Source organism: Xyrauchen texanus, chromosome 42 (genome assembly GCF_025860055.1).
Source record: "Xyrauchen texanus isolate HMW12.3.18 chromosome 42, RBS_HiC_50CHRs, whole genome shotgun sequence".
Classification (NCBI taxonomy): Eukaryota; Metazoa; Chordata; class Actinopteri; order Cypriniformes; family Catostomidae; genus Xyrauchen; species Xyrauchen texanus.
Genome location: NC_068317.1, coordinates 10,988,599 through 11,565,314, shown reverse-complemented (window position 1 = coordinate 11,565,314; position 576,716 = coordinate 10,988,599). Strand labels below are relative to the sequence as shown.

The window sequence follows — 576,716 nt, the reverse complement described above, 5'->3', positions numbered from 1 at the left end:
TTACTGAACAGTAAACCAAACAATCAAATTAGCAAACAGTAAAACTTTGTATTTTAAGGGTTCAACTATGTACCATCAGTTAAAGTTGTTGCAACTTAATGTAAACAAAAAGTATACAAATGGAGTAAAGTGTACAGAGTAATATGAGTAAATGTTTTACATCAAAACATGAACAGACATGCATACAATAAATATGAATAAGCCGCCAGAATGCCACTGAAGGCATATACATACAGAGCGAAGTTGGGGTAATGAGCAAAAATCATGGTGTGCCGATTTGGTTTTGCATAAAAGAACACCAATTTAAGGTGTTTACATGACCTTATATGTTAATTGTAATTAATATTAGATTGTGCATGTTAACACACTCAAAATTGGTGTTGCAATTGCAGATTCTTATTTTATGGACAACATTATTACACTGGAAATTGATATGCTACTTCCAAATGTTATCTTGAAATTGAAAACTGTAATCCCCCATCAGACATTTTTGCAACAAATTGAAATGTTTTCACCTTTGCCATATATATATTTATATACACACACACACAAGCTCTAAGACTTGGGTTCTAGTCCTATGAAAGTCATTGCGTACACTCTGAGATGTGGGTTCTAGTCCCACCCATACAAAAAAATCTGGCAAAGTAGCCACAAATTTGCCACTCATTGCGCTTGTGATTTGTCGCAAATGTTTGTTAGAAGTTTGCAGATTTTCACCGGAAGTGGTGAAGTGGCAATCCTTTTCTTGAAGTGGCAATTTGCCAATTGCAGTTTGCAAAGTTCATGTGCATGTGAATATTATCATTTTCATAAGAGAATGGAAACTAGGTAGTAGCTTGCACATTTACATTTGTGAGTGTATTTTGGAGATTGAATTTGTGGTCTAAAATTAAAAAATTTTACTCCACTAATGATTAGGTTTAGGGTTGGGGTTTGGGTCAGTGGAGGAAATGGCCAAAGTTTGGTAAGACGATTTTTGTCCCGTCTGTTAACACTCCCGTAATACATTAACATCTTGTTTACATTCAAATAGCATCAAGAAGCAGGTTTAAATGTTCACACACACACACACAGCTGCATTCACCACGAGAACTGAGCGTTCTATAGAGAGCACGCACACATACACATGCAAACAGGGTGCAGGTACAGAACTGAGTCAGTACTCTGTACTGCTGGTACTTTTAACTGGTGGCTATTAAAATATTCAACTGAGCAGAAATATTGTGGCACCCGTAGCCAGTCCTGTCAGCACCTCAGAGTGCCACAACACCCAGTTTAGGAACCACTACTGCTGCAAATCAGGCACTGGCACACATTGCTATCTTAGGTCATTAGATTAAACAAATCCACACATTGCTTTTGTTTTTCTAATTGTTCAGTAGCATGTCCACATGATTAACTCAGTATGTATATGCTCTATCAGTAGCAAGTCTCCATACTTGCTCTGCAGCAGCTGTAGCAACATAGCAGATCTAGTCCACCAAAATCACTATATTATCAATATGTCATACCCATATTAACATGCTAAATCTCTCAGAGAGTTGTCATGACTGAATTATATTGTTTGTATTTATGTCAAATTAACCATTGAGTAGATGTCATTAGCATTGTTTTCACCTGCACTGTCCCTATTAATTTTGATGTCTCTTTTCATTTGACCCAATGTAGCCCCTAGATTTGATTTTCTGTTAACATCTTTATGACCAAGCCTATACCAAGGATAAGGTCATTTTAAGCTCCAAGTGTGCCAAAACAATTTTCCCTGCTTCAATTAATTCTTAAATGTCATTTGAGCATGATAGACAGGAGCTATGTTCTATGATGAGGACTTTGAACTTTAAATGCCACCAAACACCTAACATACATTTTTGCCTCTTGTACCTCCACCAAAGTTTACAGCCTGTTTCAGTGGATCATAATTATAAGGTATCAGCATGTCAAACACCACATGCAGTGCTCACATACATCAAGTACATTTGTTCAGATAGTGACGATAATATGTTATGATTGTAATAAGTTAAGTATGGGAAAGATCCCAGTTTTAGCTTAAATGTGGCTCAAGGCTGATGATTGAGAGTGAATCTTAAAAGAACAGTTCAGCCAATATTTAGACTGATTCTGTCATCATTTACACACCTTCATGTTGTTCCAAACCAGAATAACTTTCTCTCTTCCATGGAAAACATAAGGTGAAGTTTTGAAGATTATCCAGATATCTCTTTTCCATATAATGAAAGTAAATGGGTAATGGGTCTGTAAAGCGACAACATTACATGGACTTCAAAGATGGTGCATCGATGCCATTGGTTCTTGCATGTCTCGAGGATGGGAAGATTTTTAACGAATATCAACTCGAATATCAGTCTGTTCCACATCCGAAGCTATCATATTATTTCAGAAAACTTGCCCCATTTATGATGCTTTTATTTTGCTTTTTGTTTTTTGTTTTTTTTAGCTTGACAGGCCCGAAACCACCACACAACATCTAAGTCAATGAGTCCAATGTTAAACATTAAAATAATAATAATTAATTGCTGGTGCATTTTGTTTTGTTTTTCTGCTGCCACATTTTTAATTTTAGTTTCTACATTTCGGACCCTATTTGGAGTATGTGCATCAAGGGTGAGTTTCCCATACACAACGTAACTCACTGCTTAACCACCATAGTAGTATGCATTGTTAGAGAAACTAAATAGCTAGTCATGACTGTTTCCCGAAACCCTAGTAACTATGTCACACATCCATTGTTCGAACCATGTTGGATCAACAATATGGAGCTGACGTTAATGATGTTACTCAGGGGGTGGAGTAATAACTTCTGCAGAGATCGAATGGATATCAAATTATAACAGCTCATTTAAATAGTACAGAAAACTGTTTCTATCAGGAAGACTTGCAGCCTTGAGTGAGATTTAGGATGACATTTATTTCATGAATATGAAACAGAAAAGTAATGTCTCTCTTTAGTTTAGGCACCGTCTGGCAGTCCGAAGAATTTGTACTCGGAACCGTCATATTCTGCCGGAGATAGGAGGCAGGGGCGAGGAGCCTACCCCCGTGCAGGACGGGACTCAACCGGTTGTGGTGGGGTGGTGGAGGTTGCTGCGTTAGCACACTGAAACAGCAATGTGATAGATTTTGAGCAGACTTATAAAGCAACAGCTAGATTGGCTGGGAATTACCCAGCTAATGATGCGATGATGTACAGCTGATATTCTTCCCGATAGAACTACGCTGTGCTTACATTTATTGTGAAAAAACAGCTTAAGACACAAAATAGACATTTATGTTTATATGCACTTTGTAAGTGGCATCTCTTTACTACAGTATTCAAGCGGATTTGTCAGTATGCAGCTCCACAGCAATGTTATTTCCACTGCGACACTGCTGTAAATAATGAACATGGCATCTGAGGACTACTTCTGTTATTTTCTGTTCTCCGTTGTTTCGCTTTATTTTCACATGACCCTCTGTTGCTGGTGTGTTTGTTTTTATCGTGACCTCTCACAGCATTGAGCTGCAATAGTGGGGTTTCCCTCTGACTTCTGGGTTACTTTTATTCTTGACAAAATGAAAGATATAGAATTAAATATATATGGAGTGAAAGATACAGACCGGGTCTGGGAAATGGGGCTCTGGAGAAGCTGTGTGGTGCTGCATGGCAACAAACATATGATTTTAAACTTGCTTTTCAGTGACAGAGAAGTTAAAACCCTTCACAATCTGGATTTTAATACTAAATATAAAATCCCATTCGATGACCAAAATACTCTGTAATTGTTTTACCTGTTTTGAGTTAGGGCTTTTCGAATACACTGGGAATTCATCCATTAGTTTAACATGAAATGAGAAATGAGCACATAATAGGTGATACTTGTGATTTGGTGCTTCACAGTAGCATTGGAATGCCAAATCAAATTATTGTGTGATTCATGTCATGCAATGTCATTACTTCATTAGCAACTACCAGAACAATGTAATTAGTAAATTATTTACTGTAAGTGTGATTTATGGAATGAAATGCAAACCTTTATTGTTTTGCAGTGGGTATGACCCACCATCACATATACTACAACTGTCAAGTAACTAAAGCAGGCTATGTAAAGATTTTCTCAATACACAAGATAATAAACATGATAATATAAGCCAAATATAACACAAAACACATCCTTTATTTAAATCCTCAGACAATTCTCAAGAGACGCCTTACTTATAATTTTTACAAAGCCACAGCATGAAAACTATGAGAAAAAAAACATGCATTAAAGCAGACTGTTTTAAAACCAAAAACCCATTAACAGATTAATACAATCATTTGATAATCAAATTAAGCTGTGCCCTATTACTGTCACAAATCATTGATAAAACACTCACACTTAGCTAGTTAATTTAGAACAGGGGTCAGGAACCTATGGCTTGCGAGCCACAAGTGGCTCTTTGTTAAAAATCAAGCGGCTCGCTGGGTGTCTCACCATTCACCAACACATGATAATTTAAAACTTTCTAGATATAATTTTCCTGCAGAAAGTGTGTGTGTGATTGCAAAGCTTAGACACTGTTTTGATTTCCTTTCTCCCAAATTTGTCGTACAGCCTACACCTGGTGAAAAAGGTTTGAAATGAACACCTGCGAAATGCTGATTTTTCATGCAGAGAATTTTGTTGATGTACCAGCCACTGTGGAGTGCAACCTGTAAGACTTCTCAGAGTGATTTACTGTATGACAAGAAATTAGACACAGACACATGTTTGATGAAACGTGTGATTATATTTTGAAGAATAGATGAAAGAAAAGTCGCCGATGTGCATCTGATTTGATATGTGTGCGCAGTGAGCTCCATTGTTCACGAGTGCAATGAAAGCGATTCTCCAAGAGACGCACATGCATAGAGTTCTGGGCCTTGTTTGCCAATAACAATTGATCTTAGCTGTTAAGAGCATTTTCTACGAGCAATTTTATGAACATTTGTTATCTTTTATGTGCGCCCAGGGTGTGAAATAGCACCTGCCAAATGCAACCAGGCTTAATCCAATTCCTGAGCTCCTTGTCCAAATGCAGGTATTTCATGCGCAAGTAATTTTGCTCATCTACCCACAACAGTTGGGTGACCTGTAAGACATTTTGGAGTGACAAAACATGACAAGAAATGGTTTTAGTTACAAAGACACATGCTTGAAAAACATTATTATATTTTTATTATATAAAAACAGACAAAAGAAAAGCCGACATTGCTCATGTCTGATTCGTTGTTTGTTCTGAGGAGTGCAGCAAGACCCTTTCTCATCGAACACAAAAGTGTTATCACTCCTGTTTCTCTGTTTCATTCATCTGAAAACTTTTTGTTAGAATAATGTCATCTATGAGAATGCTCCAATTGATCTCCGATCATCTCAGAAGGTACTGTGAGTTTCACTTTATTTCCACAGAGCAGTTTGCTCTTAAGTATTGTGGATTTGAGTTATTTTGTTAAAGTTTTTTTTTAAAGCAAAAATATTCACTGACCCTCGGCAAGGGGGTTGACGATATAATCGGATATCGCCATATTTTCATATATCGCCCAGCCCAAAAGGGAAGTTAACTTTCTCATGAAGTTGTTAAATGAAGTAATTTTATGGAGACCCGCATAAACACGTGAACTCAATTCCATATTACATGTTACCTATAAATTGTTGCATATTTGTTTTCTTTTTGTGTTTTTGAGTATTCAATGGGCATAATAAACATTTTCTTTTATTAAAAAACGTTGTTTTTTAAAAATAGTATATTTTCAGTTTTTTGCTATGGCTCTTTCGAAAAAAATGCATCAACCAAAAAATTTTAAATTGGCTCCTCAGTGAAAAAAGTTTCCCGACACCTGATTTAGATGATTATTATCAACCAAGGTATTTCTATCCATTCCTCAGGTAAATTAGTAGCAGTTGTTTTAATGACTCACCTAATAAATACAGTATCTATGGTGTATAAAATGCTCAACAATGGCAGCTTTACAAAGAATCCTACAGTCATGTAGGGTATATAAATGCCTGCATCTGACTCTCTATCTGATGATGACATCATAAGAAAATTCCAGATTCTAAGAACCAAGATTCTTGAATTGTTGCAGGTTGTGAAACCACACCTTCAGAGGGCCACAAGAAGAAACTATGCCTTAAGTAAATAGGTGCTCCACAGGTGCCGATTACTCAGATAACCCTTGTGATGTATTTTCCACGGTACGGTCTCCCTGTCAGCAGACCCGCGTCTCCCTTGGGCAGAGCCCTGTCTGCCCTTGGCCGCAGTGTTTGTAGAGTTCCACACCTTCAAGGCAGGACCTACCACCGCGCTCCATTCATGTGTATCTGGTGAGCCCAAATGTCTTACTGCCACATGTTGACCTCCCCTTTGAGCAGGATGTGGTCACCGTGGGGTCTTTTCCCCCTGAAAGAATAGGAACGGAAAAGAACACCTTCCCCAATGCATATAATAGTGTTAGATGGCCCCTGCCGGATCTAATAGTCTGTGAAGAGAAAACATAACGAGAAAAGGCAGAGGTTGGCGTGGCCTCCTCCCATGCTATTTACGTCACTCCCCCCCCTCAGGAATGTGGGGAACTACATGACGTCTTTTTGGGGAGTTGGGGGAGGTTACGTGCAGACAGATGCACCTGCTATTTTGCACACAGCAGCTTGCTTTCACCTGCAAAACGGTTAAGCTGTTTTGGAGTTTTTCTATAGGGACCCCTAGTGTCAGTACATAGACACAACGTCGAGTGAGTGACAGAAGAGGAACGTCTTGGTTTCTGCCTTAACCTCCGTTCCCTGATGGAGGGAACGAGACGTTGTGTCCCTCTTGCCACATAGCCGCTGAAATGGACGAAAACTTGTCTGCACATAACCTGAATGAGAGTGGGCAGTCCTTCTCCTTTTATACCTGTGTGTCTGGGGGAGTGGCATGCAAATTCCAGGTGTTCGGGGCTCTCAAGGCCGACCCCTAGTGTCACTACATCATCACAACATCTCGTTCACTCCGTCAGGGAACGGAGGTCACGACAGTAACCAAGACGTGTTTGATATTCCCCCTATTCTTAACAGGCTGGAGTTTTGCAATCATATTGAGCGCGATGGATTATAGCGTGATAGAAGGTCACTTAAGTACTTTGGAGCTAGACCATTCAAAGCGTTGTAAGTAATTAACAGAATTTAAAAATAAATACGAAACTTAAAGTAACGATGTGGCCATTAAAGCCTACTTTATTTTATTTTATCTCTACATTAAACCAATGTGTTATAAAAACACATGCATTTGTTTATTTCCTAGTGTGTTTGTAATGTATTTTTTTCTTCATGGCAAGTTGTAATTGCTCCAATCTCCACTATTGGAGACATTAGTAGAGACTTATTAGAGTGTGTTTAACAGGCCACTCACATTAGTGTAGTAGAGTTTATGTGCCTTTACATGTGATTATAGGTCAGTAGCTAAGTAAAAGCAGGAATAAACGAGGTGGAATAAACATGGTTGCTTTTACTCAGAAGTCTAAGAAAAGCTTAATATGCCAGCTTTAGGTTAAATAGCTAAAGAGAATGTATTAATACATGTGGGCTAAACATGTTTACAAACTTAACCTGAAGACTGGTCCCAGGGGAAACATTTATTGGTCATAATCTGTAATATTATAGCTCAGGAAACACACTATAAGACAGTTCTATCAACATAGAAGTCTTAGATGTGTCTCCTAAAATTATTTAGAAGAAACAAAACTAGAAAAATAAGACATACGATAGGAGTAGCTATAACATTAATGTGTATAGCATACTGTAGATTGAAATCTCTTTTGAGAGATTGCTGAAATCTTTTCTGAAATTCTTGAGATTGCAAGGGCTTTTTCATGGGGGAATAAACTAACGTGCAGGAGATTTAAGAAAAACTCTTTATTTGCTCTCTTTTTAAAGTCGTTGCTATCTAGGAGACTTAATGGAGATATTGAAGAAATTTATTTTCTTCAATTATATTTTACATTTCTAATGGAATGTGTCAAATCTGTTGTTGCCAACATTTAATACATTTCTTTCTCCACAACATAGCTCTTTTAAGGAATCCAATTCATTCCGTTTTATTCTGTAAACCAACAGCTGACGTGTTTATTAGGGAGAATTTGGACACTGTTCTGTTGGCATGAGAATAGGCTTAACCAATCCAACACAAATGTATCTTCACAATATCCAATGGGATACTTACTTGGAATCAGTGGTTGCCTGTGTTGACATTATTCCATTTTAACTACTTTCAGCATCAAGAAACATTGAATACAAACTAATTTGTCCACATTCGAGATTAATCTCGTTTAGTGAGCTCACCATTATCCTGGGGTGCCATCTGTTGATTATTCCCCTTATACAATTCCATCAATTAGTGGCACAGTTGCTATTAGTGACACAATGTTATGGGATTGAGGGACTTGACTGATTGCAGTGCAGATGGTTGTGACTTTCAGACAGATGGCATGTCAGGTTGATTATACTCCAGTGCTGTCTGTTGATGAGAATTATCTAAAAGTTGATTTGACCCACACAGAGAAACATGATTGAGATGTGACAACTCCAGACACAATGTTCTGGCTTTCTAGGAACATTTGACACTTGTAAACAACTGGAAACATACTAAAGGGATAGTTTACCAAAAAATTTAATTATTTACTTGCCTCATATAGTTCCCAAACAGTATGACTTTCTGACTTATCTGGAACACATATGGTGAAAATTGTAATGTAGCCAGTGGGTTGTAAAGAAACGAAACGAATACAAATAAAAAGTACAAAGATTTTTCTGATGGCTGTTTTAAAGAAAAGAAAAGGAAAAAACAGTGGTCGGTGGTGCCATATATATTTACAAAAAACAAAGAAGATACAAAAACTTAATATTGGTTCAATGAAATGCAAAAAGATTAAATACGGTATCGGCTAATATCCAAATCAAAGGGAAAACTTGGTTGCTGTCATAAGCAGACGTTGTGCCGATTCAGTGACACTAGGGGTCGCTCTTGAGAACACAGAACACCTCTATACTTTTGAGAAAAGGCCAGTGAGAATTGGCAAGTGGAATTTTCATACGGGTATAAAAGGAGATACGGGTATAAAAGGAGAAGGAATGCCCACTCTCATTCAGGTTTTGTGCTAAGGAGCCGAGACATGGTCCGACCATTTCAGCGGTTAGTACAGCATTGTGGCAAGAGGGACACAACATCTCATTCCCTCTATCAGGAAACGGAGGTTATGACAGTGACTAAGACATTCCCCATCTGTCACTCACTCAACATTGTGTCGATGTAGTGACACTAGGGGTCCCTATAGAAAAACACCAAAACAGCTGAATCATGTTTCTCATGGTCTCAGGTGCATCAGTCTGAAAGTAACCTCCCCCAATACCCCAAAAAGACATCATGTAGTTCTCCACATCCCTGAGGGGGGGGGGAGCAACGTACGTAAATAGCATGGGAGCAGGCCATGCCAGCCGCAGCCTTTTCTCTCTATGTTTTCTCTCCACAGAGTATTAGATTCGGCTGGGGCCATCTAACACTATTATACGCATCGGGGAAGGTGTTTATTCCATTCCTATACTTTCAGGGGGAAGAGACCCGCAGAGACCACATCCTGCCCAATGGGGAGGTCAAAATGTGGCAATACGACACGTTGGCTCACCAGCCGCACATGGAAGGGGCGTAGTGGTAGGTCCTGCCTCGAATGGGAGGAGTGTGTAATATTTTTACGTGCCGGCGTGTCCTGCTGGGTTTTAATTACAGTGGAAACAAAAAAAAATTCTTCGTCATTTTGGGGCATACAGATAAGTGTAAGACATCATTAGAGACTAAAAAGGGTATACTTGTATTTTTGTATACTCACAATAACAAAAAAACCTTATGCTTTTGTAAAATAAAGAAAATAAAAATTGTGAGCTGTCAGCAGTCTCTGGGTTTGCGAGCATGTATCTGAAACACGTCATAAAAATGAACTGAAACTCTGCAAATACTTATCACACAAACATGTCTAAAGAAAGCTTACAATGTCTACTTTTAAATAAAACAAGTCAAATTTAAAACAATAATTACTGCAATGTAATTGATATGAAACATAGCGATGTGCAATTTCTCCTAGCTCAGCTAATTATCCGTAATGTGATCACATCCACGGGCAGAGGGCGCTATTCATACGGTAATGTGCTGAGGCAATCAATGCAAATGGTAAACGCCCCCGACTGTGCCGTAAAAACAAAGTTCATTCACTTTTCTACACATTTGAAAGACAGCACGATATTCAAGTCAGAAAACTCCTGGATAGTGATGAAGCGTTGACTCCGATGAACGATTGTATTTTGAAGAGAGACTTGATCCAGCCGAGGATACAATTTCGGATGAGTAAGTCATTTAGTTTTAATTAGTTGACATGCTATTTTATATAAACATGTACATATTTTACTAGTAGGACTGTTTCTAGCCTTGCCAGCCAGGATTCAGAGTATTGACATTTGAAATATGTCCTAATACGCAAGTTTTAGTTACATTTAAATGCTGTTTTGGCTAAAGAAGTTATTTAAATTGTCTCAGGACCACGTGAGAATCTGCTGAACCTTGCATGTCCCCAACCCTCTGCGATGTGGTGGGCCACTATAGCGGTTATATATACCTTCAAGTTGGAGGGGGACAGCCACCCCTCCAGCCTCTCCTGCACATCTTTGTGGGTCTTCGCTCGGGAATAACACTAATTTGTGAATAAGTGCCACTTCAGGGCATAAAGCTGCCTCGTAGAGGGAGATCTGGCCTGAGTGATCATGTCTACCACTGCTGGTTGTAGGCCACTTAGGTCTTCCACATCCCTTCCAAGGGCCAGACATGTAGGTTCCAGAGGTTTAGGTGCAGGTGCCAGATGGTGCCCCATCTCTGAGAAAGAAGGTCCTTCCTCAGGGGACTCTGCCAGGAAGGTGTTGTCATGAGGAGCGAACCAAGTTTAGGTGGACCAATATGGGGCAACGATGGTGACTCGTTCCTCATCCTCCCTGACCATTTACAGTGTCTGTGCAAGTAGGCTCACTGGGGGAACACATATTTGCGCAGCCTCCGGGGCCAGCTGTGGGAAAGTGCATCTGTCCCGAGGGGGGCTCCCCTGAGGGAATACCAGAGCAGACAGTGGGAGGATTCACAGCAAACAGGTCTATCTATGCTTTGCCGAATCTACTCCAGATCAGCTGGACGACCAGGGGGTGGAGTCTCCACTCTCCGTTGAGCATCGCCTGCCACGACAGCGCGTCCTCAGTAGCGTTGAGTGTGGCCTGATGTGAGTGGCCTGCAGCGACCTCAGCCACCGCTGACTCCAAAGGAGGAGATGGCGGACGAGTTGCGACATGTGAGGTGAGCATAAGTCGCCTTGGCGATTTATGTATACTACTGTCGCTATGTTGTCCAACCAGATCAACACATACCTGTACCAGAAATAAAAAAAGCAAGGGCAATAGCCTCCATAGGGCGAACAGTACAACCAGAAACTCTAGGCAGTTGATGTGCCAACCCAGTCGCGGTCCTGTCCAGGAACCTGCGGCTGCGGGCCCATTGCACACGATGCCCCAGCCCAAATTGGAGGCATCTGTGGTGACCTGGACACCTGCTGTAGGGGAACTACAAAAACATGAGGTCTGTCCAAGTGGTGGAAAAGCAGCATGATAGCTACGCGATATGTGCCTTGGCACCATGCCCATCTCAGTACTCGAGTCTCAAGCCAGTGCTGAAGCGATCTCATATGCATCAACCTGAGCGGCGTGACCGTGCCGAGGAAGCTATATACCCCAGGAGCCTCTGAAAATGCTGTCTTCTGCCTTAATGTCCTCTGGCAGTTCAGCACCGACTGCGATCTGCTTCTTCACTGCCGAGAACTGCTGGCCGAAGTCCTCAATGGCGTCACTGAAAATTCCAATCTGGGAGATGGGCGCATTGAGAAAGTGAACTTTGTCGGCATCTCTCATCTCGACAAGATTCAGCCACAGATGACACTCCTGGACCACCTAGGTAGACATTGCCTGCCCGAGTGCTCACGCCGTGACCTTCGTCGCCCGGAGGTCGGATCAGGAATACCCACATACAGTTCTTTAAATGCCTTGGCTGGGTGTACCTGCAGGAGGGCCATGTCATGCAGGGTGTAGACAGCCTGTCCAGCAGCAATGTTGGCTTTGGACGCCAGAGACAATGTAGTCCTACAGGCTCTGGAGGGGATCGTCGGGCGATTCTGGCAGGTGGTAGCGTTTTGCAGGCACAAGTGCATCGCAACCTTATCAACCTGTCAAGGGTAGTGAGAGTGGACGAACCCGGAAGTCTGTTTCAGGCAGCGAAATGTGGCAGCCCAGTCGAGGCCTCAGCGTTCAACATCTCCAGTGTGCTCTCCGTTGCAGCGATCCAAGACTCATCCTGCTCGCAGGCCCCTAAAGAGTCGTTTCCCAGCAAGACCGCGGTCATTGAACTCCCCAAATCACTTCCAGGGCCAGGCAGGCCAGCCTCATACCCGTGGGTAGAAGGCACAGCGCGGGGGGCAGCTAGAGTGGCTTTCCGCTTCGGAAGAAGGAAAGCCACGACTGCAACATTGCCATGGTCATATTCAACACATACTCAATACATGCTTAAACACTCACAGCATTTTATGCATTTAACACATGGTTAAATCACTCACAGAATAATATGCATTTCTAACCAGGCTTTAATGACATTGTAATGGGTTCAGGATGGGCAAGGAGGAGGTGGAAACCGGTAGAACAGTAAACAGAACTTTAATGACATGAATTAACTTAAAACAACATAAAACAGGGGAGTTGCGTGACGCCATGCAGTGGTCGGATGTGTGAATGGTGAGCTTTCCGCACTTTGCTAGTTTTAATATAAGTTTTAATACACACTGCTAAATAACTGTGCTATGAAGTCAACATGTCAAAGAATTCAAAAATATCGGGCTCAGGAGATATTAAAAGACACTTACGTGCTCAAGCTGATAACCCAGACAGAGCCACAGACCAGGGACTCAGTTTGAAAGGTGCAGCAAGAGAGATTCAACGTCAACAGTCCAGCATGTCTGTAATGCTGGCGAAGGCCGTGGCAGACTTGGAGGATCTTGCTGTAATAATGTTGATCGATCACTGTGATGGAGACGAAATTACAAGTTGATTACAAGAATTAGGGACATCGAGAAACTTATTGATTATCCGGAGTCATCAGAGAGGGAATTAGCTGCTAATTTGCTTGCGACCAAAGTAGATTTGGAACACGTTTGGGAAATGCTGGAAGACCTTGAGAATCGTAATCAGCAAATCAACTTCCGAATTGTTGGAATTCCTGGCATGAGGAAGGCTGAGATATGGTGAAATTCCTAGAAAAGCTCTTCCTAAGTCTGCTTGACATAACAAGCCATAAGCTGGAAATCGAGCGAGCTCACAGAGTTCCAGCTCAGAGATCCATGGAAGGAGACAGGCCCCGATCAATTCTGGCTACATTTCTGATAGCATCCGATAAAGATCTTGTGTTACACGAGTCAAGTAGCAATGGAAGGCTTTCTTGGAAGAACCACAACATTTTCTTGTTCCTAGACTTTGTGAATTCGACAAGAGAGAAACGTGAGCAATTCAAGGAATGCAAGAAACTCGTACATCAACAGAGGGTCACTTTTGCACTGATGTTTCCAGCCAAATTGAGAACAGATACTAAGGATGGCTGCAAAATATTTACATGCACACAGCAAGCATTGTTCTTCATAGAGATAATTGGGTAAGTAAGCCATTTGGTGATTGTCATGTTGCTTCCTAGTGGGCCTGACTCACTGAACACTCACTTGACTGTCTGCTTAGTGGCTGGAGTCTGATTTCTTGGAATAACATTCCTTCAAGAAACTTTTGCATTGATGGAGGGTCGCTTTGCACTGAAGTTCCCAGCCATGTTAACATTGATGCTAAGTATGGCCATAGGGTGTTTACTTGTCCCCAACATGCAATATCCTTCATAGAGTCTATGGAATGAGTGAGTCTTTATGTAGCACTCACTTTGCAGCCAAGTAGACCTGACAAACTGAACATTCACTTGACCGTCAGAGGAAACTGGGCGCCTGTTTTGATTATTTTTGTGCTGGTTCTGTCTAGCAGCTGGAGTTTTTTGGAGAACTGGAGAACAACGTTTTTTGGAATAACACTCCTTTGGGAAAGTTGTGGATGAATCTACATGTTTCCTTGTGTTTATTTTGCCTATTAGTTGGCGTTTGTTCTATAGATTATATTCTTTTATGTAATTCTGTCTCACAAAATTTGTATAGAAGCACCAGACTTGAGCATTCCAAGAGCAAAGTTGTTGCAGGGGCACTCATTTGAGTTTAGAGGGATGGAAGCTGTAGTGCGTGGGGTTAATGCGCATGTTATTCTTTTTTCTGTTTGATTGGTTTGGGGGGAAGTTGGGCTTTGACTGTTGCACTAATGTTAGAATGTGGTCTTTAAAAAAAATTCTCATATGTCAAAAATGCCAAATGTTAATATGAGTGGATTTTCTCTCAAAGGTAAGAGGAGGGCGGGGCCGGGTCGTGATCCTACACACCCGGTCCCATATTAGGCTAATCAAACCTAAGAGGTATAAAGGTTGACTGCAGAGGATTGTGCGAGAGAGAGAGATTGTTAACAGACATGTCCGTCATGTGTGTGTTTATGTTGTCTTTTAAGTTTATCATTAAACCATTATTTATATTGTCAAGCCGGTTCTCGCCTCCTCCTTTCCATTGATCCCTTTACACTGCCTAGAAAGGAGGAGGGATATGCCGTAGTAGAGTTCTCACCACTACCGTCCACCCCAATGGAGCAGCCGCGGCCATCTGCCGGGGGACGAGGAGCCCAGCCGCCTGAAAGAGGACGATGGCCGCCGACAGCGAGGGGAGAAGGGGCTCCTAACCTATCGCCTGGATCGGTCAGGGCCACTGCCAGGGGCGCAGGAGTCGCCTACCGGGCGCTGAAACACAGCGGGATTTAAGACCGCCGACTGCGAGCGGGGAGGGGCTCACTGGCAACTGCCTGGAGCTGGAGAACTGCTGCCAGGGGCGAGGGAGACCCCTTCTGTTCCCCGAGAACGCGGCGGGGCGTTCCGTCTGCCAGGGGCTGGTGGACTGCCTCTGATCCGCCCGGAGAGGCGCGGTTGTCCTCCGATAGAGGTTGGAAGAGTGGCCGAGGAACAAGCTGCAGCGTATTGGAGAACTGGCGAGTAAGAGTTTTTTTTTTTCTCATCCCTCTCTCCTCTCTCTCTCTCACTGCCGCTATGTGTTGGCCTTGTCCCTCTTTTAAATTTTACAGTGTTTTTTGGGGGGGTACTACACTGTTACGGGAAGTACCCCAGTTTCCATCCCCTTGTCCCCTCCCTCGTCCAGGTAGACGGGGATGACCTACCGGCAGACGGGCCTTAGGGCACGCCCTCCCCCAGGGAAAGGGGGGGGTGTACATCATGCTGGGGGCTCCCCAACCTGAGAGAACGAGGGAGGAATGTGGCAGGGTGGAGGGTGAATCCGGGTCGTGATCCTACACACCGTATTAGGCTAATCAAGCCTCTGAGGTATAAAGGTCGACTGCAGAGGAACGTGCGGGAGAGAGAGATCGTTAACGGACATGTCCGTCATGTGTGTGTTTATGTTGTCTTTTAAGTTTATCATTAAACCATTATTTATATCGTCAAGCCGGTTCTCACAATATAAATTATATTTAATTAAACTCAAAAACCATGGAGTCATTTTGTGTGAAATGTTATATTTACCCAAAGAATTCTCAACCGATGAACAAAACTGGGAGCTATCTTGCGCAATACATGTTCACATTTCTAGCCTGAGAGAGTGCTGGAAAGCAGGTGTCGCAAAACACTGGTTTTTTATAGGGGCCACGTCCAATTGATAAAAAGAGTTCAATTTCATGAAATTCGTCCACTTGGCTACATTAAGAATGTCCAAACTGCTCTTTACCATACGAGGGAAAGGGCGAGCAGAGACACACAGAGAGAAAGAGAGGGAAAAACTTGCTCGCCAGCTCCTGGACGCGCTTTTGCCTGGTCGCCAACCACTCTTCCTCCCTCCTGCGGATGCCAGCTCGCTCTTCCCCCAGTAGATGGCTGCGAGTCCTCCGGCCCCTGGCAAATGGCAGCAGCATGGACTGAGCGACAGTGACTCCCTCCTCCCTCCCTGGTTTTGGCACCACTGTAAGAGTTCATGGATGGGCAAGGAGGAGGCGTAAACAAAGATTTAATTTAAAGATTTAAGATTTAAACTCAACATAAAACAAACATAAACAAACACAGACCCATCAACAACGCGGCCATGTGTGTCTCTCTTTTCTTGTACTGGTATGTCTGGCCGTCCTTTATCTCGCTCTCCTGCTGATCAGCTGATTCAGGGCCGGCCATGCTCTCTCACGGCCTGGCCACGCCCTCATCACACAACTTAACTAAAACACTTGTGTAAGCCACTGTTAAAAGACCCTGTAAAGCATTGGAATTATAAATAAGTATTGCCATAAATACATACATTTCCAGAGAAGAAAAAAACATGGAGCCACATACATAAGTGTGAGAATATAATGACATATTTTCCATTCTTAGGTGAACTGTTCCTTTAAATTAGTTAAAGCCAATGTGTGGGAGTCAATTCATAGCAGTTGACCAATAATGAAAATGTTTTTATTTTTTATTTTAAGTGTTGGAATGTTTTGATAATGTATTTTTCATTAAAACTGCAATACAATCTTTGGTCCTCTAGTTAATGTGGAGGAGGTACATATTTCTGCAGGTTATACTGACATACCAGCATATTTTCAGAAGTGAAGAATTATTGCTATTTGTCATTCATTTGACTTAGAAATTGTATTGCAGTTCCCAGCAAATAGAGTGCATTCCTGGATGGGACTCATATTGGATGTGAAAGGAGAGTGCAGTTTATTTATTTATTTATTGCTTGCTTGTTTTATTTCTAATACACCAGTTTTGTCTGTATGCTTTTATCATGATCTTTTTTGCTCAAAACAAGGACACCTCAAGATCAGTGCTGTCACCAGAAAACTGAAGATGCAATTATGACATTGACCATATGATGAAAAGTGTTGTTTACATATTTGCTTTCTTTCTGACAAGCCAAGGGCACTTTTCCTGTTTTATTCTTAATTGCACACATTTTCACTCATTTAATGGTGCAATGACTAATAGGTTGTTTTTTTAAAAAGACTGAAATTGGGTTGTTGGTTCACTCAAAAATTTAAATGATCTCATCACTTACTTATCCTCATGCCATCTCAGGTGTGTATGACTTTCTTGTATGAGTAATGAGTAAGCTTATAACTAACTACGACATCGTCTTGCTCAGCCACACTAAGGTCCATTTTGCAAGTATTATTTCATCTGAAATCCAAACGCGTTAAAGTGTGTAATTCCATTTGCTGGCTCTTAAGGGTTAATTGTTGTAATAAGTTGGCTATCCTTATAATAATCTCTTTATTTTCCTTACTGCTTCTACTCTGTTTATTTTATGTTTATTTTATGTTACATGTTAAGTGTCTGTTTGTCAATGTAGTGATATATCCTAGTACCTTGTATTAAAATCAATTATACGCTTGATTGTCTGTGGTTGTTGGTCATAGAACAAAGCCTCTTTAATGTGTGATTTTAAGCTACGAGCTGATATTATCAAAGTAAGTTAACGTGCTTTGATGAGTTAGCTTCTAACTAAGAATAAACCTTCAAGGGAATTGATCAGAAATATTTAGCAAAGCGGTTCGCAGGACGAACTGACTGATTGCGGTAGCCTACGGGTCAATTCCATTGAGGGTTTAATTAAATTAATATAGCCTGTCTGCATATAATGGATATTCCTAATGAATTATAATTAGTTGTGTTTAATTATCTATATATATTTGAAGCAGACTCTTGGACTATATAAGCCCTTTTTGGGGCGTTTTTGTATGTATTGGTATCTGGGTCAACCCGTATGATTAATCATTGATTACGATCATTGAAATTAATTGTACATTCCCCAAACCTGACCTGGATACCCTACATTTGTTTCTGTTTGTTTACTCACAATGGTGCATTTGTGTGCTTATCCTGGATGTCTCACTCAGAGAAAAACATGAGATTGCGTCCGTAGCATGCCAACACAAATTCGTCACACAAGAGACCACAAGAACTCAGTGCTCTTGTGAATGCGGATACTGCTGTTGAACAAAAGCAACTTTTTCTAGTTAAAAAGTATTTAAATATTTATATTTTTCCACACCAAAAGTGATCGTCTCACTTTAGAAGACAAATAATTTAACTGCTGGAGTCATATGGAAGATGTTTATGCTGACTGTTTGATTTGTGGTGCTTCAAAGGTCTAATTACCATCCACTTGCATTTTAAGGGCCTACTGATCTAAGATATTTTTCTTCAAATTTGTTCTGATGAATAAAGAAATTCACAGTTTACACCAGGCATGGCATGAGGATGTGTAAATGATGAGAGATTTTTCCATTTTGGGTGAACCTATGAAGTCTGTTATTTTCTGTATTTATATTAATTGTACCACAAGCTGGTTTTATATATTATATTTTAATTTTGATAACACATATTCCTTGGCATTTAAACTACATGGAGAATTCATCCATTAATTGCAACATTTTGCACAAATCACATTCAAAATTAACACCTCAATAAGACTTCTACTCTGTATGTTCTGACTTATTTTTTATATTTGTGAATTATTTTAAAATGTAATGAGCAACTTGATAACATTTTTAAGTGAAAAATTAGCAAGAACACCTTTTTTCTTGACATTTAAAAGCATTGGGGATTTTATCCATTCAGGACCATTTATCGGCACAAAATTCAGCTGAACCATAAAGGTAGTCTCTTTTTAATAAAGCCTCCTGTCAAAGTAACTCAGTTATGAAACATCACAACATATTGTTGTAAAATGGATAACTGTGTATATTATGCAATCATGCCATGTAAGATTTGAAATGCTTCATATTTTCCATAAAATTTTCATTTTATAGAGTTAATTTAGCATATTCAGGGCAGAACTGACAAGCAAAGCAATTAAACTAGCAACAGTGCCAGCTGTTGTTCTAAGTGAACCCGTCTAACTGGTAACCAACCGCCCCCCTCCACCCCCCACATTACAATTAATTTGTGCCGACCAGTGTCGTTCTGCTATAATGACACTTTGTGTCAATCAAGCATTCTGCTGGCTAAATCTAATCCAACCTTGGTTTCTTGGAAACCAACTTTCTCCTCAAACATGATTTGTCAATGATAGGGTTAGTCAATACACTGGAAAGACATAAGAGAGAAAAGCAGAGAGATAGAGAGGGAGAGAGAGAGAGAGAGAGAGAGAAAGAGATGTCAGCATAACAGAATAAATCGATGAGGTAAAGCCAAGAAGATAGCAGATGTTTTTGCTACATAAACTCAACCATTTGAGACCAGCATATCACAGGGATTCGATATATAAACATAATGGGTTTCTTGATATCTATATGTATTAAAAAATGCTAATCACCCTGCTGTGTTTTTGCAAAATTTCTTGCATGCTTTGGATGATACTGATTCCAAAACCCTAATATTAGTGTGTATTTCATGATTGCTGTACATACCGCCTTAGTTACTGTCGTAACCTCCATCAGGGAACGAGATGTTGTGTTGATGTAGTGACACCTCAATCTGAGAAAAGACCAATGGGAATTAGCGAGTGGAATTTGCATGCCACCTCCCAGGACATATGGGTATAAAAGGAGAAGGAATGCCCACTCTCATTCAGGTTTTGTGCTGAGGAGCTGAGACAAGGTCCCAGCCATTTCATCGGCTAGTACAGCATTATGGCAGGCACAGCCTGGGTCTGGTAGGCCAATGCGATGGCGTCCACGATCCAGTGGGCAAGCCTCTGTTTGGAGACAGTGTTCCCTATCCGCTGTCTACCAAAACAGACAAAGAGCTGTTCAGAGCACCTAAAGCTCTGTGTGCGATGCGCAAAGCACCCACCAGACATAGCAATGATAAGGCTGGGTCTGCCTCCTCGCGGACCACCACTTGCAGGCTCACAAGCCTGATCCTTAAAAGTGGTCAAGGGAACCTTTGGCACATAGCCCGGTCGGGGTCTCAGGATCACATGAGAGTCTTCCGTTTCGCTGACAGAGAACACTTGCAGGTTCCTGACCCTCTTGATGGATGTGAGCGTGGTCAGGAGGGTGGTCTTTAATGAGACGGCCTTTATCGCGACTTACTCCAGGGGCCCGAACTGAGTTTTCTGAAGTCCCAGCAGGACCACAGAGAGGTCCCATGAGGGAAAGAGGCTTGGCCTAGGGGGCTCAGCCTCCTGGTGCCTCTCAGAGGAGGAGATGGCAGGTGAGTTGCGACATGCTAGGAAAATGTATGCTGCCTTGCCAATTTATATACGCTACTGTCACTGTGTTGTCGGACCGGACCAACACATGCTTGCCACGGGTCAACGGCAATAGCCTCCACAGTGAGAAGCAGTACAGCCAGCAACTCTAGGCAGTTGATGTCCCAACACATTCGTGGTCCTGTCCTGGAACCAGCGGCTCATTGCACATGGCACCCCAGCCTGAATTGAAGGCGTCTGTGGTGACCACGGCCCCTCTGGACGCTTACTGTAGGGGAACTCCTGCCCATAGAAACACAAGGTCTGTCCAAGGGCTGAATAAGTGGCGGCAGAAGGGCATAACTGCCATGCGATGTGTGCTGCAGTACCATGCCCATTTCGGGACTCGAGTCTGAAGCCAGTGCTGAAGCGGTCTTATATGTATCAACATAAGGGGGGTGTGTGGCCGTGAGCGACCCCTAGTGTAAATACATCGACACAACGTCTAGTGGAACATATCTTTCTGGTGTCTTTGACAGTTTATCAAAGTCAATGGGACATTTAATCAATTGTATTAATATATTTTGATCATTGGAAACCACTGTAATCTAATTCAGAGGATAAAAAAAGTGTTGAAAAAATCACTATGAAATCAATAGGCAGTCTCCACATGTGACATGATAGGTCTAAATTTAAAGACAGATAATACAATAAGTATTAATGTTATAATAGCCTTCTTTGATAAGCATAATTATAATGGCTTATTTAAGAAGATTATATAAGAAGACATACAGTATGTGAGTAATGTGACCACGCAATTTAAAAGTTAAATAAATATGCCTCAATAAAATAATTTAAATATGGTTAACGGAGGAGATTAGAGCGAGCGTGTGCAACGAGACATTTCCCTTCTCTCTCCCTCTCTCTCCTCCTCCTCCTCTTCTTTCTTCCTCCAATGGATTTTTCAAATCGGCTCGCCTATAGTCTTTTTACAGCAGTAAGCAAGCAGTAGGTACATAGTGCCTTGAACTCTAACCAGATGATTTATTAATATTTAGATAGGTCTATGAGTCGTTCAATACTGGTGCCTGTAATTTTAATCCTGTTCTGTTTGCATTTGTTTAGTTTCCAGCCAAAGGAACAACACTTTAGGTTACGTGGGAGCCCCTTATGATTCAAATAGCATACATTAATGTTAAATGCATTTATTGTGTCACTTTCATTCATCTCTATAATTGAGCATCAATACATTTGAAACTCTGTCTTACTAAAGCCATAATTATATCTTTAAATAAATTATGTAATATTTTGGTAAAAACTTTTGGCACCCCAACAAGGTTAAAAACAACTTCCATGTCTGTCAGTATTTCCAACTTATTTTAATTTTGAGAATTCAAACTCCTGGACATACTGGCCAAAGTTATCAGCACCTTTTGACTGGACAGCTCCCAAAACGAAGCACTTAAGTTCTACTTTATAATGAGTGATCTACATGCTGGTTTTAGGAAACAGGTGTTACTCCATTGCAACTTAACTTTAGTTACGATGATTGTAAAAGCTCAAGTTGCAACGTTACTGGGAAGCCCAGCCACAGTATGAAAGTGAATGGGGCAAGTCTATGAATGCTAAAATACACATCATTTCAAAGGTACAAGAATTAGACATTATAGGCTACTGTGATAAAATCACTTCATAACATTTTCTGTGTAAAGTTACATTCAGTACTGGATCACAGTGTTTTGTTGTCATTGTAACAAAGAGCAACTTTTTTGGCATTTGGGATTTTTATAAGATATAAAACATATTTGACAGAATAGAGGAAAGGGATCAGAACATATCAAAGGACAGACTCAAACATCTTTCATCTGACATCTCTAGAACATGTCTGCTACCAATGCGCTACTATTCCTGTGACAGCTACTTCTAAACGATTAATATGATGCTGTAAAGTAAGGCGATTCCTGCCACCTGGATGTAATATAATAATATTATGGATTTAAGCATAGTTCCATTCTGATTGAGAAGTTTTGCCAACTCACAAAGAGCAAAATATATTCCATATGATCTTTCAAAGGCTGCTGGTATTTGGAGAGCCAAGCCCATGGAATGCTAATGAAGCACAAAAAAGTGAGTTTAGACTCAATCACATTTTGAGAAGTCTAAAACAGATTTGGGAATACATCTCAGGACATTTTATATTATTCAAATTTGAAGCAATATGAATGATACTCAATATGCTTAAGGAAATGAAAAATAAATTCATAAATGAGAAAAAACAAACATATTTCACATTCCTTTCACCTTTATGTAAGATGTAATCAGTCAATCATTTCAGAACAAAAAAAGCTGGATTGGTTTTACATCAACAGGAGCACAAGGCTAGTGTGGTTAAAAGACCCCTTTTGCACAAGACTAAAGATCCCTTGTGCATACATTACACACTTCATCTTTAAGAAGCAAAAATAATATTTATTTTCAGATCTGTCATCAGAAAGCCTGCAGCAGCATATATATATATATATATATATATGTAAAAACACTAGCAGTTGAAATTAAACTTGCATCTTTTGGACCAAATTTTTAAACGTGCAAAGAATGAGCTAATTTTCTTACTGCTAAACATGTCACGAAGTAAACTAAGGATATTTCAGTACCAGTCACTACACACCACTGAGAACACAAAAACCACCCAGCAGTCACACTACAGCTCTTGTCATTTGAGAAGTTTGATCGATACTTACTCAGCAATGTTTCATGCTCGAAAGAAAACAATTACATTTCATTGCAGATCATTAATTAATGTTGCATACTAATCAGCCACCAGCTAGTCTGGATCTCATAAGTGGGCTACCCACCTACTCAAGTGTAAGTTCCCGCCATGCTAACCACACTTTTCAAATAGACAGAGTGAGAGCTATAGTTTGGTTAAAACACTTCTAATACATCAAGTCTAATTATATCTTGTTTTTGTGAATATGTGTTTTAAATGGTGAAATGGAAGATTATATCCCACTCTGACATTCATTGAATAAAACATAATTGATTTGAATTATAATGTTTGGCAAATTAATGAGATTAGGTTAATTTAGTGCCTTTTTTCTTGTTCGTTGTGTATATCACCCACCAAACAGTTCATTTAAAGTCACTTAGCTTGATTAAATAATCACAAAAAGATACCAAGGTAAAAAAGGTGAAGCCTTAGTACAAAGTTGAAATGCTAATTTTAACATATGCAATTTTACATATTCATGCATAGATTATCTCTCCAACTATGTGTAGTTAAGAGACCGGTTGAATCTTATATGTCTAGTTGGCTTTATAGAAATTCTGTAGATTAATGATTAATGATTTTGTATTTCTGCATTTTTAAAAAGATTTTGGAGGTGAAACAGCAGTGTCACTTTTATCCAAAGCAACTAGCACTGCATTTCTGTAATGACACCAAAGTCAGGTTTTACATTTAAATGATTGTTTTTTTTTTAATGTAATTTCTTAGGCCATTAATTAGAAAACAACATCACATGCTCTTTTAAATTGCAAACAATGCAGAAAATGGTATAATATTCTTCCTAATAGCTACTTTATCCATTTATTTCCAATTAGACAGAGTGACAAGTACTCTTAACTAAAGAACACACATAAGGTGTTAAATTCACTAAGGGAAAAAAAGTGAAATTAAACAGCGAAGGCTAGTGGCATTTTCCAATCCATACTCTATGAAAACATTAGAATAGTCCATGTAAACAGGGTAAAATCTACTCTATGTAATGAATTCTCTCTTGACACATACAGTTCTCTTATTCACATTTTGAACAGAACTTTATAGATGGCAGAAATTGATAGACAACATTTTTATAAATAAACAAAGTAAAATAAATATTTTCTTACTGTCAAAAGTTACAAAATTCAGACACTTACAACACATGTAAGGAAGTATTTGGCTAGTTAAAATTTTGGGCCACTTACTGTATGGCTATGACTTTCAGCTGCCACGTAGCACAAGGTTGTACTGTTTTGTATTGATTTTATGTTGCCCAAGAAATAATATGCAGTTTATGGTGGGCTAATTTAAATAATACGTTTCTTAATTGTGCACTCATAGGTCATATTGTAAGTTTTGCTTCATCTAGGTAGACTGGGTGGAGCCTACATATTATTTTGTTATCTCTGGTTAAGAGAGCACAAAGGCCCCTTTCCAAAGATTGTATGATGCACAAGAGCTCTCAGCACTGAATGCTTTGCCTGATTTGCAGCTGTTGTCATGTGCCATCTTTTATTGAGCAAAGGAGGCCCTAAGGAAAGTGGTTCATTACTGATTCTCTGTACCTGCCTTGATTGTACGTGATTAATCACAGCTATAATGTTAATTAGCATAATGTGGAATGACATAGGGATTTCATGATAGTCAACAGATACTGGAATACTAAATGGCTTTTTCTTACATTTTTATAGTTTATACAACATGAGGCAAAGGTTGAAAAATGTTTGCAACTGTTAATGTAGTTTTTAAATGCTGTTGTTTTCAAGTTCCAGCAAGCACAGAGTTATCATGATGTTATTTTACCATTACAATAGAGCGACCTCATAAGTACTGCAGAGATACTACAGAGGTAAGCAACATTACCAAACAGTTCCCATGGTAATAATATAGCCTGACTAAATAGGTTTGACAGGACCACCGCAGGCTTTCCAACATGAAATCATATGGCGCTTTTCCACTACACAGTACCAGCTCGCCTCGGCTCGACTCGACTCGACTTTGTTTGGTTTTCCACTGTGTAAAAGTTGTACCTGTACCTGCTTTCGGGTACTTTTTTTCGTACCACCTCCGGCGAGGTTCTGAGCGGGCTGAGGCGAGCTGAGGCGATACCAAAATGTGACGTAAAAACAATGCCGACTGCTGATTGGTCAGAAAGAATCGTCACTATTCACTGCGTCATCATTGCGCGCGCCAGACGGAGTATCCAGAATAACCCCGCCATTTTTAAATAGTTTGCACAGATATAGCCTACTAAACTATTATTATGGCAACTCGGAAGAATACGCCGTGGTCAAACGAGGAGGTGCAGACTTTTCTTTGTTTGGTTGCCGAAGAAAGGATCCAGCGAGAGCTTGATGGGGCAACGAGGAACGAAAAAGTTTATCAAGAAATCTCCGAACTGCTGTCCACACATGGCTACAACAGGACTTTCCAGCAATGTAGGGAAAAGTAAAAAAAACTGAAAAGTGACTACAGAGCTGTAAAGGATCACAACGGCCGCAGTGGTTCAAACCGAAAAAGCTGGAAGTGGTACGAACAGATGGACGGTATCTACGGCCATAGACCGGTGAGCAACGGGAGGGAGGGTGGACTTGACTCGGCCACCAGTTTGTTGGAGTCGCTGATGGAGGATGGTAAGTGTTTTAGGTTTACATTACATTAATTCTGTAGGCGCACTCAGCTCGAGAGTTATGTTTTCTGTAGGCTGGCTTTTGAAAAGCTGAAGCTCACTTATAACAACGAAGACTGTAAACTTGTGTCGCAGATAACAATTGCTGCTACCTCTAGCTGCTAACTATCTGCCATTGCTATTTTCGTATTGTGTTGACTTTTGTATGATCTTTCTATCTAAGATTCATTTTCGACGAGCGAGAATGGTTCAGTGACACCCACTGATGCCACGTCGGCACCAGAACCAGTGGCACCATCGACACCAACAAGATCAGCAGCGTCGACACCGAGACCCGCAGCAGCGTCGACACCGGCAACCGGTTAGTATAATTGAGAAAAAGTAAACCCTTCTAGCCTGTTGTCTGTGAATCTATACACACTTATTAATATATCATTAATCGTATCATTAACTCATTAATAACGTAAATTTACTTGCATAACAACAGGAAGCATTCCCATTTATGGGAATACAGGATTCATTAATATACCTGTTCAGTATTTTTATAACTTTCCAGACGTACACAGTGTACACCTATACTGTACACATAGTATTTTAAAGTTGACATTTACTAAAATAGTTGGGCTCAGATGTTAAGTCGTTACATATACTATATAAGTAATAGTAAGTTGTGGGCTTGTCTTTTTTTGTGTAGCTGCTGTAATGATAATACATGTGAACAATTTAAAACACACACAACCCTTGAATGAAACGTGACTTGTCCGTTTTTCTTTATAACTCATTCATTGTAATTATTTTTTGGCCAGGACGGAGGAAACGAAAGAGGGAACAGGAGCATCTGACTGTCCTGAGGGAGATGCAGACATCGGATGTCGAGCAGCTGGAGTTGAACCGGGCACAGCGGAGCGCCATTTACAGATGGCACTCGATGATGCAGCACATGCCCGAGAACTCGAAGCGGCTTTAAGGAGAGAGGAGATTGCTGCAATGTCGTCCTTCAACCAGGCCTTTCTGGGAACCCTGAGCCAGCTTGTCCAGGCACTGAACCGGCAGGATGCTGTTCCACCGCCCCTGGACTGAAACCCCTTTGTTTATTTTAATTTAATGTTTGCACTACATGTAACATATGTATATAGTTGGATGTGTGAATTTTTATTAATATTATATTTTTTTCTATTTGTATGCGTGTTTAAATAAAACCTTTTTGAAACTTATTACAAACAGTGTCTTTTTTGATGGTTTGCTTTTTTACAAGGGTTTGAACAAGTATTTTCAGATTGTATACTGTGATAACCTTTAATGAAAAACTGCAGAGACAACATATTTAATGATAATGTATTTATTTAGCAATTAAAATAACGCATCAGACCCTCTCGTACATCTCTGCCCTCCTCCTCAACACCCTGTGCCACTGCCACCACAGGCTCTGCTGCTGCAGGTGCATCCCAGTCATTGTCATAGTCCTCTCCGTGACTCTCACAAAGGTTATGCAAAGCACAGCAAGTAAGAATCATAGATTTCACAATTGTAACATCACAGTCATTTCTTTTCATGAGGCAACGCCACCCTCCCTTCAGTCTACCAAAAGCGTTTTCAACCACTACCCGTGCTCGACATATTTTCTTGTTGTAGATCTGCTGTTCTACTGTCAGCTGTCCAGTGTCAGTGAATGGCTTTAGGAGCCAGTTCTGCAGGGATAGGCAGAATCTCCCAGGATGTAGCAGGCAACACTCACCCCACCAATATTCCTGGTGTAAGTTGGAAAGTGGTTGCCACGGCTGGCCAACTCCCACAATGTGGACAGTCTTAAAACATGAGCATCATGCAAGCTGCCAGGCAGTCCTGCAAACACGTTCCAGAACAGTCCTTTTCCATCTACAACACCTTGAAGGACGATGGAGTGCCAGCCTTTACGGTTGAAATAGTCACAGTGGTACTCCTGTGGTGCCAAAATGGGTATGTGTGATCCATCAATAGCACCAACACACTGTGGGAGCCCCCATCTGTTCTCAATGTAGGCAGCCATTTCTTCAAACTTCTCCTGGTCTGGGTAACGGATTTGTTCGGGAACCAACAACGTTTCTGCAGCAGCAGTGAACTCTTGAACACACCGCAAACAGTTGTTATGCTTACTCCGAAAAGATGGCCGATAGTTCTGTACTCTGAACCGGTCGCAAGCTTCCATAGTGCGATGGCCACTCTCTTCTTTAGAGGAACACACTTGCGGAAGCTTGTGTCTTGTCTCTCCATCACTGGACGCAGTTTGTTGTACAAATATATGAATGTTTCTTCCGACATTCTGAAGTTCTGAACCCACTGCGCGCTTGTGAAACCAGGAACAATAACATCCCACCACTCGGTAGCTCGGTTGAAAGCCCAAACAGACGGTCTGTCGCGGCAACTTTGCAAAGCTAAACAGATCTGAAACACATAAACCATGCACATTTTAGTACGTAATACTGGTAGCTATAAAGTTGATTAAATACTTTGCATATAGTATAGTATTTACACATATGCAAACGTTAGCTATGTTAGCATAACTTACCCTCTTAGCGTCGGCTTTGAACAACCGGATTCGTCTCGTAGTCTGAACTCTGTAGTAATTCCCAAACTCTCCTGTTTTTTTCAGCAGTGTTTCGTTTTGCTGCCCTCAGCCTCTCATGAAACAACGTTTGTCTTCTTGCTGTGAGAAACAGCCACATCCCGAGGATCAAAAACAGCATACACTCGATTTCCTCCATTGTCCTGTGTGTGTGGGTAGCGGATGTGTGTCGCGTATAAGATTACGTCACGGCAGTTTCCTGCGGCGTCGCTATGACGACCGGGTACTATTTGTGGCGGTACTGTCTGCAATGGAAAACGGAGCGAAAAGCGAGTAGAGTCGAGGCGAGTCGAGCTGGTACTGGTAATGGAAAAGCGTCAATAGTTATCATAAATGTATAAAAAGCCTAGACATGAAAGATTTGGAATCATTTGGTTTCCATTTCGCTATTGTTTAGTATGCCAGGAAAGTCAATCTAGCAACAAAATGTTGTATTTTGTAACAAAATTACAAAAACTAGTTAAAAATGTGAGACATGGCTTTATCAAGTCAGCATCAAAGTTTGTCTTGACAAATTTCAACTATCTAGTTATTTTTGCAATTTCCTTTTGGTGACGCTAGACAATAACACACTTTTCCCTCATTCAGCAAGATTCTCTTTAGATTTTTTTTAAAAATTATTTTCTTCAAGCCATTTACCTGAACTGAAAGACAAAACTATAGAAGGAGAATGTTTACGCTAATCTCCACTATAGTGACCTTTCTGGCAATGCTGCAATGCTGTGTAATTAAGTTGCGATATGAATTACGGTCTGACACATATTGATGTGTAATGACACAAGCTTACATAGCTAGAAATGTTTGCACTTACAAACTTGTGTATTTTTCAAATATTACTTGTATATACAGTATTTTGAGCCTTAGGATAGGATAGAAACATTACAAAATAACGATCACGATCCCAACAAAACATCCAATTAGCACGGCAATAAAAGTGTAGTAAGAACTGCTACATGTAGAGAACTACTTACTGTACATCAATGAGTGTGTTTACATGCACATACTTAATCTTTATTATGCTTGATACGCCAACAACATGTGTGGTTATGTCAATGCATTAAACTGCTTTCCTTTATCAGTGTAAGGTCATAAACAGCTTAAAAAGTAATTGGCCAACACGGGTCGAATTTTGCCCATTACCACGATTTTGCGTTGCATGTAAACCCCTTAAACGGCAATCACTGGCTTATCAAATGTACACAAGACTTGTGTACATGCCACTTCACAGTTTGATGTTAAAATCGGACAATCATTTGACTTATAATCGTCATGTTACTGTTGTAACATCCGTTCCCCGAGGGAAGGAATGAGACGTTGTGTCGAATGAAGTGAAACAAGGAGTCTTCCTGGGACGTCAAACATACCTCTGAACCTGAGAAAAGGCCAATGTCGAGTTGGCAGACAGAATTTGCATGCCCTGCCCCGGACATACGGGTATAAAGGGAAGTGGGGCAGCAAGTGCCAGTCAGAATTTTGCACTGAGGAGCCGAATATAAGGTACGGCCGTTTACAGTGGTAGGTCTTGTGCTGTGGAAGGAGGGACACAATGTCTCGTTCCCTCCCTCGGGGAACGAAGGTTACAACAGTAACCATGACGTTCCCCTTCATGACGTTGTGTCGAATGAAGTGACACAAGGGGTCCCATATAAAAACGCCACACACTGACCGTGTTACGTGAACTGCCGAGATCTACATGAAGCGGCTGGGGCTATCTTAACACTATGAAATGCATCAGGGAAAGCGGTCTTTCCCGGTCTTATTCTTTCAGGGGGAAAAGAACCTGCGGAGGCCACATCCTACCCAGTCTAGGGGGAGGTAACGTGGCAAATACAACACCAGGGTTGTGAAGCCGTACGTGGGAAATGGCTAATGAGGGGGGACTCTACAAGCACGGCGACCAGGGCAGCGTGGCAGCCCAAGAGAAACGTAGGTCCGCTGACAGGGGGACTGTACCATGGGAAATACATCATGGGGAGTTTGCTTGAAAAGGGAACTAAGCCCGTGGAGCCTGACCCCAGTACAGAGCACCTGTGACTCGTAGTGGGTCTGCCCGCGAATTGGTCCGCTGAATTCGCCGGCCAGAAGGCTAGGGAGGAGAACATCCAGGGAGCGACGCTAAGTGGCACACTGGATCAACTTGTTGAATGGCGCTGTGTGCAAGCGGAACATGCAGTAGGTTGTGCCGCATTACCGTTCTACTGGCTCGGACCTGACAAAACACGGGACGAGACCGACTCAACCCTGAGATTGTAAAATCTGGCAAAGGTATTGGGTGTTTCCCAGCCCGCTGCTCTGTAGATGTCTGCTAAGGAGTTGGCATGGGCCAGTGCCCACGAGGATGCCACAATTCTCGTAGAGGGAAAGCGTAGTGGACATCTGTGCATCAGCCTCAGACTGGGCAGGCAGACCGGAAGGTGGCAGCCCAGACCCGTCATCAGCATCAGACGCCGCTGTGACGGTCTACGATGCAGCGGCGATATCGTCATCCCATTCCGGTGGCTCAAGGGAGAATGCCAGCTGGCCGTAAGGTGAGCCGCACTCATCCCGAGCTCGGACGGAAGAAAGCAAGCCTGCCAGGGGCGGGTTGTTCGTGGGGATTTACCCTGCGAAACCGAGCCTGTCGTCATCCCCAAATCGGCTTCATCGCCAGCCGGATCATCCTCAATCCCGTGGCCGCGACCGCAATGTTGCCATGGCTATGTTCTCGCACTGAGAACATGAACCATTCATAAAACGCTGCCTGCGTGTGATCGCAGCCCAGGTATGCGAGCCAGCTTTTATGACCGTTAGAAGTGGAGAGAAATCAACCGCACCCAGGAACTACACAGAGGCAGAAAGACATCTTTAAAAAGACGCATCCTGAAAAGGACGTCCAACGCCTGCTGTGTATTGCTCTTTTATGAGTGGGAACTCTTTTTAGGAGGAGAAATACTCTTTCAGGCAGTGAAAGTGCTGTCAAAGCGCCCAGGGGTGTAGACTGCACAGCGTGCAGAGAGAGAATACCAACTGGAAACGTGCCGTAGATCGAACAGCAGTGCTTATCGCCAGTAGAGGTGAGTGAAACAGTGGTGAACTCAGCTTGCTGTTGCACAACCGTTCGGCTCCGAAGAAAAATTCTGACTGGCACTCATTGCCCCACTTCCCTTTATACCCGTATGTCCGGGGTGGGGCATGCAAATTCTGTCTGCCAATTTGACATTGGCCTTTTCTCAGATGAATTCATTTAAACACAATCTGATGGAAATTAAACCCAAGCAAAATCCCTTCGTTTTGTATTATTATTGTTTTTTTTCTACATTATGTTTGTTTTTCCTCCCCTCTTAGTATGAATAATTTATCTTCCTCAAGAGGAACAACAAGTCATCAGTCCCCCAGTGTCAGATACCCAACGTCAATTTTCTGCTGCACTGAATCTCAATTAAAAAAATATAAAATTCTGCTTGTGTGGACACAGTAACTTCACTTGCACTGCAATCTCCAAGAGACCCTATATGTGCAATCTCTAATTTGAGACCCTATGTAAAGAAAGCAAAGATGAAAGAATGAAATATGCCTTCATAAAGGCTCATCTTTTTTTGTGACCTGTTTTCCAACAAATATCAAGCAAATAATGGATTGTCTGGAGGCATGGGGGCAAGAGGCCTGGGGCACCATGGCCCGACAATCTGTGTATTAATCCTTGAGGTAATGATAAGTAATGAAGAGTCACAATGTATTATGACCTTCGCAGTCTTCTGGCTGTGAGGCTGACTATTACTGAATTGTTTTCTGTTCCAATGGCGCATCATTATGCTTAATCTAAGCATATCATGCCAGTAAACAAGGAGATATGGCAGACTCACAGGTGCATACTAATTTTAAGGACTTGTCTTATTATGGTGGTATCTAAATCTACTGTGCTTGCTTTCAAACCAAGGGTTTAATGGAGTATTACTGTATGTATGCGAACAGAAAAAAAAGCATACATTTATACAAACAACATTACTCACATTAATCATGAGGGGTATTAATTAAAGCTTTGATGTCAAAATGATTTTAAAGGATCTATTTAACTCAGAGGTACAGAGCTGTAGATTGATGTAAAAACCACACTATCATAATAAGGTTTGGTCAAACTTGAATTAAACTGATTAGAGTGGCACAAAAAGCTAGTTGTATTTTCAGTAGAAAATTATGTAACACTGTCAACAGGAATGGATTTGTTTAACTATAATCTCTAATCCAAACCCCAACCCTAAACCTAAACCTAACCATCAGTGGAGTGAACATGTAATCTTAGAGTTAAAATGCAACCTCCAAATCACACTTACCATTATTTATGTGAACACAACTACTTCCTGGTTTCCATGGGACCAGAACCCATGTCCCAGAGATTGCTTGTGCAACACGCCATCATTTACATCATAGGGTAAAGGGATCACATTTTAATTGATTGAATTGACTTGTCAGTAATTTGGCAGAATGCGGTCCAGTTCAGGGTACATTCAGAAGCAACAACTAATGTTCCTGAAAACACAAATCATTCAAATTAATCAGAGTTTCAGGAAATTGTGGATAGTCTGGATTGAAAGAGTTTGAACCAAAACCAAGAGTTTAATTTACTTTGTGAACAAAAGCAGACAAAAAGATTTAAAACCCATCAAATGTTTTAGTATTTAAAAAACAAAATTGCATTTCATTGAATCCCTCAAAGCACAATGAAATGATTCTGATCTTAACTCTGTTATTTCCTGCCAGCAGTGGAATTGTATGTGCCATAAAAAGGAAACAGCCCATGACTGTTGCATAATGGGCACTGCACATATTGAGTTTTCCCAATCTAGTTGCTATTGATCTGACTCCGGCATCTTGGTGGGGCAAATTACTATCAGACATTGAATCTCAAAATTGCTCCTTATCAAATGTAATCCAAAGTTGAGAAGAAAAAAAAAATTAGAACATAAAAGAAAAAGTCAAAAGTAATGATTGACTGAAAATAGTTCTTTCTCTTTCATGTGCTATTTGTGCTCAGCTTCTTTAGTACAGGGAGCCAGTAACAACCCCTTCTAATTTCATACAAGCAAAGACCACACTTTTAATGATCCTCAATTTGCCATGCCAGAACAATGAATAGATTGGCCTTAACTAGCAAGCTAAAATTACATTTGTAAGGAGGACAGGTAGGGAATTCAACAAAGGGATTCTGAAAGGGTAACAGGGTGGTTCATTATCAAATCTAGATTTATTCAATTCTAATCATTAGACTATATTTCTGCCCTTCCAATATATGTACTTCTATGTGATCTTTTGCCATCACAAATGTATGTGTAATTTAATGTTTTAAATGCTGGGGTTCATTAATTTCTCTTCAGGACCTATAAAAGACAATAACCCAGATGCTTCCGTGGACCCAATCACAGCCTGTTCTAGTATCTGTTGTATTTTGGTGTACCAAAAATTGTGTATTGAAATGTGTAAAAAAAAAAGAATATGAATGTGCCAAAAATGTGCGTGTGACATGTATCAGGAGATATGTATTAACTCTAATTATAGGCCAATAGGTTTGACTAGAGAGGTGTAGTTGATTGAAACAACACTGAACGAGTAGCCAAATAATTCTGTATTGAAAAATGAACTTTGTCCTTTGTAACAAATGGTTTAACACTAGTGAGGAAAATAAAAGAATAAAATAAATTTCATTACAACCAATTGTTCACAATTTCTTTCCAAAATCACTCACAATATACCTAATTATTTATATGTGGGTGCACCCTATGAACTATAGGATTTTAACCTGGAATGAACATCATACAATATTAGCACATAACCATATCCACAGTTATTTCAATTAACTTCCATTCAAGATGTTAACCCTTTTTTAAAATCTCGCTGGGTTGACTCGCCATCTTTCATCATCGCCATTCTGGTAGTTTTTAATTCCACCATAGAACAAAACCTGACCTGTATGTGTGTAGAGTGGAGAAGGACGGGGCCGGGCTGGAACAACGCACGCCAGGTCCTCAATCAGACTGATAGGGCACAAGAGGAATAAACAAGGCCGGAGACGACAGTTTGGGCGGTTGGGTATCGTCTTCCACCAATAGTGGACAGTTGCACATCGTAAGCCGTGACGTACATCCGAGTCCAGTTTGCGAGGGAAGGGGATAAAAATTTGAAATGGAACGCAGCCCTAGTGACTAACGTGGTAAGGCTGGACTTCAGATTTAGATCTACCGTGATTGGACAATTATCTCCATATCAATCATTATACTGGCTTAAGTTTTACTTAATAATTTTTTATTTAATTTCCCCATAAGCCTTTTAATAATGTCTGATTACCTTATTATTACTGTAACCAGTTTTTTTTTTTTTTTTAATTTTCAAGTATTTTCTTTTAGTTTAATTTTTACAATGAATTTATGCTGATTTCACATTACACTGCTTATTTTACATTACACAGGGTTACATCGGCAAAAAAATATATATATATATATATTATTAAAATGAATACAAATAAATAAATAAATACAATGTATAATCCAAACTCCAATCCCAACATCAACCGTAACCATTATACATTGCTTTTCTCTGTTGGGGACAACAGCAAGCCAGTTTTCTGGCTCATTAGCTTGCTAACAAGTTAATGGCCATACTATATATAGTTACTGTGAACAAAAGGAAATCATGCTATTGTACTGAGAGACATTCAGTGAAGAGCAAACTTGGTATTGTAGCCAAATCAAAGTTGTGATGATATTCAGAACAATCTTACTCTTCTGACCTTGCTTAAATATCAGCAAAGTATTGTCAAATATTGTAGGTAAGTGTACGTCCCTATTACGATAACAAAAAAAAAGAACATGACTCCCATGCCCAGTCGTCAGACCAAAAGAAAAACCAATGAGCCCAAAATTCAGGAAAAAAACGATAAATGTTTTTATTAAGATAAAGAAAATAAACAGATGTAAAATGTAAGTATTTCCAGAGTAACATAAACCAGTAGGTGTATAATCTTCAGGAAGACTCAAGGCCCAAAATAACAAACAAAACAGATCATAAACAATATCAAACTAACTTCCCTCAAAATCAAAATCCAGAAAATTACCTTAAGTACACTAACAAAATAGAACGAATGTGATGTCAAAGAAAAAGCAGGTCAACCCTACAAGACACCATCACTGAGAAATAAAACAAAAAACATAACAATCCAAATCAGGTACAAATAATGATCTGACGGCTGGAGAGGAGACAGGAGAAGTGCGACCGGACCAGAATCGCAACAGCTCGACTTCAAAGGGCGGAAGCTGGAGTTTTAAACCCACGCCAATTAAAGGGGTGGAGCCATCCCACAGCTGATCCTGCTAAGAGCAAACAGAAATAACAGACAACAAGAAACACAGAGAAATAACAAGGAATACATAATTCCGTAACAGTCCTTTGTGTGAGAATATAAACTGTTTTATGTGTTACATCATGTGCTGTGATCTTCAGACATATTTATACATAAATCTATACATAATTTGACTGAATTTATGTGTCTAATTATCTTAAAAAACTTGATATAATGGCTTATGCTTAAAAATAGTTTTGTAGACCACAAAAAATTGTGCTGACATGTAAATTTTTTAAAAATGTATTTACAGTTATTTTACAAATGTTACATTTGCATGGAATAGTGCAACAAAAGCAACCAACGCTTATTAGATATACTGTATATGTGAGGAAATGAAACACTTCTGCCATGTTTATTAATATATATCAGTGGCGGCTGCTGGTCTTTCAAAGAGGAGAAGCTCATTTTCGGCCTACATTATAAACTTATTTACCCTATTTTTTGCACTAAATCAATCTTAGGTGTTGATCTGCCCTGCTGTTTAATTCTAATTTTTTCCTCATAAGGAAGACTTTCAAATGGCTTCGCCAAAATCAGGTCGACAATATTAGCACCGTCTGCCATCGTGCACAGTTTCACCCGCACTGACGCTAGCCTAGCCTACTGTATGAATGAATGAATGAACGAACGAATGAACGAACGAACAGCTCTAAAACAAAATATATTAAACTTGGTAAAACTGAAACAAGGAATGTGGTGTATAATTGTGTGAAATGTATTATGCAAATTGACTAGCAATTTCACTAAACAAATATAAAGAAATAGGTTGCAGCAGTTTGTATTTCGACTACACTTGAGAAATCCACGATGGGACTGAGCGCGAAATAGCTTCAGTGACTTCTTATAGTACAGATTCGCTGTCAATCAAAAGGAGACGCAGTCTTTCGACAGATCCTCCAATCATCACGCGGAAGCCCGGAGTCCGGGCCAGCCCACTCCTCATTCACCCCCAGAGACGCTGAGCGTCCGTGGGCGGGACATAATCGCAGCATTTATCCAATGACCGTCTATTTTCGAGCACTGAAAAAACTGTTCAGAGCAGCCCCATTGAAGTCAATGGACGCTCAGCTTCAACAGGGAAATGCACTGACGCTACGGGAATGTATGAGAAGTAAATCGAGTCAGCCGACCTGCTATATGTAATGTAGCTGATTCTGAACGAACTGGTCTTCGAGATGAACGTGTTCTAACGCATTTTTAGTCAATAAATTGTTTACACAATAGTACATATTTGACCATTATTTTTTTGACATTATAGGGGAAGCTGAGATTCCCTTGCAGTCTTAAAGAAATCCCCACTGATATATATATATATATATCACATCAGCAAACAGTATCAAACAATAGTGCCAGTATTGATTCCAATTGATACACTTACATCAGTTGTACCTTTTTCAAACAGACATTGCATGTACACACACCACTGGTTCATCTTCCCAGGCTTCCTGCCAGTCATGGTGTATTTCTTAGCATAACTTAAGTGCTCTCTGATTCCCGCAGCATTGCTTAGACATCATTCCCTTAACTAAAAGTGTTTTATTTTTTTTCTCTCCATATCCTTAGTTAACAAAGACATCCTTGTGACGCTCTCTGCTCATGTTAAGCATTCAGTCAGTATCCATGGTGAGGCTTGTGTCAGAATGACTGAGAAGATTGTTCACTTGCAGATACGTTTATAACCCATTAACAGTGAAGATAATGACTCTGCAGCTTGACAGTAAAGCAGTAAGGATGTATTAGCTGTGGTGCACTTGGCATGGTGAATGACTGAAAACATTGTGTTAAAGGTCAAATTTATCGATCCAGCCTACCTCCTGCTTTGAAATGATTTGTTACATGCTTTGGCAATTAACTAAAAGCAGCAAAAGAGCTAAGCAATTCATTTACACCTTTATTCTCTCCATTAAATCATCCTACACTTTTTCTGTTTGTTGAATTCCAGAAAGTTCCCTCTACAAAGCAATTATTTAACATTATTTATTATAGATAGCTCATATTTTACAAATTATTCATGCTAATAAGATCCTATGACAAATATGTTTAATATTTCAGACAAAACTGGCAAAAGATTTGTGTATTTTCCTAAGCCAACATCATTCAAAAGTGATTTTGCATAATTTAGAGCAAATGGATATGTGTTTGTCTTGACATTAATCAATGAAACAAATTAAACTTACAACACATAAATTATTTATTTCACATTGATGCAAAGCTTAGGACATGCATAAAATAATGGAAAGAGTCTCAGCAGTTAGTTTCTCTCATAAAAATGTTGTATTAATAAACTCTGTTTAAGCACATACCTGAAATATCCTCCGCAGATGTTTCTAATTCAGGGTGAACTCATTTGCATTCATAGGTACTGTATTTGTACATTAAGCATTTTTAAGACACTGTACTCTAAAACACACAATATTAACATCTTGACAGCATCCAAAATGTAAATCTTGTTACTGTACAGACGTACAACTTTACAGGTGTTTATACCTTTACAAATCCACACAAGAACCGAACATTGCGAAGGTACAGAACAACAGCTACTGGTGGTCCAGTTCAATATTTAAAAAAAATCTCATACATTGAACGATGCCAAGAATTGTAACATGTGTGGATCAGGCCAGTCTTGTTACATACCTATTTGTGTAACAGGAAGATTTTGTTACATACGTGGAACAGACAAATTATGTAATAGACTGTACGTAAGTGTATTTTATGTGTAACTACATACCTTAAAATGCTGAGCTTAAAGGTGCACTCAGTAATTGTTTATGCATGCCGTCTTGGGCTTACACTGAATCCTAGGGGCTTAGGGGCAGCATTATTAAAAATCAATAGTTTTCCGTTACAGAGGGCATTGTAGAAATTCACTATTCAAAGTCAGTCATGATACATTTAATATAAGAGTGAAAATGTCCAATATCAGGGCAGTGAATTGTAGTATTTGGCTGGTCATTTGATTTTAACATGGCAGCCCCCATGAGGGGGACCCTCTTCATGTAGATTTAAACAGGTTTTATAAGTTTACTTTTATGAATGGAATCTTCATCTCATGTGAGTACTCATGATTTTATAAATGTTTCAAAATTACAATTAATTTCTTTAGGAGAACAACTATTTTATTGAAGAAAATATTACTGAGTGCACCTTTAAGTTTAAATTGGCTCACTTGTACAAATCTGAATACATGTAATAGCTTCATAATTACATTTGAATTACACAAAATTACATAGTATTAATCACTGTTAAATAAAGTGTATCTAGTATGTACTTAAGCGTACTTCATGTGTAACTACATACCTTAACAATTGTGTCAAAATGTATTTAAGTGTATTATTTTTAGTCTCCTCTGGCAGTGTCTGATTGCATTGTACAAGTATGGCCATAAACATTGAAATATCAATGTAAAGTTATGTGATCCAGACTTTACTTAAGTGTATTTCATGTGTACTACATACCTTAACAAGCTGTGTTTAAGTTTAAATTAACTCAATAGTACACATCTCAATAGATGCTAATACAAGATTTTAGCATACTTACACATTGATCTGCCTGGTATGACATGGGTATTAATGAACGAGACACGCACAAATGTATTTAAGAATATGAAACCTTTATTATAACATCACAATGACAGCAAAGGTTTTTCATTGAATGCTCACCAGCCATGGCCTTCTGAAATATAAATAAACATTTAATTTTCTTTCATTTCTTATGTAATTTGTTTCTGTAGCTGTTCATTTTGCCACTGCAGCTGCAGGGAGCTGGTTTTATCTAAAAAAAACACAAAAAAAAAAACAATATGCATTCTCATAATCAAGACAAAACACAACAAAATAAATGTAAGGTACCATTAAAATTATAAACCAAAATGTAAAACATCTAGACACATTACAGATGTTCACTGCATAATAGACAGCATGTTTTTAATAATGTTTGTAATATTCACCAAACAATACTTTTAGGAAAACGTTAATTATTGTCACTAATTAACTAATAAATAATAGTAAAACTATGATTTAGTAAACGTCTAATTGCATATTTAGTTGGGGCTACTATCTAAACAGCATCTTCCTTTGTAAACAATATTGTATTGAAATAGAGAAAACATACAAGCTAGAGTTTTATTGTACCATGTGACAAATTATTCAATTGTTGACTTATATTCGATTTTGGACTACAGTGCTACTAAACGTTTAATTGGTTTTAATCAGTTTGTCCATATTTGTCTGAATTGCAAAAACAGATTTCAGTATTTTTTTTTCTGCTGCTAGTATTTAGCTAGATTGAAAGACTGGCAGGATTCTGTCATTAGAGTACAAAAATCTGTTTACACAGTCAGATCGATGCATTTAACATACACTGCAAAATACTCAAACTTTTGGTGTAACCGATTACCCAAGAATATTTAAGTAGGCCTACCTGTAATAATTTTTTGCAAATAAAAATATTTTCAGCTATTTTATTTTTTCTTTTTGTAGTCTTTTAATGACAGAGTTAGTGGAGTGGAGACAGGAAATGACAGGGGAGAAGAGTGGGAATGGAATCGGGAAAGGACCTCACGAGCCAGGATTTGAACTCGGGTCACATACAGTGCATTAGCACCATGTGTCATGAGCGCAGCCCGCTAGATATACCTTAATTTTTTCAGTCCACATTTCAACCATCTTTGCAAGTTTATCTATCAGCAATAATCAAGCAGTGCTTCCATCACGTTTTTTTCACAGGCAATGATGCCAGGATTCAATGCGACATCATAACCTATAAATCTGTTAAATTAGGCATGGGTGCCAAAATAAAGCAGAGAAAAACTGTCCAAATCTCATCAGCAAAAAATGTAAAGATGATATTCACTGACATATAATATAGAACTGGATTGCTCATGATGTCAAAAATGTGAAGCCACTGCGCCGCCATATTGCTATGTCCAAACATTCCAATATGCCTATTGACTTAATAGGAAATTATCTAATTTCAGCGAGTACATCCCTTCAACGCAAACGTTCTACACATGTAATTATTTATTTATATAAATACAGGAATTTTTCCTGTTTCTTGAAAGCCTGAGTGAGTTGTGTACATCTGTATCAAACACTATCCACCTCTAACAATCTTCAGTGGCGAACAGTTAACCGAATGTAAACAAGTTCACTGAAACTGAGGTAAGATACAAACATACATTTTCAGACTTATTTATTGTGATAATCGAAGTGTTTGTTAAGAGTTACTAGTTTAATGTTTTCATCAAATAGAGCTTTTTTCTCGAGGTCACTTGATTACGAGTGAGCGCTCTCTCTCTCTCCCTTTATCACATGTGCAGCAGGCACGCAGTGAGGGAGTCATGCACAGCTGGTTCAAATTAAACTGATACACTAGGTTTAAATGGCATATGAACAAGTATTAATGACATGTATCCATATATGACTAAAGAGAGCATTTCAGTATGAAATTGAGCGATTTAGAGGCAATTTAGAAATCACTGTCTTTTATCAAGTCTCGTTTCGGGGTAGGACATATTTTCACCCTAAACAAGCCGATTTTACAGCTTTTACTACTAACATTACAACTTGTGGACAGTTTTGCTGCATCGTTTGGTAATCGTTGTACTGCACTTATAGATTGAACACCAGGGCAAGTGAATGAACTGACATTGCGATCTGTGTAAATCTTCTCTCTCTCAGAATGAACATTATCCATAACAAGCAAATTAAATATGAAACTTTTGTATTCGGAGATCAGAGATGATGAAACGTGGGTGTTTTTGCCTAGTCATTGAAGCTTTATGACATTTTGGTCATACCAAGATGGCCGCTAGAACACTTCTATTATTGCATCAACAATCCAGTTATAAAAAACTAAATAAATAAAAATAATAAAAATAAATATATATATATATATATATATATATATATATATATATATATATATATATATATATATATATATATATATTGTATATATATTGTATATATATATATATTATTGATGATATTATACAATTAATTAGCCAATATTAGACAGAAGACTAATAGCTAAAAAAGCTTATTAAATGGCTTTGAAAGTATGTTTGGAAAGGTGTGGTTTGCAGGGAAAACAGTTAATTTATTTGAGTTTCTTTTTAAGGAATTGTAATTTTAATCACACACTTAAATATTGTATTAGCTTTTATTGAGCTGTATAATAGTGTGTTAATTGAAACTTAAGCACAGCTTGTTAAGGTATATAGTTACACATGAAGTTCACTATAGTATAGTCTTGATCACATAACTTGGTGAATAATTATTTTAAATTCTTTACATTGATATTTCAATGTTTATTGCCATACTTCTGTAGACTATTCAGACACTGCCAGAGGTCACTGAAAAACATACACTTAAATGCGTCTTGACACACTTTATGGGGCATAAAACTGCCACAGAGAGCGAGAGCGAAGCAAAGAGGCCCAAGAGCAGAGGAACATTTCAAAGGATTTATTAACAATTCAAATAATAACTTCAGCAGAGTTATGAGGAAACCCCTGATTAGCGCTCCTGCAGGCGATTGCACGTGCCGTGATGGCGAGGAGCATGAGGAACCTCCTCTGAAGAGCCTCTTGTGTACAGCAAACTGGAAGGCAGCCACTTTGCCAACACACGGGCAGAGATGAGGAACCAAACAGATACACGAGACAAGACCAACTAGGCAGAGTGAGCTAAGTTACTTCACATCAAACAACTTTCTAGAATGATAACACAATGCATTACAACAAACTACATTCAACAATCCAGCCAAGAACATGGCACACGAGGGGATTAAAATAAGCAGGAACAAACAAGCCAGCTGAAATTTGGCATGATCAGCGTTCCCACGGAACCAATCAGGGTTCCCATGGAAATGCTGATTCTGCGTACCACCGGCATCTGAAACACATGAGGGAGAAACGTCAACACAATTAGACCAAAACAAACAGAACATGAAGCATGACTGTCCGGGTAACAACACAGACCGAAACACTTATTTTTTTGAAGAGTAAGTATGAAGCCATTACATGCATACTGTGTAATGGGTGTGCTAACATGTTTTAGTTTTTGATTCTCTGTCTCTAGTCTGACAGGCAGGTGAAAGTTCAGAGCAGGACTATATAATTACAATCAGTAATTGTTATTCTATTTTATTCAGATATAATTTCAAGAATTGGAGTACTTGAGTTTGGACTCAAACCAATTTTAATGGACTTGGACTTGTCACAGACTCGGATACATTTTTACTCGGACTTGACTCTGACTTTGGGACTATTTTTCAGAGTAAATAAATAAAAATAAATAAATAACAAAACAGAAATGATTGAATACATCTCTGTCTGCATGCAGCTGTAGTCATAGACATAGCCAGAGTTCTTTCACTGTGTTTAAGCAAACACAGGCACACTCATCAGTCAACCAATACACTTGAATGTTACTACAGGGACTACTGTATAACATCAACTACCGAGGGGGCTGGCACGGTAAAAACATAAAGATGGGTATGTATCAATGTAATAGAAACTAAACGAGGCAGTTCCACAAGACACGGGACCTGACAACTGGTAAAATGACATGTGCCGTTTGTGAAGCCAAGACGGTGCTGCCATGACGGTGCTCCCATTGAGGATTCATCATGGTTAAAAGCTTAAAATCAAGAACTTGATTGAGTCAAGTCACCCACATTATGTATCTCACAGTTTACTAAAAACAGCATATATTGGATAATACGTCTTTTTAGGCGTAATGTATCTACACATGTAGGCTTCTGTGGTCTCTTGTGGTCCACACAGTGTTGTCAGCTTGAACTGGTCCATTACAGCTTGATTAATTAAATGTGTAACTTTTAGTTATTGTTAAAGTAGACAGCAACTCTAAACAGATAAACAGCACCAGTTTATTATTGATTGACTATTGCATTGACGAGCTGCTTAAAACACATTATTTTACAGCATTTGTCCACCATTCACAACATTCAACCATGCACAATAAAATATTAGGATATTTTGGGCAGTGACATGTTTTGTTTATAATTTAATAATAGACTATTCAGTGACAGGAGTTTGTGTATGTGTCAGGGTAGAGACCACGAGATCGGAGGTAAGTGATTCAAATATAGTTTTATTCAAGTATAGAAAGTGAAAGGTAAGTATCAGGTGACTTTTCAGGTGCTGGTTTAGTCAAGATAGTTCGTTGCACGGAGAACAACTGGAAATCCAAATGACTTGGATCGTAGAACATTCACTCTGTATCAGTTCGTTAACTCCTTCTCTTTTCTAGGAGCAATCGGGCCGGTTTGATCAGATCTCAGACAAGGGTTCAGGAATCGGATAAGTGATCTGGAGATGGCAGAACAACAGTGCATAGGGTTAGTATGAATCAGGTAAGAAAACGGAATACTCAGGTTTTCAGGATCGACGGAGATATCAGGACTCAGGGAGAAATGGTCTGTTCCTGTTGGAGGCTTGACAAAGACTGGATACAAGGTGAGTGTTTTTATGAGTTGGCTGATGAGGTGATAAGTGATGACCAGGTGTTTGTGATTTAGAATTCTGGGGAGAGTGATATTTGAGTGGTGGACTGCAATGAACTTGACTGATCTCTGACATTACCCCCCCCTCCAGAGTCCGCGCCAGTGGACCTAGTACCTTGACGTCATGGGGGTCTACCTCGGGGTCGTGGAGCAGGCCTTTCAGGATGAAGTTCGTGGAATTCTGTGAGTAACATGGGGTCGAGGATGTCCCTTCGAGGTACCCAACACCTCTCTTCTGGGCCATAGTCTTCCCAGTCTACCAGATATTCGAGTAGACCCCTACGACGTCGGGAGTCCAGGATTTCTCTAACAGTATAGATGGGGTCGGCTTCAATGGGAGGTACTGGGGGTTGTCATCGTGCACTAGGTCTGTGGAGGGAACAGGAACAAGTGGATGATGGGGTTTCAAGAGTGAGACGTGGAATGAGGGGTGGATGCGATGTTGGGCTGGTAAACGGAGCTGGTAGGTGACTGGGTTAAGTTGTCTTACAACGGGAATGGACCAATGTATCTCGGACTTAGTTTACGACAAGGGAGTCTTAGACGGATGTCTCTGGTCGAAAGCCAGACCAGTTGCCCAGGCTGATATTCGGAGTGTTACTGCGGTGAATGTCTGCGAAGTGTTGTTGACGGTTCAAGGCTTGTTGGAGATGATGATGAGTTTGGTTCCATACCCTCTCACTGTTTTGGAACCAAGTGTTAACTGCGGGGACTTCAGATGACTCACCGGACCATGGAAACAATGGTGGTTGATAACCCAGTACACATTGAAATGGTGTTAGATTCGTGGAGGTTTGTCGAAGGGAGTTTTGAGCATACTCTGCCCATACGAGATATCGGCTCCAGAGATGTTGATTCGAATGGCAGAAAGTACGAAGGAAACGACTGACATCTTGTATTTTTCGCTCCGCTTGACCATTTGCTTGTGGGTGGTACCCTGATGTTAAACTCACTGTAACATTCATTAGTGCAAAGAAGGCTCGCCACACCTTGGAGATAAATTGTGGCCCTCTGTCTGACACAATATCCTCCGGATGCCAAAATTCCAGAAGACGTGTTCCATCAATAGCTCTGCAGTCCCGAAGGCTGTGGGTAAGTTCTTGAGGGGAATTAATTTGCAGGCTTTGGAAAAACGATCAATAGTTACCAGGATACATGTATTCTCGCCTGAGGGAGGAAGGTCAGTGACTGAAGTCGACTCCAATGTGCGACCAAGGTCGCTAGTGGACTGGCAGAGGCATGAGTTTTCCAGTGGGTAAGTGACGAGGGTTCTTGTTCATGGCACAGAGAATGCATCCTTGGATGAAAGTCTTGATATCCTGTAACATGTTGGACCACCAGTATCGAGTTTGAAGAGTGGTATAGGTCTTATTAACTCCAGGATGACCTGTGCCGACAGACGAGTGTGCTGGAGGAGATTAGAGAGGTACTGAAATTCTTCGGTACGTGATATCTTTCCGATAGGACATTCTGGAGGACTGGGTTGGTGTTGAGATATTTCAAGCAGTTGTTCATTTAGGTCCCACTGAATGGGATTGACAAACATTTTTTCGGGGAGTATACTCTCAGGTTCTTCGTGGGAAATTTCGGGGCATGGAGACGGGACAAGGCGTCTGCTCGGACGCTCTTCGAACCCGGACGATAGGAGATCTGGAAATGGAAGCGAGTAAAGAAGAGTGCCCATCTGGCCTGGCGTGGGTTAAGTCTCCTTGCCTCTTTCAAGTACTGCAGATTCTTGTGGTCTGTGAGAACTAGGAATGGATGTTTGGCTCCTTCTAGCCAGTGTCTCCACTCTTCTAGCGCAAGTTTAACGGTCAGGAGTTCTCGATTACCAATATCATAGTTCACTTCTGCAGGAGATAGCTTGTGGGAGAAGAATGCACAGGGCATGGGTTTAGGTGAGGAAGCAGAGTCTTGTGACAACACCGCTCCTACTCCTGTTGTAGAAGCATCTAATTCCACAATGAACATCTTTTCAGGGTTCGGGTGTTGGAGTAAGGGGGCTGTGGTGAATGCGGTTTTGAGAGATTGAAAGGCATGTTCAGCCTCAGTGGTCCAGAGCAGTGTTTTCGGTTTTCCTTTGAGTAGAGAGGTCAGAGGAGCTGTAAGCAGGCTGTATTGATAAATAAATCTTCGATAGAAATTCGCAAATCCAAGAAAACGTTGTAACTCTTTGACAGACTGTGGAGTGGTCCAGGAAGTAATGGCTTTGGTTTTACGATCATCCATCTCTACTCCTCTTTCACTGAGGTGGTAACCGAGAAATTCGACTGAGGTTTGATGGAAGGAGCACTTCTCTGCTTTCAGGAACAGGGAGAATTCACGTAGCCATTGGAGTACCTGAGAAACATGTTGCTGATGCTCCACCAAGTTTCTGGAGTAGATTAGGATATCGTCTATGTAGATAATGACAAATTGATTCAGGTAGTCTCGGAAAACTTCATCCATGAAACTTTGGAAAACTGAAGGGTGTTGACCAGACCATACGGCATGACGAGATATTCAGTAGTGTCCTGCTGGAGTGATGAATGCAGTCTTCCACTCGTCAGCCTTTTGGATTCGAATGAGATTGTATGCACTTCTCAAATCCAGCTTGGTGAATATCTTGGCTTCTCGAGTTGTTCAAGTGAAGAGGGAACCAATGGGAGTGGGTAACTGAACTTGACGGTTATCTTGTTTAAAGCTCTATAATCTATACACGGACGTAAACCTCCATCTTTCTTAGGGACAAAGAAGAAACTGGCGGCAGCAGGTGAAGTAGAGGCCCGAATATAGCCTTGTTTTAATGCTTCTTCAATATACTGTTTCATGGCTTCTTGCTCAGGAATAGCCAGAGAGTAGATTCGCCCCTTGGGGATGGATTCTCCGGAATCAGATCGATGGCACAATCCCATGCTCGATGGGGTGGTAACTTGGCAGCCTTGACGGGTTGAATACATCTGAATATTGAGAGTAGCATGAAGGAATGGATACCGACAAGTTGTCTATGGGGCTTTCAATGGAGGTTGAATTCATCGGGATGGTGTCGGGCAAGTTGGCGATGGGCGTATACGGGTGTTCAAAACTCATGGATCTGAGCACAGGCAACCCCATTTCAAAATCTTACCCGATTTCCAGTCAATGTTAGGTTGATGTCGTATAAGCCATGGACGGCCAAGGATAATATCAGTCTGGCTATTCTCAAGTACAAAAGGTTCAAACAGTTCATGGTGGGTGTCTTCAATACAGAGTAGAATAGGTTTAATTCGAGACGTGACATACCCCTGATTAATGGTTTCACCCGTCACTGCATGGATGGCGTATGGCTTGAGGTGGCGGATTGTTGAAGTTGGAGTTTCTGACAGAGCTGCCCGGAGATGAAGTCTCCTGCTGACCCGAATCCACAATGGCTGTAGCAGAGACATGGAAACGGTAGATTTCAGAATCACAGATATCGTTAACGGAGCTGATACAGAGGCGGACGTGCAGACAGAACTCACAAGCATTCTAGGAGGTCGTGTAGGGCATGAATGAAGAAAATGTCCTCCCATTCCACAATATAGACACAGTTTTAACTCTCGACGGCGCAGAACGCTCAGCTTGGGACAGTCGATAGTTATCCACCTGCATCTTCTCGACAGTGACTTCGAGGGTCGCTTATCGGGTACTGAGGTGGTGAAAAGGTGGGTTGCTGGGCTTCAGCGATAGCAGCCTTGAGATCTTTGGTGCACACGGAGAGCTTGCTGTATGAATTTCTCGACCCCAGGCTATCATCATAAATCGCAAGTTGAAGGCGGAGTGCAGGATTCAAACCACGCCAGTAGATGGAAATGAGCTTTTCGCTCCACCCACTGGCGGCGCTAGAGTGCGGAATTCCAGTGAATATTCAGCAACTGACTTCTTGCTTTGGTGTAATTGCAATAGCTTGTCACTGATGGATGAATCATCTACTGGACGCTCAAAACTTCTTTGAAATGGTTTATAAATTCTTGTACAGAGGAAGTAACGGTAGATTCCTGCAGCCACAAAGTTTCAGCCCATCTTAATGCAGCTCCTGATAACTGTTGAATAATAAAAGCAACCCTCGACTTTTCAGTGGGGTATAACTGGATTTGTTGTTCTAGAGCGAGCTGAACACTGTAACAGGAAACCGTTGTAATCCTCCGCCCGGCCGGAGAATGGCGCTGGATGGGAAGTTGGATTGGTGAAGCAAACCAGAGAAGGAGCGGGTTTACGGAAGTGCTGGAAGCTGGCTGACTGGGATTAACAGCGGCGGCTGTCGGTTGTGCAGGGTTATCAATATTACAAACAGATTCCATCGCGCTGTTCTTCTTCCCCTTTTTTCGGCCAAGCCTTCTGTCAGGGTAGAGACCAGGAGATCGGAGGTAAGTGATTCAAATATAGTTTTATTCAAGTATAGAAGGTGAAAGGTAAGTATCAGGTGACTTTTCTGGTGCTGGTTTAGTGAAGATAGTTCGTTGCACGGAGAACAACTGGAAATCCAAATGACTTGGATCGTAGAACTTTCACTCTGTATCAGTTCGTTAACTCCTTCTCTTTTCTAGGAGCAATCGGGCCGGTTTGATCAGATCTCAGACAAGGGTTCAGGAATCGGATAAGTGATCTGGAGATGGCAGAACAACAGTGCATAGGGTTAGTATGAATCAGGTAAGAAAACGGAATACTCAGGTTTTCAGGATCGACGGAGATATCAGGACTCAGGGAGAAATGGTCTGTTCCTGTTGGAGGCTTGACAAAGACTGGATACAAGGTGAGTGTTTTTATGAGTTGGCTGATGAGGTGATAAGTGATGACCAGGTGTTTGTGATTTAGAATTCTGGGGAGAGTGATCTTTGAGTGGTGGACTGCAATGAACTTGACTGATCTCTGACAGTATGAAGCTAAACTTCATGTTACGAGATGAATTTAGTTGGTTATGATTAATTAATTTAAATGTTTATTTTATTTTTATTTTTATTGTAAACCACCAGGTAACTTATGCATGTCTTTATTATAGCCTACATCTCCTTTTGAAGAACAGTTCTGTTAAATTTATGACTCAAAGTTATTATTCACCGTGTTTTTGCAGTTAAAGAAGAGCTCAATTAAATTTTATTTGGTTGATATTTAAAGGTTTCAGACACAGCTGCCGCTCAAGCAAATCTAAAAAAAATTATATTAATTTTATGTTCTGCGGCAGCAGCTGCGAGACGGACGCATCAGGGATTTAGGTACACGAGCAGCACGCAGAACTGCCCTGCATTGTGTGGTTTCCCACAAATTAACTAGAAAATCATGTCCGTGACGACATGGCCCTAATATCAGTGGGCTTTTCCAGTGTTTTTGGATGTAGCATTTGCTTCTTAGTGAGTGCTCATTTCAGATGCGTTGACAGTATGTATTTTCCCAGTCGGCAGATAGAGAAAAAAAAAGTTTCAGAAAGAAATATTAGCACAGACTATTATTTCTTTAGAAAGGTATATAAAAACTAAATTACATAAAACTAAATTAAATTGAATTGAAAAATTGAAAATTAAGTAGAAATAAATGCTACATTAAAATTCGAAATAATAATAACTCTGATTGTAATGACTAACATGGCTTTCACTTTCTTTAGTCTATGTTTGAGTGGAGGGGAAAAGCAACAAATAGTTTTAAATGTCAAAAAACTGCAATAAGAATTGTGCTTAAGGACAGTTTTGTCTTCACACACCTAAAGCAAATGCTTTCATTCCGAAACCCCTTTGAAGTCTGTTCAGCAGGATTCTAATCATAAAATTTACATATATGAAATACAACAGAGGTGTTTTTGTTACATTTACACTTTACATTACACAAATGTTTTGAATAATGTACAGATTTTGCTGTTTTGGAAGGAAATTGGTACTTGAATTCACCAAAGTGGCATTCAACTGATCACAAAGTATAGTCAGGACATTACTTATGTAAAAACAGCACTATCACTATTTGAAAAATAGTATTTTTTGATCAAATCTAGACAGGCCCCATTTCCAACAGCCATCACTACAACACCTTATCCTTGAGTAATCATGCTAAATTGCTAATTTGGTTCTAGAAAATCACTTGCCATTTTATCAAACACAGTTGAAAGCTATTTGGTCCATTAAATGAAGCTTAACATTGTCTTTGTGTTTGTTTTTGAGTTGCCACATTATGCAATAGACTGGCATGTCTTAAGGTCAATATTAGGACAAAAATGGCAAAAAAGAAACAATTTTCTCTAGAAACTCATCAGTCAATCATTGTTTTGAGGAATGAATGAAGATTTCATACAAAGGTGTACACTACAGTCTTCAAAGACAAAGGACAACTGTCTCTAACAAGGACAGAAAGAGATATGGAATGCCAGATGTACATCTAAACAAGGATAAGTACATCAGAGTCCCTAGTTTGAGAAATAGAAGCTTCATTGAATTCTACATGCTCAACACCAGTTTCATGTACAAATCTAAAGAGAAGACCCAGGGGTGCAGGCCTTATGGGAAGAATTGCAAAGAAAAAGGCAATTTTGAAACAAAAAACAAAAAGAAAAGTTTAGAAGTGCCCGACAAGACATCTATAGCAAGTGCCACAGGAAGTGTGGGGTAAAATGTCACCTGAGTATCTGGACAAACTGACAGCTAGAATGCTGAAAGTGGTGGATTTTTTTAATGAGAACCCTTTGAAGTAGTTTATTAGTAGTAATTTCTTTCAAATTGTATTATTTCACATTATTAATGTCCTGATTATACATTGTGATCAGTTCCCCTTCTGTCACTCACTCGACGTTGTGTCGAATAAAGTGACACAAGGGGACTTCCTTGGGAGCCTCAAGTACCTCTGAACTTGAGAAAAGGCCAATGAGAAATTGGCAGACAGAATTTGCATGTCCCATCCCCGAACATACGGGTATAAAGGGAAGCGGGCATGTGTCTGTCAGTCAGATTTTTTCTTTGGAGCCGAACGGTTGTGCAACAGCATGCTGAAGTTCACCACTGTTCCACTCACCTCTGTTGGCAAGAAACGCTGTGCAGTCCACGCCCCTGGGCGCTTCAGTGCTTTCATTGTTGAAAGAGTGTTCTCCCCTCCTTAAAAGAGTTTACATTTCTCTAAAAGACTTTGAGTTTTCACTCATAAAAGAGCAATACACAGGCAGGCTCTGAACGTCCTTTTCAGGATGCATCTTTTTAAAGATGTCCTTCCACCTCTGTGTAGTTCCTGGATGCAGTCAGTATCTCTCCAAGACCGATGGCCACAGGCGCTGCCTCGTGTGCCTGGGCAGCGTTCACACTGAGGCGGCATTTGTGGATGGTTCATGCACTCACTGTGAGAACATGACCATGGCAGCGTTGCGATCACGGCTCTCCTTCCTTAAGGTGAACGGCACTTCAGCCGCCCCCTGCGTTGCTCTTTCTTCCAAAAGGATTGAGGATGACCCGGCTGGCGATAAAGGTGATTTGGGGATGATGATGGGCCCGGTTAAATCCCCACGAACCACCCGCCCCTGGCACGCACTCGGGATGAGTGTGGTTCGCCTCGCGGCCAGCCGGCATTCTCCCTTGAGCCCCCGGAATTGGATGACGACATCGCCACTCTATCAGTGAGCGTTCAGGCGTCTGATGCAGAGGACTCAACTGGGCTGCCACCTTCAGGCAGACGCACAGATGGCCGACATGTTTGCCCGGGCTGCTGTGAGCGTAGTCTTGGAATGGAACCATCCGTCCTCCCCACAGCCTTCATGGCTCGATGATTGGTACTTCGGCTCAGGACGCCACTCCCAGTCTCCAGGACCACTTCCAGGACCAGGAGAGCTCCTAAGCGCTCCTGAGACGGACAACCCGGGCAGTCAGATTTTCACTCCGGAGCTGATACCAAGACCACTCCATCGCCCGGTGGAGGGCCGGGAGGAGAATCCTTGTTTCCCTTATTTTCCTTTGCCGCACCCCTATTGGATTGCGGTACCCACATTCACAATAAAAGAGCGATTTTCTCACTCACTGGGTCATCTAGCCGGTGTGTGCCATTCTCACGGCACCTCAGCTCCAAAATCCTACAGTCCCGGCGCCCCAGCTCCAAAATCCTACAGTCCCGGCTCCCTGGACGCAGTCACCTTGCATCCAGTCCCACAACTGCTCAGCCCCAGCAGGCCAGCACAAACGAGTTCTGAAGATGCCTTTCAAGGACCTCTTCCTCAGTCTCTAACCCGCCCCCTGCCGGGAGCACAGAGCAAAGTGCTTTGAGTCTTTTCTCAGTACCCAAGCCTCGGGACGCTCTTCTGCCTCCCGACACGCTATTACCTGCTCCCCACCACCGCAAAGTCCCACCCGGTATGTCAAAAGCGATCGTCCCTCTAGTGCCCCTCGTGCGGAGTCTGGACACGTGGCTTTCACTGTCCAACCCGTCGCGTTGATTGGCCAGGACCATACGACTCGGCTACATGATTCAATTCGGCCGGCTCCCGCCTCATTTCAGCGGTATTCACTTCACCTCCATACAAGCCGAAAAAGCCAGCACTTTACGGGCAGAGATCACGTCTCTGCTTCTCAAGGATGTGATAGAGCCCGTCCCTCCAGCCGAGATGAAGAAGGGTTTCTACAGCCCTTACTCTGTCCCTTTTGGACTCAACATGGACTCGATTGTTTAAAGACTCAGACTTGACTCTGGCTCGACAAAGGTGAACTCAAACCCAACACTAATCATTTCTACTTGGAAAAAATGCAACAGTTGAAAAGTAAAATTCATTTTGACAACCTGACTTATGCCCATGCACACAATAGACCCATGCTGCTTAAAATAATTTATGTGGAAATTTTTTTTACAGTTGTAGGGTTTCTTCGTTCAGGTTTGGGGAATGTACAATTAATATTAATGATTGTAATCAATGATTAATCATACGGTTTGAACTAGATAACAATACATTCTAAATTGCCCCAAAAAGGGGTTATATAGCCCAAAAGTCTGCTTCAGATATATATAGATAATTAAACACAACGAATTATAATTAATTAGGAATATACATCATATGCAGACAGGCTGTATTAATTTTCAGAACACCTTAATGGAATTAACCCGTACCGCAACCAATCAGTTCATCCACCGAACCACTTTGCTCGATACTCTTGATCAATTCTCCAGAAGGTTTATTCTTAGTATAAGCCTACTTAATCAAAGCACATTAACTTACTTTGATAATATCAGCTTGTAGCTTTAAAATCGCACATTAAAGAGGCTTTGTTCTATGACCAACAAACACAGTAATCAAGCGTATAATTGGGTTTAATACAAGGAACTAGGATATATCACTACACTTAACAAACATAGAACACATTTAACAACAAACATTTAACATAGAACAAACAAAGTAAACAGGAAGGAAAATAAAGAGATTACAGGGATAGCAAACTTGTTACAACAGTTAAACCTTAAGAGCCAGCAAGGGACTTACACACTTTAACGCATTTGAATTTAGATGGATAATACTTGCAAAATGGACCTTTGTGTTGCTGAACAAGACTGCGTGTGTGCGTGAATGTCCTTGTTGCGTCCGTGAGATGGAGGATTTTTCTTGGTGCTTCTCGAGCGTGGATCGCTAGCGGGAAGTTCAAAGCATCTTAGGAGAAACAGTTGAAACTGAGAGAGAGTCCTTTCACCCGGAGGATATCGGACTGCTCCAAAAACATAGAGTGTTGAGCTTTGTCCGAAGACAAGGAAAAGACTGAGATAAACGCCAAATAAAACAAAAGACATGTCTGACGAGAGTTTGAAGAGAAGTTGAAGAAAACTTGAAGAGGTTCAGAAGAGAAAGCAAGAGAGAAGTGTAAGAGAGAGATGTAAGGACAAGAGACAAGAGAGCCAGAGGACAAGAGAGCCAAGAGAGCAAGAGGACAAGAGAGAGCGATTCAACACCAGATCCTGACTTTTAAGGTAGGGAGGTAACACCTCCTTTGGGAGGAATGACCCAATGAGGGGCCTCAGTTTTGGCGCGAGATGGTTCCCTTTGTCTTGTCAAGGCTCGTCATTTGCCTAATTTATGACAGGGTCCGGATGTGGTTTGAATCACTCAAAAGATGGTAAAACATAGCAGAATACATTTTAATGTAACCTTATATATATATTCAGCTAGGGCGAGTCGTAAGGTTTAATTTGATACCAAGAAACTTGTATTTGGTACACTTAAAAGTGAATATATACTCTTAGACTCTTTACATAAGCCCTCAGAGTTTAACTACACAACTAAACAATCTTAACTAGTTTGATATAACAGCAGAAATACCCAAGCATACGGGAATAAAACATATTTCCTTAAAAATAAGCCATTTCTGGGTTTTAAATGGTAGGAACGTGTGTGTGTGTGTGTATAGATTTTCAGTGTGTAGATGGCGATATAACGAGTGTCTCTGGAGAGGCTACCTGGTGATTTAGATGGGGAGTAACAGTGTGGGGGGTTTTTATACCCTTCGCAAAAATGTGTGCATTGCATTCAGAATTAATGAGTTCATGATTTTCCGTTCATACTCTACACAGTTGTGACAGTATTTGACCATGAAAAGCCTGCCCAAACACTAATATTTTGTAACAAGATTTGCCTGTTCCACATATGTAACAAGATATTAATATTACACAAACAGGTATGTAACAAGACTGGCCTGATCCACACATGTACAGTAATAATTCTTGTCTATTACATACAGTATACATAATTACAATGTGCAAGTACATGCTGTTCTATAAATTAATTATATATTAATTGCATGTTGTTTCTTGTTATTAAATTATTTAGAATTATGTACAGGTAATTACATTGTAATTACACAATGGATATCCATCCAGACTACGCTTTTTGTCGCCGCATTTACCGTGTTTAACTTTAGCTTTAAACCGCTAAAAGACACTATAACCGTAGAATTTCAACAGGCCAGAGCAAATGCCTCAGCTGTTTCTCGCAACATCATAGCCATTCAGTTTAAGGCAGTAATGCTTGTTTTGCCAACTGACAGAGAAAGAAGAAAAAGAAGAAGAACAAACAAAAATAATAAACACTGATTTGCTGCAGGGATGCAGCAATGAAGAACATGATAAACACTTTCCTGCAACATTTATCGGAACTTGTTTTTTCCATTTATTCATTCACATTTCATTAAAGAGAATTATCATACATATACACTCACCTAAATGATTATTAGGAACACCATACTAATACTGTGTTTGACCCCCTTTCGCCTTCAGAACTGCCTTAATTCTACGTGGCATTGATTCAACAAGGTGCTGAAAGCATTCTTTAGAAATGTTGGCCCATATTGATAGGATAGCATCTTGCAGTTGATGGAGATTTGTGGGATGCACATCCAGGGCACGAAGCTCCTGTTCCACCACATCCCAAAGATGCTCTATTGGGTTGAGATCTGGTGACTGTGGGGGCCATTTTAGTACAGTGAACTCATTGTCATGTTCAAGAAACCAATTTGAAATGATTCGAGCTTTGTGACATGGTTCATTATCCTGCTGGAAGTAGCCATCAGAGGATGGGTACATGGTGGCCATAAAGGGATGGACATGGTCAGAAACAATGCTCAGGTAGGCCGTGGCATTTAAACGATGCCCAGTTGGTACTAAGGGGCCTAAAGTGTGCCAAGAAAACATCCCCCACACCATTACACCACCACCACCAGCCTGCACAGTGGTAACAAGGCATGATGGATCCATGTTCTCATTCTGTTTACGCCAAATTCTGACTCTACCATCTGAATGTCTCAACAGAAATCGAGACTCATCAGACCAGGCAACATTTTTCCAGTCTTCAACTGTCCAATTTTGGTGAGCTCTTTCAAATTGTAGCCTCTTTTTCCAATTTGTAGTGGAGATGAGTGGTACCGGTGGGGTCTTCTGCTGTTGTAGCCCATCCGCCTCAAGGTTGTGCGTGTTGTGGCTTCACAAATGCTTTGCTGCATACCTCGGTTGTAACGAGTGGTTATTTCAGGCAAAGTTGCTCTTCTATCAGCTTGAATCAGTCGGCCCATTCTCCTCTGACCTCTAGCATCAACAAGGCATTTTCAGCCCACAGGACTGCCGCATACTGGATGTTTTTCCTTTTCACACCATTCTTTGTAAACCCTAGAAATGGTTGTGCGTGAAAATCCCAGTAACTGAGCAGATTGTGAAATACTCAGACCGGCCCGTCTGGCACCAACAATCATGCCACGCTCAAAATTGCTTAAATCACCTTTCTTTCCCATTCTGACATTCAGTTTGGAGTTCAGGAGATTGTCTTGACCAGGACCACACCCCTAAATGCATTGAAGCAACTGCCATGTGATTGGTTGATTAGATAATTGTATTAATGAGAAATTGAACAGGTGTTCCTAATAATCCTTTAGGTGAATGTACACTTATGTTATGAGCAAGGCAGCATATTCAAACAAAGGTATTTTTGTGAAAACTGTTAAGATGCTGAGCCTTTAATTTAATGTGTCGATAGGCTAGCCCAAATTTTCTATTTTTAAACAGGTGTAACCCGCACAAGAAGAGACAGTCACAATGTACAGTCAAACTGCGTTTATTGCAGGCAAAGCAAAAGTACAAATAGGGCAAATCCAGAAGAGAGTGGTCGAGGGGAGCGTAAGGTCGAAGCCGGGGAATCAGGATATGGCAACGTGGCAAATCTACAAAAGAGTGGTCGAGGAAAGCGTAAGGTCGAAGCCGGGGAAATCAGAATCAGTATAACAAGTAAGACAATCAAGTTGAATAGACAGGGGAGCTAGGGGATCACTAGAGCTGGCAAAGCGAAGGGGTAAACTAAACAATAACCAACACGAGTGAGACGAAAGGGCAGCGTATAAAGAGGGGAAAACGAACAGTGCAGGTGAAACTAATAATCGAGTGATTGGGACGAGTGCGGGTGAAACTAATACTCTGGTGATTGGGAGCGAGCGTGTGAGCTCGAGGAAGCGGAGCAAACTAGAGGAGCGGGGTTCGTTACAGTACTCCCCCCTCTGCTACGGACGGCTCCGGACGGCCGTGCTCGGTTGCGAGGAGCGCGACCTCTGGGAAGCGGTGCGGGACGATCGGGATGCTGGCGATGGTAGTCTAGCTTGAGAGCTTGATCCAGGACATCTCTCGACCGTACCCACGACTGTTCCTCAGGTCCGTAGCCCTCCCAGTCGACCAGGTACTGCAGCTCGCCACCCCGACGTCGGGAGTCTAGCAGGGCCCAGACCGTATAGGCGGGTTGACCTCCGACATCGAGTGGTGGAGGGGGTGTCTGGGCTGCCGTGGGCGGAAACATGGGACTATAGTGCACCGGCTTTAAAAGGGAATGTGGAGCGGAGGGGGGGGCGCGGCCGATCAGAATATCGCGCGCCCGGTCCCCAATCGGCCTGATGAGGCGCGCGAGGGATAAAGGCGGCCGGTGACGATGGTTCGAGAGAGAGAGAATTATGGGCATGTCCGTCGTGTGTGTTTGTTTATGTGTTTTGGTTTAAGTTTTCATTAAATTATCATTTATATTGACAAGCCGGTTCTCGCCTCCTCCTTGCCCATCCTTGAGCTATTTTACATTGGTGCCGAAAGCCGGGAAGGAGGAGGGATGCCCGTCGCAGAGTCCTCGACACTGCCGTCCACCCTGGGGAGCGCCGCTGCCATCTTCCGGTGACGGAGTAGCCCGACCGCCCGGATGCGGGAACGGCCGCCGTCCGCGGGGCAAATGGGGACTGGATAACCCGACTGCCTGGAGCGAGGAGCCGCTGCCGGGGCGGAGGAGTGCCCTGCCATCCCGAGACGGAGGGTCAGGGAGACCGCCGTCAGGAGAGGAGGGAATAATCTCTCCGACCGCCCGAGCGGTAGAGCCGCTGCCAGGGGCGGAGGAGTGTCCCCATTTGCCGCCAGAAAAGCGGAGGCATGTTCTGCCCGCTGGGGGTCGAAGGTGTCACCAGTTTGCCCGGGGTTGGAGCGGCTGTCGTCCGCCTGAGTGTGGAGGAGTGTTCGAGGACCACGCGACGGTACATCTGAGAACCGGTGAGTGAGTTTTTCTCTCTCTCCTCTCTCTCCCTTTCGCACCGTGTTGGCCTTTTCCTCGCCTATTTTGTTTGTTTTTTTTCTCCTCCTCTCCTCCCAGGGTGAGGAAGGCGGGATGACCACGCTGGACGCAAGATACACCCCGCCCCAGGGATAGGGGGTGTACGTCATGCCGGTGGCACCCGGCCTGAGATAACGCCGGGAGGAGTGTGGAGCGGAGGGGGCGCGCCGATCAGAATATCGCGCACCGGTCCCCAATCGGCCTGATGAGGCGCGTGAGGGATAAAGGCGGCCGGTGACGATGGTTTGAGAGAGAGAGAATTATGGGCATGTCCGTCGTGTGTGTTTGTTTATGTGTTTTGGTTTAAGTTTTCATTAAATTATCATTTATATTGACAAGCCGGTTCTCGCCTCCTCCTTGCCCATCCTTGAGCTATTTTACAGGGAAACATGAAACACAGGACAAATTTTGTAGCGGGGTGGCAAAAGTAATTTGTAAGTGACAGGGTTTATTCTTTTAATAATTTTAAAAGGGCCGACATACTTGGGGCTTAGCTTCTTACACGGGATACGGAGGCGGCTGTCTTGGGTCGAGAGCCAAACCCTTTGACCCGGATGGAACAGGGGCGCAGGACGGCATCGGCGGTCTGCCTTGGACTTCTGGGTCTGGGTGGAGCGTTGTATCCGGTCATGGGTGGCTCTCCAGACCTGGGCACATCTTCGGGCCCAGGCATCCACCGCCGGAACGTCACTGGGATCAGCTTCCCACGGGAAAAGGGGTGGTTGGTAGCCCAGGACGCATTGGAAAGGGGTGAGACGAGTAGAAGTGCTGACCAGGCTGTTCTGGGCGTATTCGGCCCAGGGGAGATAGGTGTGCCAGCTGCCTTGGTTCTGGGCGCAGTAGGCTCGCAGGTACCTGCCAATCTCCTGGTTGAGACGCTCAGTCTGGCCATTGGTCTGGGGGTGGTATCCCGAGCAGAAGTTGAGTTGGATAACCAGTCTGTCACTGAAGACGTGAACTGGGTACCCCGATCCGAAGTGATCTCCTCGGGAATACCGAAGTTTCTGAAGATGTGGGTGATCATGTGGTCGGCCAGTTGTGTCGCGTTGGGTAACCCAGGTAGGGGAATCAGGTGGCACATTTTGGAGAAACGGTCTATTACCACAAGGATCTCGGTCCGGCCGTCGGAGGGGGGGGCAAGTTGGTAATAAAGTCCATGGCGATGTGGGACCATGGTCGGTCAGGGATAGGTAACGGTTGGAGGAGTCCTGCGGGAAGGTGACAAGGTGTTTTGGACTGGGCACAGACTGGACATGAGAGGACATAGTCGTGGACGTCGTCCTTGAGCGAGGGCCACCAAAATCTCCTAGCAAGGAGTTCGGTAGTACGGGTAATCCCCGGGTGGCCAGAACAGAGGGAAGTGTGAACCCATTGCATCAGCTGAGGGCGAATAATGGTGGGTACATACATCCTGTTGGGGGGCATTTGAGGAGGCGCGGGCTCGTCGCCTTGAGCCTGCAGGATGGCCTCCGTCAGTTCCCACCTAATGGGTGCGACGACACACGACGTGGGGAGGATTGTCTCCGACCCCGGGGGTTCCGAGCCATGGTTGAAGAGACGAGAGAGGGCGTCAGCCTTGATGTTCTGGGAGCCCGGGCGAAAAGTAACAGAAAAGTTAAAGCGGGTAAAGAACATCGCCCAACTGGCCTGTCGAGGGTTCAACCTCTTGGCTGAGCGAAGGTACTCCAGCTCTCTATTCCCGACGTCGTAGTTCTGTTCAGGGGTGGACAGTTTATGGGAATAGAAAGCACAAGGGTATAGTTTGGCGGGAGTCCCGTGTGGTTGGGAGAGTACAGCTCCCACCCCTACCTCTGAGGCATCCACCTCTACCACGAACGGCAGAGTGGGATCGGGTTGTTGGAGAACTGGGGAGGTTGTAAAGGCCTCCTTTAGGGCCTGGAAGGCCTGCTGGGCGGGTGTGTTCCAAGTGAGGAATTTCGGGTTGCCTCGTGTCAGGGACGTGAGAGGTGCGGCGATCTTGCCAAAGTTTCTAATAAAACGCCGGTAGTAGTTGGCGAAACCCAGGAATCGTTGGAGTTCTTTGAGCGTACTGGGCTCAGGCCAGGACAGGACTGCGGCAACCTTGTCGGTCTCCATCTCCATAGTTCCAGCAGACAAGACGTAGCCCAAGAAGGAGACGGAGGGGCGGTGAAAGGCACACTTCTCTGCCTTCACGAACAGGTCGTGTTCTCGCAGTGTCTGTAACACTCTCGAGACGTGAACGGTGTGTTCAGAGAGTGTGGAGGAGTAAATTAAAAGGTCGTCTATGTAGACGATGAGGAAGAGGTCTAGCATGTCCCGGAAGACGTCGTTCATGAACGACTGGAACACCGAGGGGGAGTTGGCGAGGCCGTACGGCATCACCAAGTACTCATAGTGCCCCCTGGTGGTGATGAACGCCGTCTTCCACTCGTCCCCCTTGCGGATGCGTACAAGGTTGTACGCGCTCCTGAGGTCCAGCTTAGTGAAGATCTTCGCCTTACTGACCTGTGTGAGGGACGGCTGGATGAGAGGCAGGGGGTAGGCGAACTTCACCGTAGCCTTATTTAAGGCTCGGTAATCGATGCAGGGTCGAAGCCCGCCGTCCTTCTTGCCCACGAAAAAGAAGCCGGACGCCACCGGGGAGGTGGATGGCCGAATGATGCCCAGACTGAGCGCCTCATCGACGTAGTCCTCCATAGCCTTGGTTTCGGGTAGCGTTATGGGGTATACTCGGCTCTTAGGGAGTGGGGACCCCGGAAGGAGATCGATGGCGCAGTCCACACTACGGTGGGGGGAAGACTAACCTGGGTCCTCTCGAACACATCAGCGTAGGAGGCGTACTCAGGAGGGATGGAGACCGGAGACTTCACTTCGGGGCTCTCTACGGAGGTGGAGAACACCGGAAGGGAAATACAATGGGTCAAACAGTGGTCGGTCCAGTGCAACAACTCCCCCGTGCGCCAGGAAATGTGGGGGTCATGAAGCGCTAACCAGGGGTGGCCCAAGACCACTGGGTCTCTAGGTGACTGCACAATAAAAAACTGGATGAGCTCTGTATGAAATAAGCCCACTTGGAGGGACAATGGCATGGTCCGAAAGGAAATAAGACCCGATCCGAGGGGTGCCCCATCCAGAGAATTAACTCGGAGAGGTGGCACGACTGGACTGAGTGGGATGGACAGTTTTTGGACCAAGCCATCGTCTAAAAAATTCCCTGCTGCCCCGGAATCAACTAGGGCTGGGGTTGAAAAGGAGACATCGTTAAAACTCAACACTACAGGGAGGCAGACTTGTTTCTGGGTAATGCTGAGAATGACTGACGTTCTCACCTGTCTTTTGGAGAGGGAACCTCGGGGACAGGTCGGGCACGAGGTAACACGGTGGTCCGAAGCGCCACAGTACAGGCAGAGGTTCTGCGTCAACCGTCTAGTTCGTTCTGCCTGTGTTAACGGAGTGTGACCAAGTTGCATGGGTTCGGTTTTGGGAGAGCATTCGGGAGTGATGAGTTTAGACGAGATAAGGCCCGTTGAAAGCTCTTGGACGACCGAGGGGGTGCGAAAAGTACGGTCACGAAGCAAGTTATCCACTGTTATGGAGAGCTGGATGTAGTTCTCCAGCGACAGCGACTCTCCTCGACATGCCAATTCCATTTGGAGCTGGTCACTCAAACCCAGGCGATAGACGGTCAACAAAGCGGGGTCGCTCCACCCGCTACCCGCGGCAAGAGTGCGGAAATCAAGTGCTTAGGCTGCAGCTTTGCGTGATGCCTGTTTCAGAAACACGAGGCGGCTGCCCACATCCCTACCAGCTGCCGGGTGATTAAAAACCACGGCAATCTGGTGACAAAACTGATCATATGACGTCAAAAGGGGGCTCTCGGCAGTCCACAAAGCAGTGGCCCATTGCCGTGCCTTCCCCGAGAGCAGTGAGATTAAAATTTTACTCTCTCACTGTCAGTGCTTAAAAGGGGGTGATACGTCATATAAACAGTACATTGCATTAAAAAAGCCTGACAAGCTTCCGACGAACCGTCAAACCGCTCGGGGGGTTGAAAGCTCGCAGGGCTGGGAAATGCGGTGGGAACATCAATGGGTACAGGGACAGACACAGGTGGAACAGGTTGAAACTGATCGGAAATGGTATGTACCGTATTCAGTATTTCCTGTATTTGCTGTCCCTGGGCCGTGAGCGCTTGGTCGTGTTTCCCAACCGTAGATCCTTGGGCAGAAAGCGCCGTGCAAATCCGCTCTAGCGAGCTGCGGAGATCCTCAATGGATTCCATTGTGACTGTCTTCTGTAAGGTTGGTTATTCTGTAACCCGCACAAGAAGAGACAGTCACAATGTACAGTCAAACTGCGTTTATTGCAGGCAAAGCAAAAGTACAAATAGGGCAAATCCAGAAGAGAGTGGCCGAGGGGAGCGTAAGGTCGAAGCCGGGGAATCAGGATATGGCAACGGGGCAAATCTACAAAAGAGTAGTCGAGGAAAGCGTAAGGTCGAAGCCGGGGAAATCAGAATCAGTATAACAAGTAAGACAATCGAGTTGAATAGACAGTGGAGCTAGGGGATCACTAGAGCTGGCAAAGCGAAGGGGTAAACTAAACAATAACCAACACGAGTGAGACGAAAGGGCAGCGTATAAATAGGGGAAAACGAACAGTGCAGGTGAAACTAATAATCGAGTGATTGGGACGAGTGCGGGTGAAACTAATACTCTGGTGATTGGGAGCGAGCGTGAGAGCCAGAGGGGGGTGATTGGGAGCGAGTGTGTGAGCTCGAGGAAGCGGAGCGAACTAGAGGAGCGGAGTTCGTTACAACAGGATTATCAAATGTGAATTAATTAATTTATATGTACTGTAGGCTATATCAATATATGATATGTTATATTCTCCTGGCAATAAAAATTTAAGAATTTAACCAAATAATTATTTATGCAAGCATCAAATGAAATATTGTAAAATATTTGAATAAGAATCGCAATTTACCATTGCATGAATAAGGCTGGAAGTATTGCAACCACATCATTTGAGTTTTACACTACATGTTATAACCAGCAATAATAGTTATAGTTTGCTATTTGATGTTGCCCAAAAGCTCAATGTTATCTTTCGAAGTGACTGTTTGCACCCTGACTAAATAATACCTGCAAACAGAGCATTGAACGTGTTGCCTCAGTAGCTCAGGGTGTAAAACGGCAGAGCAAAAATCTCTATTCAGTCCGGGTTCGAGTCTACAATTGTCGCATTATTTTTCCAAATCTGTTTCCTGTCTCTGCTCTTAATATTATCTTTTAATACTACTTATAGGCTAATAATACACAAAATGAATTTAAAGGTAGTTTACTAGTAATATTGTATTAAATATGTTTTTTTGGACATAAAAAATAGATTTGATGCAATTAACAATGCATGGTGTTACCAGAGTAATATGGTTTTAATATAGCTATTAACCATGTTTCATTTTGTGGTTACAATTTTTTATTACAAAATACCATGATTATACTATACTGTATCTATAGAGGACGTCAGGACAGATATGTGTTTCATCCACATTTCATGTCATTGAAGACACATAGCCTATTGTATTTTATTAAACATCCACAAAGTATTTTAAACATTGAAATAAAATGTCTGAAAGGAGTGAGCTGTTGTTCTTGCGGTGATCGGAGGCTGGGAGTGCAGCGGGCGTTTTTCACTGGCTCGTGATCTCAGCGTCTTGGTCAACTTAATTATCTTAGACATTGCATGATTAGTAGAGTGTCGGTTTATGGTGCTAATTCTGATTTTGTGGCAGGTTCCAATTCAGCTTTTCCCAAACCACTTTTCTTCTCATGTCATGTCTGCAGTGAAGACAGACTCTTTCTTGGATAAACATTAACATAAAATATGGCTTAAAAAAATATAATAAAAGCCTTTAAATGCTGAAAATATGTCTTTGCTTTTGAATGGTTTAATTGACTTTTAAGACATTTATATCAAATATGAATATTTATGTGAATAAATGCATATATATTGTATGCAATAATGGGCATGTCACATGTGAGTTGAATACATTTAATTAAGTAATAGGTAATAGTTCTCTGATGTCACAATCGAACACTCCAGGTGGGTGTTAAAGGTGGGCTATTATCTACTTTTGGTGTTTCCTAACCCCATGCGAACACAGACAAAAGTGATGTGGGGGGCTGTGATGCTTCAAAAGATTAAAGGAAATTTGTCTGTTTAGATTTTCACCCAGATCTTTGGACAAATACAAGTGAAGTACCGCTATTGTTGTATTAATGTAGTGAAGTTAAATCATAATCTTTATCATGTAACCATGAATTCTGCTGCCCTATGCTACTGTACCGCCTATGGTTTTACCTTTTAAAACACAATTGTGGCAACAAATATATAAATGTATATATTAATGTATAAATGATATGCAGTATAAAACCAAAAGACCAACAATAAGCTTACAGGACACATGAGTCAGTACCAGCCACAGTACAAAATGGAATGAAAGGCAAACATAAAACATGCAATGCTGAAATTATGTCTGCAATGGTTTTGAATGTTGAAATTATCTTCAGCAATATCAAATGTTACTATTTATATGTTGTCAAATGTGAATTTATGCAAAAAAAAAAAAACATATTGATTGTCTGCTGGTTGCATTTTACTTTTTCACACGTACAAACAAGATAAAGAAGCGGGTTTCAATCCCGCAACCTCTACAGCCAAAAACACTACCACTGAACTTGGAGTTCACATGTGCACTCTAAAGCTTTTCTGTACTCCACACCATCCTCTTTACATATAGAATTGAAAACTAGAAAGAACTTTAAAATAAGCATACAGTATATTGTATTAAACTTATGAGCGAGGTTTCAACTGAAAAACAATATTTTAGTCTATCGTTGTGTTTTCAGAATAGTTATTAAATAAAATCATGAATGTTCACAATGTATGTTCACACTAATTTTATACACTGCATATATATATATATATAGAGAGAGAGAGAGAGAGAGAGAGAGACCTTTGAACAACTTTAATTACAAAAAATTTAAAACAATCTTCAATTAATTATTTAGCCAACAAAGAAAACAAATAAATAACAAGCACCCATAAACCTTTTTACAAGCATTATCATCATATAATATTATACAAAGATTTGTAAACCACCATTGCAGTCAACATCGCAAATACAGTTATTTATAGCCCACTTGAACTTGAAGTCTTCAATATTCTCATTCAGTCGATAGTATTCAAATTCTATTCTTAACCTTGACTTCATCAAACCCTCATAAATCAGTACCACATCAGTTTGTCCCATACCACCTATTTTACTTTTACGAGAGAGCCAAACAGCTAACTTTGCTTGTCCGAAAATAAAATTGAGTAGATGATAGATCTCCCTCTTGCTACGTTTATATTTAGGTCCATAGATATACAACTCAAGTGTGAAAACTTCTCCTAATGTCTGACACCAGCCTCTAAGAATTTCAAAGAGAGGCAATAATCTACTACATTCAGCAAACAAATGAAAAACTGTCTCCTGCTGTTCACAGAAGGGACATCCCATCCCCGCTAGTGGATCAAAATGTGCTCTGTATCTGTTTGTAGCTATAATACCATGTGCAACGCGCCACTGCAGGTCTCCAGACATTTTTTCAATGGGGGGCTTGTACATGGTCCTCCAGCTACCTTTCGGGGAAGAGTCTGGTCCAAAAAATTCTGTCCATTTAGTCTCTTTTACATTTTCAAGTGCATGAAGATGAAGAACTTTTACACACAGCATATAAGTAACTTTTTTCCCAATGTCTCTGAAACTCCCCAGTTGAGGTGTCTTAAAGGATAGAATGCCACCTTCACTTTCTTGCCACAATCCAGTCGCAGCTGTAATATCCAGTTCTGGGAAAGAAGAAACAGCATTTTCTTCTTTGTGTAAAAATAAAGAGTCTCTATAGTCCACCGGCATGCACTCATAAAGATGGTTCAACAGCCTCTGCGCAACTCGGACTGATCTTATGCCAAGCTTGGTAGCCAGAGTCTCTGCAGAAATCTATCCATCTTCAGTCAATAAGTGTCCAATCTTTACAATGTTTGCAGACAATAAAGCATGCCTCACAGAAGTTGATTTTAGAACATCCAAATCAATTTTTGGGTTAAAGATCAAGGGTTCTTCCAGTAACCACTGGCTCTGTTCACCATTTAGATCTCTGCAAACTTTTAAAAGAGTCCATGCTCTCAACATTGACTTGTAGAACGATGACAGACCAGTTAAGTCCAGCTTATTAATGTCCATTAAGAACAGTTAACGATCATAACCCATTTCATCTGCTCTTCTCAAGAGGCCACGGGCTACCCCACGCCAGCTCACTTCTTCACCATACAGGAGTCTTTGAGCTGTCTGGAGTCTGAAAGCTTTAATTCTAGATCTGATGTCAATGAGTCCTTGACCTCCCTCCGTCCTGGGCAGATAAAGTACTGGTGCTTTTAGCCAGTGATACCCGGACCAAAAGAAATCAACTAGTTTTTTCTGAATGTCCATTATCAGTTCTTCTGGAGGTTCTAATATCATCATTTTATGCCATAAAGTAGCAGCAATAAGATTATTACAGACCAAAACTCTACCCCTATAGGATAACCGGAAGAGCAACCATTTCCATCGAGACAACCCGAGCACATGTTTTCTCCACTAGTCCCTCCCAATTCTTTTTCCTATATTCTTCAGATCCTAAAAACACCCCTAAATATTTAAAACCTTCCCTTCCCCATTGCAACTCTCCAGGAAGGATGGGACCATTATTGTCATGCCCACACCATACTGCCACACTTTTGCCCCAATTAACTTTAGCAGAAGATGCTTTTTCATAAATTTCTAAACACTTTTTAACAACATTAACATCTTGATTACCTCTTATTAAGACTGTAAGATCGTCCGCATATGCAGACATTTTAATAAACTGTGAAGAATCTATTTCTCTGATTTGCAGCCCCATTAATTCTCTTCGTAATTTACAGAGTAACGGCTCAAAAGCAATACTATAAAGCTGCCCTGAGATAGGGCAACCTTGCCTAATACCCCTCTGAACCTTTATGGGGACACTGAGACCGCCACCTATTTTTATCAAGCAAGTTGCCTCATTATAAAGCAATTTTATCCATGAAATTAAATTTTCTCCAAATCCAAAAGCCTTAACTCTTTCCCCACCAAACACGGAATTTTCCGTGTTTTATGAAAAAACGCTTCCCCGCCAAACACGGAATTTTCCGGGTTTCCGTGTTTTAGGTGTTATACGGTAAGGAAGACCCCTGCGCATGTTTTGAAAGAGTACGCAACTCTTTGATTAAAGAAACAGACTGCGATCGTCTCAAACATGAAGAAGTGGAGTATTGAGAAGCTCAAAATATCAGACATAAACATGCCTTTTTCTCAGCTTTTTGTCTGAAATGTTGTTTTTTGACAAAACCTACCTCTGTTCAAGTCGCAATAAAAAAAGAACAAATGAAGATAAAATTTTTTTGCCTAAAAGCAGAGGCTCAGATCTTTATTGTGATATATAGCATCTTCATATATTCATGGAAGAAAATATTCTGCGGGCCATTAAAGTTTAGCGAAAATCGTCAAAAACCCTGGCGGTGGCTGGCAACTTTTTTTTAAAAACGCTGGCGGGGAAAGAGTTAATAGTCTCAAAAAGAAAATGATGGTCAACTCTGTCAAAGGCTTTCTCTTGGTCCATTGACAAAAACCCAACATCAATATTGTTGTAAAAAGCATAGTCGTACAGATCCCGCATCAGATGTAAATTATCCGCAATAGATCTGCCCTTTACACAATATGATTGGTCCGTATGAATAATTTCATGTAATACATCATTTAACCTTTTAGCAAGACACTTAGAGATAATCTTATACTCTGAACATAAGAGAGCTACAGGTCTCCAATTTTTAAGTAGCGTCAAATCTCCCTTCTTTGGAAGTAATGTTAAAATAGCATGCTGACAACTTCTTGTTAGACATCCTTCACTTATACATTTCTGAGCAACTTCAAAAAAATCATGACCAATAACAGTCCAAAAGCGTTTATAAAACTCGGCCGGAAGTCCATCAATTCCTGGTGCCCGCCCTGATGAGAGATCCATTACTGCTAAGGTCAGTTCATTAAAAGTGAGTTGTGCTTCCAAACGTTGTTGTTTTTCTGTAGATATCTCAGGAAGATCTTGTAAAAGTTCATGTCTACATTGATCATTTAAGGACTCAGCAGAATATAGTTCAGTGTAGAAATCCACTGCAAGTCTAAGACAAGATGGGTCTGAGACAAGATGTCCATCCTTATCTTTTAAAAACAACATCTTTTTTCCATGCTTAGTTTTCAGTTCTAAATTAAAAAAGAAAGACGTAGGAGCATCTATGTCTCTTTTTGTTAAAAAGCGATTTTTTATAAGTTCTCCTTTGACTTTTTCATCAAGGATTGAATTCAAACAGTTTTTCTTTTCAGTCCACATATCCTTCAAGTTAGGAGAAGCATTTACAATCATATTCCCTTCAATAATGTTAAGTTCTTGCTCCAAATGCTCTAATGTTTTCTTTAAACACAAAGTAGAATGAGAAGAATATTGTTAGCAATACTCCTTAATAAACACTTTCCCAATCTCCCACCATTGAATAATATTATCATATCTTCCTTTCTCAGTCTTCCAAACATCCCAAAAATTCTTAACATTTTCACAAAAGAAAGTGTCTTCTAACAATTTAACATTAAAATGCCAATAAGAACTTTTATAAGTTTTTGTCATGGGACTACATTCAACTGTGATTCATTTGTGGTCAGAAAAAGGGACAGGAGTAATAGTTGAATTCAGGGTCCTGTTCCTCATATTATGAGATAGGTAAAACCTGTCTAAACGAGCAGCAGAAAGTGTGTTATTACTAAAACTCACCCAAGAGTACTGTGTAACTAATGGATTATTTTCTCTCCATACATCTGATAAGTGAAAATTCTTTACCAATCTTGCAAGACAAGTAGCTGACATTTGATGTGGTTCTTCCCCAGTCCTATCTATTATGAAATCTAAGGTGCAGTTCCAGTCTCCACCACAAACAACAAAATCTCCATCGTCTTGTTGTCTTAAAAACTGTTCCAATTTAGAAAAGAGCCTAATTCTCTCAATGCCTATATTTGGAGCATAAATATTCACAAAAATGAAATTCATATTGTGTATTTCAGCTCTAACAATCAAGAGTCTTCCAGGTACCAGTTCATTTTTCCACAAAATATTGAAATTGAGAGGAGGAGCAAAAAGAATTGCTACCCCTGCACTTAAATTATTCCCATGACTAAGAAAGTGCTCTCCCTTCCACCATAGCCCCCAGTCAACTTCATTATCTAAATTACTGTGGGTTTCTTGCAAAAAAATAACATTTAACTCTTTCAAATTAATAATCTCAGAAAGAAATACACATTTTTTCATATCCCTCATCCCATTCACATTTAGTGATCCTACTCGTAAGATCTCCATCAGAAAGAGAGAGGAAAGAAAACAAAGAAAAAATAAAGAAAAAGTGAAACCCATCATGAGTTTTTAACTTTCCCCCTCGTTAGTGGCTCTTTTCCAAACATTTTCAATTTTTGTCTAGCAGATGTGATATATTTCTTAAGCCGAAACCTTTTCTGTTGAGAGAGCTCAGTGCAAATACTCATTTTTTGGGCCCAAGCTACCGAAGAAACAAATTTCTCAAGATCAGGAAAGAAATCACCAATTTCTACTCCTGCTTTCCCTTTTGTTTCATCAAAAAACTATTAATCTGTTCAACAGTGTACAAATCACTTTCTCTTGCCATCTCAGCCCACTGTTCATCTCTCACACCATCTTCAGTGCTCTGAGATAAACCATCCATTTCATCGCCTGCGTCCTCCTCTGAACATTTAGCCTGAGTCACTAAAGAGTGTTGCAGTCCATCCTCTACACTGCATTCATTCACCATCCTATCCGTAACTCCACAAGCACGAGCAGGCTTTTCAACAGCATAACTACACCCAGGCTGATCATCACTCACGCTTTTAGAAACAAATCCACTCACCTCCTCTTGTTCCTTAACCTCTTCCGTCACTCTATCAGTCTGCACAGTGTCTTGTTTATTCATTTCAATCGCTTGAGATTCTTCATTTGATTCTTCAGCTCTAGATGCAATCGTTAAAGGCTGAAGTTCATTGCGCACTTTATGCGGACACGAGAAGCACTTATGTCCGACATCGCCACAATCAAAACATTTCAAACTCTCCGTGCTCGCGTACACCATGTACGAATTATCTTCGTGTTTAACTCGAAAAGAAACTTCTAAGGATCGATCTGGGGAGCTTAGGAACATAAAAATTTGACGTCGAAAAGACAATACATGCTTTAGCGCCGCATTTTTGCAACCTAATGGAATCGTTCTCATGGGGCTTGCAATTTTCCCAAATCGTATTGTTCTTTTATTATTGCATCGCTGGAAACAAACGGCGGGACATTTGAAATTGTGATTTTAGTGGCTGGGGCAGACAGCGGTGAAACCGGAACAAAAGCCTCTTTCACCCACAATCCATCCACAGTCAATTTATTCACTAACGCTTCAGCTTTCAAAAACACTACAACCGCTTTGTTCATTCGCGAGCCAGAGATTATGTTATCAAAACCAACCTTCTGTCCTACCGCTACCAACAAATCTTCAACTGTTACACCCGCCTCTGGCACACACCTGCACCCATTACGAAGGGATAAGCAGACCATTTTTTAAACCGTAACGTAGGGGGAAAAGAAACAAAGAAAAGAAACAAAATCAAAGAAAAAAGGAAAGAACGTTCTCCAACGCCACCAAACCCAATGGACCTCACCCTCACCGGAAGTGTGAGAGAGAGAGTGAGAGAGAGAGAGAGAAAGAGAAATGGAGATGCGTTTGACATGCAGGGGCTAAAGAGAATCTGTGTTTTTTATTTTAATTAATTTAATTAAATGCTGCCCGGAGACGCAGCAGAACAATCTGTTATAATAAGGGCTTAAATGCCTTCATGCATTCGGCAGCGCCTGCGCCCAAAACTGATTTGGCGTTTTGTGAGGACCCACTTTGAAGAGCAGCTGTGTGTTAAACACTTCCGAATGTCAAGAGCTGTGTTCGAAGAATTGTGTGCCAAGGTCTGTCATTTCGTTGGGCCCGTCACACCATGCCATCACTCGTTACAAGTGCACAAAACTGTTAACTGTGTTAAATAAATGTAATGACATCAAGTATATTTCATTTATCTAATTTATTTTACATAAAATATAAACAATGATTTGCATGAAGTTCAACAGTCGATTAGAACCTCAATGGATTTGAAAACATTTGCATGTCTTTAAAATTGCACATACGTTAAAGGTGTTCATATTTTAGACGCTGTCAGTGTGCTGATATTACAGTACGAAACATACGAAAATGTCCCTGTAGCTAGAGGGACAATTTATGTGTAAATACCTCCGAATACTAATAAGATCATGTTGGCTGATCATATAAAAATTCTGTTTACACACTCAGGGCCAAAAAGTGCTCAACTTTCTAAAAACCTACCAAAAGTACCAAAGCCTTCTAATACTCTACTCATCACTTTTGACCACAAAATCAATATCTAAATTATGTTTCTGAGAAAAACTAATGCAAATAACTGACCCAGTCAGATCCACAAACCCCCTTAGCATTTTCAATTTACCAACTTTTTCTGTTCACTTCATTTAATTGACATATCTAATTATCCACTGTGATCTCAATAGTAATTAACTATAAATATAAACTTGGTAAACGTATGTACAGCATTAGAGACACTTAAATATTTACAAATCCAATAAGAACTAGTCACACTGTAAAAAAATTATAATATTGTTTTAAGAAAAATTAAATGAATAAATAAAAAGTAAAAAAAGAAACTGGAAGCTGTGGTTGCCAGAACAATTATGTAAACAATACAGTAAAATGTTAAACAAATTTACAGAACAAACTGTACATTTTACAGTTTAAAACTGTTGTAGTTTACATGACCATGCTGGCATTGTAATAATAATAATGTTAAATTTACAGTAAAAAAAGTAATAATCTTGATATTAACCTTCTGAAACTGCAAAAATCTGCTTTTTACTTTATAAGATATTGTAAAAATTACAGAAGAGAACATGATGACATGAAGTTCATCAATAGTGGCTCTTCCAGGACCAATGACAAATAAACATGTAGAGACAGTGCTCAGTATCACTCACACAAACACTAAACACCATCAGCGTAACACATGTGAAATTTAAATAATGCAGTAAACATGAACTGAACTACATCAAATATAAAACACCCAAATCAATGTACATAACTGATTTTAAAAATAAGAAGAAACAACTATTCCTATAAAATATAACAAAATATTATGGGTCATGCAGAGAATTGTGGGAATGCATGAATATTATTTTTTTAACTGTAATTTTAACAATAATTTACTGTAAAAAGTGCATTTACCCTCTTGTTAAACATAATGTAAATGTTTTCCATTAATTTTACAGGAAAATTATACATTTTACATAAAAAAGAATAATCTATTGTATTGTCTTTTAAAATATATATAAAAAAATGTGCTGTATATTTTACAGTTAATACTCATTAATCATTGTTTTTTTTTTTCTGTAGCATTTTTACAGTCTTTCACCATTAAAATCACAAAATTTGTATACAGTGCAGAAATTCCAGAAACCTATAAGATGAGAATGCCGCAGGTGACAGAGATTTACGGAAAGCCTTCTGACACCTTTGTGTGTTTGTCTTATTGTTTAAGTTTTATATTAAACTATTATTTATAATTTTCATGCCGGTTCTCGCCTCCTCCTTTCCATTAATCCCTTTACAGTATGTTTGGCTATATGAATTGAACATACTAATGATATCACACTAAATTATCACTTGGTATCAAGCTACCAATTTAATAGGGCCATGTAGAACACGTAACCTTAAACTGAAAGTCTGTTGATGACAGATCGCTTCAGGCTTGCATGTACTGACATGTTATTCTGACATGAAACACATAAAAAAGGCTTATAAGGATCAGTGTCTCAGTGGTGTATTGCGGTGTTGGGATTTCCTGCAGCGGTAATGATCCCTCATTAGTGTGCTACCTTTAGGCATGCAAGGCCTTCCCTTGGCTCAGATGTCAGAGAGATGATGGTGCAGTTGCTTGATTTGTATATTAATTTACTGACTGACAATTGTAAAGTAGCAGCTTGTTCTTTTTGATCTGGAGTGATTGCTTTGATGCAGACTGATTCTGTGTGTTGATCTTGTGAGGCTGACACAACTAGGTATATATTGTGGATAGTAGGGTTTGAATTGACCACAATAGTGTGGTGTTTGGAACAGGGTCATTTAGGTGTATTAGTCTTAGTACTATTGTATATTGTTGCACAATATCATTCAGTGTTGTGAAAACTACTTTGAAACTGCAGCTTTCCGAGTGTCAAGCTACACTGTAAAAAGTGGGAACCTGCATTTGTTAACTTAATGAGCTATTTGTACCTGATCTAACCAATGAAATTAGTTTTGTTGGTGTAACCTAATGTATTCAGGCTGATTCAGTGATATTAAATTATATTTTGACTTGAACAAAGCAAATAATTTAGATGTTCTCACATGAAGCACACTTTTTGTGTAGATCGAACTATGGATTTGTTGCATTAGACCAGATACTAGAAAGATGAAGCATGGTAGGAAGGCTGACAGTTTGATCTCCAGGAGCCACGGTACCCAACATTCCACTCAACCTATTGACATTGCAACACACAAATACCCCTTGGTCTGAGACTGTCTACTAAGGGCTGAATGGTATGGTTAACCTTGTGCTCCATGACCTCTCTTCCTGCCTATATTGTACATTGTGGCATTCCTGTGCTCAAGTTTGGAGGTTACTGAAGTAAGCTTTCAACAATTTTGTGAAATGTGAATAACAACCTTCTCTATTTTCTCTGTGAATAGTGTCTGAATTTACCAACATTATCAGGACAAACAGTAAAATTATACTTGGTCCTTATCTTTAACCCAGTGTCTTTTGCCGATGTCTTGAAGGCAAATTATTGCAACTGTCACAATAAGCTACCAGACTTGTAAGGTTATACATTTTTACATTTGCATTAAATAACCAATTATATTTATAAGTTTGTTCTGGCACAATCAAATAGCGCAGAAGTTCAACTGATGGAGCGTTGCTGTCAGGGAGGCTTATGCAGAGTAGGACTCAAATGCAGAGGGATGAGTGAAAAGACAAACAGAATAATAAACATATGGCAATCAATGATAGAATGTAACCGGCACAGGCTGCAGTGTGGAATGTCAGAGGGAAGGCTGATGATGGTGAACACCCAACCATATGGGTAATCCACATGAAGGAGTGAACCAAACAAAAGGAAAATTCAACAGGGTATAATCCAAATGACAGGCAGGGATGGGAGGGTTACTTTTGAAATGTATTCCACTACAGATTACAGAATGCATGCTATAAAATGTCATTTGTAACGTATTATGTTAGATTACTCAAGGTCAGTAACGTATTCTAAATACTTTGGATTACTTCTTCAGCACTGGTAGATTTTTTCACTTGTTTTGACTATAAAAACTCTGTCAGTACATTAAGACAAAATACACATGTTAAAAATACATTCTCTGAAAAAACTAAATATCTTATGCAATGTTGTTTCTAAAACAAGATAAATCAAATTGATCTTGTTTTAAGGATTTTCAGATATTTTTACAGGAAAACAATACAAAAATTATTATCAAGAATATGATTTTTGCCCTAATATCAAAGGTCTTACTAGAAAAAATGTATTATGATCCAATGTGAATTTTGTTGATGAAATAAATATGATCGTGTCTGGTAACGTGTGCATGTAAAATGGCTAGAAATAGCATTTTAGCTGAGAGTAAAACTGACAATTTACACAAGATTTATTTATATTTCTTCTGCTCCAAACATACTTCAAACGTACTTCTCTGTCTGCTCGTATGAATGTAACACATCATAAGAAAGTGCTTCACCGCTGTTCAAATGCACTTTGGATCACATCATTTATATAAATGTTTCCATCTGAAAGGACTAAATATTAAATTAAACAAATGACAGTAAAATGCAAAGTAATCTCTTCAGTAATCAAAATACTTGTTGAATGTAACTGTATTCGAATTACCAATGATTTAAATTGCAACTGTAGTGGAATACAGTTACTTAAATGTTTTATTTAAATACGTAATCCTGTTACATGTATTCCGTTACTCTCCAACCCTGCATATATATGACAATAGATTTAAAGCTTTCAGATTATGGTCATGTTTGATCAACCCTGACAACACTTAAGTCTTGGTAATAATCCAAATGACAGGAAAGTCAACAGGTACAATCCAAACGGGAGCATAAACTGGGTAAGAGAACAGATCAAAACATAAAAACAGGCCAACAGGAAGTCGAGACTGCAAACACAAAGAATGCTGAACAATCTGGTAGCAAACACGAGACACGAGGGACAATATATAGGGAGCGTAATAGGAAACAGGTGAGGGTCAGCGGCATTAGCAAGCATTTCCATGGGAATGCTAATCATGCCGGCCATGAGGCAGAGACAAAAACACACAGACAGACAGGAAAAAGCCAGACGGATCCACCAAGACCATGACAGCTGCAATTGCAATTCAAAGGATTGGGGAAGAGTTCTGAAGAGTCAAAAGTACCATAGAAGCACCACAAATATCAAGGTTGTGTTTGCGTGCATGTTCCCTTTACATCCTTGAAACAAACAATCAAATACTCTATGCAGTACCATTTTCAAGGACACATCTGTCTATGCCTTCCATATGAATTATGATTCATTATGCAGTCAGAGATAAAAACAGAGGCCAGATGTATGCACTTTGAATGCAAACGGTCACACTGATTTTGCTCGCAGTTTTATGTGGTGAATCCCTTTGTTTTACAAGGCCATTGAGGGGGATAGAGGTCAGATCTTATAGCCTCCATTCAGTCTACCGATATCAAGGCTGTTCAGTGTCTTAATTTCCACTCCTGTGCATTGCGTAGGTCCATTCTTCAAAGTGGCACCATGAAGAACATTGAAAATAACAGCCAGGGCTCAGAAGTCTGTACACCGTGCAAGAAGACCATTGAAACAATGGTCTTCTTGTCCTTTACGGTGTCAATAATGTTTTTTATGGACCATAGCACTCAGCCTGAATAGCTGGTTAGGCGGTGCCCGGCTCTGCATAAATTTGGCTGACTCATGGTGCGTGTATAAATTATTTCTTTTAATCTACTAAAGCTGCCGTGGCAACAGAGTGGAATCACTAATTCTTCCTCATTATAAATCAAGCGTCTGCTGTAGAAAATGTCAGTTTGGCTGAGATACCCTTAGCTCTTCATTCTCCTACCTCTCTTTTTTTTCTCCCCCCTCTATGTTTGTTTGTTTGTTTATTTCATTTAGATTTTACATCTATGATTTGCAACACAAACACAGGCATGTACAATGGCCCTAAACTGTATCCAGGTACCAGGAATTGTTCACCCAAAAAATGAAAATTCTCTCATCATTTACTCACCCTCATGCCATCCCAGATGTGTATGACTTTCTTTTTTTTGCAGAACAGAAATTAAGATTTTTAGAAGAATATCTCAGCTCATTTGGTCCATTTGGTCTGAGGCTCCAAAAATCACATAAATCAGCAAAACACAAATCCATATTGGTGTGGGTGAGAAACAGATAAATATGTAAAACAACTTTTACCATAAATTCTCCTCCCTGCTCAGTCAGTGTCCACTTAAACTTTCACTTTCACATTCTTATTCGTGTTGTGTTTTTGTGATTCACATTGTTCATGCGTATGCCCCTACTGGGCAGGGAGAAGAGTTTCTAGCAAAAATGTACATACATATTTATCTGTTTCTCACCCACACCTATCAAATCAATTCTGAAGATATGGATATGGTCTTAAGGATTACTTTTATGATGCCTTTATGTGATTTTTGAGTTGTCAAAAATGTGGCACCCATTCACTTGTGTTGAATGGACCTACAGTGCTGAGATATTCTTCTGAAAATCTTTTCTTGTTTTCTGCTGAAGAAAGAAAGTTATGCACATCTAAACATATTTTTATACACTATTCCTTTAAGCCACACAAAAGTGTATGAATATCATAGCATTAGATAACACAAATGTCATCATATACTAAAGGTTAGATTTATGCAAATGTGCATTAAAAAACTATAAGTCCAGACATAAAGTACAGACATAAAGAATAGACTGTAATGCCAAACAGATTGAGACAAAAAACTGCTCCTGAATTGTAAAGTTGTTATAAAAAACCAATATGCACCAACTCAAGCAATGGATAAGTTTGCTGCCACCTTGGCTTACATCCCACTATTTTCATCATCCATCTGTGCCTTAATAAATGTAAAATATATGTCTGCTTTCTGATGAAAACTATTCCAAAATGTGAGGCTCTGGTCTACACAGAACTACAAGTTGTTTCAAATAAATACTATCTATGTTATGGAAACCCCAAAAGTGGCAGGTTTTTAAAAAGAAATAAAGAAATAAAGAAAAAAATAGAGTAATGAGAAACAACACAGAAAATGAAAGGTTTTCTTAGACCAGTAATTTTACATGCAATCGAATATACAGACCATCAATATTGAATTGCATCAAGAATTTGACAAAAAATGTAATTCTCAAATGAATATTTAAAATGACATGATACGTGTTTAACTTCAAACACAATTGTTTAAATATGTTGCCTTAAAGGAACAATTCACTCAAAAACTTTGGGTCTGTTTCTCACCCAAATACGATTGTATCACTTTAAAAGACATTCCTGTCATATGGAATACATTTATGCTGCCTTTATGTCCTTTTTGGAGCTTTAAAGTGTTGGACCATTGACTTGCATTGTACAGATATAAACACATCATTTAGCCTTCAAAATATCTTTGTTTGTGTTCAGTAGAGAAAAGAAAGTCATAAGAGTTTGAGATGGCACAAGGGTGAGTAAACAAATAATTTTGTGTGAACAATTTATTTAATGAACTTCTAAATAAAATTTGTGAACAGAAGTTTTTGGAAATTATTATTCAATTATACCTTTTCAACAATGTATTTCTGATGACATACTAATGACAAAATTACTGGTATATATTTTACTTGGATTTGTTGAAGATTAATACATTACCATGACAACAGAGAATTATATAGAGAGAAGTGTCCAAAAGTAAAAGACAAATGTGTGAGTCATACAGAGAAGTAACTGTGAAAATTATAATTAAAGCTGTGTCTGTGTGTGCTGTACAAACAGAATGACAAAGTAAATTTAGAAACACTGTCAAGCAGAAGCTGAAAAACACTAGTCTGCAACAAATACACTTGTGAAGGCTATGTCTTACACATAAGTGCTCCATGTGGTTGCACTGATATTGTTCAAACCCACATATAGATAGGGTTTGTGGACAGGTCTTCAGTTCAGGGCACACAAAACCAAGCAATCTTGGATGCATTTGCTAACCAGGATGGCAGTGTATTTACATAGCAGCCTGGAAGGCCAGCTGTCTAAACAGATCTAAAGGAAAAGAAAACATTTCAGGACCTTGGACAGCGTCCTAACCGACTTTAGAGGAAGCCCTGATATCACAGACGAAAAGCAATAGAGAGAGAGACAAAAAGTCTGGAAAGTTTTTCTTGATGGGCTTAACTCAAACCATTTTCTCTCTGACTTCAGGCACTTGTCAAGACAAGTGCATTAATGCCACTCTGCCTTGTGATAGGCTGTTTTTGTTTTATGGGATCCACCTTGCATTTAGCTGGCATGAAATACTTTTGGGACATTGAAAGTTCTGCTGTTGGACATGCTATATAATCCATCTAAACTATTTTAAACAAAATTTTACTTATTCTTTCAACCGATGAATGGCTTACTTATAGTTGTTGCTGCAAATCCTGAAAAAAAAGCTAACCTAAAAATTGTGCTTCATCTTGAAAATGTGATGTTCTTCAGTGGTTTGTACTGTTGTTTGAAGTGTTTTGGATAGTCTTGCTGATGATGCATAGAAAATAAAATACTACTCCAGAAAAGTCGTGGAGCTTTATACAGCTTTTGCCACTGGAAAGACTACAACTCTGTCTATCCCTGTATTCATTCCCATCAAAAATCAAATACGGTGCTACTATGAATAAAGTCTATGTGGTAACATATAAATTAACTGACATCAATGAATCACCATGAGCACATTTAGTTACACCCACAATCTAATTTTAAGGGTTAGATTAGATAGAAGGTGCTCTTTAAGGTAACAATTACAGGTTACCACTTTGCACAGCGTATTAGGGAGTAAATATTTTAAAAACAAATAGTCATCACTTCAGCTTTAATTTATGAATCATGTTTTTCCCATATGTCCCCAAAGGGAGTTTTCCTCATATTTAGCAAATTTCAGGGGACAAATGTGTCCGCAGACTATAGCTAATTACATTACAAACAAGAAACTGCACTTCTTTTTGAGCAACCTTTGCTGTGAATAAAATAACGCCTAAATCACAGTTCCATGTATAAACTATTTGCTCATTATGTCTACAGAGAAAAATGGTTCCCCATGCTTATTTTCACAATACATAATCACTCATAGTACTCCCACAGTGTGGACAGAGTGTGCATTCATGCTTGAGTGAACTCGTGGCTTTGTTTTCAACATTTCCTCAGCTTGTGCATCCGTGTCATTACAGCATTCAACCCAAATCAGGGCTACCAAGTGTGAGAGGATGTTAAATAGCGATTTGTATTTCTCACTACTTCACGGGACTGCTGCGACATGCTCATATTCACACTGTTGACATTTAGCGTTCGCCTGTCTCCTACACGGCACTTTCATTTTAATTTACCCTGCCATGCATGGCTTTCCATGCCTCGAATAGCGCTACAGAGAAGGAGGGTGAAATAAATGAACATAAATGATATACAGCATGTGATAATTGCACAGTGCAATCCATTAGTCTTTACGTTCCGTGGCATCGCCACAGATGAAGTCGACTGAAGAGGCCATGATGCAAATGCACGTATTAGAGGAGTAATGGCTTGTCTCACAGGGTATTTTTTGTATTTTGTATCTGTTTATTTGCTTAGAATGGAATTACATGCTTTGTTGATATTGTTTAACTGCTTATATTCTTGCATTTAGGGTGATTCTGCAAAAAGTATGGACAAATGACAGATAATCTCAAAGCAATGGGAGAGACTGATTAACTTAAGTGGTGACTTGTCACTGTTGGTTTTAATGCAAGAGAGCATATTGAATGGTGGAAAAGTCACCCTGACTGGAGCAAAGAGACCCAAAATAGCTAGAGAGAGCCATCTGTTAACATTCCCATTCATCTCAATGGCAGTTGTGCGGCTGGTGCATGAACCCCTGGAAGTATGCAAATCGCTGCCATCTTTGCTCATGTGAACAATTAACTTTTTTCAGCTAAGAGCCCTCCAAAACAATCAGTATCTGCTATAATATAATGAATAGGGCTGTCAGTCAATAAAAAAAAATAAATAAATAAATAAAAGGAAAAAATAAATAAATGAATGTAACTTTTAGTAGCTGGCAATGATGAAGACGATGATGATGAAATGAAGAACCCAAGTGCAGTTTATTAAAACAAAAACCCTAACTATAAACTTGAACTAAACCTAGACATAAACTAGACATAAACTAGACATAAACTAGACATAAACTAGACATAAACTAGACATAAACTAGACATAAACTAGACATAAACTAGACATAAACTAGACTTGACAAAGTTGCATTCACATACATCAATACTAGACAAAGGACAATGACAAACATGAGGGCTTAAATACATGACATGGGGGAACATAAACCAATGAACAAACAGAACACTAAACAAGATAACAAGACTAATAACATAAAACCAATGAGAACTTATAACAAAGTAATCAAACAATGAACCAATGAAAACAAGACACATGAACATGGAGGGGAAAAAGGACATCACATGACTAGGGAAACACATGACATTAACTTTTCAAAATAAGAGACATTAAAAACAGGAACCAACAGAATAAACATGACAGCCAATGAATAAAGCTAATGAATGGCAATTGCATACACAAGTTGTACATATCAATATTTGTTGAAAAAGGCGCCCAAATAAAGATAATTCAATATATAATAAGACAAATAATACAAATAATCTTAAACATATTAAATTCAAAGACATTAGATTGTTGGGGCAGATGAGTTAAGCATTGATTAAACAATACAAAAAGGGTCTGAAGAAGTCTATATATTGCTTAGTTTATTTTGAAATCATTGAACACAAGTCTATTACTTCTCTGCGGTCCACAGTGATCCATTTTACTATTCAGATAATCAGTCTGTCCAAGGTAGATTTAAGAGATGTTCTCACAGAATGCCTTGTGTTCCGTACATGAGTCAGACAGACGCTTTTGGTGTGTCTCACTGTGGTTGCTTTGGGTTTCACTGGTTTTCAGCATCTCTATCCATGAACACTCTGTTTTTAGGATGCTGTGTCAAGTTAAATTTAGTTTTAAATAACGTGTCTCGAGATCCCTGCAATCTACTCATTTTTTGTCTGTACAGATATGTGTTGCCAGTGCAGCGTTGCGCTCCCTGCCCCACACTAACTGAGACCTACAAAAACATGGAAGTAGCATTTCAAGCCTGAAATATTGCTCCTTTGGTGGGAAAATTAAATATTACAGTGGCAAATTTCATTTTTATTTTCATTTCATTTTCATTTCTCACATTTTGTTATGTTGCAGACTTATGCTAAAATGCTAAAATAATTATATATATATATATATATATATATATATATATATATACACTCACCTAAAGGATTATTAGGAACACCTGTTCAATTTCTCATTACTGCAATTATCTAATCAACCAATCACATGGCAGTTGCTTCAATGCATTTAGGGGTGTGGTCCTGGTCAAGACAATCTCCTGAACTCCAAACTGAATGTCAGAATGGGAAAGAAAGTTGATTTAAGCAATTTTGAGCGTGGCATGGTTGTTGGTGCCAGACGGGCCGGTCTGAGTATTTCACAATCTGCTCAGTTACTGGGATTTTCACGCACAACCATTTCTAGGGTTTACAAAGAATGGTGTGAAAAGGGAAAAACATCCAGTATGCGGCAGTCCTGTGGGCGAAAATGCCTTGTTGATGCTAGAGGTCAGAGGAGAATGGGCCGACTGATTCAAGCTGATAGAAGAGCAACTTTGCCTGAAATAACCACTCGTTACAACCGAGGTATGCAGCAAAGCATGCACAACCTTGAGGCGGATGGGCTACAACAGCAGAAGACCCCACCGGGTACCACTCATCTCCACTACAAATAGGAAAAAGAGGCTGCAATTTGCAAGAGCTCACCACAATTGGACAGTTGAAGACTGGAAAAATGTTGCCTGGTCTGATGAGTCTCGATTTCTGTTGAGACATTCAGATGGTAGAGTCAGAATTTGGCGTAAACAGAATGAGAACATGGATCCATCATGTCTTGTTACCACTGTGCAGGCTGGTGGTGGTGGTGTAATGGTGAGGGGGATGTTTTCTTGGCACAATTTAGGTCCCTTAGTGCCAATTGGGCATCGTTTAAATGCCACGGCCTACCTGAGCATTGTTTCTGACCATGTCCATCCCTTTATGGCCACCATGTACCCATCCTCTGATGGCTACTTCCAGCAGGATAATGCACCATGTCACAAAGCTCGAATCATTTGAAATTGGTTTCTTGAACATGACAATGTACTAAAATGGCCCCCACAGTCACCAGATCTCAACCCAATAGAGCATCTTTGGGATGTGGTGGAACGGGAGCTTCGTGCCCTGGATGTGCATCCCACAAATCTCCATCAACTGCAAGATGCTATCCTATCAATATGGGCCAACATTTCTAAAGAATGCTTTCAGCACCTTGTTGAATCAATGCCACGTAGAATTAAGGCAGTTCTGAAGGCGAAAGGGGTCAAACACAGTATTAGTATGGTGTTCCTAATAATCCTTTAGGTGAGTGTATATATATATATATATATATATATATATATATATATATATATATATATATTACATCAGTCTACACTCTATACCCCATAATGACAAAACAAAAACTAGATTTTTTATATCTTTGCAAATTTCTTTTGCAATTCCAGCCTCAAGTCTTTTTGGGTATGATGCGGCACGCTATGTACACCTGGATGTGGGGGTTTTCTGCCATTTTTCTCTGCAGATCAAATCAAGCTCTGGTTGGATGGGGTCCGTCGGTGGACAGCCATTTTCAGGTGTCCCCAGAGATGTTTGATTGGCTTCAAGTCTGGGCTCTGGCTAGGCCACTCAAGACATTCACAAGGTTGTCCCTAAGCCACTATTGCGTTGTTTTGGCTGTGTGCTTAGGGTCATTGTCCTTTTGGAATTAGAACCTTCGGCCCAATCTGAGGTCCTGAGCGCTCTGGACCAGGTATTCATTAAGGATATCTCTGTATTTTGCATGCTTCACCGTTGGGATGATATTGTGCAGGTTTAGTTTAGTTTAGTTTAGTTTATTAAGATCCCCATTAGCTGCTGCAAATGCAGTAGCTATTCTTCCTGGGGTCTATAGACTTCAACACATAAAAAAAAAAATTATTTTAACATCATCAGGTGATGAGTGGTGCCTGGTTTCCTCCAGACATGATGCTTGGAATTGAGGTCAAACAGTTTGATCATCATTTCATCAGACCAGAGAATCTTGTTTCTCACAATCTGAGAGTCCTTTAGGTGCTTTTTTTGAAACTTCCAAGTGGGCTTTCATGTGTCTTGCACTGACGAGAGGCTTCCGTCTGGCCACTCTGCCATAATTCCCAGATTGGTGGAGTGTTGCAGTGATGGTTGTCCTTCTGCAAGAGTTAACCTGGTTTATTTATGTATACTCTGCTTAGGATACTATTTTTAAAGAATATAGGAATATATTTGCAAATATTTGTAACTAGTCAACTCCAGCGAATATTTCTTAGGTTAATTTTTGAAAGTACATTTTTGCATAGGTGCAAAAAAAAGTGTTGGCTACAAAAAAAAAAAAAAAAATGCATTTAAATTTGTTTGCAGTTACTGCCAAGGAAAAAGATGCAGTTCATTGAACACAATTTTACATTTTATTACAACTTTCCCTAAAAGTGTGGCGATATGGGATACATTGGCACATTTAAACTTGCCATTAAACTAGTGGTGTAGGTGTCATGTGAACACAACCTACAAAATAAAATCTTACATTTTCTTTATATCTACAACTGCATGAAATTGTGAGGCATGAAAATGTTCATACATTTTTTTTAAGTTAACATACAAAAATATATAACATTGCTGAGACCAAAAAAATACAGACATTTCTAAATTGTAAAAAAAAAAAGAAAAAAAAAAAAATTGAAAATGTAATTTTAAATTCATTTGACAATCTGTAATATACAATATGTGATGATAGAGAAAATGTACTTTAGAAACATTGTTTGTGAATTCTAGCATCAAGTGAAGGGTTTTGAACTAGGTGTTTGAAATCAACATAAAATACTTCTGCTAGAGAGAACACAATTGAGAAATTGGACTTTTGACTCCAAATCATACTGAGATCATACAGCCCTGGAGACAACTAGCAGTGGTCTTCCCTAGATAGAGTTATATGAAGTGCAATCATACAAGAAAACTTCTACTGCTAATATAATTATTACACACTCAGCATGTGGAATGTTTTTAACAATTGGAAAAATGTATTTCATCCAACATTACATAATTCACACTGTATGGAAAATTGCTTGGCAATTTAGTGCATTTTTGAATGAAAGGCAGCTTTTATTTGGACCTGTACATTTTGAATTCCTATTAAAGCATATAATCAATATGTGATTAATGTGTTTAAAATGGCCACATAGTAAATGGTTTGTAGATGTTGCTGTTACGATCCCTTGTTGTCTGCCCAATGTTTTCTGTTTCACTGATCACGTTCCATGTTACGTTTTCCTTGTTGTCTGCCCCGTGTTTCACTGTCCTTGTATGAACTACACTTCCCGTCATTCCCGGCCCTCATCACCTTATTTTGTCATCTTCGTGTCTGTCTATTTAAACCCTGTTGTTCCTCCTCTCGTTTGTCGATCGTTGACATTACATGTTCATTGCTAACTTCTCTCCCTGCTGTTCACAGTTCATGTTCCTTGCTGTCTGTGTGTTTGTCCGAGGATTACCCTGCTGTTCTTGTTCCCCGCTGTTAACCCGTTCGAGGATCTCCCTACCCTTTGTAGATGTTTCGCTACCTGCACCCCGTATGTGTGTTATCTAGTATTTAGTTTCCTTTTCCCATCGTGGACCTTTTATTTGCTCCTGTGTTTTGTATTCTTTCCTATTGCTTGTTTAATAAACCGCGTTTGGATCCAAACCTCCCGTCTGCCTTCTCCTGCATCCCACAATCATTACAGTTGCTTAGTTTGACCTGTAATTAAAAAAAAAATCTAAATAGCCTGTCAATAAGCACAAGCAGATGGACAAGCAATGTTTATTCTTCACAAAAATTCCATCTCCCATTTTCATACATACCTTAAAAGAAAAAAGTGGTATTTTAATCCATGCTGTTAAGTTTGAATCCATCTATATGCTAGCGTACTTCTAAAAAAAATTACAAAATGAACATTTAGAAGATATATACATATAAAATGTTGTTCTTGTCCAGGAAAATGGATAAAATAATACTGTTGACTCATCTTGCACTTACTCATTTTGTCCAATCCAGTGCTCTCTAGTATGTAAATGTCCCTCCCAAACACCATCTTCTATGACTAGCAATAGCAAGCAGCAAATCATAATTCATGGCTGTGACGTAAACTTAATGCTAGGCTGAATTTTGATTTGCAGGCTACCATACTATACTCTTTCTGAAATAGTGTCATAATGATACGACACTATTTCTGTCATATCATTAAACAGCTCTTCAACATATCCAGCCCCAACTTCCTGTTTCAATGAGATATCAGCACAGGAAAGAAAACTCATTAGATCTCATGTGAACAACACTTCAGTTGTGAAATACATTCACTGTGATCAAGGCAAATTAAAAATGACCAGCATGTTCAATAGTCATTCCAGCAGAGGAGGTAATGTTTCCTTGTGAACACAATGTCACTTGCAAGATCTCTCTCCTGAGGACTAAACAAACAAAATGATGAAGCGCCTACCAGTATAGTTTGTCTTGCTAGCTGGGGGGTGCATGTTCAATGTTTTGTGATGTAATGGAAACTCTACTGTGACGCGCGTAGATGAGTCATGCAGGACCAATCCATTAGTCTCTATCTTCACATTAAATAAAAAAAATAAATATACATAAAAAACAAAAACAAAGCTAAAGCTTATAAGCTAACCACTTAGCCTACGTTATTAGCAGTTAGCCAGCACTTGTCTCTTATCTGGAACATATCACTACACATTGAATGTTCACTGTTTGCTTTATTGAAGTAATCCGTTAAAACCATTAGGGGGAAATGTTACAAGCTGGCTCTGTGCCTCTCTAAACCCTAAAAGAAAAGGAACAAGAAAATAGGCAGAAGGTAGACGCTGACTTGTTTTTATTTTATTGTGTTCAACATTTTTTACTGCAATGCAGCTGTGCAGAGATGCTAATGGCTGACATTACAGGTGTTAAAGGAAAAGTTCACCCACAAATGTCCTATCAAATCTTTGTCCATCTTTTTAATGAAATGGCAGTGGATAGTGCCTCACTTTAATGCTTAAAAAAGGCTTAAAGGTATTATAAATGTAGTCCATATGCATCATATTCAAAGTATTCTGAAGGCATACAACAGGTTTTGTCGAGAAACAACCTGAAATATTCAATTACACTTTCAGTGAAAATCTTGATGTCCGTTGCATGTTCATGGTGGGTTGTTCTTGACCAGGATAAGCTGCAACTTGTGTCAGACTTTTTGTTTCAAGTAAAATTCTGGCTATGTGAGGCTAAAGTAAGTTGATTTGTTGAAGTCTGTTTTATAGAATGTGATTAAATATTTACCTTTATCCTTGTGCGATACCTCATCCTTCTGAGCAGACATTGTATTTTGGTTTTGCTAATGCCAAGCATAATTTAAATTAATTTAAATTGACTGATCTCAGTTCAGAAGATTCTGTGCTGTCAGCAAAGGGTTAAACTTTTAACATATGTGTTAAAAACATATGAGTCATGTGACAAAACAATATGGCTCTGATCTCAGTGAAGTTTGTCTTTGGGAGAAAAGCCCAAAAAAACTACATATGGTAAGAAACCTCATTACATTTTTACATTGAAACCTGTCTCTGGTAGTCTCTAGTAGTTTAATCGATATGCCATTTTTTACATTTTTGTGATTTATTGCGAAATGGCACACTGTTAAACACAATAGACACTGTGCTGGGCAAAAGCGCTACTTTTTCATTAGAAATCCTATATTTACCATGCAAATCACATTGAGGGGAAAAAAATAGCTTTCAGCGGCTTTATATGGAGTTAGGATGAAAATTAAGGGCATTTGAAACTGTGCTGAGACCAGTGCAGACAGACAGCACCTTCACTAAATAGGGAGCATCCTACAGATTTCCTATGCAACCAAGTGCATTCACACCTATCATCCGATCAAAAGTTCAGTGTCAGGCTGCAGATGATGTTTGGACCACTCGACATGTTTGGCAGACTTGGAGCAATGGAAATCAGTTCATAGATTCAGAATTTATGATGTATAATTTGGTTGGCAGTGATTGGATGATGCTGGCCATTACTTTGAAACAGAATTATTTATGCTAATTTCTGATTGGTAAAATGATTCAGCACTGGCTATCACTTTTAGTTTGACAGTCCAAAGAGAGTACATTGAGATTGTGTTGCCAATGTAGAAAAAAAAATATTGTGTCACGTGTGCTTTTCCAGATACACATTGTTCTAAAGCAGCTTTACAGAAAATCCGCTGTAATGTCTGTAACGTGTCAAAAACATGAATAACCAACACTCCTGGAAACATACAAAAATAAACAGTTTGATTAAAAAAACAAAATGACTTTATATAGCTTGGTATTATTTAAAATTTCACAACTTAGTCATCAAGATTTAGGGAAGCTATTTTCTCATTAATTATTTTTGCATTTATTTTATTTGTGCATGTTTATTAGGTGTTACTTGTTACAAATCAAAAAGGGAAATTGAAATAGTCACACCTCAGGTCTCAGTAGGTTATCATTCCTGAACTTCAGATAGTTGAAAGTTTAGTGCGCATACTGAATCTATGAGCAACTCCATTTGAGGCTTTCCCCAATCTGTGGGCTTTTTTAAATTCTGAAGAAGGCTAAAAGAATTTCAATTAATGGGTAAGGCAACACATGAGGATTGTGAAATTGCTACGTGCATAATTAGGAATGGCACAATAGTTGCATTTTGGTTGCGATCTCTATTCCATTTTCTAAAGATATAAGCTGCAATTATAGATGCAAGGATATTTCTTCATAAACAAGGTTTGACTGTAATTAAAATTTCATGAGTAGGGTCTAAATTCCTCTGCAGTTCCCCCTGGAGTGAGTCATTTTTGCATGTGATGCTGCACAGCCGGTAGAGGTGGGCAGAAAATAAACATATTATGTGCTTGAAAAAAGTCTTTTAGTAGCTATTTTTTTGATGAATGGCAACTGATACAAATGTAAACAAATGGCAGCACGCATCGGAGGATGATCACATTTGATGTATTGACTGTGCGTATAAGATCTGTAAACTTTTTATCATGGTGCCTTGGTGAGTTGGATGTATGTATATACTTATAAACATATTCTGTGGGTTAAAAGACTATGAATAACTGTTTGAGTGAATATAATCCACAGACAATTGAACAGATATGTATGACGTTATGTATTAAAGGGTTCATGACAATGCAGGTTGTGCTTGATAGGGATGGGCGGATCGATCCTAAAGTATCGATACTTCCGATACTGATGTTGTATCAACATATATCGATCCACACCAAAATATAGATTCTAAAAACTTATATTATTTGGTTACCATGAACATGATCAATAATCATAATCATAAGCAAATACTTGTGCAGTTTCTTTCGCTCATCTTAACATTCATGCTGAAAGACACTAGCTTGCACCGTCACAAGGCTCGTTCAAACAACAAGGATCAGAGGTAATTATAGAAAATCAGAGAAACAGCTTCTAGTCAGTAGTTAGGGCATATGCAGGTATATGGTGTATGCCCACCTATCTTTCTTAGGTTTTTGCGTATGCCCACCTGAAATAAGTGATGATACGTGTGGCCGCCAGTATGACGAGTAGGCTTTTGACACAAAACTTTTTAAATGTACTAACGCAATGCCGCAGCACCGTTGAGTGACTTGTGTGAGTATATATAGTATATATACTATATATAAAATAACTATTCCACTACAGTTACAATTTAAATCATTGGTAATTCGAATACAGTTACATTCAAAAAGTATTTTAATTACTGAACTGATCACTTTGCATTTTATTGTCATTTGTTTCATTTCATATTTAGTCCTTTCAGATGGAAACATTTATACACATAACTTATGTGATCCAAAGTGCATTTGAACAGTGGTGAAACACTTTCTCATGATGTGTTACATTCATACGAGCAGACAGAGAAGTCAGTTTGAAGTAAGTTTGGAGCAGAAGAAATAGAAATAAACCTTGTGTAAATTGTCAGCTTTATGCTAAGCTAAAATTCACATTGGATCATAATACTTTTTTTTCTAGTAAGACCTTTGATGTTAGAGCAAAAATCATATTCTTGAAAAAAATCTACCAGTGCTCTAGAAGTAATCCAAAGTATTTAGAATACGCTACCGACCTTGTGTAATCTAACGGAAAACGTTACAAATGACATTTTACAGCATGTATTCTGTATTGGAATACATTCCAAAAGTAACCCTCCCAACCCTGTGTATATATATATATATATATATATATATTTGCTATGATAGTTTAACTAAATCCCATGGTTAAACTATAGTTACTGTAGTGATAGCATGGTTAATTTTTTTAATGGTAAAAAAAACAGAAGTCTAATAATTTTCTGTTTAGACTCACAAATGTAATAAAAAATGTAATAAAGAATGACTAGAATTATGAATAAAAATTATATTTTAAATTATAAATTTGTATCCCAAGATATTGGAAAAAAATATAATTTAATAGAAGTATTGGCATTGGTATCAACGATATTGGACTTGATATTATTGGTATTGGATCAAAAAGAAAATAAGCGGTATCTCCCATCCCTAGTGCTTGATCCTTGTGCTCATTTTCCCTGCAGTTTGCTTTCATTATTTCTCTCCAGTTTGCTTTTCTTTTCAATTTGTCAGACCATATAGACATATGTATATATATGTATGTGTGTGTGTGTGTGTGTGTGTTTTGCCAATGCAATGTTCTTTTGGACCTTTAGACCCATATGTCGACCCATTCACATTAAAAGCAATGTGTGGGGATGGGGGCGTGGTCATGTGTCTGTTTGCAAGAGAGAGGGAGTGGTGTGGCTTGTCAGGCATGATTTCTAACAGCTGTTTCTAATTACAGTGATGGCGGAGAGAGCCCTTAAAAGCAGCCAAACACATCAGAGAAGACTGAGAGAACGGGTGTGCAGTGTTGACAGCTGGTTGTGTTGAACGGTTGATCCAAAATCACGTAGTATTTAAGAAGTTTGTTTATTTGGATAGTGATGATTAATGAACTGAGTGAAAACATTGAAAAGAGTGCATATCCTGCACACAAAGTAAAATCAAATAAAAGCCTTACCTAAAGCGTGTCACTGCTCCCTGTCTCCTTTTTTACATCCCGAACCCTGATGCTGTGCCACACAATGCTATCTTAGTACAGGTTTAGTTAATCATTATCTTGCGGATCGTGTTGATGTATAGAATTTCATGGCCTTTATTGTTTCTGATGTTAAATTTGTATGCAGTACTGAAAGAGCTATTTTGATTGTGTGCGCTCTTCTTATCACAAGTTTAATGTGCTGTGACTGATAGTGCAAATGTCAGTGATGTCTCTGTGGTACATAATTACTGATTTATGCTTTAATCACACCCTGTTCCTGTTATATCATGTGCTTTTCATGCAAAGATAAAGGCAACCAGATAGAACGAATCCAGTTATAGCCAACAATCAAAGATGTATTTGTTCCCGAATGCTCGTATAATTCTTCCCATAAACTTTCAACATTGACAATAAAAATGGTAAAACTAGGAATTTATGCATAACCTCAAGCAGACCTCACATCTAATTCTTATGCTGAACTATAAATGTGATCAGACAACTTCAACCCTGAAGTAGAGTTGATGGATTGAGTGTATCAGGGAATATGTATTAACACACTAATTCAAATATCCTAAAAATTAGGTGATAAATGAGGTCTGCTGCTTCCATTGATATTCCCCTTCCTCTTTACAATGCTGCACCTGAGTTGCCATGGCAATAAGGCTCAATGGGAAGAGGGAAGAGCGTGCAGTGGTATTGCAACCGCAAGATCTGATGCTGGCATCTGAAAAAAGACCCAGATAATTGAGATTTGGAGAAAGCAACTACTTTTCTTGAACCTGAAATGTGTGATTGTTTACTGCCATTTCACTGTGGCATGCCAATGTCATTGTCCATGGTTTCTCTTATCCATTGATCTCTTTGGAAAATCAAATTTCATATCGCCCACAGGTGTTCCCTTGTCCTTGTTGTTCAGATGCAACTGCCTCTAATACATATAGAGAACTCTCTGTTAGCATTCTCACCAGGGCCGTAGCAAGGTAATCTGGGCCCCCTGACTGTATATTGCTCTTATATCACATAAGGCCTGCACCCTGTCTTCTCTTTATTGTTGTAGGAACAGTATGTGTGTTAGGAATTAAATTGAACTGTACTCATTCTTCATCATGATTATGTGATAATCATGTTGAATACAAACTAACTAACCTTATTGCTATTCTAAACATACAAACAAATCTAACACATACAACATGGGACAGGTCGGTGAGTAAAGTGACAGAATGTGAAATAAATTATCAATACAGAGAAAATTAACTTTATGGAGTCTGTAGACAAAGCCTTAAGAACCATTTATCCTTATATGAGTTTAAATCGATTTGCAATCAGATGACCCAAAGTATTTAAATAATACACCAGCACTTTCAGCAAAAGTCTGGAGATGTACTTGCATGTCGTTGCGTTTCGTTGCGTTGCTTTTCCTTGCATGGCTTGGTTCTTTGGCTCTTTGTAGAAAGTTTGTTCCGTCGATGTATTCGACCTCTGTTAGATCAGGTTTATCTGATGTGTTGATGGATGATGAGGTGGGCTTTGGAGCGAGGCCTTCCGCAAGGAAGACTTGTGACTCCCGTTGGTTGTGTGAACCGTAGAGCAGAGAGTGAGACGCTTCCTCTGGACTTTGTGTCTCGTGTTTCGTTGGACTCCACATGGCACGAAGGCTGCAAGCCATGAGGGCAAGAGCACAGCGGAGCTGCAGAGGAAGTGATGAGCAAGAGAACTGAAGAAGAGGGTGGACCACCACCGAAGACTTTATCCTTGGTAGGTAATTTTTTAGCTGAAATTGTCCACACCCCAAAGGTGTCCTAAGCCAATCAGAAGTGGCTTTTCAGAGTCACATGGTTGACTGGTCTGTCCTTTTCAAAGTTTATTTATAATCCATTGTGTGGAGGATTCTAACAAATATCTGACTCAAAATAGTGCATTTTTAATCATTAACTTTTATATCTTGGATACAACTGAATATATCAAAAACGTATTAACATAAACATTCCTGAAATGCAGAAATAATTTAAATGATAATAAACATGAGGTGTTTTATCCTGAATAGTTACCATTCTTAGTAAAAATGACATAACGCAAGATTAAAGATTATAATGATTGATTTGTCAGTTATAAAAGTGATCACAGGTCAAGTAATATTCAGAATGATCTATCAAGGCTAGATATTGTGTATATATTGGGTCCAAATGCATTCTGTAAATTTTAGAAGGTTAAATCACAAGTGCTGGTATTTTGTGTGAAATGTTCTTGATTACATTTTAGCTGCTGTTTGCAGAAAAATTATCATGATGTCTCATGATCTGATGAGTCTAGTTTAAGTCTAGCAAATTGGTGCACCAATTGTTCGCTCTTCTGCATCTAATATCCTACACTGTTGTACATGAAACTGGTGCTGAGCGGGGAGAATTCAATGAAGCTGTCAGCTGAGGACATGTGAGGCATCTATTTCTCAAACTAGAGACTCTGATGTACTTATCCTTGTTTAGTTGTACATCTGGCCTTCCACATCTCTTTCTGTCCTTGTTAGAGCCAGTTGTCCTTTAAAGACTGCAATGGACACCTTTGTATGGAATATTCCGTTTTTTGGCAATTTCAAGCATTGTATATTGACCTTAAGACATATATGTATACCTAATATTGACCTTAAGACATTCCAGTCTATATACTGTAGCAACACAAAAGCAAACACAAAGACAATTTTAAGCATAATTTTACAAACCAAATAACTTTAAACTGTGTTTGATATAACGGCAAGTGATTTTCTAGTACCAAAGTAGCAATTTAGCATGATTACTCAAGGATAAGGTGTTGGAGTGATGGTTTTTGGAAATGGGGCATGTCTAGATTTTATCAAAATGACTTTTTTCAAATAGTGATGGAGCTGTTTTTACATCAGTAATGTCCTGAATATACTTTGTGATCAGTTGAATCATACCACTTTGGTGAATTAAAGTACCAACTTCCTTCCAAAACAGCTAAATCTGTACATTATTCTAAACTTTTGGCCGCCATTGTATATATATATATATTTATATATTCGTAATTTCATAATATTCTGCTTAATTTTAATACTTTAAAACAGATTGTTTGTATTACCACAAGTGATTATTGTCTCGTGGCAGTTTGCAGATTGATTTTTTTAAATCTGTGTCAGCTTTTGTCACCTAGATGTCGCACCTGTTTTAATAACAAGCTCCCCTTCATTTTCTTAATTTTTCTTTTGTTCACATAAGCAAAAATACATCAAATGATGGATACATACAGATGTGCAGTGTAGTAAAGTGCACATTGGCATGTTAAAGAGATGATTCGAGTGTCTGGATCACAGTGATGCTGTCCTGACAGTGTGTCAGTCAGACCACGGTGGACTTCTGCTTCCTCTGCAGTAGAGCAATCAGAACCGGCCTGCAAAATCAGAATTGCAAATAATCAGCCACGAGATTGTGGGCGCATTTGCGCCATTGCCTCATCTGCATAATTCCTTTAGTGAATCTGCCATCATTCCCTGCTCAAGCCTGGTTACAGTTTCACATGAAGCATTCCCACTAATAGATATGATCATGCTGCACACATGGATACATATCGGGATATACATGATATAGCAAAATCTCAGTCAATTGACATTTTATATTATCACCTCGACATTTATCAACAAATCGCCCAGCCCTAGTTCACCCCAAAATACAAATTCTCTCATTGTTTACTCACTCTCATACCATTCCAGATGTCAAGCTCCAAAATCCACATAAGGGCAAAATAAAAGTACTCCAGACAACTCTAAATCCATATCTTCAGAAGCAATTTGATGAGTGTGAGTGAGAAACAGTTGAATATTTAAGTCCTTTTTTACTATAAATTCTCCCCGCTGCCCAGTCAATCTCCACTTTAATTTCACTTTCTCGTTCTCCATCTTCTGTTTTTGATGATTCAAGTTCTTATTGCATATTGCCCCCTAATGGGCAGGGTGGAAAGTTTGACAAAAAAATATTTAAATATTGGTCTGTTTCTCACCCACACCTATCATATCATGTCTGAACACATGGATTTAAACACTGGAGTGGTATGGATTATGTTTAAGATCCCAATATTTCAGCACCCATTCACTTGTATTGTTTGAACCTACAGAGCTGAGATATTCTTCTAAAAATCTTAATTTGTGTTCTGCAGAAGAAAGAAAGACATACACATCTGGAATGCCATGAGAGTGAGTAAATCATGAGAAATCCTTTTTGGGTGAACTATCCCTTTAAGCCTCTCTGGGGACCCATGACTCCATGGAAAAAATGTCAAGAGGAGGAGTTACCCTGCCCGGAGGAAGCCCAGGGCCCCCGTCTGGAGCCAGGCCCAGACGGAGGGCTCGTCGGCGAGCGCCTGGTGGCCGGGCTTGTCACAGAGCCTGGCCGGGCACAGCCCGAAGAAGCGACGTGACACCCCCCTCTACATCCCTTGGGCCCACCACCCATTGGAGAAACCACAGGAGTCAGGTGTGCTGCCATATGAGTGCCAGTGAAAGCAGTGGATCTCGACGGACCAGACCCGAGCGACAAATGCTTGCTCTAGGGATGTGGAAGGAGCCGGAACTGGTGAGGGAGGTGGAGCACTACCAGTTGGATCTGGTGGGGCTTACTTCGATGCACAGTTTTGGCTCTGGATCCATACTCCTGGATAGGGGATGGACTCTATTCTTCTCTGGAGTTTCACAGGGTGTGAGGCGATGGGCGGCTGTGGGGATACTCACGAGTCCCCGGCTAAGCGTCCCGTTGGATGAGAGGGTCGCCTCCCTACGCCTATGGGTTATGGGGGGGAAACTCTGACTGTTGTCTGTTTATTTGCACCGAACAGTAGTTCAGAGTATTTGGCCTTTTTGGAGACCCTGAATGGAGTCCTGAATAGGGCCCCAGTAGGGGACTCCATAGTGATGCTGGGTGACTTCAACGCACACGTGGGAAATGACAGGGACACCTGGAAAGGCGTGATTGGGAGGAACGACCTCCCCGATCTGAACCCAAGTGGATGATTCTTATTGGACTTTTGTGCTGTCATGGATTATCTATATCTACCCCTCGAAAATGAGATGTTTCATCTCAAGGGGTTATCCTCAACAATAAAAATTCAAAATAACAAACACCATGTTCGAACATAAGGATGCTCATAAGTGTATGTGGTACCAGAGCACCCTAGGCCAAAGGTCGATGATCGATTTTGTAATCGTGTCGTCGGATCTGAGGCCATATGTATTGGACACTCGGGTGAAGAGAGGGGCGGAGCTGTCAACCGATCACCATCTGGTGATGAGTTGGGTCAGGGAGAGGAGAAAGACTCTGGACAGACCTGGGAAGCCCAAGCGAGTAGTGTGGGTGAACTGGGAACGTTTGGAGGAGGCCCCTGTCCAAGAGATCTTTAACTCACACCCCTGGTGGAGGCATCCCTGTGGAGGTTGGGGACATTGAACCGGAGTGGGCAATGTTCAAAGCTTCCATTGCCGAAGCTGCGGTGGAGAGCTGCGGCCTCAAGGTTTTAGGTGCCGCAAGGGGTGGTAACCCTCGAACACCTTGGTGGACACTGGTGGTCAGGGAAGCCGTCCGACTGAAGAAAGAGGCCTTCTGTAATTTGTTGACCCGGAGGTCTCCAGAGGCAGTTGCAAGGTACCTACAAGCCAGAAGGGCTGTGGCCTCTGCCGTGAGGGAGGCAAAGCAGTGGGTGTGGGAAAAGTTTGGAGAAGCCATGGAGAAGGACATTCAGTCCGCACCAAAGTGCTTCTGGAATACCATCCACCACCTTAGGAGAGGGAAACGGGGAACCATCCAAGCTGTATACAGCAAAGATGGGACGCTGTTGACCTCAACTGAGGAGGTTATTGGGCGGTGGAAGGAACACTTTGAAGAACTCCTAAATCCCAATAAGCCCTCTATGCTAGAGGCAGAGCCGGAGGATGATGGGGGATCCCTGGGTGAGGTCACTGAGGTAGTCAAACAACTCCGCAGTGGCAAAGCCCCGGAGATTGATGAGATCCGACCATAAATGCTGAAAGCTTTGGATGTGGAGGGGGTGTCATGGATGACACGCCTCTTCAACATTGCCTGTTGAAGGAGTGGAAGAACGGGTGGGTGGTTCCCCTATTCAAAAAGTGGGATCAGAGAGTGTGTGCCAACTACAGGGGTATCACACTGGTAAAGTTTACTCCAAGGTGCTGGAGAGGAGGGTTCAGCCGATTGTTGAACCTCAGATTGAAGAGGAACAATGCAGTTTCTGTCCTGGCCATGGTACTATGGACCAGATCTTGGACTCTTTCAAGGATCCTGGAGGGGGCCTGGGAGTATGCCCATCCGGTCTATATGTGTTTTGTGGATCTGAAGAAGGCGTATGACCGGGTCCCCCGGGAGAGACTGTGGGAGGTGATGTGGGAGTACGGGGTGGGGGGTCTCTTCTTAGAGCGATCCAATCCCTGTTCGTCCAGTGAGGGCACAATGGAGCGGGAGGTTGGCCAGAGAATCGGGGCAGCGGGGGCAGTATTGCACTCGCTCTATCGCACCATTGTCATGAAAAAAGAGCTGAGCCGGAAGGCAAAGCTCTCGATCTACCAGGAAATTTTCGTTCCTACCCTCACCTATGGTCATGAAGGCTGGGTCCTGACTGAATGATCTAGGTCGCGAGTACAAGTGGCCGAAATGGGCGTCCTCAGAAGGGTGGTGGACTTCTCCCTTCACCCCTTTGCGTCGAAAGGAGTCAGTTGATGTGGTTTGGACATCTGGTAAGGATGCCCCCTGGGCACCTCCACACTGGCCTGGGAAGCCTCGGGTCCCCCAGTCAGAGCTGGTTAATGTGGCTCGGGATAGGGGAGTTTGGGGCCCCCTGCTGGAGCTGCCCCCGCGACCCGACTTTGGATAAGCGGTTGAAGATGGATGGATATCCCTTTAAGCCCTTACCCAAACCTAACCATGATTTTAATAAACAATTTTCCTGAACAACCACTGATTGGCACCAACGTGATTCTGGCTGCTGTTCGGCTTTTTTTCTGGTTAAGTTGTTCATATGGAGCAATGTAAAAATTGCTTTATAAGGAGGGTATGATTCATAAGGAGAACAATAAACATTTTGGTTCAGGCTCAGCTTGTGTAGTTGTTTTCAACTGGGTTGAACTAGAAAATAAATAAATACAATTATATGTTCAGCCCACCCATTCCCCCATGGGTATGTTTCTATATAGTGACATTATTATTGAATCACAAATGCATGTGACACTATTAAAGGGATAGTTCACCTAAACATATTAATTATCTCACCATTTACTCATCTTAATGCCATCCCAGATGTGTGACTTTCTTTATTTTGCAGAACACAAACAAATATTTGTAGAAAAATATTTCAGCTCTGTTGAAGCTCCAAAAAGCACATAAATGCAGCATAAAAGTAATCCATAAAGCTCCAGTGGTTAAATCTTCAGAAGATATATGATAAACAGAACAGCATTTCAGTCCTTTATCACAATCAATTCTCTTCACTGTACAATATGTGGCGGTATGCATAAATAAATGTGAAAAGAAGATGAACAGAATGTGAAATTGAAAGTAAAAGTGGAGATTGGTGATAAAAAATACGATTTAAATATTGATCTGTTTTTCATCCACACCTATCATATTTCTCCCAAAAAATTCTATCACATTTTTTTCTCCACTAAAAAAATAAAATTCTCTCCAAAAAATATTTTCTACAAAAAAAAAAAACATATCTCTTAATTGGTGTGTTGTATGGATGTCGGAGTGTGTTTTGTATGTATGTATGTATGTATGTACTGAGAAATTGATAAGGACTGATGTTGGTTAAAAAATCTGTTAATTCAGTGAAAGTGGAAAATTATATTAATATATAATATTTTATGGAAGTTTTATGTGCAGACATTTTTGTCCTCAAAGGTACTGAGGGTGAGCTGTTGTTTTTTTTTTTAATCTAACAGTGCACAAAAAAATTATAATGCATCAAAATCAATGTTGTTGCTAATCACTGACATATCCCCGACTGTGAAAATTGCAATTTCTGGATGAATAAATTATGCATACATTGATGGAACCTTTAACAAAAGACTGACATTACTTGTTTTAGAATATTTAAAATAGAACTACATCACAATCAAAGCTTGACAAATGAGATTGTGAAATACAGGTGAAAATCCAAAGCCTGCAGAGTTTGGAAAGCAAATTGTTTGATCTTAATAGTTGTGTAATAATGTGGGTTGCTTTTGGATATATGCTACCTGTATGGTGTGCCCATTAAAACATTTCCAGCTCACATTCTCATTTTCCATATTGTGTTCCAACAGCATGTGGTCAAACATCCCATAAAAGAAGCTGTTGATTTAAAACACAACTCCACCTCATGAGAAGTTGGGGGAGGAAAATCACCACAAGCAAAGATGCACCAATCATAGGAATATAGAGGTGGTGATTTATTAACTAATAATCTCAGGTGGTGAGACAAGTGGATGGCGAAAACCCATTACGTCATTGCCTCAGTGAAAATTCTCAACACAAATAATCAAATACAAACTTGAAATGTCCAGAAGAACAGGTTTATTGGCACTTTTGAAAAATATCTTAGAGGTCTGCACAGCAAAGTCATAAGAATAAAGGAACGCGCACACATAATGCTACCAGAACTGTGTGACGCGCTGTCGCTCCCGGACACAAGAAGTTCTTTAGAGCAGTGGTTCTAGTGGTTGAACTGGTTTTGCTTTGGGACCCAAAACAAATTAAAAAAAATTTCAGTGCATGTGCCAGTTTCACTGTTTGTCAAGAAAGTATGTTAATAATAACAATAATAATAATAATAATAACAGTAATAATCGTTAGCAAATGCCATATTTTGTGTTTAACACATTAACTATACAGTCCTTTTCAAAAAAATGTTGTAACAATATGTTGGTATTATCATTGTCTCTGTGATTCTGCAGGTTTGTTCCAGTATTTCATTACATGTTCTCTCTCAGTTTGGTTCAGGTTTCGCTGGTTCACGTAATCAGCATTACCATGGATGCCTTGATTGTTTCCATGGTAGCGCTGATCATTCCAGCTTGCTGCGAACTAACTGCACCTGGTCGCCATTAGGTCCCTGGCTAAATCTGGGCAGTGGTGGCTCAGTGGTTGAGGCTCAGGGTTACTGACCAGAAGTTTGGGGGTTCAAGCCCCAGCACCACCAAGATGCCACTGTTGGGCCCTTGAGAAAGGCACTTAACTCCAGGTTGCTCTAGGGGATTGTCCCTGTAATAAGTGCACTGTAAGTCGCTTTGGATAAAAGCGTCTGCCAAATGCATAAATGTAAATGTAATGTAATATCTACATCACTCTGTTTTGTTTGTTTGAGTCCTGTCACTTGCCACTCTCCCTCTGCCCTAGTATACCCTGTATAGTGGTCTGTGTTTTGGTCTGTGTGAGCCGGGATTGTGGTTACCATCCTACCTGTTGCTTCGCCTCCATTGTCACTTCTCCTGAGTTTCTCCTCAGCGATACCTCACTGCACCGAAACTGCTCTGCACATGACTACTACACACAAGCCTACAAACATACTACTGTCTCTTTAGTCCTCAAGGATCTACACTACACGACCACTACACACACAAGCTTAAGAACACATCTTCACCACATCTTCACCATGCTACAGTCGCTCTGTTTGTTAAATAAATATCAGATCATTGTCTCCACACTAGGATCTTTCGTCTCATCCTTCCTGACAGAACATTCGAGCCAGAATGGATCCAGCATAGGACCTGTGGGCTGCGCTCACTCTACTGTGAGCATTTCTGGGTCGCCAGCAGGACCAGATCTTCGCTTCCAACCGTGCCATTGAAATGGTGGCTTCTCAGCTAGCGGAACTCATTGTTCAGTGACTCCAACAACTCCATCAGTCCCCTGACGCTGACTCCACTGTTGAGGTTTCTTCACTGGCCCCAGCAGTTCTCCTGTCAATTCTCCTCCACACTCAAGTGAGGCGGGGTCCTCACGAAGTGTTCACTTTGTTTTTCGCTGCAGCCCTCAACTTACTCCACGGAGGCAGCTAAGGTTGACTTTGTTATCACGCTTCTTACTGGGAGGGCCGTCCAGGGGGGAATTGCTGAATGAGAGAGTCGCCACCCTTGCTGCTTGTCGTTTCTGGTGTTTTCGAGTTTTTGACAGATCTGTACGTGGACAAGAAGCTTCTAGGATTCTGTCTGGTTTGACTCATGGTAACCGCTCTGTTGCGGAAAATGCTATCGAGTTCTGCACTCTCGCCGCGTCCAGCAAATGGAATGAGGCAGCCCATTGGAGTCGGTTCCTGGATGGCTGATCTGGTAGATCTACAATGAGATTTACACTTTGGATTTGCCTTCCAGTTTAGATGATCTGGTCACTCTGGTCATAAGGGTTGACCAACACCTTGCATTCTGATGCAGCAGATGTCACACCTCACCTCCCTGGTTGGCTGACCATTACCATCCTCCCACTCCTTTGGCCAGGGTCGCTAAACAACTACCCAAAATGGAACCCATACAGATCGGGAAGACATGCTTATCATGAAGAGAGAAGCAGTGCCATATGTCCAAGGGGCTCCGTTTCCACTGTGCTGGTCCTGGTCATGTCATCACCAACTGCCTTGTAAAAGCCCCCCGCACGTCAGTGGACAAGGGGTTACTGGCGAGCGCAACTCCTCTGAGCAAAAACCCTGTACAACGACCTGTTCTCCCAGCCCAGCTGCAGCACGGATTGACTACTCACTCTGTTTCCACCCTGGTGGATTCCAGAGCGGAGGGAAACTTCCTTGATGCTGCCATGGCTTCAAGGTGGCAGATTCTGGTGGTTAAGTTGGCCGAACCCATTACGACGTACTCACTTAGCAGCTCACCCCTGACCATCGTCACCCATTCTATTGAGCCACTCACCCTCATCACGGATAATCACACTGAGCAACTCTCCTTTCTGCATGTGCACCCTCCCTCTGCACATTGTTTTAACTCTGCTGTCTCTCCTGTCCAGACTTTTGTGTCTTTTCAGGATGAACCAGTGGATTCATCCATGGACCTGTGGCATACCACGATCTGGGGGAGGTGTTCAGTCAGTCCGTGCTACGACCCTTCCTCCTCATTGCTCATATGATTGCACAATCAATCTACACCCTGGGACTTCTCCTCCACGAGGTTGGTTGTATTCGCTCTCTGCTCCCAAGAGGAAGGCCATGAATTAATATATTACTGATTCTCTGGCAGCTGGTCTCATCCGCCATTCCTCTTCCCCTGCAGGTGTGGGGTTCTTCTTCTTGGAGAAGAAGGATAGCTCACTTTTCGAGGGCTGAATATCATGGTGAAGATTCGCTATCCTTTACCATTGATGTCTTCAGCTTTCGAACTCTTGCAAGGGGTGTCCGTCTTTACGAAGTTGGACCAATGCAATGCTTATCACCTGATTCAGATCAGGAAGGGGGATGAGTGGAAGACAGCTTTTATCACAAATATATTGGTCAATGCCCCAGCTGTCTTCAGGACATGGTAGATCGATGTTTTTAGACAATATTCTGATCTTCTCTCAGAATATCGAGGACCATGTCCAGCACATCAGGCAGGTGCTTCAGTGACAACTAGAGAACTGACTGTTCATTAAGTTGAAGTGTGTTTTTCATGTGCAGTCGGTTTCGTTCCTAGGATTCATCGTCTTGTCCGAGGGAGTGCGCATGGACCCTGTTAAAGTTAAAGTAGTTTCTGATTGGGCAACCCCAGACTTCCGCAAGTCTTTGCAAAGGTTTCTGGGGTTCACTCATTTTTATCGCAGTTTCATTCCAAACTTCATTAGAAACAGTCAGCTCGCCATGCTCCAAACAGATCTCACCTCCACCCGTACTAAGTTCTATTGGTCCTTGTGGGCAGAAGCCAGGTTTACTGTCAGTGTTACTGGGAGTTGTTTTCTGTCAGACTGGCCTTGTTCCATTTTTCATTACATGTTCTCTCTGTTTGGGTGAGGTGTTGCTGGCTTGCATAATCAGCATTGCCATTGAAGCCTTGATTGTTTCTATAGTAGAGCTGATCATTCCAGCTTGCTGCGAATGAATGGCACCTGATCGCCATTATGTCCCTGTTGATCAATTGTTTGTTTGAGTCCTGTTACTTACCACTCTCTCCCTCTGCCCTAGTATACCCTGTATCATGTTTTGTGTATTGGTTAACAGTCTGTGCTGTGTGCGCCAGGATTGTGGTTACCATCCTGCCTGTTGCCTCACCTCCTTTGACACTTTTCCTGAGTTTCTCCTCAGCGATACCTCACTGCATCAGAACTGCTCTGCACACAACCACTATGCACACAAGCCTACAAACATACTACTCTCTCTGGATTCCTCGAGGATCTACACTACACGACCACAATGCATACAAGCCTACAAACACACCATCCTTCTCCCCGCTGCAGTCGGTGCCGAGGTTCCCCCATTGAAGCTTTAGCAGTATTGCTGTGTTTGTTAAATAAATATCAGATCATTGTCTCCACACTTAGATCTTTTGTCTCATCCTTCCTGACAGGTATAAGTATTTGCTTGGATTGATATTATTGCATTGTTGCACTTAATGAAGTATTTCTTTGCAAATTGAATTCACTCTTAATTGGGATGTATGGCCATTGTCAACTGCTTAAATCCTCATTCAGTTCAAGCCCCAATCTCTGTGCTGTGCTCTCGAATATTTTAAAGATGTGCTATAAATAAAGTTTATCTCCATCTCTTTCTCTCTAAATCGCTTTTTACCCTTTTTGTTCTGTCAACAAACATTGGTTGGGTTTCCTGATAACTTGCAACTTAAGCTTTAATGATCATCATAGCTGATGTATTTTGTTATTTTATGATGGAGTAACACCTGTTTCCCAAACCAGCAAGTAGATTTCTCATTATAAAGTAGAATTGAAGTGCTTGATTACGGAAACTATCCAATCCAAAGGTGCGGATCACTCTGGCCAGTGTGTCTAGTGTGTAAATAATCTGTTTAATAAGAATATATCCTTTCTATAGTCATTACAATTGTGCTTATCAAAGAAGGCTAATATATATTATATGTCTTGTAAATTTAGGTCTATCACATCACATGCGCGGACTGCAGAGACTGCCTATTGATTTCATAGCGATTTTTTTTTTCAACACTTTTTTGATCCTCTGAAATAGTTTGCAATGACATTTTTTCAATGTATCAAAATACATAAAAAAAAATTTTATGTCCCATTGTCTTTGATAAACTGTGAAAGATACCAGAAAGATACATTGAAGTTGCAGTTAATGGACTTAAGAATGGTTCAAAGTTCTCAATTAATTCATTTACAAACTAGTTTTCACGAACTACTTAGGTAACAATGCTTTTGGGAAATATGACTTAGAGATTAAGTAATACGTTCTACTTAGTGCTTTGGGAAACCCAGCCATAACAGTTTGCCATTTCCAAAAAAATTTGCACCAACATTGAGTACATTCAATCAATTTTAGCAAGCATACGTATTGGTTAAGAATATCAGGTAAAGTCTAGCTAATATAACTTAGATAGTTAGTGCAATTTACCTTTTGTAAAATAGGCTAGATGTACTTTTAAATATTAGGTAAAATTAACCTGAAAAGTATTTTTATACCTATTTTTGTTCCATTATAATTATTGTATATTTTTACACAACAGATAACTAAATATTTTTCAATTACTCACAAAAAAACACAAAAGTTATTTTTATTAATATTTATTTTCCAACATGTGTACAAATAGGTTGACTAAACAAATTGTTTTCATAGATATTCATCTTTGAATTTTTTTAATGCACAATACAATAAAACTTTAATACAAAAGAATCACATGTGATCTGGCATCCAGTTCTTTAAAAAAAATAAAAAAATTATCAGTCCACAATTAATGTTGCTGCATTTGTCAGTTCATTGTCTTCAAAATGATATCAAAGGACAGACAATTCTGTGTTGAATTCAAATGGGCAACTTGCTTACCACTGTACATCAGGTTGTCAGCCCTACCCTGCTCTGTTGAGAGTTCTGCTCTCGCGCTGCAGCCAGTGGATGCGCTGCACGGTTTAATCACGAATTTCCTGATGTTTAGTAGTCCATCCTTGTATCCCTGTCCAACAGTGGCAGAATGATTCCTTCATTGTTTATATGAAACACACACCTGAGCCTCAGTGAGATGCTGGCAACATGAGTAGGATTCATGGAAAAACAGAAATATTTTCTGATTTAGAAATCCATAACACGATAAACATGCATGAAAATAGTCAGTAATTTTCTTTTCTACTTACCCATGGCACAAAAGCAGTTACAGACAAGATTCTCGAATCTTGGAATTTGTGATTGGTTGGAATCTAGATAGGTTGAGTACATCTCAAAACACAGTGGCCTGTTTCTAGCATATCTTGTGGGTCATAGATCGAGTAGGTACAGTTCTGATTTATTTACTGAGTGACCCGTTCAGAACATAAGTCGGCATTCCTAAGTTAAAGGTCATCTTATGGATAGTCCATTTGCCCCATCTGACCTCCACTGCCCCATCTTTGGATGTCATGTGGTCTCCTTTCTTCTTGACCCTGGAATAAAATGGTAATGCAGAACACTCATCTCTCTCTAACTCAGGGTTGTAAGCTGTTGTTTGGTAAGGTTTAACTTTTCCCAAAACACAGAAATAAGATATACTCTTTATAGTGGAGATAAACTTTATCTTCCCTATACTCAATGTCACAAATGTAGAGTCCGGAATGCTGATGACCTAATCAGAGTTGGTGAACAGTCTGTTGGTGAACAGAGGTCTCTATATAGTCATAAATCATCACGATAACTTGTTCATGCTCCTATACTGTAATGATACAATTCTACTTAAATCAAAAAGGATAAATGCTGATTAATAGTAGGAAAAAATTAAGAGATAACTCCAAATGTTCTGTTTCTCTGGATTATTATTTATAGGTATATGTTTGAGTAAAATAAAATGTTTAGTTTATTTTTGTTTTATGAACTGCATAATAAGCCTATACTGTATGTGCGGGACCACTAATTGATATTTGTTTTAAAATGTTAAATTCTTTCAGAAATAAATACAACCCACGCAGTGACTTTATGCTTTATGATGAATTTGGCCATGGCCTTCCACTCGTAATTTAAGTTTGCATATGAGGTGGGGGAATTGAGACAGTTTACTGGCCAGGGGAAGGTTAAGCCTCGCCCAGCCTTACACACACTCTGCCTATGACTGATTTCATTTAGCCCTTTATAAAATGTTCCTGAGCTGGCAGCTGGACCTTACATGAACATGTAAAGCCTTGCCACTCGGATAACACTGATATAAAACTTGCCAAAAATGACAATTTCCCTTCAATTTGCCAAGTATAATATCAAAAAACACAAAGAAATTAATAATAATAATTAAAGCTGCAAGCAGCGATGAATGGGCCCCCACACCCTGGTGCATATTGGGGCTGCTGTGCCAGGGGAACGGCATACATTTTTTTTAGCACTTTTTATATTATTTATGTTTTAATGTTATTTTTATTCTTCAGGTCATGTATTTGTATACAATTTTGAGAGGACAGGAGAGTTAAGGAGATAATATACATGAATAATGATACTGACATATAGCCTGACAGAATCGTATATCACAGTAGATATTTAAACAAGACAACACTTTTTTTCCCAGGCAGTTTATTAGGCCTACTTCAGCTGCATCTGACTGGAAAGTTCATTTTTACTGAGGTAAGACACTTATTACTTCACAACAAATACGACTTTTATAGATATACGTCAAAACATGTCACTTCCTGTTGCCAGTAGGTGCCGCTATGACTATAACTTAATATTGGCGTGTATGTATATTTAGGCTGTGACTGTTATCAAGCATGTGACGTTTGGGAGAGATTGGACATTTTATGTTTGACTTACAACAACTTCCTGTTTAATGGCAAAACATATATGCCAGGCTGCCACAGACACGCCGTTCAAAGAAAAATCAATAGCTTTGCAATTTAGCATCACATAGGCCTTTAGATTAGACTGACTGAATTTGATTTTGATCTGATTTAATTTCTAGGAGAAGTTTGTTAAAGTACGAGGCCTGGAAATTGCAAAAACGTAGCAAAAATTTAAGAGAAAAATAAAAATGGATAAAAACCTGTTGGGTTTTGGATATGGCACTAAGAGACTTTTTGTATGTGTTGACATGTTACAAAAGCCTACCAATTTTCTTATGTGTAGGTGAAACGTGGTGCAAGGGCTGCTTTATTGACATTTTGTAGGTGGTGCCATTTTAAAACACTTAATTCTAAAACCTGTATCATATGTACATTTTTGTAAATTTTGAGGTGTGTACAGAGTTTCATGATCTTTCAAGCATGTTTTGACCTCAAAAATATGATTTGTTTCACTTCAAATTTTGTCAGGCCGTCATGGACACGTCCTTTAACGAAAACTCAAAAGCTTCGCAATTTAACATTAGCAAGGCCATTGGATTAGACTGACCGAATATGATGTTGATCTAATTAAACCTCCGAGAGGAGTTTGTACAAGTACAAGACCTGAAATTAGCTGTTGTCAGTAAGTGGCACTATGACTATAACTAAATATTGGCACGTAGATGTGTTCAGGCCGGGACTATTATCAAACATGTGATGGTTGGTGCAGATTGGACATTGATTGTGAGATATAACAACTTCCCGTTGCATGGTGAAACATTGAATATTGTCAGACCGCCATGGTCGTGCCGTGCAGTGAAAACTCAAAAGCTTTTAAAAGCCACGGCCTTTAGATTAGACTGACCAAATATGATGTTGATCTGATGAAATCTCTAGGAGTCCTTTAAAGTGCGAGGCCTGGAAATGGCAAAAACTGAGGAAAAATTGGAGAGAAAAATCAAAAGACTTCCTGTTGAGTTTAGGGCAAGGGTCACATAGACTTATTTGTAGGTCTTGGCATGTTACACATGTGTACCGAGTTACGTACATGCAGGTGAAGCATAGTACGAGACACACAATGTTGATCTTTGAAGCTCCAAAAAGCACATAAAGAAAACATAAAGCTGTGGATGAGAAACAAATCAAAATTTAAGTCCTTTTTGTTTACTCTAAATCTCCACTTTAACTTTCACTTTCATATGTGAAAGTGAAACTAATCAGGCACCACATGTGATTTTCAGATGTAAAAGTGAAATTTGAGATTTAGAAAAAAAATTGACATATTGATCAAGTTTCTCACCTATCATATCGCTTCTGAAGATATGAATTTAAACACTACATATTGATTACTTTTATGTTTCCTTTATGTGATTTTTGGAGCTACAAAGGTCAGATTAACATTCACTTGCATAGCATGGACCTACAGAGCTGAGACATTCTTCTAAAAATCTTAATTTGTGTTCAGCAGAAGAAAGAAAGCCATATACATCTGTGATGACATGATGGTGAGTAAATGATGACAGAATTTTCATTTTTGTGTGAACTATCCCTTTAAACTGTGTGAGTTGTGTATATTATGTTGCTGTGCTGAAGTGCCACCTATAGCCACTAGAGCCCCAATTGTTATGGGCTGAAAATGGTTAGTTTGTCGGGATTGAGTTCAGACTGAGGACAACAAATTTAATATTGGATATTTTCTGTTATATAGAAATGCACATTTGACAGTAAAGCATTGAGTTGGGAGCCAGATGCAAATTTACTGGTATTAACAACAATAAAATTAAATGTTAAGGTGTTAATTAACACCTAGTTTTTGTATGTCTTTGTTTAAACATTCTGACAGAAGGACTTCTTAATTTATTTGTCTATTTTATCAGGCTCTTAATTATTAATCCAACCTTTTTGCCATTAAAGTTTATTAGAACAAAAAAAATGTTCAGGAGAAAGGAGAAAAACTTGTAGCGTCGCCCTTAATTTGTGGGGTCCAGGCTTTAAAGCGCTTGTTAAATTCTCCTTTGTACTTGCTCTTATTAAAATGTACAAGTTAAACTGTGGTATTATTAAGATTATGGTAATCACAGGTTAAAAAAAAAACATGCTCCTCATTACCAGATGTAATTATGGTTTCTTAAAAACAAACTATGGAGTTGTTTATGACATACAATATCCATGTAGAAACTATAAAAACAACTGCTATAAAAGTTACTTATATTTTTTAGATAATTTTAGATAATTATAATAATAGTAACATTTATTATAAATATATAGGGCCAACAATACCATTTATGCCAAAACATTATGCCTGTGTTTAACTCGTCACTGCTGTTTATAATGTTGGGGATGTTTAATCTGTTTTCAAAGAGGTTTGTGCTGAGCCTTTATTGTTTCCATATCTCATACTGTGTTTTCCACTGGACTTCACGCTGCGTGGGTGGACCGGTCCCGCTCTTCTCTCGCACTACTTCCTGCAAATGGGATGTGGTTTCGTCACACTTTTGGAGTATTTCTTATTTTCCACATGCAGCACTTAATAAATAAACCTGGGGCAATTTTGAAGTTGCACGGCTGGAAAAAAATTTGACCATTTAGTCGCATCAGCGCACTACTCAACCGACAGGCCCACTACTCGACCGGCCCACCTGGAAAAGTTCTGGTGCTCTTGATGGCCAGTCCATCCCTGGTTGGTAGTCATGACAACTCTAAGTTGTTCATGATATCAACATAACTAACTTCAGGCCATCGCTTCATGCCATCTACCCATTCCTTAAAATTTTACGGGTGAAGCCCCGTACACATATGCAGCAACTTTATCGCTTGATGTCGCTAGTCTCTGTACTGTTGCAATTTTTGGCAATCACATTATTCCCTAAAAACATTCACTGACGTAGACTATAGAACTAAAAGAGGCTTATGTAATGAACGTGAAACACATTTGCGTGTTCAGTAAGAAGGTGGATAGTACAATTACTGTTGTGTACCACAAAAGAAAGACAAAAATCAGGGTTTAGAACGAGACAAGGGAAGCCATTTGTTGAAGTCTTTTGTATTGCATAAAAACATACGGAAAGAGTAACTACATTTGTTCACAGACATAAAGCCATCGCCAGAAGTGAGAGAGAGAACGACATGAGTGACCAGTGACTGCCGTGTCTTTTTGAGGGTTTTATGTTATTGTGAAGCTGAAGACATAGAGAAGTGTATGCTGACAAAGTACTGGTTGTGAAGCTGAAGACTTAGATAATTTATGTTGACAAAGTTTGTGTTACACTGATCTTATTAAACTGAGAAAAGCACCAAAAAGAGTACACGCAGAGTGTTGAAATAAAGAGCCTTTCTTGACTGCATTACTGCTCTCCGTCTCCTCCCTTCCATTTCCGAGCTTCAATGTGTTACATGTACTTAATAGGAGGCTAGCTAAAATTGATGCCTGTATTGTATCAATTCAAAATGTATTGATTGGTCTCTGTGAGAACCATGCCAAACCATGGCCATATGAACTAATAAAAAACCACAGCCATCCCTGTTGAAAAGACTAGCGTGGACCAGCATGAATTGGTAAGTTCTGGTTTGGTACTGTCTAGCTGGTGGACCAGAATAGCCATACTGTTAACTAGCAAAAAAATGTTGGTCAACCAGTATGGTCTTTGTGATAAAGCGGGTGGACCAAGGAAGGCTTGCTGGTTAAGCTAGTCAAGAAGCCTGGTAAGGACACCGTTACCAGCAACCCATACTTGGGACCAGTTTCCATAAAAACAAAAAATGCTTTTCAAAATGGATATTACTGCTAGATTCCAAGTAATTAAAAAAAAACACACAAGTTAATGATGGAGACAGTTTTGCTGGATTGGTGGTATTTTGGGTGATTTTGTAAATGACACCAACCTACCTCTACCCAAGATCACTATACTTTATCCCAGACTGTAACGCTGTCAAATACACAAACAGCTTCTTCAGCAATTAATCTTCATTTTCTACCTGTTGTCGAACATGACACATGATGTTATAAGATAGAATCCTCAAGCTACATGCCATTGAAAGGACCTGTACTAGAACCTGATGAGGCTGACTTCTCAATAGATAACATGACCAAATGTAGTCCATGTAAGAAAATTACAAAGAAATGCGATTGGGGAAGTGTCAAATAGGGCACCAAATGTTTCAGCTAGTTTCAAGTCCCATCAGGAACTTGTCATGGTGAGTGACAGAGCCCCCATCATACACCACCCCCTTCGGAACCACGCCAAAATGACATCCTGCCTCTTTGAAAGACATGACAAGTCCAGAAAATCAAATGTCAATTACAGTTGGGACATAAAGTCTGACGAGTGACATTTAATTTACCTGGCCAGAGCAAAATAAAGAAATGAAAAATCATACAATGACCAGGTTGCTGGGTCTGTCAAGACAATATAGGGGGAAAAGACATGGTTTGATTGCATTTAGAGAGATGCCACCAAATAAAAAAGTCAAGACGAGATTCCAAAATGAGTACAGACACTTGGGCTAAGAATGCAGGTAAGAAACAGTGGCCCTGAAAAGTATTTGGACATTTTTGGAGACCACATGTATGAATTTAATATATTAATTTCATTGCATTAAAAACTATTCTGTATATCAAATCAAATGTCTTCAAACAACTGATGCTAGATCTTTTCTCTGAACTAATATAACTTTTCTGAGCAATTTTTGCAATTATGTTTTAACCATCTGTTCACAAGGTGGCTTTATGAAGTTAGTGTTAGGGTTAGGGTTATGGGGTTTAAGGGTTAGTTCATTCGGGTGTTCTAGCAGAGTGCAAAGAGCCATAGGTTTAGTTAATCACATTAAAGGGGTAGATCACACAAAAATGAAAATGATCTCATAATTTACTCACCCTCATGCCATCCTAGATGTGTATGAATTTCTTTCTTCTGCAAAACACGAACAAAGACTTTTAAAATAATATTTCAGCTCTGTTGGTCCTCACAATGCAAGTGAATGGTGACCAGGACTTTGAAGGTCCAAAAAGGGCAGTATAAAAGTAAACCATAAGATTCCAGAGGTTAAATCTATATGTCCAGATGTGATTTGATAGGTGTAGATGAGAAGCAGATCAATATTTAAGTCCCTTTTTAACTGTAAATCAACACTTTCACTTTCACTTCCACATTCTGGTGTGGAAGTGACTTTCACATTCACATTGAGCCACCTACTGGTCAGGCTGGTCAAAGTTGGAGATTGATAATATAAAGGACTTAAATATTTTTATTTTTCTCACCCACACCTATCATATTGCTTCAGAAAATATGGATTTAACCACTTGAGTCTTATGGATTACTTATATGCCACTTTTATTTCATTTTTGGACTATGTTGGCATTGTGAGGACCAACAAAGTTGCGATATTCTTTTAAAATTCTTCATCTGTGTTTTGCAGAAGAAAGAAAGTCATATACATCTGGGATGGCATGAAGGTGAGTAAATGAAGAGAGAATTCAAATTTTTGGGTGAAATATTCTTTAGACTATGGACATGTTCCACTAAAATTTGACAACCAGAAGGTGTCAAAATACTTTGTCTTAATTATTAACAATATATATATTTTTTAAACCTTTTTATTTATTGCTTGTTAAACCTATCAAACTTGTTTAATGAAATATTTTGCCTGAAAGTTTAAAACCCTTTATTTTGGCTCAGTGGATGATTGACAGGTAAGAAGGTGGTCTTTTTCTGTTGTCTGGGATCCATTTTATAAAGTGTTTAATTTACAAAATGTGACATGTTCAAATGGATTTTGAACCTCCGAATGTGACGGTTGTTGATATCGCGTGTTAATGAGGCCAATGAAATGTTGCTATTCTTAGGTGGTTTAATAAAGTTCCATTAAAACTGTCTTTATTTAGCTTTCCAGTTCAGCGGAGGGGAAAGGCAAAACTGAGGCTTTCTTCAAAGCATTCAACTAACTTCTCTTTTCTTATCTTACACGTAAAGTAATCTTCATGAACTTTCAATTTGCATTACACCAGATTAGAATTTCAGATTAGAAACATCAAGTGATGTCTGAAAACTCATGATGAGTGTAATGCCTCGTTTTCCGGTCGATGTTCTGCTTGCTGTCAGTAATTATGGAAATGTCTTTTATCATAATGTTAATGTCGGGGATAATAGCACTTCCTACCCCCCGACGCACTAAGATGGCCTACAATTCACCCCACATCACCAGCAAAAAGCATAGCCAAACATAATAACTGGCAGTCTGAAAAACCCACATTTGGATGCAGGCTTGACATAATCAATACGAGCTGACAAGCATCCGACATTCCATCCTGTTTTGGCGGGTTGTGCAGTGGAATGAAGAAAAAATATATATTAAGAATACTCTAGTGAGCAAATAAACGGTAATGAAATCATGTTGGCTTCAATAAGTTTGTACTGGTGATGGTGAGTCAGCATTGAACGAAAGGAAATAATTGGACTGGGACTACGAGATGTTTCTGAAGAAAAAAGTGTGTGCAAGAAAACAGTGTTTAAAAAATCTATAAGAAAGTGTTGAGAACAGAGGCATGGGAGATAGTCGCTATGGGAAAATAATTGGAACTTAGAATGTATGAAATTCATAAAGAGTGGAAATAATAAATGAATGGAAAACTATAATTGCATTAGATGCTGGGCAGAATATCAATTGTGGTAAAGAAAAAAATTGATAAATTGTTAAGTTACTGTCCAAATTACAGCTGTTCCAGAAGTGATTTGCTTGAAACTAGTCTTGGAGAGGACTTTTTGATCGCCATTTCTTTGTTTTTCAATGTGTACATATTGTTCAGATTTAATGTCATCATTGTTATTCTGCTTTCAACTTTTATAAAATAATAATAATTAGAGATGGTGACATTTAATGGCACATTTTATTGTTGGTGTCAGACTAACAGTAGTCTAACTATTAGAAGGTAGCACATTCTGCACATAAACAGCTTCTCCTTGATAAATAATTGGAGTAATACCATTCGCTAGTGAAAAAAAATTAAAATAAATGACAGCTTGGAGTAAAACTTTGAAAGTGCAGGCAGAATTGGCTGTAGGGTACATGCCGTAATTTCTAATGAAAATGTCACTGCTAAACGATAACCACATATTGCCATTTCTTGTCAGATTTTAGCTTTTCTACTTTAAAAGTTTGCTTCTTGCAGCTCATGGCAGCAATAATATATTCAATAACAGCAAATATACCAACAGAAATGTGGTAATCTGCAATTATAACTTTCAAGTTCTATTTCTACTTGATATACTTTTGTTGGTGTAAACAAATGTAGTCAGGTTTATTCGACATAAAGTGGTGGCAGCCAAATGACAGCAGTCACCAATGATCAATTTATAAGGCTATTAATAATCAGACTTAACTATTCTTCTTGGCAAGCACCTTAGAAACAGTATACTGTAGAATAGGACTGAACGGCTTCAAACATGAGAAGGAACTATCTGCATTATATTTTATTATTTATAGCAAGACTTTGATTTGAAATAGATTTGTCTTCATAATAGTGTATCATATTATCATTGAACATGCTATTTATCATCGATGTAGCATGGCCTTGGTTTTATCCCACAATCTTTCAGCCCTTTTTTCTGAAAATTACTATACAGTCCCTCTCAATATAAATCTCTTTTGAGTGCATCCTCAAAAATTGAAAATAAGTGTTGTGAGCTGTAATCCCAATTCTTGGGCCTTTTTTTTTTTTACTCATTTCTTGAGCCATAATTCACAGATGATTGTTCAGCTCCACTGATTTTGCTGTGCTAAATGTCCTCAATAGACCTCTTAATATAAATAATTTAGCTCTCAGGCAGAAGATGAAGGTAATTCCAGGCCAATATGATCATTCATTCATCCTTCAGGAGATCATAGTTGATACCTCCACCTGGTTTTTTGCCCTGAGGCTCAGAAAGCCTGACACCTCACTGCCTCTAAAAACTTTGATCCTCTCCTCTAACCTGACCTCTCCCTGGACTCTGCAGAACTGACCTTGATATAAGACTGATGAAAGACATGTTTCAACCTTGGTTATAAAGGAAGAACTCAAATCTGGAACTCTCTTTGTATGTGAAAATGATAGCATATGAGCATATGTGAGGTCCATGGATTGAATGATGTATTCCAGGTCATTCTGTCATTCTGAGTAGAAGTGAGCAAAACAAGCAATTGAAAAAAAATTTTTTTGGAAGATATAGTTTTCCTAAAAATGTATGTACTCATATGAAAAAATATACAAATACAATTATTTTACTTGATTTGACTTTTATGCTAGTGTTTTTTTTTCTACTTTGGCAATAAGCTGAAGCATTTTATAATTCAAAACTTTGCATAATTAACTATGATACAAGTAATGGTCAGCATCATCTGATCACTCCCAACCAAGTTCAAATAAAATGATGCATCATAAATTCTGAATTTATGTACTGATTAGCAATTTCCCATGTCTGCCAAACATGTTGAGTGGTGGAAACATCAGCAGCCTCAAACTGAACTTTTGATCGAACATTTGGCGTGAATGCACTGGGCTGCATTGGAAAGCTATGCTGTGTGCTTAATGACTTAACATCTAGTGTGCTGTATATCTGCACTGGTCTTAGAACAGTTTGAAAAGCACTTTATTTTCATCCTAACTCCATATAAAGCCTCTGAAAGCATCTTTTGGATGAACCCATTAACTCTCAATGTGAAAAGAAACAGGGAATATAGAATTTTTATGGGGAAAATAGTCCTATAGACCTCATTTGTGGTCATTGCGTTTAACAGCATGCCGTTTCCAGATAAATCGCTTGTGTTTTCAAAAGGACATTTTTGCTGAAACTAGGGACTCTAATCTTTGGACTCAAACAGTTTTCAATGTAATAACTTAATACAGTTTCTTACTAGGTGTGGGTTTTTTTGACGTTTCTCCCAAAGACAAACTCTGCTGTATCACATGACTTCAATTTAAATGAAATTATGCATAGCGTATAGTAAAGAAAAAACACAATGTAAGCTCATAATGACATGGGGTCACACAAGGATAGGTATTTATAAATCAAATATAGCATAGTTTTAGCACATTCTAACAAATTACAACCAGTTTAGAAATCACTCAGATTTATGCCATTTCAATGTCAAATTAGATGAATGTGTCATGTTAATCAATCCACATTCTGCAGTATATTATATTAAACTAAACACAGGATTTGTAAACATTCCTGTTTCTTTGAGGTTATGTAAAAGTGTTTACATTTTTGAAAGCTCTCCATATCTGGAATGCAAATTTAATCATTATGTAAGTACTCAAAGCGATTTACATCTCGAAGTTCTATCTCAAAGTTCCATTTGCACAATGGTACATTTCTGTTTAAATTTTTTATTACAGTATAAATCAGACAATGCAATAACTAGTGCAGAATTTACTGATTATGCTCACAAAATATAAGAGTAGTCTGATAGGCCAGGCCATGTAGCACTTCATACCTTGTTTCTCATTTGACAAAATATTAAAAATAACTTGACTTTCAAAGAGATACTGGGGAAAAATAACTGAGCTATGTAATTGTTCCATCCATTTCCTATATGCAGGGTCACAGGTAGTACTGGAGCCCATCCCAGCTGTCTCAGGCCAAAGCAGGAAACACCCTGTACAGGTGGCCAGTCCATCACAGGGCAACACACACAGACATACATATTCCCACTCTCTCTCACACACACACACACACACACACACACACACACACACACACACACACACACACACACACACACACACCTACAGGCAATTTAATTTAGAGTCTCCAAATAACTTAACCTGCATGTCTTTTTGGACTGTGGTTGAAACCTGAGTACCTGGAGGAAACCCACGTGAACATCGAGAGAACATGCAAACTCCACACAGGAAGGCCCTGGGTGAGCTGGGACTTGAGCTGGCGACCTTCTTGCTGTTAGTCAACAGTGCTACCCACTGAGCCAACGTGCTCCCCCTATGTCAATAAAGGGCAGTCTCATGACGAAAAGCGTCACCGTGGTGATTTTTTGCCTGCATACTCATTTAAGAAGATTCTGTCATAGGCTCGGTTATCTTAATATTTAACTGCAATATGTTTCCTTTTTGGATGAAATAACTAACCAATAATATGACAACATAATCAACCAACAATATAAAAGACATAACTAGCAGACACAAGTGCAATCACAATAATTTATCCAAACAATGACAAAAAAAGTACTTTAGTCATCCGGTATTGTGATATACAAATTGGTGCCTCAATTGCAAGTGGAGGCACGTAAGTTGATCTTTAGATATAAAGAGCCCAACGCAGTTGTTTGGAGTGGAGATGGTACCTTGTTCCCTCCTAACACATGTTTCTTGCCAAGGTTTAATCAGGTTCAAAGAAGCATTTAGGCTCTTACCACACCTAACGGCTAGTGAGCACATAACTCTATCTGACAAGGGAATTGTATTAGGATTAGACAACACATGGAGCCTAATTCAGCGTCTGAAGAACTCTGAATCAGGACCTGTTGTGAGCCGTAAACAATTGATTTGTTCTAACTCTATTCTAAGTTTGATGAGAAATATATATATATATATATATATATATATATATATATATATATGAATTATGTTTCTTTTTTCTTAACGACTTGGCATATTTGTTTCTTGTTTTAAAGGTGCACTAAGTGCCAAAAGAGCTAGTTTGAGTATTTCTGTAACTGCTGTTCTCCTGGGATTTTCACACACAACAGTCTATTTACTCAGAATGATGCCAAAAACAAAAGACATCCAGTGAGCAGCAGTTCTGTGGACGTAAATGTCTTGTTGATGAGAGAGGTCAACAGAGAATGCCAAGACTGGTTCAAACGGAAAAAGTCTGCAGTAACTCAGATAACCGCTCTGTACAATTGTGGTGAGAAGAATAGCATGTCAGAATGCTTTTCTGAGATGTAGGTTGGCACTGTTTTGGCGACACGAAGGGGACTTGCGCAATATTTGGCAGGTGGTTTTAATATTGTGGCTGATTGATATATACGTTTGCATATGCATGAGCAAACTTTTCACCCACTGCTGTTCCATGAATCTGTAGATAAAATGTACCATTGAATTCAAAGTCATGTCTTATGAGGCTTAACTCTAGGAATTCCAGTATGGCATTATCTGGTCTTTTGGAATCAGGGTATATTTGAAATGCCCTCCTAACTGCCTATAGACCTAGATCCATTTCTATGTTTGTATAAAATGTATGAATATCTGTGAAGAACAAGAATGTATTTGAAGACTTTCAGTCCTTTAAGTTTATTCACAAACTAATATGTGTCTTTACTATAGCTTATAAAAATCATATATAAAAATCAATAAACTGCTACTCTATAGGATTCTGAGTAACAATTTCTCATGACAGGGTGGCCGCAAGGAACCTCAAAGGGAACTGTCCAATTCTCAGGAGGTTTTGGGATTTTAGTAAGAATTTTTTTTTTTTGTCTTGGTGGATCTGGACCAATTAGGAAAGTCATTTGATTCTTATTTTTGTATTTATCCGAGTAAAGTTTTGACACTATATCCTGAATAATTTTCTATGTTTCCAATTGGATAGAGTGTGGAAATAAAAAATAGCGAGTTTTAATATTTAATTGTTTATGTGCTACAAATAAATATTGTGCCTGATTCATAATAACTATTTGTGAGCCTTTATCTGCAGTTTTAATCACTATGCTTTGGTTTTGTCCTAACTTGTTTTTGCTGATTTGTCAAATTGGGATTATTAGAAACTAAATGATTTTCCAGTTCCCACATAGATAGACCTGTTAATGGTGTCTTATTATTTCCTGTTTCATAACCAGAGTAATCAAGTTGGTTCAATCTCCTACGATAGTTGTGAACATCCCTACGAAGCTCCCTATGGCTCATCTGACTCAGGTGGGGATAAAGGTTTTCTTAAACCTCCATTTCTGCTTGACTCAATCTGTAAAATGAAAGATTAGTAAAATTTGATTGAGCCTGGGTTGTTAAAGTCACCTCCTTCCCACTCACATTTTTAACTGATCTAGCCAAAAGTGCTAAATATCTGAAGCGGTCTTTGAAGTCCAGTGAATTGGATCATAGAGTTTTGTACGAAAGGGTCATTTGTTCAGATCTGGTAAGTATTAGCACCTTGTCTCTATAATTTGATTACATTTACAGATTAATCATTGTATACCTTTTTATAATCTGTCAAATAAAAAAAATTATTAGTGGGACAATCATTTTTGCATTTGGGATTTTGATCCTGCATGTTCTTGACACCTGTTGTAAATGGTTCCAAAAAGTTGTTGTCTCCTGTCTACTCAAGCAGTTGTTTAAACCCACAGATAACACAATAACTTCGGACCAGAATTCGGGTCTATTTTTTCCAATATGCCTCAAATATGATAAAAACAGGCCCCTGTGAAGCCGTCTATTTGAACTCTTGAATTAGAAAAGAATGGAATACTGGATAAATTAGAGACTTGTAAGGTTAAAATGGTCTTTTCTAACTTTATCTCCAATTCAAAGATCTTTCTATTAGTTATTTTGTGTTTCATTGGTTCTTGACGGACCATAAAAGACAACGGCCCCTGTATGCTCATTTTCAAGATGTTAGAGGAGGACTCAGATTGGGGGTCACTCTGGCACATGTTGTCTTTTGAGGTGTCAGCCATCATCATGTTTTTTCTTTTCTTTTCCAACCTCTCTACTGAGACAACAGGGGCCCACTCTGTCATCACCTGAGAGACTTTTTGACCTAAATCAACATCAGGAGAAGAAGAAATAATGTCATTACATGGAACTACTCCATTATTGGAAATGTCTTTCTTGAGGGGCAGGGTCAGAGTGGGATTCATATTCTGCCGGGATGTCATGTCCAAGTCAACCCATACCATAGCCATTCAGCCCTACAAAAGGGGTGTTGGGGTTAGTGGTGAAGATTATAACAGTAAAACTAGATCACAGCAAAAATATCCAATATATGCAATTACTTGGAAATTATTTAAGCTCTCTATGTCATTATATACTTCTAAAAATCTTTGTTTGTGTTCAACAGATGAAAGAAACATCCCACATATGGGATGACATGAGGGTAAGTAAATGATGATAGAATTTCATTTTCTAATATATAGTGTTAATTAAAAATTATTTATTCACTTCAAAATGAGGAACACCACGATTTTTTTTTTTTTTTTTTTTTAATGGAGTAAAAGTAAAAGTTTTCTAAAATAAAAACAAATCTGATGAAGTCCAGATACTTGAAAAATGTACAAAAATACTTTACTGTCCGCCACTGGTCAACATTAACTTTTATTGTGTCAATCACTTAAAAAAAAGTAAAATGTAAATTTTATCTTGTTCAAAGAATGTTTAGAAACGTATAATGACAAGACAAAAAAGATGTTAATGAAAATGTAATTATTTATTTATTTACTTATTAGAAATATTAGAAATCATTTTATTTTATTTTTGCCAAATATTTTCCTTTACATTTCCAACATACCCTTACCATCTGAAGTGGCATTTTGATTTGCTCATTGCTCATTACATGCAGTGGAAAATATCAAGCCTGCTCAACCTGCTTATTTGCCGGCTCTTGAGTATGAAATATGCTCCAATGCACAAACACAGTGGGAGTTAAATGCACTCCCTTATTACTTATTCTCATAGGCCAGGGGGCTCACACACAGACCTACCTGCTGTTGCATTCAGTCACTGTCACATTACAAGTAAACAAGACAGATGGCCATGCCCAAGAATATCTGGGGGGTGCAAATGCCTTGGTAAAGGACAGGCTGTTACATTTGGGCAACACCAACTTTCCAAACACAAATAAATATATATTGATGTGCAGCACAAGTAACTCTCAGCTCTTTTGGATATGACATCACCTCCAGCCACAGTTGAGATACAATGATGTTTCCACGCTGGAGAAAGAAAAGACACCCTGAAACCAATCAGAGTTTGAAATAACAAAAACCTGTCTTCAGGGCACTCATACCTATTTTGTCCAATCATTTGAACTCTTACCCAGATAATAAAACAAACAAAGAAAAAATTCTTCCATTTTTATTGAAAAGAGGTCTCCAAATGTAACAAAACAAGCATTATATCAGGTGTTAATTAGTGTTTGAATCATGTCACAGCATTTGGGAGGGTCCTCTCCATGCCCCCATGCTGATATAAATGAATGTACCCTTTTTTTTTTATTAATGTGTTATCTAATTTTGTTTAATTTTAGTTATTTCACTGATTTGATTAACTTGACCTCAAAGCGGTGATGAACTGGCAGCTTCACTTGAACCTAATCATCCACTAACTACTAAACAACTTTTAAATACCTGCTGATATGTTATGAATGTGGCTGTTCAGCATAGATGTAAACAAGGGTACTTATAGTAGTTTAAGTGTACAAATAATCATACATTTTTTATATTTGTAAATTTACTCTTGTAATGTGAGGATCAAGCCATAGCTTGTGAGGATCAATCCATGATTCTCCAAATGACAAGTTTAGAAATGTTAAATAATTGTTTCAGATTTTTTGCTTACCCAGACACTGGTTAAATAAACATACAGCTTCATCTAAGGCTAAAACTGCCTTTTTTTTGTACCACTCCACGAGAAATGGCAACATCATGCTTAACAGTCTCATTACAGGGAAATGGAGGTCGGTCTTGCCCTTCTACTTGTATTTCTTGTTGTTGGCTCAGTCTGTTGAGTAGCACAGTAAACCAAATCCTCACCCCATCAAGAGAGGCAGAGGGCAGGCTGACAAAGCATTTGCAGTGTAAACTCTCTAAACTGCGCAAACACTGGAGGCATCTCAATCTCATTCCATTGGCAAACTGTGTTTTCTTGTTTAAAGCATTAACCTCACAATTTTGTTTTTCAAAGATCCAAACTTAAAACGTCTAGGTTACGTATGTAACCTCCGTTCCCTGATGGAGGGAACGAGACGTTGTGTCAGAGAAGCGACACTAGGGGTCTCTCTAGAGTGCCGATATTCACCTCTGGACTATGAAAAAAGGCCAATGAGAGTTGGCAACCAGTATTTGCATGTCCCGCCCCCGGACATACGGGTATTTAAGCGGCGCAAATACAGGAGTTCATTCAGGATTTTTCTGAGAAGCCGGAAATGGTCCGGCCACAACAGTGGCTCGGCTCAGCAACGTGGCAGGGGAGACACAACGTCTCGTTCCCTCCATCGGGGAACGTCTAGGTTACATACGTAACCTAGACGTTCCCCTTCTGTCGCTCTCTCCACGTTGTGTCAGAGAAGCGACACTAGGGGTCCACTTATAAAAGTGCCATGCACTGAGCCATGTACGTGAACTGCTGATACAGGAGCGAGCAGGTATTCTTACGTGCAGGATGACCAGCTGTATCAGGCTGCACGTACCCTTCCCCAATGCCCCATTTAAGCCATCAGGATTCCTTATCATTACCAACCCATAACAACCCATAATGGGCCAAGCCTGGCCGGGCCTCTTTTCTCTCTATGTTTCTCGCATAGAGCAACTAAGGCCGGGGCCCTTACACGCATTGAGGGAAGGGGGTCTTAGCCCTTATCCAGGGCGGAGAAGACCCTGCGGAGGCCACGCCTACCTGAGAGGGGAGGCAAGTTTAAGTGGCAAAACCATCAGAGGCCTGTTTAGGGCCTATGTGGAAAAGTCGGTGCGGTGGTGGATCCAGCCTCATAGAGGGGGGAACATACAGCACGGCAGCCGAGGCAGCCATGACTGCCTAAGGGAAACACGGGAGTCAGCTCACCAGAGGGGACAGAACCGTGGTGTTACACACAGGGGGAGTCCGAAGGAGGCCTTACCTGTGGAGCACCTATACCAGTACAGGGTAGCTTGCGGTACCCGCAGTGGTTTGGGTCAGCGAGTTCCTCCGCTGAACTGCGACCCACAAGGGCTAGGGAGGACTCAACCAGTGTCCCAGACCTGAGATCTCCTGGGAATGAAGGCGCACTGTTTCCCCTGGATAAGGGGAAGGGCGCTAGGTGCAAGCGATTCACCCGGTCAGATCATGGGCGTGCCACCGAGTTCTACGGGCTCGATACCTGAAAAAACACGGGACGATACTGACTCAACTCGGAGATTGTAGAATCTCGCAGAAATGTTAGGTGTTGCCCAGCCCGCTGCTCTACAAATGTCTGCTAGGGCAGTGCCCCTAGCCAGTGCCCATGAGGACGCAACACTCCTGGTGGAGTGAGCTCGGACCCACAAGGGGGCACGGCCTGGGTGTGATAAGCCAAGGAAATGGCGTCGACAACCCAGTGGGCGAGTCTCTGCTTGGAGACAGCATTCCCTTTCTGCTGTCCCCCAAAGCAGACGAAGAGTTGCTCAGAGCGTCTGGTGCTCTGTGTGCGGTCCAGATAAATACGTAAAGCACGTACTGGACACAGCAGTGAAAGGGCTGGGTCTGCCTCCTCCCGGGGCAGCACTTGCAGGTTCACTACCTGATCCCTGAAGGGCGTGGTAGGAACCTTGGGCACATAGCCCGCTCGCGGTCTTAGGATCACGAACGTGTCTGCCGGACCGAACTCCAGGCAAGCGTCGCTAACAGAGAACACATGCAGGTCCCCGACGCTCTTGATGGAAGCAAGCGCGATCAGCAGGACAGTCTTGAGAGAGAGGGCCGTGAGTCCAGCTGAGTCAAGAGGCTCGAAGGGGGGTCTCTGGAGTCCCGTAAGGATGACCGAGAGATCCCAGGAGGTTAACAGGTTAGGCCGGGAGGGAGTTTTCCTCCGGGCACCTTTTAGGAACCTGACGATTAAGTCGTGCTTACCAAGATACTTGCCATCTATCGTGTCGTGGTGGGCCGCAATAGCGGCGACATACACCTTGAGGGTGGAGGGGGACAGCCTCCTCTCCAGCCTCTCCTGAAGAAACAGGAGCACTGACATAACTGCGCACTTCTGCGGGTCTTCGGCTCGGGAAGAACACCAGTCCGCGAACAGAGAGTTAGAGCGTAGAGATGCCTGGTAGAGGGGGCTCTGGCTTGATTGATTGTATCTATGACGGTCAGTGGTAGGCCGGCTAGATCTTCCGCATCCCATCCAAGGGCCAGACGTGGAGTTTCTTGGGAGGCAAACATGTCTACCTGAGCCTTGCCGAACCGGTCCCAAATCAGCTGGACTGACTGGGGTTGGAGCCTCCACTCTCCACCAGGCAAGCTTTGTCTTGACAGCGCATCCGCTATCACATTGAGGTTGCCGGGGATGTGAGTGGCGCGCAGTGACTCCAGTCGCTGCTGACTCCAAAGGAGGAGATGACGGGCGAGCTGTGACATGTGGAGGGAGTGTACTCCGGCTTGGCGGTTTATGTAGGCTACGACCGTGGTGCTGTCTGTCCTGACGTGTTTGTTCCGAATTAACAGAAGAAACTTCTAGAGGGCCAGAAATACAGCCAGCAGCTCTAGGCAGTTGATGTGCCAGCGCAGCGGGCCTCGGTTCCACCAGCCTGCGGCTGCGCGCCCGTTGCATACGGCGCCCTAACCCAATTTGGAGGCGTCGGATGTGACCAGAACGCGTCGGGACACCTGCTGCAAGGGTACTCCTGCTCTTAGGAAGCAGAGGTCTGTCCAGGGTTTGAAGGTTTAGCGGCAGGCAGAGGTAACTTTTATGTTGTGCGTGCTGCGGCGCCATGCTCGTCTCGGGACTCGAGCCCGGAGCCAGTGCTGAAGTGGTCTAATATGCATCAACCCCAGCGGCGCCGCCGCCGCGGAGGATGCCATATGCCCCAGGAGCTGTTGGAAACGTTTTAGCGGGACCATGGCGCCTGGCTTGAAGGAAGCGAGGCATTTCAGCACTGACTGAGCATGCTCGTTGGAGAGACGTGCTGTCATTGGGACTGAGTCTAACTCCAGACCGAGAAAAGAGATGCTCTGGACCGGGGAGAGCTTGCTCTTTTCCCAGTTGACCTGAAACCCCAAACGGCTGAGGTGGCTGAGCACCTGGTCTCTGTGTGCGCATAGTAACTCTCGGGAGTGGGCCAGTATGAGCCAGTCGTCGAGGTAATTGAGTATGCGTATGCCGGCTTCTCGGAGCGGGGCAAGAGCTGCCTCTGCGACTTTTGTGAAGACGCGAGGGGACACAGACAGGAGGACTTTGTACTGATACGCCTGGCCGTCGAACGCGAACCTTAGGAAGGGGCGGTGTCGAGGGCGAATTGAGACGTGGAAGTATGCGTCCTTCAGGTCTACCGCTGCGAACCAATCTAGACGCCGGCCGGCCGGGGAACAGCCGTGGTGCTGAAGGCGGGGCCACCACATCCATGGAGCCGGGACTGTTGAGGCCTGAAAGCAGAGTGCCGTGAGAACGGCATTTGCGGGCCATGTGCCCCAGAGACAAAGGAAATAGCTCTTTTATTGAGAATATGGGTACCGCAGCTCGTGTTAGGGGGTGCGGCAAATGAAAAAACAAAGGATTCTCCTCCCAGGCCTCCACCGGGGGACGGAGCAGTCTTACCACCTCCGGAGCTAACGTCTTGGGCTCTGGGTGCGTTGTCTCAGGAGCGCCTGGGAGCCTTCCGGGTCCTCGAGGGGGTCCGTGAGACATGGGGCGTGTGCGCTTCCCGTGGTTTGCTCGACGCTAGGGCTGAGAGCTGGGCCCGGGTTGAGGCGGAGCAGGGGCTTGCCTTCTGGCCGCGGGAGGACGCCCTCGGCGAGCGGACGGGGCATGGGCCGTGGTGGCAGGCTTGCGGCAAGGCATGATGTGAGAGATGGCCTCCGTCTGCTTCTTCACCATGGAGAACTGCTGGGAAAAGTCCTCGACGGTGTCACCGAAGAGACTGAACTGGGAGACAGGGGCGTTGAGGAAGCGAGTCTTGTCAGCTTCACGCATCTCGACCATGTTCAGCCACAGTTGACATTCCTGGACCACTAGCGTGGCCATCGCCTGCCCGAGCGCTTGCGCTGTGACCTTCGTCGAGTGCAGTTCCAGCAGCGTGTCGGGATCAGGGCCACCCCCGTGTATGTCGCATAGTGCCTTGGCTTGGTGGACCTGCAGGAGAGCCATGGCATGCAGGGTGGAAGCGGCGCATCCGGTGGCGCTGTAGGCCTTCGCTGTCAGCGAGGAGGTTGCTCTACAGGTCCGGGAAGGGAGTACAGTGCGACCTCGCCAGGTGGTAGGGGTACCGGGGCATAGATGGATCGCAACCACCCTATCCACCTGGGGAATCGCCTCGTACCCATGGCGTGCTCCGCCATCGAGGGTGGCAAGGGCGGACGAGCCTGTGGCGATGTGACGAGTAGAGAGGGGTGCTCTCCACGAAGACGTCAGCTCGTCATGCACTTCCGGGAAAAACAGGACCGGGGGGGCGAGGCTGTGAGCGGCGCCCAGACCCCAGGAACCAGTCGTCGAGCCGTGATGGTTGTGGGGAGGATGGAGGGTTCCAATCCAAGCCCACGCTGTTGGCTGCCCGGGAAAGCATGTCCGTCATCTGTGCGTCAGCCTCAGCCTGGGCGTGCAGGCCCGAAAGCGGCAGCCCAGGGGAGTCCTCAGCATCAGATAACCCGCCCTCCGATGCCGCGGCGAGCTCATCTGCTTCCATCGCAAGAGGGTCAGCCGACTGGCTGTGAGGCGAATCACCACTACCTCGAGCACGGACGGGAATCAACGAGCGTGTCGGGGCGCGGGTGGTCCGAGGGGGCGTACCCGGCGGAGCTGCACCTGCTGCCATCCCCAAATCGCCTCCATCGCCAGCCGCATCGTCCTCAATCCTGTGGGAAGAAGGAGCGACACGGGGGGCAGCTGGAGTGGCTTGCTCACGGTTGTAAGCAAGCCGCAACCGCAACGTTGTCATGGTCATGTTCTCGCAGTGAGAACATGAACCATCCACAAACGCAGCCTCGGTGTGATCGCTACCCAGACACACGAGACAGCGCCTGTGGCCGTCGGAAGCGGAGAGCACTCTACCGCAATCCAGGAACAACACGGGCGGAAGGGCATCTTTATAAAGACGCGTCCTTCAATGCCGCTGTGTTTTGCTCTTTTAGAGGAAATTACTCTTTTAAATAAAATCGCTCTTTTAGGGAAAAAAACTTGTGAGAGTTTTTAAATCTGCACTGTCGATGCGCCCTAGGGCAGGAATGCACAGCCGTGCAAACAGGAGAAAGCCGCTGTTGTGCGCCGTAGAATCCAACAGCATGCAGCAGAGGGATAACAGGAACTCGGTGTGTACACACAGCAGTTGCAGACACAACCATCGGCTCCGAAGAAATTTTCTGAATGAACTCCCGTATTTGCGCCGCTTAAATACCCGTATGTCCGGGGGCCGGACATGCAAATACTGGTTGCCAACTCTCATTGGCCTTTTTTCATAATCCAGAGGTGAATATCGGCGCTCAAGAGAGACCCCTAATGTCGCTTCTCTGACACAACGTGGAGAGAGCGACAGAAGGGGAACATAAAAAACTATACTGCATATAGAGGGCCAAATATTTCAAAATTAAATAACTGAATAAATCGTACAATATTTAAGTAAATAATCTATATATAATTCAAATGTATATATAATAAATAAATAAAAAATTAAAAAATATATATATATATATATATATATATATATATATAAAAATACATACAATAGTTAATTTCTGTCCTCGAATCAGATTGGACGAGAGAAGATCCATCAGCACTGATGGTCTGACAACATCAGCACTCCAATGCTTCACTGTGCGTATCACTCAGCTTGTGTTCGTGCCGTTCTAAACTAAAGTGTAAGAGCAGTGGATATGTGTTAAGAGCTATGGTTTGTCTTTTTTTTTACATTACATGTGTTAGTCAGCATGTGATGGTAAAACATTATTTTTATGTGCAATATGAGCCAGTTAGGGGACGTGAAGTGAAACTGCTTCAGCCCGTGTGTACATACAGCACTATATGATCACTATATGATCACAGCTAGGAAATAGCTTTAAATAGCTTTAAATGAACAACTTCAACATTATGGCTCATCACATCTGAGAGACAGAGAAACTGAAGGCGCTTACCTCTTTCTGGACTCACATCTGCACCACATGAGACTATTGTTCACGAGAGAGAGAGATGGAGCATGTGCGTTTGCCTGTTGATGCTGTGTGAGTCAGCTTTCTGAATATAATGTAATTTTTATGAAATTCATCCTATTTTCTCAGTGGAAAAATAGCCATCACTCTTCTGCATCGTGATAACGCGATAATTGGCATGTTTCACTGAATCTCAAACATGTTTTTGTGAGGATTAGGTTTAGCGGATAGAATCTATAGTTTGTACAGTATAAAAATATTTATGTCTATGGAAAGTCCTCATAAGGATAAGTAGACCAACATGTGTGTGTGTGTGTGTGTGTGTGTGTGTGTGTGTGTGTGCGTGTATTTATCACTTTGTGGGGACCAAATGTCCCCATAAGGATAGTAAAACCCGAAATTTTTGACCTTGTGGGGACATTTTGTCGGTCCCCATGAGGAAAACAGCTTATAAATCATACTAAATTATGTTTTTTGAAAAGGTAAAAATGCAGAACGTTTTCTGTGAGGGTTAGGTTTAGGGGTAGGGTTAGGTTTAGGGGATAGAATATAAAGTTTGTACAGTATAAAAACCATTATGTCTATGGAAAGTCCCCATAAAACATGGAAACACAACGTGTGTGTGTGTGTGTGTGTGTGTGTGTGTGTGTGTGTGTGTGTGTGTGTGTGTGTGAGCGTATATTTATCACTTTGTGGGGACCAAATGTCCCCATAAGGATAGTAAAACCCGACATTTTTGACCTTGTGGGGACATTTTGTCGGTCCCCATGAGGAAAACAGCTTATAAATCATACTAAATTATGTTTTTTGAAAAGGTAAAAATGCAGAACGTTTTCTGTGAGGGTTAGGTTTAGGGGTAGGGTTAGGTTTAGGGGATAGAATATAAAGTTTGTACAGTATAAAAACCATTATGTCTATGGAAAGTCCCCATAGTCCCCACAAAATAAAATTGTGGTTTGCGGATTTTGAGCACTGCTGCACGATCAGCAAACATTACTTTGACCCTGAAAACGCATTCATAGGCATGCGCTAAAGATTGAGCGCTTATGATTTTGCAATAGAAAAATAGACATAACACTAATTTTACTAATTGTATACCTAATACTGACTCATTGTGCATGTTTTTTTTAATTATTTTTATTATTGTTGCAATGCTCTTAATAGGCATCACACTTGAGGATTTTCCAATATTCATTATTCCATATTCAACTGAGATTGCACCAACGTTCGTTTGAGGGTGCTTAGCATCTTCAAGCACCCTGGTAGAGCCGGGCCTGCCCTGAAACTGGAGCTCACATGTGCCCTGACATTAAACATTACGTCTATCTTTGGCCACTAGGGGCAGTGATTCGAATATCAGTGAGCACATACCAATTTCAGCTGAAGAGCTTTCCCCCAATATCACTGAATTCACCGTGAGATCAGTCTGTGGTTTCTCCTGTTATACTTCTACTTATGGGAAAAAGTAACTTGATGCTGGAAAGGCTACACTCTTTCGAAAACAGCTACTTCACGTTAATGTAAAATATACTTAGTGTCACTATTTTTGGTTAATTGACCAGTTTTGGGGTGTAGCTAAGTCATTGCGAGACCCAGTTTCTCTGTATCTCCTTTGCCCTTTTCCCCTCTTTGCTGCATTTTTTCTGTCCATTCATTTGTTGTTGTATTCCTTCCCATGTTCATGCTCTCTATCTATTTCTCTGTCTCATTCACATCAAATCCTATCTAAAGCTTTCTTTCAATTTTTCCTTAACGCTGCAAAAACATCCTCATCCTACCCAGAGATCAACTTATGGTGCAGATGGTTGGCTGAATATAAAAAAGGCAGGACTTTTCCCTTGTGAGCAGAGATTATTCAGGGCAGTTCTGCACTGCCAACAGAAATGCTGTTTTAGAGCACTTGAAGAAGTTAGGAGCATCTCTCTCTCTGTATTCCATGCAGCCATTTTGTGCCACTTTCAATGTCAACGGTCCCAGCAAGTCATTCTGTGTTGTTCTGTCTAAATAGTTTCTTTCACCAGGGGCACTATAGGTAGAGGAGACATGCTGAAACATTTACTCTTAAAGGGTAATAAGGTAGAGAAAGACTGAAAAATGTATGTGAATGGTTATATCATTGTGATGATAGATTTGCTGAATTGATACATTAGCTGGAATCGTGCTGAGGTGCTGATATCCCCACACCTAAATATATTGAGCTGTTTGTTTTCTATCGCACACACACAGTATCTTACACTACATGAACACATTCATAACAGGCATCTCATTTCTCAACATCAAGGTGGGCTTGAGATAGGTATCTTTGTGATCCCTGCTCTCATCTTGAGTCTGGGAGATTAGAAGCAAGAGCCCAGACTAGAGGCCACCAATTACCCCTGGAATAGAAACAATCCGTTCTACACTTTGATACATGAGACAATTGCAGCAAGACAGAAAGGTGGATGAGAGCCATGGTGGCTTTTCACATATGCCTGAGACACTGGGAATGAATCATCTAACAAAGCCTGCCATGAACGAGACGTCCATTGCACACCTGATCAGGTTTAGTCACAGGTGAAAATGTCCTGTTCTGCAGGCATGTAATAGATATAGCTTCAAAGTTTGACTGCACTGTGTAATTAGCAGCCAACTTGTAAAATTACATTTGATGGCCTAAATATGATCTCTATAGTGTCCACATGGTTAAAGTAAGCTGAAAAAAGGCAATTATTCATACACATTTTGCAGTATGCAGTAACCTATCTAAACTGTACAAAGTATGAAACGTTCTGTACACATGGTACCCAGGTGACATACAACATTTGAACCCAAATTGACATTTCATAAAATCTCCTCCTTGACTCATAGTTTGATCAGAGTGCCAAAAAAGTCTGATAAAGAGCAGTCACATTTTCTTTGACTTTAATCTATGTAAACAATCTGCAACTTGCATTCAAACATAATTTTCATAGAAACATTTAGATAAGTGTGAAAATATAAAATTCATTATATTTGCATACTGTTTATGAAAAAGAAATTAGGCAGTAAACAGTATATTCTCAATGATTTTCATTGTCAAAGATTACATTGATATGGAACTATTTTTATCATCACTGTTCACATTAGTGATTAATAATATGCTTTGATAGCTTTGAATGACATTGCTATTTAAATTAATAATACTAATAATGAAAATTACATTTGAAGAACTATGAACTCAATACTATTGGATATTTTTATATGTAAGGATGCACTTTTCGGACAATGATGTAGGCCTACTCCAGTGTGGTTGTTTGCTTTTATAAGTGGATGAGTAAATGAATGGTCAAGAAACTATTATTGCACAGCCCTTATGTGTCATAAAAAATCCTGTGCCGCCTGTGCCCACATTGATTTATGGGGACTACTGACATGTCAAATATCTGAATTTAATCAAGATGGACTGGTGTGAAGTTTTGTAACGCACACAAGTTGAGACAGTCACAATGTAAGTCAAAAACTGCGTTTATTTGCAGGCAGGCAAAAGTACATACAAGGGGCAAATCCAATGAAGAGTAGTCGTGGGAAGCGTAGGGTCAAGAGCCGGGGAATCAAAGAGATGAACAAGGGGGCAGATCTAATGAGGGAGGTGAACGATAGCGGGGGTCGAAGTGGGGAAAACAGTTAACAACTATGGACAAGACAAGACGGGATAAGCGGGAGCGAAAGACAGGGAAACGAGAGGAATAGGGAGTTGGCAAGCTACGAGGGTAATCAAGAGTGGGGAAGTCAAAACTAGACGCGACTAGCGAGGGTCAAAACACGGGAATCTAAATACAATAACCAACGGGATTCAAACGGAGGGATAGTGTATTTATAGGGGCGAGTGCAGGTGTAGACAATGACAGGTGACGAGACGAGTGCAGGTGTACCTAATGTGTGGGGACAAGAAGCGCGTGAGTGCAGGTGTAAACAATGTGTGAAGATAGGAAGCGCGTGAGTGCAAGTGGTCATAATGTTCAGGCTGAAGAGCCGAAGTGCGCCAGAGGGGAGATCGCTTACTGAGCGAGAGCTCGTAAAAGCAAAACCGGGCGTGGAAGCCCGATGGAGGAAAAGAGCGTTCAGCTCAGGGGCGGAGCGAGGGAGCGGAAGCGAAGCACGCCGCGGAGTGCCTGTGTGCGAGACGGGAGATAGTGTGCGTGTGTGAGGAAGCTGAGATGGGGCAGAGGAAAGGGGTTCGTGACAGTACTCCCCCCTCTGAAAAGGACGGCTCCTGACGGCCACGCTGGGTTGCGTGGAGCGCGATAGAACAGAACGAGCGTGTGAGCTCGGGGGAACAGAACGAGCGTGTGAGCTCGCGGGGAACAAAAACACACAAACCATATGGGGACAGAAGGCATAAAGGAAAAATGAAACAGTCCATGGGGGTCAAATGGGCAGTTCAATGCAAGGTCAAGGGGAACATAGTGGACAGGCGGGTGGTCGGGAGATCTGGGGGGCAGCCTTAGGGCAGAGACTGGGTCAGGAGGTCTGGAAGGAGACTGGAGGACAGGGACTGGGTCCGGGGGTCTGGAAGGTGACCACCGGACAGGAATAGGGTCCGGAGGCCAGGGAAGAGGCCACAGGACAGGTAGAGGAACGGTAACAAGGGGAGCAGGCAAGACCCAGTGAGGAAAGGTTTCAGGGGCGGAGCCGTGAAAGGCGGAGTCGTGGAGGACTTGGGAGACTGAGCCTTGGAAGGCGGAGCCGTGAGAGACTCGGCAGGCGGGAATTGAGAGACCGAAGAGGCGGCGCCGAGGGAGGCTCAGGAGACGGGGCCGAGGAAGGCTCAGGAGACGGAGCCGAGGGAGGTGGAGTCGCAGGAGGCCCCAGGGGCGAGGCCCTGGTGGGCTCTGGAGGTGGAGACGAAGGAGGCTTTAGGGGCTGAAGGCCTGGAAGGCTCCGGAGGTGGAGCCGAAGGAGGCTTTAGGGGCGAGGGCCTGGAAGGCTCTGGAGGTGGAGCCAAGGGGGGCTTTAGGGGCTAAGGCCTGGAAGGCTCTGGAAGTGGAGCCCATGGAGGTGGCGCCAGAGGAGGCTCCAGAGGTGAAGCCCTGGAAGGCTCTGGAGGCAGAGCCGAGGGAGGTGACGCCGTGGGTGGTGGCGCCGTAGAAGGCTCCAGGAGTGAAGCCCTGGTAGGCTCTGGAGGTGGAGCCAAGGGAGGCTTTAGAGGCGGAGCCGCAGGAGGCTCCAGAGGCGAATCTCTAGAAGGCTCTGGAGTCTTAGGGAGCAGAGCTGTAGGAGGCTCGGGTGGTGGAGCCGTGGAAGGCTCAAGAGGCGGAGCCTTAGGAAGCTCTGGAGTCTCTGGGAGCAGAGCCATGAGAGGCTCGGGAGGTGGAGCCGTAGGAGGCTCGAGAGGCGGAGCCGTAGGAGGCTCGAGAGGCGAATCTCTAGAAGGCTCTGGAGTCTTAGGGAGCAGAGCTGTAGGAGGCTCGGGTGGTGGAGCCGTGGAAGGCTCAAGAGGCGGAGCCTTAGGAAGCTCTGGAGTCTTTGGGAGCAGAGCCATAGGAGCCTCTAGTGGCCGAGCCCTGGGAGGCTCGGGAGGTGGAGCCGTAGGAGGCTCGGGAGGCAGAGCCATAGGAGCCTCTAGTGGCCGAGCCCTGGGAGGCTCGGGAGGTGGAGCCGTAGGAGGCTCTGGAGGGGGAGCCCTGGGAGGCTCGAGAGGCTTGAGGGGGGGAGCCTTGAAAGACTCGAGAGACGAAGCCCTGAGAGGCTTGAGAGGAGGAGGAGCCCTGAAAGACTCGAGAGGGGAAGCCCTGAGAGGCTTGAGAGGGGGAGGAGCCCTGAGAGACTCGAGGGGCGGAGCCCTGAGAGGCGGAGGAGCCCTGAGAGACTCGAGAGGGGACGCCCTGAGAGGCGGAGGAGTCCTGAGAGACTCGAGAGGCAGAGCCGTGAGAGGCTTGAGGGGTGGAGCCATGAAAGACTCGAGGGATGGAGCCTTGAGAGACTCGAGAGGCGAAGCCGTGAGAGGCTTGAGGGGTGGAGCCATGAAAGACTCGAGGGATGGAGCCTTGAGAGACTCGAGAGGCGAAGCCATGAGAGGTTTGAGGGGTGGAGCCATGAAAGACTCGAGGGATGGAGCCTTGAGAGACTCGAGAGGCGAAGCCGTGAGAGGCTTGAAGGGTGGAGCCCTGAGGGACTTGAGGGGTAGAGCTCTGGGAGGCTCGTGAGGAGGAGCCCTAGGAGGCTCGTGAGGGGCCCTTGGAGACTCGTGAGGCGGAGCCCGGGAGGGCTCAGAGGGGCGAGCAGAACCCGGCAGAGCCGTGGGAGACTCTGAGGGCGGAGCAGAGGTCTGCAGAGCCGTGGGAGACTCTGAGGGCGGAGCAGAGGTCTGCAGAGCCGTGGGAGACTCTGAGGGCGGAGCAGAGGTCTGCAGAGCCGTGGGAGACTCTGAGGGCGGAGCAGAGGTCTGCAGAGCCGTGGAAGACTCTGAGGGCAGAGCAGAGGTCTTGAGCACCAGACGAGACTGGGGAGAAGGGGCCCTCTTCCTTCTCTTACGTCTTCGGCCAACAGGGGACGTGGCCATGAGGACGGTCGAGGCTACAGGCCCTGGCTCGCTGACCGTGGCAGACATGGGCGCTGGCTCGCTGGTCGTGGCGGGCATGGGCACTGGCTCGTTGGCCGTGGCAGGCATGGGCGCTGGCTCATTGGCCGTGGGCGGGCATGGGCGCTGGCTCGCTGGCCGTGGCGGGCATGGGCGCTGGCTCGCTGGTCGCGGGCGGGCATGGGCGCTGGCTCGCTGGTCGTGGGCGGGCATGGGCGTTGACTCGCTGGCCGTGCCAGGCTTCGAGGCTGGGGCCGTGACAGGCCTCGTGACTGGGGCCGTGTCAGGCTTAGGGACTGGGGCCGTGTCAGGCTTAGGGACGGGGCCGTGTCAGGCTTAGGGACGGGGCCGTGTCAGGCTTCGAGACGGGGGCCGTGTCAGGCTTCGAGACGGGGTCTTGGTGTGGAGCGCTGGTTCAGTGTCTGCCTCCCCACAGTGAACGAGGAACCAGAGTACAGTAGGGCGAGGTCAATAAACTGAGCCAGGTTAAGGGGACAGCGACCACCAGGCATTAATGATGAGGTTGGCTCATTCAGACCACATTGAAAAATGGTCTTCAGAGCCACCTCATTAAATTTCACCTGGTACGCCAGGACACAAAAATCCATAATATAAGCCTCCACGGTTTGGCTCCCTGACGCTAAACCCACGAGTTGGGCCGCTGGGTCCATAATGTCGCTGCCTTGCATAGAAACCCCTTGGTCTGCGTCGGAAGAGCCATAAAACCTCTCCGGGGTGGAGAGTTCACGGCGCCAGACATGCATAAACGGGCTCAGGGGCAGACACAGGTGAAACCGGGTAAAAAAATCAGAAATAGCGCATACCTGCTGCCCCTGGGCCGTGAGCGCGTGGTCATCTCTCCACACTGTAGCTCCGCGCCCGAATGTGACGTGCACTTCCGCTCTAGTGAGCTGCGCGACTCCTTAGCGCGGGCATTGTGACTGTCAACGGTGAGGTTGGTTATTTTGTAACGCACACAAGTTGAGACAGTCACAATGTAAGTCAAAAACTGCGTTTATTTGCAGGCAGGCAAAAGTACATACAAGGGGCAAATCCAATGAAGAGTAGTCGTGGGAAGCGTAGGGTCAAGAGCCGGGAATCAAAGAGATGAACAAGGGGGCAGATCTAGTGAGGGAGGTGAACGATAGCGGGGTCGAAGTGGGGAAAACAGTTAACAACTATGGACAAGACAAGACGGGATAAGCGGGAGCGAAAGACAGGGAAACGAGAGGAATAGGGAGTTGGCAAGCTATGAGGGTAATCAAGAGTGGGGAAGTCAAAACTAGACGCGACTAGCGAGGGTCAAAACACGGGAATCTAAATACAATAACCAACGGGATTCAAACGGAGGGATAGTGTATTTATAGGGGCGAGTGCAGGTGTAGACAATGACAGGTGACGAGACGAGTGCAGGTGTACCTAATGTGTGGGGACAAGAAGCGCGAGTGCAGGTGTAAACAATGTGTGAAGATAGGAAGCGCGTGAGTGCAAGTGGTCATAATGTTCAGGCTGAAGAGCCGAGTGCGCCAGAGGGGGGAGATCGTTTACGAGCGAGAGCTCGTAAAAGCAAAACCGGGCGTGGAAGCCCGATGGAGGAAAAAGAGCGTTCGCGCTCAGGGGGGCGGAGCGAGGGAGCGGGAAGCGAGCACGCTCGCGGAGTGCCTGTGTGCGAGACGGGAGATAGTGTGCGTGTGTGAGGAAGCTGAGATGGGGCAGAGGAAAGGGGTTCGTGACAAGTTTAAACATATGCCATATGTTTACAAATAATCACAGAGAACAAGCACATTGATGATATTAGATATTATCAATCCACATTTGACGTTTAGAGGAAGAAAATGTGTCATAAAAATTAAGAATGACAAATTTACAATTAAAAGACTTTGAAAAGTACTCCTTTTCTGGTAGCACTTTATGATAAGGTAACATTTGTTAACATTAGCAAATGCATTAGTTATAATAAACTAACAATGAATAATATAGATTTCACAGTGTTAATCTTTATTAAAGTTAGTTAATAAAAATACAATCATTTATTGTTAGTTCATGTTAGTTCATAGTGCATTAACTAATGTTAACATATTCAACTTTTGATTTTAAAAAATGTCTTAGTATATACTGAAATTGAAATAAGTTCATGTAACCAATGTTGATAACTAATGTTCACAAATGTAACTATATTTTAAAGTGTCACCCCTTTATGTAATTTATATTATTAGAATTAGAATATACTGTATATTACAGTGGTGAAAATTCCACGCAAATTTTCTCTTTGTAATTCTACACATGCATTTAACAGCCTGTTATAAGCTTTTCAGCAGAAGTTAAAAAGTACAGCAAATATGAAGTACACAATTATTAATGAAACTGCAAAATGGATAAGTGAGGTTCAAAAAAATCCTCTTTTTTTTGGCTAATAAATATAAAAATTTATATAGTAAAAATAAGTGATGACATTTAAAACACATTTTACATAAAACATATAAAATATTTTATGCTGTTTGTCTTTTATTTGTATTCTCTCATTCTGATTTAGGTTTTTCTTCTGCTAATTTGTTTTATCTTTTCTTTTTCACACAAGCAATGTTTGTGATCACTGTTATGTTATATGTTGTAAAAATATATATAATTAAAAAAAATGTGACATCAAATAGATGGAGGATAAAATTCTAATTCAAGAGGGTTTTGAACGAGATATTTGAAGCAACATACACAATCTCTGCTAGAGAAAAGAGACTTTTGATTCAAAACCTTGTAATTACTGAGATATAGCCATTGTGACAACATAACCATGCATGTGACAACTACCTACAGTCTCCCCTATGCCATAAATGCATTACAAGTTGCTTTGGATATAAGCATCTGCCAAATTCAAACACATATTAAAAGGGGATAAAAATTCAATTTAATGGACTTTCTGAAAATAAGAGTACTCACTTACAGTATAAATCAAGATTCAGTGAACACCACAGTAGATGTAGACACAGACCTCCCATAAGACTGCATACCAGTGTTTGCATAAAAGACAAAAAATTATATTATAATTTTTTTTTTCTTTTTTGTAGCTGATGGGTTAAAAAAAATAACCTCAGGGTACAAAAATATATTTTGGGGTTATATTCTGACAGCTGTTTAAAAAAAAACAAAAAAAAAACAGCATTTGAATGGGACGAATAAAAAAATAAAAAATAAAAAAATGAAATATGGTAGAGGTTAATGTTAATTGAAAATACAAACAGGGCATTAGCCTAACCATATGCTTCAGCATACATCACCTTAATACATGCTTATATCATTCATAGCATTGTTTGCATTTAACACATGCTTATATCACTCACAGCATTTTATGCATTTAGCACATGCTTAAATCATTCACAGCATTTATGCATTTAACACATGCTTAAATCACTCACAGCATTTTATGCATTTAGCACATGCTTAAATAATTCACAGCATTTATGCATTTAACACATGCTTAAATCACTCACATCATTTTATGTATTTAGCACATGCTTAAATCATTCACAGCATTTATGCATTTAACACATGCTTAAATCACTCACAGCATTTTATGCATTTAGCACATGCTTAAATCATTCACAGCATTTATGCATTTAACACATGCTTAAATCATTCACAGCATTTTATGTATTTAGCACATGCTTAAAATCATTCACAGCATTTATGCATTTAACACATGCTTAAATCATTCACAGTATTTTATGCATTTAGCACATGCTTAAATCATTCACAGCATTTATGCATTTAACACATGCTTAAATCACTCACAGCATTTTATGCATTTAGCACATGCTTAAATCATTCACAGCATTTATGCATTTAACACATGCTTAAATCACTCACAGCATTTTATGCATTTAGTTCATGCTTAAATCATTCACAGCATTTATGCATTTAACACATGCTTAAATCACTCACAGCATTTTATGCATTTAGCACATGCTTAAATCATTCACAGCATTTATGCATTTAACATATGCTTAAATAACTCACAGCATTTATGCATATAACACATGCTTAAATCATTCACAGCATTTATGCATATAACACATGCTTCAATCACTCAAAGCATCTCATGCATTTTTAACCAGGGCCATAGGGACATGCATAACCATTTAAAACAATACAATTCTCATTACACATATTTTCAAATATAACACGTATTACATTTATCCACTAAACTGGAAAACACTCTGGGCTATAAATCATTAAATAAGATTTGATTAATACCAAATTTACACACCCAGTTCTCACATGTGTGCACAAACTTGGTCAAACTCCACACATGCAATCCATAAGCATCCTTCAGAAATTCTCTGAAAAACTCTCCTAAACACATATTTAATGCAATTTTATTAATTGATTATTAAAGGGGCCACATCCAATTTATGACTAGAATCAAACTACATGAAATTTCTCCACTTGGCTACATTTTGACAATTACAAAAGTTGTATGCATAAAGAAATGAATTGTTTCTTTAGAGTAGAGGAATCACTCATGAGATGAAGATTTGCTACTGAGAAAGACTGTACATTTTAAATGTGAATATCTGCTAAAAGTGAACTTTGTCAATGTTTAGGAGCACACTAGCTAACAGAAGACCTCAAAGTTAAAACACATGGTTTTAAAGCCACAGAACTTTAATTTAGCTTTTCATTTGGACTCTAAATAAAATACAACCAACACAAGATTCCCATTTCTCAGTAATTGTATGGAAATCTGTTAAAAGTTCTATGCCGAATATTTCATTGGGCCATTTTTTTAAAACATGGGCTCTTAGAAACTGTCAGAAACCTTCTGCAATGATTTGTGCTTTTTTGCATAAAGACCTCCACTTACAGAAAGCTCAAATTGACTTAAAACGGGCTTTCACAGTGAGTGAAAAGCAGCTCTTAAAGACAGCCCAGGTTTGCTTGAAAATGGAAAAATCCAATCCCCGAATATCCTGAGACACCCCCTTACCGAGCTCATTTAGCTCATGCCAGTTGTCAGGGACAATGTGAGAAGGTGGATCGATATCACACTTAACTATTACAAAGACAGATATGTTCCTGAAATTAGAAGGGACCCACACACACATACCCACCCTCCCAATCAGTGGATCAGATAAAGCAGGACAGATGCGCTCTTAAGGCACATTGATTTGAGCCGACTAATGGAAGAGTCTGTATGCACACAGACAACAAGAGAGGAGCTAGAGGTTTGTTTATTAATACTTTATTCCACTTGACAGGAGAAATCTACACCTTCAATGAAACTGTCATGGGTGTTGCGATCGTAATGAGGAACCAGACCTCACAAACTCACATATAAATACAGGCACACACACACACACACACACACACAGAACATTAATAGAACCAACCATAAGCCATGCCAAATATAATTATGTCCACATTACTACAGCTTGAGTTCCCTGTAGATCTGGCTGCTCTCTCTCCCTCTCTTTCTCTCTATCTATCTCTCTCTCTCTCTCTCTCTATTCCTCTCTGCAATGCGGTATTATCACTGCAGCTTAATAACTCGTTATAACTAAAGAAAAGAAGCCATATATGGCTTAATTTTTTTTCTTTAAAACCTGAGGTGCCACATATTCCAAAGCATATAGTATAAGCAAAGTCACTTTGCTGAAACAAATAATATGGTTAAATACTAGAGGGGTAGGTTTAGGTAAATAAAATGCAAAAGTCACAGGCAAAGTCCTTCACACAGCACACATTCTTATGCTTATCCCCACCCCAGATTATTCAAATTGGACCATTGTTCTAAAGCTGAATTTGTTTTGAAAACTGCGTGACAAAAGAGATCATTTTAACTTCAGTTGGGGTCTTAAAAACCTGCTGCACAAGATGTGAAATGGCTCAATGGTCAAAGATGTCAGTCTTGCAAATGTTTCCGTAAAAATATAAATAACATAACATCACATGTGGATGTGAAAATGCTCCATTCAAATCATTTTGCATCGTTAACAATATAATAGTCTTGTAAACATAAAAATACATAAATCACACAAATATTGGACAAACTAGTACATTTTAAAATAATTGAATTAAATATACTGTAAATAAGTATATTAAAAGATAGCATCATCTACAGCATCTCAGAGCCATTTGTATGAAGTTCCATCACTGAAGTTATAACCGCAAAAGCTCATTTTAAGTACATTCAAGACGAAATGTTTTATTTATATTGTTAGGTTAAACATCCATCCAGAAATTACTTTTAAAGCTCACCATAACTTCATTAATTGAACGAAACACAAAGTCCAGCACCGTCAAACCACAGTATGCATACTCCCTCTCACAAACATTTCATTCAAAGTTGCATCAGCTTCAGTGTTTGCTGATGCAATTTTTAACACTTTGAACGGATAAATTGCACTCTTATTCATGATCAGAACAAGTCTAATTATCATTAATACAAATTTCAACAGGTCATCAATTCTACGAAGAGACTTCAGCACTGCAGAATGATTAAGCATCATCTCACAAATGACAATAAAGCATATACTGTATATCATTCTGTGAACTGCTGCGCATGACTTTTTAATCGCAAAATGAAAATCACATCAATACTAGCCTAAAAAAAATTATGAGTTTCAATAAAGTCTGTGTGTCATTGCAATAAGTTGTTTATCACTCCATTGTATTTATAATTAATCTTGCTCTTTTTGTTGTTGAATGAGATTGCCGAATTAAACAAATGATTTGCCGCCTCCTCTCGTTCAGCCAGTCAGCAGATCCTCATTCTCGATAAGATGACTGATTCATGCATTTCGATTGTGAACAAACGTCCTTGTACATTCAGTTAGTTATGAATGAGACATCTCATGTTGTTCAGAGTCAGACTCAAACTACCAACTTGAACTTCAGTGAAGGGATGTATTCAGTGGGTGAAACTACTGATATGCTCCTTCACATGCCTAATTCAATGCTATTGGCTCATGCTAAAGTCAGTCTTACCGGCATGAACAGCCACCAAAGCAGTCTCGTTCTTTAAGTGTGGACCAGTCAAAACGTGTTACAGGCATGGTTCCACGGGCAGGTCAAAACATTTTAGAGGGACGTATTGAGTCTGCGGGCCATAGTTTGGGGACCACTATCTTAGTTCATTCTGCTTCTCAAGTAATTTTTCTTCTGTATGGGGATGTTTAGATATATTTACAGAAAAATAAAGACAAAAATAATCAGTAAGAAAATTTTTTTTTTGCAGTGAAGTCATGTTTTTCAATGAACAACAACTAAAATTCTAGTATGTGCATTGCTTAAAGCTATTGTATGATTTCAGAACAGTGCATGAGTTCTTTTGTTATTTTTGAAACCATATAAATCACCATCCACTTGGCATTGTACACTCACCTAAAGGATTATTAGGAACACCTGTTCAATTTCTCATTAATGCAATTATCTAAGCAACCAATCACATGGCAGTTGCTTCAATGCATTTAGGGGTGTGGTCCTGGTCAAGACAATCTCCTGAACTCCAAACTGAATGTCAGAATGGGAAAGAAAGGTGATTTAAGCAATTTTGAGCGTGGCATGGTTGTTGGTGCCAGACAGGCCGATCTGAGTGTTTCACAATCTGCTCAGTTACTGGGATTTTCACGCACAACCATTTCTAGGGTTTACAAAGAATGGTGTGAAAAGGGAAAAACATCCAGCATGCGGCAGTCCTGTGGGCGAAAATGCCTTGTTGATGCTAGAGGTCAGAGGAGAATGGGCCGACTGATTCAAGCTGATAGAAGAGCAACTTTGCCTGAAATAACCACTCGTTACAACCGAGGTATGCAGCAAAGCATTTGTGAAACCACAACACGCACAACCTTGAGGCGGATGGGCTACAACAGCAGAAGACCCCACCGGGTACCACTCATCTCCACTACAAATAGGAAAAAGAGGCTACAATTTGCAAGAGCTCATCAAAATTGGACAGTTGAAGACTGGAAAAATGTTGCCTGGTCTGATGAGTCTCGATTTCTGTTGAGACATTCAGATGGTAGAGTCAGAATTTGGCATAAACAGAATGAGAACATGGATCCATCATGCCTTGATACCACTGTGCAGGCTGGTGGTGGTGGTGTAATGGTGTGGGGGATGTTTTCTTGGCACACTTTAGGCCCCTTAGTGCCAATTGAGCATCGTTTAAATGCCACGGCCTACCTGAGCATTGTTTCTGACCATGTCCATCCCTTTATGGCCACCATGTACCCATCCTCTGATGGCTACTTCCAGCAGGATAATGCACCATGTCACAAAGCTCGAATCATTTGAAATTGGTTTCTTGAACATGACAATGAGTTCACTGTACTAAAATGGCCCCCACAGTCACCAGATCTCAACCCAATAGAGCATCTTTGGGATGTGGTGGAACGGGAGCTTTGTGCCCTGGATGTGCATCCCACAAATCTCCATCAACTGCCAGATGCTATCCTATCAATATGGGCCAACATTTCTAAAGAATGCTTTCAGCACCTTGTTGAATCAATGCCACGTAGAATTAAGGCAGTTCTGAAGGCGAAAGGGGGTCAAACACAGTATTAGTATGGTGTTCCTAATAATCCTTTAGGTGAGTGTATATAGAAAGCAGCTCAGACATTCTGCTAAACATCTCCTTTTGAGTTCCACACACAGACAAAAGGTAGTAATCTGGGTTTGATATTACCTGAGTGTGATTAAATTATGACATATTTTTTTTATTTTTGGGTGAACTATTCCTTTAATGTTTTAAATGTTTTAAATTTAATTGAGAATAAAGAAATGATTTGCATAAAGTATAAAGAAGGAAAACAGGCATGATATACAGTATATGTTTTTTGAAGTTCCATCTTCAAAATATAATATAGCTTACATCAATAATTCAGAAGACAGCATTACATTTACTGGTTAGGTCATCTGCCTTTCCTGACCCAAGCAATCCAAACACTCTGCCATGGTTTCCACTAATGCCCCATTACCCATAATGCATTATGCAGGCTAAGCCTTGTGCTGGCAACTTTTATGTTCATAACAGTCTGCTAAATAACAGTTATTGAACTCTGGTGTCATTGTGTGAATACAATAGAATAATACAATGGCACTGAATTGTGAGACTTTTATTACTTGAAATGCACATTCATATCATCAAACTGTCAATCCATTCAACCATGTAAGTGCAGAACAATAAGTATGATTTTCTCCCTCACAGAATCAGTCATTTTAACACCTCTTTTTTTGATGTTCATTTGTTTCACCCGCTGAACGAATACATCCCTTCACTGAAGTTCATGTCAGTATATGTGTGTGTGTGTGTGTGTGTGTGTGTGTGTGTGTGTGTGTGTGTGTGTGTGTGTGTGTGTGTGTGTGTGTGTGTGTGTTTTAAGGCAAAACAAATTCTCTGCTCAGCTCAGGTTTTGCTTGTGCCAAGGGGCTTGTTGTTTTGCATAAGTACATATAAGGCTTTGAGTTCCCATGACTGTAGACCATGGATTAATGGAAGCAGAGCTTTGGGACTGAGTCAGGTGAGTAATGTAATGGTATTCCTGTTTTTGGGACTGAATCAGGTGAGTAATGGGATGGTATTCCTGTTCATTTATCAGATCCACAAGAGTTCTGACACAGGACTGAGGAGAGAGCAGCTCCCATGGCGAAACGCATGTAAATGTTCAGCTAAACAATGCAGTGCTTTGCATAAATGCTGCTCACCTGTCTTGCTCTAAATGGAGACATTGAAATAATGAAATGGAATGAAGCTATTTGTCTTATTTACTTGATGTAATTGGAATATGATAAACAAAATTTAAACAAAGCAACAACAAAAAATATTGCATGCTACAACTTTCTGCTCTTTAGTATTTAAAGGAATAGTTCACCCAAAAATGAAAATTCTGTCATTTACTCACCCTTATGTTGTTCCATATAACTGGGTTTGTTTGTCATAAAAAGCTATAATATGACTTCAGAAGAATGGAATATACAGTAGTGCACTAGTCATATAATTAATTATTATTTAATTTGTTTTTGTCATTTTGGAGACCACCCCCAGTCCCATTCAGTCGTATTAGTGTGAACTACTCCTCTTTGAATATCCATAGAGGTACATATTTATTTCAGTGTATTAAATGTTCACCCTATTTAATGCAATCTCAGCACTCAGACTTCAATATTTTTTTGCAATCCTCAAGTGCTTGAGTAATCATTCAAGATATTATAAAATGACTTAGACTGCCTTCACTCTGATAAGTATATATTACATGGATAGGCCTGCTAGCTATATTTATCATCAATTGCTTCAGATGTGAAAATCTTTGTGTTTTTATATCCAGGGGGATCCATTTGTGCTAGATGTTGTGATACCAATGTATCAGGTAAACATACTAGGGTAGTTATCTTTCCAGAACATGTACACAACAGCACATATGAAACATGTTATCTTCAAAAGTCTTATCAGTTGTTCTGAATCTCAGACCTCTGAAGCTTTAACATATTCTGTTGGCTGAGCTATACTCTACAAGGATAGATAACAATTCCTTTCTTAATTCATAAATGAAATCAAACCCCAGAATAAATTAAACATTCATATTGTTAATTATTTTGTACATTCAGATTAATTTTATCAGACATATATATGAACACTTGCTTAAAAATCTCAATTGGCTTATTTTGCCTTGATGTATGCATAGGCAGGCAAGGAAGCACAACCTGCCACATATACAGTGTTCTAGGTGTCCTATTAATTTTTCTCACATACCAAAAACAACATTTTTAGCTGTGCATGCAACCCTGTTTCCCCCACATTCCTTAAAATTGTGACACCCAAAATGTAAATTCACATGGACCCATTCTACAGCATAATAATAATAATAATAATAAATAACAACAAATAATATTGTTAGGGCAATTAATCTATTTTTTTCTATTTAATTACTTAACGCTATGGTATTACCATAAATGCATAAATATTTGCAAATAAATAATTTGATTTATAACGTTTAAATAATTATAAATATATATTATAAATATATTTCAGATAATTAAAATGCCTTTCATTATTGTGGCAGATTAGTAAAGCATTGATAAGACAATACAAAATGTGGCTTCAGAAGACAATATATTGTTTATCCATCCATCCATCCATCTTCAACCGCTTATCCGAAGTCGGGTCGCGGGGGCAGCTGCTCCAGCAGGGGGCCCCAAACTTCCCTATCCCGAGCCACATTAACCAGCTCTGACTGGGGGACCCTGAGGCGTTATTTTAATATTATTGAATATATGCCAATCTTTGGTTTACTGTTTACAGCAGTCTCTTTTGCAATTGTCCATTAATCTGTCCAAGAAAGATTTATTATAAGGGCTTTGGATGCGTCCATTTACACATGTGCCAGACGGATGCTTTTTGAGCGTCTCACTTTAGTTGCGTCACTTCTTAAACAGAATTTTTAGGTCACTGAATTGCTCCGATGGTATGATTTATTTATTTATCCATTCATTTTGTCTATTTATTTTGTGGTATTTAATGTTTAGTTTGACCTCTTTGAATTTCTAATGGTTAAATGCTTCCTTTTGCTGACCATTTGTTGAAAAAGACGTTCAGGTCCTTTTAATTGAAAGTGCCACCTCTTGGAATATTTCCATTAAATACTTTATAACTTGCTGTTATTACAAAATAAATACATAATATTAAATAAAATGCTATACTGACCATAAAGTACATCCCACAATAGTGCATAATCAAAAGACATCCTACAGAATGAAACAAGTTGTCTTTAGATTTTGATTTAACTCAAGGGGACGTGCGATGTGCTACCTTTGATGGCTTACTCTACTTATGATGTCAGTGTACTGAGGCATTCCTAATGCTTTGGTAAGTGACTAATGGTCAACTATGGAGGGGTGAAAGTGGTGAGAGGAGCTAGCGTTAGCAACTAATCCATTTACATGTTCTTGATAGTGATAGTTCATTAACTGGTCCAAGGACGTGTGGCTGTTTGCAGGTTTATCCTCTCCAAAACCCTCCATCGGGAATGGCATCATTCCTCCAAAGCACTCGAGAAAAGAGCAATCGTGCATTGAGCACCAAAGTAACTTTAAAGGAATAAACAGATGGCGTTACACTGAGAAGGAGATTGCCAAGGTTAATGATACTGAAAAATTAGTGAGATTTATGCATAATTACAATGATGGATGGACTCAAACTGATAGACTTGAAACTCCAATTAAACTGATCACGTCTCGATGGTTGTTTGTGAGATCTGCAGAGCCAGGCCTGATATCTAAATGTCAGGCGATGACATACTACAAGCCCCCTGCTGTTGGGTCCAATTGAGATGGTCCCCAGTTGATGACTTGCCATGGTGGGATCAAGTAGACCATGTTCTTATTGGTAATGTTTTTTTGTTTTTTTAAACAGACTGGAGGGTGAAGCCGTTAATGAACCTGTGAATTCCTCACCATAACAATCAAACTTAATGGTCCTGTATTTACATTATATTCTCAGAAGAGACAATGATAAATCCCTCAGTGTGTTAATAGCAAATACTAAAGTGGGTTTTGTGCTCTTATGAGCAGAATGTTGACCAAGTTGCTTATTAGTTAACCTTCAATGAATCGGTCACCCAAACTGGTTAAAATTTAGCTTCTTTCTTCATGTTACCCATGAAAAAGATGATCATTTTTCCTATCTTCTCGCTAGCTCTAGTTACATGGGGGATGAATCACAGAAGCCGTGAGTCCTAAAGTCTGGATTTTCTTTTTCCTTTTAATCACTCACTCAAATTACAGCTCTCAGATTTTTGTTTACACCCATCTTCCCCTTAGATCAAGCTCCTCAGTCTTAAATATATCTCCTGTCTTGAAATGTGCACCAACGATTAATAATTGTCTCCATTTTTTTTTTCGGTCCTCAAGAAGCTAGACTATAGGGGAAGTATTATACTGAGCAACAAAATAAGTGACTTGTACTCTCAGTGACTACATTCACACCGCAGTTTGATGTGACCTAAATCTGTGTTTTTCTAACATGTGACACAGATGCTAAACTAATTGGGAAGTGAAAGTTATTAGTGTGACTGTGGATACACACTGATCTCGTGTGGAAATCAGTGACAGGATCGAAATGCTTTGGCTGCAAAAATAGTCAACGCTTTTCAAATTTCAGAACTGATCCCCAGTGCCCAAAGATGGAAGTACAGTTGTAAGCATAAGCACCATTGAAAAATGGACAGCACAAGAAATGAGCGAAAGGTATGCAAATAAAGCATTTGAGTAATTGCATTAATATATTCCTAACTCTTACCCAAACCCTAAACCTAACCCTAACTCCAACAGTACTTAACATTCATGCATGAACATTCTCCGCCAGTTGGTGCTTGTCAGAATCGGGCACATCAGGTCCAAATTTAGGAGTAAAAAAACTTCAGAACTAACATGTTGATTTCCTTCATCTTGATTATAATGTCTAATTATAGTGCGTTAATTCAAAACAGTTAAGAGTTGTTTTACGTCCAGAAGGTCCACTGTCCATTTGTTTTGACGTTACACAGTCTTACACACTTTTACAAGCTAACAGACACTCAATGGCAAAGTTAAGACAGATGGCAAAGTTTTCGAAAAGTCCTTATATCAACAAGCAATCTAATTACCTTAACACTGTGCCGAAAACTCAAATTGCACCAGATGCGCAAAAGCACAAAGTGCACATAAAAGAAAACTGTAAAATAGATTAAAAAAGCTTTTAAATGTCAAATGGGCCCCACTGGATGAAACTAACCTTCCCTGGGAGTGTGCTAATAATTAGTGATATTGTTTTAAAAAACATGATACTTACCAGTTAGCATAATTACTTGTCACTTTGCAGTGATTGAGTTCATTAAAATGCCACCACCCAGCCTTTCTTTCTTTTGTCCTTCTAAAAGGGGAGTGTTTCATTTTAAGTCGTCAAAGAGAATATTTGTTGCGTGTTTTATTTTACAAATTTGAATTGTTATATTTGCTTTTATTTTACCACAGAGAGTCCTCAACAATACTGAAATCCTTTCTTTTTGGAACCCTAATGGCATGGATGTAATTGATTATGAGTCCCTTCTTTAAGACATCTGAAGAATGTAAGGTCTTCATATTTTGTGACAGGTAGTCCAAATACCTTTTAAGGCACTTTAAAAATCAAAGACCATATCATCAGTCCCCTGTTTTGCCAGGGCATATTCCCCCTAATGTGTTTGATTCTCTTTACAGCAATAATTCATCTTAAACTGTGCCGTAAGTCCTCAGTGCCCTCCTGACCAACTGGGGCTGCACTCCAATTACTCATAATGCATCTACATGTCCATGCTCAGAACTGAACCAGCTCTCTCCTTAGAATCAATAGTCCCGAAGCACTGTACTGTCCTAACATGATAAATTATGCACTTAATAGTTAATTTGCCAATAGATGGATTGTAGGTACTGTTTTCACAAACTAGATATGCACAGTGTCTTTTAAATGCAAAAAAAAATGTTTTAAACTGACATAATTGTTCATAAAATCTCAAATTAAAATGATAATCTAATCAGACTTCCTGGAAAAAATTTTCTTGGCAACACTGCTGTAAAATATTTCAATCCAACAAATGAGTATCAGAGTATCTTCTAATTTTGATTGTGGACAGACAGAGTATGAATAATTTGAAGGATTGTTCGTGCAGCCTTACATTTGTTTTTCAAAACCCCTTTCCCTATTAAACCTTGATGCTTCACCCATCCTGGACATGTTGTGCCATGAACATAAATTATGCCTCAAATCATGCAGCTTGTTGAGAAGAGGAGTGCTATTTTTGTAATTACCCCACAGCACCCTCACTCAGAAAATGCTTACAACCACCAAGCAACACCCTAACAACCACCCAGAACACCTAAGCAACCACATAAGCAATGCACTAAAAAAAACACTCAGAACCTCATAGCCACATCCCATTAACTGCCTGGAACACCCTTGTAAACACTTAGCAACATCCAGCAACAGCATCGCAAGTCACAAAAACCATCCAAAACACCCTAGTCTCACCCTATCAGCTACCCTGAAAACACCCTAAAAACCATCATGAACATCCTTACAACCACATAGCAAAGCACTAAGAACACCCATAACAACCTAGCAACCTCAAACCTATTAACACCCTATTAACCACCTAGAACACCTTAGCAACTGCAAAGAAACACATAACACCCAAGCAACCATCCTGAATACCATAGCAACAAAATAGCAATGCATTGAAAACACACTAACAACCACCTAGTAACACCCAATTAACCTTGTAACAACACCCAAGCAACTACAAAGTATGAACCACCCTTAACATCCTAGCAACTGCATATTAACACACTAAAACATCTAGAACATGCTAGCAACCACCTAGTAACACCCTATTAACTACTTAGCAACACCTTAGCAATCGGATAGCAAAACACTAAAAACGCCCTAGCATACAATTTGTATCACCCCATCAACCACCTAGAACACCAAAGCAAACACCCAGAACACCCCATTAACTGAGTAGCAACAGAGTAAAACAACCAGAACACCCGTGCCAAAATCCTGGACATCCTCGCAACACACTGAAAATACCCTTGCAAACACCTAAAAACACTCTGTTAACCACCTAGTAAAACAACCACCTAAAACACCCTAACAATGCATCGCAACACATGAAAAACCACTCATAACACCTTAGCATATGCATAGCAATGCCATGACAACCCTCCACAACACCTTAGCATTGTGGCAAGTTTTGCATATGCAAGCACCACTCACATTTCCTTAAGAAAATTAAAAAATGTAGTTATTGTTCTGAATTGCAATCATTACTATAACAAAATTCACTAGATTTGAGATGAGTGGTTTATACCAGAAACACTACTACTCTTCTAATGCTACTCACACAAATCCTTGCACCATCCTCTCCACCCAAACAACAGGGCTTGAACTCCCTTTAAATCTACTTCAACATCATTTAAAATGAATTAATATTATTTAAATTGAACATTCCAATCAGCTGTGTGCAGAGGAGGCGGTAGGGCTAGCATCCTCTGGCTTTGATTTAACTGGAGTGGGCAGGCCAAGAGATCAAGGAGCGAGTGGACAGGGGAGAATATTCACAAGCAGTATAATTAACTAATGAGCATGCCCCTGCAAGCCAAACATGACTGATGGCTCATGTGATTGGCCAGGATGTTGATAAGAGGGTAGGTTGTGCCCATCTGTTCAATAGGCTAGTGCAAACTGGCATAATGACTGTGTCCTAAACCAGGAAAATGATGCCTTCGGAGGCAGGATGAAAATAAGGTACTTTTCAAACTGTTTGGAGTTCAGTTTCTTTAAGAGTTCAATTCATTCAAAACAGGTGTCAGTTAAGTTATTAACTAATTAGGCAGCAAGGCAGCAAGTCAGTTGCCTACATTTTCGGATGCAGCGATTGTTGCCCTGTTGTTATTTTCCTACAATAGTTGTGAAGTGGAAGAAGGATTTTCCCATGCCCTCTATAAAGAGTTTGTGGTCTGATATCTATAAATGTGTAATTGCTAACAAAGTTAAAGATATTCATTTAAAAGTTTTACAATTATATTATCCCTACAATGCTTTTATCAGTAAGTTTAAGGAAGGTCTTTCACCACTTTGCTGTTTTTGTAATGAGAAGTTAGTTAATAATATACTTTCTATAATTGTATTTACGCAAAATAATTTTGGTCTCAGGTTTCTTTACACATTTTTTAGGGTTTTCTCAAAATTATTCAAATAAATGTTAATACGGTGTTGTTTTTAGAGTGTATTACTGGCTTGATGGAAGTTTACAACATAATTAAAATTCTGGCTTTGTTAACTCATAACTCAAAACCATGAAGTTGATGGATGAGTGATGCAGTTATGTAAAATGTATGGTATAAGGCTGTTTGTACAGTACATCATGATAATGTATTCCCTCTGTTTTATATGTGTTAAAAAAATGCCCTGTTTCTTCTTCTTCTACTTCTCTCTCTCTCTCTCTCTCTCTCTCTCCTTTAACCACATGTTGGACATTACAATTCAGAGTTACAGTTAAAGTCAGAAGTTTGCGTACACCTTAGGCAAATACTTTTAAACTCACTTTTTCCACAATTCCTGACATTTAATTGTAGAAAACATTCCCTGTCTTTTTTTTAAGAATGTGAAAAGTCAGAATAATAGTAGAGAGAATTAGATATTTCAGCTTTTATTTCTTTCATCACATTCCAAGTGGGTCAGAAGTTTACATACTCTTTGTTAGTATTTGGTAGCATTGCCTTTAATTGTTTAACTCTGGTCAAACGTTTTAGGTAGCCTTCCACAAGCTTCTCACAATAAGTTGCTGGAATTTTTGCCCATTTCTCCAGACAGAACTGGTGTAACTGAGTCAGGTTTGTAGTACTCCTTACTCACACATGCTTTCTCAGTTCTGCCCACAAATTGTCTAATCGGATTGAGGTCGGGGCTTTGTGATGGCCACTCCAATACCTTGACTTTGTTGTCCTTAAGCCATTTTGCCACAACTTTGGAGGTATGCTTGTGGTCATTGTGTATTTGGAAGACCCATTTGTGACTGAGCTTTAACTATATGGCTGATGACTTGAGATGCTGTCCACATAATTTTCCTTCCTCATGATGCCATCTATTTTGTGAACTGCACCAGTACCTCCTGCAGCAAAGCACCTACACAACATGATGCTGCCACCCCCCATGCTTCACGGTTGGGATGGTGTTCTTCGGCTTGCAAGCCTCACCTTTTTTTACATAACAATGGTCATTATGGACAAAAAGTTCAATTTTTATTTAATCAGACCAGAGGAAATTTCTCCAAAAACTAAAATCTTTGTCCCATGTGCACTTAGTCTGGCTTTTTTTGGTGGTTTTGTAGCACTGGCTTCTTCCTTGCTGAGCAGCCTTTCAGGTTATGTTGATATATCACTTTTTTTACTGTGGATATAGATACTTGTCTACCTGTATCCTCCAGCATATTCACAAGGTCCTTTGCTGTTGTTCTTGGATTGATTTGCACTTTTCGCACAAAACTACATTCATCTCTAGGAGACAGAATGCAGAATCCTTCCTGAGAGGTATGATGGCTGCGTGGTCCCATGGTGTTTATACTTGCATATAGATGTTTGTACAGATGAACGTGGTACTTTCAGCTGTTCCAGGTGTACCTTCAGGCATTTTGAAATTGCTCCCAAGGATGAACCAGTCTTGGCTGATTTCTTTTGATTTTCCCTTGGTGTCAAGCAAAGAGGAACTGAGTTTTAAGGTAGGCCTTAAAATACATCCACAGGTAAACCTCCAATTCAGAACACCTCCTATCAGAAGCTAATTGGCTAATTGTGATATAGTCAGTTAAAGTGAAACAATCTGTCTTTAAACAATTTTTGGAAAAATAACTCATGTCATGCACAGATTAGATGTCCTAAACAACTTGCCAAAACTATTGTTTGCTCATTTTAAATCTGTGTAGTGGTTAAAAAAATATTTTTACTGACTTCAACCTATGTGTATGTAAACTCCGGACTCCAACTGTATTATGAGGAATTGCGTTTAAGGAATAAAGATAAAAATTGCAAAATTACAAAAAACATTTACTATAATAAATCACCCACCAAAATACCATAATTACTACAGGTATCTTTACTATGTTAAAATCATAGTCAATTGATATGGGATTAGTTCATATGGAATAAACAGTAGTGGTGAATAATCACAGGAATGTTAATACCAAGTTACCGCACTTTTATCGTAGTATAAATAACCATAACTGTAGCAACTATGGTATTTAGTGAGATTTATGTATTTACCTTGGTAAATATTTCTAAAGGACAGGAGACAGGCTAGTTGTCACATGGGAAAGTTGTCATGAAGGCTAAATTTCAGTAACCGTAACAAAAGCAATTATGTTTTATGTTGGCTTCAAACATTTAATTCAAAGCATTTAAAACTAGAAAAAAATGTGTGAATATATTCATAGTATTGATATAGCTATAGGGGTAAATAAATTAACTCAATAAAACCACACTGGTATATATTCAGGCAATGGAGAACCATGTAAAATTAGACATGTTCTCAGGACAAGGGTATATTTCAGAAATGTCAAATTGGGGAAGTTGTCACATGTGTTTTAAATGTTATAAATGTATATAATTCATTAATTACACTATTTGTTGACCAGAACCATGGTTTGTTTTTTTGTGTTACCTTTAAATCTGTACACCCGTCACACAATGTTTTGCATTTCATAATTGTTTTACTGTTTTACGTTTTCCTAGAAAACCTATTCTAGGCTAAGGTTTAAGGACAACTTAACTTATAAAGTGTTCAAAAAACTGTATCATTTTTCCTCGGCAATAACAGTGAAAATATTCAATAGTTCTTTCACAGCCAATATTACTCGATATGTGCCTATACAGAAAAAGTCCTTCAGAATTAAATTCATCTTGAGAATATTCACTGGAGTGAGTTTTAAGACATTGCAGCTAGTGGATCTAAGGGGCTATTTTGCTTTTTCTGCTGGGTCTGTTTGAATGTGTCGGACACCAGCTCAGCTCCACATCTGCTAAGCCCAGGGTATTGCTTTAAAGTGCGAAGGATGGGCATATTTTACCTCTGTTGTTGGATTATATCTGACATTTGACTGCATGGACTGCAGCTGAACTCACTCTTTCTTTAAGGAAATACTGATTGCCTGCTAATAGTAGGACACACAAAATCAGACATGAAGTTATGCACTTGAGGGCACAACATACTGTATGTGTGAAAGTTACAAAGGTCACTTGTTTACATCTGTCAGTACAATAATTGGTGATGGACTGTGGCATATACATGTTCAAACCCCAGTGTCTTTTCCATGGCTTTCAAAATGTTGCTGCCTATTAGTCCTGGTTGTTGGCCCATATTTTTCCAGAGTAAGGCAGTCAAAGAGCATTGCTAGCTTAGAAACAGAAATATAAATGAGCAGAATTTGTCAAAAGTGTGATAGAATTTCTGTCCACCCCAGTACTCCAAGTGAGCATTGATATTTCAAGACACACTCAAAATGACGGCAAATAAAAACCCAATTATTCCAACCTGTCATACTTATTCACCTGTGACATCCCCCCCGAAAAATGGGGGTGTGATATGAAATATTGGTTTGCTTATTCTGCCAACACTCCGAGCCATTCGTTTTAGACACGCTGGATAATGAGCAAGGGTCTCCTTTTCTCTCGCAGTCTTTGACCATTAATTGTATGCGTAAAAATAAATGGATCAGTATGCTGTGGACTTTGTTGGATGCTAAATGGCTTAAATTGCCATATTGTGGATTTCACACGCAGTGACGTCATTTTATGAAGAGTTTGAATATGTCTTAACATATAGCCTATAAAAAAGGAATGGGAGCAGGGATAACATGAGGAGGTACTACAAATCCAATGAAATAAGAAAGTACCGATATACATTTAAAAATATTTTATCAACATTAACCAAGATGAATAAATGCTGAATAATTATATGGTTCATTGTTAGTTAATGTTACCTAAAGCATTTATAAATGGTAGCAAATACAGCCCTTTTGTAAAGTGTTACCCAGTAATTATTTTACTTGCAGTCTCCATTACCTCATATTGGAAACTGCAAGTAAGTCTCTCATTATTTACTCACCCTCATGATATCCCAGGTGCGTATGACTTTCTTTCTTCACCAGAACACAAAAAAACCCAGTAGGTCCTTAAAATGCAAGTGGATGGTGATACAACATATGAAGCTCTAAAAATGACAGACAGTCAGCATAAACTTCATCCATAAGACACTAGCTGTTAAATGAATGTCTTCTAAAGCAATACGATTGCTTTTGGTGTGAAAAAATATAAATATTTAAGTACTTTTTGACTATAATCCCACGCTTCACAAGAGGGTGGAGTTAAAGTGGTCTCTCATGTGACATATTGACGTTGTCATGATACAGAAGTAATCTCACATTCTCCACTCAGTTGAGACATCCGGGATAAGCACACAAATGCACCATTGTGAGTAAATAAACAGATTAATAGATCTAAACCAAAACCAACCAAGCATTCTTCTACTCACTTGTAAACATCGATGCTCTCCCTTGGGTGTCGCACTTGCGTCAGTTCCCGCATTTTTCACATGCCAACACTGTTATGTCACACGTGCGTTCCGCTTCTGAATGGAGGCGATGAGTTAAAAAAAGTACTTACATATTTATCTTTTTCATACCAAAAGCAACTGTATCACTTTAGAAGACATTAATTTAACAGCTGGAGTCGTATTGATGACGTTTATGCTGACAGCCTGTGATTTCAGGAGCTTCAAAAATCGAATCACCATCCAATTGCATTTTAAGGTCCTACTGAGCTAAGATATTTTTCTTCAAATGTGTTCTGCTGAATAAAGAAAGCAATACACACCTGGGATATCAAGATGTGAGTAAATAATGAGAGAATTAACATTTTGGGTTGAACTCTCCCTTTAATTGATACAATAGTTTGTTTGTACTTCTAAGTTGAAAGGTGATTAAACAGGTGGAGAAACTTGAAATAACACCTACAGTAAACTACACACTTTCTTTTATACGTTCACATACATTTTAACCTAAAACTTTTATATTGGGGAATAAACGTTCTTGGACAAATTATTTGCAATCTACCCAGTTATAGGGTGCTTATATTTTAGTGATTTCCCTTAAAAAAAAAAAAAAAAAATATATATATATATATATATATATATATATATATATATATATGCGTCACGTTTGCAAGTGGTTCTTTGAATGTTTTACATTTATTATAATTTTTACACAGCTGAGGGTCATTTACATTAATTTGCTAAGGTCCTGCAAACCCACGGGCCAGCCCTGGTTATGATAGTAATAGTTGTACCAACAAATGTTGTCACAACAAAATTAGTCAAACAAAATGAGCATTTCTTTGAAATACGTCATTACTTTCCCATTACATATTCTCAGCATGGTGCACCATAATAATTATGACTTTAAATAAATGGCAAATGTGATAAATAGCATCACACTAAATAAATTATCCATGATAGCCTGTGTGATAAACGATACTATGGGTGTAAATAAAAATTCAATGAAGAGAGGAGACTGTGATCAGATTAGTGGCTTGCTGCAATGCCTCCTCTTATCCTTCATTTCAGATCCCAGTGTCCCCTGTAGGCTCTTGTGGTCTATGGTCCAGTCCATAATCAATATTAAAGTAACTGGGAGGGTCTATAGAGCAATTCATCAGTCTGAGTCTGCTGTGCTGGTAAAGGATAACGTCGAGCATTCTAGATGAAGGGGCTGCAGCTCATAAGCCTCCTGGTGAGCCCCCCACCAGCATATCACATAAAGAGATCCATTCCGGCAAATCTGCAAACTTAAGCGCTCCACGTCCGGTGATGTATAGCCATTTCCTGCGGCCTTAGTTCATAGAATGAAGAGCTATCTCCCCCTCAGAGCCACTAATGAAGATCAAACAGGTTGTGGTGATGGCTGCACTACCCCCCATGTGTGTGTGCTTTTCCTGCCAAACAAATTAATATAATGCTGAGAGCTTGAAATTGGACCTGCAGGGGGAGATGTGCTTGCTCACGCTCAGACTGGGCTTAAACAGGAGGCGCATCTGTATGTGTAAGCGAGTGTGCATTTTTGCACATGGGTGTGCATGACCGTCACTTACCTCTTATGGGTGTATGTTTATGCAAATCTTTTTTTTGGAGTGTAGTGATTCAAATTTAGGCTGCTGTGTATGTTCAACTTGTTCTCATTTCCTAAGTATCCAATTTTGACACTTGTGCAGAAGCCGTCAAGGTGCCCCCTGTCATCCTCTCCTTGACGTGTTGAGAAACCCCATTGTTTTCAACAAGAAAACTTTGTCGTCAGTTATCAATCTTTGAATATGAATTAATTGTGCCAAACCTCAATGTTTTATAATACACACACATATATATATATATATATATATATATATATATATATATGTGTGTGTGTGTGTGTGTGTGTGTGTGTATTAGTGTGATATTACTGTTATGAATCAGACGAGGGTAGATGAGGAGTGAGGATCTAAATGCAGTTCTTTAATGAATGAACAAAAGGGTGAACAGGGTAACTAAAAATAGTGAAACAACACAGGGAACAAACAAAACATCCACGAGGGGAAAACACAACACAAACATGAAAAACATCCACGGAGAGCACGGGCAGGAGAAACATCGAGGACAACCATAACATTCAACGACCGACAACGAATGAACAAACAACAGTGCTTAAATACACAGGGATGAATGATTAAATTACACACAGGTGAGAACAATAGCACTGGCAGTGATGAGGGCAGGGGATGATGGGAAGTGTAGTTCGGGACAGGTGACAGGGGAGAAACACAGTGCAGACAACAGGGGATCGTGACAATTACACAATTACGATAATTTATCATATTTTAGATCCCCAAACCCCATTTCTAAACACAACCAATTTTCAACAATATAAAGACACTTAAATGTATTATCAATAATTTGAATATATCAAGGGTATTATATTTGGGTGGGCCTCAACAAAAATGGATGGACATCCATTCAAACATTTCTTTCACACTTTCAGAAATCAGAATTGGTGCATTTTTTAAAACATTTTATAAATATATAATTTAAGCCATAGAATAATCTCTAATATTCTGGGTCTGGGTCATGTTGGGTGGGCCTAGGCCCACCCCGGCCCACCCTTGGCTACGCCACTTTATTACACTATTTTATAGATATTTTAAGCTCTCAACCGCACATATATGCCTAAACCTAAACACTGACAGAGAAGCAATAAGCACACATGTTAAAATTGATTTAAAATTGATACAAAACAAATTATAATTATAAATACAGATTTTTTCATCAGCCAGAAAATAATATACTAGTATACTATAGTATACTAGTAGACTCTACTACTACTAGTTACTAAGCATCTCAAATAAAATTTTGGAGTATATTTTGAAAATTCTACTAACCTGGCAAACTTTTGTCAATCCAGTGACTAGCGGTTCTAACTCTTCATTAAAGAACACAAAGGTCAGACTTGGGAAAACCTGGGCCCCCTAACTCACGCTGCATATTAATTCAGGCAATTTGATTCGTGCTTTTCAATTTTGTGTGCAATATTCATCATACGGTCAGTGAATGGACTTTGAGCAGTCTATGAGCATACAGTCTTAGGTTAAGACTACATGGTAGATTGGATTGAAACCATCCATGCATTGATGGATTAATGAACGTTTGAACAGAAAGAGAGATAAACAGTTGTGCAGATATACGCAGCCTTGTGATAATTCCTTTTCACAATCTCCAGTATTTATGACATGCCGGTCTAATGTTTAGTGTGTATAGTGCAGCTGTGCATCATCAGCAGCTGCTGTTACTCCGGAGATGCATCTGGACAGAGCGAAGAGAGCAAAGCTGTGATTTCTGATGTGGTCCAGCTGTTCTCTCCAAATGCCATATAGGCCTCTTTTAATTTGCTGACATTACAGATAAACTGAAAGGAAATTATAATAAGATGGTTATTCAATAAACTGTACTAATGGTTGTTTAAAACCTAAAAAACAATTGATCAGGACTTGATCATAAATAATCAGATATACATGTGTATCATGCTAATATCATCACAATGCAGGCAAAACAATTTTATTCTTTATCCGAAATCGAGTAAAAATCCCATACTTTTTTCCATAGGGGAATTATTATTATTGACAGTAAATTATTTACCATTAAAGACAGATATATTGTCAGCTCTGAGTATATCACTAATCACTGATATATGCTTCTGTTGAAGCCATCAGTCCGTGTTATCTAAGATTTATTTATAAAAAGGGGAAAATTCACTAATCAGAGCAACATGATTACACTGGAGGTCGGCATTGTTGTGTATATAGTTAACACTGTTGTTTCAACTACATTTCCCATGATGCACTGTATAACATTGTATTCTTCCGGTTACGAAAGAACAACGAGTCAGAAAAGAAGAACAGCATCAGACAAACGCATGTGTATGTGTCGTACCCAACATACATCAAAGTCATAAATGTTCACCTCCAGAGACACAACAAAAATGGTGATGAGGTATCGTAATTCCACGTGTGTTGGCGGATGTAGAAAACAGAACGGCTTGTTTGCAAAATTGCGAGACAACGAAATCAAACCGGAGCTAGTGACTAGCTGGCGGTCTGGCTAAAGAGGGAGGAAATACACAGTTAAATATCCAAGTAACCAGTTGTGAAACTACAAAATAACATTATGGCTGCAGTTTTTTGTAACAAGGGTCCATTTGATGAGAGTATCGAGCAGTGGAGCTCATACACAGAAAAGTTTAAGTATTTTGTAAAGGTAATGCTGTTGTGCATGATAAAATGATACACACCTTTTAAAGTGAAATTCCAAAGGATCAAACTCTCAACTCCTATTGGATGAGGCGCACAACAGAGGAGGGAGAGACTTTTCGGTTTTGGGTCCTATTTTATGGAACAGTTTGCCTTTCAGTATCAGATTGTCACCTTCAATATCTGTAAAACTTTTCACTTGCTTTTATTTGTATCTAACGTCCTGGTCTTGAATTGTTGTGTGTTTTTTTTAATTTTGTCTTGATGCAGATTTTAAATAATATAAATAAAAGACCTTGAACTTCAACAAATGGACTACAGTTCTAAGTACATGAACACTGTAAAAAAAAAAGAGCAAGAACCACATTATAGCAACCACTAGAAGGCTATCCCAACGTAACTCTACCCACCCTAGCAACCGGGCCAATTGGTTGCTTAGGAAGCCTGACTGGAGTCACCAAGCACGCCCTGGATTCAAGCTTGCGAACAGAGCGCCCCCTAAATCTCAGGTGAGTAATGACAATGCTACACCGAGAAGAGTACTGGTATATCAGTGTTGCAGGGCGGAGGGCGGGGCCAGGTCGTGATTATACACACCCAGTCCCTTATCAGGCTAATTAAGCCTCTGAGAGGGATAAAGGCCGATTGCGGGCGGTGGTGCGGGAGAGAGAGATCGTTTACGGACATGTCCGTCGTGTGTGTTTTTGTCTTTTGTTTCAGTTTTATATTAAACTACTATTTATATTATCAAGCCGGTTCTCGCCTCCTCCTTTCCATTGAACTGCTTTACAATCAGTAACAGGAAAACTGTTACAGCTGTAGTCTTATGTTATTTTTGCACATAAAGAGGGGAGGAAATGTTGTGTATTTAGCTAACGCTGTTGTTTCAACTACATTTCCCATTATGCACTGTATGACAGTGTATGCTTCCGGTTACAAGAGTCAGTAAAGAAGAACAGCATCAGACAAACGCATGTGTACATATCATGCTTAACATACATCAAAGTCATAAATGTTCACCTCCTGAGACACAACCTGAGTCTCTGAAATTCCCTGGACCCTAAGATCAGCCACATTATGCTAACTCACTGACAAGTGCCATCTCCTATCAGACATATTTGCATTGACTCCAGTATGTTTTCCTTTCCCTGTGGTGCAACTGGAAGTGAGTTTCTTCAGCAGCGTGGGAGGTCAGTGTTTGAATACCTCATTAAATCCAGGAAGTTATCTTTGTTTGCATAGTCAGTGATGAGCACAATTCAGACGTTGCATTTTCACACTTACATTACATTTTTACTTCACAGATGTTTAGATTTAGGTTTGGGGTTTGAGTTGGGGGGTACAGTTTATAAATATGCATTCCTCCTTACTGTATTACAGCCTGTACAGTTGATGACAACTTGCTTCTCTATTCACTTTTGGCGCCCCTCTGTGGACAACACACCTGGAAAATAGAGCTCACATGTGCCCATAAACCCAACCACAGTTACCGCTTTGGACACTGGTAGAGGTGTTTCGAATTTCAGTAAGCACAGATTGATTTTAGCAATAGAAAAATTTATGCTGCACTACATAACGTTGTGCTCTCAATCGACATCTGTGGTTGAAATTTGAAATTGCAAGCAATTTACGGAAGAACACTTAACATCTGTTGTGTTTCAACAGTACTCTTTTGGCGGATGAATCTCATGATTTGAGGTTACCTGGACATTGCTTGTGTGTAATCATGACTGGGAGAAATTCAGTGCCGGAGTCATAACATAATATTTTCATGTTGATATTATGATGTTATACAATTAAACATTTAAAACAAAAATATTACTTTCTTTAATGAAGATAAACAACACTCTCCTTTACATATTTCGAATGAATGAATTGTACACTTTTCCGACACTATACACAAAGCACTTTTACAAAGAGAACATGAGACTCGTGAATCACCACCAAAAGTATATTTTAATCTTATTATTGATGTGTTTTATCTACTAATAATGTATTTATTGTAGTCTACTACACTTATCAATTTAAGAGGTGAACCTTGTGTTACTGCTGATCCAAGTTCTATGTTAGACTTCATAATTTTTACATTATTAATCTCGTCAATTATATCACTGACTAAAACATTCATTGACGAAAGGTTTGTTGATTTCGTCAACGATAATGAAGACAAGATGAAAAAGTTGCATATCATGACAATAATTAAATAATTGTATTAAAGCATAATGATAATGAAAATATAACTATAAAAATGACTCTGCAAGATATTAACAGTGCAAGATATAAACAGAAGAAGAAACATCTTCAGAATCTGTAAATGGAAGAAAATACTAGAGATGGATTCATCAATCCATTAGTCCAGAATTTTGGGCATCTATCTCTCTTGAGCTGCGTGAGTTGAATTTGCTGAACACCAGCATAATGAACCACTTTAAAATGACGTAAATACCTCATTCAATCACATCCTATTTATACACGAGATTCATCAATATAGCCACAACATTTATGGAACAACTTACATCTGCACAATGAAACAAATGAATTTGTGAACTTCAAATAAATGACACGCTAATAAGAATATGGTAATTTGTGTTCCGAAACCTACATTGTGAACAAGTGGTTTCCACGTGCTACATGCAATGTATCCTTTCATGGAAAATAAATACATCTCTAAAGCATGAATAATTCAGAATACAGGCTAACTTCTAAAAAATAGCTAATACTTCTGTCTATACATTAAAGCGGTTTTACACAGGAACCGGTCACCGCACTTTCCCTATTCATTTTCAATGAGAGAGAGGCAACAGGCAGAAAAACGAAGGTTGCAGTAGAAACTGCGGCACTTTCCACAAGAAACCTGCCTCTTTGTTGCACACGAGTGCTTGCGGTGCACACTGCGCAAGATAAAAAACAATCAGAGCTGAATTTATTCTCAACCAATCAAATAACATGTAGCTTTTATATTGTCAAAAACAACATGGAGACGAATATACTTGCTGTTGCTGAATTTCCTCCTGACATTTAACATTTCTTTGAGTGTTTATAGAGACATATATAGGAAAACAGCCTCATGGAAAACTGTTAGTTGATGAGTCGGTGTTCCAGGTGAAACTAGACTATGGAATCCTGTGTAGCTTATGTTTGGAAAATAGACTATTCAAATGGGCCATGGACCATATACTTTAATTTTCTCCTCTGCAACAGGTGTCTGAAACGTCAACTTTAGATAAATATAAAATACTGTGTTAGAGTGTTTTTTGGATTTTTAATGATCGTTTGTAGCCCTCCCATTTTAACTCAGCATAGTGATCCTCCGTGAGTGGCAAGGGCTCCCTCGCATCTTTCTTTCAGTTCTATGTTTCGGCACCATTGTGGCAGATCTCTGCCTCCCCTACCACGGATGAAGCAAGAGCAGGAGACTAAAATTTACATAATTTTTGAGTATACTCTGTCAGAGTAAATCTGGCTAAAATTAATGAATATGACATGAAGAAATATTGACTATTTCATCAAAAGACTAAAACTGTGTCTAAATGGAAAAACTGAAATAATTGACATGGCATTTGATAAAGCAATAATTGCAGAAGTCATACTTATTAGTAAACATGCACAGTAACTTCCTCTGACAACAGTTCTTGATCGGTAAACAAAACCGATCTCGATCGATTCAAAAGCATGACAACCCTACCAGACAACAACTGTTTCCAAATCCAAGCATTATAGCTGGTAAACAACTTTACCAAATGGATAACAGATGCCATCCTGAACTGTGTGACTGTGACTGACTGAACTGAACAGTGTTTTCAGATGGAACAAGTGACAACTGGTACTTCTTTCCAGTGTTACGGTCATGACGCAAAGAGGAATGACATAAGCCAGCGATTTCCCGCCCAATCCGACCTGATGGCTTAAAATCCAAATTATTTTTAGGCTTACCAAAATGAATCTGGGTAAGGTAAAGACATTGATTTGAACACTGATCGTTTATGTACTTTATCAATAATGGCAATTTGTTCATTTTTAGCCAAAAAATCTTACATAGTGCAGTTTTAACCTACTTTTCTGATGTCATTGTGAGATCAGTCTGATCAGAGAATTCTGGCAAACAAACCTTGGCAAAAGAGCTCAGCAACGTCTGCCCACTCCAAAGACACACTGCGAATGATGCAATCCAGTCGTCTCCCTACACTCTCAAACTATATATTTAAATCGGGATATTTTGCTATATAAAATATAATATTTTAAAAGAAACATTAAGCAGGCAATTTCAATAATAAGCAGGCCTAAGCGGGTGTTTGATTCTAAGGAGATGTTTGGTTACTTTGTTCAATAAACAACTTTAACACAACTCTAAAGCAAAACCACTAGAAAACCACATACATAGATGATTGATACATTTTAGGAATAGCCGTCACCCAGCAACAAACAAATATTCTCTTATTAAACATTACATTCCTTTTCATCCTGTAGATAAAATGAACAAGATTAGAGAATATGCTATCTATACCATATGCCTGTACCTCTGGCCGCTGTGATTGATCACCACGGTACTGCTATCAAAACACAATGAAGGTGGTATCTACTGTATAAAGAGTATTCCAAAAACAGCACGGCTCCATTAAAGTGTATGAAAAAGCCGTGTGACTTGACTCCTCGTAATTATTCCAAGGCTGTGTGGTAATTAAAATACAACCGTCTCCCTCACACTGGCACCTTAGCACCTCACGCACATAGAAGGTGGGACATTTTAATAGGGAAAAGCCACGCACAAAGAGATTAGGCTGTGATGTGAGTGTATGTGTGTGCATTTGAACAAAACCTCAAAGTAAGGATCTGCCATGTTTCCAACATCAGGAGGTTTGTTCAGTCATCAAATTTAAAAGAGGGTCTATTTCAAGTTCATCCTCCATAATGTGACCCAGCAAGGACTCAGGCCATGCTTGAAGACCAACATGGAGCTGAAGGGGAGGAGGAAGAGTTCACAGGAGCGGTTTTTGATGTGGTTTCTTCAGAAGCACTATGCCAAAATTTCAAGTCATTGTGACTGAACAAGGGGCGAAGCCTCTCGTTCTTTGATCTCAGAGGAAGTACTTTGCAGGGATATTCTGTTCACCATTCAGTTTGATTCTCCTTTTCATGCGGATGGAAGAGACTGATGTACTATTTAAACCACGGGCTTGATGATGTAATATACCAGGCAGTTAACGATGTTGATACCGACTCCCATTTCCGAGGACAGAAGCAGTTCTGTTCTGGTCCAGCGGCTCTTGTGGAAAAGACAACACTCCTTTGCATTTCTAAAGAGTTTCATGAGGACAGGGAAATGGTGTACAGGGGAGAGTGTGAGGGGTCTTGAAGAAATAAAAAGAGAGTAAGAGAGATAGAAAAACAGAGAGAGAGAGCAAGAGAGAGAGAGAGAGAGAGAGAGAGAGAGAGATTCAACCAGTTCTGGATGTCTTGAATGACCAGACTGCTCTCTAGTGGGCTTTGTTTGACAAAATCTGGCATCGCTCCAAAGGACACGTGCTCCAGTGTAATGGTAGTTGACAGTAGGGAGGGAGCAGTTAGCATAGCGTTTCTGTTCACCTACAACATGGTTGTCATTTGTCATTTGTCTACCTGTCACTTTTGTTTACTTTTTTTTTATATGTCACTTATGTTCAGTTATCTTGTTTTCCATTTAGATGTTTTTATGAAATTACCTTTTCAGACAACTTTTATTGTTTTATTTTAGGGCACAGAACTTTTTCTTAAACTTTGTGTATTTTCATGACTCCGAGGTAGACAACGTGTGTGTGTGTGTGTGTGTGTGTGTGTGCGCGCGTGTGTGCGCATGTGTGTGTGTGTTGCATTAAGGTCCTGTTAATTGAATTGTACTCCTAAAGCAATTAATTGTAATTTTGAAACATGTTTAATGTTACGAGCACTCATATGAGATGAAAACTACAATCATATCAGTAACCTTAAAAAGCTGTTTTATTCTACACTGAGATGCCCCCCCACCCCCCCCTCGTGGGGACTGCCATGTTAGGATCACATGATCAGACAAATACTACTGGCTTCATCTCAGTAACCACCCAGTAATTGGACACTTTCAATCATGCATAAATTGAATCATGACTTACTGTGAATAGTGACTTTCTAAAAAAACATCTGTATCTGAAAATGTCTCGGTTACGTGGAGCATATCCCTGGTTCCCTGAGTGGGAACGAGACGCTGCATAATCGCATTGGGACATGCCCTGAGTGTCACATGGTCTGTAGCCCTTACACAATCATGCCAATTTATTGGCTGATGGCGATTAAGCCATGACCCTAGGGAGCTACATCACAGGCTCCATAAAGGCGCTCGCTTTGCGCCATCGTGTCAGATGTTCTGCGTGATTTTCTGCACTAGCCTATGCAGCTTCTAGAGAGTATGGCCAGCTCATGCAGCATCTTGTTCCCACTCAGGGAACTAGGGTTACGCTCCACATAACTGAGATATTCTCTTAGGAACTCAAGCTGCGTTACCACATTGGGAATGAAATACATACAAGCCATGCGAACAGTAGCTGCCAAATGTCTACACCTGTGTGGCAAGCATATAGAGGCTCACAAGCAAGCTAAAGCATCTAAATAAAACAGAGGTAATTATGAGTTTATTCCTGTTCCAACAGAGAGAACCTGGGAAGCAGGAGTCAAACCCTTGCCCAGATTTTAAAATGTATGCAGAGAGGATCATCCTGCCGCCATACAAATGTCCTCCAAGGATGCACCTCTAGCCAAAGCCCATGAGGATACCATGCTCCTTGTAGATTGAGCTTGAGTACCCGAAGGCGAAGGTTAACAGCATGCTTTGTAAGCACTTGAAATTGCATCAACTAGCCAATGAGACAATCTTTGCTTGGACACTGAAACACCCCTGTTGTGGCCACCAAAACACACAAACAACTGCTCTGACTTACGCCACTGGCTAGTAGGGTAAACATAAACTTGCAGCCCTCCAATTGGGCAAAGCATATGTAATCTTTCATGCTCCTCCGATTCAAAATGGAAAGCCTGAATATGAATAGTCTGTGACACAAGCGAGGTCTTAACACCACCCTTGGACACCCTGTCAGGGAGTCCGTCAGGCTCGCTTCTGGTGTCCTGCTGGCCATTTAAAGTGGGCTGATCCAACATCCATGACATGCCCATGATGGCGGGAATGAACGATGACCCCAATCCTTCTGAGGGGGTGCAAAACTTGTGTCTAGTGCCTTATGCGGTCCTCTGGTGGGGCGTTGCGTAGATACCAAAAGTGAACACAACGGAGCTTCGGCAGGCTTAGAAGCTCGGTGCAGTTCCATGATTGCTTCAGCTCCCTCACCTAAATCCCTCATAAAATGGCTGTGGTAGGCTTGCAAAACCGCCAGCATGAGCAAAGCCAAAACTGCCTGGCCCAACAAGGACGATGTAACTCTGCATGTCTTCAAGGGAAGAGTAGGCCTCGATTTCCATGTGGTCGCCGAAGAAGGAGAGAGATGTGTTGCCAGCATCTCTTCCATCGCCGTGAACAAAGTATATCCGTGGTTGGAAGGTGTCAATGTACACTAGGTGTCAATGTAAGTCCAAGATGACATGAGCAGAAAGTCACTAAGAGCACCTTTAAACTATGAAAATCCATTACAAAAATATACGCATAAGTATTATTACATAAACTATTAATAATCTAAACAAAAAACAATAATACACATTTAAACAGTTTAAAAGTAATTGTGTGGAAATGATTTCTAAATTTTTTTATTATCATTTTTTTTAAATAATTTGTGTACTTGTTTACCAAGTCCACAAAAGTGTCAGTAAAGAGCATGCTTGAGATGAAATATGAGACGTGATGTTTGAAGAAAACAAAGAAAAGTCAAGGTACAAACACATATTTTTTATTTGACCACATAGAAATCAACAGTACCTAAAGTGTCAGAAGTTGAAGAAACACCCATATACAGTATAAACTGGTAAATTTAGAAAAGAAAGAGAGATAAAGAGATCATCTGTTCTGTTCAGAGGCTTTTTATGAATAGCAAAACACTAAATTGTATAATGAGAGTATATAATTATTTTCCATCATTGAGAATTTCTGTATGCAGCAGTATAAAGTATGTCAATAAATGTCTGTATAATGTGTCACTGAACATCATGTTTCCATGACTGAGTTTGGTTTATTGCATTCACCCCACAGACCCCAGCAGATGGCCTGTCCCAATACCTATACTAGCTGTCTTGGCCACTTGAGTGCACGTGCATGGGACAGGAAGTAAGCGTTCAAGACCGTACCATGTCTAAAACATGCCAAAGCTCAGTGCACTTAACCCACACTAAATCCACATTAGCGCGAATACCGCTACGGAGCAGTCTTTCAGGCTAAGTGTATCCCAGAGTTCATCGCCATCAGGGGCAACACCCCACCTACTTGAGCGATCTGTGTATTTTCTCCATGATGACGTCAAGGAACTCTTTTCAACATACGTTTTTTATTAGAATCAGATAGTGAAACGTAAGTGAAGCATTTATTTATTTTATTATAAATTAATATATTCAACATTATGTAACGTGTTTGGGATGACTTAACAGCAGCATCATAATTACAAAATATTTTGTATGTGTATATTTATATACCTCTTTGTTATCCTTCTCACTATATCACAATAATCATATTATTTTGTTTGTCCTTGTCTAATACTGCTGGTGATTTTGGTAATTTATCAGCCAGTGCGGCATTCAATATATGGTCTAGTAAATGTTGTTTTAAAATTATGAAATACTATCACAGTTTCTTTCTCATCTTTATGTATTTAAAATTGTTGTAATGCTTTTTATTTGTTGTATGAAGTCATATACTGATAAGTTGTGTTAAGCAGTCTTTGGTTGTCTTATATAAATGCAAGCCAAAGCATATCATTTAAATGGTTTGAATATTGTAGCTATTAATGAATCACACAGGTTTATAGAATACAGAAAGAAATTGCTTATTTCATATTTTACACCAATTATGGACAGTACAATTTTACAGTTAAACAGTTTTTAATGTGTAACATATTGAAAATCCAAATGAGTAAACATAATTAACTTTTACAAATATTTTGTACATTAAAAAATGTATTACATAATTTCTATAACACATTATGTATGTCCCAGTGTATTAATAAATACAAAGTTGGGTAAAATTTTCAGTTATTAATTGTTTTAAGTAGGCTATAACAGTCACCCCCTACCAAAAATAATCAGTCTTCAGCTGAGTGAAAATACAAAAATATCTGTCACAATCAACACCAAGATCGTTGTCTATGAGTGTCACAACCTGCAATCAAATGTCATACACACACGCACACTTAACGTGTACTTGTACACTAGTGGCCAAACACCGGAAATATGTAAGACAAGTGGGTAAGTAGGCAAGACCAAAACAGCAAGTGTGGGTATTGGGCCAGGGCCATAAATGAGCTTGTGAAGTGTGCCATGAATGTGAACTCTTTACACGACTCAATAGCGCCTCATACAGGCGCAGAGGTGATACTGACACTACTGTTGTGTAGGAGTGTTTTGGCCAGGATTTTATCAAGACATCGACATGATTTAACACATTTGAACAGAGAGGAAGGCATATCACCGAAATGCTGTGATATCAACTATTCATTTATAGTGTGAAATCCCCTTGCAAATTTCTAACATAAATTACACCAAAGATAACAGGAGGGGCTGCGTAGACATCTGTGAGAAGTCACACGATAAAACTTACATGTGGTTGTGGAGGTGAATATCAAATAAATAAGTGTCCTGGACATAGACTCCCATATCTCTTCTTGTCTGAAAGTAACTCTGCAATGGAAACGGGATGAACACACTTTCGAACATAGAAGTCTGTAATGCATTGCCTCATAAAATGCAAAAAACAACAACAAGAAACAACAAAGGCAAATAAACTCCTTGTTTTAGCGCGAATACTGTGTAAATGTAGATTTATGATAATTAAATAAATAATAAATATGGAAAAAACGAATGAAATTATTTGTCTGACAGACTAAAAAAGATTACAAACATGCTAAAATAGTTACTATTTTCATCTGTAATACACAAATATGTCCGCTAGAGATCGTTGTTGCTCTTTTTTTATTCTCAGCTAGTTTTTTCTCCATTCTTCACACGTCAAATGGCGTTATAGTGTTAGTATCAAAGGACGTTCTAATGAAAAAATTAAAAAATACGGAAATGATTTTAACTGATTTGATCAGAGATGAACGAACGAGTCAATGAATGCAAAAGCATTTCACACACACACTTGTGGGGAGTTTTCAGTATAGTGGTTAGTTCCTACCAAAAGTGGTCCAAGGGAGGACAACCGGCGACAGGGTTGTGGGCACCAAGGCTCGTTGATGCATGTGGGGAGCGAAGGCTAGCCCGTCTGGTCCGATCCCACAGAAGATCTACTGTTGCACAAATTGATGAAAAACGTAATGCTGGCCATGAAGGTGTCAGAACACAGTGAATTTCAGCTTGCTGCGTATGGGGCTGCGTAGACGCAGACTGGTCAGAGTGTCCATGTTGACACCTGTCCACCACTGAATGGACCTACAATGGGCACGTGAGCATCGGTCAAAATCAAAAGTAACAGTCAGTATCTGGTGTGGCCACCAGCTGCATGGACTGCACCAGATTTGCTAGTTCTTGATGTGAGATGTTACCCCTTTCTTCCACCAAGGCACTTGCAAGTTGGTGGGAATGGCCCTAGCCCTAACTTTCCGATCCAACAGGTCCCAGACGTTCTCAATGGGATTGAGATCCAGGGTCTTCGCTGGACATGGCAGAACACTGACATTCCTGTCTTGCAGGAAATCACGCACAGAACGAGCAGTATGGCTGGTAACATTGTCATGCAGGAGGGTCAAGTCAGGATGAGCCAGCAGGAAGGGAGGAGGACACATGAGGGAGGAGGATCTCTTCCCTGTAACGTGCAGTGCTGAGATTGCCTGCAATGACAACAAGCTCAGTCCGATGATGCTGTGACACAACGCCCCAGACCATGACAGACCTTCCACCTCCAAATCTATCCCGCTCCAGAGAACAGGCCTCTGTGTAATGCCCATTGCTTCGATGATAAACGCGAGTCTGACCATCACACCTGGTGATACAAAACCACGACTCTTCAGTGAAGAAAACGTTTTACCAGTACTGTCTGTTCCAGCGAAGATGGGATTGTGCCCATAGGTGACTTTGTTTCCGGTGATGTCTGGTAAGGACCTGCCTTACAACAGGCCTACAAGCCCTCAGTCCAGCCTCTCTCAGCTTATTGCGGACAGTCTGAGCACTGATGGAGGGATTGTGCATTCCTGGTGTAACATCGGGCAGTTGTTGTTGCCATCCTGTACCTGTCCCACAGGTGTGATATTCGATGTACCGATCCTGCGCAGGTGTTGATACACATGGTCTGCCACTGCGAGGATGATCAGCTGTCCATCCTGTCTCCCTGTAGCGTTAACTTAGTCATCTCACAGTACGGACATTGCAATTTATTGCCCTGGCCACATCTGCAGTCCTCATGCCTCCATGCAGCATGTCTAAGGCATGTTCACACAGATGAGCAGTGACCCTGGGCATCTTTCTTTTGGTATTTTTCAGAGTCAGTAGAAAGTTCTCTTTAGTGTCCTAAGTTTTTATAACTCTGACCTTAATTGTCTACCGTCTGTAAGCTGTTAGTGTCTTATCGACCGTTCCACAGGTGCATGTTCATTAATTGTTTATGGTTAATTTAAGAAGCATGGAAAACATTGTTTAAACCCTTTACGATAAAGATCTGTAAAGTTATTTTGATTTTTTTTTATCAACTTTAAAATACAGTGTCCTGGAAAATTGACATTTCATTTTTTCCTGAGATCATTAAAATATTTTGACCAATGATGATATTATTCAGACATTAGCAGCAGCATTTTATACACGGGAGAGACAGGATCTATCGAAGGGCACGTCTCGAAGGGCAAGTCCATTTTGTGGCTCGACTAGCCACAAAATTATTAAGGTGCAGTCGCTATTCCACTGGGGCGCCAACACGTCTTCCAGCACCTCTGTTTAATATCCGTCACTTCAGCACTGTAAAGATAATGACATTGTGTAATTCTACAAAATAAATAGAGAAGTCTGCCATTTTTAACTGCCTGTGATGAAGGACACCTTGGGCTTCCACAATAAATAAATAAATAATAAATTAGTAAAAATGAAGGACTTACAATTAATGTATGTTTACTTCACAGATGATGTTGACTCTTGACAGTATGGTTTTCCAGATTCAATAGATAGCATTCATAGTCATTCATGTTTAAGTGATTAATACATATTAAGTAATCAATGGGCGTGTCAGTTACACAAAATATGTATTATATAAAGAATTGAGAACCTGCAAATAAAAAACAAATATCAAATAATAACAAATAATAAAACCTGCAATTAAAAACAGTAGTCTCATCAGAAAGGTGAAGACACACATTCACTATTTTTGAAAATTATTATTTTCTCTTAAGAGATTTCCAGGAATGGAAATGATATTTGTTTCACTATTCAAATTCTGTAAATCTGTAGACAAGGATTTTAAATTATAAATAACAATGGAATGTAGTGTCAAAATAATCAAACATGAAAACTTATATTGATTCTTCCCATGTGTGTAGAATATAAAAGATAACAGGTATAGTCATATACCATAAACATACATATATACATATTTATATATACACAAGTTAACAAAATAAAGAGTGATACATAAATTCGATTCACCCTGTGCTATATTAAAAGCACCACAACAATATTTGATGTTTTACCTTGTAAATTTTATATATTGTTTTATTATTAATATATACAGTAATTTTATATTGGATGATTGAAGCACGCTCCAAAGTTGAAAAAGGGGGAATTTAGGACTTATTTAATAATCAGATGAGTTGAAATAGCAAGGTAATGTGAAACAAGTGAGGTAATCGTGTTATATTAGGAGCTTACAAAAAACGTCTAGGCCTTCAAGAGCAAGGATGGTTCAAAGCTCGCCAGTTTGCCAACAGATGCGTCAGCAAATTATCCAGCGCTTTCAAAAAACAATGTTCCCCACAGACAAATTGGAATGACTTTGGGCATTTCACCTTCTACAGAATACAATATAGTTAAAAGATTCAAGAAATCCAGTCAAATCTCTGTGCTTAAAGACATCCTTGTTTCTCCAATAACTTGTAAGAAACAGCCCAAGCCATGATACTAGTTCTAAAGTTACATTTTTGAGAGACTTGGACGCATCATTTGGTTTGAACTAGCAATGGCAGATTCTGGGCCTCGTTTCCCAAAAGCTTCGTAAAGCCTACATATATCGTAGAATCCATCTTACGATACATCATAATTTTGTGGACAAGTTTCCCAAAATCATCGTAATTTAAGTAGTACTTGAAAATGCTTGAAGATTTACGAGTGCTTTGGAGTACTCATATGGTGCTAAGAGCATCATAAGCACATCGACATATGCAGACACTTGCAGGACAAACGCAAAATTACACCTGATACAATTTAAATATGTGTATTTCTAAACAGCTGTAGTGTACTTTCACTTTAAAATACAACATGTGTGTGTTTTTTTTTTGTCAGTAAATTCAAGACAATGAAGTCAGGAAGTATTTAATAACATAAAATATGTTAACCATGATCTGTTCATATACCCTATTTAGGCTTTTACAGTTATCATGTTCAGCAGCTGCTACTTAAACACATAAGTGTCCATTGTGCTGAAAACATATTTAAAGCTTTTGCACTTTATAATATTAAATTCCAGGGAACACTTTATGTACATTGTCCGTGTTACACATATTGCTTGTTACAATAACTAACTACAAAATTAATAATGATAACAATATGTAGGTATAAGGAACTATATAAAATAATTACATGTACAAGTAGTTTTATTATTACTTGTAATTGTAATGAATTATGTAAATACATTGTAACATGAATGCTAAAATAAAGTATGAATACATTTTATTAGTATCAATAAAATAATTAACATTTTGTCATCATTTATTCAGTCCCATGTTGTTCCAACCCCTTTTTATTTTCTTCAGTGAAACACCAAAAAAAATCAATCATTAGGCGTAATATCTAAGCTTCTGTTTTTTATGCAAGTAGAAAAAGGATGTTGAATTATGCTGTCGAGTGCCAAAAAGGACAAAAAGCACTTTAAATAAATTGCAAATGGGATTCGAGAAATTATCAGTGAATATTATCTTAAAGTTTGGCCTGTTACTCACTCAAAGTTATCATATGGTATCTGTACAAATTGAATATAGAATACTAGTCATATGAACTTTATGATACTTGAATGGTGCTCTTTTTTTCCTGTTTGGTGCTTGGCTGAAGAAACATCACCATCTGATTTATTTGTATGGAAAAGAGCAGCTTCCACTTTCTGCCCAACATTTAATTATGTGTTTCATTGTTGACATGTGTTTGAGTACATTTTGACAAAATTAGCTTTTTGGGTGAACTATTCCTTAACAAATATTATTACATAATATAATGCAAAGCATATCTATATTAATGTACTTTTAAATAGTTTGAAATGTCACAAAACTTTAATTTACATGTTCATAGATGTTTTGAAGTACATAAACTAATATTCTGCATTATATGTTTGTTAATTTAATTTAAATTATTATGAAATGTATCCAAAGTTTTATTTAGGGGAGAAGTTTATTTTCATTTACATGATAAAAGTTTATCTGGACATGCCAACTACACAAATATAATAGATGGAGCTCCTTGGTGGGAGGAGCCAGGCTGGAGGAGGAGTCAAAGTATTACGTTGGAGAACCTGACGGATGTTGATTGGCTGCTGTCCGTGGTGCTGATGCGGGGAGAGAGTAGCGGTCACTGGACCGCGCGTTCTCGGTTGTATGGTCGAAATGTCTCTCTACTGGATACTTCTGGACGTGATTAACGCGTTTTGGTTTTAAACTCGCCGTTGGAGTGGGATTATGATTCACCGACAGGTCATTCTGTCGCAGGTATGTTTCATTGTAATTGCTGTTTACTGTCGATGTGTGTGCATGCACGTGAAGCGGTTTAGCTGAGCGGTGACGCGAAGTTATTGCTCTGCAAACGCTCTTGAGACATGTTGAGATGTCATTTAGTCAGTTGTGGAGTGCGTGTGTTTTGTTCCAATGAGAATTCTTCATTGGCATCTTTCACACTGTGCGACTGGTGCTAAGAGATGATGGAAGTGATCTATCTTTCTCTCCCTCTTTCTCGCTGTCTTTGTGCTTACATTCAATATAGAAGCACATGACATGATAGAGTGATGGTGAGGTGTTTTTGAACATGATGCTGTTTACACACTCATTGCACACTAATGTAATCATGATGATCTGAATTACATGAAAATATATATAATACATAATTAGTGGATTAAAAATAACATAAAAAGGGTTGGTGCGGCTATCCTTATGAGGACTCTCCATAGTCATAATTATTTTTATACTGTATGAACTATATGTTATATTCCCTAACCATCACAAAAAAAATTCTGCATTTTTAAATGTTCAAAAAAACATAATGTAACGTCTCAGCTCACAGATCATTCATGAAACCACCAGAGGGAGCTATCTCCTGAATACTAAAACATTACCAACTACATCTCCCAGAATCCTTGCTTCAGCCATCTTCCATACACCTGTTTCAAGTTTACTAATTTTGTTCTTTTTTTTTTGTAGTTAAGCTCTGTTAACGCACAGACGTATTGCTAAGTATTGCCAGTTCTATCCTGCCTTACTAAGGGTTTTTCCATATCAATGTTTGCTTCTCGCATACCAACCTTGCATACCTTTAAGATTTATGAGTGTGGATTACTGTTTTGGATTTGTTTAACTTTGATTGCTGTTTCCTTGTTTACAACCTCTGCCTGGACATTGATTACACCTTTTGGATTATCTGCTTGAAACTGTTGTTTTATATAATCCTCCATCTGCTTCAAGTTCGTTAAACATAGTTTTGTGTGTTTTTAAGCGATTTGAATTACGGGGATACTAGGAATGTCCTCATAAACCACATTTATAACATAATACTCTTGTAATTACCAGTTTGTAACCTACAAAACATGTCCTTGATAACCACTCAAACCTGCCCACACACACACACAGACACACACACAAACACAAGTTATGTCACTGAGAATGAGCTGTATGGAGATAGTCAGGGTGGTGGAATCAGAGTAGAATTCTTCTTTTGGCCATGTGTTTGTGAATATCACTGACCTTGTTCGGGTCAACTGGGATGTCCCTCTCAATGGATAGAGGCAGAAGATCTGAGAGCCTGCCTTTCCCACATCTGTTCCTGAGCTGGGTCTGGATCAGCTTCATTTTTGAGAATGACCGCTATACTGAAGCGGTTGTAACTGACAATGTGACATATATTTTGAGGAGCTTAGTCAGGGTAGGGAAAACTGTTGTCTACATCGTTGAATTTAGCTTGTACATTGCTGGTTGGAGGAGGATAGGATGAGCAGAACACCTTGAGTTCAGTGTCAAGATTTTCTTCAATACCAGCTGCCCCGCTTGTTCTGTGGCTTTTGAAAAGAGGACCTTGAATTCCTCATCTTTCCTCATTGCTTTAACCCTTCCCATGCCCCCTTCCACAATGGTGTATAACACTGACAGGTCAAGGTCCTTTCTCTGGAGTGCAGAAGAAGCAATGGCAGTCTCAGTGAAAACAGGAGTGGTGATTTCCATGCATAGAATAAATTCAAAATCGACTCAATGCAAGAGCATCCGTGCATCACCTGCTGCAGAGTCTGGTGGATCACTCTCAACTATGTCTGAAGCAGCTGCACTAGGGCAGAAAGGATCTTCTTCAGCATTCTCAGGGCATCTTCTCTGCAAGCCCACCAGCCTTTTTAGCTCATGGACTCTCTGGCTAGGGTGCATAGATTGTTGCATTTTCACAAATGCTGCATGACACTTTGTAGATGAGGCTTTGAAAGTGTATAGCATCTCAACTAAATTAAAAAATGTTGACTTGATTTGGCACTCTACCAAGACAAAGTGCAGAAAGTGAGCATGGCAGTGCACATATAAAGCTTTTTCATTATGGCTCAGAATTTGCGACTGCAGACCCCTGTAGCTTCTGCTCATATTTGCAGCTCCACCGCAGCCTTGGCCCCTTATGTTTTCCATTTTCAACCCATTTTCCTCAAAGAGTGATTACAACATTCTCTAATTCTTTACTCATACTTCCTGTCATGCCACAAACTTGTAAAAATCGCTCCTTGATTTTCATCTCATGGACAAAGCGAACAACAAAAGACACCTGCTTTACATGGGAAACATCAGTTGTCTCATCCAAGAGAATGGAGAATATTTTTGATTCATCCATTTCTTTGAGAATGACTCTTCTGACATAAGTGGTAAGCGCCTTGTTTATGTCATTCTGTGTCTTTTAGGACAACAGAGACATCTGTGGCTATTTTTGTTGTGACTGGATGTGACTGATATTATCAAGTTGCATTTTGATGGTGCAATAATATTTGGCTAGTACCTGAACAAGTTCAAGAAAGTTTCCTTTGTTTAAATATGTGCTACTTTCATCATGACTCCTGAACGCCCCATTTTGCCTTGCGAGTTCCATGCTAACTTTTTAACTTCTACATGCTAATGATTCTAAAACTGTCTGGATGTGTTTATTGGCTCCAAACATAAATGACACTGAGGTAGAATCATGTTGCAACTAAACTGCTTTTTAAAAGAATATATAAAAAAAGAAAAACAGGGGCACCAAGAGGGCATTTTCCACTATAGAGGCAACCCATGAGGGCACATTGTCTTGCATGTAGGAGCCCGTAGAGGCCAACAAATTTTCTAGCATGTAGGTCAGCCTACATGGCACTACATCACATTATCTCCATTGGAAGGGCACCAACTAGGACACTAAATCACATTTCCTCACACAAAGGGGCACCTATGAGGGCACTGCATCACAATTCTTTTCCATTGGAAGGGTGCCCATTAGTGCACTGCATCACGCTTTATCGCACATTGGGGCACCAGAGGGCACTGCATCACATTTTCTCCACTAGAGGGGCAGCCTAGAGGGCACTCTATCACATTTTCTTGCACATTGGGCAACCGTCGAGGGCACTTTATCATGTTTTATCTACCATAATGGCATCCAAGTGGAGGCTTTTGGATTCCCTTATATCCATGAGGCTTAACCACATCATTAAATGTTTTGCTATCTGTAATGTACTGCAGAAACATTAGAACAGCTGTCTGGTAATTTATTTTCAAAAGGACAGAATCAATAGGCTTAGTCAAGGTATTGACAGTGAAATTACCCTTATTATGTTCATATCTTTTGTGATTCACATATGGGCCACTGACAAAAAAAGTTGCCCGAGGTTATAAATGTATTTATTTATTTATTTATTGTTATTAATTGTATTTTTTTATCGAGTTTAAAACATATGTATCAAGTTCTCGGAAATGTAATATTTACGTTCATGTTGGTTTCATAATTTTTTTTAAAGAACATTTATAGCATGTAGGTACACAAATAAATAAATAATAATAATAATGAAATTTTATTGACTTAAAAATGTCAAGCAGTTTAACAAAAAAGTTAAATAAATTTAATTTATTTGTCACATGACAACATGGCTGCCTGTATATTTGACTTTTATTTGGCAGACAAAAGTTTTTAAAATATTTACACAATCAATGCTTTTTAAAAAATAATAATAAAAGATTATTCCTTTAATGCCAAAATAAAAATTTCCTCGAATTTCGGCTTTTAATTAGACTTGAATTTATTAATTTATTTATTTTTACATGGTTACACCACTTTTTTTTACTTTAACAAAAATATTATTTATAATATATTTTTACTCAGAAATTGAAAATATGTTAATCATCGGAGAGGTGTATTAAAGTCATTTTTACTTGTGACCTGCATTCTTTATGTATTCTCGAATAACTTAATTGGTCTGGACAAAAAACAAAAAAAGCACAATTGATCTATTTACTTTTTTCTCCGTTTGTTTTATTTTTTTTATACGAAAATAATAATTTCCGACACCAACAGAATTAACAAAACTGTATAGAACACATTCTTGCGTTTAGTATTTTTGCTACTTTGTTAGAACTTTCTTGCGCTTGAGCATTCCATTCCATGGTTTCAATTTACTAGTTTCCAGGCAGTGTTGTGTAATTTGAGGGTCTTCTACTGACTTCATCCATAGTAGAACAGAGAGTAACCCAATCAAATATGCTCTTGTTATTTGTGCATTAGGCCATCCCAGACGTTTTGGATTGGTCAACTGATACCCATTTATTTCTGTTATGAAGCCTAATTCTTGTTGTGAGGGACTTTGGCTGGTAAGAATTGTGGTGTCACACTTACAGTATCACCATTAGCAGTGTGACAAACAGGAGGTTCATTATTTCTAAAAATCCTCCTTCAGGTGGATGGAGATTCATTTTAGTAATAACAATAACTTATTGTCTTCATATGCTTCTTGTTTCAATGATCTAGCACTTTGATGTAATGCCACATTGTGTTGAATGCTAGAAAGATAGTTTTATTATGCAGCCAGTATGGCTTTTACCGGATGTGAGGTTAGGACTGATTTTTAGGGTTGCTCATAAGGTTGATAAAACAGGCCCATGGTGCAGAGTGGTATTTATCTTCTGGGACAATCATGGGTTTTGCAAATACATTTACACACACACACACACATACTACACACACACACACACACACACACACACACACACACACACACACACACACACACACACACACACACACACTTATAGAGGTAACAGTTTATATAAGGTATTAATCATTTATATACTAACCCTTAACCTAACCCTCAAACAAAACTGTCAATAACAGTAGATTTAAAGGGCACCTATTATGCCCTTTTCACAAGATGTAATTTAACTCTTTGGTGTCCCCAGAATGTGTCTGTGAATTTTCAGCTCAAACTTTGTATTAAACTTTGTTTAAACATCATGTAAAAATGTATTTAGCATAATAGGTCCTCTTTAAAGCAGATTTGGAGAATTTACTAGCCTTTTTAACTAGTGAGGGATTGCTGAATTTTTTTTTTCAGTTAATTTCTGGGGACAACTGGAAAAAAAATATAGCTAAAGCACCACTTCACATATCATTAATGTTAACTGCATAACGCTTTGCACAGTTTAATACACATTCGTTTTAAAATGGCCTTTTCTATAGTCCATATCAAACTTGAAATATGAAAATAGTTTGTCTTTTCTAAAAGCTGCTCATGATGGCTGTTAATGGGAAAACACACAGTGTGCCAGAGGGAGCGAACGTTAACTTCATAACCGCTCCTTGTGAGTGTTGACCTATATATACTGCAATCCCTCTCATGCACTAGTGCTGTCACGCTTCACTACATTCTCTTGCTCTAGAGAGAGGGCTCTCCCAACATGTCTCACCTCATAGTAAAATGGTGTCTAATAATACATTTCTTATAATATTATTATTATATTGTTCAAAACAAATTTTTGTTGTTGTTTGTTGAAAAAAGAAAAAAAAAGTAGCTTGTTAGTTAAATATTAGGGTTAAGGTTAATTATTATTTCTGAACTCTTAAACTCTTTTGATCTTTGGCCAATTCTACATTTGCTTTCCATTCATTCTGAATTGATCTGTAGATGTAGATGGCTGAATAAAGGATACACCCACAGATAGCTATTTTTTGGTCCTTATTCTAGTATCTCACAGATGCCAAGGTTACCAGAGGCTATTTAATATTTGTATTATCTTTAACATAATATTATTTTTAGTCGTTTTATTGTCCTATGTGGATCTTTGTTGTCAAATCCATTGTAGATTGTTTCTGGTTTTGCATAATATTTTACATTCAGACTGCCTAGGTCAATATAAAAGACTGATATGTGCTTTGTAAAAAATAGTCAAGAAGGTCTGTTAAAGAATAGATGCTTTTAAGTTGTTGGACTATGATCCTCCCTCAACTCTATTGGCTACCAATGAAAAAGGCCTCTGGGAGTGTGACAAGACTAGTTAAAGATGTTCAGTGTTGGGGAGTAGCTAACTACAAGTAGGGATAGGATGGTTACTTTTGAAATGTATTCCACTACAGATTACAGAATACATGCTGTGTAAAATGTCATTTGTAACATATTCCAATACTTTGGATTACTTCTTCAGCACTGGTAGATTTTTTCACTTGTTTTGACTATAAAAACTCTGCTAGTACATTAAGACAAAATACACATGTTAAAAATACATTCTCTGAAAAACCGAAATATCTTAATGTTGTTTCTAAAACAAGATTAATCAAATTCATCTTTTGAATTTATCAAATATTATTATCAAGAATATGATTTTTGCCCAAATATCAAAGGTCTTACTAGAAGAAATTATGATCCAAGATGAATTTTCTTAATAAAATAAATATGATCGCGCTTGATAACATGTGCATATAAAATGGCTAGAAATAGCATTTTAGCTTAGCATAAAGCTGACAATTTACACAAGGTTTATTTTGATTTCTTCTGCTCTAATTTAACTTCAAACGTACTTCTCTGTCTGCTCGTATGAATGTAACACATCATATGAAAGTGTTTCACCGCTGTTCAAATGCACTTTGAATAACATAATTTATATGTATAAATGTTTTCCATCTGAAAGGAATAAATATTAAATGAAACAAATGACAATAAAATGCAAAGTAATAGTATTCTAGCTGCTGCTCAGAATCAGACAGCTTCTTTTTTCTTCTTCCTTTGTAACGGCTGATTACAAACTAAAATACTGCATTACTGCAATCTACTGGTAGCTTATTACGACTCACGATAAGAACAGATTGTCTGATGATGATGTAAAGTGACCGACCACACTTTGTTTACTTTTACAAGATGTACAAATTGATAGAAGAACCCCATTCTATTCTATGAATCAAACAGAGTTTTAGACACTTTAGTCACTTTTCCACCATTGAGCCGAACGGTTCTGAGCACGGTACGGAACGGTTAAAGTAGCATTTCCATTGGAGCACATTTCTGCATTATAAACCATTGTTGGCTCAGAATTCTTGCCTCGGTTACCAGCCATGCTCTACCGTGCTGGTAGAATGGCTTCAGTATGTTGCAACACATTTAGTGTATCTTCATAATTTCATTATGATGGTTTAACTAGTACTGTAGCCTACATATGTTTTTCTACACGCCTTTTTCATTAGAGAAGTAGATTACTATCTCATTTAAACTCCAAATTCATCAATATATTCTCATTATACTATTTTCATTTAATGCTTATATAATAATTTGTCAATAAATATCCTTTCAAGGTACTCTGGGAATGTAGTAGTACTGGTCAGTATGGGAAGGAGGAAACAAGTTAAACTCTTTATTCACACACAATAGTGACTCAACGGTAGCTTCCTTCAAACACACTAAATTCTCTCTCTCTACCTCGGCTCTGGCATGGGCTCCTCTTATCGCTCTTCCCTGATTACTGCAACAAGAAACAGCTGTTAGACCTAACTGTCACCCAGGGATGAATCCTTACTGCTTTTCCTCTCTTTGGATGGACACTCAACCACGCCCTTGCAACAGGGAACTTTTACTTTTCTGCATGTCCGTGTCCGGTGGTAAAAACAAGCCCTCAGCAAATTATGAAAAACGTTTTCTCTTTACATTCCTTTTTGCAACATGTTTCGTGTCTTTGTCTTTTTTAGCGGAGTAAGACTAATGGACAAAGCAGTCCTAAAAACTGGAACACAGAGTGTGTGCCACACTCACTCCAATGTTTACCTCTCATGCGGATCTGTTACATACATTCTACTGATTTCACGGCACTATAGTGGGAAAAGGAAAGCGGAACCGTGTTAACTGGCCCAGATCGGCACGGAACGGTACAGTTTTGCAATGAGAACTGTTTGTCCCGATTGTGGAAAAGCAGATTTTGTTGTTAATAGACAACATAACAGCATATTTAGTATACTTTTAAATAAGATAATCAAAAATGTATTGCCTTTTAAGGGTTTCTTTCTGTTCTGAATAAGTTTATTTCACTTTATTTCATTTCATTACCTCTGCATTATTGGGAACAGCAAGTGAAATAATTCCTATCATACATAACTATTTGATTTCTCAATTTCTTAGCATTTAGTTAACTATTGTTTTCATGTAAAATAAATCAAATCTGTGGTAAAATAAATTTTATGGAATGTATTATTATGCGACAGTCTATTATAGGGTGGCAAAAAGTCCTCTTTTTACCAGACATGTCCTCTTTTTTTATACATGAACAAAGCATCTGGCCAGGATTTCAAAATTGCCTCTTAATATCTGGGAGATTTTTGTAGAGCTATCCCTGTATGTGACATGTAAAGCTGAAACTTGTGCATCAATGGCAAAAAAGTCTGAAAATTCAGTTAACAGGGGAGAAATAAGCCTCTGAAGTCTCTGTTCATACAGGCTACAGTATATATTGTCCATACTAAATATTATGTGACAAGCACATTCCATTAGCCCATGTAGAGTTGGTCATTAAACTGTGATCTTTAGGGAAGTAGGCTTCACTTGGCCACAGCAGGGGGACTGAAAAGTGTGAAATTTGTTTTTATTTTTGTTGTTGTATTTTATTTTATGGTCATTATTAAATGTATTAATGTTACTATTCATTAAATGTATTTAATACGATTAATATATTTAATTAATGCATTAATTAATTAATAAATTGAATTTTTGAATGTAGCTAGCTACTTTTTTTTATAGTAACTTGTTGTGCAGCTAGCTACTTTTTCAAAAGAGCATGTAGTTTAACATGATTGACTGTAGTTTAACTACTTTAATTTATGAGTAGCTTGTAGCTTGTCAAACTACAGTTTCAAAGTAGCTTCCCCAACACTGTGTAACCCGACACACACACACACACAAGTAGAGACAGTCACAATGACGGATGAAAACTGCTTTATTAAATTAAAGCAGTCCGGGCAAAAGTACAAACAAGGGGCAAATCCGGGAGAGTAGTCGAGGGGAACGAGGGTCAATGTCGGGGTAAACAGGATGAATAACAAGAGGGGACTAGAGGGAGCAAAACACAGGGGAACAAGAAGAGTTGGCAAGCTAAGAGGAAGACAAGAGGAGTTCAGAACTAGGCGAGACTAGCGGGGGCAAAGCACGGAAACTAAATACACACAATAACCAACACCCGTGAAACGGAAGTGCTGGGTATTTATAGGGAAGGTGCAGGTGTGAACAATGAAGGTGACGAGACGAGTGCAGGTGAATCTAATGTGTGGGGATAGGAAGCGCGGAGTGCAAGTGGTCATAATGTTCAGGCTGAAGAGCCGAAGTGCGCCAGAGGGGAGATCGCTTACTGAGCAGAGCTCGTAGAAAGCAAAACTGGCGCGGAAGCCCGATGGAGGAAAAAGAGCGTCACGCTCAGGGGGCGGAGCGAGGAGCGGGAAGCGAGTGCCTGTGTGCTAGACGGGAGATAGTGTGCGTGTGTGAGGAAGCTGAGATGGGGCAGAGAAAAGGGGTTCGTGACAGTACTCCCCTCTGAAAGGACGGCTCCTGACGGCCACGCTGGGCTGCGAGGAGCGCAAGGGGACAGAACGAGTGTGTGAGCTCGAGGGGACAGAACGAGCGTGGATCTCGCGGGGAACAGAACGAGAGTGTGATCTCGAGGGAACAGAACGAGAGTGTGATCTCATGGGAACAGAACGAGCGTGTGAGCTCAGGGGGCAGAAGGCACAAAAGGGAAATGAAACAGTCCATGGGGGTCAATGGGCAGTTCAAGACAAGGTCAGGGGGAACATAGTGGACAGGCGGGTGGTCGGGAGGTCTAGGGGCAGCCATAGGGCAGAGACTGGGTCAGGAGGTCTGGAAGGCGACTGGAGGACAGGGACTGGGTCCGGGGTCTGGAAGGTGACCACCGGACAGGAATAGGGTCCGGAGGCCAGGAAGAGGCCACAGGACAGGTAGAGGAACGGTAACAAGGGGAGCAGGCAAGACCCAGTGAGGAAAGGTTTCAGGGGCGGAGCCATGAAAGGCGGAGTCGTGGAGGACTTGGGAGACTGAGCCTTGGAAGGCGGAGCCGTGAGAGACTCGGCAGGCGGGAATTGAGAGACAGAAGAGGCGGCGCCGAGGGAGGCTCGGGGGCTCCGGAGGCAGAGCCGAGGAAGGCTCAGGAGACGGAGCCGAGGGAGGTGGAGTCGCAGGAGGCCCCAGGGGCGAGGCCCTGGTGGGCTCTGGAGGTGGAGCCGAAGGAGGCTTTAGGGGCTAAGGCCTGGAAGGCTCAGGAAGTGGAGCCCATGGAGGTGGCGCCAGAGGAGGCTCCAGAGGTGAAGCCCTGGAAGGCTCTGGAGGCAGAGCCAGGGAGGTGACGCCGTGGGAGGTGGCGCTGTAGAAGGCTCCAGGAGTGAAGCCCTGGTAGGCTCTGGAGGCAGAGCCGGGGAGGTGGCGCCGAGGAGGCTCCAGAGGTGAAGCCCTGGAAGGCTCTGGAGGCAGAGCCGAGGGAGGTGACGCGTGGGTGGTGGCACCGTAGAAGGCTCCAGGAGTGAAGCCCTGGTAGGCTCTGGAGGTGGAGCCAAGGGAGGCTTTAGAGGCGGAGCCAGCAGGAGGCTCCAGAGGCTGAATCTCTAGAAGGCTCTGGAGTCTTAGGGAGCAGAGCCGTAGGAGGCTCGGGTGGTGGAGCCGTGGAAGGCTCGAGAGGCGGAGCCGTAGGAGGCCTCGAGAGGCTGAATCTCTAGAAGGCTCTGGAGTCTTAGGGAGCAGAGCTGTAGGAGGCTCGGGTGGTGGAGCCGTGGAAGGCTCAAGAGGCGGAGCCCTAGGAAGCTCTGGAGTCTTTGGGAGCAGAGCTGTAGGAGGCTCGGGAGGTGGAGCCGTAGGAGGCTCTGGAGGGGGAGCCGTAGGAGGCTCGGGAGGCAGAGCCATAGGAGCCTCTAGTGGCCGAGCCCTGGGAGGCTCGGGAGGTGGAGCCGAGGAGGCTCTGGAGGGAGCCAGGAGGCTCGGGAGGGGGAGCCATAGGAGCCTCTAGTGGCCGAGTCCTGGGAGGCTCGAGAGGCTTGAAGGGGGGAGCCTTGAAAGACTTGAGAGACGAAGCCCTGAGAGGCTTGAGAGGAGGAGGAGCCCTGAAAGACTCGAGAGGGGGAGCCCTGAGAGGCTTGAGAGGGGAGGAGCCCTGAGAGACTCGGAGGGGCGGAGCCCTGAGAGGCGGAGGAGCCCTGAGAGACTCGAGAGGCGGCCGTGAGAGGCTTGAGGGGTGGAGCCATGAAAGACTCGAGAGGGGACGCCCTGAGAGGCGGAGGAGCCCTGAGAGACTCGAGAGGCGGCCGAGAGGCTTGAGGGGTGGAGCCTGAAGACTGAGAGGCTGCCGTGAGAGGCTTGAGGGGTGGAGCCATGAAAGACTCGAGAGAGGCGAAGCCGTGAGAGGCTTGAGGGGTGGAGCCATGAAAGACTCGAGAGGCTGAGCCGTGGAGAGGCTTGAGGGGTGGAGCCATGAAAGACTCGCGAGGGATGGAGCCATGAAAGACTCGAGAGGCTGAGCCGTGAGAGGCTTGAGGGGTGGAGCCATGAAAGACTCGGAGGGATGGAGCCCTGAAAGACTCGGAGAGGCTAGGCCGTGAGAGGCTTGAGGGGTGGAGCCATGAAAGACTCGAGGGATGGAGCCTTGAGAGACTCGAGAGGCTGAGCCGTGAGAGGCTTGAAGGGTGGAGCCCTGAGGGACTTGAGGGGTAGAGCTCTGGGAGGCTCGTGGAGGAGGAGCCCTAGGAGGCTCGTGGAGGGGCCCTTGGAGACTGGTGGAGGCGGAGCCCAGGAGGGCTCAGAGGGGCGAAGCAGAACCCGGCAGAGCCGTGGGAGACTCTGAGGGCGGAGCAGAACCCGCAGAGCCGTGGGAGACTCTGAGGGCGGAGCAGAGGTCTGCAGAGCCGTGGAAGACTCTGAGGGCGGAGCAGAGGTCTTGAGCACAAGACGAGACTGGGGAGAAGGGGCCCTCTTCCTTCTCTTACGCCTTCGGCCAACAGGGACGTGGCCATGGGGACGGTCGAGGCTACAGGCGCTGGCTCAGGGGGTCGAGGCTACAGGCGCTGGCTCGCTGACCGCGGCAGACATGGGCGCTGGCTCACCGGCCGTGGCAGGCAGGGGCGCTGGCTCGCTGGCCGTGGCGGGCATGGGCGCTGGCTCGCTGGTCGTGGCGGGCATGGGCGCAGGCTCGCTGGTCGTGGCGGCATGGGCGCCGGCTCGCTGGTCGCGGGCGGGCATGGGCGCCGCTCGCTGGTCGTGGGCGGGCATGGGCGCCGCTCGCTGGCCGTGGGCGGGCATGGGCGCTGGCTCGCTGGCCGTGGTAGGCTTAGGGACTGGGGCCGTGGTAGGCTTCGAGACGGGGTCTTGGTGTGGAGCGCTGGTTCAGTGTCTGCCTCCCCACAGTGAACGAGGAACCAGAGTACAGTAGGGCGAGGTCAATAAACTGAGCCAGGTTAAGGGGCAGCCACCACCAGGCATTAATGATGAGGTTGGCTCATTCAGACCACATTGAAAAATGGTCTTCAGAGCCACCTCATTAAAATTCACCTGGTACGCCAGGACACAAAAATCCATAATATAAGCCTCCACGGTTTGGCTCCCTGACGCAAACCCACGAAGTTGGGCCGCTGGGTCCATAATGCCGAGGGCGGGTTATGGGTTACACCACCGCTGCCTCGCGATAAAAACCCCTTGGTCAGCGCCTGAAGAGCCGTAAAACCTCTCCGGGGTGGAGAGCTTACGGCGCCAAAAACGCATGGGAAGCATAAACGGCTCAGGGGCAGACACAGGTGACGAGGGTGACAAAAATCAAAAATCGCGACGCACCTGCTGGCCCTGGCCTGTGAGCGCTGATCATGCTTCCACACCGCCGCTCCTTGCGCTGAATGTGACGAGTTCCTCCGCTCTAGTGAGCCGCGAATCCTCAGCGCGACGCATTGTGACTGTCTTCGGTGAGGTTGGTTATTCTGTAACCCGACACACACACACACAAGTAGAGACAGTCACAATGATCGGATGAAAACTGCTTTATTAAATTAAAGCAGTCCGGCAAAAGTACAAACAAGGGGCAAATCCGGGAGAGTAGTCGAGGGGAACGAGGGTCAATGTCGGGGTAAACAGGATGAATAACAAGAGGGGACTAGAGGGAGCAAAACACAGGGGAACAAGAAGAGTTGGCAAGCTAAGAGGAAGACAAGAGGAGTTCAGAACTAGGCGAGACTAGCGGGGGCAAAGCACGGGAAACTAAATACACACAATAACCAACACCCGTGAAACGGAAGTGCTGGGTATTTATAGGGAAGGTGCAGGTGTGAACAATGAAGGTGACGAGACGAGTGCAGGTGAATCTAATGTGTGGGGATAGGAAGCGCGGAGTGCAAGTGGTCATAATGTTCAGGCTGAAGAGCCGAGTGCGCCAGAGGGGAGATCGCTTACTAGCGAGAGCTCGTAAAAGCAAAACTGGGCGTGGAAGCCCGATGGAGGAAAAAGAGCGTTCGCGCTCAGGGGGGCGGAGCGAGGGAGCGGGAAGCGAGTGCCTGTGTGCGAGACGGGAGATAGTGTGCGTGTGTGAGGAAGCTGAGATGGGGCAGAGAAAAGGGGTTCGTGACACACTGCAGATGTTAAATGAAAGTGTGTTTTTTTTCTCAGTAGAATCCATCTGTAATGATCATTAATGTACGTTAAGAAAAACACAGTACTGCAAAAGAAAGAAAGAAAAAAAAGAGCAAGTAACCTAACAATGCACTTCATGTATTAACATCTAAATGGGATTTAAATACATTTTAAAATGACTGAATTAACCTGACTACAGATTACATTACATCAATTATTATTCTTTTAATGATCAGATAAGGTAGTATTTATTGTACAAAAGAGAGAGAGAGAGAGAGAGAGAGAGAGAGAATTAGGGGTAATATTCTTTGTAATCCTGAAAATAATGTCACAAAGCAACAAAATCTAAACATAGGATGCAATATCAACAGAGAACCCTCATATAAAAAAAAAAAAAACAATAATAAAAATACAAATTAAGAGGTGAATAATCGATGCAGACAGGTCATGCTCAATTCAGAGTATAGAATATCAGTCCATTAAATGAATTACTGTACAAACATTCAAGCTCTTGTTACATTGTTATGAGCGCATACCTCGTGGTTGGCTTTTAAATAAATCTATATTAAGGATATAAGAAAAGAGCAACTGTATGTTGGCGGTGAAGATATGTTAGATATGATGCATTAGGCTTCGTTAAACTTTGCAGGAACATAATCACTATTTTTATCCTGAGGGTAATAGACTGCTGAGAGAGGAACAAGACCTTAAGATTTATTCAACAGGAATATTTAAGTGAGGCAAACCAACTAATATCACAAAACATCTCAGAATTAATCAAATCCATTGCTAAAACTTACTGATGTTTGTGCTGTTGAAATAAATAAATAATGCGATTTCAAACTTTAAACATTGTGAGTTTAACATTTTATTCAAAATGCAGGATAATGACATTTATTATGTGTGACACATGACAGTGTCTGCATAGGAATGATCCAAATGCATATATTTGATTAGGGTCCACTCTGGATTCTAAAGTGAATCGCTCTCATTGGATTTGCACCAGCAGTGTCAGTGGGTTATAGGACATCCCTGAGCTCGGTGCACCCATGCGTGCCGTGTCTTTCTGTCCTGCTGGGAATGTAGCTCATTATGAGCTGTGTGGTGGTCCTACAGCTGCGTTCTGTGCAGCTTCCAGCACATTCAGGTCTCCAGAGCATGACATACAACCAGCATGACAAAGCTGCATCTCACATATGGGTCATTTGTCATTCCAGATGAATGATATCAAAGTGTGAGTCATGAATGACTCAAAGTGTGCAACATTTTACAACCCAAACAGCTGTGAATTTCCCTTATAAAAAATAAGAAAATATACTATTTAAAATATTCTGTACATTCATATGGTTTTTACATGGTTCTCTATAGTTACATCAATGAATACCATAGTACTTTTGTGCATTTTTATTTTATTTTTTTGGTTGGGTTGGACCTCTCTCTCTTTCTGCAATAAATAGTAGCAGTGAAATTAGACATTCCCCTTCTGTCACTCTCTCGACGTTGTGTCGAAGGAAGTGACACAAGGGGTCTTCTCGGACGCTGAATTGTACCTCTGAACCTGAGAAAAGGCCAAGTTGGCAGACAGAATTTGCATGCCCCGCCCCAGACATATGGGTACAAAGGGAAGCGGGGCATCGAATGCCAGTCAGAATTTTTCTTCGGAGCCGAATGGTTGGGCAGCAAGCAGCTGAATCTCACTACTGTTCCACTCACCTCTGTCAGCGAGAAGCATTGCTGTTGGATCCGAACGGCGCATTTCCAGCTGCGTTCTCTCTCTGCACGCTGTGCAGTTCACGCCCCTGGGCGCTTCGACAGCGCTTTCTTCCTGTTAAAAGAGTGTTCTCCTCCTAAAAAGAGTCTATTTTCTCTAAAAGAGTTTGAGTTCCCACTCATGAAAGAGCAATACACAGCAGGCATTGAATGTCCTTTTCAGGACGCGTCTTTTTAAAGATGTTTTTCCACCTCTGTGTTGTTCCTGGATGCGGTTGATTTCTCTCCACTTCTGACAGTCATAAAAGCTACCTCGTGTGCCTGGGCTGCGATCACGCGCAGGCAGCGTTTTATGAATTGAGGGCTTGAGGACGAGCCAGCTGGCGATGAAGGCGATTTGGGGATGACGATGGGCTCGGTTTTGCCGGGTACATCCCCACGAACCCCCCCCCGCCGTGAAGCCCATGTGATCGTCCCGTTAGTGCCCCTCGCACGGAGTTTGGATGCATGGCTCTCACTTCCCAATCCATCGTGCTGGTTGGCCAGGACCATCCGACTCGGCTACGCAACTCAGTTAGCCCGGCTCCCGACTCGTTTCAGCGGTATTCGCTCCACTCTAGTGCACGGCTCTAATACCTTTGCCAGATTGTATAATCTAAGGGTTGAGGCGGTCTTGACACGTGTTTTGTCAGGTCCGAGCCGGTAGAACTCGGTAATGCGGCAAAACCGACCGGGTGTTCCGCTTGCACCTTGCGCCCTTCACCAAAGTGATCCAGTGCGCCTTCTGTCCCAGGTCAGCCACTGAGCGTCGCTGCCTGGATGTTTTCCTTCCTAGCCTTCTGGCAGGCAAATTCAGCGGAGCAACTCGCGGCTAGACCCACTACGAGCCTCTGGGCTCTGTACTGGGGTCGGGCTCCATGGGCATAGTTCCCTCTTCAGGCTAACTCCCCGTGATGTATTTTCCGTGGTACGGTCCCCCTCTCGGCGGACCCGCGTTTCCCTCGGGCAGCCCCGCTGCCTCGGCCCCATGCTTGTAGAGTTCCCCCCTTCATTAGGCTGGACCTACCACCGCGCCGTATCCCACGTCTGGCTTCACAACCCTCGTGGTGTATTTGCCACACATCTTCTCCCCCTGGACTGGGCAGGGTGTGGCCTCTGCAAGGTCTTCCCCTCCTGAAGAATAGGACATTTGCGGACCGGACAGTTACCTTACCTCCGGTCTCGCATCAGCGCCCGGCACGCCGGTGCTGACGGGTTCTGAAGACCCCTCCTTAGGCCTCTTCCTCAGTCTTTTATGAATGAGCCGCCCCCTGCTGGGTGCGCGGAGCTGGACAAGTGCTTCGAGTCTTCTCTCAGCCACCTAGCCTCAGGGCTCCTGTCGCTCCTAACAGGCTCTCCTGCTCCCTCCGGGGAAAGACCGCCTACCCTGACTTATGTTGGGCCCCAGCCGCTTTACGTCCTATGTGAGAGACATAGTGAGAGAGAAGGCCGCGGCTGCTGGGCTTGCTCCCATGCTAGCAGTCACGTAACACAGTCAATGCGTGGGGTTTTTATATGGACCCCTTGTGTCACTTCCTTCGACACAACGTCGAGAGAGTGACAGAAGGGGAACGACTTGGTTACTATTGTAACCTCCGTTCCCCGAGGGAGAAAACGAGACGTTGTGTCCCTCCTGCCACGGCACTAGACCTAGCACTGTTAATGTCCATGCTCAATTTTCGGCTCCTCAGTGCAAAATCCTGACTGACATTCGCTACCTTTCTTTCCTTTATACCCGTAGGCTATGTCCGTGGCGGGGCATGCAAATTCTGTCTGCCAACTTTTCTCAGGTTCAGAGGTACGATTCAGCATCCGAGAAGACCCCTTGTGTCACTTCCTTCGACACAACGTCTCGTTCCCTCCCTCGGGGAATGGAGGTTACAATAGTAACCAAGACGTTCTAGACTTGTCAAACAGTCAAACTAACTCACGGTCAACATAACATTTCACCTCATGTGCTCTTCAAGTGACCTTATGAGGGTGTTTGACATTTAAATATGGAAAACATTTCACAATTCAAAGAATGTACGCATGCAATATTTAAATTTCTAATGAGACATCTGATCATTAATCTATTTAAATCAAGCCTTTAACAACACATCACATAGCATCACTGTCCCTATTTTCCTATTTACTATTTTAAGCTTTGATTAAACAAATTTCACCTTTAATTCAAATAAAGTTCTTTTGCATGATGTGACATGAATTTTGACATTGCCTGTGAAGATATTTCAATTTGTTTGTTTGCAATACCACTTATAACAGCAGTAACAGTTTAACCTTCAATATTGGCACCACGACTTCACACAGTTGCTTAATCATTAGTGATTTGTGGTACAACAATACGCCAAAAATGGTAAACATATTTTTCACTGGATTGGTTTTGGAGCTTGTTTCTCAGGCTTCTCTTATCAGTGTTTCTCTTATTTTGAATGTATCTCTGTTATGTGTGATGCTCTCATGGTGATTACTTGTTGCCAGTTTGTCACAATGATATTTGATAGTGACAACAGAACTAATCATAACTGTTTTAAATTCAAAGACAAGTTAACATTTCACAATTCATGTAAACTGAATGTAGTTTTACAGTGTGGGGCAATAACATACAACATATAACTTGCACAAGTGTGACAAAGGGCACTTTTAAAAGAAACATTGGATAAGTTACTATGCTTTCTAAGTAAAAGCTGAAATTTGTAATTTCTGTGCCATTTGCACCAACAAATAGAATTGGAAAAATAATGACTGCTTTCAAACAGGTTTCTCAAACACTCCCCCTCTCTTCTATTGGCTAGACAAACAGTCCCACCCCAAGCTACCACCATTGGTTTAGCCAGTGTTGCCATTGGTTGTGCCAGTTGGGCTAGCAGTATTCTCAAATAAACTGCAAACAGCTATTTTGATAGCACCACAGAGTCACTGTGTTTTGAAAAGCACAATACAAATGAATTGACCTGAATATGAATAAAAATATACCCAAATCTGTTCACATAATTTTATTTGTCCCTCCGGAATATATGTTCCGAAATGCAGGACTCATTTCCCGCACTCATTTTTCTCAAATCATAAAAAATGATATGCTTGTTTACCTTTCTAATTATCCTTACTAAAAGAAAACACAATTGTTTCTTTCTCTTTTACACAGGTAAATAAACACTTCACAACATATAATGCTTGAGAAAAAAAATGCATTGGTTCAAATGCAACACTCTAACACTGAGAATTTAAGAAACAGCTACATTTAAATGCCTCAAGGGCTGGAAAATGCTGATTTTTACAAACCTTTAAATTTGCACAGGATTAATATTACCAGGGGTTGTTTTTACAGGGCATTTTATAGTAGGTGTAATTTTATTGGTGTGGGAACGTGCACACCTTAAGTCCAGAAAAATTACTGATATGACCGATTCACACAGGATTAAAATTACTGTGAAGCTCTGGTACTTATTACATTACCTCATGTCCCAATATACATGCTAATCCCATCGGAATAGGGCATCTATGCATGGCACCCTGAACATGTGGACACCCAGAGTTATTCAATTTTTACACAATATCCATCCATCCATCCATCCATCGTCAACCGCTTATCCTGTGTACAGGGTCGCGGTACACAATATCCATTATCACATATTCTGGTATTACTTTCTAGAAAAATATTAATTAAGGACAGAGATTGTTCCTCACATCCTTATTATTTCTAATAGCATTGTTTCAGAATGATCTATGCAGATGAGGGAGAACTGTCAACTGCATTAGATCATGGAAATGAAATTGGTTTCCAATCAGTCCACGTAACAACAACTGTGAATCTCAGTTAGTAATGTGAAGAGGAATGACCAGGACTGAGATATTATTTTTTGTTAGCTATCATGCTCTTATAATGTTATCATTGGGAGCATTTGCCCTGTGTCACACAGTATCAAAATCAAATGTTCCATTTTCCAGTGTTTGGGGATCAGTGTTTTCTCTACAAATCCATACATGGATTATGCTGGATGAACAATGCTGTGTTGAGCCTGTGGGAATAGCAGTAACTGTAGTGTTGGATTATATGGTGATTATTCACCTCATTAACATCCATCACTTCAGAGGATTACAGTACTTAGCTGTTGATTTCTGCTGGGATGTGTTGACTTGCAAGAGTTTGATTTACGTCATGTTTGAGGTGTTATATATGAGGATGATAATGAAAAGTGTGTTAGAAATTATACATTTTATTGAAATGATTGCTATTGAAATTAATTAGCACTTGTAAACAAAGCACTGACAGGTTTCACCTAGCCCACCTTAACACGTCTAGATTAATGGGTAACATTAATATTATATAACACAATAATTATATACAAGTGCATTATTTAAGAGCTCATTATTGATCACTTGCCTTGCCGGTTTGATTTAACTGATTTATTTAGCAATTTTGCTTTTTTGGCTGTTCTTTAACTTGCTTACCTTACAGGTGTTTCTTTAAAGGAATATTCTTGAGTGAATTGACAGCATATGTGACATCAATTTACAACACTGGAATATACATTCAAAATTTACTATTTATCACACTCTTTCGAAATTGTAGCTGTAACAGATCTTCGAGATCTTGTAAGCAAGATCTCTCCTGGAACCCAGGCACAATCTGAGTCTGAATCTTTCTGGCTAACCTCAAATGATCTTGAGTTTACTGGAATGTGTGTCATGAGCTCTCTTATGTTGCTTTTGGTGTTTGACAACTACAGAAGACGTATCTTGCTTTAGCAGTGTGAGCCGGGTATGTGGCTGTCTTTTCAGAAACAGTTCAGCAGGTGTTCATTCTGTTACTGTATGGAGAGTGTTGCGGTAGCAGGAAACGAGCCAAATGCAGATGAGGTGCTACAGACTGCACTTGTAAATTTTCCCATCCTTTTTTGAAGGTTTGTGCCATCCGCTCGGATTGACCATTTGTGGCTGGATGATATGGAGGTGACAAAACATGATCCACATCATTGTTGCTTAGGAACTACTCAAACGCCACTACATAAACTTCACTTTTACTCCATGTTGTTGAAATTGTGAAAGCACTTTGTCCAGTACTACCCGATGTTCCTCAGAAGATTGTGCAGAGACAAGAATATCGTCCATAAAACACACTACATGTTCGAGTACCTGCAGGATGTGAACCATTGTGTGTTGTAAAATTGCAGGTGCTGTGTAAATTCCATAAGCAAAACGATGGTACTTGAATAGGCCTTTGTGTGTGTTTACGGTAAAGGACAGATCAAGCTTACTGAAGACTTTTCCCCCAGTCAAGGTGGCGAAAAGATCCTCCACATTTGGTAGCAGATATCCCTCTGCAAGAATGCATTTGTTTACTGTGACTTTATAATCACCACACAATCTGACTGTCTTGTCTTTCTTTGGCACAACAACTATTGGTGCCACCCAATCACCACTTCTGTCTTTTATGGTTGTCTGCGCTCCCAACTCCTTGGTGTCCTTTTGCGCTAATTCTAATGTGAGGGCAACATTTCAGGATTTCTTAAAAGTAAGGTATTTCTTACAGTAACCTCCTGTGATAAACTTCTCCTGCAAGTCCACTGACAAATTTTAACCCGAGAGCATCATCTTGAAATGTTCCATATTCCCATGAACTTGCGAGATGTTTCAATGCCAGAATGTAATCCAATATCATTTCCCCAGGACTTTGGTTGCATTTATAGAATCTGAAGCATTCTGCAATCAGAAGTGGCTTGAGCTTGAAATTATCAGAAAGGGTCTTAGTAATTTCCTTCTTGATAAGTTGATTACTTTTGCTGGCTCAGCAAGACTTTTCAAGAGACCACATTCCACAGGTCCTAAAACCCTCAGGAACACGTCTGCTTTATTTGTAACTATCAATTTCATTTGCTGCAATCCATTGCTCAAATCTCTCCAAATAGATATCAAAATCTCCTTTAGTACTGTCAAAATTAGGTATTAATCCTATTGTGGCCATTTTTCTTTTCCTTGTTTTTATTTCCTTTTTTAATTTATTATCTCTCTCTCTCTCTCTCTCTCTCTCTCTCTCTCTCTCTCTCTCTCTCTTTTTTTTTTTTTAGCAATACTTAGTTAATTATGGACACTGACCATCAACAGAGCCACTGTTCCTTCCATGGCTGTTGTGCTCCTCCTGTCCGTTCGGTGTCACCCTTCTCCACAAGCTCAGCATGTGTCTGTCTCTGCCTCTGTCCACTTTAATTTTTTTTTATTCACGATTTTTTTCCTTTACAATTTTTTTCCTCTTATACTTTATTATTTTATACTGAGATTTTCCTGCTCTTTCTAAGCATAGGGGATTACAAAACCACTTCATCATCACTGTAATGTTTTGCTGTTCAGATTAACGACACAGACATCCACTTCTCTGCAGACTGTTTTACTGCTGCGTACGTTCAGAACTCACTCTACTGTTACACTGCGTCGCTTGTAGAGCCAACTCACTCCGTACAGAGAAACTACCGTAATACATGGCATAGATTCACATACACAATACATTACATGTTGACAACTTAGTAGATTTAAAAATAAACATTTTACTGAATGATACATTTAATTCTTCACATTTATATGAGCTTTCATACAAGCTTCCCATTTCTGCGTAAAAAGTTTATCCACCTAGAAAAGTCGTCCCATCTCACTTTACAGTTCATGTAAGCATTTATTGAAAATCTGTATTAGTGCTTTAAGAAAAAGACACTTATTTTATATATATATAAAAAAAGAGTCAAATTATTTTCCATTAATATTCCTTAAAATGCTTGGGTGTTTATTGTCATGTTGGTTGATTGAAGTTGTTTTGGGGTTGTGTTTATTTGTGTGTTTATGTCCATATCTGTTTTTTAGAGGTTTTTGTTTGACTTTCTTGTTAACAATATATAATTGATTGTGACTACATGCCAACTTTTTTACATTTGAATAATATTAATGTAATATATTACATTATATTAAACTTGCCCTACTTATTTTACACACAGTTAAGCATTTTGTTTGCATCTGAAACATATAGATGGCACCAATGTGAAAAAAATAAATACAAAATTACACAATTTGTTTCATGTTATTTTAGTAACTCCCTGACCTTCTCCTCAGGATTTGATGTGAACTTTGAGTTGGCGAATCATAATGCTGCTACACCTGTGTAGTGTAAAGGTCAGTGCTCTTCTTCCATTCTCTCAGCATGAGACTCTTTATCATCTCGTCATCATCCTTTCTTCATGACCATCAAAACTCAAAGACAAATACGTGATGGGTTCTTTCTATTGTACATTATTGGGAAACTACTGACTTCTTCTGGATTCTACAGAATTTTTAAAGGAATAATTAACCCAAAAATAAAAATTCTGTCATTAACTCCTCCTCATGTATTAACAGACCTATATGCTAAACCCCCCCACACACACTTTATATAAAAATAAACCAGAAAACTCAAAATTCGTTATTTTTGTTATTTGCTTAATTTGCTCAATAGCAACTTTCATGCACTGCATAATATGTTTTACATAACATAAAGTTTTGTTAATACATTCAGCAGGCTTGCGCATCATGAATGTAAGACCAAACCTTGCATTTCTTGAATTCAAGCAGATAGTGGGCTATATCTGGGGCCTATAAAATGAAAATGCGAAGACAGAAACGAATAATAAAAGTGATATTGTTAATATATTTAACATTTGCCTTTTTGAAATGTTAACTTATTCATTCATTTATTTAAATATTTTTTTTAAATTTTTTATAGTTTTAACAGTGTTATTTGTAACAAGACCATAGTAAGTAAACACTTGGAAGCATGGATCTGCTTCACTACCATGGTTAGATGTAACATGATTTGTATAAACACACTTTGGCATTTTTTAAATTGTAAACAGTAGACCCACTTCTGCTTCTCGTGCCTTGCTTCTCACTGATTCTCACAGAGATGCACCTTTAAGAGCTTGAGACTGGTCTGCGAGTAAAAACGCACCTGCTTTGCGCTCGTGTTGCTCTGTCCATTGAACCATATCCATCTACAGAGTCATACAGGTGCATTAGAGGTTGTGCCTCTGCCTGTGTATTCGACACTGCTAAACCAGAAACTTCAGATGCATTGCTAGACTTCAAAATCAGATGAACCGCGTTATAATTGAGAACTATTTGATATACTCCAAGTCTAGATAAAGTTTTAATGCAAAGAGGAACTTGAAGATAGGTTTGATTATTATGACTGATAAATACCACCCATTTGTAAACTAATGCCCCCCTCTCTTCTTGTTTGCTCCCAGCACTCCCTGGCATCTTTTGAATGCCCCCTGGGGAGGCTGTACCGCCCTTGTTGAGAACCTCTGCTTTAAATGTTAAACTACAGACAAACACTTAATGGGTCTTTCTGAATTGGAATGGATAGTTAGAAATAGATAGAAAAGGGACAGCTCTGATATTCCTCTTGGAACAAAACTCTAGAGGTGATAAGAGTATCGTTTCTAAGTCTTCTTGCTTTCTCCGACACTTTCCATCTCCGCTTACTGTGACGGAGTTCCCAGAGGCATTACTATTTTAAGATGTGTGTCTGTGTGTGACAGTTGTTGTCAGGCATACAGAGGGATGTTTAGTGTTTCAGATACTTTATCACATCTGACTGATAATGTCTGAGCCTTCAGGGCAAAACAGCCCAAAACAGAAGACCTAAGCAATTACACAGTATATGTCTTGTGCACTTCAAGGTGATATATCCATCTTTTGAAGGTACAGATGTTGTGAATGACTCCGCCACAACAACATGGAATCAAGCTACAAGCCAAACCAATCACATCATCAGTGTTTTAGTATCAATCGAAGTGGTAATTACCTGGCATTAAGAGTGTGGCACGCATATCACCTCAACTCTCATGCTGTCTGCTGCCTACAACTGTAAAGCATTTATGAGAAAGTCTAATTATAGTGCATAAAAATCCATGTACCAGGTCCCTGGTCGATATCGGATTGGATAACAAATGTTTCACCTCTTGTTCGGACCATGTCTAAGTCGGCGTTAAATAGAAGTAATAAGAAGGTAGTCATTTTAAAGTTGTGTGGATCAACCATATTCCTTTACTTTCAAGCTTCCTGCATGCTCTTTTCACTTCCTTATTGAATGTGCCATACTTACTGAATTACATTTATATTGTCCACAAACAACGCAACTATCATTGCTGCAACAATAAGACATTTTTAACATGACCCATAACTTTTGCTATTTTAGTAAACTCTACTGTAATAATTTCAACCAAAATGGAAAACTTATGTTTAATTGCTGTTTTAAGATTTTAAGGAAAATCTAAATGGCAACAAAGTTGAAAAATGCAGTGTTAATTGCACTTTTTCGACCACTTTGAATTTATTTACTGATAATAAAAAAATGGAGATAGAACTTGTAAAATTGGAAAGAAATTTTAGAAATTGATTAATTATGATTTTTATGAAAACAAAAATGTTGCTGTAATACTGATGAGAGAATTTTGTGCAATGTTAGATGTGCGTCATTACATGTTTTCATGCATTTTCATGCAATTCAATTGAAGTTCACCCAACTGCCCAAACTACTTAATAGAATAAGAATATTAGAGCAGTTGTAATTACTTTTTGAGTTGTTCTTTGGCTTGTTTATCATTACAGCTGGGACTGTCACACACTCTTAAGTGTACTTGATCTATTTCATTTGGGTCAGTAAATACAGTAGTCTGTTGGGGAAATTAGCATGTGATTCTTTGACATAATTACACATAGTGCATGAACCAAAGTGTATTTTATGTAGAACAATGGTCTCCCCCCAGAATTTAAGACACTGACTTCACAGAAATGATCCATGCTGTTCTGAGTTCTTTGTTATTCATGTCTAGAATAGTTACGTGTGCCTCATACGTGGATTTGTGGTTAGTTAAATATTGCATATAGGAAAATATTGTATAGATAAATATTGTAATCCCTTATATTAAAATTAATTGAAGCTGCATTCATTAAAATACATTAATTACAAATCTTTCTTAAAAGAAGATTTTGCATTCTTTTCAGAAGGGGTTTAGGCCTTTAAGGAAAATTGGTGCACAAGTTTGTCTTGACACATTTTTGGTATAGTTACTTTCTCTTATTTCAGGTTATATGCCACTGCATATCTTTTTAAAAAGCTGCTTCTGTTGCAGTGCATTACAGAGATTTATTAAAGTCCAATACTGTGATCTGACATTACTAATGTTCTGCAGAACCTGTACCAGAGCAGGTTCCTGGGCCTGGCGGCGATGACCTCGCCATCTAGGAGCTCACAGAACCGGCGCTGGTGCAAGGATGGGATGCGATTCAGCTTTGTTCACCCCAACAACCCCAGCGATGCTCTGGCTCTGCCCCGGTCTACAAGTGATACGGATCTGGTGTCCTTGCAAAGCCGTTCCGCCCTAACAGTCAGCACTTCCCTCTACTGCATTGGCCAATCAGACGACATTGTCATCTGCTGGGACATTAAAGAGGAAGTGGATGCTGGTGACTGGATTGGCATGTACATTATTGGTGAGAGTATGTAAATGACATTTGTTGGTTTAACAAAGTGAGTTTTTTTTATTATCTGATGACAATATCTAGAGCGATGGGTGGCCGATGACCTATATAATAGCAGTATTTAAGGATACAACCAAATTTTCAAGATTCGTGTCGACCAATTGTAAAAGTTTAAAGTTGAAGTGTGTAATTTTTTAATCTCTCTAGCATTATCAAATGGAATTGCAAAATGTTGACTGTGTTCAAACAGGTTTCCATTGGTCACTGGAAGTCCCAGATGGGATATGCATGCACAGAACAAACATAATTGCAACCTGTCATTTAGAAAGTTCTTCACATTTCCCACCCCTTGCATGTTAAATATGACTGTGTATAAAAGTGGGTACTGTATGTTTTCAGATGTCAATGTGATTACACTACTCTCTGCTCTGTTTAACACATTTTAGTATTTGTAAAAAAAATATTTCCTTTAAAATCAAAGCAAAGAAAGTGCAAATTCCTCTGGGCCTGGTCAATTGCCACATATAGGCATGTAGTCCTGCCCCTAAATCATGCCATTGGTTGAGTCTTTGTTGTTATGTTGGTCTGTTTGGGATGCTCAAACAAACAGAGGAATGTTTCGATAGCAAGACACATGGGGTAACCTCCTCGTGGTTGCGATTTTTGGTTCTCGCTCTCAATGGAGCATGTGCTAAGTTGTGCGTGGATTGCTGAGAGTAGCATGAGCCTCCACATGCTGTGAGTCTCCGCGGTGTCATGCACAATGAGCCAGTCTCAGAAGTGGAGGCAAGTCCTCTGCCACCCGGATTGAGGTGAGTAACCGTGTCACAACGAGGACCTACTAAGTAGTGGGAATTGGGCATGTCAAATTGGGAGAAAAGGGAATAAAAAAGGACCATTTTAAGTTTACAGTAGTTTGCTATTACAAATCTGTAGAAAAATCTGCTCTTGACCCTGGATAAGCATAGAAAGGCCCCAAAAAAAGGAATTGTTCAATAATTTTTGCTGTTAGTTACTACCTTTTCTTTCTTCTGTTATAGATGAGGTTCTGTCTGAAAACTTTCTTGACTATAAGAGTCGTGGTGTGAGTGGCTCCCACAAAGGGCAGATCGTGTGGAAGATCGATGCCAGCTTGTACTTTGTGGAGGGTGAGTATTCTCTTAATTTCTCATTGTGTCTGTTGTCCCTTTCTCTCAGGGCCCTATTTAAAGAGCACTAAGCGCAGCACTATGATTTAAGTCATAAGCACAAAGTCAATAGGCATGACCATGAAGTTTTGATATTTTTCTGCAAGCAAGCACTAAGGCTCTAGGTGGAAGTGTGTTTGGCGAAATATCGCATGCAAAGGGCTAATGGGCTTGGTCAAGTGCAATTTAATTCTGAGATTGTACCATCTGTGTCCTATTATATAGTCCATTCCCTGTCAAACACCAGCAACATAAACAAAGACAGCACATGCATAAGAAGTTGGTAGAGTTAATGGACTGTATTAGAGGAAAATAAAGATTTCTTTGACACTGACAAGCTCCTTTTATAAGTATAGAAAATATGATTCTCATCAGGTTTTGGATGTATGCTCCATTATATTATAAAGTATTATTTATATTATTATTAATCATTTTCATCTACTGACACATGAATCATGGCTAGCATTAGAAGTGATTGTATTGGCACACATTTCACTTCTACCAGTCGACTTTGATTTTGAAGAATGTAATTCATTTATTGAACCATGAAAAAATTCAAATTACACTTCAAAGTAAATGAAAATATAATCAAAATAACGAAGTACTTAAAAAAAAAAATCATACCAAATCCAAACATTTTACCCTCTCCAACTTCTTTCAACCTCACTCTATGACAACAGGTGGAAAAATACCAATACAAATGAGCTCATAAATACAGTTGCAAATATAAACATAATAATAATTGTAACACTGTTAAAGGATGGGCTAGGAGGAGGCGACAACCGGCTTGTCAACATAAATTATAATTTAATTAAACTCCAACCAAAAGCACAAACATAAACACACACATGCGGACATGCCCGTAATTCTCTCTCTCTCGAACCATCGTCACCGGCCGCCTTTATCCCTCGCGTGCCTCATCAGGCTGATTGGGGACCGGGCACGCGATATTCCGCCCCGGCCCCGCCCCCCTCCGCTCCACACTAATAAATAAATATTGTTAATAATAGTAATACATAACCTATAGATAGTTTAACATAAATCTCATAACTTTTTGTTTCATAAAACAGTCATTAAAGGAGACATAATTTAATGTTCCACAATATTTAAATATTTTGGACATAAACTTAATTACCACCTGCTGTTGGAAACTCCAAATTGCAAATGTAGGAACTGAATTTAGACATTGCATTAAAAACAGACTGGCTTTTAAAATATCTTAGCACTATGACCTATTTCTCAGGAAAATTGTAAATTGTGCTTTACGCCACTTCATTAATATTGAATAAAGTACACAGACAGTTTGTGTGTATTCACCCACAAAACACCCACCCATGCCCACTTGCACTTTGCGCTGGCATGAAAATTGCACTTAGAATTAGTGCGCTCACAAAAACTGGATAAGACATATCGCACGGTCATTGCACATAGTGCTGCCCATTGCACACTCATGAAAATAGAGCCCCAGTCCCGTTCTACTCCATTAATTTGCCTTTCAAAAACAGCTCCAGGGTTTGGATTCTACTTATTTCTCAGCATATCAAAATTGCAATATTTTTTATATTTAAAAAACTTGCAACAGATCAATATAAAGTCCAGAAAAGTTAAATCATGTGTAGCAGAGAAATCAGATGCACTTAAAAATGTAAGGAAATTAAAGCATACTTCAACAGCTCTGTATTTCTACTAGCGTATTTGTTGTTCATTTGAATTTCTGCACTGGAATATTTCTTATTGTCTGCACTTTTTCAAAACTAGGTTTTTGCTCTTATCTGAGAATGTTTATTCCACGAGTTACAGCCATGCTGGTGGGTTGTCACATCTAACCGCATGATTATATAAATTGTTTTTCTTGTTACATGCATCTCTTGCCATGTCTCACACCAACCAGATTGAGATATGAAGCTTTTGAAGTTCCTTGTTTTCTGCCATTTATTTCAGAGCATTGCGGCTACCTCCATGGTGGCCCCCCTCTGTCTCTTCATATATTGCTTACTGAGTTGTATTTTGTATTCTGTGTGCAGCTGTGGTATATCTGAGCTGAGACTGTGATATAGACCTACTGTTCATTTACAGCTTCAGAATTCAATTTTGAGAATGTGTGATTCGACTGGATCATTATTTATTGTTTGTTTGAATATTGGGGTGTGTGGTTCATGAGTTGAAAGACAGAATTAACATATAAATCATGCATAGTTTATAACACTTTCCAGTTTCAAAGTATGTAACATGACCAGTGTTGGGTAAGGTACACAAAAAAATCCAAAACTAACTAATAATTAAATTAAGATTACTGATTAATTACTTAATCAAAAAAAGTAATCACATGCCATGACGTTACTTTCTAAAAGCACTTTTAGAAGTATCAAACATATTTTTCACATAAAATTTCATCTAAAAGTTTTTGTTTTTTCACTTCACAAATTCAAGATAGTGCCTATATTTCCTCCTTTTTCATCATTACAGGCAAGTCATATATTCAGCATGAACATAATGTTATGTTCCCTATCAAAAGCTACACTTTGATTTAGCGCTTTGGGAACGTCTTTTAGGAGTGACCAGCTGTGAATGTGTGTGCAACACATCAATGAAATTGACTGCAATTTATAGCCTCTGCTGTTGACATCATCAGGATGCACCGATACCAGGGGCTATAAATAGATGCAGCACAGGTGCATCGTCAGGTCTTTTGTCTTCAGACCATTCTGTGTGTGTTGTGCTCCTCAAGCCTGTCAAACTTTCTACTTTCCTCTGATAGGAGTTAGATTTGTTAGGCAGTGTGCAGAAAAAAGTTTTCTTCCCAAATATGAAATTTGTCAATAAGAAAGGCAAACGGTGTGTGTTTCCGTTTTTATGCCATATGGCTGAAGCAGACACACACCAGTTTTGTTTTGTGTCTTTGGGGGAAGAGTATGATGCTCTGGGGTGGGGCGGGTGCGAGCATTGCGAGCTGTTTACAGTGAAAATGTTTTGCACTCGTCTCGCTTACTTCCGAGAGCCAGCGCCCACCATTCCATCGTGGGGCTCTAGTAAGGATCTGGCTGAAGAGCGAGAGACAGGTCCGTCCCTATTGCTCGCTCTCTCTCCAGATCCAACCGGTCCTTCTCATGATCTCGAAGTGCGCCCCGGCCTCTCTTCGGTTCGTGAGGGGGGATGTTGAATATCTTGAATCCGCGGATTTTGAGCTACCTACATCTGAGCGTTCCTCACATGATAGTAAAGCGGTTGAGAAATTACTCGAGGTGGTTACTCGTGCGGTGGCCAGATTACAGTTAGACTGGCCACACGAACAAGAGACCCCCAAATGCTCTAAACTAGAGGACAGATTTCTGTCTGGTGGCCAGGGGAAGGGAACGCAAAATCAGATCCTTCCCTTCTTTGAAGACCTCCATGATGAGCTTTCGCATTCATGGGGGACATATTCAACCATCGTGGGTGCTGAGGCACGGGGGTATTCGATGATGCAGCAGGTAGAAGAGACACTCGCGGGTTATCTCTCGCCTGGCTCGGCATCGTAATTAAAAAGACCTACTCTCCCCACAAAGCCGTGCATGACCACCTCTACGCTGGTGGGGAAAGCTTATCAGGCAGCAGGTCAGGCGTACCAGGCTGATCTGTTGAAGGACCTGAGTGCGGGATTGACGAAGAGGCTTTTTCAGAGCTTCATCGAGCCACGGATCTGTCTCTCCGTGCGACCAAACAGATGGCTCGTGCCATTGGCCGGTCGATGGCTGCTTTGGTCAGCATGGAGAGACATTTATGGTTGAACCTTTCGGGAATCAGAGATAAGGACAAAGTGTTCCTTCTTGATGCCCAGGTTTCACCATCTGGCCTGTTCGGTGACTCGATGAACACAGTCATCAACAGGTTTCAGGAGGTGAAGAGTCACGAGGAATCCTTTGGGCAATTCCTTCCTCGCCGCACTCAGGAGGAGGGGTCGCCAGCCACCCAGCCCCACCCCGGTCCTTCTAGAAAGGAGGCTCAGAAACAAAGTGTGGCAGATCACGCTCCCCCTCATGAGGACTGGGGACCGGCTCGTCACCCTCAGCAGCCTCCAAAGCAAGACCTCAGGACTATTATCTCCAGAAAGAGAAAGTCCTGACAGTATTGCGCCCAGCAAGGGGTAGCCCCACTCAGGACGGGGGCACGTGAAACATCCACCTGCACTTTCCCGATACCCCCACGAAGCTTCTACATTCCTGCCGCCTCTGGTGTTTCGGGGTTAGCAGTTTCCAGCGAAATGTTGGGTGTTCCGTTGTAGTCGCGACATCGACATCCCCTCAAAAGGAAGTGTCAAAATTGATTGTCTCCCGCTCGAATCGAGACCATTCAGAACACCCTGAGCAAAGTCAGGCTAGGCCAATATTGCACTGATCTTCAGTATCAATGGATACTAGTTCTCATGGCATCTGCGTCCTCTGTGATCCCTTTGGCCTTCTGCACATGAGACCGTTTCAATTGTGGCTCAAAGCCAGGGGATTTCATCCAAGGGCCAGTCCCCTAAGGCAGATAAGGGTTACGCACCGCAGCCTACGTACACTCTCTATGTGGTTCAGACCCCAGTTCCTCACCTTGGGTCCCACCCTAGGTGCATCTTTCGGTCGCAAGTTGATAACGTCAGACGCCTCCCTATCGGGCTGGAGAGCGGTCTTAAGTGGTTGTCCAGCTCAAGGGAAATTCAATGCATTACAGTATTTATTTTCTTTTTACTAAAAATTATTAGATTACTGTAATTAATTACATTTTAATTTGATTTAACACAACACATCATACCTGCTCCATCTCTGGTGAATGAGATACATTTTAACTTTTAACTTTTGAAAACCTATAGGCCTGCTTATGTATGTATTGTTTTTTTTTTGTCAGTTTTGCAATTACTTTTTAACCAATTGTCCTAGCAGAGTAAACACAGGTGTAGTTCAACACATTAGCTATAGACATGTTTGACAACCAGGGGTGCTTTTCTCATACAACGACGTAACACACTTAATCACCGTAGTATGATGCATCATTGGAAAATTTAACTAGCTAGACATGACTGTTCCCGAAACTGTTGTAACTATATTGCACATCCATCATTCAGCCAATGTTGGTTCAACAGAATAGATCTGTTGCTAATGACATTACGTAGGGGATAGAATAATAACTTAGTGAATATCAAATTATAATATGTCATTTACACATACACCAGAAAGCTGTTTAATGCATGAAAACAGCTGTCATGTGCCATGTCATGTGACAGATGCATTGCTGCAATAGTGTGGTTTGCCTCTATATCAGACTTCGGTGTTCCCCTGACGCACTTGAGCATATACACATATGTGCACTCTTCAAAAACATTTAAACGCCACTTATGCATTAACATAAATACATAAAAGCTGTTTTTGATGATAGAAACCATGTGTGATAAAGCACTTTCTCTTAATGGCCTTTTATCACTTAAACGGCTGCAGTTACGTTTACGTGATGTAACAGAACGCTTCTTTCTGTAAAACCCCAAAGAAATAGTTTTCTCAAAAGCATGTAAAGTTGGTCAAAAGTCTTGAAAGAGTAAAAGATATATTTGGAATGAAAGATATAGAAGCCTCAGCGATGTCAAATGATGTCCACACAGCAAACTAATATGAAACTATGCTTCTAATCACAGGCACCAATAATGTACCAATAATGTGTCCAAATACTTTTTCTTTTCAATTTGAACAGTTTACAGTATTTTTTATTTTAGTATTATTATTATTAAAAACCTAAAAAAATATATTCTTTCTTTCAAATAAACGGCACTTGGTTTGATATTTTTCCGTCTGATGAAATTACTTCCAAACTTTTAGAAGTGTTTCTTAAGTGTCCAAATATCTTCTGAGGCCACTGTATGTTGAGGTGCATTATTTTTTTAGTCTCTGAGCAAATGGGAACAGTTAGGAAAGAAATTATTCTGATGACATCAAGCCAGGTGTGAGCAGCAGGGGAAGTTGGCCAGTCATGCTTCCTCCATTTTTAGAAGGTGTAGTAACTAAATAAGGGGACATATTTAGCTCAGCCAGCTCACCTGGAGGAGCACAGTCCATCTGCTTTAAGTTTTTGTTCTCTGTACATGGCACATAAGTCATTTACAAGTCATTACTTCATAAGTGTTATAAATACCTCCGTGACAGCACAGCACTCCTTTGGAGTCATTATACATGACAACAGCAGATGTAATACACTGAATGCATTATGAGTTTGAGAGGGGAAGGATATTTTCATCTTATTCTGTTGTCTTTCTCTCCCTCTCATACACAGCTGAGACGAAGGTTTGTTTCAAATATTACCATGGATTGACTGGAGCGCTTAGAGCCACTACACCCAGCGTGATAGTGCGGAACCCCTCTGCCTCTGTGAGTAAACACAGATACACCCTTCACATTGTGGTTTGTGGCTTAATACATTGTGACCGATAATGTCGCACAGGTCAGGGAGGGGTCAGGGATGAGACTGACCTTATGACAGCTGGCAGGAATCCCATGTAAAGTCAGCATTAAACAACCTCTCCACTGAGTCACAATCATAGCAAACTGGCATCCGGAAGAGTTGATTGTGATGCGACACAAATACACGGGTCAAAGGCTATGAACCATGTGTTCGAAATGGTTGGCTAAAGATGTTATAATGGTGCATTAAGTTCATTATTTCACCAGAGGAATAAATTAGTTCACCTGATTGAACACAGGCCGTGGTTCAGGTTGCTTCAGCTTACACCAGTTCTCAAATAAGGATATGCCATTGAGCATGACAGAGGATTTACTGAAATAACAATGCCTTCATATTTATTTTTCTGTTTTTACACTTTCCGCTACTAAATTAACCGGCTGTATTTAAGTCAGAAATATTATTTAACATTACTGAATCAATCCGCATACATTAGGTTACACAAACAAAACTAATTTGAATGGTCAGGTCAAGTGGAAATAGCCCCAATTGCAGATTCTTCAAAAGTCTCTGATACTCAGATTTTTCTCTCTGAAGGAGAGAAACTATCTGGAACATAGAAGATGTCACATGGTGCACATTTAGAGGCTTTGTTGAAGTCTAGTTGCAGACTTGAAACATGAAAGTATAAGAGTATAACATTGCTGATGTGATAGTTGTAAAAGTAGCACTTACTGTACAAAACTAGAAGAAAACCATCCAAAACGCTCCAATCCTGCAGACCTTCAACTTTGAGACATCCATATGGTATCCATTAAGGCTACACGATTGATTGAATTAAGAATAAAATTCCTATGTGGTCTTGCTCAAAAGGCTGCGTGCTATGAAACAGTCTCCGTTCAGAACTTCAGTAAGGGATATGTTATCGCGGGGCAACCTCTATCATACATGTTGCGCAGTGCAGCAATTTTAGATAATGTTTATCATATTACAGTTTAATTCGTCTTGCCGGACAGCGAAAGACACATTTAATGGGTCCCGTTTACCCTCTTTCCCCCTCTTTACAAAACAGCTGACTGTCAAACCACACTTTCCTCAATTACAAGTGCTTTGGGGGAGTAATACGGGGCTGATGAACACTGTTGTCTTTTCCGTGTTTCCCGTAACACTTCACAGATTAATTTAAGACAGCACTGTATGATTTTATGATGTTGTTATGTGATGTGACAGTTAATGCCAGCTCTGAGACTATATTTGTGTCCGGAGGCCATTTGAATAGAGACATTAAACTCTCACAGTGTCTCATTACAGAGGACAGCAGAATGGGCACCTTAACATAGAACGGTGATTAAAACTGACTGTAACTACCTGTGCATTAAATGGTTTTAATGCACACATTGCAATCAGAATCAATAATTCTGATATATATGCTCCGTTGGCAGGAATGTTCCTTATTACGGTCCGGGCACAGTATTTATCGCTTAATTTTTTCAACACGTTATTGTTTCATAAATGTAATCCCACTGACGCATTAAATCAACAGCCCTAGTTCAAATGTCACTCTTTAAGAAGAGAAGTTGCATTTGTTGTATGCATTGCATTTGACAAATATTTAACTATTAAAAAGGTACTTTAAGGTGCACTGGGTTATGTTTTCTTTTTGTTGTGCTGGCACTCGTCTCGAACTACTAATGTCTAGTAGCATGGTTGCAGCAAATCAATGGTTTTCTGATGTATATAAATACACTATGCATAAATTAGCTTTATATATTTGTTTCATGTTATAAAGTGTTCAATAATAGGGAGATAAAGTGAGTATTTGCCTGGTCATGTGAATTCAATATGTTGGCACCCATTACACAGCCCAGCTCCATGTAGAATAAAACTGTATTTTTATGCAGCTGATATTACTAGAAAAATAATTACACTGTGAACTCGGTGACAATTATCATCATTTATTCACCCTCATCCCAGATGTGTATGACTTTCTTTCTTCTGCAGAACACAAACAAAGATTTTTAGAAGAATATCTCAACTCTGTAGAACTTTGAAGCTCCAAATCGCATAAATGCAAGACAAGTTTATTTATATAGCACATTTCATACACAGTGGCAATTCAAAGTGCTTTACATATGAATGGTAAAGAAAATACATGAACAAATACATTTTAAAACCAATTAAGAACAAGAAATGAGATTAAAAAGTAATCAATTGAATTTAAAAAATAATGTAACATTATTAAAATGGATAAAACAAAAAAGAATACAGAAATAAAATGATGCAGTGCAGTCAGTAAGTGCAGCACAGAGCTCAGTGAATAAATGCACAGATGTGTTTTCAATCTGGATTTGAATGTGGCTACTGTTGGAGCACATCTGACCTCTTCTGGAAGCTGATTCCAGCAGCGGGTGGCATACTAGCTAAATGCTGTCTAACCTTGTTTTGAGTAAACCCTCTGTATGTCTAACTGACTTGATCCTAATGATCTGAGAGGTCTGTTAGGTTAATATTCAATAAGCATATCTGTAATATATTTAGGTCCTAGGCTATTAAGCATTTTATAAATGAGTAATAGTACTTTAAAATCGATTCTAAATGTAACTGGAAGCCAATGTAAAGACCTGAGGACTGGATTAATACACTCAGATTTTTTGGTTTGGGTGAGAATCCTGGCAGCGTCATTCTGAATGAGCTGCAGGTGTCTAATGGTCGTTTTTGGAAGGTAGATGCGGTGAGGAGACAATTGCAGTAGTCCACCCTACTGGTGATGAATGCATGAACAAGTTTATCTTGCATTTAAGTCTTGACTGGATACAAAACATAAAATTCAGTCATAACGTCCGCATAGATGTAATCCAGAAGACTTCATTGGTAAAATCCTTATCTTCTGAAGCGATATGAATGTATTGGGTAAAACAGATACATTTTTAGGTCCATTTTTTTACTACAAATCTTAATTTTCACTTTCATGTTCTCCTAATGGGTAGATAGAGAATTCATTGAAAAAAGGACTTAAATATTGAACTGGTTCTCATCCACATCTATCATATCTCTTCTAAGGACATGTATTTAAACACTGGAGTCTCATGGATTACATTTATGCTGGCATTATTGTTGGAGATTCAAAGTTCTGGATCACTTGCAATTTATGGACCAACAGAGCTGAGAAATAATTCAAAAAAATCTTAAATTGCATTATGTAGAATAAAGAATATAATACACATCTGGGATGGCATGAGGATGAGTAAATGATGAGAACATTTTCATTTTTGGGTGAATTATCAGGGCATTTTGCACAACTTGTCTTGTTCAGATCATGCTTAGATGTGTAAAATGGTTTGCCCTTCTCTTTGCATTAATACATTAGATTGTTGAATGGATTTAAAGGTCAACCCCACCTCAGTACAAGGTACAATCATTAGGCAGTAAGCTATTTTTAGTTGCTGAAATACCTGCTGAAATTACCTTCCTGCCTCGTGGACCCATCAATGAGAAAGAATAAATATGTGCTTGTCTTTGAGATCTCAAGATCACTGAAACCCTGTATTTCCCTCCCAGACTGTTAATAATCACGACTTTCAGCATTAGCACCCCGAAACAACCCTTTGTTAGCACTAAGCCAAAGCATGAGATTGAGTTTCCGCACCCTCGCTGCCTTTGTGCTGGCGTGGACTTCAGAAATGCTGAGGGACAGAAAACTTGATCTCAACAGCAGTGCCCTTTCTCAGGGCGTACAGTGTAAAAATAACCTCAGCGGAAGCAGAGGTGGAAAAGCCTTGGGTCAGGTAAAGCAGATAGATTTCGCTGAATAGCAGAGGAGTCTTGCAAACACATTAATGGATAGCAAAGCGAGAGTGACTCATCTTTGTGGCCGTGCTCCTTTAGCCCGGGCTCTGATTCTAAAGTAGCACCCGGGGCGAGCTGAATTTGGACTAATGTCGCCCGGTCAGACCTTGAGAAGGAAGAGGGAGGATGCTGTCACCTGGATACCTGGCTGGGTGAAGGTAGATGCCATTATTTGCTTGAAATACCATAGTTACAAAATAATTTTTGAAAGTTTTGAAAATGACTATAGTTAAGTACAGTATATGGCCAAATGCTCATAGTTATTTTGTCATAATTTTACATTATGTGAATGTTCTACTTGACATTGGACACACTGACATTGCAGATAACATTTTGCTTTATATCAGACTATTACAAATAGAGTTTGCAGCAGTTTCAGAAAGTTTTCAGAAAACACTTTTTTCTTACTGGGCAAAATTTGCCTCCTGAATTTGCATTTCAGGGGCATTTTTCTATATGAAAGACTTTTGAATCAATTCATTAATATTAATTCTCCATCTGAATGATAAGTAAAAATAAAAATTATTATTGTAATTACATTTTATATAATTACTAAAGTAAATCAGATGTTACAAATAAATAATAATAATAATAATAATAATAATAATAATTTGCCCCTACATTCAATTCAACATGTGAGTTTCAGTGGCAATATTTCTCCAAAACACAATTCTGACCTGGTTTGTACTTATGCTGGAGATTTTCTTTATAAAGCTTTATCGGGCATTTATTTTTTGCCTAGTTTTCTGCATATTTGCATATCTTCAGCAGCTTTATCCATGAATGCATTTAATTGGTCAGCACCTCAATTTAGAGCTCTTACACAGCACACCTGATCCTAACTGTAAGATGTTTTTATTTTTAGCATTTTAGGTTCCAAGATAGAAAGAACAACAGTGTTGTGTGTCAGTACTATGCTTAGATTTTCTTCAGAAAACAAACATATATGTGCAGTACTGTGCAAAAGTTTTAGGCAATGATGCATAGTGAGGATGTCTTCAAAAATAATATTTTTCAGTTAACATCGTACAATGTCCAGTAAACATAAAACAGCTACATCAATATTTGGTGTGACCACCTTTCCATTTAAAACTGCACCAATTCTCCTAGATACACCTGGACACAGTTTTTCTTGGTTGTTGGCAGATAGGATGTTCCAAGCTTCATGGAGAATTTACCACAGTTCTTCTATTTATTTAGGCTGTCTCAATTGCTGTTGTCTCTTCTTGTAATCTCAGACACATTGTTCAGTGGGGGGCTCTGTAGGGGCAATGCCATCTCTTGCAGACCAACCGGTTCTTCTATTCTAATCTTTTCTATTTGCAAAAGTAATGTTTGGGAGTCTAAAATGTATTTTTCCTATTGACACACTAAAGCTGAAGATCTGAAGACAAATGTTTTTGTGAAACATTTTAAGTGCCTAAAATTTTGCTCAGTATTTTATATATATATATATATATATATATATACATATATATATATATATATACACATACATATATGTATAGTATACATGAGTATATATATACACATACATATATGTATGTGTATATATATATAATTATTATCTTTATTATCATTGACATGGCCCTGGTGGCAGGGTTATTGTAATTTAGAAAATTGCATTCATTTTTTTATTTTATTTAGTTTAGTGTTTTGGTTTTCAAGTTTGGTTTAGTTTTAGTTTTAATGGCACGTAAATAGTTTTTATTAAGTCTTAATTTGGTTTAGTTTTCGTATGTTATAACTCTACAATATATCTGTAAAACTTTACAATAAGGTTGCATTTGTTAAAATGTTATATTAGTTATTATAAACTAACATTAACTAACATAAATATGTGCTGTAGGTGTTGTTAATTCCAGCATATACAAGTACGAGTATGAGTAAAATGAACACGAATGAACAAATATAGATTGATAAATTACCATTAAGCAAGATTAATAAATGCTATAAAAAATTTTAATACTACAAAAAAGTTTTTATTTGTTAATGTTAGTTGAATACATTAGTAAACATGAACTATAACAATAAACAATACTTTTACTGCATTGGCATTTGGCATTGGCCAATGTTAATTTTAAAAATATTCTAATACCTTTTTTTAAATTAAAAGTTGTGTATGTTTATGCTTTAGACAATGCAGTATGAACTGATATGAACAAACAATTAACAATTGTATTTTTATAAATTAACATTATCGTAAATATGTATAGTTCATGATGCCTAATGCATTAACCAATGTTAACAAAAGGAACCTTATTGTAAAATGTTACCAAAAATATTGTTTATTGTTTGTTCATGATGCAAAAAGTATACCCTGCATGTGATGAAACTTGATCAGAAGTTACTCATGCTCAAAATAATACCATCAAAGTAAAAAAAAAATCACAACAGCACAGCTTACTGCAGCATTTGCTAATATGATCAAATGTGCAATAATTGTACCTTTGTCAATACATTTACCTATCACTACACAAACATCTTCTCAGCAGCATGGACTGGAATCACACGGGTCTTGAGAAAAACGTCCCGCACCAGAGAAAATCTAGTCTCTAATTTGCCAAAGTTTCCAAAGTCCATGCAATGAAATAGATTCAGAAGTTATGTTTGAGGTCAACTAAATGAGGCTCCAATTTCTTTTGTTATGTCTTTGCAATGTTTCTGAGATGCCAAGTGTTTTCTCACATGGTGGTTTATTTTGATGTTCAGAGCCCCTCCCCCAGATTTACATGCCTCTAAACATCACGTATGCAGGCAAAATTAATTTTCTCCTGATTCTATTTAGTTCTCCTTCTGTCACTCACTCGACGTTGTTTCGATGTAGTGACACTATGGGTGACACTACCGGTCACTCTTGAGAGCCCAAAACACCTTAGATCTTTGAGAAAAGGCCAATGAGACTTGGTGAGTGGAATTTGCATGACACTCCCCTGGACATACGGGTATAAAAGGAGCTTGAATGCCCACTCTCATTCAGATTTTTTCTTCAGAGCCGAGCAGTTGTGTATCAGCGAGCTGAATCCCACTGCTGTTCTATTCACCTCTGAAAGAAGCGTATTCTGTTGGATATATGGAGCATTCAAGTGGCTTTCTCTCCTTCTGCACGATTAGTACAGATTACTCCCCTGGGCACTTCGACAGTGCTACTAAAAGAGTATATATTTCTGCAAAGATTATATTTTCCTCTATTAGAGCAGCACACTAAAGTGAACGTTGCTGTATCGGAGAGTGCACTGGCGATGTCGGACACTGAGGAATCAACTGGGCTTCCACCTTTGGGTGTGCTCGCCCAGTCTGAGGCCGGCGCAGAGCTGACAGACATGCTTTCCCAGGCCGCTGCAAGAGTCAGGTTGGACTGAAACCCTCCATCCTTCCCTGAGCACTTGTGGCTAGATGATTGGTTCCTGAGTTCGGGGCGCCGCCTACAGTGCTGCTGGACAGGCCGCTTCTGCCCTGCATGTCATGGCCCTCCTGCAAGTACAACAGGCCAAGGCACTGAAAGAGCTGCATGTGGGTAGTCCAGATCCCGATGTGCTGCAGGAGCTGTGCTCCGGGCGAGGAAGGTCACGGCGCAAGCACTCGGGAGGGCAATGTCCACCTTGGTGGTCCAGGACCACTCCCTGTGGCTGAATCTGGTCGAGATGTAGGATGTTGACAAATATTGTTTTCTCAACTCAACCGTTTCCCAGATCAGCCTATTCGGCAACACCGTTGAGGACTTTCCCCAGCAGATCTCGACGGTGAAGAAACAGACGGAGGTCATACAAAACATCTTGCCCTGGCTCGGCTCAAGATCCGCTGAGGGCGTACACCTGAGGCTGCAAAAGCCCAGGCAGCTCTGCCACAGCTCGAGCCAAGTTCTCTGCCCCAGCGTAGAGCCCCCGCACGAGGACCCGGAAGGCTGCTAAGTGCCCCTGAGACGGATGACCCAGGGAGAAAGATGTCTGCTACGGAGCTGGTACCCAGACCACTCTATCTTCCGGTGGAGGGTCGGAAGGTTAATCCATTGTTTCCTTTTGTGTTTGCCAGACCCGGAATGGGCTGTGGTAGCCACATTGTCAAAAAAGAGCGGTTTCCCTACTCTTTGGGTCACATAATCAGTGTTTACGACTGCCGTTGTCATGGCGACCAGACACCGAGTACTTGCAGCCAGGGCCCCCCGCATTTTAAACAATGTCGCCCTCCACCTTGAAGGTATATGTGGCCGCTATAGACATGGTGGACTGTAAGTCCCTAAGGAAGCACGACCTGATCATCAGGTTCCTCAGAGGCGTCTTGAGGCTGAATCCTCCTAGACCATGCCTATTCCCCTCATGGGATCTCTCCATGGTCCTCCTGGGCCTTCATAGAGCCCCGTTTTTGCTGCTAGAGTTAGTCGAGCTGAAAGCCCTCTCCTTGAAGATGGCCCTCCTAATTGTGCTCACCTCCATCAAGAGGGTTGGGGACCTGCAAGCGTTCTGTCAGCGACACTTGCCTGGAGATCGGTCCGACAGATTCTCACGTGATCCTGAGACCCTGGCTGGGCTATGTGCCCAAGGTTCCCACGACACCCTTCAGGGATCAGGTGGTGAGCCTGCAAGTGCTGCACCGGGAGGAGGCAGACCCAGCCCTGTCGTTGCTGTGTCCCGTGCTTGCTTTGCGTATCTATTTGGATTGCACGCAGAGCTTTAGATGCTCTGGGCAGCTCTTTGTCTGCTTCGATGGTAAGGGAACACTGTCTTCAAACAGAAGCTTGCCCACTGGATCATGGATGCCATCGCTTTGGCATACCTGGCCCAGACCATGCCCACCCCTTTGGAAATATGAGCACACTCTACAAGGAGTGTGGCATCCTCATGGGCACTGGCCAATGGCACCTCTCTACAGACATCTGCAGAGCAGCGGGCTGGGCAACACCCAATACCTTTGCAAGATTTTACAATCTCCAGGTTGAGACAGTTTTGTCCCGTGTTTTTTCAGGTACGAATAGGTAAGTTTGGTAAAACAGAATAGCTGGCCAGGTGTATCGCTTTCATATAGCGCCTTTCCCCTCCGTGAAGTGAAGACGTGTGCTGCTTCTCCCATGCGAGTTCATGAATCTGTGAACCCTGGATGTCCTTCCTCCTTAGCCCTGTAGCTCAGGCGTAGGAATTCATAGCCAGACCCACTAAGACTGCTAATATGCCCTGTACTGGGATAGGTGCTCCACAGGTGCAGACTCCTCCAGTAACCCCCTGTGATGTATTTTCCGTGTTACAGTCTGCCAACAGACCATGTCTCCCTTGGGCAGAACTCTCTCTACCCTCGGTCATTATGTTTGTAGGGCTCCTCCCAATCGAGGCAAGACCTACCACTGCACCTTTTCCACGTGTGGCTGGTGAGCCCACGTGCCTCATGTTACCTCCCTTTTGTGCAGGATATGGCCTCTGCAAATTATTTTCCCCCTGAAAGAATAGGAAAGGAAAAGAACACCTTGCCCGATGCATATACTAGCGTTAATGGCTCCAGCTGTATCTAATACTCTGTGGAGAGAAAACATAGAGAGAAAAGGCTGTGGCTGGCACAGCCTGCTCCCATGCTAGTTACGTCGCTTACCCCCCTCAGGGGTGTGGGGAACTACATGACGTCTTGTGGGGCATTTGGGGAGGTTACATGCAGACTGATGCACCTGCTGTTACGCACGCAGCAGCTTGCTTGCACCTGCATCGGCAGTTCACATAACATGGTTCATTTGTTGTGGTGTTTTTCTATAGGGACCCTTAGTGTCACTACATCGACACAAAGTCGAGTGAGTGACAGAAGGGGAACATCTCGGTTACTGTCAACCCTGAAGGAGGGAACTAGATGTTGTGGCCCTCGAATTGCTGTACTAGCCAATGAAATGGACGGGACCTTGTCTCGGCTCCTCAGCACAAATCCTGAATGAGAGTGGGCATTCCAGCTCCTTTTATACCCCTATGTCCCGTGGAGTAGCATGCAAATTCCACTCACCAATTCTCATTGGCCTTTTCTCAAAGATCTGAGGTGTTTGGGGGCTCTCAAGAGCCTAGTGTCACTACATCGACACAACATCTCGTTCCCTTTATCAGGGAACGTAGATTATGACAGTAACCAGACGTTTTCTTTCGTTTTGTAGTGCATGTTTATAGTTTCAGTTTAGTTTTTGTTTTTTTAAAACTCCCTTTTCTTTAACGATAATAATCTTTCCCGGTGGTCAGTGTCAGTTCATGGCCACAGCGTTCCTTATCCTGTCATCCAGTCAGTCCCCAAGTCAAGGTTTCAGAAATCCTCAGTGGGATTGTTGAATTTGTGAACAATGAAGACTTTTAGCACTGTAATTCTAAATGTAATTTAGTGCCCTTCTACCAGTTGGAATGAGACCTTCTCAAGGCAGGATATCTTTCTGCAGTTTGTCCCTCTTCACCAAGCCTACAGAGCTGGGAACAGGATGGGTTGGTGGTAGCAAATTTATGCAGTATTGTGGCGAACACAAGTTGAGACAGTCACAATGTCAGGGAAAAACTGCTTTATTAAATAAAAGCAGTGCAGGCAAAAGTACAAACAGGGGCAAATCCAGTGAAGAGGCGTCAAAGGGGAGTGTGATGTCGGAGCCGGGGAATCAAGAGGAAGGAAGGGGCAAATCCGGGAGAGAGTGGTCAACGAGAGCGGGAGGTCGAAGCCGGGAAAACAGTTAACAACTATGGCGTAGAACAAGACGGGACTAGCGGGATCAATGACAGGGGAACAAGGGGAGCTGGCAAGCTAAGGGGTAAACAAGAGGAGGGTAGAACTAGACGAGACTAGCGGGGGGCAAAGATACGGGAAACTAAACACAATAACCAACACTGGAGAAACAAATGCGTGTGAAATATATAGTGACGAGTGCAGGTGTAAACAATGAACAGGAGTGCAGATGACGCGAGTGCAGGTGTAAACAATGACGTGGTGATTGGGACGAGTGCAGGTGGTCATAATGTTCTGGATGAGGCGGGAAGCGGCGAGTACGCTCGCGGAGTGCATGTGTGCCCGAGGGGGGAGATAGTCTACGAGCATGTGAGCTCGTAGGAGCAAAAACGAGCATGCAAGCTCGAACGAGCAAAACGGGCGTGGAAGCCCGAGGGAGGAAAAAGAGCATACGAGCTCAAGGGGGCGGAGCGAGGGAGCGGGGTTCGTGACAAGTATGTTCAATTTGTCCTTTAGTATCAAATTACTTTTGTTGATGTAGTCAGCAAAAAGAGACTTTGGAGGCTGTTTTTCTGTTGACAAGAGGAAGCAGCATTGGTAGATCTTTCCAAGAGAAATTACGCTGATATCTAGAGGAAGCTTGTCTCATTTAGAGGTTACACTTTCATAGCTCTGAATTCTTAGTTGTATTTTATTTACTGTAAAGCCAAAATGTGTCATTTCTGTGTCACTACTGTCACCAAAATTAGTTACGAAAATAAACTCAAAACTGGTTTCTCAAACTTTTTCAAGCAATTGAGAAATTGAAGAAATCTGATTTGTGATTTTTAAGAGAGAAGATATAAGGTTTTAATGCCTGGATTTAAAAGTGTGTATCTCACAGAGAGAACAGTATAGTTTAGTGAGAAATGATAGATGCTTGGTCGCTAGTTATATAAGTAATTTTAGTGTAATGCAATACAGCATTTTTTTTTTCGTTTCTCTTTTGGGAGTTGCAAGTGGATGTGTTTGAAAGAAAGCAAGAAAGAACAAGAGTGAGACTTTCTAATAAGCGTTTAGAAAATAACCTCTTTATTTACTCTCATTAGTTTCTTTAATTTGTCCACTATCAAGGTCCAACCAACAGTCTATATACATGGATCACAGGATAATGTTTCTCTATGCCATGTAATGGCAGATTAATAAAGTGACATTTGAAACATTTTGTAACAAAATGTCAGACACCCTTATGTTTCTAAGGCTAATTTAGTAAGTAAATTAAAATCCTAAATACACACACTTAAGTAACATTTGATCAATTTTTTAAAGTAAATTTCTTTATAGCCACATACCTTTAAAGTCTTGGCCACAAAAAAAGATTACAATTGTTCTACCCCAATACAAACGTGACAACCTGAATTTCAAGAAAAATGCCTTTTTAAACCTTACATTAAAAATCTGCTTACATAATGTATTTTGTATACCCTTGAATATATCCTTGACTTGATGTTTGCCAGTGAGATTTATATTTATATATAAGACATTTAAAAAGACACAAAAGTAGCTTTAGTTGAAGAAGCAACCATAAATGTGTTCGCACAGCAATTGGAAGAGTGTATATGTGCAGCCTTCTCTGTCTGGGGTCTGCACTGACTCACTGTCCCGCTGCACTCTCCTCTCACGTGGCACTAGAACATTAGTATTCTTTATGCATTCTGCACCCTGTCTCTCTCTCTCTCTCTCTCTCTCTCTCTCTCATTCTGTCTCTTTTTTCGGTGCATTGGCTGCTTCAAGATTTGCGTCACACTTGCATGGAACATGCGCACACTCACACATGCATCCTTAGTGTCCTCCCACAGTAAAGAGAGGAGTCTTTAAAATAATCACCCTCTTCTGTCAGCAGAGCATTGCATGTGTGGTGATGAGTGTGCAGCAGCTCTTCCCGTAGATACGGTTAGCACTTCTTTCACTGCTGCACTGGTACAAGGACAGAGATTCACCATAGATCTCTTTTCTGATGAGCTCTGTGCTTCTTTATACAAAATACGCTTTATTAGTTCAGACAGTACTCTTAAATTATTCAATATACCTTGAATTCATTTGAAATGTTTTTTTTTTATTATTATTAATCTTTTTATTATTTTATTTATTTATTTATTTTCTCCCCAATTTTGAATGCCCGATTCCCAATGCGTTGTAAGTCCTCATGGCGGCGTAGTGACTCACCTCAATCCGGGTGGCGGAGGACGATTCTCAGATGCCTCCTCGTCTGAGTCCGTCAACCCGCGCAGCTTATCCCATGACTTGTTGAGCGTGTTACCGTGGAGACATACCGAGTTGTGGAGGATTCACGCTATTCTCCGCAGCATCCACCCACAACTCACCACGCGTCCCACAGAGAGCGAGAACCACATTATAGCGACCACGAGGAGGTTACTCCATGTGACCCTACCCTCCCTAGCAACCGGGCCAAATTGGTTGCTTAGGAGACCTGGCTGAGTCACTCAGCACGCCCTGGATTCGAACTCACGACTCCGGGATAGTAGTCAGCATCTTTACTTGCTGAGTTACTCTTCTTTTTTTTTATTATTATTATAAATTTTTTATAAGCCCTTTACAAAAGATTTTTAATAAAAAGTACTGTGGTGGTACCATGGTACAGTGATATTGTCAGATGGTAACACCATGGTATTTTGATACATACAATGTTATTTAATGATTACAATATTAGTTTACCATGGTATTTACTTATTTACTTATGACAACTCATCCCCCTCCAAAAAACAAATTTGGAATTACCTTGTTATTTTTGGCAATTCTTTGCTTGTGACATACTGTATTCAACACAATAAAAGTGTTTAGTGTATTAGAGTCATTGTATGCTTGTGGGGACATATTTTTAATTATATTGCTTGACAATGAGAAATAAAAGACATTAAATAAGTGATAAATAAAATAAAGAAAAAAATCCCTTTTCTCAAAATTCTCAAAAACTCAAATCATGTCTTGGGACCAGAATGTCATACAACACTTAGAGGTGATTTAAATCTTGAACCTTTACAAATCTTAAAATCATAAATCGTTTAATTTTCAGAAATGATTTACTATAAATCATTAAGCAACTAATTAGCAAGCACCCAGAGCACCCTAACAACCACCTAGCAATGCCCTAACAACACCACAGCAATGCCCTTGCAACCACTCTAATGTCGTGGTGTTGGGTTTTGTATTGGCAAGCACCATACACAAAAAATCCAGTTATTATTCAAAGCAAGCAACACCACCACAGAACCACAACAAACACATCTATCAGGCAGGATCAAGCCGGATTTGTGGTTCAAATTGCCTCATCACCTTTTGTGTAATAACAGTCTAGATCCCCCACAGCGGTAGGATGCTAATGTATCATCCGTGCCAGGGATCCCATCGAAACACAGTTCATCTCTTATTGAATTGATTGGGAGGTCTGGAATTAAGACGCCTCCTGCAGATCCTTTTAATCTGTCTGTGGTTGTGAGTAATCAGTGAAAAGCTGTGCAGCCACTGTGTGGAGGCCAGCCACCAAGTTTAGGAGACGGCTTTTCTATTTGACAGTCAAGAGGACTGGATTTGCATCTGATTTGGGTGCAAAGTGGTCCAAACACCTGCTCTCGTTTTGTTGCCACCTTCTGTCTATTTTTATTAAATTCTAAAGAATGTTTTGAGTAGTTTATATATAGATTGAAAAGGGTTTGTACTGGTCTGTGCTTCCAGAACATCAGTTGATTGACAAAAATGAAATGTTGAGAGGCATTTCTGAACTAAATGGTTTACTTAGTGATCCGTAAACCTCTTTTAGACAATTATGTGTATTTTATGTGTATCTCTTATGGACAATGTTCAAAATGGCCAGAAAAGATATAAATATTTATCCGTCACTCTGACGGACTGAGTTGTAAAATTTCCGTCTATTTTTATTTGTCATGCTTGTACTACATTCAGGGTGGTAGCATCCATTATAATGGCATATACATAACAGTGGATAGGCTTAATGATATGTTTGAGTCCCCAAGCACAAGTCTGGTGAAACCAAGGAATTATTGGGTGAAAGTAGCTACCTGTTGAATCTCTAATAATCTAATAGGCTAGACTGAAGGACTAATGCACGGTTAGTCGAGGACAAATCTCAATTGCCTCCGCTTCTCAGACCGTCAGTCCACACATCTTATCTCGTGGCTTGCTGAGCATGACACTGCAGAGACTCACAGAATGTGGAGGCTCATGCTACTGTCCGCGATATATGCACAATTTACCACGCGACCCATTTAGAGCTAGAACCACTTAATCACGAGGACGTTACCCCATGTGACTCTACCCTCTCTAGCAACTGGGCCAAATTGTTTGCTTAGGAGACCTGGCTGGAGTCAGTCATCATACCTTGTATTCGAACTCATGAGTCCAGGGGTGATAGTCAATACTCGCTGAGCTACCAGGCCCTGACATAGCCCGTCATTTTTGTATGTTTCCCTGAAATGAATATACATTTTAGAAGCGTGCCTCCAAATATGTAAAGCAAGGGAATATGTTGATGCAAACGGATTAAATTGCACTCACAAAGACATTAATCAATCATTTAATAAACAGAAAAAGGCAGGTATTATTCTGATTTGCGATGTGCACCATCATGTGGCAAAACAAAGACTTTGAGAATAGAGAATCCATAGTGCACCCATTGATGACACGCATTAGTGTGATATTAACATATTTTTCATGAAAACTGCTTTATTTGGTTACTTTAGAACTCACAATTATAACCGAAAACATAACTGATAAAGCTGATAGAGTGTTGGTACATCGGTATTATCATCAAATACTCTCACACTTAACCCTATAATGCTGTGTGTGTGAAATATGATACACAACGTTTGACGGCTCGTTTCACTCTATGTTCAAGCTGAAAAGCCAAAAACATATGGTATGTAAGTTTCACATGTTTATGACACCATCTAGTGGTTATTTGTTGTTTCAAAGTTTTTATTTCAATGTTTGTATTTAAAATGTCACTAGACTTGCACGAAAAATGACTCTTATTTTGCGATAAATGACAGAAGTGATTATATTGTTTCTGATATTTTAAATGGAGTATTTGCTGAATATAAGCAACTTGTGCTTGGTTAAAATATTGTTTATTATTTTATTGAAAAAGCCAATTTAAATTAAATGTTTCAAATATGATACAACAGGCTTAAGCATATAGGCAATATTTGTAACAATATTGAAACAGTAAACATACATTTTTAACAAGGCGTGGCAGTTCTTAGTACATTAGAGCAGAAGGGGGGAAAAAGCATTGCTTTACCGTATATGTGCTGAAACTTTGCTTGGTGTAGAACAATCTGGAATAATATAAAATAATGCAACAGTCCCCTCTATGCAGCCTGAACTTGTTAAGAACACTGAATCTTTGTAGCACCTGCCCTAAAAACAATCTAGACCCAGCACAAAGAATGAAACAGTGTGCAGGTGTCTCGTCAAGTGTTTCTAACAATATGAAGTTCTTTTTAACTTGACAAGTTCTGGTCCTGTACAAGTCACTGAAGAAACAGCGAGATGGGTGCAACAGTCAAAGACATTCGTCCAGCTGTTGCACCCATTGAATTGATTGGGAGGAAAACAAGGGGAAAGTAGAACAGATGCATGCAAAAACACGTTCGGTGTGAATGGCCCCTAACTCGTACGTTTGCGCGTGTGAGTGAGAGCGTGTTCTACTTGAAAAACAGACCAGACCCTGCCCGAAACCCATGCTAAACACCCTCAAATGAACCTTAGTCTCAGAGCACCCTCAATTGCAGACCAGGGCAAATCACTGCCAGCGTGTCTATTTATTTATAAAATGTATATTATTTATCATGATAAAAGATGCAACACCCCAATCAGAGATTTATACTTGCACAAATTGGAAATATTTCACCCTATGTCATACTTAATTTATGCAATCTGACAACCGTGCAGGCTAGTGTGCACACTTTGTCCTCTTTGAAAAAAAAAACTTAGAGCTCAGCAGTGCAATATTATGCTCAAAGAAAAGTGTGATGCAGCCACTCCATGCACATTCGTGAGGCTGCTTGTGCTGTTTATTGCCAACCATTTCAGTGATGAACTTCAGTAAAATCCCAATAGATCTTCTCATCATTCACAACAGGCGAGAGAGAAACATGTTTGTGATTTGTGTTATTTGTAAAATGAAATGAAGTCCCTCACACCTGTATGCAAATGTTACTCTGGCAATAATAATTTATCAGTGTCATGCAGACTGTTTTATTCAGTTGTGTGCTGAATGGGATGCCAAACAAACCATTGATGAGAACCACATCATGACCCATGATGAGCATGTTGATAATGTTTTGAGAATCAAAAAACTTTGTCCACTTTGCGGAAAACATTAAAATAACTTTTAGAATCTATAATATCCGAATATTTTATTTTACTATAAAACCAGACTCCTGATGTAGAGTGTTAAATTGAATACTAAATTACCACAGCACTGAAGTATGGTGAAATAAACATGAAATAATTATACTCAGGCTTTATTCAGTTTTACTAACACATGATAGAAAAATATCAGCAAAACTTCAAGCAATCGCTGAATGAGAAAATTGTGCATCATTCATTGAGTGCACTACTATTTCTGGGCTTAAAAGATACAACTCTGCAGAACTTTTTATCTTCTCTCTTCCATGTTCTGCTTAATGGCTGATGTGGTCCCTGTACCAAAATAATTGCACACCCCAGCTCAATTGAATATGTAAGACTAATACTGTAAATTGGCAAGCAGATTTCCTTGAATCCCAGCAAACATAAAACTTGCTGCATTTTCTGAACACAAAATGCTGCATCAAAACTTAGAAACGTGTATGATTTAGCAAATCAGTATGTCCTAATCTGCAGGTGCAACAATTTGCTGTCATTTTCAGTGACAGATCATGTGGAAAAGAATAAAGCAATAAATGTCTTGTACATAATTTTGTTATAGTAGTATTTAAACATTATTTAATCTATTAAAAAAAGTAACACAGAGAGTGTCTATCCGGTCGTACAAAAATATAAATGTACACTTTATGTACAAATACCAACAAAATAACCTGGAAAACGCATAGATAAGAGTACTGGTTCAAACAATTGATCGAGCAGTTTGAGGATATCAGGTATGCGTGTTCCCTATAGCCTTGATGCAGCTTCACTTTTTCCTCTTCTGCGAAGTGCTGTCCCCGGAGGGCCCCCCCCCCCCCTCTCTCTCCTCCCATCCTCTTCCTGGATACTGAATCAATGCAGTCCTAATGAATGGATGCTATTGACTCATGCCATAAGCCCAGGCTTCCGTAATGGCCTTTAAGCGCAGTATATCAGGCTCTGTGAAAGGGCTGAAAAAGACCGGACAGGAAAGGATGAAAGAAGGTGTGGCTTTTGAAGAATTACTTCCTGTTCCTGTCAGTCCCTCTTCCTTCATACGCTTCCTGTTCGTAAGTTCTTGTCAGCTGATTGGTCATTTTCTCATCACTGCTGTCATTCTCTCTGATAGGCATTGAAACCTGTCATCCATCAGGATGTTTCTCAGACTTTGGGCAGCAGGAGGCTCATCAGCTTCTCTCTGTCAGGTAAGTCAATGCTGTCATAGCACTCTTTCTTTTTCTCTCTTTTTACATAAAAATAGGGTTTATTGTGAAGCTGGTGTGAAATGAATCCACAAGTATTCAAGCAGTTGATAGTGTATGTTTGCCATGTTTCATTGATTAAATTTGAATGCAGGATTTACAAACAATTCCAATCCTGTATATTAATAGAGTTTTAGTTTGCTTAAAGTTCATTTTTTGACTTTAATATTTTTTATGTACTTTGCTTGATGACTGACTATAACATTTAAAAGAAAATGACTAGTTTCAATACAAGTTAAGTTCAATCAACAACATTTGTGGTATTAACCACAAAATAAATAAATAAATAAATAAATAAAGCAAAGGAAAAAAGCTTTAAATAAAGCTTTTCTTCTAAATAAATGGAAGTGAATGGGGAAACTTTTTAGAGGGTTTAAAAGGCAAAAATGTGAAGCTCATAATTTTATAAAGGCACTTACATTAATTATTTTGTTAAAACTTATTGGATTATTTGATTATATTATTATTATTGGAATGCTTTGTGTATTAGTTGAGGTTAAAAAAGTTTAAATCATAATTTATATGGTCGTTTTAGGGTTTCAATGTTTATGGCGTTACGGGGTCATGCCAACAAATTTGTAAAATTAGATATAACTTTACACAGAAAAGGTTAGTAAGTGATTTAATCACATTAAAATCATGTTAACATGCATATTATTTACGTCTTGTGGCTATAGGCCTCATTCAATTTCATTGTAAGTGCCTCACTGTAACCTCGATTATTAGCTTTTTTTAAAGTAAAGGAAGGACGAGTTGAAATTATTTTTTGTGGTAGTCAACAAAAAATGTGTGTGTGTTCAAAAATAAATATACCGTTAATGCGTTGTTATAGTCAGTGATCTTTCAATCTGCAGTGTAGAAGATTTGCAGTGCTACACATAGTAACACCATATTTTCAGATTTCAACACCTAAAACATAATTTTTTTTAAGAATGTCTCACACATTCTTACATACTGTGGGCCGATAAATACTCTGCTGTCTCTCACCAAACCCTATATATATTTTATAAAAGCAACCTTTTTCTTTTCTTTGGTGTCTCTATGTTGTGCTAAATAACACATTTCCACGAATCCTTAAAGAGTTCTCTCTCTATCACTTTTCAAGTAGTTTAGGCTAACATTTTTAAAGAAAAGTTGCAGCAACACCTACAAAACTCAGAGATCAATGGGGACTAAAAGATATTACATATGTTCTTGCTGCTGACATTTGTAGTGAATTTGTAAAGTATGTTATGCTGCTTTTTGGTTCTTTTCAGAACTACTGATTTTAGAGAGCACAATCAGAGAAGATGCTCACTGGCTTTTACTTAAAAGTGTTAAACCTAAATATGTAAAGGCATGCAGTATGCGAAAAGCTTTGAAAATTTCAGAAGTTACTGTATTCTCTTTTGAATGGGCCCTTGTCTCATTTCTGGGTTTGGAAATAAACAAAAGCAGTGTAAACTTCAATAGCGGTGAATGGGAGACTGCAGCAAATGCAATTATTATTATTTTTTTAATATTTATTATTATAAGTTTGCAAACTAGGGAGAGATGTATTACAGAATCAAAATATACTATCACTCCTTCGGCGTATTTATATATTTAATGCCAGAGTTATTTAACACAAAGTGTATTGTCAAGTTTTACGCTAAATAATTTCAAATAAAATCAATTTGAAAACATTAGATTTACGCTGCTACAGAAGACTGAAACATGTTATGTCGCAGTCTGTGAAAATGGTCCCTTTGATTTTTAATTGTTAAACACAAATCAACTGTCATAACCCATCACAATTTAGGTATATATATATATATATATATATATATATATATATATATATATATATATATATATATATATATATATATATATTTATGAGATGAAAGGATGCAATAAATAAATCAATAAGGCCTGTCTTTCCTTCATATTCATTGTGTCTCTGTTTCTCCACCACTTTTTCAATATATTTTAACGATAGACAAACTATTCACTTTAAGAGCATTTTTCAGGACTTCCCTAGTGCTGTATATTTTATTCATAAGCACATCTCCTGCCATGAGCTTGAGGTCTGTCTGAGCATGCTGCTATAAATATATGCACATTAATAGCTTACAGAAGGTCTATCTGCCAGTGAATCTCCTCCGTGAGGAGAAAAGCCTAGTGATCCCTCTGGGGCTGAGAAAGAAAGGATACCTTTTAGTCCAAAGTGACTCATGGATAGCTGACCTGCAAAAACCTGACTTTAAGAGTACACCCTCACCATTATGTATCTAAACATGTCTATCACACACTTAGTTGGGGAGAACAATAGAGAGAAGGCATCTATAGATGCATCTATAGTGCTAGATCTGGATTAAGCCAGTAATCAGTAGATTATTGCATTATAATAACCCATTCCACTTGAGACCACCTCTCGCTGCCCGTCTCTTTATTACAGAGTACAGTGGGAGATTATGAGCTCCTATGAGATTCTGAGAGTTCTTACCTTCCTTTTCTTATTCCCAGGTTTAGATTTTACGGCTTTTGCCATTAAGCCTCTTGAATCCTTTATTTCTGTATGAATGATGTTTTAATATTGCAAGGATGCTTGAGTATCTAGAAAATGATAGAATGGGCAGATGGGAATTAAATTAACTTGTATCCACACTTACATAAGATAGTAAAGAGGGAATTTCTGGGGCTGTACATGGCAGGTATAAACCATGGCAGTCTGCTTCCATTTGCAAAATTATGAAAGAAAAAAGTATTATATGAAGCTATATCTTGATTGCCCTTGAATTTGCAAGGTTGCAAAAGTTGCGATGCAACCACATAAATTTGTATCATCTGCATAATCCTAACAATGTACTGTGCAACATACATCAAGGTTTTCACTGAAAATAAATTCAATGGCATAACACACTCACACAAAAAAAACGTCTCAGTAACCTTTGTTCCCTGATGGAGGAAATGAGATGTTGTGTCGATGAGTTGACATCTTTGATCTTTGAGAAAAGGCCAATGAAAATTGGCATGTGGGATTTGCATGCCACACCCGGACATATGGGTATAAAAGGAGTGCCGTTGCAAACACACACTCGTGTTTCGCACTGAGGAGCTGAGCCAAAGACCCGGCCATTTCAGCGGTTGGTTCATTGTTGTGGCAAGAGATACACAACGGAGGTTACATCAGTAACCGAGACGTTCCATATCTGTCACTCACTCAAAGTTGTATCGATGAGTTGACACTAGGGGTCCCAATGGAAAAATGCCACAAGAGCTGAACAGGGTTGCGCAGACTGGTGGTGCAAGACGGGCAGAACTCTGTGTGCCTCGTAGCCAGCGCAGCAAGCCATCGTGTAACTACCCCAACACACGGGCAGGCATGAAGCAGTCCCCTTCACCATGGGGAGTGGCTAACTGCTCAGAAGTGTAAGGGCTGGCTGGCCTAGCCGTAGCCTTCTCTCTGTTGTTCTCCCCAAAAAAGTAACAAATCGTTTAGCTGGGGGAATTATAAGGTCCTACAGTTACTACAAACACAGTGACCAAGGACAGAGCGCCCTCTGCCCAAGGAAGAAACAGTTTACCATCAGGGAAACCATTTTGTGGAAAATACATCACACAGGGTTACCTAAGTAGACAACCGTCACATGTGGAGCACTTACTTCAGAACGGGGGCCTAAGTGACGCATGTACGGAGGCGAGCCTCTCCGAAGACTCCTCAGCCGCTGGGCTAAGGAGGAAGAATGTCCAGAGTTCACAATTTTTTTCTGGAAAAGTAGCACATGTCTTCACCTCAAGGGAGGGGAAATGTGCTATGCACAATTGGTACACCTGGCCAGCTGACCCGAACTTACCTATTTGTCACCTGATAACACACAGGATGAAACTGGCTCAACCCTGAGGTTATAAAACCTTGCAAAGGTATTAGGTGTTGCCCAGCCTGCAGCTCTACAGATGTCTGCTATAGAGGTGCCTCGGGACAACACCCAAGAAGCCGCAACACCCCTGGGGCGTTACATGCTGGGCATGGTATGCCATGGTGATAGCAATCCTCTGTTTGTAGACAGCGTTTCTTTTCCGCTGTCCGCCGAAGCAGACAAAGAGCTGCTCGGAGCTTCTAAAGCTCTGCGTGCGATACAAGTAGATGCGAAGAACATGCACTGGACACAGCAACGCTAAGGCTGGGTCTGCCTCCTCCTGGGGCAGCACTTGCAGGTTCACCACCCGATCCCCGAAAGGGGTCGTGGGAACCTTGGGTCGGGGTCAGGATAATGTGAGACCGAACACTAGGCACAGTTTGCTGACAGAGAACATCTGCAGGTCCCTTACCCTCTTGAAGGAGAGTGCCTTTAACTCAGCTGACTCAAGGGGCTCGATGGGAGATCCCCGAAGGCCCCAAAGGACCATGGAGAGGTCCCACGAGGGAACGAGGCGTGACCTGGGGGGGGTTAACCCTCTCAGGAACCCGAGGATCAAGTCATACTTCCCCAAATACTTAACTTCTACTGCATTGTGATGTGCCGATGTAGAGGCTACACACATTCAAGGTGGAGGGGGACAGCCGTCCCTCCAACCTCTCCTGCAGAAAAAAAGAACTGACCTGGCTCGTTGTGACTGCTCCTGGAACAGCCTGGGACGGAGGAGGAAGATTTTTGTACTCGTAGCCTGTGGAGACCATCACTTCAGGGGCAGATTTTGCCACAGCTAGGCTTGCAGGGGCAGGAGGCCCTCCTCCGGGCGCCATACCTACCAGAGAGAGAAACGTGCCCGGTGGTTGTAATAACGATGGCCGGGGACACCGACTTTGAGGCCCAGGAAATTAGAAAACTACACTTTTCTTAGAATGTGGGTACTGTGGCCCTTGGGGCATGCAGTGAAATAAGAAATGGAAAATAAAGAACACCCGGCCCTCCACAGGGGAAGGACTGGTGTTCTTACCAGCTCCTTTGTAGCGGATCTCCTAATTCCAGGGCTGCCTGTCTCGGAGAACACTTTGAAGCCTTTTTGGGTTCTTGGCAACCGGCCATGAGACGGGTGGCATCTACTTTCTGTAGATGGCTGACGCCGGGGCCAGCCTACTGGGGCGGAGCCAGTTTTGCTGCCACAGGGGAACACCCTTGGCGACAAACAGACTGGTGTGCGAGACATTGCACCAGGGCAGGAAGTGTTGTATGGTCCCCGTCTGCCTTTTAACCACTGAGGATTGATGGGCAAAATCCACTATGGTGTCTCCAACTTCTGTCCGACCAATGATGACATAAACTCACAGGCCCTGGATGGTAGACTCGGACGGCTCTGCCAGATGGTGGTGTTCAGCGGGCACAGGTGCACCGCGATCACCTTATCAGCCTAGCACCCTCTGGCAGCTCCACCGTTGAGGGTAGTGAGAGAGGATGAGCCCGCAAGCCAGGTCTGGGCAGGAAATGGTAATCGCGGCAGCCGTGTGAGCTCAACATACACTTCCGGGAAGAAAGGTACAGGGGTGGGGCGCGGCCATAAGCGGGGCTCGGAGCCCCGGGACCAATCATCGGGCCACAAGGGTTCAGAGGGGAGCGGAGGATTCCACTCCATCCCGATGCTTGCAGCCCCCAGTCAAGCATGGTCATCAGCTGGGCATGGCGATAGACTGAACCAACCCACTCGTAATCGATAGCTCATCCACTTTACAAGCCGCTGAACGTGACCACAATCTTGCTCTGAGATGAGCTGGTGGTCACATCGCGGAACTCGATGGGGCAAATGAGCATGCTGGGGAATGGGAGGTCCATGGGGGATTTCCCGGCAAAGAAGCTCCCATTGAAGTCCCCAAATCGCCCCCAGTGCTAACCGACCCCGCCTCCTACCAGCGGGTAGGAGGACCAAGTCGGGGAGCCGCTGGAGTGGCTTTCCCTCTTATGAGAGATAGCCGTGACTGCAATGTTGCCAAAATCTTGCCCTCGAAGTGAGAGCATGACCCATCCACAATCGCTGTCCCTGCGTGGGGAGTGCCCAACATGAGAGGCAGTGATAGTGGTCGTGGGAAGCGGAGAGGTAACGATTGCAACCAGAAAACACACACAAACAAAGAGGTGTCTTGAAAAATATGCTTTCGTTTAGAGGAAAATCTTCTCTTTTATTTGTGTATATATACGTCCGCTTGGCTCCGAAGAAGAAATCTGAGTGTGTGTTTGCAACGGCACTCCTTTTATACCCGTATGTCTGGGAGAGTGACATGCAAATAACACACTCCAATTCTCATTGGCCTTTTCTCCTAGTGACAACTCATCGACACAACGTCGAGTGAGTGACAGATAGGGAACCTATTGCATGGCTTAAGAAAACTTGGAATATGACGCACGCATTACATGGACTACTTATATGATATTTATGCACAGATTTTTTTGCCTTAAACACATTAAATGTAGTTTAAATTAATACCATGCCAAGATATTTGACCGTTCACACATGCAGCTGCATTACCGCAAGACGTGAGTACTCCTTACTCTCATGCATGCTATTCTGCATGTCTGCATTTGAAAAAAGTTGCCTGTCAGTCAGACTGCACTCAGATTAGTTATTACTGTATTTCATCAATACGGTAAAAATACTTACACATTTGTAATTTTAGTATTGACTACTAAAGTAGTATTTAGTATTGACTAAAATGAGCTATTGCGATTACAATATGGAATTGAATGCCATTTTCTAATTTTTTTGAGTTAAGACGTCACTAGGTGTATTCTCATGTGAATCTATTTGAAAATGAAAAGGTTTTGGGGGGCTGAGCAGAATCAGAAGTGATGCAAGGCGCAAAGTGTGTTCCTGAATTTTAAATGCCTTATCAAGTTCTTCAGTCTTTTTAAATTTACTGAAGGTTATGCTAATTGTGTAAAAGTGTTGAGCGTTTTGTAATTGGGTAGAATTACTGGTAGTCTCATGGAATTTTGTCCTCTGTATGGTTTAACTGCAGCCATATGGTAAGATCCAGAAACCAACATATCCAACATAGTAACGCATTCAGCTTGAAACTAATGAGCAATTTCAAGAGAAGCACGTTTACAATTATTTCAAATTTACACAAGATGAAAAGTCTAGAAATCCTGTAGCATCTACAACCTCTAATCTAAGTGTTTCTTGCAACACTTACAGCAGAAACAGTCAAGTGTTTTAAGAAATAAACTGTATTAGCCTATGTATGTGTACATGCAGTATCACAACAACTATCATCACGTGTTCTATGATAACACCAGTGTTCCCTATCTAAAAGCTACACGTTGATGCTGCGCTTGATTTAGCGCTTTGGGAACGTATTTAGGAGTGACCAGCTGTTAATATGTGTGCAACACGTCAATGAAATTGACTATAATTTATAGTCTCTGCCGGTGACATCATCAGGATGCGCCGGTACCAGGGGTTATAAATAGATGCGCCACAGGTGCATCGTCAGGTCTTTTGTCTTCAGACCATTCTCTGTGTGTTGTGCTTCTCAAGCCTTCAGAACTTTCTTTCCTCTGTTAGGAGTTAGAATTTGTTAGGCAGTGTGCAGAAAACCTTTTCTCTTTTCCAAGAATGAGTGTAAAGCAAAGCAAGCAGTGTGTGTTCCCGTGTTTACGCTCTATGGCTGAAATGGACACACACCAGTTTTGTTTAGTGTGTTTGGGGGATAATATTATGACATCACAACAAACAAAAAAAATTGATAAACTCAATGACCGTTTGACCTAGAGACATGAAACCAACTGTAAAACATTCAGAATATTATTCTTCATATAGCACAAGACTTGTTTTTGGGAGTACACTTTCAGTCCTTTTTTTATAGATTCAATTGTCCCTATAAATCTATTGAATGACGTCACCACATTTTTGCTATATCTAAGGAAGGCAAATAAGTTACAACGTTTGTTTTAACGGCACAAACCGGCACAAACGACCAGCAATGGTTTGGATCGATTTGAGTGAGATGGGGTGGAGAGTGACGTCAAACAGCCAAAAAAAGAATGCTTAATATCTCAAACACCAAACCAGCACAAACTTAAATTTTTGCGGCACAAACACAGCACAAACGATAGAAATAGTTTTGCCGATTATTTAATCATACGGGGTGCCAACTTTACAGAGGTAAAAATTACGACACTCACTGCTGCAGAGAAGTGCTTAAACTTACATCTTGGCAATTTTGAAGCGATGTAATTTCTGACGAGTGCTGCAACAAAAAAGGTAATCCCCGAAGCAATCTCTCTCAGTTTATGAGTTTATCTCTTTCGATCCCTCAAAAACAAGCTCTCACACACACACACACACACACACACACACACACACACACACACACACCTTAATACTCCAGTAAGTGCTCCAGTAAAGCAGCGCAATCCTCGCTATCCTCCGTTGCTAGTTCTAATGTGACTTTTTCGAACTAGCAACAAAGTCTCGTACTGTTTCAAAGCAAGATGCTGAATCTGTGGTGGATGAACGTAGTTTCACTCACAAGAGCCTTTCAGGGACAAAAACTAGAAAATGTCTTGAGAGAAAACCCTGAACAATGTCTTAAAGTATGGTAACCATGGTATAAGTGGAATAATTGACAGCAGCCCATCGTCAATTATTCCTTATTTTTATTGACTTATTAGTCCTTATATTATACTGGTTTTAGCTTTGACATTGTCTGTAAGAGGATTGCATTACATGCCAAATTAAAAGTGCACTGCCTAATTTTCAAGTGCTTTTTGGGCTAATTATATATAATATACAGTACTGTGCAAAAGTTTTAGGCACTTGTAAAAATGCTGCATAGTGATGATATCTTAAAAAATAATGACAGATAGTTTTAATTTATGAATTTACATCATACAATGTCCAGTAAACATAAAAAAAGATAAATCAATATTCGGTGTGACCACCTTTGCCTTTAAAACTGCACCAATTCTCTGAGGTACACCTGGACACATTTTTTCTTGGTTGTTTGCAGATAGGATGTTCCAAGCTTCTTGGAGAATTCTCATTTGCTTCTGTCTCTATATGTAATCTCAGACAGACACGATGTTCAGTGGGGGGCTTTGTTGGGGCCATGACATCTGCTGCAGGACTCCCTGTTCTTCTATTCTAATATTTTCTATTTGTAAAAGTAATGTTTAGGAGTCTAACATTTATATTTCCTATTGACACACTAAAGCTGAAGATATAAATAACCATCAAAGACTTTTGCACAGTACTGTACATTTATAAGTAGGCATACTACGGGCAACAAAATAAAGGCTGACAGTCTTTTTATATGCTGTAAATAATACTTTGATTAGAATTCCATGTTTTATTAATCTTATAATTAATTATTTTCTTTATTTCATCTGACTCCAATTATGAAAAACCTTGTTGATGTATCTATGCTCTGAATTTAAGTTTTGTATCATTTTGTATTATTTTTATTAATTCTCTCTTCTAGACTGCAAGTGTTATTTGGTTCCTGTGCCATCCGGACGCAGGTCCTTTTAACTAATAACTTATTAGTTTCAGATATTAGTATGTTTTAGACTAAGTCCTTATAGGTTCTCGGCTTTATCCGTTTAGTCTTATTTGGCTAAGTTCAGTATAGATTCTCGACTCACTGTTTAGCACCAGTCAATTAAGTTCTGTTTTACAGATTCTCAGTCCTACTCTTAGAATTCCCTTAATTCTACTTGGCTAAGTTCTATTATAGATTCTTGGTTTGCCGTTTAGCCTTTTAGTACATACTTAACTATTGGGTTACTTCTGAAGTAGCTTAATTAAGCCAACTCTGACCATAGACTTGTAGTTAATAAGAAATATACTAGAAAACAGTCCTTCAGAATTAATCATTATAAGAATTTATTTTACCAGGTAATAGTAATACATTCAAACAATCCAATTATAATAATAAACTCAAAGCTATCAGTGAACCAAGCATAATAATATAATTAAAGTTGCATTCCATTCAAACATTTACCAAACATAAGAAATTCAAATTATATACCTGGTAGAGTAGAAATGACACACAATGTTTTCTCTGTTGGTCTTCTGGCTACAGAGACCTGATAGAGAAAACTACACACATCAATGTTGTGGGATATCTGACTACAGACTCACTGATTCCTTTGTCAGCACTAATTCTATTGTTATTTCAGATATGAAAATATCTGTTCCTATTATTATTCAGGATTTGGTTTACAATTTAGGGGTTTGAAGGTAGACCTTTGAAACTACAGCATCTGTTCTCTGTGAGCGTTCTGGAAAGGTGAAGTTCTTAAATCTTACTTGTGATTTGACTTTGCTTTATAGGATTGAGACCGTTTTACCAGTTGCACTGAGATCTCTTGAACGATACCAAACATGTATGATCAGAAAACTTTTTACATTACAGAACAGTATTAGTAATAACTTTTTGGTGAACCGAAAGTGACCTGAGGTGGGAGAGGGTCCAGATGTGTGTGAGATTTGCATTTTATGGTCCTTAATCAGTAGGGTGTGTTGTCTCAGGTGGAGATGCTCTTCTGTGTGAGAGTTTTATGAAGTTGGTTCTCACAGAGTTCTTTGACTTTTACTGGAAATAACGCCTATTGGGCATAGACATCCTGGTGCCAGCCTTACACAGGGAAACAGAAAAAAACCCTCACATATTAATTTACCTTCCAGTTTTCTGATAATCTTATTGAAGAATGCAAATTTCCTACACAATCTGATTGTTGATATATAGCCCATTGTAGCCCATTTTATTCTCTGCTTTTTCCCATCTTTATTTCAGACATTCAGGCAGTGGGTCTAAAGAAGGGAATGTTTTTTAATCCAGATCCATACCTGAAAATCGCTATCCAGCCTGGAAAGCACAGCATCTTCCCTGCTCTGCCCCACCACGGTCAGGAGAAAAGGTCAGGCATCATCTGCAACACAGTGAACCCGGTCTGGAAGAGAGAGGTGAGTCCACCAAAACCTCCTTCATCTGAAGTCATCATAATTGGCTTTGGTCACATATTAGATCACATTGTAGATATTTGTGTTATAGTATTTGATGTCACAGATCATTTAAAAGCATTTTGACATTTAACAAATCAAGAGTTTAAGGTGTTAAAGAGGTTTGAGATGTCACTGTGACATTTCATGACTTTATTTCTGAAAACCACTTCACTGAGTCTGTTTCTGTATCAAACATACATTGTAGCATGCTCATGCTTGAAAAGAAGCTTTGAGCTGAAACATGAAAGGAAGACTGGAGCTTTGTGGACCCTCTGATGTTGGTTTTCTCTGACAGCTTTTAAAACAAACAAAAAAACATTTAATTGAAGCTGAAACATGATTCAACTATTTCTTCAGTGTTATTGATATATTATGCCTATAATTATTTATTTATTTATTTATATACATAACAGGGGTGGTATCACACCTCCAAACAATTGAGGGCAAAATGGGCATTAAGCTATTTAGATGGTATCATGAAATTCATTTACAAGATATTTCATGGATATCAGAACATTTTATAGGATTTAATCATGCAAGTTATACAAGCATTTTGTTAATTGTACAAGAGCAACAAACATTTTGTGCAGAGTTAGACAGTTAGGAGGACTTTCACTAATAAGTCATTAAAGTTACACATTGAACTAGCAGATCAGCTGTTCAGGAGATCAAATCTGAATAGATGTACATTTAATCATGATATTTGAAACTTTTTGAATGTCCAGTAATGAACTATTAAACTGAAAGTTAATGTAAAGAATAATCACAATTACAATAACATATTGCAATATAATCATACCAATACATTTAATTATTATTTGTTTTATTTGTCTATCGTAATATGCTTTGTTCTACTGTATCTTTTTAGAAGTAAAATTGTCCTACCATATCATCATCATGAAATGATCTAATATATCATGACTTTGACTTTCAACATCAAATAGCAGCTTGCCCTGTTGTTTCAGCCGTCATGGTCCAAATCAAGTTGTGCTTGTATGAATTGGCCAAGCAGTATCCTATAATGATTCTTTATGTCCTTCACCATTACTCAGGATGTTAAATCCTAGGGTGTATCAAGCATTTACCTGAAAATGTGCACGCCCTCCCCTTCATTTACAAATTTCACAATTTCAATTTGTGTGCACTGTTCTTAAAGGAATATTTCGGGGTCAATACAAGTTAAGCTCAATCGACAGCATTTGTGGCACAATGTTGATTACCATAAAAATTATTTTGACTTGCCGCTCCTTTTCGAAAGCAAAAATCTGGGTCCCAGTGAGGCACTTACAATGGAAGTGAATGGGACCAATCCATAAACGTTCAAATATTCACTGTTTCAAAAGTATAGCCACAAGATATAATGAATATGCCTGTAAACATGATATTAGTGTGATAAAATTGCTTAATAACCTTTTCTGTGTAAATTTACAGCCAATTTTAAAACTTTGCTGCCATGACGGTGTTAAGGATAGGGTTAGTTTGTCCACCCCCTCTCTAAATCTTCAATCTTCTGATTTTTTATTTGATTTGCAGCTTCAAATCTCACACCTCCTCCATTCAGTCCAGCAGTTGAGTTTGTTTCTTTGCCATTTTGCTTATTTCCTCTGACATGAAGTTTAAGGACTCTTTAATTTCCTCTTTATCATCGTATGAATTTGGAAGTATTTGCTTTGGAAGTAGAGTTATTTATAGAACACATGTACAGATAGTAAAGTTTATTTGTTAATATGCCACACCACAGCATGCCACGACGTGCTGCCATCTTGCTTCTCTTCAGTCTGAGGTATGACACTCTTGCCGATAAAATGGTGGAGGGTTGACCGACGTACTGACAAACACCTTCAGATCAGCTTGACGTCTTGTCGGTTCTTCATTAAAAGAAGAAGCTCATTGGTCACTTGAAGAGAACACAAAAACTCGGCCCGACAACAGAAAGCCTGATCTTTGAAGCAAGCCTGATGTGCTTTTACAGTTTTTGAAGCCATTAACTCTTCTGACGGTCAAGGGACTAACAACCTCCCGCTGGCAGATGCAAATGCACACTCCAACTCTTACCTACTGGCCAGCAATTATGTAAATGAAGCTCACCCCTGAAAATCACTGGAAAATACATCTAGTGTAGGGCCGGCTTTAGTGCCCACACAAATTGCCCTATTCTGTATGATTGGATTTCCATATCCCTGCTCATAGCGGCTATCCATTTCATATAGTTGCAGAGTGTTTATTGCCTTTGAAATACACAGCACAAGTCATGCAGTCAGCAGTAAGTCAGTGGGATTAATCATGGGAGCATTTCTCTTCACACGTGTGGCTGAGTTGGCTGAAAGCCAGGGTGGTGCAAAATGTGAGCAACAGAAGACTTCTCCATGATGGCCCTTTGGGGGTTAATGGCACCATGAAAAGCTCTGGTGCATGAAAAGTGAACTGCTGTGTTGTTATGACTTTTCCCTTAGCCTTGCTGCATGTGCAATGTTAGGTTCGAAGAATGTATTTCCTATCTTCATAGAAACTTCCAGTGGCGCATGCATTATGATTTGAATTAAGTGCTTGTTTAACCAGGCATTGATGCTTTTATCCTGATAAGAAAATCTGTTTTATTCTTTTCTTAGCTCTTCCCCTCTCTTCCTTCATTCATATATAATCACCATCTTTCAGATATGTGGAAAAAGGGGCTTCAATTGAACTAAACTGAATTGTAAAATATAAAGCAGGAAGAACTGAATGTGCAAACATTAGTAACATGGATCCCACTAATGGAAAAGCTATACATCAGATTGCCTCATCCTTTTGAGAAATTGCAATGCTTATAAATATAGTTTAAACCAGTCTAAGCTGGTTTGCTGGTCTTTGCTGGTTTCTCAACCTGGCCAACCTGGTTTGTTGACTGGTTTAAGTTTGTAGTTGGACACTTTTGTTGGTCAGGCTGGGAGAACAACTAGACCAGCTTAAACCAGCAAAGACCAGCAAACCAACTTAGGCTAGTTTAAGCCTTCTTTTTCAGCAAGTAATGAAAAATTGTGAATTATGGGAATAATCATATTGAAATTTCCAAAAATAAAATACAGAAAGGCAAGGACACGCAAAAACATGACACAGGCACAAACACATTAGGTTGCAGTAAAATGGATCCCACTTCTGGAGGAAAAAAAACAAAACATAAATCATGTTTCCTCTTTTTAAAGAAACTGTGAGTCTCTGTTATTCTCCAAAATTTTCTTATCAACTCTACTGTTTTGCTTTAGGATTCATACCCTGGACGACCACCTATACTAATATTACACCAGAAATGACAGGGTTTCTATGACACCGGGAAAGGAAATTCCTCAGTTTTTCACTATTGCCTTACTGTATCATCATACTGTTTTCAGCCTGTCTGCATAAAGCATTAAACATTATGCATTGGGTCTGTCAGGTCTACCTCCCTCTCAGGCAAAACTTTTACAGTAATTCATTTTTAACAGGCATGCCTGATTGTTTAATAAAGTCAAACTTGTGCCTGTTAATCTTTTTTGTCAGTTTGTCTGCCTAAATATAGTATTCATGCATTACAGTAAGCATCACTTACAACTGACATCAGGAAACTTTATTTCAACAAAAAATTTACACTTTTTTATTTATATTTCTCAATATTTCTTAGCCTTTTGGTGATATTCAATGTACAGTATTTGTTAATATTTAAGTATTTGCTCTGCTCTTAAAAGGGTACGTGTGTGTGTGTGTGTGTGTGTGTGTGTGTGTGTGTGTGTGTGTGTGTGTGTGTGTGTGTGTGAATACTGTATACAGTGAAAACTTAAAATGTAACTTCTGGGTCGAACCCACGGGTAGAAATTATTGTAGTATTAAAACGAGGAGAAAAAAAGTGTCAAGAGTTTAGCTGTAAACTGTAAACAGATTAAAGACAGAAGTGTATGATTGTAACTTTATGAAACACAAACAGAACATAAAACCAGCAGATGCTCCCTTTTAAGAAAATGGCTTTAATGGTCCAGAGTCCAAATACATTGTGATATGATGCATAGATCTAGAATAAACTTGGATAAAATGCAAAAATTATTTAAATTTACATTTACATTTATGCATTTGGCAGACGCTTTTATCCAAAGCGACTTACAGTGCACTTATTACAGGGACAATCCCCCTGGAGCAACCTGGAGTTAAGTGCCTTGCTCAAGGACACAATGGTGGTGGCTGTGGGGTTAGAACCTGTGACATTCTGATTAACAGCCCTGTGTTTAGCCACTACGCCACCACCACTCACACACACCACCACTAAATATCCATGTTATCATCCTGGGGGGCGGTCTCTTGGTTACAAAGTGGACCAATCACAGCTGTTGTGTTCTGAGTTGACGCAACACGCAGTTACATTATTGAAGAGGTGCACATCAGGCTCTGGTACGTAACTGCCGTAGCTATGAATAGCCTACAGCGTAGGTTCGACGCAGAAGTATAAATCGTCCTTAAGATGAAGCAAACATTTGTTGAATCTGTGTTTAAACTGTTTCAGTGAATTAGACTGGAGTCATGGTGTGAAAGAATTAATTCATGGGAATACATTGAAGTCACAAATCCAAGATTTAAAGTAGAAATACAATTAAAATGTCTGAATGAAAAATCTGAATGCTGTCTTACTTACAAGTTTTGATGTGAGGAGGGAGTCCAAAACTAATCCACTGGCACACTCTATGTCAGCAACAAAATCATTGCAATTATATCTTCAATATTCAATATATCATCCAGCTTTACCTTCACTCATCCTGTTCACATACCTAGTTTTATCTACCTCAGGTGTTTTTACACATTCTGCTGAAAACCTGCAGCTCTTTCCAAGACTCATGTCTTCTCTTGGGTTGCATAGCAAGCATTTATACCCCATCCAACCATTAAGTTCTGGCATATGATTGGAAATGTATTTGAAGCAATCAAGCATGTTTTCCTAAACACCCTGATAACAGGGCTGGATTAATAATCTGGCATACCGGGCATTTGCCGGCCTACACACTTCGGGGCCGATCAGGGTCGGACTGGACATCGGGAGAACCGGGAATAAGATGAAACGAGCAACCGTGTTATGAAGAACAGGCCACAAAGCGGCTCCTCGATATGCCAAAGGTGGGCAGCGATATGCAGAAAAGGATACATCTCGGGCCGATTTCTTTTCCCAGTCCACCCCTGCCTGATAATATAGTTAATTGATCAGTAATTAGAGTGTGCAAGGTGTATAAGCTCTGAACCAAACCTATATTTACAGAGATCAAGAAGAGGCACGCTCCCTCACCACTTTAGAGTGGGTACTTTTGAAATATTGTGTTAGTCCGGCCATAATGGGGTTTTCTTTGTAAATATATTGAGCTTTTGGGTGTTCTCAGCTCCAAACCCATTTATGTTAACTCCACTAATGGCCAGGCTGAGCACTCTCATCTCTTCCAGGACCACAGTTAACATTTTGAAATCATAGATTTTAGTGGTGCCTATCACTGACACTTCTCGGTAAGAATAAGCAGTTACGTAAAAGATGTTTCAGTCTAGTGCAATCTAAAACATAAAGGTATGCAAAAAAAAGCTTTGTGGCAGTTCAACATTAGCTGCAAGCATGATACTCATGATTTATACGCCCATTCCCGTATGACATTCTTTCTTTTTTAAATTATTGAAAAATATACTAGTAATTTTTTGCAAGCAATTACATAGAATGGAGAGTGGCGCAGTCCCCCCCCCCAGATTTAATGTGGCAGGCACATTAAATCTGTAATTCTTGAAAGAGAATCTTTTATCTGAGTTTTGTTTCCCCACTGCTTTCAAAGTACTGAGAATACTAACCAGTTAGATTAGCCAACACAACATTACAAAAATATCATGGTACTTTAATATACCTTGATACTAAATATTTCAATTATATGATTACAGTATGACCAAAAAATATGGTAATACCATAGTACTGGTTGGTACTTTTAGGTTAGTGCTGATTCTCTCTGAAAGCTAAAGCAGTTTGAAATAGTTTTTTAAACATCATTAAATGTGATGTGTTTCTGAAGAATCTAAATAGCCTCCCTCTGTAGCATGCAGCTGTTTTATGTTTGCTGGCATCAACATTTTCTCTTAATTGCATGAGCCATTACTGCTAAATTACTGCTGCACCATCCTACAGAGCATAAACATGCAACCCTTGAACATTTAAACAAAACATCTCTTGCATTTGGAAACAGCCAGCAGTTCTCCTCTCCCCATATCTGTTTATCTTCCACTAACATATGCAGTTGCAGGCATTCCTCTAACTAGCATGGTGCTGTGGAGGACACATTTTCACACAGATCTTCGTTTGACCACTCCAAACGGTCTCAAACCTCAAATGGACCCACAAACAAATCGTAATCAGACCACTTCCCAAGATGGTCTGTGTACAGTTAGTTTTTGGGACCTTTTTTATGGAGATCATTTGGGTTGTTCACATATACATATTACAGTGCATCCGGAAAGAATTCACAGCGCTTCACTTTTTCCACATTTAGTTACGTTACAGCCTTATTCCAAAATGGATTAAATTCATACTTTTCCTCAAAAGTCTACAAATAATACCCCATAATGACAATGTTTGTTTGAAATCTTTGCAAATTTCTTAAAAATAAAAAACGAAAGAAAAATCACATGTACATAAGTATTCACAGCCTTTGCTCAATACTTTGTTGAAGCACCTTTGGCACCAATTACAGCCTCAAGTCTTTTTGTGTATGATGCTACAAGCTTGGCAAACCAATTTTTTGGCAGTTTCTCCCATTCTTCTTTGCAGAAGCTTTCAAGCTCCAACAGGTTGGATGGGGAGCGTCAATGCACAGCCATTTTCAGATCTCTCCAGAGATGTTCAATCAGGTTCAAGTCTGGGTTCTGTCTGGGCCACTCAAGGACATTCACAGGGTTTTCCCGTAGCCACTCCTTTTTTATCTTGGCTGTGTGCTTAGGGTAGTTGTCCTGTTGGAAGATGAACCTTCGCCCCAGTCTGAGGTCCAGAGCGCTCTGGAGCAGGTTTTCTTCAATGATGTCTCTGTACATTGCTGCATTCATCATTCCCTCAATCCTGACTAGTCTCCCAGTTCCTGCCGCTGAAAAACATCCCAACAGCATGATGCTGCCACCACCATGCTTCACTGTAGGGATAGTATTGGCCAGGTGATGAGCAGTGCCTGGTTTTCTCCAGACATGACGCTTGCCATTCAGGCCAAAGAGTTCAATATTTGTTTCATCAGACCAGAGAATTTTGTTTCTCATGGTCTGAGGGTCCTTCAAGTGCATTCTGGCAAACACCAGGCAGGCTATCATGTGGCTTTTACTGAGGAGTGGCTTCTGTCTGGGAAGGGCCTTAGTTAGGGAGGTGACCAAGAACGGGTTCTCCTCTCTCCACAGAGAAATTCTGGAGCTATGTCAGAGTGACAGTCGTGTTCTTGATCACCTCCCTAACTAAGGCCCTTCTCCCCCGATCGCTCAGTTTGGCTGGGTGGCCAACTCTAGGAAGAGTCCTGGTGGTTCCAAACTTCTTCCATTTACAGATGATGGAGGCCACTGTGCTCATTGGGACCTTCAATGCTGCAGAAATTTTTCTGTACCCTTCCACAGATCTGTGCCTCAATACAATCCTGTCTCGGAGGTCTATAGACAATTCCTTGGTCTTCATGGCTTGGTTTGTACTCTGACATGCACTGTTAACTGTGGGAACATATATAGACAGGTGTGTGCCTTTCCAAATCATGTCCAATCAACTGAATTTACCACAGGTGGACTCCAATCAAGTTATAGAAACACCTCAAGGATGATCAGTGGAAACAGGATGCACCTGAGCTCAATTTTGAGTGTCATGGCAAAGGCTGTGAATACTTATGTACATGTGATTTCAAACTTCTTTCACGTTGTCATTATGGGGTATTGTTTGTAGAATCTTGAGGAAAATAATGAATTTAATACATTTTGGAATAAGGCTGTAACATAACAAAATGTGGAAAAAGTGAAGCGCTGTGAATACTTTCCGGATGCACTGTAATATGTATATGTGAACAACCCAAATGATCTCAGACCCCCTAAAAAAGGTCCCAAAAACTAACTGTACTCAGACCATCTTGGGAAGTGGTCTGATTAGGGTTTGTTTGTGGGTCCATTTGAGGTTCCATTGAGTCGTGCTATGTGAAGGCGAAGAGTTACCAGTCTGTTTTGCATTTCGTTATGACATAAGTACCTCAAGGCTTGCCATACATACTGTAGATGTATTACATAATAGCTTGATCGAGATAATTTATCTTACTGCAATTATTGTGAACTTTAAATTCCACTCGTTTTACTGTCCAAATAAGGGAATTGTGATTCATAAGTGAACATAGAAATACCATGATAACCACGACTGTGTCATGCCTCGTTTTTCAGTCTTGTGGTTATCTGAGCACTCCAAATGAATCTTGAACCTCGAACATTGAGGTAGATGAGCTACAAAAGCAGAAGACCATGTTGAGTTCCACTACTGTCAGCCAGGAACAGAAAGCTGAGGCTTCAGTGGGCACAGGCTGGACAGTTTGAAAACTGAAAAAGCATAGACTAGTCTGGTGTCAATTGGGTTTAAGTCAGGACTTTGACTGGGCCACTCCAAAACATTTTAGCTTCTTTTGAGCCATTCAGAGGTGGACTTACTCCTATGATTTGGATCATTGTCTTGCTGCATAATCCAGTTGTGCTTGAGCTTCAGCTCATGGACTGATGACCGGATGCTCTCCTTTAGGATTTTCTGGTAGAGAGCAGAAATCATGTTTCCCTCAATTATTCTAAGTCGCCCTGGCCCTGAAGCAGCAAGCATCTCCACACCATCATACCACATCATACCACCACCATGATTGAAAGTAGGTATGATGGTCTTTTTGTGGAATTGTTGTTTGATTTATGCCAGATGTTATGGGACCCCTGTCTTCCAAACCGTTACACTTTCGACACATCAGTCCACAGAACATTCTCCCAAAAGGTTTGAGGATCATCAGGGTGTGTTTTGGCTAAATTCGGATGAGCCTTAATGTTAAATGTTAGCAGTGGTTTTCGCAGCGCCACACTTACATGGATGGCATTTTTGGCCAGTATCTTTCTGATAATGGAGTCATGAACAGTGACCTTTATTGAGAGAGGCCTGCAGTTCCTTGGACGTTGTCCTTGGATTTTTTATGACTTCCTGGATGAGCTGTGCTCGTGGAGGAATTTTGGAAGGTCGGCCACTTCTGGGAAGGTTCACTACTGTGCCAAATTGTCTTCATTTGGAGATAATGGCTCTCACTGTAGTTATTTGGAGTCCCAGAGCCTATGAAATAGCTGTGTTACTGGGTCAGACATTTTAGCCATCTTCAAGCTGCTGAAAAAATTATATTTAGGTGTTGATTTGATTGAACAGGACTGGCAGTAATCAGGTCAGTGTGTGTCTAGTACAGCTGAACCCCATTTTGAATGCAGTTTCAGAGATCTAGGGATTTAGTAACTAAGGTATTGGATTTGGTATTGGATGATTTTTGTGCTTCAATAAATAACATTGTATTTTAAAAACTGTATTTTTTGTTTACTCGGATTACCTTTGTTTTATGTTAGAATTTGTTAGAATTTTGGAAACAATTTAGCATGAGATATACACAAAAAATTAATCAGGATGGGGGCAAATACTTTTCCACAGCACTGTGTATATATATATATATATATATATATATATATATATATATATATATATATATATATATATATATATATATATATATAAATCTGAATGTATATTTTTAAATCTAAATATATAGTTATAAATCTAAATACATATATACTGATATTGTAAATCCTGAATATATAGTTATAAATCTGAACATTTATATTGCTCTAAATCTGAATATATTATTACATATCCAAATATGCTCTATATAGTTACATAATAAATCCTGAATATATAGTTGTAAATCTGAATATATAGTTAGAAATTCTTAATAACTCTGTCATGGGAGGGGAGCAATATACAGTATCAATATGAAGTAACATTTAGTAACATATTTTTGGTAAACATGATTTTAACTCTCAGAGTCCCTTGAGGGAACAAACATATTGAAATGAGAGTTAAGAGAAGGAACTAGACAGATTGCAGACGGTTGCCAACTATCTGTTAATTTACAACTGATACATTCTATGGTAAATACTCAACAAACCCATGGTTGTTATTTATTTACAGCGATTTAAATTTGTTTCCCTGCCGACGGATGTGTTGGAGATTGAGGTGAAAGATAAATTTGCCAAGAGCAGACCCATCATCAAACGCTTCCTGGGAAAACTGGTCGTGCCTGTACAGAGGCTGGTGGAGAAGCATGCTATTGGGTAGGTCTTTAAGGACACCTGGCTATGCACTTACTAACTGCTAAACATTTGACCTTACATTTTTTTTCCAACTGTGAGCTTGATAACAGTTTGAAATAAATTTTAGACATTGTGTGCCATTTGTGTGATATTTTTCCTTTATGGTTTTGGTTTTCATAGGCTTGAAAATATAAATTTGTATTACATTTTTATTTTCAAGAAGATACATAATGCATGTGTAGGCTGTTGCCTACACATGCATTTATTTTATGGTTAAATGCTTGGCATTTGCTCTTACTCTGTGGGATTTTAAAATGTCAAGGATCCTTATCTTTCGTGTGTGTAAACAGGGACCGTGTGGTGAGTTACACTTTAGGCCGGCAGCTTCCAACGGATCATGTCAGTGGACAGCTGCAGTTTCGGTTTGATATAACCTCCTCCGTTCACCCAGGTCTGCAGGATGTTGTCTATTTTATGTATTTTTATCATAAACAATATGAACAAAACTAGTAGTAGTCTACACATTTTTATGTTCTTCTGTGAAACACAAGCAAAGATAATTTGAAGGATGTATGATGTGCTTTTGTCCATACAATGTAAGTAATGGGTTCCAACATTTTCAAGCTCCAAAAAGGAAATAAAGGCAGTCAAAAGTGGTTTAATCCATGTTTTTTTAGCAATGCAATCACTTTGGGTAAGACACAGACAAACAAATTTATATCAGTATTAATCTTGATATCCGCGGTCTCTTAGAGTGTTCACGAGAGTAGCTCATTCACACACTTCCTCACGCTTGACACATACACTAAGTGCAAGCATTAGTTACTTTTAATTAAACATAATTATTTCTATTTTTTTTTTTGAAAGCACAGCAGAAGCACAAAGCAAGTCGTCAAAGTGACTTGTGCACTACATTCCAGGTCTTCTGAAGCCGTAGGATTATGAACCAAATGTTTTTCCCTGAATATCTTCCCCATCTTCTACAGATCTCATTTACGCTTCTGCATAGTCAAACTTGGTACACCACACCACTTGGCACTCAAATTTTCAATATGCACATGCAGTGTGTCTTCTATTGAGGAAAGAATGTCACACATGTTTAAAATAGGACATAAAGAATAAGTAAATTATAACAGAATGTTCAATTTTGGATTAACTATTCCTTATACACAGAGCTCTTAAGGGATTTCTAGAAAAGTATTTGTTGCTGCTGATGGTGTCAGTGTTGTTTAATAGCATACCTGTTTAACTGAGATATGCTTGTTCTCTCTGACAGATGATGATGAGGTGTCCCTCAATGCAATGCCAGTCTATGATGTAGTTCCAGACCAGGAGGCTGTTCAAAAGCGCTGCGAAGGCCTACCAGCTGCAGCCAATCTACCTATGCAGGATGCGTTGAGTTTGGGGCCTGGCATGCCAGAGGTCCCTGACAAATGTCCTCCAGAAGCAGAGACCCAGGATGTTGCACCTTCCTCCCCAACTGAGCCCAGGAAGGAGACCCAACCAGATACAGAAGGATCAGAGAATGCAGGAGTAAGTGATCTTGTAACCGGCCATGGGGAGGGCAGGAACGCAGAGGCAATACTTAGTGATGTTACAACTGAAACTGAAGAGCAGGACCCCAGAAAAACAGACGAAGAACCAGGGGAAATGCAGGAGGAAGCTTTGTGTGAGACTCCAATGGAGGCTTTTGAAGATACAGGTGGAGGTGACACGGGAAGTGCTGCAGATTTAGGTACGGAGCACGTAGACGTTGGGGAGGGCTTGGGCCCTGAGCAAATGGAAATGAGGGTAGAAGGAGATGGGAATGCAGAAGAACCTTGTTCCCCAAGGATGCGTAGTACCTTGAAGCGCAAGAGCCGGCCTTGCTCGCTTCCTGTGTCTGAGTTAGAGACAGTCATCGCCTCAACCTGTGGTGAACCTGAGACACCCCGGTCTCACTACATCCGCATTCATCATCTACTGCACAGCTTGCCTTCAGCACAACGCCACCATAACAGTCAAGATGAAGATGAGGTACCAGAATCTTCGGAGGAGCTCACTGTCAAACCCAAGGAGGACAAAGAAGAAGAGGTGGATGAGGATGAAGTGTCCGAGGCTCAGTCACCATCCATAGTCCCCGAGTGTCCCAAACCGTGTTGCCGTCGGACGCTGCCGCGTAGCCTCTCCATCGAGCATCTGTCAGAACTCAACCAGCTTCTGGAGGGAGAAAGACCCTCACCATCCACCCTGCGGCCAGATAGTGAAGACAGAGGTGGAAGTAGACGGGGTCCTAGCGAGTGTGAACTGTGCGACAATTCCTGCTACAGCACTTCGTGTTACAGCACGTCCTGTTACAGCACTTCCTGTTATAGTAACTCGGGTTACGAGGGGCGTAACCATCTCTGCAGCCATACACGCCTTTCTTCGGTAGATAGCACCCGTTTGTCAGAGAGCACTGTTTTCTCCTCGCAGGAGGAAGAGGAGGAGGAGAACAGTGCTTTTGAGTCCATCTCAGACTCGATGCAAAGCCCAGATGTTAGGGGGCCAGGAGACGGGTCGGCTCAGTCGAGGGGGTCGTCGTCGGAAAATAGTCCCCTGAGAGAAGACCAGGGCGAGGAATCACCAGTAGCTGGACCGAGTGTTAGGTCATCAGGTGAGAAACCATGAACAAATCATGCTTTGCTATGATGACGTGTAGATGTTAGAAATGTTTCACCCAAAAATGTAAGTTTGGTCATCATTTACTCTGCACTGATGTTTGAATGAATATCTTGGTTTGTCTTTTCAATACAAAAGCTTTGGATAGTGCCTCACTCTAAAATGTGTTCGTTAATATATTCCAAGTCTTTTGAAGGCATACAATGTGTTTTGATTATTTAGTGCTAAAAGCAACTCTGGTCTCTAGCGAACATTCAACCTAATGATTTTTTGCTGTTGTTGGGTGGACTATTCTTTAAATTGTGTTGTTTGTGGCTATTTTTCATGTGTGCAGATATATGAGCTGGGATTTTAGATGACCAAAAGTTTTTTTTAATAAAAATTATAATACATAATAAATAAAATGAATTACACATTTAAAAAAGTTCATCACTTTTATCTAGGAGTGGGTAAAAATATTGATTTTTGATCATCATTTGAACAATCTCGATATTGATTTTTAAATCCCAAGCGCTCATTTACAGACTCTCAATGCCTCTCAATTTTTTTTTTTAAAGAGACAATACCGGTTTTTAACACATGTTCATCAAATCAATGTAAATTTGTTTCATACAGTATGTAAGCAAAAGGGACATTGTAACTAAAATATACCCAGATAAACTGATATCGAATTGAATCGAACTGAGATCAGAATCGAGACCTTGTGAGTTGTAATTGAATGGAATCTGGAAATCTGTATGAATACCCAGCCCTACTTTTATCTCATCTTAACATCCCGGTCTATTGAATTTGAGAATCTTTCTTGGTTGCTGTGTGAAACACTCATTTAATCAGCATACATGCTACTGAGCACATTTGTGGAGCTTTCTTTTACCTTATATGTCCTGAAAGGGGACATACAATTTAGGGATGCACCAATATGGAATTTCTGGGCAGATACTATAACAGATCATTTTCAGGACTGTGCTGGGGCGAAAATTTCATCAAAATGTTGGGGGGGACAATAAACATAACAATTCTCAAGAGCAATTTTTGAAGGGGACACCAAGGGTTTTTTTTTTGTTGTTGCCCCATTTGCATTTGTATTATTTTATTTCTTAAACAATTATTTTATGAATATATCATTATATTATTTACAATACACATATTTTAATGATATTTTAGGGGGGGACAACCCTCAGATAGACCCCCCCGACCCGCGATTTCTGCCTATGGGACTGTGGACCTTGCCATTAATTGATAATTTTTTACATTTTGTTTAAGAATTAGTTTTTAATCTTTTAACTTGGAATTGCTAGCTAATTCAATAAACGCTACTCATTTGAAAAATTGTTGTCATTTAAAAGCTTGTAATTTGGACTTGACAATCTGACCAACTCTTAACTGCTGCTATTTAAGGTTTGGCAGATGTAATATGAACCAGAAATGTGCCTATACTACAGATACATGCAGATTTTATTGAGAAATAAATGACAAGACACTTGCATTCAATTGTATGGTACCCATTTATGTGTGTATATGGTAGCCTAGTCCTGTTGATCACTAACAGAGAGAGAATAATTACATTCTAACCGCAGTAATAATCCATTAAACAAAAATCAGGGGATAAATTAACAGCATGTAAAGAACATTATACAACAAAACACATAATTCAGACCCTAATCTTTGAATACATGGTAAAATATTTATGCTAGAAGCCAGACTGTTTGTGCAGTGGTGGTTTATTTGTGGTATGTATGTGCTCATTCACAGACGCTTATTACTGCACTCATTTGTGGCAGTTTCACTGAATAACATATGAAGTATAATAATCATAATGGGAATAGATAACATCATACGGTTTGAATAGTCATGAGTCATAACATTAGAAAAGTCTCAACTGGTAAAATTAGGGTTGACACCCATCCTGTAAAATACAGGATTGTCCCGTATTTAAAGATAAATTAGCGATCTGGAACGATTTCACTGTGACGCCATCTGACCAGCTTAAATACGGGACAAATTGCATCCTGTATTAATTCGATACAGGATGCAATTTGTCCTGTTTTGGACTTTAATCGCAATGCTTTACTTTATGTAACAATGTGCTATTTTCCATATTCTGTTTATGTTTCATGAATACATGAAAATTATTTCCCGCAAGTAAAATACATACATGCTTTGTTGCATCTTCATTCATTGCCTCTTGAATCGTTAACAGTAAATGGCATGTAATTTCTTGCAGCAGGTAATTCCGGTATCACCATGTTAATAAGATTTTGATTTACCCAGTTATCGGTCACCTATATATCCTGCACCCTAAGTACCTTAAAGGGTTAGTTCACCCAAAAATGGAAATTCTCTCATCCCAGATGTGTATGACTTTCCTTCTTCAGCAGTTAAGATTTTTATAAATACATTTCAGCCCTACAATGCAAGTAAACGGGTGCCATCAGGCTGCAGGCTGTTTTACGGTCCAAAAGGCATATATAGGCAGCATAAAAGTAATCCACTATTTGGATAGTCAAACAGACAGGTAAATAAATCATCAGGGGATTTAAATTTTTGGGTGAACTAACCCTTTAAGTGTAAAGAAGGTACAGTGGGTAACTGCCCCAATGACAAGCTGTTGTACCTGTTTTGGAGCTAACAGCAAACCCACGGCATGTGTTTGATCTCTGCTACTCATTTGACTTAGCGGTTGCAATTCTAAGGGTCAGACAGAGGGTGTAAAATGGTAATGAGAAACTAAATGAAGCAAATAAATTATGATATGACCCCTTCAATTCATTGGAAGGTTTCCATTTATTCCTTATTAAAACACTGGCAGAATGATGGCTCAACATCGATTAGCCAGACCTCTTTTTAATTCCTTCGAATTGATAGTGTTGCTTGCTGAACAAAACCAAAGAACTTGCTAGTTTGCTAGTGATGAGTTTGACAGTCAATTACTGCTGAAACTCTCTCTCCTGTTGAGAAGTGACAACGCTGTGTTTCACCTCCACTGACCTTATTTAGAAGTCACTTTGAAACTACCAAATCCATGATATCTCTACTGATTTCTTTTTGAGATATTATATACCTTATAAGGATGAATTAAGATCATTTGGGACAGTTTTTAGCATTGAGATAACTAAAGTGGTCCAAATGACCTGAATTCACCCTATACATTCATTAAATGCTCGACACGTAGATAGTCACGGGCCTATTTTTTCATATGTTTTATAGGCAGTTGTCATATGCAATGCAGTCATCATGCAATCACTCAGCTTCCTGCTTTGCGGCCTGACCCCCATCATTACCCAAGTGTTGATGAACCATTACCTCCAAGTAAGCTCTCCTGAGTCACACCTTACCCTCGCTTGTGCCACTAACCCGCTACCTCATTGGCATGGGAATGTGTGTTTTTGCCTGTATGTTAGTAGCAGTTGTAAGTCTTTACAACAGAAGTGCGTGTGTGTGTGTGTGTGTGTGTGTGTGTGTGTGTGTGTGTGTGTGTGTGTGTGTGTGTGTGTGTGTGTGTGTGTGTGTGTCCCTCCATCTCATCAGACCATACCTTACTACTGTCCGTCACAAATTAAAATATCTCAAGGTTTTTGGTGTAAGCATTGATCTGTACAGTTTTCATTGTCATGTACACGGCTGCTCGAGAGGGATTTCCAAGAAACTCAAAGCACAATTGACATAAATGAGCTTGTCTCTCAAGAGATAAGCGATAGTCTGAACTGATCTCTCGAGATATTTCTTCACAGTTGCTATAGTGACAGGCCACAAAGACGGTGACTATGCATACTGAGTTTATGTTTAAAGCTGTCATTCAATAGAAAGGCAGGTATGATGCTCTCATAACTGCTTAACTGTTAGAAAGTAAAGTGAGACTAGCACAAGACTAGTACAAGTGCTTTATTTTTACAGTAATTAATACAGCCATTTGACGTGACATTAGGATAAATCTTGAAAACAAAACTATTAGCATGGGTGTTTTTAAATGTGGGTGGTTTGTGAAACATTTATCATGCACACTACTGCAAACATTGTCAAAATATAATGATTTTTAAATGATTTTATGAGGGGTTCACCCAAAAATGAGCTATCTGCCATAATTAACTCTCTCTCTCATGTTGTTCCAAATCTGTATAATTTGCTCTCTTCAGTGGAACCCGAAAGGGTGACTCAATCGCCATTCACTTTCAAAAAAATTGCAATAAAAGGGAAAAATTGTGACTGGGAACAAAAACATATTTTGTGTTCCTTAGAAATAAAGAACGTCAAATGGGTTTTGAACAATATGAGGTTGAGTACATGATGACTTTTTAGGTAAGCAGTCATTTTAACATATCCTCCCTGCAGTGATTTCAGTTCTCTCTGAATCTGAAATGAGTCAAAGCATTCTTTAAAACCCTCTTATTTTCGAATGTGGGTTCAGCTTTCCAGGTTTTTGGTTGTATTGATGCTCAGGATTGGTGCAATGTCACTGTTTGGGAACCCTGCTGAGCTTTGGATTTCACTGTAAAATAGGAATGCATTAAAAATGCTAAAAATAGCCTGAAAAACCTCTTTAGCAAGGGCTACAGGAGAAAGCTCTGACAGCAACAAACACAACAAAGAGATCAAATGATTTCCTGTCCATTACCATCAGCTCTTAAAAGCTTTGGTGTATTTTTAGAACTGATGTAAAAATTTGTTTATCGGATACATTATATGAAAATCGACTGGAAAATTAGTAATATTACAAAATAATGTTTTTAAAGGAGATTAATACAAGTTGAGATTAATCAACAGCATTTGTGGCATAATGTTGACAATGTTGAAACATTGACCACAAAAATGAATCAACTTGTCCCTCCTTTCCTTTAAAAAAGAAAAAATCTGGGTCCCAGTGAGGCACTTACAATGGAAGTGAACAGGGGCTGATCTGTAAACTTAAAATTCTCACTGTTTCAAAATTATAGTCACAAGACATAAACAATATGCATGTTAACATGATTTTAATGTGATACAATCAATTACTAACCGTCTCTGTGTACTAAACTTCTTTTCCATGATGATGTAATTCTGTAAACCCTAAAACAACTGTAAAAACAATTACTTTATAGCTCAAATAATACACGTGTTGTAACTTAATAATTAATGTGTGTTTTTATCAAATTATTAGCTTAATTTTTCTGCCTTAAAGCCTTCCAAAGATTGGCCACATTCACTTCCATTGTGCCTCAATGTAACTTCGGTTCTTGTTTTAGTTTTTTGCTTTTTGTTTTTTGGGGTAATCAACATTATGCATCAAATGCTGTCAGTTGAGTTTAACATGTATTGAACACAGAATATTACTTTAACCAAGTTTTTGATATACAGTGGTCTCAAAAAGTATTTTGACATTTAAGAAGCATAACATCGCTCATGTGCCACTCAGTATTGTGCTGAAACATGCAGTAGCCTGTCAGGCCATTTTCACTAATGTATAATGAAGATAAATGCATGACAAAATGTTTTTTTGACATCTGTTGACTGATTTACGTGCCAGTTAATACATTTGGTTTGGGAAAATGTCTGTTGTTGTCCTGAGTAAGACACAGAAACAGCCAAGAGTGTGTCATGAGTCCTCATGCGGTGTACTACAGAGACTAATAAATTAAATCCTATTCCCCTCTGTGTGCACTGGCTTGCCAAGGCCCACAGTGTTTTAATGTTATATATCTTATTTATGGCTGTTCAACATTTAAATATATCTGTTAGAGTCTCTCTCTCTCTCTCTCTCTCTCTCTCTCTCTCTCTCTGTGTGTGTGTGCGTGTTTGTTTGTGTCTATGTGCTTGACTTGGGACAGAACCCCCACCCACACACACACACACACACACACTCTAAACAACTTTTGAGTCAGATTCTATTTCATGTCCCGGACTGATATCTCTTCCCACTCTCTCCATTTCCTTTAGCCCTGTGCAGGTCACTGGGTGTGTGTGTGCGTGTGTGTGTGTGTGTGGGGGTGATTGTGTTGTTTGTGGTGATGACTGTCTACATACTCAGTGTGTGTGTGTGCTTGATGCATAAAATCTTTGCTTAATTTATTAAAATACTGCAATGTATGAAAAAGTATACATTGCTTTTATTTATTTTTTAAAATGAGTCTATTTGGTCAGATTTGTCTTGAAATATATTCACTGTGACACTAGATTGGTGTCTTGTTCATAATGATTGTAATGTTTGTCTAAATGGCACAGATTGGGAGGCCAGGATAGACAGTCATGGCCGTGTTTTCTATGTGGACCATGTGAACCGCACCACCACGTGGCAGAGACCCAGTCATGCAGCCAAGTGCACAGGCATCCAGAGATCCAGCTCCACTCAACAGATGGAGCAGCTCAACAGGAGGTATGGAGAAACCCACGTACACTCTCCTCAATGGCATTGTGTATGCATGTATGTTCCTTATATTTAGTGATTTCACACATCTTATATTAACTCCATCTTGGATCATCACATATACTGTCCTGAAGTTGTACTTTTTAAAGCAAAAGTTTGTCAATTTTTTCAATGTTAAAATACATTCTCCTTGCTCAGTTTAATATGTAGAGACAGGTGTTAGTAAACAATTTTTAGGTTTCAACAAAAAGTGTAAATAGTGTGTCGCAGAGCCGCTTTCAAAACATTGCTCTGTTTGTTTGAGTATTCTGGCCAGTCCAACACAGCAACTTTGCCTCAACCAACGGCTTTGAGAATTTGTCCTAAATGTGTTGTCATGTTTTGTTTTTGTGAATTGACCTCATTGGACAGAACAGAGTGAATACAGCTCCACTATTAAAGATATTTGTGGGATGGTGCCACCTAGAGGACACACATCTTAAATCACTATCACAAGGTTATAATAGAAAGATTCAGTGTCAGTGTTATTATTTGGTGCCATAGATGTGACCTGCTATAAATACTGGTATAAAGAACTCATCCCTAGTCCCAGTTGTCCCAGGTGTAATATAGTACAGATTGTAGCATAATGATACAACTGACTGTATATTTATCAGTTTGGCTTTTTCTTTAGGCAGTTCTAAGGATTCAGTGGGCTTTTCCATGTAATTATTGTTTCAATAAACGTGATATTTATGCATTTTGCTATTTCTGGAGCAAGCTTTAACATAAAGGAAAACAGCAAGCATTATTTCTAAGTTATATTGTTGTTATTGTCATATTTCTTTAGAGCACCAGATCATGGTTCCAATTACGTAACAAACAAGGCAAAGTAATAAACAGCAACATATACATTGTGTTATGACTATATTTTCTTAAACACTTTAATTATATTTGGTATGTCTCTATTGCTCAGAAATAAGCAAATAAATGCAAAGAACTGAAAAAGGAAAAAAGCATTTGTGTGAATATTGCTTGAGGAACAAGGGCACACAGAGAACAGGAAAAATAGACAACATGATGCTCTCTTTCTTGCTCTAGCCCAATCTATAGATAATTAAAAGACTTAACTAAAGACTTACTTTAGTTTACTATAAAGTACATTTTAGCAAAACATGTTTTTGTTTTGTTGAGTACAAAAAACAAAAACAAACTAATAATTAAAAGTTAACATCTCAATGGTTAGTCACACACCTGTGTGTATCATTGCATCATTGATTACTGTTGCATCAAGGAGTGTTATATACATGGCAAGGACATCATATATGCTACCATGTATGTATATTAAAGGGTTAGTTCACTCAAAAATAAATATTCTCTCATCATTTACTCACCCTCATGCCAGCCCAGCTGTGTATGACTTTCTTTCTTCTGCAGAACACAAATTAGAATTTTTATAAGAATATCTCAGCTTTGTAGGTCCATCCAATGCAAGTGAATGAACTTTGAAGCTCCAAAAAGCACATTAATGTAGCATAAAAGTCATTAATATGACTCCAGTGGTTTAATCCAAGTCTTCAGAAGATAAATAATAGGTGTAGATGAGAAACAGCTCAATATTTCTGTATCTTTTTACCATAAATCTCCACATTTGACCAGCCCTGACCACTGGGTGGCGACATCCACGAGAATGTAAATTGCCAAAAAATAAAAGAAGAATGTGGAAGTGAAGGTGAAAGTGGAGATTACATTTAAAAAATGACTTATATATAGATCTGTTTCTCACTCTAGTCTTCTGGGTTATTTTTATGCTGAATGTATGTGCTTTTTGGAGCTTCAAAGTTCTGGCTACCATTTACTTGCATTGTATGGTCCTACAGAGCTGAAATATTTTTCAAAAAATCTTTATTTGGGTTCTGCAGAAGAAAGAAAGTCATACACATCTGGGATAGCATGAGGGTGAGTAAATGATAAGATTATTGTCAATTTTGGGTGAACTATTCCTTTAATTATAATGTGTATATATATATATATATATATATATATATATATATATATATATATATATATATAATAGCATATAACATTTACATTTACATTTATGTGTTTGGCAGATGCTTTTATCCAAAGCGACTTACAGAGCCCTTATTACAGGGACAATCCCCCCGGAGCAACCTGGAGTTAAGTGCCTTGCTCAAGAACACAATGGTGGTGGCTGTGGGGATCGAACCAGCGACCTTCTGATTACAAGTTATGCGCTTAGCCCACTAAGCCACCACCACTCATATAACCCATAATTAATTAAATCTCATGAAAGTAGCCAACCTCTGTTTGTGCTGTGGCAATTTACTTGAAACAGAGAAAGAAATTCAATATTTGTTGCTTTTGAATCTGAACTTCACATTAAAGCATTTACTCTGTAATGTTGTTAATTTATGTCAGGGATGTAGGTAGATCATGAAACAATAGAAAATATAAACCATTATTTACATTTGGCAGCATATTTTCTGTATTCTAAACCTTCTGTTTAAAACGTGTGCCTCATATAGAGATCTTTTGGCAGTATAGTGTTATTCTGTAGGTACAATTACAGCTTCTGTATAATACTGTTGAATGCAGGTATCAGAACATTCAGAGGACTATGGCTACAGATGATGAATCAGCCAGTCATGGTCATGAGAGGAACAACAGTCCGGATACAGAGAATGAATCCACACCACAGACAGCAGGTAAATGCCACTTGGTTTGGTATTTTGTTATCAAATGAAATGACATCCGCAATTAAGTGTAGCTGTCTCATTAGTGACATACTTTTCATATGGTTCAATGATATGTTCACCTGTGACGTTTGCAGATCAGAGAACAGAAGGTTCTGCATCTCCTGTGAATAATCAGAACATCACACTATTGCTTCAATGTCCAGCTGTAAAGTTTGTTAGCCACCCAGAATTCTTCACAGTCCTCCATGCCAACTGTGTAAGTTACAGCATGTTTATGTGCATATGTGTAAATTGTGCATTCAATCATCAGTTTGAATATATCTCTGAACATTAGTCATTACATGCACACTGTAATTCTTATGATGTTGATGTGTTATCCATATGAAAATGACATCATTTACTTCAACATAAGCAAAAACTGGAATTCTGTGAGGATGTTACTGGAATGATTTCAGCACTTGTGAACTGGTACTGCCCTGTAGTAGATAGCACCAGTCTTTGTACTTCAGTTGAAGAGTGCTATTGATTGATCTATTTGCAGATTCCCTCTTTATTGATAACATAAGCTCTCTTGGTGCTCTGCAATAGCAAAGGAGAAAGATAACAGACATTAACAAGGCGAAGATAAAGCGTGCTGACGTAGACGTGGATCTGCGAGAATGGTTGTTCTGTAAAAGTGTTGTTATATTCAGCTTTGTCCTCAAAAATGAAGCAATGTTATCTGAGCTCAGCCTGTTTGTGTTGATATTAACTTATTGCTAAAGGCAGTAAGTGGTTTCTAGAAACACAATATCCTATGGAACTATACTTTCCCTATTGTATGTGTTTAATGTACTTTCAACAACAACACTTATAGACACAACCACACACATTAAAGAACATATTCATCTGTATCGCTCAGGGGGCGTATAGGATGTTTACCAGCAGCACCTGTCTGAAGCACATGATTCTGAAAATACGACGAGATGTGCGCAACTTTGAGCGATATCAACACAACCGCGACCTTGTGACTTTCCTCAACAAATTTGCTGATACTCAACTGGAGCTCCCCAGAGGCTGGGAAATCAAAACTGACCAGCAGGGCAAGGTGAGCTTTTCCAAAAAACCTTTATGCAATGATTCTTGATCTATGGATTCAAGTTGTCTACAGTTCAGTTTACTATAGAAATTGTTAGAATAATAATAATGCCAAATTGTTAGAATAATAATATTTATTAGTAGTAGTAGTATTAATCATAATGTATTTGTGGAATATGTTATTTATGGAAAATATTTGTTATTACATATGCTAATTACATGCATATTTCATTAAAAATAAATCACTCATTAAACACTCATTTATGAACCCTATAATTTTATTTTTATATAATTGATTTATTTATACTATATTAATATTTTAAAAAATATATTTTCCATATGCATACATATTTTTAATTACATACATACTTAATTTTTCATTAAAAATAAATAAATAAACGGTAATTTTTTTATTTGATTTTTATATTAATGACTTACATAATATATTTAAATAAAAAAATGTCAATACCCATACATTTGTAAGTACATACATAAAATTATAAAACATAAATCATTTTATTAACACTAATTGATGAAAGATGTAGTAATTGCTAATTATAGCACTGATTTATATAATATATTAAAATAAAATAAAATAATGTTCGTACATGCATATTTTAATAAAAAAAATATCTATTAACACAAATTTATGATGTAATAAAATTAATTAAAAAATGTCCACCAACATACATATTTTAATTGCATAAAAAAATACATTATACAAATACACATATATATTATGCAATTAATTAACACTAATTTATTGAGCCTGAAATACTTCAAAATCTATTTCAGTATTTAATGAAATATTCAATTGTGTTAAGATTTGGTTGATATCAGCATGTTTACTGAAATGTTGTTTGTGTTATTGTGCTTTGGTAGTCATTCTTTGTGGACCATAACAGTCGTGCAACGACCTTCATTGACCCCAGAATTCCCCTTCAGAATGGCCGTCTGCCCAATCACCTCACACACAGACAACACTTACAAAGACTGCGCAGCTATAGTGCAGGAGAGGTACAAACAGACACACTCTCACATATACAGGGATGGGAGGGTTACTTTTGAAATGTATTCCACTACAGATTACAGAATACATGCTGTAAAATGTAATGTGTAATGTATTCTGTTAGATTACTCAAGGCCAGTAATGTATTCTAAATACTTTAGATTACTTCTTCAGTACTGGTTGATTTTTTTTCACTTGTTTTTACTATAAAAACTCTGCCAGTACAGTAAGACAAACTTTGAGAACTGACAAACTGAACAACTGAACAGAACAAAAAACAAGGGCTTAAATATACAAGGGAACAAACAAGGGAACGAGGAACACCTGTGGAAATAATCAGGCGAAAACCAATCATAAAATGAAACTACAAAGGACTACAAAAACTAACAGGAAACAGGAACTAAAAAAGAATTTCAACATAAAAGCACAAAAACAAAAGACAACAGGGAATATGTGACACCAATGATTTATCTGTAGTGGAATACAGTTACTTATATTTTGTATTTTAAATATGTAATCCTGTTACATGTATTCCGTTACTCCCCAACCCTGCATAGCCTATATATGACAATAGATTTAAAGGTCATGTTTGATCAATCACATTATGACGATGGTGTGGGTTGTGTTATCTCAGGCATCAGAGGTGTCCCGCAACAGAGGAGCATCACTTGTGAACAGACCTGGACACAGTCTTGTAGCTGCTGTCAAAAGTCAATGCCAGCCTGATTCAGTGCCTCTAGGTTAGTCAACAGAGACATGACAACTGTCACTTTATGATGATTGTGACCAAAATGCCAGTCAGTACGCAGACAGACAACCTACGGAAATACATTATTAGAGAGGAAATAAACATACTTTATTTTCACAATAAATATGTGATGCTGGCCTTAAATGCAATTGTTTTTATGATTTCAGCCCACTTTCACTAATTCATATGAAACCTCCTGTAATCATTAGGATTCTCCTTTTTGACTTTATTTCCTTCTTCATGCTCAGCTTACAATGACAAGATTGTGGCTTTCCTCCGTCAACCAAACATACTGGATGTGCTGCAGGAACGGCAGCCCAGTCTAGCCAGGAATCACACACTCAGGTGAGACGATCTCACATGATCATGATTGATCGTAACAGTGTCTCGAGCATTTTTGTTATATTGAATAGGTTATACTCAGAAACAGTCAACAGATAAATAATGCAGCATTTCCATCCCATGAGAGAACATGATCATCATTTCTGGGGAAATTGGTGCAGAAAAGAAATGCAAATAGAAATAGGGTAGGCAGGGCCCCCCCTGAATATATCCAAAATTTTGTGTATCCCAAACACTGTGCATTGTACTGTGGTGTTATTCCTATATAGTATAATTGACATAAAATCTCTGACTGAGTTATAGAAAGGGTAAAGTTACAGTGTTACACAATATAAATGCATCAAATGCGCTTAAAAGAGCAAAGTTTTTTGACAGTGACTCTTTGTATATACATTAACTCATGCATTTAGACAGGCTCGATTTCACTAATGTAGCAAGCTGATCATTATCTTAATGGAATTCCTCAATGCAGCCTGTTATAATTCCATTCAACAAGGTGAAATGCATTACTGTTTCATTAAAAAACAATAAGCATGCCCGGAGAACAGACCTTTCAGCAGACACTCACGATAGAAAATAAAAGTTGAAACATGATATTGCATGAATGTTTAAATGCTTTTGGTGGTCTCCATCCGTGTTTCCTGCCAGGGAGAAACTCCATTACATCAGGAGTGAGGGTCCACAAGGTGTTGAAAAGCTGTCTTGTGACGCAGACGTGGTTATACTATTAAGGTACTAACCCTGATCCTAACCCCCCATTCCTAACAGAACAAAGTTTTAGGAGAAATTTGCGTGACTGAGTTGATGCTTCATGTTGTAGTTTTGCACAACCACTAACCAGACTTTACAGGCATAATATATCAGTGTCTTGGAACACAGTCATCAGTCATTTTGTCAGTGTCTTGGCAGTCGGATTACTCCTCAAACAAAGCCACTTTGACTTATGTCTCACTCACATGAAGCAGCATGCAGGACTTATGATATAAAACAAATTATTGGCTTAATTAAATAGACATTATCTCCAAAAACATTATACATTGTTGAATACTAGATACAAACAGCCACAATAAATTCACTAAAAAACAGGCCAAGCTAAATGTTTTCATTTATCTTGAAAAAGGAAAAAACACTTTCTTTTACAGTAATGACCAAAAACAATATAATAATGTAAATAATTACTTTTTTATTTTTGGGTGAACTACAGTGCTGTGAAAAATTATTTGCCCCCATCCTGGTTTCTTGTTTTTGTGTATATCTCATACTACATTATTTAAAAAATTCTAACAAAATATAACATTAAACAAAGGCAATCTGAATAAAAACAAAATACAGTTTTTAAAAGACAATGTTATTTATTGAATGAAAACAGTTATCCAATAGCAACTGGACCAAAGTATTTGCCCCTTACTTAGTAAATCCTCAAATCTCTTAAACTGCATTCATAATGGGGTTCAGCTGGATTAGACACAAACAGGTCTGATTACTGCCAGCCCTGTTAAATCAAATCAACTAATCATCTAAATATAACTTTTTCAGCAGCGTGAAGTTGCCTAAAATGTCTCACCTAGTAGCACACTATGCCAAGGTCAATTCCAAAAATGATAAGTGAAAAGGTGATTGAAATCAGTCTGGAAAGCATTACAAAGCCATTTGAAAGGCTCTGGGACTCCAAATAACTACAGTGAAAGCCATTATCTCCAAATGAAGAAAATTTGGCACAGTAGTGAACCTTCCCAGAAGTGGCCGATCTTCCAAAATTCCTCCAAGTGCACAGTGACAACTCATCCAGCAATTCACAAAAAAGCCAAGGACAACATCCAAGGAACTGCAGGCCTCTCTCAATAAAGGTCACTGTTCATGACTCCATTATCAGCAAGATACTGGCCAAAAATGCCATCCATGGAAGAGTGGTGAGGCAAAAACCACTGCTAACCCAGAAGAACATTAAGGCTCATCTGAATTTTGCCAAAACACACCCTGATGATCCTCAAACCTTTTGGGAGAATGTGTCTGTGGACTGATGAGTCATAAATGGAACTGTTTGGAAGACAGGGGTCCCATAACATCTGGCATAAATCAAACACAGAATTCCACAAAAAGACCATCATACCTACGGTCAATCATGGTGGTGGTAGTATGATGGTGTGGGGATGCTTTGCTGCTTCAGGGTAACTTGCAATAAATGAGGGAAACATGATTTCTGCTCTCTACCAGAAAATCCTAAAGGAGAGCATCCGGTCACCAGTCCATGAGTTGAAGCTCAAGCACAACTGGATTATGCAGCAAGACAATGATCCAAAGCATAGGAGTAAGTCCACCTCTGAATGGCTCAAAAGAAGCTAAATTTAAGTTTTGGAGTGGCTTAGTCAAAGTCCTGACTTAAACCCAATTGAGATGCTGTGGCAGGACCTTAAACAGGCAGGTCATTCTCAAAAACCCTCCAATGTGGCTGACCTAATGCAGTTCTGCAAAGAAGAGTGGGCCAAAATTCCTCCACAGCGTTGTTAAAGACTGATCTCCAGTTATCAGAAGCGTTTGATTGCAGTTTGTAACATAGTTCAATGGAAAGGAGGAGGCGAGAACTGGCTTGTCAATATAAATAATATTTTAATAATAAACAAACAAAAGACAAAACACACACATGACGGACATGTCCGTAAACGATCTCTCTCTCCCGCACAATCCTCCGCAGTTGGCCTTTATCCCTCTCGGAGGCTTGATTAGCCTGATAAGGGACCGGGTGTGTAGAATCACGACCCGGCCCCGCCCTCCACCCTGCCACGCAGTTGTTGCTGCTGCTAAAGGTGGCACAACCAGCTATTAAGTTTAAGGGGGTAGTTTGTTTTTCACATAGGTGATATAGGTGTTTGATAACTTTTTTTGCTTCAGTAAAAACATATATATTTGAAAACTGTATATTGTGTTTACTCAGGTTGCCTTTGTTTTATGTTATACCTCATTTGAAGATCTAAAACCATTTAGTGTGAAAAATTAAAGAAATCAGTATGGGGGCAAATACTCTTTAACGTCACATCTTTTCTCACCCTTATGTCTCTTTAAACCCGTGTTTCACCACAAATGCTGCTTCATACCCTTTCTTTCTCACATGGACCACAAAAGGGGGGAAAAGCCATTGTTTACCATATAGATGAATTAGTGGCGTCACACAGCAGGCAGGTTCTTTTGCGCAGCAGATTTCAATGGTGGATATAATGATATTGTGATGTTTTTCACTCACAAAACCTATTTAAATTGTTGATCAACTACAGTTAAAAATGCACAAAAGCACATCAAACATCATTGGTTTTATATCACATCGGTAGCACATCAGTTTCATCAAACCTCATTTGTTCTTTCATCACAACTTGTGATTTTTGTTCATAAGACCAATGAGGTTGAGGGGTCATCATATTTGATTTGTGCGCCATTTGTTGAGTTGGACTGGGCGATATGGCCAAAACTATTATAGCAATATTTTTTTCATGTCGTTCAATAACATTATTAATCATGTTCCCTATCAAAAGCTACAATTTGATGCTGCGATGATTTAGTGCACTGGGAACGTCTTTTAGGAGTGACCAGCTGTGAATATGTGTGCAACACGTCAATGAAATTGACTGGAATTTATAGCCTCTGCTGGTGACATCATCAGGATGCGCCAGTACCAGGGGCTATAAATAGATGCATCACAGGTGCATCGTCAGGTCTTTTGTCTTCAGACCATTCTGTGTGTGTTGTGCTTCTCAAGCCTGTCAAAAATTTCTACTTTTCTCTGATAGGAGTTAGATTTGTTAGGCAGTGTGCAGAATACCTTTCTGTCTTCCTTAACATGAGCAATAAGCAAGGAAAACGATGTGTGTTCCGTGTTTATACATATGGCTGAAGCAGACACACAGCAGTTTTTACAGTGAAAATGCTTTGCACTTGTCTCGCTTACTTCCGTGAGCCAGCGCCCATCCTTCCTTCGTGGGGCTCTTGTATGGATCTAGCTGAGGAGCGAGAGATGGTTCCGTTCCTATTGCTCACTCTCTCTCCAGATCCAACCGGTCCATCTCATGATCTCGAAGCATGCCCCGGCGCCTCTTTGGTTCATGAGGGGGATGTTGAATCTCTTGAGTCTGCGGACTTTGAGCTACCTGCCTCTGAGCACTTCTCACATGATAATAAAGCGGTTGAGGAATTACTCGAGGTGGTTACTCGTGCAGTAGCCAGACTACAGTTAGACTGGCCACACGATCAAGAGGCCCCCAAACGCTCTAAACTAGAGGACAGATTTCTGTCTGGTGGCCAGGGGAAGGGAACACAAAATCAGTCCCTTCCCTTCTTTGAAGACCTCCATGATGAGCTTTCTCGTTCATGGAGGAAACCTTATACTTCCCGTATCTTTGTTCCTTCGGCGTCGACATATTCGACCATTGTGGGTGCTGAGGCACGGGGGTATTCGATGATGCTGCAGGTAGAAGAGACACTTGCTGGTTATCTCTATCTAAAAGACCTACTCTTCCCACAAAGCCATGCAGGACCACCTCTACACTTGTGGGGAAAGCTTATCAGGCAGCAGGTCAGGCTAGTGCTGCCCTACACACCATGACAGTGTTACAGGCGTACCAGGCTGACCTGTTGAAGGACCTGTGTGCAGGTAGTACGGTCGACGAAGAGGCTTTTTCAGAGATTCGTCGAGCCATGGATCTGTCTTTCCGTGTGACCAAATAGACGGCTCGTGCCATTGGCCAGACGATGGCTGCTTTGATGCCCGAAAGGTTCAACCATAAATGTCTCTCTGTGCTGACCAGAGATAAGGACAAAGTGTTCCTTCTTGATGCCCCGGTTTCACCTTCTGGCCTGTTCGGTGACTCGATGAACACAGTCATCACCAGGTTTCAGGAGGCAAAGAGTCATGAGAAAGCCTTAGGGCAATTCCTTCCTCGCCGCACTCAGGGGGAGGGACTGCCAACCACCCAGCCCCGCCACTGTCCTTCCAGAAGGAAGGCTCAAAAACAAAGTGTTTCGGATCGTGCTCCCCTCGTAAGGACTGGGGACCGGCTAGTCGCCCTCAGCAGCCTTTAAAGCAAGACCTCAGGACCATTATCTCCAGAAAGATAAAGTCCTGACGGTCTTGCACCCAGCCTTGTGGGGGAAGCCCCCCTCGGGACAGGGTGCATGAAACATCCACCTGCACCTTCCCGATACCCCATGAAACCTCTCCATTCCCGCAGCCTCTGGTGTTTTGGGAGTTTGTGGTTTCCAGCTAAATGTTGGGTGTTCCGTTGCTTCCTACTGTAGTCCAGGATGTGGAACACTCGACATCTCCTCAACAGGAAGTGTCAAAATTGATATCCCTCTCAGAGAACCTGGCAGTGTGGAATCTACTGCCGGGTGTTTCCATGTGGGTCCTAAGGACAGTAGAAAAAGGCTACAGAATTCAATTCGTTTGCCATCCTCCGGGTTTCAACGCCATGGTCCCCAACAAGCACATTTACTGTTGAAAGAACTGTAAAATCTCTTGGTCAAAGGGGCCATAGAACATGTTCCCCTTCCAGAGAGAGAGTTGGGTTACTACAGCAGATACTTCCTGGTTCCCAAGAAGGATGGGGGATTGCGTCCGATTTTAGACCTTTGAGGCTTGAATCGCTCAGTCAAGGCGCTCAAGTTCAAAATGTTAACCGTCAAGACGGTCGTGTCTCAAATCCAACATCATGATTGGTTAGTCACGATCGATCTCATGGATGCATATTTTCATATATAAATACTGCCACAACACAGGAAATTCCTGAGGTTCGCTTTTGGGGGCGAAGCTTTCCAATATCGGGTTCTTCCATTCGGCCTAGCCTTATCACTCATTCACAAAGTGCATGGATGCAGCACTGGCTCCTCTGCGACTTCAGGGCATCTGCATTCTGAATTATATAGACAAATGGTTCATATTAGCACAGTCACAAGAACTGGCATTACAGCACAGCAATATCGTCTTAGCTCATCTGGTTTCTCTGGGTTTGAGATTCAGCGATAAGAAAACCGTTCTCTCTCCCACTCAGAGAACTACATATCTGGGGATCATATGGAATTCGACCATGATGGGGGCACAATTGTCTCCCTCTCAAATCGAGACCATTCAGAACACCCTGAGCAAAGACAGGCTAGTCCAACATTGCACTGTTCATCACTTCCTCTAAAGCTTTGGCTGGAGGTGTCCCTCTACAGCATATTTGTAATGCGGCAGGCTGGTCCTCTCCACATACATTCATAGATTTTATAGTTTGGATGTTCATGACACTCCGGGTTCTTACGTCCTTGAGTCAACATCACAAGCTCTTGTCTGAGACCTCTCGTGTTCTTGTGAGCACAAACTACACAACCGTAAGGGGTCCAGACATCCACCGCACTGCGGATTTCATTGACGTGTTGCACACATATTCACAGCTGGTCACTCCTAAAAGACGTTCCCAAAGCGCTAAATCGGCGCAGCATCTCGTTCTGCTTTTTCACGGAACAAGGGTTACAGTTAAGTAACCCGAGACGATATACGATATACATTTAATACCATTAATGCGGAAGGAAATGCATTGCATACTTCAAGAAGTATTCTAAATTAAGGATTTCATCATAAGGTGTGTGACTTCTTTTCGACACAATTTCACCATCTTCAGCAGACATTTGACTCTCTTCATGCTCATTTATTTTTACATTTCCAACAATGTTCTTCATCCTGATTTTGGCCTGATGCGTGTCAGCTACATAACCTGTGCATGATATAATTGCCGAAGCCTAAAAGTCATTAGCACACATGACAGCACTATGGATCATGAAAAATGCTTAAATTAATAATTCACCCAAAAATGAAAATTCTCTCATTATTTACTCACCCTCATGAAATCCCAGGTGTGTATGACTTTCTTTCTTCACCAGAACACATTTGAAGAAAAATAGAAAAATATCTCAGCTCAGTAGGTTCTTAAAATGCAAGTGAATGGAGATTTCTCATTTGAAGCTCCAAAAATCACAGACAGTCATCATAAACATCATCAATATTACTCCAGCGGTTAAATTAATGTCTTCAAAAGCGATACGATGGCTTTTGGTGCGAAAAAGATATATATTTAAGTACTTTATTTTAACTCTAAATCGTGCTTTCAGTCAGCCGTGGTAGGCGCGTGTGATGTAATCCCATTTGGCATTTGAAACATGCGAGAACTGACGCATGTGTGTCACAGCCGGAAGAGCAGGACTGTTTACAAGTGAAAAGGAGGAAATTTGTACAGTAATTTGGTTGGTTTTTCCTGGATCCTGGATGTCTCAAATGAGTGGAGAACGTGAGATTACTTCTGTATCCATGACAACGTAAATACGTCACACGAGAGACTGCTTGGACTCCACCCTCTCGTGAAGTTTACCGGAAGCAATTATTTATAGTTAATAAGTTCTTAAATATTGATCTTTTTTTCGCACCAAAAGCAATCGTGTCACTTTAGAAGACATTCATTTAACTGCTGGAGTCCTTTTGATGAAGTTTATGCTGACTGTCTGTGATTTTTGGAGTTTCAAAAGATAAATCTGAGATATTTATCTATTTTTCTTCAAATGTGTTCTGGTGAAGAAAGAAAGTCATACACACCTGGGATATCATGGGTTGATAAATTAAGAGAGAATTTTCATTTTTAGGTGAACTATTCCTTTAACTAAAAAGTACATATATCAACAGCAATGGTGTTGATGTCAGAGTTGCTGTTGTGTTCAGTCTTCAGTCTGCACAAGACATATATAGTCACCATTCCAAAATTTCAGCAGTCGGTAGGAAAATCTTATAATTCTCTAGACCAATTTTGATACCACAACAAATAATAATACTAATTACTTTATGTAAGCATTGTTTCAAGTTCTGAAGTCATTATTCAAGACTAACTAAACAGTTTTAAATAAAATATGCATAAAGAAACAAATTAATCAAAAAAATGAAAAGCAAAGAAAAGAAATTTAAAACATTAGGACAAAAAATACAAAATAAGAAATATTAGCTTTTTTTTTATAAAACAAATAATAACAGCAGTAATATTCAGAATGAAATTAAATGTGATGTAAAACTACTCCACTGTCCTTCACTGTTGGTTATAATATATTCATACATTTTAAAGCTATTAAAGTTACCCAGCCAAGAGCAGTGAGTGGTTTTCTCCTATTATTTGTTATTGTTTGAGAAATATAAATGATACAGGCAGTGGCAGGTCTATTATGTTACATTTACACATCAAGTCAGACATTTTGATACAAATCCTCCCCCTACACACTGTTTACTTTCACTTTAAACATAACTGACTGCTTTTACATTAAAAACTCACTAAGACTATCTCACAAAGAAATGTTGATGTGTGTTTGACCGTTTAGGCATGTCTACATTAGCGCAAGTACTCTTGGAGCGCACGCGCATGTAAAGCACACACACATAAGCTGCCTGTCAGTGCGTGGCTAAGAAGTGAGGAAAATAAAGTCAATCTTTAAGATTTTATCGAGATCGACCAGTGGTTGTCTTGCAATTGATATTGGCACACCCCTGGTCTAGATGTAGAACATAGGCTAAATATCTCAAATTACTCAAAAGTTTATCATTGATATTGTTTTATATATATATATATTTATATATATATACCGAGAACATTTTATCGCCCAGCCCTAGTTGATGAATGATTTCATTTGACTAGTCGCACTGACTATTTTTACTGTGGTTTTATGGTCAATATTCACTTTCATTATTTGGCAAAAATACAGAAATAAAATCCTTTGTTTCATGGAAGAAAGAATGTCAGAGGGATTTGGAGCGGGATGACAGTAAATTATGACATAATTTTCATTTTGGGGTGAACTATTCCTTTTAATGTAACAAGTAAAAAGTTTCATGCTTTTGCCTGTTTCTACAGTATTTGTTTTTTCATAAAGTAGTAGTTACTTAGAGTAAAAAAGTAGTGGTTAAAGTAGTTGTTATTTAGCAGATACTTTAAGCATATTTAGTGCCGGTCCTAGCCTTTTGGGGGCCCTAAGCAAGGCTTTGTCCGAGGGCCCCCCATCCGTGTGTCCGTAACCACCAAAACAACCCCCCCCCCTCACCCCAGCCCATCTTACAGAGCAGTTCCGTAGTGAAAAAATAATTTTAAACAGTTAATCTTAAGGAACATTAGTATTTATTACTTTGTATAGTGGCAATAAGCCAACAGTATATAAGGTGCCAAATATTTGCCAAAACATAAGGCCAGTGTGCTGGGTCAGTTGGCAGGGCACTTGTTGGCTCTACATTATCAGGGTCAGCACTGGTAAGGCTGGACTAACTGATGAACTTGAGAATTGTTCCAGAAGGCATACAAAAAAACACAATCAACAAAAACTTTGTCATTTAAAATGGCCTAACACAGTAACAGTGCAAAGTGGTATTATTTCACTATCCTGGTGCATTTTTCTCATTTTTCAGCTTCTGACATGTAGCAGCTAACAATAGCCATGCTTCTCTACACGTTATGTATCTCGTTAGCTGGAACATGTCCAAAATCGGACAAAAATATTAATTAAATATAATAATTATAATATCCCACAAATCCCCCTTTTACCGTTATGGTTATGTTTCAATCAAGGAGCTTTGCCGTTTGCATAGTCACATACCGGTACTGGCTGCTTTTAACGTCTTTGACGGCGTGGGGGCCCAATGGCGGATCGGGGGTCCTATGCAACTTGCATATATTGCGTATAGGGAGGACCGGCACTGAGCACATTTATGGTGACCTGGAGCAACATGGGATAAGGTACCCGATGAAAGGAAACAATGGTGATAGGTAGCTCAGTGGGGTTTGACCAGCAACTTTCAGGTTACCAGCTCTGCACCTCACATAACACAATAAAACAAAAACAAACAAATAAAGAAATAAATGGTTTTTGTAAGTGTTGTAATATTATTGTTCTCTGTCATGCAGTCTGTTTGAGGAGGAGATCATGTCTTTTATTCCATCTCACTCCTTCCACCCCGGCCTCAGCTTCTCTCCACGCTGTTCTCCTGGCTCCTCACCACAGAGCTCACCTGGTATGACCAGATCGCTACAATAATTTGAACATCATTTTTCACTTACTGTTAAAAAACAAACAAAAAACAATTATATGTATCATCAATTTAGTTTATGTCATCATGAAATACAAATGTACCTTATTTACTTCCTTAATACACATTCCTGGACCAGAAGCATACATTAACACAGACCTGAGCGCTTGGCAACCACATTGCCAACACGTGGTCCGGTTGAACATATTAAACATGCATTCTTATGCTTCTGTGATGGTAAAAAGCCTCAATACTCAAAGGGGTGATAGAGCTACCTTCAAAATGTTGTGCTATGAAACCAGATGTTTTTTATCAAGGTAAGTTGGGGTGCTCAACAAGATTCTCTTAAACGGTTGCTCCATCATGACATTAGTAGACTTGAAAGAGAAAGCTCACCGTAGAAGCGGACAGTTTCAATGAATGGCTCCATACTGGACATGATGGACATGGTATTTTAAAAGCTTTCATCAAGCGATAGATACTTGGATATAGATGATTGTGAAATGGTTTAGGCCGAACAGTTTCTTGTATGTGGATAGATACTAAAGGCAGTATTAAGACTAGACAGCAGACAGCCATTTCACATGCTAAAGACCATGGCCAGACGCCAACAAACTGACTTTTATTACCAGATTATTATCTTAAAGATGATGTTTTCATGGAAAAGTATGCAAAAAATATTCCTACTCTATTCAAAATATTAATTTAATAAGAGTCCTGAGATATCTCACCGGTCTCTATGACCGCTGTAGACTTTGTAAACAGCAAACAAAAATGTGTCCGTGGACCGAGGACATTGCCGCTTTTCACCTGTCGATAATTTAGCTTGTTCTCATAGTGTTGTATCTGAAGCGAATCGTTGAGGCTATGATTCATAGTGTTTGTCAGTTGAGGGCGCTATTGTGCCACAGTTGAATTTGACAGCCACAGGAACAAACAATTCTGCTCTTTTGCTTTTGCAAAATTATCTTTAAAAGGCGGAGTTTTGGAATAAGGGGGTGTGGCTAATTCAACGACTGAGTCACGTGAAAGCTTCAGAATGCTAAAATCGCTTGCAGTATATTTAATATCTAATAAACCATTGCTTATTTTCTTATTCAATTCCAGATTATCTTAGCCTATCTTCTGAAAGCCTTTATTTTTATATGGAAACACGCGCCAGTCTCTTGTGTGTAGCACTGCATGCCAAAGCACAGCAAAGCCTTTTCCTTAACATGACAAGAGTAATCATTCTCTATCAGTTCTTTGCAAGCCACACTATTGGTAGTTGCCACATAGTTGTGATTGCAATCAGGCAATCCAACCACTTTCCACATGCTGAAACAAATCACAGCGGCTCTTGGACATTCCTCTTGGCAAGACTGTTCTTTCATTGTTTGTTTCGTCTTTCTTCATATACACTTACAGTACCTGTGGGAGGCGACTTTGGGCAAATCATTTTCCCGGCAGTAACGTCCCACTGTGCTACACAACATTCTAGCACTAGTTTAATGAGCCTGTATGGTATGCTTGTGATAGCTGGGTTTAATGAGCATTGGGATGTTGATGAGAAATTATAAATGAAATTATTTCACAGCGTGATGCTGATAAAGACTGCTCCATTTTCTTTGTTGTTTTCAAGTGATGTGACCTGAAAAATAGGCAATCAGTTTTTTGTTTTTTATTACTTTTATGACATTTTCAACTTTCAACATGTCTAATTAGATGCAATGTTAGCAATGTACAATATGTGTGTATTTTGACAGGCTTGCAGAGGGCTAGAGCGCCTGCTCCATACCGCAGAGACTTTGAAGCGAAACTTCGCAATTTTTACAGGAAGCTGGAGGCAAAAGGCTATGGCCAGGGGCCAGGAAAAATTAAGTAAGTGTATCTTTGCATTTGTGTATTTTTTTATTATTATTATTTATTTATTTTTATTTTTTGGATGTGATTGAGAGATACACAAGGAGAGAGATGAATGTATTCCTTTTTTTTTTTCAATATCATGCATGGAATAAAATATTTATCTGAAAGAGGCTTTTAGTTAAAGCACATTTAAGATATGCATTTTTGCTTCCTGGAAATCGAAGCTATGACCTTGTTTCTAGCACCATGCTCTGCTACTTGCTAACATTTTACACTACATTTGTATGGTTAAAGGGTTAGTTCTCCCAAAAATGAAAATTATCCCATCATTTACTCACCCTCAAGCCATCCTAGATGTATATGACTTTCTTCTTTCAGCCAAACACAATCAGAGTTATATTGAAAAACGAATCGGTTACCTTACGTAACCTCGGTTCTCTCTAGAAGAGGGAACGAGTATTGCGTAAGCTAGCTTACGCTACGGGAAAGACTCATCTTTTCTGAGATATTGAAGCCAAAAAATTATCCTTAATTTTGTATCTATTGTCAACGCAGTGCAGCAACTGCATACCTTGAGCGGGCTAGCTAGCGAGCTCATAGGTTGCTCTGCGGCAACTGCTGCAGCCTATAGACGAACTTGAGTGAACTTGCATCCAATGACAGGCGCCCGCGCCGTCACTGCATCAAAGCCCGCCAAAATGGCCGTGGCTAGAGTGCATATAAGCGTAAGTTCGTAGGTTGGAACCCTGGTTTTCATTCAATGAAGCGAAAATCGCTCGTGGCGCGAGCACGGCCGGCTACGCAATACTCGGCCGGCTACGCACGGCCGGCTACGCAATACTCATTCCCTCTTCTAGAGAGACCCGAGGTTACGTAAGGTAACCGATTCATTCTCTTACGAGAGGTTCTCTTGTATTGCGTAAGATAGCTTACGCTACGGGAACCCATTGTCAACGCCGTGCGCGCCAAGCATCCACTGCATGAGCCCCGGGGGTGGGGGGACCCGGGGGAGCCCTTGTGAGTGGGGGAATAATATTTGGCCGGCAAGAGTGCGGGCCAGTGTGTGTGTAATACATAAGCACATAGTGGGAAGGAAAGACAGAGCGGCGGTGCCGGGCTGTGTGGAATGTGTCCCATCAGTGCAGCTCACCAGGGGAGCTGTAGCGTATTAAACCGCTAGTAGTTTCGCCTGCAGGGCGGGCACTTCCAGATTGTAAAATCTGACAAAGGTGGAGGGGGAAGCCCAGCCCGCTGCCACACATATGTCGTGAATGGAAATCCCGCTGGACCATGCCCACGAGGAGGCCATGCCTCTAGTGGAGTGAGCCCTAATGCCTAACGGGCATGGTAGGTCTTTTGACGCGTACGCGGCAGCAATAGCGTCCACTATCCATCTAGACAGTGTCTGTTTCGAGGCGGCGAACCCTTGGTGCGCCCTCCGAACGAAACGAAAAGCTGCTCAGAGCGTCTGAAAGAGGCGGAGCGTGCAGTATACAATCTCAGTGCTCTGACTGGGCAAAGGAGATTGGCGTCGCGTTTGCTATCGGATGCTGGCAGCGCCGATAGGGAAATTATTTGTGCTCTGAAAGGAGTACCAATCACCTTTGGGACATAGCCATGTCTAGGCTTTAAAATGACCTTGGAGTCACTTGGTCCAAACTCAAGACACGCAGCGCTGACAGACAGCGCGTGAAGGTCTCCCACACGTTTAACTGATGACAGGGCAGTCAGAAAAACGGTTTTGAGTGAAAGGTATTTCAAATCCACGGATTGAAGCGGTTCGAAAGGGGGGGCTTTCATAGCTTCGAGAACTACGGAAAGATCCCAGATAGGAACTGATGGGGGGCGCGGGGGGTTCATCCTTCTTGCTCCCCTGAGGAAGCGGATGACCAGCTCATTTTTTCCCAGTGACTGGCCGTGCCGGGGTTCAGCGATGGCCGCCACGTACACTTTGAGCATGGATGGGGATCTGCCCTTATCCAGCAGCTCTTGTAAAAACACGAGCAGCGACGACACCCCACATGTCCGTGGGTCCAGGTCTCTGTCGGTGCACCATTTTGAAAACACAGACCATTTGGACGCATAGAGTCTTCTCGTGGAAAGGGCTCTAGCGTGTATGATAGTGTTTATTACTCCTTCTGGCAAAGCGACGGGTAGTCGTTGATCACCCACGCGTGCAGTGGGGATGCCGGATCGTGCCACGAGCTTGAGAGAGGAGATCTGCTCTCACTGGAATGGGTCATGGGGCTGTCAGTGACAGCCGCGTAAGCTCCGGGAACCATGTCTGATTCTCCCAGCGCGGGGCTATGAGGAGCACCGAGTGACGCGTTTCCCTGATCCTCTGCATTACCTGTGGCAATAGCGAGACGGGAGGGAAGGCGTAAAGCGGGCGGTTGGGCCAGTCCTGGGCCAGCGCGTCCTCGCTTTTCGAGAAAAATACTGGGCAGTGAGAATTCTCTTCTGACGCAAAGAGGTCTATCTCTGCTCTGCCAAATATACTCCATAACTTCTGGACTGTTTGAGCGTGCAGGGACCATTCCCCTGGGGAAATATTGTCTCTGGACAGTCTGTCTGGGCCGCCGTTCAGGTGGCCTGGCACGAGCGTCGCCCTCAGCGAGCGCAGGTGGCACTGGAACCAACTCAGTATGCGTTTTGTCAGATGGAAGAGGTTCCTGGATCTGACACCGCCCTGACGGTTTAGATAGGATACCACAGATCTGTTGTCCGAACGGACCAGGACGTGGTGACCCTGAATGACTGGGAGGAAGCGCACGAGCGCATACTCGACTGCTATCATTTCCAGACAATTTATGTGAAGGAGCTTTTGATACCATTCGGCCACTGCCCAGGGCTGCAGAGCTGAGATACAGGTCTGAGTCACTCTGATCGGCTGGCGGCCCATGGCCCAAGCCCGGCGAGACGCGCGGGTGTTTAGCCAATGCTGAAGCGGGCGCATGCACAGTAAGCCCAGCTGAAGTACTGCTGCGGCTGAAGCCATGTAACTTAGCATTCTCTGAAATTTTTTCAGAGGCGTGAGGCTGTTCATCTGAAAGGACCCGGCTAGTCGCTGAACACGGCGCGCGCGCTGTGTAGATAAGCGAGCCGTCATCGCCATGGAGTCTAGTTCTATTCCAAGGAAGGAAATTGCCTGACTGGGCTGTAGTGAGCTCTTGGTCCAATTGACTGCAAGGCCCAAACTGTTCAGATGACTGAGGAGAACTGTCCTGTGAGACAGAAGCTCCGTATGTGACTGTGCCAAAATCAGCCAATCGTCCAAATAGTTCAGAATTCGCAAGCCCTGACTCCGCAGGGAGTGCGAGCGCCGCATCCATGCACTTCGTGAAAGTACGGGGTGCTAAAGACAGGCCGAACGGAAGGACGTGTATTGATAAACCTGGCCGTCGAGCGAATCTCAAGAATGGCCTGTGACGGGATTTATCTGAATCTGAAAGTAGGCATCTTTCAGATCGAGAGAAATAAACCAGTCCCCTGGCGCACATGCGCGAGGAGTTTCCTGATTGTAAGCATTTTGAACGGTCTTTTTGCGAGCACCTTGTTCAAAACCCTGAGATCTAATATTGGTCTGAGGCCGCCGTCTTTCTTGGGGACAAGAAAATAACGGCTGTAAAACCCCGACTCGCTCAGAGAAGGTGGCACTCTCTCTATGGCCCTTTTGCACAGAAGGTTTGCTATTTCTGAACAAAGCATGCAGGCTGCTTCCGTGTTCACAGTAGTTTCGAGCCGCGCTCTGAACGGGGAGGGCGGCGATCGAACTGTAGCAAATAGCCCTGTTTTATTGTGCTTAACACCCATTTGGAAATCCCTGGGATAGCTTTCCACGCTTTGAAGCGTAACGCTAGAGGGTGAATGGCCAAGTCGCCCTGATTGCCGCACACAGCGAGCTGAACAGAATGTGTGAGCGTGCTTACTGTGCTTATGCATGACTGCTCGCAGACAGCAGGGACAGGCTGTTCTGTGAGTGACTTCCCGATTGAGGTGAATGGGGAAAGAGTCACATCTGTGAAGTGATGCGCGAGCATAGTCACGGGCATGGGACTTACATACAGAGAGGTGTTTGCTGGCCGTGTGACAGAGCGGGCAGAGAAGGGGCGCGCGCGCACGGATTCGTGGGCGCGTTTATTAACTCTAACACTCGAGCTGGCTGTGCCCGCTTTATGTGAGTGGGCTCTGATAGGGACACGGGAAGTGTAATGCTTGTGTGTAGGGGTGAACACTGGATTGTGGGCACATTTTCTACACATAAGGCATGTTTGCTTTTCACAAAATTTCTTTTGTTCGCCGTGACAACGGCATTTGAGTGCAGGCAAGCGGGCAGTATCACCGGCTTGTTGGCTGCTGAATCCACCACTGCAGTAGCCTGAGAGAAGGGGACTGACAGGGGGCGAAGCTTTGACGGTGGTCCGGCCGCGGCGGGACTGAGCCGTCGTTTCCTTAACAAAGCTAGGAGGACTTCGGTTGCTCAAGTTTCAGCGCAATCTTAGGCCGAGGCCCGCAGGGGGGCGGCGGTCTGTGGCGGCTGTCTGAGCGCGTTCTAGGGCGGCCGCCCTGTCGACGCTGAGAAGTCTGGCTTTGCTGAGCTGGGCGCTGTGAAGAGGCTCGTGCAGGAGGCTGGTCACGTGGGCGGCCTGCAGAGGAGCTAGCGCGACGAGGCAGGAAGAGATTCATGGCTTGTGTGGCTTTCTGGACTTCCGAAAAACGGTCAACAATGCCACTCACCGCGGAACCGAAGAGACCGGACGGAGAGAGCGGCGCGTTGAGGAACGTGGAGCGCTCAGCTTCTCCCATATCGGCTAGTGTTAGCCATAGGTGTCTCTCGGTCACAGTCAGCACGGCCATGCACTTCCCTAGGGCTTGAGCTGCAGCTTTGGTGGCACGAAGGGCGAGATCCGTCGCGCTCCTTAGATCTGAAACAGCCTCTGGGTGCCAGCCTTTCTCATCCCATTCTCGGAGAAGGTCCACTTGGAGGATCTGTAAAACGGCCATGGAATGCAGAGCAGATGCGGCTTGGCCGGCGGCGGCAAAGGTGCGGCCAACACAGGCGGAAGTAGTTCTGCAGGCCTTAGACGGGAGCACTGGCTTAGACCGCCATCTCGCGGAGGGCGGGCAAAGGTGTGCTGCTACCGAATCCTCGACCGGGGGGATGGAAGAGTAGCCCCTCTCGGTGGCGCCGTCCACCAGAGCAAGAGAGGTGGAGACGTGGGATCGGTTCCTGGTCGAGAGAGGCGCGTTCCACGATTTAGAGAGCTCGGCGTGGAGTTCCGGCAGGAAGGGCGCGGCCCGGGCCACGGGCGCCGCACGACGACGGCTCTGAAGAAAGCAGCTGTCGAGTCTGTTGGGAGCCTGCTCAGAGGGCGGTGCCCGCAGGGTCGACATCGGAAGCTCCTCGCAGAGGTCGCATCCGCCGTCAGCGAGGGCGAGCTCTGCATGTTCCAATCCCAGGCAGAGAGCGCAGAAGAGGTGGCGGTCTCCGGCGCATGATGCGCAGGTGGTGCGAGGCATCTTAAAAAAGACGCTCTTGCTCTTTTTGTGAAGTTTGCTGAGGAACTTGCTTGCTCTAAAAAGGATACATCGCCGGATGGCGTAGCTCGCAGGATGGCTGAAAGTGGCGAAGACGGTCGGCTTCTTCGAGCGCTGTCCAAGCTTGCTAGATGCCCCTGAAACGGCGACGCGGCTTCTGCGGTTCAGAGATGCGAAGAGCTTCGCTGAATAGATGAAAATCAGGGTTCCAGCCTACGAACTTACGCTTATATGCACTCTAGCCACGCCCATTTTGGCAGGCTTTGATGCAGTGATGGCGCCTGTCATTGGACGCAAGTTCACTCAAGTTCGTCTATAGGCTGCAGCAGTTGCCGCAGAGCAACCTATGAGCTCGCTAGCTAGCCCGCTCAAGGTATGCAGTTGCTGCACTGCGTTGACAATGGATACAAAATTAAGGATCATTTTTTGGCTTCAATATCTCAGAAAAGATTAATCTTTCCCGTAGCGTAAGCTAGCTTACGCAATACGAGAGAACCTCTCGTAAGAGAACATCCTGGCTCTTCCAAGCTTTATAATGGGAGTGAATGGTACCTTAGATTTTGAAGCCCAAAAATTTTTTATTGTTCATTGTTAGTTCACGACATCTAATCCATGTACTCATTTTACTAATTTAATAATTGAATTACCATTCAAAAATCACAAAATGTTTAAGCTATACATTTAACAAGTGTGAACTAAGATCTGTATTCAGCAGTGTTCTGTTAACTTTGTAATATCACATTGATGTTGATAAGGTATCATTTTGTGATACTGAAGGCTAATCATTAGGAGGGAACATTTACTGGAAGGCACCTTTAATCAAGTGATGGCATACTCGCGCAAAGAGCTCCAGAGGAACAAGCTCTACATCACCTTTGTCGGAGAGGAAGGGTAAGTCCACTTGGTGACAATGGCTATGCTCGGAATAACATTCTACCGTACTACTACTACTACTATTTTGCATGTAGGGGAGAACGGGGCTAGATGTCACACTTTTTATACCAGTGAATATTTCTAAAGGTTGGGTTGTCAATTTCTGTATAGCCACTCACATTTATGGGCTCTATTTTCTAAAACGTGCAAAGTGCAGCGCTAGGCGCACCGTACCTAACCCTACGTCTTATCCAGTTTTTATGAGAGTGCTTATTCTAATTAGTGCAACTTTCATGCCAGGAGAAAGCACAAGTGATGTGGGTGGGAGTGTTTGCAAAAGTGGCGCAAAGCACAATTTGCTATTTTCCTGAGAAAGATGTTTCAAAAGCACACCTGTTTTCAATGCAAAATATAAATACAGTTCCTGCATTTGCATTTTGGAGATTCCACCATCAGGTGGTAATAAAGTTAATGTCTAACTCTGAAAATACAGTATAGTGGAACATCAAATTATGTCCCTGGTGATCAGAGTTGTAGCCGTCTTATGAAAGGAAAATGCATGAGATTTGTGTTATCTATAGGTCGTGGTTTATTTTTCAACTGTTATTATCATGATTTATATTTACAATTGTATTTATAATCTAATTTTTATTGGTATTTTTCCACCTGTTGTCATATAGAGATATTTAAGTCACTTCAAAAGAAGTTGGGGAGGGTAAAATGTTTGGATTTGGTATGTGGTTTTTTTTTTTTTTTTTTACCACTTTGTTATTTTGTTTATTGTTTCGCTTCGTTTGCAGTGTAATTTGAAATAGAAATATTTTTGGTTAAATTTTTTGGTGTTTTAATAAAAGAATGTAATTTTTTATCATCAAAATTGATGGGTGGAAGTGAATTCTCTATAATTTAACAGTGTACATCCAAATCCTGAACCACAAATTCCATGATTCCAATTGTTTAACAATTGTATTACAAGAAGTTCTTTCATGTTCCTCATAGTTTGGACTACAGTGGCCCATCGCGGGAGTTCTTCTTCCTGTTGTCTCAAGAGCTGTTTAACCCATATTATGGTTTGTTCGAATATTCAGCCAATGACACGTACACCGTGCAGATTAGCCCCATGTCTGCATTTGTGGAGAATCATTTAGAATGGTGAGAACTCTTCCACATTCTCTGTCACTATCTCTCTCTGTCTCTCTCTCTCTCTCTCTCTCTCTCTCTCTCTCTCTCTCTCTCTCTCTCATCATCCCTAATTATTGCTGCTTACACTTGGAATGTGTATCACATTCAACTTTGTATTTATGCAGTTGATGTGGAGTGTGGTTGAAGAATCGTATGCCTTATGGTCAGCTGGAAAGAAAGCCATGTAGAGACGGTCACGCTACTGCTTTTATCTCTCTCTTATTTCGGCATTTTGACTGACAGCATAACAGCACTGTTGTTTAATAAATTACAGAATTAGGAAACTAAATACAAAGGCAAATTCTCAACTTTTGCCTTGAAATTTATCCATATGGAGGACACGTCTGGTGAATGTCATCATTCACATTCACAATTTTTGGGTATTTAAAATCTTTAATAAAGAGAAATTCTTTCTTTATAAGTCTGAAAAAAGCAGAGAATTTCCATAAGGGTGGTATGATGGTTGAAAATCACTGTTCCCTGATCATCTGACATGGCTAACTTTACGTAACTTTCACCAAGTCAGTGTGCATAAGTTAGTTCTAGGGATGTACACGGTTACCATTTTAACACTCGGTTAACTGAGAGGTTTTACAAATGGTTAATAATTTTTTTTATGGGGGGTTTTTGGAGTCGGGACATGGGAATAGAGAACATTTATTGCAATGGAATTTCCTCAAACTCTACTCAAAAGAGCAGCAAATAAAGTGCCTAAATGGCACAATACTTAGATCTGTCATATCAATGCATTACTCATCTGCCACAGTGATGTAGTGCATACTAATTGAATTAATTATTATAAGTACAGTATAATATATATATTTGTAATTATTTCAATATAATTATTTAATCATTATTTAATTTAAACATTATTAATCAATTGACAGCCCGAATAATAATAAAATGATCAATGTTTTGCTGAACCCTCACAGGTTCCGTTTCAGTGGTCGTATTTTGGGTCTGGCTTTGATCCACCAGTATTTGTTGGATGCTTTCTTCACCCGTCCATTCTACAAGGCCCTGCTTAAACTGTGAGTCTTAAAGGACATCATGATGGCATCACAAAGAGTCTTTTATGATGACTTCTCATTGGTCGTATTTGTTGTTTGGTCAATAGAGTGACAGATCTAAGTGATTTGGAGTACCTGGATGAGGAGTTTCATCAGAGCTTACAGTGGATGAAGGACAACGATATCACTGATATACTGGATCTGACGTTTACAGTCAACGAGGAGGTCTTTGGACAGGTTCTGAGTCAAACTTTACGGTCATCTATTACGGTGACAAAAGTCACCCTTATGTTGTTCCATACCTGTATAAATGCATATCCCAGTCCATTTTTTGTAAAAAAAAAAAAAAGAAGAAAAAAAAAGAAAGAAATTGCAGATGATAGTGACTAATTTTTAAGCTTAAAAAAGACCCAAAAGGAACATAAAAGTAGCCCATGTGACTTGAGTGTCATATTCCAAGGCTTCTAAAGGCATGTCAAATTTAAGTTTAAGTTTAAACAATTGCATTTGATGGAATTGTGTAAATCTTAAAAATATTACTTTGAGTGTATAAATGTTTGTCACAGTCAATAATCTTGTTTTTTAACCTTGTCTACTCTATTCACAGGTGACAGAGAGGGAACTGAAGTCAGGGGGATCCAACATCCAAGTGACAGAGAAGAACAAGAAGGAATACATTGAACGCATGGCCAGATGGAGGGTGGAGAGGGGGGTGGTACAGCAGACCGAATCCCTTGTACGAGGTTTCTACGAGGTGTGTTAGGTTAAACAGTCCTTGCAGCATGAACGTTTCAAAGGGGTGGCTTCTGATTCCCCCACCCTGATGATCAACATTGCTTCTCCTAAATATACCAACCATGCTTGCCAGTCTACACCAAATTTTTACCATTCACATTCAGTTGGAATGTCTGATGTAAACTCTTTCTTTATTTGTTTAATCCATAAAGGTTGTAGACTCTCGTCTGGTGTCAGTGTTCGATGCTCGTGAGCTGGAGCTGGTCATCGCAGGGACGGCCGAGATTGATTTGAATGACTGGAGATCCAACACAGAGTACAGAGGAGGTAAGAGAAAGCCTGCTGTATATTTGAAAATCCATTAAACAACATGGCAACTGCTTTGTCAAACAGTAATTATTATAGCTGGTCACATCGTGTGCACATGAATGAAGGCCTAGCCAGCTATAGCCATGACAAAAGATAAGCTATTTTGTCAGTTTTTATCCCCACTGCTAATTCCAAAACAAGTATCCCATTTGTTTAGATTGCCATGCATTATATAGAGCAGAACTCTTGACATTGAAAGCATTATGTGTGAACTCTATAGAATTTCATATTATCTTGCTGTTTGTGGTTCCATAGTGTCGAGATGACCTCACTTTATACTCCTGACACCTCTGTTGACTTTGCTTGTGCAACATGTGAAGGGCCATGGACTAGTATTTGTGTGTGCTAATGCTATGTATTTTATTTTTATAGAGGGCATCAGTCTGGTTCCAGAAGCAATGATCACATACATTTTTTTTCCTATAGACAAATAGATTTTTAACGAAAACATATAAACATTTAAAGACAGACCTGAGCTCCGAGGTTGTTAATCTATATATTTTTTCTGTTGAAGCCATCAGTCCATGTTATTTCATCTAATAGCAATTATAGTGTAGGGTTGCACCAGATGTGTTTAAGGTCTCAGTTAAGCTGAGATGTAAAGATCACACTAATTGCTTAGTAACTACTAGTTAATTTGTAACTAAGTCAGTGCTTAATTTGGTTGCACCACCTGTTCTTAATGCAAGACTTAACTAGTGAGTCATAAGCTCTCCGTAAAGTAATGCGTAGTCGCATAATAAGATGTATTATGCGACGTATACACGTAATACCTGTATTAATCCAATTAGTTTCCTTACACGTCATCTTCTGAGCATATGGCAATGCAATGCTTTACTGGAGATCGGAAATATAAAGTAGGGATATCTCACATCAAATATGCATTAGATAGCTTTATATTGCACTGGACTTACACATATTGGTGTTTAACTTCTCTGAAATCTTTGTTATTGTCCAGGTTACCATGATGGTCACATTGTGATGCGTTGGTTCTGGGGCGCAGTGGAGCGCTTCAATAATGAACAGAGGCTGCGACTGCTCCAGTTTGTGACGGGAACGTCCAGCATCCCCTATGAGGGTTTTGCTGCACTGCGCGGGAGCAACGGCCTGCGGCGCTTCTGCATTGAAAAGTGGGGAAAGGTCACCTCTTTGCCAAGGTATAGTACAGGAGATAACAATACATTCTTCCTGCAAAATCAGAAATATTGTAGTTATCAAGTGATAATTAAACATAATTTAATATGATATCTCGTAAAGACTTTATACTACTTTAGGTCGATAATTTATCATAAGAAAACACCTTGGTATTTGAGGCCCCCACAAACACAACTTTCTCACCTGTGTCAATGTATTCCTATTGAAATAGGTAGTTAGGTTGGAACATAATGAGGAGCTTGTCCTTTAAATTCACTTTCGTTCATGCCACAGCCCGCCCAAACTATGATGTTCTACTTGCCGTTGGTATTTAGTGACAGGTGGTATAAGTGGGACGGGACGTTCTCATTCTGGAAAGTATTTTATTGCACAATTATATTTATGTTATATCCTGTTGTAAATAGAAACAATTGATGTATTACCCAAGCAGTGTAATAACCTGTTGATACGCAATCACCCGCACACGGTGGTGATGTCACTCTGTTTACGGTGTAGTTTTATTCATAATAGCAGAGCAGTGCAGTCAGATTTTGTGTCATCTTGAAAGGCGGAGCCTTACTTTTACTCTGTACTCTGCCAGCGATTTAACAGAGAAAAAAAGCTTGCAGGAACCTCATTTTTTGTTAGATCATCTTCCAATTTGAAACTTAACTTCTTTAGACTTGTGGCATTGAGAACTTAGTAATGTTGGGTTGTCTTGGCACTTTTATTTATTACAAAATATTTCCATTACTATAAACTTCAGCTTCTCTAACTTTATAAAATAACAACATATATTCATTCTGATAAATAAAGCCCAAAGTGTCTTCTTTCAAAATATACTACAACTGTGTCCATACTCCAAAGGGTCCAGTAAATACAACTATTTAAGTTCAGGTATGTCATTTTTTATGGTTTGTGCTCAAAAAGGGGGTGCGTATCAACAGGTTAACCAACAGTTTCTTTGTAAGACAGATTCTACATCTATTTTAATGCTAATTAATGTTTGTTTACCTGCCTTGGTTCTGCCACACTGTTCACAATATGAACCCACTTTAAACATTTTCACACTGTTTAGACTTGTAAATAACGTTACCTGAGGATTTTGAAAACCGACTGTGAAGACTCAAAATCTCACTCTGGGTTGATTTGCATCCAGAGTTTCACCTTGAAATTAAATTTCACCCTGTACATCTGGCAAACAGAAGCGACTGTTGATCAAAGCCTGGCACTGTCAGCGCTAAACCAAAAGCTAATATTTCTCTGTGAGGGGGAGAATGGCTTTGAGTGTGTCATTGTGTGTGCACAGTGTCAGCAACCAGAGCTAAAAGGAAAATGTGGATGAAAGGATGCAGATGCCTCACTCAGCTTCAGAATTTCACATGGTTTACTGGTATGGAGTTGGGGAAAGTTTGAGCCTTGGCATTTCAGTACTTAACACCACTGAGTGTAATGTGCTTTTTTTTCTTCTTCTATTTTTTTCACTTCCTAATAGAAAGTGCTGTATAAATATTTAGCTTATTATTATCTAAATGAATGCTTAACAGATCATAACATATTCTTATGAAATACAAAATATTTAATTATTTTGATATAGATCTTTTTACTGTGGGACCTCAGTTTGAACAAATTTGGTAAAATGGCACATACATATATATATATATATATATATATATATATATATATATATATATATATATATATATATATATATATATATATAATAGTTCTAGCACCATAAAAAAGCTAGACACAGTGCATCGAATATAACAGAACGCAGGTGTCGTAAGATGCACTTTTAAAGGTTGACCTTCTTTTTAACCTGACATGGCATCTAAAAACACTCCTATAAACGCTCCTTAATGTTCCTGCTTACCTTGTGGAACAGATGTGCCTGTGATGCCTTAAGATGTTGTCTAGGCAGCTCACTAGGTTTGGTAACAAAGCTATAGTGTTGGCTGGTCAGGAAATATTGGCGTGAGTCCAGCCTCTATTTGTACCTGGATGGATCTACCTCTTTGACCTTTGACCTCTGCATTTTTGTCTCCTGCAGGGCGCATACATGCTTCAACCGTCTGGATATGCCTCCCTATCCATCATACACTATGCTGTATGAGAAACTTCTAACTGCTGTGGAAGAGACCAGCACCTTTGGCCTGGAGTGAAAGCATGCAGGAAACATATAAGACTTGATTTTTTTAAATGCAATTACACAATAGACTTTTTAGAGATTTTTTAAATAAATATATCTAACAAATCGTTTGATTTGAGGACGGAGGCATTTGATATGTTGTTTTGTTTGTATTTTTGGTTCAAGATGGCTTGAAATAGCATGTTTCTGCACTAAAATGCAAGATATATTGTAATATTCAGTCATAATGGAAGTATTGTGGGAAAACCACAATGTATGCAATAGTGAAAGAAGAACCAGAAAACCTTCCAGCCTATTGTATCGAACTGACTTCCTGCTCATCATCACTCTATTGGTCAGGCATCAACATATCCCCTCTGTGATTGGTATTGCCATGCTTATGGGCACCTAAGGATGGTTACCACCTTTCACCTCACTAGCTTCGGCCCTGCTTATGGGTATATGACTCTCTTAACATATGGTCATCTATGACATCCAATACCTGGCCATATTCGGAATGGAATACTAGCATACTGATTACTACATACTACACAGTATTTACTATATACAACATACTATTTTATAGTATGCAAGTAGTATGCAAAACAGTATATACAAAGTATATACAAACCAAATTGCAACATAAACCTTTCAAACTGTAGTATGCTACATTGTTGTCACATTGCCTTATTAGGTTGCATGTTCAATACTATTATCATTTAAGTTTTATATCATTTTATTTAAAAATGTCTTCACTTTTGGCAGTCCCGTCAAATATAAAATAAAAAAGATGTAAAAAATTGCACTTGTTCATACTGGAAACACATTTTTATAACATAAAATGACTCCATGATGTATTCTCTGCTTGCACATTTTGCTAAATGTATTAGGTCATCTAGGAATTCTACAGAAAATTCACATCTTGTGCAGAGTACAGTGTACATACTGCAAAAGTACTATAGTAGTATGATAGTATGCTAATCCGAACATAGCCACTGGCACCAAACCTGGTAACTCATTTAAAATGTCATGCTCATATCATTGGCTATGTCTGCCTCTACATTATCCCTGTGAAGAGTTTTATTGCACACATACTTTGAAATATTCAACCTTTCTGATTTTGACAATGACTCATTTAATCAAAGTGGCTGTTAAGACGATGACCTAAAAAAAGTCTAAAACCTGTTCAAGATCTTGTCACCTTATTAATCTGATGAGTGCTCAAAAACTTTAAGTAAGAAGTACATATGGAAACAGGTACAAGTAAAGACATACATAAAACATTTATGGAGTTTTTTTGTTCCTTGCCATAGTCGCCTTCGGCTTGCGCACTGGGGTTACAAATATAATTATTATTGAATTACTTATTTTAAAACACAATTCACAATCGTATTTTAACTAATTACACAATGATGATTCATCGACATTATAGACATTACAGTTTTATCTTCTGTTAATGCCTGATCATCTTGTTGACATGTTGTGAAAGGCACTTTACAAATAAAATTGACTTGACTTGACATACACATGACACAGGTGATGTAAGTGACTTCACTGTTTAACCAATTTAGTAACCCAAGTACTAAGCTCATCAGATCTGTCTTATGCCAGAGTCTTTGTGGCCACATCAAAAATAACTGTAATTCTTTTGAACAATGCTTCTTAAAGGTCAAATATTTTTAGGGCCCAGGGATGAGAATCTGAAAATGACACAAGGCAATTGCATGACTTTGGATCCAATTCCAGTTGTAAAATATCCCTGAGATATTTCTCTGAAATCCTCAATATCATGGGAAGTTGTGGGCATTACCATAAAGATTTTTAATTTTTTTTATTAAGACCCTATCTCCACCTTGTGTGTGATCGCATATTAAGAAGCTTTTAAAAAATGGCTTTTAATAATTTATTTGTATGATTTATTGCTTCACAGCTTCCATCACAACAGTCACACAAACATACTGTATAGAGATAAGACTGTATAACAGGCTCTCACTCATAAGCATGATAACCATGATGATTATAATGAATATATTTAGTGTTGATGTTTCATGCTTTTATTTCTGCATTTTTAAAATTACATTCCAACACTCAACCTATCTGATCATTCTAACCATAAAAAAGATAAATAGTTCATGAGTGGTCTTTCAATGATGTAGGCCTATCAGTGTTAGACCACTTTTAACTGGCCCATCGCTCTAATGGTGTGTATTATTATGGTAATATGGTATGTTGCACTGATATTGTACTGAGACATGGAACGGACCTGTTAAGTGGTAAAATTGAATTGGATCTATCAAATGTGTGCTTTGAAAAGTTCAATCTGTGTTAATCAGACGTAACCTTTTCATTGACATACATTATGAAATGACTATCTGACCATTTGCTGTTGCACACTGATCATCTGAAGTTATAATGACGTATTTTTTTAATCATTTTTATTAGTTTTCAGTTTTTTATTTTAAAATTTTTGTTTTTATATATGAGTTTAAGAAAATCAAAACATGAAATTGCATTTTAAACCTATTATTTGCAAAGAATGAGTATCACATTGTTAATTAAAGTCAAATATGTAAATAGAAATATTCAAGAACAATAATTTCTGTATGTCAGCCTAATTTCTCTGACTTTACGTCCACCTGTTCTATGTGAACAGACCTGGCTTTTGTTCTCAGCAGGTCATAGGCCTACTACTGGGTTTGCTTTTGTCCCACATTGTTGTATATACATGTTAATAAATAATCACTTTATAGTTGGTTGTATCACTTATCTTTAATTACACATATACACAAGGGTGTAGAAACGATTTAAAAAGATGAGGGACACAGAAATGTTTAAAGGTGGGGTTGCTACTCCCCTGCACATGCACATTCAAAAATACACACGCTTGAGCTCATTCATACACAATCGAACCACAAGGGGGCCTCAATTCAGTGCTATGGGAAAGCTCATCATCTTCAATTTGTGTGCATATATGTTTTACTAATATTTTATGTTTCACACACACACACACACATATATATATATAATATATATATATAGATGGATATACAGAAGTATATCAAAAGTATTTTGATTACTAAACTGATCACTTTGGATTTTATTGTCATTTGTTTCATTTAATATTTAGTCCTTTCAGATGGAAAACATTTATACATATAAATGATGTGATCCAAAGTGCATTTGAACAGCGGTGAAACACTTTCTCATGATGTGTTACATTCATACCAGCAGACAGAGAAGTCAGTTTGAAGTAAGTTTGGAGCAGAAGAAATAGAAATAATCCTTGTGTAAATTGTTAGCTTTATGCTAAGCTAAAATGCTATTTCTAGCCATTTTACATGCACATGTTACCAGACACCTTCATATTTTTAGCAAGAAAATTCATGTTGGATAATAATTTCTTTTTTCTAGTAAGACCTTTGATATTAAGGCAAAATTTCTTGATAATAATTTTTAAATTGTTTTTCTTTAATTGTCTTTAATTTAATCTTTTTTTAGAAACAAAACTGCATGAGATATTTAGGTTTTTGAGAGAATGTATTATTAACATGTGTATTTTGTCTTAATGTACTGACAGAGTTTTAAGTTTATTATAGTAAAAACAAGTGAAAAAAAATCTACCAGTGCTGAAGAAGTCATCCAAAGTGCAGTAATTCAAATGACCCTTTATTGAGAACAATGGAGTAAATTTAGGGGGTAGGTTGTAATTATAATCTGCTTAATTAACAACAATTGTTAATGGAAGTCCCCACAATGTTTAAAAACATTTAGGGTCTGCAGAGAGCACAGGATCCCGGGGACATTCAGTGGTTTCAGTATAATGAAGCATCGAAATAAACTCATTGTCAGTCAGCTTGTATCTCTTCAGAGTTATTTTAATTAATTAATTAATTGATCAGCTCCTATTGGCCCGATGTCATGCAAGAGACACCTTTTCCCGCCCACTGGGTAAATACACGATCGTAATAGGTGAAGTGGCCTGTCAATCAAGCCTCTCACCACGGCAATCGAAGTCCGAGACTCCGAGCAGCAGCTTGGCTTCGGTTGAATCATTTGAGCAAAGTAGTTGTTGAGGAGAGGAGTAATCATCACAGCCAGCATTTCTGGTCACCGGATTCATTTTAATCGAAGATGAAAGTATCAATAATTTCCATTTTAGACACGTTTCCATGTTCCTATTTTTAGGTGAAAATACAGTCAGGGAAACCGTTTTATTAAGTAAGGGTAGACTGATAGTATTCGTTTGTCACCTGTTGGACTGGTCTTACGGGTAAATAGAGGAAGAAGTACAATAATTAAACGGAGTAGTTATTTTTTTTAAACTTTTAAAAAGCCGTTATGATTCCTGAATGTCCACGAACGACCGCGTCCAGAAACCGAATTCAGTGTGAATCCGTTCAGAACCGCCCTGGGTTACTGCGCGAGACCAGAACCGCCATCAGGAGCGAGCAGTTCACGGAGCACTATGACATCATCCCGGGCAAAGAGCTGGGCAGGTATGATACACACTCATGCACTTCATCATAACTTTTAGTGTTTGTTTCACTTGTCATAAGTCATCTCATTTTCATTTCATTTGCCTAGTGCATGTGCTTTCTCGTCAATATTTGAGCTTATTTGGTTAGAAAAATATTGATATCTACCAGTTAGGTCAATATTATCTGTCTTTAAGTAAGTGATGCAGTCAGTAAATACAAAGTAGTCTAAATGTGTATTTCAGGTGTATTCTGCTTTTACAACCAGTCTGAAATGTATGCCCATTTCAATTGTTTACATTCTTGATACAATGTGTTATGAGAAATCCTGAGCATTTTCCTAATTAATCTATGCCAATGCATGCATTTATTTGCCTATACTAAAATTGCTGCTCTTTGCACAATGATCAAGTTCATTTCAGAACCATGTGAAGGTTTGCATTTTTAATGCAAGATTTGAGTTTGAGTTTGTGATGTGAAACACAAATGTTCACTATGAGATCTGCAATATCTCAACTCGCTCACAATTATCTGATAGCCTACTTATGTTAATCGCAAGCATGATTCAACATGAAATATTATCTAGCTAGCTGATCCATTTGTTTGCAAAACACATAAAGAGCATTGGGCTGAGATTTAAAAGTGCAACTGTTTGGAGACCTGCCACCACCAAGCCTGCATTTTGAAGCCAAGCCATTTCACCTGAGTATAATCCATCAAGATGAACATTTTATGTCCAGGAGTGATCTCTAAGTCCATTTCCCAAAAGCTAAACTTGAATAGCTCAGGATCCCAGCAAATGTGATTGGATGCTCCAGCTGTTTTTATTTTGATGGCTGTGTACATGTGGAGACAAGCCATTTTCACAGGCTTCAGTGTGAGATTTCAGTGTGTGCCAAAATGATTATGATGGCTATGTTTAACTTTCTTTCACTGGAGAATCACATTAGCCCAGATACTGGCATGTATAGTCTAGTTAGCCTAGATAGCCTTATTTTAGAAATGTATTGACATCTTGCTGTATTTGTTGTCCCACAACACTAAGTAATTTGATTAAATATAAATGACTGCTAAGGGAGTAGTTCTGTTTAGAGCAAATGGTTTGGATAGAACATTCTTGTGTTATTATTTAGATGTATTAAAGAAGTCATTTATTCAGACATAGCATAGCTGAAAAGAGATGCACTTATTTAGGGAAACGGCAAATATTTTCTCAAAATAGTCTAGATTACAGGCTAGACTGAGAGGTCTAGACTAATTTCGTAAGCTGAGAAATTGATTTTGTACCTTATTAAGAATTAGTATGTAATGCTGTTTGGATAAATTGGAGTTTTTGAGTCACTATGCAAGATTGTATTTTATAATGCTGTGCCCACTTGGCTTGTCGCAGGTAAGATATGTCCATGCGCTTATTGTCAGTGTTTAATTTCATTTTCTAAAGCGATCTGCATTAAATAAATGCAGAAAAAAATATTTTGTATTGCGCAGTTCAAGCCCTATGCAAATACTCTGTAGCAGCTGTTATGTTCACATTTTCCCTATGCTGATGTAGCGCTATTTGGGTGGAGAAAATTCACATGTGTGGCTTGAACAGCCAGATGCAGGGCTGTTTCTAGGCAAAGGCGAACTAGGCGGTCACCTAGAGCGCCACCTGCTGGGGGGGCACTAAAGAGGAGGCTGCCGCAAGGCACCCCAGACACCCCATTTTTCATGATCGGATAGCTATCTGATCAGTAAAAATGCATAAAGTGACCAAGTGTAAACACTAGGGGTGTGCAAGACTAGTCGACCAAACAATAATGATGCTGTTAGTTTACACTGGAATTACCAGTCGGTCAAAACATTTTTCAATTAAACAAAAAAAAAAAAATCCCGTTTACGTTTGGATTTATATTTTTACAAAGGATGCACTTAAATTACTTTCATGTTAATGTTACATAAAGTTAAATATAATTAATAATACAATTAAATTATTAAAAAAAGAGGATATCTGTAGCCGATGTAAACAGGGTTTCATTTCACCTGAGACTGTGCATGTTTCATTCCTCTATCTCTAGCTGCATGCGCAGATGTCCTCCTAGCAAGACAAGCCAACACAACAAACTATGGAAATCACTTCAGTTGTGGTGTTGGAAACAGTTTTCTGAAACATTGTCTTTCAAGTTGTTATAGATGTTTTCACATTTGTGTCTTCTTTAAATAGGTGCGTGCTTGCAAGTCATTTTCCCGCCGAGCAGGCTCTTTCAAGTGCAGGATAATAGTTTCTGAGTTAGGTCCTGTTTTTCACTGGACCATGTTTACAATTTTATTTTTATCATCAAAAGTGTAGGCCTATGCTCTTAGTAACCTAGAAAATCACTATATTAGACTAGGTATGCCAATTTTTTTATTATTACCTTTCTGATCAAGAAGGCTATTTTCAATGAGTTCAAGTGGTTAAACTATCTTTTATTCTGTGTGCACATGTCTAGAATTCGGTTTATTGTACATTTCTCACATGCCTATATATATTAATCCTAACCATTAATGGTTAAGGTTCAGCTGTCACATTAGATCATTGGCTAATGCTCATCATGAATACATGCAACTTTTCAGTGCTTTTTTGCCTCTCTCATATATTTAGCTGACCTGTTAATTATTTTCTGCAATGTCCTGCCTATTTTATGTTAACTAACTTTCACTTGGTGAGTTACATATTAGAACAGGCTATTAGGGATCCTCTATTGTAGTGTTGGGCTCGAGTCCACCTTAGTCGAGTCAGAGTCAAGTCCGAGTCTTTAAACAATCGAGTCCGAGTCCAAATGAATCAGTTCATGAATCTGAATTTAAATTGTAACCGTAAACTCAACATCAATATTACGTTTTTTTTTTTTAACTTTACAGCTAAGAAAAAAAGTTTGCCAACATAAATGTAACAAAAACACCTCTGTTTCATATTGCATTTCATATTCACATTTTATGATTAGAATCCTGCTGAACAAACTTCAAAGGGGTTTCAGAATAAAAGCATTTGCTTTAGGTGTGTGAAGACATAACTGTCCTTAAGCACAATTCTTATTGTGTTCTGTTGACATTTTTGAAAGTGAAAGCCATGTTAGTCATTACAACCAGAGTTATTATTTCAAATTTTAATGAAGTTTTTATTTCTACTTAATTTTCAATTTGTCTATTCAATAGAATTTAATTTTCTATAAAATTATCCCTATCTAAAGAAATAATAGTCTGTGCTGAGATTTCTTTCTGAATCTGCTGACTGATTTGGGAAAATACTGTACATACAAATGAGTCCACACAGTAGTAATTAGCACTCACTGAGATGTTACATCTCACTATTTGACTGCAAACGCTACATCCAAAAACACTGGAAAAGCCCACTGATAATATTAGGGCCATGTCGTCACTGATATGATTTTCTAGTTAATTTGTGGGAAACCACACAATGCAGGGCAGTTCTGCGTGCTGCTCGTGTACCTAAATCCCTGATACATGCGTGTGCGTCTCGCAGCTGCTGCCGCAGAACATAAAAATAATAATAACAATTGACATTTGCTTGAGCAGCAGCCATGTTGGTTTGCAATCAGTCTGAAAACATGGAGAATAATACGTTACCCGGTGGTTTACAATACAATTAATATAAATATTTAAAATAAAAATTTCAAAACCAACTAAATTCATTCAAGTTTCATACATAAACTCTGTCATTGAATAATATATATTTTTTTCTATAATTTAAATTATAAACAAAACATGACACTGCCCAAAATATCCTAATATTTTATAGCTTGTCAATGCAATAGTCAATCAATAATAAACTGGTGCTGTTTATCTGTTTAGAGTTGCTGTCTACTTTAGCAGTAACAAAGTTACACATTTAATTCATTAAGATGTAATGGACCAGTTTAAACTGACAACACTGCGTGGACCACAACAGACTACAGAAGCCTACATGTGTAGATACATTACGCCTAAAAATACTTCATATCCAATATTAATACTATTTTTATGTATTTTTATTTCTATATGCTGTTTTTAGTAAACTGTGAGAGATGATGTGGGTGACTTGACTCAGTTAAGTTCTTGATTTTACGTTTTTAAGGTAAGGCAACTTTATTTATATAGCACATTTCATACACAATGGCGATTCAAAGTGCTTTACATATCAATTTTAAAGAAAATACAAGATACATAAAAAATTTAAACCAATTAAGAATATGAATAAAAATTATTAAAATACATTTGAAAAAATGTAAATGATTAAAATGAATAAGAAAAAGAATATTAAATTGTTAACTGTCCATACATAACTGTTCTTAATCTTCCATGATCAAACAGAGGATAACCAAAAATTGTTTACACACATATTGAGAAAAAGTTAAATAAAAATAATTGGATACAATAATTCAAATGAAAAAGACAAAAGCAAAAAATGATTCTGTGAAATCAATAAGTGCAGCACAGTGCTCAGTCAGCTAAACAGATGTGATTTCATGTGGCTACTGTTAGGGCACATCTGACCTCTTCTGGAAGCTGATTCCAGCAGCGGGTGGCATAATGGCTAAACGCTGTCTGACCTTGTTTTGACTGAACCCTCTGTATGTCTAACTGACTTAATCCTAATGATCTGAGAGGTCTGTTAGATTTATATTCAATAAGGATATCTGAAATGTATTTCCACGGTGAAACCTCAATGGGAGCACCTTCATGGCTGCACAAACGGCACATGTAATTTTACCACATGTCAGGTCCCGTGTCTTGTGGAACTGCCTCGTTTAGTTTCTATTACATTGATACATACCCGTCTTTATGTTTTTGTCATGCCAGCCACCTCGGTAGTTGATGTTATACAGTAGTCCCTGTAGTAACATTCAAGTGTATTGGTTGACTGATGAGTGTACCTGTGCACATGTGTGTTTTTGCTTTGACCCAGTGAAACAACTCTGGCTATGTCCACGACTTCAGGGGCTATTATGGCTGCAGACAGAGATGTGTTCATTAATTACTGTTGTTGTTGTTGTTTTTTTTCATTGCATCTCAAATGTCATGGACTCTGAAAAGAAAACCCAAAGGCTCGAGTCAGAGTAAAAATGCATCCGAGTCCGTGACGAGTCAAAGTCCATTAAAATTGTGCGAGTCCAAACTTGAGTATCATCCTGCACAATTCATTCAACTTTTCAATAAATATGCCTGTATTCGCTAACACCGATTCAGTGAATATGTGTCTTGTTCTATATTTAATGTACAATGGCAAACATGTGTCAGATAAATACTCTTTTTCAGTGGAAGTTAGTGTCAGATTTGGCTGTTGGAATGGATTAAGTAGCCTATTGTAAATGGGTGGCATAAACACAATGTTTTTTCAGTTTTCTAGTCGACTCCAAAATTTATGTTTAAACGTCAGTGAAATTAGTCATTTCACACATCCCTAAATATCCCCATAGTCACTTATGAGGTCATAATGGCACTGATTCTTGTTTTTGAAAAGCTCCGGCTCTGTCTTGATGGGTCTCAGTACTGAACATGAGGTGACATTTTTGCAGTCCTGTGGTTTCTAGATGCTCCAACGTGGATAATTCCAGTACTTTGCTATTGTTTGTGGACACAGGCCAAGCTCTTTAGATCAACAAATGGCTTTGCTTTGCATGTATGAGATATATGATGGGAAGAGTTACAAATAAAACAAGATTTTGTGTTCAACAATTTGGACGACACTATCTCTTAAGTTTTTTAACACCAACAAATTTGTAAATGGCAGCGTGCCATTCACAGTTTGTTGCCGTTTGAAATTAAACTATGTTTGGCTAATTTAAGATCCCTATGTATTTGACCTTTTGCATTGTGCTTTACAACAAGGTTTTTAAAAGCTAGAAGCAGTGCAACCAATCGAACAATCAAGGTGTCTTGATGTGTTTTTAAAAGTTGAAGTTTTTTTCAATTTGATACGCTGTCTAAAATGCCTCTATCCTGCGCGAGATGCTGAAGAACAACAAGACAGTGCGACAGTCAGTGGCGTCTGGATAATGCATGTTTACATAGTTAAACAATTAAAAGAGTGCAGACAGAATCAAAAAATACATTATTTTAAATCATATATGCAGCTACTGGGATTTTTTGATGATCACTAAGGTGGTTTTAAATGTTTTTGTTTTGTTTTTAGTTTGTATTTTTATGGCTTTAAAGATGCTGACAACTGTGTCCCAAATATATCTACACATTTTGCCTTAGGTCAGCTTATTCAGTATTGAACTTTTGAGTTTGTTATCTTTTAATTAATGTGGTGTACACACGGAGTACATTTGGGAGAGATGTGTTCATGGTGAAAAAATGGATGACACCACAATCTCACTAATGTCTAAAACGGCATGTCATGAGCTGAAAATGTCTCACCCTTCTCTTATAATTCTCGGAGGCCTTTCAGTGGTGTTTCATCTCCAATACAGTTCTGCTTGATTGCCGGATTTGTGCAGTGTGCATTCCCATCGCTTCTTTTAGTAAGACCAGTCTTTCCCAAAGAATGTCTGTACCAGTTGACAGCTGAGTGGGACACCATGACATCATCGCTGTGCCATTCATGTTGTATAGGTCTGAGGTCCCAGTGGCAACATACGCTGTGCACCATGGAAACAGGGCGAGGGTGACCGTGGCGGTGGGGGGTGGCGGCAATGTCATGTGAAAGCCAAGTTTGGTAATGAACCCCTGTTTGTGCTTGAGTGTCAATGCTGATCTGGGCAATAATACCAGTGCAAATGTCCTGTTCCTCAACAATCTCAATGTTGATTTAGCCAGCCACAGCTATTACACACATCAAAAACACATTAAACATTTCATTCAAAATTCACATTTCATGCATGCTGATCTGTTTTATTTATATTTACAAACTAGGGCTTGATACTGTTTTGAATTGAAGTTATCAAGTCTTATTGGTGCTTGTTAAGTGGAGCTTTACTATCACTCATACTTTAGCTTTAGAACAAATTCCTAAGTATTAAAATTCGGCACTTAATTAACAGTCCCGCACTGTTTGTGGTATGGAAATTGATGATAGCTGAAATGGTGTAGTTGGTTTAAAAGAGCTATGTGTTTACATTATTTGTGGCTTAATTTTGATTACCATAAATAATTTTGAATTTAAATAAAAAAAAATAAAATAAAAAAAGGCAATTAACGAGGCACTTACATTGAAAGAGAATGGGGCTAATTTATGGAGTGTTTAAAAGCACTTGCATGAATTCTTCTGTTTAAACTTGTGAATTGAGTTGTAAAGTTTTTTAAATTGTCCTTTTTATGGTCCGTTTACATTGTTAAATAGTCATGGCAATGAAGTTGTAAAATTGTATACAACTGAGAAAAGGTTAGGAAGCAATTTTAAAATTGTTAACATGTATATTGTTTACGTCTTGTGGCTATACTTTTGAAACGTGTGTATTTTAAAGTTTATGGATTGGCCCCATTCGTTTCCATTGAAAGTGCCTCTCTGTAACCCAGATTTTTGCTTTTTTTAAAGAAAGGGAGGGATGAGTCTGATCCCCACGGCCACCACCATTGTGTCCTTGAGCAAGGCACTTAATTCCAGGTTGCTCCGGGGGGATTTTCCCTGTAATAAGTTCACTATATGTCGCTTTGGATAAAAGTGTCTGCCAAATGCATATATGTAAATGTAATTCCCACTGTCACACCATGTCCTAATCAGACGTGATGCGACGCTGTGACATGCAATCCTTCTCATTACAGTGTATTAATGCCTGGGTGACACTAGCCAGTTCAGAACAACTTTATTTTTACCATCCTCAAAATGTTAGTCTGGAGCCCTGTTATGACATTAGGGATGTCCCAATCAGCTTTTTTTGGCCCCGATCCGATATTTAAATATTAAATATCTGCAGATACCTATATGTATCTGTCCCTATACGATTCTTGTCTTTGCCTAGATAATAGAGCTGCAGACTTTGTGCCATTGTGACACTGACAACCAGTAAAAACAATGAAAACATCACACACCACAGAGATACATTCAGAAATAAGAAAAATATATTAAAAACAAGCTCTAAAATTGCTCCAGTGAGAAATCATTAATATATATGTTCTGTTTACTGTCTTTGAGTTTGCTGTAACACAAATCACTTATTATTAAGCAAATACATGAAGATGTGGTGTTGTTATTGAAGGTTAAACGGTTTGTTTGTATTGTGACCAACATTAATCCGATTTAAATTGGTATGAGTGACTTATGAGATATTGATAGCACCTGAAGAGTGCACGTCTTTGACACAGAGAGAGCTCGTGTTAAAGAGAGTAAAGCTAAATGCGCTCATGTTTGCTCAAACAGTCTCTATCACTCAACACAACATCTGAATGTCACAACTCGCGTCATGTATCATGTATTTGCATGATTATTTGTTTTTAAACCTGTTAGCAGCCTCTATATCCTCTTCCTGTTCACTGTGCAATCATTTCGAATAACTACCATAACGACTCTAGAAAATGGGCAAATTAATATTCATACACCTGTACTTCCACATTTTTTAAAAACAATCCAGCATATTCATCTCAATTACATGTCGGAAAGTTTTTACATTCGTGAATGCTTAGAATTGCCAACATCTCACCCTCCATAGGCCGTTTTGTCATGCTTCAAGGGCAGAGCAAGCACTCCTTCATTAGAGGGGCAGTGTATGTGTGATTGCCTGCAGGCTGCAAAAAAGTGTGGCCCTAAATCTAGGCACGATCAGCTGATCACTGATTTAAGACTAATATCGGCCAATTTTGATCGGCGGCTGATCGATTGGGACATCTCTACTGAATAGTAATTTTACACCCTAGCATGTTATAGTGTTTTTTGCACAGAATCAATTATCTTAATTTTAAGAATTGTTTTGCATATTCACTCTGTCAACCCATTGAATTTCCTTTTCTTTTTTTTAACCACAGCTCAAAAGGGAGAAGTAAATTTTGTCAGATTACGTTATTTATTTGTCTCCATGAAGGCATGGCAAGCAAACCAGATCTGTTTTCTGCATAATTACCCCTGTGTAACAAAGATCGAGGTGCTGAAAGAATGCAGTCAGGTCTGAAAAGCATAGAGTCTTGCAGATGAGGTAATGCCCTTTCCCAAGATATACAGAAATGATGTTGCTCTACACACAGACCATGTGAACATGTGCCTCTCGCTCTGTGCTGAGGTCACGTCAGAGTTCATTATTTAACCATGTCACAGACACAAAGTAAACAGGCCTCGCTTTCTGTCAAGGAGAATTTTCCACCTACCATAAACGTGTGTGTGCTGATGGGAGTTTTTAGTCATACTTTGTTTTTGTTCCCCACATTTAAGAGCTTTTGCTCCTGGCAAATGGGCTGCAGCTAACTAATTGACCAGCGCTCTTTCTAGATTCTTGTTGCTGATTAATACCATCGACAGAAACAAAATCTTGTCAAAAGGAGCCTCGACCAAGTATTGAGTGCAAAAATTGACATACTTTTCAGAAGGTTGACATTTCTGTTTTATCAATTCTTTATTCTAATATTTTGAGAAAATGGATTTTTAATTTCCAAATCATCAAGATTACAACAAAAAAGGCTTGAAATATTTCACTTTGTGTAATGAATCTAGAATATATAAAAATTCCACTTTTTTTATTTAAATTATGGGGTGTGGTGTGTGTGTGTGTGGTGTGTGTGTCAGCCAGAACATTATATCACCTGCCTAATATTGTGTAGGTCTTCCTTGTGCGCCAAAACAGTGCCAACCCGCATCTCAGAATAGCGTTTTGATATATTCTGATAAATATTGTCAAATCGGGGAGGTCTGTGGCAATTCCCAGCCCTACTTCACGTGTGCAGCTGCATTCACCATGAGATACGAAACAGCATGCGGTACCAAATTGAGTCCGTTCTCTGTACTGCTGGTATTTTTAACATTGGTGGGTATTAAAATATTGATCTGAGCAGAAAATCCAAGGCACACCTAGCCAGTCATGGCAGCATTCAGTTTGGGAACCACTGATCTAGATCCAACCTGGATGATTTCAAATGTTCAGAATAACTTATTACCCAACCTGCAAGTTGGCCGATTTCTAACCAGACACTTTACCCAAACCGAGAGACCATCTGCTGGAGATATGGTTGGTATTTCACATAAATTTAAACTTGCCATCAACCCTAGTCTTGCACACATGATAGCCATTGCACTCAGGGTGTTATCTGTATCTGTATATGTGTCAAAGGCCCTCAAAGTTCGTTAACCACAGATAACTTTGAGTTATATTTGACAAAACATGTGTACCACATCATGGCATATGTGAACTACAAGATGATCGTTAGTACATTTTCCTGTGAGAATCATGTGACCTCATTGTCAACTGTTGTCACGATTTGGTATTCCACCTCAAAATGGCATTACTCGCAGTGGGGGAATGATAGACTCTCCAAAAAGTTGCTGCCATGCTTTGATTGGACGACCGTAGACCTCTGGAGTGGCAGGTATTATGTGAGGAGATTAGAGCTGCTCCTTCCATCGCATTCCCTCGTGGCATTTGTATTTTCAAGAAGCCAGTCTTGAGCAGTGGGGACCAGATTAACGCAACACTATGGAAATTAAGGTATGCCAAAGCTGTGCAGTCAAGAGCAGTAAAAGCCTATTAGGTTTTCAAAGGAGCGGAAGGTTCTTTAGTGTTTCTGAATCAGTCTCAATCAGAATGATTACAGACTGTTGGGATTTTATGAATGCTGGCTTTTGAGTCATGAGAAGCACCCACCAGCAATTTCTTACACTGTCATGCATAGTTTGAGAGTTGCATTATTGGCTCAAATACTTAGCTGCATGTCCAAGTTCTTACTTATAACATTTAAGTGATTTAACTCTTTTGAAAACTTGTGATACCAGTCATTTTCTACATTTTCTCTTTCTTCACCAAAAAAACTAAACATTTCACTTTTGATTGAGATTCATTATGATGGGATTTTGCTGTCTACACTGGAAGCATCCGTTGTAACGTGTCTGTTGCGCTGACAATAAATGGGTGTCACATTCCATTTTAAGCAGCAAATGCTGGTGCTACTACACAAATTAAACTGTTTATAAAGTCCGGTGTAGACCGTGTGTTGGTGAGCAAGGTGACTGTTTGCACATCCAATGAGAGTTAGGTAAGCTACATCTCAATGAGATTCTGGCATGAATGCAACATCACTGATGGTTCTGTGGGTCACATATTTAATGGCTCTGTTTGGTCACATATCATATGATTTAAAAAAAAAAATCTAAGGCAAATAATTTTTTTCCTGTCTTGAAGAAAACCATTACAAAGATGTTTCACTTAACACCCACATTTTAATGGGCCAGCTCAAAACAAGGAATTTTTTTTTGTTCACCCACATTAATCTCCACATTTTTTTGAAGAAAGGAGGAAGGCAGTCCCAGCTGTGTGTAGTAAATCTGTGGAGTGGAGAATGGGGTTGGAAATAAGGGAAGCTTAAAATGCTTAAAACCCATTCCAAGCCCATGACTCTCACATGAGCTCTGTCCGCACAGCAACTATGACCTGTAGGTATACCTACAGACCAGAGTTTAGGTTTGAGTTTATCCAAATACAAACAAAAGAACTTTTCTATTTTTATTTTTTTCCCCTAGGATTTTTTTCAGCAGCAGTGCTGCACATCCACAAGCCTGCAACGCCGGACACGTATTAACATGTGTTGGTCAAAGAATAGATAAAAATGTGTGTCAAAATCAATTTCAGCCTGGGCCACATCAGGGTTTATTTGTGCCCTCAAAGGGCCCTTTAAAATGTGGCACCAGCACCTGCTTTGGTAGCACACATACAAATAGTTTGGTGTGTGGTGGGGTCCCTTTCGCAGTGTAGAAAGCGCATCGCTGACTGAGGCTGGCAAGTGTTATGTTGTGTCTAGATTGAATATTAAATTAAGCATGTGAAATCCCAACAGCAGTGGCATAGCGCTGCTGCAAAATAGGTGAAATAGTGGAACTATGATATTTTGACCCATCTACTTCAACTATCCATTGAGATTTTTTCTTCAGTTGCCTTACTTTAGACAACTAAAGTAACCATGAATTGTTATGCAAGGTTAATTTTCCCTTGATCTGCTTTCACAAAGATTACAGGAAGTCTTCTACCAAATATAATTTTCCTGCATGGATTCATGACCTCAGACTGAAGAGGAACAATGCGGTTTTCGTCCTGGCCGTGGAACGACGGACCAGATCTTTACTCTCGCAAGGATCCTGGAGGGGGCCTGGGAGTATGCCCATCCGGTCTACATGTGTTTTGTGGATCTGGAGAAGGCGTATGACCGGGTCCCCCGGGAGAGACTGTGGGAGGTGCTGCGGGAGTACGGGGTGGGGGGGTCCCTTGTTAGGCGATCCAATCCCTGTACGTCCAAAGCGAGGGCTGTGTCCGGGTCCTCGGCACAAAGTCGAGTTCATTCCATGTGGGGGTTGGTCTCCGCCAAGGCTGCGCTTTGTCACCAATCCTGTTTGTGATATTCATGGACAGGATATCGAGGCGTAGTCGGGGTGGGGAAGGTGTGCGGTTCGGTGGGCTGGGGATCTCATCGCTGCTTTTGCAGATGATGTTGTCTTCATGTCATCATCGGTCCGTGACCTTCAGCTCTCACTGGATCAGCTTGGCAGTCGAGTGTGAAGCAGCTGGGATGAGGATTAGCACCTCTAAATCTGAGGCCATGGTTCTCAGCAGGAAACCGATGGAGTGCGTACTCCAGGTAGGGAATGAAGTTTTGCCCCAAGTGAAGGAGTTCAAGTACCTCGGGGTCTTGTTCACGAGTGAGGGGACAATGGAGCGGGAGGTTGGCCGGAGAGTCGGGGCAGCAGGGGCGGTATTGCACTCGCTCTATCGCACCGTTGTCACGAAAAGAGAGCTGAGCCGAAGGCAAAGCTCTCGATCTACCGGTCAATTTTTGTTCCTACCCTCACCTATGGTCATGAAGTTTGGGTCATGACCGAAAGAACTAGGTCAGCGAGTACAAGCGGCCGAAATGGGCTTCCTCAGAAGGGTGGCGGGCTTCTCCCTTAGAGATAGGGTGAGGAGCTCAGTCATCCGTGAGGAGCTCGGCGTAGAGCCGCTGCTCCTTTGCGTTGAAAGGAGTCAGTTGAGGTGGTTTGGGCATCTGGTAAGGATGCCCCTGGCCGCCTCCCTAGGGAGGTGTTTCAGGCACGTCCAGCTGGGAGGAGGCCTCGGGAAGACCCAGGACTAGGTGGAGAGATTACATCTCCACACTGGCCTGGGAACGTCCGAGGTCGCCCAGTCAGAGCTGGTTAATGTGGCTCGGGATAGGGAAGTTTGGGGCCCCCTGCTGGAGCAGCTGCCCCCGCGACCCGACTTCGGATAAGCGGTTGAAGATGGATGGATGGATGGATTCATGACCATTGAAATGACCGCAGATGACAGATGAGCTAGTTCCACCTTGCCTTCACTGTGGGCTAGAACCAAAACATGCAACTGTTCTTGTCACTGCTCCAATGTCATTCAATATTGAGGATATAGTTTGAGCTGTAAAACAAGACATTTTCACAAATGCCTACAAGCATCTCTAAGGAAGTGCATCAGTCATTATACCTTGAGAATGGAATGTATAACGCAACTAATTATTTGGAACATATGTGACCCGTCACGGAAACCAGTGACACAAGTCGGCAGCACAACTTGTGAGCAAAATGAGAAACAAGTGTTTTTTTCCAAAATTGGTGATTTCCGCTTTTTTGCAGAATCTGTTAGTTGAGATCATGAAGAAGCCTCTCCATGTTTGAGATAACAGTATTGGTATATTTAAAAGCGTACATTTTGAGGTTGAAATCGGCTTGTTTTTCGGAGATTCTAGCATGCAGTAGGGGCGTGTCATTGTCTGTGTGTATTTCCGTACTGAATAGCCGCCGGCGCTTTTGCCCCCGCCCCCCTAACAGCGTGGCTACTTATTATGCAGCGCTCTAGCCGGCTCTATCTGATATCAAAATTCAATGAAGATGGACGCCGCAAAGAATGTCGCAGACGAGCTGAACCGTGGCCGTTACAACGAAAATGTTTTGAAGTACTTCTTCGACAAGCCGGATGCTTATGAACAAGCGTTCACTGATTCTGAAGACGATCTGAGCGACGATGAAAGTGGCATGATAAGACTGAATAATATCCCTAATCTACAACTGAGCGAAGATGAAGATGAGGAAGAATGTATCGGACTGGCGTCATGCGAATTATTGGACATTTAGAGGCAAACAGACGCACAGTGCAAACTTCGGAGATGGTTACATCCACAAAGAAGACCCGACAAAGAGAAAGTGTGCCCGAACGACTTATTTCATTGGAGGCAACGAGATCTGCTAGAATACTTTTCTGTTTCTTATGGGGTGAGTTTCCATAAACATCAAAGTTTGTCATTTTTTGTTCATTCTAAGAACACGTACACGTTATCTCATGTTTAGTCCATGTTTACAGGGGGAGCTTTACAGGGGTATGGCTTATCTAAATGAGATGTAAATGAGCCCTATTGTCACTCCCAGCAGCAGAGAGAGGTGAGAACTGCACAATCTTTTGAGGCCGTTTTCTCCCCTTTTAGCTTTTTTGAGTGCCTACCTTCAAATGGCCACAACTTCTCCAAATATTGTCAGATTTCCATGTGCTACAAATCGTTGGAAAGCTTGGAGACTACACTTTCAGAATCTGTGAATAACTCAAAATGCCCCAAAACCGACTTGTGTCCCTACTTTCCGTGATCGGTCACATATGGCTGGGTGTCTGTGGTCCAGGGCCAGAGGGAGCAGATGGACTGAGAAAGCTAGTGTAGGAGGACATGGCTTGATTTGGGATGCTCCCTCACATTAATGTTTATGTAAATTACACATGGTGCCAAGGCTCAGACATTGTTAATGGCACATTTGGGACCATCTGCATTTTAAATCACTCATGGTCCTGTAACCAAGGATTTGTCTGGTGCCTGATGTGTCAGAGCCACTTTCCAGTTCAAATTAAGTCTTTTTGTCGAACAAAACTTTCAGATTATCACCCACGAAGAAAAGGATGACATTTTTCAATGGTTCATGAGTGGTTTGAAAGGCTGTGCATCAGTCTGTGACTCCTAAAAGGTTGTGCTTAAGGAATAGTTTACTCAAAGATGACCTGAAATCAAAGTTATCTTTTTATTTTTAAATCTTTGTCTATTGCACATTCATGAGTCTATAAGAGAGGCATGTTTACGTGAGAACTGTGTATTTAGTACTTATCACTAGCACTGTATTGAAAAGTTAAACTAGAATATTCATTAAAACATCTCCGTTTGTGTTCTGCCTAAAAAAGGAAGTCATGGGTTTGAAACAACAGTCAGTTAAGAGCCTATCCAATGTTGCAGGGTTTAATCCAATGTATTTACATTAAAGGAACCATATGTAAGAACCAGAATATCAGAGACTTTGGGGTGAGCTCTTGAGTCAGTAAGCAGCCACCTAGTAAAAATCTAGAATCCACACAAAACACCCTAGAAAATGCATGGGCAAGCACCACTCAGATTTTCTTCAGAATGTGTAAATCAAAAATGTAACAGCTGCACCTGAAATTGAAATGGACATGAATGAGGACAACACTGCCTGTGTGGCACAAATTTTAACTGACTGGGCTGTAGGGAATGTGGGAGACGGCTCAGCAGGAGGTTGTCATCTCAATACACCACTTTCCTCATAACAATTCCCAGGCGACATGCATCCTTTCTTTCTGTGTGTATTTTTGCCCCCCCATTTGTGTGCCCCTGCATCTTCAAGCTCAGTGATAAAAGTGGGACACAGACCATGAAGCGGCCACTTGTATGGGTGAAAAAGAGGGACAGTTTCTGATGATTTCATCCTGCAAATATGCCATGGGGACAAAGACACGTTCAGCTCTGGTGATAAGAAGTGTGCCATATTTAGACACCCAACACCCCCTCCCCTGCTCCACCTTTTCTCCACCCTCAAATATCCCAGTTTATGCCTTTCTCTGAACCAAATGAAAAGGGGCTCTGAACAAAGGTTTTCTTTTTTTGTTTGTGCACATAATGTGACCCACACTTTTTAATGTAATGCATAGAAATGCGAGCCCTATTACTGTATCTAAGGCAGATGGTTGGTGTAAAACTAAAGAGATGAGGAGATGAGCTATCTTATTAGCTATCTCATTACTTAATTGATGTTTATGTATGTTTTTTTTTTACCACCGTGATTGGTCTCATTCTCAGACAGCATTCAGACAGACCAATTTTGGACAGTCTGGTACCTATGTCCCTCAAAAATGGCTAGACCTTTCTCAAATGGCCACCCCAATCTGATTGGCTGGCTTTACAAATTTCCCAGAGTCGTGCTGCTTGGGTTTCTGTCATTTCACTGTGAAACAAGGTCATGTTTAGAAGTTCCTTGGCTGCTGTATTGACCACCATTCCGGGTTGGTTCGCTGATTTGGCCAAAGTTTGTAACATGCATGTTATCCAATTTTTGAAAGATAATCAAATGTTTTGTTTGAGCCATCACATTATTATCTAGCTGCAGCAAGCGTGCGCACTCTGGGACTTGCGTCTCTGCGACAGAGTGTGTATCAGCCTGATGCAGTTTCAGTCTCTCCTCCTTAGATCGGGACATTCACGCAACTCATAGAAGAGGGGCTGACTGCACAGAAAAATGCCAGTTTCGGAGTTTGTAGTTATTTACATGATCTGATCCATATTATTTGAACTTTAATAAAGCTTTAAATATAACCATTTAAGATGTAATGTTGGGGTGTTTCCTTTAACTCTTTCCCCGCCAAACACGGAATTTTCCGTGTTTTATGAAAAAACGCTTCCCCGCCAAACATGGAATTTTCCGGGTTTCCGTGTTTTAGGTGTTATACGGTAAGGAAGACCCCTGCGCATGTTTTGAAAGAGTACGCAACTCTTTGATCAAAGAAACAGACTGCGATCGTCTCAAACATGAAGAAGTGGAGTATGAGAAGCTCAAAATATCAGACATAAACATGCCTTTTTCTCAGCTTTTTGTCTGAAATGTTGTTTTTTTGTTCAAGTCGCAATAAAAAAAGAACAAATGAAGATAAAATAAAATTGTTTTTGCCTAAAAGCAGAGACCCAGATCTTTATTTTGATATATAGCATCTTCATATATTCATGGAAGAAAATATTCTGCGGGCCATTAAAGTTTAGCGAAAATCGTCAAAAACCCTGGCGGTGGCTGGCAACTTTTTTTTTAAAACACTGGCGGGGAAAGAGTTAAAGATGCTCGACATGCAAGTTTTGCTTCAGTGGAGTGGCAGCTCCAGCTCCACTTATTCCACAACAAGAGTGCCTTTTGTATTTTTGCATTATAATTTCCTCATACTTTGCAATTTACATCACCTGAAGCTGTGTAATTTTTCCTCTCCTAAGTCAGGTGCGAGCTGCAGTGCTGCTCTCATCATTAGTTTAAAGTGATCTCATGTTACATTAAATTAGATCAAATGACTATTCGACAATTAACATTTTTGTTGACCTTTTTTTTTATTGTCGACGTTGTTGATAACATAGCTGCACTATGTAAGATTTGTTTTGGTTAACAGTGAACAAATTAACATTATTTGAGTACATAAACAATCAGTGTTCTAAACAATGTCCTTACCTTAACCCGATTCACTAAGGTAAGCCTAAAAAATAATTTGTATTTTGAGCTTTGGGGTTTGATTTGGCGCACAATCGCTGGCTTATGACGTACATCTTTGTGTCATTACGTCATGTCCTTGAACATAAAGAAGAGCCGTCTGTCTGAACAGTAGATGGTGGTAATGCACTTTTTTATTTGGCAAGTAGCCTTTAAAAAGAAAGAAAGAAATAAGTTCAGTTCAATCACACTCGCACTGTTCCGGACAGCATCGCAGCAATCTGGATGGATGTTTATCTGCTATCCATTTGGCAAAGTTGTTTACCTGTTTTAATTCTTGGATATGTTGTCTGGTAGGGTTGTTGAAGCTAATATTGCTTGTCATGGTTGTATGAATCAACAATACTCATTTGTTAACCGATCTGATGTATCTACGTTGTCGGGGGGAGTTACTTTGACATGTTAACTAATATTTATGACTTCTGAAATTGACTGTTAACTGTTATATTGCATTTTTTATTTCATGTTTGATAAAGTATATTTTATCCCCATTATTATTGAATCCTTGTTTTATGTTTTTAGTTTACGGTGTTATTGTGTGCATGTATAGACATACTATTTTAGTATTACGGTTCAATTGCATTATCAACTGAGGCTGTATAATATAAGGATAATAAAGTCTTCAACTGAACTCGTATCAGCCATACCACAAGTATCACTCTTAAATTGATGTGTAGTATAATACAAACATAAATAGTAGATAAAACACTTAAAAAATATTGAGTATATTGAGTGTACTGTCACAAAAGCACTATAGGTGTCAAATTTATTCATTAAAAATATGTGAATTCAAGTTTTGTGTAACTTCATCAAAGCAAGTAATATTTCAGTTTTAGATGTGTAATTGTATAATATTATATTGACATGAAATTAGCACGTTATAACTCAGGCTCTGAATTAGGGTTGTGCCGATGGACGATATCATCATCCATCGTGATGGCTGACCAACATCACGATGTAGAGCCACCATCGTGATGCCACGCCCCCTTTTGCGAGTCTTGCTAGTGTGACTCACTAATCCAAGTCTCTTCTATAGTTAACCTAAAAACTTTGCAGGGATTGCTCTGTAAATTAAATTGAGAATATAACTAATGCATATATGCTATTTTAAATACTGTAGTATATGCCAGAGACGTGACGTGTTAGTCTGTGAAAATACCGTGTCAGGCAGGCTACACAAATATTGATCTTGACATTGTTAGCTTCTTGTCTTTTTTTTTTTTTACATGTCTTACACTGTACATTTAGATTAAAATATTTTATGTTGTAGGCTACAAGAAAATAGCCTTTATTAATTAATTATTAGTAGTTGTAGTGTCTCAGAAAATCTTGCTCATTGTCTCATAGCTCTTGTATACACTGAAGCGGCAGTTTAAGATTAACCCAGACCAGCGAACGTCAAATAACTTTTGTCTGGTTAATAGAACAACAAATAAAGAACCAGAAAACGGGAACAACACTCAGACTGAAACTCGGCATTAACATTTCACTTATAATTAGCAGCACAATTAACTTCAGCACAGGCTACAAAATAAATTATGTTATTGAAATATTGTAAAGTGGTCATATGAACTACACAAATGAACGTTTAAAAAAATTATATGCAAAATCGAATAGCTCCGCAACGGATGGCGAAAAATGCGTAAAGAAGTCTAATATCTTTCACCATAGACCATGTTTAAATTTCGATGTTTCTGGCCAGAAATACCAACATATTCACTTTATCTGGTATAAGCTGTGGATTGGAGTAACTACACTACCCGCTGTGCTGAAGACCCGCTCTGATGGAGTACTGGTAGCACAGATATTTCCGTGCTAATCTTGCCATGAACGGGGAAACCTTTTGTCGTTCGTTTTCCACCAAGTCAGCGGGTCCTCTTCCCCATCAATGGCTATTTCCTGCAGGTACATGGTCATTTCTGCCTCGACCTTTTGCTCATCAGTGAGTAAAATAACGAAATTATAGTTTTTAAGTGGAAAATAGTATTTATGTAAAGAGATTTATTAAAATAAAAAGTGCACAACTCTTAAGTGAAAGCTAAAAAAAAAAAATGCTTCACGTGTCGTGCAACCTACTGATAAAGCGCCGACGAGTCATTAGTTGGGTTAGTAAAATAACGAAATTATAATTTTTCATATAATTTTTGAAAATTATATGAAATTATATAATCCCCGCCCCACCCCACCGACAATATCATCGTCCATCGCGATGTTTTACTGTCAACATCGTCAACTGCCAATTTAGGGGACATCGCCCAACCCTACTCCAGTCATGAATATTTCCAGTCATGATCGCACACAGGCAAAGCTCAAATCATGAGATTCATCCACCAGAAGAGCAGTGCCCAAGCACGAATCATGTTCAGTGTTGTTCTGCAAATTGCTTGCAATTATGTTTCAACCACAGATGTCGCTAGAGAGCACAACATTAAGTATTGCAGCTTTAACATAGAAAAGATACATTTTGTGTCGCAGTGTTATGCTGCATCTGTTATGGACATGGCGTTAGGCTGCAATATGAATCAGACATTATTCTGATGGAAAATCAGTGAATCAATCAATGAAACATTCTAACAACATACAAACAGTCCTCTCATTCTCTGTCTTTTAGAGGCAAGTTTGCTGTGGTGAGAAAATGTGTGGAGAAAAGCACAGGGAAAGAATATGCAGCAAAGTACATGAGGAAGAGGAGGAAGGGCCAAGACTGCAGAACAGAGATCATTCATGAGATTGCAGTGCTGGAGCTGGCAGCAGCCTGTCCACGAGTGGTCAACCTCCATGAAGTCTATGAGATGGCGAGCGAGATGGTACTTGTTCTGGAATAGTGAGTATCACACATTCAGTCTTCACATTTATTAATTTCCCTGCCTAGCACAAACATTTATGTCAATATCAATATACACTCATCAGCCACTTTATTAGGTACACCTGTACATCTACTTATTCATGTGAGTATCTAATCAGCCAATTGTGTGGCAGCAGTGTAATGTAAAAAATCATGCATATATGGGCCAGGAGCTTCAGTTGATGTTCACATCAACCATCAGAACGCTTTACAACAGTGTTATGCAGAAAAGCATTTCTGAACATGCAACACGTCGAACAATGAGGCGGATGGGACGGGACTTTGAATACTTTTTTTAGGAAATTATTTCCAAAGTGAGTGCATGCATAACACAAGCAAATAAGACATACAGAGTTTAAAAAATACAAGGATTACAGGAATCACACAACCGAGATAAGGACCTGGATTGACAATTACACATCTCAGCCTGGATTTCTTGTAGTTTAAGAGGGGCTTACTTATTTAAAGCTTTTATGGCTGTAGGAACAAAACTCTTGCTAAAACTGGTCTTTCTGCACATGGGTAGTCTATACCTACGGCCAAGAGGAAGGGGGATGAAGTGCTAGTACAGTGGGTGGTCTGGGTCATGTATGATTGAGTGGCTTGCGGATCAGAGATGAGTTGACCCAATCAGATAAGTTGGGGGTGGGAATACCAATGAGTTTACTAGCTAAATGAGTTATCTTTAAGAGTTTGTTCTTCTTTGTGACCTGTAAGCATATGGAAAAAAACAGCATGCATCATACAGAAAAACTGGCTCAATATTGCTGCGGTACAGGAGAAGATGCAGTTGAACAGACAGGTGCTTTAGTTTATGGGTGGCTGTAAGTCTCTGTTGACAATGCTTGTAAATGTCCATTGTGTGCTGATTGAAGCTAAGTTTATTGTCCAGTGTAATGCCAAGATATACACTGCATGCCCAATTATTAGCCAAGTGAGTATCTTATCATTATTTCCATGCACATTTTACAACTCCAAACCATATAAACATGAATGTGTATTGAATTCAATCATTTTCAGGTAGTATGTTTTTTTTGTAATGAGGGAGGGTGTGGCGAAAGTGACTAACACCTTATATCAAGGTGTGCATAATTATTAGGCAGATTCATTACCCCAAAAAAGATTTTTAACTGACACTGAAAAGTCAAATGTTGTAAAATGCCTTTCAGACAGATGCAACACTCTTGAAATATCTAAACTATTGAGGCGTGCCCACTGGACAATCAAACATTTTGTTGCAAATTGTCAACAGGAGCACAAAAAACACATGGAGAAGAAAAGGTGCAAACTAACTGCAAAAGACTTGAGGAGAATTAAATGTGAAGCTACCAGGAACCCATTATCCTCCAATGCTACCATATATTCCAGAACTGCAACCTACCTGGCGTGGCCAGAAGTACAAGGTGTAAAGTAAGGAGACATGGCCAAGGTCAAGAAGCCTGAAACAAGACCACAACTGAATATATTCACAAGTTGAAGCGTCAAGATTGGGCAAAGAAATACATGAAGCCAGATTTTTCAAAGGTTTTATGGACCGATGAAATAAGTGACTCTTGATGGACCAGATGGATGGGGCCCATTGCTGGATGGACACAGGGCAGCTCTTCGAGTCAGGTACCAGCAAGGTGTAGGAGGGGTGCTGGTATGGGCTGCTATCATTAAGGATGAGGGAGATAGTGAGACCTTTTTACGTTGAAGATGACTGAAACTCGAATCTCAAACCTACTGCCAGTTTCTGGATAGTACTTTCTTCAAGCAGTGGTACAGCAAGAAGACCTCAGCATTCAAGAAGGCCATGATCTTTATGCAGGACAATACTCCATCACAAGCATCAAAGTACTCCACTGCTTGGATAGCCAGCAAGGGCCTCAAATATGCCCAAATAATGACTTGGCCCCCTTCCTCACCTGACTTAAATCCTACTGAGAAATTGTGGGCCTTTCTCAAAAGTGAGATTTACAGTGAGGGAAGACAATACACCTCTTTGAACAGCATTTGGGAGGCTGTGGTTGCTGCTTCAGCATAAGTTGATCGTGAACACATCAAGAAACTGACAGACTCCATGGATGGAAGGTTAATGCCAATTATTGAAAAGGGTGGCTATATTGGTCACTGAATATTTTTGACTGGCCAAAAATTTTATTTAATTGCTATTTTGTTTTACTTATTTGTTGCACCTACTCTAAAAACGAATCGGTTACTAACGTAACCTCGTTTCTCTCTAGATGAGGGAACGAGTATTGCGTAAGCTAGCTTACACTACGGGAAAGATTCATCTTTTCTGAGATATTGAAGCCAAAAAATTATCCTTAATTTTGTATCCATTGTCAACGCAGTGCGGCAGCTGCAGACCTTGAGCGGGCTAGCTAGCGGGCTCATTGGTTGCTCTGCGGCAACTGCTGCAGCCTATAGACGAGCTTGGGCGAACTCGCATCCAATGAGAGGCGTCCGCGCACTCACTGCATCAAAGCCCGCCAAAAAAGGGCGTGACTAGAGTGCATATAAGCGTAGTTCATAGGCTGGAACCCTGGTTTTCATTGAATGAAGCGAAAAATCGCTCGTGGCGCGAGCACGGCCGGTTACGCAATACTCGTTCCCTCATCTAGAGAGAACCGAGGTTACGTTAGTAACCGATTCATTCTCTTACGAGAGGTTCTGTCGTATTGCGTAAGCTAGCTTACGCTACGGGAACCCTTTGTCAACGCCGTGCGCGCCAAGCATCCACTGCATGAGCCCCAGGGAATTAAGGGGGACCCGGGGGAGCCCTTGTGAGTGGGGAATTAATATTTGGCCGGCAAGAGTGCGGGCCAGTGTGTGTGTAATACATAAGCACATAGACAGAGCGGCGGTGCCGGTCTGTGTGGACTGTGTCCCATTAATGCAGCTCACCAGGGGAGCTGTAGCATATTAAACCGCTAGCAGTTTAGCCTGCAGAGCGGGTACTTCCAGATTGTAAAATCTGACAAAGGTGGAGGGGGAAGCCCAGCCCGCTGCCACACATATGTCGTGAATGGAAATCCCGCTGGACCATGCCCACGAGGAGGCCATGCCTCTAGTGGAGTGAGCCTTAATGCCTAGCAGGCATGGTAGGTCTTTTGACGCGTACGCGGCAGCAATAGCGTCCACTATCCATCTGGACAGTGTCTGTTTCGAGGCGGCGAGACCTTTGGTGCGCCCTCCGAACGAAACGAAAAGCTGCTCGGAGCTTCTGAAAGATGCGGAGCGCGCAGTATACAATCTCAGTGCTCTGACTGGTCAAAGGAGATTGGCGTCGCGTTCGCTATCAGATGCTGGTAGCGCCGACAAGGAAATGATCTGTGCTCTGAAAGGAGTACCGACCACCTTGGGGACGTAGCCGTGTCTAGGCTTTAAAATGACCTTAGTCACTTGGTCCAAACTCAAGACACGCAGCGCTGACAGATAGCGCGTGAAGGTCTCCCACCCGTTTAACTGATGATAGGGCAGTTAGAAAAACTGTTTTAAGTGAGAGGTGTTTCACATCCATGGATTGAAGCGGTTCGAAAGGGGGGGCTTTCATAGCTTCGAGAACTATAGAAAGGTCCCAGATAGGAACCGATGGGGGGCGCGGAGGGTTCATCCTTCTAGCTCTCCTGAGGAAGCGGATGACCAGCTCGTTTTTACCCTGTGACTGGCCGTGCAGGGGTTCAGCGAACGCCGCGACGGCCGCCACGTACACTTTGAGCGTGGATGGGGATCTGCCCTTATCCAGCAGCTCTTGTAAAAACACGAGCAGCGGCGACACCCCACATGTCCGTGGGTCCAGGTCTCTGTCGGTGCACCATTTTGAAAACACAGACCATTTTGACGCAGTCTCTTCTCGTGGAGGGGCTCTAGCGTGTATGATAGTGTTTATTACTCCTTCTGGCAAAGCGACGGGTAGTCGTTGATCACCCACGCGTGTAGCGCCCAGCGCTCTGGGTGGGGATGCCAGATCGTTCCGTGAGCTTGGGAGAGGAGATCTGCTCTCACTGGGATGGGCCACGGCGCTGTCAGTGACAGCTGCGTAAGCTCCGGGAACCATGTTTGATTCTCCCAGCGCGGGGCTATGAGGAGCACCGAGTGGCGCGTTTCCCTGATCCTCTGCATTACCTGTGGCAATAGCGAGACGGGAGGGAAGGCGTAAAGCGGGCGGTTGGGCCAGTCCTGGGCCAGCGCGTCCTCGCTTTTCGAGAAAAATATTGGGCAGTGAGAGTTCTCTTCTGACGCGAAGAGGTCTATCTCTGCTCTGCCGAATATGCGCCATAACGTCTGGACTGTTTGAGCGTGCAGGGACCATTCCCCTGGGGGAATATTGTCTCTGGACAGTCTGTCTGGGCCGTCGTTCAGGTGGCATGGCACGTGCGTCGCCCTCAGCGAGTGCAGGTGGCGCTGGGACCAACTCCGTATGCGTTTCGTCAGATGGAAGAGGTTCCTGGATCTGACACCGCCCTGACGGTTTAGATAGGATACCACAGACCTGTTGTCCGAGCGGACCAGGACGTGGTGACCCTGAATGATCGTACTCGACCGCTATCATTTCCAGACAATTTATGTGAAGGAGCTTTTCCTGAACTGACCATAGGCCAAAAACCGGAGAGCCCTTGCAGACCGCACCCCAACCCATGTTGGACGCGTCTGTCGAGATGACTTTTCGGCGAGATACAGCTCCCATCATCACTCCCCGCTGATACCACTCGGCCACTGTCCAGGGCTGCAGAGCTGAAATACAGGTCTGAGTCACTCTGATTGGCTGGCGGCCTGTGGCCCAAGCCCGGCGAGACGTGTGGGTGTTTAGCCAATGCTGAAGCGGGCGCATGCGCAGTAAACCCAGTTGAAGTACTGCTGCGGCTGAGGCCATGTAGCCTAGCACTCTCTGAAACTTCTTCAGAGGCGTGAGGCTGTTCATCTGAAATGACGCGGCTAGTCGCTGCACACGGCGTGCGCGCTGTGTAGATAAGCGAGCCGTCATTACCACTGAGTCTAGTTCTGTTCCAAGGAAGGAAATTGTCTGACTGGGCTGTAGTGAGCTCTTGGTCCAATTGACTGCAAGGCCCAAACTGTTCAGATGACTGAGAACTGTCCTGTGAGACAGAAGCTCCGTATGTGATTGTGCCAAAATCAGCCAATCGTCCAAATAGTTCAGAATTCGCAAACCCTGACTCCGCAGGGGTGCGAGCGCCGCGTCCATGCACTTCGTGAAAGTACGGGGTGCTAAGGACAGGCCGAACGGAAGGACGGTGTATTGATAAACCTGGCCGTCGAAGGCGAATCTCAAGAATGGCCTGTGACGGGATTTATCTGAATCTGAAAGTATGCATCTTTCAGATCGAGAGAAATAAACCAGTCCCCTGGCGCACATCGCGCGAGGAGTTTGCTGGTTGTAAGCATTTTGAACGGTCTTTTTGCAAGCGCTTTGTTCAAAACCCTGAGATCTAATATTGGTCTGAGGCCGCCGTCTTTCTTGGGGACAAGAAAATAACGGCTGTAAAACCCCGACTCGCTCAGGGAGGCGGCACTCTCTCTATGGCCCTTTTGCACAGAAGGTTTGCTATTTCTGAACGAAGCATGCACGCTGCTTCCGTGTTCACAGTAGTTTCGAGCGCGCTCTGAAGCGAGGAGGACGGCGATCGAACTGTAGCAAATAGCCCTGTTTTATTGTGCTTAACACCGATTCGGATATCCCTGGAATATCTTCCCACGCTTTGAAGCGTAATGTTAGAGGGTGAGTGGCCAAATCGCTCTGATTGCCGCACACAGCGCGCTGAACAGAATGTGTGAGCCGCTTACTGTGCTTATGCTGGACTGCTCGCGAGACAGCATGGACAGGCTGTTCTGTGAGTGACTTCCCGATTGAGGTGAATGGGGAAAGAGTCACGTCTGTTAAGTGATACGCAAGCATAGTCACGGGCACGGGACTTACATACAGAGAAGTGTTTGCTGGCCGTGTGACAGAGCGGGCAGAGAATGGGCGCGCGCACGTATTCGTGAGCGCATTTATTGACTAACACTCGAGTGGTTCGTAACCGCTTTTGAGTGTGCCGTGATAGGGCCACGGGATGTGTAATGCTTGTGTCTAGGGGTGAACACTGGGTTGTGGGCACATTTTCTACACATATGGCATGCTTGCTCTTTACCAGATTTATTTGGGTCGCCGTGAAAACGGCGTTTGAGTGCAGGCAAGCGGGCGTTAACACTGGCTTGTTGGCTGCTGAATCTACCACTGTAGTAGCCTGAAGGAAGGGGACTGACAGGGGGCGAAGCTTTGACGGTGGTCCGGCCGTCGTTTTGTCAACAAAGCTAGGAGGACTTCGGTTGTTCAGGTTTCAGCGCAATTCTAGTCCGAGGCCCGCGGGGGGGCGGCGGTCTGCGGCGGCTGTCTGAGCGCGATCGAGGGCGGCCGCCCTGTCGACGCTGAGATGTCTGGCTTTGTTGAGCTGGGCGCTGTGAAGAGGCTCGTGCAGGAGGCTCACGTGGGTGGCCTGCAGAGGAGCTAGCGCGATGAGGCAGAAAGAGATTCATGGCTTGTGTGGCTTTTTGGACCTCTGAAAACCGGTCAATGATACCACTCACCGCGGAGCCGAAGAGACCGGATGGAGAGAGCGGTGCGTTGAGGAACGTAGAGCGCTCTGCTTCTCTTATGTCGGCTAGCGTTAGCCACAGATGTCTCTCGGTCACAGTCAGCGCGGCCATGCACTTCCCTATAGCTTCAGCTGCAGCTTTGGTAGCGCGGAGGGCGAGGTCCGTAGCACTCCGTATGTCTGCAACCGCCTCGGGATGCCTGCTTTCCTCATCCCACTCCCGCAGAAGGTCCGCTTGGAGGATCTGTAGGACGGCCATAGAGTGCAGAGCAGATGCAGCTTGGCCGGCGGCGGAATAGACGCGGCCAACACAGGCGGAAGTTGTTCTGCAGGCCTTAGACGGGAGCACTGGTTTAGACCGCCATCTCGCGGAGGGCGGGCAAAGGTGTGCTGCTACCGCATCCTCGACCGGAGGGATGGAAGCGTAGCCCTTCTCAGTGGCGCCATCCACTGAAGCAAGAGAGGTGGAGACGTGGGATCGGACCCTGGCCGAGAAAGGCGCGTTCCATGATTTGGAAAGCTCGGCGTGGAGTTCCGGCAGGAAGGGAGCGGCCCGGGTAGCGGGTGCTGCACGGCGCCGACTTTGTAGAAAAGCAGCCGTCAAGTCTGTTGGGTGCCTGCTCAAGGGGCGGTGACCACTCGAGCCCGAGGCGGTCGACGGCCTGTGTGAGGAGGCGTGTTAGTTCCCCTTTGACTCCGGTGCGGGTCCTGCTGGATTCCTGGGCCGAGGAGGAGGCGTGTGAGCCTGACCACTCCTCGCTGTCCGAAGCCATGATGGAACAGCCCTTATCCTCCGCTTCTTCGTCCGAGATGGCAGCAGAGCAGCCGCTCGGCGGCAACTGCGCGTCCCGGGTGGGCGGGGAGGGTGAAGGCGATTGCTCGAGGGATGGGCTCCGGTGAGGCAATCGCTTCTACCACTGTTTCCGGCAGCCTTTGAGAGCGGCGAGGGCGAGCTCTGCATGCCCCAGTCCCAGGCAGAGAGCGCAGATGATGTGGCGGTCTCCGGTGCTGAGAGGAGCGCGGCATGAGGCGCAAGTGGAGCGAGGCATCTTTAACAAAGACACTTGTACTCTTTTGTGAAGTTCTTCTTGGAAAGTTATTCTTGCACCATTTGCTAAAATGGGATATGGAGTGTCAATAGGCAGAGAGAGAATGATTGTTGTTATTATTGAACAGTGCAAGGATGGCCATGTCATATGCATATTTAAAGTAGTGGGTGGTGTTGGATGGACTTAGACAGACGTTTGTGTAGAGCATGAAATGGACAGTGTACACACCCCTGTGGGGCACCGGTGTTGAGAATTATGGTGGCTGACAGTGAATTGTCAACCCTTACTGCTTGTGGTCTGTTGGAGAGGAAGTTATGGTCCAGTGGATTAGTGGTGATGAAACTTGTAGGTGCTGTAGTTTCTTTATTACCTGATGGCACTGGATCATGTTTAAAGCGGAATTAAAGTCAATAAAATTTAAGTCTGGCGTAGTTTCCGGGGGTGTCCTTGTGTTGTAGCAGACAGTGCAGGAGACTGGCCACTGCATCATCTGTTCCTCTCCTCTGCTTGTATGCAAATTTGAGGGGATCCAACAATGGTAAGACATGTAGGAGGAAGATGTTTTGAACCAGCTTCTCGATAACCCAGGTTAGCTATGCAGGTCTGTAGTGGTTTAGATCTGATGGGTGTGTTTTTTAGGAACGGGGATGACAATTTATGTTTTCCATACAGAGTGATCTAAGGAAGAGAGAGTCAAGAATGGGTGTTAGTTCCAGGGCGCAGTTTTTTAGGACCCGAACTGGGATTCCATCTGGCCCGGGAGCCTTATTTGGTTTACACCTGATAAGTTGAAGATAGACATTCTGCCTGGTTAGGAGGGACTCCTAATCCAACTCGTAGAAGGGCAAAGAGTCCAAGAGGCTCTCACACTCTGAGAAATCAAATCGGTCATAGAAATTGTTGAGATCATTGGCAAAGGTGATTGGGTCTGATGCACTGGTGGTCTGCTTGGTGGGTGTAACTCCTGACTCGCTGAAAGGCCTGTTTGGTGTACATATTAAATTCCTGTTCCAGTTTATTTTTAGTGTTCATTTTGGCCTAAAGAATAAATTTTTTTAATGTCCCTGTTTATAGTTTTAAGACCTGCAAAGTCCTTCTGCCTAAAGTCATGTTTTTTTCTTGTTTAAAAGATGTTTAATTTGTGGGGCGATACAGGGTTTTGAGTTTGGGTATGTTCTTATAGTCCTTACCTTTATAAAGTATCCATACAGAATTTGATGTAAACAGTGATGATTAAGATCTGCTCGTCCAGCTCTCCATCAAAGACTTCCCAGTCCGTGCATGCAAAGCAGCATTGAAGGCATACAATGGCATCCTCCAACCATTGGGGGGGTGCTGTTGTTTCAGCTGTTGCTTGTAAAATGGAAGTAGGTGGATGACTTTGTGGTCTGCTAGTCCTAGAGTTGGAAGATCTCTGGCTGTGTAGGCTCCAGAACTATTGCTGTAGCACTGATCTATTGTTTTGTTAAATCTTGTTGGTACATCTACATATTGACTGATGGCTTGCAGAGCATGATCAAGCCAACTTGAACCAAAATCACAGAGGAACACTGGGGTTATTGGGAATTTGCATAGCCTGTGTGTTGTATGCTATATGCTTAGCAGCTGCCTTGACATTTGCGCTTGGTGGAATATATATACACTGCTGAGCACAACGGTCTCTGGCGGACAGGGTGAGCAACTTCAGGTCCAGATTACAGATCTTCCGTGTACCTTGATGTTAGTACACCAGTGTGAGTTAATGTACATGCACACCCCACCACTACGCACTCTCCCCAATTTGTTGGTTCTGTCTGCCTGTATGATCCTAAAGCCATCTAGGCTAACCTCATCCAGCCAAGACTCTGTTAAAGCAAAAACGATGCATCTGAAAACCTCCTTGAACAATGCATCCATTAGACATTTAGCATGTAGCAAGTCCAGTTTATCTTTCAATAGAATAATTGAGGGTAGTGGAGGTTTGACAGGAGGCTGTCTGAGTCTACAATGCACTCCCACACACCTACCTCTTTTCCTCTTTGAACTGGGTTATATATCAGATGGGATAAGGATGGATGGATTCAGTTGACAGTGGGTGGAATTACGTAGGAGTAGAAGGTTATCCCGGAAATAGGTGAGTCCTTGACGCGCCTTGGTTTGAGTACTCCAAACAGGACAATCACTGACAATCCATATGATGATGAAAATAATAACCCATCTAGTTTCTCGTGATGTTTCAGCTGTGAGTGTGTGAGTGTGTGCATGAAAATGTTTCTCACACAAATGCACCAACCATAAAAACAGCTAGCGCTTGCGCTGTATACCAAACTGCTAGATAATAACAGAAGCTCAGGCATTCTGACAAATATGTAATTTTTTGTTCCACATAAGAAAGTCTTGCCGTATGAGGGCGAGTAGACCGTTTTTGCAGGCTTGTCCATATAAACTGTGCTGTAGCTTCGATTAATCGTAATCAACAACCAGAATCATGATGGGCTGTATATTAAATATTAAAAATATACAGCTGGAATCACATCCTATCCAATTAAGTACAGAGAGACTGAGTAATCTCAGACTGCAGACCGAAGGATCAGAGGTTGTAAATGTGCGGTAGACTGAAATAAGAGATGGAATTGAGTACATGGAGAGAAAGAACGAGTGAAAATGAGAGCTCTAATCCAACTCTAAACCCTAAAAGTGATTCTGAGCATGCCTCAGTAAGCAGTCGCTATTCCAGCATCGTTCAGCATCCTCCCCTGACAAACACGCACAATGCTGACATTAACATTGAACTTCAGGCTGTGGGACAAAGCATTTACGGGCTTGTCAGATCTCAAGTGTTGCTCATCATCTTTACTGTACAGATGTTGTTGTAATGTCAAGTCCTTCACTTTATTGTACTAGGGAGAATTCAATCAGTATATTTTTGTGAGCTCCAGTCCTCCATTTAGCCCATTTCGTTTTTTGTTTTTTTTTTGAAACATTTTTTATTATTCCTTTGGTGATCATATGAAGCAAATTTGATGTTCTTGAAAGGTCACATCAAGAATTTATTTAATTTGGCATGAAGTAGGTCACACATTTCTGGCATCCTGTCCCCAGCCCTGAATGCCCTAGACAAAAAGTACATATTGGATTTAGCTGTGAAATCACATCACTTTGTCTCAATTGACATTTGTTGTGATCTGGAGTTTGATGGATTCATCGACTAATAAAATTTGAGCTCACAAAGAGCAGATGATTTGTGTTATAATTAATGCAATTCACTCATATCTTTCAATAGATTGAGCAACTACTAATGCTTGGGATTTATTGTGAATATGAATAGAATCCCTAAAAGTATGTCAAAGCATTTGTCCTTTGGCATCCATATATAATGCAAATCCTCCAACATAAAGCAAGTGGTTGATCAGCCCATGGTCACCATTGACCATGTTGGTCTGTTATCGTGCAGCTGCCTCCGTCCTGGTTGACCCGGTTCCCAGTGTCTGGCGCGAATGGACTGACCCTTGCAGTGGGGAGAGGGGTCAGCACAGGAATTTTAATCTGCCCCTCCAAACACACAGAGCCCATAGATTCTTTTGCAACCATGGAAACTGACGAGACTTCACTTTTACAAAGAAACATTTTGGGGAAAGAAAGGGTCTAAAATGAGCAAGAGCAAAAAGAGTTACAACACCGGAGCAGTGGATTATTTTGCAGCATGCGTGACCATAATATCGGGTTCGGTGGTGTAACCCGATTCCATTTTTCCTGTGACTCTGTACAGTCACATCTCCCCATCCCTGCTCTTTTGAATGATGGGCTCAATGCACTCAGAGCAAGGTCAATCTCATTTCCTCTCACCCACCAGTGAATGGCATGTACTCAGCTGGATTGAGTCCAAATCACTCATCTACCCACACGGCAGTCCTTCACAAGCAGCTGTCTCCTGTGAGTGTTGTGTCTAAAACATACAATCCACAAGTCTAAATGAAAGAAGGGGAATTTTCTGAATGCTTCCTAGTGTTGACAAAAGTTTAGACATTTTGTCTGTATAGATGACTCCTTTTTTTTCATAATTTCTGCTTCAGGAAACAAGACAGATATTTCTCTACTTAATAAAATGGACAAAACTTCTGTGAAGATCATAATTCTTTTGTTGACGTTTCTCTGCATAATAACGCATAGCCCACTGGGGAGTGAGGGCACACAGCACTCCACACATAAATTATTCCCTTTTCTTTGCAACTGCTTTAAAATTGAATTAGACCTGGTTGCATTTAAACCAGAAAAGATATTTGTATGTAAAAACTGTATGCTATGTGCAGATGTTGCTCATGCCGTCATGTGAATTATTTGAAGTTTCTACTAGGGTTGTCACAATACCAAAATTTCAGTAGTCAAAACCACCAGTGAAATTGCACGACTATCATGAACATTTTTGATAAAAACTAATGTATTTGTTGTTAAATTTAATTTAGCATGCTCCTTTACTTATTTATGTATTTATTTTTTGGCACACGGATGCAAATACATACAGTATGTGAGCTAAAGATGTGCAAAAATAAATATTTTCAAAATGTACTGGTCTGTTGGTTGCCAAAAGGGTTTTACGGCACTGTCTGACTCTATAACCCGTCAAATTTTTTACAAATTTTGACCAAAATAAATTGAGTATGTGTGTATATATATATATATATATATATATATATATATATATATATATATATATATATATATATATATATATATATATATATATATATATATATATATATATATATATATATATATATCATAGTAAAATGTTGATTTTGCTAGCACAATAGCTTCTCAAAGAATGTTTGGACTTACTGTCATTGCATGTTTTGCTGACATCGTAGGCTCTTTTGTGAATAAAACAGATTAAGAAGTTGAAAAAAAGTTTGTTCAAACTGGGAGGAGGATGTCCACCACCATTAACCTTCACTGGTTCAGTTTGCAGCGCATCACCAGGATCATTCATGAACTTCTCGAAGAAACCATGATGGTTGCAACTGGAAGAATCTTCAGTGAAATTAATAGAATGACTAAAAAAAACGCCGAAGATATTACAGATTTGCAAGCTATACTACAGTTTGTTTATTTTTCCTGGGTTTTTTTTGTTGTTGTTTTTTTCCCGTTTTACTTGTGTACGCACCTTCCTGCGATTTTGTTTATTTATGGATTTAATAGCATTAACCATAACTTATTAACTGAACACGATTTCAAGTCACATTAGAGGGCATACGTTTTTTGGAGAAAATCACAGGTTGCAAACGGCTTCTTTCCATGAACTTGTCACCCCATGTCAAGCACTTCTGCTGGAAAAACAATAAGCAGTGTATGGAGAAAAATTATATACTTTTGTAGAAATAAATGCAAGCAGAACAATTTTTATTTTCCAATTTAAGTTATTTTTAAAGGTTAATTTCACTAATTTAATTACTAGTTTCATTTCTTAATTGTACTTCTATCAAAAATATATTCATTCAAACAGACAAGACTATATTTTTGATAAAAGTACAATTAAGAAATGAGAAATTTAACACGTTCTGATATCTTGCGCACAATTTACATATGGTCGGGAGCAGGTGTAAATTCTGTATGTACCAACAAAGCATTTGAAAATACGTATACTTTCCTGAATCCCAAAATTTACATCAGAATGGCTTTGCAAAAGATTTACACAAACATTAGTTTCATGAATGAGGCCCAATTTCACTAAAAGATATGTTTGTAAACTAGAGATTACAAGACTACATATTTTCATAATCTATTATTAAGATTTTTCTATGCAAACTAACCGCTACAGCACATTGCAACCATGCTAGTTAAAGCATGTGCACAAAAATGTATTTTAAATCACAACTCCTATCATGGCCAATTTTTATTTTTTTTTCTCAACCACAGATGAATCTGCTTTTGAGCACAATCTTGTAAGTTCTTCACATAGCATGAACTAAAATACTGTATGTATGTGAGAAATGCAGTTTTATTTTATTTTTTTTACTAGTCAGCGGACTGCCAACTGTGCAAACCGTCTAACAGTTCAAACACCTGTGCTAAAATATTTTTCAGATGTATAAGAAGACAATCTAGATTTGACCTCACTAATCAACTTCCCAGAACATTGTGAACCATCTCTTATGTGAGCTTTTGAAAATCTTGTCAGTCAGTCAGCACTCTGGTACCGAATCGAGTCGGTACTTGGTATTACCATACAATAGAAGGACTGATATAGATATTTATTTTTAAAAGAAATTATTGTATCAACATTACTACAAGATGTTGAGATGGAGAAAGAGGAGTTTGCTCTATATAAATTCTGATACATGCTTTGACACGAAATGTGCACTTTCCAAATCTGCTTGCATAAAATTGCTTCCAAATAAATGTAAATAACTGGAGAAGCTAGTTTATATAAAGCAGACATAACTGCTATAATCAACAGCCATTAATCTGTTTCAGAAGTTTTGGTCTGCTGAGGCCGCACACTTTAAATGGCTTTGATTTTCTGGGTGGAAAAGTAGTACAGGTGTCTTGGGCTACTCCTTCAATTCTCTGAATATAGCTGTTCACCATAGTGCATGAAAAGTCAAAGTACAAGGTTGGTTGTGCTTGGTCTTCTCTTGCTAAAGACTCAATTCCAAAGCCACACGATGTCACGATTGTACACTGCAATGAAAGTTTATCAGCCATCAATGTTATTTAATAACTTTGTCAGGCTAGCACAGCCATGTTCGGGACAACTCTTCACACTCAGTCATTCTTATTCTCTTCATATGGTGCAGTAAATCTGTTTTTGACCGTGGCTTGCCAAGACTCTGGGGGGGTCAGAGGGGCCATTAGACAGATAATAGATTACATCGGCAGATTAGCATTCTAAGACTTTGACCCCATTAACAAGGAGAACAATTGTTTCTAAATGAGTTCACCTGGACCCTATAAACCTGTCCGAATCGGGCAGATAAAGACATCTTGAGCAAGGCAAGATGGATACAGAATTAAAGGTTGATGTGAGAGAATTCAAAATGCCCATTTATAGACGTAATATACATCTAGTTATATATACAAATTATAAATAAAAAAGAACTAGTTTAATGTTAATAAATTCCATATAGTTCAGTTTACTGCAATGCTTTGAGCGTTCTTTTACACTTGTATCAACGCAAAACTGCCAAAATGAGTTAACTTCATATTTGATTTTCAGACAAAAGGTTAATCTGTGATGCCTTCATCCATTCACCTAATTGGACACACTGAGAGGTGAGAATTTTTGGCATATGCTTGTGCACCCCCTCTCCTGTGTTTTTATGGGTATTTATGCAAGTAAATGGAACACAAAATGGTGTGGCTACTACTTTAGTCTGCAGCTCCAGTAACACTATACAGTGGATCAGCAATGTAGAAGGAGATCTGTTGTGTTTGTCTTGGATGGATTGGATTGTGTTTAGGTCATGCGTTTTGTATTTTATCTCTTAAAATGCCCCATAATAGCTGTTGTGCTTCCCGAGTCTTATCTCCAAGCCCATTGTTGAGCTGCTTTTTTGGAGTCTGATTGCTTTGCAAGACATGATATCAAATGCAACAAAAGTAGAGGTTGATCTGAGTAAAATGCTTGAAATTATCCTTGTTTCCCGGTTTGCCATTTATAATAGTATTTATGTATTTTTTTTAAACCTCTATTGCAGGGAAGTAGAGCGAGTGTGACATCTCTTTCATGAACATCCAGCAAGGGAAATTTTGAAAGCCTGTTGTAACAGACATATTTTTCATTTTCTTTCGATCTTCCCTTTTTCCCTCAGGTGATGGATATTTTGGGGGGCTGGGACAGTTTCAAGGAGGGAATGTGGCTTTGTACAGGGGTCAGGCTTAAACGATAGATGCCTATTCATGATTTGCCATGTCCTGCTGGCTGTTTGCGGCAAGTCTGTGAGCTCCCATGTGCTTCATCAGGCAGTGCTCAGAAATGTGGCCTCATTGCTTTGTGAGCTCCAGCTGGGAGTTCATACTGTCAATGCACTCAGAACCAGCACGTGAGCAGCCGGACCGTGGCCAGCAGCCCAGAGAGAAAGGGAGCGATCGAGCAAGCTAAGGTGAGGTGGAGGGAGGGAGGGGTGGTCGGCTACTCTATGGATTTAATCTCCTGAGCAATGGTTGTGATAGCCCTGCCTTGCAGTGCCTGATTGTCTTCTTTTTTTTTTCAATGAATACATAGCCCTGTAGCATTACAGGGATTGACAGCTCACTGCACCTGCTACTAGACAACATATTTTTGGCATCCATTTTGGATATTTCCCAAATATGCATTTAGAGAACAGATCTAACACTGACTTTATTCACCAAGTGAGTGTTTTTGTTTGAGCCTGATAGTTTTCATATTGAAATGAGGTCACCCACTCTTTGCAAGTCCCTCATTCTTTTTTGGTGGGTGAGAATGGGCAACAAATCAAAGACCAATCAATTATGTAATTTCACTGCAATTGATTTATGAATTTATGGCACGATGGGACCTATATTTTATCTTGCTTGGAAATGCCATATGTTTTGCTGTAAAGTTCTACAATTAAAGAACCAGTAAACAAGATTATTAGTGGTCTTGTTTTCCATTTAACATTGTCTAATAAGATACATTTACTTGAGAAGTACCATATAAGATATTTAGACCTGCTTTAAGAGAATGTATCTTAAATATAAGTGTATTTTAATAAGTGTATTTTTTCTTACTACTACTTTAGTACTTGTTCATACTTCTGCCAGTGCAGTAAAGAAAAAATATACTTATATTCAAGATCTATTCTCTAACAGCTTGTCTAAATATCTTATATGGTACTTCTCCGGTAAATGTATCTTGTTTTAAGGATTTTTCGATATTTTAAAATATTTAAATAAATTATTATATTCAAAGTCTCCAATAATTTTTTCTTCCGCATTATAGCTGCTAAAGTAAATGTACATAAGGAGTTTTAGATGTTTATATTAGAAAACAAACCAAAAAAGACTAATCAAAAAAAATATTTTTTGCATTGTATAATGGGCTAAGACAACCTCTCACCTTTTTGTTCACTTGATTTCGATCTATCTTTAACTCCCAAAAAAACATTTTTATTCTTTATAGAGTTTTGTGTTGCTGTTTTTCTTCACTATAAGATACACACCGTGACACTCATATTATAATTCACTATGTTGCGAGCAATCACTATAAACAAAATTTAGCTGCAGCAAGTATGTGCCAGTGATGAGCGTCTCCGCGCGAGACAGTGTATCAGCAGGGACAAGTTTGAAACTCTCTCACTGTTTTTCACGCGACACATATAACCGCACAGACAAATGGCAGTTTGCAGCTTGCTTCCTTATTATTTTAACTTTAATAAAGGATGCGTTAAATTATATAACCAGTGCAGTGTTTCCTTTTTAGAAGCTCTGACAGGCCATTTTTGCTCTAGAGGAACACCAGTTACGGCTCTGCTTTATTTCACGACGACACTGCTTCTGTATTTACTTATTATAATATGTATTATAATACTCTGCGATCTACATCACCTTAATCTGTTTGGAGTGCATCTGGACTGAGCTGTTCTTTCTTCCTCTCGTCATTCAAGTGCGAGCTGAAGTGCTGCTCTCCCGCGTTGACTTTTGTCGACTATTTTATATTGTTGACGTTGTCTATAATGTCGACTAATCGTTTCAGCTGCAAATATCATTATTAATGTTGCTCATACTTGGGGCCCTATTTTAAGAGCACTAAGCACAGCGCTATGCCATAAGTCATACACGTAAAGTCAGTTGTCATGGCCATGAAGTTTTTGAATTTTCATGCAAGCATGTGTCAAGTCCAGACGCAAGTGGGTTTGGTGAAATTACCCACGCAGTGCGCTAATGGGCTAGATAATCAGATAATTTATGTCATAGTTAAATCATAGAGAATTTAAAGCTTATTAATCATTGTCATCTACTGACACGTAAATCGTGGCTAGTATTAAAAGTGATCGGCACGCACTTCAATTCTACCGGTCAATTTTGAAGTTTAAAATTGTAATTAATTTATTGAAACATGAAAAAATTAAACCAAACCTATTTCTAAATTCAAATTACACTTCAAATGAAATGAAAATATAATAAAAATAATAAAGTAGTCAAAACAATCTAGCAAATCCAAACCTCAGTGACATAAAAAGATATCCACATTGGATTTTTAGAGCATTTTTTAAATGTTATTAATTTATGAATGCAATAAAATTATTGTTTTATTATACTATTCATTTATTGTTGATAACAAAAATGTGCACACCGCACGTGTATCAAATAATTGAATATTTAGAGCAGGCTATGCAGGTAGTCAACAGGGCTTTAGAAGAAAGGCAGAGCTAAGCGTGGAAACACTATGTCATCAAAAGATGTGATATTCGGACTGGAAAATGGTCAATTTAGTGTTACGAAATCAACCGTGGGGTCTCTGGTGGGCATCATGTCACACGTGATCTGATAATAGTAATAACAGAAAAATAAAATGTTCTTCGTGTAAACTTGTTGTCTATTGGTATAGCTTTTGCCCTTTGTGGAAAACACAGGCTGAGTTGCAGGAACGGGAGCAGTCGGAAAGTAAATTTCTGTGAGCACAGAGCATGTGAACATGGAGTAAAATTTTAGCATGAGTGTTCAGTGTGGGAGAAGGCAGCAGTGGGATGGGGAAAAAAAACCTTGTGGTTTTTTTTTGTTTTTGCAGTAATTAACCACCCAATAGAAATCAACTTGGAACCACAAAGCAACACCCTAACAGCCACCCACAACACCCTTGCAACAAGCATTGAGGTATGCATTGGAAAACACCTCAGAAAATGTTGACCATGGGAAAGCAACATCTGAAGAAATTCTGTTTATTAAATTCCATTCCACTTACACTAAAAATGTAAATGTGTCTGCAGTGAATTGTTATTTTACACAGACCATAACCGAAAGCTTCTACCAGCACATAGTGAAGGTATCGGTAGTAAAGTACACAGAGTTCTGTTAGTATTTGTCACACATTTCAGCTGTTTTTTCCTACAACAGTGGGAAAATGCAGCGACTGCAGCTCTCATCATATGATATCTGAGCCTAAATGGAGACTGATGTCTTGCCTTAAGAATGTTGTGGGTGCATAGTGAAGTACTTTCAGCTGTGTGGGGAATACCCGACCATGGACCCCAACCAGAAACTGCTATGCTTCGTTTAGATTCAGCTGAATAAGTTTTGTTCTGGGCTTTAAAGATTACTAACTTTCCCATCACCATAAAAGGGCAAATATAATTTTCTCCCCTCTATGGTTTTAAGTATTAGTCTTGACCACATGGTGTGTCCATACTGATGTTGATGAAGCATTATGTTGCTCTTGCTATAATCTGTATCCATGTTTTTATTATTTTTTTGTCATTATGTTGCTGAATTTGTAACCCTTTCTGTATTGCACTATTAAATTTATTAACAGCTTTGGGTGGTGTTTGTCTTTCCACTGCTGTACATGGAAAGACAAATACAGTAAAGTATCAGTCTTTCCATAGCCTTTTTTTTATAAATGAGAAGCTCAATAATACAAAGTACTGTATTACTACACGGTTTTCTGGAATACTTGATTCAGATTAATACATTTCTCAGTATTATTGGTCAAATGCAGCATGCTGTGGTTAAATATTTTTGTATATTGACATTAAACAGTCCTCATCTATTCTGGCTAGGGTATACTTCTTTTTGCTGTACACCTTTCCTTGTGCATGGTCAAGTATTCAGCCTTCCAAAGTAAAGTGTACTCCATTAAACCACAAGCCCAAACGGACGCATTTGATGTATGGATTAATGTGCAAAGATGTGGACTTTTTGCATGTCTAGAAAAACTAGGCTGCACACACTGCCTCATGCACTGTGATATTTGTACCGGCATTCAGAAAACTGAAGTATATTTTAGCCTTTACTTATACATAGCATTAAGTTCTTGATTCTGATTGGTTGACTTGCGTTCCAAGGAAAATGGTACATTTTCAATAACTGCACAGTTATGAATTCGCTTTGAAACTCAACGGTATTTGATTGCAGTATAGTTGCATATTAATTTGCCACATTATTTCTAAATGAACACTTCCAAACCAGTAAAGGCAGCTTGGTCTGATTCGAAGATGCATAATCGGTGATGTTAGCAGTTCTTAGAAAAAAAGGCTGAAAATTGTCTTGAGATTAATGTGGTATAAGTGGAAAACTTTACTCTGGGCTGTTGAACCATTTGAAAGTGAACGCACACCCAAGCTGTACTGGATTTCAAACAACCCTCAATTAAACTTCTTAATATCCTATAATAACATAGTTGTTGAGTTCCACATTTCCTGACTGTTCAATTTTCCAGCTGTACACATTGTAGACCTTCATTCTTTTTCCTGTATCTTCTGCCAGGGAGGCCTTTCATGGAATCCAAATTAATTACTCTGACAAGCTCAGTGTGCTTTTGTCATTCAACAGTAAAAAAGCTTCTGGAAATAGATAGATGGTTAAAGGCTCATCCCTCTGTTTGATCTCTAATGGGAAGTCCATCTCCGAGGACCAGAGCTCACATTTTAAGGAAAACTGTGAGGCCTCAGAGGAAGTATAAGTGTGTGTTTGCTTGTGTCTGGTATCGGTGTGTGCCTGTGGATTAGTGCGGGCTAACCTCACACTGCATTAGTGATGTTACCGCCCCAACATACCCTTATTCAGCCCGAAAAACATGACATGGTTATAAAATGTCAGTTTTCCTCTCTCTCTCTCTCTGTATATTTCTGTTTAGACTATAAGAACAGGGTTTGGCATGGGTGGATGTTAATTACAGCAGCCACACCGAGGAGCCTTTGGCTTTTCCACATCTTTAGAGGGCGGGACACAGGAGTGCCTCTAAAAGCTGTCACAAACTACAGAGATGTTTTACAGATGTGCGGGTGTTAACGTCCAGGTTATGAGGGTTCATAATGGGGTCCTTCTATAGTGTTTTATAAAATATACCCTGCAAGTCAGCTTTGATTGCACATATGTAAATGCTTGGTGCACACATAATTGAGTTTGATTCTGAGAGTGAATATTTATACATGGTCAATTTACTGCATTGGAAACTTTTCAACACGGAAATTTGGAATGTTGTTTCCGAGAGTTCCAGTATCCTACCGTCGCCTACATTATGCCGACTCACTGACAAGTGCCATCTCCATCAGACATTTTTGCATCAGCTCATCAGTTTACCTTCACTTAAGGCATGACCGGAAGCACGTGGAGTTAGACCTGGGAGACCTGGGTTCAGATCCTGTGTAAAAACCAGGAAGTAATCGGTGCAAAATCGGTGACTAACACGATTCAGAGGTTGCATTTTTCTCTCTAACATTCAATTTTTACTCCACTGATGACTAGGTTTAGGGTTGAGATTTGGATTGGGGAGTGCAGTTGATAAAATATGCATTCCTCCTCACTGTATTACAGCCTGTACAGCTGAAAATAGCTTGCTTCACGATAGAACCACGGAGTTTGTTATCTCTGTAATTAAAAGAATCTCTTGTGTTTGCTTGTAATTTGGCCACAGCTTCGCACTGACATCTATTGGTAGAAATTGCATAAAATCCCAAAAAGATGCCACACCTCTTTTAGTAAACTGCAACTGCTTAATAAAATCCAGTCTTGACTGTTCAACAAAGGAATAATAGTTTGTAATATAGTTCGTTATGTTTATGGTAGCCAAGCAGCATAGCAAAACATCTGCCTGCCAGCTTTTTCAGCCATTTTGCTTCTGGAAGTACTTTTACTTATTTTATATTTTATTTTTTTCATTGGGATTTCATAAGTCCTGAACCAAATGAACAAGCTAAGTAGCATCAGAACATTATAAACATTGATTCAAACCAGAAAAGCATTTACATATTGCACAAAAAGACAAAGGTACAAGACGGGGGAATGAATTACAATCCTGTAAAATATTGTGAATGGCATAATTGAATTTAAAATAATGGAGGAAAAAAAAACTTTTGATTTAATGTTGTTGAGAATCAGTAAAGAAACTATGTAAAATTGTATTGTAAAATATTCCCAAATTTTCAAATATGTTGTTTTACAGTGTAGGAACATCGACACCAGGAATTTCACCATTAAACACATTTTAATTCGTTTTTTCTTTTTATGAAGTTGAAAAATAATGCAAACTGATGGCTTCAACTTAAGCATATACCATTGTTTAACAAACTCCGAGCTCACAGTAGGCTTGAATTTAAAGGTTTATAAGATATCGTTAAAAATACATTTGTTTATGGGATTTTTACTTCCTTAGCTAGACTTTTGCTGTGTTGGTATCTTATCAGAATGTAGAGTCAGAGCTATCCATATTATAACATGGACTTTTATAAGTTAAAGTGAATTGTAGATTTTCTAATTTGGTACATAATGGTCTGACACAACCTTATTGTGTGTGCCCTGCATTATGATATATCATTCTTGGCTTTTTTCTAACAGAAGTGAAGTTGATCATCATCTGCAAAATCAGCTTTTAACTGTCAAAATCATCCTATAAAAATAATCCCAGACACAGTTTCTACTCTATTCTGTTTGTTGTGGCAGAGTGAGTCCACTAATCACCACTCTCTCAAACTGAGAGCCTCCAACAACAGAATGGGATTACAGACAGCACAGGAGACATCACGCACATAGGCTTATCATTCGGATGCTTGAGGACATACAGTAGGTTGCTTAATCCCACATAAATGCATACATGCGGTCAAACACAGTGCTGTCAAAAGTTCCATCAGTCATTTAGCACTAGTGCTAGTGTACATTGATGCTGACAGTAGGAATATAGGGATTGAAAAATTATGTTAATCTCTTTAAGTGATAACAGCCAGTTAAAACTCATATTTAGTCCTGTGGCAACAATGTTTTCGGGCCAGTAAGGAACCACCTAGCAATCACTCAGAACACCCTAGCAACCACTTGGTGCACCTTAGCAACCACACTGCACCACCCTGGCAATGAACATGGTGGTGAGTTTTTATTTACATAGGCAAGCACCACATAACACAAAAATATGTCTTCTGAAAAATCAAATGTAATTTGACTGTTTCTATTTTGGTTGCTCTTATCCTGTCCTTGAAAGCCAGACTGCATCCTCACATTAACTCAGTCTTTCCAGAACACATGCAGCCCTTGGCCTGCAGGCACTGTGTTTTCCCTGTCTGTATCTAATCGAATTCATCACGCTGTCTGATCCGGAATGCAGGAAATTGGGAATTGTCTGCCAACACGTGAAAGGGTGCATGTTGAGGACATGTGTCTATGTTATTAACCAGTGCCACTACCTGTGCCGATATTAAGTCAAGCTTAAGGCTCTTGGATTAAGGTTTTTTCCTGCCCTGTGGGACTTTGACCTCTCCCCTATTTAAAACACACTACCCCACTGGAAAAAAAACAATAAACAATCTTAAACCAAAGCTGGTTTGCTGGTCTTAGGTGGTCTGTTTACTGGTTATAGATGGTCAGGCTGGAGGACCTCTGATCAGCTAGACCAGCAAACCAGTTAAGGCTGCAAACTGTTTTGTGGGTGAATTTGAGAGGAAATATATTACTTTTAATGAAGGCATAAAGTATGGATTTGATTTGGATTATGGATTATTACATTTAAATGCCACTTGGAAGTTATATTTTTAGCAAATATCAAGTTTATCATGCTCTCACATTTTATTTTGGCTCAAGGCATGTTCCGTACACAAGCACACTCCGTAGCTGGGACGAGAGAGAGTGCTTCCATTGTTCTAAATGTGCTGTAGTTAAAATCACATGGTTGTACAAACATTTTTAGAAATGTCATTTGGTCAGCTCTTTGCCTTGTTGCATGGGTAAACCAGCTCTGCTCTGTTTAAAATATCCCATTGAAAGATGGACAGATACACAGTCATGTCCTACATTGCCTTGGCTGGAACATGCAATGATTTCTCCTGTTTAAACTTATTATAATCAAAGCTGAAGATTATTTGTAAAGGTGTCACTGAAATCTGTTACCATATTTAATGAGACTTTACGCATTTTAATGAGCCTTTATTTTTATGTGCTTGTCCAGTGCCGCCGGTGGGGAGATTTTTAACCAGTGTGTGGCTGAAAGAGACGAGGCCTTCAAAGATGAGGATGTGAAGAGTCTGATGAGACAGATTCTGGAGGGCGTGGCCTTTTTTCACAGAAACAATGTGGTACACCTGGACCTCAAAGTAAGTCAAACTAAAGTGACGTTAAGGAAAGGCGCACAATCGTTTATGTTTGGTAAACTCTGACCTATGAATCTGTATAGCAATAAGGCATTTGACCAATATAAGGATATAAACAACAGATTTACCTCTTGGCATAAAATGGCAAAATGTCTGAATTTAGCAGTTTTGTATTAATCCAAGTAAAAATTATTGCAAACTTTAATAAGAGCAAGGTTTGCTCATTTTTAGCAGGCCAAAAAACAGTAAATGTTTTTATTTGAATATTTTGTATTATTATTTATTTATGGATATTTGTTCAAAACAAAAGCTGTGGAGTGCAACATCATATGCGGTTACATGTCCATTACGAGGTCCGAAGTACTTTCACCTACAAATCTAGTGTGACCACCCCTTATTCAGCATGTCATGACACTGGTATCAGAATAGGGTCCGATACTGCACTCATGTGCAGTACTTGTACTCATGCTTGTAAAAATGCTTCGATACCAAAAAACATTCCATCTGTCATACGAATTTCATTATATAAACATTCAGTGCACAAATTAAAATCACGTTATGTCCTAGTGTATACATTTAACTGCAAAGGCTTCGATTTAATGAGATAAAAATAGTTTGCATGTGCTGCGCGCTTCAACTGTGAGCACTCATGAATGTGTGGAGCCGGTTTTGTGCTGACGCCAACTGCTGCTCATCCTTTTAGAGCTCTTTGACTCATACATGGAAAACACCATCATGAGCATTGCATGCATGCTCTTTTTGTAGCAGATGACAATGAGCAGAGCACTAATTCTCTTTGTAGCACAAGACACATAGAGACTACATATTTATTTAATTAAATAGCAACCTTTTGTGGTTTAATAATCTTATTGGGTCATGTAGAGAACTGCTTTTCCAGTGGCGAGTAGCCACCCTCAAAAAGTACACAAAAGGATAGGGCTTCACTCCAAAATAAAAGCTTCTACCAAAATAAAACCTCAATTTAAATGGAAAAAGGTGTGACCGAAGTATATCATTACTGTATATTTATGTAATATTCCCTGTAATACTGCTGTACATCAATACTAATTGTAATATTTTTACGCAGTATCTCACAAATGTTATGCTCTGTTATGCAGTGCTTTATTTGACAAAAATATCTCCTTATGTTGTATTTTGGACTGTGATATGAGGTTCTTTAAAACAAAAAAAGGCACTTTATTTGATAAATATAATACAATATTATGTTGAAGATTAATTGTTCTATTTTCAGTGGATTTTAAAGTTTAAATGAATTAATTTAAGATACCATTTTAATAGCTGAACATATAAAGGTTTCAGAGAAGCGTAGCAAAGTTCATGTGGGCAAAATAGATTTGCTTTATACGTCTACTCTACAATTAAATGGTTAAACCACCATTAAAATGATGTACTTTTAAGTATATTCTTTAACCAATATACTGTTTTGTTTGGAAGTTTTACTTGAGTATTTTTATGTTTCAGCCTCAGAATATCCTCCTTGCCAGCGAGTCTCCTCTCGGGGACATAAAGATTGTGGATTTTGGCCTGTCGAGGTTGGTAAGCAGCAGTCAGGAGATCAGAGAGATCATGGGCACACCTGAGTATGTGGGTAAGCACCAGTCCCTTAATATATATTTACATCAATATGTAGTTGGTTAGTTGATGCATCATTAAAAAGGCTTCTGCAGGACCTTCTATGTTATAGATAATTTAATTTTTATCATTGTAGCACCAGAAGTCCTGAATTATGAGCCCATAACCACAGCAACTGATATGTGGTGAGTTGTTTTTCCTCATTACTCGATTCACAATCTTGAACAATTCATGTGATGAACCTCAAATGTTCTCTTGGAGGCTGTTCTCTACATAAATACTTGTTCTGGTGTTTTATCAGTTTTATCATGTTTATGATCGAGCCCCTAAACAAATTCAGTCACAGTTGACTCTAACAGCAACACTGATTCAGTGTGATGATTGTTTTTCCCTGTTTAGCTCTAGGATAAATAATGCAAGAAAATGTGTACCGTTCTCTTGTAACTCTAAAGTCCTTTTATTAAAAATATTGCTTGTACAAGTCTATTTTTATTACCTAAAAATAGTCATGTTGCATAAGCTCCAATAGTGGCTTGTCCTTAAGGAAGCGGAATCAGTACATCATCAACTCTTTCTTTCTGATAGGAGTATCGGTGTCCTCGCCTATGTGATGCTGACAGGCATCTCTCCGTTCCTGGGCGATGATAAGCAGGAGACCTTCCTCAACATCTCTCAGATCAATGTGAGCTACACAGAGGAAGAGCTTGAGCACCTGGACAGAGCTGCCATCCACTTCATAAAGTCCCTGCTCATCAAAGAACCAGAGTAAGAGAAACACAACGCCACATCCTCCTCTCTAAACGGCCTGGGTCATGCCTGCTTGACCTGAAACGTACCTGCTTCAGTATATGGATGTTTTAATTTAGACCTTGTGTTGTGTTCGTTTTGTGCTAACACGCTCCAACAAATGTACAGATTTACTTTATCCTCATCACAGACCTTCAATTTCAAACTTTCAAAAAATCCTTAAAAATAAACACAAATTACATGTCTGAACCTATGATAATATAAAAACAAAAATCAAGGTAATATAGCAAAATTTTGCCATGCTCTCTGCTTTTGACCTGCTCTCTACTTACTCTATCGTGTCCATTCGCGCCTTTTGCATTGACTTTGTATGTAATCGCTGCTGCGCGAAAGGCTCTATTCACGTTGTATGTGAACACACCGTAAGAGAACGTGTCGTTTTGGCAGCTTGGTTTCAACAAATGCTGTTTTTACTGCGATGAGGAAGTTTTGAGTTCTGAAACTTACAGAATGTTTTTATAGTACAATGAACTCTTACATGTCAAAAGATCAAGGGAAATTTAATTCCTCATGTCATGACCCCTTCAACACTTTGCTGTCTAGAAATCACAGTAATTAAAGTGCCCAATGTTGAAGAAACATCCAAATATTGTGAACATGAAAATATACTGCATAGTACGAATTACCCATCTAACTAAAGACATTCATTATATTGACTTTGTTTCCACAGAAACCGTGCCACTGCAGAAAACTGCCTCAACCACCAGTGGCTGCAGATGAAAGAGGAGGAAGTCAAGGAGGAGAACACTTCCGTCTCGGAGCATGTTAGTCCCGGGACCTCCAGCCACAATGAAGATCCAGAGGAGGAAAATGGTCAGGTGACAGAGGAGCTCATCGTCATGGCAGCCTACACCCTGGGTCAGTGCCGCCAGTCCTCTGATAAAGAGAACCTGACTCCGGATCAGAAGGCCATCTCGAAACGCTTCAAGTTTGAGGAACCATTCTCAGCCCTCCAGGAAGTTCCTGGAGAATTCATCTACTGATATAAAACCCAGCCAGCTTGCTGCTACGCTCCAACTAATGTCACACTTTAGACAAAAGACGTTTTTGTCTTTTCACCCACCTCATGATTTGAACATGTAAGCCAAACCATTTTTATTTGTTTTGTTGTCTCACTTGTTTCTTTATTTCTCTAATGTTTGTGCTGCTTTATATTTACTGTGGTTAAGTTCCTCTTAATTTCCTTCGGTGCCATGATTAAATCTTTGTCTATATGGGTCATAAGTTAAATTGAATCATTATTTTATTCTTTTGATGATAACAATTCCTTTTGTTTTCTTCTGGATGCGTTTGCCATCTTTGTACAAAAGAATGTTTGTTTTTGTCTTTCTGGGTTCTGGGGGAAATAGAATTACATGTAAATTAATCAAATTTAATTTTAAGTGTATTTCAGTGTAATGTTTAAAAAGCCATTTTGTATGTTCAGCTCCTGACTGGCCCTTTCAGGTCAACAATTCCAGAGTAATAACACTTCCATTTACACATACAATATATGTTTCTTTATATATAAATTAAGAAAAAGAAAATGTGTCCGTTTATTTTTAACTCCTGTTAGAGTTATAACTGTAAATTTATTTGTCACTATAAACAATATTTTTAATGGGAACACATTTCAAAGTGACTTTCTCAATGCTGTAAATAAAAGTTTGTCTTGATGGCTAGTCTCTGTCTGATCATTATTTTGGCATCTAATAATTGAATTCTCAATTTAAATGTCAATTCACTGCAGGAACAACACATGGGAATTGTCAGTAAAAGTGGGTTTTGTATTTGTGCGTAATGATGCAGTTGTTTTTTTTTGTCATACAACAGTATTTATTATTCAGGAGTAATTTTGGTTTAAGAATGACACACTATTTTCCTGTCACTTATACTTTCATAATTGCAAATGAGTTACAAGGTTCTGATCAGCCCGAACGTGGCAGTAGTAAAAATTTTATTACAATAAAATCCATATGAAGCTATATTGTATATAATTTTTCCTATTGTGGTCGAAGTGTCTCTAAATGCAGCCATTAATGAAACATTTAAGAATATGCAACCGGAATAAATTACCAATTATTTTGGCAAAATATGACCGCATAAAATAAATCTCATTAAGTCCATGAAAGCTGCTGACAGTATAATCCTGTCACCATTTTAATTGATCTTCCAATATTAAAGCGAAACCTCACTTTATGTGTCATTTTGAATTTCTTATACCATCTGAGAGATCGAACTATTTGTCATCTTTTTGACAAAGGTTATTAAAACAAAATTGTCAGTTCCTGAGGTCAGTCCCCTCAGGAAACGTTTTTATATATATATATATATATATATATATATATATATATAATCATTTGTATCACTTCGGACAACCTTATTTGTCAGTAACCCCGATGCATATTATTAGATGGATAAAAATAAACAAGCGTTCAACACATAGGTATGTCCTTTGCTTTGGCGCCCTCTGCAGGATGACTATATAATTGTTTAGGTTGCGTGCGTTGTGAACTGATCTTATTTGTTGACGCATAACATATCTAATATAAAGTGGTGACAAAACATCTGAACATCAGAAAACTAAGATACAAAAAAGGTATTTGTAATCAGTTACCATGTCTGCTAAATTAAGTGCATATGGGTACTGTGTTATTGTTTCATGCAGTTCTATTATAATGTCAGGGAGCCCTTTGGAGATTGCTGGACGGGTTCACTCGTTCATCGATTTGATTGATCACGGGTCATCATGTGTGGTGTAGGCCGCGGCTGTCGGCTCCGCTCGCCGTAAACACGTACCGGCTGCACCGGCAATTACATGAGGACTGAACGGAAACAGGACATCACACAGCAGGCGGGACAGAATGAGCGCATCCGACGTTTGTGCATCAAACGCGCTTTAAGAGTGACGTGAGACTCGTGATGGAGGACTGGAGCGAGTGTTTGGATGTGGCTGTGCGGATCGCGCGCAGAGCCGGACAGGTAACGCAATGACACGCTGTGATTGCAACATGTTATTCTGTTCATTCATAACCTCCAGCATACGAATATAACGGCGATAGAGACCAACTGTTCGGCTGAAATATTACAGGATGAGCTGCACTGTAGATTGATGCCAGAGAGATTGTAAATAAACAGATATAATGATCAGAGACAGTATCATCACTTTATGTTGCATCTACATGTTGACATCAGACACACCAGAGAGTCAACATTAAAGTGCATGTCTAGACGGTGTTACTCTACAGGGGTTATATATTAAGCAGTATTGATATTGACATGAGATGAAGTTGTAACATTGACATTTTCCATTGCCATTGTTATAAATAGATTGTCCTGATAAAAGCCACATATAGACCAGGATTGGCTACACTGGAGCCTTTGAATAAGTATTAGGAGTAGGCCTAAATACAGTCATTTGTGCTTAAGTGAATAATAAATAACAGAAAGTCACAGATTGTTTTGTTGAATCGTTATTATGATTATTAAAAAATAATAATCATTATTTAGGCCGGTAGGCCGTGGCATTTAAATGATGCCCAATTGGCACTAAGGGGCCTAAAGTGTGCCAAGAAAACATCCCCCACACCATTACACCACCACCACCAGCCTGCACAGTGGTATAATGTTTAATATTTATGTAATGTTCAATAATGCAATTCCTATGCCACTCTAACAAAAGTGAATAAGCCAAATTATTACCATTTATTACAATAATTCTGAACATATATTATAGTATTCTTTGAAGTAACTTTCAATACTTCTACTATAGAATATAAACCCTTTTAAAAAGTGCTTTGTTGTAATGGCACATGGTACTTTCAATATAATGTTAAATATTTATATCACGTTTAATAGTACAATCTCTATTCCAAACTAACAGTATCAAAAGTAACATGGTATTACCATGTTTTACCATGTATTATCATACAGTATATTGATGGACATGTACCATGGTAATCCCATGATATCCCTTACTTTTATTGTGGAATGTTAACCATAAAAAAAGGACTGTGGTGGTACCATATAGAACCATACCATACTGAATGATAATCGTATTCATATACCATTGTATTTACATGGTACTGAAGGTGATCAATATCATGATATATTATTTTTTTAAAACACACAATATAATATTACCATAGTGCCACATCCAAGAAACCACAGTCTGTGTTGTGGTGTTTCTGTTAGGTGGTTCAGGCAGCGGTGAAGCAGGAGAAGCGTGTGAGCAGCAAGAGCACACCCACAGACCTGGTGACAGAAACAGACCATCAGGTGGAAGAGCTCATAATCTCCACACTCAGGGAGAGATACCCCTCACACAGGTACACCTGCTGCTATCTCTCCCAAACACACCCGAGGATGCTTACTGGTACAGGCAAGATTAGTGCCTTCAGATTATCTGCTTTACTTGTTTGTAAACAACTCTTACCCCGTCCAACCCACTACATCTCCTTCAGTCAGGCTATCCTCTTGTGACCGAGTACACCTCTGAATGTTTGAAAGCAAAAAAAGTACTATGGCAGAATCATGGTACAGTGATGGCATCAGATAGTAATACCATAGTACTTTGATTATATACCCTGCTGAAATTGATGTGCAAATGTATTTACATGTTACTTTAAGGAACTTCCAAGAATACAATGTTACTTTTTGATGCTTTGTAATTGATAATTTTTGTAATTGTAATTTGATCACAAAGTAATTAGTTACTGTAATCTAATTGCTCTTTAGTTAAAACAGTGCAATGCATCAAATTTTATTTTCTTGTAATCAGATTACAATTACTGACTTTCAGTGAAATTACAGTATTTACTTGGTAACACTTTGCAAAATGGTTCCATTCGTTAACATTAGTTAATGCATTAGGAATTATTATTAACTAACAATGAACAATATATTTTTTACAGCATTTATTAATCTTTTTTAATGTTCTTTAATAAAAATGTCTTGGTTACGTGAAGTGTAAACCTGATTCCCTGAGTGGGAACGAGATGCTGCGTAGTTGCATTGGGACATGCCCTGAGTTTCACGTGGTCTGTAGCCCTTAGACAATCACTGCAATTTATTGGCTGATGGCACTCTAGCGACGCCCCTAGGGAGCTACATCACGGGCCCCATAAAGGAGCTCGCTTTGCACCATCGAGTCAGATTTTTTGCATGAGGGCATGAGCCTATGCAGCTGCTAGAGTGTATGGCCAATTAGTATGTAGAAATGACCTTTGGCAAATAGCCAAATGAGGTCTTAACACCACCCTTGAACACTCTGGAACAAAATACATACATAAGGGATTAACCGACAGGGCATATAAATCACTTACCCTTTTAAATGATGCCAATGCCACCAGCAGGGCCATTTTAAGTATCAGAAACGTATCAGCGATTGTTGCCACGAGACCTGCCATATTCTGACCGAGAGCACGAGCAATATGTTTGGTAGCCCTTAGCTCTAAATCAAAAGATCTGAACAGTTCGACTGCTAGGAGGCAAGATTTCAGCCCGGCCACCGGCGAGATCCTCGGAAAACAATATTGCCATAGATTTGGCGTCCTCATCCTCAACGTAGAAGGAAACCTCAGTGCGGGCCTCAGGGCTAGGATGCAAGTGCCCACGTGTAAACTCCATGAGAGAACATCTAGCCGAATCTGGGGAGAGTGACGGAGAGGACCATAGGTCGGCCGGTTGCTCAACTCCCATCTACTCTGCGTCCGTGCCGGCCTCCCACGAGTCAAACGGCCGTGTAGCTCTGGCACCAGCATGCGGCTTGACCGAATTTCCAAAGGAGGCAATCCTTTCATGGAGCATCCTGTCATTCATTAAATCACACCGTGGGAAGTCCGTACCCTCCAACGCAGCGACAAATCACATGTCATGGGAATGTTCACCAACGATGAACCGTGTGCACGGATGCAAGCACTTCCTAAATTCCATCAAGTGTTACCACTCAAAAGAGAGAATAATAATGATCCTCACTTCAATGTGAGTCGTCGGTATAACACAGCCCAGACGAGATTGTGCACTGAAGAACAGAAAAGCAGACGTTTGTTTTTGTCTTTCTGGGTTCTGGGGGAAATAGAATTACATGTAAATTAATCAAATTTAATTTTAAGTGTATTTCAGTGTAATGTTTAAAAAGCCATTTTGTATGTTCAGCTCCTGACTGGCCCTTTCAGGTCAACAATTCCAGAGTAATAACACTTCCATTTACACATACAATATATGTTTCTTTATATATAAATTAAGAAAAAGAAAATGTGTCCGTTTATTTTTAACTCCTGTTAGAGTTATAACTGTAAATTTATTTGTCACTATAAACAATATTTTTAATGGGAACACATTTCAAAGTGACTTTCTCAATGCTGTAAATAAAAGTTTGTCTTGATGGCTAGTCTCTGTCTGATCATTATTTTGGCATCTAATAATTGAATTCTCAATTTAAATGTCAATTCACTGCAGGAACAACACATGGGAATTGTCAGTAAAAGTGGGTTTTGTATTTGTGCGCAATGATGCAGTTGTTTTTTTTTGTCATACAACAGTATTTATTATTCAGGAGTAATTTTGGTTTAAGAATGACACACTATTTTCCTGTCACTTATACTTTCATAATTGCAAATGAGTTACAAGGTTCTGATCAGCCCGAACGTGGCAGTAGTAAAAATTTTATTACAATAAAATCCATATGAAGCTATATTGTATATAATTTTTCCTATTGTGGTCGAAGTGTCTCTAAATGCAGCCATTAATGAAACATTTAAGAATATGCAACCGGAATAAATTACCAATTATTTTGGCAAAATATGACCGCATAAAATAAATCTCATTAAGTCCATGAAAGCTGCTGACAGTATAATCCTGTCACCATTTTAATTGATCTTCCAATATTAAAGCGAAACCTCACTTTATGTGTCATTTTGAATTTCTTATACCATCTGAGAGATCGAACTATTTGTCATCTTTTTGACAAAGGTTATTAAAACAAAATTGTCAGTTCCTGAGGTCAGTCCCTCAGGAAACGTATTATATATATATATATATATATATATATATATATATATATATAATCATTTGTATCACTTCGGACAACCTTATTTGTCAGTAACCCCGATGCATATTATTAGATGGATAAAAATAAACAAGCGTTCAACACATAGGTATGTCCTTTGCTTTGGCGCCCTCTGCAGGATGACTATATAATTGTTTAGGTTGCGTGCGTTGTGAACTGATCTTATTTGTTGACGCATAACATATCTAATATAAAGTGGTGACAAAACATCTGAACATCAGAAAACTAAGATACAAAAAAGGTATTTGTAATCAGTTACCATGTCTGCTAAATTAAGTGCATATGGGTACTGTGTTATTGTTTCATGCAGTTCTATTATAATGTCAGGGAGCCCTTTGGAGATTGCTGGACGGGTTCACTCGTTCATCGATTTGATTGATCACGGGTCATCATGTGTGGTGTAGGCCGCGGCTGTCGGCTCCGCTCGCCGTAAACACGTACCGGCTGCACCGGCAATTACATGAGGACTGAACGGAAACAGGACATCACACAGCAGGCGGGACAGAATGAGCGCATCCGACGTTTGTGCATCAAACGCGCTTTAAGAGTGACGTGAGACTCGTGATGGAGGACTGGAGCGAGTGTTTGGATGTGGCTGTGCGGATCGCGCGCAGAGCCGGACAGGTAACGCAATGACACGCTGTGATTGCAACATGTTATTCTGTTCATTCATAACCTCCAGCATACGAATATAACGGCGATAGAGACCAACTGTTCGGCTGAAATATTACAGGATGAGCTGCACTGTAGATTGATGCCAGAGAGATTGTAAATAAACAGATATAATGATCAGAGACAGTATCATCACTTTATGTTGCATCTACATGTTGACATCAGACACACCAGAGAGTCAACATTAAAGTGCATGTCTAGACGGTGTTACTCTACAGGGGTTATATATTAAGCAGTATTGATATTGACATGAGATGAAGTTGTAACATTGACATTTTCCATTGCCATTGTTATAAATAGATTGTCCTGATAAAAGCCACATATAGACCAGGATTGGCTACACTGGAGCCTTTGAATAAGTATTAGGAGTAGGCCTAAATACAGTCATTTGTGCTTAAGTGAATAATAAATAACAGAAAGTCACAGATTGTTTTGTTGAATCGTTATTATGATTATTAAAAAATAATAATCATTATTTAGGCCGGTAGGCCGTGGCATTTAAATGATGCCCAATTGGCACTAAGGGGCCTAAAGTGTGCCAAGAAAACATCCCCCACACCATTACACCACCACCACCAGCCTGCACAGTGGTAACAAGGCATGATGGATCCATGTTCTCATTCTGTTTACGCCAAATTCTGACTCTACCATCTGAATGTCTCAACAGAAATCGAGACTCATCAGACCAGGCAACATTTTTCCAGTCTTCAACTGTCCAATTGTGGTGAGCTCTTGCAAATTGTAGCCTCTTTTTCCTATTTGTAGTGGAGATGAGTGGTACCCGGTGGGGTCTTCTGCTGTTGTAGCCCATCCGCCTCAAGGCTGTGTGTGTTGTGGCTTCACAAATGCTTTGCTGCATACCTCGGTTGTAACGAGTGGTTATTTCAGGCAAAGTTGCTCTTCTATCAGCTTGAATCAGTCGGCCCATTCTCCTCTGACCTCTAGCATCAACAAGGCATTTTCAGCCCACAGGACTGCCGCGATACTGGATGTTTTTCCTTTTCACACCATTCTTTGTAAACCCTAGAAATGGTTGTGCGTGAAAATCCCAGTAACTGAGCAGATTGTGAAATACTCAGACCGGCCCGTCTGGCACCAACAACCATGCCACGCTCAAAATTGCTTAAATTACCTTTCTTTTCCATTCTGACATTCAGTTTGGAGTTCAGGAGATTGTCTTGACCAGGACCACACCCCTAAATGCATTGAAGCAACTGCCATGTGATTGGTTGCTTAGATAATTGCAGTAATGAGAAATTGAACAGGTGTTCCTAATAATCCTTTAGGTGGGTGTATATACCTTATTTTTTTTCAAATTCAATTAAATTCAAATTCAAAAAACCTTATTGTCCATCACCATGGGGGGGTAGAACATTTTCTTTAGGACATTAAAGGTACATTTTTAAAAGGTACTTTGATATACACTCAAAACATAATCGAAAGATTGAAGCCCTGAAGTTGAATTAAGTAATCTTTAATAAAAAAAAGAATTTATCATATTTTTTTAAATTATATTTTATATATTGTTTGTATATTATTTTATAATATTATAATAATTTATAATTGTATTTTATTCAACATTTATTACACAGTTCAATTAGTTATGAAATTGAAATGAGTACATTTTAATAATTGGCTAAAATATTTTTTGGAGGGTATAATGTTTAATATTTATGTAATGTTCAATAATGCAATTCCTATGCCACTCTAACAAAAGTGAATAAGCCAAATTATTACCATTTATTACAATAATTCTGAACATATATTATAGTATTCTTTGAAGTAACTTTCAATACTTCTACTATAGAATATAAACCCTTTTAAAAAGTGCTTTGTTGTAATGGCACATGCCATGGTACTTTCAATATAATGTTAAATATTTATATCACGTTTAATAGTACAATCTCTATTCCAAACTAACAGTATCAAAAGTAACATGGTATTACCATGTTTTACCATGTATTATCATACAGTATATTGATGGACATGTACCATGGTAATCCCATGATATCCCTTACTTTTATTGTGGAATGTTAACCATAAAAAAAGGACTGTGGTGGTACCATATAGAACCATACCATACTGAATGATAATCGTATTCATATACCATTGTATTTACATGGTACTGAAGGTGATCAATATCATGATATATTATTTTTTAAAACACACAATATAATATTACCATAGTGCCACATCCAAGAAACCACAGTCTGTGTTGTGGTGTTTCTGTTAGGTGGTTCAGGCAGCGGTGAAGCAGGAGAAGCGTGTGAGCAGCAAGAGCACACCCACAGACCTGGTGACAGAAACAGACCATCAGGTGGAAGAGCTCATAATCTCCACACTCAGGGAGAGATACCCCTCACACAGGTACACCTGCTGCTATCTCTCCCAAACACACCTGAGGATGCTTACTGGTACAGGCAAGATTAGTGCCTTCAGATTATCTGCTTTACTTGTTTGTAAACAACTCTTACCCCGTCCAACCCACAACATCTCCTTCAGTCAGGCTATCCTCTTGTGACCGAGTACACCTCTGAATGTTTGAAAGCAAAAAAAGTACTATGGCAGAATCATGGTACAGTGATGGCATCAGATAGTAATACCATAGTACTTTGATTATATACCCTGCTGAAATTGATGTGCAAATGTATTTACATGTTACTTTAAGGAACTTCCAAGAATACAATGTTACTTTTTGATGCTTTGTAATTGATAATTTTTGTAATTGTAATTTGATCACAAAGTAATTAGTTACTGTAATCTAATTGCTCTTTAGTTAAAACAGTGCAATGCATCAAATTTTATTTTCTTGTAATCAGATTACAATTACTGACTTTCAGTGAAATTACAGTATTTACTTGGTAACACTTTGCAAAATGGTTCCATTCGTTAACATTAGTTAATGCATTAGGAATTATTATTAACTAACAATGAACAATATATTTTTTACAGCATTTATTCATCTTTTTTAATGTTCTTTAATAAAAAATGTCTTGGTTACGTGAAGTGTAAACCTGATTCCCTGAGTGGGAACGAGATGCTGCGTAGTTGCATTGGGACATGCCCTGAGTTTCACGTGGTCTGTAGCCCTTATACAATCACTGCAATTTATTGGCTGATGGCACTCTAGCGACGCCCCTAGGGAGCTACATCACGGGCCCCATAAAGGAGCTCGCTTTGCACCATCGAGTCAGATTTTTGCATGAGGGCATGAGCCTATGCAGCTGCTAGAGTGTATGGCCAATTAGTATGTAGAAATGACCTTTGGCAAATAGCCAAATGAGGTCTTAACACCACCCTTGAACACTCTGGAACAAAATACATACATAAGGGATTAACCGACAGGGCATATAAATCACTTACCCTTTTAAATGATGCCAATGCCACCAGCAGGGCCATTTTAAGTATCAGAAACGTATCAGCGATTGTTGCCACGAGACCTGCCATATTCTGACCGAGAGCACGAGCAATATGTTTGGTAGCCCTTAGCTCTGAATCAAAAGATCTGAACAGTTCGACTGCTAGGAGGCAAGATTTCAGCCCGGCCACCGGCGAGATCCTCGGAAAACAATATTGCCATAGATTTGGCGTCCTCATCCTCAACGTAGAAGGAAACCTCAGTGCGGGCCTCAGGGCTAGGATGCAAGTGCCCACGTGTAAACTCCATGAGAGAACGTCTAGCCGAATCTGGGGAGAGTGACGGAGAGGACCATAGGTCGGCCGGTTGCTCAACTCCCATCTACTCTGCGTCCGTGCCGGCCTCCCACGAGTCAAACGGCCGTGTAGCTCTGGCACCAGCATGCGGCTTGACCGAATTTCCAAAGGAGGCAATCCTTTCATGGAGCATCCTGTCATTCATTAAATCACACCGTGGGAAGTCCGTACCCTCCAACGCAGCGACAAATCACATGTCATGGGAATGTTCACCAACGATGAACCGTGTGCACGGATGCAAGCACTTCCTAAATTCCATCAAGTGTTACCACTCAAAAGAGAGAATAATAATGATCCTCACTTCAATGTGAGTCGTCGGTATAACACAGCCCAGACGAGATTGTGCACTGAAGAACAGAAAAGCAGACGCTTTAGCTCTCTTGTGCGCCACTATATACTTGTGACACGGTCGTAGACAATTGGCAGTTACTGTTCACATGGCGTGAATGTATATCTTTCCCAATGCGACTACTACGCTAATTCCTACGAAGCAGAACGTCTCTGTTATGTGAAGCATAACCCAGGTTCCCTGAGTGGAAACGAGATGCTGCGTAAGCTGGCCGTGCTCTCTAGCAGCTGTACAGGCTCGTTCCTTCATGCAGAAAATCTGACTCAATGGCGTGAAGCAGACCACGTGACACTCAGGGCATGTCCCAATGCGAAATGTTCCTGTGTGTTGGTGTTATTTCTAAAATCTGTTTTTGAAAGTAACTTAAAATAAGTAATGTGATAGCGATTTCCATTCAATTACCAGTAAAGTTTTCTGATTACAAATTTAGAGACATATTTAATAATTTGTTGTGAATTACAGTTAATAACTTCCCTAACACTGGTACTATGGTATCTATAAAAGCACAATTGTATTATTATCTGGGTTACACTTTATTTTACAGTATATGTACTTTCAGTATACTTACACTGTACTTACCCAAGAAAGTATTGAGTAATATCAGGTGGCAGGAGTAATATTATGTTCTTAATATGGGGTACAGTTAGGGTCTGGGTTAGGTTTATGGTTAGTACCTAATAATAGAGTAATTACTGTAGTTGTTGTAATTGTATAGTACAGAAATGTAACCATTTGTTACCAACACTGTATACATTGTATTCAGGTAGTAAAATGGTACATAAAGATAAAGTACCATGAAATTGCTTTTATTGTATCATGGTACTGCCATAGTATGCTTTTGTAAGTGTAAAATTTTAACATTCTTCTGTTTTTATAATCAGTGTTTAACATTCTTTTGCACCATTTTGACATAATGTTAATAAAAGGAAATTATACATTTTGAGTTAGGTTTATCGGAGAGGAGTCTTCTGCAGCCGGGGAGAAGTGTGAACTAACAGACAGCCCAACATGGATAATAGATCCCATTGATGGAACATGTAACTTTGTGCACAGGTACGTTAAGCATCTTTGCTTGATTACATATGTTGTTTTAATCATCCAGGAATATATTCTTCCATTCCCAACACACAATGCTTCATTTTCAGTTTCCCAATGGTGGCAGTAAGCATCGGATTTGCAGTGAGGAAAGAGGTAAAGCACTAACAAATCTCTACAAGGATCTAATAACTGGCATAAAAATCAAATAAAAGTCTGTTGATCATGACTTTTATCAGGCCTCACAGTGGGTTCTGTTGATGTAATGTTAAATTAATGACAATTATTTTTGCCCTTAGCTTGAGTTTGGAGTCATTTTCCACTGCTTTGATGGGACGTTATATACAGGCAGAAAAGGTCACGGAGCGTTTTGTAATGGGGTTCGGCTACAGGTTTCAAAAGAAAAAGGTCAAGTTTTATTTTAGTGTTTAAGAATAATCATTTTTATGCACATTTTCCTTTCTTTTTTCAATGGATACCATAAACTTGTGGCATTTTCTTAATTATAAGCAGCTCGTAATTTCAAAGTTTTGGTTGCCATCCACGCCATAGATGATGGTATTGGCTCGAAACATGTTGATTAATAAAGCTAATTTTAGATAAAGAAAAAATTGTTTATAGTCTAAGGCCTTCTGGAACCACGATAAACAAACCTTGCTTAGCTCAATAGTTGGAGTCATATCAGACACATGAAGATCATTTCATTTGGCTTCATTTTCGTTTTCTGCGGTGTGTTTTAGCGAAAGATGCTGGTCTCCATCTGTATTCCTGCTCATTGTATTTCTACCTAAAGTGTAAAAACTGTGAGATTGGGCAACCGTTGTCATGATGACTCACTGCCCATATGAAACTAATCCGGACCTGGACCGCAGTCCGCTAATTGTTGACCACTGGCATAGGGCGTCGCACATATTGGATAGAATAAAAGCAAAAAAAAATTAAACACAGCCCAATCCCAACGATGTGCGTAGTCACATTTTTGAACCATGATGTATCGTGCCACAATAAACCATTACAGTCCTAGTGTTCACATAAACAATGTTGAGCATGATTCAAAAGTTGCATTTTCACCTTAAAATGACATTTTACTCCACTGAGAGTTAGGTTTAGGGTTTGGGTTAGGGGTTAGAGTAAAAAAATATGCTTATATTCTTGTTGACTGTATTACATAATTTACAACTAAAAATACAGCTAGCTTTTGGCGCCACTCTGTGGACTTTTCACCGGGAAACTTGAGCTCACACTAACGTTCAACATCACTTAAAAAACTGTGGTTTAAATTTCAGTGTGCACAGACCGATTTCAGCAGCCGTAATTTCGACACACTGTCGCCAAATTTACAGTTCGATCAGTCTGCATGTTCGGCATCACAATGCACTGAACATTTTTGTCTTTAATATTTTTTATAATGTAGTCATTTTTTTTTAATGCAATACGGCTCTCAGTGCTAATGCTAAAGGCATTACAGGCACTCTATTGCGCGTTGTGTCTAACAGCACCCTTTAGCTGTGCACGTATTCCCAATATAGCACTGCCTCTCATATCATATTGATTAAATAATGTGATGCACTTTCTTTCTTGGTGTCAGATGTGTCCAAGGCCCTCATTTTGACAGAGATCAGGGCAAAGAGAGATCTTGCCACACTGGATATCTTTTTAGGAAATATGAAGAAACTATTAAGTGCACCTACTCATGGGTAAAACCAACACAATCATGGATTTATTAGGGAGAACTTGATTGTATTCATATTCAGAACATGTTACTTTGTGTTTAACAGTGAATATGGTGTGATAAACAGCACTTGTGTCCAACATATTGTCAGGACATCCTAGAGAAGTGTACTATTTTCATTGTAATATCCAACCTGTGATATAAAGGTCATGAATTCACCCTTCACCCACAGAGTGCGGATCATTGGCAGCTCTACACTAGCACTTTGTCATATAGCCAGTGGGGCGGCAGAGGCCTATTACCAGTATGGCCTGCACTGCTGGGACATTGCAGCGGCCGCAATCATCATCAGGGAGGCAGGAGGCTGTGTCATCGACACCACAGGTCAGTCCCATGCTCAACATTTACGGCTAAATATGTGTATGGATGTCCAGAAAACATCTCTGGATCATGGTAAAGTGCTCTAAGAACCATATTTGGTCGCTATTGATATTATGATTGTTATCAGGAATGTATGTAATAGTTAATCTAGGATTTTAAACAAGGAGGTCTTAGTTTAGTTTATGGGAGTTGATGCTTGATAATTCCATTGTTAATGTTAAACAAGAAGGCAACAAAACTTTATTATTTGTAACTTTAAAAATAAGACAATTATGATTAGAGGGGTGCATGGCAAAAAACTAAATATTGACACAATTTTTCATGGATAGTTTAGTTACTAAAATCCCAGTCTCACAAAGGATTTGTATATGTTTGGTAACAAAATAGCTATATTTAAGTTTTATAGTAACGTTGACTGTATTAGGTTAATATAGCAGAGCACATGCTCAATGCTTGGATGCAAAAAAAACATCTTATATTACAAATATATACATTTTTTAATTATCGGTTGGAAAATATTACCTAAATATCTTAATTCATGTCAATAGGACAAAAATCTGTAATTTAGACTCACTAGGGCATTGCTAAGTGGTTGCTAAGGAGTTTTTAGTTGTTGCTAGGTGGTTGCTAGGGTGTTCGATAGACACGAATGATGTTCTCTAAAAAGAGCCCACCCTGAAGTCTCTTCCATTTGCCTGTTTAATAAAAAAATCACAAGTTCAATCACTTTCATGTATCATTCATTTCCATTAATAGTCATTCATTCAAGTTTACTACTTCGAATTAGAGGTTTGTTCAGATCCCAAACTGTACAGTGATCATATTAGATCAGTGTGTTATCTTAATTTCGAATACTCTTTATTTCTAAACGTCTAAATATCTCAGGTTGTTACTGAATTTTTTTGTTAAGCGTGTCAATATGTGTTTGTGCAAAAGTGTGAGTTTTGTGGTGGGACAGTTTAACGGCATGCCTGTGTGTGAGTCTACACAAAGAGGCTTTGTTGGGAAGGCCAGTGAGGTCATGATCATGTGGTCAGACAGAGGGAGATGTACTGTTGATGAGGGGACCCGGCCCGGGAGAAATATCAGTGCCATGTAAAAACTGTTAATAAAGCCAAAGACTTCCTCATTGCCTTGGATTTTTTGTGTTGTCCAACTCATCTAGTGTCGTACACAGTGGTGTTATTGTAATCATGCCCAGATTGTCATCATACATGAGTTTGAGGATTGTACTGGCTCAAACAATATAATTATGCCATCAACCGCCTGGATATAAAGGAAGCTTTGCCAGAAAGAAAAGTCAAATAAAAGTTATTTGAACGAAAAATGGAGGAATAGGGCAATATCTCACAAACATTGTCATTGCTGGATGGCTGAACCTTTTAACTGTTATTAAATAATACATGATGAAATCAAAGTTCATTTTGACCAATAGGAAGAAAATCAAGTTATGTTCAGGATATGGTGACATTTGTTTGCTGTGTGTGTCCCCATTACTTACAACTGAAATAATTAACAGGATACTGAACATACAATACAAGTAAATGGTAGCCAGAACTCTGAATCTCCAAAAAGCATATAAATGCAGCAAAAAATGAATCCATAAGACTCCAGTGGTTAATTTTATGTCTTCAGAAGTGATATGAAAGGTGTGGGTTAAATAAGGATCAATATTTAAGTAGGTAGCGATATGCATTCAAATCGCTGAAAACAAAAGAAGAATGTGAAAGTGAAAGTGGAGATTTATAGTACAAAATGACTTAAATATTCATCTGTTTCTCACCCACACTTATCATATCACTTCTGAAGACATGGCTTAAACCACTGGAGTTGTATGGATTACTTTATTCTGCCTTGATGTGCTTTTTGGAGCTTCAAAGTTCTGGTCACCCTTTTATTTGCATTGTATGGACTTACAGAGCTGAAATATTGTTGTAAACTCATGCGGGTGAGTAAATGCTGACAGATTTTTTTTTTTTCTTTTTCATTTTTGGGTGAAATATCCCTTTAAATTCAAAATATTGTTTGTTTTATTCTCATATTATTGAAAATAACCTACTCATCTGTGCTATTTTGAATATTTTGTTGGTCTATGTACTCATGTGTCAGATGAACACTTAACATCTCACTTTGTTTACAAATGTATAATAAATTATCACCAGATAAATCACATATTATGTGATTAATTACCACTTACAGCTCAGTTATCTATTCAAATGACTTTCAAACTTAACTGTTATAGGTTTGAAATTAATGCACTTATCATTTAAGAATTTCCCATTGAAAAATCCATATTTGTTTTTATGGTTACTTGTTACTTTGGCCCTGATGTGAGAAAATGTGATTATATATATTGATCACATATTTTTCAATATGTATCAGTATGTGTACAATATCTGTGTACTTTTCCTTCCAAAAATGTTAATAGCTTCTTTTGTGCCCTAGGGGGCCCCCTCGATCTCATGTCCAGACGAGTTGTGGCTGCTGGGACTAGAGAGATAGCAGATTACATCATAAAGCAGCTGCAGCCAATAAACTACGGCCGTGATGACGGTGACCCAAATGCCCTGGCCTGATTACTGCCGTGACCTCTAACCCTTTTACCTCAGAACACAGCATCCTGCCACGTTACATCTGCAGCATCTTTTTAATGTAACATTCACATTTTTGTGGTTTGTTTTTATTTTTATGATTTAACATGAAACTATTTGTATGCTTTCCACACATCCAAAACTTATGGTGTCCTTTTGAGTAATTAATTTTTGGGTAAACATAAAGATAAGTTGTAATCACTGTATCCACAGCTCTATATATATATATATATATATATATATATATATATATTAATTGTAGTTTATTAAACATAGGAGGCATATTTTCATCGTGTTAACTGGATTTTCAATATGCTATTCATAATTTATGTTTTAAGATGCCTTGAAATGGCAGGATAATGATAATGCCAAATCATAATCAAATAAATAATCAAATCCATACAAATATAACTAAAAACTTGGATTTCACACTACAACAAGGGAGAAATGTAAATTTAATTTATATAAATTTATGGTCTAAGAAAAGCAACAGGTTATGGACTGAAACAGGTCGTTAAATATTGTATATTTAATTTAGGTAAGGAATTTAAAGAAGGGTCAGCGAATTAAAACAATGTAGGAATATTATGGTATTGAAATACGTGTAGCTAATTAGATCATTACTCCCAACAATGTACTGACCCTTATGTTTTTCCAAACCATATGACTTTCTTTCTAAATGTGTTGCTCTCAGTCACCATTCTCTTTCATTGATTCTTTTTTCATACTATGAATGTGAATGGTGACTGAGACTAAAATTCTGCCTAACATCTGAGTTTGTGCTCTACAGAAGTAAGTCAGATGTGTTTGGAACAACACAAGGGTGAGTAAATGATGACAGAATTATTATTTTTGAGTGAACTATTTTATAGTTTTAAGCACTCAGTTTTAAAAGATTATGCTTTTCTTAAGATACAATTGGCCATTAACCAACAAAACAAAAAATACAAAACCGGTTCTTCATGGTCATCAGCAATGATATGATCATACAGCAGTAGGCAGATTCAATGTTCTCAATGAATAGCTACATCTGACCAAATGCACTTAATCAACTAATGTTTTTTATATATACATTTCTAACAATTCCAGGCACATTTGACATGTTTTTTTTTTTGGTTTGTTTTTTTCTTATAATAGATGATTACAGTACAAACCAGTTTTTTTTTTTTTTTTTTTTTATATTATAATATACAGTGTGTGTGTGTGTGTGTGTGTGTGTGTGTATAATATATATATATATATATATATATATATATATATATATATATATATTATTAGTTTTACTGATGTGACATTCTCTGTGTATCAGGGCAACATTTATCAGTCTGGTATGAAAAATTAAAAGCACACCTCAAAATAAATGATGTCTTGTAATTATTTAGAAATTCACAATTAACCAGTATCAGTCGTCTATTGATTTTCTGGATAAAATATTACTATTCATAAATAATAAATTATGCATAATTTAGCTGTAAGCTTTTCAAATTTGGGAGCAAAATAAAAGGGAACAGTTTCTCAGAAAACAATCTTACATTTTAAAACAATTCTGACTAATTAATCTGATTTCTCCATTATTTATGTTATGAGTATCTCAAATTAATCTAATAGTTGGATACACATTTTTTCTTTGCTTCAGCATTTGCCTTAACACTGATATTTGGTTTCCACTGGATAAAACTGAATTCAGTAGGCCTGTTTCTTTCAAGTCTTAAAGGTTTTTACTAAAAATGTTAGGTTATTTAATGAACGCATAACAAAGACGTTCTTCATACTGACACACTAGCATAAACAATAGTGCTGTGCATTACAAGAAACACAAGTAATCAAATTAAAACCAATAGAAGTCAATCTTATATGCTGAATATAGTCTTTGCTACTCGACTGTTTTACGGGCAGCAGGTGGCGCTGCAGCCACTAATATATATATATATATATATATATATCCACTGACACACAGCAGTATAATCTATAGTTTCTATAAATAATGCTTGATACTATAAAACATTCTTGTTTATATATATATATACACAAAATGATTAACACACTCAAATCCATCCAGGGATAACATGTTTTAAACTTTAGTTTTAGAACATCTAAATATTTAAGAATAGGCTGTAATATACTATTATAGAAAATTACTTTCATCACTACACTGTTCTGAATGACCAGAGTTACAGTCCTGGATGCTAATTGGTCAGTCCACTTCACCTCTTCATTGAGCACGTTCTGTTATTGTTAAATGTTTTCTTGTAAGAGAGGGGCTATATCTTCTGCACATTTTATATAATTCTTTATATATATATATATAATACTGTGCAGAAGTCTTGGGCACTTAAGATGTTTCACATAAATAAATGGTTATTTATATCAGCTTTAGTGTGTCAATAGGAAATAGAAATGTTAGACTCCCAAACATTACTTTTGTAAATAGAAAAGATTAGAATAGAAGAACCGGTTGCTCTGCAACAGATGTCAAGGCCCCCATAGAGCCCCCCACTGAACATTGAGTCAGTCTCGGATTACATAAAGAGACAGAAGCAATTGAGACAGTCTAAATAGATAGAAGAACTGTGGTGAATTCTCCACGAAGCTTGGAACACCCTATCTGCCAACAACCAAGAAAATCTGTGTCCAGGTGTACCTAGGAGAATTGGAGCTGTTTTAAAGGCAAAGGTGGTCACACCGAATATTGATTTAGCTTGTTTATGTTTACTGGACATTGTATGATTTTTATTGATCAATGAAAACTATTTATGACAAGACATCCTCACACAAGTGCCTAAACCTTTTTCACAGAACTATATATATATATATATATATATATATATATATATATATATATACGCATCTCAGTTTTGAATTGAGTAATCTTAAAATCTCAAAATCAAAAGCTTAATTTGTATTAATTGTATTTTGTTAATCATTACATAATTGAATTGAATAAACTGTATTACATCTCAATGTGTTTCAATACAGGTTCAAATATCTTTGAATGAAAGATGGCATTTAGAATTTAACTTAAAAATATCATTTTAATAAACACATGTTCCATGTATTTTTGTTATGTGTTAATCATTTTTAGAAAAGGAATAACGCACTCGAGTCTGTGCCATATTTTGGGTAGCCTCACGACTCTCTGACGGGAAATGTCATGTTATCTCAAAACAGGCGTTTTTTTTAATTATTATTATTATTATTTCTAGTTTCATTTCTTTCATTGAAAACAACTCAAGGGTTGTTCAAGTTGCTCAGAGAGTTTCTATTTTCATTCCCAGCCCCTGCATGTTCATATGAGAGAGATATTTCATATTAACGTAATGGAGAGCAGCACCTGACCCAGAAGAGCACACCGTACACGGCCGGAGGAGGTGCAGCTTCCGCCCCTTTCTCCTCCTCACCGGGACCAAACACCAGCCCTCCATGTGCGCCAGACTCCGGAATGGTGGAGTCATTTGGCAGTTTTGCAGGGTGGTCGTTCAGCCGTTCATTGTGGAGGAGAAAAGGTGTGTCCAGATGCGAGTACGCGCACAGCTGGCGCGGTGTAAAAGTGTCAGTAACTGACCCAAAGCGGAGAAAAACACCATCTGCTTTCTGCCTCCGCAACTATTCCTGAACTCTGCGAAAGATAAGGATTGGGATATATCTTTCCGCACAGGTTTGAGGAATTTCAGCAAACTTAGGACGCGTGAATTTGCAACTTGATGTTATGTAGGGCGTCTGAAGCTGTGAACTTCTGCAAGCAGCACCATGATCTCTCCTGTCAACAGGTAAGAAGAGGAACCTGGCACGCAAACTCCTTCTTGGCATGAAACTTTACCAGGACATGTGAGAGAGGAGCCGAGGAACCTGTGCAACCGATCACTGGGATTACATGGACTTTAAAGTTCTCCTTATCATGAGGACTCAGGACTGAACTTTCCCCCTGAAATAAAGCTCCATAGGGCCGGAGAGGACCATGTCCCGTGCGCACACTCTCGGGAAAGACTGGACTTGAGGAGCACTGACAGCAGATTTCTGAATTCAGCAGTCTGATCTCAGTTCTAGTGTGATATAATGGCCTCGGAGGTGGTGTGCGGACTCGTATTCAGATTACTTCTGCCAGTTTGTCTTGCTGCAGGTAAGTGTTGTTTCAGCGAGCATGACATTACATAGACATAACTGTAAAATGTTAAAGTAGGTATTTAATATTAGCCTATATAACTTATGCAAAAGTTATCGTTATATAGGCTAATATTAAATAAAAACATCAATAACCAAATAATAAAAATAATATTCTTTGTTTTTATTATTTAAACATAATATAATAATACAATATATATTTGCAATGAATATATGAATAATAATAATAATACAATATTTTATAGTATATCAATAATAATCATACTAATATAAAAATAATAATAATTATCATTAAACAGTAATGCTGATTATTATAATTAATATGAATAATAATACAATATTATATATTATATAAATGTTTAAAATAATAATGGTGATATTCAACAATTCATTCTAATAACATACCTTTTTATAGTAATAATAATAATAATCAATAATTATGGGTTGATGTGTTCATTGATAAATGATCACATCAAGTGAAATGAGGTGAAATTATCTATAGAGTCTTGTATTTTTTTTGGATCTGATTTCAATTTATGTTCATTTTTGATGGTAATCCCCCTCAATATTAATTTAGTCTTTTTAGTCAAATGTATTATTATTAAAAAATATATATATATAATAATAACCGAATGCTTTTATATAAACCAGTGCTTTTACAATAGCTTCTACAACTATTAAAGTTTAGAATTGCAGTCACTTTTAGTTTTACTCAACACATGGTCCTGCACTTTTTGGGCTTTAAATGACAGAATATATTAGCATCACAGGACAGAATGATTTACAGTGAGAGCAGTAAGAAAAGCATACACTGAAAAACAATTGTGCTTCATGTTGTAGTTTATCCATTTTAATTCCCAAATGGATTAAACGCCACTGAATCAACCTTAAGTTACACCAACAAAACTAATGCTTTCAGGGTCGATCGAGTAGTTATAGCTCCCTAAGGTAACGATTTCAATGCAAGTCGCCAACTTTACAGTGTAACAATCTTGCAGTATGACTTGCAGACTGTTGTATAATCACTACATTAAAACACTTAACACCTTCAGATCAGTTATACAGAGCTTATGGTGAAGGACAAGGACGATCTTAGGAAAACCGGAGAGGTTCATAGAGGTTTTAATGGTGTACAAAATGTAGTTCAATGATCCATTCACATTTAGAGCGATAAATGAGCTTAAGTAATCAGGTCTTGAGGTTAAGAAGTCTGTTTGAGTCTTGTGAAAGACATACAGGCCATAAACAGCCCCCTGTTGTTGTTCTTTTAATTATGATTGATTGATTAATTGGTTGATTTATGGTGCACGTTTGCAATGTCTTCTTGCCAAGGAGCCCCTTATCTAAATGGTTGCAAATGGTGCAGAAACGCCCATCCTCATTATTACTTGAAATGCACATGTTAAAAGTACAATGATAGATCTTTAAACTTCCTGCAAACTGAACACACTGAAAGAGCATATTTCTAGATGATTTCATTTTTGTCCACATATAAAACTCAAGTTTCACAAGTGAAGTTTGCTTTTACATGAACATCAATATATATATATATATATATATATATATATATATATATATATATATATATTTATTTAAATATTTTGTATTTGGGTGAAATTGTGCACGCAGCCAGACATTTTTGCCGTTGTTGTAGTTGCAAGGAAAAGCTAGTTTCTCAACACGTGTGTGCGCATATAAAAAGTGTAAAATACTGTACAATGGATTCATACAGGAATTCCATATTTTGTTGCTTTTCGCCCAATATTTTTAATTCAACAGTCTTTCCATCAATAATTCAAACTCTTTTGAGAGTGTAGAATTAGTTACGAAGATCTCTGTTTGTTTGTTTGCTTCCTCTGAAAATTAATTTGATGTCAAAACAGCCTTTCTGGTTAACACAAGCTTGTGCTGTGTGTGCAGTATCAGAGACAGACAACAGAGCTTCTGTCTATCACCACCGACCAACTCTTCCTGTCTCTCCCTCTCTCCGCTCTGGTTTTCCCCTCCACTGTGTTGTTCTCAGTTAGATCAAATGCAGAGGCTTTTTATGTGCATTCCCAGTTGTCTTTTCTCTTCTTCCTTTTTCTCCTTCTTTTGGAACTTGAATCTTCTCTGCTTCTCTGTGTCCAGATAGTGTTAATTGTCTTTCAGACATCTGTCACATATGACTCATGCACAATCTGTAAGTCTTGTTTTTACAGATAGTGAGGACTTGAACTTCTTAAACCTCCTCACAGATCTCTAACAATCAAGATCTCAAATTTCCCACAACACAAACCCCACAACTTATGGTACACCCCATTCTCCAATAACAGAGTGTTTAGTTTTGATAAAACGCCTAGTATGGACAACTTTATTTCATTCTCAAGGATAGTTTGTTGTCAAATCAAATCAACCTGCTCATTGTTGAACTCAGACACTAATTTTAAAAGAAGCTCATAGTCCAAATTGAGCACTGTTTCCCCTCCTTTCTAACCTAAAGGATGATTTGTTTAATGTCAGTATCCGGTCAAGCACGTATGCATCATAAGCATGGCTTTAAGTGATTTCTGTAAACACTTGTCCTACACTGTCAAGCAGTTATTCTTCACTGTGTCATACATGAAAGCATGATTCTACTGTGAGCACCAAATTGTGGCCTTGATGTGAAATTACCAAGTAACTTCAGTTTGGGCAAATATTTGTGTCTGTGGCCTTAAGACCAGGCTTGTTTGCTTGATGCATTGTAAGCGTCTGGTCCAATTATACACACTTAACATGTGTTTTTGCATTACTGTAAGGGTAAGAAACCTCAGTACTCAAGGTGGCAATAGAGTTACCTTCAAATGTCATGCCATTTACAAACTGTGAATTTGGTGACAGTAGGTCGAATGTTTTGCTGCTGAAATCAGTCGGTGCTTATCGAAATTCAAATCACTGCACCCTGAAGCTGGAAGTGTTGTTAGTGCATATGGGCACGTGAGAGCTCTATTTACTGGATAAAATGTCCACAGTGTGGCGCTAAAGGTGAATTTAGTTGTAAATGATGTGAAGTCAACAGGAATGCAAATTTGATTAACTCGACTCCCAAACTCCAAACTAGCCCACAAATTAAAGCCCACAAATTAAAATCACGTTATGTCCTAGTGAGATTATTTAACTGCAAAAGCTGCAATTTAATTTTTTAAATTGCATGTAATTTAAATGTGAGCGGTTGTGAATGTGTGGAGACAGTGTTTTGCTGACACCGGCTGCTCATACCTTTTAAGGCTCCCCTGGCATCGAGTATTGACACCGACTACCACCCTTCAGTCATGAGTTCTAATCCAGGGCGTGCTGAGTGACTCCAGCCAGGTCTCCTAAGCAACTAAATTGGCCAGGTTGCTAGGGAGGGTAGAGTCACATGGGGGATTAGTGGTTCTTGCTCTCAATGGGGTGTGTGGTAAATTGTGCGTGGATCGTGGAGAGTAGCATGAGTCTCCACATGCTGTGAGTCTCTGCGGTGTCATGCACAGCGAGCTACGTGATCAGAGGCACGGATTGACGGTCTCAGAAGTGGAGGCAACTGAGACTTGTCCTCCGCCACCCGGATTGAGGCGAGTAAACCCGCCACCACGAGGTCCTAGTAAGTAGTGGGAATTGGGGATTCTAAATTGGGGAGAAATAGGGATAAAAAAAAAATTGATCTTCCTGGCTCATACAGGGAAAACACCGTCATGAGCATCATGCGCTCTGTTTGCAGCAGATGACAGTAAACAGAGTGCAAATATGGGTTGAACTCCAGGGGCTTACAACTCCCATGGGGCCCAGCAGGAGGAGTGCATTTATATGCTTTCAGCGGGAGATGCAGTTGTTGACACGGTAACCGTGCGCAACCGTTAAAGTTGTCCGTGTAGTGCTTGTTCAATCAGGCAGCTTCTTTCTTCTACTTTTGTAACGGCAGATCACAAACTAATATACCGTATTACTGCCATCTACTGTTTAATCAGACACTTCAGGGCTCACTTGGATAAGAAGAGACTGTCTCATGAAGATGTAGAGTGACCAACCACACTTCGTGTACTTATTGATGACATACAGGGGTGCGAAATCTGAAAATGATGAAAGAACACCAAGAAGTTTGCCTTTAATTTTTTTAATAAGCTAATATAAGCTATTATTGCCTTTTGAGTGATTATATTCTGTTATGAATATGTTTATTTCATTTCTTATTATCTGTGTATTATTAGGAGCAGCTAGATAAAACATTCCTGTAATGCAACTGTTTGATAACACATTTTCTCTATTTCTTAGTATTTAATTAACTATTATTTTTATGTCAAATAAATAAAATGTCTGGTAAAATAAATTATTTATTATGGCACATATTATTATGCTACTATCTAATACAGGGTGACTATGTGTAATTTCCTTCCCAGAAATTTCGTCTTTTTTTTGGACCTGAAAAAAGCATCTGGCCAGGACTTTAGAATTGTCGTTGAGTCTCTATTCATATATTATCAATACTAAATATTATGTGATAAGCACAAAACGTCAGGTCAAGGAGAGTTTGTCAAATAATTTGATCTTAAGGCAAGGAGGCTGTTCCTGGGCAGAGCAGGAGGACTGAAAACTGTGAAATAGCCTATACCTGTAGAATATATATATATATATATATATATATATATATATATATATATATATATATATATATATATATATATATATATATTATTATTATTATTATTATTATTATTATGTTTAATGGCATTTTTTATGATTTTGTTCTGTTTTTTATTTTATGTTGTTGTATTTCATTTTATGGTCATTATTAAATGTATTATTGTTACTATTCATTAAAAGTATTAAATACATTTATTGTATTTTATTAATTAATAAATGTTATTAGTGTACATTTTGTTATTATTATTATTGTTGGTATGATAGTAACAATGTAAAAAAAAATTGCCTCATTAAGTAACTTAAATGTAATTGTAGTGTAGCTTGCTGCTTTTTCAAAAGAGTAGCTTTACTGCAGTTTAACGATGTTAAATTATGAGTAGCTTGTCAAACTACAGTTTCAAAGTAGCTTCCCCAACACTGGACGCTTGTCAGTAATTCAGTTGAATGCAGTTAATTAGAGGCTACTTGAACTTACAGAAGTTGGCCATTTTACCAGATGTGTTATTTTTCACATAGTGAGCTATAAACATGTTGACAATTTAACTACAACTTTAAAGTCAACTTGAAATCGTAATTGACACTATTTACTTTCTTTCATGCACACTGTCTTTCATCAAAATGTGATCAAGTGTTCTGCTTCTGAAACAAATTTAGTATAATATGTGGACTATGTAGATGTTTTTATACGTACATTCTTAAACAAGTCCATGGGTCTATTCCAAAACCTTTCGTGCTCCCTTCATAGGCAGCACTTTATTAAGATATCATAGGCATGCTCCAAATGTGAAGGCTGTTCCAAAAGGTAGGGTAAGGTAGGTAGGTTCCAAAAAAATATACTGCCTCCTAAGATATCTCCTTTTGGCTAAATTCTGAAGGGGCATCGTATGTATCCTTCCATGTGTAGGCAGTCCCAGAATGCACTGTGACAAGCTCGGTGAAAAAAATAAATCCAATATGGTGGACAAATCCAGATACATTTTTATTATATATATACTTATAATTAATTCTAGAGAGTATAGATAGATTTTTTTTAAATGATAGCAAACTGACTATGTTGCCCAAAAAAGTGTGTACCTGTCACGAACACCGACGAGGGCGTCTCTCTCCCTGGTCCCCGGAGATCGCACTCGCCCGAATACTAACTGCCCTGATTGTTCCCAGCTGTTTCTCATTACCTCTGTCTATTTTAACCATGCCTGTGAACTCCTTCCTCGCGAAGTCTTGTTAGCCCCGGCCACATTTCTGAGCGTGTTTACTTCTACTTTTGATTATTCAGTGTACCTACCTAGCCTGTTTACCCCGACCTTCGTAGTTAGCCGCCAGCCTAGTTTATCTCTGCCTGTTTACTTACCTCGATTTCTGCCGCCTGCCCTGACCCTCCGCCTGTTCCAGTTACTGAGTCTGCCTGTCCTTCTTGTATTGTTTGATCTGCTGAATAAACGCATATGGATCCCAACCAGCCTGAGTCTGCATCACAGAAGACTTCGCCGCTTATCGATCCAGCGATAATTGCCCGCATGTCAGAGGAACTCTCAACCCAAGCGAACCAATTGGCCGCCCAACAACACCAGCTCGGGTGGCTCACAGCGGCTATAGAGGAGATCGTGCGCACCTTCCAGGCGGCACGCCAACCCCCACCGGTATCCGCTCCTGCGCCCGCAGCCGCTGCACCGCCCACAGTCGACGCGCCTCCGCCCAGCCCAGCGTCTGCCAGCCCGCGCCTGGCGCTCCCAGAGAAATTCGACGGCACGCCCTCAAAATGCAGGGGCTTCATTATGCAGTGCTCGATTTTCCTTACGCAACAACCGGCGCTGTACCCAACCGATGAAAGTAAGATCTTGTTTGTCAACTCAGTGCTTACTGGCCGAGCGCTCGACTGGGCAACAGTGGTTTGGACCAACCAGGGGTTCGCACAGTTTACATTTGACTCATTCATGCAAAGCCTGATTGATGTGTTCGACCAACCCGAGAGCGGTAAGAGCGCCGGAGAGCAGCTGTTGGTGCTTCGTCAGGGAACGCGCACGGCCGCGGATTACGCCCTTGCCTTCCGTACTCTCGCCACTCAAACTGGCTGGCCCGAATCCCCCCTGAAACTCCTCTTCCGGCAGGGACTAAATACGGATCTCCAGTCGGAGCTGGCCTGCCGCGATGAGGGGGATTCCCTCGACCAGTTTGTCTCTCTGGCCATCCGTGTGGATAACCTCATCCGCTCCAGATGACCGGGCAGGTTAACCTTGCAGCCCGCCTCGGTGCCCCCGCAGCCCTCAACCTCAGAACCCATGCAGGTCGACCGAGCCCACCTGACTCAGGAGGAAAGAGCGCGCCGCCTTTCCAACCAGCTCTGCCTGTATTGCGGTCTAGCCGGACACATTCGCGCCACTTGCCCGACGCGACCATCCGAACCTCAGGCTCCCGGGGTGAGTTTACTGCTCTCTTCTACTCTATCCAGGGACTGTCTTGAAGTACCCGTTAAGCTCAGAAACTCATCATTCAGTGCGAGTACTCAAGCCATGATAGATTCCGGTGCAGCGGGTAACTTTATTGACGAAGGGTTTTGCAAACAGCATGACATTCCCCTAACGCCTTGTCTTCCTCCATTAACAGTGGCGGCGCTAGACGGCCATCCCTTGGGCATCGGTCGTGTGACCTACACCACCACTGACGTCCTCCTGCAGGTGGGCGTTCTGCACACTGAGACCGTGCGCCTAAACGTCGTCACCTCCCCCCACCATCCAGTAGTCCTCGGCTACCCCTGGCTCTGGCTCCACGACCCACGACTCTCCTGGTGCTCCAACCAAATCACGCAGTGGGGGACGGAATGCTCGACTAGATGCCTTCGGACCGTGGAGCCCCCCACCTTGGGGGCAACTAGGGTTCAGAAGGACCCCGACGTCGCCTCACAGATACCCCGCGAATACGCCGACCTGAGCGAGGCCTTCAGCAGGGCCAAGGCGTCCCTTCTTCCGCCCCACCGGCCGAGTGACTGCGCCATTGAACTGAAACCGGGCACCGCACCCCCTCGAGGTAGGATTTTCCCCCTGTCCGAGCCCGAGTCCCAGGCCATGAAGTCCTACATTGAGGAGGAGCTGACCAAGGGATTCATCCGGCCTTCCACTTCCCCGGCGGCAGCCGGATTCTTCTTCGTGGGTAAGAAGGACGGCACTCTCCGCCCTTGTATTGATTACCGGGGCCTAAACGACGTCACTGTTAAATTCCGGTACCCCCTGCCCCTAGTGCCCGCGGCCCTGGAACAGCTAAGAACTGCTAGGATCTACACTAAGCTGGACCTAAGGAGTGCCTACAACCTGATTCGTATCCGGGAGGGGGACGAGTGGAAGACCGCTTTCTCCACCACCAGCGGCCACTACGAATATCTGGTGATGCCGTTCAGATTGTCTAACAGCCCGTCCGTCTTCCAGTCCTTCGTCAATGACGTGTTCAGGGACATGCTCAACCGGTGCCTAGTGGTCTACATTGACGACATCTTGGTCTACTCTGATTCATTCGAGGAACACGTCAGTCATGTCAGAATGGTGCTCAAGCGCCTAATCCAGCACCAGCTCTATGCCAAGGCCGAGAAGTGCGAGTTTCACCTGAGGTCGGTAGCCTTCATGGGGTATGTGATTAGCCCCGAGGGGGTGGCCATGGACGACGAGAAGGTACGGGCCGTCCGCGAGTGGCCTCAACCCTCCACGGTAAAGGAACTCCAACGCTTTCTGGGCTTTGCCAACTTTTACCATAGGTTCATTAGGAACTTCAACATTGTCGCCTCTCCGCTCACCGCCATGACAAGGGGAGGGAGAATTAAACTCCACTGGACCGCCGAATCCCTCCAGGCCCTTGCCCACCTCAAGGAACGATTCACCACCGCACCCATCCTGCATCACCCCAACCCGAACCTCCCCTTCGTAGTTGAAGTGGACGCCTCCAGCACCGGCATAGGAGCCGTGCTCTCCCAGCACCAGGGCGACCCTCCTAAACTGTTTCCCTGTGCCTACTACTCCCATAAACTCACCGCCGCCGAACAAAATTATGATGTCGGCAACCGCGAGCTCTGGAGGAGTGGCGACACTTGTTGGAGGGGGCCAGACACCCGTTCCAGGTTCTTACTGACCACCGCAACCTCGAGTACCTCCGCTCAGACCTCAGGCCTGAACCCCAGGCAAGCCCGATGGGCCCTATTCTTCACCCGGTTCGAGTTCACCATTACCTACCTCCCTGGGTCCAAGAACACCAAGGCCGACTCGCTCTCCCGACAGTATGAAGTCGAACCACTGAAACCTATGGCCGAGCCCATCATGCCCCCCACGCTCATCCTAGCCCCCGTCCAGTGGGACATCATGGCCGACATCACCCAGGCCAATGCCACCGCTCCGCCACCTCCCGAGTGTCCACCGGACTGGACATTCGTGCCCCTTAGCCTCCGTGAAAGAATACTCCACTGGGTACATGATGCTCCGCACTCCGGTCACCCATGCATCACGGCCACCACGCGCCTTCTGAGTAACCGCTTTTGGTGGGGGACACTTCCCACGGACACCGCTGACTTCATCAAGAGGTGTCGCCCGTGCAACTTGGCAAAGGTCCCGAAACAGCCACCGGCTGGACTTCTTCTACCCCTACCGACACCCCGGCGCCCCTGGTCCCACATAGCGGTGGACTTTGTTACCGACTTACCCAACTCCCAAGGTAACACAACCATACTCACGGTCGTGGACCGTTTCTCTAAGGCATGTTGCCTCATCCCTCTGCCCAAGCTGCCCACCGCCCTGGAAACCGCCGAGCACCTCTTTCAGTATGTGTTCCGTCTCTACGGACTACCGGAAGACATCGTCTCGGATCGGGGGTCCCAGTTCACCTCCAGGGTTTGGAAGGCCTTCTTCCGCCTCCTTAACGTGAACCTCAGTCTCTCGGCAGGGTACCATCCCCAATCCAATGGCCAGGCAGAGTGCCTTAACCAGGAAATCACCAGGTTTCTGTGCACCTACTGTCATCAAAACCAAGCGGACTGGAGCCGGTTCCTCCCATGGGCGGAGTACGCCCAGAATTCCCTGCTCAAGCCCTCCACCAACCTGACCCCCTTCCAATGCGTCCTGGGGTATCAGCCCCCACTCTTCCCCTGGTCCGGCGAGCCCACGGAGGTTCCCGCGGTCAACGGCTGGGCCCAACGTAGCGAGGCAGTATGGGACCAGGCCCACGTTCACCTACAACGGGCCAAAGTCCAGGCAGACCGTCACCGTCGACCCGGCCCCGACTACGCTCCGGGCCAGTGGGTTTGGCTATCCACCCGGGACCTCCACCTCCGCCTACCCTGCAAAAAACTAAGCCCAAGGTACGTAGGACCTTTTAAAATCCTCAGAAAGATAAATACAGTCACCGTTCGTTTACAACTCCCCACTGATTACCGTATCTCTCCTACCTTCCATGTCTCCCTACTTAAACCGGCCGACCCCCCCGAGGGCCGACGAGGAGGAAACCCACGGTCCCCCTCCCTTGATCATAGGTGGCGAGGAGGCGTTCCAGGTGCGAGGGCTGCTTAACTCCAGGCGGCGCCGAGGGTGTATCCAGTACCTGGTAGACTGGGAGGGGTACGGCCCGGAGGAAAGATCTTGGGTGGACGCGGAAGACATCCTCGACCCCAACCTCGTCACCGAGTTCCACTGAGTCAACCCAGGGAGACCGGCCTCCCGACCCCGGGGAAGACCTCGGCGCAGGTCGCGTCCTCACGTCAGGAGCCGCTCGCAGGGGGGGGCTCTGTCACGAACACCGACGAGGGCATCTCTCTCCCTGGTCCCCAGAGATCGCACTCGCCCAAATACTAACTGCCCTGATTGTTCCCAGCTGTTTCTCATTACCTCTGTCTATTTTAACCATGCCTGTGAACTCCTTCCTCGCGAAGTCTTGTTAGCCCCGGCCACATTTCTGAGCGTGTTTACTTCTACTTTTGATTATTCAGTGTACCTACCTAGCCTGTTTACCCCGACCTTCGTAGTTAGCTGCCAGCCTAGTTTATCTCTGCTTGTTTACTTACCTCGATTTCTCGCCGCCTGCCCTGACCCTCCGCCTGTTCCAGTAACGAGTCTGCCTGTCCTTCTTGTACTGTTTGATCTGCTGAATAAACGCATATGGATCCCAACCAGCCTGAGTCTGCATCACAGTACCATGTAAATGTATGCTCTTTAGAGTATTGCGTCTTTCCTCCTTTATTGAAATCTGTTGAGTTGCCAGAACGTTCCAAATTGGTCTCTTATGAGGCTCTATTACTGTAGAAGCTGACTATGAAGGCAAGAGACAGCATGGCAGCTCACTATGTTCTGGAACAGACCTCATATCTTCTCTTTTGTGCTTGATTTAAACTGAAACATTGGATGTGGTTGAACTTCACATAGTGTTTTGTTGGAGAGCTGCTTCATCGAGTGGCTTTGTAGAGTCTAAAAGGCTTTTGATGTAGTTTGGAACATCAAGGATGTTGTTGATATATATAAATGACAAACTGTAGAGAGTCACGCTCTCATTGCATGAGTTTCTTTTTCCTTTAAACGGCCCACTATGAAGTCGCAGAAGGCTTGTACACTCACCTGACCCAGTGCCCTTTACTGTAGTTCAACTCCAACATTAGTCAATTTAAAGCATGTACTTTTAGGGGTTTTCACCCAAATGCATGGTTTGAGTTGGTTTAAAGGAAACCACATTTGCTTTGTAAAAGAATGCCAACCTTAGTCAACAAAAAGTACTTAAGAAGCGTACTCCGGCGCACAAGAAAACACTCACTGATTCCATCTTCTACACCTCCGCTACAGTATGCTGCAATCTGTCAGTCTCCAACTTCTCAGGTGCTATAGTTGCCAATGATGGCACAAAGATTTTGAGTCATGCTTCATTTAGTCAGGGCTTATTCAGTCTCTACGGCTACACTGGCGCTTTGTCTTGCGTCTCCATGGGCCTTTGTGTCTCATTCTAGGCAGGGTGCCGCCCTAGACATACAAAAGCTCTCTAGATTAGAGAAACCATTGGAAAAACTCAAGAAGCCATGAAGCATTCTCAAAATGTCTTATCTGGCATGATTTGTACAGCTAAAATTGGATTGATTTGTAGTAGAGTTGGAACACTACTTAATGTTCCATTGAGATGTTTTAGTTCTGCTCAAACTAGCCCTGATAGTTAAAAGAATGGTTCATCCAACATTTAAATTCTATCACTATTTATTCATCTACTTGTTGTGAATGAGGACTAGTGCTGTCAAGCGGAAAAAAAATGACAACAAAACCCCTATAAAATTATTATAAAAGTTCTTTGGTTAGTTGTAATTCATTGATAATTAAAAAGTCACATATGTGAATGGAGCCAAGCAGTTTAAATAACAGGAATTGATCAATCACGTGCTCTAAGACATGGAACACGTATTCAGAAAGTAAATAGGGTTCGTTTTGATTTCATGTTGACATAAATGATGTCTTTGAGTTCGACGGAGACAGTGAAAATTCGAAATTACCTCCTGCATTTAACAGATTTACTCTATTATGTTGTGATGTGTTTAGTGGTTCATATGTCACAATGATCTAAATATAATATATGATCACATATCAAAGCAGCTGATAGAGTCATTGTTTTAAAGCTTTCCACATCACAGTCAAGACTGTATCGCTCACATGGTTGCATTTAATCAGGTTCTACATCATATTTACGATGCCGTATTTAATTTCCAAAGAGAGTCATCATATACAGGGTGGTTTGAAATGGCCCGAAGCCAGTTTTATATTAAAAGAGTTTTGATCACCCATGTGTTCCTTGTGGGTGTTGCTTTTTTCTTCTCATGCTATAGTATGACTATTCATACAGTTTTATCTGAACCTTTTCCTGTCTGTAATCTGACAGCTCAACTTCTGAAATACATTAGGCTACTTGAAAGGACCCTTTGTGCACCATAGGCCAACCAAAAACTAAGTTCAGAGTTTTTCTCACTCCGGTAATTAAAGTGAGGCCGCCAGAAACAGCCTTGCAGTACATCACATCTCAAAGTCCTGCTGTTCATGAACTATAAAGAGGACACCATCATTGCTCAAGCCAAGTTCATTCATATTTTTCTCATTTAAATTGAAGCTGGGACTATTTAACATTTTTGATGGCTAAACAGTTCTTGACACAAAATTATAATATTATATATTTTGATGCAGTTCTATATTGACAAAGTTTTTGTTTTTTTATGTACCATATTTATTATGCATTGGGGAATTCCTTTTAAATAATGCATGATGTAACTAATAATTCATCTAATGACATTTGTACATGGACAGTGAGACATGATATACTTCATCTAAAGGGATTTCATGAGTTCACTGGTTCAATATAGTCCTGGAGAGCATTAAGGTAAACTGATTCGGTGTGCTGTACGTAACGGAGGGTCTCGTGCACAGGTATGGGCTTGAGTTCTGAGATCCCCCAAACCCCTGTACTATCTGACTAAAGTGAGAAATAGAAAGACAATATTTATATAACAATTGGTATAGACATTATAAATATAAAGGCGGAGATGGGGAGTTAAAGGGATGGCGGAAGACTCGTCACCGGTGCGAGGGAAGCATCCGCCTATATATCCTTGGGATATGATTGGCAGTCTTAGATGAACAAGCTCTTCACAAATTTACATTCAGAACTTCATTTTAAAAATAATTTTTTAATAATTACCATGCATGCAGACCTCATATTAAATGTGCAACTGTAATTAATTGCCTCTACCAGACAATTTATTACTTGAAAGGGGATTAGAAGAAATGGTGAAAAGTTAACATATATGCATATATAATTTATACACTCATCGGTCACTTTATTAGTAACATCTGTACACCTACTTATTCATGCAACTATCTAATCAGCCAGTCGTGTGGCAGCAGTGTAAAAATCATTCCGATACGGGTCAGTAGTTTCAGTTAATGTTCACATCAACCATCAGAATGAGGAAAATTATCTCAGTGATTTGTACTGTGGCATAATTTTTAGTGCCAGACGGACCAGTTTGAGTATTTCTGTATCTGCTGATCTCCTGGAATATTTATGCACAAAAACTCTAGAATTTACTCTTAATCACATCAGTAAGTAAGTGTACAGCTGTACCTATTAAAATGGTGAGTGTGTAACGATTCACTCATCTCACGATTCGGTTCGGTTCACAACAATGAATTCATGATTTGTAAACAAAGCCTGAATCAAAAAAGTTAAGATCAATTTTTTTTATTATTATTAAATTACTTTTAAGACTTTTGCAAAACAGTTCCTTCCTTCACTAGTAAAATGTAACAAAGAATACTGATCAGCCAAGCACAGGGCAATGGTGACACAAAATAAACATATTAATAATTCTGCTCAGCTGATAATACAGTATTATGTTAGATATATGCTTTCACATGATTACATGCTTTTAAAATATTGTAAATTAATATTGTATTTTTCTAAAATAGTGTTTCACTGGTTTCACCTCAAATACTCTGATGTAGGCTCTAAAATATAATCAGTTCAGACAGCACATTTGATATTAGGATTAGGCTACACTTAAAGGAATATTCCGGGTTCAATACAAGTTAAGCTCAATCGACAGCATTTGTGGCAAATTATGGATTACCACAAAAATGTATTTAGACTCGTCCCTCGTTTTCTTAAAAAAAAAGTTAAATATATGTTACAGTGAGGCACTTACAAATGAAAGTGAATGGGGCAATTTCTGGAGAATTTAAAAGCAGAAATGTGAAGCTTATAATTTTATAAAAGCAGTTCCATTAATTCTTCTGTTAAAACTGTGTTTTACTTATTTGAGCTGTAAAGTTGTATAATCATCATTTTTAACAAAGTTATAAAATTGACTATAACTTTACACAGAAAAGGTTAGTAAGTGATTTTGTTACACTCAAATCATATTCATATGCATATTCATTATGTTTTGTGGCTATACTTTTGAAACAGTGAGTATTTTAACATTTAAAAATTGCCCACATTCACTTCCATTGTAAGTGCCTCACTGTAACACAGATTTTTGCTTTTATTTTTAAAGAATAGGAGAGATGAGTCAAAATAATTTTTTGTGGTAATCAATATTATGCTACAAATGCTGTCGACTGAGCTAAACTTGTATTGAACCCGGAACATTCCTTTAAGTTTCTCTTGACAATAAAATTTGATATGAATTGAATCTGTCCATTTGATCCTAATATTTTGCCCAAATTGTAAATACATGTCTACTGATTTCATGGCATGTATACAAATACTTGTATCAAAGATTAATTAACGTACATTTAAAATATTTAAAATAAATTATTGCAAGTTATTTGAGATAATGTAAAGTAAATATATTTATGAAGATTTTTTTAATGTTTGTTGTAATGTAGCTCTACGATTAACTAGTTTAAAAAAAAATATTGATTCACAGCCCTAATATATATATATATTTGTGTGTGTGTGTGTGTGTGTGTGTGTGTGTGTGTGTGTGTGTGTGTGTGTGCTAAATACTACTGGAACTTAAAGAAATGGCATACATCAGATGCTCATTTCACCTAGATTACCTGACTGATATGTCAGCCGCTCTTGGTTGGAGGAGGTGGGACAGCTGACTGGGGCAGCTGCGTACCTGCTTTGTTTGTGGGTGGTGTGAAGTGACAAGCGGACACTGAAGGTTAACAGTTCAGCTCTCAGCAGCCTGACCTGCACTGAATGAAGTGTGAAACCTTTGGTTGCCGAGTGTTCGTTTGCAGACTAAACAAACATCCCTGCTGAAACCTTCACTGTTTATGTGAATGCTGTTGTTTTATGAATGTCCCTTAAAAAGATGGAGACGATTGTTGCTAAATTGTAGCTGTTCCAATTCCTTCTAAGAGTTTTCATTACGCAGACTGAATTATTAAACATGCCAAGATATTTTTATTTTAGCATAAAATGCATTTAACGATTTAGATTAAATTATTATATTCCAATTTAGAGTTTTTATAATTTTTTCTGAACATACAGTATCTGCACATACGCCCTGATATTTTTGGCCTAAAATCCAAAAGTCAACTACTTAGGCAACTATTTCGAGTCAATTACCTTCAAATTGGAGGCTAATTCACTGTCAGAAATCTTAAATGTTATTCTGTTGAGTTTTTGAATGGGTGGTTATAATCTACTCGCACTCTCATTATGGTTTCTCATAAATATGCTGAGTCAGGCTATTAAATTAGCCTTTTGCACTGTTCTGACTCATATGCAGAATGATATGAAATTACAAGCGAGACCTATCCTGCATTGCCAGTAAGTTTCAAAAGCGATTGAGCTTCCAGTGAGCGACTGGCCAAGAAAGTGACAGATATGTTATTTGTGGCAGGATAGCAAAGAGAGTTTACTTAACATATCAAAAGGCTTTAAGATTTGAGTTGTACACCACACTATATGCCCTACTGAATCACCTGCAATAAAGATGGAACCAATGTTACTTGACCCAGTACTGGTAAAATATTATATCCAGATTACATAAAAGTAATTAGTCTTGTGCATTTGTTAATAAGCTGGAGATGAGGTATTGGCATTAGTGTATTAGAATTAGGTTTATGTAGCTTAACCTATGATAAAGACATTACTTCAAAAGTAAAACTCCATATGCATTACACTCTCACACTAAATATCACAATATAAGTTAATGTTAAAGAGCTATTAGATGACTTATGAAACCAATGTATATGGGTCATGACCAGATCCATATGAATCTGTATCCACAGAACTCCTCTGAACATTTCTCAGCAAATATTGATATGTGATTGATTTAATTAATCATCATATTTTGATTGACAGGCTTAAATCCATTCTGCAGAATTCCAGATTTCACCCCCAAATTCAGTGCAGAATGTGCAGGATAAAGTTCACAGATTCTGTCAGGTTCTACTCATGACTCAGTTGTCTCACAGAGCAGTTTAACACATCATGAAAGCAGTGACCTTAAACTGTAAAGGTAATTTGTTGAGGCTGGACTTTACTGAAACATAAAGATTGGCTGGAGTAAATAGATCTGACTAAACAGATTTTAACAACTTCTTTGAGTGATACACTCAAGGTTTTCAGGCCGATGAGTGAAAGGTGGACATCTTTTACTATTGGAGTCCAAGTGTAAACAGAGCTTAAAAAACAACATGAAGTGTGGAGGAAGTGTGTGAGAGGATGTGTGCACATGTGCATAGTAAAGAGAACCAACAATGGAACATAGTTTCTATACACACACACACACACACACACACACACACTGTTTTGCCTGTGGTTTCTATCCGCTCTGTCTCCCATAAATTCCCCAGCATCAATGAACTGACACATTTATGTTTGACATTAAGGTTTAGTTCTTATATAACATTTGGTATTTTGGGTCTTTTAAATGTTTTTTTGGGAATGTTTTTTGTCAACTTTGGTATTATTTCAATGTCAACATCAGTGTCATTTAGGTTGGGTGTAAAAGTCCTTGCCAGGAATGCTGGGACCTTTCATTCGAAAAGCTAACCAATTAAAAACTTTTTGTAATATGTATTCATATTTTCAGTTTGCCAATTGCAATGTCTTACTAACAAAATGCATGGTAACATTTTACGTAAAGCCTGTATACTGTACCTACTGCATTTTTAACATGCTCCTCAAGCATTATAAAGGTTTTCATAATGCATTATAATGCAGAATGCATAATTCATAATACAAATAAAAAATGTATATGTGTTTTTCGAATGAATAACTTTACAAAGCAATATATATATATATATATATATATATATATATATATATATATATATATATATATATATATATACAGTAAATACTTTCAGTAAAGTGTTATTTTTTTTAATAAACCGATGTTTTTCTCAATGTTTCCTCATTAAATTAAAATAATAAAAGTAAATGTTCTGATCTGATGCCTTTTTATTGCCACATCAAATAATCATTGCCGGTTTTATAATTAAATAAACAAAAAAATAACAACAACAACAAAACTGTACATTTATTCCCTGATCTGTAGAGTTTTCATTAAAGGTTATAAGCATTATAATTATACGCATTGTTTGTCATTGAATATGACACGCCCCTTCTTCCTAAAAGAGAGAGTCTCCAAAGAGACTGTTGCGTAGTTGAGACCGTTGATATCAGTTGGAGCAGAAACGAAACATTGTGTTATCTTAAAGTGTTGTCAAATCTTTCAAAAGCAACATTAGTGTTTTACGCACTGCTCTCAACTATCATGCTCACAGCTTCCTGCTTCCCATATATGGGCTACCCTGTGACTACACCAGGACAGACAGGAAAGAAGTGCATAAAAGTCTTCTGACTGGCTAAACAATCGGCCCGCAGTCCCATTTTATTTTATTTTATTTTAAATAATTTTTTGCTGTTTTCTGGGCTGTCACAGAGAGAGGTGTTATATTTCAGGAAACCTACAGTATTTCAGTGATATCTGTCTTTTAATAGGGACATGTTCTCAGTGCAACAACTCTTATTACACTACTTTCCTATAGGGACCTTTTGCCTGCATCACCAAAACATCACCCTTTGTCCGTACTTTAAATGTCAATCTGATTCTGTTGTGGCGGAATTACCCGTCCCTCCCTCTCGTCATCATTGCCCTGCCTCTGAGGGTTCACGATGGGAGTTGGGCAAGAGAAGAGAAGAGGCACATAATTAATATGCCACGTTTGGGCAGCAGGGGAATGAGACACACGTGATTTGTGTTAGCTTCATCACGATGCCATATAAACGCAGAGCACGCCTCTTCTCAGGGAGCCGGCTTCTATTTTCCATGTGTGCACACACTGGCATCCTCGCAGGCCCAAGAGCAGTGCAGGAAGGGTTCGGCCGAGTTAGTCGCCTGGGAGGACAGCAGGCATTGCAGCCGATGGGCTAGAGGTCAGGCCGCCTTCCCCTCTCACCTTCAGCAGGCCTGGGAAGACAGGCCGCCAAGGACGCCAGCACCCATTTGCCTCGGACCAAGGAGGGGAACACGTCAAGTCAAGTCAAGTCAATTTTATTTTTATAGCACCTTTCACAATACACATTGTTTCAAAGCAGCTTTACAGAAGATCAGGCATTAACAGAAGATAAAACTGTAATGTCTATAATGTCGATGAGTCATCATTGTGTAATTAGAGAAAATACAATTTTGAATTGTGTTTAAAAATAAATAATTAAATAATAATTGTTTTAATAACCACAGTGAGCAAGCCGAAGGCGACTGTGGCAAGGAACACAAAACTCCATAAGTTTTTGGTTAATGAAGAAAAATAACCTTGGGAGAAACCAGACTAACATTGGGGGCCAGTTGCCCTCTGGCTAACATCATGAATATAATGTAAATATTACTTATGTATAGTGCAAGTCATGGTTTAAAATGATTAAACTAACTAAGTGTTAAGGGTCAGTGTTTAAACATAGATTTTGTATGAACCGTAAGATTAATGACTAATGTCTTTGAAGTCCATCCTGGATTAACTGCAGAAGTTCACATAGATGCAATTGTCCTTGTTAATTGACTGATGAAGGGCTTTCTGCGGCCGTTGGACCCCGCTCACGACTGTGCCATTCCATGGACACTTCCCCAACCTTCACAGAGCCATGTTTCACCACGAGGATGCCAGATTCCTGTGTTGTAGTACTCGAGATCGGTCTTAAGATCACTTTTTGAAGGTCTCGTCTCGGAATCGACTGCGTTTTTACTCTGACTTGTCTCGGTCTCAGACAAAGAGGACTTGGGATTTTATTTCAAGACCGGTCAAGACCACGACTGCAGGGATATCACTAACATTCCTGTGCATTGTCTGATTTATTTTTTAACATCATTCCTGTGATTTGGATGTAAAACTTCCTGCTTCAAATGCAAACAATAACTTGACTCATTTTTAATTAGAAATTTGTGTTACTGTTAACGGCTGTCACCCCTCCCTGCCCCCCTTCACACGCACTCCAAGAAAGTAAATGTGAGACAGGAGAAACTGTGGCTGTTTGAGAGATGTCAGACAAATCTTCTGTAATGCAATTTGGCTTAAACCAGTGTTCCCTTTACAAAAAGTTTCACTATGATGCTGCGCTGCTAAGCGCTACAGGGAACAACCCTTGTTGTGTCCAAGCTGAATAATGTGTGCAACATGTCAATGAACATTGACCGGAATTTATAGCCTCGGCTGATGTAATCATTAGATGCACCTGCGGCCAGGCTATAAATGGATATGTCACCAGGTGTCGTCAGAAACTCTTTTTTTCAGAGCGATTCTGTTTCTGCGCCTAGATTAGGGGGTAGCTCCCCTCGGGATGGGGTGCTTGCTTCACTTCACCCCTCCCGGTACCCCCTCGAAGCCCCTCCAGTCCCGCCACCTCTTGGTGTTTCGGGTTGCAGAGGCTTCCGTCAAAATTGGGCTGTTCCTGCATTTTATTCAGGACGCGAAACACTCAACAACCCCTCAACAGGAAGTGTTAAAATATAATACCCATCTCAGAGATCCTGGCAGCGTGGAAACTTCTGCCAGATATATTCTTTTCTGTGGGTCTTATAAGGGTGTCAGGATTTAATTCACTCGCCGCTTTTCCGTGTTTCAACGGCGTGTTCTCACTACCGTAAACCGGATTTCTTTTTATGTAAAAACAAAAAACTCAATCTCCTGGATAAAGGGGCCATGGTATGTGTTCCCCTTCCAGAGAGAGTTAGGTTATTACACTAAATACTTCCTGTTTCCCATGGAGGGTGAGGGGTGGCGTCTGGCTTAGATCTTAAAGCTTGAACAACCCGTGGGTGTTCAAGTCCAAGATGATGCCTGTCAAGACGGTCGTGACTCAAGCCCTACAACTCGTTTGGCTGGTCACCATCGATCTTATGACGCACTTCTATACTTAATTTAGAAGTTCTGCCACAACATGGAAAGTTCCTGAGGTTCGCTTCCGGGGGCGAAGTCTTCCAGGGTCAGGTTCTTTCACTCAGCCTAGCCCTTTTTACCCGCACATTCACAATGCATGATGTAGCGCTGGCTCCTTGCGACTCCGGGGCATCTGCATTCTGAATTATGTAGACGACTAGCTGATCCTAGCGCAGTTCCAGGAACTGGCAGTTCAGCACAGGAACATCGTCTTAGCTCATCTGTTTCATTGGGGTTGAGGCTCAAGAAAAGCGTCCTCTCTCCCACTCAAAACACTGTCTATCGGGGCATCGTATGGAGTTCAATCACAATGCAGGCACAACTGTCTCCCGCTAGGATTGAGTCCATTCAGATCACCCTGAGCAAAGTCAGGCTAGGTCAAGGTTGCACTGTTTCAGTATCAACGATTTCCAGGTCTCAGGGCGACCGCGTCCACGGTGATCCCTCTGGACCTTCTGCTCATGAGACCGTTTTTGTTGTGGCCAAAAGCCAGGGGATTTCTTCCAAGGGCCAAAACCCCTAGGCTAAAAAGGGTTACGCGCCTCAGGCTTCGTTCCCTTTCTATGTGGTTCAGACCCTGGTTTCCTGCCTTGGGTCCCACTCTAGGTGCATCTTGTTGTCGCAGGCTGCTAACGACAGACGCCTCCCTGACGGGCGGGATAGTGGCCATAAGTGGTCATCCAGCTTAAGGGGATAGGAGGGTGTCAGCTCGGTTGTCACAGTCACTGTCTCGGGTTGATGGCTGTATTTATGGCCCTGAAATACCTCCTCCTGAGGCTGCCATGTCTTGGTGCAGTTGGACAATACAGCGGTAGTCTCTTACATAAATCATCAAGGAGACCCACGTTCTTGTCAGCTGTATTTCTGACACGTCGGGTTCGCCTTAGGGCCCAGGGCAAGCGCCTGTCACTCAGGTCAATTATATCCCTGGATGCCCGTATATGGGAGCAGATTTACGGTCTAGACAGAAAATACCAACGGGGGAGTTAAGAACTCCACCCTAAGGTAGTAGTTGCCCAGAGTTCGCCAGCAAGGGTTTTTGCCTCTTACTGATAGCACCAGCTGGCCGAACAGGGCTTGGTTCTTGGAGCTAATCTCTTCCCTTGACGGCTCGCCTTAGGCGATTCGAACAGGAAGGATCTTCTATCTCAGGCACAGGGCAATATTTCATCCCTGCCCCAAATTGTGGAATCTTTCATGTTTGGCCCCTAAGGGTACCAACTGAGGGACACACGGCTCTCTCCTGAGGTTATCGAGACCTTTTTAAATGCCGGGCTTTTTCCACTTGGAACAAGTTTGGGTGAGATCTTAGGGCAGAAGAGGACCTCTTCGCCTCTATGAATAGCGCAATGTCTCCTCTACTTCTCCCTGAAATCACCCAGCCCCCTTGGGTCTGGACGTTAAGACACATACATGACCCAGAATGCGTCTGTATGCGTTTCTTTCCCCGGTTTCTCTGCTCCAGGAGTCTTGGCAATGTTCACCAGCAAGGGTCTTGCCTCCTATTAATGGCGCTGTGCTGGCCGAACAGGATGTTTCTCAGAGTTAAATCCTCTCCTCGATGGCTCGCCTTGGGCGATTCCGAACAGGGAGGACCTTCTCATCCTTGGCCCGAATTGTGAAACCTTTCATGTCTGGCCCCTAATGGTACCAAATTAGGTTCACAGGGTTTTCTCTTGAGGTTACCGAGACCATTTCAAGTGCTAGGGCTCCCTCCACTTGGAACTGACCTGGGTAGATTTTACAGGGCAGAAGAGGACCTCTTCACCTCTGTTGATAGCGCAATGTCTCCTCTCCTCGGGAGGGGCTGACCTGCATGCGTTTCCTTCTACTAAAGTTCTTATTACAGAACCAGCTAACTGCCAGTTTGCTTCAGTTCTGGATTTTCTGTAGAAAGAACGGTCAGCGGGCACTTGCCTCGCCACTGCCAGGTTCTGTGTGGCCACTGCGGTTTGCCACGGCTTGGTGGGCGGGGTGCCCTAAAAGAGGCATCCTCATTATTGCCCGGGCCTACGAGGCGTGCGGTAAAGCTTCGCCAGTAGGTTTTAGGGCACACTCTACCAGAGGGCTCTCCTCCTCTAAAACCTTGGCTAGAGGTCTCCCTCTGCAGCAAGTTTGTGATGCAGCAGGTTGTCCTCTCCGCACACATTCATTAGATTTTTATAGTTTGGATGTTCTGCCACTCCGGGCAACACTTCATCAGTTTTTATGACAAGTTTGTGTTGCGATAGGGTTCTCTTTGCACACATTCATCAAACTATATGGGTTAGATGCTTTGCCACTCCGGGCTCTTATGCCCTTGAGTCGACATCTCAAACTCATGTCTGGACAAGTTTGTGATGTGGCAGGCTGGTCCTCTCCCCTCACATTCATCAGTTTTTATGACAAGTTTGTGTTGCGATAGGGTTCTCTTCGCACACGTTCATCGAACTTTATGGGCTAGATGCTTTGCTACTCCGGACTCTTATGTCCTTGAGTCGACATATCAGCCCATGCCTAAACAAGTTTGTGATGTGGCAGGTTGTCCTTTCCGCACACATTCATTGGGCTTTTCTAGTTTGGATGTTCTGCACTCCGGACTCTTATGCCCTTTAGTCGACATCTCAGCCCATGCCTAAACAAGTTTGTGATGCGGCAGGCTGGTCCTCTCCGCTCACATTCATCAGTTTTTATGACACGTTTGTGTTGCGATAGGGTTCTCTTTGCACACATTCATCGAACTTTATGGGTTAGATGCTTTGCTACTCCGGGCTCTTATGCCCTTGAGTCGACATCTCAGCTCATGCCTGAACAAGTTTGTGATGCGGCAGGCTGGTTCTCTCCGCTCACATTCATCAGTTTTTATGACAAGTTTGTGTTGCGATCGGGTTCTCTTCGCACACATTCATCGAACTTTATGGGTTAGATGCTTTGCTACTCCGGGCTCTTATGCCCTTGAGTCGACATCTCAGCCCATGCCTAAACAAGTTTGTGATGCGGCAGGCTGGTCCTCTCCGCACACATTCATCAAAATGTAACGATTTAGATGTTTATGCTACTCCGGGCTCTTATGCCCTTGAGTCGACATGTCAAGCTCATGTCTGAGACCTCTGGCGTTTTTGTGAGTACACTGCACAACCGTAGGGGTCCGGACAGCCCCAAGTGCGGCGGCGTGGGTATTGCGTTCCCCGTATCGCTTAGCAGCACAGCATCATAGTGAAGCTTTTTGTAAAGGGAACGTCTCGGGTTACATGTGTAACCCTTGTTCCCTGAAAAAAGCGGAACGAGATGCTGCACTGCTTTGCCGCACTGGGACGTCCCAGGACTGCTCTTCAAAAAGAAGTATCTGACGACACCTGGTGACGTATCCATTTATAGCCTGGCGTCAACGCTAATTTAACATTGATATAAGTTGGAAAATGTGCCTCTGGTGGGTAAAGGACCATCCCAAATGTCCACAAATGTTGCTAAAACTGTGGATTTATTTCTATATATATGTTCAATAAGATCAAACAATGTATGAATACAATCACTGTCATAAAGACAAGTACAGGCGAAGGAAGAAAAAAAATATGTATAAACCAACACATTGTTTTTACATTAATTAGAGAAAGGAGACAAATAATTGAAAATATTCAAATAAATATATTTTTAACATATAAATTATGTTTTTTTTTTTAATAAGTCATGGGTCAGGAAATTTCAGCATATAAGAAAAGATAAAAATGTGAAGGATGTGGTTAGTTGACATATAGCGAGTATTAGCTATACATATTAGCTACCTATGTATTTACAGTTTTTTAGGGCGCTAGTTTCAGTTGCTTGCAATCTGTTTGCCAGCTAGCTATGTGCGCAAGTTACCTAATTTAGTTACCATATATTTTAGGATGTAGTTAATGCGGTGTTAACTTTGAGAGAGATTGAGGGGGCATGTAGTGTCAAATTGTTGTTCCCAATTTATGTTTTTGCTTGTGATAAACAGTGACGAGGCAGGCCTCATAAAGCTATATGTAGCTAATGTATATAAAGTTATATCAACCTTAGCTAATGTCTGCTCCAACATAATCGCTACACACTGTGGTAACGCTCCTCACTTGAGTGAGAGAGCTAGAGATGTGACAACAGAGAGTGGAGACAGATTTCTAGATTTAGCTATGTGGTTAACAAATTGCACACATATATACAAGACTTGTTGTTTATTCAAAATCAACAAAAAACTTACTATATTGTTTAATAAAAGATAGGGAAAAGTGATTACTTAAGAATTAAATAATTGTTTGATATATTCTGTACCTAATGGTGGTTTCTAGGTGAAGAGTCATCCAGAAAACCTGATGTGATGCTTGCACAACATTTTTTATGTTTTATGTGGATGGTAAAACTTGGAAAAGTAGTGTTGAATAAAGATATGTTGATGTGTTGATATCAGATCCTTAGTGTTTGTTTGTATTTGTTTGCTCATAGAAAACAAAGGAAATATTTTATTATTTTATCAAGACATTTCTCATGGTACACTGACACACACACACACACACACACACATATATATGGCAATAAAAAAGGTGAAAGAAGAGGTATCTTCATTAGTTTTCTGTGGGAGATTTTATGGGAATGAGGATCTTTCAGATAAATTTGAGGAGTGCCTATGTTTCACATGTTCCACATTTGATCATAAGTGTGTCATCCAGTGTGGGACTCGAACTGGACTGGTCTTGGTCTTGACTTTGTCTCGCCCTGCCTTGGTCTTGACCTACATTTATGCATTTGGCAGGCTTCGTCTCAACCCCTTAAAGTCTTGGTTTTGACTTGGTCTCGAAACACTCTAGTCTTGATCTTGACTTGGTCTTGGCTGAGGTGGTCTTGATTACAACACTGCCAGATTCCCCTTTATTTTGATCACCATTCCCACTGGACAATATGCTCCCCATTTTTGGAAATGTTATGTTTATTTATTTTTAATTTATTTTTATCCCATTTTCTCCCCAATTTGGCATATCCAATTCCCACTGCTTACTAGGTCCTCGTGGTGGTGCAGTTACTCACCTCAATCTGGGAGGTGGAGGAAAGTCTCGGTTGCCTCCAATTCTGAGACAGTCAATCTTATGCATATTATCATGTAGCTCGCTGTGCATGACACCGCAGAGACTCACAGCATGTGGAGGCTCATGCTATTCTATTTTACTCATGATTTGAAAGTAAATAAAAATGTAATGTTGTTCAATCACCTCTAGTATTTATTTCACCAGACCAAACTGCTGTGTTACATAGAACGAGGTACATAAAAGTCATTTTGCAAAAACTTTGTTATAGTAATGTGATTTTATCAGACCAGGTTGCTATTGTCTGACTTCAGAGGATTTTGAATGCATCACATTCTTGTCATTTGTTGGAATAAATTATTGTTATGCCTTTTATAGGATTAGGCGTAGGGGTGGGGTTAGGTGTTCGAAATATATATTTTACAGTGTAGTTTAAAGAAAATGATTGTGGCTTCATTTGCCTGCTAGCTACATGTTTTGTATTGTTTATTAGTGGATTAGTTTAGTGATGGGATTGGGTTAGGGAATCTAAAATATCAATATGATAGCATAAGTATATTGAAAAATATTTTTGGTTAAACGGCCAATAAATTTGACTCGGTCTCGAGACCCACTCCGTTCTTGCTATCTTGACCCAGACTCAAACTAGTGTGAAATCAGATTTGCATCACCATTTTGCACTTGGTGTTAATAGCACCTGCCACACATCGCAGCTATTTGCACTCCAGTAGTCTGGAGTTAACAAATACATTAAAGACAAACTTAGTGCAAATAGCCTCTGCCTAGAAATAATTGTCACTCTCAACTGAATTTTCAGTCATCATAGCTTGCACTTGCATATCTCCTGATATTTGCATCCTACATGAACTGAACGTTCCAAACAAAAATATCTAAACTTGGACTGGACCCCATTATCAAATGGTTTGTGGTTTGTCTGCTGTTCGTGATTTTTTTCATTTCTGGCTTTAAGCTTGGGTGAGTGACTCATTAAATCAAAGGTCTTAGTGGTCTGTTTGGCTGCCAGAGGTTTGAGATTTTCTCAAACATTGTTTAAGCACAGAACCCCAGATCGTACGAGCGCCATGGCGACTCTGACTCAGACATTCACTAAAGGGCACTATTGAAAACTGAAAGCAGAGACCGAAAATCAGTCAGCTGGCTTCAAAAGTGTCTGCAACACCATTTGAGTACGTCTGACATCCAAAACATTTGAAAAGATTTATTAGGATATTTTATGGCCAATAATTTGATGAATTTGAAGCATTTAAAATCAAATGCACGTGTTCTTCGTAATGACTCACTTGCATAGTAACTGCCATAGTCACCCTAACCCAAACATAAACCTACTTTTTGTAATATTGATGTATTGTGTCAAATAAATCAAATAAGTGGAACCAAATAATCCCAGAAGTATACATTTCTGCCATTCTATCAATCTATTTTTTTAGAGGATTTTATTTGAGTTTTTCCTTGAGATCAAGATTAAGCTATAGTTATTCCCATTGTTTGCTTTACTTATAGTATAGGTGTAGTTTAGCTATTCACATATAAATTATGGGTTGTTAGTTAAACTAACAAGACAAGCACATTTGGAGAAAAAACAATGGAACTTGATTAGAGGCATTTGCTTGAAGAGAATTTCCAAATTTCCAGTTTATTTGAAGTGCAGTCAAAAGATTTTCTGAAAAGGTCAATCAAACTCAACACGCAAAAGATGAAGGTGTTACTCAGTTTAACAGGCATGATTTGTACATTTGAACAGTCACAGTTTTAAGTAGCAAATTTGATGAAATTAAGCAGTTTTCCCAAATTATTGCACTACATCAGTATTAAAACAAACAGTTTTACAGAGTTTTGCAATGTAATTGTGATATATTGGTTCAGTGATTGTCATGTGCATAATATTTTTTTATATTTTTTGATAATTTGTATTGCCTGAGATTGCAGCTGTTTGTTTGCATGGATCAAAAGGCAAAATGTACAGTATTTTACATAATTATATTTTTATCTATAATATCTCAATGACTGTTTTAATGAAAATCCTCAAACAAGCCTTATTTTCAGTAGTGTTACACACTTTGGATAAAGCCAAAGTAACAGGTGTGTGTGTGTGTGTCTATATATATACGTATATAGATATACATATAATGTTGAATGTTTACAATATATTTACCGTTACTTGCGCTTTGCTGAATTATGTCAATCAGCAGTGCTCATTTATGTGTTCCCAAATGGTTATCTAGTTAAGGAAACCCAGATAACATTACAGCGGTAGCACATGTGATATTGCCCTAATACTTTTATAAATAAGGTTTAATTATCTGTCAGAAATTATCATCCTTAAATCCTGTTTACAAACACACTGTACTATTCTTAGTATTGTTTCAATCCCAGAATGCCCCTGTGAGATACTTACACTGCTTAACATCAACAACATCAGGCAGGTGACGGCCCATATAAGCGTGCACCCAAAAATACGCCTAACCCCAGATTTCATACAATAGTGCCGCTCATGCTAGCTTAAACCTGCAAAACGTGTACACTGCTAATGAGTGGCAGTTTTTGCAGCACGGCAAGGAAAATAAACCGAAGGTCATTCAGGGGTGCCGTATTTGTAATGGCTAGCAGCCCAATGGTTTCGCTCTAAACACTCAGTGTGTCCCAAAAACACAGTTGATTAAGTGGTCTGCACCTCACATCGCTGCCAATATCAAGTTGCCATATGGGAAGTGTTAATGGATGGCTAATCCTGTTAATACCACAAATAGGCTCCCTTATGAGACTCCTATTCAAAATCACTGCAATGAAACAATAAGGAAATGGCCGACAATATGAAACTGACTTAATATTTTTGCCCAAAATGCCCCACCCTTGAAACACAAGCAGAATGCTGAGAGGATGTTAGCTTACACACAAACAGTCCAGCTTTAAAAACAGTTCCCTTTCGCGGAACTCGAGCTGCAGATGATCGCTATGGGACACCATCTGATTGTCACGTGGTCTGAAGCCCTTACACAATCACAGGAATTTATTGGCTGATGGCGTTTAAGCAACGCCCCCTAGGGAGCTGCGTCACAGGCTCCATAAATGCGCTCGCTTTTGTGCCATCAAGTTCGATTTTCTGTTCTACAGTGCACAAATTGTCTAAGCCCGTGTTTGTTTCTAGTAACTCACATCGAAGCAAGGAGTATTTTACTCCCTTTTGAGTGGCAAACACATAAGGACGATGTTGCCACAGTGTAAATTTCAGAGCAATTTCAACGTGTTTTTTGTTTCCAAAAATGACATGTAACCGACGAGGACAATGGAGCTTTGTTGGGGCTCGCAATTTCTCACCACAAAGCGCTATCCCCACTTGTTCCAGTTGTATGGCCTCCAGATTTGGAGCTGTTTGGGATTTCGGCATTGTGTCTGAGAAGATAGGAGTGCGAATGGACACCGGAAACCTCTTTGTGTTTGTTGCCCTACCCCTAAGTGAAATGCGTGACATGCTCTGAGGCCTAGCTCGGCATCTATTTTCTGATGAACAACACGTGCGAGAGACCATGCGTGTCATGATCCGTCGCCATTAAATAAAACGCTTTATGGGAGAATTCGTCATTGACGGTAAGGAAACAAAATGGGCCCCTTCTTCTGTGAGGTCTTTTTCTGTGTCATTCTGGGAGAATGCACATGAATAAGGCAATGGAGGAGCGGCCTCTCGATCCCCTCCCCGTTCGAAGCTCTGCTCGTGGCGGAGCCTGGCTGCAGAATCACACAGTGAACGTAATCACCACACACTGTCCAACCATAATGAATGCTGGGGCCATTGTGGTGAACCAGTTTTCTTAAATAAGCATTCTCCCTAATGTTCACACACTCTTCCCCATTGTAAATGCATTTCAGGGCACTCATCATTTATGCCTGAATACAATAAATGCAGAAACATAATTAAATCCCATTCAACCAACCACAGTAGTAGAGGTGCAAAGGTTCCTCTCCGCTGTGCCGTTGATTGTGGGATAGTCCTGAAAAGTAAGCCAAGTGCGCCATCTGGTGTATACATGTCACGCTACAGGTGAGAGTCAGGCATTAATTCCTCTGTATGACATCAGCAGCTTGGCAGCAGTTGCAGGGCATTTCGAACTGGATGCTTCGAAAGAGCATGGTTATGTCATTCAGTTCAGGTGGGCTCCGCCAATATTCAATGGTTCTGTTCCAATAGGTGTCTCTTTTTGGGAAGCCCCATTTTAAATTCAGGAAATTTTCCTCTATCTTAGATAAAGGGGCAATAGAGGAGATTTCCCCTTCTCAGAGAAAATGTAGTTTTTACAACTGTTATTTTCTGATACTGAAAAAACGGCCTCTTGCATCCCATTCTGGATTTCAATTTCACCCTAATGAAATCTCATTTCAGAATGCTGACGCAGAAACAAATAATGTCACAAGTACAGTCAGGGGACTGGTTTGTGACAATACATTTGAAGGATACTTATTTCCATATTCAGATTATGCCGAAACAAAACAGGTGTTATCTCAGATGCACTTTTGGGGGCAAAGCATGCCAATTTGGACTTGCACTGGCACCACGCATTTTCCAAAAATGCATGAATGCAGCTCTGATGCCCTTGAGGCTTCAAGGCATCCGCGTTTTGAATTACATTGACGATTGTTGGTGTTAGCTCACTCAGAGACTTTGGCTGCCCAACATAGAGATGTCATTCTCAGCCATTTGAGCAGTCTAGGGCAGAGTGAAATCCTAGACAAGAGCATCCTGTTGCCAGGGCAACAGTCTCTGTTTCTAGGTGTGGAGCTGAACTTGCAGGGGATGCATGCATGCCTTTCTCAAGCTCATGTTCTGTCATTACGGCAGTGTCTAGCGATGTTCAGAGTGGGACATCTTCTCCCTGCGAGAACATTTCACAGGCTTTTAGGGCTCATGATCATGGTGTCCACTGTCATTCCCCTGAGAATGTTGCATGCGAGACCTTTAAAGTGCTGGATGAACTCCACAAAGGGAATTCAACCACTGAACGCATGTGCTTTGTCCCTTAAGAGTGACGCGTGGGTGCTACTAAACTCTGATCCCATGGAAATGGACCTATCTTCTGATGTCAGGCTTTCCATTGGGTCAGTTGTGTCGCCATAAGGTAATAACAACAGACTCCTCCTCCACAGGTTGGGGCACTGTACATGAAGGTTGTCCAGCCTATGTAATCTGAATGGGCCAGCGGCTATATTGGCACATAAACTTGCTGGATATGCTCATGGTGCTGCTGGCGTTAAAGTTTTTTCTTCTGGAGATTCAGGACAATCATGCCCTCATCTGGTCGGAGAAAAGGACGGTGGTGTCCTACATCAATTGCCATGGAGGGGTGCGCCCTTGTGCCATGCTAAGGCTGGCACATTGCATTCTTCTATGGGCACGGGAAAATGTACTGTCCGTACGATCCATACATGTTTCAGGCTGGTTGATCTTGGGGGCAGATCCCCTGTCCAGACAGGGTCTGATGCCTGGAAAATGGATATTACATCCTCAGATAATGGATCAAATCTGGAGGAGGTTCAGCAGAGTGGAAGTTGACCTGTTCACTTCAAGCAAGACATTCCACTGTCCCCTCTGGTTTTCTCTCTCGCCCCGGTTCCACTGGGCATCAATGCGCTGGTGCATCAGCGGCCAAGAGCGCGTTTCCACTGATCAGTCTGCTGCACGCAGGTCTGCAGAGGGTTCGGGAGGATCAGGTTCGGCTTCTGTTAGTGGTGCTGTACTTGCCATCTCAAGAATGGTTTTGGACTCTTGTCTCTCTCCTGGAAAATATGCCTTGGTAAATGCCAGTCAGAGCGAACATGTTGTCTTAGGAACAGAGCAGTATTTTGCACACCTTGCCAGACTTGTGGATGTTATGGGTGTGGCCCCTCAATGGGGGTGCTCTTTTAAATAATGTTTTATCCCCCTCTGTAGTTGATACCATTCTAAATGCTAGAGCTCCATCACCGAGGAGGCCTAATACATTTAATTGGAATATATTTGCTTCTTGGTGTACAGTGCAAAGTGAAAATCCGGTGCCCTGTCGGTACTAGAGTGGTCCATTCAAGCCCTTGACAACAATTACTGAGAAGTTTTTGACACTCAAAACGGCACTGCTAGTGAAAAGGTATGTCTCGGTTACATACGTGACCTTGGTTCCCTGAGGACAACAGGATGATGCTTAGCTGGAAATATTATCTGGCTGCTGCAAAGGCTTGTGCCTTTTGCAGAAAATTTGACATGATGACGAGGAAGCACCTTTATGGAGCCCGTGACATAGCACCCTAGGGGATGTCGCTTAAGCGCCATCTGCAAATAAATTGCCGCGATTTTATAAGGGTAGACCATGTGACACTCGGATGGTGTCCCATATCGATCATAAGAAGCATCTCGTTCCCCTCACGGAACCAAGGTACCTAACCGAGAAAGTATTCTTAGTATTCATATTAAGAAATATGCATAAGACAGACACATATGTAGATATGTGAACGTATTATACCCATATATAACCCCCAAATTAAGTAAGACTTTTTTTTTTGCTTGAAGAAATTAAGTCAATTTTTGGAAAATATATTTTTTTTTTACATTGCGAAAAATGCAGCTAGGAAATTGTTCATCATGGTTGTGTTTGTCATACTGCCTTTAATTAATTCACTTATTTATTTATTTAAAATAAAGTTGTATTATGATAACTGTTTTACATAATGAATTGGAACTACTAATGAAAACATTTAGAAAAAACTGCTATATGCGCGCACATAATGCATTGTTAATGAAAAATGTGTTTTATTATCTTTAAATTGTCATCACTAGGCAAAAAAACTAAACTGCATAATTTTCTTTATCCTTTATTTTCCTTATGGATTTTGGACCCAGACATGTTTTCAATAAATTCACCCAGTTATTTGGGTTTTATAATTATTTTGATAATTTCTATCAAATGTTTATATCATGCAGCCTTAAAAAATATCATGAATCCTCCAAATAGTGCTGTATGCCTTAGTTTTTTTTAATGCTGGAGACACAACGTTTTTCTTGTGGTCAGGTTTAGTCCACAAAGGGGACAGAGAGAATGTTGCCCTTTACAGTTAAACCATATTTAATTTCCAGATTTGGAAAAGCCAGGATGTGGCTTCAAATGAGACAAGCCAAAGCAAAATCTCCTTTCCTTGCTTCTCGTTGCACAGAGTTAACATTGCACAATTTGTCAGGGAAAACAAGGCTTATGTCTTCATCTTTGAAGAAACTCAATGGTTCACAACGCACAGTCCTTCAAAGAGACAAAATTATACCATGTTTTTGCTCCTTCAGACCAGTCCAACGCTCCCTCATTTCCCGTATGTGCTCTTGTGGTTGTACTCAAAAGAAATGGCGCCATAAAGGCACATAAACGTCCTCACCGTTAAGTGATAAGTTTCAATGAATTAAGATTAATTTAGAGTTTCTACTGTGCCAGCCGTACAAAGTCTACTCTTTCTTCAAAAACAAGCCTTGTACATTAAACGTTTCCCAGTAATGCTATGTATCCCTAATCTGAAGTTTAATCCTCTTGCTTTGCCATAAACTAAACTTCAACAATAGCTGACAGAAGAGCTTAGTGTTGATTGACCTGACAAACTCTCAAGAGCATAAATGAGCCTCTGCTTTTTCAGATGTAAACATTTCCTTTTCTTTCTGCATGTAATTATTATATGGTGTCACGTTAAATAGGTGTATTGTTCTCGAAAATAAGTGTTACAAAGGTGGTTTGGTTAACACTTATGCCCCATAAATACCACCAGCTACTTTTTCGCTGGATATCTCTAGTCTCTATACTGTGAATTTGCTAGTGTGCGTTCCTATTGCTTTAACGTTAATGGTGGACTGCACATCTGGCCATAGCTTTAGAAAATCTGATCGCAGATGTACTGTCAGGCAAACTAAGATTTCATTCTAATTTGACGAAACAATCCATCAGTTCATGAATTATATTGACTCTGCCATTGGTAGTTGATCCCAAATGTTGCTCGTCATTTGCATAAAATTTAACTTTTCTTAACTTTGGTGTACCTTGCCATGCCCACATCTTGTCGCTAATGGTCTCTGTCGCTCATGTCGCCAGGAGTCGCTGCGCTCTCATTGAAAATTAATGAGATAAACTTGCTTTGTCGCTGTGTTTCGCTGGTATGTGAACAGGGCTTTAAACCACACTTGTAAAGGTTATTAGACAAAACAATATCAATACATCTCAAACAAAAGATGCTTGACCTTTTCTCAGAACTAACAGGAATGTGTCACAATGTTTGTCGTTCCTAAATCTGACTCACCTGAGAATATGGAACAGCCAATTCATTCATCTCAAATGGGACAAATGACATATATGTAGACATTTTATGGTGGTTAGATTGAAAGGTATGTTTGTAGATAGGTGATTGGGATAAATTCCTGACTAAAATGGCTTCACTCAAGATTATCTTAACATTATATTTACAATTTCTGGGACAGGCAGAAAGGTGATGCATTTCTGTTGGAATGTAGAATGTGTGGCGGAATGGTCCGCCCCTCCGGCTCGTCACTGTCACCCCACCTCTTAGGGTCGCCCTTCAGCCATCTTCATTGAGATTTGAAGCCTGCTCCCCGAGAAGAGGTGTGCTCTGCATTTTAAAGACAGCGGTGATGAAGCTTTACTCACGTCAGGTGCGTTAATTATGCATGTCTTCTCGCTCTCTTGCCCTACTCCCATCGTAAGCCTAAGAGGCGGGGCGACGATGACGAGCCAGAAGAGCAGATCATTCTGCCACAAATGCTACGAGTTTGGATTATAAAGCCAATGACTGAAAGCTGTTGATATTCATTTACACTCATACACCCAAAAGCCCTGTGGGAATTTTGACATACAGTTCTCTGCCTGTAAGTTAACTCAGTCCTATAGTGGCCCCTCTAATTAAAGACTTAACTATAACAAGCTTTACTGTGCTGTTATCACAGTCTATTGGAAGAAGACAAACATATTGTACTCATCATACGCTCTCTAATTATTTCCTTTTTAAATTTATTTTGCAGCATGTTTGTTCCGGTACAACTGCCTATCCTTCGTCTACCTCATCTACCTCTTACTCATCCCACTCTTTGCCGAGCCGACAAAGACAACAATGCAAGGTGAGTCTGATGCTCCCATGTTCAGCCTTTTAAAGTGTGATTATAGTGTGTTACAGGGTTTTACTGTGGTCTAAATTCCACCTAGACTTTAATATTACCCATGTGATGACTTGAATTGCACTTATCATGAGCTCCAAATGGAACTGCACAAATAATAGTTGTTTCCTAAAAATGTCCTAAATATTCCCTATCTGACATTATTCAGACAAACAGTACAGATAGTACCTAAAGTCATGGCACTGATTGAGACAGAAGTTGACATGTCGGACCACTCAACAAACAGCAATGTTTTGAAAGTGCCACAGAGGCACAGTGTTTACACAAGTCTATGGGAAGTCAGTACAATCTACAAATGGTTGTCTCTGGGTTATACTCAGTAAATGGTGCCATTTATGTTAATGCTATGCAACACATTTTTAGTTTCTATTTATTTGTTTTTTTATCCTTAAGTATGGTACTGCTGCACTAACTAACTAACTAACTAACCAATATATATATAGATAGATATAGTTACTGCTGAACTAACTAACTAACTTATATATATATATATATATATATATATATATATATATATATATATATATATATATATATATATATATATATTAGTTAGTTTACTGCTGAACTAACTAACTAACAAACTAGATAGATAGATAGATAGATAGATAGATAGATAGATAGATAGATAGATAGATAGATAGATAGATAGATTGATAGAGAGAAAGATAGATAGATAGATAGATAGATAGATAGATAGATAGATAGATAGATAGATAGATAGATAGATAGATAGATAGATAGATAGATAGATAGATAGATAGATAGATAGATAGATAGATAGATAGATAGATAGATAGATGTTAGTTAGTTAGTTAGTTAGTTAGTTAGTTTAGCAGTAACTATATCTATCTATCTATATATTGGTTAGTTAGTTAGTTAGTTAGTTAGTTAGTTAGTTAGTTAGTTAGTTCAGCAGTAACTATATCTATCTATATATATATTAGTTAGTTAGTTAATTCAGCAGTAACTATATCTATCTATCTATCTATATATATTAGTTAGTTAGTTAGTTCAGCAGTAACTATATCTATCTATCTATCTATCTATCTATCTATATATATTAGTTAGTTAGTTCAGCAGTAACTATATCTATCTATATATATATTAGTTAGTTAGTTAGTTCAGCAGTAACTATATCTATCTATATATATATTAGTTAGTTAGTTAGTTCAGCAGTAACTATATCTATATATATATATATATTAGTTAGTTAGTTAGTTAGTTAGTTAGTTAGTTAGTTCAGAAGTAACTATATCTATCTATATATATATTAGTTAGTTAGTTAGTTAGTTCAGCAGTAACTATATCTATCTATATATATATTAGTTAGTTAGTTAGTTAGTTAGTTAGTTAGTTAGTTAGTTAGTTCAGCAGTAACTATATCTATCTAGCTATATATATTAGTTAGTTAGTTAGTTAGTTCAGCAGTAACTATATCTATCTATATATATATTAGTTAGTTAGTTAGTTCAGCAGTAACTATATCTATCTATATATACATATTAGTTAGTTAGTTAGTTCAGCAGTAACTATATCTATCTATCTATATATATTAGTTAGTTAGTTCAGCAGTAACTATATCTATCTATATATATATTAGTTAGTTCAGCAGTAACTATATCTATCTATCTATCTATCATATACATATATATATATAATATATATATATATATATATATATATATATATATATATATATATATATATTAGTTAGTTGGTTAGTTCAGCAGTAACTATATCTATCACAAAGAGACTATGGAGTTACACAAGGGACAAAAGTGAAAACTAAGGAATGCAAAAGTGACAAAAATGGCAAATTAAAGGGCAACAGTGAAACAAGACAAGGTAAACATAACAGTTAGTTCAGCAGTAACTATATCTATCTATCTATATATATATATTAGTTAGTTCAGCAGTAACTATATCTATCTATATATATTAGTTAGTTAGTTCAGCAGTAACTATATCTATCTATATATATATTAGTTAGTTAGTTAGTTCAGCAGTAACTATATCTATCTATATATATATTAGTTAGTTAGTTAGTTAGTTCAGCAGTAACTATATCTATCTATCTATATATTAGTTAGTTAGTTAGTTAGTGAGTTAGTTAGTTCAGCAGTAACTATATCTATCTATCTATCTATATATTAGTTAGTTAGTTAGTTAGTTAGTTAGTGAGTTAGTTAGTTCAGCAGTAACTATATCTATCTATCTATCTATCTATCTATCTATCTATCTATCTATCTATCTATCTATCTATATATTAGTTAGTTAGTTAGTTCAGCAGTAACTATATCTATCTATCTATATATTAGTTAGTTAGTTAGTTAGTTAGTTAGTTAGTTAGTTAGTTAGTTAGTTAGTTAGTTAGTTAGTTAGTTAGAGTTAGTTAGTTCAGCAGTAACTATATCTATCTATCTATCTATATATTAGTTAGTTAGTTAGTTAGTGAGGTTAGTTAGTTCAGCAGTAACTATATCTATCTATCTATCTATCTATCTATCTATCTATCTATCTATCTATCTATCTATCTATCTATATATATATATATATATATATATTAGTTAGTTAGTTAGTTCAGCAGTAACTATATCTATCTATCTATATATATATTAGTTAGTTAGTTAGTTAGTTAGTTAGTTAGTTCAGCAGTAACTATATCTATCTATCTATATATATATATTAGTTAGTTAGTTAGTTAGTTAGTTAGTTAGTTAGTTAGTTAGTTAGTTAGTTAGTTAGTTAGTTAGTTAGTTAGTTAGTTCAGCAGTAACTATATCTATTTATCTATATAGTGGTGTGGTGGTGGAGTGGTCTAAGCACATAACTGGTAATCTGGTTATCAGAAGGATGTTGGTTTGAGCCCCACATCCACCACCATTGTGTCCTTGAGCAAGGCACTTAACCAGGGGGATTGTCCCTGTAATACGGGCTCCTCTGTAAGTCGCTTTGGATAAAAGCGTCTGCCAAATGCATAAATGTAAATGTATATATGTTAGTTAGTTAGTTCAGCAGTAACTATATCTATCTATATATTAGTTAGTTAGTTAGTTAGTTCAGCAGTAACTATATCTATCTATATATTAGTTAGTTAGTTAGTTAGTTCAGCAGTAACTGTATCTATCTATATATATATATATTAGTTAGTTAGTTAGTTAGTTCAGCAGTAACTGTATCTATCTATATATATATATTAGTTAGTTAGTTAGTTAGTTAGTTTAAAAAAACAAAAAAATAAACAGAAACTAAATATTTGTTGCATAGCATTAACATAAATGGCTATATATATATATAAAAATCTTTTTTTTTTTCTTTTTTTTTTTTTTCTAAACACAGGCCCAAATTGCCATATCCACCATAGCTATTAGGGCACACCATGGGGAATGTGTCTATAGAGTGTACTTTGTCAATAAAAGCAAAACAACAAATAAAAACAAAAATAAGGAAATTAATGAAATTACTTTTCTGTATTTACTGTATTTAAAATAAGCTAATATTTTTCTTTATTATACATTACTAAAATAAATATATAAATTAATATTTAGTCATATTTAAAAATATATTTATTTATTACAAAACATGAAAACTAATTATATTTGCATTTTATTTCATATATACTGTATATATATATATATATATATATATATATATATATATATATATATATATATATATATATATATATATATATATACACATACACACAAACCCATTATTATGTAATGTGATTAATGGGGACATGCAAATTGGCTTATATTCCAATGAAAAAAATTACGTTTAGTAATAACCTTAATATTTATTTTAAAAGTTATTTTAGATTCCACACTATAGAGGAAAAACATAATAAGTTCACTAATTACTAGTTAATTATATCAACAGAGAGTCATGGGGACAGTTGTCTTAGAATTACATCAAACGTAGATGGGAAAAAGATTTTAACATTGACAAAATATTTTAAAGTACTTGCCAAACTTTTGATTACGTGACTCCCAGTGATTATAATACACCTTCAAGGCTTAAGGCTGATTGTTTTCAGTAATATATGATGTGTTTCAAGGCAAGTGATTGTGCAGCACATGATCATGACATCTGTGTGTCATTCAGACCTGTGATTCTTCTAAAATTAGTCCTCCCATAACCAAAATAACCAGAATCTTCTTGTTCAACTCAATGTACTTGTCCTACATCAAGTCCAGTACATTGTGCATTTATAACAATGTACCATTACTAGGTTTCTAATAATATCAGCGGTGCAACGTTCAGTCTAAAAACAAGAAACTAGACAGTTAAAGAGTTTGTTTTTGTTCATGCAGAAACTTGGTGGAGTTTATCGGCTACTGGCAGTGTCAGCTTCACTGAGGGTCTGGATAGATTGGGATAAATCTCCTCTCTTTTCCCAGCATTCCTCAATGTGTCATCAGTTCACAAGTTCAGCTATTACCTCATCACATTCGCCGTATTAGCCTCTAGCTTGACAAGTAGGCTGTGAACTAGATTAACTGTGAGCAAAGCTCACATTTTACCACTTTTTTCTTCAAATTAGAAACATGACTCTCCTGTTGCACAAGTCAGCCCATTTGAAAGAGAAGCAAATGATCTAGACAGATCTAGACAGCAAATGGAGGGCAGTTCTCATGTTTCTGAAAGACCCCAGTAATCTGAAAATGTGTCTCTGAGTTTAAGAAATGATCTCAAAAATGTCACAAACTGTGCTCAGAATTGCATAAGCACCAAAGTTTCCTCTGAGCAATAAACATACACTAGGAAGAGTGTTTCACTGTTTGGTTAAAGAGTGTTGCTCAGTAAGCAAAACACTAAATCACTGGATCATTGTGCTCAAAATGTCTAATCCCAAGTATGAAAGCAAAAGTCAGGGGCTGTGATGTTGAAAGACACACAATCTTCACAATCAAAACATGTTAAATGTCAGAGCTTATGCTCATCTCAGTGACAGTCCTTGTAGTGCTTGTACATATAGTGGAAGGTGGAAGATTTGTTCCCACAAAGTCCTGCTTTTGGATAAATCATCTTGAGCATTCCTTCCGGGGTACTGCATCTACCTAAACCAGGGAACGAGATCATGTGTAAGTCTAGTCTGATCACCTTCATGAACAGCCAATGGCACAGACTGACTAATGGACAGGTGATAATGCTATGGAATTACAGTATCAATTTACAGATGTTCTTTTGTCAATCACATGCCTTAAAAAGGGATACTTTTGTGACAGGCCTTTAGAAAACTCATAAACATGATATATGATGTTTGTTTATACAGAGGCAGTGACTAAAACACCACCGGAGGTACTAGTGAATACACTGGGTGTTTCTACCGTAGTTTTTTGTCTTTGACACCCATTTTTAAGGCTTGCAGAAGCATGTAGCATGTGCTCGTCTGCTCTGTCTGAATGAGGAGATTCCAGCCTTAGGCGACGAGGTTTAACAGCTGTAAAAAAGCTAGAGTTGATTTGGGCTCTTCAGTTCAACTCTGAAACTGATGGCAAGCTGACTTGTGTGATTTTTTTAGACTACTTTGGGGTTTTTTATTAGTTATGCTTGCTAAGGAAAGCATCAGTATCACTATTACTTGTGTGTTTTATTCTTCTGCACCAAAATAAAATTCTGTGGAGTGATACCTCAAATACCTCAAACTCTGTACGGATTCAACACACTGAAATAAAAACAAATTCAAATTTGTTTGGTTTACGCAAAAATGAAAATTATCATGCCATTCCAGATGTTTATGACTTTCTTCTGCTGAACACAAATGAAATTGTTAGAAGAATATTCCAGCTCTGTAGGTCCATACAATGTAAGTGAATGGTGACCAGAACTTTGAATCAATACAACTTCGGTGATTAAATTCATGTCTTCAGAAGTGATATGATAGGTGTGGGTGAGAAACAGATCAATATTTAAGTCTTTATTTTTTTTATTTACCAGAAATCTCCACTTTCACTTCCACATTTTTCTTCTTTTGCTTTTTGGCAATTCGCATTCTTCATGCATATCGCCACTTACAGGTCGAGGCTGGTCAAAAGTGGTGATTTATAGTAAAAAACAGAGCCGCTGCTGGCAAAAATGATGCCCTACTAAGAGTTTAGCAATAATCTTACATGGTGCATGCTGCGAGGCAATTTTCTGTGCTATCAGATCCTTGAATAACGTTTAACGTGCGAGGAAGGGCAGCCAGTGGAGTTTCTGGTGCCTCCCTGGGGTAAGATGGTGGCCCTCCAGGGAGTTAGTGTTATACGCAGACTGCATAATATACCTATAGAGGCCAGCGATACTGGTAAAAAAGAATTTATATTTATATTAATATTGATGTGTTCTCACCCACACTCATCATATTGCTTTAGAAGACAAGAATTAAACCACTGGATTATGGATTACTTTTGTTTGCTTTATGTGATTTTTGGAGTTTAAAAGTTCTGACCACCATTCACTTGCATTGTATGCACCTACAGAGCTGAGATATTTTGGGTGAACTATCTCTTTGATATATTCTCTGAAAAAAAAAGTCTTAATATCGAATACAATTTTTCTTTGCAAAAACGTATCTTGTTTTAAAGGTGTTTAGAAATTTTTAATGATAAACAGACATACATACTTATTAGGAATAGTATTATTTACAGAACATCATATATTCTAAAAATAGATAATGAGAGAGAATTCATTATTTAATGAGAAAGCAGCAGTGTTAAGGAAAACCTTTTCAGAAAACTTAAAATGTTACAGTTCCCTCTAAATTGAAATGGGATCTGTGGCTATCACATGACATTAAAAGTTTCACAGAATTACAAGTTTGCCGTTTTACTTATTTTCTGCTTAAAGTCTCACAAAAAAGTATGTAGGTGGAGCATTTGAGCCATCACCTTGTCACACATGGTTCTCATTCAAAGACAGCTGTTTACTGGGAATAGCAGTGATCTTTTACACAAGGTGCTCAGCGGCTGCAGAATCAGCCTACACTGAGAGAGGCCAGTGACTGAAGGTCAAGAGTTCACCCTGTAAACTGACTGCCCCGCCGCTGCACAGATTAAGACATTTCCATCTCAGCAGCTGCTTTCCTGTCACTAACCCTCTTTACTTCTCGGCACATCTCCAGCATAGGACGTCATAGTGATTCTTTTAAAATTATTCAAAATATAGGGTTAGATTAAGCCTAGGCGTTATGATTGTATATCCTCAATGTCTGATGAAAGGAAGTTTTCAAAAATGTTTTCAAGAGCATGGAAAAACTCTTTTTCTCATAAACAATCTTACAAAGTGAATTGAAAATAACATAATTTGTCACCTTTAGCACCATGAATAGAATTCTATAATTACACATCTGTTAGTGAACTGTTCGATATTTTCATTGGACTTACATGGATTTTGTTAGCGAATGTGGGCATACGTGGTTTTCTTATCATGGGTTCCAATGGCACTTGTGCAGTTATTGACTTGAGTCTAACTGTTCATGTTCCCAGAACTCAGTTTGTAGAATATCGATTGCTTTCATTTTTGAATATAATCTGAGCTTTCGCTTACTATTTTAGATCAAAATCAGTTTCATGACTAGGGTTTCTAGTCTGGTTGTTGAGTGGACAGTTTTGTTTCGAGACACGTTTTCCAGGTCCAATACATAGCGAAGATGGTAATCTGGCAACCATATATGGCTGGTATAGTCTACTTATTAAAGCCACCTGACATTGTGCATGCATGAACGGCTTTGGTTGTCAGGGAAACCACAGAGTCAGTGCAATGTAGGCAATCTCTTCACTACACTTCATCCGGACAGCTGAGGTAAATTATTTGACACTCTTCAAAACATAAGGGTGGGACATAGACGGTTTTGATGGACACTTCTCAAGGCCAGTGGAGATAGTTGTTAAACAGATTTAACATCTTTTCATTGGTCATTTCAATGCACAAGTCAAGCAGTAGGAAGAGGTCATTCCATGCATTCCATCTATGGTAAAAAGTCAAAATTGCCAAAAGTGGAGATACGTGTTTTTTCATCGGACAGCGACGATATAAAGATTGTGTGACAGTAGAAATGTGTCAACTGTTTGAGATTTTGTTATACCATTATAATACATATATTACATATATTAATATAGTATATATAGTGGACTCTTGACATCAGAGACTACATTGAAAAAATTATGATTCAAAATCAAATTTAAACCTGGAATTTAACAGAAAGTTTGAGGATTTGGAAAAAAAGTGAATCAAAGAACCAAATGGGAAATATTAAAAATGTGCAATAATTTTAGGTCACTAATGAAATGACATTGACCATGTTTAAAGGGATAGTTCACCCAAAAAGGAAGGTTCTGTCATCGTTTACTCAATTGAAAGCTTGAAAGTGAAAAAAAGGACCGGGACTGGGAAATAACCATATGGTTATTTAATATGCAATAATTGTTTCACAATGTATATTTTTGTCTAATTCGCAGCCAAAATAACTATATAGTGATATAATATGACAAATGCAAACATTTCATGCTTTTACAAACTATGACATTCAGACTTTCATGACACCAAAGTGTACTTCTGTGTGAAGTTAAGTAGATAACATTTCAGAGCTGATGATCCTATATTTATCCACTGATGATCCACTAAGATCCCTCCAACCTGAATGGTGTGGAGCTTTGCGGGACTGTAGAACGAAAGAGTCCTTGTCTTTGTTCAGTTCATAGTCTTGCAGTGAGCATGCTTGTTTTGTTTAGGCCGTCCACATAAGGGGTGAGTCAGACCCTGCTAGAGTACCTCAGTTGGCCTTTGCGTCATCACAACCAGATGTGGCCTATTAATTACAGCGCCTTTACCTCTCCTTAGCCAGGATTGTTCTAAGGTGTTGATATGCAATTGGGTTGATCTCAGCTGAGCATTATCAAGGGAGATATGATGCTGAAGTTGGATTTTGTAATATCTGACAGCTTTTTTTAGCACATCAGGTGTTTTATTACAGCTCATATATTGTCTATGGTTCTTGATTTAGGCTACACATTTTAATCAGGCCATGCTGGGATCTTAATATATTGAGTTACAAAGCAAATAGAGTCTTAAAATAAAAAAAATTTTATTCTGAAAGCTCTGAGTTATCAGAGTTCATCCAAAAATTATGTCATAATATAGTCAGCCTTATCTTTTTCCAAACCTGTATGACCTTCTTTGTTCTGGGAGTGGCGACTGAGTCTGTTATTCTGCTTAACAATTCCTTATCTTCCATAAGGGGGGTGGTCATACATGTATTATAACATCGAAAAAATGACATCTCGGCTTTAAGTTCTGATTATGAGTCAAATATGGATAAGAATTGAGAATATAGCAACCTGATTTATCCCAAGAGAAAGAGAAGTATAAGTTCAGTCCCACAGGACAAAGTACAAATGGACAATTTGTCCTCTTGAGGGGACGCAGGGGGCGAGATGGTTTCCTGAGGAAACAGAGCTGAATGGAGAGGTCTTCAGAGAGGCACCCCGACCCACATGGCCCTCCAAAGCCCAGCCTCACCTCGCTTCCTCAGGAAGTTTGGTGGTCAGTGATTCACAGTTTCTTACATTGGGCAGTTACAGTAAATACCAATCAAATTTTGATATTGGAACTAGTTGAATTTTTGCATCAGTGTCGATGATCTACTAGGCGTTTTTATATGGGATAGTTCCGATTTGAAAAAGTCATGTTTGAAGCGTTTGTAAAATAGTTGATTTAAGCATGTGACCACACATCAATTCTATATTATTGCACAAAGCTGCAACATTTCAGACTGATCATACTGTGATTTCGGCAACAGTAGGTTGAAAGTTCTGATGCTGAAGTCGTTTTGTGCTTGCCGAAATTCTAAACACTTCCACCAGTGGCCGAAGCTGGAACTGTTGTTAAGGTGAAATGACTAGCTGTAAATGATGAAATGCAGTCAACAGGAACTTACATTTTATTAACTCTACTCCTTAACTTAAACCCCAACCCTAAAACTAACCATCATTGTAGTAAAAATGTCATTTTAAAGTGAAAATGCAACCTCTGAATCACGCTCACTGTTGTTTATGTACAGTAAACCTAGTTTTAATGGGACCAAACCTGTGACTTGGAGATTTGAAGCGCCACAGGTAAATGTTAGCATGTTTGAACTGATGCTGAAATGTCTGTTGGGGTATGACGCTTGTCAGTAATTTGGCAGAATGGGGTTGATTTCAGGGTACATGAACAATCAGAAGCAACGTGTTGATTTCCTGAGTGATCATGATCATCAGCCAAATACTACTCACTTAATCTCAGTAACCGTCCTGTTATGTGACACATTCACTCGTTGATTAAAGTCATCATGTCTGATTGTGAATACTACATTTCTACAATGGCATCTGAAACCGAAAACTATTGATTTAAAATGATGCATCATCCAAGCCTCTAGGTGTCAGTGCAAGTCCAAGATGACACAAAGACAAAAGTTCCTGAGTGAACTTTCAATGATTTAATAAAGTGGCAACAATAATATAATAAAAAACACTAAATATGTCTATTTAATTTTTGTATTTTTTTTACACATTATATAAAACTCAAATCAGGTTTAAGCACCGCAATAAGAAATTTCTTTAGGGAAATGTAAATAAAATGTAGAAAATGTTTGGAATGTTTAGCATCCATCATATCTGTAATACTTTCAAGTGTCCCCCAGGCAACAGTCCCGCTAGTTCTAGCACTGTGAACACCTTTGTTCATTGATGACCAAGTGAGTTTAAGACCCGTTCTATCTCACAAACTCACTCTCTGACTGAACAAACTTTCTCTGTTGGGAGTCTTTCAATCCCACTCATAAACACAGCTGTACTGCAACACATATCTCAGTTGTGACAAGATTCTAAATTGTTAATGACAAGCTGTTTTCTCTCTCTCTCTCTCTCTCTCTCTCTCTCTCTCTCTCTCTCTCTCTCTCTCTCTCTCTCTCTCTCTCTCTCTCACTCTTTTGCTGGCTAAAGCTTCTGTATACAAATCACCTTAAAATGACATCATAAATGAGTGATTGGAATCCTAGGGCAAGAGGAAGAACAGCTGTTTTTGATGTAGAATTGATGTACTATAAGATTACCTGCTGTCCATTTCATTTCGACTGTGCTAGTTCCACATTTTTGCAATCTTTACACCTGCGGCCAAAAAGTGAGCTGTAGTACACTGTTGTAAAATAGAGCTGGATAAGTTCATGGCACCAAACCAGAGTATATGTAACCTTGATGAACTGACAGTGTAATATATCTAGCATGTTTTAAGTAGGAAATGTTCATGCATTGGACATGTAGTCCAATTAATGACTCTTACATTACCAAGGGAAATTGAGTCTATACAGAGTGGATTCGTTTTTAATTCATTTTACATTGTTTAATGTTTTCTTACATTTCTTAAATAAATGGCAGCCATTTGTATTCAGCATTCATAATGACTCCCAACAAAAATGTGTTGGGTCCTGATTGTTTATGCCAGTAAAAGGTCAGATAATATTTTTCCCAATATGACTCCAGTCTCTCGATATGTAAACTTGGATACCAAATGCTGAACTAAACAGTAACTGATACATCTGGGAAAAATAAACATCTTTATAAACATTTTTGTTTTAAATTGCTCTAAGTGTGGAATACATCTCTCAGAATTGTTTTGTCTAACTGTAGACTTTTGTAAGAGCATTGTTGTCTTTGCCTTCGGTCTTAAAATAGTTCTGAAATGCCAGTTTTGGTTGGTGAAATTAAAGATCTCGCACACAAATGACACTAAGCACACATTAAACACATATTTAGTGGTGTTTGTTTAGTCAAGTGTCATTGTTACTATTCCTTACACATATGGTTAGGGATTTGATCAAACCCATGTGCTGTAAACCCTTATGCTGTCATTACTGGAAAAATCAAGTTCTCACATCTTTGAACTTAGTTTTCTTAAAAATGTATAGATTTTAAAAGTGTTTATTACTCAAACTGTTGGGTTCAAAATTGAGGCTATGGGGAATACCCACAATGCCTTGGGCTTGAATTATTTAATTATTTTCTTGGTCAAAGGGGACATATGGGGGCATTTAAATAGTTGTTATTAAGCATTCATAGTGGTTGTAGCTTTTTTGTTGTATTATTTATGTTGCTTTGTTGCAAATAGTTGTTTCGTGTGATGTCCCCATTAGGTTGAGCTGTGTCTATTTTGGTCAAGTTGGACACCGGTTTACTACATTTTAGTTCTCCTTATGCATGTACATGTATGTATGCATTTCTGTTGAGAAATACGTTTGTCTGGTGATAGACCTATTTAAGCTGTTATTGTATAACCTAAACTTGAGTCCATTCAATTAAGATGATTAAGTTGAAATTACATATAAATATCAAAACTGAGCTAAGTCCACTTGCATCTAGTTACGTTAACTTGAAAAGTTAAGTTCATCCAATGTGAACCTCAAGCTAAGTGAACTTAATTACACAAGTCTTGTAGATGCCATTACTCATTTTAATTGGTAGATTGAGTCTACTCAATCAATTGAGTAGAGTCAACTTATTAGGGATTTCAGGTTAACGCTAAGTATTAAACTATGGCGTGCAACTCGTCCCTCACTGTTTGTGCTACGGACTAGAATGATATCTCAAATCAGTCTTATCGAGGAGAGATGTGCTGTTACTTTTCTTCTTATTACTTAAGGTTTTCTAACATGTGATTTTCGTGATGGACTATAAAAAGAGCTCTAGTGCTTAGAACCTTGAATCCCATACACTGATTTGATGAACCTCTAATGTAACATGAAGAGCTTCTTTATCCTCCAAAGGACCAACTCAAAAGCCATCAAATGATTCTTGATAAGAAGAAAGTTATTTGCTGTACCAAAAACCAATGAAGAACCTTACTTTTTAAGAGAACTGAACAAATATTAGACATTAAATTATACCTTTAGGATCTAGACTGGTTTAGTTGCTTCCTGACTTAAAGTAATTGCAGTCTAGGAATGAATCGATTCAAATCAATTATGTCAATTACAACAGGAGATGAACTCCCATAGGAGTAACGTTTTATATCTCATCTGATTGAGGATCTGTCCTGCTCAGTGTTCTCTGGCCTGAATATCAGATATATGTTTTTCTATCTGTCTTAGTCTCTAAAAGCTTTTTGGGGATATGATAGGATTACTAGGCAACTGACTGAGGTTCCATTGTCGTCATTGCTGATGCATTGTCTGTAAGCTGTGGTTAAAAGATCAATGACCATATCGATGGATAGTTCCTTTGTAAATGCTTTTAAAACCTTCCTAACTTATGTTCACAAAAAGGAGCCAACTTGTCAATTCTAATATCTCTCGTCCAATGGAGCCAAGGGGCTTTTTGAACGAGCAAACCAGCTCAACCTTTCAATTTGGCAGACAATACTGCCTTCAAATACGATTAAGATGATGAAATGTAAGAATTCAGGACAACAGCGAGCATTTGGGATTTGGCTCGAGCAATGGTCTGAGTTGGATATGGATTCTCTTTTGTCGGACCTTTCAAATAATAAAGATCCGCCCAATGTTTTTGCTATTAAATACCGCATACAAACTCTAAAACCCATTCAGTCTGTCTGAAATGGATGAAGTGGCGCAGAAAAGAAAATAAAATAATAAGAAACTGTTTCCCAAACGGCTTGCTGACGCGATCATGCCAATAGAACAGACTTTCGCCTCCACCACTAAATAACAAACACATCTGGTCCATATTTGTATCAGGGTTTTGAAGGGAAGAGGCGAGAGTATGAGGATCCAAATGCAGAACTTTAATTATAAACAAAATTAAGGGATACAATGATGAAGGAATCATATGAAGGAGAAGGTAACACAAACACAACAGCATTTGCTGGCTACTAAGGCACTACATACTAACAAGAACCGACCAATGTACAAAGAACATGAGGGTTCATATATACACAGACTAACAAGGTAAATGAGACACACCTGGGAACACAGATCTTCAAAATAAGAGTCCATGGGGGGAAAACACAAAAATAACGTGACAATTTGCCCTTCCTGTGCCAGTATTGCCTTACTGCAGCAGAGCTTATATTCAGTCCTGCTTTAAAAGATTCCTGGTACACGTCACAATAGTTTCAATGCATGGATGTTTCTTTAATTATGGGCACTGTTGGTCATGTGTAGAAATTAAACTCCCTTAAATCGCACTTTACAAACTTACAAATTGTCATAAATAATTGTCATTTCCGCCACATCTCAAATCACCTTTCATTCTGTGGTGGAAATTACATTTTTTAATTTTTTAATTAAAATGCTGGCTCCTTTGTCTTGCTAAGGCTAGTTTCATTGCAAGAATTTTTGCATAATTTTGCTGCCTTCATGTGCTATCGGAAATATCCTACTTCCCAAATCTGAAGTGGTAATTATGAGTATGTCGTGTTCAAGTCCTTTGTTGTCGGAAAGAACAGGAAACATTGACGACGCCAGGAACTTTTATTTTGACACCATAATACATATTACTCAGATAATGGAATTGTGGTCAAATACAAGCTATTTTCATGGTGTAAAATGTACAACATGCATAGAATAGTTGCTGAAATACATAAATGAATATGACCAAAATGGTAAGCGTTAACAATTAGCTGTATTTAGGAAAATTAACGAATTTAGAAAAATTGACAAGACCTGTCATGCAAAACAGAATCTGTACTCTCCTCCACCATGTTGAAAGTTTAGAACTCCTCCCATCTCGGAGTTTCCCAGTCGTAATGACGACTTGAGGGGTCATTCGAATGCAACTTCCGAGTGGGAAACTCATATTTACGATAATTCCAATAGCACATGAAGGCAGCATTAATACACACAATTGCAGCTTGATAAATAATTACAGAAATTAAAAGTATTCTATTAACAAGTGATATTTACCTTGACTTTTCCTTGTTTACTTTACGTATTACACATCTGGTATTTCAAGTATGCTCTGCTTTGTAAACAATTACACAACATTTAAAAAAAATGGTTAGGGGCAAAATGATCATGGTGGAAATTATGGAAAATGCTGAGGGAAATTTCTGACAAAATTGCATTGAAATTAAATATGATGTGAATAAATTTTTAAATAAAAATGTGAGAGCAAAAAGTGTCCTTCTTTTCTCTTTATAACGTTTGATATATAGTTCTTAATATTCTATTCTAACCTAGGTTACATATTATCACATAAAATATGATTTGATGTTGATTTAATTTTATGGGCAGGAGGTAATATTGAGCATAATTGGTGTAAGAATATGCATGTAAATGCATTTAATGCTAAACCAATAAAAATATATTCATAAAAGGTATTGGAAAAGCAGCAAAAAAACTAGAAAAAGATTTCAAGATTTTCGAGTTTTCATGTGACAAATAACAAAAAGAAAATGTTAAAATCTATTAATTTGAATGAAAATTACTTAAAACTCCTGGGATATTAAAGTTCCCATTGTTGAAAAAATTAAATGATCCCAGGCCTCCATTTGCTTAAACTCACCAAATTATTAAGCAATGTGATTTTTCTTCACTCTACTCTAATATGGGAATAGATATCTTAAATTATTAATAAATAAACAAATAAATTATTGCCAAGCATTTTGTTGAAGATTTGGAACCAAACGTCATTTGATTTGCCCTTTTGGGTGCTACTAGAACGTCCTCTAAATAGGCTAACTGCCTGAAAATAGTGTGGCATGAGCAGACCTGTAAAACATTTTCATAACAGTAAACCATTGTAATGATCATAAAACCTTGGCAGACTTTGCTTGGCAGCAACAGCTGTTAAGCGTTTAGATTTCTCAGGTGATTTGGATATGATTATCAGTAGGTGTTAATGCATTAATGGAGGCAAGCGATCCAATGGTGTGAAATTAAGGTTCAGTCTTCAACATATATCTGTCTTCACAACATTTTATATGGGTGATTATGACTGATCTCTTTCTTACATTTAAAAACACAATGAAAGGGTTTTGATTAATGCACCCCCATTGACATATTTTTTAGAAACAGGAAGTTGGGGTGGGGCATTACCAAAGCTTGTCCGTATGATTTGTTAAATGCTATTGCTTGTTGAAGGCAGGTTTTTGGACAGGTAATTGGAGATTTTATACACCCATATGATCAATATTTTGTGTAATTTTTTTGCCAGGAAGAGAAAGATTAAATTTAAAGGACGGGATCATGTACAGTCAGTCAGATGTTATCGCATGCAATAAACCCTGACAGAGTGATCAGGACCATGACTCGTAGCGGAAAGGCACTTATATCAGCCTGAAGGGGTTTATTTTGCGACAACAACTGGCTGACTGTACATTATCCCACTTATTACACAGCTACTAACCAAATAAAAAATAAATGGACATAAAATATTGATTTGCATTAAAATTATGTAATAATGTGACAAGAAATCACCGAACAGCTTACATCTTTGTGTTTATTTTGTAGTTAATAAACGTTGCTAATAAACGACTCTTCATTATTATACAAACAAATAAATACACATGAAACATTGATTTGCATTGAAATACTTTTATAAGCTGATATGTAGAGATTGCACAGTGATCCAAGAAGGAGAAGAGATGGCTCGCAGAACCCAGATGTGCGGTTGCTACTGAGCAATATCAGACCACTAGATGGCGCCATTAACCAATTATAATGGAGTATTCCAGAGAGCCGTGTAATAAATGTGTCTAACTGCTAAATGTATTCATATATCATCCATTTTTCATAATAACAATTGTTTAAAAAGGGGTATTGTAACTAACCATACTTTACATTCTCACAAAAACAATAATGTAGATTTAACACAACATTTAATGTTCTGTTTGAACACATGCTCAGTAATCTCCTTACCACTTTAGCTTGTTTGGGACACATCAAGGGTCTCCTTGAATTGCAGTGCTTGACTTATGAGTCACGGTACTATTATTTATAAGCCTGTGGTCTTCATAGTCATGGTGAAAGTGTTTTGTATGACAGCATGTTAACCTTAAGAACATAAGAGTTGCAGATAAATGAACATGTTCGCTTGAGTGTTTAGAGGCCTGTTAGCCTGTGCTGTGTCTGTGGTGGTCTGACATCTCATTTCACCGCGTTCTACTTAAACCTTTGCGCTTGTACAACGTTCACCCTTCTGAAAAAAACTTATTTTCATTTATTTTTGTTCATTTATTAATTTACAGCAACTACGACTAACTATGTTAGTTGTGACATGTTTTTCTCCATTGACAATGGAGGGTCGTGCAGTCATTGCTCACCTTGCTTACAACATACAGTATTAGGGTTAAGTGTCATTTAGAATTAAATTGAGAATGCTTTTTAAATTCCAATTCAATTCATACATTTGAATTATAAGCTTCACATCTCTGCCTTTAAACTCTCTGAAGAAAATGGGTCCATAAGTGACTCACTGTAACCCAGATTTGTGCATTTTTTAAAGAAAAAGAGGGACTGTTTTTCTTGTCGACTCAAAATGGTTTGCTCTGTGATGAGGAAGCTTTTAGACTTGATTCTGTTCCCTAACATTTAAAAAAATGGAGTTATAGTGTGCTACGGAAACAGCCTGTGTGCGAGGTCTGATACATAATATTTCATTGAAATCCAGCGGGAGCTGAAATGATCCACTCTCATTACCTCTGATATTTTGAATATGACTTTAGATCTGCTCTTTTGAATTAATGAAGTCTGCGTTTAATCAAAATGAGACATGTGACTCATTTGACTGTGATTTTAGACTTGCTCATGTTACGGACGCTATATTCTGTGTTGTTTTAGACCTCATTTTCTACCTCAGTCATTTCCACAGTCACTTTAAACAGGGGGAATTTGTTCCAAAGTTAGCAAAAGTGAACTTCTAACAAATTAATTTTAATTTGAATGAATTCTTTTAATTAATTCTTGTCATTTTTGTCATGTTAATATCTGTTGTAATATCCCAGTTTAATATGCAGTGATAGCATAACTAAGCCTAACCGATCTTAGACTCTTCTCACTTTCCTACTGTACCGTAATGCCATTGTGTTTTGATAGAGAACCAACATCCTTCATCCTCAATCCTTCCTCTTTAAAAAAAAAATATATGTTTATGCAGCATTATAAATAAATCAAAAACCTTCTCAACCCCTTTATTGGCCTATAACTTGCATTACTAACAGAGCTGTTTCATTTGGAGTTTTCTGAAAATGGCCATGCTTCTGAACTCACACTGAGCCCAGTGATCCTAAATGATGAAGGGCCCATACACTGCCAAAAATATCAATGGTAAATGACTGCAGAGAGAGAGAGAGAGAGAGAGAGAGAGAGAGCGAGAGAGAGAGAGAGAGAGAGATCACAGACACACAGGTTCAACTCAATAAACTTTCACCCTGAGACGAGGAGTGCTTGAATTCTCCATGGTCACTGCTGGACTCAGCTGTAAAAATCTGGAGTTACTAATGTCTTATTGCTCCATAACACCTTTATTGACTCAACGGATTAAAAGCGGTTCAAGGAATCAATGTTTTTTTTTTTTATGCTGAACAGAAAAAACGAAAACTTGAACAAATTGATCGTTTCGGAGTGACATTTTTTTTAAATGCTGGTACCGTGGTTAATTTTTGCGGATGTTGCATTCTGTGAATGAAGAATTTTTTACAACTATGTATATTTATTAAATATAAATGCACATCTAATATAGATACAAGGAAAACATTATTATTATTCTCAATAGTTTCCAAGTCTTCACTGAATTATTGTTAGGTATGATGCATTAATACTTTTTTAACTCAGAAGCAAATCTGTACTTGAAATTATGCTTAACTGTTAATTAACTACTTGTTATGATTTCTATGCTGATAAGTCCACCACACAGAAAAAAAGATTGCTTATTTTCGCTGTTTTTTTCAAACTAGGTTGCTTGTTTCTCTTGTGAGATCTTGCAACACTGCAATTGGTATTTCACCCACCCTTTAGTGCGGAGTACTGTCATTTTAAAAATAAAGTTATTAACCGTTCTTTTATTTTGTAGGGTTAGGGCTAGGGTTTATTTAGTTCTAACCGGTTACCATTTGGGAAGGAGGCTGCAGAACTTATACAGAAAATACAGTTTTTGCTCAGAATGAACTGAAATGAAAAAATTAAGTTTTTAGTCCCTGACTGACACAATATTTGTTATGACCAGACCTGAACCGAATCTGCGCCAAAATTATTCAAAAAGCTCCATAGATTTACTTAGAATTTGAATTTTTGTCTTATTGCAGACACTTGCCTGTTTTACTCATTTTTACAGAGCTTACAAGGCAGCATTTGTTTACCTAACCCTAAGTATTACATTTCTGCAATTCATTTAGTCTGATCCATTTAACAAACAGCAACTTTATACAACTTCACACACACACACACAAATAAAATATTTTTCATCTAAATTTTGACAGTGATCTTGTAACTGTGATATTCGCATACTGGATTTTTATTGGTTTTCTTTCTCACATTTATTTTCATACTGAATTTTGATTGTATTTTTTTCATTCTTGCATCTATTTAAAATGTTGCCTTGACACTGCAGTGTCGCCAATGAAAATCAAAGTTGACAATTCTGTCATCATTTACTCACCTTCAAATTATTTTAAACCCATATGACTTTCTTACTTCTGTGGAACACAAAAAGAAACATTAGGCAATATACAGTCTCTTGTCACTCTTCTCTTTCATTGCATGTATTTTCCATATGGTGAAAGTGAATGGTGATCTTCTTTTGGGTTCGGCTATGGCTCAGGTGGTAGAGTGGGTTGACCACTAATCGCAGGGTTGGCGGTTAGATTCCTGGCCCACATGACTCCACATGCCGAAGTGTCCTTGGGCAAGACACTGAACCCCAAGTTGCTCCCAATGGCAGGCTAGCACCTTGCATGGCAGCTCTACTGTTATTGGTGTGTGAATGTGTGTGTGAATGGGTGAATGAGATGCAGTGTAAAGCGCTTTGAATACCGCTAAGTTTAAAAGGGCGCTATATAAGTGCAGACCATTTACCATTCCATGCAGTAAAAAAAAGTCTAATTGTGAGTAAATGAAGAAAGAATTTTCATTTTTAGGATGAATTGTCCCTTTAAGTCTTCATTTGGTAATTCTAAAAACACTTCTGTTTCTACAGGCCACACAGGGCGCTTGCTGAAATCCCTCTGTTTCACCAGTATGACCTTCCTATTGCTGCATATCATCTACCAAATCACAATCAACAGTCTATTAGAAGGAGACAACAATTTGTCCAACTTTACCTGTGAGTATCAACGTGATCAAACTTTGAATTATACTTCTGTAAAACCAGACCATTACATTGCTGTCATACAAATAAAAGAAAACCTATATAAATGTTTTAAAACATACATCATGTGCAACATTTAAGGGTTGATTTCGATCCTGGGCTTTACTCATTTGGTGTGTGTGCCAAGCAAAGGGAAAAAAAGAACTCTGTGTCATCAAATAATTGTCTAAGAAACGCAGAATCCACCGTATTTATGAAGCAGTTAGCGAGTAATGACCTACTATATCTGGCAAGATTCTGAAGTGTGGAATGACTGGACTATTAACAATCCCATAATCTCTCGGGAGCTGTGGCAACATCATGTTCAAGATGCTGGATTTACAAAAACGGCACTGCACCAAGAGTCGGATGGCTCTTCTCAACTGTATATATATATATCCATCCATCCATCCATCGTCAACCGCTTATCCTGTGTACAGGGTCGCGGGGGGCTGGAGCCTATCCCAGCTAACATTGGGCTAAAGGTGGGGACACCATGGACAGGTCGCCAGTCCATCGCAGATATATATATATATATATATATATATATATATATATAAGATAATTGTTGTGCTTAAATTGTGCTTGTTTAACAGAACCAGAGCAGATCATTTTCACTGCTGTTGTTCTTACGTCCAGGGACAGATTACAACCACGCCAATGGGGCCAGTGCCCAGGGGCCCTTGACTACCAGGGGGCCCTTGAATGCCCAGGGATGCCCTGGGCTTTAAAGCTGCGTGGTCTAGTTTGGTGATCCCCCCCGCTTGAAAACCCTTTTGGGCAACAACTTTTTGGCACGAAGTGTGGAATGTTGGACACTTCATGCAGTCAACGCTCATGGCTTGCCGTATGTAGCGGAAGGGGTGGAGTTACCTGCTGCATTGCTGATCTGACAATCACTTGTAAATAATGGAGAATGTGGCAACTTCAGTAAAGACAGCACCTTACAAATGTAAGCTGAATGCTTTACCATCCATCACCCCACGCTGTGTGAATATGTTATTTGAATCTTTTTAGCAAGTCAATCCACTCGGCAGCATCTTTGGAACGCTCTCAGGCAGGCTGGACAACTATATCTGTGTAAACAATTACAGCTCCTATGTACTTGAATGGGAAATGTTGAGTGCATGCGTTGTGGAAGTCAGGAGCAATCCAAAGATAGTCCTTTGAAGCTGGTGTGGTGTGAAGCAAAGCCCAGGTCAGTTTCTTCCCCGTCACCCGGGCAGAGACTGAGCAATCCTCCTCCAAGGGAACTGGGGGATAATACAGGCGAAGTCAACAGCAAACAGGAAGGTAACCACACCTCTAGAGACAGGCAACCAACAGACACACAAGCAATCTCCAACTAAGCAAAAGAGCATGGTTATCACTTGACACCAAACGATAAACTGGCAAAGAAAGAGGGAAAACACAAGGAATAAGTAGGGAGTGCAATCAGTGAGAAACAGATGGAACGGGCGAGTAAATCATTGCCATGATCAGTGCCTCTCGGGGAACGATCAGCCAGCTCCACCTGTGAGACATGAGGGAGAGAGAAAAACAAACAACAGTATGTGCCAGCAAAAATGCCGGAACCATGACACTTAAGTGTTGAACTGAGATTAGCTAATGTGTTTATGCATGCCTTTGAAACGTCACTTACATCAGCTGTTAAACAGCGACTGTTTCTGTGTAGTTAAACAAAAATAAGTGTTCCATTACACTTTTAAAATTCATACACTACATGGCTAAGTGTATAGTGTATAGCGCATCATTTGGGGCACAGCTTCTGTTTTCATATACTGTAAATCCTGGTTTGTGTCTGTGGGATTACAGTCAGTCACTCCCTACCTCAAATGTCATTACAAAAGTGATGCCACCACCATTTGTAATGTTTAACCAAGGTTTGCTGACTAATAGCATAAAAAGAAGGTTAGAAAATAAAGCAAACTTCCAAACTATACCAAGAGACTAACCATGAAGAACAGCTTGAGTTGAGTAAATCAGTTATCAACACTACTATATAAAGTTTCCAGGGCTAGTATCCCAAAATTATTTATTGAAGAGACCATTGGCACCAATGGTTTCTACAATCTATTCAGGCTTACGATGCTTTTGGAAAACACATCACAGGCCACTTTGCACCTATGTTTGCCAGAGTCATTTACTCATCCCAGATTAGTTGCAGATTTAGGACTGAAAGCATTCTCTGTTCACAAAATTAATTAGCCACTTAAACTGCTAAAATGTAAAACCAGTAAAAATGTGTGTACACATGGCTGAAAGTTTGTGATTGTACACACGTTCTCAAGTATGTGTTTTATTAATATCATCGTGAGCTCAGGAAATGGCATATAAACTTGCCTAAGCCCATTTTGTGCATTTTAAGGCTGCCGAGCTGGACAAAGGTGACCTGAGGTCAAAATACATGTCTGGATCATGTTTCCCCAATACAAAAGCACTAACAGAACCACAGACTATAACTGGGCCTTGACCCAACCAGGCCTGCACAAAACTGGCACACAGCGTTAGCCACTTTCTGCAAGCGTGTAAGCCACAACATCTGTGTTCAAGATGGAGATAAACTTATTAGGAACAGTGAAGGACCAATGTCTGATGAGCATGGTCATCTATCTTGTACCTCCTTCGCAATTAGGGATGGGTCACAAAGGTTGACTAGTCATCCAACACCTGACTAGTTGATTAATGAGTACAAGTAGATATTTACCTGAAGGATTTTTTTAAATATATTTATATACAATTTTCAGCAAAGGTGCTTTAGTTAGTGTGTTGACAGTGTGCTGTGCTTTAGCTGTTAGAAAAAGTTTCCTTTCAGAAAAGATGCATCTTTAAATTAATTTACATTCAAACTCACTGCTACAGCCATACACATTTAGATGGTTGTCTTTGGTCATTGCATCATTTCTCACACTTTTTGTTTTGAGCATTCTGTCAAAAATTGGAAGGGTTGCATTTTTAAAATGCTGTGTCAAGTCCAAAATAGCCCAACTTTTTAAAATGCATCTTTATACCAGCATTCTGTTTGATTTTGTTGCACACTCACTAGCTGTTTTAAAGTGCAAGAGCTTGTAATATGTCAACACATAAGCAGCCATATCACCCTGCAGCTCTTGCCGGGTTGCCCAGTACCTGGAAGGTTGCTGCTGGAAGAGATATTAGGGAGGCCAGCAGGGGTTGCTCACCCTGTGGTATGTGTGGTATTATGTCCTAATGCCCCAGTATAGTGATGGGGATACTATACTGTAAATAGGTCCTGGCCAAATCCACCCCATTGGCCCTTATCTATCATGGTCTCCTAATAATCCCCATTCATGAATTGGCTACATCACTCTACTCTCCTCTCCATCAATAGCTGGTGTGTGGTGAGCGTACTGGCACACTATGGCTGCCGTCGCATCATCCAGGTGGATGCTGCACACTGGTGGTGGTTGAGGAGTTCTCTTACGAGAGGTTCTCTCGTATTGCGTAAGCTAGCTTACGCTACGGGAAAGATTCATCTTTTCTGAGATATTGAAGCCAAAAAATTATCCTTAATTTTGTATCATTTGTCAACGCAGTGCAGCAACTGCAGACCTTGAGCGGGCTAGCTAGCGAGCTCATTGGTTGCTCTTCGGCAACTGCTGCAGCCTATAGACGAACTTGCGTGAACTCGCTACCAATGAGAGGCACCCGCGCTCACTGTCCCAAAGCCCGCCAGAATGGGCGTGGCTAGGGTGCATATAAGCGCAGTTCGTGAGGCTGGAACCCTGATTTTCATCTCTTCAGCGAAGCTCTTCGCATCTCTGAAACTGCAAGAAGCCGCCGCCGTTCGAGGGGCATCAAGCAAGCTTGGACAGCACTCGAAGAAGCTGGCGCCGCCACCTTCAGCCATCCTGCGAGCTACGCCATCCGGCGACGTATCCTTTTAAAGCAAACTAGTTCCTCAGTGAACTTCACAAAAGAGCACGAGCGTCTTTTTAAAGATGCCTCGCGACCTGCGGTTCATGCCGCACCCCTCTCAGCGCGGAGACCGCCACATCTTCTGCGCTCTCTGCCTGGGACTGGGGCATGCAGAGCTCGCCGCTGACGGCGGATGCGACCTCTGCGGAGCTTCGGCGTCGACCCTGCGGCTCGACTGGCGCCAGGACCGCCGCCGCTTCTGTTTCGCGCCGAAGAAGCCGCCCCAAAGGCTGCCGGAACCGGTTTAGAGCGACTGTCCCACGAGCCTCTCCTCGAAGCATCGCTCACCCTCCCGCCCGACGCCAGAGTTGCCGAGCGCGACTGCTGCCACCTCGAGAGCTAGGCAGAGGACAAGGGCTGCTGTTCCATCATGGCTCGACAGCCAGGAGTGGTCACAGCTCCTCATCGCCCAGGAATCCAGCAGGACCCGCCGGAGTCGAAGGGGAACTGATACGCCTCCTCACACAGGCCGCCGACCGCCTCGGGCTCGGAGTGGTCACCGCCCCTGAGCAGGCTCCCAACAGACTCGACGGCTGCTTTCTTCAAAGCCGTCACCGCGCGGCGCCAGCCCGGCCGCTCCCTTCCTGCCGAACTCCACGCCGAGCTCTCTAAATCGTGGAACGCGCCTCTCGGCCAGGATTCGATCCCACGTCTCCACCTCTCGCTTCAGTGGACGCGCGCGCCGAGAAGGGCTACTCTTCCATCCCCCGGTCGAGGATTCGGTAGCAGCACACCTTTGCCTGCCCTCCGCGAGATGGCGGTCTAAGCCAGTGCTCCCGCCTAAGGCCTGCAGAACTACTTCTCGCCTGTGTTGGCAGCGCCTATTCGCGCCACGGCCAAGCCGGTTATTTTCTTGTCCCCAAGAAAGACGGCGGCCTCAGACCAATATTAGATCTCAGGGTTTTGAACAAGGTGCTTGCAAAAGACCGCTCAAAATGCTTACAATCAGGAAACTCCTCGCGCATGATGCGCCAGGGGACTGGTTTATTTCTCTCGATCTGAAAGATGCCTATTTTCAGATTCAGATAAATCCCCGTCACAGGCCATTCTTGAGATTCAGCTTCGACGGTCAGGTTTATCAATACACCGTCCTCCGTTCGGCCTGTCCTTAGCACCCCGTACTTTCACGAAGTGCATGGATGCGGCACTCGCACCCCTGCGGAGTCAGGGCTTGCGAATTCTGAACTATTTGGACGATTGGCTGATTTTGGCACAGTCACATACGGAGCTTCTGTCTCACAGGACAGTTCTCCTCAGTCATCTGAACAGTCTGGGTCTTGCAGTCAATTGGACCAAGAGCTCACTACAGCCCAGTCAGGCAATTTCCTTCCTTGGAATAGAACTAGACTCTGTGGCAATGACGGCTCGCTTATCTACACGGCGTGCGCGTCTTTTCAGATGAACAGCCTCACGCCTCTGAAAAAATTTCAGAGAGTGTTAGGTTACATGGCCTCAGCCGCAGCAGTACTTCAGCTGGGTTTACTGTGCATACGCCCGCTTCAGCATTGGCTAAACACCCGCGCGTCTCGCCGGGCGTGGGCCACAGGCCGCCAGCCGATCAGAGTGACTCAGACCTGTATATCAGCTCTGCAGCCTTGGACGGTGGCCGAATGGTATCAGCGGGGAGTGACGATGGGAGCTGTATCTCGCCGAAAAGTCATCTCGACAGACGCGTCCAACACGGGTTGGGGTGCGGTCTGCGAGGGCTCGCCGGTTTTCGGCCTATGGTCAGTTCAGGAAAAGCTCCTTCACATAAATTGTCTGGAAATGATAGCGGTCGAGTACACGCTCGTGTGCTTCCTCTCGGTCATTCAGGGTCACCACGTCCTGGTCCGTTCGGACAACAGATCTGTGGTATCCTATCTAAACCGTCAGGGCGGTGTCAGATCCAGGAACCTCTTCCATCTGACAAAACGCATACTAAGTTGGTCCCAGGGCCACCTGCACTCGCTGAGGGCGAAGCACGTGCCAGGCCACCTGAACGACGGCCCAGACAGACTGTCCAGAGACAATGTTCCCCCAGGGGCATGGTCCCTGCACGCTCAAACAGTCCAGAAATTATGGCAAATATTCGGCAGAGCAGAGATAGACCTCTTCGCGTCAGAAGAGAACTCTCACTGCCCAGTATTTTTCTCGAAAAGCGAGAACGCGCTGGCCCAGGACTGGCCCAACCGCCCGCTTTACGCCTTCCCTCCCGTCTCGCTATTGCCACAGGTAATGCAGAGGATCAGGGAAACGCGCCACTCGGTGCTCCTCATAGCCCCGCGCTGGGAGAATCAGACATGGTTCCCGGAGCTTACGCAGCTGTCACTGACAGCCCCGTGGCCCATCCCAGTGAGAGCAGATCTCCTCTCTCAAGCTCGCGACACGATCTGGCATCCCCACCCAGAGCGCTGGGCGCTGCACGCGTGGGTGATCAATGACTACCCGTCGCTTTGCCAGAAGGAGTAATGAACACTATCATACACGCTAGAGCCCCTTCCACGAGAAGACTCTATGCGTCCAAATGGTCGGTGTTTTCAAAATGGTGCACCGACAGAGACCTGGACCCACGGACATGTGGGGTGTCGTCACTGCTCGTGTTTTTACAAGAGCTGTTGGATAAGGGCAGATCCCCATCCACGCTCAAAGTGTACGTGGCGGCCGTCGCGGCGTTCGCCGAACCCCTGCACGGCCAGTCACGGGAAAAACGAGCTGGTCATCCGCTTCCTCAGGGGAGCTAGAAGGATGAACCCCCGCGCCCCCATCGGTTCCTATCTGGGATCTTTCTGTAGTTCTCGAAGCTATGAAAGCCCCCTTTCGAACCGCTTGAATCCGTGGATTTGAAATACCTTTCACTCAAAACCGCTTTTCTGACTGCCCTGTCATCAGTTAAACGTGTGGGAGACCTTCACGCCCTGTCTGTCAGCCTGCGTGTATGGAGTTTGGACCAAGTGACTCCAAGGTCATTTTAAAGCCTAGACACGGCTATGTCCCCAAGGTGATCGGTACTCCTTTCAGAGCACAGATTATTTCCCTATCGGCTCTGCCAGCATCCGATAGCTGAACGCGACACAAATCTCCTTTGCCCAGTCAGAGCACTGAGATAGTATACTGCGCGCTCCGCCTCTTTCAGACGCAGCTGAGCAGCTTTTCGTTTCGCTCGAGGGCGCACCAAGGGTCTCGCCACCTCGAAACAGACACTGTCTAGATGGATAGTGGACGCTATTGCTGCCGCGTGACGCGTCGAAAGACCTGCCATGCCCGTTAGGCATTAGGGACTCACTCCACCAGAGGCATGGCCTCCTCGTGGGCATGGTCCAGCGGGATTTCCATTCAGGACATATGTGTGGCAGCGGGCTGGGCTTCCCCTCCACCTTTGTCAGATTTTACAATCTGGAAGTGCCCGCTCTGCAGGCAAAACTACTAGCGGTTTAATACGCTACAGCTCCCCTGGTGAGCTGCACTAATGGGACACATTCCACACAGACCGGCACCGCCGCTCTGTTTTTCCCTTCCCACTATGTGCTTATGTATCACACACACACTGACCCAGCACTCTTGCCGCCAAATATTATTTCCCCACTCACAAGGGCTCCCCGGGTCCCCCACCCCCTGGGGCTCATGCAGTGGATGCTTGGCCGACGGCGTTGACAATGGGTTCCTGTAGCGTAAGCTAGCTTACGCAATACGAGAGAACCTCTCGTGAAGAGAACGCCTCGGTTACCTCACGTAACCTCGGTTCTCTCTAGATGAGGGAACGCAGTATTGGCGTAGCTGGCCGTGCTCACGCCACGAGCGATTTTCGCTTCATTCAATGAAAACCAGGGTTCCAGCCTACAAACTGCGCTTATATGCACCCTAGCCACGCCCATTCTGGCGGGCTTTGGAACAGTGAGCGCAAGTTCCTCTATAGGCTGCAGCAGTTGCCGCAGAGCAACCAATGAGCTCGCTAGCTAGCCTGCTCAAGGTCTGCAGTTGCTGCACTGCGTTGACAATGGATACAAAATTAAGGATAATTTTTTGGCTTCAATATCTCAGAAAAGATGAATCTTTCCCGTAGCGTAAGCTAGCTTACGCAATACTCGTTCCCTCATCTAGAGAGAACCGAGGTTACGTAGGTAACCGAGACGATTCCACCTATACTATGTAAAGCTCTTTGAGTGCCTAACATATTATTATTAACACACATTTTGCAATACGTCAGGTGAACCTGAAACCAGCCTAATTATACAAGACTTCCTTAAGACCGATTGATCAACAAGTCTTTCGGGCAACCCATGACTTGTTGGTTTTGAAAATAAGTAGTTTTTCACATCCCTATTTGCAATCATAAAACATACTGACAGATTGAAACAGCGAAACAAGACATTCACAAAAAAAAAAAAAAAAATGTAGGACAGGACTTTATTTGATCCATCTGGAATGGATTGGATTGTAAAATGTGGATGTTATGTACTAGAATGGAGACAGGTGGTTCAAAAATAGGTGGACTTGGTGATGGTAACCTAAAAAAGAAAGAGTATACAGAGACAGTGCAAGTTATGACATTTTGATGAAAAATTACGAAGCCATACCTTGTTTTCTTTGGAATGGAGTGCAGCAATGACTCGTGCACAGTAAGTTCAGGAATGTGTATTAAGCAAATAAAGAGGGGTCAGTTTTGATTTCATGTTTACTCTAAAATGTTTAAGTTTTGACTACTAAACATGAATACTGCAGGTCTGATCCTGTCTCAATTTTTTTAAGGAAACACCAGACCATTTCATTAAAATAATCAAAGTAAAATATCTGAGAAAAACTATGCAAAACAGATAAACAGATAGTCCGACCCCAAACTCACACCATTAGATGACCCACACCATGATGCTTGGTCGGGCTGGACAGGACTGCTCAAACAAACAGAACAATGTTTTTGATAATGTCACAGAGGCACAGTGTTTACATTTTTCATGGAAATCAACTCGGAATTGGGTAACTTATACCTATAGTTGTTTACTTATTAAGCTTGGATAGGAGAAAGTTTTTTAAAATTGAAAAACAACAAAAAAAAAACATACTTCACCTTTAAAAGGATGTGAAAGATTGTTTCCCATTTTGGGAGTACAGAAGTGACGGCAATTTAATGGCTTACTCTTTTCTTTTAAACAAAGGACCCCAATGGGCTAGTAGATATGGTTTTAATAAATTGAAAATCTGTTATTTATTATACCTACCAAGAAACTTTATTTTATCTTCTCCAGCTTTTTAAAAAGGATTTAGGGTAAAAAGAAAATAATATCTTTTTCTTTCTGGGTTAGCACATTTTCATGGAAGCCCAACCTCTTGGCTTTCAAGCGCCAAAAACAACAGTTGGCATATGCAACAGCTCTGAGCCGAACAGAGATAGTGCCCCGGAGATCTTTAGTGACTCTATTTGTAGTTGCCAGGACATGGTTCTATTAACACAACCAAATGTTTATGCCATGTATTATGCAAACCTTGAGTTAGCTCTCCCAGCCTTTTTTGACGTAAGCTTGAGAAAGTATATAATCACCTAATAATTTGATATTAAATAACTCTTGGCTGATTTATATCAGACATCAGGAGCTGCATAGGGAACAATGATTAAGTGCTGAAGAATTTGAAAACCGATCTCAAGTTTTGGTAGAAAAGGGTGGTGCCATGTTTAAAAAAGTTTATATGCGTTTAGATGTTTGGCAGTGCTTTAAATATGCGTGCGTCTCTTTTGGTCAGCTTCGAGTTCTAGCCTTAGATACAGTTTTATTTTTGTAATTGTTAACTGTAATACATTTTAAGAAATATGAGGTTAAAAATGTCAAATAAATTCCCTTTGAATTAACTGATTGAACTCTAATAAAAAGTTAACCAAGAAATATGCTTCATGTGGCAAAATCTAAATTAGCGGGTTTGGTTCAAGTCTAAAATATTATTTAACATCACTGAACCAACCTGAATGCATTAGGTTACATCAACAAAAGTCATTTTATGGGTTATCAGATGGAAATAGCATCTTAATGGAACAATTGCAGGTTACCATTTTTGACAGTTAATATTCAGATTTTAAAATGTAATTGACAGTGTTTATATGTGTAGTATTTTCAGACTGAATTGTGATTCTGAATGATTGGCAAAGTGGTTCTGAGGCAGCATTTCATTTACACAAAACCGAATCATAAAACGAAACTTGCCGAAAATGTTAACACTATTCTATTGCGGCCTTGCACGCACTGATATTACACTTTCATTTCTGTCGCATTATATACAAGTGTAAGAGACACCCCCAATTTATAAAGGTTAAGCAATTAAATGTGATATATTACATGCCCCCCACCCACCCAATGCACTGAGCAATTGAATGTGGTATATCACATGCATATGTTTTCCCACAGTATTTTTCCCCATAAATCTATGCCATATTACATTTTACAGTATTGTAATGTGGTAATTAGTAGAATTGCCTTGGCAACAGTGCAGTAAATTCATAAAACCTTAATATGTTTCATTGGTAACATTTTGCAATAAAGTTAATATGTTAGCATTTGTTGAACTTACAAGAAGTAGTACATTTTCAGCACATATTAATCTTGGTTAATGTTAATATTAATACATTTTTAACATTAAATGTATATAGTATGTTAGCATTAGTTATTGCATTATGAACTAACATGATCAAACAAAGAGCAATTGTATGTTTAGAAATTAACTTTACCCAAGATTAATAAATGCAGTAAAAATATCTGATTGTTTATTTTTTGGTTCATGGTATGGTGTTAACAAATGTTAACAAATACAACCTTGTTGTAAAGTGTTACGGTTTAATTACTTTACAATAAATGTAAATTCTAGCAGCATTTACCATCATATGAACCAAACATGAGTTCACCACATTACAATAAAAACACAAGACATATTCAGGGTTTTATAACAAGCCACAATATTTTACAGTTTACATTATTATAGTTTCATCTCTGGTGGCAGAGCTGTTTTAAATCAAGCTAAGACATGTGGCCAGAGCAGTGACTTACAAGCACTCTACTATTTAAAAGTCAACATTCTTCCTTTATGTCTTTATGATGCAACTTTATTATTCTGTAGTAATTATTAGTATTTTTGTCCCTTAGTAACCTAATTCATAATCCCCTCTGTCTTGAAAGGAACTGTTGACATCAAAATACAAATTATGTCTGCTGCAGTCAGCATGTCCATTGCCTGACCTATATCCTTTAAATATGCATTGTTTAGTAACAGCTGATCTGAGATCAGCTCTTCCTTCTTTAGCCCATATTCCCTTTGCATCATAATGGGTATATCAGTAATGATCTGAGAACAGAAACAGTTTGTTAAAAATCAGTCCATTAATAAGTAGCCCATAGCAGACAGGAAGTGTCAGCTGAACTGCAGATTTGGGAACAGCTGGTGTTCATATTTTATACCTTAGATACACATGTACAAATATATGTCTTTTTAATTTCTGGCATTTAACCATAATCCACAAATGTATATTATGCAATAATTGCTACTTTTTAATACAGCAGATTTGACTATTACTATTGCTTAGGATTAAGTTTAGGTTAGGGTTAGTGACAGTTATGGTGACTATTTTTGCAATTGTATTTTTAATATGATGCTTTTTAACTGACCACGAACATTTGATGTACGGTAGTTTTGCAGGTACTGTACCCCTACCATCCATTGAAAATCCAATTTACTGCATGTTTTTAAAGATACTAATGCCTTTATTAACTTAACATATTATAATGAAAATTCCTCTCCTTGTCCCCGATTGTAACCTCTCATTACTGTTATGTTTACTCTACATCTCTGTGTGATGCAGTAAACCTGACCTATACCAAATGAAATCTCTATCCTAATAACTTTGAGGCAGAAAAAAGGCATCTGCTTTCGAGTTATAACCCTCCGTGTTGTAGTGTCAGGTCGGCAGGTGAGCGAAAAGTCTTTCTGTTAAGTTGAGAGAGAGTCTTAAGACTGCTATGAAAGAGACTGCTATTTTTTTTTTATATTTAGGTTCCGCAGACAAACAATGGCATAGATACAGTCGGCTATACGTAATACCCAGGGGCGTGGTTTAGTGTGGGGGGAAACAAAGCTTTGTTACCATAGTTACTCGTACATTCCTTTGAGGAAAAGGGCAGAAATATCTGACAAATTTGGCTATTTTAACAAATAAAAATATGAATCTATTGTGTCATTTTTTGAACTCCAAACAATGACAAAAAAACTGATATTTTTATTGCTCGAAGCACTCACGTTTCCATAATGGTATAAATATTGTGTGTGTGGGGGGGGGGTGTACTTGCTTGTTTGGATTATTTTGATTTCTCCCCATTTTCCTCATAGAAATGTATGAGTAACTACGCCAACATCGCTTTGCTTTCCCCCACGAGTGGTTGAGGCCTCCTTGCCGACTGTATCTATTGGCAAGAAATAATCATTAAAAGGTTGTCACTTTCTAACCTCAAGTCTCCATTTAAAGGAATATTGCCAAGATGCGATTAGCTGTTAACTAATTGGTACATTCCTCAGCATAATTAAATCACTCAATAGCTGAAACCAATGGCAGCAGCATAGCTATCCAGTCAGTCACTTTACAGACTGGGCGATGATATGTGTGTCAACCAATTTTGCTATACTGTTAATACTGCTGTAAATACTGTATGTGTGCATGGCTATCAGTGGTATTGTACATTGGGGAACTGTACACTAAATATCACTATACTAGAAAAAAATGGGTAACGTGTTTTGATCAGTTTCTGACTGATGGTTAGTTCTCCCAAACGTTCCTCTAATTGATTCATTTATTTTAAACTTGAATACCAGTTACATGAGAACAACTATTAGTCATAATTACCACTTTAAAGATAGTTTGTGGTTTGAAAGTTAGACTTTGATTGGCTATAAACCCGCTATGCGCTGTCGCAGACAAGTAAACAATGTTGCATTTTATTCTTCATGATTTGTGGATTCAGATGACATCATCCTCCGCTCTGCAAGTGGTCGTTTAAATTTTACGACTCTTAATTGTCATTTAACAATTTTTTTAGTTAATGAGGCTTTGAACGGTCACATTCTTGAAACACTTGATAATTACGATGAAAAAACACTTGTTTCACACAAAACTGGATGTGAAAACAGATTGATTTTACTCCATTTGACGGCTTTGGTTTGTTGTTGACAAATTCGATTTTGATATGGATGATACATCAACTAGCCTTTATCTCGGTGGGCCAAGGCATGGTTACATTTGCCATCTGAACACGCACACACAAATTGGACTGTATTCAATGAGCTTAGGCCGTGTGACAAAATGTATTTGTCCCACCATAGTAAATGAATGGGAAAGACTAAAACAATTATTACACTAAGCCTGTAACACAAAAAAGGGTTAAATGACAAAAACGAAATCACAAATTAGGATGGTCTATTTAAGCCTAGTGTGACCCGTCTAGGTGGTCATTTTGTAGAATTGTAAGAAGTTTATTGGTTTTATGGCTTAGTTTATGAATGATTCAAAATGCCAATATGCATGAAGCCATCAAACTGAGTCAAATCAATCTGTCAAATTGAAATCCAATTTTGTGTGATTTTCTATCATAATCATTGTTTCAAAAATGAGACCTCTCAAATCCTATAACACTTTTTCAGATTGTTCAGGTAAACTGTTGTCTACAGAACTCAAAAAATGGTTAAGAGACAAAAACTGTGAAAAATTCACATATCATCAAGGTCTTTTTGAGCTTACCTTTGACCTGTGAAGATGGCCAGTTTTTAGAACTATAAGCTGATTTTCTATCATTACTCAATGCAATGGGGATAGAACAGTTAAGTGTTTTGTGATTGTGAAAGTTTTCACAAATCAGGCTCTATCTAAAACAAGTAAATTTGCTTGAACCCAGACTGCATGTTTGCTGGAAATGTGAAAGTGAAGAAAGAAAAATGAAGAGTGCTTATTAGTCACCGTCCCGACTCATGGACTTAAAAAGGGTTGACAGGAAAACAAATCACAAATCAGACTGGTCAAGATGAGAGTGGTTTCAGTCTTCTAGGTGTTCAACTTTTAGTTATTTGCATCAGAAAATTAAGAGTCGTAAAATTTAAACAACCAATTGCAGAGCGGAGGATGATGTCATCTGAATCCACAAATCATGAAGAATAAAACGCAACATTATTTACTTGTCTGCGACAGCGCATAGCGGGTTTATAGTCTAAATTTCAAACCACAAACTATCTTTAAAGCGGTGGCATGATTCTCTTTTCACACCGCTGTGGCCTCGTTGTGAGAATTAATAAGCCATTGTTTTCCTCAATGCCATATGTATGAGCTCTAGCAACCCTGTGTCAGTGCCAGCCTTTTCATCTGTCACCGTACTGTACAGCTGCCAGCAATAAGAGCAAACGGCTGAACACGCTTCGTTGTGTATGTGCGTCAATATTTTTTTGGCCAATAACAATCAACTTCCTCAGGACGTGTAGCTCGCTGCTTTCTAAAAATACTCACGTTTGTCCCGCATTTGCCTTATAACAAAGGCTAGATGTAAATTTCTGTTACCTTCAGGTCACTGACAATGAATTTGTTGGATTTCAGGAGGGGGTGCAGTGAATTTAAAGTCAACATGAAACAGATTTACTTCCACAAATGTGATGTACTTCAGAGTGAAACAGGATTTCAATTAAAACAAATGTAGGTGGTTTGTGAAAACTCGTAAAACTATGGAGCCTGAATGTTTGCCAATGAAAATGCATTGCATTTTCAAAACTAAAGTTATGTGCTATTGTTGTTGTAACATTTATTACATTAAAGTAAAACAACAAGGGCTAGCTCGCCAAAAAATTTAAATTATCTCATCATTTACTGTATATAGTAGGTGTGGCTGAAAACAGATCCAAGTTTAAGTCCTTTTTAACTCCAAATCTTCACTTTCACTTTTACATCTGAAAGTGAAAGTTAACGTGGAAATTTATTGTAAAAAAAAAAAAAAAAAGGACTTAAACATTGATCTGTTTCTCACCCAAACCTATAATACCACTTCTGAAGATATGGATTGAAACTCTTCATATGGATTACTTTTAAGTTTCCTTAATGTGATTTTTGGAGCTACAAACGTCTGGTCACCATTCACTTGCATTGTATGGACCTACAGAGCTGAAATATTCTTCTAAAGAAAGTCAGACACATCTGGGATGGCATGAGAGAGAGAGAGAGAGAGAGAGAGAGAGAGAGAGAGAGAGAGAGAGAGAGAGAATTACCTACAGCAGTAGACTAAAACAATACCTTTTATATGCCTTTATACTTCTTTGTTAGTGCTTAAAAATATAGTCTTGCTTAAAAAGTTATCACATTTTTAAGCAAGACTATATTATCATATATATTATCTATGTTAAATGTGTGATGCTTTTTGAAGAAATGAAATAAAAATATGAAAGATAATTTGCAATTCATATAAATTGCTGTTGCATTCCTTTTATGAGAGTTACTGTCCTCCTTCACATGCTTTGAAGAAATGAATTATTCTGGATCTTCTCTGCATAAGCTTGCCTTTTTCCCTTTAATGGTATTAAAAAAATATATGCTTTTTTGTTTGTTTTTAACCATGTAGTACAACTACACGTGGACACCATTGTGGATCGCTGTGTTTTTTTAGAATGACTTAGCCTCAGGTACTTTTGTGAAAAAAATTTGACAATTAAAATAACAATCACATCTAAAATCAAATAAATCTAATCTATCCATGTAAACAGAGAGTTCCCACTCATTTATTTTGCATTCTTCATTTATGTCACTTCACGTGGAGTTTTAGAACACAAGAAGCTCTTTTATTTCCCTGCTGAGTTGATACATTTTCAGATAGTCTGAAATTAATACTAGCCGTTTCAGCAGGATCTACATCTGAATGTATCTTGTGTGTTCCCACAAAGAAACATTAAGAAGTCAAACTTTCAATTGAGCAGTCTTTGTTTAGAAGACCACCCCTCTACCTCATCCTGAAAGGTTTCCTGGCAGATATTCATTATGAAGGCCTTGAGATGTCCACCTGAGGCAACAGGAACCAGTCTGGGGAAGAAATGGATAATAAAGGGCACTTTCCAACTCTTGGAAAAAGTAGCATTTATGTTCTTTTTCAACAATATTTTAGTGAAAGGAGGTGCTTATCCTTCAGGAAAAGTTTTTTGTCCACCTCGTGGGGTCAAACAAATCAATTAAACAAAAGTTTTTCAACCCTGTGACCAAAATTTGGGACATGTCTGAATACCGTTAAAACTGAGAATTATGAATGAAATTCTAATTTTAAGATTGTATTAAAAAATGGGTAATAGAGTGAGGCAGAACGACCCATCCCTCCCTCATGTCATCGTCACTCCGCCTCTTCTTAAGGCCGTCATTCAGCCATGTTCAAAACAGGAGTGGGTAGGAAGGAGGAGAGGCGCAATTTAATAAGCCTTGTTTGGCAGTGAATGATGAGATGCACCTGAGGTAAATAGAGCCTCAATACCTCTGCCTTTAAAATGCCTCTCCTCAGGGGACCGGTCTCTAACTCCCATGCATGCACCCTGATAACATTGCAAGTCCAGGAGCAGAGCAGGGAGGGCACCCCAACATGGGATAGATGTGTCAGCAGGGACGAGAGCAAATGCCACACCCGATGGGCCAGGATGCTATTCCCCTCAAGTGCCGTGGCCCAAGTAAGATTAGGCTAATTTAGATGCTGACGCCCCCGGAACCGGCTCCTTATTCCTGGGCCAGACCTCCACTAAGCCCCTTTTCACCACATGGACCCCAGATTGCCCCTTTCTTTTGGACACTTTCCCCAGTGGACACTTTAATTCCCTTTTTTGTTTGTTATTTAAAATAAACGCCTCTCCGAGGCCTGACACTACACCCAGGTTGCAGATTTAGCCAAAATTAAGCTAAAAATCTCTCAAGTTTGGCCTAAATTAGGCCTGAATCACTCAAGGGCTAGTTTGTAGGTGTAGAGACTTTAGTAACATGGCTGGTCCAGATGAATTCAGTCAACACAAATCACTAATTCTCTATGTTCAAAATGGAAGGAGAGTATTAACTTTTCTTCTCAACTTCCTGTAGAAAGTGAGGAATGCTGAATTTTTATTTGAATTTTTTTATTATTATATATATATATATATATATATATATATATATATATATATATATATATATATATATATATATAGAGGCTCTGAGCCAAAGGCACTGTACATATGGCCTCAATAGAAAAAATACTTCCTGTTTGGCACTCTGATATTTTCCCATCCGCTCACATAAAGCTATACTAGTAACTTTGTATTAATTATGAGGGAAACTGGTGGTATCACAGTTAGATGTTGCATGTAGCTACATATATATTTTATATGTTGTCGTAAGAAACTGCATGGTGTAAATCTTGAAGACATGTTTAAAAAAAATCACAGAGTAGAGTTACATATCATGTGCTTTGCATGTGTGTGAGATGAATGTACCTAAGTTAAACTGTCTGTGAACTTCAGTACTACATGTGTGCTTTCTACAATAGATATTATTACAGTGAAGGTAACAGCCAAAGGACAATATACAATAGAAATTCAGGAGATGTCTTTCTGGCTAACATCAACAAATCACAGTGTGTGTTGCAATGTCATAGGTCTCCACAATAAGAGAATAATGTATATTAATCACGAGTGAATAATGAGCAGCATGACATGTTGTTCTTGGCATACACTGAAGGTGAACTAAGAACGGATGCCCTGAAATACAAAACCAGTGGTCTGAAAATGTACTTGTAAACACATTATAGCCCCAAAAAGGATTCAGAATCTAATTCGGTTTCAAACACATGTTGGATGTTGTCACATGACATCATAGCGGGTAGCAGTAATAAGTGAGTGGTTTAGTTCCCAGCATTTTCCCGGTTGGTATGAAGGTTTAGTGGTTTGCCAGATGCTCCTAATAGTCACTTACAATGTTTCAGGTGAGGGGGATATGCTACATTTGCCAAGCAATCCACAGCCTAGTTGTATCACTTATAATTTGTAAAAAGCTTAAATCTCTGAAAATCATCGAAAAAGCGGTGTATTGCGCTTGGCAATGACACAGTCGAAATTCCCCTTCCTTGTCCTTGGAATGGCTGAGAATACCTGGAAGTGTCCCTGTAAATAGACGTCCATGAGTACAAATCTGACTGAAGTTTAGTACTCTGGAGAGACATTGTATGAATCACCGATCCAAGCGAACATGTTGTTTTATCTGAAATATGGCTACAATGATTATTTAGCCCTTGCCAAATGTTCTTTGTAAGGTTTATGCATCAAGGCTTGTTCAATGAGTGGGATCTTATACTTTGGACTGCTTCTGTGGTCCCTATGTGTGGTTTTACAACATATGGTTTAAATCTATGGTGCAATGTCAATGAGGTGTCTATAGCATGTGAGCACACCAGGTTCAGCATATGTCATGTTGCCTTTTCTAGAAGTCATTTCCTGGCTCTGATGACATAAATGGTTGATATGTTTTGTTCTCTGTTCAACACATCATCTCTCTGACTCTAATAAAAGACAGACTAACAAACAAACAGTGCCACGTGCATTAAGTTAGACTGATCACACTGTGAATTCAGCAACAGTAGGTCAAAAGTCCTGCTGACATCTGTCTGCTTTCTGGAATTTGAACTACTGCCCCCTGTGGCCGAAGCTGGAAGTGTTGTTGAACATATGAGCTCCAGTTTCTGGGTAAAATGTCCACAGAGTGTCGCTAAAATAGTTGTAAATTATGGAACACAGTTAACCGGAATGTATATTCTATTAACCATACTGCCAAACCCCAACCCTAAACCTAACCATCAGTGGAGTGAAAATGTAATTTTAGATTGAAAACGCAATTTAAAGCGCTACACTGATTATAAATATGATTTTATGCTTTGGAAGCATCCTCTCTGATGCCACTTCCTCCTTGTGTACTAGGTTTTTAGTCCCTTTTTTGTTTTGTTTTTTCAGGTTCATCATGGAAGTTATCACTGCAGCAGTTGGGCTTTGAAAGGTAAGAGAAATCTTTCAAGTTAGAGATCTGCAAGCTTAAGTGTGAATGCTGAAAACAGATAAAGTATTGTATGCTTGCAGAGTGTGCAGTGTTTTGGTTGGACGCATGAAACGCCAGCCTGGGCATTGGTCAGACGGATGATCTATCAGAACTTAGGGAAAACTGAATATTACGAATATAGTGTAATTGAATCTAGCCTAATATAAATTATAACATGATCAAGGCATGTCCATCTGTTATGGCTCAGATATTATGTTATGACAGAAAGATGAAAGATACGGATACATATTTTTCATGAAAGGTTTAAAGAAGGAAAACAAAATCTTGGGATTGTCATCCAACTGTACGGTAATGACGCAGTTTATCAACTAAACTGTCAAAGTAACCCTTAGAGAGTTTGGAGATTCAAAACAAACTGCAGCATTTTAATTCAGCTCATTGTTTAGATTTGCACACAAACGACTGCCACAGAGGATTAGCTTAATAGACCTCCTTTGATGCTAAAATGCTTATTTTGAAAGCCTGATGAGAAAGGGTTTAGTAGAATACTTTTCTCTTTCTAAATGTTGGGCCTCTTTTGCCATTTATGGACAGGGATTGTCAAAGAGGATATAGAAAATGATAGGGAGCAGAGGGGGGTGGAATCGGGACTAGGTTTAGGGTTAGGTTATGGAGGCACAAAACATATTTGCCCAGGTCGACCACAAAAGGACCACCATGCAGTGTTTATTGTCATGGGTCCAAATCAAGTCTCAAGTCTTTCAAGGCCAAGTCTAAATCAATCCTCAGGTCTTAAGTTCAAAGTATACTTCGGTCAGACAAGGACAGAGAGTACAGGATGCGTGACGCTAATCTAGAGCAGAGTGCCTAAGCACTGAACGTTCGCAGCCTGATTTTTCTAACTGCGTTTCTTTGATCGTGCAGAATGCATGTCCACAAGGTGACAACACTCACATTTGAGCCTTTACAGTCACAAAGAAACACTAGCAGAAGATGTAATCGCCTGTAATTAACAGGAGATGAAGGTAAAAACAACAACAGTGGATGTGCACATCAAGAACGTGTGTGAGGAGGTCTGGAGATACCTGCATTTGTATAACTCGATTCTGAAGGACTATAAAGACATCTTCATGAAGTAGAGTAAACTTTGACAGGCTCATGTTCAACTGTGCACAGACATTGTGCATAAAAATCGAAGTGTACTTTGGTCTTTAGTCTTTCATCATGAGTCCAAATAAGATCAAATATAGGAGTTTATTTTTTTACATCAATCAAAACATGATTTCATCTTCAATAGCATGCTCTTTAAAAATGTACTGTTTTACCATTAAATTTACTAGAATTGTTCGGCTGTCGATTGGCATTATCAAGTTGTTTGGACTAACCACATGGTTACTGTTGTTGAGAGTTCTTCTCAGGGGCGGTCAAATGACTAGATGTTGACTCTTCTTTCACCAGCAATAATTACATACAGACTCTGTGTGATTGGCTTGTTGATGGTTTGTTGTTTCATTTTAACCATTCACACACCTAAAAGTGAGTATCTTTTTGCTGGCATAAATCAAACTACTGGATCAAGTTAATGTTGTACTTCAAATCCAAAATCAGTTCTTGAACAATAAATCAATCTTACCCCTAGACGCATTGGGTAATTTCTATAGAACCATTGACAGGTTGGCACTGGACCAAGGCACCAGCCTAAATTTGACTTGTTTGATTGACTTAGTCATTAGGCAGTAGTGGGTGGCACCATTTTTACAAGTCCCTCTTTACTTTTTCATCTTTATAAACGTATTTACAGTACTTGTATACACATTTTTTGTCTTCTTTGTTAAGCGACTGTTATCAATGGGCCGCAATGTCTGGTGTCACTCCCTGAGGTCTCTTGGCTGTAAACCTTGCTGTCTTGGCACTTCCTGTTGAGTGGTTGGAGTCTGGAAAGCAGGTGGCTGACTCTGATGAATGCTAATCAGACAGCAGCGACAGCGCTGCATGAATAAAGATGGCGTCAGTTTGCATGTAGCGCATACAGGCCAGACTCTGGCAGTGGTCCACCCGATGACAGACTATAAACAAACTGTGAAAGGAAGGCATTTGGTTATGATCTCTCATGCATGTGTGCATGTAGACATGCAAATGTGTGGTAACCTGGCAGACTGTGTAATGGCTTTTTTTTTATATTTTATTTTTTTCTTTACTGCGGGCACTAGTACAGTAAGTCCTTGGGATTGATTTTTATAAAAAAAAAAACAGATATAAACAACTTTTTTTTTATTGTATAGAGGTTGCATTATGTCCGGGAAACTTTTTGACCATGTCTTCGTGATTTTGAAAGTTGCAATTGTGTAATTGTTTACAAAGAAGACAACACTGTTATTGAGGACCATGCTTAAGATAAAATGTGAGACGTGTAACATGCCAAAAAAAAAAGCTCTTGGCAAATATCGATTACCTTGACTTACCCAGAACAAAATCTTTAGTAACACCTTACACAAGTTAACGCAATAGTTAACATGAACTAACAATGAAGAAAATAGTTTACCCTATTTAGAAATCTTGGTTAATGTTTATTCTACATATAGTGTATTATTACATTTTTTTTTTAATTAAAATAATAATTATATATATATATATTTAAATGCATAAATCTTTAAAACAGATTAAAATATTGTTTTGAGTGTATAAAATCAAGATTTATTATTTCTGTGAATTATCATTGTTTATTGCTAGTTCATGATAAACTTATTCATGTTTACAAATAGAATCTCTGCAAAAAAATTTAAAATATTCAAGTTTCCACCACAAAATGATATTAAAACATACCTAATCTGAGATATGAGAGAAATTACATTTGGATGAAAATATTCATGATGTTACAGAAAAAAAGACAAAAATAAATCCCTGTGATGCATGTATTTACTGTCAGAAATTGTTTGTGAACGAAGTAATAAAAAAAAAAAAAAAGTTAAATTGTAAATAAAATGTTTAAGGGATTTCAGTTTCGTGCACATTGAAGTTGAAGAAACACCTGTACATGCACGCACACATTAGCATGTCTGCGTGCATGTCTGCGTGCACATTGAAGTTGAAGAAACACCTGTACATGCACGCAGACATGCTAATGTGTGGTAAGACTGTTTGGCTATCTATTAGGAACAGTAAATCTTTTAAAAACAAAGTGATTGTTTTAGGCCCTGCAGTTGCATTTTATTGGCAGAAGTGAGGAGGCTTGCGACAGAAAATACATCTCATTTGTGAAGACCATCTGAATACTGATAGTCTGCACACAACAGCTGGAAGTGGTTACAACATTCGTGTCAGACGTGATCTGTATGAGGTTAGTGACAGACATGTGTAATTTACCTGACGGCAGAGGAAAAGCAGTGTCTGGAAGTCTAGCGTAAGCCATATGTGTGATGATGAAATACCCAGAGCAAGATTACACAACAAATCCTTATGCAGCTCTTGGGATGTATGCATTGCAATTCGATAATGTGTGCAAATGGTATTGCCTAAACAACTGATGGTTTAGCAGACTGTGTGTGTTTCGAGAGCCTGGTCAAGTTTTAATTTACCTACCAAAATAGGGTCTATATAAGCTCTTGTTTGCCCTAGGTATGAAGCACTGGTGTGTTTGTCGGCCTGCGTGCTTGTGCTATGGATGTAAATGATACCTCATATTGTCTGGATAGGAGTTGTGGTTCTACTTTTCTAAGTGATCAGACTTACAGTACATTATTCACCTGGTGGATGATAAAATAGCTATAGATTCCATAGACTGACATTGAATGATGGACACGAGCCATATTTAGAGACCAGAATATCATAGAGACTTGGAGAGGGCTCTTTTGATGTAGGCCAGTAAACCCACCTAACAACCACTCAGAACCTCCTAGTAACCATCTAGCATTGCCATGGCAACTTATCCCTAATACTGTCCTGAGAAACACTTTTAAAACAATGGCAACCTCAATAGAAAAATGCTTTAATAAAACGATTATAAATCGTATAAATAAAAATGAGCCGCACAAATCACACGCTTGCACTTTTGTATGCATCGTTGTTCGTAAACTGGACTGAGAGTTTCACAGCTGAAATCAACAGATTTATACATAATTTCAGCAAATATACGACAGCTCGCTGCTCACTGCACCCTTACACTAAACTCGACATGTGTCCAATGAGCTGCGGAATGCTGAGAGGAAGAGAGAAAGAGAGAGAGAGAAAAAAAGACAGAGAGAGCGAGAGAGAGAAAGAGAGACAGAGAGACTCAGTAGCACTAATTATTTGTGCTTATTGTAATAATACGATAGAAAGATAAAATAATTGTTTTGATCTATGTTGTATCTTTTATAAATACTTAACTACTTGTTAACGTGAATAAATGTGTGCAGGAATTGCATTATGTACATGGAACTTAAAATTGTGTGCAACACCCGCATTCCCATTGCGAATTTCATGCTTTGCTTGTAATAAGTGGCACAAGACAAGGCTATATCACAAAAATAGCCAGTTATTTATCCGTTATGGACGTGTTAATCAGGCTACTAGTCTGATTGGATAAGTTTCATTAGCCCCTTCAAAAATCCGAGCCCTGAAAATACTGGAATATACCCAAATATTGAAAAATGAAAGGTTTGTAGACCACACTATGGTAATTGTTACTTCTATACAGGATTTTAACTCAAACCCTAAGGAATATTTAAGGAATTTTTCATGGAGATTTCATAAAATTCAATTATTTCAATTATTTCCATTTTCATGTGCATTTAAGTTGGCCATGCTTTTATGAAGGTCATTTCTGAGCATTTGTTTTCTTTATCATATCAACATTTCATGTTGTGTACCGTGGTATGTGTTGTTTAAATTTGATCATTTGTCTCACCCAAACAAAGTTTTATTTATTCTAGCGTTTGCGATTTCTGAGAAACACTCACAAATTATAGCATAACCAACACACTCTCACAGCGAAATTGTCAGGATTCATATGGCTTTTCTAAATTTGGCTAATTCGTATGATATTGTGCGACTACACTCGTTTGAATTCCTATGACTTTCAATACAGCTAATGACGCTAATGAGCATCTAATACGCGACAATTTCTGTCACACACACAACAGCTTCCTATCAGGTTTACACACTCTACTGATTTGTTAAATCTAGATAGAGGGTTTGGGTAAGGGCATAATATTAATAAGTGTGTCCTTAACGCCTCGTGCGCAGAACTCTCACTTACTTCCGTCATTAGACATCGGGAATTTCTAATGAATTCATACAAGTTTATGCGAACAATATCATGCGAGACCATATGAAGTAGCCAACTCGTAAATTATATGATGAAGTCATACGAGATTATGTGAACAACATCGTGCGAGACCATATGAAATAGCCAACTTGTAAATTATATGATGAAGTCGTACAAGTTTATGTGAAAAACATTGTGCGAGAAAATACAAAATAGCCAACTCGTAAATGATATGATGAAGTCATACGAGTTTATGCGAACAACATTGTGCGAGAACATATGAATTTTCGTGCCAGACCATCTCCTAAATTATTTACGAATTTTCTTGAGATCAAGATCAAACTGAGGCTTTGACAAAGGTTTCCTCATTTAGGAATGCCTGATCCCATTAAATATTTATCAATATGAAATACTTCAAGCATTCTTCAAATCATTGTTAATGTGACATGTTCTGATACGCTATATCAAAATGTATTTCCTACATCACTTGCTTAATTAATTGGTCACAAATGGGGCCTATGAGCCGAAAAATGTACAGTATGAACTCACAGTAGACATGTAAAAATAACCCTTTTTGTTTTTTCTGTTTAAATTGGGCTCTAACAGAATAAATCACAAGTGTTAATCTTGAATCTATGATTAAACCAGAGCATTAAAACACAAGGATATTGCAACAGGCAGTTCCTTATGAGCAATGCCATGTGAACACTGAATCACGCCACTGTACACTGTGTTGCTTTTGGATAGAAGTGAGTCAAACGCATCTTTGGATGCTGCCCTCTCAGCATGAACTGTACATTTGGACTCACTGTTATTTTCTGTACAAATAATTAGGCTATAATTACTCTCTGCGATTTGTAGAGATGTTAATTTGGGTTTGTTTGTGCTGAAATCCAAACCTGCAGTCACTAGAAGTGATTTAGCAAAAGGCTAGTTATCAAAGAAGGAAGCCCCTTTATCCGTCATGTAGACTAAACTTGCTTGAATATTATTAGCCAACAAGTCATTTATAGGCACAAATTAGCATGACTCAGGCAGGTTAGCATGACTCAGACAGACTTGTGGCTGGCCACTTTGTAGGCCTGTAGAGTGGAGTTTTTTATTGACTCACTTTGCAAACATTAAGGTTGAATGATTCACCCTCACAGCCAGCTGGTCCTCAATTTTGAAAGGGCTAAACAGGCTATTTTGGCTAAACAGCCAAAATTATACTCATAAGTATGAGTCCTGATGAGCATGCGAGTCCACAAGAGCCGAATGTGTCCACAAAATGACGTGGTTGCTTCAGAAATTAGCTTTTCACCTCACATTTGCTTTTTATGACACTATCGGTTAGGTTTAGGTTTAGGTTTAGGTTGGGAGTTCGCATTTGTTGATTTAAAATTTGATATAGCATAAACCTTAAAAACCTTGTCTGTTTGGGAGAAAATTGTACATGCTTTCAGCACCACAGAGTGGACATTTCATCTCGGAAGTAGTTAAAGAACCACGTAATATCATTTTGCAAAACTGTCACCACTGTCACGTAATTTTCATGAGATCAAGCGGCAATTATCAGAATGACTGAAGGAGTTTGCATGTTTTCATATTTACTCAATAATACTGATTAAGTACAATCTTTTAAGTTTCTAATAACTACAGTATATTTAAATGAAACAAACAAAACGTAAAATTTAAAGTCAGTAAATGATGATCATCAAAGTTTGAGGCTGTTTTTTCAACCCTTTGTTTAATTGTGTTTTAAATGAATAACTCAAAGAAATACACAAAACAGTAGCTGCAGGCTTTAATTTTTATATTTAAAAAATTTTGGACATAAGATTTTGAGAGACCACTCTCTGAATTGAAATGCACAATTCAGAAATGATACTAGCCACACAATAAAGAGGGGTCGACTCTCCTAATAACAAGTAATATTCCATTTTATTCATTGGCATTTTCACACTGATGTGGAAAAATCAGCGTGACCGTTGTAAAAGCAGCACAGGTACAGTACATGTTGAGGGAAATCTCTTTAAATTCTGCAAACATTGACCTCTGAGACATTGGTATTAACAGCTTCAGTCAGCACTGCACGAGCTAATGGCGCTATAGCGGCTGTGTGCGGGAAAACACTGAGATGACAGCATCAATATGAGACGACCCAATGTTTATCACATTTCAAGCTCGTGACATGATCCCTTCCCAAATGTTGGCTTTAGATTTATAACTTCTGTGCTCTGTTTGGGTGGTTTTGTGCTGATCAACAATAGCTGTGTTTGTCAAGAATTACTGGTAACACTTTACAATAAGGTGTTATTTGTTAATGCATTAGGTATCATGAATGAACAATTAACAATATTTTACAGCATTTATTAATCTTTGTTAACGTTGGTTATTAAATATATACATTTTCATTGTTAGTTCCTAGTGCATTAACTAATGTTAACATATACAATATTTGATTGAAAAAAAAAAAAGGATGTATGTATGTTGAAATTAACATTAACTAAGATTAATAATTAGTGTAGAAGTAGTTTTAATTGATAGTTCATGTTATCTAATGTTGATAACTGATGATGGGGGTCTTCGCTGTCCCCTACTTTGCTTGGTACATTTTCCTGCTTTTTTGTACTTAGCCGATCACATGCCTGTAAGCCAACACCGTGTGGTCATGTAAATGTCTTAAATGGCTTTCCTTTATCATTGTAAATGCATAAACTGCTTATGATACTGAATTAATATACAGAAAAAACAATCAACACTGGTACATTTTTGCAATAAATACCTTTACCTTTAGTTCTTACCGGCTTATCTAATGTACACAAGTGTTGTGTGCATTCCTCTTCACGGTATGACGTTAAAGCAGGGAATAACTTCATTTTTTTCAAATGCTTTTTTCTTGCATTGTCTTTGTCTTTCTTTGTTTATATATATATATATATATATATATATATATATATATATATATATATATATATATATATATATATATATATATATATATATAAATCAGCCACAGCATTAAAACCGCCTGCCTGATAGTGTGTAGGTCCCCATCGTGCCGCCAAAACCAAACCCGCATCTCAGAATAGCATTCTTAGATGCTTTTCTTCTCACCACAATTGTACATAGCGGTTATCTGAGTTACCGTAGACTTTGTCAATTCGAACCAGTCTGCCAGATGGGCTAGTTTGAGAATATCTGTAACTGCTGATCTCCGGGGATTTTCTCACACAACAGTCTCTAGAATTAACTCAGAATGGTGTCAAAAACTAAAAACCTCCAGTGAGGGGCAGATCTGTGGATGAAAACACCTTGTTGGTGAGAGAGGTCAACAGAGAATGGCCAGACTGGTTTGAACTGACAAAGTCTACGGTAACTCAGATAACTGCTCTGTACAATTGTGAGAAGAATATCATCTCAGATGCAGGTTGGTGCTGTTTTGGTGGCACAAGGGGGACCTACACAATATTAGGTTGGTGGATATATATATATATTATGCCCTGAAATCAAAGACTTATTGCAGTTTAATTTTGTATCAATATTTGCACACACCATTTGCCATATCTAATGCATCAAAAAGAAGTCTAGTCTCAGCAGGAATTTTCGAGAATCACTGATGGCTCTGTTTAGTTTGTTTTCTAAAGGCTCCTTTGCCTCAGTTTGTTTGGACAGTTTCTTTTTGGCTACAGTAAATCAGCTGATTTTTGCTCCATTTCACTGGTATTTAAGCATTGGAGTATTGCCGCTCACCCTGGGAAGGTGAAAGTAATGTCTAACCAACTTCATTGCGGTCTCTCGGATCCATCGGACAGCTTGCTGACTCCCGCTGAGACACCTGGTGTAACACCAGCAAGCATCAACTCACATTCCTTTTCTGTGTTCACTGATGGTCATTAAAACAAAACTCTATATTTCCCCAAGCAAAAATATTCTTTGCTTCTCTAGACTTACCACTAATCCATGAATATCAACCTCTCAGTATGTTTTTTGAATCAAACTCAATCACTTATTTGCCGAGTCAGTGTCCAGCTTTATAAGTAGAATTTTAGTGCTTCCCATAATTCATTGCTTTTACCCAAATCAGTGCCATCTGTCAACCTCCTTTTTCTAGTTGCATCTGCTCACAATTTTTGCTTCATGAGCATGCTGAGATGAAAGTCGATTCTTATCGAACACTGTAAACTGTTTAGATACAGTGACATGGCATTACAAAGTGCATCTGTGTTGTGAGCCAGTTGTATTGCACACATTTGTTGTTGTTTTTTAGCATGTTAACCATAACGTCTGACACTTATATATGTTTTATTAAGCAAATGTCGCATACTTCAAAGCAACTGCATTGAAGCTAGTCAAAGACTCTTTGCTTTGAACGCAGGGATTGCGCCCCAATCGTACTGAAACATTTGTTCAACAATGAGGCAAAACAAGCTTGCGAAATCTCAGTTTCCTACTGACATTTTGGCAATCTATCTTAAGGATACAACATTGACATTCTCCACTTACTCTGAGTAGATAATATTTTAGAGCATGCAGTGTTTTTCAGTGAACATTGGTGCCAACATTTTAGGGCACCTACACAAGAGAGGTGTAACTGAATTACATTTCAACTTTTGCTGCAACACATTCTAGCATAATTTCTTTTTTCCAGTTGTACTTTCGGAAATTCAATTGGCTGTATTCCCAACATGAACACATGGGAAATTACTATTGAATGTTCCGGTATTCTGAAATCAACGCCATTCTGCCAAGTTACTTCCAAACGGCATGTCCATCAGACATTTTTGCATCAATTCAAATAAAATGTATATTTTCCTCTGGTGATTTTGATAATGTTGCATGAACAGGCTCAGAGACACAGGTTCTGTTCCCATGGAAACCAGGAAGTAATCAGGTTTACATAATTAATGTTGAGCGTGATTCAAAGGTTTCTTTTTTGTTCTAAATTTACATCTCCACTGAAGGTTAGGTTTAGGTTTGGGGTTTGGGTTAGGGCGTAGTGTTAAAGGAATAGTTCACCCAAAAATAAAAATGATTTCATTATTTACTCAACCTCATGATATCCGAGGTGTGTATGACTTTCTTTCTTAACCAGAACACATCTGAAGAAAAATAGAAACATTTCTTAGCTCAGTAGGTCCGTAAAATGCAAGTAAATGGCGATTTCTCTTTTGAAGCACCAAAAATCACAGACGGACAGCATAAACTTCATCAAAGTCCTTTTTTATTTTACTCAAAATCATGCTTCCGGTCAGCAGTGGTACACGCTCATGATGTAAACGCATATGCGTTTGAAACACATGAGAACTGGCGCACTTGAGACATGGCCGGTAGAGAAACCATTGTTTAGTGAGTAGAAGGAATGTTGTACAGTATCTTTGCTGATTTTGGTTTAGATATATTATTATCTGTTTCTTTACTCACAGTGGTGTGTTTGTGGAGAACCGAGTGGAGAACATGAGATTACGTCTGTATCCATGACAACGCAAATACGTCACACGAGACTCCTTGGACTCCACCCTCTCGTAAAACATTGGATTATAGTTAAAAATTACTTAAATTGTTATCTTTTTCACAGCAAAAGCAATTGTATCGCTTTAGAAGACATTCATTTAACAGCTGATGTTGTATGGATGACGTTTTTGCTGACTGTATAATTTTTGGTGCTTCAAAAGAGAAATCTCCATTCACTTGCATTGTACGGATCTGCTTTGTTTTTGGGTGAACTATCCTTTTAATGAAATGCATTACTTTTCCAACTGTATTATATCAATTACAACTAAAAACTGCTTGCTTTAAGTTTTGACACCACTCTTTGGACATTTAATATGGAAAGTGGAGCTCATATGTTACTGTACGTTTATCAACAATTCTAATTTCGACCACTGGGTCACTGGTTAAAATTTCGATAAGCATAGACATATTTCCGCTATAGAGCTTTAGACCTATATTATAAATTGATACAATTATTTAAAATAAAATACAAAATATACAATTAAACTTATACAACCCATTTAATATATGGTACAACTATTGTACCATATATTTAATTTAGAGAAAACTAAATTGTCCCCCACACTAATTCATTTCTGAATGTTTCACACTCATTTATAGATAAATCTGAATATAGACAAAGGGGCCGTACAAAACAAATACATCCTTTCTTTCTTTTTAAAAAATGTATGTTTATATGTATTATGTAGGTCTTTAAAAGAATACTTCACAAAAAAATTAAAATTTTCGGATAGTTTAGTCAAGCCATCCAAGATGTATTTGAGTTTCTTTCTTCATCAAAACAAAATGTAAGATTTTTAGAGCCTCCTCCTTAAAAAAAAAAAAGATATATATATATATATATATAAGTATCTATTATATATATATATAATGGCATACTTGTTTTTCATTTGTGGTTTGCAGAAAACTATATATATATATATATATTGTTTTCTGCAAACAATAAATGAAATACAAGTATGCCACTATATTATAATAGATGCTTTTCAATTCCTGATTTTTGCACCAGCTGTGCAACTGCCATTGAGATGAATGAGAATTTGAATGGATAGGTTTCTTTCAGTAATATAGACCTCCTTGTTCCTTTCAGTCAAATATTTCATAAAAGCATTCTCTAGGGCATGGGCACACTTACTCTTATTCTGTTCCATCAGCCTTTAAACTCTGTCATTTAGATCACATTCGCACAACTGGGATAGGATGCAAATCCGTTTGCATGGGCAACAGCTTTCATGCTTATTTTAATACTTAGCACAACTAACACAAGGCTTGTTTTAGGTTTTTAAGATTGTCCAGGCCTACCCTGCTATCTGTGTTCTGAGATGAACTCTGTTTCAGCTCTCATCCTTTGTTAGTCTAATCGGACACAGCTGAACCATATCAACAGTTCACTGATGCACACTCCAGTTTTGAAAAAGAGTCGGGTTTCCAAGCTCACGCAAATGTAACTTAACCTCTGCTGTGTAAACCTTTAAAGATCTGAAAACGAGGGTTTTTACAGCCAAAAAGTGTCGTTATGGACGTGCAAGTATGAAAAAGTTGCGTTTCAGTTTTCAGTTTGGAAAAACGCTCTCTGAAGTGATATTGTCGTGAGGATTGAATTGGTTGGTTTCATTAAAAGTCACTCTAGAGTCTAGACTGTGCTCTCAACTCAGGCTGACTGCAAAGGGCTGTGGCTCGCTAGAGCACAGAAATGAGATCCAGACACCCTAGCACATTAAGTGAGGACACTGGGAATCGCAGGCTTTATTGCAGAACAGCGTGCAGAATAGGGCTTTATTGCCATTTTATCTTCAATATTAGTTTTACTCAAGAAGGAGTTGTGCAGTTCTAAATATGTTTATAATTTTGTATTTGTATTAAAGGTGAAGTCATTTTGATGTAAGAACAGTTTCTACCCTGTCCCAGTTGAATGTGCAGAGACAACTAAGTAAGACGTTCGTTGGTTGACTTCTCAAACAGAGTAAACACTGTGGCTCTGTGGCACTTACAAAACATATCTCTGTTTGTTTGAGCAGTCCAGCATGTCAACTTCTGGCTTAGCCAATAGTGTAAGTTAGTGTTGCATTCAGGAAAGAAATATATTTTTGTATGTATATATATATATATATATATATATATATATATATATATATATATATATTGTAAACTATTCCATAGATTGATCAGCATATGCATTTAGAATTAAATGTGATTATTTTGCTGCAGTGTTCGAGGTGCTGATGCTGGCAACGGCATTCGAGTGTTCATACCAGATATCGGCATGTTTGTGGTGGGTCTGGTAACATGGCTCCTGTGTCGCAGTCTGGAGAAGCCACCACTGAAGGACATGTCCCAACACATCAGTGACTTTGACGTGGACAATCAGGTGAGACTTAATACAACCTTTTGTACCAAAGCAACTTAATAAACAGTACATACATTATATTACTGGCAAATAACAGGAAAAGCAACTGAGAACAAAAGGCTTGCAAAGTATAATAAATAATAATAATAATAATAATAATAAAATCATAATAAATATATATAATAATAAAATAATATAAATACAAGGCTGTCAATTGAACTTGTTAATTCAGTGTTATAGTGTCATATTAATTTTATATAAAGTAATTCAGCATGTCCCCAGACCATAATAAGGAAGGTTCACCTAGTTTTTACAAATCTCTGTCTGCAAGGGGCAGTAAGCGCTACTCCGGCTGAACAGAGAACAGGCAGCAGTAAAGACAACAAACTGACAGCAGACAGCACAAGGTGAGGACACGTTCTTGCATTTATTTACAGCTGAATGGACAGCAACTACAAATGCAGAGTTCTCAAGATGCGTTTTTCAAACTACGCTTACTTGACAAAGCGTCGGTTCAATGTGACACAATTAAATAGAAATGCTCCAAAAGTGTCCGTGTGACTTGTGCTCATTGACGCCCTAGAAAAGTTCTTATAATAAATCTGTCTTGGACAGATTGATGAGTTTCATTGCAAAATGGATTTCTATGAACTGTAGGCCAATGATAGGCTTATGTTCAATAATAAACAATTTATTGTATTTTAAAGCCATTTTTTATTGCCGTATCATTGCTTCTCTCGACTGTCACAATAATGTAATTTCATTATCTAAATTATTATATTTCTTATATATTGTATTTAAAATAATGTAAATATAATCATAGTTATTTGATAATTTCTTTAATTATTTTTTATTTGGGGGCCTTTCTCTGCAAATATACAAAAATGCAATTTAATGTGATTCATTTTATTTGAATCAGCACATGATGTATTTAATTCCTAAATTAAAATACTTAATCGCTTGACAGCCCTAAACAAAAAAACAGGTTTGGTTTGCAAAAGAATGAAAACTGAAACCATAAATGTGCTCTATATTACAAACAAAAACTAAATAAATAAACAAACATAAATTAAAATGATTTTACTCAGAATTTTCAAAAAAATGTAAAAAATATTTTTTGTAACTCAGACATGTATAGCTATGTTCCTGTAGCTCAACTGTGACTTTATATCATTGAACTACTAGGTCACTTTAGATAAAAGTGTCTGCCAATGCATTAAAGTAAATGTTCTTGTTTAAAGGTGCAAGATGTAAGATTCAGAAACTCTTGTTTTTAATGACACCTGTGGCCATTAAGTGAACTGCAGCCAGCTACCTTTTGGTCGTGATCGCTGACACGCTCCATAGGGATGCGAGCGAGCATCGACCAAAACAATGACGTAATGTACAGAGAGACTGAATGTGATTAACTGACATCATGCTGACAGATGAGGTAGCATAATTAAAATGACACAGTTATGATTGTTTTACTACAAACTTTGAGAGTGATTTGATATTTGACTCTCCAGTGCTGGAACAGGGCTAAAACAAAGTGTGGATATAGATCTGACTATGCGAGACTGTACTTTGAAGTAATCACTTTTTTTTGCATGGTACATTGACTGCATTTATTCGATAGCCTATGTCGGCGTTAGCTAGCTTGCCAGCTTTATTAACAGCTGTTAGCTAATTTGGTGGATGATGACAGTAGCTGTATATAAAATAGGCTGTACATTATAAATATGTTGACACAATTCAGTATTTATGTGATTCACAACTGTCATTTTAATATATTGTTATATATAATAATAGAATGTATATTTTCTGTATAACCAGGTTACATTACACTAATGAATGGAGCTTTTTGCATTATATTGGACATTGTCTAGCATTCATTTCATGTGTTATTGTAGTTTACCTTGCTGAATAATTACAGATTAACATTGACATTAACCTGACTTTTAGTATAAAGAGAAGATCGTTGAAATTATTTGAAAGTTACGAAGCAAGGTAGCTTGCAATTCGTCAGCGTTAGCAGGCTAGATCACGTTAGCTAAAATTACACATATCAATCCTTATCGCACTATATTTCACATGCTTTACAGTTATGTGAGCTTACCTGTCCAATAAGAAGAATGGCAATTCAGGGTCGGTTTTGACAAACAAAGGTCCCTCCAGGAATCAAATGCCCTGCCGATGTTTACTCTAGTTTTTGCTCAACCATGATCACGTTTCCACTTAGCCAGACGGGATTCAGCAGATACAAAATTAGTTTTTTTTTGGCTTACTCTAAGTTTTTGTTGGAGTCATTGTTGTGCTGGGAGCCGGACGTTTGCTGGATTTCATCTCTAAGATAACGTTACCTAGTTTTGCAGGTTGTTGACGCTGTTGAATAGTGGAAGAGAAGAACTGAGGCAAGGCTCTCGGAAGCGCGCATAAACTTCGGATTTTCCCCACAAAATTGACCTGCTCAATTTTGACCTGCCCTTCGCATGAAAATCAGTCTGCAGGCTTTAATAGGCAACCTAGGAAGTCCGGGAAGGGCTACATTTTGCGTTACAAGCCGTTCACACATTGCCAGAAAAAAAAAGTGAAAATTTCATGAAAAATGTTACATACTGCACCTTTAATAAAGTGAAAGGATATTATTTTGTGGAGGACTATCTGATGACTTGTTTGAGACTTGAAGCTTAAATTTCACTGAGAGTTATTTCACATTTTGCAACCCAATCACTCAAATGTTGGCTCTGTTATTCACACACCATGTAACTTTCATCGAGCAGCTCTCTACCTGAACACACAGCCAGCAACTCGTAGTCCATCTTCCTCCTTCGCTGCAGGAGACTTTTCCCTTCCAAGTGAACCTAATGACTGTTTCGGCTGTAAATGCACTGTGGTTTTAAGGAGGATAATAATGCAAACCCATTAATGTCTGGACAAATACCAGCCAGAGATCATTTGTGCAAGTGTGATATCTCCCAAGACTGTCATACTTTCCCTTGTGATAGTGGGATCATACCAGAGTTTTATTGTGTTGGAAATCGTCCTTGGTGAAAAGAGTAATATGCTAAGCTTGATTAATAAATGCTCTTTAGCACAAAGAGCTTTTATATCAATGGAATTCTATGAGTGAATCAGCGGTGACCCCATGAATGAATGTATTTGCATTAAATAACAAAATATCAAACCAAGAGGCATCTGCACACAAATGATGCTAGACCTTTTCTCAAAAGTAATGACACTTTTATGAACCAATTTTGTTACCAACTGGTGTCAAGGTAATTTTAGTGGATGCAAAATGTCAGTTCCCCTCAAATTCAAACAGGTGTCCTAGCAGAGGAACCACAGGTGTAGTTTATCATATGGATATGTTACCCTAAGTTTGCCATCCAGAAAGTGTCTAAGCCCTATATATGTATTAAAGTCCACAAGTATCCTTAGCCCCCCTGCCCATTTAAGTCCATGGATTTGATGAGATATCCAGAAGTGTCAATAAGTCAATCCTATTGGATGTTTCTCAAAGTAAAAACTAAACTAGTGGCAAATCATTTGACGTTATTCACTCTCAAGAGAAATAATAATTTCTAATAATTGCTGTGTCTAAAAAAGATGAAATGAATATTTAAAATAATGTTTTTGACCAGTAAATTGATCCAGAAAGAATGAACATATTTAAGAGTATTGATTCCCACTAAGTGCTTGCTTAGAATTTGATCTTCTGGAATATAAGATCCTCTATTTCCTATGAAAACATCTTTGAAAAAAACATCTCCATCTCCGCTCCAACTGCTATTGTCTTTTGCAACATATTTAGCTATATAGTTTGTGCTTCTAGAGAAGAAGTGTAAAAAAAATTACAAAATGCAAAACATAGCTAAAAACGAGCTTAATATGCAATCAAAAGCCAAAAGCTATACACAAAAGTAAATGACCAAACCAACAACAAGAAGATGCCCCGTTTTCTCATCTCCGATTCTCATCAATTTCATATGGAATTAAAATGTGCCATTGCTCTTTTGGGCTCTAAGGAAAGGCCTGAACATCACACCGGTTGGTTCACATATGTGCCCAGTACACACAGCTCATAACCTGCCAACAAAGTCACATAGAGACATATGTGTTGTTCTGGTTATTTTGTCCACTTCTTCTTGCCTCACACTGGCATCTTCACCTCTCCAAGCAACACCGGCAGCATTTTCCTGTTCTACTTTCCCTTTCCACTTGGCACGAAAGCTGTTTATTTTTGATGGCTCCTCTCAACTTACTTTGCAATCAGAGTCATTGTTTACCCTGGTAAAAGTTCCTGTTTGATGTAAAGTCTGATGTATGGGCAACTCAAAGGCCACATATGTCCTGACAAATGGCACTTGCAGATTTAAAGACTGCAAGAGCTGGAGCCTTAAATGATGTCAGGACCATGTTCAATTTCTCTAGCAGGCTTAATATTCCTTCCAGACCCTATTCATGGGTTATTTTGACTCTATTTCTTTTACAGGTGTGCTCACAAATGTTTTCCTCTTTTAAAATGGTTCACTCCCAAAGAAATTAATAGTGATTCCAAAAATAAATGTATAAAATCATGACCATTCACAGTTTCCCATATTACAACTTGCACCTATTAGTTTCAAAATACATGAGAAACAATGACTATTGGTGTCACTGACGCCAAACCTGTACATAATGCATGTTACAGCGGAGATTTTTAGTAGATTATGACTCAAATTGTAGTCTGTTTAACCTCTATCAATGTTATTATATGGCTTCAGAATCTTGTTTTATTATTACTTTTGTGATGTTTTTATTTATATATTTCTTTTTTTGTGGAGCTTGACTCAGAAGAGCATCTTAGAAAACGTCTTGTGAAATATCTCCTTTGATGGTGAATAAATGATAGCAGGCTTTTCATTTGGGGTAAACTATTCCTTTAATACATTATCCTGATATATCTTAGTTTCTCCATGCATTGTTGTAACATATACGAGCCAGACTCACGTCGCCCTGCATGAGTGCCAATGCAAAACATGTTGAAGCATGTGCTCTATCCACTAGTCTACATCTTCAACAGTCTTGTTCTACAATCATGCAATGCTGTGATTTATATGATGTCAGCTTAGATGTGACAAAAGGGTCTATCAGGAAGGAGTGTGATATGTTTTGAATATAATACTGTATATCTTGAATTTGTTTAATAAACATGGCAGCCAATCAAATTGACCTAGTATAGGACCTAGTATAAACCAGGCATAAATTTAGCACATGAAACATTAATCATCAATATTTGCATTGCAACTTTGCATACAGCAAATACATTTCCTGATCTCACACTTTCTTACTGCCATTAACAATGCATTTACATTACACCATTTAAGGTGGGTGGAAGTATTGTGTATGTGTACAGAAGTTTCACATCTGGAATACATTTGCTGGTGTTGTTTTTTCAGTGGCGGTGCTTAAATTACCAACCCCCCCACCCCCCGCCACACACAACCTACCTCTTTCCTTCGTTCTCTTTTACCTATTTCTCTATATTTCTCTCTCTGCTCTACAGTATATTCTCTCACAAGTCTCATCCTTTGCTGAACAGATACCCAGCTGGACAGCATGGGTCAGGCTGTGGTTCCGCATTGATATGTAAACAAGCACATATGGTTAGATGGGGCAGGAGGTGTTCTGGTGAAGTTTGCTGGCAGTTTAAGGGTGATAAAACTTTGGAATGATCTCCCACATGCTCAGAACTTTATGGTTCGTGACACACAGATAATTAAGACCATGTTGGAAGTGTTTAAAGGTGTGTATATCAAGTCGAGTAGTTTTATTGTCTTTATTCTTATTACAAAATCCAAGAAAAACAAAAAGAAATAGTTCCAAGAAAAAGCTTGCATGAAATACAAGGACAGTGGCAACTGATGACTTCTCTTCCGCTTCTGGATGGCCATGAGCACAGCTGTGGGAGGCTCAAGGGATAGAGCTGGGATCTCCGGGGTTGGAGCGTGCTTGCAACACTGGCTCTTGTATGGGTCAGGCATGGGCATGGGGCAAGGAGCCGTGGAAGGCCCGGGGCAAGGAGCCGTCGAAAGGGCCGGGGCAAGGAGCCGTCAAAAGGGCCGAGGCAAGAGGTTTGGCCACTGGAGTAGATAGCAGAAGACCAGCCATTACGATGTTAGTAATGAAGTCACCAAGGGGCAAGCTGTTGCAGTCCAAAGGGACCATCTCCCTCACCGAAGCGTTCAGTCCTAGCCAAAACATCGTTCTTAGGATTCTCTCCTCCCAGCTCACCTGACAGGCGAAGCTCCAGAACCTTACACTATAAGCCTCCACGGAACACGACCCTTGGTTGAATCACCCAAGTTTTTCTGCTGGATCCATCGGTCTTGGTCTGTTCTACTGTTACGTAATGAGACGAGAGAGTGTGGAACTATTGCAAGAACTACAGTATTTACTAAAGAACTAAGATGAAACTAAAACACTAGAGCAAATAGGAAAACAAACATAGCAGCAGAACACTGGAGCAAACGGGAAAACAAACAGAACAGCAGATTGCTGGCTAAAATAACATAAATACACTAACAGGCTAAACAAGCAAACTAACAAGAACCAACAAAGGCTAAGGGAAACATGAGGGCTATATATACACACAATGGTAATGACCAAACACAGAACACCTGGGAACAAAGTTGGGGAACAGAAAAATGTGATCAAACAGGTGCATTATGGGAAGTGTAGTCAAACTAATTAAAAGTCCAAACATAAAGGGAAGGTGATGGGACAAACATAAGGGAGTTCGTGACATGGAAATGACCTTAAAGGAATGTTTCGGGTTCAATACAAGTTAAGCTCAATCAGCAGTCATTTTAGGGTTTGTTGACATAACATTGTAATGAAGTTGTAAAATTGGGTATAACTTAACACAGAAAAGGTTAGTAAGTGATTTTATCAGACTAAAATCATGTTTACATACATGTCCTTTATGTCGTGTGGCTATACATTTGAAACAGTAAGTATTTTAACATTTAAAATTGTTCACTTTCATTGTAAGTGCCTCACTGTAACCTAAATTTTTGCTTTTTTTTAAAGAAAAGGAATGTCAAAAAGTCAAAATGTTGTTTTGTGGTAATAAATATTATGCCGCAAGCGCTGTCGATTATTCTTTTAATTGGGAAATCAAATGAATATTATATAATTAAATTAATAATTATTTCCAACAATTGATTTCAGCACGACGGACAGCACAATTAATCACCTTTAACATCTGGAACCTTAATAAGTCCTTAGTTAATCACTTCGATGGCTTATACTTTGGCATTCCTGAAATGAATGCAGTGTTTTCATGTAGTTTTCCAGGGATTGTTCTTGTCTACATTTTGATTTACCTTTCTGCTTAACAATAAATTACAAATTGCCTCTTATTCATTTTTAAGGATATCAACGTTTCTGTGAATAGAACGTTTAATTAATATGCCCTGTGCTGGACTTGATAGTAATTAAGTCATTATTGGCTTAATAGTAAATGTCATTATGTAAATTGGCATTTAAGCGTTTATTTCACACAGCAATACATTTGATTGCCATAGTTTTAGATTTCAGTAATGTCCTGGATTGAATATTTCTGTTAAAATGTAATTCTTAGCATTGGCTAGAAGTCAGATGAGAGCGACTATATCTGACTATGCATCAATATTGTAATTAGTAGTGTCTTCTAAACGCCCAGATGATTTTCCTGGTGAACAACTTAATGTGAAAAATCATATAGACTTACACTGAAGGAGGAATCCGATCCATATCTATGGACCAAAATATCATAGAGACTTAGGGATGGGCTCTTTTGACTTGAGTTAGTAATCAATCCATAGCAACCACATAGAAACATGCTAAAACCTCTCCGAACATCTTGGGAATCTCAGAAAATGTTAAAATCTACTATTGATTTTAATGCAAAACAAACTTTGCAAGGAAAAACAAACTATGTGAAGTCTTTAAGTTTGACAAATGGAACATTTGATCCCGTTTCGGAAACCAGACGTGGGAATGCTCTACAAACCCAAATAAACACGAATAAACGCTCTTCATGTCATCACTTGTTCTATCAATTAGGACGTTCAGATGTTGAACAGGTCATATGGTTTTTGTCCTACATGAAGCTTTATCAAAGGTGTTTTTGTGAGACTTGCCCATTAAGATGACCTCTTTGACAGAACTACACAGAACTCTCATTCATTGTGGTAATACGGTAAATATAGTTTAGGGGAACTATCAATTCAGTCAGTTTTCATTTTTCACAGAGAAGCGAGGTTCATGCAAATAAACAACTGATTTAGCCCAGTGGTGCTCATATTATTTTAATCTGGGTATATTTAACATAGCACAGAGGGCAGCCTAGTGATTAGAGAATGTGACTGTTTCTAAGACACTCAAAATCATGCAGAGTAAAACCGTCCTACCTTCCTAAAAAAATCCTACCTTTGTGAACTCTGGAGATCAACAAGTCTCTTTTTGATCTGTCAGTGTGAAAGACTACAGAATGTCCATTTGAGGAAATAGCACTAATAACTTTCAGATTGAATTTCTCTTATGCAACCAACTTTAGATTATGTGAAGTTATGCTAATCCTTCACCACTCAAGCCTGAGGCTGTTTATTTTTCTGTGATGGAATCTTCAGGAGGCATCAGTTTGAATGCCAATCTTATGCCATCTTTTCTTCACATTTTGGTATCGTTCACCAAACTGACCTAAGAAAAATGTTTTTCTGAATCTCACAGATGTTGCCTTTGTAATAGAACTTTATTCTATTCTAGATAATTATACAGAAAAAATTGAGTTTTGCTGAGTTACCGTTTTGATTTTGATTAAATGATCTGTTTTGGAGGACTGGAGGCTTAATTTAGGTCTGCTTACCTTCCACAGAGAGACTAGATTTACCTTTGAAGAGATTGATTTTCACAAAAACCAGGACTCTGCATTGTTTGGCAGTACATGGGACAGTGTTTTTACAAATATGTATCCTGTTATCAGTCTCTTTTCAGTAGAGAAGAAAGTTAAACTTGTTTAAATCATAACACATTTGACTTTGGGAGCTCATCCTTCAGCGTTTGTGCTACAGAGGTGTATGATATCTCAAATAGTTTTGCCTTTTGTGTTCAAAATAATCAAAGGACTTTAGCAACCACTAACAGCATCAAATTGTGGCAATGAGTTTTGCACAGGGAAATGCCACTCACACGTTCTTCAGAAAATTGAATTATTTTGCATTGACCTATAGCATTCTTCTGAAGGACAATAGAAAAGACATTCACTCATATTTGCTTCATATTCACATTTTACACTCAACAGTGATTCCTAGACAGTATTGTCTCACCAGGCCAACAGGTTTATTGAAGCCAACAGATGCTCATCCTGTTATGTTCTTGTGGTCTTATTTGTCTTAACCTCATTATGAAGGGATAAAAAGTCATCATCTAATAGTTTTTTAGAGAAGTTTGATGCTTAATGTATATAACTATGACAAAATAAAAAGATAGCTCACCCAAAAATGAGAATTCGCTCTTTATTTACTCACCCTTATGCCATCTCAAACTTAGATTTCTTGCTTTCTTCTGCAGAAAACAAATAGAGATATTCTGAAGGATGTGTGGTACAATTTTGTCTATACAATGTAAGTCAACGGGGTTCAAAATTTCCACATTTTAAAAAGACAAAGTCAGCATAAAGGTAAGCCATATGACTCAAGTGGTTTAATCCATGTCTTCTAAAGTGATACGATCAGCTTGAGTGTGAAAGAGACCACAAATCTTGTCATTAGGCCCGAATGAAACACAGTGCATGCTTCAAGACGGTGATTCTTTGATCCTGCATACGGTTCCATGGTAATCAATCCTGGTATCATTATACATCAATAAGATGTCGTATTGTCCTTTTCTAGACTTTATTATCAAACTTTTGGTGACCATGGTACATTTATCAAATTATATTTTTTATTTTTTTGAAAAATCCAATCCGTGTCTCTCCTTTTATCTCACATCTGCATTTTCAAAATAGTTCAACTGGTCTTGAAAAAACAGAAACCTGGCAACACTGTGTCTGGTTTGTGTACGGCATTCTGTGCATGTGTCAAACATGTGGAAGTCTGTGAAAAAGCCTCTCTCATGAATGCACCAAGGAGAATGTGAATGTAAATATTTATAGTGATTTTATTGTGAAGGACTTTAATTTTGGTCTATTTCTCACCCAAAATGATCGTATCACTTCAGAAGACATGAATTAAACCACTTGAGTCATTTTAATTACCTTTATGCTGTCTTTATGTCCTTTTTGGAGCTTGAAAGTTTTGGACCCCACTGACTTTATTGTATGGACAAAAATACCTCATACATCTTTTAAACTATTTTTGAGTGCAGAGAGAAAGCTGAGAGCACTGAAGACACAAGTTTGTTAATTTTAAAAAGTGGAATTTTCCCCCATTCATCCATTATGTAGGTCTTTAGCTGCACAATTGTATGGGGTCTTCATTGCCATTTAATGTACTTCATAATGCACCACACATTCTCAATTTGAGACTGCAGGCAGGCCAACCTAGCACCCACACTCTCGGTTTACACAGTTATGAATTTATAATCCAGGCAGTATGTGGTTTGAAGTTGTCCTGCTGGAAAATGCAGAGATGTACCTGGAAAAGACGGTGCTTGATGGCAATATCTGTTGCTCCAAATTTTTACATATCTGTCTGCATTCATGGTGTTCTCACAGATGTGCGAGTTCCCCATGCCATGGGCAATGACACACCCCTGGCCCAAACAGACACTTGTTTTTTTACCTGATGCTAATAACAGCTTGGATGGTCTTTTTCCTTTTTGGCCCGGATAACGTGACAGCTTTGTTTTATAAAATCCTTCGGAACACAGTTCCACAGTTTCGTCTTGATCTTTACTAACAAAGATTTGACCAGATTCCTTGAATATTTTAACTATATTGTGCACTGTACAGTGTGAAATGCCCAAAATCCTTCCAATTTGTCTTTGGGGAACATTGTTCTCAAAGTGCTGGATTATTTGCTGAAGCATCTTGACACGTCTTGAATGATCCATGCTCTTGAAGGTCTAGGCTGTTTCTGGAGGCTCTTTATACAGTATACAGTCCTATGACACAATTGCCTCACCTGTTTAACATTTCCTGTTTCACATCACCTTGTTATTTCAACTTGTCAAATTGTTATTAGTCTTAACTTGCCCCGTCTCAACTTTTTTGGAGTGTTTTGCAATCCTCTGATTTGAAATTACTGTATTTTGTTTTAAAAAAACTATAAAATTCACAAGGTAAAACATCATATAATGTGTAGTTGTGATGCTTTCAATATAGAAAAGGGTGAATATAATTTACAAATCATTTTCACATTTTCATCATTTTCAAATCAATCCGTTTTGTTTTATTTGCTTTTTCCATACTGTCCCAACATTTTCAGAATTGGGGTTGTACTAATATGGCACTTGAACTGTTCAAACTAATACCAGGAATGCATTTTTGTTTATCACACTGTAGATAGAATGCTAAAATGCATAAAGGCCAAAACATATTATGTAACCAGGCCTAAGAACACCAGAAGAATTTCTGTATGGAACAGTATCTTACTTTCAAACTTTCACAAACATGTGACATTAATAATCTATCCACATATACAATAATATCACCATTATTATCTGTAAAAATAACTTTCATTTGCATACCTAATATATGTTTTAATACTTATAAAGTTGGTCAGTTAGTCAGGCAGGCAGGCACTTTTATCCAAAAACTACTTAAAGGCCATGATTTACTAAAGGTTTGCTTGTATAAAAACATATGTAAACTTGATAGCAGGTGCAAAAAAGGTCTGAGCTGATCTTTATTCTAGTCATTTTAAGGATTGGATCTTTCTGATATGCAAAAGAGCACTTCTTGGCCATTTTTGCATGGTTCCCCAAAACGAATATGCAAGTTAGAGGTGTTCCTCCAAATATGCATAATAGAGGGTGGTGTCTATGTAAATGAATCAAACTGCACCTGCATAATGATATCAAGCCTGAAAGTCTGTTTTAATCAGATTTATTTTTATTCATTATCATTACTGATGATCATATAACTCCTTCTGAAAAGGCCTACTAACAATTTATTCCCTAAATATGTCATTATTTAATGTTTTAAGCATTGTGAATTATTGTGCAATATTTTAAGTAGCATTATAAGTGGATTCAATCCAGTGCTAAATCACCTGCAACATGCCCACGATGTGCACATACAAATATATAGATTGCACAAGCAAATTAGCACTCATTATTTGGGCTCTTAGTAAATCAGGACCTTAGTGCATTCAATGTATGCTTTTTATCTGGGAGTTAGTTGGTTAGGTAGTTAGTTAATCAGATGGTTAGTTAACTTAATTTGGCACATTTTTAACTTGTAGTGCATTTCATTTATACATTTTATTCATAAGTATGTCTTCTGTCTTTGCTGTCATCTTTTCAGGAAAAAGAGGATGAAGAGGAAGAGAAAAAAGTTGAAAAACTGGAGCTGGAGGATGAGCTGCTGTTTGATGACTTTGAGCTGAGCAATGAAGACTGTGAACTTCCTGAAGAGGAGGAAGTGGACGTGGAGGAGGGAGAACTTGAGGAGGCTGACGTTGAAGAAAGCACCAAAATGAAGATCCTACGGCAAATAGCAGACGTGGCGTCCAAACTCAAAGAGATCGTTGGCAATCTGATTACCACTGCAGGAAAAGTAGTTGTAACCACATTATTGGGCCTCACAGGTAGGTAGTGTTGAGATAGACATCACTCACCACAAAGAATCGATTGCTGTAATAGCAGTCATTTACAAACTGAAGTTGAAACGGTCAAGCTTATGTGTACTGTTATATTTAAATAGAAAATACAGAGATGTTTAGCAATGTTAAAAACAGCACTAACAGCTTTTTTTGGAGGCTGACATTTCCTTTAACATCTCTCAATACATCTCTTGTTCCAGGTATAATGTTGCCCTCTCTGACCTCCACTGTGTATTTCTTCACCTTTCTGGTCCTGTGCACCTGGTGGTCTTTCTGTCGTACCTTCGACCCTCTCCTGTTTAGCTGTCTGTGCGTTCTCATGGCCATCTTCAGTGCTGGTCATATCATCATGCTGTATCTCTACCAGTTCCAATTCTTCCAGGAAGCCGTTCCACCAGGAAACAGTTATGCCAGGTGGGGATGGGCCATAATAGTTGCCTACAGATGGATGTATGGATGGGTGGGTGGGACGGATGGACTGACAGACAGACAGACAGACAGACTGAGTGAGTGAATGAGTGAATGAGTGAGTGAATGAGTGAGTGAATGAGTGAATGAGTGAATGAGTGAATGAGTGAGTGAGTGAGTGAGTGAGTGAGTGAGTGAGTGAGTGAGTGAGTGAGTGAGAAAAGTATTTGATCCCCTGCTGATATTGTATGTTTGCCCACTGACAAACAAAAGATCAGTCTATAATTTTAATGGTAGGTTAATTTGAACAGTGAGAGACAGAATAACAACAACAAAAAACAGAAAGACTTATGTCAAAAATATTATAAATTGAATTGCATTTTAATGAGGGAAATAAGTATTCAACCCCTCTGCAAAACATGACTTAGTACTTGGTGGCAAAACCCTTTTTGGCAATCAGAGGTCAGATGTTTCTTGTAGTTGGCCACCAGGTTTGCACACATCTCAGGAGGGATTTTGTCCCACTCCTTTTTGCAGATCTTCTCCAAGTCATTAATGTTTCGAGGCTGATGTTTGGCAACTCGAACCTTCAGCTCCCTCCACAGATTATCTATGGGATTAAGGTCTGGAGACTGGCTAGACCCCTCCAGGACCTTAATGTGCTTCTTCTTGAGCCACTCCTTTGTTGAATTGGTCGTGTGTTTTGGGTCATTGTCATGCTGGAATACCCATCCACGACCCATTTTCAATGCCCTGGCTGAGGGAAGGTTTGACGGTACATGTCCCCGTCCATCGTCCCTTTGATGCTGTGAAGATGTCCTGTCCCCTTAGCAGAAAAACACCCTCAAAGCATAATATTTCCACCTCCATGTTTGACGGAGGGAATGGTGTTCTTGTTGTCATAGGCAGCATTTCTCCTCCACCAAACACGGCGAGTTGATGCCAAAGAGCTCGATTTTGGTCTCATCTGACCACAACACTTTCACCCAGTTCTCCTCTGAATCATTCAGATGTTCATTGGCAAACTTCAGACGGGCCTGTACATGTGCTTTCTTGAGCAGGGGGACCTTGCGGGCACTGCAGGATTTCAGTCCTTCACGACGTAGTGTGTTACCAATTGTTTTCTTGGTGACTATGGTCCCAGCTGCCTTGAGATCATTGACAAGATCCTCCCATGTAGTTCTGGGCAATGATCTCATGATCATTGCAACTCCACGTGGTGAGATCTTGCATGGAGCCCCAGACCGAGGGAGATTGACAGTTCTTTTGTGTTTCTTCCATTTGTGAATAATCGCACCATAAGTCACCTTCTCACCAAGCTGCTTGTGATGGTCTTGTAGCCCATTCCAGTCTTGTGTAGATCTACAATCTTGTCCCTGACATCCTTGGACAGCTCTTTGGTCTTATCCATGGTGGAGAGATTGGAATCTGATTGATTGATTGATTGACTGATTGATTGATTGATTGATTGCTTCTGTGAACAGGTGTTTCACACTCCCTTTAAGAGTGTGCTCCTAATCTCAGCTCGTTACCTATATAAAAGACACCTGGGAGCCATAAATCACTGATTGAGAGGGGATCGAATACTTTTTTCCCTCACTGTAGATAGATATACATATTAAATGATAATTTGTTTTCTCACGTAAGTTTTTTCAAGGCCACTTTACTGGGCACCAATGCTTAACATGTTTGGGTTTGCTGGAATATATACAACTTTGTTTCATGCCAAGCTGATATTGAGCCAAGTTAATGCCATGATTTATGCTGCTGCTCATTTTTCACATAAAAGGTTTACATCCCAACCACAAGCTTAAACCAATCCAGTGCGAGCCGCCCGCACATGGGCACTGCCTGAATCCAGCCGGATCCCCTTACTGTGACCAATGAGATTACAGTGCTGTTCGAAAATGGAAAACAAAAGGAGAATTCAATTAGAATGATCAGGCGAACGGGAATCGTACATGTGAATGCGGGTGTCTGGTGACCGATGGACTAGCAAGTTTGTTATGTGGCATTACAGGAGGCATTTTGAGAACATATGTACTGATCTGTTGTCAACATATGCCATGGTTCATGATTAAAGGCTGAAAACAAATACCGGTTCTGGATGCTGTTTGGTTAATACAGTAATCAAGCCATGCTAAAATACACAATATACTAATAGCTAGAAAGCAAACAACAGTTCATGGTCTTTTTATGTTATTCTTAAAAGTGGAGAAAATGTGTTCTGAACAATGGAGAGATTCCTGTCTATTTGATTAGAGTTTGTGTCTGAATTGGCCATTTAAAAACTCTGAGGCCTGTTTAGCTCATCATTTAAATAATTTCTGAACTTGGCAGTGTTGCCCTGTTTGATTTCTGGCAGTCTCAAAGCTACAAGCCGATACTGTCAGGCTCTAATTCGAGAAGTTTGATTTGAAGAGTCAATATATTTACGTTGTAAATCTGCCCGACTTTAAACTCCAGGAAAGTCCTTGCAATTGGGTGTATTGCAAGAGGCATCAAATCTCAAAGTTTTTGGGATAGTATAGTAAGCTGTAAATTCTTGCATGAGGATGCAGATGACTGTATGCTGTTAGATCATCTAGGTTTGCTTACACTCAAAGTCCAAGCTGTTCAAGGTCCTCTGTATTGAGATTATATATATATATATATATATATACAATGTATTAAACAAAAAGCTCATGGGGATTGTGATTGTGCCTACTATTTTGTTCTCTCAACAACTAATATAGTCATGACTATATGGTGGACATCCTCATCTGTAATAAACATTTTAGAAATCGATATGATGGCTTGTGGGCCTTCACTATCACCATCCCAGAGTAGATTTGGACTGTGATGCTCTGTAAAGACTGCCAGTATCAATAATCAATCCCCCCACCGCCTGATTCTTTAAGTTAGATAGTTAAATAGACAAAGAGAGAAGCCACTAAGATGCTGATTTTGGTGGTGACGACAGCCTCATAGTCCAGGTGGTTCTCATTTGGGCTGGACCGCTCTTGGCCTCTGTTTAAATTACACAGCTGGTTTCAGGGAGCACTACATGAATTGCTGAGCTGAGAGATGGAGAGAAAGAGAAAAGAAAATATCAAAGGTGACTGAAAAGAGCCTGTGAGTAACGTAGAAGCAATTCTTCTAAATTAAGTCTCGATTAGAGTCTCTTGTGTACCGCTCAGTGGCTGGCCTGTATTACGCTGGCAGGCCTGTGCAACGCCAGCAGCAAGGTTTCAGCCCATTAGTGACGGATGCAAGACTAATTGCGCAAATGTTGTGTCTTGTTAAAATGTGTTGCGAACGTCACTTCGAAACCTGTAGCTGACAACAAAACACAAACACTACAGAACAGCTGTCTCAAAAGTTCTAAAAACCTGTTTCTGGTATTTGTTTTAGTTTTCTCTATTACACTAAATTAGTAACTGCGCACCAAGACTTCAAAATGCCAAAACCATACCGTGACCTAACACTGCAAATTAACATGGCTATGTTAGAAATGGAATGCTAGGTTACTATTTACTGAATACTGTTCTTATTAGATGTTTTTATTGGAACTTCAATCTTTTAGGTTAAAATTAATATTTATGTGAGAAATTGTATGTCAAAATTGTAAATTGTTTTGTGGTGTGATTAATGAATTCTTTAAAGTTTAAATATTCAATCCAATTTAATATTGTGGGCATTAGCCTACAAACATTTCAAACAGTAGTATGCTACTATGTCATGTTTCATGTGAGTAGCGTCCAGTTATCATCTCTGAAAATAAAATATTTTGGCTTTAATTTAATTTTGTGTAAATTATTTTTAACTTTTAGCAGTAAGATAAAATCAGTGGTGTAGCCAAGGATGGGTCCCACCCATCCAAATTAGACCCAGATTATTATTTGACTTCAATTATATATATTTTTTAATAGTTTAAAAAATGCATAAATTCTGAAAGTGTGGAAGAACTGTTTGAATGCGCCGCCTTTCTGTTGTTAAGGAAAAAATTTTGAAAAAATTAATTAAAATTGGGCGAAAATTTGGCCCATCCATTTTCAGTGAGGCCCACCCAAAAGTAATTTCCTGGCTACACCCTTGGATCAAATAATGATTAATGAATGAAATGTTAAAAAATCAAGGCAGTTACTACCAATTTAATTGAATGGGAAATCAGATTGCATTTTCGCTACAAAATGACAGTAAATTTTTGACGATTTGGTTTAGGGTTTGGGATATGGTTAATAAAATGTGCATTCCTGTTGACTTTATTTCATCTGTATTACAACTCACTTCTGGTGCCACTTTGTGAACATATTACTCAGAAATTGGTCAACAACAGCTCCAGATTCGGCCACTGGGGGCAGTGATTTGAATTTCGTTAAGCCCAAACCAATTTCAGCTGCAGAACTTTCAACCTACTGAATTGCATCACAGTGTGATTAGTCTGTAATTACTTCCGGTTCATTTGTGACACTGGAATTGGATGGTCAAGTCATGCACACATCATGACGTTCATTCCATGCATACACTATACTGTATATACTGCAGGAATATTAAGATTGTTATAGTAGTATGCTATTCCAAACAGAGTAATTATTTTAACCTTTCAATGAGTCCAATTTTGACATCGTCACTTCACTCGTTTGGGTTGCAATCCACATCCTGAAACCTCATATGCATTCAAAGACTCCATAAAAGACACAGATACTTCACATATGTGAGATGAGGTTTGAACCAGTCTCAGAAAATGCAGCGTAGTGAATATGAAACAGGCCAAGCAAATTTAACACACATGCAAAGAAGTTCTGTTACCTTTAAGAAATACAATGTGTGGCAGAGGAATTATAGAGTGAAACGTTCAAAGAAAGTGATAACTGGGCATTTTAAGGAAATAAATATGCTTTACTAAACCCCTTTATTCAGCCACATAGAATTAAGTGGTTTTACAGGGTGTAGCAGATTCTTTTTCAAACAAAACCTGAGAAACTTCTTAGACACTACACTCTTGCCAATATTAGAAAAAAAAAACATTAGGCAATTTTGCTAGCTGGTGCCTCTGGGACTAAAACAAAGAGCCTCTCTCAGCCAATCACAAAAACAGCACAATCAGTACCAGCTTTGTAATGTAGCATTTGTGGCAAGGACATAGTTTTGATTACACCCTAACTAAAATGCCAGAGACAAGTATATTTTGGGTAATTTAGAAAACCCAGAGATTAAAACCAAATGGTTGTATACTGGTTGTCTGTTCTGTGCAACCAATATAGAAAGGGCTATGTGTGTTTATGTGAATGTCATTCTCTTTGTACTAAACATGCATGCAGTTCAAACAGAGGTGTGTCCATTTGAAAAATAGATTGCTCAGAGCTTGCTCTTTCAAAGCTTAAATAACTTCATGGAGATCTCTGTTATGTTTAATTTAAGTATCAACTTTGTCACTTAGGAGGAATAAAAATAGACACAATATGTCAAATGTTGACATAGAGTAGGAGTACGGACTCCAACAGGAAATGTCCAGAAGTAAAAATCCCATTCATTTTCTTCATAGAATTATTTTTTTTTATAACCATATAAAAATGTACCATATACTATATATATATATACTGTATATACCTATAAACATTTCAAAATAGACCTAATCTCAGAGGTAGATACAAATGCCACTGAAAAAGTGATTGGAAGAATTTGAGTTCATATTGAAATCTCTGATGTTTGATTGCCGGCTTTTGCATCTTAGCAAATCTGATCTGCAATCTTAACTTAATCCCATTGCAGTCAGAAACCATTTTAGATATTAAAGAGATCTCTATGATTTTTGTTTTCTGTGGTTTTGTGTGTACCTATTGCACCTTTTTCTACTTTATCCGTTTATTATGACTTGGCCACATAATAATAGCAACTCTATTCAGTGATATTTCTACATGTAGATTTGTTAATTTCAGCTGGTATTAGGACATGAATGTTTCTGTGCATGATTCTTAGTTTTGCTACAGATGCCTTGAGGTAGCAGCAATTTTACTTTTTAAAGTGATAAAAATCAAGAAGCACGTGTTGGTCACCTAATCCATTCTCAATAGGGTTTGGTGGTGAGAAGTTAAACATTTGTCTTCTAAAAATCTACATATACTGTACTAATGCATTTTCTACATAAAAAGTATATTTTAATAATTTAATGCAATATGAGCTAAGAGCACTAGTGCCATAGGTCGTAAGCGCAATGTCAGTGGGCATGGCCATGAAATTTTGTAATTTTTGTGCAAGCATGCACTAAGACTAGGCACAAGTAGGTTTGGCGAAATCATATGTGCAACATGCAAATGCACTGGATCAAGTGCAGTTTAATTCTGAGGTTTTCTTTGCTTATTCCACCATATGTGTCCTATTATATAGTTCATTCCCTCAAGCACCAGTGATATAAACCCAGACAACACATTCTTAAGAAGATGGTAGATTAAATGGACTGTATGCAATGAATTAGAAGAATTGCAGCCTTGATGATTGTTGTGCTTATTTCTTTGACATGCTTCTTTTTTACGCATATAAAATGTGATTCTCCTCAGTATTTGGATGTAGGCTCCGTTAAATTACAGAGAATGTAAGTATAATTATTAATTTTCATCTACTGACACACAAATCATGGCTAGAATTAACAGTGAATGTATCGGCACACACTTCTTCTACCGGACGATTTTGATTTTGAAAAAATTACACTTTAAATTATACAAAAATATTATCAAAATAACGAAGTGGTCAAAAAATCAAAGCCTACCAATTCCAACCATTTTCTTCTCTCCAACTTCTTCCACCGGCCCGTATGACAACATGAAAAATACTTTTGAAGGGTGTTTTCTCAAATGTCCAGTGTACCTGATGAATTAATAATATCGCCCTCTTGTTCTTTTCTTCTCCACAGTCTGTTTGGCATATCTCCAGTGGTCCAGACTGACTGTTTACACACATGGATGTTCAAAGTGAATCCTGATCTGGAGTGGCACCACTTTGTCAATCCCATCATGTTGTTAGTTCTGTATTACACTCTGGCCACTCTCATCCGCCTTTGGCTGCAGGAATCAGAGGACATGGTCAGATTGCAGTTTAATTTATGACCATTATCACAAAATCAAACCCTGATGGCTTAATATTGTTGATGTTGCTGTGTGTAACTTCTGTGCAACTAGTGGCACCAAACGGAACTGCAATCGGTTTGTTTCAGCAGTGCGACTTTGGCTCAAAAAATAGCATGAGTTGTGGTGGGACATCCGGTTTCATCGAACAATGGCAGATGGGGGAGTGTTTGAGAAACATTTATGGAATTATGATTTTTGCAATTTTGTGTGGTGCGACTAGAGCCACAGAAATACTGTTCTGGCAATCTTCTTCTCAAGCAGCCAAATTATGAAATATTGAATTTATAGGTGCTAATGTATCATGGGTCATTCATGTAACAAGTCTTTTGACTGGTCTGCAGGTAAAAGAGAATGAGGAAGATGGAGATGGAGACGGAAAAGAAGAACCAGAATCTCCTGAAAGCAATGTTGCCGTATATACACGCAGAAAAGAAAAGACAGCTGTGGAGAATGGCTCACTACCCCACAGATGAGAGAAATGTAGGAGTCTGACAAACATTCATAGTCTCGTATAATCATTTCATTTTCATAATCACAGCAAGTACTTCTGTTTATATTAATATCACTCTTTTAAATCGTTTTTCACGTTCACTATTAAGTTCTTCCATCATTGACACTTTTTGGAGTGGATGTTTGTGTAGCAAAACACATGTATATCAAGTATAGTGAAGTATAGATATATTCCTCATGAGATGGACATGGTATTTTTCAGCTGCTCTCCACACAAGATGGCTACAGCACACCAGAGGTTTGTGTTTCAGTTTGACTTTAATTAATGAGCGTCATTCACTGAATTGAGCGAACTGAATAACCATAGATACATTCTTGAGCCTGTCACTGTTGAACTCAATATAAACTCTGTTATGTAACAGTGCTTCTGATGAATCAGTGAACTCTCTCACTCAGGTATTGATTGTAACATCCAATGGAGCCTCACTGGACTTCACCTCAGTTCCTCTTGAAAATGGCCCAAAGTCTCTGGAGCTTTACTCGACCCCTCATTATAAACCAGACCAGGCAGAGACTGATCCACGTAAGTCAGCCTCTTCCCCGATCCTATGACTAAACAGATCAGTGTTGCCAACTATTTTCAATGGAAAGTAGCTAAAGCCTGCTCGAAAAGTAGCTAAATGTCGCCAGATGACGTCATGCGTCATTAGCATATTAATGACGTCATCGCGTCGTATTTGCATTCTGCCTAATTTGTCGGTACTGTAGCCTACTTCAGTTTATAATAATGGTTATCTCCCCTAAACCGTGCTGATACTGTTTTTATATAAGTATATAGCCGAATGTCCAGTAAAACGGTTCTCAATTACATATTTTCTGTTAGACAACAGAACGGAACGGAACTTAGCTAACGTTACATGTTTATGAGTTTGAAGAAGGTTTATTGTTGTGTTTGGATAAGTAAAATGTATAGAGTCTGTAAATATACGATCTGAAGTCGGAGAGTTCAGAAACCGAACCGGAATCAACAAAAACTCTGATTAGTAGTGAATATAAGCGCATGCCAAGAAAAAACGGTCAAATTAAATGTTTTAAATTAAAACAAAGTAGAAGGCAGCTGCTATGTGATCACTGATTGGTTCCTGCTAACACAGCATGCACATGCGCAGCTCATTCATGTCTATGTCCGCTGGCGTGCAGTCAACGGAATGTGCTGGTCCTCTCAGCCACTCACTGAACAGAGCAGACGCAGCGGGGAAGTAAGACCTCACGCTTGCAGTACTGGCGATATTTGGAATTTGGAAAGTTGCTAAGGTTTGTCCAAAAAGTCGCTAGATTTGTCGCTAGTCGCTTTTTTGAAAAAATGTCGCTAAAGGGGTCTGAAAAATCGCTAAAAATAGCGACAAAGTCGCTAAGTTGGCAACAATGAAACAGATACCCTGAAGTCCATAATAGTTGGCTAAGAGTTTAAGGGATGAAAGTTCAGCCAACTGGTTTGTAACAAATGGTATAGTCTTATTTACTGACAATGACTATTTTCCTTTTTTGTATTCCAAGTATGAAGATTCAATACCCCGTAAAACTATTCTAAGCAGAATTCCTTTTTAATTGTCATGCATGCCACTTTCATGACCTCACATGGAATATTTTCACTTTAAAAACTCATTTGTCACACTCCAGGGCCATTTCAAATGAACTAGTAAAGGCAAAAGGCTGTTGGAAATTGTGAAATTCTTAAAGGGTTTGTTCACCCAAAAATGAAAATTCTCTCATCATTTACTCAACCTCATGCCATCCCAGATGTGTATGATGTTCTTTTTTCAGCAGATCACAATGCAAGTGAATGGTGATCGGACCTTTGTAGCTCCAAAAATCACATAAAGGAAACATTAAAGTTATCCATCAGATTGTTTAAATCCATCTATTCAGAATTGATATGTGACTTTCAGATGTAAAAGTGAGAGTGAATGTGGAGGTTTAGAGTAATAAAATGACTAAAAATTGTATCTGTTTCTCACCCACACCTATTATATTGCTTCTGAAGAAATGGATTTAAACACTGGATTCTGATGGATTTCCTTTATGTGATTCTGGTCACCATTCACTTGCATTGTATGGACCTACATAGCTGAAATATTCTTCTAAAAATGTTTGTTTGTGTTCTGCTGAAGAAAGTAAGTCATACACATCTGGGATGGCATGAGGGAGAGTAAATGATGAGAGAATTGTCATTTTCGGGTGAACTATCCCTTTAATATTTCCTTTAATATTACTTCTAGTAATAAATAAAAAATAATATAAAGGTTGATTTCCTTGCAGTGATTTGGTCACATTGAATGTTGAGGAGTTGAGAGAAAGGTTTGATACGGGTAAAACTAACCATGGTTTTACTGTAGTAATATTGTAAATATTAAAATAGTAAATATTTTATAATAATATTGTACTATAGTAATATTATAATAATATTGTAATTAAAAAAATTATCGTTTTTTTTTGTCAGAAGCCATAGTTTAATGCAATTAATCATGGTGTTACTACAGTAATATTGTGTTCATTTAGCAACCATGTTTAATTTTGTGGTTACCATGATTTTACCACAAAATACCATGGTGATACTATGGTTACTGTAGTAAAACTATGGTTAATTTTTGTAAGAAAAGGTTAGGGTGAGGTTTGGGGTTAATGTAGTGTGTCATGCTGCAGTGACGCCCCTATACTGTGTGTTAGTATTTAATTAGGGGTGCAACTAGTATCTGACACTATTTACTCTGCAAATATCCTCTGCCTTTTTAAAAAATAGTAGACGTATACATTGTATACTGTGCAGTATTCACAAAGTAGTAAGCTAGTATTTCATTCAATGAAGCCTCATCCTTTTTCCACAAACAACTGCACCATATTCCCAAATATTTCCATTAGTTTTTTCAGTTCTTGGAAATGCAGTTCCAGAAATGTCTGAGTTTACGGAAGCAGCTCAGGCCTCCATTCATTTTCAAGGGCAAAGACATTAGATGATTCACAGGATCCAACAGCAGCATTTGTGGGCTTCCATCCCGTTTGTCTTTCTTGAATAAATTGCTTCTTTTTCAGAGAAAACGGACGGCAGTGCGTATCAGATGGACTCTGCGTATGTTGAGCTTTCCGATGGTCCCCACTCATTTGGGGAGGTGGTTCGTGTGAACTCTGCAGTGAAGGCCTTCAGGTTTATCATGAAACAGAGCTACATCTGCGCTCTCATTGCAATGATGGTGAGTTCAGTATGACAGTAGCCCCTTTCAGAAGTCACTCCAGACCCCCTTTTTGCAGGGGTCGCCCACCCGCACCTGATTTCCTTAGGAGGCCAATTTGGTCATTACACATGACAGAGAAATATGGACAAGGAAAAATGTGTACCATGTGCAGAAACTTTCTGGTTGGGTTCATGCTGAATGGAGGTTATTCATGTGATGTACCAACAAGCATGTGACATAGTGAGTGAAGCCTAAGCTGAGGCCAGTTTTGGTAGCCATAATGAGGGCTTTTTTGGCATGTTTCTTTAGAAATTTGTTAGTAACTCTACATGAAACTACTGCAAGGGCTTGGGTTTTGACATTTGCAGATTTGTAGTTTGGTTCAAAGTGAGACCTGAGTAGTCAGTTGAACTTGGAAGTACCCTTACTCTCTGTAATACCCTTACAGAGATTACTTTTGTCATACCATGGTACATTGATGGCATTAGATGCTATATTAATATATATTGTGGTAATGAATGGTTATCAAATTCATATACCATGGGATTTACATGGGATTTCAAGGAACAACAAAGAATACCATGGTATTAGAATGGTACATGTCCACAAAACTATGGTGCTGCCTTGGTATATTTTATATCTTTGAACATCCAAGCTTAATGTAAAAAAAAAAAAAAACTTTATATATTTTTCTCTGTATGAGTCCTTTAGTCATTCTGACTCCATTTCTCCTGCTCTTCCTTTTAGGCATGGAGTATTACTTATGTGAGCTGGCTAACCTTTGTCTTCCTCATCTGGTCGTGCACTCTGTGGATGGTGAGGGACCGAAGGAAGTACTCAATGATCACCTCTCCATTCATGGTGTTCTATGGGAACTTGCTCATCATCCTGCAATACATCTGGAGCTTTGAGTCACTGGAACCAGTTCCTGGACTCTTCCTGAAGAAAGATGTGCCCTTCCGGGAACTGGGCTCTAAAGTAAGACCAGTAAATGTGTCCGGATTTTGTGCATCAATGTATTGTGTAATTTAGATCATGTTTACGGTATGTTCTGATTGCAAGATGTGTTTGTGTTTGTGTGTGTGTGTGTGTGTGTGTGTGTGTGTGTGTGTGTGTGTGTGTGTGTGTGTGTGTGTGTGTGTGTGTGTGTGTGTGTAGATCCTGTGCCTCCTCAGTTTCTGGCTGTTGCTGAGACAGGCTTTGACAGAGAGAAGAGAGAGACAGACCGATGAATCCCACCTGTCTGATATCAAAGTGGAGAAACACATAAACGGTGAGAGTCTCAACACATGATCCATGTACAGAAACATTACGTTTTCTTCTTTTTGCTAATTGCTGCCACAGAAAGTCCCAATATTTACTGTTTCTTGAAAGTCCTTTCATATCTGCCAATGTGTTTCTACACACATATGTGTGTGTTATAGAGGAGTTGGACGGTGAGGCAGGGGGACACAGAGAGATGATGGACATTCTGGCCAGTACAGTCATGGCCATGCTCAACAAGTACTGGATCTACATCTGTGGTGGCATGTTCTTTTTCGTGAGCTTCGAGGGACGGATTGTCATGTACAAGATCATTTACATGATGATGTTTCTTTTTTGCGTGGCACTTTATCAGGTTTGTGCTGATCTCTTGTTGACTTAGCATGTGGCATTACATCTAAACTAAACTTGCTTGAACTTTGACAAATAAAACATTGTATTCATAGGTTTAGTATTAAAGTAAGAAACAGTGACATTTGGCCTATTATTTATTATAAACAAATCTTTAGACTGTAATAAGTTTAGAATTTTTTGTTTGACTGTTTTATTGGTTTGTCTACTGTTTTTGTTTTTTTGTTTATCTACCATCTGATTGTTTGTTTGTGTTTTGGTTTGTTTATTGTATTGTTTTTTGTTTGTCTACTGTGTTGCTTTTGTTTTGTCCATCTTTTTTTTGTCTGCCATCTGTCTGTCTGTTTGTTTGTTTGTTTTTTCTACTCTTTTTGTTTGTTTTTATTATTGTTTTTGTTTCTCTATCATTTTGTTTTGTTACTTGATTGTCATCTTTTTGTTTGTTTTTGGTTTGTTGATTGTCTATTTGCTTGTTTGTTTTTTGTTTTTCGTTTTTCTACCATCTCTTTGTTTGTTTGCTTTTGTTTTTTGTCTGTCATCTGGTTTTTGCTTTTGGTTTGTCAACTGTCTGTTTGTTTGTTTTTTGTTTGTTTGTTTGTTTGTTCTTATGTCTATGTATGTTTTGTCTTGTTTTGTTAGATTTTATTTATTTAGTTTGTCTGTCATAGGTTTGTTTGTCTTTTTTTGGTTTGTCTCTTTATTTGTTATTATTGTTTTTGTGTTGTCTGCTGTTGATTTTTAAGTGAGCTGATATCATAATGCTTTGGCATCTTTTTTGTCATTTATGTGAGGTATGACTCTTGTTTCAGTTGCACTATGAGAGGTGGCGGTGGATGTTGAAGTATTTCTGGATGTCAGTGGTGGTGTACACCATGCTGGTGCTTATTCTGGTCTACACTTTTCAGTTTGAGTCCTCCATACACGTGTGGTCCAACATGACTGGAATGAGCAGAGAGAAGTAAGAATACATTTCAGATATCCTTGACCATAAAGGTAAATGTTGTAATATTTATGTGTAGTTTGGTTGTCTGTGCATTCATGTGAATTTACATTATTTAAGATTGTGACATCACTAACTGAACTATCATTTGTGCAGGCTGGTTGATCTTGGTCTGGAGAAGTTCTCAGTTCCTGCTCTGTTTACACGGATCTTCATTCCCTCTTCTTTCCTGCTGGTCTGTATCCTGCACCTGCACTACTTCCATGAGCGCTTCCTACAGCTCACCGACATCAAATCTGTGGCTGACAAACAGAAAAGCACTATCTCCAGGTACAGAGAATGTTTTGGTCACAATCACATGATGTCAAACATTCTCTACATTGAATATTTATTTTCCTTTTTTTTCTCGCCATTAGCTTGTAATCGCTTTGTTGTCAATATTTTGTTGGTTGGTTGTGACTTAAGCTACTGTATTTTCAGTAAGGTTATAATCTCTATTACTATTTCTATTCTTCTATGACAATTATAGGATTTGTTAACATTACTGTAGGGGCCATTGGTCTTATGATAGAAAAAGAAGGACTCTTACACTTTGTGATTGCAGTTAACCATAAATGATCAATACATAATTGAATAATTGAATTTCTCAATTACAATATCGATTTTCTAAGAAAGGCTTTCTATCCAACGCACAATAGATGTATCAAATACAGTGGCCGCAAAACATATTTTGTCACTTATGCAACACTCAAAAGTAGGAAATTAATTGCATTAGATAACAAAAGTGGCATCTTGATATAAATGATTCTAAACCTTTTCTCAAATCTAACTAATTTCAATCTTCTGATCCATTTAAGCAGTTCCTTTTTTATTGCTTAGTAGTTACTAACTAAACTAATCAACCAATTATTTACTCTTTATTAACAAAAACAGATTCATGTTCCTTGAAATATAAAGATTTGACTACTTTTTCTGTTTTTGCTTGAGCTTTTATGTAAACTGATTTTTTTGTGAAATATAAATGTTCTTTTTTATAAAACATCAGTAATGCCATCATTAATATCCTCTTCACGTGTTTTCCTTGTTTGGTCAGGCTTGTGCATCTGGATGGCAGTTTGGTGGATATCTCCATGGTCAAACCCACATTCAACTCCACCATGAACGAGGAAGAGGTGGAGGAGAGAGCATACCTGGGGAAAGAGGAGGAGGATGTGAAACAAGGGGAGAAGACGTTGCCTGATTTTGAGCCTCACTTCATGTCTGAAAGCTACTTAAGCCAGATGGCACCAGAGCCAGTACCAGTCCAGGGATCAGGTGTTTTTGACTTTCAGATTTCTCCCATTTCTCTCTTTCTTCATTTTCCTAGCTATTCCAATCATCCTTCCTTGACTGGCACTGCAAAACGATGTGAGGTTTTTCATCAAACACAAATGAAATGTGTCATATTGGTACCACAAATTTGAAATGCAGATACCAATCTCTGCTAAGATGTGAACTAAGAGGGAGATTTGAAAGCCAAACCGTATTTTTCCCATTTTTTCCAATTAACGTTTTTTATTGACATATAACAAAGAAAAACACAACATATATACATTTAGTCAATATTTAACCCCCACTATTACCCCTCCCCAATCACCAACCCCCAACGCACACCCCTGTGGTCACAAGTAGAATACACACACACACACAAAAAAAAACATCTGGGATCTGGAAATTTTTAACCAGATTTTCAATAGATCTCAATATTCCACTCTCATATAGGTCACTGAGTGTAGTAACCCCCCTCACAGTCTGACCAGTAGAAAGTGAACTTATTAATACATCATTTAGGGCTCAGCCATATGCTTGAGGCAACATTTAAATAAATGTTCGAACTAAACACTCTGGACACTTTTGTCCATACTGAGTGCACATGCAAGATAACGGGGTTCCGGCCCCTAAGAACCACCTTAAGTGCCTCCCAAGCCACGCCCATAGAGGATAATGGCTCTTCCTAATTTATCTTTAATCTTGTTCAGACATTTCAATTGTAGATGTTTACTTATCAGTGTAATGACTCCCCTGCTCTTACTTGAGCCAGCACTAAAGAAAACCTGTCCACCACATATCTTCCCAAATTTTTCAGCTTCCTGCAGGGAAAGATTTGTTTCTTGAAGAAACACTATATCATATTTCTAACCTTCCTTCTTTTTATGGGGTGCCCATTCACATTCCACGTGGAGAGAGATAATCAACTCATATTAACATTTGACATATTAGAAAAAAATATTGTGTGTCAAAAACAATATTAGAAAGACCATATTCCAACATTAGTGTAACAATCAAATCCCGAAATTCCCCCCGGAAGAGATACTCCACAAAACAAACTCCAGGCCACAGCAGGCATAAGCACCAAGACGTGCTTATGAAAACGATTCATCCACAAGCTGTCCCGAAAAAATTATATTACACAAAACAAACTCCAGCTGCTAGGCGGAACCAGCACAAAAAGAGACGAAAAAGGTGCCCAGCTTCCTCGGGTAGTCGAGTGTATGTTCGGTGAGTCAGGTCCACTAGGCAGCAACATGAATATCAAATGGCTTACTCACTCCAATGTCTTTATGATGGATAATGCTTGCTGTGGTTATGTAAATTCTCTACGGCTATCCTTAGTATCAATTCTCAATTTGGCTGGGAACATCAGTGCAAAAGCAACCTTCCATTGATGTAAGAGGTTCTTGCATTCCCTGAATCTATCAAGTTTCCCTCTTGTCCAATTCACAAAGTCTGGGAACAAGAAAATGCTGTGGTTCTTCCAAGAAAGCTTTCCTTTACTTCTTGCCACGAAGTCTGCCATGACTTTCGCCAGCATTGCAGACATATTCGACAGCTGATGTTGAATTTCTCCCGCTACACCGTCCAAACTGAGTCCCTGTTCTGTGGCCTTGTCTGGGCATCAGATTGAGCACATAAGGATTTTGAATTCTTTGACATATTGTCTACATGAAACAGTTAAGAATCAGGATGTATCGAATCTCACCTGTTTATGTATTAAAAACTAGCAATGTGCACAGATCTCGCCATTCACACATCCGAACCTCACATGGTATCACGCGACCCTTATTTCTCCCATTTTTTTAACATCCTAAAGAAAAGAAAACACCTGGTTCCTACCCTTATTCAGAGTAATAAAGTAAATCCAGACTACATCACTGTACATGCTACATAGGATAATTGCATTGATTTGATTTAAAAACAGACTAGGTAAAAAATAGAAGAATTTCTGAATTAATATCAGTAACTCTCATTGGAGCAATACAAATGGAAGAGGCTTTTATTCGCCTCATGGGGCAGAACAGCGCCAGCAAGGTAAACAGACCAGAATAAAACTGTCTAGACTTGTTTAATGTGTAAACACTTTTACAGGCAGGCCTGGGGTCTTTAACACTGTTGTATTGAACTGCTGAATGACATTATAATTTTAAAATAATTTTTAAAGGAAAGGGGCAGCTTCTTTTTGTTTGATATTATAAAGTGCTTTTTACATGTATCTTTTTAATTGATTTATTGTGCTCCATCATTTTCTCAGAGCTTCACTGCAGAAAGTGGGAATCTGCAATTGTTAATGTACCTTAAGTAGCTATTTCTCCCTCATATAACCCTTAACATTTTTTTGTTAGTGAAACCTAATGTATTCAGGTTTATTCAGGGATGTTTAGTGATATTTTTGACTTGAATAAAACCAGTTTATTTAGATGTCTCTGTATGAAGCATTGGTTAACATATGTTTTGCGTATAGCGTGCAAGAGAACAGCTGTGATTTGGTCTTCAGAGTTAACAGATCAGACTTTGGTGTTCTAAACTGACGTTACACAACCATTTGTACATAATGAATATCATAAACAATTTAAGAAACATGTCACTTTGTTTCATCTGCGACTGTCAGTATTTTATGACTATTTATGAATATTTTTACCATTATTGGCTGGTTTTGTAGAGCACCTTGTAGAGATGTTTTGACTCTGTTAATGCATCGTAAATGTGACAAGTGTCGTTGTGTACAGTGTCCTTTTAGTGTTAGTCCTATTTCTGGCAACTGTTTCAAAAATATTTGTGAGAGTTACTCCTGTAAACTACATGTCAATATACAGCATTGTTGTAATTACAAAACTCCTGCTAACTCTGTTACACACAAGATTGATCATCTAATAACAAGCTTACATGCATGCTATTACAATTTGGCAAATTCTAATGACAAATTTAGAGGACTTGACTGCTATTGTTATCACTCTCAAAAGTTATGTTTATATAAAATGGTACAATGATGGTTCAGTAATACCATATTATTTTAATATACACCATATACCATGAATGATTGCTATATTCATGTACCTTGGTATTTACATGGTGTTCCAAGACTTTAAAGAATACTTTGGTATTGCCATGGTACATGTTATAAAACTTTGTATTCCCATGATATGACATGAAATGACCGACATGATAATGAAACACATTTTAAAAGGTGCTTATTTTGTCTTGTACTATGCATAATCTTCTGAAATATTGTATTTTATTTCTTCTGAAGAGCTGAAGAATAAATGGCATCTGGTGGTGGAGCGTCTGACAGTGTTGTTCCTGAAGTTCTTGGAGTACATACAGAAGCTGCAACTTCTCATCTGGTGGCTGCTGGAGATTCACATTATCAAGATTGTCTCCTCCTACATCATTTGGGTCTCAGTCAAAGAGGTGAGAGAGGAAGAAAAGATGTGATCTTCAGGTGATCTTCTGGGATGAAAGTTAGCATATGCTCTGCTGGAAATTCCAAATAAAACTAGCTAAAGACATCTGCTGGTTTTCTAGCTGGTCATTCATGGTCATTGGCTGGTCTAGATGGTCAATCAGCTGGACTATCAGCCGTTAGACCTGATTTAAACCTGGTAGATCATATTGGACCATTAAAAAACCTGCTACCATAAAGCCTTTGCATTCCAAAAGCCAAAAGCAAACCATAAGCTGATATGACCTGTTTTTTTCCCACCAACAATAAGTACATAGAAAGTTCTAGATTAACGTTCATAGTGACACAAAGCTTCGAAATCCATAAAGTTCAATAGAGAGATGCTTTTTGTGTTGAGTACTTGCATACTTGGCTTCACAATTGCTTTTGTTGGATTGTGGCATTTTCACCTGTTTCTAACCGGCTATAGTGTGATCCATCAATTTTGTAACCACCCAATTTACCAAATGTGGGTAACACGTTATAAAAACTACACACCAGTATAAAGTATTTCTAAAGCATTAGTTTATTGTTGAATCATTATTTATAACGCATTGTTCTTAGTTTGCTAATACAGTAGTATAGTCTTGTACAGTGCCCAGGGGCCCTTGACTACATGGGCCCTTGACTGCACGGGGTGCCCTGGGCTTTAAGGCTACGCAATCTAGTTTGGTCTCAACAACTTTTGGCCATGAATAACGAACACCCCCCTTTTGGATGGCGGGGGGTCCTTGGAGATAATTGGCCCCAGGGCCTTAACAAGTCATAATCTATCCCTGAGCAGAATACATACAAATAGCGTTATTCATTTACATATACTGTTGCAAACAATTTATTATTAATAGTTCAAATAAATTCATATACTCTATAATCTGACTAATAGGGGTTTTTCATGATTAATAAACAACTTTTAAGATTAATGAATAATATAATTTCTTAATTTCAATATAATTACAGTGAGCATAATATTCCAGATCGGATTTATGAAAAAAAAAAAAAAGTAGTAAAGATTGAAAGTGGAAGGCGTTAAATTTGCATGGTTAGTGAACAATTTAGGCATAAATAGGTCTTGCTTTAGATTAGAACATGGAAAGTACTTATCTAGTAATTAGTTAGTGCTTTATATTGACCTTTATTAAGAATTTATATTGTAATAGTAAGGGTTCCTACAGCAGTAATTAATGCATTAAGCATAAACGTATATCCATTTCATTACATATATTTTTGTATGTATATACAATTTTCTTAATTAACTACTGAATGAATTTATGACTTTTTAATGTTCTCATAAACCCATCTTTCCCACTGGGTTGAATCAACTGAAATACACAAGTTAGCAATGGCTAATAAGCTGTTTACTAAGGATGAAAAATCATTGTCAAACTGCTTCTATATGAAATTATTAAACAATAATAAATTGTTTTCTACAGTGAATATAAATGAACAACAAAAATGTCTAAGAAGCCTTTTATTGCATTACCAGTTTTGAAACAATGATTTGTAAATTATCAATTAACAATAAACGAATGCTATACAAATACTGTGGTAACACTTTACAATAATGTTCCATTCATAGTTCCAGGGCATTCATAGGTATCATGAACAAACAATAACATTACTTTTTTACAGCATTTATTAATCTTTGTTAATATTAGTTAAGAAAATACAATTGTTCATGTTAGTTCATAGTGCATTAATTATTGTTAACACTTTGTATTTTAAAAATGTATTATAAATGTTGAAATTAACATTAAGATTAATAAATGCTGTAAAAGTATTGTTCATTGTTAATTCATGTTAGCTAAAGTTGTTTACTAATATTCATAAATGGAACCTTATTATAAAGTGTTACCAATAGTAATGTTGTGAAGTTATTAGACAGTGTTACCAAGATGTGTCCCATCCTCAGAAACATGTTCTCTGTCATTCTCAGGTGTCTCTGTTTAATTACGTCTTCCTGGTGAGCTGGGCATTCGCTCTGCCATTCAGTCAGTTCAGACCGCTGGCATCCAGTGTGTGCACTGTCTGGACCTGTGTTATCATCATCTGCAAAATGCTCTACCAGCTCACCTCCATTAACCCTTCCACATACTCCAAAACTTGCACGATGGTGAGACACTTGGCCTTCCAACAAGTGGGCATCCGAACACACGAAGACATGATTAAATGGTTATTTCCATTATCACTATATCTTACTTTGTCTCCTCCAGCCCGATAACTACACAGATGCTCAGAGGTTGGAGATGGAAAAGTCTCTACTTTACAGTGGCCCAGTGGATCCAGCTAACTGGGTCGGTCTCAGGAAGTTCTCTCCTTTATTGGAGAACCTGAGGGTGAGATATGCTTTTGTATACACTCACAAATACACAAACACATATGAGCCAGTCTCTGTCACTTCATCAAATTGAGCTTGTCACAAATATGTGATTTTATTGCTCATGTTTTGGTGGCTTGATGCGAGGAATATTCCACAGTTGTGTGGCCACGTAGAGTGGCTAAATTTCCACAGTTCAAAAGTTCAACAGAGGATACTTTAGTCACAATATTCATTTTCTTTAGTAGATGGTTTGATTTGAATTGCCCACATCACTTACACTGGCGACCAAATGTTTGGAATAATGTACAGATTTTGCTTTTATGGAGAGAAATTGGTACTTTTATTCACCAAAGTGGATTTAAACTGATCACAATGTATAGTCAGTACATTAATAAAGTAAAAATTACTATTATAAGAACTTCTTAAACTACTTCAAAGAGTTCTCATAAAAAATCTTCCATGACAGCTTTACAGATCCTTGGCATTCTAGCTGTCAGTTTGTCCAGATACTCATGTGACATTTCACCCCACACTTCCTGTAGCACTTGCCATAGATGTAGCTGTCTTGTCGGGCACTTCTCGCACACCTTACAGTCTAGCTGATCCTACAAAAGCTCAATGGGGTTAAGATCCATAACACTTTGTCTTTTCTTGTTTCAAAAGTGGCTTTTTCTTCACAATTCAGTTCTCCTTTGTCTTTGAAGACTAGTGTACACCTTTGTATGAAATCTTCAGGTTTTTTTGGCCATTTCAAGCATTGTATCGCCTTCATTCCTCAAAACAATGCTTGACTGATGCGTTTCTAGAGAAATTAGTTTTTTGACCTAATATTGACCTTAAGACACGCTAGTCTATTGCATACTGTGGTAACTCAAATAAAACCAAAGACAATGTTAAGCTTCATTTAACGAACCAAAGAGTTTTAACTGTGTTTGATATAATGGTAAGTGATTTTTCTAGTACCAAATTAGCAATTTAACCACTGAGCTAGTGGTGGCTCAGCGGTTAAGGCTCTGGCTTAAAAAAAAAACTAAAGGTCGGGAGCAAGGCCCTTGACCCTATCTGCTCCAGGGGTGCTGTTTCAAGCGTGACTCTGCACTCTGACCCCAGCTTAGTTGGGATATGCGAAAAACAACTAGATTTGATCAAAATTTCTTTTTTCAAATAGTAATGGTGTTGTTTTTTACATCAATAATGTCCTGACTATACTTTGTGATCAGTTGAATGCACTTTGGTGAATTAAAGTAACAATTTTCCTGAAACAGTAAAATCTGAACATTATTCCAAGACTATCATTCTTACAATACAATTTAAACCAATTTATGTTCATTTTGTAATAAAGTTACTGGCCAACTTTTATTTAACCACCAAAGCGTTTTTCCTCACATGTGGTGCTTGGTGGTAATTTTGGACTCTTTGGATCTTTATTTGAATTTCATGCATATCTATTTTCTTTTTTCTCCACAGAATAATTTGGTGATGCTGGCCCTCTTGGCCTTTGAAGTGACTATTTACCGTCACCAGGATTTCTACCGTATGACAAACAACCTTACTCCTCCAGTTACAAGAACGATTTTTCACAATATCACACGACAGCATCTGGACGATGGAATCCTCAACTGTGGAAAATATTTCATCAACTACTTTTTCTACAAGTTTGGCCTTGAGGTAACACCTTATTATCCATCAAATGTATTCCTGGATCAACATCCTTGTTGGTCGTGCAGCAACATTCCTACAAACCAATCAGATTTTAGGGTTAGGGGTTGAACACCAGTCTTAATGTATTTTGCTCTGATTTTAAGGGGTTTTATGGTTACAGTATGTTTTTAAACTGAAAAGTTCCAGCACTAACAAAAGATGTTGATATGGAACACTTTCAATCATTTTTAAAAGAATAATTCACCCACAAATGAAAATTATCTCATCATTTACTCACCCTCATGTCATCTCAGATGTGTATTACATTCTTACTTCTGGAGAATACAATGAAGATTTCTAGAAGAATATTTTAGCTCTGTATATCCATGCAATGCAAGTGAATAATGACAAGAACTCTGAATTTATAGTAAAAAAGGACAACAATATTGATCTGTTTCTCACCCACACCTATAATATCACTTCTGATGACATGGATTAAAACACTGGAGTCTTATGGATTACTTTTATGCTGCCTTTGTGTGATTTCAGAGCTTCAAAAGTTTGGTACACTTTCACTTACATTGTAATTAGATAATTGCATTGCAATGCATTATCTGTCTCTGAGACCAGTCCCACTTTGCTCAGATTTCAACACATAGTAATAAGGCAAATAAACTACAAGTGTGTATAGTGTATTATAAGGTAAAAAATCAGGGTTGGGTGATGGATATTTAATTGTATTTATTTTGTAGTGATTAGATCAAATGCAGCCATCATTATCCTTATTGGAACAACATGTCTGTGTGTTGATGTCTCCTCTAGACGTGTTTTCTGTTATCGGTAAATGTGATTGGGCAGCGGATGGATTTCTATGCCATGCTGCATGCGTTCGGTCTGATTGCAGTGATGTATCAGCGCAGGAGAAAAGCTATTGCCCACATCTGGCCCAAATACTGCTGTTTCCTGGCCTGCATGCTCGCCTTCCAGTACCTGATGTGCATTGGCATCCCATCTGCAGCCTGTACAGGCGAGTGTTCAATAACAGTCTACAAAATACTGTAGGCCAGACACCATATCCTACCAACACCATCTAAATGACAGAAATCTAGTGAGATGAGCATCAAATATTAAAGCACAGAAAAGGACCATATACAGTAGAGATAAAATTATTGAAGAGGCTATTTTGCCCATACAGTCACCTTCAAGATGGCTGTTGTTATGGGACTGTAAACATAAATTTCTTACCAGTGCAAGCTGCGTCACCAAATGCAAAAGTTAAGTTATTCTCTGTCCCTGTGGTCCAGACTATCCGTGGAGACACCCTTCCTCCAGCATGGACTCCAACGTTATCAAGTGGCTCTACTTTCCCGACTTCCACACCAAACCAAACCCCCTCTTCCTCCTGTGTGAGTAACGATGTTCACAGAACTTACACAGCATGTTTTCAGATCTCTAGCAAATAGTCAAATAGGTGTTAAAAAAGTGTTTTGAATTTATCAAACCTCCTTCCATGTCTCTCTCCCTGTAGACGACTTCATGTTGTTGCTGTGCGCATCACTGCAGAGGCGTGTGTTTGAGGAGGAGAGTTTGGCAGCCATACAGATGTTGGCGGGTGATAACGTGGAGATCTGTAGAGATCTGGACGCTGCCTCCTTCAGCCAGCACAACCCTGTTCCTGACTTTATCCATTGCAGGTCAGCCCTGGATATGACCTTTATCTTATAAATGCAATCCAAACTAGTGTATATAGAAATTCGATGGGCCAATATGCTATCCAGGCAAGTTAATCAGAATATATTTGGCCTTTTTTTAGATTTTGTGCAAACCCTGTTACATTCAAAGGACCTTATTCATGAATGGCAGAATAAATGTATGTGTTAATAGTTCATCAAGCTATTAATACATCAATTGTCCTATTAAATTTAATGTGTCGAGTTACATAAGAATTATTTTATGTAATGTACCCTTTTTTTTTTTTGGCTCTTGGTTCAATTAATAAATTCCAGAATGTTTTGGGGTTGAAGGTAAATGCAAACATGGCTAGTAACGCACTTAACTCGCAGATAATATTGAATTAGAAGAGGATACCTAGTCTTATTTTTCTATGTCATTCTGCAGGTCATATCTAGATATATTAAAGGTGATCATGTTCAGCTATCTCTTCTGGTTTGTCCTCACCATCATCTTCATCACGGGTACCACACGCATTAGCATCTTCTGTATGGGCTACCTGGTCGCCTGTTTCTACTTCCTGCTTTTTGGGGGTGAACTGTTACTGAAGCCAATTAAAAGCATCCTCCACTTCTGGGACTTCCTGATAGCATACAACATTTTTGTAATCACCATGAAAAACATCCTCTCAGTAAGTATTTCATAAAACTGCACAGTAGTTCTGAAAAAATATATAGGAAATATAAATAATGATAGAAAAATCTCATTTCAAACTTTTAATTTAAAAGTGTTGCCTGTGTGGGTAAATTATTGCCAAGACAGCCACGGGATGACATAAATTAAAACATCTGGGGCCCTTCTGTGTTTAGAGAACTTCACATTTTTGTGGGTCTGAATTCATAGAGTGTGAAGTGAAAGAAGTGAGTGTGTGTGAGTCTAGGATCTGACTCACATATTCACAAACACATACTCTACATCACCTGTATTGAAATATGTCTATATGTCAGTTGAGCTTACAGGACTTGATAGTACAAGCCTTACAATAGTCAACATTTTCTTGATATCTTGGGTGAGGGGTAGGGGTACTAACTTTGGGGTCATCAGGTGGGCACACTTGGTGTTACATTGATAAGCCCACAACACCTCCAAAGGGCTCATCAGTGACACCTGGCATTCTAGGTGCACCCCCTCTGCTTTTAACACTCTTTGTCATTTTGCAGCCCAGTTGTGATCCTTTAGTTTTAGCCACAGGCAGTTCTTGCTTCGCTCAGCAGCCTCTGACAGCAACCTGACAGCTTGTAGGAAGGCCCATCCTCTGACTCCCAACCCCTTCAGCAGCCTAGTTGTTGATGTAGCTACAAAACCTCTGGAACCAACCTCTATGGGGAACAACTAGGTTCGCCAGCCCCATTGTACTGCCTTGGCTGCTAGGTCTGAGTACTTCAGCCTTTTACGTTTTAAATAAAAGCATTAGCAGGGTTGATTCCCTTCTTGCAGTTGGCTTCACTGGAAGTTGCCCTGTCCTTTTGAAGGTGGTGGTTTTTGAGAATCCAGGTATTGGGGAGAGAGGGCATTGGTAGTACTTCTCCTTCCCTCCAGGGTAATCACCAGTTGTCTCAGGACCTGGTTGTACCTCCAGGTGTATGGCCTTGGAAAAGACTGGTTTTGCAGCCGACGAGAATTTGCCTTAGCGTTACTGGGGTTTGACAGAGAGGACATGATGAATCTTCTCCAATTTACTGGTTTAGATTCTTGGGTGTGGGAAAGTCATCATAGGTGGCTCTAATGATGAAGCTAAGTCTACTTCCTTCCATCTTCCATAGATGCTTCCAAGTGAGCTTACCATGCTCCATGTTTTCCCAGTTAGTCCATTTGCCCTGTTTGGACAGCGAATTTGCCTTTATGCATCTCTCTGCCTCCTCCTGCTGCCGGACCTCGGCTATTACCAGCTTGCTTCTCTGGGTGACTGTCACCTTGTGCCATGTGGGTCTTCTTGCCCCAAGTCCAAAACCTCCTCTTCCCTGCTGCACCTGTCCTATGATGTCTCTATGCCTGAGAGCAGATTTTGCTTGCTGTACGGCCTCAGACAGGGTCCACTTCCTCCAGGTTGCCAGTTATACCATCTTGAAACTCGGTCAGAGTCATGTCCAGTCTCACTTTGGTGCATTTGTACTCTTTAGTGAGGCTAAACACAGGCAGTTCCAGAGCACCATTCCCATACAAACCGATATTGCTGAGGCAACGCGGGAGTCCAAGCGACTTCTTGATTTATGAACTGACTGTACTCTCCAGCTTCTCGACTTTGGTAATGGAGACCTTGTGTACCTAGTGGGCACAGCAGATGGGGCAGCAATCCGAACTGCAGACACCACAGTTTCAACTTACCAGGAAGCAGGGTCTTGTCTATGCTAACAAGGCCTTTGATAGTTTCTTCCTTCAGTTGGTCACTCTGGTCTGCGTCCTTGAGGATTGTGTTGTACCATCACCCTAAGCTCTTGACTGGCATCTCCAATACTGTTGGGATGGGTGTTTCATCGATGTGACTCTCTGGTCTACGAGTTTCCCTTTGACGATGGATATGCTTCTGGACTTGCTGGGTCTGAACTTCATCCATGCCCATGTTATGTTGGCATGAAGCTTTTCCAGTATCTGTTTGGTACATGCGATTGTTGAGGTCAGGGTGGTCATGTCATCCATGTAGGCATGCATGGGAGGTAGTCGCTGTCCAGACTGCAGATGTTCTCTTCCTACAACCAATTTGGAGGTTCAGATGATCAATTCCATTGCCGTGGTGAAGGCTAGAGGGGAGATGGTACACCCCGCCATTATTCTCACTTCCAATGATTGCCATGATGTTGTGTACTCTGTTGAAGTGAGGCAGAATTGCAGATCTTTGAAGTAATTTTTGACCAGGTGTGTAATAGTCATTGGCACATGGAAGAACTCAAAGGCTGTCCAGAATATTTCTTTTAAATTACAAATTGCAAACAAATGCTCTTTTAAAGAGGATAATCCAAAAAATGAGATCTCTGAGAAATGGTTTATTTTTTGTTCTGAATGTCATTGTGGTTTCTGTTTTCTTGCCTCTCAGATAGCTGCCTGTGGATATATAAAAGCATTGGTGATCAATCACTGCTGGCTGATCCAGTTGTTCAGTCTGGCTTGCACTATAAATGGATATTCAAAACGTAAGTACTGGTTCAAAGAATTGGAAGAAGAAAAATAAAATAATTTGACAATTGTGTCCAAATATCTGAGACCACATTGGAAATCTAGCATTCAAAATTTAATTTAAACTTGGAAAAAACAAAGTTTTGTGATTTTGAAAAATGTAAAACAGAAGACATGTTTTGATGTAAAATAAATACGATTCTCCACTATTCCAAAGAAGCCAATCAAGCAAAATTGTGACATCGACCACATTAAAGGAATATTTCCCCCAAAAATGAAAATTCTCATCATGATTAACTCACCCTCATGCCATCTCAGATGTGTATGCCTTTTTTTCTTTTGCAGAACACAAATGATGATTTTTAGAGGAATATTTCAGCTCTGTATGTCCTTACTTGCATTTAAAGTCTAGGCCTTCAGTGTGATTCATGCCATTAAGAAAACACAGTTTTATAATTAATAAGATGCCCTATGCCTTTTGGCATCATACATTATGTCACAGCTAACTAGTAATACAGTTGACATTCTAAAAATGTCCAACATCCACGCACGAATGCCAGAACTTGAAACGACACTTAATGCTCAAGCAAGCCTAATTTTAACTACAGCATGTCTGTTTATGAAATGAACGTCTCCCGAACAGGCATTCAAAAATCATAACTTTTCATATGAATTTACCAAAGAGGTCTATAATATCTGGATAAATCTATCCAATAATATTTGCGATTTAAATATTTAAATTTTGCGGTTTTGTCAGTGTATACAGTTATGAGAAATCACCACTACTAAAATCATCAGGTTTTGCATTAAATTGTGTGACGTTTAAGTACAACAAATATGCTGAAAATACAACTTGTTATGAACATAAAAAAAAAAATGTCATTGAATTAGACAAATGCTAAATAAAAACTTTTTAACTAATGGTCTCAGAATTTTGGCCCCCAAAGGTGCACTAAATATTTGTTTCTCCACCTAAAGTTTTACTTTCTAAGTTTTTCACCTATAAAATAAATTAATAATTTATGACAAGTACAGTAAGTACCTGTGGCAGGGCGGAGGGCGGGGCCGGGTCGTGATCCTACGCACCCAGTCCCGTATTAGGCTAATCAAGCCTCCGAGGTATAAAGGTCGACTGCAGGGTGTCGTGCGGGAGAGAGAGATCGTTAGCGGACATGTCCGTCATGTGTGTGTTTGTGTCTTCTTTTAAGTTTACTAATAAACTATTATTTATATTGAAAAGCCTTACCGCTCTCTCTCTCCCACGAGACCGACACACGACCACGCCCCCCATGCCACAGTACCCCTGTAAATAAAGTATTTTTATAACATCATTAGTAGTTAAAACATAAATTTTTGTGATGCTGCATCTACGCCAAATGTCATATAAAGTCCAAGGCCACTGTTTAACACAATACACAAATATTATCGTATACTTCTTGCTGAGGCTAATATAACTCCTGTATTTTTACAGTGTATGAATGTAGAAATCTATCATTTAACATTAATTCAATAGATCTGGATTAGCGTGTGAATTCTTTTAATTTCTCTCATCTCCTGTATGTGTGTGTGCAGCGGAGCAGCAAGCGAACAAACAGTGTGAGCTGCCGAGTGATGAGGCGGGTATAATCTGGGACAGCATCTGTTTCGCCTCTCTCCTGTTGCAAAGGCGAGTCTTCATGAGCTACTACTTCCTGCACGTTGTGGCTGACATCCGCTCTTCACAGGTCCTCGCGTCCAGGTACACACACACACATTATCTGTGTAATTAGTGTTTGTCTGTGGATATAGTCACTTACTGTAACTGAATATTCAGGTTTATTTTCATCTTACTTTCTATTGACAGCATCTGGACACACGGTTGATTATCACATGGACAATGAGTTCAAGAATCTGTTATTGTACTATATTACACTTACTGGAAGAACAGTATGCATGTGGACCAGAGATATTAAAAGCCGTAATATTGAGCTTTAGCAAATAATAATAATAATAATAATAATAATAATAATAATAATAAATCATTTAAATGAGTTCTTCAGTAAAAGGATTGTTCTAGTGTGAAAGTTGTGTATAAAGTTGTCTAAATAATTCTGCAATACTTTTGTTAATGTAGAAATTTCAGGTTCTGTATTTCCTGTGGGTGGAGTTTTTATTTGTCTACTAACAATGCCCAACATTGTATTAACATGCATCACAGGTAATTTGTGCCATTTTTTCCCCTGAAAGTCTTAAAAATTCCCACCATGGTGTGTTGTCCATCATATCTTAAATTTAATAGAATTCTTTGCTGGAAATTGTGCTGATGGAAATTACATTTGTAACATTTCTAAATATATGGCAGACTCCTTTGTGATGTTTATAATAATTTAATAGCAAACATTTTATGTATCCTCAATAGACACAATAAAATAATTTTTTTATTAAATTAAAATACTTTTTGCATAATTTGGTAAAATTACAGCTTAACTGGAAATAATGGCCAGTAAAAATATTCTGCTCATTTTTTTTTACCTTGATTTTTCAATTTTCTTCAATTATCACATATTTCCTCTCTTTACTGACACTTTGGTTACCTTGGTTAACAAGTAAACAAATTTTTTAGATAATTTTTTCAGGTGCAAACTGTTTGTAAAAAACAGAAATCATTTTCGAAAATGTATTGAAATAATTTTAATATAACAGATATTGAAGTACACTCGACTGCCAAGCGATGTGAAGCAGCTGGGATGAGGATTAGCACCTCTAAATCTGAGGCCATGGTTCTCAGCAGGAAACCGATGGAGTGTGTACTCCAGGTAGGGAATGAGGTTTTGCCCCAAGTGAAGGAGTTCAAGTACCTCGGGGTCTTGTTCACGAGTGAGGGGACAATGGAGCGGGATGTTGGCCGGAGAATCGGGGCAGCGGGGGCGGTATTGCACTCGCTCTATCGCACCGTTGTCACGAAAAGAGAGCTGAGCCGAAAAGGCAAAGCTCTCGATCTACCGGTCAATTTTTGTTCCTACCCTCACCTATGGTCATGAAGGCTGGGTCATGACCGAAAGAACTAGGTCGCGAGTACAAGCGGCCGAAATGGGCTTCCTCAGAAGGGTGGCGGGCTTCTCCCTTAGAGATAGTACAAGGAGCTCAGTCATCCTTGAGGAGCTCGGAGTAGAGCCGCTGCTCCTTTGCGTTGAAAGGAGTCAGTTGAGGTGGTTTGGGCATCTGGTAAGGATGCCCCCTGGCCGCCTCCCTAGGGAGGTGTTTCAGGCACGTCCAGCTGGGAGGAGGCCTCGGGGAAGACCCAGGACTAGGTGGAGAGATTACATCTCCACACTGGCCTGGGAACGCCTCGGGGTCCCCCAGTCAGAGTTGGTTAATATGGCTCGGGATAGGGAAGTTTGGGGCCCCCTGCTGGAGCAGCAGCCCCCGCGACCCGACTTCGGATAAGCGGTTGAAGATGGATGGATGGATGGATGGATGGAGATATTGAAGTAGTTTGTTTATTTCACTCTTTGATTAGATTATTATAGTTTTAAAGTTGTAAAAAATAATGTGTATTTTTGTCATGGATTTTCACAGTCTGATATTCAAAGTCTTTTTTTGAAGGCTACAACAATAAAATCTGTACATAAAAGGCATTTGAAAGTACCAAAAATAAATAATTATGGCTTGGTAAAAAGTTTACAAGTCATTTTCATGTGACCTTTAAATAACGAAAAGAAAAAAGTTGAAATCAACCAATGGGACATGAATTTGCCCGAAGTTGAGAAAAACACCTTTATTATTAAACATATAAAAAAAACTATAAATAAATAAATAGAATTAAAAAATAAACTGTTGCAAATGATTGTCTGTGGTATTCAACATCATGCAACAGATCCATAGACAAATAAACAGACATTGAGAATATATTCATTTATCTTAGCTCTGAATCATTTAGCAAATTGCAGTTCACAAAATATTATTACTCATTTGCTTTTAAGAGGGATTACAGCATTCATAAATTTTAACCTCGATTTAAATCTGAAGGATTTTGTTTGTGCAGGCGTTGCTACCAAACAGCAAAGTTTTAGCTCAACTCGCTTTGGCGTGCCCATTTTACAAAACGTAACTATTATATTGTGAGAGGATCCCAGACATATCAATCAGAACTTTGGGTTGTTTGTTCCCTTTCTCTGTTTATCTGTCAGAGGAGCTGAGTTGTTCCAGGCGACAATTGTGAAGGCAGTTAAAGCCAGAATAGAGGAGGAGAAGAAGTCCATGGACCTACTGAAGAGACAGTGAGTTCATTAAACACACAATGAGGACAGTGTGGGACTCACAATGTTTCATTGTTTGCTGCCAGCTACTGTGCTCCCTTTTCATACAGTCTCATGAAATTATGTGTAAATTATTACTGATGCATAAAGACAAAAAATCTAAACATATACAGTACATTTACATACAGTTGTTTATTGGTTCCAGTTGGAAAAGTCGCTCTTATACCTGGGCCAAGTTTTTTCAATGTTAAAATACTTTCTCCTTTCCCAGCTCCTTTACCATTCACGGAGGCACTTAGTTTAAACAGTAGTTGTATTTTGATTTTAATACTGAAGTGCTGTACTGCGGTAACAGTGTGTTAGTAGGTCAAATGTGTGGTGTGTGTGTGTGAGAGAGAATTACAGGATGTCTCAGCATTGCTAAGCTGTAGCCTGTTTTCCTCTTAATCTGCACGCACATGTCACAACATGAAGATCATGCATCTCTCATTATCTATAATTGTACATTAATTGTGCTCATGCAAGAACCCAAATTACCTCTGCTCAACCAAACAGATAGTTTGAAATCATGTCACTCCTCTCTTTCTGTCTCTTTCTCTGCTTCTCTCAGGATGGACTGCATCAAAAGCCGACAGCAGAAGTTTAAGAGAGGTAAAGAGAGGATGTTGTCTTTGGCTCAGGAAAGTGGGGAAAGCCACTCAGTGGTTAAGGAAGAAGAGGATGATGATGAAGGTATGTTTAGTTGATAGATTATATATGGCCCATTCAGAAGAGACTGTAGCATTCGTGGCTAAAAATTTCAGGATTTAAATATTTTGTTTTTAATAGTTTCAATTCTTAAAGGAATAGTTCAACCAAAAATTAAAATTATCTCATCATGTACTCTCTCTTATGCCATCCCAGATGTGTATGGCTTTCTTTCTTATGCAGAACACATATTAAGATATTTAGAAGAATATTTCAGCTCTGTTGGTCCTCACAATATAAGTGAATGGTGACCAAAAACTAGAAACTTCAAAAATCACAGAAAGGCAGCATAAAAGTAATCCATGAGAATCCAGTGGTTAAATACATGTCTCCATAAGCGATATGATGGTGTGGGTAAGAATCAGATTAATATTTAAGTCATTTAAGTTCTACACGTATACAAATGAAATGCTTGTATCAATAAAAAGTGCAGTGTGTCATAGCTGTCTGAATGTGATCTGACAGGTCAAATTTACCTCCGCGGGTGTTGGAAAAAACATTTTCAGTGACAGAAAAAACACCTCACGAGCATTTTCACGTAGTAAAGAGGTTGTAATTGTCACACCATCAAATCTTGATGAAAAATACTTTCTGTGCTCCCACACACAATCCATTTTGATCGACTCTTCTCAGTAGCTTCAATACAAACGAAAGATCTGAGCGTGGAAAAGGGGCAGGGTGAATCGAATGTATACAAATACATTACTAACCCTAAAGCAAGCTCTGAAGCACTACATTATTTCAACTTCACAAGAAGTTTGGAATTCATATATTCAGTTCTGGTAGTATCATTCAGTTTGGGTGTGTATTGTAATGAATCACATAGTATAATTGACAAAATCTAATATTCCAAGACTTTTCTCTCCCATAACATTTTAAACACTGTTACATTCAAATTGTTTGGGGTTGAATGTTGCTGTGTTTTAGGTCATTGCACAAATGGCTTAGTAACAGACTTTACCAATTATCTTGTGTGATTGTTGTTTTTTTTTTCTTTAAATAGCACACTTTAGTCCAGCATCATTGTCAGAATATTGAAAGTTGAACAACAAATTCCACGAGTGCCTGCGCTTAACAGCAGCATTAAATGCATTGCAATCAAATCTAAAACACATGAAAGGTGCATACCAGGTCTCACAGTAAATGTCTGATCTTTGAAATGGTTTTAATGTTTCTTAGAGCCTTTGTGTGTTCATGAAACAATGTTTTCTACTTTACAGAAGAGGCCAGCAAAGAGAAGAAAAAAAGCAAAAGGAAGCAGTGGTGGAAGCCTTGGGTTGATCATGCATCCAGTTAGTGTCATCTTTTGATCTTTGAATGTTCTTGATTTCATTTTCCCCTGATTTCCTTACTGTTTAAGCATTGCTTTATTATGATATTGAAATTATATTACAAATTGCGCATTTATGGTAATGTCAGAAGACCAATTGCCTTCCTCCACTTTTTTCACATTTTGTTTTTAGCAATTTTGATAATTTTTATTTGCCACAGTTGCCTTTTCTTGCTTACTGAAGGCATGTTTTGCAGCTGCTTTGAAACAATATGTATTGTGAAAAGCACTATAAATGTAAAATTTACTTGACTTGACACAAAATTCCAATTGCAATGAAAAGGGAAATAATAAGATCAATTAGATTTCACAAGTTCACTTGTTCATATCGTCCTGGAGCACATTAAGGTAAATGGATTTGGCCTGCTGTCATGACAGGTTGCTCGAGCACAGGACTGGGTTCCCTGTCCTTTTTGCATATAGCAGCGCCGTTTTGTGATCTGTTCTGCATAATGTGGCGGCTCATTTTAACTAATCGATGGACAGTCCACCCCTGATCGGCCCCAAATTGCGTCGGCCCACCGGGAAAATGTCCGATATGCCAGATTACCTGTCCAGCCCTGAGTTGTGCATACAGATACAGTATGATGTTTCTTTCAGTGGTCCGAAGTGGGAATTATTACTTATTTGAGACGGACAGTGAGGAAGAGGAGGACGATGATGACAAAAAGGACGAGGAGCCTCCCAAGAAATCAGCGTTCCAGGTAAATAGTCTGGACACTTCCACGCTGTACTGCATGTGCACCAATAACCACCCTTTTTTAATTTATGTCTTGTAACATTTTGCTCAAGTGCATTGTTCACAAACCAAAACCTGTGTAACCTCAATGGCTCTGTTGTATGAAAGTGTCTCACTGTATTTTTTTTGTTCCCCCAGCGTTTAACAATGTTTTGTTATTTGCCAGACCACTAACTGCTAGCTTCCTGCATGGAAGAGCGGTAACAGCAATAGCACAGACCCTCACTCGCTGTCTAACTCCATCTCATCTTTTGTAGAGAGCTATCCAAAAGTTTGCCTCTGCTTTGCTGGCTTTACCAAAGTCTGTCATTAAACTGCCCAAAACTATACTGCAGTATGTAATCAGGGCAGCCAAGGTACTTTACAATGCCTGATATATCTCCTCTCTCTCTCTCTCTCTCTCCTTGTATGCTATAGTATGTGTCAGCTCTTTTCTATTTGAGCACTGCATTACTTGCCCCCCAGTTGCACAATATATGTATGTGTAGCACTGACTTCAACTTCAATCCACACATCTTATGTATTTGTGAAACTGGAGAGCCACTTGAGCCAAAATGGATTAATGTTACTGAACATTTTTATGTCAGTCAACGTGCTGCTATGTAAAAAGAGCCAGTATGGTGCATGCCAAGTAAATGCAGTGTATTATGCAGTACTGCAATAGATGCATGCAAGAGAGCTTTTTCTTTCCTGGGAGATTTTTCATGGGTTTGGTTGTGCCAGTTAAACAAAGGCTGTGTTTTTCTCCTTTGTGAACAATGGAATCAGTCCTTTTTTTCTTTCTTTTGTTCTTTCTTTCTTTCTTTCCATGTTGTAAAACATCCCCTAAAGCTCATTTTCTGTGTTGTGCATTGTGTTGCTGTCTTGATTGACAGGGATTGCTTTTACAAATGTCCTATTTTGCTATCTTAGCTAAAGGCTACAGTAGTTTTAATTTTGTTTGTATCATTTCACAAATGTATGCCCTGCATGCACAGTGAGGTCAAAATTCTGAGATTTTAACCTGGTAGTAAACAAAGTTTTGGTAATTTTATGTGTCTCGTAAATATCACGGCAGTTTCTCAGTGAAATTAACACTAGAGGCGCTAAAGCGGCAATTAGTTTTGATTCCCTTTCACACTTATCATAAGTAAAACACCAGTTTATAAACACTTGTTCACAATTTTCCTTGCACAATGCAATCTTATGACATCAAAACACTTTTACTGTAGAGCATGACTCGTAAAACCCAAAGTATACTTCGATTTTGACGTGAATGCTTAGCGTCAATGTACAGTGGAACCTTTCAAAGTATACTTCATTTGACTGCGTGCACATATACAGGGTGTTGGTGCATGTGCGCTACGACTGATATGAGATACTGGACTATTTCTTTTCAGGAGTTTAGACCCATAAAGGTGTCTTCTGTGCTCAATTGTGAGTGTTGCCACCTTGTGGACACACAAATTAGTGCAAATAATTGCAGGCGTTTGTGCATCCTTTCGAGTTCAGAGCATGTGCGGTTAGAAGAATTGGGCCACACTTGTTAGATTTAGAGAGGGATAAGTGATTTCTACCAGGAATAAGAGAAATGTATCTGCTGATGACGAAATTTTCATCACGCGCCCTGTGCAGAAGTATAATTTGGGCTTAAGGCGTTACAGTTTAAAGTTCATGTATGATCAAATTGCACATTAAGTGCATAGAGCATTGCAATTGCATTTTTTGTGTCGCATTTGCTTTTTATGACGCTATCTGTTCGGTTGTAAGGTTTAGGGTAGGTTGATTTGTTGACATAAAACTTGATAGAGCATTGCCTTAAAAACCTCATCTGCTTGTGAGACATTTTAACTCGCTTTTATCGCCACAGAGTGGACATTTCACCTTAGAACTGCCATGATACGTGTAAGGAGCCATATTACAGAATTGTGTAAAAATTTAGCCACAGTTACATAATTTTCACGAGTTTAAGCTGAAGAAAATTTATGTTGAAAATGAATAAATGATTCTGCATTCTGATTGGAACACTCTCAAGTCATGCTGGATAACATGAATCATAAGGTTTTGTACAAAATCTGAGATCATGTCAGAGAATGACATAATGTGAAGTACAGTATGTACAGTATATGGACATACACAATACGAAAATATTCTAAAATTAATGTCAGCTTTTCACTAGAATTTTTGAAAATGCAAAATATGAGCACTTTCATTAGGTGTATCAGATTTTGCACCCCACTGTTTGTAAGAGTCTTTCTTTTTAGTACATAAGCAGTTAAAGTTGATTCAAAATATACTGTAAAAAAATGTTTTATTCAAGTCAAAATATTATTTAATATAACTCAATCAACCTGACTATAAGCCAATTAGGTTATACAGTTATTATATATTTATATTAGGTTATTTAAAAGTTATTTTTAAATGTTAAATGAAGTAGAAATATATCAAGGAAATAATTGCACATTACCACATTTTACAGTGTACCCATTTTATTAGAAATACCACTCTGTAGAATCAAAACAAATTACATATAGAATTAAAAGTCATTATGCAATGTAAATTCCTGCATTGTCCCTATTTTTGAACGATATAACCCTTTGCTTCTCAGTTTGTGTACCATGCCTGGATAACTGACTCTAAAACTGCCATGAAAGAGCGGAGTAAGGAAAGACGTCGCATCTGGCAAAGATACACAGAATGTCGCACGAGTAGGAAAGACCCGAAAGAAGGTATGCTCAAACATCTCAATGTTTCACCAACGTGGAGTTTGTCCATGACCGTAGTTTCAATGTTGGTAAAGTTTGCGTTTGTCTCGCCTGCCCTGTTCTTGCGTCTCTCCGCTCTGTAGCTCTCTGTCGGGATGGCATGCTTGGGTCATTAATAGGCGTGCGTGCGAACACAACTTGGGGAACTTCAAGCACTTAATTAAATCCCCTTTGCTGCAGCCTGTTAAGAAGCCTTGCAGTGTCCACTCGGTAACCCTGCCAGCTTCCTCCTGGTGGGCGGCTTCCAGGCCTCTGCATTCTTGAGAGTGTGAGATGAAGAGTGCCGTGTTGCATTCGCTACGGTCAATTCATCCCATATGATGGCTAGACAGGATTTCAACATCTCGCCAGCAAACAGACTTAGACCCAGCCCTGAGGCCGCCAGCTAGAGCCAATAAAACATTCAGTTAACAAACTCAAAATACTTCGTCCAGCAGAAGTATACTCACATTTTTCAAATGTATCCCACTGAAAAAGTAATACATTACTGTAATGACCATGTAGCTGATACCGAACAAGGGGAATTTCATTTGCAGCTGGGTAAAGAAAACAAATGTGTTTTTCACTGTTACATGGCTTCAGGCCCTATTGCTGTATTTTCAGAAGTATGCCATCTTGTTATTGTGGACCAGTTTAGTATTTTCATTCTAGGAAACTGGCTTTTTTCTCCAAGTACTACTTAAAACAAATTGTACCATGAAATTACCATGATTTGTTGGGTGGTATATGAATTTGGTCATTATTTAGTATAATGGTATATATAAAAGTATGATGATATTACCATCTGTTATGATCACTGTAAAAGGATACAACAACAGTACTAAATGAAATGTAACATTCAATGATTCGGCCAATAAAACTGTAATTAATACTATAGCATGCATTAGCACAACATGCATAAAGTATATTTGACATTGGAGACAATGCAATAGAGTGAAGAAGCGTAATCCTAATTGTTAAAATGGGGTTGTTATTATTACTGAATTGTTCTTTAAAAAATATTTTGCCTCTTGCTCATATAGTGATTGCTGTAATTTTAAATTGTAGTCATTTTAAATGCTATAAGTTTTAATTCGATTTTGAATCCTAGCTATACACTCACCGACCATTTTATTAGTAACATCTGTACACCTACTTATTCATGCAGTTATCTAATCAGCCAATCGTTTGATAGCAGTGTAATGTATAAAATCATGCAGGTATGGGTCAGGAGCTTCAGTTAATGTTCACATCAACCATCAGAATGGTAAAAGTATTCGATCTCAGTTATTTAGATCGTGGCATGATGGTTGGTGCCATATGGGCTGGTCAGTGTATTTCTGTAACTGCTGATCTGCTGGGATTTTCACCCACAACATCACTAGATTGTAAAGAGAATGGTGCGAAAAACAAAAAACATCCAGTGAGCAGTAGTTCTGTGGATGGAAATGCCTTGTTGATGACAGAGGTCAACAGAGAATGGCCAGACTGGTTCAAGCTGACAAGAAGTCTATGGTAATTCAGATAATCACTCTGTACTATTGTGGTGAGCAGAATAACATCTCATAATGCACAACATGCCAAACCTTGAGGCAGATGGTCTACAACAGCAGAAGGCCACGTCGGATTCCATTTCTGTCAGCCAACAAAATAAAGCTGAGGCTGCAGTGGGTACAGGCTCACCAAATCTGGACAGTTAAAGACTTGAAAAACATAACCTGGTCTGATGTAACTCAATTTCTGTGGAGGTACACAGATCGTTGGCCCAGTGCAGCCTCAGCTTTTTGTTCTTGACAGACAGAAGTGTAACCCAACATGGTCTTCAATTTTTTTAGCCCATCCGCTTCAAGGTTGGACGTGTTGTGCATTCTGAGATGATATCCTGCTTACTACAATTGTACAGAGCGGTTATCTGAGTTACCATAGCCTTGTCAGCTTGAAACAGTCTGGCCATTCTCCTATGACCTCTGTCATCAACAAGGCATTTCCATCCGCAGAACTGCCGCTCACTGGATGTTTTTTGTTTTTGCTGCCATTCTGAGTAAATTCTAGAGACTGTTATGTGTGAAAATCCCAGGAGATCAGCAGTTACAGAAATACTCAAACCAGCACATCTGGTACCAATAATCATGCCATGGTCCAAATCACTGATATCATATTTTTCCCCATTCTAATGGTTGATGTGAACATTATCTGAAGCTCCTGACCTGTATCTGCATGATTTTATGCGTTGCATTGCAGCCACATGATTGACTGATTAGGTAATCGCATGAATAGGTAGGTGTACAGGTGTTTCTAATAAAGTGTTCGGTGAGTGTATATACTGTACGCATAATATTGAATGCACATGGTACGTTTTCCACTTGTTTAAATTCCTTGTAACATTATCAATAATTTCATTATTTATGAATGACTTACCATATTGACTTGTATGCATATATTATTTTGTTGATGTTGTTGTTCTTTTATTTACAGTGCAAATTTCCATTGAGGATGGAGGCCAGGAGGAAGGTGTAAATGAGGAGGACATTTCTGATGGTCCTGGTAAGACCCCACACTTCAATCATTAACTCATATTAAAATCTCACAAAGACATATATTGTCGCCATATCCATTCTTCCAGCTCTACTGAAGCTCTACAACTGCTCTCTCTGCTCTAGATAACATCCTGAAAAGAGTGTTTAACATAGTTAAGTTCTCCTGGGTGCTTTTCCTGGCCCTGTTGGACAGTTTCACCGCCTGGCTCAACTCTATCTGCCAGGAACACATTGATATCTCCACTGTCCTGCGCATTGAACGCTGCATGCTCACTCATGAGGTCAAAAAGGTAGTAATGTCATGATGATTCTTTGCTTCCATATGACAGAGTACTCAAAATGGCACTGCGCAATGCTAAGGATTGGCCTGCATTTATATTTTATCAATTGATATTGCACATTGCAGATATTCTGTTGGTGTTGATTTTTTAAAACTGACCATCTTACTCCTCATTATCCAGCTTATTATCAGACTACTTACCAAATAAATAAATAAATGCACATCAAACTTTGATTTAAGTAGAAATTATTTTATTAGCTTGTAGAGATCTAACCACGATCAGAGGAGCAGATAAGATGAATGGTCTGATATGTGGAGGTGCGGTTGTTACTCAGAAATATCAGACCACTAGATGGCGCCATTGATCAGTCAGAATCGAGTATTCCAGAGAGTTGTGTAAATATTTGAATTATCTTTATTTGGTGGTTTTTCTCCCCAAATAATAACATGTGAATAATTGCAATTAGTTAATTGGCATGTCATGTATTTGAATCGATTGAAAGCCTTAGGTTTTTGTTCTGTATTCACAAATTACTTACAAATTCAAAAGGAATGGGAGCCCTGTATATACATATTTAGGATAGTTAAAATAAAGCATAACCAAATATTTTGGCTCAAAATATGATTTACTTGCAGAAGCTTACACGATCAATATTACCATCACTGCTGCGATGAAAGCACAAATTAATGAGCATCATACACAGAATGGACAGACTGGAAATATTGAGGTTAACACCTCATCCTTTTTCCTGTAGGGGAACATTCCATCAAGAGAGAGCATCCACATATACTACCAGAGGCAGATGTGCAAGCCAGCATCCACTGAATCCAGTCTGGACAGAACTGAAGATGTGTATTCAGACTTTAGCCTTAAACAGACCCATCTTCCTCTGCATGGTTACGGGATGAATGAGTGTGATCTCTCTAGAGACAATCGGTCCAGGTGAAAAAAACAAAACATGAACACTAATAAAACCATTAATGGAACATGTCCATAGTTAATGTGAAGAACTACACCTGTGATTACTCTGCTGTGGGAACTTGAGCAAAACTTTCCTTTTTTTAAACCAAAAAATCGTCAAGAAAACGGATATCTAATGCAATGAAATTCATACATTGTTAATGGCTTAAGTGTCCAAATACTTTTCAGGGCAACTGTATATTCTTATAAAACCCACAAGAAACAAAATCAAGGTTTTGAAATGTTTCTTATATTTAAAAAATAAATTTCAACATGGCCGTATGTCTTGTTGATATATTTGGAGCTTTTCTGAAAATGTTTGCTGAAAAAAAGAAAGTTATGCTCATGTTATTCAATTATATCTGAAAGTATTACTTTCAGTGTTTTTAAATGTATATACGCCAATACTCTGTATGTCTACTGAAAAAACTATTCCAAAAAGTCCCACATATTTTAGTGTTGATTTACCTCCAAGGAAACCATTCAAATATTTTCTTAAACAGGAAGAAAAGGCATTCTCACAAAAGCTTTCTGTAGAAATGAAACATATCGAGTGATAAAGTGGAGCAGAGATTTTTACTTTTAAAGGCTCAGCAGTCTATCTTATTCTAAGTGTTTGAAGATCAGGAGTGGCTTGAAGAAGATTCTCAGAACAAAGACGGTTTGCTTAAGAACAAGTCAAGGCAAGATGTGTACCTGTAAAAAAAAAATTAAGTATATACTGTATACTTTTGGAACTAAGTAACACCTGAGGCACATTTCATATTTTAAATGTTTTGTCCAATTTTGTACACTTTAAGTCAAAAGTATGGACATGCCTACTGATTCTTGATTATTACTGTTTTCCACATTTTAGAACAATAATAAAGTAATTTTGAAAAATGTTTGAAATAACACAAATGGAAGGATGGGAATTATCGAGTGAATACTAAATGTACACTTATCAAAACTGCTGGGATGCTTCTCCGTCACTATCTGCTCCATTTAAAAAACATATGTTGTAGTATGACTTACAGTATGTTAATCATTGCATATTTACTGGTATACACTCCAGATAAGGTATTTGCAAAGAGTCTAGCATGCCAGATTTCAACAACAACTATCTCGCTGAGGATTCGCTGTAATGCCAAATTACACCGTGTAACAATTTTTATTTTTTTTCCTGTGTTCCTGTGTAGCAAGTGTTATTTCCTAATTACTTATGCATCAAAAGTATAGAAAATGGCTATTATTCCTCACAAACTTTGCTTTTTTGACCAGGACAGTGATATTTTGAAATGTACCTATTTTCCAGAACATTCCAGATAGATTCAGTGCTGAGTAAACTTCTAGAACTATCTAGAACTTTCCAGTAATATAAATAGTACTACAAAGTACAAGGGCCTTAAGCCCAGCAGTTCAGATAAGTTCCAGCTGCCTAAGTGGATAAATACCAAGACCTTGCTGGACGCCTTCAAGTATGAGTATGATGGGGGGTCATAGGTGATTTCAAAATTGTGTCATTCCTGATTGGCCTCCAATGCAGTTATACCAAGTTTCCATACTATCTTTGCCTTTGGGACACGAAGGCGCGGGAAACACCAAGGCGCACTACCACAGGCAGGACTAGCCACAGTGGACCGAGTTCTCTGTAGGGAGGAGCAACGTCTAGTAGGAGCCACTGTTGGACACCCGGAAGCTGCTGATGCCACCACTGCAAATCAAATTGGGCCTTATGAAACAATTTGTCAGAGCTCTAGATAAGGAGTCAGCAGCCTTCAAGTACCTTCAAGTACCTTCAAGACTTCTTCCCTAAGCTGTCTGAGGCAAATGTCAAAGCTGGTGTCTTTGTCGGACCACAGATAAATCAAAGATCCTGGAGTGCAATGAATTCCCCAAGAAGGTCACTAGTAAGGAGAAAGTGGCTTGGAACATCTTTGTCGCAGTGGTTCGGGCTTCCTGGGCAATTACAAGGCCGAAAACTATGTGGAGCTGGTTGAGACTCTGGTGAAGAACTACGGCACAATGGGCTGAATGATGTCCCTCAAAGTCCATATTCTTGATGCTCAGCTTGACAACATGGCAGCGTACTCGGAGGAGCAAGGCAACCGCTTCCACCAGGATATACTGGACTTTGAACAACGCTACCAAGGACAGTATAACGAGAACATGATGGGAAATTACTATGAAAATCTACTCACTTCTAAATCTTTTGTAGTCATTTTTGTATTACTTTAGTATAAATACATGTTAATTTGGATTCATGTGTTGATTTTTCTGACTTCAGGTGTACAAAAAGACACATTCGCCCATTTTCTAATTGGAAATACTGTAGGTACATTTCAAAATATCACTGTCCTGGTCACAAAAGCAAAGTTTGTGGGGAATAATAGCCATTCTCTATACTTTTGAGGCATAAGCAATTAGGAAATAACACTTTCTACCCGGGAACCAAAATTGTGTTACATAGTGTTATTGTTAATACAGTCATCTACCAATGTACAAATACATTGAATAAATATTGATTGGAAAATGGTTTATTTTTGTATTCTCTGCCAGACCAGCAATAGATCAACAGTTGCTACAGATTACAGATAAGCCATGATTTTATACAGTGGTAATGATTACTTTCACATGTTCTACTGCTTAACAAACAGAGCAATGTTTTAATGTTTTGAAAGGCCACAAAACAGGAAAATATATTTTATCAAAATGAAATAACTTGATGTTCCTTGATGATCTAATTGCAATGATGTGATTGATCACTGTTTTAAATAACTCATTTTGTGTGTGTGGGTGTGTTTGTGTGTAAAATCAAATTAAATGCTGATATTTAGTGAAAAGTGTTAATATTTTATGTTAAACTATCTCTGTTTTGTTTTATTTAGTGCATACACAGAATCCACTTTGCAATGCAATGAGTCAACCCTAGAGCAACCTGAGGTGGCAACCGACTGTATACTCAAAACAAGCCAGCGACCCCGACCCAAACTCTGCCGACTACCTAGTGTAGAGCTACAGTCCTCTTCTGCACACAGTGCGGCCACTGCCACCTCAAGGTATGCATCACCTTCCTCCTCTTTCTTTCTTTTTGTTGTCAGTTTGTTACCAATACATCTTAGGAGCATTGTGTGTTTCTGTGTATTTACTGCGGTACTTATGGTACGGATGGGGGGTTCTGTCATTACCACTTATGAGGCAGGTGACTCTATTATGCTTGTAAGCTAATCTGTCCAGGATGTTAAAACACATACACACACAGCTGTGGGTGGTTACTGTAACCCTGTGGTGACAGACGTGCGGTCTTTTCCAGAGCCTTCTGCTCAGTGCAAATCACACACAGGCAAAGCACCATCGACAGCAAATGCAACACTTCAAAGACCATTCCTTTCTGTCTCTTTACCCAAACGATCAGTCTGAATTTTGTAATATATGGTGGATCAGTCATTGGTTATTTGCTGAGGCAGGCATCTCTAAACAAAGGGTTATGGAAAGTGTCCATCCATACTCACAATAAAAGCTGACAAGAAAAATAATTATATTAATAGCGATAAGTAATAGCGATAAAGATAAAATAATAATAGTAGTAATAACAAAATACAATATAAATTGAATAAACAGTCAACAAGATATTAATGAACATAAAGAAGATTTTTACAGATGTGCATAGACAACACTTTATTAAACTGAGCATCTATTTCTTAACTCATTGTTTTAGTATTAACAAATTGAGTAGCAAGTTTTAATTTTAAATTTTAAATACTTTTTTTAATAAAAATATATAAAAATGCAATTTAACCATATTTATTTCTGAGATGATAATTGGAAACCACTTGCTGGATTAATGATGAAACAGGTCATGTGACATCAATGTAGCATTCTACTATGTGAAATGTGTATTGTTGCATATAGCTTACTGTTTCACATACAAAGTTTATAGTATAGACTGTTATGTATTTCATACATTTTGTAACTAAGTGCATAGAATGAAGTTAGCAGTTTCCTAGTGTTCCATTCTTAACATACCATTGGATTGGGAAAATGTTGTATTTATACATTTATAATATAATTTATAAGTGCAAATAAATAATCAGCAAGGCACAATAAGAAACTGAAAAAGAGTGGTCTTTTTATGAATCTTCTAACAAACCATGGTCCTACATAATCCTGTCAAATTTGCAGGCTTGTGTATTATATATTTCAAGGATGAAAAATAGTTCACATTTAATAGTGACTATTTGCTTTAGGTGTTATTAGCAGCTGCCACACAGTGCGGCTATTTGCACTCTGATAGGCTGGTGGAAAATAATAATAATTAAGACAAACTGCACGACTTGTGTCACTTTCATGCTGTCGAACCTGGTTCGATTACACCTTTTGTCCCACTTTTTCCCATTCTGTTTCCTGTCTCCACTATTAATATTTCCTTTAATACTTATTATAATACATTAAAATCAATATAAAGGCTGATTTCCTTGCAGTGATTTGGTCACAGTGAAGGTCGGGAGTTTAGAGAAAGGGTCAAATGAACCATGTACAATGAACCTATAGTAAAATTGTAGTAACCATGTTTTTGGTGGAAGCCATTTTTCAATGCAATTAATCATGGTGTTACTACAATAATGTGGTGTTAATATTGTAACCATGTTTTAATTTTGTGGTTGTTATAATTTGACTACAAAATACCATGGTGATACTATGGTTACTATAGAAAAACCATGGTTAGTTTTTGTAAGGGAAGGTTAGGGTGAGGTTTAGGGAAAGGGTTTGGTGTAGGGTGTTTGTGGGACTTTAAATAAGCACAATAAACAAACTGCAGTGACGCCCCTATACTGTATGTTACTATTTAATTAGGGGTGCAAATAGTATCTGACACTATTTACACCTAGTGCAAAGAAGATGCTTTTTGTTGCAGTTTACAATTAGTGTAGGAATAGGATCTATTCCTGAGAACCAACATTACATTACTGAACAATTTTGCTTCTTGTCATCCAACAATATTCCAGATACAATATGGTTTCTATAAAATGTAGGTAGTGATTGGACCTTTTGTTTCCAGCCAATAAAGCATATCTTCCCAGATAATATTTGAGTGCATACAGTTAAAGAACAGGATAAGGAACTTTACAGCACTTTTTGATATTAGTAAAGGAGACTCGTGGAAAGTGGGTGGACAGTTCTCTCTTGTGGTTAAACACATAAATTACAACCATCTGTCTTCTTCGGTCTCATTCATTGACCTCAAATCTGTTTCCTCTTCTGCCAGTGAGCACACCCAGTGCACTGAGTTCTACTCCAGGCAGGGCACCAATGACACCATCGAGGATGGTGTGAGTGAACGGGAGCAAAGAGACCGTCCTGACAAACTCTGGACCACCACTTCAGATCTACCCTCAGCAGACTGCCACTTTGCCAGCGAGGGCCAGACGCCTCAAGGAGCAACAGCCAGTGCAGACTGGGACAGTGTACTCACTGCTGAGCAAGCGGGGTTGCCTCAGGGAGGTGCAGATATTCCCCCATCGTACAGTAAAGCCACAGGGCTGGATTCAGTGTGTGAAGTGACAGGTTGCACTGAGGGGAGGAGATTGAGGATCGCCACACCTGGCGAAAGGTCAGGCTGTCACAGCACTGGAAATCTACTGTCAACGAGCCAACAACTGACAGCCAGTGAGCTGCTGCGGAGCAGGTAAGGTCATGGTCATGTGCAAATGGCAAGGTATACCAAATACTGTTATGCTGAGAATATAATTTTTAATGAAAGTAATGGCCTTAGGCTTTTGAACCCCACTGTATATCAAAGTTTATGACAAAATACTGAACCGCAGAATGCCACATTTGACCAATCAGAATCAAGCATTCCAAAAAGTCAAATAATAATGAAAGTTTTTAGAAATTGTTAACAAACTTAATTAATAAATCATGAGTAAGGATAATATGCATTAGCGTATTTCACAGAACCAAATGCCAACTTGCGTTCTTTGCTGTGTTCTCTACATCAGGATGTTCTATGACGAGGAGCTTGAGGAATCAGAAAGTTTCTACAGGTCTCAACCGCAGTTCCTCCAGCTCTGCTATTCCCTCTATAATATGGTGGTGGCTCATTCTGAGATGGTGTGCTATCTGGTCATCATCCTCAATCATATGATCTCAGCATCTGTGGCCACTCTGGTGCTGCCCATCCTCATATTCCTCTGGGCCATGCTGTCTGTGCCTCGACCCAGCAAGCGCTTCTGGATGACGGCCATCGTCTATACCGAGGTATCACATCTGTGATCCAGTCTACTCTGAGCTAATTAAACAACAACTTTATTTTATAATTAAACTGTCTGCTTTTGCTACTGCACCTTTAAGACTTTGGAATGTGAATTAATTTATAATTTTTTATTTTATTGGATTTTACGAACTTTAGAACTTTAGACTGCTTTTGCTACTGCACATTTAAGACTTCAGTGTGTGAATAAGTTTATACATTTATAAATTATTTATTTTATTTTATTTAAGTGGCTGCTTTTGCTACTTGGCCTTTAAGACTTGAATGACTTTCTGTTATGACTGGCTAACGTCTGCATACAAGCAAAGTTCACACCATTGTTTATCAGAAAGCAAAGTTGCTAAATACTGAATAGGTATTGATATATGCAAATGGTTAGTCATATGTTGCTGCACTCATGGTTGTGAAGTTGTGAAGTTAATGTGACCTTTAACATGTTGATTATTAAGCACTCGGTTGATTAGATCACATTCACCAACTACAAATATCCTATTATGATTAATCTAAATAAAATGCCACTGAGTGACAAAAGTGGTTAGCTGCTTCAGTCTACAATGAAGTCACTCATATTTGATTTGATTTTTGAACGTACCCCAAATGTTGATGCATTTTCCACCAATGTAATGTGTGCTAAAAGATGTCACTTTGCTCTTACTCAAAACAATCTGTTTCTTATTTTTTACTACACACAGGTCACCATTGTGATCAAATACTTCTTCCAGTTTGGCTTCTTCCCGTTCAACCAGAACGTAGAACTAGACAAAACCAAACCGTTCCACCCACCCAACATAATCGGTGTGGAGAAGAAAGAGGGCTACGTCCATTATGATCTGGTTCAGCTCCTCGCTCTGTTCTTCCATCGATCCATTCTGAAGGTAGATAATACAGAGTGAATAACATGTGTCTTCAAAAATATGAATGTATATTTGAGTAGTAACAGCAATGTCCTGCAGTGTGACATACTATACTTACATACATACATACATACATACTATATTTTTCTATTTCTTTGTTAATTGTTATACAGTGTATGCAGTTATTATAACTTCATGTTACTTGAGAGACCGCGTGGAGTATTATACAGTATATACAGTATGTATATGGAATATATAATGGTACTTTAAAAAAATGATTTGTCACACTGCAGCACAAGTGCAAAATGTGATTAAAAGTGGTGGAATATGGAATCTAAAATATATGCTTCCCCTTATATAGAAAATATAAGATTTTAAATGTTGTGTATTCCTTATTACTAACAAGTGTAGTGCAGCTGAAAGACTTTTATATTATTATAATGAATATTTATAGCAAATATTCCGTTTTTATTCAGTGAATATTCAGTTTTTGTGCGAATAAAGAAAACATGCACTGCACTAAACTGCATTTTTTTAATTTTTGCATAAAAAATATGCAAAAAATATTTTTCCTTGTCTTTCTTATCTGCGCCATCCTCAGTGCTATGGTCTGTGGGATGATGACCAGCCCAGGTCAGGTGGTAAAACCGCAAGCTCTCCCCACATTGATTCAGACAATGAAGAGAAAGCACATACCCACTCGGAGAAGAGTCCTGTTGACCCTGATTCATCACCTGTGTCCCCACACGTACGGCTGCCCAGAAAACACCTGAACACAAACTCTGCTGTCAGACGCCACAGATCCAGTGCAGGATCCAACGTCTCTCAACGCCCTGGCCGCTCTAAAGCAGGTCAAATCTGCCGACAGTTTTTTCCCATGCTATATTTTTATTATATTCATGTATGTGGTTACAGATGAATCATATAGAACAGTGAAATCACTCACAAAACCATCCCAATACTGCTTTGTCTAGTCTGCACTCGACTCCATTATCTCAAAAGATAAGGGGATGTGAGCTCCACTGACATAGACTTTCCTACTATTGGTTGTCGTTCCAGAAAGTCGCTCTTCATTTGCATGAAGTTAAACTTTTCTCAACTTTGACGAAAAGTTTAGCTCTCCAGGCCCACATCTAGTCGCCAGAGGTCGCTGTCGCTCTTGTCGCCAGCTCTCATTGACAATGAATGAGAGGAGGTCGCTGGAAGTCGCCATGACAGCGACAAATGACCTCATCTAATTCATTTTCAATGAGAGCTGGCGACTTCCAGTAACACGAGCGACGGCGACCATTGGCGACCTGATGTGGGCGTGTCCAGCGATGCAACAAAGTTGAGAAATGTTTAACTTTATGCAAATGAAGAGCGGCTTTCGGGAGTGACAGCCAATATGAGAGAAGATGGTAGAGCTCATGTAATCCTAATATTATAATAATAGTATTAATTGTAAAGAAACAGTGATGTTTAGATGCTCCATACACACCACTAGTGACCTAACCACCAGCCACTCGACATGCAGTGACAAAGTAACTGGCAGTGTGAACGCAGCTTAAGATTTTTAATTGTTTATCTGTGCTCGTGTCTCTCCACAGGCAGTACGGGTTCCAGGGCAAGTGTGCGTTGTGGCGGCAGCTCACTGAGTGTTCAACAAAAAAGTCGCAAGGAACTTGTTTTGGAAAAATGTATAGAACAGCTCATCAAAGCGAAGCGATTTGCTGTCAGAATGTAAGAATCCTGTTAAGGCCACTCAAGCATAACAACCTTTCTATTTCATATCATTTACTCACCCTCGTGATGTTGGAAACCTGTATGATTTTCTTTATTTCGTGGAACACTAAAGAATATATTCTTTTAAAAATGTCTTGGCTGCTTTTTTCCCATCCTCAATAAAGGAAACTCTAAACAGAACATAACAAGCACCACAAAAGTATTCCATACCTCTTGTTAGCTATATTCTTGCTTGCTCTATAAGTTTGCTTAAATATGCAGACCTGGTGGCTTTTATAGCCTGTCTGTAGCAAGAGACACTATCCTTCCATGCGCTGCGAAACACCTCTAATTTTGTACTATTCCACTTGCGCACCATTTTCTGAGCTGCTCTCTTAAGGGCATGAGTGTGATCATTGTTCCATGGTGTAAGCCTTTTCTCTCTAACTTTCTTTAATCGAGGGAAGGGGGGGGGCACTATCTAGAGAGCGCAAGAAGACTGTATCCATATTCTCTGTGACTACATCATACTACAGTATGGAGTGCCATAGGGATCAGTTTTAGGGCCTCTGCTTTTCTTCTTGCATATTCTTCCCCTGAGAGACATTATCAGTTATTAGATCACAAAATGAATAGTTTTAATAATACCTAGAATAGTATTAATAATACCAAGATGATGTAATTTTCAAGCCTGTCCAAGAGAATGTTGTGATCTATGGATACCAGAGCCTGCTAGATCCAGCACCAGTCCTGCCTGATGTCCTACTTCCATGCCTATATGATGTGTCGCTGAGTGATGACTAATTACTGCAGCCTATGCCAGGCAGACATCACTTCAGTCTACTACAGTGGTCGTCACAGTGAATTAACTGCTACCAACTCCAACCAGAAGACATTGAACATTCATTGGCCACTTGAACCTTGGACTAAGGATAGACTTTACCAGAAATGATCTGCCACAAGCTTCCAGCCAGACTGCAATGCACCACACTGACCTCTGCCTGCATCACCTTGGTCATAGACTACACTCTCTTAAAATGGAATACATAAACTACAGATTTATGAAAAAAAAAAAAGCCTTCATCAGCCAAATAAAAATGGACACAGCATATTTGTGCACTTGTGCAGTTATTTTGGGTCATTAATCTTACAGTTCATACAAAATGCTGAATTTAAACATTGTCCTCCAACATCTACTCAGTTTACTGATTTAAACCATGAATAGTATTACACATAGATAACTAATATTGGCATTATATTCTTGTTGTTTAGCCAGAGGGGAACTTAGATCAGGATATCAGGGGAAAAACAAAACATGTCAGCAGATGCTGGATAGTGTGATCATGTGTGTTTCTATTTTTACAGGATTCTAGAGATCTACATTCCGATTCGCCAGTTCTTCTACAACCTGATCCATCCAGAGTACAGTGCTGTGACTGACGTCTACGTGCTCATGTTTCTGGCTGACACTGTCGACTTCATCATCATTGTCTTCGGATTCTGGGCCTTTGGGGTTTGTCATTTTTTCGTTTGTTATGTGTCAAGAACATGGCAGATTGCAACATTGTTTGTTTTGAAATAAGAAGCAGTTAAACCTAAATATAATAATATAATTGTATGTATTACATTTTTGTCTTTGTGCTCTTTCCATATAGAAACACTCTGCTGCTGCTGACATCACTTCCTCCCTGTCAGAAGACCAGGTGCCTGAGGCATTTCTGGTGATGGTATTGATCCAGTTTGGTACCATGGTAGTAGACCGTGCACTGTACCTGAGGAAAACAGTTATGGGAAAAGTCATCTTTCAGGTCATCCTGGTCTTCGGCATTCACTTTTGGATGTTCTTCATTCTGCCAGGGGTTACTGAGAGGTATAAGCACTATATAACAACATTATGTGAATAAGTCTACTGTTATTTATCTGATTATATACAGTGGGGTCCAAAAGGTTTGAGACCACTGGTAAAACAGCTTCTTGTATGCTACAATGAAGGCAAGGAATCTCAAAACTTTGGACCCCATTGTATCTAATGACTTTCTGAAAAGTTTGTCATCAGACTTTTTTTCAAAATTATTATCATTATTCTTTTTTACTTTCTGTACAAGGCGTTTCAGCCTGAACACTGTTGCCCAGCTCTGGTATTTTGTGAAGTGCATCTACTTCGGCCTGTCAGCCTATCAGATCCGCTGTGGCTACCCCACCCGTGTGCTTGGCAACTTCCTGACCAAAAGCTATAATTATGTAAATCTCTTCCTCTTCCAAGGGTAAGGAACAAAGCTAAACTCCACATTAAAATTTGTTCCCCCACATTACATCTGAACAGCTATCATCACAAATCTTTTAGAAGATATTAAAATCACACTTCCCATAAATAGTACCAATTACAGACCACAAATCCTTAATTATCATTTCTGTGATTCAAAGAGGGATATTAAGGATCATTGTGTATTTAAAATGCTTAGTCATGATAATATGTGTAATCCATGATTACTGGAATAGCTCCACTTGGTCCAGAGAAAATAGCTTAGTGTTGGTAGAATTTTTTGCAGATTGACCACAGAAGTATTTTAAAGACTAGTTGATCTAACAAAAATGGCTGTTAGCTGTAGTGTGCTTTTATTAAACAGAAATAACTTCTGGATCTAAAATCTTTGACCGATTTCATGTTTATATACACTAGTGGCCAAAAGTTTGGAATAATGTTCAGATTTTGCTGTTTCGGAAGGAAATTGGTACTTTAATTCACCAAAGTGGCATTCAACTGATCACAAAATATAGTCAGGACATTACTGAGCACCATCACTATTTTAAAAAAAGTCATTTTTGATCAAATCTAGACAGGCCCCATTTCCAGCAGCCATCACTCCAACAGCTTATCCTTGAGTAATCATGCTAAATTGCTAATTTGGTACTAGAAAATCACTTTCCATTATATCAAACACAGTTGAAAGTTATTTGGTTCATTAAATGAAGCTTAACATTGTCTTTGTGTTTGTTTTTGGGTATGCAATAGACTGGCATGTCTTTAGATCAATCTTAGGTCAAAAATGGCAAAAAAGAAACGGCTTTCTCTAGAAACTTGTCAGTCAAACACTGCTATGAGGAATGAAGGCTATACAATGCTTTAAATTGCCAGATTTCATACAAAAATTTACACTACAGTCTTCAAAAATAAAGGAACACTGGCTCTAACAAAGTCAGAAAGTAAATGGTAAATGGTCTGCACTTATATAGTGCTTTTTTTAACCTTAGAGGTTACCAAAGCGCTTTACACTGTGTCCCAATCACCCATTCACACACATATTCACACACACACATTCATACACCAATGGTGGCAGAGCTGCCATGCAAGGCGCTAGCCTGCCATTGGGAGCAACTTGGGGTTCAGTGTCTTGCTCAAGGACACTTTGGCACTTGTAGTCATGTGGGCCAGGGGATCGAAAGAAAGAGATGTGGAAGGCCAGATGTACAACTAAACAAGAGGATAAGTACATCAGAGTCTCTAGTTTGAGAAATAGACACCTCACATGTCCTCCTCAGCTGACAGCTTCATTGAATTCTACCCGCTCAACACCAGTTTCATGTACAACAATAAAGAGAAGACTCAGGGGTGCAGGCATTATGGGGAGAATTGCAAAGAAAAAGACACTTTTGAAAAAGAAAAACAAAAAGAAAAGTTTAGAGTGGGCAAAGAAATACAGACATTGGACAACAGATAATTGGAAAAGAGTGTTATGGATCTTAACCCCATTGACCTTTTGTGGGATCAGATAGACTGTAAGGTGCGTGAGAAGTGCCTGACAAGACAGCCACATCTATGGCAAGTGCTACAGGAAGTGTGGGGTGAAATGTCACCGGAGTATCTGGACAAACTGACAGCTAGAATGCCAAGAATCTGCAAAGCTGTCATTGCGGCACGTGGAGGATTTTTTTATGAGAACTTTTAGTTTAAGTAGTTTAAGAAGTTCTGGTCATTTTTGGTTTTTTTTCAAATTGTAATGGTAATTTTTCACATTATTAATGTCCTGACTATACATTGTGATCAGTTGAATGCCACTTTGCTGAATAAATGTACCAATTTCTTTCCACAAGAGCAAAATCATTTTGTACATTATTCCAAACTTTTGGTGGCCAGTGTATATATACTGTACGGTTTACTTAATCTGAGCGGTACAAGACTTTGGGACTTTTTCTAGGCTTGTAATCTGAACGTACAAAATAATATTAATTTGGATTTGATTTAATGAGTCTAATTGGTATATATATATATATATATATATATATATATATATATATATATATATATATAATCATATAAATACACAAATTGCTGTTGGTGGTCAAAATTGACCAACCATAGGAAATGAATAGGAGAAACCCTGACACAGAGGAATTGTTTTTTATTATTATTATTTGTAGAATACAACCAATAAATAAGCCACAATGCAAACACACACGCAGAAATGAAAAGGTGGGACTATAAAACATCCAGAGTGCAAAACATATACTGTATACACACACACACACACAAATGAATTGATGAGACTATAACACAGAGCAACATTTAGAAATTTGTCAGTTAAAATCACTAAATCAGCCACAATGCAAAACACACACACACACACACACACACACACACACACACACACACACACACACACACACAAACAAATTACAGGGTGAGACCATAATACACCTAAAATGCAGAACTTGCCCACACAAACACACACACGAATGAGTGAGATCAAAGAACAAAAAAACAAAGTCTGAGTCTGACCCAGAAGAATATGCTTAGATGTGGGAGCCGTACCTTCCAAACACTGCATATTTATGTTATGGAAACAAAGAAATTAAATAAATTTATTTTGAGATATTGGATTTTGATATTTGATATATATTATTGATAACTAAATGCTTATTCTATGTCTTCTATTTGTAACACCATGGTCAGGTTTGACTGTAAACATAATTTGACATTACAGCAAAACATTAACACAAAAATGACCATGAACAGCCATAGTGTCAACCTTTATTAAACAGCCCTGGATGGTTTACATTTGTGAATGTCTGATTGTTTTGTTCTGTTTCTGGTTATAGCTAAATGCTTATTGGTAATTAACAGAATTAATTTTTTCTGGTTTCTCAGAAGTACTCAACTGAATGTTGCATATTTGAATCTATCATTTTGCAGATTCCGATTGGTTCCGTTCCTGACAGAGCTGCGAGCAGTGATGGACTGGGTGTGGACAGACACGACCCTCAGTCTGTCCAGCTGGATCTGTGTGGAGGACATCTATGCTCACATCTTTGTGCTCAAGTGCTGGAGGGAGTCTGAGAAAGTGAGACTTCTTTCTCCTCGTTATTAGTTTATTTTATGATAACTCAGCACTTTATTTAAGTAATATCACATGAGCAAGAGTGCGATATGGCCCTACATCAGCACTGCTGTGATTCGGCCATAGGCTGAGTCCCGTAGGTAATCACAGCAGTGCTGATTTAGGGCCATATAGCATGATTGCGAGTGTGATATTGCTTATATATAATGGTTCAATGAACAAGTCAATTTAAAAAAAAATTAGGAATAACTGAGTACACTCATAAAAACGCATTTGTGCATGGAACTACATCTTACGCGACGGATCAGAATCTGCCGTTGCTGGTTCAAAGCAAATGATGCGTCTAAGCCTTCATTAGTCATTCAAAAATGTCACTTCAGAAATAGTATCACAGCGTGTGCTGTTTCTAACAAGTTATTGGATAAACAAGGATAGACGGATGGAGCGTGTGCAATCAACTGTTGCCAAACCCTCAAAGTCCTCCGCCATTTTAAACGGTATGTATCCAATGTGGAAACTCAGATAAAATTTAAGCACTTGAGTTCTGTACTAAATCAGTCTGTTGTGTCTCTCAGCTGTGATGAGCCTTATTCCTGAAGTTGTTCATTTAAAGCTGTTTAAAGCTATTTCCTAGCTTTAGTATTGTAGTAGTAATACGAGTGATCATGGAGCGCAGCTCTGTGTAAACAATGACTAACGGATTCATTTTACATCACCAACTGGCTCATATTACACACAAAAATTATCTTTTGCCATCACCTGCTGGCTAAAATATGTAATTAGAAAAATAAAGACAGTAACTCCAAACAGATCGGCACTGCTCTTACACTTTAGTTTAGAACAGCATGAACACAAGCGGAGTGATACATACACAGTGAAGCGTCCAAGTGCTGATGGTGTCAGACCATAAGTGCTCATGGAATGTCTCTCGTCCAATCAGATTCGAGGACCGGAACTAACTGTGGTATATACAAATCAAATTTTATAGTTATTAATTTGGAAAACATTGCTTACAGCATGGTGAGGCTTAAATTTGATGGAATAATAAAATATGTTTGATTGTTCTGTGTATGTGTTACCAGAGGTATCCACAGCCACGAGGACAGAAGAAGAAGAAGGTTGTGAAGTATGGAATGGGGGGTATGATCGTGATGCTTCTCATCTGCATCGTCTGGTTCCCTCTGCTCTTCATGTCTCTGGTCAAATCGGTGGCTGGTGTTGTCAACAAACCCCTGGATGTGTCTGTTACCATAACACTGGGCGGCTTTCAGGTAATGTTAATATTAACCCTTGGGGGCCTGGGTAGCTCAATAAAGACGCTGACTACCACCCCTGGCGTCGTGAGTTCAAATCCAGGGCGTGCTGAGTGACCGAGGTCTCCTAAGCAACCAAATTGGTCCGGTTGCTAGGGAGGGTAGAGGTTCATGGGGTAATCTCCTCGTGGTCGCTATAATGTGGTTCTCGCTCTCGCTCTCGCATGTAGTGAGTTGTGCGTAGATACCGCAGAGAATAGTGTGAAGCCTCCACATTTGCTATGTCTCTGCGGTAATACGCTCAATAAGCCACGTGATAAAATATGCAGATTGACCGTCTCAGACGCGGAGACAACTGAGATTCCTCCTCCAACACCCGGATTGTGGCGAGTCACTACGCCACCACAAGAATTTAGAGCCATTCCAAATTGGGGAGAACATTTTTTTAATATATATTAACCCTTAAGTGTAAAGTGAAAAGTGTGGTTGATCTGTGTTCCAGTTCAGATGTTTCTAATTGTCATTTTATCACAATTTTATAATTGTGTGCTTTTCAGCCCATCTTCACTATGAGTGCACAACAGAATCAATTGCAAGACATCACTGAAGCAGATTTCCTGGCATTTATGAATTCATACAATTACATCCCTGTGAGTCCACTCTTAATATAGATATAACCATAAGTACAGTGGTATTTATATTGTATTAATATATTTATATCCATATCTAGTATCAGGGGACCCACTTTATATAATACAGGTGTCTTTAATTACTATGTACTTAACATTTAATACAATGTACTTATTATGTAATTATGTGTTGTTGCATTGTACTTACATTTATTGTACCTGCATTTAATTACATTTGTAGTTACACTGTTAACCTTAACCCTAACCCTAAAACCTATAACTCAAACCCTTACCCTTCCCCTACTCCTAAACCTACCTGTACTTCAACCTCAGTAGCAGCAATTGTGAATATTGTGAGAATGTTTCTTAACAACATATAGTTAGACAATAAATACATTTTATTGTATGTATTTTAATGTTAGTACACAGTAGTTAAAGACACCTAATATAAAGTGGAACCAGGTATATCAATGTTTTTGTAATTTGTTGCTGCTATTTTTACCATGGTTAAGGTGGTTTCAGGACCATTACAGGAAAATCACTGTAACACACAGCCTCTCATGGCTTATTGCTGTATTACATTTCATCTATGGGTCTACCAATTTCAACATGGTTTACTTCTAGGAACATCTTATTTACGATACAGCACACTTTATACTTGTTTTGCGGTGTAAAGCATAGTACAATCTCTCTCACAGAGTGCAATGCAATTTCTGGAGGCGTACACAGCAGAGGATGTGACTGTGGCAGAGCTGGAAGGCAGCTCAAACTCTCTATGGACTATTAGCCCTCCCAGCAGAAAAAATCTAATGAATGTCCTGAGCAAAGAGGACCAGTTTCCTGTAACTATGTCCTGGAGCATCCAAAGGTACAGTTATGGCATATAGCACCCATACCTGTTCTTGGGACATTTCACTTCTATTTATTGAATTCAAAACATTGAATCACCAAAGATTGTTATTATATCTAATATGTTTCTCCCTTCTGTAGGAATCTGAGTCTAGGGGCAAAGGCTGAATTTGCAATGGACAAACATGTCACATATCTGGACATGAATACTAGACAAGGGCTAATAGCTTTGCTCAATGGAACCAGAAATAAAGCTGTGTAAGTGTATAGTGGAAATTATGGGTTAACATTATCATACATTCTGGATACTTCAGTGACTATGTATTTATTGTCTTTGGCTCTTTTCCCATTTACAGGATAATAGAGCAAGTATTTCCCTGCTTCATTCGAGCACCAAGTGACTCAAATGCCAAACCAATAGATCAGCTTTATAGAGGTAATGTAGAATCAAGATGGTTTTTCTACCACGTTATTGCTAATAATATCACATTAAACCTAAAAATCATAAATATGAACATACATGAAGAAACATTAATCAAGTTGCACCAAAAAAAACAAATACTGAATATGTTAAGTTCAACTCTGTCCTTCACTACAGTGGACGGCTACAAGAGCATTTTGCTGGACTTGGAGAGGACTCAAAATGGCAGTGAGGAGATCCAGGAGTGGTGGATTGTGGACCAGCCATCGGCAGGGAAGATCCAGATGAGATCAGTGGCAAAGTCAGAGAAGAAGAGAGAAGCCGGACTGCAGCTTTACGTATTCAGTGATAAAGTCAGTCCTCCCAGTCTGGGCTTCCTGGCAGGTTACGGGTAAGTAACAAGATTTTCTATTACAGACAGTCTTTTGTGCTAAGCTTCAAGTCATTTTGGCAGCTGTAGGTGGAGAAATACCACAAATTGGTAGCCAGAAAGCACTGAGCCCCTTAGAGGACAGGGAAGGTTTATTTTATTCTGAAATAGTTTTGCTAACTCCCAGAATGAGTTCTTCATTCCTTTGCATTAGTTTTATCAATCCCTTACCGTATTAAAGGGTAACTAAACCCCTGCTCAGAGTCTGACTCCACCCACTAGCAATATTTGAAAAATGCTTGAAAAGTGGGCAGACCCCAGCGGGGATAGAGGGGACGAACCGAGGGCAGGGCTGAGCGGGGGGGGGCGTGCTCCTGAGACCCGTAGTGACAGATTTATTGACAGCTGCTCTCAGACTCTAAAATGGAGAGTGACTGGAGTGACGCAAGTAGCTTTGCCACGGAGCGGTCTTTTGAAGTCGAGGACCTTTCTCCCCCACCTTCACCTGAAGTGGAGGAGGGTGAATTGTCTGTGGACACAGGGCCGGAGCCATATCAATTCGAGCCGCTGGCTCAAACTGCGGTTTTAACTCCCTGTTGAGCATCCGAGTGCGCATTCACCTTCACTCGCGTGCAGGAAAAACAAACGAAACGCTTTTAAATTGTGATTCAAATATATATGATCACTCAACTCAAGACGCCGCTGAGGTGGTGGAGTCCATGCAGGAGGAGCAGCGTTTGGCACTGCGTTGCTTTTCAACGTGAGCTGTTTGGAGAAGCCCATTTCCACCTCCATTGCGTTGGAGAAGCAATCCCGCGTAAAATGCAGTTTGCACACTCCTCCAGCTCTAGGCGGGAACTCGCGGTCTTCCAGAACAAGGACGTGCAACCCCTGGCACCTAATTTCCAAGTCTGCTGGAAAGCTATACAGTCCAGCAGTGCTATTGCAACCAGAAACACTACACCTACGTACCATCCTGACCACTGTAATAAATACAGATAATCTACGCTAACTTGAAGCTATCCTAACTGACGCAATACTATGCTACTAACTAACTATGCTTCTAACAATACTACACTAACAAATATGCTAATTAACTACCTAAATAACTATATAAATGCTATGCTAAATAGATGCTAAAATACTCTATCCTGATCGTTTTCAATACTCGCAATTCCAACTCCTGACTCGCTACAGTGGTTTTGACGAAACGAGATGGTTTTTATACTGCCATGGGCGTGGTAGCTTGTACCAAGGGCGTGGTGAGTTGGAACCTGCTTACGTCAGCTGTCACCGCTTACGTCAGCTGTCACCGCTTACGTCACGAAGTACCGCAAACAGCCAATAGGAAAATTCAACTGCAGTAGCCACCGTTCAACCTGAAGAGGGCAGCACTCAGACTTTTTTACACCATATATTGTAGAATTAAAACACTTTATACACAAATGTCAAAAAAATTACTTGAATCAATGACCAGTACTAATAAAGCCCCGTTCTTACAGATCATTAACTAAAAAAAGTTGGTTTAGGGTTTAGTTACCCTTTAACCATGGTTTTATTACAGTAAAGTGGTGTAAAAGTTTACTGTGATAAACCCTTTGGTCTTTGAATTAATGAAAAAAATATCAGAACAAAATAATAACATTATTAACTGGTTACCAGCATTTAAAAATAATGGTTTCACTCCTGAACAATTGAAAGGGACTTTGTTCCCGTTTTCTGTTATGCTCTGCAAAAGTTTAGTTCATTTTCGTTTTTCATTCCTTAAACCATTTCTAGTCCCTGATTTTAACATCATAACCAAATCATAACGTTCATAGTACAACCATAATACAGAAAAATCTATGGTTACTCTTTGAGGTCAACCCAGAGAGGATTTTGCAGATGCCGATAACTAAAGTAGTGGAATAGACCAATTACCGGGCCGATAGTTTTTAAAATTGATAGAATGTTCAAAAAATGTCCTTACTATGATGGGCAGACAAAGAGGCACAAGAGTCCAAAATGAATCAAATTCCAGATGCAGTTTATTATTCAACCAAAATAATAAACAGAAATGAAAAAACTTGGTGTACTAAGTGAGATTTTAACTGCAATCAAGCCCAAAACACACCCGGGACTCTTATTTTGAAATGAAGGAGACTTGGCTCCATTAAAAAGCTGTCTATTTAAGTATTTACCAAGTTAAGTTTTTCATATTCTTTATTCACCAGATGAAGGTTTTTTGTATACATATATATGCATATTTCACCAGATGAGGTTTAATGAGGAATTAGGTTTATTATTATTCAAAAGATTTTAAGTTAGAGACACAGTGTCTGTGCTGACTCTGTCCATATACTCACATTTTTCTTTGCATGTCTTCGTTTAAAAATTAGAACACTTTATTTATCAAAATAACAAATGGATGAATATTATCAATGATGAAATATTTAGATACAACAAATCCTCATGAGGTGTCATTAGCCGCTTTTCCGCTGTCGGGTCAGTGTGAGCCAAGGCTATCATCTCAGCACACCATCTATGATCTTGAACCATGGAAAGTACCATTGTGCGCTGCATTCACAACCTGCAAGTTCGGCTATCTTGGTGCTGAAACCTCTGATCTGACTCTTTTGACATTGACCGCGCCTCAATAACCAGTTGGCCTTGTTTGGCCCAATGGTAATCTGCAAGCCGAAGGCCATTGGCGGTTGGCCCCGAGGAAGCACGATGAAGCCCAGATATGACAGTAGGAATGTAGCTGGCCCTGGCATGCACAAGACTGCCCTCATTTGGCCCGATAGTGGAAACGTGGCTAGTGATGGTTTTTCTTTCACCACTAGGGGCCACTTTTATAAGTGGCCACAGAGTAACAGAGTCATTATTTATTTATTTTATTATTATCTGCAACTACTGCCATAGGTTTTGCCTGATAGATTTATTTTGAACTCTCCTCAACGTTGTTGCATCAGCCATAGTCTTTGTTACTCATGTCACTTCAAATAACCAACTCTCATTAACTACGTTTCCATCCAAGGGTTTTTGTAACAAAGTTTTAGCGCATCAAAATAAAGCTGATTGAAACGCAAATTATCGCTGAAATTTCACGATAATATTTTTCTGTTTAACTCTAGCGCATAAACTATGTTGATACTTCAAATGTCGCGAAAAACGGGTTTGGAAACATTTTTGTCGAGGAAATTGGCATTAACTCACAAATGTAGTGTCACATGACAGAATTTACCCAATTGTTAGCCTGAAAACATCCTTGAAAGCCAATTTATTATCCATTATTATGGATTGATCTTCATGGCATATACACTTCCAGAAATGCCAACACCAATATCTGGAACCATGCACATCAACAATTGCACGGAGAACAAATGAATGGCCACTGTTTGTAATTAATTTAATCAAGGTAGCCATCTGTTTATTTATTTAAGTTGCTTTTACACACCATTTAAAATAATAGACGGCAATCACGGAATTAACCCATAATACAAAAGAAAAACAACATATCATTTTTATGCACAAAGATGATATAAATAAAAAATAAGTACACAATACTAGGAGAAAAACATCAGTGCTGTTTTGGAACACTAACATATAGGCAAATTCTATAAAATTACTGTTAGTTTACTTTTGAAAAAATGCTGGCAAAATTTCCTGTATTAAATTAAATAAATTACCAAAGAAAAATGTTATATTGTTTTACCTATATATGCCTTTTCTTTACACAAACTTAAATTAGCTTTACCCTGTTCTGTAGATGAATAAATTCTGAATTACATTCTCAGAATGTTCTGCATTTTTTTTTATAGACTATAAACTATCAGAACAATTTTTCCAATGCAGAGTTCACTTTCAGGAAACGAGCTTTTGAATATTTTAAAATGTTTAAATATTTTAAATCTAACCCTCTTCACCTCGGATCGCGTTTACTGCTTCATCAGAAAATGTAAATTGCATTATGATAATCAAGTTCAGTTGGCCGTTAAAAAATATCGGTACATAATGCAGTTGTGATGGCGATGCTTTAGATTAAATGATTGTTCAAAATATTGAATATCAGGAATGTATCATATGTAAATCCTGATATTACACTGCATACATTTTCTTTAATAGTTGTGCACACAGCATATACACATCGATGAATGGTGCTTATACTGATCTGAACGTTTCCCCCGCTACTTGGTGCATGTTGTCAGCTTCAACAGGACCATGACGATTCACTCTCGAGTCAGAACCGGTGCCAACATGCGATTGGCGCAACATCAGAACCAATGTCACAGTCCTATCAGAAGGGCAGCTGTTCCCTTTTGATTGCAGTTCCTCCTCTACTGATTGCATTTATTTGTGAAATTAAAATGACAGTAAACTAGCTAATTTTAATGAACTGTGTCAATACACTCCCCATTTTACCAAAACTTTGGAGGACATTTTTTAGGGACATCTGGGAAGTGAAAGGTACACAATCAGTGATAAACACACATTTCTGTATGGAAATGGCTTAAGGGCAGAATTCTTTTGCGTTAAACCAAAATGTATTCGACAAAGTGTTTTTTAGGCACGTCATCACACACACCATTTTTATCGATAAATGTTCATTTGAATGGAAACAGGCAGAAGTTTTTTTAAATGCATTTTCATTTTGTCAATATAGTTATTGTGTCGAATAGTGTGAAAAGTGGATGGAAACTAGGTTACTGACAATAAACAACTGACTGCAAGTTTTAAATTAACATTCTTTCAGTTACAAGCTAATATCTTGAACCGCTATGCCACACTTCCATCATTTTGAGATCCTCTATTGAGCAAGGCACTGAACCTCAACTTACCCTAGAAGAACCAAGCTGTCAGTTAAGTCTTCTTGTGGGATACTTAACATTAAGTATTCAAAACTGTGTACAAGACTAGACCACATGAGTGGATGTAGATGTAAGTTTACATAATAATGTTTTCTTTTGCAGAATTATGGGCCTGTATGCATCTGTGGTTCTGGTGATCGGAAAATTCGTCCGGGAGTTTTTCAGCGGCATCTCGCACTCCATCATGTTTGAAGAACTTCCTTGTGTGGACCGCATCCTCAAACTCTGCACCGACATCTTTCTTGTGCGGGAGACAGGTGAGCTGGAGCTTGAGGAAGACCTGTATGCCAAACTGATTTTCCTTTACCGTTCTCCAGAGACCATGATCAAATGGACAAGGGAAAAGACCAAATGAGCCTCTTAAAATTGCTGGAAAACCAGTATAAGAGATCCCAAGGAAGGACACTCCTCAAGTAGTTTTTCCAGGAGGGTGTCCACAACATTAGTGCTCTTTTAAGACTGTGACAACAACCTCATTGCAAGAGGATCTACTGCCTACTACAATGTGACCTACAGGAGAACTAGCTGTTGTACAGTACCAAAGTGTCCTGTTCTTACCTGAATCTGATGTTGACAAGCTGCCAGGAAGATGTAACTGATGGGATTAGTTAACAAGGCTTTAATGTGCTTTAGCGCCACCTATCTGTTAGGAGGCTCAAATGGGAGATTTGTTAATCATGCGTTGTGCAATATACTGTCCTGGTAGCTGGCCGTAAACTTGAACAAAGAAGACAGTGACTTAAAGACACTAGCTACTTTTTCTTTAGAGAAAACTGAACCCAGTGCTTGGGTTCTATAAGACTATATAACATTAAAATTGGAGTTATGATCTAATCTAGCCTGATTTTTTGCTTGAGGACTAAAAGAATCTCAGAAAAAAGACTATACTTGTATCAGGACATTTAAAGTTGCCTCTCACTCATGGGGTGGAGAGCAGCTCAACAGAGTACATCTTTACTCTTAAGTCAATTATCTGTGTTGAGGGCTATGTGGCGGAATTGTGGATCAATATCATGAGCATAAAGCACATTTTGGAAACCTCTCTGTGTTGACTTTGTGTGTATTCATATATTGAACTTTATAGAAACTTAAAAAAAACGTATTTAAACTCTTTTGGAAAATAAGAGTAATTGTCAAGCAAGTATGCATGTTTAGAAATGCATATAAAGTCGAAAGAAGTTGATTTTTATATCCCAATTATTTTCAGTACAAAAGTATTTTAAATATTTAGTGCACACCATCAAGTCAACTCTGAGCATACAATTAATTAAAACTGACCCCTTTTATTGGTCTTGATTGAAATTCTCAGCCTATGAAATCACAAACATAATTTCAGGGTTCCCATCCATAACATGTGAATTGTTCCCTGGAATTTCAAAGCACACTTTCTAAACTTCAAGTAAACTAAGATGACATTAAATTATTTATTTATTTATTATATTTATTCAGACAATATTTAGGCAATTCTTGCATTTGTGTGAAAAGTCCTGCTTATTTTTTCATTGACATTCAGTAGGTTTTAAACTTAGTATGACATTTTTTTTTTAGGGTTGGGCAGGCACCGTTTTTAAATTTTTAGCATAAAGAAATAAATTACCACCATATATTTTTAAATTATTACTGTAGTATTCTGTAGCACTATAACCATCAACCCCAAATTTTAAGAAATACTGCATACAAAGACTAATCTTGATTCAAACATTGAAAGGTCCCATTCAACATTTAAGGTAATTTCAAAAAGTGCATGAACAGATCACATGTATTAACATCATGGAACAATCTCAGGTTTGGGTTTGCCTGAAAACACTCAAAGTTAATATAAAGTTTAACTATACAGAGTGTTTATAGTGTTGCGAGCCCTCTATATGGATGTTGTAAAGAATCTTTTTTTTTTTTTCTTCTTAGTTTGAAATTCTCTCATTAATGGTTTTGAAAACATTAGAAAATACAAAGCTCACCAGTCCTGGAATATTTGAGATCATGAGCATTCACCTTCATGAAAGAGTCACAGGCTTTAGATATATGGAATATGTTTAAGATGCAAAGTATTTCGTAGAGAAGCTCTGAGCTTCAGAATCGGTCCTCCTGTAAGTGTCCTAGATTCGATATTTAACAAAGTCCTCCAGCATACTCATCCTCCTCTTCCTGAGCGGCTCCAGCATTCACACCTGCGTCTCCACTGGCAGCAGCAGCCAATTTCTTCTTCCCTGCTCCAGGCACTTTAAGGGTGATTGCGAGCTTTGCATACTGAAGAACAGGTGTGAAAAACAGTAAGTAGTTAAATCATCACAGAGGTTATTCTGAAGGTACTGTAGCAAAAACCGTGTTCAACTCTAAGGATCAGAGACAGCGTGGGAAATGGTCATGCAAAACTATATAACAACTGTTTTGGTGGGTCCAAAGGTCATGGAGGTGACTGGAGGTCTCTACCAACAAAACTATTTCCATATTGCAGTAGGGCAATGTCATAACTGCCACATTCTTAAAAGGGTGAGTGAAAGAAATAGGATACAAAGAAAAGGTTAGACAGACTGACCTAAACTCAAAAATATCTAATCTAACTGAAGCCAGCACAGGTGAAAGCAAAAATGACACTTTCCATGTCTGAATACATTTTCAAAATGAAATAAACAAAAGAAAATGAAACTAAATGCCAGAATGGCTGACAGGGCTTAAAGTAGGGATGTCCCGATGCATTTTTTGAGAACGAGTACGGGTACCGATACTTCCTTTTTGGTACTCACCACCGTTCTTATTTTACTCTTTCAGAATTACATTTCAGTTCATTTCAATTTTATCATCAAAATTGTGTTTAAATAAATGAATTCATTAAAACTTTAAATCAACTAAAAATAGAACAACTAATTGTCAACATAATATATTCATCAAATTAAGTACTTTTATACAGAGCTTCACAGCACAGTCCAAAATACAATATTGGAGTTATAGTTTATCAAATAAAATGCTGCATAACAGAACATCACAGATGTGAGATATTGCTTGAATAAAACACAATTACTATTGATTTCTTATTATTATTATTACAGTGAATATTGTATAACTATAAAGTAGCAATCTATTTCTGTCCAACTTTATTCCATTTAAATTGAGCTTTTATTTTGAAGCCTTTCTGTGTTGTTGAAATTAGCTTCTTAATCCGGAAAAGCCGGACGATATGTGACTCAGTGACAAATACTGTATAAACAAATACAAAACTGGTTGTAGATCAAGCACATACTTTCCTGCTCTGTCGAGGGCCATGGCTGCAGTATCTGGTGTGCCATTTTCAACATACATCATACCATGCACAAGTATATAAAAATAAGTTTTCCAGCAATCACTCACCTTAAGAATCATGCCTGCTTGCTAGAGGGCCCTTCATGTAAACACAAATGTTTACAATAAGTAGCAAGTTCATAGGCAAGCACAATAGTCTACATATTAAAACTAGATCTCTGTACTAACAAATGCATATTCTCTTTGGCAGCATGGAAAAAGACTAGACAATGAGTCAAGGAGAAATAAAAACGATGACACAGTCTCATTTTCAGACTAAAATAATGAAGGCTGATGTTTGACTAGAAAAGCCAGATGATGTCATCAATATGTGACTGAATAAGTACAGATACAACAACACAAATGTGAAAAGGATGCGATCTGTTTTTGGTGTGTGCTTCGGCCTCCTGTAAATAAGCATCTTTTCGCCTGTTCCAGTTGTTTGCAGTTTTTGAAGGCAATAGCTGAAGAGCAAGAGACATGAGACATAATCAATCAATCAATCAATCAATCAAAAGACCAAATCAGTCTGTAAATATTATATGCATTGAATATAAAGGTGTTACAGGTGTGAATCTCACCTGCTTTGGCATATTCTGATGCAGCACTGTCATAATCCAGCTTCCACTTCATAAAGCTTGTCTTCAAACTGAATAGTTCAAAATATCATCATTTGGTTTCTTTTTTTCATGCATTGGCTAACCAAACATGCATGATAAATATTAATAAATAAATGCCTCTGCAGGCATCCCAACCTGCAAAAAGTCATTTCAGGGAGGTATCCCGGACCCCGCCACCCCCACCCCACAGAACAAGAGTTTACTTGTATACGTGTACTATTTATGTAAACTGCTTTTATTTATATTCCATTGCAACTTTAAACAGGTCTAAGGAGTTTATTGTTTTCATGTAGCCTAGGTAACTAGCCGGCCTGAATAATATGCACATGAAATGAAACTTGTTTAACTCACCTCAACATGTCTTTACAATCATTTAACCCGCCATGGGCAATGCTGAAGTCACTGTTACAAACTGTACAGCGTGCAAGACTGTCATTATGTTTCACTCTTATTAGACAGGGGTACACTTTCGTGTAGTCTGGCGTAAAATGTGTCTTATATTTCGCTTTTTGGGGCACTCTCCCTCTGCCGTGGCGCTCCTGTGTCTAGATACACTGTCCTGATTAATTAGGATCGGGAGAAGAGATAAAAGCCCGCCCACACTGACAATTGATTGATTGACTTACCGAAACATGCCAATCAGGATGCTCTCTGTCTTCACTTCTTGATGCACACACGCAAGGTCTCTAGCTCTCTCCCTCTCTGCCGTGCGCGCTACACGGTTTGGAGCACAGTCTAACCGCTCTTGCTCGCTCGCTCTTGATTCCGGGAGATTTTAACTAATTTGCGGGCATCAGGGAGCCGCTATCAATACGCGGGAGACTTGGGATGTCTGCCTCTGGTTGTTGTTATTCAACCGCTGTATGTGTTGGCGGCTGTTACTTGATAACACGTTATTTACTGGTTGATACGTAATTTGTGTACGTAACAAATATTGTTGTTTTCCTCCAGGGGGCACGTGTTGGCTCGAAAAGCCGAATCATTCGATGGCTCATTCAAAATCTCAGAACGATTTTTGTCTCACTGGAGACATGTTTAATATAACAATTTATCATTTTTATATTTAACTACAGTGATTAATTTCTTCTGATATATAAACAAATAATTGCTCTAAAATTCCCTTTTTTATTATTATTATCATCATCGAGTGATCACTAACAACTGTGATTGGCCCATTCTAACCAGCGCAGAGAAAAGTAACAGGTACAATGTGACACCACAGTTTGCGTTGTTGCAGCAGCAGTCGGGGAAATATATTTTACACCTGAATAATGACACCAAGGAACTCCATTAGCCACTGAATTGAAAGAACTTAAATATAATTATTATTTAGACACACTGGAACTCCTCAATTAGAGACAACGATGGTTGGGAAAGCTTCACCAGAGATGTTTTTTACCATAGTAGAGAGCGTAACGATCAAATAGCGTTTTACGACAGTAAGTCACCGTTTGCGGATACAATACAAATGAATGTGGAAACTCCACACATAACTTGTATCCCAAATGACACACTATACACTAACAAAATATACTATGCACTAGTGTAGTGTATGAATTTTCAATGTGTAGTATTGTCCCGCATGGAACACTTGACGGTTTGATACTAAACGGAAACATTTGCCGTTTAACAGCTGACGAAAGTGACGTTTCAAGCGCACGTGTTGCTCCTAGCTTTAACATTAGCGGACCTCAAAACTTAAGTATCTCAAACAACATACATACTCACACAGTGCGGTGTGATCATAAAACATTCAAACTGCATATGCATGGTGCCGCATCCACTGAAGTTTTGCTATCTGCTACATTCTTCATTACTTACAATTTATTTCTCAGACCAGCAATGCAGCCAGGTAACTCCGCCCCTTCCGCTATATATGGCAAGCCACGAGCTCTGATAGCATGAAGTGTCCAACATATCACACTCTGTTCATACAGGTGGTCAATTCATTAAGTGACGAGCTGTTTTCTCTCTTTGTGCCCCTGGTATATATTGTGTGTTGCTATATGCAAACAGCTAATAAAAAATAAATACATAAAAAAAGAGCTGTTTACACACAAAATCAGTTTATTTAGCACCAAAAAACAAAAACAAAAAGGCCTTTTGTCTGCTCGTCAGTGTACTGCCCATAGAACAGTGGTAGCCAAGTTTTGGCCTAGGCATCCAAATTAGAATCAGGCCCACCCAGAATATTAGAGATCATTCTTTGACTTCAAATTTATATTTATAAAATTGTAAAAAAAAAAAAAATGCATTGACTGATTTCAGAAAGTGTGAAAAGTGTTTTTGTTTGTTTAAAAGTTTAGCTAAATGTTGGCCCATCCATTTTTATCACAGCCCAATAAAAGTAATTTGGGTAAAATGTCCAATAAAATGTCTATGGGACCACCACGTTATGCTATTTTATGCCAAGCTTGGTGGCTCATCTTGATAGACGGGTTCTGGGTGTAGCATACACAGCCTTTGAATAATAAGAGGAACTCATCCTGATGTAAACCAACCTTACAAATTTAGTGAAATCTTCTCTATACTTTAGTAATGACAAAGTGAGTTAATTCATGTATATATCACTGAAGAGCTTGCTTGGATTCAATCTTCAAATTAATTAATTTGTCTAAGAATTACACAAAAACAGATCTTACAATTTTCTCATGAATTATTTAAAATATTAATGGTGTTAATATGCCTTTTGGATAGGACTGCTTCTTAAAAGTCAGTGATGACATTTGTAAACATTCCCTAAACAAAAGGTGGTGTACATGTGTATATTTAAATATTAATGCACAATTAAAAATACCAGTACATATTACATTGGCTTTTCTTTAATAAACAATTGCCAAAGGAGGGGTGGGGGGGGGTTGGGCATCTTGATACAAAAAAAAAAAAAAAAAGCATTGTTGCTTATCTCCTGGAAACTGGTTAAATGATTCTTGCCTTTAATTTTACAATGCTATAGACAAGATCTGGTGGGGAACTAAATAAAAAACAACTTTGATTTGATCACTTATTCAGTAGCTACACCAGCTCAAACAAGGCTAATCACTCAATCAAGTGCTATAAGTCTATCTATTGTCCTTTAAGAGCCCCTCCAGTGAATTTAAACCTTGTGACAAGAGCCCATAATCGTTGAATCATTAGGAGAAAAGAAAATGGCCAAAAACAGAAAGAAAAAAAACCCCTTACATTAAGGGTCATTTGTAATGTGTGCAGATACAGCACATTATTTCACACCTTTGTTTGTTTCCACCTACTTTATTCAGTAGTGCAAAACATTGTAATACTAGTCTGTCCTTAGGCATTTAAATGAAACACTAAGGTACAGGTCATAAAAACACTTACCCTGGCATGGTAAATGGACACTCAAATTTTAATTTAAAAGACAGCAGTAGAATAGATTACAAAATCATTTGGAGGGAAAACTAAAAACATTTCTCGAAATGGTATGAGCGGGAAGCGCAAAATTCCCCTCATAAACAGTTCATCCCTCCAGTTGTAACCTGAAGCTGTTACTCGAGTGCCCTCGGATACCTTATTATTAGAAATATTACAAATCAAGTGAGCTTTTAGTCCACTTAGTGCTGGCTTGAGGGCAACTGCATCTGTCTTTTAAAGTCTTCTGAGGCATTAGTAAGTTCATTGTGTAGCTTCTGAGCCAATCAATAAGGGAGTCCTCTGCCCCTCAGTGCCGCTGTGTTCACATGGGAAACATACCCGAGCGGGAGGGGTGGTGCCCCTGACTGGGATGGTGAAGTCCAGGCTTGGCCTGGAGGGGGCGGGAGTATGGAAGGAGGTGGGGGCCCAGGGCCCACAGGAAGTGGGCTGTGGTTGTACTCAAAGCGATGGTCCTTGTCTCCGCTGAACACCATACAGCCACCTCCAGCGCCTCTGCCGCCACCAGCCACACCTCCATGAGGAAATGTCTCTGGGGCGAGAGGTGTGTGGGGGTGCATTCCTCCCCCCATCATGTGGCCGAGGTAGCTATCTGTAAAGCCGGAAAAGGGCGGAGGTGGCCGGCTGTAGTCTGTGGGTCGAGGTGGGGGTGGATAGTCAGGTTCTGGAGGTCTAGGAGCTTCTCCTGGGGCAGTGGAAGAAGGCAGACTTGGCTTGGGCTCGGGGGCTTGTCGGTAGTCCAGGTCTGCACAAGGAGGGGGTTCCGGGGGTTCAGGTGGTCTCTGGTCTGGTGGGAGAATGGACATTGGCTCCAGACCTCTGGAGGACAAGCTGCCACCTTCAGTCACTGCAAAACAGCAGACAAGCGTTAACGTATGTACACTGCAGAGATCTGTCATATAGGAGTTCACTCAAAGAAAATGAATATAAAAGTGATTGAATTTATTGAAGTTTCTTTAGTAGAACACAAGGGGAGAGGCTTGATAGACAGGGTTTCGTGAAGCAAAATATAAGACCAACTAATGAAAATTTAAGGAATCAATGCATGTGTGTGTGGATCATAAAAAAATGAGAGATCATAAAAATTGCATTTTGTTTTTATTTAGTACTGACTCGAAGAAGCTATTTAACGGAACACATCCTCACATATATTCCACACTACAAAATAGTAAAATAATTTACACACATGATCCTGTTAAGTTTACATTCCCATGGTTTCTAATATGGTGTGTTGCTTTCTCGATTATAACAAAAGGGTTATGCAAACTTCTGCACTCAACTGTATAGGCTATACAGTTTGTGAATATTTATATTTTATTTTTAACCACATTTTACCTTTTGGATACCATGGTATCCAAATACATTTCAGCAGATGTGCAGCAAGACTAGAATTTAAGTAGTTAAAACAACGTGCAACACTTTAAAATTGCTTCTCTTCTATGCAAATAATACCAAAGACAATATCGTGAAGGAAAATGAATACATCAAATGTAAGTAGAAAAAAATCTGTGAGCCTACCAGCTGAAACCAGGACATAATTACAATGATTAAAGAATTGTCGGACACATCTCTTCAAAAAGGGATGTCTGGTCACCCTACTTTAACGCAAAGAGAAAACAATCCCACATACAACATTAAATGCCATGACCTTATGAATTAAAACTTGTTGCCCCGATTTAAGACCTTTTAAAGGCTTTATTTTGCAGAATGGCACATTAAGACTTAAGACCTTTTTTAGACCTTTCTGAAACCATGGATGGAATATTCAGAAAAATCCTACAGTAATTCAGGACTGCAAAGCCCCAAAAAAGGACACATAAAACAAGTGAAAAGTATATCGGCGAGTAAGATAATCGGCCGATATGTCTTATTTCTCAATTATCAGCATTAGCCGATTAGTTTTGCAAGCAGCAACGGCACTGAAAAACGCCCGTTTGCGTGTGAAAGAGCCGCCTAAACAGGTAAAAGACCAATCACAGTTCGATTTGTTGTTACTTTTGATGGTGTTACCATAATAGTGGTTCGGCATGCAACTCGGTCTCTTTAAACAATACCGCAGACGTGCATGATGTGTAAAGTAATGATGTGCACAGTTACTGTTTATAACATTCAGTTAACTGCGAGGTTTCACGAATGGTTAATTGTTTTTGTACGGACAAGGGAGTAAAGAAAGTTTATTGCAATGCAATTTCCTCAAACTTATTAAAATAGCAGCAAATAAAGTAACATTGAGGCAATGAGCCTAAATAGCACAATACATACAGTTGAAGTCAGACTAAATTTAAACTCTGTTTTTCAAAATTCCTGACATTTAATCGTAGAAAACGTTCCCCGTCTAAGGTCAGTTAGGATCAGTACTTTACTATTATTCTGACATTTCACATTCTTAAAATAAAAGAGAATTATTTATTTCAGCTTTTATTTCTTTCATCACATTCCCAGTGGGTCAGAAGTTTACATACGCTTTGTTAGTATTTGGTAGCATTGCCTTTAAATTGTTTAACTTGGGTAAAATTTTTGGGTAGCTTCTCACAATAAGTTGCTGGAATTTTCAAACAGAACTGATGTAACCAAGTCAGGTTTATAGGCCTCCTTGCTCACATATGCTTTTTCAGTTCTGCCCACAAATTTTCTAATCCGATTGAGGTCAGGGCTTCAATATATCTACATAATTTTCCTTCCTCATGATGCCATCTATTTTGTTAAGTACACAGTATTTTGTTTAGTCCCTCCTGCATTAAAGCACCCCCACAACATGATGCTGCCACCCCTATGCTTCACGGTTGGGATGGTGTTCTTTGGCTTGCAAGCCTCACCCGTTTTCCTCCAAACATAACAATGGTCATTATGTCCAAACAGTTAAATTTTTGTTTCATCAGAGATCAGACCAGAGGACATTTCTCCAAAATGTAAAATCTTTGTCCCCCATGTGCACTTGCAAACTGTAGTCTGTTTTTTTATGGTGGTTTTGGAGCAGTGGCTTCTTCCTGGCTGAGCAGCCTTTCAGGTTATGTCAATATAGGACTTGTTTTACTTGTTTAGATTTTAGGATATAGCCTACCTGTTTCCTCCAGCTTCTACACAAGGTCCTTTGCTGTTGTTCTGGGATTGATTTTCACTTTTCGCACCAAACTATGTTCATCTCTAGAAGACAGAATGCTTCTCCTTCCAGAGCAATATGATGGCTGCATGGTCTCATGGTGTTTATACTTCCATACTATTGTCTGTACAGATGAATGTGGCTCCTTGAGGCATTTGGAAATTGCTGTCAAGGATGAACCAGACCTGTGGAGGTCCATATTTCTTTTTCTGAGGCTAATTTCTATTGATTTTCTCATGATGTTAAGCAAAGAGGCACTGAGATTGAAGGTAGGCCTTAAAATACTTCCACAAGAACACCTCCAATTGACTCCAATTAGCCAATCAGAAGCTATTTGGATAATTGCCTCAAGGCTTGACATTTTCTGGAATTTTCCAGGCTGCTTGAAGGCACAGATAACTTGTATGTAAAAGTGTATGTAAACTTCTGACCCACTGGAATTATGATATTGTGGCAATTAAAAGTGAAACAATATGTCTGTAAACAATTGATAGACTAATTACTTTTCATGCACAAAGTAGACGTCCTAAACAACTGGCCAAAACTATAGTTTGATAATATGAAATCAGTGGAGTGGTTAATATATTTTTTTTTATGTAAACTTCTGACTTCAACCGTATATCTTCAAATGATAAAATCTCACTTTACAGTCTAAAATAAATGATCATTGCCTGTATATGCGCTTTGACCGGGCAGGTTCACATTTCAGTGAGGCAGCAAACGCAATATTGTCATGTGAGTGGAGTTTCACTGTTGTGGTTCAATGGCCTCTTTGGGGTGCTTTGATTTTTAAATGGTTTAAAATTAAATGGCAATAACTTGTCTAATTATTGTACATAAATATGCACACCAGAGCAAACACTCTTACCTTTTATCAAGTGCTGAAACTTTGCTTGGTGAAAAACAACCAGGAATCATGTTTAATAGTGAAGCATTCACATGAAGTCTCTAATTTAAACCTGAAATTTTTCAGAATGCAGCACAACGAATCAAACACAATGCATGTGTTTCGAGACGCAGTTATAAAAAGTTACTTTAAACTTTACTCTGTGTTTAAAAATGCAGCGATCCTGCATGTGATGCTGAAAGAAAAAAAACAGTGAAGTAATTTTCTTTGTATAGCGCTTTCCACAACACATATCATTTCAAAGCAGCTTTAAAGACATCAGTCCAGCAAATGTTAAAAGTATATAAAAAAACAGCACAGATGCACACAAAAGCATGTTTAAACACCTACCCTATACTTGGAAAAACTGACCAACACTTGTCAAGTTCAGGTCGGTTAGATGTCTATTGCACATCTAGAATAACCTAATAGACATTTTTGTATTTTTTATATATATATATATATATATATATATATATATATATATATATATATATATATATATATATAAATAATCGCCAGTAAAAAAATAAATAAAAAAAAACATATCAGACGATCAGTAAAAGTCACCATTGCCGTACTTCCCTGTATGGAGTTTTACAGCCCAAAGGCACTGTTAGATTATATTGTTATGTTATATGGAAAACAGCACCTGAGCACACCATCCTGCTGACATTATCCTTTTGTGCTCCATAGAACAAAGTTATATGGCTTTGGCAATACGTGAGAGTGAGTAAATGATACATTTTCTTTTAGTTTTTTTTTTGTCATGTTTGGCTGAACTTTGGCTGAACTATACCTTTAAGGAGAAAAGACGGAATCATTGTTACCTGGAGATACAGGGCTGGGCTCAGGTGGCAGTTTTATCTCCGGTGGCAATGGGGGTGCAGTGCTCCCACACACTGCCTTTGCGGTGGTGCTCTCTGCCCCCTCGAACCCGATGACCTCTCCTGCCGCACCTTGCTGGACTTTGAGAAGTTGTGCGAGGAGCATGGTGACAGCGGTCTGCGTGGCTGCAGCTGAAGCCTCTCCGTCAGTCTTGCCTTGCTGCTTAGGGGTTGGTGGTGAAGGGGGCTTCTGCATGGGTGGGGTGCGGGGTGCTCCGCCCCCTGATGGAGGCGGCTGAGGAGGTTTGGAGACTTTCGGGAGTGGAGGTGGTTCAGGGGGTCTTTCAGACTCTAATGGACAAGGGGGCAAAGCCATAGTAAGCTGCTGTAGCACCTCTGGGTTCATTTTAGAGCCCACTGTCTGGGCAAACTGGGCCGATCCCACTGGAGCGCTCTTAGACTGGAAGAGGTTCAAAAGCACAGCCAGCTGTTCTTGTGTCAGTTGTGAGTTGGGACCTTTAGGGTCTAGAATGTAAAAGGAGAGTGAAACTTTACATGAATACAAGATACTTAATACAGAGTTGGTTTAGTTTTACATTTTTATTTTCAACTTGGTCTTTCAATTTGGACACACACTCCAAGATATGTTAGGAAGGTTGTAAAAGTTTGCATTTTTAATACACTGTGCATCAAAAACTAAAACTAATTGGTGATAATTATAACATTAGTTTAGTTAGTTGTGAAGTAGAGGAAATTGATTTTAGTTTCAGTTTTTCCAATTATTGTATTTTTTTATTTAGTTAATGAATCTTTATTGTTCGTTTTAATAAATGGTCATACGTTTCTTGTTCCAAAAGGACACTTGATATTTTGTTCCAAGACTGAATCAAAGAGAAATTGGTGGGGGTGCTAATTTACTGCAACAAGTTTAAAGTCCAAGAGTCCATTTCTGTGTCAGCAAACTTTGTCAAATACTAGCTACTGAATGCTATGAAACATCATGGGTTTAAGCATGCTTTTTAGAAGAAAATTTGAGTGGTGCTTGCATTGCCATGTGGTTGCTAAGGTGGCTGCTTACTAGCACAAGTCAAAAGAGCCTAAATTTCTATTAAATTCTAGTCCCTTAATAAATATGGCTTAATAATAGCACACCTTAATTTTAATACTTACATTTAGGGATTAGGAAAAATCCCTATTCCCCATTATGAACAAATAATATTAATGATGCTTCAAGCAAGAATGTCAAACTAACCCAAGACATGTTAAACAGAAGGGTTATAAAACTAAAACCAGAATACCTTCTGGTTGAAAACAACTGGTGTATGTAGAGAATGTGTGCATAAGGATAACCTGACACACAATGATTGACAATAGGTGGATTTCTAGCAGATTATGCAGGTTCCTTGACTGTTACTTACCCAACAGGGCTGTAGTAGCAGCAACACTTTGCCCTTTGTGTCCTCCAGCAGTAGGGAAGCCCTGTGGGGTGTTGCTGCGGCTGTCATCCAGACCCAGCTCTTTCCGTGGGGCTTTGGGGGCAGTTAGCTCTTCAGGCATCTGTTTTTGTCTGCGCCGTTTCTTACTCCACAATTCATGGCAGTCCTGCCACAAAGGGAGACTGCAAAAAAAAAAAAGATATATTGAAACAGGAATAGAACCAGATTAAGCCACAGAAAGAGCAGAGTGATCGACTGATATCAGGGTTTTTTCAATGACCAATGCTGATATACATTTTTTTTTTATATCGTCACTGTACTAAAAGCAAAAGTAATTATTAAAATATTATCTTGAATTTATTTTACTTTGTATTAACATGACAACTTAGAAAGCAATATAAATCCATAATAATTGTCCAATTTTGGATAATGTTTACATTGTTTTTCCTTTAGTTTTTTTCCTTCTCAGAAATTTTATCCAGACCCAAAGTTTAAAAAAACCTGCTTGTAGGCTAATCGTCAGATGCATTTTTGCGACCCCCCTTAAGCAACCTTGATCATTGGCTGTTTTAAAACTATCAATCTTTGGCCAATATTCATCAGTGCATCTATGATATTTACAAACATTTACTCAAAGAAGGTGTTTTATTATCCATTAAAGGGGACATATCATGAGGAATTCAATTTTCCTTGATATTTGGACATACAAGAGTTCGTTCTACTTAAAAACACACTGTAATTTTCAGAACTCAACATAATCCTCAATGCAATAGAGGCATTTAATTAAGAAAAAACACCATTCCCTACTTCCACGACTTCCCTACATCACTAGAGGGCTCATTAATTCAAGATTGCCTCTACAGCAACAACATCAACACCTACTTTAAATCATCACACCCTTGCCTTGCCCGCTGGCGCTCAGTTCTAAACAGAGAGAGAGAGCAGGACGAACAGGCCTATTGTGGCCTACTAACCATTCCTGAACGCCAAAGGGTCTATACTAATTTGAATTATTTTTGTATATAAACATGCACTAGACAGACATCTTTGACCAATGTCATGCATTTCACACTGTTTTAAAAGACGCAGTGTCAACTCTGAAAAGGAGACATTCGGTTTCATCAGCTGCTCTGCATCTTGCTGTTTTGAGCACAGATGCATCCTGGATGCGCTCTTTCGCACCATTTTTTAATTGTTGGTGTATGTAAACATGCACGAGATGGACATCTTTCAGCACTTTGATGCATTTCTGGTGATGTACGATTCGGAGCAGTGCATATTTCAGAGTGGATTGTGTTTTTTTTTGCTCATATTTGCATGGATTGCTTGTGAACTAGTCATAATACAAATCAAGCTTTGCAAAGGAACTGTTATTGAAGGAAGGTTTTAACAACTTATTGAAGTTAAAAACACTATTGGTCCTGAACACAAAACCATGAGTAAACTGTTTAATACATCAAATGTCATAACTATTTGATAGTTTATGGTGCAGCACTGGTTGAGTGAACAGTTTAATATATTCAGATGAAATGTGTTGGAGTTGTGTGTAAACCCTGAAATTTAGTTTTATAATGTTGTGGAGATGGTTCATTCTCTTCTGATTAAGTTTCAAATATATATGGCAAACAGCTCATACTCAGGTGGGGGCATCTTTTCTGGATCCACATCTTTGAGGAAGTCACTGTTGAGAGCTTGTTCTGCAGTGCAGCGCTTGCTGGGGTCCAGAGCCAACATGTGGTCAAACAAATCCAGGGCCATGAGAGGAATACTGAAACATACAAATCAATAGTCATTGTAACATTGGAAGTGATCTCTCAAAATGTCAAACACACCACACAAATGAATCTACATATACAGGTCCTTCTCAAAAAATTAGCATATTGTGATAAAGGTCATTATTTTCCATAATGTAATGATAAAAATTAAACTTTCATATATTTTAGATTCATTGCACTCCAACAGAAATATTTCAGGTCTTTTATTGTTTTAATACTGATGATTTTGGCATACAGCTCATGAAAACCCAAAATTCCTATCTCAAAAAATTAGCATATTTCATCCGACCAATAAAAGAAGTGTTTTTAATACCAAAAAAAGTCAACCTTCAAATAATTATGTTCAGTTATGCACTCAATACTTGGTCGGGAATCCTTTTGCAGAAATGACTGCTTCAATGCGGCGTGGCATGGAGGCAATCAGCCTGTGGCACTGCTGAGGTGTTATGGAGGCCCAGGATGCTTCGAGTAGCGCCTTAAGCTCATCCAGAGTGTTGGGTCTTATGCCTCTCAACTTTCTCCACAATATCCCACAGATTCTCTATGGGGTTCAGGTCAGGAGAGTTGGCAGGCCAATTGAGCACAGTAATACCATGGTCAGTAAACCATTTACCAGTGGTTTTGGCACTGTGAGCAGGTGCCAGGTCGTGCTGAAAAAGAAATCTTCATCTCCATAAAGCTTTTCAGCAGATGGAAGCATGAAGTGCTCCAAAATCTCCTGATAGCTAGCTGCATTGACCCTGCCCTTGATAAAACACAGTGGACCAACACCAGCAGCTGACATGGCACCCCAGACCATCACTGACTGTGGGTACTTGACACTGGACTTCAGGCATTTTGGCATTTCCTTCTCCCCAGTCTTCCTCCAGACTCTGGCACCTTGATTTCTAATGACATGCAAAATTTGCTTTCATCTGAAAAAGTACTTTGGACCACTGAGCAACAGTCCAGTGCTGCTTCTCTGTAGCCCAGGTCAGGCGCTTCTGCCGCTGTTTCTGGTTCAAAAGTGGCTTGACCTGGGGAATGCGGGATGTTTCTACTCCAGACTCAGTCCACTGCTTCCGCGAGGTCCCCCAAGGTCTGGAATTGGTCCTTCTCCACAATCTTCCTCAGGGTCCGGTCACCTCTTCTCGCTGTGCAGCGTTTTTGCCACACTTTTTCCTTCCCACAGACTTCCCACTGAGGTGCCTTGATACAGCACTCTGGGAACAGCCTATTTGTTCAGAAATTTCTTTCTGTGTCTTACCCTCTTGCTTGAGGGTGTCAATGATGGCCTTCTGGACAGCAGTCAGGTCGGCAGTCTTACCCATGATTGCGGTTTTGAGTAATGAAACAGGCTGGTTGTTTTTAAAAGCCTCAGGAATCTTTTGCAAGTGTTTAGAGTTAATTAGTTGATTCAGATGATTAGGTTAATAGCTCGTTTAGAGACCCTTTTCATGATATGCTAATTTTTTGAGATAGGAATTTTGGGTTTTCATGAGCTGTATGCCAAAATCATCAGTATTAAAACAATAAAAGACCTGAAATATTTCAGTTGGTGTGCAATGAATCTAAAATATATGAAAGTTAAATTTTTATCATTACATTATGGAAAATAATGACCTTTATCACAATATGCAAATTTTTTGAGAAGGACCTGTATATATCCTATATTAGTTTCACCCTTGAAGTCATCATCTATCACCTGTCAGAATGATTTAACTAGAAACTTCAAGCCTTTTAAAACAGACGAAAACGGTTTCATTAATTTCTGAATACTCACAAAGCAAACTCTTCTCTTAGCCTCCGCCGATACTGTTTCTTTGGTTTCATGGTGTTGAAGTAGGGCAGCTTGATCACGTCAGGCCATACGGCGGGACATGGGCTGCCACAGATACGGCTGGATTGCACAGTCATACAGTATCAGTATGCAACATTTTGTCTAAATATGAATGCAGCAAACTCTGTGTGTTTGTTACCTTATCAGTTCTAGTTGTGCTAGCTCCTGGTTGGCCTGAAAAATTGGCTTCTTAGTGAAGAGCTCTCCCAGAATGCATCTGTGTGACATGAAGGATTTAAAACCTTCAATAGGAGAAAAATCGCACCTTACACTTTTTAAATTTTTGAACTGCTTTCTTACCCACAGCTCCACACGTCGATGGCGGGCGTGTACCGCTCTTCTCCTAGCAGCAGCTCAGGTGGGCGGTACCACAGTGTGATCACTTTATTGGTGTAGGGCCGGCTGGTGAATGCACAAGACAAGTCAGAGTTTGCTCTACTCAGTTTACACAACTCATAACAGCTGGTTAACTTGCAGAATCAAGTAAGATGTTCCTCATGGTGGCTTGTTAAATCAGGGTACGTACCTCTCTTCAGAGTTGTAGAGTCTAGCCAATCCAAAATCTGCCAGCTTTATCTGACCTCTGGTGGGTGGCACAAATGGTGAAACAAATCCAATGTTAGGTTTAGTCAAGTATAAAGTTATGACAAAAATTTTGGTGTAAAAAATTTAGAGTTATGGCCTGTTAATGCTTGTGCAATGCTTAATTCCTCATTTGTATCTAAATGTATTGTGCACTAACTTGTTATTGAGCAGTATGTTGGAGCACTTGATGTCCCTGTGCAGGAAGTTCTTCTTGTGGCAGTAATCCAGTCCCTCAAGCAGCTGCCTCATAAAAGATTTGATGTGGCTCTCATTAAAGTGGACAAGACCAGACTCCAGGAGCCCCATCAGGTCGTGGTCCATGTACTCAAACACCAGGTAGAATGCCCCTTTTAGATTAAAATACAATAATTAGGGAATGGAATAACCTTCAAGTGCTCATATCAACAATAACTCTCTAAAAAAAAGAGAGAGAGAAAACAAAAAAAAACACAAAAGGGCATTTCTGTGATACCTTTGTCATTCTTAAAGTCCAATGCGTCCTCTTTATCTGTGACTATCTCCTTCATGTTGATGATGCTCTTGTGGTTGAGCTGCCGCAAGATCTTGATCTCCCTGATGGCTGTGATGGGAAAGCCCTCCTTCTCGTTGTCTAAGCGGACCTTCTTTAAGGCCACCAACTCAGCTAAATAAGCAAGATGAGAAAGACATACAAACAATGCAATGGGATCAATAGTCTCAAAACCCATTGGCATACATCAGTATTACTTAGAATTGTAACAATACAATTTGAAACTGGTTAATGTCTCTGTAACCTTGAGCAAAGACAGATGCGACTGCAATATCAGTCATACCATACAATCTTACCAGTATCTTTGTCCTTGGCTTTGTACACCTGTCCGTAAGTACCTTCTCCTGTGATTCCAATGATTTCAAACTTGTCAACACACCGTTTGCCCCAGTCTATCTCTGTCTCCTTGATCTCCCCAAAGCGTGGACCACAAATTCTGAAATGCAACCATAAACTACATTTGAATATTTAATACTATAATATTAACTAGATAGGTAACGTTTTCCAAGACAAACTTTAATGTTGGCTTGACAAAGCCGTGCCTGAAAGTTTAAACTAGTTTAGATAATTTCACACATTACAGTAAGTTTGTTATTTAGCTAGATAGTCAGACATATCCTCAAATAGATGGTTACATAAACCATCAGATAGGCCTTTTCACACTTCTGCGTTTCTCGCTTCCAGTGGTGGCCCGCGTAGGGTAAACTTACATCCAGTATCAACAATGGCCACTGAAACATGAGCAAGATTTTCTGAAATCAAGTCCTAATATAAATTAAACAGTGTGAATGTTTGATCTGACTTTATGATTTGTTGGCTATTAACGTTACTCTACAGAGCTTTTATTAAGATCTTAATTATGGGACATTGACAACTTTGAGGAAGGAATACAGTGGCTAAATCCAGCACATTCACTTCGAGCTGCTACTAGTCCTAGTCTATACAGGTAATAAATAATCTGTCATTTAATTTTCCATGTCTGTTTGGGTTGGCTTTGCATTATCGCAAGTGAAAACAGCATGTTTTGTGATGTGAAGAAAATCATTGGCAGCCAGCTCCCCTCCCTCACATACCTGCACAGCTCCAGTCCACAATGAGAAGCGGGGTAGGGAAATCACGTCTGATTGCTCACACCATGGACACTTTTCTTTTCTCTCTCTCTCTCTGATATTTTTTTCTCATTCATATGCTTCTGACATCATCATAACATGGATCACATTCTGGATAATATTGATTCAACTGCGTATTTATACCATGAAGCCAAACTAACTCAGATTTACATCTATATTTTGCATAGAACAAGAACTTAATAACAATAAATATTTCATAGAAATTTTAATATCCCAATAAATAAAAGGAACCATGGCTGTGAATTTTTTAGAAAAAAATCCCTTTCGTGAGACAAGACTGTTTTTAATACATTTAAGAAATGTATTTCGCTAATGTTATTACTCTGTTAAAATGTAACAATCATCTGCTCATAAACAACTTAGTCTGTAAATCTGCACTGTAAGATCTAATGTAGTGCTTATGTCACTTAACATGTGAATATTGTTATGATTTGTATTAAATGCATTGTTTATTGCACAGTTCCTTATTGCTTTCTGCTGCTCGGTTACGGTGATAGTGGGGTTAATGTACATTGTGACAATGTAAATAATTTATGAAAACTGATATGATATGAGGCAGGACGACTTGGTTTAATTACTTAATTTGATTATTAATTTAAACTGCATTTAACACTTTTGGGATTTTCATACGAGGTTCAATGAGACATACTGAATTTTATTTGTATTTTTGCATTTGTGCTGGGAGTATACTGTATATAGCTTTCTAAAAGTAATTTCAGATTCTTGTGAAAAAGGCTAATAGAGAGAGAGATTGATTATTTTTTAATGGTCATTGCTTTGGCAATATTGTACAACAGTCCAATAAAGCTTGTTATAATTTGAATTTGAGAGAGACAGCAACTTAAAGCAGATCAAAGGCTTGCTGTGGGTTTGTTTATATTTGAGTTTTTGACAGTTGGAGTTTGAATTAACGAGCATTCCGTTAGCCTGTTTGAACTTTCCGTTAATGTAAACTAATGGTATTTTTACAATCATATATATAGAACTGGATCACTGATGCATCGGTAAACTGTTGGCAGAAAGTGAAGCCACTGGAAGTGTTCAAGCTACCATCTTGTATAAAATGTACATAACTCACTCAGGCTTTCAAGAAACAAGAAAAATTCCTGACTTTAAATATATAAATAATTACATGTGTAGGACATTTGCATTGTAGGGATGTACATGCAGATTTTAGACATAAAATCTGTGATTGACTGACTAATGTTTACTCACTGAAATCATATGATTTTCTATTAAATCAATAGGTACATTGGAATGTTTGGGCATAGCAATATGGCAGTGAAGTGGCTTCATTGTTATGACAGCAATACAGTTCTATATTATATCAGTGGACTTTTCCCATATTTGAGGGTCTGCAGTGCGGAAACCATAAGTACGATCAGTTAGAAAAGATAAAAGTACAATATTCCAGTCTGAAATGGTTATAGATAGCTAGCTAAATCGATGCTAAAAATGCTTTAAGGTTGACAGTAACTGATCAAGTTTACCATACTTATCCTTAGGGTTGGCTGAATTAACAGTTTAGCTTTTTTGTTTTTTTTTCCCTCTTCACATTAATGTTATAGCCTCTGCCCCTGCCGACCCTGGCATGAGGAGACCAGAAGGCTCACGAGATGAGTAATTGAGTCTGTAAAAAAATACTCAAACTGAAAAAAATAAAACCAGCTTTTTTTGAGGTAATGTTTGTAATCTTGTTAAAACGCATTTCATAAAATTGGTATAGAAAAATGTATAGTTTAGGAACCGGTATCGAAGTCAAGATATCGGCATCTATTTTTTTTTTTTTTTTTTTAAGGATACCCAGCCCTAGTTGGGAAATGCATCAATTTTGGGAAAATTTAGAAAATAAGATGTTTAACAGAAGAGCCTTTTTTGACAACATACTTTGGTCTCTTGCGTGGGGTGTGGGTCTTTTTTTCATCTGGCGGGCTGAGGGGTGAACCCGACGTGATGCCAGGGAGCTCTGGAGGAAGAGGGAGGTCAGAGAGAAGGTGACGGGCTTTCCTCTCTGGTTTCTTCTTTCCTGTGAGAGCAGGTGAAGGGTTCTTCAAGCTTCTGATAAAAAAAATGCAGACAAAGAAACATCAGTGGGATTATCAAAATATGTCAAATCCAACAAATTCTTCAAGTAGAATAAAACATGATGTTACAAAGAAGGGTTTCAGAATTAACCATTTTTGAAGCTTAGTTTCTATAAATTATCTTTTTGGACTGGTGAGAAAGTTGAGTTCTGAAAGTATATTTTTATAGTACATAAACAATCACAAAGAATCCAAGAAAATTGTATTCCTTATGATACCTTCAAATAAATATTCAGATGCACTATTCACTACATGTCTAAACTAGTGATGCACAGAAACACAATTTGTGTGTCAATACACAGATATTCGATTTTTTTAATCTGCTGATACTAAAGATACTTCTGCCGATACTGACAGTTTGGTGGTTTTTCTTTTATGTGCTACCTTGTTTCAAATCACTGATAATTACAGAAATTTGTTTTAAATAATACATTTATTCTTTATGTCTCTACATGTCTTCCATGTTTCAGAGTAACTGGCCTCAGTTATAAACAAAACACTGAAACATTAACATTGTAAACTCATTTTAACTGAATTCTGAATAGCCTCAAGTCAGGCTTACATTAACCTGGTGAGATTTCATAATTTTTTTTTAATGTTCTTAACTCACATTATCTGAATTCTGAGTTTGTCCCTTTTTAGCTGAAGCAGTCTGCGCTTTAGCATAAACAAACTCATTTTCCTTCTTGTGTTAAGCTTTAGGATGAATAATCAAATTCGTTTTGTTAAAGGTTAACGATTGCAAATTGCAACTCAATTGTCACCCAATTCAAAGTAATTCCACACAAGAGACATTTCCTTTCACACAGCATTAGCTGTAGATTAGTTGTCTGAAGTTTTTCCACCCTCTTTTTAAACAATCAGTCAATGTCCAAAAGTGCAGATAATTTCAGCCAATACCAAATATTTGTCAGATACATCTTTGCATCTCTAGTCAGAACCTCTCTTTTAAAAACAATTAGCCTCACCTGTCGATTCCATCCATATGATCCAGGTTGTTGGGTGCCGGAGGAAGAGCGCTCTGGGAGGTGACCGCAGGACCAGCTGCTTTCTCCTTGTCCTTCTCTTTTACCTGTGTGGACTGGCCTCCTTTCTTCTTCTCCTCCTTTACCTTGCTTTCTCTACTGGACTGCGAGGTGTCCAAGATCCTTTTAGCAGGTCTATCCACAGGGGACTGCGGCTGACTAGTCACAGGAGTTCTGGGGCCTTTCTCAGACACAGGTGGTGGTGAGGGAGGTCTAGTGTTCTTGGCTGAGTGGTTGGTGATAGGGCTGGGCTGTGGGGCACTGGAGGAGGATGAGGAGCACTTTGTGGGTGTTGAGGCATTGCTGGAGTTTTTGACACGAGCAGCCTCAGCGGCTTTAGCTTTCTTCTGCTTGCAGAGTTCAGCGGCCAGGCTGCTCTTCAGGGTCAGTGTGCTGGGGGAGAGGCTGGAGGGGCGGCTGCGGGATCGCGAGTGGCGGTGGCGACTGCGTGAGCGAGAACGACGCAACGACTGGTATGGGCTCCGGCTACGTGATTTTCCTGTCCGTCTGAGAGAGAGATATAACATCAGATGAGACAAATATCAGAACATATACATCTGTGTGCATGACTTACTCTCTTCCATGCCACACAACACAATAAAAGCAGCAGACTTGTGATGATATGATCATATATTGCAAAATATTGGGAGAAAAGGTATCAATACTTTAGATCTCTGTATCGATATTTTATTGATCTACTTGTGTATTCATATCATGACCAAGACTATAATAATGAGGTTGTCTAAAAAGTGCAAACTGTGAGATTGGTGTTTCTCAGTGCGGTCAAATCCACTTCTATGGGACACGGAAGATTGAAGAAAAAAAACCTTCCCTCCGATTTTAATCTTTAAATGTGATGGGCTCACTGACTAAGAGGGCAAGATTAGTGAAAACCACCATTAAGTGTGACACCCCCCCACCCGATTAGAGTGTTCTGTGTCTGCTAGTGTAGAGCCAGCTTTAGTGCAATATACTTTATTCTAATTGAATTCAAACTGAATACAGAAGTTGATTTACTTATAATAGCATTAATACAATTGAAAATCATAGTATTTAGGGCCATTCAATGTCAAAGGTAAAATAAACTGGCATTTGAAGCTAAATGGCCAGTTAATGTTTATGGACCAACGTCTGATCACTCTATAGCCACTTTTCCACTATCGGGACAGTGTGAGCCAGGGCTATAAACTGGCTAGCCGGAGCCAATAGCCTCAGACCTCGAGCCCAAAATTGATCAACGTTCCCACCATCAAACCAAAAGTCCCACAGCGTTTCACTAAAATCCGCCCTTAATACATCACCCTGTTGCCAACGTCAAACACCCCGCCTATTTCACAAGCAAAAGGGAAGCTCAAGCTGAGGTATCATATTATCTACAATTTTGTGTATATATTGTTTGTAAACATTAGCTAGCTAGCAAGACAAGTTAGCACAAACAACTCAAAGTGTAACTGCCATAGTGTCCCGAGTGGTATCTCCACTAACAGCAGGACAATGTCCCAGCACCCCGTACATGATCTTGAACCATGGAAAGTTCTTTCTTTGGGCGTCCCTTTGTCCATAGGGCGTTTTAACAGATTTGTACTGTGCTGCAAAGTTTAATTGTGCACCGTGTACGCAATTTGGAAAGTTCTGCGAAACACACCTTTGACATTGACGGCGCCTCAATCCCCAATTGGCCATGTATGACCGAAAGGTAATCGGAGGACCAAAGGCCATTGGGGGTGACAGTGGGAATGTAACTGGCCCTGGCACAGACTACCATGCCCTCATTTGGCCTGATAGTGGAAACGAAATCATATTCAGATTTAAGGCCCCAGCACACATACAGAGAAGTTATTCGTTTAGAGGTAAAAATACGTTTCAAAAAGCCGAGCAACAACTTACTGTTTGCGAAAATTATGATACCCACCAAACCAATGGGGGGAGGCATTTAGATTAGCATTTAAATACAAGGACGCTTAAGACCATATTTAAAACAAACTAAAATGACATTAAAACGTGTCAATGACTTCATGCCTAATTGCATTAGGAATGCACAATATATCCCGGACGATATATTATATAACCCTGAAAATCAAAATATGATTAATTATCGCCCCACCAATGGAATTATCACCAATATTTTGACCGATAATTCATTACGGATTATTTGTTTGCGGTTGAGATTCTGTGACTGCATGCGGCTTCTTTCCTTCAGGCAGAGACTCGGGCAGTCTCAAGCTACAGTGCCCATGTGGGCATGTGTAAGTGAGAGCCACAACTCATGTCATTATGTGAGGATTATTTCAACATCTCTGCACCTTGTGATGTTGTTATGAGGCTGGTTCTAGACATCTGCTGTAAGTAACGACATGCTATTTCCCATATTCTGTTTGTTTCATGAGGCGATAAATGAAAAACTTCACAAATACATGCATGTTATTTGGGGCAATAATTTTTGTGAATGAATTAATAAAACAAACAGAATGTGGGAAATACCACATTGTTATTTAAAACACAGCATTGTGATTAAAACAAGTCCAAACACAATTTAACAGTTTATTTATCTTAAAATAATTCTCACAGAGTGACTCGAGATGGCTAACACTAGTTTGTGAGTGAAATTAAAGTGCTTGTATTTTTCGAGTTTAGACTTTTCAAACGTTATGACTCATGAATGTTTGATCTGTATGGGGTTACCTATTACCCTTATGATTGTTGTGTTCATATTTCATAAGTTATACAGTGGAACTGTCAAAGATGAGCTCTGTACTAAGTGTGTGTGTTAGGTGTGTGTGGCATTGCTCTAATGCACGTGTCATTCACAGACACTTAGTACAGAGCTCACCTTTGACAGTTCCACTGTATAACTTATGAAATATGAACACAACAATCACACACACATCACCGCTGTTATCGCAGTCTGGCTGCTGTCTTAAATATTACACTATATATCCAGAGATTGGGGTTTGTATTGTGCATTTTGTTGTATGTTCTTTACATTTTTGTATGTTGTTCACCTCATTTTTTTTTAAAGCATTATTGCAGCTCTTTGAAGTACATTATCCTCTCGGTTAGAGAGTCATCAGGATCACCGTAAACACTCATATAAATGGGCACCATATCATTTATGCAATTGTGTTGTCATTTATATCGGCATACATCTGTAATATTGGTACATTTCTGGTTCATGTTACTTCTGCAAAATCTTTAATAGCATCAAGTTTTTGCTTTTAAAGAACACAATTTTAAATGAGAAGCTTTTAATGAATTAGCTAACAGTTCCAGCAGGGCTTGAATTTCGGTGTGGGAATGCGGGGATTGCGCATAATTTAAGCCATTCCCGCAAGGTTAGCTTTTGTAGTGCGAGAAATTCCCGCACAAACATATTTGCTTCATCTCAGAGCAAATGATTAAAAAATAAATTCACAGATGTGAGAAAAAAGATGTCAAACTGTATTTTATTTTCGAATTTAATACCTCAATCAGCGCTGGACCGGCATTCTCTTCCACTGAGCCCTGGCTCTTACAGACAGATCATGTTTCACGCTGTCAATGCAGTGGTCTGCGTTGCGCTGATCTTATCCACACTATCGAGTGTAGGTGCAGCATTCTAATATTTTGAGTCATAATGAGCTGTTTGTGAAGAAATTACCCGCTTCCAAATAATGTCATTTTAATCACGCAATTGAAACATTAAAAACCATTTTGCTTTTTATGGTGTGCGAAGTGATAGAGCGCGCAGCAACGAACCAACTGATCAGCTTACAGCGTAACAACATTGAATTCTCGGCCGAACAGCTGATCATGATAGCTGTACAGGGCGTCTTATTATTCATCTCCATAAATATATCTAGTAATAAAGCAAGGGCTAGAAATCGATTAATCTTTTGCTGATACTTCCTTGTCATCATGGAGAGCGCAGTTCATGGTTGCATAGCAACGACAGACGCCACGGGAGAGCACGCGCTTGTGGAAAGGAGACAGCGCCGCGCCCGCGCTTTCCACTTTTTTTTGTTGTTGTTATTAACTTTTTGAGAACTGGAAATGCACAATTCATGCATACAAATCTGTATATATTAATAAATGAAGAAATTAGCAATGCATCAAAAGTTACCCCCCCCCCCCATAATCTTTAGATCCCCCCCATGTGACCCATGTAAGGGGGGAATTCCCCCCCAGTTTAAAAAATGAAATTCAGGCCCTGGTTCCAGGTTAAAGGATTAAAAATTCACACAAGATCAGTAAAAGAACCTGTTTTAACACTATATGATGAAGTAATATAAAAGCATATGCAGGGTTTTTCCTGCTTTGAAAATTTTTCGGAGGTCGCCAAAGTTACATTTCAGAAGTATAGGTCTCTGCGGAACAATAATGGGCATTTCTCAATCTGTGGGTGTTTTCAAATTGGGATGGGATTTTTTTTTCCACTATCCATTAAAAGTATGGTATCTCAATGTAGTAATAAGTGGGTGTTTCCAAACCAGGGTGGGTGTTTCTGAACTATCCAAGGAAAGTAGGGAATCTCAATATATCTCAGATGCTCAGATCATCAAAAATATATATTATTCATTACAAACATGAAATGCAACTAAATATCTTATATGCCAGATGGGCTGGTTTTAGTATATCTGTAACTGCTGATCTCCTGGGATTTTCACACACAACAGTCTCTAGAATTTACTCAGAATGGTGCCACAAACAAAAAACATCCAGTGAGAGGCAGTGCTGTAGATGTAAATGCCTTGTTGATGAGAGAGATCAACAAAGAATGGCCAGACTGGTTCAAACCGTTCTGTACAATTGTGGTGAGAAGAATGCTGTTCTGAGATGCGGGGTTGGTGCTGTTTTGGCACGAGGGGGACCTACACGATATCAGGAAGGTGGATTTAATGTTGTGGCACATATCATTATTGTGACATAAAAATATTAATATCCTTCAATAAATTATCACAAGTTCAGCCAACAAACACTTAATCGAGTTCTCAACATGATTCACCCAGGGCAATAATTCTAACTCTACATTTTACGTTATGATAAATAAAAGACAATATATTTGTTTACAGTGTAATAGTGTGCTGCTTCAAACGTCAGGTTATTTTCCCCACAATTATAAAGTATGAAAGCATGAAATTAGACTTTTTTTTTTTTTTAAGCAACATTGAAGGGATAGTCCACCCAAAAATGAAAACGTTCTCGTTATTTACTCACCTCACGATATGACAGGTGTGCGTTACTTTTTCCACATTTTAAGTAAAATGGAAAAATCCTCAGCTCAGTAGGTACTTAAAATGCAAGTGAATGGCGATCTCATTTGAAGCTCCAAAATTCACAGTTAGCATAAACATCATCAATATGACTCCAGCGGTTAAATGAATGTCTTCTAAAGAGATATGATTGCTTTAGGTGTTAAGTACTTTTTTTAACTCTTAAATCACACGTCGGTCTCTCGTGTGATGTATTCACATTGCCATGATACCAAAGTAATCTCATATTCTCCACTTGGTTGAGACACCATTGCAAGTAAAGAAATCGATAAATATAGATGAGACGAGTCTAATGCGGCTCACAAATGGTAAAAACACAAAATCGACTAGAGCATACATTTGAGCCAGGGCTCGACATTAAACATTGTCATGTGCTTGTCCTCCGGACAAATAAATTGGTCGAAATCAGTTTATTATGAAACTGTGGCAGGACAAATTAGACCTAGGTAGTCCATAGTCTAGGTAATGAACAGGAAACACTGCATACAGCTGCAGAACAGAAGCATGATTGAGTTCATTACATTTTTTTTGTACTTTAATATGTATATATTTTGCACCAAAAGCAATCGTGTTGCTTTAAAAAAACATTAATTAAACAGCTGGTGTTGTATGGATGACGTTTATGTCGACTGTCTGTGATATATGGAGCTTCAAAAATCGATCAACATCCACTTGCATTTTAAGGAAATAAGCTGAGATATTTTTCTTCAAATGTGTTCTGGTGAAGAAAGAAAGTCATACACACCTGGGATATCATGAGGGTAGGAAAATTAGAGAATTTTCATTTTTGGTGTGAACTCTCTCTTTAAAATGCAGAGATCAGACATAGGCTACTACATACATTTCTTGCAGTTATTAAACCATATATGAATACGCTTACCATGATAAGTTGCAAGTTGAGTTTTGAAGTGATCTGACAATCTTTATATCCTTAAAAAACATGAATCTGTATTTTCTTTTTTTTTATGGCTTTTCACGCATCATTTGGCATGTTTATTATTATGAATTGAGCATTTGCAAAGGAATGACAAACTTCCTATGGCCTTCATCCTAAAACTCAGTTTACACTGAACACTTGCCAAATTCACTATCATAAGCAGCCATAGGGAAACTAACCACATTTATCTATTTGCCTGAAGGTGAGTTTGTGAACACTGCCTCTGCTGTTTGATAGACTAATCACCTGATGGCAAAGTAGGAGAAGCCATATAATAATAATACAAAAATCCTCCTATGAAAATGTAGCTGTGGGACACAGACCTATATAAACCCACAGAAAAAAAAAACAAGTGGGTAATGTGGGAAAATAAGTCCTTTAAACTTTTGACAAATGTTTTCAGTTTTTATTAATACGTGGGGTTGAAAGGCTTGTCACTCAAGACAACACCCAACATGGAGTAAAGTTTGATGCTTCAATCATCAGTGTTGCTCAAGGCCTGGTGTTGATCATTATCTGATTCATGTGAGCAGAGCCAATTGGCGCCACGTGTGTTGGTCATTCTTGATACGTGTTTTAAGAGCCAACCTTGGATGGAAAGCCAATTTTAAAGTAAAGAAAAAAAGGAAGCAGGAAAAATTTCGCGATCAATTTAAATAGTTTGAGCACACTGGAAATGAGGTCAAGTTAGTTCCTCAACCATATAAATCACTACTGAGCAACGTGTCAGGCTTCCGCCATGTGCGTCCACAACCGTTACAAAATAACAGCACAAGCAGACCGCGTTCTCATTTCGATTGTATCTCATATCTAAATTGAAGTAAAAGACATTTGAAGGCATTCTGTACATGAACACAATATAGGAGTTATACTTGCGCAGGCCCTCGTGTTTTACCTCCCACAACGTAAGTTGTAAAAGTCCAAATTACACCAACGAAACTAAATGCACCGTTTCATACCCTTGCAAACAACTCGATTTGTATTTGATATCAAAAAGCAACTTGCCCACGACCACAAACTGTTCCAAAAGCATTACTTTGCTTCTCACAACTATTTGACCCCCGAATTCTCATTACCGCAACGTGAAAAAAACGATGCATTATTAGTCTTTACACATCACCCTCAGAACTACTTAACTAATTTTAATTGTAAACACCAAGAATTGTACAACACGATCTCCTCTCTTATTTTACTCTAAAACAATAAAAAAAATTACTGTTAAAGTAATAACAATCATCGTTGAATACAATTAAAAAATATTTTAGCTTTTTATTTACACATTTCAATTTTGTAACCAAATTTCATCGAATTGAATTGCGTAATCGAAAACAAAATTTAAATTTTAACTAAATTAAATGAATAAAGTTTACATTCCTTTGAGTTTTTTTTAATTTAGTTAAAGATTACGCAATTCAATTTGATGGAATTTTTTAATGAAATTCATAGGAGTAGGCATGAATAAATATAGGCAATAGGAATAAATAAATAAATCTGTATGGACCCGACTGTATACATACACACATATATATATAAATCACCAGGTGGCTAACACCAAGATACCACGCTAAAAAGTTACCATAGCGGATTTTTGTTGGATAAGGGTTGACCTCAAATAGCTGTCCTCAAAAACAAAACAAGTATCACCGACATCCTTGTTGTCTTACCTGTTGTTCGGGCTAGGGCTCCTGGAGCGTCTCCGCTGGCCGTACGGGCTGGAGGTGAACTCGCCCTGCTCGAAGGGACTGTGGCGGCCATAGCTCGGAGACCTGCGCCAGTACGGGCTGGACGGCGAGCGCTTCCTCTTATTACTCAAGAACGAATTACTCGGCGACTTTGAAACGTTATAGGCACCGTACAACTCTGACTCCCGACCGTAGTAGGTCGAGTTAGGAGATTGTCTCCTGGGGCTTTTCCTGGATATAAATGGGAAGTTTGTATTAGGGGACTGGTAGCCATAGGAGTACGATGTCCCGTAGGGACTATCCGCCGCTTTGAAGCTCGGACTGCTTCTCCTGTAGGCCCGGACTTCTTCCCGGTCGTCCCTGTAGGCTTGTGGCGTTTCCCTATACGCAGAAGGGGGGTCTTTCTCAGACTTGGACCTGCTTTTGTGCTGCTTGGACTCCCTTTTGTCTGTTTGGGACGAGGCTGATGAAGGCTTCCTCCCGTTACTGTCGTGATTTCTCACGCCGCTGCGAGATTTTAACGCCACGTCTCGCTCCTTCCTCTTCATCTCCCTCTCCGGTCTACCTCTCTCTGCCAATCCGCCGCTTTCTTCCCTCCTCGGGTAAGAGGAATTGTGCTCTCTCCTGCTTCTCCTGTCCGGAGTGGAAGCTCCGCCGAAGCTGGAGTCCTGGAGATCGGCTTCGCTCAGCCGGTCCACAGGCGGCGTGTCGGTTCTGGGTGACGGGCTGCCGGAGAAGCGCTCGGACTGCGAGCTCACATCATCATACTCCACCAGAGTCCGTGTATCCCCGTCAACGCGATCATAAACCACCTCTTGCTGTTGCCACAGCTGCTGCCTCTCCCGGGCGTGCTTGTGTCTTTTCCTCCGGGAGGATGATGATGATCGGCCCTTCACCCGGTGCCTCTCCCGGTGGCCCCCGGTCTTACTCCGTCGCTCCTCTTTCTGGCTCCTTTGTGCCAGAGGGCTTCTCCCCCGGCCTTCGCGGGGAACGATATCAGGGTTAGGCATTTAATATTCCACTTTGATCGATCTGAAATGCGTGTGTTTCAGTCCCTGGCTAACAAAGAACAACATTTGAAAGCCACTTTTAGCACTACTGTAGCACAGTTAGCTCAAATAGCACTTTCTCTTTCTGTGTGCTCACACACCGACCAATCCAACCCAGATCACACCGAATCCAACGCGTTTAACCATCCCGACGCACATCGACGAAAAAAATAAATACTTGAAAGGTCAGAAAAGTCAATAAAATGCTTGGCGATGCCGGTCATAATCCAGTTGCGCGCATATAAAGAAAAGATTTTGTTAGCCAGCCTTTGCTAATTTAAGGAATCACCCGCACAGCCTTTAAATCAGCCTCCATGGCTCGGATAGCTATGTCCCCCCGGTGACGAGTTAAAAGCCACTTGTTTTCACCGTCTAAAGAGGTTTCCCGAAAGACAATCCCATCGAAAACGACAGATTAATCCACACATACTTGTGAGGGGCTCAAACTTCTTGACGCCCTCTCACACCGACTCACTAACAAGGAAGTAGCACGCAGGCTAAATCATGTGGAGTTCACTTCTGCAGATTCCACAAACTGTAAATCCAACGTAGCCCAAATGTTTAATTAATACATACTTTTATAATCTAAGTATAATATAAATTAAAACCAATTAATAAATCAACGGATTATGACAGTAAATTAAACTGTTGTCATTCAATAAAAACAATAAAAGTATCGAATCTCGCATTCCGATCGCCACCGTTTCTGCCGCCTGCAGGCCTTTGCTCTTCGAGGCCTTCAATCAATGTGCTCCTGTCTAAAGATTGCAAACAGATGCCGCTGGCAGCAGAGGGCGCCACCATGTGTCTCTGTCCATGTGAAAATGGATCCATACAACAGTTTTCATTCTTAGTTGTTTTAAAGGCCTTGGTGAGTAGATGCAAATGACTATATACAGGTTTTGTGATATCAAAAGAATGTGTCTATAAAAAGATGTTTAAAACTCTCGAGCAATGTCTTATCTATAGACTGACATTTGGTATGGCAGATCAGCAGTGTACTGTTGAATCGTAACCTGAGACTATTTAACAGAGATGGTTCACTTCTATTAAAATTAATGGGGAAATTGGAGCGCCCAACGGTCAACGGATGTAGATAGAAGTCCCGCCTTACAGGTAAAAGAGCCAATCATCTTTTAGATACAGACATCACCTGTCAATCAACTCGAGAAGACGCATGGGCATTAGCTCGACAAGCCCTTATTCACGTTAGTACCATCTTTGATTTTTAATGGGAATGACAACCAGGCTGTGAGGATGTACAGTTTCTTTAATAGCATGAACGGTATAAAGCTGTATAAAGCTCCTAGATCACATCTTTAATGTTCTTGAAAATATATTTTATAATTTTGTTGTCAGAGTAACAATCCAAAAACACTTTAAACTGCAGAACAGCTCATTGAGGAGACTGTACACCTATCCCTCACAGCCTTGTTGTCATTACCATTAAAGATGGTGCTAACGTGAATAATTTATAACCTTATGTTGTTGTCGTTTAGCGTAATCTGAGGTAAAGAAGCACAATTTATGATTCCAGTGTTTTCAGAGTTTTACTGATGATTTGAAATACATTCCTTGATTGTAATCTTGACCAACCATTTTGGAGGTTGCGGAGTTCCTCAATTCAAGTAGATAGGAGCTGTACTTTCATGATTGTACAAATAGCTGCCTGGTAGCATTCCCAAAATGGCTGTGAAGTGACTTGACTTGCCTATAATGGATGGGATTTGGATTGTGTAATCAGATTACAAAACCCAAGTAGCTAACTTGTAATACAATTTCTTTTTAAAAGGTGCGTAATCAGATTACTTTTTAAATTTTATGGATTAAATGATTACAGTTTGATAACTTTACCTAATAGCCATTAGTAATAACTAGTGCGTAATTGATTGATTATGCGTCTAAAAAAAAACTAAAATGGTCTAAGAGAGAACCTGAAATATGTGTGATAAGTAGCACTGTTTAAAGTAAAACAATTCATTTTAATTTATGTAATTCATGTTGCAGAAGTGTTTAAATAAATCATTACACTTTTCTCCACGCATTCTCTGTTTTAAAAAAAATGATAAAGCTTTACAGTTTTGCGGTGTGCTTCACACAGTGAGCGGGGAGCAAGCAGAGCAAGAACTTGAGTGGAGAAGAGAAATCTCTGAAAATGTACCTAGGATAGTGAATTAATACAAATAATATAAAAAAAAAAAAGTAATTTACATTAAACACACATTTGCACTATTGGACGTTTGACTCCAAATCTTATTGATACCCCTTGTGACAATGTGTGACAACTAGCCCCTGGTCTCTCTTGTTTTGTATTGCCTCAAAGCCAGAAAAGCACAGATGGAGATGTTGGGTCCTTGCTGAACAGTGACATTGATTGTGGTATGTTGACCAATGACATTCCCAGGGGTGTATTTTGTACTAGGCGAATTAAGACGACTGCCTATGGCCCCCTGAAGCAAAGGGCCACATAACAATACAAATGGGGCGGCCCTGGGTGACGGAAACGTTCAAGGGGTATGTGAAGTATGCCATTGAGAACTCAGCCCATGAAAAACACGTCACCGTTTTCACATTGTGAGCAACTAAATCATGTTGTTAACCCAATTGGTCATTTGTTGGTGCACTCCTTTAAAATTAATTTTGCATGCATGTCATCTTGGACTTGGAATTCTTGGACACTGACACCTAGTGGTGTGGATGCATTATCTTTCAAAATCAGTAGTTTTCAGTTAAAGATGCCACTGTAGAAATTCACTATTCACAATAAGGCATGATTACTGTAATCCAAGAGTGTCCAATATCAGGGTGGTTATTGAGATTAAGCAAGTAGTATTCAGCTGGTCATGTGACCCTAAAATGGCAGCCCTCATGAGGCACCCCTGCCCCATGTAGGATAAAACAGCTTTTATAAAGTTACTGATGTGACAAGAGTTCTTATCTGATGTAAGTGCTCATGATTTTATACATTTGTTTCAAAATTACTTTTAATTTCTTTAGAAGTACAACTTTTTTTATTGAGAACAAAATTACAGAGTACACCTTTAAGGCTGAGTTGCAAATCATTTTTAAAGAAATTGTTTTTTAATAAATTTTTTCATACAGTAACACTGGCAACAGCAGGGTTGAATTATTGACCTTAAAGTAAACAGTCAACAAATGTGTGTAAAATGTGAGAACATTTATTGAGATTATTTACTTCTCACAATGTGGTAGAAATAGTTCAGATTCTTGGGTGTCACAATTGTAAGCAATGCTATTTTGTTTTTAAATGGGAATTTCATATGATAACAGGGTTGCGCTCAAAATGTGAAATAAGGTAAACATATATACTTTTAAATTGTTTTGACATTTTTCCTACAATAAACTGAATACCAGTTCAATAGTTTAAGGAAAATAATGAGTTGTGATCTTAATTTTTTATAAAAGTCAAAAGTGGAAACTGGCCAAAATCAGTTTTAAGAGGGAGAAATATACATTTGATGTTTGAAACGGACTGCTTCTCATGCTGCGTTAATCTGATGTTATAATACAGTCGATCTTACATCTAATATATAACATATATAAATATGAAAAATAAATAAAAAAAGTGTGTGTGACACAAAAATGATTGGCACACTGAAGTGTACTCTATTCATGAAAATTACTTCTATCAATTTGAAAAATACTGTTTTAGAAAAAAACGTGCTGTGAGCACCAAATCTCAAAGCTTAAGTTCCCCTTCTGTCGCTCTCTCCACGTTGTGTCGGAGAAGCGACACTAGGGGTCTCTCTTGAGCGCCGATATTCACCTCTGATCTATTGAAAAGGGCCAATGGGAGTTGGCAGTCAGTATTTGCATACCCGCCCCGGACATACGGGTATTTATGCGGGGCAAATCACGGGAGTTCATTCAGAAAATTTCTTCGAGCCGATGGTCTGTCTGCAGTTGCTGCGAGTTTACACACCACTATAAAGCGTTCCTGTTTCCTCTGACGATCTGCATGCTGTTGGATCTTGACGGCACACAACAGCGGCTTTCTCCTTCACTTTGCACGGCGTGCATTGTTGCCCTGAGCGCTCGACAGCGCAGACACACATACACACTGTGTATATTAAAAGAGTTATTTTCCTTAAAAGAGTAAATTTCTCTAAAAGAGCAAACACAGCGGCGTAGAGCGTCCTTTTCAGGACGCGTCTTTCTGAAGATGCCTTTCCGCCCCTATGTAGTTTTTGGAGGCGGTGATTTCTCCCCACCTCTGACGGTCATAAAACCGCCTGGCGTACCTGGGTTGCGAAACACACAGGCAGCGTTTTTATGAATGGTCTATGTTTTCAGTAGGAAAACATAGCCATGACAGCATTGCGGTCGTAGGCTTTCTCTTGTAGTGAGAGAGACGCTTCAGCCGCCCAGCGCCTCGCCTCCTTCCCACGGGATTGAGGCAGGCGCCGTGGCGATAAAGCGATCTGGGGTCAATGGCGGGCTGCGTTTCGCTGGGTGAACCCCTTGAAACCCCCGCCTCCCGGCACGCTTGCTGTTTTCCGTCCGGGCTCGGGATGAGCATGCTCTCCAGTGGGTTATGTTTTCAGCCTGAGAACATAGCTGCAGCAGCGTTGCGATCTCTGCTTTCTTGTGAGGAAGAAAGCCACTTCAGCCGCCCTCCGCTCCTCGCCTCCTTCCTACGGGATTGGCGCAGGCGCCGCGGCGATGAAGATGATCCGGGATAATGGCGGGCTGCGTTTCGCCGGGTAAAACCGCTCGAAACCCCCTGCACGCTTGCTTGCTCCCCTCACGAGCTTCGGGATAAGCGCGGTCCGCCTAACGGCCGGCCGCCCGGTCCCTGGAGCTCCCGGACATTGGACAGCGACATCACCGCTGCATCGGAGAGCGTCACAGCGGCATCGGATGCGGATAACTTCGCCTGGGCCGCCACCTACGGGTCTGCTTGCCCAGTCTGAGCCTGGCGCACGGAGATCCGCTATGCTTCCCGGGCTTGATGATTCACGGGCTGGTGCGCCGCCCACAGCCGCGCCCCGTTCCTTCCGGACGTGCACGACGAGCTGAGCGAGCCAAGCTTCCTCGCTCCTCCGCTCTCACTACCCTCGGCGGTAGAAGCGGTCCCAGACCGCTCCCCCTGCATGCCATGGCCCCTCCCTGCAAGTCCACCGGGCCAAGGCACTTCAAGATTTGCACTTGGGAATCCTGTTCTTGGCGTGCTGCAGGAACTGCACTTTCGGACAGGCGATGTCCACCCTCGTGGTCCAGAAACATAACAAATGGACTGGATCTGGTCAGTAGTACAGGAGGTAGACAAAGCACGGTTTCTCAAAACTCTCCAGTCTCCCAGCTCCATTCGGCGACACCACCTGACGACTCCACCCAGCAGTCCTCAATGGTGAAGAAACAGACGGAGGCCAGGTCACACGTCCTGCCCCGCCGCAAACCTGCCGCCAGGGGCCATGCCCTGTCTGCTCGCCGAGGGCGTCCTCCTGCGGCTTTCAAGGAAGAAAGGAAGTGGTGCTCCGCCTCAATGAACGAGAGCGGGCCTAACTCTCAGCCCCGCGTTGAGCTCCCCGCAGAAAGAGGACGCCCCCTCGTCTCACGGACTCCAATCTGCTTTCAGATTACGACAGTCCCGGTACACCGGACGCGGTGATCCCGCCTTCCGCCTGCCCACGACTGTCCCCCGGCCGGCCGGTTCAGACGAGTCCAGAGGACGCCAGCATCAGACCTCCTCCTCAGTCACGAACCCGCCCCCTGCCGGGTGCGCGGAGCAAGGTAAGTGCTTTGAGTCTATTCTCAGCACCTCAGCCTCAGGCCGCAACGAAGCCGCCCGACACTGCATTACCTGTTCCGCCCCGCTGCGAGGCCCGCCGGGTACGTCCAAAATACTCGTCCCTTTGGTGCCCCTAGCGTAGAGCTGGGAAGCGTGGCTTTCAGCTTCCCAACGCATCACGCTGGCTGCACCGGACCATTCGACTTCGGTTACCCAATTCAGTTTGCCCGGCTCCGCCCCCTTCAGGAAGCGTCCGTGAAATCACGACCCTCTTAGCCAAGGGCGCGGTAGAGCCCGTCCCTCCAACTGAAATGAGGAAGGGTTTCTACAGCCCTTACTTCATTGTACCCAAGAAAGGCGGCTTACGACCAATCCTGGACTTGCGAGTTTTCAATCGGGCCTTGTTAAAACTCCCGTTCAAAATGCTCACGCAGAGAAATATTCTGGCTGGCGTTCAGCATCTAGATTGGTTCAGCGGTAGACCTGAAGGACGCGTACTTCCACGTCTCAATTCTGCCACGACACCGACCCTTCTTACGGTTCGCGTTCGACGGCCAGGCGTTCCAGTACAAAGCCCTCCCCTTCGGCATGTCTCTGTCCCTCGCGTCTTCACGAAAGTCGCAGAGGCGGCCCTTGCCCGCTCACGAGTAGCCGGCATCCGCATTTCTCAACTACCTCGACGACTGGCTCATCCTAGCACACTCTCAAGAGTTACTATGCACACACAGAGACCAGGTGCTCCGGCACCTCAGCCACTTGGGGCTTCAGGTCAACTGGGAAAAGAGCAAGCTCACTCCGGTTCAGAGCATCTCTTTTCTCGGGTTGGAGTTAGACTCAGTCTCAATGACAGCACGTCTCACGAGCGAGCGTGCTCAGTCGGTGCTGGACTGCCTCGCTTCCTTGAAGCCAGGCACAGTGGTCCCTCTAAAACTTTTCCAGAGGCTCCTGGGGCATATGGCGTCCTCCGCGGCGGTCGCGCCGCTGGGGTTGATGCATGTGAGACCACTCCAGCACTGGCTCCAGACTCGAGTCCCGAGACAAGCATGGCACCACGGCACGCATCGGGTAAGGATCACCCCCGCCTGCCTCAAAACACTCCGACCCTGGACAGACCTCTGCTTTCTACGGGCAGGAGTGCCCCTGCAGCAGGTGTCCCAATGCGTCCTGGTCACAACCGACGCCTCCCGGTCCGGGTGGGGTGCCGTGTGCAGCGGGCACGCAGCAGCGGGCCGTTGGAAAGGGGCCCCGCTGCGTTGGCACATCAATTGCCTGGAGTTGTTGACTGTCCTTCTTTCTCTCAGGAAGTTCCTCCCGTTAGTTCGGGACAAACATGTCCTCGTGAGATCGGACAGCACCACAGTGGGGGTGTACATAAATCGCCAAGGCGGCGTACGCTCCCACAACATGTCACAACTCGCCCGCCGTCTCCTCCTATGGAGCCAGCAGCGACTCAAGTCTTTTGGGAACGGTTCGGCAAGGCCCAGGTAGACCTGTTTGCCTCCCAGGAAACCTCCCACTGTCCGCTCTGGTACGCCCTAACAGAGGCTCCCCTCGGGACAGACGCGCTGGCACACAGCTGGCCCTCGGGGCTGCGCAAGTACGCATTTCCCCCCAGTGAGCCTTCTTGCACCGGTGCTGTGCAAGGTCAGGGAGGATGAGGAGCGTTCTCTGTCAGCGACACTTGCCTGGAGTTCGGTCCGGCAGATATGTCTGTGATCCTAAGACCGCGACCGGGCTATGTGCCCAAGGTTCCTACCACACCATTCCGAGATCAGGTAGTGAACCTGCAAGTGCTGCCCCGGGAGGAGGCAGACCCAGCCCTTTCGTTGCTGTGTCCAGTGCACACCCTGCGCATTTACCTGGACCGCACACAGAGCACCAGAAAGCGCTCTGAGCAGCTCTTTGTCTGCTTTGGGGGACGGCAGATAGGGAATGCCGTCTCCAAACAGAGGCTCGCCCACTGGGTTGTCAACGCCATCACACTGGCTTATCACACCCAGGCCGTGCCCCTACCCTTGTGGGTCCGAGCTCACTCAACAAGGGGTGTTGCGTCCTCGTGGGCACTGGCAAGGGCACCTCCCTAGCAGACATCTGTAGAGCCGCGGGTTGGGCAACACCCAACACCTTCGAGGTTTTACAACCTCCGCGTTGAGTCGGTGGCGTCTCGTGTTTTCTCAGGTCCGAGCCCGTAGAACTCTGTAACACGAAGACCGACCGGCCGGGTGGATCGCTTGCGCCCAGCGCCCTTTTCCTGACGTCAAGGTAAAGTAGTGCGCCTTCTTCCCAGGGCACCCCACTCCGAGTTGGGACCCTGGTCGATTCCTCCCCAGCCCTCCGGGTCCGCGGTTCAGCGGAGGAACTCGCCGACCCAAGCCACTGCGGGTACCCTGATGGCCACCCCGTACTGGTATAGGGGCTCCACAGGTAAAATAAGAAGGCCTCCGGTTCGGACTCCCACTGTGTGTAATTCCACGGTTCTGTCCCCTTACGAGCGGACCCCCGTGTCTCCCTTAGGCAGTTACAGCTGCCCCGTGCTGTAGCAACTCCCCCTTTCGAGGCTGGATCTACCACCGCACCATACTTTCCACACGAGCCCTAAGACGGCCGTGTGACGTGTCTACCACTTTTCCTCCCCAAGAAAAAGGGCAGGTGTGGTCTCTGCAGGGTCTGGGTAAGACCCCCTTCCCTATATGCGTGTAAGGGCCCCGGCCGTGATTGCTCTATGCGAGAAACATAGAGAGAAAAGAGGCCCAGCCAGGCTGGCCCGTTCCCATGTTGGCAAACATCGCCTTGTTCCCCTCCCAGGGTAACTAGAAGGATTCCGATGTTCTTATGGGGCATTGGGGAAGGGTACGTGCAGCCAGGTACAGACGATGCGCGGCACTGGATGAAATCCCTGCCCGCCACTGTATCGGCGGTTCACGTACACGGTTCAGCGCATGGCAAGATTGGAATGGGTCCCCTAGTGTCGCTTCTCTGACACAACGTGGAGAGAGCGACAGAAGGGAACGCTTGGTTACGTATGTAACCTCCATTCCCCGAGGAGAGGAACGACACGTTGTGTCTTTCCTCCGCCATGTCGCTGAACCGAGCCACTGTTGTGGCCGGACCATTTCCGGCTCCTCAGAAAAATCCTGAATGAACTCCCGTATTTGCCCCGCTTAAATACCCGTATGTCCGGGGGCGGGGTATGCAAATACTGACTGCCAACTCCCATTGGCCCTTTTCAATAGATCAGAGGTGAATATCGGCACTCAAGAGAGACCCCTAGTGTCGCTTCTCCGACACAACGTGTCGTTCCCTCCCTCGGGGAACGGAGGTTACATACGTAACCAAACGATTTACATATTTTAATTTCATAACTAAATTCAGTCAAATTGAATTGTGAAATGTTGAAATTAAATAAAAAATATTTAGGCCTTTTTTTTTATATATAGACAATTCAATTTTATGGAATTTTATCTTAAAATTGTTATTATTATTTGACTGAACTGTCTTTAGTGTGCAATACTTTCATATTTCTTTTTCCAGATGTGATAGAGCTGCAGCTTGAAGTCTGTAGTGTCTCCTGGAGATAGTTAATTCTCCATTAGATACTTGTGGGCAACCTGATAAGAGAAACACAGTGCAGGCAAAGGCCTCACCTTCACACCTCATGAATAATTATGAGGATTAATCATATATATATATATAGAGGCACTCCTAATCACTCATTATTATTTTCAAGTCTTGGGTAACTTATTGTGACCATTTATGCACCATTGTTTTACTCGGCTGACAAATAGCAAGTTGGTTTTAATAAAAGGAGGGTTAATTGGTTAATACATTTAACATTTAGATGACCTAAAATGTTTAGTATAAAAATACATTACTGATTAAAATTTTGGTCATAGAGTTTGTAATTATACCAGATTACATTTTCGTAAATCTTCCCAACATGAAGGGTGAATGATTGCAGTCAGTTCTTTTGATATGCTGCAATTGGAAATAAATAAAAATGAGTAAATTATCAATAAGCACTGATGTGTTCTTTACATAATACACGACACAAAGGTTGTTGTCACCATGTTGAAAACCATAGAATTACATTCATAATGCAATAGAGATGTGTATTTTCTTTTCTATTTTTTATTAACAAATAAAATGTGCAATAACAAGAATTGGATCATTCCAGGCAGTCAGGGCATTGATGCTATAGCAATATGTATTTCTTTTCCAGTATAGTCAAAGCATAGCAACAATATATGATTTTAATAGAAATGTTTAAGCATAATCATAAGGTAAGACTAGTATACATTATCTGTATGGATATGTGGTTAAAAGAGAAAAGAAAAACATCTGAGAAAACATACCTCTCAAAGCAAATGAAAAGGTAAAAAAAAATTTAGAAACACATTTAAGATAAATAAAATCAATTAAATTAATAAATTACATTTTTCTTGCTTTGAAAGCAAAATGTTACTTTTACAGTTGGAAATGGCACACATATAAATGGCCAGTCCTTAAGGAAAACTAATGAACTTGAGTAGTTAGTCTGAATATTTTACACAAGGTTCAACTAGAAATTCTACCTACTACTGAAAACTAGCAATAATCTTTTTTATATTTTACACTGAAATCATATTTTTTTACTTACTGCACACTAAAAACATTTTTAACAGAATACCCTTCCCCTTTAAAATACACATATCCTTTCATGACACATACACAAACAAGTACACATACATACTAAGGACAAAGTCTTCTTAATTAAGTAAAAAAAAAAAAAATAGCACCATGAAAGAAATGATTAGTCAAAACAGGCAAGAACACAGCTGCGATTGCTACAAAAGCCTTTGCATACATTAAAGTTCAGCAGAGATATAATCCACCATGCATTAATACCCCACTGGCCTTTGGTGTGACATCTTTAGATTCATGTATTCAACAGGAGGTTCTTGTGTTAGTAGTTCATACTTAAAACCACTGCTTACGTGAAGTTGTTTCCCAAGCAAACACTTTTGGGGAATAATTAGCTCTTGACACCTTTGCATGAAGTGATGCACGTTCATTGTTCTCACATGTCAATAGGGAGCCATTGTGCTATGACAAATGGGGGATCTTGTCACTTATCCAGTGAAAATGTTACAGTTGATTTAGAGAAGGATATTTTTATACAGTACTGTGCAAAGGTTTTAGGCCCTTGTGAAAAATGTTGCATAGTGAGGATGTCTTCAAAAATAATGACATAAATAGTTTTCAATTAAAATCATACAAAGTCCAGTAAACATAAAAAAAAGGTGTGACCACCTTTCCCCAATTCTTCTAGACACAGTTTATCTTGGTTGTTGGCAGATAGGATGTTCCAAGCTTCATGGAGAATTCTCCACAGTTCTTCGATCTATTTAGACTGTCTCAATTGCTTCTGTCTCTTTATGTAATCACAGATAGACATGATGTTGAGATCGGGCTCTATGGGGGCTATACAGCTGTTGTAGAGCTCCTTGTTATTCTTCTGTTCAATTCTATTTGCAAAGGGAATGTTGAAATCTAAAATTGATATTTCCTATTAATACACTAAAAGCTGAATATATAAATAAAATGCCCCTAAGACTTTTACACAGTACTGTATATTATTTTCCTGCATGTTGCTAGAAGCGCCTCTTGAAAGCATTAACTAAAACAGGAAGCCCACATTTACACAAATCCATTTTCGTTTAAAAACTAGTTTGTCGTTTGTTTGTTTTTAACACCATGCCAGCTTCTATGGCTAATTCCATGGCGGCAAATGTGTAAGCAATTCTATAAGAGGTTTTTAAAATCCATTTTTCCTAAAAACTCAAAAATTGCATTCGGTTTGATTTTGTTAAACATTTCTTTCAGGGTGCTGACTGAATAAAAAAGGTTTATCACGGGGTTAAGAGCAGTACAGTTTAATAAAACATGTTTCAGGGATAATGGATTCTGGCAGAAGGTACATGTTGGTGAATCTTCTCCCAATATTAAAAACTTGTCAACCTGAAGTGACCAATACGACAGCGGGTGTAAACAATCTGGTGTTTAAAGACTAGAACTGCCTTTTCCTCCACCTAAAATTCTCTCGCACACGATGACAATGACATTTGGAATTGAAAATGGATTAGTGTGGATGTGGCCTCAGCTTTTATCTTCAAAGAACTAGTCATGGCAAACCAGATAACTGGGACGTATCATCTTTTTCTTTCTGCTAAAAAGCAATCGAGGTATGGCCACAATACAGAAAGTTAGAACTCCATTTTAATAATAAAGCACATTTAAAATAGTGGCTGAAATAAACACTGGCAATACATGTATAAATACGCAGAAAAGCAAACTAAGTCACTGGACTGATACACATTACATATTTTCAAGATGATGATAGAAACATGTATTATTCTGGTTAAGACTGGAACAGTGGGCATGAGTGCACAAGCTGACCAAAAGGAAAAATTTTGGATTTACATATCACATATGAAAAGCATAAGATTGTCATTGTACTTACTTCGGCCACATGCAATGTTGCGGTGGCATTTTTGACCTTCCAATAGCAAGACGGAAAGCAAATTTCAAAGTATCATTTCTCTAACTTGCTGCTCACACAAGCAATACAGTATAGGTTCTCTTTCCTATCTTGCTAGCAACCTCTCCAATTCCACAATGATTAGACACAAAAGGGATCAGTGGAGCTCTGCCAGTATAGGTGATAAGTGCAAGTCACATTCACAACTGAACATCAAGGCATCAAGAAGTGAAGTACACAAAATGGGTGCAGCCAAAATAACTTCCTGTTTACAAATCATTTATTCCACTGATGCTGCCAAGTAGCTGGCTCAAGTTAGGGAATTAAGTCTCTAATCAAAATAAAATAAACAATAATAACAACAACAACAACAACTATGGTACAAATCACTAACTGGAGTAACAAAAGCCTGATTGTTTCTGTAATTATTAAATAGATTAGATTATTATGTTAAAACTAATAATTGACATCATTCTTTTTTTCTTTCGTTTTTAATAAATTAGGCAATTATTATGATGTGCTGGGTTAGTTTTTTTCTAAATCCAATGAATGAAGCAATAGTGCCCTGTGCTTCAACAGACACACTGAAGTAGACAACAGCATGTGGCATAGCCCAAGAAATCAACCATAACGACACTCCTGATTCTTATTCTAGCAACAACCACACATCTGACACACAAACACCAGGAAATATCGCCGATGAGCATTTGTTGGCAATAGGGCAAAATATAGACATCCAAATACACATGTAAAACCTAACAGAATACCATCAGAGAGACTATAAAATGCAGCATCTTTCGCGGATTCGTTTGGCCAAACTTTTCCTCTTCTTCTTGCCGTTCTTCTCCTTGCTGTCCTCCATCTTTCTGGCACGAATTTCCCTCATGAGGTCAAAGAAAACCTGCAACCAAGACAGTTCAGTTTTCTGGAATATGCATCATTAAACATCAGCTAAACCAGTTGCTTGTAATGTCCATGATTCCTTGTTCACTTAATGCAATTTTCACTGTTCACAAACAATTTTACTTTCATAATCAGAGTGAAACAGGATTTTTAAAGAAAGAAAAAAGTCAGCTTGATTGTAACAAGTTGTCTCTATATGATGGGGTTGAAGGGGAGGAGCTAAATAATAAGAGGGATTGGTGGTGTTAAGGCCCCAGCACACTCATGGCAAAGTGCTTCTTTGTTCTTTGCTCAAAGCCAAAAAGAAATGAGAAACACATCCTGTTTGCATATATTCAGACACCAGCCACAACATTGGGGGAGGCGTTTTGAGGAACATTTAAATGAGAATGATCAAGACTACATGTAAAAATCCTAACTAATGTGACATTATAATGTGTTATCAATGACTTTATACCTCATTCTAGGAATAGAATTCACACAACATTAGTAAAAAAAAAAAAAAAAGCAGTTTTAACAATTCAATGATGATTTAAAGTAATATATATGTAGTATATTTAATTTGAGTTGTTTACATTATGCATTCACGACACTAATGCGCCAACACACCATACGCTGCCATAATATTGGACGATTACACTCCGCTTCTGTCATTTATAATAACACGAATACTACTGCAGAGATGGGTGGAAAAAAGAAAGAAAAGGTGTTAATGGGTTGAATATAGGGCTGGGCGATATGATGATGTAATCGTATATATCGACGATGTCTTACAAAGATCTCGATTGTGAACAGATGATGAACAACAATATCTGGAAATGGCAAAATCTTGGATGTGAGAAGACAACAAATGTATTATAGTTTGCAAGATCCTCGTCCAAATGTATTTCATGCTCGGGTAATTTGGTCATCTACCCGCAACAGGCGGGCGACCTGTAAGATGTCATATAACAAGAAATGCTGTTAGTCAAAAAGACGTGCTTGAAGAAACACACTTTATTATATTTTTTAAGAACAGACAAAAGAAAAGCTATCGATGCTCGTGTGATTCGCTGTTTGTTCAGAGGCGTGCAGAATGAGCAGGAACAGGTCTAGTGGAACAGGCGCATGTAGAGTTATCACTCTTTTTCACGGTTTCATTCATCTGAAAACTGTTTGCAAGAATAATGTCGTCTATGAGAATGCTGCAAATGAGCTCCGAACATCTCAGGAGGTGCTGCGAGTTAAGTTCGCTTTATTTCCACATGGTTGGCAAGCATTGTGAATGCAACCATGCAGGTTCAGTAATATATATTTTGTATTAAAGAAACAAAGATGAAAGTGATTAAATCTAAATAATAGAAGACACATTCACCTTGAACCTAATATTTAGTTCTATTTTCTTTTCTTTATAGGCAGCATAAACTGTATTAGCAAAACACAATACAAACACATTCAATAAGAACACACATTTGGAAGCATTTTTTGGGGGAACAGAAGGGAATTTATTAGACTTATTTTATTATTATTGTATTTACATTTATAATGGTCTTCAGTTCTTAATCTCATGGCATTTAGTAATTTTTCACCTGCTGTCTTTGACTGATACTTGTGTGATGGCAAATGGGGCCGTTGGAGATGGTAAATGTTTGGATTTGGGGAGGTGGTTAAATAAGATTATCACTTTGTTATTTTAATTTATTTATTTATTTATTTTTTGTTTAAAATGCAATCTGAATTTAGAAATGTCTCTGAAGTCTTTAGTTTTTCAATAAATTAATAAAATTGTTAAAGCAAAATCAATAAGGCAAAAAAAAAAATTCACAACCCTCGGCAGGGGGGGTTGACGATGTAATCAGATGTTGCAATTTTTTGAAGGCAGTTATCGCTAAAACTTTTTTTACACATTGCCCAGCCCTAGTAGAATACAGACAAATTAATGATAAGAGAGGCATATCTTACTATGGGCAAACGTGTGAATGGCTTTCGGCTGCAGATGGCACATGACTGAATTGGCACTTAAAAGTATTAGAGTAGATTTTATTCCTTTTGTAGTATAATAATACAAAATAAAATCATATTCGACATGTTTTTGATAAATGCCTCTACGTGAAAGATCGTACAGATGTAGGAAAAGTTTCACCAGCTTGGTAATATAACTCTACATGTCGGTGTGTTTAACTTGACCGATCTTAACTGACTGAACGGGAATTAGCTTTCATCCTCAAAGTAGCTGTAGCTCCAGGTCATACTTACAGATGAAGTGGACCAATGGCAGTAATGTGATTAATAAGAGGTTTTCATGAAGGTTTGCACTGGCGACCTGTTATAAACCACTGGAACGAACTCAAAAATGTATGAAGTGTACTGGGGCCTTTAGCCAGTTTACAAAATAGTTTGTGGACTCATCTTGCCAAATGTTCATTACTACATATACCAAAACATTTTCTTGAAAATTAAAGTTGTATAATTTATCATTAGTTACTGCATTACAACCCAACAATAAACAATAATTTATTTATAAATTGACCACAATTAATAAATGCTGTAAAAATACTACCTATTACACAACCTGTTAACAAAGAGCCATAAGTCTTACCATAGCAATTTGTAGTCTGACGTTGAAAGTAAAAAAAGCAGGTTACGCAGGTAAAGAATACATCTTAGGGGTTCACAACTGTTTAACTTTACTCTGAGTTTACAGTTTATCATTTCAGTAATACTGACCTTGTCTACATTGGCTCGGGTCTTTGCAGACGTCTCCACGTAGCACACACCCCACTGATCAGCTCTGGCTTTGGCCTCATCAGCGCTAACCTGCCTCCTATCTTCCAGATCTGACTTATTCCCCACCAACAGAAAGGGGACATTCTCGTCTTCTTTCACCCGCAGAATCTGTTCTCTGAGTGGACAAGGTAACTTTTAAAACAACTTGCTCCAATTATGTGAATGCTAATAATGCCTTTGCTAGTCTTTACTGTCAAAAGTGCCAAAATAGTGTCAAAACATTCCAAAAGGCAAAATGTGCAAAAACATATCTGGATTTGTATGTTTGCTTATTAATTAGCCCCCCCAAAAAAATAATAAAAAAATAAATAAATGTGTCATTCATTAAAGAGGGACATTTAAAATGGATACAGTTTTTTTAATCAAGTTGAGAAGCATCTGCACTCATCAGGAGAACAATAAATTACCTGAAATCAGCAGTCGCTGCAAAAGATTCTAGTTCAGTAATGGAGAAGACACAGAGGAATCCTTCCCCGCTGCGGAAGTAGTTATCCCTAATGGCTGCGTAATCCTCCTGACCTGCTGTGTCCAAAATATCTATCTGGACTTCCTCTCCATCCAGAACCACCTTCTTCCTGTAACTATCAGCTTTTGTAGGCTCATAGTCTTCCACAAACTGAGGGAAATAAGAGAACAACGTTATCTCAAAGAGAAGAGCAGCCACATACTATCTTCAAATTAACACAAAGGAAATAGCTCCAACTATCTAATACAAAGAAACAGTTTATAAACACCACCTATGGATGACAAGTAACCAACTGGCCATTTAATTGGCTTGGGTTCACTGCTAAAAAAAACAAAACAGGCCATACCAGTTTAAAAAGGTAGTAAAGCCGTTTTTTTGGGATATGGTTTTTGGTTTGTTTCCAGCCCACGGTGGTCTACCAGCTCTAACTAACTTAATGAGCCAACAAAGTCAAAATCAGGTCCACCAGCAGATCAACCATCTAGACCAGCTTAAATAAGCTACCTTACATGACCATTTTCAACAAGCAAGAAATGTAAAATCAGCAACCATCAGAAGCTGGTTTTAGCTGGATTTTCCAGAACTTTCACTATCGTCAGTTTTACTCAATCCTTCCATGTTCATATTACTCAAATTCATGTAACCAAAGAAAACTTCAATTAATGGAGTTAAATCAAATCAAAACAATTGTCTTGTCAGCTTTACTTAATACATTTGCTTTGGGACAACATTAATATTTTATCACAGCAAAGAATGCAAAAGAAGTGCTGCACAGGGTGTGAAATCTCGGTGCTCTTTGGTTGCTTGGGATAATTAAGCTAAAAAACAAAAATAAAAATATAATATTAATATTTTTTGGTTTGATTAACTGTAACTAGCTTGCTTTCCATGGGACTCGACAGGGAGATTAAATGTTAAACGCAAGTGTTATTTTATTTGTCATTGTGTAAGATGAATAAAAAGGGGAAGTTAATGATTAGGGTTTAATGTTATGTTGTAGTTTGAGGTTACCATCATGGTGAAGAGTGAAGCTTGATCCTAGGTTGAGGACTAATCAATTTTGAACATTCTACATATTGCTTTATCCAGAGCAACTGCTGGCATTTTAAACATTTTCTGTCACTACAAGAGTTTCATCTTATTTTGACATGTTACATTTTGCTGGGTTTGCTCGAATTAATTAGGTTTCCTCAAGTTTAAGTTGAAATTACATGGTAATTTAATTTAAGAAAACTAATTTCAAACATGTGCAATCACTGACAGTGACTAAATCATGTTCAGCCAGACAGTATTTGTTTTGTGTACTGTCTATTTGTACTATTTGTCTATTAGGTCTTATTTAAACTCCAAACTAAAAACATATCTCATTAAAAGCTATAACTATATATTCCTCACCTCGTCATACATGAACTGCAAAGTTAGAGCTGACTTTCCCACACCACCGCTTCCGACCATGATCACCTTGTGAAGAGCCAGCGAGTTCTGCCCTTTCGGCTTGGCTGCTGCCATGGTAACTGTTGCAATGGGGTGGGGTTGAGAGGAAAGTTGCAGGGTTTGTAGAAGATCGGCTTCTGCCCAGTGGGTTTTGGGTCAGGGAGGTCAAGAAGATGCTGAAGGTTACCGTAGTGAGGGGTTAAGGTGGGAGATAGTTCGAGAGATGACCATGTACCATCCAGTATGTACCTGGGAGGCAAAATCAAACCTGTTAGTTATGTTCTACTTAGTGTTCATTCCAATAATTTTTAATATCTCATTTAAAACAAGACAACCAAAATCCAGCTTCTCAACCAAACACTGTATTAATGTTACAGACTTGTTCGGCTAAAACATTTGAATAAGAATTGCATTTACGTACATCTTTGGTACAGCAATGTGCCACACTGAAAAAGGCCAAATGAAGATATAAACCAAAAAAATAAAATACAAACAATTGTCAGGTAAGGTGTTTATACCCCTACCTAAAAGTTGGTTAAGCATGCAAGGCGATTTTAGTCTGAAAAGCGATTAGGTCCAATAGCTTTCTGCCTAAAATAAAATAAATAAAGATATGAATAAGGCAGCTTAATGCATTGTCCACAGACTTCTACTCTAAACATCAAGTATTAGCTGTGACAGAAAAGTTCCCTGTGCATTTGCAAACAGCTCTAATGGTCCATTAAGGCTTTTCGTTTTTCATTTCATTTTCATTCATGCATTTACATAGAGTCACAGTTTTTACTTCGTCACATTTTATTTAAAGGTTAACCATTTAATTTCTGTGCAATTTGCAGCACAAAATGAAATAGTCTAGATCCGGAAGTAAAAAGCCAATTGTTTCTCCCTCAGGGCATAGATTATTAACAATAATTTGCAAACCTATAGTCAGACCTATACTGTGAGCTACAAGGTTGTTAATTGATGGTGCATCTGTTGAAGCCATAAGTCCACATTGTTTCTTTTATTTATTTACAGCGGAATCCCTGGTGAAGAACTACAAGGCTCGTAAAAGTGCTCAGCACGACCACCCACTCCCATAAAGCACTGTAAATGACGCAATTTAATCTCTCTAAACTCTCAAAGTCCCTTTATATTTGTTATCTGGCCCGTATTCACAAAGATTTTTAGCTTACCACTAGGAATTCTCCAAAGAGTTCCTAGCTAAGAGTTTTTGCTTAAAGGCTATTCACAAATCTACTAAGAGCAATCTCAAATGTAAGAGTAAGACAGAGTTGACGTCGTTGCTATGGATAATGCCATATTTTATTAGCACGCTCTTTTAAAACAACCAAAGTGATTGGTAGTGTTATTTGTCAGCAAATTCCTCATAGAAAGATAGATGGAGACATTTACATTACATACACACACACACACACACACACACACACACACGCGCGCGCGCATGAAGTCAGAAGTTTACATACACTTAGGTTGAAGTCATTCAAAACAAATTTTAACCACTCCACAGATTTTATATATTAGCAAACTATAGTTTTGGCAAGTCGTTCTACTTCTAAAGGGCATCTACTTTGTGCATGACATGAGCAATTTTTCCAACAATTGTTTACAGACAGATTGTGTCACTATTAATTGACTATATCAAAATTCCAGTTGGTCAGAAGTATACATACACCAAGTTAACTGTGCCTTTAAGCAGCTTGGAAAATTCCAGAAAATTATGTCAAGCCTTCAGGCAAATAGTTTCTGATAGGTTAATTGGAGTCAGTTGGAGGTGTACCTGTGGATATTTTAACATCAGAAAATGATTTGAGTTCCAGGGCTGAGAAATACTAAACCATAATAATGAGCCTTTAAAATATACATTTTACAAGCACACGCATGAAGTGAGCCACAGCGACACCGGCAAAAGCGATAATGATGCTGAATGAAAAACCAGCAAGGAGACCATTTGAACATTTTGTTAATTTATAGAGAAATGCACATTAGGGTTGTGTCGACAGACGATGATATAGGGGATCGACAATGGTCAGAGTGATCGCCAAAAGCTGATGCCTTTGACGATGTCAAGACGATACAATCAAAACTTCTCATCGACTAACCTTTGGTCGACTATCAGGGGCAGCCCTACATACGACAAAGCAAATCTGACAATAATTTTCTGAACTGTTGAGCATTAATACTTATCAAGCTATAATAAAAAATGCCAACAGTAATAGCCTAAAAAATTATGAGTTTCAATAACGTCAATAGGTCATTCTAATGTGTGGTCATCACTAAAACTTTTTTATAAATAATCCAGACCCTTTTCTTGTTGAGCTAGATTGACGAACTGAATGAACTACATGCAGCTCCTTTCATTCATCTGGTCAGAAGATCATTCGTGTACGAAACGAAGGATTCATTTAAATCGTTTGCGAAAGAGTTTAACAGTACATTCAGTTCGCCCACAAATGACATGACCGACTATTTCAGTGAAGGGGCGTATTCGTCAGTGGGTGATATGCTCCTTAACAGCCCACTCTCAAATGCTGTTGGCTCACACTAAAGTCAGTCTTAAAAAGTAACACAAATGGAATTTTTACGTCTACAAATGCATGAAGACGTTTTAAAATCGAGTTTAAACACCATAACAGTTTTCACTACAAATGGCTGGCCTTATTTTCCCTTTATTTTGTCTAATGTTTACCAAGACAGAGGGAAAGTTCAAGAAAAGCCTGATAATATACCTTACACTGTGCAAAGCACAACATTAACATCCGTAATTATTGTAATTTTAACTGTATGGTCTTCAGTCATTTTTACATAATCATAAATTGGGGATTTTTTGTGTGCGAGTATACTTATAAACTTGTCTTAGTGCATTTTACCCCTTTCTCTCCTTGTTAAATGTGAATAACATTTATAACAATATAACTCACGTCGAACTGAATGAATGACATGCGCCTCCTTTTGTTCAGTTAGTCAGCAGATCTTCATTCACAAGCGAGATGACTGAGCAAGTTGATAATTTCGTTCACAAACAAGTTTCCCAGTACAATCAGTTAGTTCATGAACGTTACCTTACATTTTGTTCAGGCTCTAAAAAACAACTGGTACTAGTTCAGTGAAATGGCATATTCATTCAGTGGGTGAAACCAATGACATGCTCCTTCACAGTCCACACTCGAATGCTATTGGCTTATGCTATAATAAATTTTTACAGGCATGAAAAGCCAACAAAGCAGTCTCGTGCTTCAAATTAGAACTCATTGGCTTTGAAAGGGAAAGATGTCAGTGAACGAGAAATATGAGGTTGTGTATGGAGGTGAACAAGAACGATACATTCACTTAAAAAGATTGGTTCATTCAATAACGATGCATCAATACTGGCCTGTTCGGAATGCTCAAATGAACAGAGCAATGTTTTGATAGAAAATTGTGAAAACACTACTGCACTGTGAAATCAATCTATGAAAGGCGCATATATATCACTGCATATTAACTTGTGGTAGGAAAATTATTTTAACATTGAAAAATTACAAACATTACCTTTGAAATTCCTTGGTACCAATTTAGTCGACAGCAGCAAATAAATATGTATTACTGCATGTAAATGTCACATGGTAATGAGGCAGATCTAAACCAACAAAACAGTAAGCAACAGGTAGGCTTATCAATCAATCCAGAACTGCCCGACCAAGATAAATGTATAACACAAACACATTTGTGGTGACTGCCAAATA

At 39.6% G+C, this 576,716-nt stretch overlaps 5 protein-coding genes, 1 long non-coding RNA gene and 1 pseudogene across 13 annotated transcripts in view; 4 read left to right on the top strand and 3 right to left on the bottom strand.

Annotated features, from left to right (window-relative positions):
- Positions 1–174,974: 174,974 nt before the first annotated feature.
- Positions 174,975–290,464, top strand: LOC127635342 (E3 ubiquitin-protein ligase HECW1-like). Of its 4 annotated transcripts, none has more exons than XM_052115303.1 (29): positions 174,975–175,091; positions 197,541–197,623; positions 200,686–200,986; positions 202,015–202,122; positions 208,441–208,535; positions 226,616–226,691; positions 237,445–237,614; positions 247,873–248,015; positions 248,345–248,445; positions 249,271–250,629; positions 253,842–253,943; positions 256,830–256,980; positions 259,570–259,679; positions 259,805–259,926; positions 260,572–260,757; positions 261,630–261,764; positions 262,391–262,496; positions 262,753–262,849; positions 263,495–263,578; positions 272,797–272,903; positions 274,664–274,778; positions 281,079–281,192; positions 282,174–282,326; positions 283,289–283,387; positions 283,474–283,603; positions 283,974–284,120; positions 284,314–284,428; positions 285,429–285,627; positions 287,658–290,464. In XM_052115303.1, exons 2-29 carry the CDS (start codon positions 197,597–197,599, stop codon positions 287,767–287,769), a joined length of 4,764 nt encoding a protein of 1,587 aa, XP_051971263.1. In that variant the 5' UTR covers positions 174,975–175,091; positions 197,541–197,596; the 3' UTR covers positions 287,770–290,464. The 4 variants fall into 4 exon arrangements, with proteins under 4 accessions (XP_051971263.1, XP_051971262.1, XP_051971264.1 ...); XM_052115302.1 differs by having other exon boundaries at positions 174,976–175,091; positions 197,564–197,623; XM_052115304.1 differs by lacking the exon at positions 253,842–253,943 and having other exon boundaries at positions 174,976–175,091; positions 197,564–197,623.
- A 1,324-nt stretch (positions 290,465–291,788) lies between these two features.
- Positions 291,789–340,611, top strand: LOC127635118 (serine/threonine-protein kinase 17A-like). The gene is made up of 7 exons (XM_052114912.1): positions 291,789–292,231; positions 312,490–312,702; positions 336,420–336,564; positions 338,044–338,170; positions 338,291–338,339; positions 338,740–338,919; positions 339,632–340,611. Exons 1-7 carry the CDS (start codon positions 292,074–292,076, stop codon positions 339,942–339,944), a joined length of 1,185 nt encoding a protein of 394 aa, XP_051970872.1. The 5' UTR covers positions 291,789–292,073; the 3' UTR covers positions 339,945–340,611.
- Positions 340,612–341,469: 858 nt separating this feature from the next.
- On the top strand, positions 341,470–357,617 carry LOC127635123 (inositol monophosphatase 2-like). 4 transcript variants are annotated; one of them, XM_052114917.1, is made up of 9 exons: positions 341,470–341,539; positions 346,337–346,633; positions 348,915–349,048; positions 351,693–351,797; positions 351,890–351,935; positions 352,079–352,187; positions 353,368–353,476; positions 353,684–353,835; positions 356,278–357,617. In XM_052114917.1, the coding sequence occupies exons 2-9, from the start codon at positions 346,574–346,576 to the stop codon at positions 356,406–356,408; spliced, it is 846 nt and encodes a 281-aa protein (XP_051970877.1). In that variant the 5' UTR covers positions 341,470–341,539; positions 346,337–346,573; the 3' UTR covers positions 356,409–357,617. The 4 variants fall into 4 exon arrangements, with proteins under 4 accessions (XP_051970877.1, XP_051970879.1, XP_051970880.1 ...); XM_052114919.1 differs by lacking the exon at positions 346,337–346,633 and adding an exon at positions 341,626–341,922; XM_052114920.1 differs by lacking the exons at positions 346,337–346,633; positions 348,915–349,048 and adding exons at positions 341,626–341,922; positions 343,135–343,268.
- A 2,451-nt stretch (positions 357,618–360,068) lies between these two features.
- LOC127635137 (piezo-type mechanosensitive ion channel component 2-like) lies at positions 360,069–524,790 on the top strand (annotated as a pseudogene).
- A 417-nt stretch (positions 524,791–525,207) lies between these two features.
- On the bottom strand, positions 525,208–529,478 carry LOC127635285 (uncharacterized). 2 transcript variants are annotated; one of them, XR_007969460.1, is made up of 4 exons: positions 529,379–529,478; positions 527,612–527,679; positions 527,100–527,494; positions 525,208–526,001 (listed from the first exon to the last, which is right to left on the bottom strand). It is a non-coding gene; the product is annotated as an uncharacterized LOC127635285 (long non-coding RNA). The 2 variants fall into 2 exon arrangements; XR_007969459.1 differs by having other exon boundaries at positions 525,208–527,494.
- A 278-nt stretch (positions 529,479–529,756) lies between these two features.
- LOC127635163 (cyclin-dependent kinase 13-like) lies at positions 529,757–555,616 on the bottom strand. Its single transcript, XM_052114958.1, has 14 exons — positions 554,087–555,616; positions 546,180–546,743; positions 545,015–545,185; positions 542,294–542,433; positions 541,941–542,111; positions 541,626–541,815; positions 541,410–541,466; positions 541,184–541,285; positions 541,023–541,100; positions 540,827–540,943; positions 538,926–539,057; positions 537,272–537,471; positions 535,857–536,378; positions 529,757–531,887 (listed from the first exon to the last, which is right to left on the bottom strand). Exons 1-14 carry the CDS (start codon positions 555,112–555,114, stop codon positions 531,307–531,309), a joined length of 4,053 nt encoding a protein of 1,350 aa, XP_051970918.1. The 5' UTR covers positions 555,115–555,616; the 3' UTR covers positions 529,757–531,306.
- Positions 555,617–565,027: 9,411 nt separating this feature from the next.
- Positions 565,028–576,716, bottom strand: part of ralaa (v-ral simian leukemia viral oncogene homolog Aa (ras related)) — a 12,814-nt gene continuing 1,125 nt past the window's right edge. The window contains exons 2-5 of the mRNA XM_052114687.1: positions 572,953–573,240; positions 571,499–571,707; positions 571,032–571,206; positions 565,028–568,323 (exon numbers count right to left, since the gene is read on the bottom strand). Of these exons, the coding sequence (XP_051970647.1) occupies positions 568,201–568,323; positions 571,032–571,206; positions 571,499–571,707; positions 572,953–573,066 (621 nt within the window). The 5' untranslated portion in view covers positions 573,067–573,240 and the 3' untranslated portion in view covers positions 565,028–568,200. The remainder of the gene's footprint in view (positions 568,324–571,031; positions 571,207–571,498; positions 571,708–572,952; positions 573,241–576,716) is intronic.

Coding starts and splice junctions, on each gene's coding strand:
- LOC127635118 (XM_052114912.1), top strand. CDS start 292,074: ATGATTCCTGAATGTCCACGAACGACCGCGTCCAGAAACCGAATTCAG. Junction 292,232..312,489: donor CCGGGCAAAGAGCTGGGCAG/GTATGATACACA, acceptor TCTGTCTTTTAG/AGGCAAGTTTGCTGTGGTGA. Junction 336,565..338,043: donor TGGTACACCTGGACCTCAAA/GTAAGTCAAACT, acceptor TTTATGTTTCAG/CCTCAGAATATCCTCCTTGC.
- LOC127635123 (XM_052114917.1), top strand. CDS start 346,574: ATGGAGGACTGGAGCGAGTGTTTGGATGTGGCTGTGCGGATCGCGCGC. Junction 351,936..352,078: donor GATTTGCAGTGAGGAAAGAG/GTAAAGCACTAA, acceptor TTTTGCCCTTAG/CTTGAGTTTGGAGTCATTTT. Junction 353,836..356,277: donor CTGTGTCATCGACACCACAG/GTCAGTCCCATG, acceptor TTTGTGCCCTAG/GGGGCCCCCTCGATCTCATG.
- LOC127635163 (XM_052114958.1), bottom strand. CDS start 555,114: ATGCCTAACCCTGATATCGTTCCCCGCGAAGGCCGGGGGAGAAGCCCT. Junction 541,816..541,940: donor GGACTTTAAGAATGACAAAG/GTATCACAGAAA, acceptor TTAATCTAAAAG/GGGCATTCTACCTGGTGTTT. Junction 541,467..541,625: donor AACATACTGCTCAATAACAA/GTTAGTGCACAA, acceptor GCCACCCACCAG/AGGTCAGATAAAGCTGGCAG.
- LOC127635342 (XM_052115301.1), top strand. CDS start 175,062: ATGATTCACCGACAGGTCATTCTGTCGCAG. Junction 248,016..248,344: donor GTGGAGAAGCATGCTATTGG/GTAGGTCTTTAA, acceptor GTGTGTAAACAG/GGACCGTGTGGTGAGTTACA. Junction 283,604..283,973: donor ACGAGGAGGTCTTTGGACAG/GTTCTGAGTCAA, acceptor CTCTATTCACAG/GTGACAGAGAGGGAACTGAA.